Below are 514,078 nucleotides of genomic sequence, written 5' to 3' on the forward strand. Positions count from 1 at the left end.
AGCACACATTTGTCCTTTAATTTTTCCCCATTTTTGCCGGTGATCCCCCACTGGGTGAGCTTTGCTGGGAGACAGAGCCCTCCCCCAGGAAGAAGGGTAGAGGCAAATGACCTCGGCCAGGTCAATCGGATGTTCTTCTGATGACTCTGCCTCTCCAGGGGGGTGACTTGGAGACCCTTCAGCAGAGGGGTGACTGCTGAGAGTCAAGTGGCACTAAATGGACTGACCTTGGCTGGGTTTACTGTTCCTTAGCCCCCTTCCTTCTTGCCAGCTCTTCAACCTAGTTTAATTCCAATGAATCCAGTTTCTGTTATGTTAGCCAAAGTTAGTTTCCAGAGCTTGCGATCCAGATTGACATAAATCTGAATGTACATCTGCAGGGGATGGTTTAAATAAACCAGGGAACGTCTATAAGATGGAATACTACATAGCAGTTCAAAAGATTAATGGCAGGGAATTCCCTGGCAGTCCAGAGGTTAGGACTCCAGGCTTTTACTTTAGAGGGTATGGGTTTGATTCCTGGTCCAGGAACTAGGATCCCACAAGCTTCGAGGCTCAACCATAAGAAAAAGTTGAAAGAGTTATAGCAGATCTAGGTGTTCTGACATGGAAAAATCTCTAAGATGCAAGTCTAAGTACAATATGTACAGCATTATCTAAAACTTAAAATTATGTATTTCTCTGTGTATGTATGTGTTACCAGTAGAATGAGAAATCATGAGTGACGTTCTTTTGTTATGCTGTATTTTCAGGCCTAGAACAGTGACTGGCACGTTGTAGGCACTCAATAAATATTTGTTGAATAAACGTATTGCATAGAAAAAGATCTGAATGAACACACATCAAACAGAAAATAGGGGTTTCTTAAAGGAGGGACAAGAATTATTTGTATTTTTTTAAACAAGGACTGTGTCTTCATGTATTACTTGTATTATTAAACAATATAAAAATAAAAGAACTAAATATAAACAGGTGATTAAAAAGCCATTAAAATGTTGATTTCAAAGACTATCATAACAAATACAAGTTAGTTGGCAAGGAAAGGGGGAGAGAATGGGTATTCCAGATGAGTACATGATATTTTGGTGAAGTTGCTGGTCTGTTTGACAAGAGAACTAATCATTACATTTTTTAAGCCTTTTCCCTTTTTTTTTTTTTTTTCAAATGTTCAATAAGCAGCCTCATCCCATCCCTAACCAGGCTCAATATTGATGCAAGACTCAGAAAAGCTTATCGTACACATGATATTTTTATATTTTGACCTAGGCATCAAAATGTCCCACTTTAAGGAGAATGAACAGTAGGAGCAAAAGTGGAAAACAGAAAGCTGCATCTGGGAATTCCAAGTCACTTGCTTTGCTGGAGGGTGGGAGTGGAGAGGATGATGTTGGAACTGCTGGCACGGGCAGATCCTCCTCTTCTTTCTCTTCCACCTTGTTCCTTCTTTTATTTCTCCCTGTATTTCCTCCCCCTTTTTCTCCCCCTTCCCTTGAGGCAAGGGCCTGGAAACACAAAGATGATTCAAATACCCCCTCTGCCTTCAAACTCCAGATCTGTTGGGATAGGTAGATGGATTTGCAATCACATTTGCCGTGGACTCCAGTCCACGCCTCTGCTCTTCAACCATCTTTTAGATCCCTGGCCTTCTTCCCTTCTCCACATTTCTGAATTCCTGCCAATCTGTTCTCTACTTGGATATTTAGACCTTCATAATTCTAAACTGTGTTCTGTTGTTTGTGACTCATGTGTTCATTTGTCTCCCTGAGTTTACTGTAATCTCCTTGAGGGCTGGGGCCACTTTTCTGTGACCTTTTGTTCAGCCAAGCAGTTGGAAACAAGATGACTTTCTGAACTTTCATGAATGCCTGCTGTACAGCTGTGCTTATCATCACGCTGACAATCAATAACTCAACAGGGTAAGGATGATTTCAGGAGAGCCGTGACATCCTTGCAGAAACAGGGTGTGCAGGCTTGTCAGCTGCGGGCTACTTTTACAGCACTCAGTCAGCAATGATACTTGCTTTTAATCAGAAGTCACAGAATAACAGTTGGTTTTGAGGAGGAACCCTCCCTTTTTCAGGGTAACCGATTAAACTGTAACTACAAGTGCAATGTATGGTCCTTATCACACAGTAATGGAGATAGAAGGGCTATCTGAGAAGGGAGTTCAGCTATTTTTTTTTGGCTGCATGATGCAGCATGCCAGATCTTAGTCCCCTGACCAGGAATTGAACCCATGCCCCCTGAAGTGGAAGCATAGAGACTTAACTACTGGATCACCAGGGAATTCCTGTGGAGTTTAGCATTCTTAATACTTACTGTCTCACCTTGAACATTTATCTAGACCTAGTGTGTGCTAGGCACTCTGCTGTGAAGCAGCTCTTCAGAGGTGATCTCATTTAATCTTCACAATACCCCTCTGAGAATTATTATTGTCCTCACTTTACAGAAAAGGAAACAGAATCAGAAAATCAAGTAACTTGTCTGGGGTCACACAGCTCGAAGTGATGGAGCCAAAAATTGAAAGTCGGCTCACTAACTTTACAGCTTAACTCTTAATTATAGTGCTGTAGTTCCCCAAATATTAATGACATTGCATGAAAAAAATATCATCAAAACAGATGAACCAGAGATACAGTTATATGGTCTTCTTCTAGTTGTAGTGGTAATAGTTTAAAGTTTTGAACATTTCATTTGTGTGAAAGCATCAATTTAATTCAGTCAATTAATTGATGTCTTGGGTGTCATGAGACCAGGAAAAAACCTAAAAAACTTGTTCACACTTCAGGGAAATGGCAGGATTTGAGCCTTGGGTTCCCTTCTTTGTATATGCAGAAATTATACAACCTGGATTTTCCAAGGCTGCCTGGGATTCAGTGAAAAATTTCACTGTTTGTTGAATTTTGCCGTTCTTTTCATGCATTTGCACAATAAGGACAATTTGTTCAACATAAAACTAAATGCAATTTTATTTAGACATTTTACCCAAAATTCATCAATTGAAATAATTAGAACACATGATTCAATTTTTGGTTTGGATAACAGAGTCTGAGTATTTGCTTATGCATTTGTCCAAAAAATATTTATCAAAAGGCCACTATGTGCCAGATGCCACAGGGAGCAAAATAGATGTAGTCTCTACTCATGTGTGGCGGGAAGTCTAGTTGGGAACCCTCACATGAAATGAACGGTGACATCAACTATATAAGTTGTGGTGAGAGCTATGAAGGAAGAGTTCAAGTGCTATGTGAAAGTTTGGTAGGGGAACTGATTTATTCAGAGGGGGCCATGGAAGGCATCTGAATCAGTGACTTTTATTTATTTGTTTATTTTGGCTGCACCACTCAGCTTGTGGGGATCTTAGTTCCCTAACCAGAGATCAAACCAGGCCCCCCACAGTGGATATGCAGAGTCCTAACCACTAGACTGCCAGGGAATTCCCTGAACCAGTGACTTCTAAACTGATATGTGAAAAATAATAAGGCAGGCCACCCAGGAAAAGCAACAGAGCAAAGGCTTCTGAGAAACTGAAATGTATGTGGATAGAACTTAGGGAAAGAAAAGGAGAGTGCTGGGTGATCCTCACGTGAAAGGTTGTCAGAGAGAACAACAGGAAAAATATCCATAGAAAAACCCAGCAGAGGAAACTAACACAGAGAAAGAAATTAATGCTTTAAGTTTACAGTGTTCTAGCATCTATTGCCTCAGTTAATCCTCACCAGAAGCCTGTGAGGTAGGGAGGGAAAGCATAATTATGATTCTTTCTCTCTTTGAGGATTAAAGCTCAGCCAGGGACAAAATTATGCAGGTTTTGGCTCCATGATTGAGATCAGAGAGGTAAACTGTGGCTTCCCTGGGAAGCCAGAAGGGAGCGGGTGGAATGAAGAAGTGACCCACTGGTATGCTGTCTGAAGAAAGCAGGCTGTGAAACAAATTTAGTAAGTACTTCTTGTCTGCTGCTCTGTACCTCTGTATCAGGACAGAAAACTAATCTTGCCATTTTAGAGAGTGACTCTTGAAGTCACTTTCAAGTCCGACAATTCTGTAATTCTGAGACTTACACATCAGGACAGAATTTGAGCGTAAGCTGTATATTTCTGACTTGAAGCTAAAAGTCGGTGGAATCCGGAGAGTTAATCAAAATAAGAAACTACAACTACCCGCAGGCCACGGGGCTGGGTTTCCCACCGCCCCCTGCTTGGCCCCTCACCCCTTTCTTTTCCGCCACGACAGGGGGCCACTAATGACGGTTAGTTATTTGAACAGACCAATAATGTCATGAAGTTATTCGGGTTGAGGAGGGGCGGGCAAGTTAGCCAATCGTATAAAAAAGGAAGGTAAGACTTTAGCCAATCGAAAGGCATGAGGGCGGGGCCAGAGTTGGGGGCGGTGAAAGAAGTTTGCTGACTAAGATGGCGACTGAGGCGCAGAGTGAAGGGGAGGTGCCAGCCCCGGAGCCTGGCCGGAGGTGAGCCCAGTTCTTGGTCCAGCTGCCTAGGAAACGAGGCCGTGGGCTGGTCGTACTGACGCCTTTCTCTTGGGTCACGGTGACCCAGGGGGCCAGGCTTTGTTCCTTTTTTCTGCGGCGTTTCTCATCTTTGCGCCTGCAGGGACTGAGGCTCGGTGGTCTGGCGCCGGCGCTGGGCACAGCCAGGACCCTGGTTGATCCTGCTGATGCTATTGGGAGGTCCACTAGCGGGGTTGGCTGCAAACCGACCTGTTTGTGGTGGCAACGCTGCGTGCCTTTGCGCTGAGACTCATCTCAATGGTGAGGAAACAAGCCCAGAGCTGTTAAGCGAATTCCCCAACGTCGCACAGCGCTGGGAGAGAACGCTGTCAGATTAGATCAGATCAGATCAGTCGCTCAGTCGTCTCCGACTCTTGGCGACCCCTGGTCTCCCGCATTGTAGACAGACGCTTTACCGTCTGAGCCACCAGGGAAGTAGGGGGAGAACGCTGTCAGTACTTTTTAATCTCTTCCGAGGCAGTTTATATGGTTAATTCGGAGCACAGATTTGAATGTCGTTTAGATATGGATTTGAGTCCTTGGATCAGTTAAACATTTGAAAATTTTTAATGTAATGAAAACATTTAGCATGAGATCTACCCTGTTGATAAAATTTTAAGAGCACAGTGAGTGTTGTCGACTGTAGGTAGTGTTGTGCAGTAAATCTCAAAAGCTTATTCATTTTGCTTAACTGAAACTTTAAGTAAATAGTAACTTCCCATTGCTCTTCTCCCAGCTGCTAGCAAGCCCCATTCCATTCTTTAATTCTGTGACTTTGACTATTTTAGACATCTCGTGTAAGCGTATATCTTATATAAGTGGAATCATTTGTCTTTCTGCAACTGGCTTATTTCAGTTAGCATAATGTCCTCAAGTTTCATCCATACTGTCACATACTGCAGAATTCTCTTTTGTAAAGGCGAGTAATATTCCGCTCTATGTATATACCATAGTTCACCTGTATCTATTCATATGTGCATGGACATTTAGGTTGTTGCCACATCTTGGCTATTGTTAATTATGCCTCAGTGAACATGAGACTGCTAATAATTCTTTGAGATCCTAATTTCATACTTTTGGATAAATACAAAGAAGGAGATTGCTGGGTCCTAGGGTAGCTCTATTTAAAATTTTTTTTGTGAACTTCTAGGCTACTTGCTGCTGTTGTTTAGTCTCTAAGTTGTGTCTGACTCTTTTGCAACCCTATGTACTATAGCCTGCCAGGCTCCTCTGTCCATGGGATTTCCCAGGCAGGGATACTGGAGTGGGTTGCCAGGAGATCTAGGGATCAAACTGGTGTCTTCTGCATTGGTAGGTGAGTTCTTTACCACTGAGCTATGCACTGCCCTATTTTGTTTTCCTCCCAGCAGTGTACAAAGGTTCCAGATTCTCCAGGTCCTCACCAACACTTTTTTTTTTTTTAATCATAGCCATCCTGACAGATGTGCGATGATACCGACTGTGGTGAGGAACAAGGCAAGGCTGCCCACTCTTGCCACTTCTGCTCAACATAGTATTGGAAGTCCTAGCCAGAGCAATTAGGCAAGAAAAAGAAACAAGGAGGGATTGAAATAAAAAAAGGAAGAAGTAAAGTTATCCCTCTTTGAAGACATGATTTTGTATGTAGGAAATCCTTAAGATGCTAACAAAAAAAAAACTATTCGAATTTATAAACAGGTTCAAGTTGCAGGATACAAAATTAACATACAGAAATCAGTTATGATTCTATACGCTAAGAATGAACTATCTGAAAAGGAAATTAGGAAAAGAATCATAATTATAGGAGCACTAAAAACAATAAAATACTTGGGCCAATTTTTAAACTTCTCTCAGCTTCAGTTTCTTCATTTGTAAACGGACATAATGATGTCTACTCCAGAGAATGTCAGGATTAAACCAGACAATCCTTTTAAAGCTATCAGTGCTGAACCTAGTAGTTAATAACCACTCCATACTTAATAGTTTTTTGTTCTTCTAGTAGAAGAACTAAAGAACAGATCAGAGGAATCAGTTTAGGAAATCATTGCTTTATTTCTACAGAGTGTTTTCTCCCAAGTTAGCACACTCCCAAGATAGCTTTTCCTAGAAAGAATTTCTAGGTGGTTTTACCCCAGCTTTAAGAACTTAGTTGTCTTAATTGAGAAAATGCATATTGGAATTCAGCGAAAGAAAAAAGAAAGTGAGGTCGTTCAGTCGTGTTCGACTCTGCAACCCCATGGGCTGTAGACTACCACACCCCTCCATCCATGGAATGTTGTGAGTACTGGAGTGGGTTGTCATTTCCTTCTCCAGAGGATCTTCCCAGCCAAGGCATCTAACCTGGGTATCCCACAGTGTAGGCAGACGCTTTACCGTCTGAGCCACCAGGGAAGTATTAATTCAGCCTGGAATTCAGTAGAGTGAGCCTATTTACAGTGTTGTTTGTTGAGTCTCTAAGTCAAGTCTGACTCCTTTTTTTAAAAAAATTATTTTTTTATTGAAGGATAATTGCTTTACAAAATTTTGTTGTTTTCTGTCAAACCTCAACGTGAATCAGCCATCAGTTCAGTTCAGTCGCTCAGTCGTGTCTGACTCTTTGCGACCCCATGAATCCCAGCATGCCAGGCCTCCCTGTCCATCACCAACTCCTGGAGTTCACTCAGACTCACGTCCATCGAGTCAGTGATGCCATCCAGCCATCTCATCCTCTGTTGTCCCCTTTTCCTCCTGCCCCCAATCCCTCCCAGCACTAGAGTTTTTTCCAATGGGTCAACTCTTCAAATGAGGTGGCCAAAGTATTGGAGTTTCAGCTTTAGCATCATTCCTTCCAAAGAAATCCCAGGGCTGATCTCTTTCAGAATGGACTGGTTGGATCTCCTTGCAGTCCAAGGGACTCTCAAGAGTCTTCTCCAACACCACAGTTCAAAAGCATCAATTCTTCGCCGCTCAGCCTTCTTCACAGTCCAACCCTCACATCCATACATGACCACAGGAAAAACCATAGCCTTGACTAGATGGACCTTTGTTGGCAAAGTAATGTCTCTGCTTTTCAATATGCTATCTAGGTTGGTCATAACTTTCCTGCCAAGGAGTAAGTGTCTTTTAATTTCATGCTGCAGTCACCATCTGCAGTGATTTTGGAGCCCCCAAAATAAAGTCTGACACTGTTTCCATTGTTTCCCCATCTATTTCCCATGAAGTGATGAGACCAGATGCCATGATCTTTGTTTTCTGAATGTTGAGCTTTAAGCCAACTTTTTCACTCTCCTCTTTCACCTTCATCAAGAGGCTTTTTAGTTCCTCTTCACTTTCTGCCATAAGGGTGGTGTCATCTGCATATCTGAGGTTATTGATATTTCTCCCGGCAATCTTGATTCCAGCTTGTGTTTCTTCCAGTCCAGCGTTTCTCATGATGTACTCTGCATATAAGTTAAATAAGCAGGGTGACAGTATACAGCCTTGACGTACTCCTTTTCCTATTTGGAACCAGTCTGTTGTTTCATGTCCAATTCTAACTGTTGCTTCCTGACCTGCATACAGATTTCTCAAGAGGCAGGTCAGGTGGTCTGGTATTCCCATCTCTTTCAGAATTTTCCACAGTTTATTGTGATCCACACAGTCAAAGGCTTTGGCATAGTCAATAAAGCAGAAATAGATGTTTTTCTGGAACTCTCTTGCTTTTTCCATGGTCCAGCGGATGTTGGCAATTTGATCTCTGGTTCCTCTGCTTTTTCTGAAACCAGCTTGTACATCTGGAAGTTCATGGTTCATGTATTGCTGAAGCCTGGCTTGGAGAATTTTGAGCATTACTTTACTAGCATGTGAAATAAGTGCAATTGTGCAGTAGTATAGGTATACATATATCCCCTCCCTTCTGAACCTCCTTTCCATCTCCCTCCCCATCCCACCCCTCTAGGTTGATATAGAGCCCTTGTTTGAGTTTCCTGAGCCATACACAGCAAATTCTTGTTGGCTATCTATTTTACATATGGGAGTCTGACCTTTTTGCAACCCTCTGGGCTTTAGCCTGCCAAGCCTGTGTTGTATACATTGCCCCAGTGTAAATGAGTAAAACTTTTGGTTGGTATCTGTTGGTGCTGTTTGTATTGAATAGGAGAATGCACATCTCTGAAAGCTGGGTTTGTGGCTAGGACTTGGACTCCTTACTTAGCAGAGATGGGAGTGGTAGTATGTTATTTCATATTTTATAGGGAAGAATTTTCCCCTCTTGAAGCTGCCTGTAAATGGTTGGATCATTTCCCTCCCCAGAAACCGTAGAGGGAATTGATGAGTTTGATTAGATCATCCTTTAGCCTGCTCTAAAATCTTGAATTGTGATGAAAATCTGAAGAAAATCTGAAGACAAAATACCGTTCGACAGCAGGAATAGTTTGAATTTCTTTAAAGGATATTGCTATTTGAATTTAAATTTGGGGCAATAGTATTAGTTACATAATCAGTTGATATTCACAGACTGTTATCTGAACCTGAAGTAGTTCATAGAGAAGTTGAGTTTTCTAAGGGCTTTTTGAGGGCAGGTCATGTATATTTTTATTATGTATTCCCAACAATTAGGTTTGTGTAGGTGGTCTACAGTTTACTGGCCAATACTTTGGCCACTTGATGCAAACAGCTGACTCACTGGAAAAGACCCTGATGGTTTTGAAAGATTGAGGACAAAAGGAAAGGAGGGGAGCAGAGAATGAGATGGTTGGATAGCATCACCAACTCAGTGGACATGAACTTGAGCAAACTACAGGAGATAGTGAGGGACAGGGAGGCCTGGTGTCCTGCAGTCCATGGGTTCGCAAAGAGTCGGACACGACTTACTGACTGAACAACAATAACAAGGTGGTCAGTAATGAATGAATAATAGTTTTTGGTATTTTTAAGACAAAAATATTACCTTGTGATAAATGCCATGCAAATTACTTTATGCTCTGCAGATATTAACCTTTCTAATCTTCTGTTGGTGATATGGTCGCTTGTAGTCCATAAAGAAGAGGAAAGAATTGTCTATTTGCACAAAGCAATATATATTTGCATGTTGAATGGAGAATATATGATCATCTGTTTAGAACTGTTTTGCTTTCTAGTTCTATTTCTTCATTATTATTTTAAGCCTGCATCTAATAAGGGAAATCCACAAATTGAAGCTATCTACTCTACCAGTAGTAGTATAAAAATAATAGAAAAAAAAGTAGAGACTCTCAAGGGCCAAAGAGAGAAAAAACAAAAGCAGGAAAAGAATTATAGCCACCTACCCACATAATTGGCAGTAGGGAAATATGGCTCAGTATTTTTTGAGTTGAAAAGAGGCATAAAAAGAAAGTCCTAACTATTATTAGATGAAGAGGGGAAATTGATAACAGAGTCACAGGCTTTTTAACCTCAATATTCCCTGAAAAAAAGAAACCCACTGTGAACCAGAAAAGCAAACAAAAACATACAGGAGTGGAGAGAGGCAGAACAAGTCCTGGAAGTGATAGCATTTGTGAAAAGTTGGAGACAGTTAATATACCAGCAGTGTCTAAGTTTTGGAGCCCTGCCCATGGGACTTAGGAATAGCAGGAAGCTTTGGAACAGACTTTGGGATAGTTACATCCCAGTTTGGAAATGTTTTTGGAGGATAAGGAAGGTGTCTGAAGATGGGGAAAGTGCCCTGTATCCTGCTGAATCACTACAGTGTAGACTTAGTAAAGTCCCTTTTTAAAATTACATTGTTCTTTTCTCTTAGAAGACAGCAGTGTGGCCCTTCAAGAAAAGTGATAGACAGAACCTGTTGATCTTAGGAAGAATTTTCTGTTCTCACTTGTAAAAAAAGTAGAAAACATGGTTTAAATGTCTGAATCCAGTTTTTTTGGCTGCTGAGCTGTGAGGCGTTCGAGATCTTAGTTTCCCGAACAGGGATTAATGGGCCCATAGCAGCAAGAGCACCGAGTCCTAACCACTTGACCACCAGAGAACTCCCTGAATCTAATTTTTTATTTGTACTGTCAAATTCTGTGAACTGAAATGAGGAATAGATTCTTTAGGGGTCTTTCTTGAATCAGAATCTTTTTATTTTGCATTTTTATCAGTTTATCTGGCTTAGAGAGTTTATTTACGGGCAAGGGCACTCTTGATGGAAGGAGAGGGGAAAAAGAAAATAGAATTTTAAAGTTAATCTTTATAAACTGGTCAATGGGCTACCTTTCTTTGCCTCTAACCTTTAGCTGTAGAGTTTGTAAGGTTAAACAGTGTTGAAGAAGGAGGTTTCTGGGTGGTTGTGGAGAAGGTCCTCAGAGAGCAGCAGTCTTTTTGTTAATGCAAGTTCAAAAAACTGTTCTATTTGTTAAATGGACTTAAGGACTGATTCCATTCAGGTTCATAAGCCAATTGATAAAGCAATTTAGGTAATTTGCATAAAGTATATAAATGAACTTATTTGCACTCATCTCACACGCTAGTAGGAGAAGGCAATGGCACCCCACTCCAGTGCTCTTGCCTGGAAAATCCCATGGATGGAGGAGCCTGGTAGGCTGCAGTCCATGGGGTCGCTAAGAGTCGGACACGACTGAGCAACTTCACTTTTACTTTTCACTTTCATGCACTGGAGAAGGAAATGGTAACCTACTCCAGTGTTCTTGCCTGGAGAATCCCAGGGACGGAGGAGCCTGGTGGGCTGCCGTCTATGGGGTCGCACGGAGTCGGACACGACTGAAGTGGCTTAGCAGCAGCAGCAGCATACGGTAGTAAAGTAATGCTCAAAATTCTCCAAGCCAGGCTTCAGCAATACATGAACCGTGAACTTCCAGATGTTTAAGCTGATTTTAGAAAAGGCGGAGGAACCAGAGACCAAATTGCCAACATCCGCTGGATCATGGAAAAAGCAAGAGAGTTCCAGAAAAACATCTATTTCTGCTTTATTGACTATGCCAAAGCCTTTGACTGTGTGGATCACAATAAACTGTGGAAAATTCTGAAAGAGATGGGAATACCAGACCACCTGACCTGCCTCTTGAGAAACCTATATGCAGATCAGGAAGCAACAGTTAGAACTGGACATGAAACAACAGACTGGTCCCAAATAGGAAAAGGAGTATGTCAAGGCTGTATATTGTCACCCTGCTTATTTAACTTATATGCAGAGTACATCATGAGAAACGCTGGACTGGAAGAAACACAAGCTAGAATCAAGATTGCCGGGAGAAATATCAATAACCTCAGATATGCAGATGACACCACCCTTATGGCAGAAAGTGAAGAAGAACTAAAAAGCCTCTTGATGAAGGTGAAAAAGGAGAGTGAAAAAGTTGGCTTAAAGCTCAACATTCAGAAAATGAAGATCATGACATCTGGTCCCATCACTTCATGGGAAATAGATGGGGAAACAATGGAAACAGTGTTTATTTTTTTGGGCTCCAGAATCACTGCAGATGGTGACTGCAGCCATGAAATTAAAAGACACTTACTCCTTGGCAGGAAAGTTATGACCAACCTAGATAGCATATTGAAAAGCAGAGACATTACTTTGCCAACAAAGGTCCGTCTAGTCAAGGCTATGGTTTTTCCTGTGGTCATGTATGGATGTGAGGGTTGGACTGTGAAGAAGGCTGAGCGGCGAAGAATTGATGCTTTTGAACTGTGGTGTTGGAGAAGACTCTTGAGAGTCCCTTGGACTGCAAGGAGATCCAACCAGTCCATTCTGAAAGAGATCAGCCCTGGGATTTCTTTGGAAGGAATGATGCTAAAGCTGAAACTCCAGTACTTTGGCCACCTCATGCAAAGAGTTGACTCATTGGAAAAGACTCTGATGCTGGGAAGGATTGGGGGCAGGAGGAGAAGGGGACGACAGAGGATGAGATGGCTGGATGGCATCACTGACTCAATGGACATGAGTCTGAGTGAACTCCAGGAGTTGGTGATGGACAGGGAGGCCTGGCGTGCTGCGATTCATGGGGTCGCAGAGTTGGACACAACTGAGCAACTAAACTGAGCTGAACTGAACAAACCAGAAGTAGATTCATAGACATAGAAAACAAGCTTATGTTTACCAAAGGAGAAAGAACACATACTATATCTAAAATAAACAACAAGGACCTATCTGTCAGTAGCACAGGGAACTATCTTCAATATCTTCTAATAATCTGTAGTGGAAAAGAATCTGAAAAAAGAATATGCATACACACATATATAACTGAATCACTTTGTCTGAAACATTGTAAATCAACTATGCTTCAGTAAAAAATGAAAAAAGAATATACCTGATCTGTTTGTCAGATTGTCCCATTTTATGTTTGAAAGAGACTTACTACAGTTGATTGATTAGATTATTACTTCCTTTTGTTTTTTAATCAGCACTTATCAGTACTTTCTTCCTGAAGATACCTTCTGGCTACCTTGAGTAAACCCTATTGATTACATTTTATTAACCATGTTTCTAGAAATGCCAGAGTCCATCTATTTTGTGCTGATGTTTTGCTAGTTTTACCTGATCAGGGTTCAACTAGGACACAGAAACTATATAGTAATTTGAACAAAGAAAGTTTAGTATAAAGAGTTATTGATTCTAACAGGGAATTGGAGTAACAGGGGATTGGCTAATAAATAAAGAGATCGCTAAAGAATTACAGATAGAAACCAGCATCAACTATGCCCTGCATATGTATATCAAGTCATCATGCTGTACACTTTATAAATACTATATCTTATCATTTTGTCTGCTAATTATACCTTGATAAAGCTGGATAAAAAGAATCCACTATAATTCTTAGGGCTGAGATAGAATGTGCTAAGAAGAGATAGATACCCTAGGGCAGATATCCCACGTTGGAGCCACAGAATGGCAGAGAAATAATGTGGTAGAACTTGTTGGAAATTCACCTTCAGGAACCTTCCTGAAACCCACCCCTTTAGGATACTTGGGAAAGCTGTGCATAGGGAGATGTCTCAGGGATGACGGGGTGTGCGGGTGGAAAGCGGCTGGCTTATGGGTGCTGCTGACTGCTATAACATGAAGCCTATCAATGGAGAAGCTGTGCAACCTGCAGGAGCTTCCCTAGAGGAGCAGCCTGAAAGCCTAAAGGGAAAGGCCCTGCCTCCTCCTCTATCTCTGCAGTGTTCTTTATCAGTAATGCTGAACATTGTACCAGCTAGAAAAGGAAGTATACTTAGAGGCTCTGGCTCCATTTTTGCAGAGTAGGCAGTGATGGATGAGAGGCAATAAGTTGGTGACTTGCACATGGAAAATCATCTTATCTCCAAGTTCCTGGTTTCCCTTGCTGCAACACTGCCTAGGTCTATTCTATAGAGAATTATGAGGTGGAAGCTTCCATAAGCCTCTTATCCTTATCCATCAGAGGGCAGATGGAATGAAAACCACAATCACAGAAAACTAATCAAACTGATCACATGGACCACAACCTTGTCTAACTCAGTGAGACTATGAGCCATGCCATGTAGGGCCATCCAAGATGGATGGGTCATGCTGGAGAGTTCTGATAAAATGTGGTCCACTAGAGAAGGGAATGGCAAACCACTTCAGTATTCTTGCCTTGAGAACCCCATGAACAGTATGAAAAGGCAGAAAGATAGGACACTGAAAGATGAATTCCCCAGGTCAGTAGGTGCCCAATATGCTACTGGAGAACAGTGGAAAAATAACTCCAGAAAGAATGAAGAGACGGAGCCAAAGCAAAAGCAACACCCAGTTGTGGATGTACTGGTGATGAAAGTAAAGTCCTATGCTGTAAAGAGCAATATTGCATAGGAACCTGGAATGTTAGGTCCATGAATCAAAGCAAATTGAAAGTTGTCAAACAGGACATGGCAAGAGTGAACGTCGACATTTTAGGAATCAGTGAACTAAAATGGACAGGAATGGGTGAATTTAACTCAGATGAACATTATATCTACTACTGTGGGCAGGAATCTCTTAGAAGAAATGGAGTAGCTATCATAGTCAACAAAAGAGTCCAAAATGCAGTACTTGGATGCAATCTCAAAAATGACAGAATGATCTCTGTTCGTTTCCAAGGCAAATCATTCAATATCACGGTAATCCAAGTCTATGCCCCAACCAGTAATGCTGAAGAAGCTGAAGTTGAATGGTTCTATGAAGACCTACAAGACCTTCTAGAACTAACAGCCAAAAAAGATGTCCTTTTTATTATAGGGGACTGGAATGCAAAAGGAGGAAGTCAAGAGATACCTGGAATAACAGGCAAATGTGGCCTTGGAGTACAGAATGAAGAAGGGCAAAGGCTAATAGAGTTTTGCCAAGAGAATGCACTGGTCATAGCAAACACCCTCTTCCAACAACACAAGCGAAGACTCTACATATGGACAGTGTTGACCAAGATGGTCAACACCAAAATCAGATTGATTATATTCTTTGCAGCCAAAGATGGAGAAGCCCTATGCAGTCAGCAAAAACAAGACCGGGAGCTGAGTGTGGCTCAGATCATGAACTCCTTATTGCCAAATTTAGACTTAAATGGAAGAAAATATGGAAAATCACTAGACCATTCAGGTATGATCTAAATCAAATCTCTTAGGATTATACAGTGGAAGTGACAAACAGATTCAAGGGATTAGATCTGAGAGACAGAGTGCCTGAAAACTATGAATGGAGGTTCATGACACTGTACAGGAGGCAATGATCAAGACCATCCTCAAGAAAAAGAAAGGCAAAATGGCTGTCTGAGGAGGACTTACAAATAGCTGAGAAAAGAAGAGAAGCGAAAAGCAAAGGAGAAAAGGAAAGATATACCCATTTGAATGCAGAGTTCCAAAGAATAGCAAGGAGAGATAAGAAAGCCTTCCTCAGTGATTAGTGCAAAAAAATAGAGGAAAACAATAGAATGGGAAAGACTAGAGATCTCTTCAAGAAAATTAGAGCTACCAAGGGAACGTTTCATGCAAAGATGGGCACAATAAAGGACAGAAAGGGTATGGACCTAACAAAAGCAGAAGATATTAAAAAGAGGGGGCAAGAATACACAGAAGAACTATACAAAAAAGATCTTCATGACCCAGATAATCATGATGGTGTGATCACTCACCTAGAGCCAGACATCCTGGAATGTGAAGTCAAGTGGGCCTTAGGAAGCATCACTACGAACAGAGCTAGTGGAGGTGATGGAATTCCATTTGAGCTATTTCAAATTCTAAAAGATGATGCTGTGAAAGTGCTGCACTCAGTATGTCAGCAAATTTGGAAAACTCAGCAGTGGCCACAGGACTGGAGAAGGTCGGTTTTCATTCCAATCCGAAAGAAAGGCAATGCCAAAGAATGCTCAAACTACTGCACAGTTGCACTCATCTCACGTGCTAGTAAACTAATGCTCAAAATTCTCTAAGCCAGGCTTCAACAGTACGTGAACCATGAACTGTGAACTTCCAGATACTCAAGCTGGATTTAGAAAAGGCAGAGAAACTAGAGATCAAATTGCCAATATCCGTTGGATCATTGCAAAAGCAAGAGAGTTCCAGAAAAACTTCTGCTTTATTGACTGTGCCAAAGCCTTTGACTATGTGGATCACAACAAACTGTGGAAAACTCTGAAAGAGATGGGAATACCAGACCACCTTACCTGCCTCCTGAGAAATCTTGGCCTACCTATGCAGGCCAAGAAGAAACAGTTGGAACTGGACATGGATCAACAGACTTGTTCCAAATCCGGAAAGGAGTAAGTCAAGGTTGTATATTGTCACCCTGCTTATTTAACTTATATGCAGAGTACATCATGCAAAATGCTGGGCTGGATGAAGCACAGGCTGCAATGAAGATTGCCAGGAGAAATGTCAATAACCTCAGATATGCAGATGACACCACCCTTATGGCAGAAAGTGAAGAAGTACTAAAGAGCTGAAAGTGATAGTGAAATGAAAGTGAAAGCTGCTGCTGCTAAGTCACTTCAGTGGTGTCGGACTCTGTGCGACCCCATAGACGGCAGCCCACCAGGCTCCCCCGTCCCTGGGATTCTCCAGGCAAGAACACTGGAGTGGGTTGCCATTTCCTTCTCCAATGCATGAAAGTGCAAAGTGAAAGTGAAGTTGCTCAGTCGAGACTCTTCGAGACCCCATGGACTGCAGCCCACTAGGCTCCTCTGTCCGTGGGATTTTCCAGGCAAGAGTACTGGAGTGGGGTGCCATTGCCTTCTCCAATAAAATATAATATTATATAATATAATAATATTAATATAAATATATAAAATCTATATAAAAATCTATATAATATATATAACCAATTCCCAGATATATGAGAAAACAATGGAAAAAGTGAGAGACTATTTTTTGGGGCTCCAGAATCACTGTAGATGGTGACTGCAGCCATGAAATTAAAAGACACTCATTGGAAGAAAAGCCATGACCAACCTAGACAGCATATTAAAAAGCAGAGACATTACTTTGCCAACAAAGGTCCATCTAGTCAAAGCTATGGTTTTTCTAGTACTCATGTATGGATGTGAGAGTTCGACTATAAAGAAACTTGAGTGCTGAAGAATTGATGCTTTTGAACTGTGGTGTTGGAGAAGACTCTTGGGAGTCCCTTGGATCGAAAGGAGATCTAACCAGTCAATCCTAAAGGAAAGCGGTCCTGAATATTCATTGGAAGGACTGATGCTGAAGCTCTAATACTTTGGCAACCTGATGTGTAGAGCTGGCTCTCTGGAAAAGGCCCTGGTGCTGGGAAAGAAGGCAGGAGGAGAAGGGTGTGGCAGAGGATGAGATAGATAGCATCAGTGTTCCATGTACATGAGTTTGAGCAAACTCTGGGAGATAGTGAAGAACAGGGAAGCTTGATGTGCTGCAGTCCATGGGGTTGCAAAGAGTCGGACACGATACATTGACAGAACAGCAACAACAGCATGGATCTTTGCAGTTTCAAACTTGGGAAGATCCCAGCAGATATGTTGTTTACTGATAACTTTTCCCTCAGTTAAAACAGTATGTGTCTTTGAGCAAGCTACTTTAACATTTCTTGTCTTTTTGTTTGGGGTTACTGGTATATAGTTATATGAAGTTTTAAAAACTGATGTTTATAATGATCTGAAATATGTGTAATTAAAAGAATAATTTTATTTATTTAAGCCTATGCACAGTGAGCATGCATGCTTGCCAAGTCTCTTCAGTTGTGTCCAACTCTCTACGACCCTGTGGACTGTAGCCTGCTAGGCTTCTCTGTGGGATTCTCCAGACAAGAATACTGGAGTGGGTTGCCATTTCCTCCTACAGGGAATCTTCCCGATTCAGGGATCAAACCCACATCTCCTGCGGCGTCTGCATTGCAGGCAGATTCTTTACTGCTGAGCTTATGGTTGTGCTGAGTCTTTGTTGCTTCGTGGGCTTTCCTTTAGTCGTGGCGAGGGGGGAGTTACTCTCTAGGTGTGGTTCATGGGCATCTCATTGTGGTGGCTTCTCTTTTTGCAGAGCATGGGACTGTAGGGTTCACAGGCTTCAGCAGTTGCTGCACATGGACTCCAGAGAACAGGCTCAATAGTTGTGGCTTGTGAAAATCTAGGAAGCACTGGAAAAATGGTATGGAAGGGAGCAGAGCAAGAGAGTAGATGAAAATGAAAAAACGAAAATATGGGAACAAGAGGGTGACTTACTGTAGAGGCTGCCAGCCACAGCCACAGGGGCAGGCTTTGGAGGCAGCGCTGATGAGCCCTGTAGGACGGGGTCTTGGAGAATGGAAACTGTCTGAAGGAGGAGGATGGGAGTCAGAGTGCTCAAGGTGAGTACTGTCAAACTCTGTCAAACCCTTCTCATCTTTAAGACCTACTGCAAATCTCAACTCTCCTTGTATAAGAGTGAAAGAGTCTCTCCTGCCTCTGAATTCTTAGAGCTTGCATTGTCTGTACCGTGCATCCAGCAGTTAATGATCTTGTTATTGTCTTTTGTGTTGTTACAGTCTTTAGTGCCTACTGTAGGAAAACTGTTGTCCTTTTCTGTAATTTTAAAATATTATGCTCAAAGAATGCTCAGACTTCCGCACAATTGCACTCATCTCACGCGCTGGTAAAGTAATGCTCAAAATTCTCCAAGCCAGGCTTCAGCAATACGTGAACCATGAACTTCCAGATGTTCAAGCTGGTTTTAGAAAAGGCAGAAGAACCAGAGATCAAATTGCCAACATCTGCTGGATCATTGAAAAAGCAAGAGAGTTCCAGAAAAACATCTATTTCTGCTTTATTGACTATGCCAAAGCCTTTGACTATGTGGATCACAATAAACTGTGGAAAATTCTGAAAGAGATGGGAATACCAGACCACCTGATCTGCCTCTTGAGAAATCTGTATGCAAGTCAGGAAGCAACAGTTAGAACTGGACATTAAACAACAGACTGGTCCCAAATAGGAAAAGGAGTATGTCAAGGCTGTATATTGTCACCCTGCTTATTTAACTTATATGCAGAGTACATCATGAGAAACGCTGGGCTGGAAGAAGCACAAGCTGGAGTCAAGATTGCCGGGAGAAATATCAATAACCTCAGATATGCAGATGACACCACCCTTATGGCAGAAAGTGAAGAGGAACTAAAAAGCCTCTTGATGAAAGTGAAAGTGGAGAGTGAAAAAATTGGCTTAAAGCTCAACATTCAGAAGATGAAGATCATGGCATCTGGTCCCATCACTTCATGGGAAATAGATGGGGAAACCGTGGAAACAGTGTCAGACTTTATTTTTTGGGGCTGCAGAATCACTGCAGATGGTGACTGCAGCCATGAAATTAAAAGATGCTTACTCCTTGGAAGGAAAGTTATGACCAACCTAGATAGCGTATTCAAAAGCAGAGACATTACTTTGCCAACAAAGGTCCATCTAGTCAAGGCTATGGTTTTTCCAGTAGTCATGTATGGATGTGAGAGTTGGACTGTGAAGAAAGCTGAGTGCCAAAGAATTGATGCTTTTGAACTGTGGTGCTGGAGGAGACTCTTGAGAGTCCCTTGGACTGCAAGGAGATCCAAGCAGTCCATTCTGAAAGAGATGAGCCCTGGGATTTCTTTGGAAGGAATGATGCTGAAGCTGAAACTCCAGTACTTTGGCCACCTTATGTGAAGAGTTGACTCACTGGAAAAAACTCTGGTGCTGGGAAGGATTGGGGGCAGGAGGAGGAGGGGACGACAGAGGATGAGATAGCTGGATGGCATCACTGACTCGATGGATGTGAGTCTGAGTGAACTCCGGGAGTTGGTGATGGACAGGGAGGCCTGGCGTGCTGTGATTTCATGGGGTCGCAAAGAGTTGGACAAGACTGAGTGACTGAACTGAACTGAACTGTAGGAAAACTGTTGTTCTTTTCTGTAATTTTAAAATATAGTGATAGATAAAAAAGGAACAGTTTTGTCAGAAGTTCACAAGTTTTGTGATCTACTTTATAAATAATTTTAAAAGTATAGAGTTAATGACAGTACATTTTATAATGGGAAATGTGTTAGTATCAAACTATAAAACTGTATAAAGCCATAGCTTCTAAGATAATCAGATGAAAAAATAAATAACAATATCAGTTATGAAATTAAATACAGGTGATTTGTTAAGCTGAACTATGAGATTGAACAATTGCTGTATGTATGTGTCTTAATTATATCAATACATTTGGGAAGTGGCGAACTTCATTAATTTAGGAACTATAAAGAATGACATTGGGATTACATAATGTAGAAGTTCTTCACTTGTTTTATTTTTATGGTGAACACAATTACAAGGATAAAACCAAGAATGTTTTTTGAAAATGAAATTAAAAAATGAAATTAATGAAAATTAATGAAATTAAATGAAGCTGTAATGAAATTAAAAATGAAATTAAAAAAAACTCACCAAATAACTCACCAAATAACAGGAAACTAACAATTAGGAGAAGATGAGAAACCAAGAAAGTGTACAGCAATAGTATTTAGTAACATTCTTGACATTATCTTCAAACACTTCCTGCTCTCTAAGAAAGTCAAACTTTAATCAGAGAAAGCTACATGCACTGTAGTAAGCCCTTTGAAATCTGACTAGGTTTGGTTTTTTTTTTAAATCTGACTAGCTTTTTTATCGGAGAAGGCAATGGCACCCCACTCCAGTACTCTTGCCCATGGGGTCTCGAAGAGTCGGAAACGACTGAGCGACTTCACTTTCACTTTTCACTTTCATGCATTGGAGAAGGAAATGGCAACCCACTCCAGTGTTCTTGCCTGGAGAATCCCAGGGACGGGAGAGCCTGGTGGGCTGCCATCTATGGGGTCGCACAGAGTCGGACACGACTGAAGCAACTTAGCAGCAGCAGCAGCAGCTTTTGTATGGTTAAGTCTATTTATCATTTTAAAGTTTTCTGATTTTTGGAATCCCTACAATCTGTCATTGGTTGCAATAATAGTTTTTTTTTCACTCAGATAACAAGGTCTACTTTATTTTTTTCCTTCTGATCAGGTCATTTTGTAGTAGCTGTCCTTATGACCAAGCTCTCCTTAATTAGATCTGCTATTCAATCTGCTGCTTTTGTTAGGATGACCCTAAGCAAGAGATCAGTCATTTTTCAATCTGGATTTTTCATCAAATATGGCTTTTAAATATTAAAAATAAGTACACCAGTATGAAGCATACACTTACATCATTGTGTTAAATTTTCATTAAAATTTAAATTGAGAGTATGGGTATTAAGGTGTGTACGGAGGATAAAACCTACATTTTTCAAAGCATAACTATTTTAACTGACACAATAGTTTCTTTTTAGGAGTTAAGAAATAAAAAGTGGTCCAGCAGGTAGATCTCTGCTTTCACTGCCAAGGTCCCAGGTTCAATCCCTGGTTGGGGAACTAAGATCTCATAAGCCCCGAGATATGGTCAAAAAAAATAAAATAATTTTTTTAAAGTGTTGAAAAGAAATTGGGATATTTAAATTAAAAAAATTTCATGCACCATAAAATTTCATATATTAGAATCCATCTTTTCAATATCACGTATCTCAACAGTTGGTGTCATTCAGAAAGTGTTGAGTGAGAAAGTGTATGATGTTTCCCCAAAGTGGTGGTTGCTTAAGATTTACCATAGTGGAAAAAGCGTCATAATTACTTCCAATTTCAAAGGAGTTTTGGCAAATACCCAAAGATCTCTTTAAAATAATAACACTTAAAAGATTAGCATGTATGTGCAAATGCAGTAAAAGAAAAATTATTTGCAACCTAATTTTCAAAGACCTTTCACAGGAGCTTCTGGGTGCCTATGTGCTAATTGCACTTATAGCTGAGCATTTGTATTTTTGAAAATAGAGATAGTGGAAAACAAAATAGCATCTTATAGTATTCGGTGAAATTTAAACTTTTGGGCACCACAGACTTAGTTTAGTTTGTTTTAGTTTGTTCCTGTACCTTACAGCTTCTTAAAATTACAAAGTACTAGGTAGATCACAATTAGTTTGAATTTAAATGACATGTGAGTAACTTGATTTCTTGTTTGGCTAATATGTGCCTCAGAAAAGCAACTCACTTTCTTATGCTAGCTGATGAAGAGACTTAACTATTAGGTTCGTTGAGTACTGACTAAGATATTAAAACTCTTAAGAATTTTCAATATGTGAAGCTGTATAGATACGAACAGTCATGTGCCAGAGCAAAAGCATTAGCAGTCTCTTGGATAGTATCATTCCGGACTTTGGAACAAGTGGATTTAGAAGTAGTCTTTTGAAATGTAATCTGATCATAGGTAGAAATCTATTGGTTTTAATTGCCTGAGACTCATGGCATTTAAAGTCTATAGGAAAAGAGTCTCCTGAAGCTTTGACTGTACTTTTTTGAGGGGGTAAACAGCTTTTATGTAATAAGAGAGACAATCTTCTGTCAGTGAAGCATCCTATAGAACTTTCTCCAAATAAATAGGGAATTTTCATGTTACTTTTCCAATACAAGTAAACTTTCTTCCAATTGTTCACCAGCCTTGGTGAGAAAAAGTAAGCGAAGTGGCAGAAACAGAATTAATACCAATTCTTGTGACACCCAAAGGGATAAAAATTGACAAATTAAATATATGTTAATTAACTTGCATTATTGGTACTCAGAGGAAGACAAATTAGTCCTTTAGACTGAGAACTTTCCATTGTCATTTCATAGGGTTAAAATCTTGACCACATTTGCAGAATGCTTAGGTTAAGAGGGTAAACGATGAGGAATTCCTTCATCTGCCACTTTAATTCCGATAAAGTTGCTCTAGTAGTCTGAAATTAGTTCAAGTTGGGATCAAATAAAGGGGCCAAATAAATTTTTGTAGACTGCTGCTGCTAAGTCGCTTCAGTCATGTCCAACTCTGTGCGACCCATAGACGGCAGCCCACCAGGCTCCCCCATCCCTGGGATTCTCCAGGCAAGAACACTGGAGTGGGTTGCCATTTCCTTCTCCAATGCAAGAAAGTGAAAAGTGAAAGTGAAGTCACTCAGTCGTGTCTGACTCTTAGCGACCCCATGGACTGCAGCCTACCAGGCTCCTCCGTCCATGGGATTTTCCAGGCAAGAGTACTGGAGTGGGGTGCCATTGCCTGAAGTCTAAATTAGTGTTAAGAGGTCCATATTACTAAACCTTGGGCAGCTAGGGCAGATCTTGGGATGTAAGTGTTTCAAAATTTTTGTTTAAGGAATTGGATATTATTTCCTGAAAAACTGTGGTACTACTTATCAGCCTTAACCTGTGTTATAAAAAACCTGCCAGCTTGAACACCTGGAGCCCACTTTATCCTTTTTGTTTATGTACAACTTTCATACCAGTTTAACTTTGGCTGGTATAGGTAGAAAAAGGGAGAAATAATAGCCTCTTGTTTAATACTTGTATGTATTCATATCTAACAGCTCTTCAATAAAGTGACACATTTAAAGCCATGTTTCACAGCTAAGGTTGAAAACATAGTAAGAGAGTGCATACTTCTCTCAGGGTGGTAAGTCAGGTTTAGACAACTTTAAATATAGCTCCTATTTTGAAAGATGTTGCCAAGATTGTGGTTCTTGGAGAACAAATCAAGTTAAGCAGTTCACTAGGGAGGAAACATTTAGTTTTGTGGGCATGCATTTTTGGGAGTAGTCAGCCAAAAGATACATCTGTAGGATACAGGGTTGTTGTTTTTTTTTTCCCACTGCCTTGAATTTTACAGATTCATGGGTTCAAAATGCTTTAAAAGCACTTGCATTTCATTTTTATGTAATTGATTTTTCAGCTGTGGATTTTGTTTCCAGTCCTTCACTAAGCATATCACCTTACATGTAGAGTTCCATCTAGTGGTAAAAGTAATCACTGCAGACTATTGGTATTAAAAAATACCCTTTTTAAGGGATAAGTCTTGCCTCTGTTACTCTTTGGGATGGTTGCTTAGTATATGCTTTTTTTTTCTTCTATTCTTATAGTCCTTTATTTTAATTTTTAACAAATTTATTTATTTTAATTGGAGGCTGATTCTTTACAATATTGTGGTGGTTTTTGCCATACATCGACATGGATCAGCCACAGGTGTACATGTGTACCCCCATGCTAAACCCCCCTCCCACCTTCCTCCCCACCCCATCCCTCTGGGTTGTCCCAGAGCACCGGCTTTGAATGCCCTGGTATATGCTCTTAAATACTGAAGTCTTTGCTATCTCTGTTTGCCTTTATACCTAACTACTAATTCTCCTGGTACTAGCCATCTATGCAAAAACTTTTATGATGAGGAAATTAATCTTTAGTATATACTGTATTTTGATTTTCTGTGATATTTACATCAAATTGTACCAAGATTTAGGTCAAATCTATACTTGGTTTTTTAAAAAAAATTGTCATGAAAGATACTGATTATACATACAAGTAATAATCAATACTCTTTCTAATACCCAGCTTCAACAAATCTCAGCATTTTCCATATTTACTTCAAATGAATCACTCCGTTTCCCCACAGCCTAATGCTAATGCTAATGCTAAGTCGCTTCAGTCATGTCGGACTCTGTGCGACCCCATAGACAGCAGCCCACCAGGCTCCGCCATCCCTGGGATTCTCCAGACAAGAATACTGGAGTGGGTTGCCATTTCCTTCTCCAGTGCATGAAAGAGAAAAGTGAAAGTGAAGTCGCTCAGTCTGGTCCGACTCTTAGCGACCCCATGGACTGCAGCCTACCAGGCTCCTCTGTCCATGGATTTTCCAGGCAAGAGTACTGGAGTGGGGTGCCATTACCTTCTCTGCCACAGCCTAATACTTTTTCCCAAAACAGTGCTAGCACCCTAGAAACTCTCCTTATGCCCTCTTGTCTTCTCATAATCACTAACCCCCAAACGTAACCATTATCCTGAATGGTAAATACATCTTTGCTTTTCTCTACAATTTGCTACTTAAGCAAGTACAATTCTTCCTTGCTTTACAATAGAGTTGAAAATTCATTTAATACACCCAACCTATTGAACATGATAGCTTAGCCTAGCCTAACTTAAACATGCTCAGACCACTCACATTAGCCTGTAGTTGGTCAGAATCATTTAAAACAAAGCCTATTTTATAATAAAGTATTGAATATCTCATGTACTATATTGAATACTGTATTAAAAGTCAAAAACCAGAATGGTTGTAAATGTTTTGGTTTACCCTCATGACCTCGTGGCTACCTGGGAGCTGTGGCTCGTTGCTGCTGCCCAGCATCACCAAACAGTATTGTACTACATATTGCTAGCCCAGGAAAAGATCAAAATTCAAAAATTTGAAGTAGAGTTTCTAGTGAATGCATATTGTTTTCACACCATCATAGAGTTGAACAATTGTAAGTTGAACCATTGTAAATTGGAGACTTATCTCTAAACACTATATTTTTTGTCTGTTTTTAAAATTTGATATGAAAATAGCATTATATAGTAAGTAGTTTGTGTGTGTGTATGTGTGTATGAGAGAGAGAGAGAGAGAGAAGGACATCTTTTGCTCAGTTATCGGTGAGATTCATTCATGATTGTGTATGTAACTGGACTTTGTCCTTTTTTATTGCTATAAAATCTCCCATTATTAAAGAATCTGCCTGCCAGCGCAGGAGACACGGGTTTGATCCCTGATCCAGGAGGATTTCACATGCTGCTGAGTAACTAAGCTCATGGGCCCAACTATTGAGCCTGTGCTCTAGAGACCGGGAGCGGCAACTACTCAGCCCTCGCGATGCAACTACTGAAGCCGGTGAGCCTGTGCTCCGGAACAAGAGAGGAAATGGCAGTGAGAAGCCTGTGCACTGCAGTGAAGAGCAGCCCTTGCTCTCGACAACTAGAGAAAAGCCCAGTACACGGAGGACCCACCCAGGACAGCCAAAAATAAATCAATACATAAGTAGCATTAAAGAAAATTGCTATTATATATGCCACATTTTAAAAACCATTCTGCTGGACATTTTGCTTCCAGTTTTGGCTGCTTAGAAATTAATGTATCAGTGAACATTCTTGCTTGGGATTTTTGGTGCCCATGTTGCTGCATGCACATGCTAGACATGTTTTTAGAATTGTTGCTCATAGGGTATACTTGTTCATTCATATTGTAGATAAGATGAAGCAGTTATAGCCCCACTATCTGTATAAAATAGTTACTTTATAAAGTTAGAATTATTTTCTCTAATCCTTGGTATTGTCAATTTTAGCCATTCTGTTGGATGATAGTATGTCATTGATTTTTAATTTACAGTTCTTTGATGTCTAGAGGTATTGAGTAGTTTTTAAAATGAGAGTTTCTTGAAATCTCATGCTTGTTTTTCTGTTGGTTATTTATTTTTTCATATTGATTGTACGACATCTGTATATATTCAGGGTATGAGCCTTTTTTAACCATATATATTGTAGATATATTTCCCCACCATATATATTGTAGATATATTTTTTACTTTCTTAATGGTGTCTTTTGATAACATAGTTCTTATTTTAATGAACTCAAAAGTATTGAGCTTTTTCTTTGTGGTTGCTATTTTTAATGTGTAATTTAAAAATTATTTCCCCACTCTGAGTTCAATAATATATTCTTCTATATTAACCTTCTAGTAGGGTTACTGTTTTGTTTTTCACCGTTAGATCAATAATTCACCCAAAATTGACCTTGTGTATAGTGACATTGGAGAAGGCAATGGCACCCCACTCCAGTACTCTTGCCTGGAAAATCCCATGGATGGAGGAGCCTGGTGGGCTGCAGTCTATGGGGTCGCTAAGAGTCAGACACGACTGAGCGACTTCAGTTTCACTTTTCATTTTCATGCACTGGAGAAGGAAATGGCAACCCACTCCAGTGCTCTTGCCTGGAGAATCCCAGGGACGGGGGAGCCTGGTGGGCTGCCGTCTCTGGGGTCGCACAGAGTCAGACACGACTGAAGCGACTTAGCAGCAGCAGCATAGTGACATAGGTGTCAGTTTTCACTTTTTCCCCCTATAGTTGTCCACATGTCTCAGCACCATTCAGTGAAAAGGTCATTCATTCCCCATTGATTTGTAGCACCTTATCCTGAGTCCAGTAAAGAAGAAAGGAAGTAATAAAGATCAGAACAGATGTTAGTGAAATAAATACCAAACATGTAACAGAGGAATTCAGCAAACCCAAAAACTGGAACCTTGACAATGCTAATAAAAATTGATAAATCTCTAATAAGATTCATAAATTAAAAAAAAAAATTACCAGTATCAGGAACAAGGACGAGCAGATCACTATGGAACCTGGACACGTTAATAAGTTCCTCAGAGGATATTACAAACAAGTTTATGCCAATAAAGAAATATACAACTTATCAAAATTAATACAAGAAGAAATAGAAAATTTGAATAGTTCTGTAACACAAAATAAATTGAATATATATAATTAAAAACCTTACAAAGAAAACTCTAGGTTCAGATGACTTCATCAGCCAATTCCATCACTTAAGGAAGAAATGACAGTAGCACTTAAACTTTTTCAGAAAATAGAAAAATAGGACACACTCCCCAACTCACTTTGACAGGCCAGCACAACCTTGATATAAAACCTAATGAAGAAAAATATAAGAAAGGACAATTCTATGATAATCTCACTTGGGACATATATGGAGAAACCTAAACAAACAGTAAACCAAACTCAGCAGCATATAAAAATGATAAAACATCACTACAATATTTGGTTTATTCTAGAAATACCCAGTTGGTTTAACATTAGTCAGTACCATTCACTACATAAACAAAGGAGAAAAATTACATGATTATCAAAAATTTTTGATAATACTAAGCAGATACTCATGTGAAATGCTGGGCTGGATGAAGCACAAGCTGGAATCAAGATTGTGGGGAGAAATATCAATAACCTCAGATATGCAGATGACACCACCCTCATAGCAGAAAGTGAAGAACTAAAGAGCCTCTTGATGAAAGCGAAAGATGAGAGTGAAAAAGTTGGCTTAAAACTCAACATTGAGAAAACTAAGATCATGGCATCTGGTCCCATCACTTCATGGCAAATAGATGGGGAAACAATGGAAACTGACAAACTTTATTTTTTGCGGCTCCAAAATCACTGCAGATGGTGATTGCAGCCATGAAATTAAAAGACGCTTACTCCCTGGCAGGAAAGCTATGACCAACCTAGACAGCATATTAAAAAGCAGAGATATTACTTAGCCAACAAAGGTCCATCTAGTCAAAGCTATGGTTTTTCCAGTAGTCATGTACGGATGTGAGAGTTGGAGTATAAAGAAAGCTGAGCACTGAAGAATTGATGCTTTTGGATTGTGGAGTTGGAGAAGACCCTTGAGAGTCCCTTGGCCTGCAAGGAGATCCAGCCAGTCAATCCTAAAGGAAATCAGTCCTGAATGTTCATTGGAAGGACCGATGCTGAAGCTACAACTCCAATTCTTTGGCCACCTGATGCAAAGAACAGACTCACTGGAAAAGACTGTGATGCTGGGAAAGATTCAAGGCAGGAGAAGGGGACAACGGGATGAGATGGTTGGGTAGTGTCACTGACTCGATGGACATGAGTTTTGAGTAAACTCCGGGAGTTGGTGATGGACAGGGAAGCCTGATGTGCTGCAGTCCATGGGGTCGCAAAGAGTTGGACATGACGGAGCGACTGAACTGAAGCACAGACTCAGTATGATAAATAAATAACCCTTAGCAAACTAAGAATAAGAAGATATCACCCTAATCTGGTATCACCTGAATCTGATAGGCTTCCCTGGTAACTCAGCTGGTAAAGAATCTGCCTGTAAAGTGGGAGACCTGGGTTCGATCCCTGGGTTGGGAAGATCTCTAGGAGAGGGGAATGGCTACCCAGTCCAGTATTCTGGCCTGGAGAATTCCATGGACTGTTCAGTCCAGGGGGTTGCAAAGAGTCGGACATGAGTGAGCGACTTTCACTAAATCTGATAGTTTATGCCAAAATGATAGATGGTGGAAGATACCATTTTTCAATTTGCTTTACCTTTTTAACTTCTAAAGTTAGGATTATTTTCATATTTATTAGTTATTTAGACCTCTCTTCTATGAATTGGTCATATCTTTTGACTAATTTTCTTTGAGTGTTTTTCTTATAAATTTTAGTCATATTGATAAATTCTGAATACTAATCCTTTTGTATGAATAAAAGTTTTTTTTCAGCTTATAGCTTATTTTTTATTAATACTTAAAAATTTTAAATTTATTTATTTATTATGAATGAGTAGTGTTAATATGTTCACTTGAATTGAAAATCCAGAAAATACAAAACATACAGTGAAAAGTTTCTCTCCCACTCCTGTTCTTTCATCCAGTTCCCCTCTCCAGAGGTACTGTGACTTCATTTTTTAAGAACTTTGTTTATAATGTCATTTGTTGAACAGACATTTAAAATTTTGATGTAGTTAAATGTTTCAGTCTTCTCTTTGTGGATTGTACATTTTATATTGTGTTTAAGAATGCTTTCCTCTGCCCCATTAATTTATTTTTTTTCCAAGTTTGACTTTTTATATTTAGACCTTTATTCTGTCTGGAATTTATTTTTTGTGTAGGGATTGCTCTTGCCTTTATATGCTTGTCCTTATACTCTTATATTGTGTGATTGTTTTGTCTAATGCAGTGTTCAATGTGATGGGAGACTGTTGAGCTTCATCTACGTGTTGGCAAATATAATTAACTGGTCCAGTTTTAAATTTCTGTTTTGTTCCTACTTGCAGATGAATGCTTAAGAGTCCTAATAAGTACTGCCTTTCAGGCCACATAATGTGCCTTGTGTCCTCTAACATATCTGGAATTTGTGTAGGCTGTGATAGGGCAGGGAAAGGAGGGTTTCATTGTTACAACAAACAAGGAGAAAGTTTTTTTCCTGTCTCTTCGATTTACCAATGCCTCATCAGAAGCTTTCAGCACTTATGTAAGAAATTAATTTTTTTTCTTAAACTTGAACAAACTTACAGCTCATTTTAAAATTAGTTACTGTAGAGGGAGAAGGTGGTTTTGCTTAATAATAGTATTTTTTTTCTTTAGCTCTTCTCTTAAGTTCTTCACCATGTTCCTTGATATTCTTAGCTTTACATTGTGGTACTATGTATTCCATGGAAAGAGATTATTGGACTTTGTGATTTGCGGATAATTTAAAAGCATTACCTACTGTATCTGTCTTTTCCTTCTCTTATCTTCCGTTTTACTTCTTTTTAACCATTTCTCTCCATTTTTGTCTTACCACATGCTCCACTCAGAAAAAATAAGGAAGAGGACAAAAAAGAATTAGGTTTAAGAAATTAAAGTGAGACAAAACAAAAGTGAATGATTATGGGAAGGAAAGGGAGAGAAAGTGGAAGGGGAAAAGAAACTGTGTTTGCTTACTGGTTACTTCTGTATTAGGACTCCTTAGGTATCTTTTTCTTGTATTCCTTGTAAATAGGTGGGGGCAGCCTTGAACTTATTCTCCTGCCTGTTCTAACTATGAGGGAACAGAGTCAGAAAGGATCCTGTTGAGAAACAATATAGGTAGGGTTTTGTGCTTCTAGCTCCTTTCTGCATGTGTATTCGATCCAGTTTAGTGCCTGAAGGTCAACTCTTATGTAAGTTTTGGAATCTCAACTGAGTCTTACTCTGGATATTAATAAACTGAAGATCTGGAGGTTATATGTATGTATGTATTTCTACTTTAGGAATATAATGGATGCTGTTCATGTACATTTATATGTTAGAATTAATTTAATCTGAATTGCTTTTCAGAATTAAAAGAGATGTGACAGTCATAAAAGCTTAGATTTGATAAATTATAAGACTCTTTTGGTGCTAATCCATTTCATGATTTTCTGGCTCTCTCAGTACAGTAGTAATTTCTCATTGGCAGTGATTATAAATAATTATCTATTGACTCATATCTTGACTGAAATAAGCCAACATTTAAAATAAAAAGAGGCTTTGTCAATGACTTAGGATGAAGATACTTTTTGATTTTAATTGGCTCATATCATAATCATTGGCATCTTTAAATCATTGGCATCTTTAGCCTTAGTATGTAAAAAGGTTGAGGAAAGAGCATTTTTAGTTCTCTTTCTTAAGACTTTGGCTTGAGAACACATATTTATAATTTTTAAGTTTTATGTGAATTCTTATATTATCATTTTAGAGAAAAGAAAGAAATTTGGTAGTCACCAACTGAACACTTGGGCTGTTGATTAAAATTAGGTAATAACTTTTCAAGGACATAGAGATGAACGCTCAAGTTTACCCACACCTTGTTTTCATTATACCAAATTAAAGATGATCTTTGTAAAACTTCCCCAGCCGTCCCGCGGTTAAGACTGTGCTTCCACTGCAGGGAAACTAGGATCCCACAGGCTGTGGGCAAAAAAAAAAAGAGATCCAGGTAGTATTGGTAAAGTGTGTTAGAGATTAGTTATGTTTAATATGTAGAGGTATCATTTTTCCTGGAACAGAGGTTTGGTAGCTAGGGTGTTGTGGAAACTTGTAAGTTGTGATTGTTTTATTGTGGGACTGTTTGATCGAGTCAGGTAAATTTCAGCTTTGCCTGACAGATGTGAGTCAGTTGTTCTTTCTGGTTTGTGTTACATCTACTCATTGGTTGCATAATAGATGACTGTTTATATAATAAGAATTAGAACAAGCCATTAGAGATAACTGATAATAGATACAAACAGGCGGTGATGTGTCTGCTACAAGAGATGGAATAATACAGTTCTTATATGTACATGTTAAAAGTAAAAAGAATTTAGTAATTACGTATTAGAAAACAATAAGGAAGAAAGTATTTCTGAGAGTCAAAGGAGCTTTTCCAGTGTAGCCCAGATAATGTAGGAGTGGAAAACCAGGTAAGATCAGGGGCCAACAGAACATATCTGCTGAGTATTACTCAGTGATAGAAGAGATAGAAGAAGCAAAATATGAATTTTTTTCCAAGTGCCTTAGAGAGGAAGGACCTTGAGCAAAGTTTGGACTTAGACGATGGGCCAGAGACATCCAGAACAAAGGATTTTAAAATAAAACCTATTTCTGAACCTGGGCAAGGCTGAATTAAAGTCTATTTTGTGTACCTGTAAGTGCCTTCCATTCTAGTTAAGGCTTTTTGGTTATGAGGAACAGAATCCAGGGATACTTGGCTCAACTGAAAGGGACTGATTATAAGGAAACACCTGTCTGTGTAGGGACCTAGGAACCAAAAGACCTTGAGTGTAGAGTAAATGTCTTCGAAATGTCTATTATACTAGATATAGTTTTGTCTCTTCAGTAGCCTCATGCTTACTGTCCCGTGGTTTCTGTGGCATTTGCGAGTAGCCTGACTGTGGTGCTATCAGCAGTTGATCACCAGATGGGAAATACCATATGCTGGCTGTACTCCTGAGAGGGGGCTTCCCTGGTGGCTCAGTGGTAAAGAATCTGCCTGCAATGCAGGAGACGCAGGAGAGGCAATGCTGGAGACCCAGGAGACACAGTTGCAATACCTGGGTTGGGAAGATCTGGAGGAGGGCTTGACAACCCACTCCATTATTCTTGCCTGGAGAATCCCATGGAGAGAGGAGCCTGGCAGGCTACAGTCCCTAGGGTCACACAGAGTCAGACGTGACTGAGGTGACTGAACATGTGCACTCAAGAAGGCCTTAATTTAATGATTGCCCATTGCCATGTTAGGGGGAACAGTTGCAGGTCTAATGTTTTAAAAGTATTTAACAATGATGATGGTTTAGGGTTTAACTTTTAATAAGGAAATGTGGTCTCTGTGGCTGCCAATTCTAAACTACTGTTAGACTCAGGAGGCTGTAAGGGTCTTATCTTCTTGTAGACTGAATGTGTAAAATTAAGAGGCAAATTCAGGTCATACCATAGAGGCTATCTGATGTCTTTTCTTTAAACTAAATTTCTGAGTATCTATGTGGGTATAACCTAAACAGCAGCGAGTCCAGCTTGTCTCCTTTGTGCAGTCAACAGATTAAGTATTAGGTTTTCAAAAGACTGGTATATGTAGATGAGCCCACAGAAAGAATGAATAATTGTGTTGTTGAGAGGGAATGAAAAACGCATACAAAAATGATCCCCTCAAAGATTCTTCTGTTTCATTGTTTTCAGTGAAGCTATCTGCAACTTTGTCATCTGCAATGACTCTTCCCTTCAAAGTCAGCCCATTATCTTCAATCCTGACTTTTTTGTGGAGAAACTCCGACATGAGAAACCTGAGGTGTTCACTGAGTTGGTGGTCAGCAATATTACAAGACTTATTGATCTACCTGGAACTGAGTTGGCTCAGCTAATGGGAGAAGAGGACCTTAAGTTGCCTGGTGGGGCAGGCCCGGCATCAGGATTCTTCCGGTCTCTAATGTCTCTCAAGCGAAAGGGTAGGAATTGTGTCTGTGAAGGGGGCAGTTCTCAGTTGCTTCCTGGGCTCTACTCCAAACATTTGCACATTCGTGGAGGAGTTACTATTATTGTAAAGCATTTTTTTAGTCATTTTTTTCATTACATGAATAGTAAAACTTTAAGTAACATTGATAAAAATTATAAAAATTACCTAGATTAATTAAAGCATATATATCAGTCTCCAGAAAATAGCATGATTCGTTTACATAGTTATCAGGAGCACCTTGATTTTCATGCTCTATTAATACTATACTAAAAATATTAAAAGAACAAAGTTATACAGCTGGTGATTACAGTAAAGAAAGTTTGACCATTTTTTTTATTGCAGTAGTTTTATTGCAGTAGTTCTCTAATGTTTTCATTCCATAGAATGCTTTGATAAGGTAAATATTAATACTTATGAATCAAAAAGCCTTCTCAGAAATAAGTTATTAGTTTTATATACTATAAATTATGATTATTAACACTGTTTTTGATAAGATGTGAAAGAGATTCCATTTTGTTTTATTAAATATAAGGAAATCCCAAGGGCAGCAAAAAAGTTTAAACATAACAGGTTAGACCCTATACCAGCTCTAGTGGATAATCTATCATGTTCTAATAATCATGGGTATAAGTTCTATTTTTTGTTTGTTTTTAAATTAAATATCAATATTCCAAGTATTGTTAATTAAAGAAGAAGATGGTCTTTGCCTTCAGCAGAGTTGATTGAAAGATGTTCTGATTGCATTTTCTTTTTTCTTTTTTTAATTTAATTTTATTTTTAAACTTTACAATATTGTATTGGTTTTGCCAAATATCTAAGTGAATCCACCACAGGTATACACGTGTTGCCCATCCCGAACCCTCCTCCCTCCTCCCTCCCCATACCATCCCTCTGGGTCGTCCCGGTGTACCAGCCCCAAGCATCCAGTATCGTGCATCGAACCTGGACTGGTGACTCGTTTCCTATATGATATTATACGTATTTCAATGCCATTCTCCCAAATCATCCCACCCTCTCCCTCTCCCTGATTACATTTTCTGATGTACTTCCAACTCTAAAGTTTTTTTGTACTGACCATGTGAACATACTTGCTCAACTGTGACACAGGATGCTTGAGGGGTATGCTGATTTTAAATATGCTGATTTTGTACTGTTTGTGGAAAATATAGCCTTGTTCTATTGTATGGCTTTTTTCAGAAAAAGGAGTAGTCTTTGGATCCCCACTGACAGAGGAAGGCATTGCCCAGATATACCAACTGATTGAATATCTACACAAGAGTAAGACTACTTGAAATTTTTTAATTCTTTGTTAATGAACAGTTGTCAGTTTTCTGTTGGGAGCTTAATATCCTTGAGTTAGTAGGTGTCAGTTAACCATTAGCAAAGACGCTAATTAATCAATGATAATTTCAGGTGGCATGTTTCTCAATATATTTCCTTATAAATTTCATCTCATGTATTGATTTGCTTTATACTCTCAAACACACACACACACACTCACACATATACACACACACATTAGATAGTGTCTATGAAATCACATTTTGCCCTGGATTGAGAGAGGCGCATCTTCTGGAAAAAATACATTGCTTCTAAAGAGTCTCAACATTTATTCCAGGGATAATAATTTATCACCAAAGATACCTTTGAACTCTAGAATTCTCTGATTAAAACACACTCAACTTAATTCCCTTTTCACTTTTTTAATAGTCATACTGGATATGTCATTGCTTTAAGTACTTGGCACAGCTGAGTGTATATAAAATGTGTGGCTTTATGTGATGCCATGATGAATTCAACACTAATGGTTATTTTTGGCTTGCTCTACCTGGGACACTGTGCTGGGAGCTAGAGCAGAGGTTACAAACTGACAGCCTAAGGGCTTAAGTTATCTATTTTCATGTTTTGTTTGGCTGATTAAGTTAAAAATAAAACTAGTTTCCAGTCTTTTAAAATGGGAAAAGTCCAGGTTTTCAGCTTTCTTTGGATAACAGGAAGATCTAGCATACTTGAGCCCTGTGGCCTCTTGGGACACAGTCATCTGGAGCACAGGTGGGTGCTTACCAGTTTGTTAGGGTTCCTGTTCATTCATTTACTGTTGCCAGAGTGGCTGGTAGGCATTTCAACTTGGAAACCTGAATTAAGGAGCTATTCAGAGAAATACATACTTAAGCTGAAAACAGGACCTCTCATGCTTCTACCAGATCAAACTGAAACAATGTGTCTCATCTTTTTTAACCCTTAGATTAGTTTAGAATCTAGGTTGAAGGGAAGCATCCTTAAGTTGGAATGACTGAGCTTCTGGCAGTCTGTTAGATGGAAGGGTGATCTGACAGATTAGAGTTCTAATTCCTGGGGTAGTGCAGAGACCCTCGATTCATTTTAGGCTGGGAAACTGTTTATAGGAGCAATGTACCTCCACAGATAAACTCAGCCCCTCCAACAAAGTCTGGGATGGCTCATGGGAAGGGGACTTCAGGAAGACGTGGCTTTCCTTCCAACTTATTTTTCAAGCTCTATTATATATAAAATAGATAACCAACAAGGACCTACTGCATAGCACAGGGAACTATACTTAATATTTTGTAATAACCTATAATGCAAAATAATCTAATACATACATACATATATATATATGTATATATATATGGGTTTCCCTTGTGGTCAGCTGGTAAAGAATCTGCCTGCAATGTGGGAGACCTGGGTTTGATCACTGGGTTGGGAAGATCCCTTGGAGAAGGGAAAGGCTACCCACTCCAGTATCCTGGCCTGGAGAATTCCATGGACTGTGTAGTCCAGGGGGTCGCAAAGAGTCAGACACGACTGAGCAACGTTCACATATATATATATCTCACTTTGCTGTATGCCTGAAGCTAACACAACATTTTAAATCAACTATATTTCAATAGGAGTTAAAAAAAACCGGATAAAATTCAGTCTCCAGATGTGCCTCAGGAGGTTCAGTGACTCCTGGGTGGACCATCTCTCAGCCTGGAAGATCTCTGGGTGCTCAGGGATGTTCAGATAAGTTTCCCCAGGGGTCAGTAGGTCTCAGCTCCTCTGAGAAGAAAGGCAAAACCTCCTTCAGGGTTTTGTAAGGGTCTTTCAAATATAAAGTGGTCTTTTAGATGACTTATTTTAATCATAATTCTCTGTTTCTTTTTTCCTGTCCTCTGTTCTTCTTCCATGCCGAACAGACTTACGAGTAGAGGGTTTGTTTAGAGTACCAGGGAATAGTGTCCGACAGCAGATTTTAAGAGATGCTCTCAATAATGGAACTGATATTGACTTGGAATCAGGGGAGTTTCACTCAAATGATGTTGCTACCTTGCTGAAGATGTTTCTAGGAGAGTTACCTGAGCCCCTGCTGACACATAAACATTTTCACGCACACCTCAAAATTGCTGGTGAGTATTGGAGGTGAGAAGGGGCTGTAGGTACATTTATTTCAATTTAGTAAAGTCATCTGGAATATTTTTGTAACCCACAGAATATTCTGTTGTTTGTAAACAATAATATTGTGTTGTTTGTAACTTCTGCTAATATTGGTTAAGACTTCATGATAGTTCTGGGCTTTCTGAATACTCATAAGCATTGGCTAGTTACGTTTGATTTAGTCAAATTTTTTTGTCAAATAAACTTCTTTGAAGATACAGTCTGGGTTTGGTTTATTTTTGTGTTCCTGATGGATCCTAGCATTGTGCTTTGAACATTTTAGTTGTTTAATTAATGTATGCTTTTCACTGGATTGATTGACACACCCAAGTCAATGGTCACAGTTTTGATGTATTTGCCTTGGTTTGGAACTTTTGCTAAGTATTAATATGCCTCAGTTGAGATCATCTCTACTGTTGAAAATTTGCTCTTTAAAAAATAATTTTGCTTGTTTTCTAAATAGGCAATACATTCTTATGAATTAAAATTCAAAAGGTTCCAAGAGCATCCAGTGAAAAGCCTCTTTTCCATCTCTGTTCCCTGGTACTCAGTTTTTCTTCCAAGAGAGAACCAGTACTATTGATTTCTAATGTATCCTTACAGAGAGATTTTAGACACTTACAAATACCTGCATATATTTCTTTTCTCTCTTTTTATGTAATGGTAGGGTGTTATACACATGGTTCTGTGGTTTGCTTTTTTAATTTACTGTGTCTTGCAGAATGTTCCATTTTCAGCTCATAAACAGTTTCCTCTTTTCCTTTTATGCCTGTGTGGTAAGGAATTCATTCTTAAATTGCACAGCAGTTGTGCTGCTATAGACTCTAAGTGCACACAGCATCAACGTCCATACTGTATTTACCTAGTTTTCTACCCTTGAGCCTTTCTCTCTTGCTTCTAATCTTAAGGAAAAGAAATAGGTTTTTTTCTTTTGAATAATTTTTACCGCTTAGAAAAAAATAGGTTTTGAATTTCTAAAGTAAGATTAGATTTTGTTAGCACTTCCAGGAACAATTTAGATGATACAAATGAGAAAATATTTCTAGAATATTATACAGCTTTATAGTTGTTTTGGCTTCCCTCGTAGCTCAGTCGGTAAAGAATCTGCCTGCAGTGCAGGAGATCCGGATTCCATCCCTGGGTTGGGAAGATCCCCTGGAGAAGGAAATGGCAACCCATTCCAGTAGTCTTGCCTGGAAAATCCCATGGACAGAGGAGCCTGGTGGGCTGTGGTCCATGGGGTTGCAAAGAGTTGGGCACGCCGGAGCAACTAACACTCGATATCATCACAGTTTTTTGGGGGGAGAAATAAAAGTTTTTGGATCTTTGAAAAAGATACAGAAAATATTGATAAGTTCTTTTATAAGGGTTAACATGAATAATGCCTGTTCTGTTTGCTTTCCTGTTGAGTTAATTTAGTACAGTATCTGAAACTTCCCCTCCACCACCCCATGATTCACTGGTCTTTGAGATCACACTAAGGTGTGGCACAGGTGTAGCATTTGACATGCCTTACTGATAACAGGCAGGGATTTTTGTTTTCAATTTCGTATTAACAGGAAACAGTCTAGAGATATTATTTGCCTTTCCTAAACCTGGAATTATAATTGAAGTTAAACAGCTTCAATAACACACTGTAATCATTTTCAGGTCTACATGAATTATACCCAAATGTTTTTCAGTGTCTTTTGAAATTCTGATGATCTAGGGAGAAGGCGATGGCACCCCACTCCAGTACTCTTGCCTGGAAAATCCCATGGATGGAGGAGCCTGGTAGGCTGCAGTCCATGGGGTCGCTAAGAGTCGGACACGACTGAGCGACTTCACTTTCACTTTTCACTTTCATGCATTGGTGAAGGAAATGGCAACCCACTCCAGTGTTCTTGCCTGGAGAATCCCAGGGACGGGGGAGCCTGGCGGGCTGCCATCTATGGAGTCGCACAGAGTCGGACACGACTGAAGCGACTTAGCAGCAGCAGCAACAGGGACAGTTTTTAATTGATAACCTGTATAGCCTGTGAGAGAAGAAGCCATGATTCTGACTCTGTAAGGAGCCATGATTCTGACTCTGATACCTGGATCATCCTGGTATCAGGTCATGATTCACTCTCATAGTTTTTTAGCAGTAAAATATCTTGTTGAGGAAGTGTGAAGGGGGTGGCATTATCAGAGATATGTGTGGACTGTTTTCATTTCTCTTGAGTATATAACTGGGAATGAAATTACTACGTCATGTGATAACTCTATGTTTAACTTTTTGAGGAACTGCCAAGTTGTTTTCCACAGTAACCATACCATTTTTTACATTCCCACCAGCAATGTAGGAGAGTGGTGGGGTTTTTTTTGGCTCCACTGTATGGCATGTGGAATCTTAGTTCCCCAACCAGTGATCAAACCTGCGCCCCCTACAGTGAAAGCGCAGAGGCTTAACCACTGGACTGCCAGGGAAGTCCCTGTAGAAGAGTTTAATTTTCTCAGCATTCTTGCCAGCACTTGTTATTGTCAGTCTTTTTGACTATAGCCACACCAGTGATTGGGGTCTGCCCTGGTGGCTCAGAGGTTAAGGCGTCTGCCTGCAATATGGGAGAACTGGGTTCAATCCCTGGGTCCGGAAGATCCCCTGGAGAAGGAAATGGCAACCCACTCCAGTGTTCTTGCCTGGAGAATCCCATGGACGAAGGAGCCTGGTGGGCTACAGTCCACGGGGTTGCAAAGAGTTGGACACGACTGAGTGACTTCACTCACACCACTGATTATGAAGTAGTATCTCATTGGGGTTTTGATTTACATTTCTCTGATAGCTAATGATACCGAGTATACAAATGCTTATTGGCCGCTTATATATCTTATTTGAAGGAATGTTTAAGTCTTTTGCCTATTTTTAACTGGGTTTTTGTCTTTTTATTATTAAATTATATTGATATGATTTTGTTATTATATTTTGCTATAATCTCTGTTTATACTTGATTCTTTTTTTCCTTTCTCTTATTGGAGGATGATACATAGTAGGAACATTGATTTTTTTTTTTCTTGTATATTTTCCATCCCTTACAATCATCTCTTTTATCCTCAAGATTTGATGCAGTTTGATGATAAAGGAAACAAGACCAGTGTACCAGATAAGGAACGGCAAATCGAGGCTCTTCAGTTGCTCTTCCTCATACTCCCTCCACCCAATCGTAACTTGCTGAAGTTACTGCTTGATCTCCTGTACCAGACAGCAAAGAAACAAGACAAGAATAAGATGTCCGCCTATAACCTTGCCCTTATGTTTGCACCTCATGTCTTATGGCCCAAAAATGTAAGTGTCGGGGGAACAGAAAGACTGCTTGGTTTTCTTGAGCTGGGCCTCATTCTATAGCTGTACTTCGTGTGGTTATCAAGGGTCCAAGTTCTGGTCTTCAGCTTTATTAGGTTAGGAACTTACTTTGTTAGATCATTTAAGAGTTATCAAACCGCCAATTCCTGTTAATCTCGCTTATAAATCAATCTGATAAACCTGAATTACAATTTCAGTGGAAACTCTTAGTGGAAGATTATAGCTACTAAATATACCAGAATACTCATGTTGGGTGGTCAATGTAAACTGCTTCGTAACATGAAAGCCTTCTTGGGAAATCAAATTGACTTCTGAAGATCAAATGGTGTGAATTTAAACCAGAGCTGTATGATCTCACAGGATGGCGTCCCTGAGCTTTTAGATAGAGCGATACTGCCTCGTCCTAACTTTCCTATGTCCTGTAGACGTACTCTCCTTAGAGAAAGCTGAATGTCCTTCTTTTTTTTTTTTCAACTTTCAGCTTTTTATTTTGTATTGAGATATAGCCGATTAACAATGTTCTGGTAGTTTCAGGTGAACAGTGAAGGGACTCAGCCGTAGATATGTATATATCCTGAATGTGCTTCTTTAACTGAGACCACGGCCTTCCTAGTGACTTACATGAGAAGTAAATTGTATAGTCTTTTGAACTAATTTTTTTTTTTTTCCTCTGAGGCATTTTACTTGTATGTACTACATCCCTAGAAAAAGAATCCAAGGATTTTCCCTCCTGTATGTTTTTGTCTTGCTTCTTCATGTTCCATGAGGCCAGCTGAGGTTGTCAGTACAATGAAACCAAACTGACGGGATGGGAGCAGGTTCTTCCACCATTTTTCTAGATCTTTGAGTTGCACATCAAATCTGGGGCTGATCACTCCACACTTATTTAGCCTGCCTGTGAGGTTCACAACAATTTTCCCAGCCCTGTGATCATCAGTGATTTCAAATTCGCCAATGTAACCACGCTTCATCACTGTTAGAAACCTGACGATGACTTTGGAGCACGGCCTAATAAGGACCTGGCGTTTGCCTCTCTTCTCGGCATTGTTGATACTCTTGAGCGTGTCAGCCAGGACATTCATGCGCACCATTCTGGCGGCACGGAAAGATGGTGGAAAGACTGAACTAATTCTTGACCTGGAAGCCGTTAGTTTCATATTCCTGTCCATTCATAAAACAGAGCTTCTGCCCAGAGGAAGGTTGCTGTGGGGAGGGATATGAGAGGAAAAAGACATACCAAGATTTGTCCATGTTAAGGGCATAAAACCTCATACCTAAAAGAGTTTTAGAACCAGCTCAATGAGACTGAAAATAAACAAGTGATATGACTATAAAGTTAAGAGGTCTTAGAACACACAAACATTAAGTAACAAAGATACATGTTGAGAATGCAGGCTTTGGGATAGTAGAGATGCTGAAGTGCTTAAAAAGAGGCAGGGGAAACAAGAGAAGGGACTCAGTGACCATTTGACTATTTTTAAGAAACAGATGTCACCTTTAACATCAATTCATAGTGACAGTTCTCTTTTGTCTTTGGAGAAACTAGTTTCTCTGAAGAGCAATGTTCTCCGTGACTGGTATGGATTCTACTCTTCTTGTCCCTTTTCCCAGGAAAGATGATCTTCAGCATACATGTCTAATTCTCAGGCAGAATTAGAAAAGGAAAATTGGTTCTCTTGGATTTCCTGGTCACTTCAGGGACACATGTTTCTTCCTAGGTTGTATCGTTTCAAGTGGAAACCTGCTGAGCCAAAAAGTCTTTCCAGAATTAAACACTGTAGTAGAGTCGGCTTTCTTGGTGATAGATGCTATCATACATTTGAAAAAATTAGCTTATTAATAAGTAAATGGGAGTATCTGCCTTCCACTTCCCAGTTCTTCATCTCTTTTTTTTGCTTTCTTTTGCTCTAAATAGGCCACTGCAAATGACCTTCAAGAGAATATCACAAAATTAAATGATGGGATGGCTTTTATGATTAAACACTCTCAGAAACTTTTTAAGGTAGGTAATAAATGGGATTTGGATAGTGAGAAGATAAAGAGATGGAGCAAGGTGGGATCCTGAGAGGGCTGTAAAGATGGCTAAATAAGAAAGGCCCTGACTGGAACTGGGAACCAAACAGACAGTGGTAAAACTGAGAGGGAACGACCTGGGTAGGGAAGAATGTGAAGGTGCCTGAGAGCTGAGCCGGGCTCTACCTCCTGGCCTGTGGGCTCTAGCCTTTGAGTCATCCTTCCTTTTTCATGAAAAACAGCAGATGCTGGAAGCAGAGCAGTAGTTTTATCCTGCCTGCTTCCTGCCGGTTGGGATTTGACAGCCTCCTTTCATCTTGTATTCATAGTCGTTTTTAGTGCAAACTAGCAGTGTTTCTGCCAATGTAATTTTCTTAATAGCTTTGTGGGTCTCTGTGGATTTTAGTGAGATTCACGCAGAAGATAAATTTGAAGATAAACCCTTCTCTTCCATGGACTCCTGCTGAGAAGGCTGAGGGACAGTACCTTTCAGCTTCCGGGAGGCCCTCTGGTTGTATTGAGAGGCTCTGGGAGGCACGCCTTTATCCTTTTGAAAGGGCTCTTTGTGTAACTGAATATTTTTGACCTTTTGATGTTTCCAGTGTTTTAGCAAAAGGTTTTACAGTCACATCCTTGGTCTTTTCTTTAGAGTGTACTTTCCTGATGGTGAATTTCTTAATTTTAATGTCTTTTGCCATCTGGAAAAGCTGAGAATTTTTAAGACCACTCTGTTCTGGTTCCTTTTTTTGCCTTTCGTAAAAAAAAAAAAATTGGTAAAATACATATGACAACATTTACTATATGTGTACAGGCCAGTGGTATTAATTACATTCATACTGTTGTGCAAACCATCACCACCATCCATCTCTTGAACTCCTTTCATCTTCCTAAACTAAAATGCCATTAAACAATAAAGTTAGTTTAGTTAAAAGACTAAAACTCATTAAACCATTACTCCCCCATTCACCCCTTCCCCTTGGCCCAGGCCACCACCATTCTGCTTTCTGTCTCTGATTTTGACCACTTTAAGTACGTCATGAAAGTGGAATCAACCATACAATATTTGTCTGTTAGTGACTGGCTTACTTCCTTTGGCGTGTCTTCAAGGTTCACCAGTGTTGTAACATGTGTCAGAATTTCCTTCCTTTTTAAGGCTGACGTTTCATTCATTGCATATACCACATTTTGCTTATCTGTTGAGGGCACTTGGGTTGCCTTCATGTTTAACTCTTGTGAATAATGCTTCTCTGAACCTGGGCATATCATTTACATTGTGTTTACAACTACATAGCATTTATATTGTATTAGGTATTCTGGAATGGGTGAATTTAACTCAGATGACCATTATATCTACTACTGCGGGCAGGAATCCCTCAGAAGAAATGGAGTGGCCATCATGGTCAACAAAAGAATCTGAAATGCTGTACTTGGATGCAATCTCAAAAACGACAGAATGATCTCTGTTCGTTTCCAAGGCAAACCATTCAATATCACAGTAATCCAAGTCTATGCCCCAACCAGTAACGCTGAAGAAGCTGAAGTTGAACGGTTCTGTGAAGACCTACAAGACCTTTTAGAACTAACACCCCAAAAAGATGTCCTTTTTATTATAGGGGACTGGAATGCAAAAGTAGGAAGTTAAGAAACACCTGGGGTAACAGACAAATTTGGCCTTGGAATACGGAATGAAGCAGGGCAAAGACTAATAGAGTTTTGCCAAGAAAATGCACTGGTCATAACAAACACCCTCTTCCAACAACACAAGAGAAGACTCTATACATGGACATCACCAGATGGTCAACACCGAAATCAGATTGATTATAGTCTTTGCAGCCAAAGATGGAGAAGCTCTATACAGTCAGCAAAAATAAGACCAGGAGCTGACTGTGGCTCAGACCATGAACTCCTTATTGCCAAATTCAGACTGAAATTGAAGAAAGTAGGAAAAACCACTAGACCACTCAGGTATGACCTAAATCAAATCCTTTATGATTATACAGTGGAAGTGAGAAATAGATTTAAGGACCTAGATCTGATTGAGTGCCTGATGAACTATGGAATGAGGTTCGTGACATTGTACAGGAGACAGGGATCAAGACCATCCCCATGGAAAAGAAATGCAAAAAAACAAAATGGCTGTCTGGGGAGGCCTTACAAATAGCTGTGAAAAGAAGAGAAGCGAAAAGCAAAGGAGAAAAGTAAAGATATAAACATCTGAATGCAGAGTTCCAAAGAATAGCAAGAAGAGATAAGAAAGCCTTCTTCAGCGATCAATGCAAAGAAATAGAGGAAAACAACAGAATGGGAAAGACTAGGGATCTCTTCAAGAAAATCAGAGATACCAAAGGAACATTTCATGCAAAGATGAGCTCGAAAAGGACAGAAATGGTATGGACCTAACAGAAGCAGAAGATATTAAGAAGAGATGGCAAGAATACACAGAAGAACTGTATAAAAAAGATCTTCATGACCCAGATAATCACGATGGTGTGATCACTGACCTAGAGCCAGACATCCTGGAATGTGAAGTCAAGTGGGCCTTAGAAAGCATCACTACGAACAAAGCTAATGGAGGTGATGGAATTCCAGTTGAACTATTCCAAATCCTGAAAGATGATGCTGTGAAAGTGCTACACTCAATATGCCAGCAAATTTGGGAAACTCAGCAGTGGCCACAGCACTGGAAAAGGTCAGTTTTCATTCCAATCCGAAAGAAAGGCAATGCCAAAGAATGCTCAAACTACTGCACAATTGCACTCATCTGACACGCTAGTAAAGTAATGCTCAAAATTCTCCAAGCCAGGCTTCAGCAATACGTGAACCATGAACTTCCAGATGTTCAAGCTGGTTTTAGAAAAGGCAGAGGAACCAGAGATCAAATTGCCAACATCCGCTGGATCATAGAAAAAGCAAGAGAGTTCCGGAAAAACATCTATTTCTGCTTTATTGACTATGCCAAAGCCTTTGACTGTGTGGATCACAATAAACTGTGGAAAATTCTGAAAGAGAAGGGAATACCAGACCACCTGATCTGCCTCTTGAGAAATCTGTATGCAGGTCAGGAAGCAACAGTTTGAAGTGGACATGGAACAACAGACTGGTTCCAAATAGGAAAAGGAGTTCGTCAAGGCTGTATATTGTTACCCTGTTTATTTAACTTATATGCAGAGTACATCATGACAAACGCTGGACTGGAAGAAACACAAACTGGAATCAAGATTGCTGGGAGAAATATCAATAACCTCAGATATGCAGATGATACCACCCTTATGGCAGAAAGCCTCTTGATGAAAGTAAAAGTGGAGAGTGAAAAAGTTGGCTTAAAACTCAACATTCAGAAAACGAAGATCATGGCATCCAGTCCTACCACTTCATGGGAAATAGATGGGGAAACAGTGGAAACCGTGTCTGATTTTATTTTTTTGGGCTCCAAAATCACTGCAGATGGTGACCGCAGCCATGAAATTAAAAGACGCTTACTCCTTGGAAGGAAAGTTATGACCTAGATAGCATATTCAAAAGCAGAGACGTTACTTTGCCAACAAAGGTTCGTCTAGTCAAGGCTATGGTTTCTCCTGTGGTCATGTATGGATGTGAGGGTTGGACTGTGAAGAAGGCTGAGCGCTGAAGAATTGATGCTTTTGAACTGTGGTGTTGGAGAAGACTCTTGAGAGTCCTTTGGACTGCAAGGAGATCCAACCAGTCCATTCTGAAGGAGCTCAGCCCTGGGATTTCTTTGGAAGGAATGATGCTAAAGCTGAAACTCCAGTACTTTGGCCACCTCATGCGAAGAGTTGACTCATTGGAAAAGACCCTGATGCTGGGAGGGATTGGGGGCAGGAGGAGGAGGGGACGCCAGAGGATGAGATGGCTGGATGGCATCGCTGACTCAACGGACGTGAGTCTGAGTGAACTCCGGGAGTTGGTGATGGACAGGGAGGCCTGGCGTGCTGCGATTCATGGGGTCGCAAAGAGTTGGACAGAACTGAGCGACTGATCTGATCTGATCTGATTATAAGTAATCTACAGATGACTTAAAGTATACAGGAAGATTATTTAGCTTATATGCAAATACTGTTAATACACCATTTTATATAAGGGACTTGAGTATCTATGGATTTTGGTATCTATGGGGAAATCCTAGAACCAATATTCTTTGGATTCTGAGGTACGACTCCGTACCCAGAAATGGAATTGTTGGGTCGTATGCTTTAACAGAACTCCTGTACTGTTTTCCATAGTTGATGCACCATTTTACCTTCTTACCAACAGTACACAAGAATTCCCATTTCTTTGCTTCCTCAGCAACACTTGTTATTTTGTTTGGGGGATTTTTTTGATTGTAACTGTGTTATTGGGTGTGAGATGGCAACTCATTGTAGTTTCGATTTGCATTTCCTAATGATTAGTGATGTTGAACACCTTATCATGTCTTTATTGCTAATTTGCATATCTTCTTTGGGGAAATGTCTATTCAAGTCCTTTGCCCATTTCTTTTTTTCTTTTTTGGCCATGCTGCATGGCTTGTGGGATCTTATTACCCTGACCAGGAATTGAACCCATGCCACAGGAGTGAAAGCATCAGTTCCTAACCATTGGACTACCGGAGAATTCCTGCCCATTTTTGAATTGGTTGTTATTTTTTGTTACTGAGTTGTAGGTATTCTTTATATATTCTAGATGTTAATCACTTATCAGACATATGATGTGAAAATATTTCTTCCCACTGGGTGGATTGCTTTTACTTTGTTAATAGTGTCTTGCTGCACAAAATTAAAAAATTTTTTATGAAGTCCCATTTGTCCATTTTTTCTCTTGTTGCCTATGCCTTTAGTGACATATGCAAGAAATCCTTGCCAGATCCAATGCTCTGAAGCTTTTGCCCTATGCTTTAATAGTTTTATATTTTTATGTCTTGTGTTTATCTATTTTTGGTAATTTTTGTATATGGTATTAGGTAGTGGTCCAGTTTCATCCTTTTGCGTGTGGATATCCAGTTTTCCCAGCATCATTTGTTAAAAAAAAACTGCCTTTCCCCATTGAATAGTATTGTTTGTCACTCTTACTGAAAATCCGTACATCTGAGGGTTTATTTCTGGAGCCTCTTCTGTTCAGTTGGTCTGTATGTTTGTCTTAATGCCAATATCATACTGTTTTGATGACTGTAGCTTTGTAGTAAGTTTTGAAATAAGGAAATGTGAGTCCTCTAGCATTGTTCTTCTTTCTCAATATTGTTTTAGCTATTTGGGGTCCCTTTGACTCCGTATGAATTTTAGGATGGATTTTTCTATTTCTGTAAAAACTATCATTGGAATCTTGATAGGGAGTGCAGTAGATTATTTTGGGTAGTGTTGACATTTTAACAGTAATAAGTCTTCCAATCCATGAATCTGGGATGTCTTTCCATTAGTTATGTTGACTTTAATTTTTTTCAGTGAATTTTTGTAGTTTTTATTGTACCAATACAATTTTACCTCCTTGGTTAATTTCTAAGTACTTTATTCTTTTTGATGCTATATGTAAATGAAGTTGTCTTCTTAATTTCCTTTGTGGATTGTTCATAGTTGGTGTATGGAAGTACAACTCATTTTTGTGTGTTGACTTTGTATCCTGCTACTTTGCTGAATTTATCAATTCTAACAATTTTTCTATGAAATATTTAGGGTTTTCTACATATGAGGTCATATCATCTATGAATAGAGATAATTTTACTCCTTTCAAATTTGGCTGTCTTTGATTTCTTTTTCTTGCCTAGTTGCTCTGGCTAGTTTTAGTTCCTTTTTATTTAACAGTTTTTCCTTCAGTTTGTCTCTCTTCTTACTTTATAGTCTGCAAGGCCAACAGGAGAGTCTCTCTAGAGTGTGCTAACAAGATGGAGATTGAGATGTATTTTATGCATATATATAAAATATATTACATATATCATGTATTATAAATATAATCTCATAATTTTATCACAATTGTTTAGCTATATCATGTAACCCAATCATCACAGGAGTAACACTCAAGTCACCAATATTTTATTGGTTAGCAACAAGTCACAAATCCATTCACACCAGGAAGAGGGAGTTATGCAGAATGTAAACATGGAGGCCACCCTAGAATTTACCCATTCAGGGTGGTGTGATCCAAAGTTCGGAGATTAGGAAACACAGGTCAGAATCTTTGGCTTAGTAGCCTGGAAAACAAAGGGTCAGGGCTGTATTGGAGGCTTAGGTGCCCAAGTCAAAGATTATGATCAATTAGAAGTCAAGATTTAGATAAGTGAATTAGAGCAGTAGTCACAGGACAACTGGAGAAAGAATAGTTTTTAATGGTGAGCAAAGATCTCTCAAATCAGTTCGTATACTCCTCATTTAGAGGAAGAACTAGTTCCAAAGCATGATTTTATGGGAATAAGTTGGGAGGAGTTGTGAATAGGAAGAGTAAGGCAGTAGTTGTGAATCAAAATGGGGAATTTCTAGGTGCACTTCCTAACAGAACTCTTTTCTCTTGCTACCATTGCCATGGGGTTAACTTTTTGTGGCCCACCACTCATAAGTTGCAAGAGAGATGGGATCACAGAGATCTCATTGCATCTCATAGTTTAGCTTTCCCACCTTCTGATCTGTTATCTGTTGGGCCCATTCTCTTGCCCTTGGTCCAGCATACACAATTCAGGTATACGATGAAGTTGCACTTCACTGTGAAGGATTTTTTTAAAGTGACTTAAAACAACACAAATTTGTTATCTTACATTTCTTTTTTTTTTTTTTCTTCTCTTTTTTTTTTTTTTTTATTCAATTTTAATTAAAAAAAATTATCTTACATTTCTATAGGTCAGAAGTCTGGCAGGAATCTCACTGGGCTAAAACTAAGGTGCTGGCAGGGATGCACTCCTTTCTGGATGTTCTAGCAGAGAATCTGTTTACTTGTCTTTTCCAGCTCCTAGAGATTGCCCCTATTCCTTGGCTTGTAGTCCCCTTTCTCCATCTTCAAGGCTAGCAATGTTGTGTCTCTCTGATCCTTCTACTATAGTCATGTTTCCTTCTAACCACAGCTGGGAAAATTTATCTGCTTCTGAGAACCCTTGTGATTATGATTATAAGTGAACCTGCTTAGATAACCTGGGATACTCTCCCATTGCAAGGTCTTTAACTTAATCACACCAGCAAAGTCTCTTTTACTTTACTGTGTCAGGTAACATTTCACTGTGGAGGATCATAAGAATACAGATTATACAAACCTTAGAGATAAAACATGAGTACAGTCTCCTAGATGTATTTGGCTTAGTTCAGTTCAGTTTAGTTCAGTCGCTCAGTCGTGTCCGACTCTTTGCGACCCTATGGACTGCAGCACGCCAGGCCTCCCTGTCCATCACCAGCTCCCAGAGTTTACCCAAACTCATGTCCATTGAGTCGGTGATGCCATCCATCCATCTAATCCTCTGTCGTCCCCTTCTCCTCTCACCTTCAGTCTTTACCAGTATCAGAGACTTTTCAGATGACTCAGTTCTTTGCATCAGGTGGCCAAAGGATTGGAGTTTCAGCTTCAGCATCCGTCCTTCCAGTGAATATTCAGGACTGATTTCCTTTAGGATTGTTCTTGCAGTCCAAGGGACCCTTAAGAGTCTTCTCTAACACTACAGTTCAAAAACATAAATTCTTCGGTGCTTAGCCTTCGTTATAGTCCAACTCTCACATTCATACGTGACTACTGGAAAAACCATAGCTTTGACTAGACAGACCTTTGTTGGCAAAGTAATGTCTCTGCTTTTTAATATGGTATATCGGTCGGTCATAACTGTCCTGCCAAGGAGTAAGCATCTTTTAATTTCATGGCTGCAGTCACCATCTGCAGTGATTTTGGAGCCCCCCAAAATAAAGTCTGTCACTGTTTCCACGGTTTCCCCATCTATTTGCCATGAAGTGATGGGGCCTGATGCCCATGATCTTAGTTTTCTGAATGTTGAGCTTTAAGCCAACTTTTTCACTCTCCTCTTTCACTTTCATCGAGAGGCTCTTTCTGCCATAAGGGTGGTGTTGTCTGCATATCTGAGATTGCTGATATTTCTCCCAGCAATCTTGATTCCAGTTTGTGTTTCTTCCAGCCCAGCATTTCTCATGATGTACTCTGCATATAAGTTAAATAACAGGGTGACAATATACAGCCTTGACGTACTCCTTTTCCGATTTGGAGCCAGTCTGTTGTTCCATATCCAGTTCTAACTGTTGCTTCCTGACCTGCATACAGATTTCTCAAGAGGCAGGTCAGGTGGTCTGGTATTCCCATCTCTTTCAGATTTTTCCAGTTTATTGTGATTCACACAGTCAAAGGCTTTGACATAGTCAATAAAGCAGAAATAGATGTTTTTCTGGAACTCTCTTGCTTTTTCCATGATCTAGCGGATGTTGGCAATTTGATCTCTAGTTCCTTTGCCTTTTCTAAAACCAGCTTGAACATCTGGAAGTTCACAGTTCACATATTGCTGAAGCCTGGCTTGGAGAATTTTGAGCATTACTTTACTAGCGTGTGAGATGAGTGCGATTGGGCGGTAGTTTGAGCATTCTTTGGCATTGCCTTTCTTTCGGATTGGAATGAAAACCGACCTTCTCCAGTCCTGTGGCCACTGCTGAGTTTCCCAAATTTGTTGACATATTGAGTGTAGCACTTTCACAGCATCATCTTTTAGGATTTGAAATAGCTCAACTGGAATTCCATCACTTCCATTAGCTTTTTTCGTAGTGATGCTTCCTAAGGCCCACTTGACTTCACATTCCAGGATGTCTGGCTCTAGGTGAGTGATCACACAATTGTGATTATCTGGGTCATGAAGATCTTTTTTGTATAGTTCTTCTGTGTATCCTTGCCGCCTCTTCTTAATATCTTCTGCTTCTGTTAGGTCCATACCATTTCTGTCCTTTATTGAGCCCATCTTTGCATGACATGTTCCCTTGGTATCTCTAATTTTCTTGAAGAGATCGCTAATCTTTCCCATTCTATTGTTTTCCTCTATTTCTTTGCACTGATCACTGAGAAAGGCTTTCTTATTCTCACCTTGCTATTCTTTGGAACTCTGCATTCAGATGTTTATATCTTTCCCTTTCTCCTTTGCTTTTCTCTTCTCTTCTTTTCACAGCTATTTGTAAGGCCTCCCCAGACAGACATTTTGTGTTTTTGCTTTTCTTTTTCTTGGGGTCGTCTTGATCCCTGTCTCCTGTACAATGTCACGAACCTCTGTCCATAGTTCATCAGGTACTCTGTCTATCAGATCTAGTCCCTTAAATCTATTTCTCACTTCTACTCTATAAGGGATTTGATTAGGTCATACCTGAGTGGTCTAGTAGTTTTTCCTACTTTCTTCAATTTAAGTCTGAATTTGGCAATAAGGAGTTCATGATCTGAGCCACAGTCAGCTCCCGGTCTTGTTTTTGCTAACTCCATAGAGCTTCTCCATCTTTGGCTGCAAAGAATATGATCAGTCTAATTTCAGTGTTGACCATCTGGTGATGTCCATGTGTAGAGTCTTCTCTTGTGTTGTTGGAAGAGGGTGTTTGCTATGACCAGTGCATTCTCTTGGCAAAACTGTTAGTTTTTGCCCCACTTCATTCTGTACTCCAAGGCCAAGTTTGCCTTTTACTCCAGGTGTTTCTTGACTTCCTACTTTTGCATTCCAGTCTCCTATAATGAAAAGGACATGTTTTTTGGGTGTTAGTTCTAAAAGGTCTTGTAGGTCTTCACAGAACCGTTCAACTTCAGCTTCTTCAGCGTTACTGGTTGGTGCATAGACTTGGATTGCCGTGATATTGAATGGTTTGCCTTAGAAATGAACAGAGATCATTCTGTCATTTTTGAGGTTGCATCCAAGTACTGCATTTCGGACTCTTCGGCTTGGTACAAGTTTTAATTATTTCATTCTTTCAAACATTGTCTAGTTTTGCTCTTCCTTTCTGTAGATCTCTCGTTTAGCTCCTCATTCTTGGGATTTTGATTCTTATTTGCTATTTATCTTTGTTTCCAGGCTAGTGTGAGCACTCTTTGAGCTTCTTTTCATCTCTAAAGGAGACAAAGACTGTCTTTTCTTTCTTTCTTTTTTTGGGGGTTTGTTTTGGTCTTAGAACTTTTATCTTTGGATTTGAGTCAGAACTGTTGTCCTTGTGGGCACCTGCTTCACCGCTTTGGCTCAGTAGGTTCTTCCCTAAGCTTCTCCCTGGATGAAAAGTGGTTGATTGTTCTGTGCGCTCTGTATTCTGAGAGGTCCTGCTTTACCCCATTGTTCGTCTTGTGCTTTTCTGTCTTTTTGTTCTCAGGTTCCTTGGGTGGATCGTTTATCTCTTATCCTCAGATTCTATGTTGTTTTTTTCTGTGTACTTTGTATTTTTTCCCCTAAAATTATTCCTAACTACTTGAAGTTCTGTCTTCTACTATTATAAGTCCATCTGACCCAATCTGGTTTTCTCTCTTCTCAGTAGGAGTCACCACATCTTTTCTTGGAAATTATGATACACACACACACACACACACACACACACACACACACATATATAGTTAAGGCCAATCCTCATTTTATGTGAACCGGCCCTTTGTTGTTTTCCTGTGAACTGTAAAATACCTCAGACCCTCAGATTTTCATTTAAACCCATCTACTTTTGATTACTTTTGATTCGCTTTCTGAGTATCCCTTCAGCTCATAGTATCTTTTTGGGGCAATGGTTTTTATGCTTCTTAAAATTTTTAAATTATCTGTTTATTTTTGGCCGTGCTGTATCTTGGTTGCTTTGTGTGGGTTTTTCTCTGGTTGTGGTGATCAGGGATTACTTTTTGTTGAGGTACACAGGCTTCTCATGGTGCTGGCTTCTCTCGTTGCAGAGCACAGGGTCAAGGGCGCTCGGGCTTCAGTAGTGGTGGCACACAGGCTCAGTAGTCGCAGCTGCCAGGCCCTAGAGTTCAGGTTCAATAGCTCTGGCACTCAGGCTTAGGTGTTCCATGGCATGCAGACTCTTCCTGGGGGCAGGGTTCAAACGGCCGTCCCCTGTGTTGGCAGTTGGATTCTTAACCACCAGGCCATCAGGGAAGTCCTGTTTTTTTTTTTTTAATGAAGTTTTAAAATAGATGATGTGGGCTGTCATATTCTTGTTTGGAGGACATTTCCTTTGGCTCTCTTCTGTAGTTTACCAAGGGAAAAATTAAACTTTAGATAACGTAATGTCTTTGTCATGAGACTCATTTTTGGAAAACTTCATTATGAAGTTTTTCAAATATGGAGAAAAGTTGAAAGATTGAAATAAAACTCTCAGATTCAATGAATGTCACCATTTGGCATATTTGCTTTATCTCTCTACGTTCATGCTTTTTATTTACTTTTTTTGGCTGAACCACTGACATGGTATTTTGTCCTTTAAAACTTAAGCATGACTATATCCGTCTACTCTTCTGTCTATTCATTGTATTAATTTTTGAGCGTTTGATATTGAAACTCCAACTGAGACTTATCTTATCTTATCTTATCTTATCTCCAACTTAACTTATCTAACCCCCCCAAATAATTGTAATATATAGTAGAACTATATATAACTTTGCTCTGTTTTCCAGGTATGTAAATGTATTATCATTTTTTCGTAATTCAAAAAATAAAAAAACAAAGAAAAAAGAAGTCAAATAGTAATACAGAAGTACCAATTAAGAAAAGGCATGCATCTCCTAAGAATACGAATATTCTCCTAATATTCACAGTATCATTATCACATCTAAGAGAATTTATAACAATTTCATATCAGCTAATGTTCAATTCATATTCAAATTTCACCAGCTGTCCATTGAATGTATTTCATAGTTTCTTTTTTTAAAAACATAAACTGATCAAGGCTCATGTTTTGCTTTATTATGTCACTTTTAATCTAGAATAATTACTGCCCTTTTTCTTTATGTTATTGATTTGTTAAAGTATTCAGGCCTATTGTGTTCAGAATATTCCATTTTCTGAATTTGTCTTACTGTTTTCTCAGGGTTGTTTAGCTTGTTCCTTTATCCTTTATCCCTTTCTCCGTGGCTCCTATAAACCACAAGTTGGGTCTAGAGGCTTGATTAGATTCAGATTAAGCATTTTGGGCAAAGATTCATAGGTGATATTTGTGTACAACGTATTGCATCATATTGCATCACGTTAGGAGGCACAGAATGTCAGATTGCCATAGTGATGCTGCTTTTGCTAATTTAGCTGCCTCATCTCTCAATTATCAAGGTGCATTTCCCCTTGGCAGTTAGTAGGTCACCTGCAGGGTGATCACTGAGTGTAATGGCTTTAGCATCCACTGATAATCCTGCTGGCATCTGTAACTATATTGGGTATTACAAAATAGTGATTTTCTAATTCTATTATTTAATCTTTATTAGCTGACTTTCGTCCTTGGACAAGAGCTTTTCTTCTTTCTCTCTTATTTAAAAAAAAATTTTTATTTTTTGGCCACAGCATGTGGCATGTGGGGTCTTAGTTCCCCAACTAGGGATTGAACCTGTGTCCCCTGCACTGGAAGCGCAGAGTCTTAACCACTGGACCTCCAGGGAAGTCCCCTCTTACTTTCTTTTTTTATGAGTCTCTGTAGACTCATGGATTTTTAGTTATTCAAAGTGTTAGTCAATTTCTGTTGTTAATTTTGATATTCAAATTGTACTGAATCTGGACCATAATAGCCCTTGCAAGCTGTTTCCTGCTGTGTCTTTTGACAGGACTCCATTAGTCTTTGAGTGTTTCCATTCTGGCATAAATGTCCCCAGCTTACTTTGTACTTGCTCTGCCCTGGGCCTGGAATCAATTATTTTCTTCAGGGAGTCCTAGATTATTCCACTGACACTGGGTGTACCTACTTATTGTTTCTTGAGTGATATTGCTCCTAGGCTCTTTGAAGGCAAGGAAGTAGATAAAAAATTTTTTTAAAAGGAAATCATCATTTCATAGTGAAAGTGAAGAAGCCCAGTTGTGTATGTCTCTTTGAGATCCCGTGGACTGCAGCCCACCAGGCTCCTCTCTCCATGGGATTCTCCGGGCAAGAATACTGGAGTGGGGTGCCATTTCCTTCTCCAGGGAATCTTCCCAACCCAGGGATTGAACTCGGGTCTCTCGCATTGCAGGCAGACGCTTTAACCTCTGACCCACCAGGGAATCCCTAGATCATAGTAGTATTTCCAATTCAGATTTAACACTACAGAGCTTTCTTTTCCTTGACTTCTTTTACTTTATACTTACATAAATTTTTACATTGCAAATTTTAGATTTTAATAGCATTTATATATGTTATTTGTTTTATCCTGCAATATAACAAATTAGTTTCAAAATAATGTAACTATTACTACTAATAGTAAACTTGTGTATATCTGCTGATGGAAGTTTAATATTTCCTTACAGTTCCTTTTCCCTTGAATATATCTCACTAGGCTGTATACTGTATAGTCAGAATACAGTTTTTAAAAGTTGGTGGAATAATTCCTTTCTCTATGCTTACATTGTCAAATTGATATACAGATATGCTTATTTTGTTGTTGTTACTCAGTTTAGGGTTTGCTTTTTTTTCTTTTGGATTTATTTTTTTGAAACTGTGGTATGTTTACATCGTTCAAAAGTCAAAATTTCTTAGAAAAGTATACTTAGAGAAATTTGAGTTCTTTTCCAAACCATTTTCATTATTTTCTTAGTGTTTTGTTTTGTAAAAACATAAGTACTGTATCCGTTCAGTTCAGTCGCTCAGTGGTGTCTGACTCTACTGTATATATGTGTGTATACTCTTTGTTTCCTCTTCTTTCTCACTCAAGTACTTTATACACTGCTGTGTAACTTTTCCACTCAACAGCAGGTCCTGGAAAGACTCATATCAATTCATAAAGTGTTTCCTTCTCTCCTTTTTAACTACTGCATAGCACTTCATTGTATGGATTATATTAATAAAAGCTTATTCAACCAACTTCCTATTAATAGACACCTGCTTGTATCTATTAGTTTTATCCAAGTATGTTTTGTATTTTTGGAGTTATATCTTCAGGATAGGTTTTCAGAAGTGAAATTTCTGGTTTAAAGGATAAATGAAAACGTAATTTTTTAAGATAGTGCCAGATTCTCTTCCATCGTGGTTATATTATTTATTCTTCTACTAGTATTGTTTCAGGGTACTTATCAGAGGATTCTCAGTAGTATATCAGTAAGCTAAATTATTCCTTTTCTGTTGTTACTCCACAGTAATTCAAAATGGTATTTTCTATCCAGTGTTTCTAAAATGTGATTTAGGGACCACTTGAAATTTGTAAGGATTTGGGGGTAGTTTTTGTGAGTATAAACATTACTAGAGATGTCTGTTTTGGTTCATTTGAAAAAAATTATATATACACACACATAGGTGCCATGTGTGATTTTTAAAACTATGGTCGTGTCTTCTCACAATGTTCCTGTTAGATTTCTTGAGCTATCTTTTTGGTGCAAGAGAAGTGACACTGTGAAATAAGGCATTTTGAGGATCTTTGGTTTTTCTAGAATAATCTGCCAGTCAGATCATTTTAAGAACCACTGTCCTCATGATCTGCAAGAATTTTAGATACTGCTAACCGTTTGTTCTTGATTTTCTTTTATGTCTTGCCCAGGCTCCTGCTTATATTCGGGAATGTGCCAGATTGCACTATTTGGGTTCCAGAACTCAAGCATCAAAGGTAAGAATAGAAAATTGCTCTTGGCCCAAACAAGGAGAGAGCTAATTTAGATTAGTGGAGATTTAAAACAAAGCTTGGAATCAAAGTGAGACATAGGAAAATAAAATGTATAAGAAAAGTCTGTAAATAGCAACCTGGAATGTCAGGTCCATGAATCAAGGCAAATTGGAAGTGGTCAAACAAGAAATGGAAAGAGTGAATGTCGACATTCTAGGAATCAGCGAACTGAAATGGACTGGGATGGGTGAATTTTACTCAGATGACCATTATATCTACTATTGCGGGCAGGAATTCCTTAGAAGAAATGGAGTAGCCATCATGGTTAACAAGAGAGTCTGAAATGCAGTACTTGGATGCAATCTCAAAAACAACAGAATGATCTCTGTTCGTTTCCAAGGCAAACCATTCAATATCACAGTAATCCAAGTCTATGCCCCAACCAGTAACGCTGAAGAAGCTGAAGTTGAACGGTTCTGTGAAGACCTACAAGACCTTTTAGAACTAACACCCAAAAAAGATGTCCTTTTTATTATAGGGGACTGGAATGCAAAAGTAGGAAGTCAAGAAACACCTGGAGTAACAGGCAAATTTGGCCTTGGAATATGGAATGAAGCAGGGCAAAGACTAATAGAGTTTTGCCAAGAAAATTGGTCATAGCAAACACCCTCTTCCAACAACATAAAGAGAAGACTCTATACATGGACATCACCAGATGGTCAACACTGAAATCAGATTGATTATATTCTTTGCAGCCAAAGATGGAGAAGCTCTATACAGTCAGCAAAAACAAGACCAGGAGCTGACTGTGGCTCAGACCATGAACTGCTTGTTGCCAAATTCAGACTGAAATTGAAGAAAGTAGGGAAAACCACTAGACCATTCAGGTATGACCTAAATCAAATCCCTTATGATTGTACAGTGGAAGTGAGAAATAGATTTAAGGGCCTAGATCTGATAGATAGAGTGCCTGATGAACTATGGAATGAGGTTCGTGACATTGTACAGGAGACAGGGATCAAGACCATCCCCATGGAAAAGAAATGCAAAAAAGCAAAATGGCTGTCTGGGGAGGCCTTACAAATAGCTGTGAAAAGAAGAGAAGCGAAAAGCAAAGGAGAAAAGGAAAGATATAAGCATCTGAATACAGAGTCCCAAAGAATAGCAAGAAGAGATAAGAAAGCCTTCTTCAGCAATCAATGCAAAGAAATAGAGGAAAACAACAGAATAGGAAAGACTAGAGAGCTCTTCAAGAAAATCAGAGATACCAAAGGAACATTTCATGCAAAGATGGGCTCGATAAAGGACAGAAATGGTATGAACCTAACAGAAGCAGAAGATATTAAGAAGAGGTGGCAAGAATACACAGAAGAACTGTACAAAAAAGATCTTCACGACCAAGATAATCACAATGGTGTGATCACTGACCTAGAGCCAGACATCCTGGAATGTGAAGTCAAGTGGGCCTTAGAAAGCATCACTATGAACAAAGCTAGTGGAGGTGATGGAATTCCAGTTGAGCTATTCTAAATCCTGAAAGATGATGCTGTGAAAGTGCTGCACTCAATATGCCAGCAAATTTGGAAAACTTAGCAGTGGCCACAGCACTGGAAAAGGTCAGTTTTCATTCCAATCCGAAAGAAAGGCAATGCCAAAGAATGCTCAAACTACCGCCCAATTGCACTCATCTCACACGCTAGTAAAGTAATGCTCAAAATTCTCCAAGCCAGGCTTCAGCAATATGTGAACCATGAACTTCCAGATGTTCAAGCTGGTTTTAGAAAAGGCAGAGGAACCAAATTGCCAACATCCGCTGGATCATGGAAAAAGCAAGAGAGTTCCAGAAAAATACCTATTTCTGCTTTATTGACTATGTCAAAGCCTTTGACTGTGTGGATCACAATAAACTGTGGAAAATTCTGAAAGAGATGGGAATACCAGACCACCTGATCTGCCTCTTGAGAAATTTGTATGCAGGTCAGGAAGCAACAGTTAGAACTGGACATGGAACAACAGACTGGTTCCAAATAGGAAAAGGAGTACGTCAAGACTGTATATTGTCACCCTGTTATTTAACTTCTATGCAGAGTACATCATGAGAAACGCTGGACTGGAAGAAACACAAGCTGGAATCAAGATTGCTGGGAGAAATATCAATAACCTCAGATATGCAGATGACACCACCCTTATGGCAGAAAGTGAAGAGGAACTCAAAAGCCTCTTGATGAAAGTGAAAGTGGAGAGTGAAAAAGTTGGCTTAAAGCTCAACATTCAGAAAATGAAGATCATGGCATCTGGTCCCATCACTTCATGGGAAATAGATGGGGAAACAGTGGAAACAGTGTCAGACTTTATTTTTCTGGGCTCCAAAATCACTGCAGATGGTGACTGCAGCCATGAAATTAAAAGGCGCTTACTCCTTGGAAGGAAAGTTATGACCTAGATAGCATATTGAAAAGCAGAGACATTACTTTGCCAACAAAGGTTCATCTAGTCAAGGCTATGGTTTTTCCAGTGGTCATGTATGGATGTGAGAGTTGGACTGTGAAGAAGACTGAGCGGCGAAGAATTGATGCTTTTGAGCTGTGGTGTTGGAGAAGACTCTTGAGAGTCCCTTGGACTGCAAGGAGATCCAACCAGTCCATTCTGAAGGAGCTCAGCCCTGGGATTTCTTTGGAAGGAATGATGCTAAAGCTGAAACTCCAGTACTTTGGCCACCTCATGCGAAGAGTTGACTCATTGTAAAAGACTCTGATGCTGGGAGGGATTGGGGGCAGGAGGAGAAGGGGACGCCAGAGGATGAGATGGCTGGATGGCATCACTGACTCGATGGACGTGAGTCTGAGTGAACTCCGGGAGTTGGTGATGGACAGGGAGGCCTGGCGTGCTGCGATTCATGGGGTCGCAAAGAGTCGGACATGACTGAGCGACTGATCTAAATATTTTTAGCTACGAAAGTACATTTTTATATAAGACATTCTTTGAAGTTCCTTGGTAAGGTAACACTGAAATGTCTAAAAGACCTAAGACTGTATGAGCTTAGAAAGCAATTGCTGCTGCTGCTGCTGCTAAGTCGCTTCGGTCGTGTCCAACTCTGTGTTACCCCATAGACGGCAGCCCACCAGGCTCCGCTGTCCCTGAGATTCTCCGGGCAAGAACACTGGAGTGGGTTGCCATTTCCTTCTCCAATGCATGAAAGTGAAAAGTGAGGTCGCTCAGTCGTTTCCGACTCTTCACGACCCCATGAGCTGCAGCCCACCAGGCTCCTCCATCCATGGGATTTTCCAGGCAATGGGTGCCATTGCCTTCTCCTATTAACAAGATTACATATGGTTATTGAGCTTTAAAAGTGAGAAGTTAAAAAAAAGTCACAAGCACTTTTTGATGATTTCTGTTTAGTCTGTCTTGATTAGAAACTTGAAGCTGTCATCTTATGCTTTTTTTCCTACTCCTGTTGGTTTTTACCTCTCATTCAGCAAATATTTGGTGTGACCAGGAAAACAGTATTTTATTTTAACTAGTTTAACTGGAGTGTGGTTTTTCTTAGAAAGTTGTTTTTATTTCTCTACTACTGCTGTGTAGTTATCACATATTGTCATGTGTGGGGAAGAGCACCAGCCAAGAACCAGTGAATCTGGTCTCCAAGATGGGTCTGTCACTTTAGTATCTAGATACAACTTAACTTCAGTTTTTACTTCAGTGAAATGGTAATAATGATACTTTCCCTGCTTAACCCATAGGATAACAGTGAGAAATATGAGATTAAAAGATGCTCTGAATAGTGGACTATTATATAAATATATTTTTTGATGGCAGTATTCTAAATGAATATAGGTTTTCTGGGCAGGTCATGGGAGTAGGCTATTGATACAGTCTTTAATTGTAGGCTTCTCTTTATCTGATGATAGTTTAGGTTTTACTTGTTCCTACTTCTGAGATGTACCCCACATCTCACCCTCCCTTTTTTTTGTCTTCCAGGGTTGGGGGAATCTGGAAACAAAGCTGGCAAGACATATTAATTCACTTTTCTTTTAAATTTTCCATAGGATGATCTTGATCTGATAGCTTCATGTCAAACCAGGTCCTTCCAACTGGCAAAATCTCAAAAATGGAACCGGGTTGATTCCTGCTCTCATCAGGAGGAGACCCAGCAGCGTACGGAAGAGGCACTAAGAGAATTGTTCCAACACGTTCATAATATGCCAGAGTCGGCGAAGAAGAAACAGCTCATCAGACAGGTGCGGAAGGCAGGGAGGGTGACGGGCGTTAGGGTGTGATTTTTGCCTGTGGAATCACTAGGGAATAGTATGAACAATTTCATTTAGTTTTTGTCTTTTACTGGCCAAGCTTTGGTTTAGTCAAGAAAACAGACTTGTCTATGGACCCTCAGTGGTGATTTCTGTCTGCTGCCCGACTAGGGAAAGAGGTGGAGGCTCTTGGATTTCTTGAGTAAACAGAAGGATCCAGTGTGGTTAGTTTTTCTAAGTTGATCATGTACGACATTTAAGTCTGGCAAATAACCCAGTCTTTCTGAATCTTAGTCTTCTTGTTGGTAATTGTAATGCCCATGTTCCATGGTCGTAAAGATTAGAGAGAATCTATGTAAAGTGGCTGGCATAGCAGGACAGAAGTGGTAGCTCTCACCAGGAAGTTGTTTGCAGTTAGAAAACATGAAATCAAGAGCCTAGTCTGATACTTATTCTAGTGGCTAAGTTTGTTTATTTTGGAGCTGTGGGAGCAAAATTGGGTCTCTTATTTGCCATCTTGAGACTCAGAGTGTAAATACTGATGACATGGTTAGTTTCTTTCTCAGGAAATTTATTTTGTCTCAACCCTTCTTGAATTTTAGCTAAACAGGCAAGGTCAGCCTCTTGACTTCTTATTCAACTGGGACCTTCTTGAGGGATGAGTCTGTGTCTTTATTTTTATTTTTTATAGTTTATCTCAAGCATGGGGCCAGACAAAAACAAGTGCTCCGAAAATGTTGAACTGAACTGTTCTTAACAGTTGACAAAGTCCTTTAAGAGAAATTTTTCTTTCACTCTCTTTGAAGTTACTTTGAGATCTAGCAAATTGTGCTGTGACTGGAATTTTATGGCTGAGTAATACTACAGATTTAAAGCAGTTTTATGGTTTAATTCTTGGTAGAAACTAAGCCAGTAATTCAGGTAGGACAAGTGTAAATGACTTATCTCACCAAGAAGACTGAGGTCAAAGATAATACAAAGGAAAAAACTAGCTTTAGTTTTGCTCTTCTTAGAAAACTGGAAAATTATAGAGAAGGATTAAAAGAAAATAAATCACTCATCCTACCAGGGTTTACATATTGGATATTCTTTCAGTCTGTTTCCTATGGATATATTTTGACATAGTTGTAATCGTATCATATACTTTCATTTCTCCCTTTTTCATTAACCGTTACAGCATAAGTGTTTTCTCATGCATGCTTGTAAACTCCTTGCCTACATTTAAAATGTGGCCATTCATTTTTGAAAAAAAGCTATAACTTTACTATTCTCCATCATTATAAAAATAACGAATACTCACTGCAGAAACATTGGAGTCTCCAGAAGAGTGTCAAGACGAAGTTAAAATCATCTATAATCTACTGGTCACATTTTGAAGTATTTCCTTCTTGTATTTCTTTCCATGAATATATATTTCATATTTTTTTGCTTAATTGAGGTAAAAATATATATTCCATTTTTAAAATACCCTACCCTTTTCATATAACATTATAGCAGAATATTTTCCATGTCATTAAAAGTCTATAAGCATTTTTAATGCTTGTATATTTCATTGTATATAACCTGATATATATAGTTTGTCCTCTGCTGCACATATTGGGGAAATTAGGCATTTTTTTACTTTATACATTTTTGTTCATAAGTATTCTCTTTGCAGATTATTTCCTAGAAGTGGCATGACCAAAGGGTATGCATTCTCTGGGGGAAGCTGGTACAGCTACTAGGTTTCTTTTAATACATAGGTCCCTTCTCTCCCCTTCCTGTTTTTTTCTCCCTAAAAATTGCTGAAGCTTGTTTGTTTGACTAAACTTTTAAATTTGAAATGATTTAGATTTGGAGAAAAATTGCAAAGATAGTACAGAATTCCCACATACCTTTCACCTAGTTCCTTCTAATGTTAACTAGTGTTCCTCCTTAGTTGTCAAAACTAAGAAGTTAACATTAGTAATTACTATTAACATTGCAGACTTTATTTGGATTTTACCAGTTTTAACACTAGTATCCTTTTTCTGTTCTAGGGGCCAGTCCAGATACCACATTGCGTTTAAACACACACATACTCATCCTCCTGCTCTCTTTGCACTTGATTTGTGAAAGCAGGCAGATTGTTTGTCTCCTACAGTCAGGATTTTGCTGATTGCATTCCTGTGGTATTATTTAAGATGTTCCTTAGTCCTCTGTATTTGCTGTAAACTGGTGGTTAGATCTAATTCTAGAAGCTTGATCTGATTCCAATTTTATTGCTTTGGGGTATGTAGTATTTAACTTATCCTCAGGCTAATTTAATAAAATTTGAGTTCTTGGTGGCATAATTTCTGCCTTTGTGATTTGCTTGCCAACCTACTAATCCATGTATGTACACATTGACTTATTCCTGGACGTCTCTGGGTATTTACATTTAGCTATTAATTGTCACAGAATGCTGTCTCTTGATGGGAGACTGTAACAAAATGTTCTGTATGTTTGCTTCTAGTTTAATAAGCATTCTGGGACCCAGACACCGGGACGTGAGCCTTCTACTCCCCCGGTGCGGAAAAGGGCTCGCTCACGGTCCTTCAGTGGCCTCATTAAGGTAGGCGTGCTGTGCTGTCATTTTCAGTGTTGATCGTGAGAAAACTTAACAATCTGGCTCTTCTTAGGCATAAACAGTTTTGTTCCATTCTTTGGGGTTCTATAAAGGGTTCGCTTATAAAGAGAAAAGGATAGAATTTGGAAATGCTTTTAATTTTCAAAGCATTCTGCTGTGTTTCAAATCAGAGAAAGGGACTCTGTGATTGGAAAAGTAAGGGGTAAGAGAAATAAAGGTCCTTTGCTGTCGTCTGGGGCTAAGGACAGAGTCCTCATTCCTGATTTACTGTGCAGGTTGCTGAAGTTACGGAGAAGTGAAAAAGTTGACAGACACTAGAAATAGATTTTCCAATAGCCTAGTGACTCTTAGGTAAACCCCAAATTTTGATCAGTTGTTTTCTTTTCTTCGTCTAAAACTTCATTAAAAATCTTGTTTTTAAAGCAAATTTAGCATATACTTAAAGCAAATGCAGCATATACTTCTGTGCTGTTGCTGCCATCGTTGTTTGTATATTCAGTTTACCCCGGTCTTCTGGAAGATCTGAACTCGTAACTAAGGCATATTGCCAGCAGGTGGCAGTAGACAGCTGATGATGGGGGATCAAATTTCCAGGCATAAAGAAACCAAGGAGAGTCTGTCGCTCTTCTTGGTCATAGAGATGATTGGTAATAAGGAAAGTAATAGTTAAATACATGTTTCTCTGTGTTAGTCAAAGAAATGTTCCTTTAAATGAAGTTAGATGGCTGTAGTTTTTTCTTCATAGTGAGCTCTTCTGCTGTTGGTTCTAGAAGTATTGCTAAACGTTGCTTGAAAGGTAAGAATATAATATTCTCTTGGCATCTGCCCTCTTCTTTACTGAGAGAGAATTTAAAACTTTAGAATTATAAAAGAGCTTATAATTCTATCAGGAGAAAACATTTCAGAACAATAATTTAAACACAGTGTTAGCGAGTTTCGTAGGACAGAAGGATTAAGTGTTTTCGTTGTAAATAAGGAGACTTTCAAGCTAATAATAGATGTAGGTTTCTGCTTGACAGCAAAGGAATCGTGAAAGATCTGTTAAAAAACTCAGTGGAAGCTTTATAGCTAGTCCTATGACTCCTGGCATGCCCTGTTCAGCTTACTATGTGGTGATACCTGACTTCTGAAAGGAAGATGGACTGGCCTTATTTTTCCAGCATTTCTGTGTTTTAGCTGTTTGATTTCTTTCCTGCTTTGATACCTTTTTTTGGTTAGATTTTTTTCCTCCAAAATTCCTCTTATGTAAATGATTTATTGCATCAGAATATTCCTACTGATGTTTATATTGTAAAGTTTAATGTTCTAGTTTTGATATGTTCTTTTTTTGGAATTCAAATTTATTCTCTAAGGAGAAGAAAGAGAGGATTTCTTCAAAGATGGTAGAATTGTCACTGTCAGCTGTTACAGTAGGTTACATCAGCTTCTAAGCTGTTCAGAGATGAAAGGGCTTTTAGTCTTGCAGTGAATGTCAGTATAATCACATGACCTTTTTAAGAAGGCCCGTATCCTCTTGTGGTTATAATAGGAGCTCTTAGAGAATTTTTCCAAATTTTCCAATCCTGTGTGAGGAAGACATGACAGGGAAGCAAAATCTTAGAGTGGACCTTGTGTTAAGTGTCTCTTAGTAGGGAGGGGAGGAGGGACTCTTAAAAGCTGCCAGAGACATGTCTTTAGGGAAAAAATTATACTGGTAGGTAACTGGCATTTCTTTTATGGCCTCAGAAACATTGTAATTGGCCCATATTAGTTGGTTTAAATCAACTATAAAGTTTCTTTTAATGTTTTGGTCCTTAGATAGTTTAAAGAAGAGTAGTGATCATCTTAAGAAAGGCAATGATCTTAGGTTTTTTAATAACGTGCTTTGACCTCTCATGTAAGATGCCTGTGGGACTCTTTATCAGAGAGCTGAGATTTTTTAACTTAAGAAACTGTAGTTTTGAAGGCCAGTATAGATATATATAATACAGATATAGTAGCTGTTTATAAATCACATATTTTCTTTTCCTAAATCAGCGGAAGGTCCTGGGAAATCAGATGATGTCAGAAAAGAAAAACAAGTACCCTACTCCGGATTCGGTAGCCATTGGTGAATTGAAGAGAGCCAGCAAAGAAAATATGAACTTGGTAAGATACTGTTCTTTGTACTTTTTCTTTGTGGGTGTTCATCTGTAGAAAAGAAGAAAATTAACATGCCATCATTTGTTTTACTCTGTTTCTTTGGGCCATTCAGCCTTTTTTCTCTATCTTTTCATTTATGCTGATTGTCTTTTTTCTGTAGGCGTTCACTGATTCATTCAACAAACACATTTCAAGTTCAGGGAGGACATAGCCAGACATAGGCAGAAGTGACAAACGCAGTGAAATACCCACACACAAAGTGCTGGAGGCAGCAGTTCTGACTGGGAGACTCCACAGGCTGGGTAACATTTGAGCCAGGCCTGCCTGACACTGCATTAGCCACGGAATCATCCTTCCAGGAATGGTTACTTCATTAAGCCAGCAATAAAACAGTTAAGATTAGTGAGATATGGATATGTTGTTAAAACTCTCTATATTGAAATTGAACAAGTAAATAATTCCTCTGTTAGCAAAATCTGTTTATACGAATGACATTAGGACATTTAAGCCACTCTAAAATTTTCTTGTTGCAGTTATTTTCTGGCTCTCCAGCTGTCATGATGACACCAACAAGACTGAAATGGCCTGAGGGGAAGAAAGAGGGGAAAAAAGGTACTAATTGCACTTACCCCGTATGTCTTAGTGAATGTCGTTCCTTTCTGCATCTAGTCAGTCAGCAGCAGGTTTTGAATTCCTAGTGCGGTATGGTGGTATTTGGAAGTGATGTAAAAATGACAGGGCTGGGTCCTTACCCTGGAGTTCATGTGGCAGATGGTTACTGAACATCGACTCAGAACTGTCCCAGGTGCTGAGGGCAGAGCTGTGAACACAGACCCACAGGGTCGCTGAATCCTCAGACAGGACACGTGGGAAGGATATTTTAAGAGTACTTGTTAAGCAAATTAAAAGCAAGTGTAAACTAACTTGTGAAACCAAGTACAGGAGTGCTGAGAAGGTGCTCAGCAAACATGGAACAATTGTGTTATTCTTCTGTGTAGACTTTAGCTTTGTTTATTCAATTAGGCTTTCCAAATAAAGAGCTCATGCTAAAGGACTCTGGAAATCAGATCATACAACATGTTTTTAAGGATGTTTAGGGTAAAAAGGATAATTTAGTGCTGAGACTGCTGATTGCCCAAGGCTCAGCCGATGGAGGGCACCATCTGCTGCGCTTTTCTCTGAGGAAGCCCCATGGCTCACTGGAAAGCCCAGGGGGTCTGTGGTTAGGACCAGCCACTCCCTCTCAGCCCACTTTCTCCTCCGAAAATGGAGATAATATTAACAGTTGTATCTACTTCTTAGATTGCTAATGAGTCTCAATTAAAACAATGTTTTGAAAGCACATTGTGATTGTTAAAGCATTAACAGGCAGAAGTAATTGTTACTTGGAGAAGGCAATGGCACCCCACTCCAGTACTCTTGCCTGGAAAATCCCATGGACGGAGGAGCCTGGTAGGCTGCAGTCCATGGGATCGAGAAGAGTCGGACATGACTGAGCGACTTCACTTTCACTTTTCACTTTCATGTACTGGAGAAGGAAATGGCAACCCACTCCAATGTTCTTGCCTGGAGAATCCTAGGACGGGGGAGCCTTGTGGGCTGCTGTCTATGGGGTCGCACAGAGTCGGACACGACTGAAGTGACTTAGCAGCAGCAGCAGCAGCAGTAATTGTTACTAACGAAAACTGGGCAAGACTTGGTCTGGTTCTATAAGGCTTGCATGGCAGATGAAGTAATTTCTGGTTTGATATGCTCATTTTACCATTGAAATACAAGCATACTTACTGTTTGAGACATAAGCAATAGCATAAGAACAAAAGCCCAGTCCTTACAGATGAATCTTTATTCTTTTCTAGGAAATTAGGTTTCAGTGTGGTCTTCTTACTTATCCTTGAATGAACGATGTGAACTCTCTCTTCCTTCCATGCTGCCTCTGACTTGTAGGCTCAGTTGACTGACTGAGGCAAGTTCAGGGTTTGGAGTATGCGTGTCTAAAGATTTCTACTTGTATCATCTAAGTCCAAACCAAGCATAAGTTATTTTTGAAGGATACATTTGTTTGTAGTAGTTACACCTTTTATTGCTTTCATTTTTGAAGATAATCAAGAAATACTGTCTATGTCGACAGCTCTACTTTTAGAAGAAAGAAATGCATTAAAAAAATAAGCTAGTTTAATATTTTACCAAGAAGTTTTAGAGCAGGGATTCTTCCTGTTTACTGTGGACTTTCTAAGGGCTCTGATAAAGTTCCTGGTATTATTGTTGGAGTTTTATGTGTAGGTGCATATGAACATCTTTCTGGAAGAGAGAATATATAGTTTTTATAAGATTCTCAAAAATGTTAATGATTCAGAAAAGTGGAGGCCCACAGATAATGAATGACTTCCCACTGGCTTAGGCAGTGGTATTTTCACTTTACCTTCTCCCTGTTCACTTGCTCTGTCTGGGAACACCTGTGGGTGTCATGACTTCACGCTATTCTCCTTCTCTTCCTTCCTCTAATTTTTTTCCATCTCTGCAGTGCTTTACTGTCGTCTGCTTCCCCTTCCCTCTCTCCATGTTTTTTCAGTGCTCTGTCTTAAGGCCCTGCCTGTCCCTCCCCTCCCCGCCATGCCTGTCCTCTTAGCAGTTTGGTCTACTTCTGCAGCTCAGTTCTGTTCTCTGATACCCTTTCCCCAGCCTGCGGCTCCAGATCTGAACTCTGTCTAGTCTCCAGGTCCACAGATCCAAGTGCCTGCCATCCCTTTCTTTTACACAATGAATACAGTACTAGATTTTTTTTTTTTTTTTGATGTTGATTTTATTAAAGGAACAAATTTTTTTTTGAAGAAGATATTGCAATTTTATTATCATCATCATAGTGTATACCCAAAGACATGCATTTAGCCTGGAGTTTCTCAGGTGGCACTATTGACATTTTAAATCAGATAATTCTTTGCTGTGGGGAGCTGTCCTGTGCATTGCGTGAGAGAGTTCGTAGCATTCCTGGTCTCTACTCGCTGGATGCCAGTACCCTTCTTCCCGTTGTAACCAGTGTCTGCCCCTTGACATTGCCAAATATCCCTTTCAAGGGAGGAGGCAGAATCACTCCTGGGTGAGAACTGCTGGTTTAGCACCTTTGTATTAATGGGTATTATTTTCAGCAGTCAGAATTCTAGCCATTGTTCAAAGCCCAGCCTAAACCCTACCTCCTCTGCGAAATCTTCTTTGGCTAACTCAGACAAATGTACTTTTTCCTTTGAACTCTTATTGACATTGCTAAAATGTTGACATTTAATGTGATTTATCTTAGTTATTTACTTCATATGTTTTGTCTTACTTCTTTAGCTAGTTTCTCTTTTGGAAGACAAAGGCCAAACTTAATGTATTTGTGACCCCCCGCCCTTCTCTTCTGCACAGTAATGACTACCTTGCATCCAGTAGGTATTTAGTAAACATTTGCTGGCGAGAGGTGTAGTGGTGGTAAGAATACGAGCTTTGAGTTCAGTTAAACTAGGTTTTAGTCTGCAGCCTTAATAGCTATATATCTTGGGGCAAGTTCATTTGTATAGGCTTCAGATTCTTTACTTATAATATGGCAAGAACATTACTTCATGCAGTTTTTTGTGAGAGTGAATGAGACAATGTACATAAAGAATTCAGCAACGCCTGGCACAAAATACGCACTCAGTAAAGCGAGTGTTATTGCCATTAAGATGATTTAATAAAGTGAGATTAGGGCAAGAGAACAAAATGATACTTACTTGGTAGAGACTAAACAATTCTCAATTAGACTCTCTAACCCGCAGTTCCGTTCAGTTCAGTCGCTCAGTCGTGTCTGACTCTTTGCGACCCCATGGACTGCAGCACGCCAGGCCTCCCTGTCTATCACCAACTCCCGGAGTTTACTCAGACTCACATCCATTGAGTCAGTGATGCCATCCAACCATCTCATCTTCTGTCATGCCCTTCTCCTCCCACCTTCAATCTTTCCCAGCATCAGGGTCTTTTCAGATGAGTCAGCTCTTCGCATCAGGTGGCCAAAGTACTGGAGTTTCAGCTTCAACATCAGTCCTACCAATGAACATCCAGGACTGATCTCCTTTAGGATGGACTGGTTGGATCTCCTTGCAGTCCAAGGGACTCTCAAGAGTCTTCTCCAACACCACAGTTCAAAAGCATCAATTCTTCGGCATTCAGCTTTCTTATAGTCCAACTTTCACATCCATACATGACCACTGAAAAACCATAGCCTTGACTAGATGGACCTTTGTTGGCAAAGTAATGTCTCTGCTTTTTAATATGCTGTCTAGGTTGGTCATCGGAGAATACGATGGCACCCCACTCCAGTACTCTTGCCTGGAAAATCCCATGGACGGAGGAGCCTGGTAGGCTGTAGTTCATGGGATCGCTAAGAGTCGGACACGACTGAGCGACTTCACTTTCACTTTTCACTTTCTTGCATTGGAGAAGGAAATGGCAACCCACTCCAGTATTCTTGCCTGGAGAATCCCAGGGACGGGGGAGCCTGGTGGGCTGCCGTCTATGGGGTCGCACAGAGTTGGACACGACTGAAGTGACTTAGCAGCAGCAGCAGCAGGTTGGTCATAACTTTTCTTCCGAGGAGTAAGTGTCTTCTAATTTCATGGCTGCAATCATCATTTGCAGTGATTTTGGAGCCCCCCAAAATAAAATCTGTCACTGTTTCCACTGTTTCCCCATCTATTTCCCAAGCATAAGTTATTTTTGAAGGATACATTGGTATCCCATCACATGAAGTGATGGGACCAGATGCCATGATCTTAGTTTTCTGAATGCTGAGTTTTAAGCCAACTTTTTCACTCTCCTCTTTCACTTTCATCAAGAGGCTCTTTAGTTCTTCTTTGCTTTCTGCCATAAGGGTGGTGTCATCTGCATATCTGAGGTTATTGATATATCTCCCAGCAATATTGATTCCAGCTTGTGCTTCATCCAGCTCAGCATTTCTCATGATGTACTCTGCAGGTAAGTTAAATAAGCAGGGTGACAATATACAGCCTTGACATACTCCTTTCCCTATTTGGAACCAGTCTGTTGTTCCACGTCCAGTTGTAACTGTTGCTTCCTGATCTGCATATAGATTTCTCAAGAAGCAGGTTTTCCCATCTCTTTAATTTTCCACAGTTGTGATCCACACAGTCAAAGGCTTTGGCATAGTCAATAAAACAGAAGTAGATGTTTTTCTCTGTTTCTCTTGCTTTTTCGATGATCCAACGGATCTCTAACCCTCAGGTTGTAGAAAATACTAAGTATAGATTTCTCTAGCTTTTAGGTGGGATATTTGCAGAAATAAATACTTACAAATGTGTTTAATGTTCCTTTTTCTGTTTCAGCCTAGGATTCTTCTGAAGGATCCAGAGTTTTCCTGTTGTCCACCCAGAATTCTTCCTTCTGTGGCCCAGTGGCCGTGACCACCCACAGAGAAGCTGGGACTTGCAGCGCGCTTGCTGCGTGTTGAATTGTGAAAGCCAACTAATCCTGTGACTCAACTGATACCTCTAACCTCACTCAGCGGAGATGTCTGCAGATTCTGCCTACTAAACCGGTGCTAGCGAGTCTCTCTTTAAAAAAAATGTTCTGGGGAAACCACTAAACAGCCACACCAGCTTACACACAGCACAGTCAATGAGCAGAACCAGGCAGACTCCTCTGCCTAGTCCATGTGTGTGTTTAGGCAGGTTCTGTTTTTTGAAAATTTGAAGTTTGTGCTCAGCTGCAGTGATTTTTTTAAAAAAGTGCAGACAATCCTAGTGGATCGATGTTATTCTTAACTGATAGTTTGGACTTTTCTCTGTTTTGATAGTATTGGGGATATGTTGGGTATTGTTTTTGTTTATTTGTTTTTTCTTATTTTTTAAAAAGCCATATTTTGGATAGGTAGTTGAAATGGGCTCTAAGCCAGATGTCTTTTCTCTTTTCACCTTAAGCTCTTTGTCTTATGAGGCTGTACTCCTCAGTACCTATTTGTGTCCAAAGAATTTATTGCTTTCCTGAGAATTTTTTTTTTTTATGATTTCTTGGGCCTGAGATTATAGGTGTTTGGCCTGTAGGACTGAATAATTCAGAATGATGCAGTATCTTAACAAATGATGTTAAACTGTGTCCTTTCCTCCCTCCTTCCTTTCTGTCTCCCTCCCTGTCTTCCTCTTTTCCTCAGTGATGTCAGAATAGTCATATGGTTGCTGAACTCCTTCCTCCATTCAGATTCTTCTCACCTAAAACATCTCTGGTGCCAATGTGGTGCCTTCTCTGCCCAGTCACTGTGACTCAAGGCATGTCACCAACAGTTTACTTGAGGTTTGCTGAAATACCTGTATGTAGGGGAAGCTCCGGCGTAGGATTAGGCTGGAGCTGGCTTTATGGCCAGGACGACTCTTATGGATGAGATTATACTGCATCTCTCTAAGGGATCAGGTGTGCAGGCTGGACCGTCTCCTGAGAGCAAGCTGGAGTCGGAGGACGGAAGCGAGCATGTTTCTCTGCAGGACTGAGAGATTTAAAGGGAAGAATGTTCTTGTTTGAAAGCAGTTGTGGTTTATCACCTGTGTTGAAGAGTGGCTGCTGGCCCGCCCCTTTCCTTGTCACAGTGGGCACCGGGGGTAGTTGGGAGATGGGCTGGAGCTTTGACTGGGTTGGGGATGTTCACATGTGTTTGAGAGGAGTGGCAAGGCTCTGATCCAGGTGAGACGTCCCTGTCCAGAGAGAGCAGGGCAGGAGGGAGCTTATGCCTGCTCTGTTAGACGCGTAACCACTCTTACCCCGTGTGCCGGAGCTGAGTCAGGCCTCGGGGGAGAGGCAGTTGCCCAGCAAACTGTGACTTCTGCCCTATTTTTAAACTGTTGAAATGGTGTGTTATTGCTGAAACAAAACATGATTCTGGGGAGCACAGTTTGCTTTTGTATCTGGAAGTCAGTCTTGTCTGCTGTATTTTCTGTTTCTTCTGCCGCTGTAACAACAGTAGTGGAGAAAAATGGGAAATTTGGCCATCCAACTTGATAGATTGTGAATAATAGATGGTTAGGAGTACAAAGCTGCTCAAAAGTCCCTTTCTCTACAGTAGTTTTATGTCATTCTTAAAAAATACTTATTAGCAAGTTCATACATGTAGGGTTCTATTTGACTTTTTTCCTTATAAAATTTCTTGCACCAGCTATCAGTGAGTTCAAACAGACCCCTTCTGGTATGGCCGGGTGAGAGTGGTGTCCTCCCTTAACTCTGTACTTGCTCTCTTAGTTTGTCTAAGCATCTCATTCTGGAGTGGTGCGGTCTGGCACAGGTGGAGGGAGCGGAGCAGTGGCCTCATACCTCCTTGTCATCGAGGTGCTTCTGTGGTTCTGTGTGAGGGAGGCTCTATTTGAGGTTTAGTTGGTTGAGTGCAGTTAGTAATCCAGGCTGGTGCTCTGGGGCTGGGGTGGTGAGAGATCCTGTCACGTGTTTTTATATAGCTTGCCCCTTTGGGCAGTTTATGTGGATATTTGGGTATGTGTGTTCCATTAAAGTATTTATTAAATATGATTTCCCTTGCTGTAAGGGTATGATAGGTCTTTTCTTGTTTGTTTTTTAACAGAAGCTATGATGTAGTTGGAATCCAGATTTGAGAAATAAACAGCATAACCTCTTCTGCCTTATAATATGTAACTGTTCTAATCCTGTGGAATCTTACACAGAATGAAAAAACAAAGACCTTTTAAGCATTTGCTACAGGAGGATACTATTGCCCTTCTGACTTGGTGGGCAGGCATTTTTGAGCCAGTATTCAACAATTTAAAAAATATGTAATATTTAAAAATTCTGTTTTATGTTTGTTTTTCATGTTGAAACAATTTCTTTGGAAATGCCTCTTGTTTTTAAATTTTCCTTTCTTTCTGGGGTCAGTTGCGGTGGATTTTGATGTAATATTAATGGGGGGCAGTATATCTTGTGTGGGCTCAAGCATAAAAAATGCAGACCACTTCCTTAATTCAGATCAGTTGGCACTGGGTGAGCTATCCTGGTTGAATCAGTGAAAACCTTGGGCACTGGACTCCTAACTTTCTAACTTGGTACAGTGGTGCAGTGTTCCTGCTTTGAAAGACTCCACTGCAGCAATGAAAGAGAATTAGATGGTACTGACTGTACCTGAGTGCCAAAACACAGTCAAGGAGGTGGTACCTCATGAATCGAAACTGAAACTCTAGTTGGCCCTCCACCAGCTCATTACCCCGAACGAATCTTCCGTAGTCAGGAATGACAGTGGGCTGCCTTGGGAAACAGAGCAATTTGGGGTTAACTGCGGTGATCACTGGGTGTCCAGCGGTGGCTGTTTTGTTGGCTTGTAAGAAAGCCAGTGGTTCCAGAGTGTCAGAGCAGAGCCATTCTCTCCTCTGGAACAGCAGTGTTTCTGTTCAGCTTTCCTCATAGAAACCTCTGTTAGGATACGGTTTAAAACACCGCCTTCCGGGAGATCCTGTGGTTGCAGAATGGTCTCTCGAGTTTATCTGCTTCCTTACTTCCTGCAGAGCCTCACACAGATGTCTGAAACTGGCTCTCATTCTGAAGTCTTTTCTGAGTAGAATTCCTTTCCCCAGGAGAGAGCTGTATCCATCTGGAAGCCTTGGTACCGAAGACAGGACCTGGATCCAAAGCTAGATACCAGCAGTTGGCAGGACTGCTGTAGAAACTGGGGAAGATTCAGGTTTATAAGATGCACAAGCTTTTCAGACCAGTGGTAATTAATCTGATCTAAAACTCACTGTGGGAAAGCTGGCTTTCCTCCGCAGGTCATGCTGAGCTGTTTCCACAGGTGGAGAGTGGATGGGAGGGCTGACGAGGAGGTGGAGTTAAGACTTACTAGCCTGAGTGCTTGGGTTACCATGGAAACTGGAGTGTGGGAGGCCACAGCAGATGCTAAGGAGCCATTGAGCACTCCCCCAGACATGTCTGGGGACCAGCAGAACTGGTTGGGAAAAGCACCCCTGCCCCAGGGTCCTTTACTACATAGCAAGGCTTGCCTTTTCACTACCCCCAAGCTCGCTCAACAAGAGAAGCAAGGTTTCTTAACTGTCTAACCATTTTTAATTTTTTCATTCTTATTCAACTATATCCTGTATATATATATATGTAACTGTAAAGAAACATGTATTGTTTTTCTTTTATATTCATGTAATATTCTGAAATTAAATTTCTTTTGTTTCATATCTATAGGCTTTGATCAGTCTCTTCATTTACATTTGACTGATGGATTATTTTAAAGAGAGGTTGCCTCTTAAAAACATTGTTTCAAGTTTGACTGAGTTGCTATGACAGAGGTGGCCTCTTGTTCTGAGGACTGTGACACTAAGAACTGGCGTGTCTTTGGCTTGCTCTCCAGCTGGGGGGTGGGTTCAGGGGGAGTAGGGCTTTTTTGGCTGATTGGAAATGGGATTGGAACCTCTGGGAATTTTGAGTTCCCTGATTTCCCTTGGCTGAGTCTAGAATGCTTTGCCCAGATTTCGGTTTCTCACATAATCTTTATTTCCTCATTTAAAATAAGGAGTGATGGTTATAGTAACAGTAAAAACCAAGTGACATTTTCATCTAGGCCAGCAAGCTGCAGTGTTTAGACAACTCTGCTTGAGATGTTGTTTCTGTCACTTACATATGTGGGCTTGGGCATGTTCCCCACTCTGTAAGGGAGTGGGTAACGATACCATCTCAATGATGCCATGCTCAAGAGGCACATGTAGGGGCTTAGCACAAAGGTTTTAATCTGGAGTTTGTGATTTCAGGAATTTTTTGCTCCTGTAATTCTATGTAAAATTTTGTGTATGTTTGAATTTTTCTAAGGCAGGGATTTCAGAGCCTCCATGACTCCCAGAGGAGTCCTTGGCCACCAAATACTGAGCACCACTAGCCTTACATTGTGCCTGGCAGATGGCAGGTATTCATTCAATGTTAACTTTCTCTGTCTCTGCCAAGGACACATTTTATAATCAGCTGCTTACTGATGCTGACATGGTTATTTTTGATAACAAAAGAGTTACATCCAGAATAGAAATAAAAAACTCTTGTTTTTGCTCCATTACCTGCCTGTGTGTTCCTCTTGAGCTGTGTTAGCTCCCTAAGGTGCCACTCAGACCGTCTGTCACTCTCTCCTCATCCCCCAAGGACCAGTTCATATTATTTGCAATAGAAAAAGGAGCTAGTTCTGTTTCTTTAAAGTGTGGAGGGACTCTTAACAGCACATGGGAAACTCAGTAATGCAAAAGGAAAAGGGGTAGAGGGACAGGGAGTTGCTCTGAAAAATAGGAAGAGGCTCAAATGTCTAGTCCAGTGCTGAGCACATGACCATTAATCATTAAGTTACAGAATGGAGTGAAGAAGCAGACATGCATTACACAGCGGGGAGAGGAGGTGGGAAAGAGAGAACTGGGAAGCGTCTTCCGGCTCTCTCCCCCTCCAGGGCCTTTGTGCCCCATGGCAGGTGGCCCATTTTTGCCCCCCCTAGATTCTAAATTAGAAGCACAGAGAGTGGGAATGGTGAGAAGCCTGAGACCTAGGCTACAGGGTTGTGGTGGGACCATCAGGTTTGTTTGGTGCTTCTTTTATGTCCTAGCCTCGTAAATTCCCTATAAAAAGCAAAACCAAAAATCGGGGTTGAGCAGTGGCCGGGTCTTGATCCTAGTTGATCATTAATATCTTACCCTTTTTTGGAAGCACCCAGTGCCCAGATCCCAGTCTTCGGCCTTGGAACCAGTATGCAGATTAGTGGGAGGGCCCTTGGTGTCATTGTTAGCTTTCTCCTTTTATCACTGGAAGTCAGTCTTTTAAAATTTTTGATGCCTTGGCCCCAAGGAATGCTTAATTCAGTAGAGCCATATCCGTGGGCAACAAAGAAGGGAAACAGATTGTCTTAAAATTGTAATTGCGGAAGCCATTCCTTGGCACCAAAGTCGGGGATGCTTTTAAGAGCTTCTCCTGCCCGTGTACTTGCCAGTTTTCCAATATTGGAAGAGGAATATAATAGGGCCTCTAAGGAATTCACGTCTGAATGAAAAATTAATACCACAATTTTTTGAGTGCTTATGTACTAAGCTTTGTGCTGGCCAATTAATTCCTTCTCTCGTTAAAGTCATACATCTCTGTGAAGTATTCTTAACTCCAGTTTTATAGTAAAAGACATATGAAGAGTTTAATGTATCCATTGTCAACTAAAAAGCAGTAGAGTCAAGGTTAACATCCAGGGCTTTAAGAACTGTGGTCTGAAGCAGGGTCACACACCCAATGTCTGTAGGAGCCAGGAAGGAAGTGTAAAGTCATGAAAACAACAACTGCTTTGAGAGATTGAAAAACACCATGGGAGGGACTTCCCTGGTGGTTTAGTGGCAAAAACTCTGAGCTCCTAGTGCAGGGGGCCTGGATTCAATCCCTGGTCAGGAAACTAGATCCGACGTGCTGCAACTAAAGATCCAGCATGTTGCAACGAGAATTGAAGACCCTGTATGCTTCAACTAAGACCTGTAACCAAATACATAAATATTAAAAACAAATTGTAATACAAGTTCCTCCCACTGGCTATCTTCAAATGAACAGCCAAACAGATGAGAATAAAGGGGAGCTATCACATGATGGAAAAACTCCTAATAAGTCCACAAAACTGGGGGAGGGGTGAATTGGGAAGAACAGGGCCAAGTATAAAGGAAAATAAAAATACGATGACACTTAAAAAAAAAACCCAAAAATCATGGGAGCCAAACACAAGCCCTCCACAGTCTGGCTTTGGCCCTCAAGCCCCATGTGGCATCTTCTGCACAGTGCTGCGCTGCTCCTAGCTGGGACCCAGGTCTGCATAGGACTTTCTCCAGCGATGCCCAGTGCTGGCTCTGGGGTGATAGCGTGGTGTGCCCTCCAGGAACGGTGTTCAGACCCAGGAGGGTTGGTGCCCACTGAAACACACCATACCCCCACCGCAAAGTCTATCCTCATTTGTTGCTCTCCCACATGCATTGCCCCAGTATGGTAGCCTCTGGCCACATGTGGGTACTGAGCACTTGAAATGTGGCCAGTCTAAATTAAGATGTTCTGTTAAGTATGAAATACACCCCAGAATTCAAAGAATAAGAAAAAGAATATAAAAATGTCTCTAATTTTATATTGATTCCTTGATGTTTTAGTATATTGTATTAATTATTAAAATTAATCTTACCTGTTTATTTTTATCTTTTTAACGTGATTGCTAGAAAATATTAAATTACATATATGACTTATGTTGCTTTTCCCCCCACAACTCCTGGGGCTCTAATCCGAGGCTATTCTTTCTTCCCCAGAACCTATTCCTCAACTCCATCAGTTCCTGTGGTCACATCACCTCTTTTCTTTTAGTCCTGAGACCACCATGGGGAGTGGAGGGGAGGGCAGAAAAAAGCAGTGACAGGTTTATCCTTTGGCTTCTCTGGGCTTGGCTCCTGCCATTCATGGTGGGCTCTGGGAATCCTCAGCGTGGTCCAGCTCACCAATACCTGTGGGCTGCAGCCCTGGGGCGGTAAGGTTCCTCCAAGAGGACTTTGCTCAGGGTGTGTGTCAAGCGCTGCCTGTCTCTCCCAGAGGGGGCGCTGCCCTTTAGGGTTTTTCCTGTTGTGATCCATCAAGATATTTTTAAGTTAATGAACTCACAGTAGGTGGCGTGTGTCCTGTATTTTCCATGTGGATAAAAATGCTGCTATAAACTGTGGAGACTGAAATGTGTGTGTATTAAGAAGGCTCTTCCTATTCCTAGATGCAGACAACTACTGAAAGCTAGATGGAAGCTGTGCTGATCAGAGGAGAGGAAACATTAAAAATGTAACCTCCCTCCCCCATTCCCCATTGTCCTGGGCATAAGGACCCATTAGGCATACTGTACAGCTTGGCAGTCTAGGGCCAGGGCCTTCTGCCTCTTGCTGGTGAAAAGCCCTTGGGACTTAGTGGAAACCTCATGCCCTAGTAATCCAGCCTTTATTAAGCACTTGAATGTAGCTGAAATTGACCATTGATGAGGGGTCTTGGATGGCAGCCTTGAACACTCGCTGTGTGTGCTGCATTGAATGAACTAGGGCGAAGAGGAGAGACATGGCCCTCCTCCTGGTCTCTGCTTCGCTTTCCCCAGCTTCCTCTTTACAGACGAGTCTAGAAACCATCTGGTTTGGAGGGAAGGGAGGATATATTTAGTCTCAAGTAGAGATAGATGTAGAGTCAGAGCCAGTCGGAGCTGTCTGGGACTCGGCAGGAGTGGTGGCACCTTGGGGTCCTTGTGAACAGGGGAGGGGCTCTCAGGACACCAGCTTTCCCATGCCTGCTTCAGCCAGGGAGCTCCCCTGTCTCTGGCTTAGAGTAAGATTTTTACTTTTACTGGCAGAAACAGAGATTTGGAAAGATGGTGAGTTGGGGCTGAGATGAGCCAGCACGTGAGTGGCAGTGAGAGGCAGTGCGGACACTTGGGTTTGTGTCTCTCTTCAAATCAACTCTACCAAGTGTACCGTTTGATAGGCTTTGACAGATTTCTCCATCCCTGAAGCTCACACCCCAATTAAGATGTATGACATCCCTATCACTCCAGAAAGTTCTCTCCTGCCACTCAAGAGTCAATCCCCCACATGCCTGCCCCAGGCTGCCATCTCATTTCTGTCACTGGAGATTATTTATGTCACGAATCCCATCTCCTAATTTGTAGTGAGTGTGTTGACAGTATCTCCTTTCACTCCCTGGCTGACTGTACCTGTTTCGAGGTGGAGGAGGGAGGACCCTTGTTTCTGTATTTCTGGAACCCATGGCAGGAAAGGAGAGGACTGATTCTGGGCTTTTGGAGACCTGAGTTCCTTGAAGGCAGGAGCTCTTCATGTTCTGTTTCCACGATGCTTCATATAGTGCCTGGCACAGAGAAGGCTCTTAGTAAATGTACTGAACTGGATCAGACCTGTCCAGTAACAGAAGGATCATCTGTCGGGGAAGCTGGTTCCTTCCTGGATGGAAATGTGCCTGTCACTGAGGAACACAGGAGGACTTGGGCTTTCTGGCACTGAGGGATAGATGCCATGGCTGGAGCAATATCCAGTCCTCTGGTTCTGTCCCTGTGATGCAGTGCAGTGGGAGAGACAGTGGATTCTAATGTGACCCAGGAAGTGGCAACGTAGAGCTGAGTGCTGCCGAAGCACAGACAGGGGCACAGAGTCTAACTGAGAGATCTGGGGAAGCTTTTCTGGAGGGCACATGCTAGACCAACTGTGCCTGTGACTTAATGGCTCTGAGTGGGAGGAGGGAGTTCACGTGGCCCCTGAAGTTGCTGTTGTCATAAGATTTTGTAAGTAATAGGTTTGTTGATATGCAGATGACACCACCCTTACGGCAGAAAGCGAAGAACTAAAGAGCCTCTTGATGATAGTGAAAGAGGAGAGTGAAAAAGTTGGCTTAGAGCTCAACATTCAGAAAACTAAGATCATGGCATCTGCTCCCTTCACTTCATGGCAGATAGATGGGGAAACAGTGGAAACAGTGACAGACTTTATCTTTTTGGGCTCCAAAATCACTGCAGATGGTGACTGCAGCCATGAAATTAAAAGACGCTTGCTCCTTGGAAGAAAAGTTATGGTCAACCTAGACAGCATATTAAAAAGCAGAGATGTTACTTTACGAACAAAGGCCCATCTAGTCAAAGCTATGGTTTTTCCAGTAGTCGTGTATGAATGTGAGAGTTGGACTATAAAGAAAGCTGAGCACCGAAGAACTGATGCTTTTGAACTGTGGTGTTGAAGAAGACTCTTGAAAGTCCCTTGGACTGCAAGGGGATCCAACCAGTCCATCCTAAAGGAAATCAGTCCTGAATATTCATTGGAAGGACTGATGCTGAGGCAGAAACTCCAATCCTTTGGCCACTTGATGCGAAGAACTGACTCATTTGAAAAGACTCCGATACTGGTAAAGATTGAAGGCAGGAGGAGAAAGGATCAACAGAGGATGAGATGGTTGGATGGCATCACCGACTCAATGGACATGAGTTTGAGTAAACTCTGGGAGTTGTTGATGGATAGGGAGGCCTGGGGTGCTGCGGTCCATGGGGTTGCAAAGAGTTGGACAGGACTGAGCGAGTGAACTGAACTGAACTGAACTGAAAGTGCCCTCGGATAGCCACACAAATTCGTGATTTGGGTCAGAAAATGGCCTGATTTTGTCCAACTGTGTTTTGCTTTTTGGGAACAGCAGTGGAAATGAGTGGGTGGCTAGGTGAAACATTTTGGGCCCTGCAGACATGAAGAGACGCATAGGGGCAAGGAAGCATCTGGTGTCCGTGAGAGCCACGGAAAATTCCAAGTGTTGCAACACAGAACACAAGGGGAGCGGAGGTGCTGCTGGTGTGCTGGTTTAGCGCTGTCGCTGAACACGGTGTCTGACTCTTGTGACACCATGGGGTGTAGCCCACCAGGCTCCTCTGTCTATGGGATTTCCTAGGCAAGAATACTGGGGTGGGTTGCCATTTCCTTCTCCAGGGCATCTTCCTGACCCAGGGATTGAACCCGGGTCTCTGGCACTGCAGGTCATCTCTTGCATTGCAGGTGGGTTCTTTACCAACTGAGCCATCATGTGGCTGGTGGGAGTGTTATATTTGCTCAGCCGTTTTAGGAAGAATCAGCAGAGTTTGCAGAAGCTGGCCACCTAACCCGTAGGTCGGTTGTTCCTGATTATTGTTGTTTAGTTTGTAGTCTGTCTCCTAGTGGCTCAGTCGTGCTTGACTCTTTGTGACCCTATGGACTGCAGCCCACCAGACTCCTCGGTCCACGGGATTTTCCAGGCAAGGATATTGGAGTGGTTTGCCAAGTTGTGTCTAAATCTTTTGCAACCCCATGGACTGTAGCCTGCCAGCCTCCTTGTCCATGGGACTTCCCAGGCAAGAATAATGGAGTGGGTTGCCATTTCCTTTTCCAGAGGATCTTCCCAACCTAAGGAGTGAACCTACATCTCCTGCATTGGCAGGTGGATTCTTGACCACTGAGCCATGTGAGGAGTCCCCTGATGCGTCTGTACCCAACAGAAATATGCTCACGAGCACTCTTGTCCTGGAACAACCTAAAGGCTCATCAGCAGTACAGTAGACAGGTGTGGTGGGTGTGGTAGGCAGAGTAGGGCAAACACTCAGATGTTCACGTCGTGTGAGTATGTTATCTTCCATAGCAAGGTGGAATAAAGTTGCAGATGGATTAAGAGTTTAATCATCTTAAAGAGATTATATTGGGTTACCAGGGTGTGCAAATGTCATAAGGTTCTGTAAGTGTGGAAGAGGGAGGCAGAAGTGTCAGAGTGGAGTATGTGACATGAATGTCAACCAGCCATTGCTGGCTTTGAGGATGGAGGGGCCAGAAGCCAAGGAGTATGGGGGCCTCTAGAAATGGGAGAAGACAAGGAAGTAGGTTCTTCCCTCGAGCCTTCAGAAAAAAACGTAGCCTTGACAACACCTTGATTTTAGCCCAAGGAGATCTATTTCTGACCTCTGACCACCAGAACCGTAAGATAATAATGCTGTTGTTTTAAGCCACTGAATTTGTGGTAATTTGTCACAGCAGGAATAGGAAAGTAATACAGTGGACTTTTGAATAGTACACAGCCATGAGAACATGTGATCTATATTGCATGTAAGAATATGGCTGAACATCAGACATAAAACTGCATACCGTTTGATCTCATTCAAGTACAAAAATGGGCAAAACGAATCTTTGCTGTTAGAAAAGAGAGTGCTTCCTCTTGGGCAGGGGTGCACAGTGGGCAGTAATTAATGGCGAGTAAGTGAGCAAGAGGAAGCTCTGAGGTGCTGCTTATAGAGGTGTGTTCAGTGTTTGAAAAGTGATTGAACTGAGAACTTATATGTGTACTTTTCTCAATAGATATTATACCCCAACAGAAAGTCTGTGTGTGTATGTGTGTGTCTAGTCTGGATCAGCCTGGACTAGATTTTGAGGGGCATGAAGGAGCTTATTTTTAACTGGGTAATAACGATTTAAGGGTTTAGCTCTTGGAGAGAAAGTGCAAAGATTGGGGTAGGGAGGCCCAGGGACACTTTCTGGAGATACTGCAGAGAGCAGAGGGTGTAAGGAGGGAGTCTGGGGTACTGTGGCCACATCTTGGTGGCCCAGAGTTCAGTCATCCCATATGTACTTACTGGGCTGGTGACATTTCATGGGGAGTCCTCGGGGATATCAGAGTCACGGGCGGGTGAATGAAAGGGTACTTAACTCAGTGGTCCAGGAACGGTGCACTGATAGACGCGTGAAGTGAGATGAGAGACGAAGGAGAAATTGAGGCTTTGGGGGATGGGCAGGGGGTGGAGTGTGCTCTGGGAGAGCCAGGCCACACTTAAGGCTCTGTTTCCCCCAAATGACTTTTAGGTGGTTCTTTGGATGAACTCCACATTTTAATAGGGTTTATTTTAATGTGCAATGGAAATATATAACTTGTATGTTGTCTGAATTTATAGGTTCTTTAGGGCCAGGCTAGCATGCATATTTGAACTAGTGACAGACTTAAAACTGTTGAGTAAGAAATAGAAAAGTGGCTGGCCTGTGTGACAGAAAATGCAGAGGTTTGCTATGACTGAGGTGTGGTCAGCATCACTGTGGGCAGTATGGGCAAGGGGGAGAGAACAGGATGGTGTCAGGTACCGGGGGTCACAGGACAGAGGAGGTGGCGGGGAGAAGGTGAGACCTGGCTATAGGAGCTGAGAAGAACAGGCCTGGTGGCTGAGCGAGGTTTTGCGGAGCTGTGGCTCTGACTTGACCATTAGAATCCCCTGGGGGACATGCTGCAGCCTTGCGGAGCTCTGCCCCCTGCGGTTTCTGATTCCGGTGGTCCGGGGCCCAGGAATCTGCCTTTCTAACAAGTTCCCAGGCGATACTGCTGTTGCTGGACCAGGGGCAACACTGAGAACTGCTGCTGTAGAGGCGGCAGTGGGTGAGCAGTGTGTGCCCAGTCGTGGGTGTGGATGCAGGGGCCGCGGGGGGAGGCGTGGCTCACTGCGGAAGGGGAGGAGCAGGTATGTGGACTGGGAGACGCCCAGGCAGAACGGCAGATTCAGCCTTGCCTGGCAGGGTGCAGAGCGAGCTGGTGCCTGGTGCTGGGTGCACAGTTGGTGCTGATGGTGGTGGGGGACATCCAGGAGGGCCACAGCTGGAGCTGATCCTCCACAATGAGGGAACCCGATGACTCAGCTAAGGCACCTGCAACTTAGCAATAATGTGGGAGAAGAGAAGCTAATCAGGTGCCTCTGACGGTGCCTGGGGGAGGCCACCTCCTCTAGTGTTCCTGGCATTTTTATCAGCTCTGAGAGGAAGGAAACCACATTCCATTGAACACCCACTCTGTCTGAGGAGTTTTTTATATGCCCTATCACATTTAATCATCAAAATCCCATGATAGTGGTATCATTAATCCATTTTAAGAAGGAGGAAACTAAGGCCCTGAGAAGTGCAGGAACATATGTGCACACTGCTGTCTAGACAGACAGCGGAGGCAGTCAGCCCTGGAGCTGGCTTTGTCTAATTAAGCTCCTTTGCTGCTCCCCCTGCTCCAGTACTACCATTTTAACATGCAATAAATATAAAACCAATATTTAATCATTATGCACAATTGTGAAATATTTTACCTTTTTTTTTTTACCTTGCTGCAGGTCATCTGGGATCTTAGTTCCGGGACCAGGGGTAGAACCTATGCCCCCTGCAGTGGAAGTGTAGAGTCTTAACCACTGGACCCCTAGGGAAGTTCTTTTACTTTTTTTTTTTTTTTGCATTAAGTCTTCAAGGTGTAATTTACACCTACTGCTGCTGCTGCCGCCAAGTCGCTTCAGTCGTGTCCGACTCTGTGCGACCCCATAGACGGCAGCCCACCAGACTCCCCCGTCGCTGGGATTCTCCAGGCAAGAACACTACGGCACATCTCAATTCAGATAAACCACATTTCAAGAACTCAATAGCCTCCACATCTCACTACCCTATTCCATTGACGAGAAAGTCCAGGTACAAGTGCTGATAATCACCATCTCGGCCACTAGATGGCGCAGGCGACCTACCCCCACCACCCTACTTAAAGCATTAAGAGTTAGCGATTGGGTGGATGGGGATCTCTCTTCAATCGCTCTTTAAATTTATCTAGAAGTAAGCTCAGAAGATGGAGAAGGAAATGGCAACCCACTCCAGTATTCTTGCCTGGAGAATTCCATGGACAGAGGAGCCTGGTGGGCTCCAGTCCATGGGGTCTCAGAGACAGACACGACTGAGCTGCTATCACTCACTCACTCAAGCTTATAAGAGGGCTTTCCTGGTGGCTCAGCGGTAAGAATCTGCCTGCAATGCAGAAGCTGCAGGAGACGCGGATTCAATCCTTGGGTCCGGAAGGTCCCATGGAGGAGGGCGTGGCAACCCATTCCAGTATCCTTGCCTGGAGAATCCCACGGACAGAGGAGCATGGAAGGCTACAGTTCACGGGGCCACAAAGAGTTGGACATGACTGAAGTGACTTAGCACGCGTGCAAGCTTAAAAGATTCCATGATAAACCTACTCTAGAAGTAAACACTGTAGCTGGGTTCATGTGTGTCTGGGCCAATTGAATAACTGGGAGTTCTTCAAGTTAATATCCATATAAAATTTAATGTTTATTAAAGGATAAGTAGTAAAAGCATGTCAATTTAAAGCTTGCTTATGTTAGTAAAACAATAGTAACAGTAGCAATGGTTTAGAACTTAAAAGACTTTTTTGGTGAGGCATTTTCTCTCATTGACGTTCTTTAGAACTGAAGGTATATGGTGATAATAAAAAGCAGATCAACTATTCGTTGATTATAAAAATCCTCCATGGACAGCTGACTCCCTGTGCATCCACCCTTGCTCCACCAGTTGGTACGTGCTATCCTGGGGCTTCCATTCTGTTTCAAGCATGGGGGCTGGTTAGGCAACTTGCTTCCATTTGCATCCCATGGGTGTTGAGGGCCAACCTAGAGCTAGGAATCAGATGCTCTGGACTCCCAGTTCACTGCTCGTTTCAGCATGCCGCTCTGTTTGAGACACGGTGGCAGCTGCAGCCTTACCGTTTCTCATGTCCCTGTGTATAAAAGCCCTGAGCTAGATACAGTGGCAGAGAGCCCAGCCCCTGCAATGCCACATAAAGGCTGGGCCCAGGGGGCCTCAGAAAATTATTTAGTGAATGAATAACAGAAGAAAATAAGTGCCCTCCAGACAGTTTAGAAGCTTACACTGCTGGAGGTGGGGGGACCAGTCAGTCGGCCGTTGGGGGGCAGATTGATTACACCGGACCTCTTCCATCCAGGCGGGGCATTGATTTGGTCCTCACTGGAATAGATACTTATTCTGGATATGAATTTGCTATCCCTTCCAGAAATTCTTCTGCCAGCCCAACCATCTGTGTGCTCACAGAAAACCTCATTACTGTCCCGGGATTCTTTCTACATAATATTGCTTCTGGCCAGGGAACTCATTTCAGAGCAATGTGAGTACAGCAACAGATTTGTTCTCTTAGGAATTCACTAGTCCCAGCACTTGTCATATAACCTGGAAGCAGTTGGCCTGATAGAACTATGGTCTATTGAAGTTTTGGTTATGTTACCAGTTGGCCTGAAGGTTTCTTTGGGGCTGATGAAAATATTCTAAAATTGACTGTGCTTATGGTTGCACAATTCTGCAAATACGCTAAAAGCCATGGAATTGTACTCTGAATGGGTGTCATGTATGGTATGTAAATTATATCTCAATAAAGCTGCCTCTTGGTCCCCCACTTCCACATTCCCTTCCCCAGCGGTATCCATTATTATCAGTTTATTGTGTGTGCTTCTGGAGATGACACGTAAACACACACACATATATAGTATAGTTTTTACATAGGTTGGTAGCACAGGATACAAACTGTTTCTTTATTTGCTTTTCTTTTCCCCATTCTATGAGCTGCTCACAATCCCTTGAATTCATTGCTTTTCTCACTTAATTTAAAAAATTATTTAAATTTTATATAATTTAAATTATATAAATGTTAAAGCTTTTAATATATCTTGGGGTCCATTTCATATCAGTACAGATACCTCATTCTTTTTAATGTCTGCACAATATTCCCCCGAGTGGATGCATCCTGTGGTTGGCTGAATAATAGCTTCTGAGAAGATAGCCACATCTAACCCCTGGAACCTGTGAATGTTACCTTTATGGAAAAAAAGGGCTTTGCAGATGTGATTAAGTTAAGGCTCTTGAGATGGGGGGATTGTCCTGGATTATCTGCATGGGCCCTAAATACAATCACATGTGTCCTCGTTAATGGAGAGGTTGAAGACTTGACACAGAGAAGAGGAGAAAGCAGTGTGATCACTGAGGCAAAGATCAGAGTGATATGGCCACAAGCCAAGGAATACCAGCAGCCAACCCCACCAAAAACTAGAACAGGAGGAAAGAATTCTTAGAGCCTCTGGAGGGATCGCAACCCTGTCATTATGTTGATCTCAGCCCAGCGATACTAGTTTCAGACCTCTGGCCTCCAGAACTACGGGAGAATCCATTTCTGTTGAGATAAGCCACCAAGTTTGTATTTTTTGTTACAGCAGCTACAGGAAGAAAATCTTCACACAGATGGATATTCAGATTATTTCTAATCTTTTGCTTTGCAAATCCTGCTGTAGTAAGTTTCCTTGAACATATGTCATTTCACATGTGAGTGAGTAAATCTATCAGATAAATTGTAGAGGTGCAATTGCAGGACCAAAGAAACATAATGTTCTTTGTGTAATTCGGTTCTGTTGCTCGTGTCCAAAGAGCATGGATTCACTTTGGATCCATGGGGCAAGTCCCCCTCCCCGACTTTCCCCAGTGTCATTCAAGACCCAGCTCAGGGACTTCCCTGGTGGTCCAGTGGTCAAGACTTCATCTTCCAATGCAGGGGTTATGGGTTCAATCCCTGGTAGGGGAACTAAGGTCCCACATGCTGTGAGGTGTGGATCCCCCCAAAAAAGACCCAGCTTAAAAGATATGTCCCCCAAGACTCCTTGCTTTCACAGGTAGAGCTCCTTGTTCCATGGGCTGAATTCCTGCAGATTCTTGACTACATTCTCTCTCTCTCTCTGGTCCAATTGCCCCGTGTTCATATGCCTGTCTCTCTCGGAGATAGTGAGCTCCTTCTGTGAAGGGCTCGAGTCTAATTCACCTTTGTGTCTCCCAGGCTTGGCGTAACGCACGGAGCACAGTAGGCTCTGCAAATGATGGAGGGCGTGGAAGAAGGGAAGCTGCCTCTTTCGAGGGCTGAGAATAGACGTCTGTATTAGGAGGTCCATCCTAACTGGGTAATGCCAGGGCTCACGCCTGCTCGGGGAACTAGAGGATTCTGGAACTGCAGATGCTGTCCTCTCACTGCAAAAGACAGGAACCGCTCTCTGAACCTGGAAACCTGAGGGTGCAGGTTGTATATTTGTGTGACCTGGAGGCCAGTGATTCCCTGTGAGGCAGGAGAACACACCTGAGGACCGGCAAGACAGGGAGTCCCCAGGTTTTAGCTCAAACAGGAAACACTTACAGGCCTAAGGGGGAAGGTTTTGGCGGGTAGACCTGACCATGGAAGGAAGCACCTGACCATCCTTCCCTCTCAGTTTCCTTTGGGTTGTTTCTGGAGCCTCTCACTTCCATGGAAGCCCTTTCTCCATCTGCCCCATTGACCCAGGGCCTGCCCGGGAAGCCAGCAGGGAGTGTGGGGGCCCACCTCCTCCTGTCCTGAGCACCCTGCTTGCTGGGCACATGGTATCACCTGGGGGTGTCCATTAGATTTCCACAGACTTAGTAATGTAGCTCAGAGAAGGCAATGGCAGCCCACTCCAGTACTCTTGCCTGGAAAATCCCATGGACGGAGGGGCCTGGTGGGCTGCAGTCCATGGGGTTGCTAGGAGTTGGACACTACTGAGCGACTTCATTTTCACTTTTCACTTTCATGCATTGGAGAAGGAAATGGCAACCCACTCCAGCATTCTTGCCTGGAGAATCCCAGGGACGGGGGAGCCTGGTGGGCTGCTGTCTATGGGGTCGCACAGAGTCAGACACAACTGAAGTGACTTAGCAGCAGCAGCAGCAGCAGCATAATGTAGCTGCCTCCTTTCATGAAATGAACCTGCATTTAAGGTTTAGCTCTCTTTAATGTTTTAGGATGAGGCACTTGTAGAAATCTCTTTCTTCTAAGAAAGTGCTGGCATCGGTGCAAGGAAATAGTGAGAGGGATGACTTTTTTTGAGTGGTAGTTTGACTATAAGTAGGGCATCCCTTGCAGTTCAGTTAGTAAAGAATTTGCCTGCACAGCAGAGACCCAAGTTCGATCCCTGGGTTGGGAAGATCCCCTGGAGAAGGAAAGGACAACCCACTCCAGTATTCTTGCCTGGAGAATCCCATGGACAGAGGAGCCTGGCAGGCTACAGGTCGCAAGAGTTGGATACAACTGAGGAACTAAACCCACACCACATCAAGCCTTAAAAATTTCCCTTTGTATTTTCATTAATTGTTTTTAGATGGAACTTCACTAGTGGTCTTGTGGGTAAGACTCTGAGCTCCCAAAGCTGGGAGCCTAGATTTGATCCTAGTCAGGGAACTAGATCCCATAAGCTGAAGCTAAGAGTATACATGCTGCAACTAAAGATCCCTCAGTTCAGTCAGTTCAGTTCAGTTGCTCAGTCGTGTCTGACTCTTTGCAACCCCATGGACAGCAGCATGCCAGGGTTCCCTGTCCATCACCAGCTCCTGGAGCTTGCTCAAACTCATGTCCATCAAGTCGGTGATGCCATCCAACCATCTCTTCCTCTGTCATCCCCCTCTCCCGCCTTCAATCTTTCCCAGCATCACGGTTGTTTCCAGTGACTCAGTTCTTTGCATCAAGTGGCCAAAGGATTGGAGCTTCAGCTTCATCATCAGTCCTTCCAATGAATATTCAGAATTGATTTTCCTTAGGATAGACTGGTTGGATCTCCTTGCTGTCCAAGGAACTCTCAAGAGTCTTCTCCAACACCACAGTTCAAAAGCATCAATTCTTCGGTGCTCAGCTTTCTTTATAGTCCGACTCTCACATCCATACATGACTACTGGAAACACCATAGTTTTGACTAGACGGACCTTTGTTCGCAAAGTAATGTCTCTGCTTTTTAATATGTTGTCTAGGTTGGTCATAGCTTTTCTTCCAAGGAGCAAGTGTCTTTTAATATCATGGCTGCAATCACCATCTGCAGTGATTTTGGAGCCCAAGAAAATAAATTCTCTCACTGTTTCCATTGTTTTCCCATCTATTTGCCATGAAGTGATGGGACTGGATGCCATGATCTTTGTTTTTTTGAATGTTGAGTTTCAAGCCCGCTTTTTCAATCTGCTCTTTCACTTTCATCAAAAGGCTCTTTAGTTCCTCTTTGCTTTCTGCCATAAGGGTGGTGTCATCTCCTATCTGAGGTTACTGATGTTTCTCCCAGCAATCTTGATTCCAGCTTGTGCTTCATCAGCACTTCGCACTATGTACTCAGCATATAAATTAAATAAGCAGGGTGACAATAAAGATTCCTCATGCCTCAACTAAAAAAAAAGATCTCCCCACCAAAAATGTCCTTTTTTTTAGAGGTACATACTGAAATATTTATGGTGAAATATACAGCATCTGGGATTTGCTTCAATACAATCCAGTGGGGATGAGGAATGTGTGTGGGGTGTAGCTGAAGCAAGCTTGGGTTGATTATTGCTGAAGCGGCTGGATGAGGGCTTCAGGGCGGTTCATTATACTGTTATATCTACATTGATATATTTAAATTTTTTCCCATAATACAAAGCTTAAAAAAAAAGTCCTCTTGAACCAGCATTTGTGTTGGGGCAATATCAGTCCAGCCTGTGTCATATCTCACCAGACTTTTCTGTTTTCATTCTTACCCTTCCTGCTCAAGAGGGCTCAAGCCTTGTTTGAGCTCCTCTAAGCTCTCAGGGCTCCCCGGGCTCGCTGGGTCAAGAGCAATCTCCTGCCATACCTATCTGGCTGTAACCACTTCCTTCTCCAGCCTACCACTGCGCTTTCTGCCCACCTGCCACCCAGGTCCTCAGAGCCCAGAGGCTGCAGGTGGCCTCTGGCCTCAGGGCTTTTGTCTGGAAGCTCTCCCCCTCCCTCTGGTCCTCCCCCGCGTGGTGCCTACCCTTTATCCCATGTCAGGGTGAGCTTCATTTCTGACTCCCGACAGAGTCACGCTTTTCTGTTGATCTCTCAGCATCCACACGGTTCCTTCAGCTCTCACTACACTGGGTGATTACTATAAACTGGTGATTCTCGAGTTTTCAGTGATGTCTGCCTCCCTCACTGGATCATGAACTCCTGGGGAGTGGCTGTGTGGCTCACTATCACATCCCTGGGCCCAGCAAAGGAGCCTGCATGTAGAAGGCTTTCATTATTTAATGGATAAATTAATGCATGATGGATAAGTTTATGCACGAGGAGGGCACATTTGGGGAAAATCTTGGATGAAAAGAGTGTATGACATTCTAGGCAAACCCTGCATGATACGCTTGACTTGCTGAGAACTCCCTGCTGGCTCCATCAAGGGGACTGGTTCAGATTATTCGGATCCAGACACCATCAAAGGGTGGCAAATGAAGGAGTGACGTGTGCTCCAGGCAGCCCCTTTGGCCATCTGTGGTGGACAAGGAGAGGAGGCCAGACTGGATGGGCTGCCCCTGGGGTCCTGATTAGGGTCCTGGGGCCTTGAGCCGAGATCAGGGCGGTGGTGACAGTGGTGCAGGAACAGACTCAGAGTCAGAGTCTGAGACAATTAATCCAACCCAGGGAATCTTGGCCCTTCTTCCCTGAAGAAACAGCATGTCTGCACAAGAGGGATGGGAAGACAGCCCCAGAGGAGCCTGGTCGGGGCACAGCATGTCCACAGACACATCTTGGATCATGAAGAGTTTTGCAAATGGTCCCTCCAGAGGCAGTCACCAGGAAACAATGAGACAGCCCCCGGCTTGGGGCCAGGCAGGGCCCTCGTCCCTCTGGCCAGGAGCTGCAATGACAGCAGAGCTTGGCACTGCTGAATGGAAAGTTGGCTTGTTACGCAGAAAATCTCTCTCCAGCACGCCTTCGTTTAGGGCTTGACTCGGGGCCAGGGGAAGGAGCTGGGGAGACCCTGGAGCCTGAGACGCCACTGGGGCCTCTGCAGACCTCCTGGTCGGGGCCTCCACTGGAGCCAGAAGGGGCTGCCGCTGCAGATGAGGTGGGTGAGTGCCACCCACCAGGAACGGCCGCCTGGGACCCGCCGCACTTCTGCTGTCCCAGCACAAGCGTCACGCTTTCTCTCCATTCCCTAGGAGACTCGTAATTGGTCGCAGAGATGGAGAGCAGGGCAGCCAAATCACCAGCTCTTCTCCTTGTGGGACGTCGCTGTGGGGAGGCCAGATGGTTGGGAGGATTCTGAATAAGAACCTGCGTTACCGCTACCAGAGACTGTTTATTCCACACCACGCCCAGCGCCAGGCTTGTTTAATCGGAGCTGGGTCCCCTTGCTTTCTCTCCCACAGAGCGCTGTTCTGGTCCTGTACAAGACTTGTACTAGAGACATTTGTTCATGCATTTGTCTATTTCACGTCTGTCTTTACTGCTAGACTATACACCCCATGAGGGCAGAGAGGGGTCTCTTTCTCCTCTGCAGTGGCTCCAGCACCTAAACATTGCCTAGCATGTAGTTGAAATGTGTTTTTGTTCTTAATGGATGATTCAGTCTCACAGCAGCCCAGTGAAGCAAGTACAATTATTTTCTTCATTTCAGAATGGGCAAACTGAGGCATAGAGCGGTTGGGTTACCCAAGCCACAGAACCAGGATTCAGACTCATACAAGGACCAACCCAAGGGTGAATTGTGGCCCAAGTTTTATTTGGCCAATAAAACTCAGGCTGGGGAAAATGAGACCTTTGTCCTTTTTGGCCTTTGGCTACTGGGATGTGAGACTAAGGCTGCTGGAGAGTCTAGCCCAGAGGGGCAGCTGGTCTGAGGGCAAGATGTCACAAAGAAGCAAAGAAGAGAGAGAGGAGAACCAGTACAGGCCGTCTGAAGTTGAGGCTGGCCCTGTTTACATCTCCTTTTCTTGTGATGGAGAGTTCCCATGAACATGATGGCCAGACTCTTCCACTCTGTAGGTGTAGAAGAAAGAGGGCTAAAGACTTGGGTTTCAGTTCTAAGTCTACCGGGCTCTTAGCGGATGACAAAGCAAGTTCCTTTCCATCTCTGGCTCTCAGCTCCCTCCACTGTAAAATGAGCACAATCATTCCCAAATCTTAGGGTGAAGGTGGTGGTACTGAAAGAGATTTAAGGCTTGGGATTTGGTGCCTGGTATCAGCATTTGCTTGCAAGTGTCAGCTGCTTGTCTAGTCTTTGTAGGTGGCTTTTAATGTAACAGAAGACTCGTCCAGGGTCAGCTTAAGCAGTGTAAAACAGTATGGAGTTTCCTCAAAAAAATTAAAATAGAACTACTGTATGATTCTGAACATTTATCTGGAGGAAATGAAAACACTAACTTAAAAAGATAAATATACCCATGTACCTTTCAGCATTATTATTATTATTAATTTAAAAAAATTTTATTAATGTATAGTTGAACTGTGGTGTTGGAGAAGACTCTTGAGAGTCCCTTGGACTCTAAGGAGATCCAACTAGTCAATCCTAAAGGAAATCAGTCCTGAATATTCATTGGAAGGAAGGAATATTCATGATATTCATTGACTGATGCTGAAGCTGAAACTCCAATACTTTGGCCACCTGACGTGAAGAACTGACTCATTTGACAAGACCCTGATGCTGGGGAAGATTGAAGGCTGCAGCAGAAGGGGACGACAGAGAATGAGATGGTTGGATGGCATCACCGACTTGATGGGCATGAATTTGAGCAAGCTCCGCGAGTTGGTGATGGACAGGGAAGCCTGGAGTGCTGCAGTCCATGGGGTTGCAAAGAGTCAGACATGACTGAGAGACTGAACTGAACTGAAGTTGATTTATAATGTTGTTAATTTCTGCTATTCAGCAAAGTGACTCAGTTATATACATAAACATTCTTTTTCACTTTCTTTTCCATTATAGTTTATCACACAATATTGAATGTAGTTCCTCTCTAGCTGTGGCATGTGGGCTCAGTGGTTGTGGTGTGTGGGCTCAGTTGCCTCGTCGCATATGGGATCTTAGTTCCCCGACCAGGGATTGAACCTGTGTCCCCTGTGTTGCAAGGCAGATTCTTAACTACTGGGCCACCAGGGAAGTCCCTTATTATAGTTTTGATTTGTATTTCTCTAATAATTAACAATGAGGAGATCTTTTCATGTGCCTATTGGCCATTTGTGTCTTCTTTGGAGAAATGTCTATTTAGGTCTTCTGTAGGGTTGCATCCTTTAAATGGAATAATAACTACTACCTCTACTACTAAGTACCAATTCCTTACCCTGAGCTAGGCTCTCTTTTTGAAGACTTGATGTGTTTTAGCTTATTGAGGCCCCATAACAACCTTATGAAATACTTACAAGCCCCACTTAATGTGTGGGGAGACAGAGGCCCTGAGACCATAAGCAGCTGTCACCTAAGCCAGATTTAAAGCTGGGCAGCCTGAGCCAGAGCCGTACTCTCAGCTACAACCCCCCGCAGCCTCCCGTGCACGCTGCAGGCTGTGTAAGCGTCAAGGACTCCGTGCTGGGACACTCATGGTGTAGACTGACAGAAAGCTGGTGCAGCCGTGACCCTGTGACGGCACATTATGGTGGCACAAGGATTTCAGCAGAATTCACATTAGAGAATTCGGGAACCAGAAAATGAAATTTGACAGCTGACAACAAAAGCGTCCGAGTCTTATTTTCTGCATTCATGTGGGTGAGACCCTGGCTTGTCACGCTGCCCAGTCCTGTTTCCCTCTGTGACCCCAGGCAGAGCTCAGCTGTTGTAACTCTGTGAGAATGTCCCTTGTGGGTGGACGGGGGCTGTGTGTGTGCAGGACCTGGGCTTCGAAGGCAGCGGGGAGACACAGGGCTTTGCAAAAGTACTCAGTGATGGGGAGGTGAGGTAGACCCAGTTTCCAGTCACCTCGCTCCCAAACTCTCCTCTTTCAGATGAAAGAGTTATTTGGCCAGAATATGCTGACAGGATGGCAGCAACTTTCTTTCTTTTCTTTTTTTTCTTCAGTATTTTTGTCTTGCTTTTTAATTACATTCAAAACAGATACAGAAAACTGCAGGAAATGCATGTTATACATAACATGATGATGATTATTGGGTGACCATTTTAGTCAGTTAGCACCTAGGTCAGGAGCTCCAGGAGCCTCTTCATGCCCTGTCCCCACATGCCACTCCTTTCCCCTCTCCCAGTGGCTCCATCCCGGCCTTTATGATGATCACCTCCTTCATTCCATCCCAGCCTTTATGATGATCACTTCCCTCCATTTCTACATAATGTGATCAACCGTGGGCACCTTCTTCAATCTGCCATTTAGTCTTACCCACTTTTGAAAGTTAAATTTAAAAATTTAACATTGGTAAAAAGCATAACATAAAATTCACTATCTTAACTGTCTTTAGGTATACAGTTCACTTGTGTTAAGTGTAGTCACATTGTTCAGCAACAAGTCTCTAGAATATTTCATCTTGCAAAACTGAAACTCTGTACCCACTAGACAGTAAGCTCCTATTCCACTTTCCCTTGGTAACCTCCAATTCTCTGAATTCTCTGAATCTGACTATTCTGGACACCTCATATAAGAGGAACCATACTGTGTTTGTCCTTTTGTGACTGTCCTATTTCATGTAGTATAAAGTTGCAACCCCGTGAATCGCAGCATGCCAGGCCTCCCTGTCCATCACCAACTCCCGGAGTTCACTCAAACTCATGTCCATCGAGTCGGTGATGCCATCCAGCCATCTCATCCTCTGTCATTCCCTTCTCCTCCTGCCCCCAATGCCTCCCAGCATCAGTCTTTTCCAATGAGTCAACTCTTCGCATCAGGTGGCCAAAGTACTGGAGTTTCAGCTTTAGCATCATTCCTTCCAGAGAAATCCCAGGGCTGATCTCCTTCACAATGGACTGGTTGGATCTCCTTGCAGTCCAAGGGACTCTCAAGTCTTCTCCAACACCACAGTTCAAAAGCACTGGCTCAGCTTTCTTCACAGTCCAGCTCTCACATTCACACATGACCACTGGAAAAACCATAGCCTTGACTAGACAGACACGACTGAGCAACTGAACTGAATTGAACTGAAAGTCCTCAGGGTTCATCCATGTTGTAGCATGTGTTAGAACTTCCTTCCTTTTTAAGGCTGAATAACATTCTATTGTACTTCTACACCACATTTTATTTATCCATTCATCCCTTAATTGGTGAATACTGCTGCTATGAACATGGGTGTGCATTTACCCTCTTTCTGATTTGGTGTATCTTTTAAATCTCTTTTATTCCAAAGATTCTCCCTCTATCCCTCTTTCCTCCTCTTTTAATTTATATGTGGAGGAACAGTGGAGTTTGCCCAGTCTGGGTTTTGCAGACTGTGCACTGTTGACGCAGTTCAGCATGTCCTTCTGTCCTTCCAGTAAATTGATAGCTGGATCCAGACATTTCAGGTTTTGATTCTTTGGCACCTCCAGGTGGTAGCATGTTGTCTCGTCAAAAAGTACATATAATGTCCCATTCTCATTTTGTGTGTGTGCTGTAGGGGATGTAACAGCAGCGGATACTCAGTGCCTAGATCCATTAATTAATTTATGGGCACAAAATGGTGTTGTTCTAATCTGATCATTCCTTTCCCATTAAATAGCTGCAGCACCTTTCTTAACTGTTAGCCAATGGGGAGAAACTATGCTGCAAGAAGTGCAATATGTATGACCTTCGTGTGTCTTCGGTATTTGTCTTTTGCATAAGATTTTGTTTGAAGACAATGTCCATGGCTTATGAAAATGAATAAAATCAGATAACTTCTGGGTAATGATAACTGATTGAGTTGGTCTGCTTTTTCTCCCTTAGAGTCCTATTAAACTGACAGAAAAAGGATTTTTTTAAGAGGTGTAAGACCTACAAGAATAGGGATAACAGAAAAGGGCTGATGGTAACAAAGTGCTGGGTGAGTTGGGAAGGATTGAGCGTCCTCTATGAACTTCTTGGGAAAAGGGATGGGAGAAGTCATATTTTGAGACCTTGAATATCTGAAAATGTCTTTATTTTACCCTCACAGTTGATTGATATTTTGGCTGTGTATAGAATTCTAAGTTGAGGATCATTTTCATTTAGAATTTTGAAGGTATTATTTCACTGCTTTCTGTGTTCCAGTGTTGCTGTTGATCAAGGCCATTAGAATTTCCAACTCTTTGTAGGTGACATTATTTCTACTCTTTCTGGAAGCTTGTAGCATCTTTTTTTTTTTTTTTTTTACTTATTTATTTATTTTTGGAGTTTCTTTTTTTTAATTAATTTATTATTATTATTATTATTATTTTTTACTTTACAATATTGTATTCGTTTTGCTGTGCATCAACATGCATCTGCCACGGGTGTACACATGTTCCCCATCCTGAACCCCCCTCCTCCCACCTCCCTCCCCATACTATCCCTCTGGGTCATCCCAGTGCACCAGCCCCAAGCTTCCTGTATCCTGCATCGAACCTGGACTGGAGATTCATTTCTTACATGATATTATACATGTTTTAATGCCATTCTCCAAAATTATGCCCCCCCACTTTGTAGCATCTTCTTTGTGCTCTTAGTATGCTGAAACCCCACAGTGATTCAACTTGGTGTGGGTCTATTTTCTATATATGGTGGAGATAAATTATAAATTAATCAGTTTAAAGAGGTCAAAGTTGTTGACTCTGAGGAAAGCAAATGGGCTGGGGGTTGGGGGCCCTGTTATTTTTATAACAAATCTTATAGAACGATTTGGCCATTTTTCTGCATGTATAGCTTTGATGTAAACATAAAAACTCAAACTAAAGGAAAAGACAAAGAAGGAGGCTGTGTTGGGAGTAAAGCAAGTTTGGGCTTGAATCTTGAATTGTTAACTTAGTTAACAAAGTATCCATGAATTACATGATATCTCTAAGTTTCAGGGTTTTTTTTTTTTTTGTCTTTACCATTGTCCTTTTAGTTAATTAATTAATTAAAAAAATTGAAGCATAGTTGATTTACAATGTTGTGTTAGCTTCTGGTGTACAGCAAAGTGATTTGGATACATGTGTGATGAAAGTGAAAGAGGAGAGTGAAGAAGTTGGCTTAGAGCTCAACATTCAGAAAACAAAGATCATGGCATCTGGTCCCATCACTTCATGGGAAATAGATGGGGAAACAGTGGAAACAGTGTCAGACTTTATTTTTTGGGGCTCCAAAATCACTGCAGATGGTGACTGCAGCCATGAAAGTAGAAGACGCTTACTCCTTGGAAGGAAAGTTATGACCAACCTAGATAGCATATTCAAAAGCAGAGACATTACTTTGCCAACAAAGGTCCGTCTAGTCAAGGCTATGGTTTTTCCAGTGGTCATGTACGGATGTGAGAGTTGGACTGTGAAGAAAGCTGAGCGCTGAAGAATTGATGCTTTTGAACTGTGGTGTTGGAGAAGACTCTTGAGAGTTCCTTGGACTGCAAGGAGATCCAACCAGTCCATTCTGAAGGAGATCAGCCCTGGGATTTCTTTGGAAGGAGTGATGCTAAAGCTGAAACTCCAGTACTTTGGCCACCTCATGCAAAGAGTTGACTCATTGGAAAAGACTCTGATGCTGGGAGGGATTGGGGGCAGGAGGAGAAGGGGACAACAGGGGATGAGATAGCTGGATGGCATCACTGACTCGATGGACGTGAGTCTGAGTGAACTCTGAGAGTTGGTGATGGACAGGGAGGCCTGGCATGCTGCGATTCATGGGGTCGCAAAGAGTCGGACACGACTGAGCGACTGAACTGAACTGATATATATATATTTTATATATATATACATATATATAATATTTTCTTTTCTGTTATGATTTATTACAGGATATTGAATATAGTTCCCTGTGCTGTACTGTAGGATTTTGTTGTTTATATATTTTATATATAGCAGTTTGTATCTGCTAATCCCAAACTCCTAATTTATCCCTCCCCTACCCTTCCTTTTTGGTAACTATATGTTTGTTTTCTATGTCTGTGAGTCTGTTTCTGTTACATAAATATTAGAATTTTCATAAATATTTTATTCCACACATGAGGAATATCATTTGATGTTTACCTTTCTCCTTCTGACTTACTTCACTTCATTTGATAATCTCTAGGTATATCCTTATTGCGGCAAATAGCTTTATTTCATTCTTTTTTATGGCTGAGTAATATTCCACTGTACACGTGTACCACATCTTCTTCCTCCATTTATCTGTTGATGGACATTTAAGTTATTTCCATGTCTTGGCTATTGTAAATAGTGCTGCTATGAATATTGGGGTGCCCATGTCTTTTCAAGTTACAGTTTTCCTCTGAATGTATGTACAAAAGTGAGATTGCTGGATCCAAACTCTATTTTTTAATTTAAAAAAATCCCCTCCCCCCTTTTTAAAAATTTTACAAACCCTTGGGTCAAGGGCTGACTTTCAATAGATCACAGTGAGGGAACTGCTCTGCTAGTTATGAAACCTGGACTCAGAAGCAGGTTCGTCTAAGAATCCAGGTGCCCCACACATGTGCTGTGCATGACAGGCATTGTTTAGTTTTTTTTAAGAACTTCCACACTGTTCATCATAGTGGCTAGACCAATTTACATTCCCACCAATAGTGTAAGAGGCTTCCCTTTTCTCCACACCTTTTCCAGCATTTTAAACTTCAGTTTTAAAATTTCAAATGGAGGAAAGGTATTTCCACTTTGTTCAGATCAAGTGGTTGTATGACAGAGAAGGTATTCATTAGAAGGTTTTGTAAGTTGTGAAGAACGAACAGGGAGAGTTAGCACCCCTGATAATACACCAGGAGCTGGGGTGACTGCTCACAGGGTGGCTGTTTCCAGCTGCCAGAGGACCTTGGGCAAATCAAGAGGTGTCATTTCCTGCAGTCCAGCCTTTCCCTCCCTCCTCTTCCTTCCCCATTCTCTGCTAGTAGAGAAAGATCAGTTTGTTTTGCACGGTGCTGTCAAATCTAGCCTATGCTGGGCCTCACTGTTATCTGTGGGGCTTCGTAGGTGGCTCAGTGGTAAAGAATCTGCCTGCCAATGCAGGAGACGCGGGTTCAGTCCTTGGGTGGGGAAGATACTCTGGAGGAGGGAATGGAAACCCACTCCAGTATTCGTACCTGTGAAATCCCATGGATGGAGGAGCCTGGCAGCCTACAGTCCATGGGGCCACAAGAATCAGACACAACTGAACGACTCAGCACACCCTGTTTTCTGTGATATTGAGTTACTTCCCCAGCCCTTGGTCAGGGGGCTCCCTCCCAGTGTGTGCCCCTCATGCCCTCATTCTCCAGCTTCCAAGTACACTCTTCCCAAGCCACTTTCTCCTGGGAAATGAACATACTATTCAGGGAGCCTGCCACCAGGCTTTCCCAAAGCATAGAGAAACAAATTGAAGATGATAGCATCAGAGTTTCTCTCTTAATTAAGATAGTTGTGTATACATGAAGGAACATCAATTGTTTTCTTCTCAAAGCAGACTGGCTGGAGTGCCGAATTGAGAATGCTTCTGATGCTGAACTCAACAAGAAGCAGTGGTGGTTAATTAATATTAATGGGCAATTAATGGGCAAGGGAGGGGGCCTTGGTAGCAAGCCCACCACATACGTGTCATCCCTGATAAAATTATTTTTTTCTTTTTTCATTAGGATATTACCTTCATAAAGAGCACAATTTTAAGTGTACAACTTGGTATATTTTACACACACACACACACGCAACTATAACCTAGATAAAAATACAGAATATTTCTGGAAGCTCAGGGTCTCCATTATGCTCCTTTTCATCACTGTTCTCTCAAATGCAACCATTATTTTGATTTCTATCACCGTAGATTACTTTTGCTTATGTTGTACTTCATATAAGTTGAATTAAATGCTATGTATTTTCATATCTAGCTTCATTCACTCAGCATAATGCCTGTGTGATTCATTCATGTTGCTTGTGGTTTGTTCCTGCTCATTATTCAGTTATAATGATCCACCACAATATATTTATCCATTTCTGTTGCTTGAGTCATTTCCAAACTTGGGCTTTTATGAATGAGGCTGCTATAAATATTCTTGTACATGTTGTTTGGTGGGCTAAACCCCTCAGCTCTGCTAGGTACTGTTATGGACTGAATGTTTGCGTGTGTGCATGCTCAGTCGTGTCTGACTCTTTGCGACCCCATGGACGGTAGCTCTCTAGGCTCCTCAGTCCATGGGATTTTCCAGGCAAGAACACTGGAGTGGGTTGCCAATTCCTTCTCCAGGGGATCAGCAGAACCGACTTTGACTGCAGAAAGGAGTAGAGCTGCCTCGGTGCCCCTCCCCAGATGGCTGGGTTGGCTCTGTTTATCCACACTCTAGCCACTCTGGTGGGGAACAGCTTACTATTCCTGGATTTCTAAATTTTGTCTTTCCTCGAAGATTGAGGACCTGGGCTTCCTATCCCATTTCATCTCTGTTTCACAAACATTCATTGAGTTATTTGCTAAGTTCCAGGTACTGGAGTGAGTGTTAGCCTGTAAACATGAATGGTGTGGAAGCTGATGTGATAGGCAGGCAGGCAGACACATAGTCTCAACATACACATCATGGTGATGAGGTACACAGAGGGCATTCTGCTCTGTCCCCATGAGCTCCTGACCCTGGGTGTCTTACGTCTCCTCTAGGGGCTCTATCTCCTTATCTGTAAAATCTGGGCATTGCAGTACTTGTTTCTGGAGAAGCAAGAGCCTTATACTGTGCTTTGCTGGAGCACTATGTATCTGTCCCCACCGAGGGAAGATCAGGACAGAGTGGCTGGGCTTCTAGACTTATTCACAGAGCTGGACCTGCTCGCCTGGGTGTAAATCTGCCCTCAGCCCCATGCAGATGGTGCCTGAATCCTCCCAGAGGGGCTCTGTCCCGCCGGCCCCCACCCCTAATTGTCCACAGACGTTGTTCTGAGGATCCAACAAAAACTCCAGGCCCCTCTTAGCAGACGCAGACGGCAGGTCCAGATGGCTCCACCCTGCCCTCCGGGCACCCTTGCCCTGCTCTCTCTCCTGGGAACCCCCAGGTGCCCCATCTGCGACCAGCCAAGGGGAAGTCAGAAGGGGGCAAGTGTCTGTGAACAGACACTATCCCAGAACGCTAGGTTCCAGGCTGTTGCCCCAGCTAGCCCAGGCCAGTTGATGAATGTTCACTGAAGATGCTGAGAGACCCTCCAAGGAATCAAACTGGCTTGGCAGAAGCCCAAAGCAGCCTAACAATTGCTTTAAAAAAATTCTTCCTGCCCTCCCTGAAAACTCCTCCCCGGTCCTTCGACTCAATTTCAATACTGTGCAGATTGTTTCCAATCGCTATCGTTGACTGGGCTTTGCAGACACCAGCCCACCTTTCAGCCTGGGTCTGAGAGAATAAAGCTTTCCTGGATTCCCCACCTGGCTGGATGCACCGGCAGCCAGCTCATTCTCAGAGTCTGTCTGTGCCTAGGGATAACAGCACCTCCCTGCAGGTTACCTGCAGATGATTCATGTCTTGTAGAAAATCTATAGCGACAGCGCTGTCACGGTGGCGTGCAGTGAAGTGGTTACAGCTGTGACATCTGGAGTCAGACCGCGTGCATTCCCGTCCAAGTCCCCTGTCCCTGTTGGTGGTCCGTGGTGAGCAAGTCATTCTCCAGGCAGTGGTCCTCGTTTGTGATCACTATCGTTTTCACCACTGATCGAGCCCTTCCTGGGCAGCAGGAGACAAGGACCTGTGGGAGGAGAAGGTTTTTTAAGCCATATCTACTCCCTTAACTGAGCCATCACTTATTTTTTGTCGTGGTAATTATACATATGGGCTTCCCTTGTGGCTCAGCTGGTAAAGAATCTGCCTGCAATGCAGGAGACCTGGGTTCAATCCCTGGGTTGGGAGGATCCCCTGGAGAAGGAAAAGGCTACCCACTCCACTATTTTGGCCTGGAGAATTCCATGGGGTCGCAAAGAGTCAGACACAACTGAGCAAATTTCACTTTCAATTATACATATATTTTAAAATGCCATTCAAATCATTTAAAATTTTATAATTATTTTTTTCTTTTTTTTTTGCCATACCATGTGGGATCTTAGTTCTCTGACCAGGGATCGAGCCTATGCCCCTTGCAGTGGAAGTGTGGTGTCTTAACCACTGGACCACCAGGGAAGTCCCTTAACCATTGTTTAAAACATATGATTCAGTGGCATTAAATACATTTACAGTGTTACACAACTGTCACCACTATTTCCAAAACTCCTATCACTCCAAATGGAAGCTTTGCCCAATAGGTAGTAACTTCCCTTCCCCTCTCCCTCTGGCCCCTGATAACCTCTAGTCTGCTCTCTGTTTCTGTGAATTTGTATGTTCTAGATTTTTCATACAAGTCATCACTTTTTTAAGCCCCCTTTGCAGATCTATAGCAGCCCTGACAGTGCAGGAATGTAAACCGTGTTACTTAGCACATTTATTTGCTCATAAAATCATTAGATTTGGTATATTAAATTTAATGGTAATTGTATTCAGGCAAGAATTACAGATTTAGTAACTACATTTTTATTTCTATAATAATGTTTAAATTTTTGGTTATAGCCTGTTTATTATAGAAAATATGGGAAATAGAGAAGAGTATAAAATAAGAGGCTAAAAATCACCCACAATTTCAATGATGTTATCATTTTGATGCTTTTTAAAAAATAAATTAGATTTACAATGAAATACATTCAATGTTTTTAGGCTATGAGCTGCTGAACTTAGGTTTTTGTTCAGTTTGAGAATGATTTCTACCTTTGAGGTTGGAAGACCCAGTGTATGGTCCATGAAGACAAGGAAAGCTTGAAGAATATCTGGACTCTGTGTCAGTTACACTGCTAGGCAGACACAGAAAGCATCATTTGCAGAAGGAGCTGAAGAAAAAGGACAGAAGAAAGTGCTGCAAAATTAATAATACAGTGTTTGTCAGAAGAATTATCTCTAGACAGACCTTTCCGCTAACCTAAAACTCTTACCAGTTTTGGGTGTTTTTGAAATGAACACATTTTCCACATGCCAGGACAGCATAAGGCACTTTCATATGTACTTTCCATTCAATCTCACACCCTCTTTAGGAGGTCGATCTTATCCCTATTTTACACCACACCTCTGCTACCTTTGTGCTGTGTGACCTTGGGGAAGTTACTGAACCTCTCTGTGCTTTGAACATTCTCGTTTGTAAAAATAACATCCATCTCATAAGCTTATCGGGAGAATTAAGTGATTTGTGCAAAACTCTTGAAATAGTATAAGCCCTTAGAATTTACAGGCACGATGGAAATGTTAGCTGTCAGGATTATTCTTTACAGATGAAAACTTCAAGATACAAGGGAATTAACGAGCTCCCAGATGCCAGTTTTTGTCACTTTCTTGGACTTGGAGGCCTGCAGCCTGGCTCCCATACAGGGTTTCACCCTGCCCGCCAGTCCCTCAGCAGCCTGCTCTCTCTCACCCCGATTCAATCTCATTGTTCCCCAAGGAATTCTCTCTCTAGCCAAATGTGCCTCTTCATTGCTTCCACTCTGACTGGAGGCCTGCCTTTTCGGTGCCATTATTCTCAGGGTCCCTTCTCTCCAGAATGACTTCCCTGCAATTCAGTAAAATATACGTATTCCTCCACATCTCCCAAGTGCTGGGCCCTGAACAGGCAAAAGGGAACAAGAGAGCAGCAAACCTGTCGCTTCAGCTTAGAGGGGAAGAGAGATGGATAAACAAGTAATAACAAATGACAATTTCATGCTCTTGGGGAGGCATGGTGAGCCAGGAGATCACACCACAGGCCAGGAGGCTGACTTAACCCCTAAGCGGGTCAGAGAAGGCTGCCCTGAGAAGATGCTATTTAGGATGAGGATGATGGAAGGGGATCTGGCGTGAGGACTGTCACGAACAGAGAGTGGGAGGAGCTTCTTCGACTGAGAGAAGCGGTAGGGGGGGGGGGGCGGATATCCCCCCCACCCTCCCCTCCGCCCCCAGCAAGGCTGAGGCACTTCCTCTCTGGCAAGTTCAGGATACTTGTCGGAATTATGTAGTTCTGTTTGCTTCTTTCTCCGTAGCACACTGCGAGTATTTTTAGGGTACAGAGGATTGCTAAAAAATCTCTCACAAACTTCTGTTTCTGGCCAGGAGGGAGCAATGGGCCAACTTTACCATCGTGTCTTAAACAACTAAAAAGCCAGAAAAAAAAAAGATATGAAATGATCATTTTTGGACATTGGACAACTGGTCATATGGGATGATGATTCCTTTAAGAGGGAAAACAAAGATGGTGAGAGCTGTAATTGCCTCCAGCTTGTAGCCCTGAGAGAGATCCCAGGCCACAGAGCAAAAGGGGCACCCAGGCAGAATCTGGTGTGAAGCTGAGTTTCAGAGTTAAAGGTGAGAGTTTGGGAGGCTAAGGGGGCTAGTGGTCTCAGGGGAGAGAGGAGAGAAAATTGCTGCACACAGAGAGAGTGGCCAGGGATTTCCAAATAGTTCTTCCCTGTGGTGCCTCATCCCACTGCCAGTGCAGAATCATCACTGAAGCACCCACAGAGTTGGGAATAGTTGGTGTTCACATCAACTTCATCTGCCAGAATTGTTCTGGATGCAATGGTGGCTTCTATAAAGGCTAGTAATCTTAGGAGTGTGTTCCAGGCTTTGTCATTGACAGCCTCAAATGGACCAGCCTCCTTCAAACTTGAGTATACCAACGGGGTTAGAGATTAAAGCTAAAATATCCTGGGTTCTGCCTCCACAACCTTCCAGGGACTCCTGCTTCCTCCGTCCCAGTGAGGGTGACGGGGTCAGGAGGAGAGTCTGGGATGGTGTATTGATGCTGAGTTCTACCCAGGTGTGGAGAGTTCTACCCATCTAGTGCAGCAAGATGCAGCCTCGTTCATGGCTCACCTCTGCAACTCCTTTGTGAGGTTCAGCTACTTCTCTTCTCTGGGCCGCCAACTGGTCAGTGCTGTTTGGATCTGATCACTTATGAATCCCTTTCCAGCTCTGATATCTTATGATCGAGCTACTCTGACCAGTGTCACAAGGCACCTGCCCCTCCCCTCCCCTTCCACTCCCCCGTGACTATCTTTCTCTTTGATGTGTCTCACCCTGGCTAAAAGCGTGTGGAAACTGGAGAGGAGGGAGGCAGGCAGGCCTCAGACCCTTTGTTCCTGCCAGGCCCCCTTCCTTCAATGACTCCCCAGAGTTTTCAGGGCCAAGTTCAAACTCATTAACTCAGCACACTCGGCCTTGATTCTTAGATCACTGTCTCTGGAACCACCTGCGTCAGAATTGCACTTTTTCATGCTCCAGTTTACTAACAGTGAAGGTTCTGATTAAAGTCTTGGGTGGGTCCTAGGGGTAGGCATTTGTGATAAGCATCCCTGGGCCTGGGAATTAAAAAAAAATGTTTAGGTGGTAATAGAGGATGATGTCATACTACACAGGTAAACAAATCCAAACAGTGGAAAACGACAACAACATGTGCTCAAGTTGCCCCTGCCAACACTGAGTCCCCTCCCTGGAGGCCACCGTCACTGGTTCAAGGGACATTCCAAGCATACATTCATATAGGCATGTCTTGGGCACAGGGACAGGCCATGAGATTCTGAAAGCCCAGACCTCTGCCAGTACTCCCCACCTGAACCCCCTGGCAGGTACCAGCCTAATGGAACTTGCCACAGCTCAGCCACTGAGGATGCTGCTGCTCTCTGTGTGCCTTACCTCATGCAGTTCTCTTTGGGCAGAAAGTCTTCCTTCCTCTTCTGCTGTTCACCAATGTAGCTCAGCTCATAAAGAATCTGCCTGCAAGGCAGGAGATCCTTTTTTGATTCCTGGGTCAGGAAGTTCCTCTGCAGAAGGGATAGGCTACCCACTCCAGTATTCTTGGGCTTCCCTGGTAGCTCAGGTGGTAAAGAATCTGCCTGCAATGTGGGAGACCTGGGTTCGATCCCTGGGTTGGGAAGATCCCCTGGAGATGGAAATGACAACCCGCTCCAATATGCTTGCCTAGAGAATCCCGTGGACAGAGGAGCCTGGTGGGCTACAGTCCACGGGGTTGCAAAGAGTTGGACACGACTGAGGGACTAAGCATAGTACAACAATTCTTAAGATCCACATATATATAGTTAATGCCTATTTATCCTTCAAGATTCGGCTCAATTGCCTCCTCTTCGAGGAAGTCTTCCAGCCTTACCCCAGGTCCCACACTCTAGCTTCTCTGCAATTCCACATTCCCTGAGTATGCCACCTATCACGCTGAGTGGGTTTTTCCTTCTATTTTCTTTCTATTCTCCTCCCTGAGGGCCAGGGCTATTCGTATTCCTTGTTGAATTGCTGACTTCCAGTACAATGCATGTAGTACACACGTAGTCAATAAATGGTGTCTAATCAATGCCTAAGTAGCAGGCTTTCCGTCTCATTCTTGCCTTTTGCATTTGGAAATCCAAACCACAGTGAGCCTCCTCCAGGCTCCCCGCCTTCTTGTGCTTCAGAGGGGCTGGTGGTGCAGAAAGCCAGAAGACGGCACTTTCTTCTGGAGTTACAGGCAGGAGGTGGCCCTCAAGTCCAGAGCACGTGAGGCTGAGGGATGCCCAGGAGGCTCACACCGCTGGATTACGAAGACCCAGCCCCAAGCATCCCCTGGGGGCTTGCCCTGCTGGTGGCCAGTGGACAGAGAGGGGCTTGGAGGAGCCTTCCTGGCAGGAGCAATGTGACAGGCCTGCCTCCTCCCCAGCCGTGCAGAGGGAGCAGGTGGCCCGACTGTAGGGAGGGGGTAGGGAGATCCAACAGAGGGAGGAGCTTGGGAGAGGAAGCTGAAAAAGCAAACGGGTGGGGCAGGGGTGTGCGGCTGGCCAGGCGGTTGTTTAACGAGTAAATGTGCTGGGAACATTAATGAGCTGCGTTCATTCATGGTGAGCTGCTTCCAGAATCGGGGAGCCAGCCAGGTTCTGCGGTGGAGGAACTGGGGATGGGAGCCAAGTTGGGGAGCTGCCTTGCCACTGGGGCAGGGCCTCCCATGATGGACTGGCAGGGGGAGTCTTTGTCCTGGGTCTGAGGGGCCCTCTTTCCTTCTCCCCTTTAAAGGAAAGACCAGGCCTTGCCAGGCAGTGACAATTTGGCTTACGGCCTGCTTGGGATTCACTGTCCAGGCTGGTCTGAAAGCTTCTAAGGCTGTGGCTGACTCTCAGGAGCCACTGGCAGGGCTAATGCTGCAGCCTCCTGCCTGCTCCCACCCCTCTGCCTGCTTCTCCCCCCTTGCCACTCTGAAGCCCCCAGGGCATGTTGCCCGTTAATCAACACTCTCATCCTCCCCACATGGGTCCTGGCTTCTGAGGAGCCTTCTGAAGTCAGGGGCCCAGGGAGGCACCGCTGGAGCAGAAGGTTGGAGACTAGACGTCTGTGAAAGGCCTACTAAGTGCCAGGTGCTGGGTTAAGTGCCAAAGCAAGGAAATGAGGAAGCTGCAAGGGGGCAGGGGAAGAGGGAGGGTGCCTCTGTCCCAGGACGGGTGTCAGAGAAGGAGCCACATGTGTAAACAGAGATCCAGCTGAGGGGATAAAACGGAGGAATGAGAATTTCTCTCTGCCTGAGGCAGCGGGAGAGGTCTGAGGAGAGGAAAGGGGCTGAGGGCCTGTGGAGAAGGAGAAGGAATTTGTGAAGGAGAAGGGAGAAAAGGCCCTTGCAGATAGCAAGCTCTGGCCTGACTTGTGGGAAGGTTCTCTAAGATCATACCACACAGGGACCCTCGAGAAAGAAGGCTTTCCTGGTGGCTCAGAAGGTAAAGAATCTACTTGTAATGCAGGAGACCCAGGTTCAATCCCTGGATTGGGACGATCCCCTGGAGAAAGTAATGGCAACCCACTCCAGTATCCTTGCCTGGAGAATTCCATGGACAGAGGAGCCTGGCGGGCTACAGCTCGTGGGGTCACGAAGAGTTGGACACAACTGAGCAACTAACACTTTCACTACTTTCTCTAAGATCACACCACACAGAGACCTGGAGAAAATTCCTTCCCCCTGAACTGTCACAGAATTGGTGCTCCAGGACCCATGGCCCAAGTTAGAGGTCACGGGCAGGACTGTGTGAAAACTCAAAAGAACTGTCAACAGCCCATAAAATCGGTCACAGTAGCTGTGACACACTGGTCCCAGTTCTGTCTATGATAGTAGAGATACTGGACATTTCTCATCAAGATAGAAAAGAAAAAGAAAACCCTTGAGCCTTGGTACACAGTGAGTGATGAGGTTTAATCTTGTGGAGTCTATCAATACACTCTGATAAACTGTATCCTGCTGTACCTACCCCTGGCACCTCTTGGATCAGTCACCTTTTCTTTCTCTCAAGCAGAAACGTGGGTAGCCAACTCCAATGAAGGGAGGTGATTCTTGACCTGCTTCTCAGCTGCTGCTTCTTCTTGGGCTCCAGGCAACCTTGAATCAGGGCCCCCAGCTCACAGACAAACAACTTCTGGGTTTTCTAGGGAGTACCAACAACTCTCCTTGATTTGGGGGAGGTCCTTATCTTTTCTGAGTTGAGGTGAATTCTCTCTCCACTTGGATTTCCTGTTCATCCTGGGTCCACACTGGTCTTAACAGCGATCCTTCTGTGACGGGATCATTTTCATCTGTCTTTACAATGGAGGAACCTGGTGTGAACCCACTATGATATTTGCAGGATTTCCAACCCCTATTGATATTCTGGGAAGCCAGCATTGCCTAGTGGGCAGAAATAACATCTCCCAGTGGCAGTGGCAGTGCCACTGTCCAAATCAGGGTCACTCTCATTCTGGGGGGAGTTAACTTCTGCACTCCCCTTGGAGAAGTGGGGTTGCTGCCATCTTGTCAGAGAATGTGTTGAGGGAGGGGAGGAAACTTGCTTGGCCTTTGGCGTTTGTGCACTGACCGCCCCCATTTCCACCCCCTCCGCCCCCCCCCCCACACACACACAGAGTCTGGTTCTCCTTTTCCACTCTTAAGGTCCCAGGCTAAGTGATGTAGGTGACTCAGAGAGGTCACCGGGGGCTCGGGAGCGTCCTGTCACCAAGAACTGAAAAAGCAAGTCTGGTGGGGCCCTAGAGCCGTTTCTGCCGTCGGGGAAAGCTCGGCTGTCGCCTGGGGAAGGGGGTCCAGGCTGCAAAAGAAGATCCCCTCCCCCCACTCTGGACCAGCAGCTGCGGTTGTTGGTGCCGGGTGCCTGCGCCCAAGTGTGTGCATCCTCGGCGCGTGTGTGTGTATGTGTTTGTGTGTGTCTGTGTGTGTAAAGCTGGCGAAGGTCGGGACGTGACAGGTCGAACTGTGGGCCCCTCACTCCCCCGCAGTCCGTGCCGGCTCTCGGATGTTCCACCTTTGAAACTGTAAGCCCGCTCGCAGCCGCAGCGGCGGGCGAGTGGTCGTCGGGAGGCGGAGGCGGGGGCGGGGAGGGGGCGTGGGGGGAGGGCGGGGAGGAGTCTGGCTCTGGTTATGTGCTTTTCGATTGATGGATGACTGCTGGGTGGGAGCGAGCGTGCGGGTGTGAGTGTGTGTGTGTATGTGTGTGTGCGCGGGGTGCGTGCGCGCGCGGGGCCTGCCCATTTTTCTCCTCGCAGCAGTCAGTTGGGAGCTGGAGGGCGGGAGGGAGACGCAGGCGGCGAGAAACGGAGAGCAGCCGAGCGCCCTCCGCCTAAGGCGCGCTCCCTCTGTCCGCGCACAGGCGCCGGCGCTTGGAGGAGCAAGGTGCCACCCAGCCCGCAAGGGCGCAGCGTACAAGCTCACGGTCTCCTCAGTGGCTCTGCCACGGGACTGCACCTGGAGGCCACCCCGGACGGGGATGGTGAGCGGCTGCCGCCGTCTGGCACGGAAGCGGGACGCGGTGAGGGCACCATGGCGCTGACACCCCCGAGGGGGCCCTCGGCGTTGCTCGTCCGGCCCGCGCTCTGGCTGCTGCTGTGGGCAGCCGCGTGGCGCCTGGGTGCCACCGGGTGCCCCGCCCTCTGCACCTGCGCTGGCACCACGGTGGATTGCCACGGCACCGGGCTGCGGGCCGTTCCCAAGAACATCCCGCGGAACACGGAGCGCCTGTGAGTATGGCCCCCATCCTTAGCCCGCGGGGAGCGCGGAGGTTGCCTTCCCACCTCGACGCAATTCAGGGCCAAAGATGGGGGCAGGACCGTCGGGGCCTGGGCTCTGCAGCGAATAAAGAAGTCAGTGCCTGCCAGGGGCCAGGAGCCAGGAGCGCTGCCGTTTCCCTTTCTTGGGATTCGAAAGGCGCTTGTGGGGCTGTCAGCTCCCATCCTCACACCTGCACCCTGAGCTCAGTATCGCAGGCCTTCCCACTGCGCCAGCACTTGGTTTCTCCAGGGTGCCTGTGAATTGGTGCCAGAAAGCCTCGCTGGCCCCCGGAGGGACGTGCCTCCTGCTCACCATGCACCGTGGCTCCTTCTGGGCACATGGGGCTCGGTCTGCGTTCTGAGTGGAAGGTGTGCCTTTGGGCTCTGAGGGCTTGCAGGTTGCTGATGGGCAGCAGGAGGGGATGGAGTTGAAGTTTCTAGTCCTCCTCCCCCCCACCCCCCGCACCTGCGTTGCTCCCCATTGTTTGCCCCAGAGCCTTTAGAATTTTTCCCTTGCAGATGGGAGGCATGGTCCCCCACCACACATCCAGCCATCCCCAACCCAGACAGACAATGGACTTGAGGAATTGGGGTTTGAGGCTTGGGATATTTATATTCAGCACCCAGAGAGGGGAAGATGTGACCTGGACCAGGAGTCCGTGAATAATGCTGAGAGGTCAGGAACTAGGAGTGGGAGACACGAGGTTAAAGACATTGACCGTGACAAGTCATAAAAGAACATAATTTCTCTTAGCCTGTTGTCTCCCACTTCTAAATTCTTGAGAAAACTCAGCCCGTTCTAGACTGGCTAAGCTTTGTAGTGCGTGAGTGGTTAGCATGTGTGTATGTGGTTAGCTTGCATGTGTGTTTATAGACCTATCTAATTTGTTTTCCCCAGTTATCTTGCAGAATGTGTGTGTGTGAACTCCTGGATCTGTGGGGTCACCCCAGCCATTCGCACGAAGCTGGGAGAATCTCCATGTCCATGGGCAGCGTGTGTAGGTTTTTGGTCTCATGCGGGGCCTTTGTGCTGCTTGTAGAGGTGGCTGCCTTGGGAGATTTTTGAACTGGCCTTGGGAGGAGGCTGCCAGCCCCTTTGAAACCCGCCTTCTTCTCACACTCCTGGGCCCCTGCAGTGGCTCTTGAGAACTTGGAGCGTATTTTCATGACTCTCAGCTGGTCAGAGGCAGAAATCTGACCCTGGGGAGAACAGTCTCCTGGATCAAACCCTGTACCAAGGTTAACAATGAGCACATTGGCTGAGACTGAAAAATTCCCGTGGAGGGTTCAGAGAATTTGCAATCTAGATGCAATCTAGATGGGAATCGATGCAAGAGTGTGTGTGTGTGTGTGTGTGTGTGTGTGTGTGTGTGTGTGTGTGTTGTGATGCTGGGGAAAGATGCTGCATCAGGAGAGGCTAGAACAAACTGACGGATAGTCCTTGGGGATTCTGTGTGGTCCTGGAGAGGAACAGAAGGTCCGAAGTCTGTCTAGAGGATCCCCAAGGCTGCAAGGTCACCTCCACACCCATTCCCTCTGGACCTCCTCTCTGTTCCTTTGCCTTGTCCTTTGGGCATTTCTCTTGTAGCTGTTACCCTGGTAGCAGCCTAGGTCTGAGAATTTTAGCCCCTCTCCTTTGCCTTTGGGTCTGACTCTTGAAGTCGTCTCCTTTCTTGCTCTCTCTCCACCTTTAGTTTTGAGGACAAGGTCTGTTCTAACTTTTATGAACTCTTGAATTCTTGCAAATCAGAATGAGATGTAAGTGAAATTTCCTGGTGTCAAGTCAGTCATTTGCTGTGTGACCTTGGGCAAATTACTTAACTTCTCTGAACCTTTGTTGTTTTCTATCAGGAAAAGGAGGCTGTTGATACATAAGATCTCTGGTTCTTGTGAGGACTGAAGATAATGTGTGGGAAGTGCTTGGTACATTGTGAGGCCTGCTAAATGAGCGGCATCTTCATTATGATAGGATCAGGAGAAGAGTCTTGTTACTAAAGTCAGCAAACATTTAGGGAGCCAGTAGCTGCCCTGGGTGTAGAGGCTCCAGCTGGGAGTGAGCAAGCCCCTGCTCTCAAGGGATGTACCATAGAGAGGATGGGGCAGGGGACACGGAACTGTAAGCTCTGGCAGCAGAGTGGGGTCATGGGGGAGCTTTGGGATTAGAAGGCCTTTTCTCAGGTGAAGGAGGTTCTCAGAGCATAGACTGTTTTATGAGGGTACCTTGGGACCCAACAGTGATTGGGTCAGATTTTGCCAAGGGGAGGGGCAGGTGGCCCAGACAGGGAATGCATGAGCAAAAGGCCTACAAATGTGAGTGTGCCTGGCCTGCTGGGCAAACAGACCAGTTTTGCTCTGGGGCTGAAACATGCCGCGTCCAGGGGGATGTGATGGGACTTGAGGTTGGGAAGGGTCAGGAAGGCCTATCTCTATCTGGATTTTTCCTTTAGAAACTTCAGGGTTGGGACCCAGGAGTGAGTTGTCAGGTCTGAACCTTGCTATGTGCGTGACTTCTCAGAGTGGGAAAGGCTGTGAGAGCTGAGGGAGTCTGTGTTTTCAGCACACAGGCCGCGAGAGAGCCATTTGAAGAGGAAAAGCACGTCCTGAAAAGAGGCCTTGGGCAGACTCAAAATAACTGTGGCAAATGCTCTCTCTAATCAATATGGGTGTCATGCAGTATCAGAGCCCGAAACAGCGGCTTCTTCCGAGGCTGTGAAATTTTTATAGACCGCAGCTGTGCATTCGTTTGTCTTTTGTCCTCCGGGCAGTTTCTCTCGCAGCCTGTGCAGCCCAGCAACTTTATGATCATGTATTCCATACCTCAGGGTCCAGCCTGTCTCCTCACGTGGGAAGAAATTGTCATTGGTTTGCTGCAGGGACTTCTGGGAAGAAGCTGAGCAGGCTCCAGAGCTGTTGAGGAAATGGGTTCAGCCAGAGGGTCTGTGGGCCGGTTGGGCTGGTGGGGAAGGGATGCTGAATAATTTACTGCAGAGGAACCAATTGAAATCCAGGGCAAGGCTGGGGGTGTGGTGGAGGAGGCCTGGGAGCTTGTCTCTTTGTAGGGCCCAGACTCAGAGGGACCCCGTCACGGCCACTATTGTTTTCTCTTCCACTCAAGGACCTTGGCTTTCATTTTTTATTAAAAAAATCTTTTGGACTAGAGTGTTTCAGACAGTGTGCAGTGCGCGTGGACCCCACTTCTCCCCTCGACACTGGACACTCCAGGCTTGCCACTGATGCTCCTTGTGGGTGTAGGAAGCAGAGAGGAGAGACGCTTGAGGATGGAGAGAGGGCCCTGGGAAGGCCTGCCGACTTCCGTTTTCCTCCAGGTCCAGCACTTTGGGCCCTGGGGATCTACGTTCCTGCCTTCCTCGATGAGTTCCCTTGCCTCCTAGCCAGTCCATCCTCTGCCCTAGCTCCCTGCCAATTGCCAAGGCCTGGGAGGCCCTTGCCTTCTCCCAGTTTAGCCGCCTGTGTCTGGAGCCTCCTTCACTGGGGGTGGGTGGTTGTGACCAAGGAAGACTGCCTAGGGCACCCTCAGACTTACTGTCTGGGAGCCTGTTTGGAATTCCAAATAGTGATTGGGTGGTGGCTGCAGTGAGAGGGCTCAGAGGGCCAGGCAGGAGCCATGTCTGCCTCCGGGGCTTGGGCTATCTGGCAGGACTCTGGTCTCCTGCACTGGAGAGCCGCGGTGTGCAGGGGATGTCGGCTCCTGGTGAGGCTCGTGTCTCTAGTAGCAGGCGTGCTGGGCTTATTGCTGGGCTCCGAGGGACTGATGGTGCTGCCCGGTGTTGCCACTCCATCAGACCCGAGACTCAGTTTCCCCATCTGTAGAAGGGGGTGACGGCTGTGGGTTGATGGTGAGGATTAAGTGATAGCATGCGTGTAGAGGACCTGCAGGCTCCCTTGGCACATGTTGGGTGTCTTACGGTCCTTCTGCCTCTGGGGAAAGTGACACCTGCTAGCTCTGGGTTTTTACCAGACTTCGCTTACTCTATGTGTGTGAAAGTGCTCTGTAATTCAAACATTAGGCGAGCTGATTGTTATTACTGGAGAAGCTCAGGCTGAAGGCTTGAGGGTTCAGATGGGGCAGGAGGGAGTGTAGGAGGAGACAAACATTTGAGTGTTGGCCAGGCTGCATGCTGGATTCTGGCTCTGAGTGCTCCTTCTCTGGGCCACCCCACGCCCCTTAGGATTTGGGGTGCAGGTCAGTGTCCGGCAGGGCCTCTCTGCAGGGTGGACAGCTCTGAGGCCAGCTTGCTTAGCTGTTTAGCCCCTCTCTGCCATTCAACAGCTGTGGGGACTGTGGGCAGGTTATGGGGTTTAATTCACTCACTCAACAGATAGCTGTCTCTTGAGTGTCTGCATGGTGCCGAATGAATAGTCCCCGCTGGAAATTGAAACCACCCCTCTCTCTCTGAATTTAGTCCAGCAGGGGAGATGGAGATGAATGACACAATATGAGAAGAATCACGTAATCACAAACTGGGATAAGTGTGACTTCTGAGACTCCCATTTCCTCGCCCATAAGATGAGGGTGATGACAGGACCTGCTTCTGAAGGTGGTCCTGAGGGTTGAATGTGGTGATGCTGGGAGAAGCACTTTGCACTGGGCCTGGCAGATAGCAAGTGCCCAATAAATGGTAGTAGTATTATTGTTATTAGGGTGACAGAGAATTGCAGGGCTGTGAAAGGAACTTGAGCACCACTCGATGCTGGATCCCAGCACAGCCCTACTCTCTCATCAGGCATCCTCCGGGGGCTCTGGATCCCCAGGGAACACTGATGGACATGGAGACGGGGCTGCCCCTTCTGTAGTGTCCCCTCCCTGAGGCAGGAGGCTGGCTGTGGTGCCCCAGGCTGCCCGAGGCTGCCAGCAGGGGTGGCCGTGCTCTTCGGGGGCTGGCTGACGGGCGGCAGGCGGGGACAGGCAGCCCCCACATTATTGGGAGCAGACGGGAGCTTGGCGGAGTTGCCGCCTCCAGTTCTGTGCAGGCATTAGCAGCTCGGCAGGGCTCTTGCTTAATGGGATTTTCTTCCCAAATGCTGTAATTATCGCCATACAAATACTTATTACCCAGAGCAGATGACGGCCGGGCTTTGGGCAGTAGCCAGGAAGCTGGGATGTGCTCGGGGTGGAGAATTGGCTCCTCTTTTTGAGCTCGAGACCCCCCTCCTCTTCTTTCTGGATCCCAGCCTGCGGCGGACAAACAGCTGTTGGGCACCTGCCGTGTGTAGAGTGTCTGGAGAGGTCCAGGGTACAGACTCACTCCTCTGGGAGCTTGCAGCCTGGAGACTGGAGAAAGGTCTGTCTGTGAAAGAACAGATGTGTAAGGATGCTCACAGGGATGCAGAGCACAGCGGGCGACCAGGGCAGCCTTGGGTGTGAGAATGGTCTGGTTTGAATTTTGGCTTCATCAGCTACCACTTGAGAAAATGCAGCCGGTTCACGAGTGACTCAATTTCCTCATCCGTAAAATGGGAGCATTTACCTTGTAGGGCTGTGACTTCAGATGAAATAGTGCAAGTAAGATGGTTAGAATAATGTTGGCATGTGGAAAGTACTCCATGGATGTTAGAGATGAGGGGAGTGAGACATAGAGGAGGAGATGAAGCCCTGCGGGAGGTGGGATTTGAACCGGGCCTTGAAGGTTGGGCAGGAATTAGGTGGGCGAGTGGTGAAGCCAGGGCAAGGGTGTCTGGGGGCATCCAGAGATGAGTGCCGTATGTTTGGGAAGGAGAGTGAGGAGCAGACCCAGCTGATGGGGTGAATGTTTGAGTTGGTGAGTTCTGAGAGGGGAGACTGAAGTAACAGGTGGGCACAGGCTACGGGAATGGGGAGCCATGGGAGGTTGTATGTGTGTAAAATTTTATATTATTATTATTATTTACTATTTAGTGATGTTTAATAAATCTACAGAGGTGTGCAGATATCACCATGGCCCAATTTTAAAATATTTCCATCACCCAAAAAGATTCCTTGGTTCATTGTAATTTTAAATTTTGTTATAATTTCAAACACCAAAGAGTTGCAACAAAAGAATATCCCTTATCCAGACTCAGTTGTTTGTATTATGCCCACTTTGCTTTATCATATGTTACACACACAGACACACACACACACTTTGTTTTCCCTGAACCATTTAAGAGTAGATTGGAGGCATAACTTTTTTCCTCTAAATATTTCAGTGTGTATTTTTCTAAGGACAGTAAGGCTATGGAAATCAGAAAATTTAACATTGGTACAATATTATAATCTACTCCATGGTTCATGTTAGAATTTCATCAATTGTACTAATAATGTCTTTTGTAGCTTTTTTTTTTTTTTCAGTCTAGGTTCAGAATCCTGTCCAGGATCACACAGGGCATCTGCTTGTCATGGTTCTTTAGTCTCTCTTAATTTGGACCAGTTCCTTAGCCTTTCTTTTTTTCGACCTTAACATTTTGGAAGAATACTAGCCAGTTATTTTGTAGAATGCCCCTCAGTTTGGCTTCATCTGCTCTTTTCTCATGATTGCATTCAGGTTACACATTTTTGCCGGAATGCTAAACAAGCAATGTTGTGCCCTTCTCAGTGGGTGATGTCAGAAGATACATGATGTCAATTTGTCCCAATATTGGTGATTTTAGCTTCAGATTACTTGGTAATTTGGTGTCTTCTTGGCTTCTCTGCTCAAAAGTTACTATTTCTCTCTTGTTATTAATAATTAATTTGCCAGCAGATACTTATACATGTAAATTTCCTGCTCATCAAACTTTCATTCACTAGTTTTAGTACCACTGATGAGAAATTTCTGACTCTGTCATTTTTTCTCTATGTATTACCTGGCATTCTACTGTAAGGAGTAACTTCAACTTCTCCATCTGTTTGTTATTTATTTGTAATAGTGTGGACTGCAGATTATTATTTTATTCATTGGGTTATAATTTGTAATAATGTTAGATGTTCAGCTGCTGCTGCTAAGTCACTTCAGTCATGTCTGATTCTGTGCGACTCTGTAGACAGCAGCCCACCAGTTGGTTATGGTGACTGTGATTTCTGACAGTGGATATTCTATCACTGCTGTGTTTTTAATTCTTTTAAAAAACACTTCTATTTTTAAAACAATCTTAGGGACTTTCCTTGTGGTCCAGTGCTTAAGAGTCTGTGCTCTCAATGCAGGGAGCCTGGGTTCGATCCCTGGTCAGGGAACTAGACCTGAGCACTGCAGCTAAAGAGCCTGCCTGCCACAGCTAAGACCTGGCACATCCAAATAATAAAAGAAAACAAAAGAAGAAAACAAAACAATTTTAGACTGTTAGAAAATTTGCAAAAATAGTAGAGAGAATTCCCATACACCCTTTATCCAGCTTCCCGTGTTAACATCTTTCTTAATCATAATTCCCTGATCAAAACCAAGAAATTAACATTGGTACACTACATTAGCTCAGACTTTATTTGCATTCCGTTAGTTTTCCCACCAATGTCTTTTCTATTACAGGATCAATCCAGGATCCCACATTGCATTTAACTGTCGTTTCTCCTTAGTCTCCTTCAATCTGTGATAATTTCTAAGTCTTTCATTGTTCTTTATGATCTTGACATTTATAAAAATAACTAGTTATTTATTTTGTAGACTGCTCTTCAGTTTGTGTTTGGTGTTTTCTGTTTTGTCAAGAATGCTACCAAGGTGATGTATTCTTCCCGGAGCATCCTATCAGAGGTGGGTGACATCGATCTGTGTCATTGCTGGTGATGTTAATCTGGATCTCTTGGTTAAGATGGTGTCTGCTGGGTTTAACCACTATAACATTATTTTTACATTTGCAATTATTAAATACTTGGAAGGAGATACTTTGAGAGTATGAAATACCCTTTTTGTCCTCAAATTCTCACCTACTAATTTTAGCATCCATTAATGGATGTTGCCTGCAACCATTACTATCCAATTTTGCTTTTCTATTTCCCTCATTCCTTCTACGTTTATTAATTGTAATTCTTCTGTAGGGAAGAAAAATCTTATTTCTTTTTAAGAAGGTGGTTTTCTTGATGGGTGCCTTGGGTTTTGAGTTTCCTGAGGGCAGGGACTGTGTCTCGTGTATCTTTGTATTTCCATCTCCTGGTGCATCATAGTTGTTTAAAAAAGATGTGTTTAATTTTTTTAAAACCTGTGGTAGGATATTTCATGATCCTGATCTTTGTTTTAGGAAATATGATCATTGTGGTAGGCTGAATAATGATCCTCTAAGATGTCCACATTCTAATCACTGGAACCTATGAATATGTTACCTTACTGGGCCAAAGGAACTGGGCAGATGTGATTAAGTTGAAGATCTTGAGATAAGAGATGATTTTAGATTATTTGGGAGGGCTCAACAAAATCATGGACTTCCCAGATGGCACAGTGGTTAAGAATCTGCCTGCCCATGCTGGAGACAAAAGAGATGTGCATTTGATTCCTGGGTTGGGAAGATCCCATGGAAGAGGAAATGGCAACCCACCCCAGTATTCTTACCTGGAGAATCCTATGGACAGAGGAGCTTGGAGCGCTACAGTACATAGGGTCACAAAGGGTCAGACATGACTGAGCAACTGAGCATGCATGCAGCAAAATCGTAAGTGTTCCTAAAGAGAGGCAGGAGGGTCAGAGTCAGTAGTGGGAGAAATATAACGATGGAAGCTAGTGATTGGACTGATATGAAGAAGGGGCCGCGAGCCTAAGAATACAGGCGGCTTCTAGATGAAAAAGGAAAGGGGGTAGATTTTCCCCTAAAGCCTCCAGAAAGGATAACAGCCCTGGGAGCATCTTGACTTTAACCCAGCGAGATTGATTTTGGACTTCTAATCCCCAGAACTGTAAGATAATACATTGGTCTTGTGTTTAAGTGGACGTCCCTGGTGGCTCAGACGGTAAAGCGTCTGCCTACAATATGGGAGACCCAGGTTCAATCCCTGGGTTGGGAAGATCCCCTGGAGAAGGAAATGGCAACCCACTCCAGTATTCTTGCCTGGAAAATCCCACAGATGGAGAAGCCTGGTAGGCTACAATCAGTGGGGTCTCAAAGAGTCGGACACGACTGAGCGACCTCACTTCACTTTGTTATAGCAGCAGCAGGCATCTACTGTAGTCCTCAAAGGGTTTGGAGGGTACCGTAGAGGCCAGGGAATGAGAGGAGGCAGACCTGGATTGAGGCTGAGAGTGCAGAAAGAGCAGATGTAACCATCATGAGTGACCCCATGGCCCAAGCCTGGGAGAATGATCTTGCAGAGTACAGTTGGCGAGGGTGACTGATCCTTGAGGAGAAGCAGTGAAATTGGCTTCTCTTCTTTCGTTTGAATTGCCAATAAAACCTACGTGAAAAAAATAACCCTAGAGGTAGGAACAGGGGAAGGTGCCTCTGTTGAGTGTTCAGACTGAAGAGACAGTTGGGAGGGTCTCCTGGGGAAGTGGAGGAATCCATGAGGGCAGTGGGAAAAAAGAATCTCCTGGGAAGCTGGTGTAAATGCAGATTCCCAGGCCTGTCCCAGAGTTGTTGAGTCAGCAGGTCTTAAAGGCAAAGGCCATTTTGGTGATTTGGCTGTGGGAGGAGCTGTGAAACACTAATTGGTGCTGGGGTTTCCTGGTAAAGAAAGTGCATCCGTTGAAGGCAGGAAGACTGCCCAAAGGGCAGCTGGAAGGGAGAGCCACCAGGGAGGAGCTGGGGAGGAGCAAGAAGCGCTTTCATCTGGATTTAATTCAGGGGTCCTGACTCAACGTTTGTGATTCCCACCTGGGCGGCGCAGTTACTGCCAAAGCTGAAGAAGGCGTTTGGAGATGGGGCGGGGGAGAGGGTTAACCGTGTGGAGAGCAGCCAGTCTGTCTGAGGACGAGGGCCAAGGAACGCTCTGGGGCTGTGACTGGGGGTCACTGGCAAAGATGGGCAGAACGGTTTCCCGGGAGAAGTGGAAGGCGGAAGCAGATGGTGGGGAGCGAGTAGGTGGTGAAGCAGGCTGCAGGAGGAGAGAACAAGCGCAGGAGCGCTGCGGGAAGCCGCTCAGAGATGTTTGCAGAGAGGCTGGTGGATGGGAGTCCCGTTGCAGGGAGAGGGAGCAGGAGGCGACTGTGGAAAGGAGGCCGAGCCCTGGGGCGAGGGGGCGGGATGGACCTATGCCAGGTCAAAGAGCAGAGGTGCAGAGCATCAGGGAGGGAGTTGTGGTGGTGTTGGTGGTCACCATCCACAGCCCTTATTTTGTGCGGAGGCTCCGACCCAGATGCTTTACTCAGCGTCCACTTTCACTCCTCATAATCGTCCTGGGAGGAAGGCATTACAATCTTCCCTCAGTATCCCGAGGGACTAGTTCCAGTACATACACCCACGCACCACCACCAAGGTACCAAAATCCCCCACACTCAAGTCCCTTGTGTAAAATGGTATACCATCTGCATATCACCTATTCACATCCTCTCCTGTAGTTTAAATCATCTCTAGATTACTTATCATTCCTAATATGAGATAAATACTATATAGTGAAGTCGCTCAGTCGTGTCCAACTCTTTGCGACCCCATGGACTGTAGCCTATCAGGTTCCTCCGTCCATGGGATTTTCCAGGCAAGAGTGCTGGAGGGGATTGCCATTTCCTTCTCCAGGGGATCTTCCCGACCCAGGAATCGAACCCGGGTCTCCTGCATTGCAGGCAGACGTTTTACCATCTGAGCCACCAGGGAAGCCCCTATTGTAAATACAATGTAAATAACATTGCTTTTTGGAACTTTCTGGAATTTTTTTTTTTAATATTTTTGATCTGTGGTTGGTTGATTTTGTGGAGTTGGAACCCCAAGAAAAGGGGGAGAAAAGCCAGCTGTACTTAACCACAGCTTCGTAGATGTGAAGGTTCAGAGAGGTGGAGCCATCTGTCCTCGGTCAAACAGCCAGCTGATAAGAGGTGCTCTGAGACTCGAGGCTCTGAGATGTGTTCGTTTTTGTTTTGAACTTATTTATTTTTTTGGTTGTGTTGGGTCTTCATTGCTGGGTGCAGGCTTTCTCTAGCTGTGGCGAGTGGGGATCCCTCTTCATTGTGGTGTGTGAGCTTCTCTTGTTGCGGAGCACTGGCTCTAGGCCCACGGGCTTCAGCTGTTGCAGCTCTTGGGCTCAGTGGTTGTGGCACACAGGCTTAGTTATTCCACTGCATGTGGAATCTTTCTGGATCAGACTTTGAACCTGTGTCTCTTGCACTGGCGTCGGATTCTTATCTGTGCCATAAGGGAAATCCTGTATTTAATTTTTAAATTTGACAATCCATCTTGATAAAGCCTGGCTTTATTCATTCATTCATCAGACATTCATTTAGCACCTACAAAACCTCTGTCAGGGCTCAGCCCTAGGGCGTAAAGGGGCCAAGATTGATTTTTGCTTGCATGTGTTTACTGGCTGGAGCCAAGTTGCAAGCTGGCATGGGGAGGGGTGTCCAGCTGAGGGGCTGGGGAATGCCGGCAGTTGGTGTTGCAGGTGAAGGTCAGGGTCAGGGAGTTAGCTGGTGGGTACCCTCTCAGGGGCCTGGGGTGGGCAATGAGTGGAGAGGGGGCTTGCAGGTGCTGGACATGGAGGCTTGGTGGCTGGAAGTGGGGCCTGGCTCTAGGGTTGTGGTTTCGGGGCAGGCCACAGACCTGAGAATGGCATTGGCAAGAAGAAAATTGGACCTCAATAGTGAAGGGACTGGGGTGCACTTTGGGCCTCAGAACAGAATACACCATGGAGTTGGGATTAGTTGCTGAGCCCTGATCACCTCCCACCCATTAGGGCAGCTACTATAAAAAACCAGAAAATGACAAGTGGCAGCGAGGATGTGGAGAAATTGGAGCCCTTTTGAGTTGTTTTTCGGAATGTAAAACAGGGCAATTGCTGTGGATAACAGTATGATGATTCCTAAGAAGTTAAACAAAGAATTACCATACAATCCAGCAAGTTCATGTCTGGGTATATACCCAAAAGAATTGAGAGCAGGATCTCAAAGATATTTGTACACCCTTGTTCATAGCTGGATTATTCACAATAGGGTGGAAGCAACCCAAGTATCCACTGATGGATGAATAGATAAACAAAACATGTAGACATGCAATGGAATATTATTCAGCCTTAAAAAGGAAGGAAATTCTGACATATGCTATGCCATGGATGAACCCTGAGGACATTGTGAAATAAGCCAGGTCTCCTTATCTGAGAGGACCCAGAGTAGTCAAATTCTCAGACAAAAGTGGTTGTCAGGAGCAGGGAGTTCGTGTTTAACAGGTGTACAGTTTCAGTTTCACTGAATGAAAAAGTTCTGGAGGTCTGTCGTACAACAGTGCAAATGTACTTAACATTACTGAACTGTGCACTTAAAAATGGTTAAATGACAAATCTTGGTATATGTATTTTATAGCAATTAAAGTTTAAAAAAAAAACCCCAAAACCCGGACCCTGGAGTCAGACATTCTAGGGTTCAAAGTCTTATGTTCTCAACCTACTTACCAGCTGGCTGATCTTGAGCCGTTACTTAAATGCTTTATGTCACAGCCAGGTGCTATTATGAGGCTTAAATGAGCCCCATGCTTGTGACAGCATAGATATCGCTAGTCCTCAAGCCAAGGAAACAAGATGGGAGTCCAGGAGTCTGGGCAGACCAGGATGTGTAGCAGATCAGCTCCGGTGCAGGGCCCCTGACTTCTCATCTTTGGGGTTTCTTGATTCGTTACATGGTGGAGAGCGGCCTCAGTCCTGGAGTTAGCGCCAGGCCCATGGGCTCCACTGAGGGGGTGGAGGAGCCTCTGGGTCATGATCCACTGAGGCTTGAGGACTATGGGGAAGGCTGGGAGCTGATGGGAGTACATGCCAGGCCTCAGCTGCGATGTGTGGGCAGCAGCCAGGCTCCTTGGGCAGGATTGTTCTTCCGGCTTCTACTTAGTGAACACCTACTGTGTGCCAGGCACCCTCACAGGTGACGGCTTACAGATGTGGCCTCTGCCTCTCATAGCCTGTCAGGGGAGGCTGGCCGTTACCAAAAGACCTCGTATTAAACACACGTCTAGATCTGGAGGAGGAGCTAAGTGAGTGTCTTTGACATTTGAGTTGAGGCCTGTAGGACATGAGGGCTGAGCTAGCTGTGGGTGTTGGTGGGGAGAAGGAGAGCAAAGGCCCTGAGACAGAAGAGCTGGTTGTTGAAAGTGGAGGGGCAGGGCGGCTGAAGCCAGGGGGCTGGTATGTTTCTAACAAGTGGACTGAGGAAAAATCAGCCTTTTAACCTGTGGGCTATGGAACGGTTGTTGGTGAAACAGCAGTGTTCTCTGTGTGTAAAGCTTTCCTTGGTGGATGCCCATTTGGGGACAGTATTTCATAATTAGTGTCAGTTTTCTTTTTCTTTTTTTTTTTTTTTGAGTCAAGGAGTTGAGAAACGTGGAAAACCCACCCAACCCAATGCTATTTGGAATATGTCAGTTTTAATGCAAATTTATTCTTGGATTCAAGAAATACTTACTGAGACATCTCTCAGGTATTGGGTGCATGTACTGTGTTAGGCCCTGGAGATACAATAAGGAGGAAAAACTGACCTCCTGTGTCCTCAGGGAGCTTATACCCTCCTGGCAGGGGGGTAGAGACATCAGTCAAGGAACCCCCCAGATCCATGTAAAATTGCCCCTGATGGGGGCTGCAGAGCAGAGGGAGTGCCCTGTGGGCATGTGTGGAGAGCCTGGACCAATTGGGAGGATTTAGTTAGTCAATGAGGAAGGAGGGAGTGTGTAGGCAGAGGGAATGGCAAATTCAAAGGCCCTGCCATCCAAGGGCACCAATCGGAATACGGAACATGGGGGCAGCCACATGGGAGTTTGAAGTCCATGTTAAGGAGATTTTGTCTTGATTCCAAGAGCAATGGGGGTTCATTGAAGGGCTTAAGTGGGGAGTGACATGATCAGATTTGCATCTTGAAAAGGTCACTCTGGCTGTGGCCTGGAGAACAGATTGGAAGGGAGCCAGAGGGAATGAGGGGAGCCTGCTTGTGTGACCCTGGGCGCTCCTTGCAGCCCATCCACCCGCAGGTGGGGGTGGGGGGCCCCTCCGCTGCTGTGGGGGCAGCAGCTGGGCAGGGAAGTTCTTCCTTCCCTGGGTTCTCCCATTTGACTATACAGACACTCAGGGCTATGGATTTGGCCAGGGTAGGATTTCAAAGGAACTAAGGAATACAGTCCCCCAGCCTCGAGGCTTGTCTCATTCACAGAGTGTGTGTGTTCAGTTTTTGGAGACCTGGCAGGAAGGGAACTTAGAGGGCGCTGAGCCTCCTCATCACCACTGTAGATTTTGGCCCTTGATGGGGTAACCAGCGCCAGGAGTGGCGGTCCTCACCTCCACCCCCCATCCCCGGCGCCGTGAGAAATGCTTGTGAAGTTCGAGGAGCCCCCAGAATACCCCAACAGGGGCCCAGGGTGTTTACTCGTGCAGCTTTAGGAAATCCAAGGGTTTCTTTTGGTTTATCACAAACACCCAGACGCTGGGGATCAGATTCTTGTTTCCTGAGAGGATTCAAGAAATCCTGGTGTATTTTTGTTTTTTCCTTGGTAATTTTGCTTTAGAGGATTTTCTCCAAAATCTTTTACCACCGAGGTTTTCCTTTCAGGTTGAGACCACACAGGAACAGAATCAGGGCCATTTGCCATGGGAATCAGGGCCATTTGCCACTGGAGTGTCTTTCCTCCTGGTGAGAAGGATCGGGGAGGAGGATGGATGCAGACTCAACTTTTGGAAGAGGGAAGACCGTCTCGGCATCTGCAGCATCTGAGGGTCTGCAGGGCAGGAGCAGCTGGCTCTTCCCTGCTCAGCGTGGTCCAGCTAGGCCAGCACCAGCCTTCTAGTGGGGCTATGGTCCTTGTGGGAAACAAAACAGCACCAACAGTAGTAGTAAGAGTAATCACATCAGGCAATATTGATGTAGAGAGCATTTATGTTTGCCAGGCACTGCTCTTGGTGCTTTAGACGTAGTCAAGTCATTCATTTAAACCTCACCACATCTCTAAGAGGTGGGTGTTATCATTGTCTTCATTTTACAAATGGGGAACCTGAGGCACAGAGAAGTTGAACTTTGTGCCCAGGGTCACACAGCTAGAGATGGTAGAGCAGGAATTTGAAGCTGGATAATCTGGCTTTGAAGCCCGAGCTCTTAGCCACCTGACAGTGTGGCTTGGGTAGAGCCCATGGCCTTATCACAGGGCTCCAGGATGTCCTATCTAAGCTGTTCTCAGCTCTGTCCAAGGCACGGTTGCTCAAGGTCAGGGGTGGGATACACAAAATCCAGCAACGCAAGACCTTGTGATAAAGGGGAAAGAGCTGGACGTGCAGTGGCCTGGGTGTGGTTTGGTCCCAACCCCACTGCTTATGAGTTGCGTGGCACGGGGGAAATTTCGTCACCAATTTCTGCCTCAGTTTCCTTATCAACATGATTCATCTCGTAGGCTACTCTGTGTGGTGAGATGAAATGAAGTATGCTTAGAGGTGGCTCAGAGCCTGCACACAGAGGTGCCCAGTAGAGAGAAGTGCTGGATGTGGGCTCTGGTGGCAGGAACCTTGGGGAGCCCAGGGTAGCTCTGCGTCCTAACTTCTTCCTGAGAAGCGAGGCTGGGAATTGCCCTCAGAGAGGGCCCACCCCATTTGGCTACTCTGGATGCAGAGGTCTGAAGGTCACAGTAGTTACTCCGTTTTTTCCCAGGCGGCTTGCCGGGGAGGGGTCTCCATGGCAACAGTCAAGACCACCTGTTATAGGAATCAGGCACTGGCGAAAAATGACCTCCTTGCCTCATTCCAGCAGCCTGTGCGGAGGGTTCCAGGGGAAGTGGCCTTGCCAGGTTGAAAACTCGATCCTGGTGGGCCGCCTGGTTGTGGGGAGAGAATGGGGACAGTGGAGGCCATTCTGTCAGGCTAAGTGGCCGTTATAACTTCTTAAGCTGCAGCCCGGGACCTGGAGCCCAATGAGAGCTGCGCCTGCCTCACAGGCTGTCTTCTTGAGGGCTCTCCCTTGAGAAGAGGCTCTCGGTTTAACTCTGGGTTAGAGAGCAAGGCTGATGGGGGAGGCCAGGAGGGGGTGGGCGGACCTCTGTCGACATTCTTGCCTGGAAGCCGCCAGCAGGGCCTCCAGAGAGAAGGGCTGCGTTTGCTCTGCTGTCTGCACCATTGTCCTCCTCTGTCTGCCTGTCCCAGGTCTTTTCTGGAGTGGAGAAGGGGTGCAGGAAGTGAGGAGGAGAGGTTGGAGTCCATTGATGGCTGAGGAACGCACCCCAGAGTCTGCTCAGTGGAGCCTGGTGGCAAAGGCGAGGAGAGAGGCAGATAAATAAGAGCATCATCACCAGTCCCCTTCGACCCTCCTCCGCAGTCTGCCTGCATATGGGAGTTCCATCCTCAGGGATTCTAAGCTCCATTTGGGTTCTGCCTTGTTCAGACACGTCTTAACATCTGTCTTTGCTTCATTTTGCTGTCTGTGAATTGAATAATTATTGTAGTCAATTGCTTGATGAACCATGGTTGCCATGAGAAGGAATGAGTGAATGACTGTAAAATTCAACAGATTTCTCATGACCTTTGGCTGAGTAATTCCGTTTCCAGGAACATATTCCTCCCAAATGCCCACTGAACTTTATGTGGTATCATTTATTATTGAACAATATCAAAACAGTCCATGTGTTCCAGTAACAAGGAATCAGGGCATGCCCCTTTACTTGATATATCCAATGAAGGGGATCTTTCATTTTGATCAAAATCATAAGTGAAGATTGAGCAGGGGATGACATTGTAGAAGATGTGTATACCATTTACGTCTCACTGTTGTATCTTTAGAACCTTGCAAAATGCTTTGCGAATAGCAAGTCTTCAAAAAATATTTGTCAAATTATCTCCACAATATAAAACTTGTATCCAAAGGCTTGAGAGAAAATATTCCAGAATATTAACAGGGGGTTCTTTCTGGGTGATGAGCTTATGTATGATTTGAATTTTTTCTTTATTCTTCAGGAAATTGAAAAAATTCAATAAAGTACACATATTGCTCTTATTTTTCAGTGCCATAACTTGCCTATTTTGTTGGCTTAAAAAATATAGATCTCTTAAAAATTCAAACAAAATAGAAAAAAGAAATGTGGCAAATCGCCCCCAGCAAACTCATTCTGTGCATCGACCTCTACTTATAGCCTGTGAGTTTTTACATAAGGGGGCTCAGGGCATGCAAGCTGTATTGAAACCCTTTTCCCAAGTGCTGCATCAAGGAGTCTTCCCTGGTCAACACAAAGGAATCTCTACCATTTTCAATGGCTGCATGGCATTCAGTTTCACAGAGGCACTGAAACTTAACGAAGTGCTGCTCTGTCGCCCTCCACTTAAATTTCATATTTTTGTGCTTATAATCAATGCTAACGTAACTTTATAATCAACAACCTTGAGGTTTGGGGTTCAGGGATGAAAGTTTCAACAGGACAGCCCAAAGGAGGGGACCAGGTTTCAGGACTTCAAGAAGACATTCTCATTGTTTGAAGCAGGGTCATGTTACAGAAGGAGCAGCAAAGAGAGGCTCAGAGGTGGCTGTTTCAGGGGAGAGTGTTTAGTTCAACAAAAAGAGTCCTTTACTTTCAAAAGAACCTGTCTTGAGTGGAGAAGGCATCCCTAGCATTTACAGCAGGAAGGGCTCTGTTACCTTGGACAGGCCTCAAGCCCCTTAGAGAGATCCTGTTAGAAAAGAGGTAAGGAGCAGGGAACAAGTTTTTCCAGCTGCTCTGAAGGATCAGGAGCCAGGCTCAGGGGAAGGGCAGAGACAGTGATGGGTTGAATGAATTACCAGCTTGTCAACCTGGGGAGAGACCCTGGCCTGGTGGGAGGAAGAAGGCTGGGCTCCAGGATCCGATGACCACGGGTTGGGATCCCTGCTCTTTCATCACCGGATGTGACCTCGTGAAGGTGCTGCACCTGAGACTCTCTTCTCATCTGTAAGACACAGTAACTGCCTTTCAGCGTCTTGTGAGGGTGCACACAAAGCCCAGCTCCTAGAGTGTGTGGAAACCAATATCACCTTGTTTTTGGTGGAAGCAACTCTAGAACATCACACTTCCAAAACACTTTTAGGAAAGGGAACTTGGTGTTTTTCAAAGTAGCTTGGACTTGGCTTGGGACAGTGGCTACAGCTGGAACCTTTGACCAAAGTTGGTAAATGAGGAGACTGGGCTGCAGGGAACTCTGTGTGTGTGTGTGTGTGTGTGTGTGTGTGTGTGTGTGTGTTTGCCTGTGTTGGGGTGGGTGCTGTTGGGTTGTTGTTAAGTGTGTCGGGGACCATGATGATGGTGAGAAAGAGGAGGAGGCCGTGTGACTGGGAGCACAGGGCTGCACAGGAAGACAGGTCAGGTGTGAAGGTGACAGCTGGGTTTGGAGCTGGGCCTGAGTGAGAGGCCACTGTGTGTGGCTCCATGGACAAACTCTCTTAGGAGTGGAGTGCCTGATCCCTGGAGTGGCCTCCCTTTCCCAGGCTGGACCGGGTTCCCATGAAGAGGAATGGCCTGCAGAGGCTGAGTGAGCTTTCCTGGGAGGCTGGGTGAAAGGGGGAAGGAGGTGAGGCCAGTCGGCCTCTGGGGTGGGGTCCATGTCCAGGGTGCCCAGGGCGTGACTGGGAGGGCCGAGGGAGGAGCATGGCCTTGGGAGGGAGGAAGAGCTGGAGGCCAGGACGGTGTGAGGGGAGGAGCCACTGAAGTCGTGGGATCGGGGCTCCCTGCCTGGGCCTTGTCCTCCTGTCCCCTCTGCAGGACTGGTCTCAAGCAGCTCCTGTCTGGAGCCACGCTGGCTCCCTGTCTGTCCTCTGCTTGCTTTCTTAGGCCCGCTTCAATCAGAATCCACGTTCCCCCAATCCTGCTTCCCATGTCTCCCAACCTTCAGTGTCTCCTCCCCTGATAGCCACACGTTCAGGATTTTCTCCTTCCCTGGAACGTTCGCTCCATCTCTCTTGCAGTGGCTCTGCCTTGTCTTTGGGGCCTCAGCTTGAGTCCCACTTTCTCAGCTCCTTTAGTGTCACGGCCCTCTCTGCTGTCTCCCGCTCTGACTATGGATGACTCGTGGGAGCCATGGCGGCCAGGTGATGGCAGTGGTACCCCCAAAGGGGCGCTTTCCACATGTGGGCCATGCTTTTTACTTGTTTATGCCTTATTTTAATCCTGTGAGATAAACAGTTATTATCCCCAGTTTACAGATGAGGAAACTGAGGCTCAGTGGTGATTCTGCCTGAAGAGCCTCTCTAACTAATTTCCAAGTTCTTTCCTGTGTGAATGTCTTGTCTTTTCAATGAGACTGAGCTATTTCAAGGCAAAAGCCATGATTTGGTGTTCTGGAGCACTCCCAGTAGTGAGCCTGGGCCCTAAGTGTTCCTGTTGGTTGAACATCTGCTGCAAAGAGGTCTTAGTTTATTTTTAAACATTTTTTATTTATTTTTTTTTATTTTTTGGCTGCACTACTCAGCATGAGGGACCTTAGTTCCCTGACCAGGGATTGAACCCATGCCCCCAGCAGTGGAAATGCAGACTCCTAGCCACTAGACCACCAGGGAAGCCCCCCAGCTTGCTAGGACAACATAGACTTGGGGTCCTGGAGCTTGGCTGGAAGCACCCAGTCTCATTGGTGAGATGACTGAGCCACGTGGAGAGGCAGCCTGGAGCTGAGCGCCGGCCTGAGGCCCACCACGGGCAGCTCACCATCTCCCTCTCTCCTCTCCTCCACCAGGGAACTCAATGGCAACAACATCACTCGGATCCACAAGAACGACTTCGCGGGACTCAAGCAGCTGCGGGTGCTGTGAGTATGAGATGCCGCCCCTTGTAACCTTTTTCCTGCCCTCTCCGCTCAGTAGTGGTCTCATGGTAGAGCCCTGACTGTGGATCCTAGGGCTGTAGGCCAGCGGGGCCCCTACCCTGCGTAGTCAGTCTTGGGGTGACGTGAGCAATAGGTCGAGGTGCTGCTAAGTCCTGACCCACAGTGGCCACTGCCTCACAATAACTGAGAAAACTGGGTGTGGAGCGGGTACCAGTGGCCCCTGCCTGGCAGAGCCTGGGCAGATGGATCTGCCTTGTCCATTGGCTGGCTGCTGGGGTGAGGGAAGACCAGGTCTGCTCAAGCTGCCATAGCAAAAGGCCACAGACTGGGTGGTTAAACAACAAAAATTAATTTTCTCACAGTTCTGGGGGCTAGAAGTCTAAGGCCAGGATGCCATCGGGGTTGGTTTGGGGAGGCCTCTGCTCCTGGCCACCTTCTTGCTGTGTCCTCAAGTGGCCTTTCCTATGTGTGTGCACAGGGATATCCCTGTGTCTCTTCTTATGAAGATACCAGTCCTGTCAGACTAGGGCCCCACCCTTAAGACTGCATTTAGCCTTAATTCTGAACCTGAAGGCCTTACCTCTAAACAGAATCCCAAGAACTTTCGTGTATGAATTCTGGGGAGGAGAATGGCCTGATGCAGTCTATAACAGTCTCCACAGCTCTTTTGAACTTGTGCCGCAGAAGGACTTCCCAGCGAGGCCACAGACCCCTTGATTTGAGGAGGAGGTTATGGGGGGCAGTTGAGGACGGAGGTTACCCCTTCAGGTGCCTGGCAGTGGCAGACATTGGAGGTGGCAGGTATGGCTTTGTTGGGCTTGGCCACCAGCCAGCAAAGGAGTTACCCATGGCACCTGCCTTGTCAGGCCGGGCAGGGGTGAGGAGTGAGGGGAAGGGGTGGATCCCCTCACGTCTCCTGCTCTGAATGTCTCAGCCTACAAACTCAGGTGTGCAGGGAAGAACTGCAGTTCTCTATTTTCTCTACTTCAACTCAGTTTCTACTTTGAGCCAGTTTCAACACCCCACCTGGCTGGCAAGGAAATTCATTATGGTCCTAGGGTCCCTCATTCCTTACTCCCTGGGTAATTCAGGGGTCCTGGGCCCTAGCTCTTTCAGAGCGATTGACTTTGTGGCTCGGAAGATCCTTGGAGGAGCTGATGAGCCTGTGGTTGATCCTCTCTGGGATCATAGCTGTCCATCACTGTGGAAGGGGTTTCTGATTCTCCAGAACCCCTGACTCTGACCCCTTCCCAGGTTCCAGGAAACTCCTCTGAGTCTGGGGAAGCCCCCTTTCCATCTTGGTGTTACCCCACCCCACCCCACCCGATCCCCAGACTCCAGCGTAACCTCCTCAACAGCCCAGGTGTTTGGACACAAAGCAGAGGAAGATAAGAGTTCAGTAGCAGTTTCTGCCCCCTGCCCTGCCCCAAACCTCATCTGAGGCCCTTGTGGGACCCCATAAGCCACCTGCTTGAGGGGAAGGAGGGGAAAACATGGGAGAAAGACATACTCAATGAGCTCAGAAATTACTGTGCAGCAAGTGATCTGCTGGTGAAAAATGCTGCCCTGTCAGCCAGATGCTCTGGGTTTCAGGGAGCGTTGGCGGTGAGGAGGGGCAGAGTTCCCCCGAGCCAGGTGGTTCAGTTGGCAGCAGATGTGGCCAGGCAGAGTGGGGGCGCTGGCAGAGGGGGTGTCGTCTGCCAACTGCAGAGTGTGTTTGTTGCATGTGTGGGCTGTGCCCAGTTGGCACAAGCTCCCTTCCCCCCACTACTGGTTGGTTCCCCTGCTCTGCCCCATGGATGTGTGCCCTCTGGGAGAAGGAGAAGGGCGTGTGCACCAGGAGTGCAGAGCTAGCCCCTGCTGTCTGGACGCCGGCTTCCCCGAGCTTGCCTTTGGAGCAATGGCCTAATGCTCTGTTCCCCATGGCCTTCTGCCATGCTAACAGCTTCAGAGGGTCAGTACTGGTCAGGGCTGGAAGCACAAATTGCTGTCGGGGCTGAGTGTGCTGAGGAGCCAGTGTTGGAAATTTGCGAAGCTGGGAAGAAGTGTTAACTCAGGTCAGGGCTCGGGAGTGTGTAGTCTCGGGCACTGCTCCTGTTTCACTCCCTCGTGCCAGCTGTTTCTAGGAGTCCTTGTCCACTATCCTGGAGCTGTCCTTGTCTCTTTGCTTCCCCAGGCAGCTGATGGAGAACCAGATTGGAGTGGTGGAACGGGGGGCTTTTGATGACATGAAGGAGCTGGAGCGGCTGTGAGTATCCATGGGTGCTGGCTCAGGAAGGCGGTGGGGGCTGGCAGAGGGGACTGAAGCAAGTTGAGCCTTCTGGGAGGAGCCACTGCTGCACACCCAGCCTGCTTCCTGCCTGCAGGGGGCTAGGGGCAGCGGCAGCGTGGAAGGGGTTGCAGCGTCATCATGAGATGATGGCAAAGACAAGCTGGAGAGGTCCCCACCCCACATTCTAAGCACAGCAATCTCTGCTGTTTTTCCCTGAAAATACATTATGGCAAAAAATCCACACAGTGCAGAGGAAGCGAAATTCCTTCCTATAATCTTATACCCAAGATGTAACCAGTCATTGATTTGTGTGGCTTTAAAGGAAGGACTGGTGCCCAAGGGACCAACTGCAGGGATGTCCCAGGAGCAGTGTCTGGGGTGCTTGGGGCTACAGCACAGAATTGAAGGTGGTATTCTCTGATTTGCATCCTTTGTTCCTTTGGGGACTTTTGAGTTTGAAAATAGTTCTTGATCAATTTTTGCATTTCAGATTGGCAATAATGAGAAAAAAAAGGAATGTGGTATGGGTGAGGTGGGGTTGGCCACTGGCCTCGTTTTTCTGCTTTGGTTTGGCTGCAGGTGTCAAGAGTTCATGCCTTTTGAATCAGAAAGTCCATTTTATTTTAAGGAAATAATCAGAAACAGAACTGAAAATATGTATATCAGGGTATTCACTGCACATTAGTTAAATATAATAAAAGTTGGAAACAGCCATTCTGGTGGAGATGTAAGGTATAAAACCACATTTTTGAAGAACTGTTAAGGCCATAGGAATGTGTCCACACTTAATATAATGTTAAGTGGGAAAGGGAGGAAGTGACTTTTGTTTAAATGAAATCAACTTGTATGTGTGCAGAATACAAGAGGAAGAAAACAATTGAGATTGTTAGCTCTCATTACTTTGAGTGGTGGAATAACAGCTAACTTTAATTTTATTCTTTGTGCTTTCTTTTTTTGTGGATTTTTTCCCCCCAGTGAGTTTATGATGATAATTATAGCTTTTATCGATTGCCTTACTCTATGCCAGGCACCAAGATAAATACTTTGTCCTCCAATATTTCATTTAATCCTTAAAACAACACTGTGGTCAGCGGTGTCATTCAGATGAGAAGCGGAGGTGCACAAAAGTTAAGGCACTTGCCTTATTAAATGATTATTAAGTGATTAAATGCAGAAGAGGGGATTAGAATCCAGATCATTTTGCTGCCAAAGCCTGAGCGCTTAATGGCTGTAATCTAACACCTCACTTTCCTCTTTTACTTCAAAGAAAATTAGGTATTAAGTAAATGGAAAGAAGATGATTGTCTCATTGCTTTCCTGTAGCCTGGAGAAAAACCAAGCTGAACTTTTTCTTATCCGGGTCTAAAACTGAGCCATAAGGAACCCAGAGCTACAACAGATATTTCGTCCCATGTTTATTTTCTTTCCAAGGCTCAGAGCAAAAGACATGCTCACGACCTCTCTGTGGGGTGATTTGGTCCTTACGCATTTCAGCTCTGGCTCCGGGGCTGCCATGGCCTGCGGGAAGAGAAGAGGTGGGCAGGAATGTAGCCAGGACTGGTGGCCCTCGCCACACCTGCTGCTGACACCCAAGCGTGGGCGGGATCCTCTTTTTTGAGTCATGACATGTAGCTGGAGACTTTTGTCCCTTCTCTCCTTTTCCTATTCTTTTTTCCTGGGTGAGTCACCAGCAGCTGCATGGCAGACTGTTCCTGTGGTATGTGACAGCTCTGTCCCCGGGGAGTCCAGTGCCGGCTGTGGATGGCCCACACCCTCTCCTCTGACTTGTTGGAGACCAGTGGTGGATCAGTTAATCATAAAAGCTGGATAAAGTAGGGAGTCATAGAAACTATCCATTTGATGTGAAAACTTATGTGCATTTGCTGACCTGGCTCCGTGTTTTTTTTCTTTCTTTCAATTTTTGCCAATGTCTTACTTTTTAGGTTCTTTAAGGCAGAGTGAGATTTTTAGAGGGCCCTTGGAAGCAATCTGGCTGGGAAATTGTGCATTTCTTTTATGACCTCCCCCTGCCACCCCCCAGTCTTTTACCCAACAACTCTTTAATTAGCATCTTTCATTATAGTGATTCTTTCCAAGGCAGCCAACCAGCTTTTCTAGAGATGACTCTCTTTTCACACTAGTGTTTCATTCATCAATGTAATCATTATTCATTTATATAATTATAAGTATCTCTGGCATAAGCAGGTTTGGGAACAGACATGATTGGTTCTTTTAAGTAGTTACAGACTTGAGCCCAGAAGCAGACGCAGGTGGTACTGCCGGCCGTGAGGATGGTGGGTCACTGGGCTTGGTTGTTTGATGTTGAAGGGGGCAGAGCACTCAGTCACTCCGAGTGGGCTGAGGGGGAGGAGCACGTGTAATGTGGAGTGGGAGCCACGGAAACTTCTCCCACTCGGTGGTGACTTGGGGGAGTCATTCACATCCCACTCCCCTCAGCTATCAAAGAGACAGCTCAGCCAGGCCTACAAACATATCTTCAGAACCTGAGAGCCCAGCCACGTGGTGAGATGACGATGGTCAAACTTTCTCCGGGGTCATTTCGGGGAGGAGATGGGAGGTTATGTGCATGCTTTGTACTCAAAAGAGAGAAAGTCAGCTTTCCCTTCTGCCTCCCCTCCGATGCTGAGGTACTGCCTACAGTGCATTTATCCCAGTGCCTGGCACGAATGAGGCCAGTCGGGGCCTTACTACCCCTGCCATTTTTCTTAGCTTTCTGCAGGTCACTCCACATGCTGGGTCTCTCCTTTGGTGTCCTTTGATTTTCCACTTTAGCAGTTGAATGTCTTTTCCTTTTAAGTGTTTTTCAGAAACTGAAGCCAGGGAAATGAGAAAGTCTTAGGGGAAAACAAAACAAAACCCAGTGATTACCATGCAGTGTAAATATAGGATTAATTTATTGGATGAGCTTAAGGAAATTGGAGCGATCTGGTATCTACTCCTGTTGCTTTAAGGATTACATTGGTGGTCCTTTATTCCCCCCAAGGCAATGATGTGTTTCCCGAGGAGCCTGACCTTTAAAGTAAACTTCTTCCAGCTGGTCTAAGATTGTAACTCTAACTGTCCTGTGTTGGAAAATGGTACCTTTCTCACATGTCAGATGAAAGGTGACCTCCTAGGAGGTAACCACAGACCAACGAGACTCAGCTCGTCAAATTATATTTCCTCCTCCCTCCCAGCAGAAGAAAGCTTTTGCCCAGTTACTTTATCATCCTCTAGAGCTGTTAAAGGAGATGGTTGTGGGAAATTCAAAATATATGGTAGACTAGGGGCTCCCTGGTGGCTCAGTGCTAAAGAATCCACCTGCCAATGCAGGAGATGCAGGAGACTCTGGTTTGATCCCTGGGTCAGGAAGATCCCCTGGAAGAGGGAATGTCAACCCATTCCAGTATTCTTGCCTGGAAAATCCCATGGACAGAGGACCCTGGTGGGCTACAGTCCGTGGGGTTGAAGAGTCAGACATGACTGAGCACCCACACACAGTAGACTGCAGTGCTTCTCAGCCTTGATGTGCACTCAGAGCCCTTGGGGATCTGGTTGAGATGCAGAGCCCGAATCAACAGGTCTGGGGTAGCCTGGGACACGCCTCTCTCACCAGCTTCCTAGGTGATGCTCCTGCAAGGTGGTCCACAGACATGGTGTGAGTGCCAAGGTTTTGTACTTTGTAAGTGTCATTCCCCCCACCTCCCACAGGCCCTGCTGTTGGGTAGGAATCCTGCACTCCAGTGTCAGAGAATTGGTTACCGAAGGTGTCAAGATGAGTCAGGTTAAACTTCACTGCCTTCCTCAGACAAGTCTGAATTTTTTCTGCATTGTCTGTAAGGCCACATTCCAGAACCAAACTTCTTACTCCTGCCTATGTCTATAGTACTAAATAATCTTCCAGCTATAGAAGAATTAGAAATGATGGACATACTAAAAGTAACATAATTAAAAATAGATTTGTCATTCTCTATTGTCTGGCATGGAAAAGAAAGCGAAAGTGTGAAAGTGTTAGTCACTCAGTTGTGTCTAACTCGTCTCTTTGCGACCCCATGGACTATAGCCAGCCAGGCTCCTCTGTCCATGGAGTTCTCCAGGAATACTTGAGTGGGTAGCTGCTTCATTCTCCAAGGGATCTTCCTGACCAAGGAATCGAACCCGGGTCTCCTGTTTTGCAGGCAGATTCTTTTTTTTTTTTAATTAATTTATTTATTTTAATTGGAGACTAATTACTTTACAATACTGTAGTGGTTTTTGCCATACATTGACATGAATCAGCCATGGGTTTATATGTGTTCCCCATCCTGAACCCCCCCTCCCACCTCCCTCCCTATCCTATCCCTCAGGGTCATCCCAGTGCACCAGCCCTGAGCACCCTGTCTCATGTATTGAACCTGGACTGGTGATCTTTTTCACATGAATCAGCCATGGGTTTATATGTGTTCCCCATCCTGAACCCCCCCTCCCACCTCCTATCCCTCAGGGTCATCCCAGTGCACCAGCCCTGAGCACCCTGTCTCATGTATTGAACCTGGACTGGTGATCTTTTTCACATATGATAATAAACATGTTTCAATCCTATTCTCTCAAATCATCCCACCCTTGCCTTCTCCCACAGAGTCCAAAAGACTGTTCTATACATCTGTGTCTCTTTTGCTGTCTCTCATATAGGGTCATTGTTACCATCTTTCTAAATTCCATATATATGCATTAATATACTGTATTGGTGTTTTTCTTTCTGACTTACTTCACTCTGTATAATAGGCTTCAGTTTCATCCACTTCATTAGAACTGATTCAAATGCATTCTTTTTAATGGCTGAGTAATACTCCATTGTATATATGTACCACAGATTTCTTATCCATTTGTTTGCCGATGGATATCTAGGTTGCTTTCATGTCCTGGATATTATAAACAGTGCTGTGATGAACATTGGGGTACGCGTGTCTCTTTCAATTCTGGTTTCCTCAGTGTGTACGCCCAGGAGTGGGATTGCTGCATCGTATGGCAGTTCTATTTCCAGTTTTTAAAGGAATCTCCACACTGTTCTCCATAGTGGCTGTACTAGTTTGCATTCCCACCAACAGTGTAAGAGGGTTCCCTTTTCTCCACACCCTCTCCAGCATTTATTGCTTGTAGACTTTTGGATACCAGCCATTCTGACTGGCATGAAATGGTACCTCATTGTGGTTTTGATTTGCGTTTTTCTGATAATGAGTGATGTTGAGTATCTTTTCATATGTTTGTTAGCCATCTGTATGTCTTCTTTGGAGAAATGTCTGTTTAGTTCTTTGGACCATTTTTTGATTGGGTCGTTTAGTTTTCTGGAATTGAGCTGCAGGAGTTGCTTGTATATTTTTGAGGTTAATTCTTTGTCAGTTGCTTCATTTGCTATTATTTTCTCCCATTCTGAAGGCTGTCTTTTCACCTTGCTTATAGTTTCCTTCGTTGTGCAAAAGCTTTTAAATTTAATTAGGTCCCATATTTTTTTTTTTTTTCTTATTTCCATTACTCTAGAAGGTGGGTCATAGAGGATCCTGCTGTGATTTATGTCAGAGAGTGTTTTGCCTATGTTTTCCTCTAGGAGTTTTATAGTTTCTGATCTTACGTTTAGATCTTTAATCCATTTTGAGTTTATTTTTGTGTATGGTGTTAGAAAGTGTTCTAGTTTCATTCTTTTACAAGTGGTTGACCAATTTTCCCAGTACCACTTGTTAAAGAGTTGTCTTTTCTCCATTGTATATTCTTGTGCAGGCAGATTCTTTACAGTCTGAGCCACCAGGGAAGCCTGTCTGGCATGGAAAGACATCTGCAAATTGTTGAGTAAGAAAAATTCAGGTGGCTTAATGCTTTCTCTTCTCCTATTTGAGGCTTTACAAAAATATTAAGCATGCATTTTCATAAATAATTTAAAAATCTATAATGATATTTTCAATTTGAAAAAAATACCTAAAGCAATAAAACTGTTGAATCATCCTTGGGCCAAATGTGAATGAAAGCAATAAAGAATCAGAACCCTGTGGTCAGTCCTATCCCATTAGGGTATATCTCACATTTCAAGAGTAGTCAGGTATCCAGTTCACAAACAGATAACATTTGAATCAGTCCCTGATACAGGGACTTAGAAATCTAAAGTGAAGATAATGATGGGCATGGATGGAATAATGGAAGGAAAGATGCTCTTTTTACTGACTGCACAGGACATGTCAGGTCCTCCACTGAGGGGCTTTCAGACGTTCTATTCTTATCCTCCCCAATGTTGGATGGTGAATTTCCCACTTTACAGATGAAGAAACTGAGGCTCAGAGAAGGTGACTCCCTGGGGTTACACAGTGACACATTAGGATTTGAACGCTGGGCCCTCTGACTCTGAATCCTGTGCTTTTTGAAAAGTCGTTTGGGTTTCCTGGACAGCTTGGCCACTTCCAACCTCTCCTCTCTTCTCTTTTTTTAGACGACTCAACCGGAACCTGTTGCACACGTTACCAGAGCTGCTGTTCCAGAATAACCAGGCTCTGTCGAGGCTGTGAGTGACGCTCCATGGATGAAAGCTCTCTCTGTGGTCTTATCCCGTGCCCTGTTGGGGGTGGGGGAGCAGTGTGTGGTCAGTGGAGCCTGGACATTCCCATGACCGTGACCCCCACACTCCTCACCTGGCAGGCATCATCCGGGTGATCTAAGGCAATCTTTCTGCAGTGCTTTTAGGGACATTTCTCTGTGGCAAGCACTAGATAGAATTGGTAGTCTGTCCAGTTCTGTGTGCTGCCCCTGGCAGTGTGGTGTGGTGATGTTCTTGGGGTGGGCATACTTGCCAGTCGTGATGCCAGACTTTATAGAGAGGACAGTTCTCATGCATCTCTTGCTGCCTTTGATAACCTGCCTTGGGTGGAAGGTTTATTCATTCAAATAAGCCCTTCTTGGATCTATTTTCAACTCAGAGTAATGAGGTCTGCCAGCTTGTTAAAAGCATGAAGTCATGCTTTTATTTGTTGTAAATGTGTTTCTTTCAAGTTTAAAATGTAGTGGCCAATTCTGTGGCTCCATGATTTACCAGATATGTCTGTAATTGTTCTCCTGTACAATTGTGGGATCTTGGGTTGGACAGGACCTTAGAGATTACCTAAGGAATCTCTTCTGCAGCCTCTTAGTGTATGTATAGTCTTTTAATCTTTGCTTGGCTACTTCCAGTGGGGAGTTCATCACCTCCTTGGGCAGCCAATTCCATTGTTGGACACATCTGTGTATTAGAAACATTTTCTTAACTTTGAACGCTAAATAGGTTTTTAATAATTTTTGATTTTTCTAGCTTTGCTTTCTGTAAGTACCTAGAACAATCAAGGACAGTACTTTTGTTCAATTTTGAGGAGTTTTCAGGTTTTTTAATTTTGAGTTGGGAGGTTTAGTTATCATTAACAAACCTGAAAAACCATTGGTTTGGACCTTCTGTGTGCCCAGCAGAGCACTGTGTGAGATACTGGGCTGCTGGTTCTTCCCTGAAGAAGCTTATAGGACCCCATGTAGGTGGTGGTGCATGTAAGTCTGGAGATGCAATGGGTAAGACAAGGGGTGGAGGCTGGGTGGGGTCGGCACCATGGGGCTGCAGAGTGCTGAGAGGTGTGCCTGTGGAGCCTGGAGCTTGATCTCTCTTCTCTGATTAAATATGGCTAGTTCTTTCCACCTCTGTCCTGATTGCCGCTCCTTGGTAAGCCCGGTGGTCTGAAGGCAGCCACAGAATTTCTCATGGATCCTGCTTTCGAGGTTTTGTTTTAGGGTGGAGCTCTAACTTTCAGTTCTGTCCCTTTCAGTTCTGTCTCTCTGGTCACTTTCTGTTTCCTTCTTCTGACCTGGAGGTCTCTCCACAGAGGTGGAGACGATCTCTCAGTGAGAATCTCTTCTGCTGGCCTTTGCCACCCTTGGGCTTGAGCTAGGCCTTCTCTGTCAGCCCCCCTATAACTGGTAGGCTGGCCCTTTGGTGCCAGGCACATCCAGGGTGGTTTGACTTTTCTTTCCTTGATGGCTGAAGGCACAAGATCCTTCCCAGCAGCCTAGGCACCCCCTTAGCCTGGGGGCCAGCTCTTGCACACAAGGTCCATGCTGCTACTGGTCCCTGGTGGGCAGCTGGCCTTGTCCTGACTGAGCCCCAGCAGCTCTCGTTTTCTCTTGTTCTGTCCTTTCTCCAAGCTGCCTCTTATGGGAGTTATCACAACTTTCAGTTTAATTCAGTCGCTCAGTCGAGTCCGACTCTTTGCAACCCCATGAATTACAGCACGCTAGACCTCCCTGTCATCACCAAACTCCCGGAGTTTACCCAAACTCATGTCCATCGAGTTGGTGATGCCATCCAGCCATCTCATCTTCTATCGTCCCCTTCTCCTCCTACCCCAATCCCTCCCAGCATCAGAGTCTTTTCCAATGAATCAACTCTTTGCATGAGGTGGCCAAAGTATTGGAGTTTCAGCTTCAACATCAGTTGTTCCAATGAACACCCAGGACTGATCTCCTTTAGGATGGACTGGTTGGACCTCCTTGCAGTCCAAGGGACTCTCAAGAGTCTTCTCCAACACCACAGTTCAAAAGCATCAATTCTTCGGCACTCAGCTTTCTTCACAGTCCAACTCTCACATCCACACATGACCACTGGAAAAACCATAGCCTTGATTAGATGGACCTTTGTTGGCAAAGTAATGTCTCTGCTTTTCAATATGCTATCTAGGTTGCTCATAACTTTCCTTCCAAGGAGTAAGCGTCTTTTAATTTCATGGCTGCAATCACCATCTGCAATGATTTTGGAACCCCAAAAAATAAAGTCTGACACTGTTTCCACTGTTTCCCCATCTATTTCCCATGAAGTGATGGGACCAGATGCCATGATCTTCGTTTTCTGAATGTTGAGCTTTAAGCCAACTTTTTCACTCTCCTCTTTAACTTTCATCAAGAGGATTTTTAGTTCCTCTTAACTTTCTGCCATAAAGGTGATGTCATCTGCATATCTGAGGTTATTGATATTTCTCCTGGCAATCTTGATTCCAGCTTGTGCTTCTTCCAGTCCAGCGTTTCTCATGATGTACTCTGCATATTAAGTTAAATAAGCAGGGTGACAATATACAGCCTTGATGTACTCCTTTTCCTGTTTGGAACCAGTCTGTTGTTCCGTGTCCAGTTCTAACTGTTGCTTCTTGACCTGCATACAGGTTTCTCAAGAGGCAGGTCAGGTAGTCTGGTATTCCCATCTCTTTCAGAATTTTCCAGTTTATTGTGATCCACACAGTCAAAGGCTTTGGCATAGTCAATAAAGCAGAAATAGATGTTTTCCTGGAACTCTCTTGCTTTTTCAATGATCCAGTGGATGTTGGCAATTTGATCTCTGGTTCCTCTGCCTTTTGTAAAACCAGCTTGAACATCTGGAAGTTCATGGTTCACGTATTGCTGAAGCCTGGCTTGGAGAATTTTGAGCATTACTTTACTAGCGTGTGAGATGAGTGCAATTGTGCGATAGTTTGAGCATTCTTTGGCATTGCCTTTCTTTGGGATTGGAATGAAAACTGACCTTTTCCAGTCCTGTGGCCACTGCTGAGTTTTCCAAATTTGCTGGCATATTGAGTGTAGCGCTTTCACAGAATCATCTTTTAGGATTTGAAATAGCTCAACTGGAATTCCATCACCTCCACTAGCTTTGTTCGTAGTGATGCTTCCTAAGGCCCACTTGACTTCATATTCCAAGATGTCTGGCTCTAGGTCAGTGATCACACCATCGTGATTATCTGGGTCATGAAGATCTTTTTTGTACAGTTCTTCTGTGTATTCTTGCCACCTCTTCTTAATATCTTCTGCTTCTGTTAACTCTCTGCAAAAATTCATCCTGAACATCTTTTCTCCTGGTCTCCTTCTGTGCTTTTCTTTTCCCTTCTCTTAAGCCCTCTTAGCCCTTTGCACATTGGCCCCTACTCTCCCAGCATTATTCACCTGCTTTGACTTTCTTCCCTTCGGTCACGTGGATGCCCTTCACCATCTAGGGTTTGGAGCAAGTCCCTTGTTGCTGTTAAGTTCTGGACACTGCTTTGATCCTCCGTCATTTATTTTATTTTTAAAAACTTTTAAATTTATTTTTAAATTTCAGCTTTGCTAAGGTATAATTAACAAAATTGAAATTACTTAAAGTGTGTCCTGTGATAATTTGATATACACATGCATGATGAAAGGGTCCCCTGCTTCCATCTAGTTCTTTAACGTATCCATTATCTCACATATTATTGAAGGGATTCAAGTTTTACTTTTTTGGTAAATTCCAATTATGTTAGGACTGTGTTTCAACAATAGTCATCATGTCATACATTAGATTGTACTCTGTTACCAGCCTCTCTCTATTTGTCCATCCCACAGCCTCTGGCAACCACTTTTCTACTCTGCTTCTATGAATTTGACTTTTTTTTTAGATTCCTCATGTAAGTGATAGCAGGCTTCCCTGGTGGCTCAGATGGCAGAGAATCTGCCTAGGAGACCCAGGTTCAATCCCTAGGTTGGGAAGATCCCCTGGAGAAGGAAATGGCACTCCAGTATTCTTGCCTGGGAAATCCCATGAACATAGAAGCCTGGTGGGCTACAGTCTGTGGGGTCGCAAAGACTCAGACACGACTGAGCAACTTATACACACACACATAAGTGATACCATGCAGTATTTGTCTTCGGCTTATTTCACTTAGCATAATCCCCTGGGGGCCACCCATGCTGTCACAAATGGAAGGGTTTCCTTCTTTCTCATGGCTGAATTATATTCTACTGTATATGTGGTTACTGTATATGTTGATCCATCTATCTATCTAGTCCCTAACTAAGCCAGTCCTTATGCAGAGCACTGTTGGCCTGGATGAAGGGAGACTATTTTCTCTAGCTCTCCTCTTCTTTTTAACCATTGAAAAATTGAAGTATAGTCAATTTACAATGTTACTTTCTACTGTATAGCCAAGTTATACCCATATATATATGTATATATATACATTCTTTTTCATAATGGTTTATCATAGGATGTTTAATATAGAAGGTCCTTGTTGTTTATTTTTATATAGTAGTGTGTATATGTTAATTCCAAACCCCTAATTTATATCTCCTCCTGCCCCCTGCTATCCTTTTTAGTAATTAATCATAAGTTTGTTTTCTATGTCTGTGAGTCTGTTTTGTAAATAAGTTCATTTATATAATTTTCTTTGGATTTCACATATAAATGATATTATAGCATATTTGTCTTTCTCTTTCTGACTTACTTCACCTAATATGATAATCTCTGGGTCCATCCATGTTGCTGCAAAAGGCATTATTTCATTTCTTTTTTTAATAAGTGAGTAGTATTCTGTTGTATATCCTGGTGGCTCAGATGGTAAAGACTCTGCCTGCAATACAGGAGACCTGAGTTCTTCCCGGGTCAGGAAGATTCCCTGGAGAAGGAAATGGCAACCCACTCCAGTGTTCTTGCCTAGAAAATCCCGTGGACAGAGAAGCCTGGCAGGCTACAGTCCATGGGGTCACAAAGAATCAGACTGAGCGACTAACACTAACTAACTATATATACACATCTTTATCCATTCATCTACTCATGGGCATTTTAGGTTGCTTCCATGTCTTGGCTATTGTATATACTGCTGCTATGAACATTGGGGTATATGTATCTTTTTGAATTAGAGTTTGCTCTGGATATATGCCCAGGGATTGCTGGATCATATGGTAACACTATTTTTAGTATGTTTTTTTAAGGAACCTCCATACTCTTCTCCATAGTGACTATACCAATTTACATTCCCACCAACAGGGTAGGAGGAGGGTTCCTTTTTCTCCACGTCCTCTCCAGCATTTATTATTTATAGACTCTTTAATGATGGCCATTCTAACTGTGTGAAGTGATACCGCACTGTAGTTTTGATTTGCATTTCTCTGATAATTAGCAATATTGAACATCTTTTCATGTGCCTGTTGGCCATCTGGATATCTTCTTTGGAAAAAAGTCTATTTAGGGCTTCTGCTCATTTTTTGATTGGACTTTTTTTTTTATATTAAGCTGGATGAACTGTTTGTATACCTTGGAAATTAATCTCTTTCAGTAGCATCATTTGCAAATATTTTCTCCCAGTCTGTAGACTGTCATTTTGTTTCCTCTTGATATTTCTTAAGCCCACCTGTGAGTACAGGTGTTCAGGCTGATGTGACTTTGGGGAGGACTGCTGTGCAGCACTCCCCATGTAGATCAGCCTAGAGCTTAAATTCATGACCAGGGACAGTACTTCCTGATGCCTCTCCAGTTCAGGTCATCTCAAAACGGGTACATGCTGAGAAGAAATGATTAAACAAGACTTTTTATTGATCTGGATGTTTATCCCTGGTGTTAGGACCCTGTATTTTTTCCTCTGGTGATGGTTATAGGGAAGGATGCAGGAGCAAGTGCCTAAAGACTTACTTGCTAATATTCTTTTCTATCCTTCTCATCCCCAATCCACTGACTTGAGCATCTGGCATTCCAAACATCTCTGTTTACTCTCCCAGTGGTCTGGCTGAGGAGCATTTGGGCATTCCTGCTTCCAGAAACAGGACCTGCAGGCTGGTGGGGTGGGCTGGGGTGGGCTGGGGTATGGTAAGGGCATCAGCAGCAGACTCATGGGCTCCTCTTGACAGGAAACAAGGCACAGTGGGGACCAGAGGTGTGAGGGGTATTTCTAGTTCTTTCTGACCATCTACTTTATTGTCCCACTTCTCCCGGCAGACCAGTGTCTTAGGTTTACCAGCAGCATCTCAGTTCCACTGTGACTTTGGTTGACACCATGGTCACTCCTCTCTTACTTCCTGTGACTTTGGAGCTCAGATCCCCTTGTGTCTGTGGTCCCAGCCCAGATTTCTAGGGAAAGAATCCGATTGGCCCATCTTCGGCCAGGCTTCACCCCTGGGCCAAGGGGATGAGTTGTGGGCAGTGGGACTGTCTGGCGCAGTCACACTCTGGACCCCCCCATAGGAGGAGGGTAAGAGGGGAGGCAGGGCTTGGTGTTTCTGGTCTCTCATCTGGTGACGTTTCTTCTCCTTTGAGAGATCCGTTACTAATCCTTTTCAACTGGAACAAGTCACAGATTTTTTCCCCCCACTGGGGTCATTATGCTATATCAGCATGACAATGAGAGACCAGGTGTGCAGGGTAAGGAGCTGACACAAAGCCTGTCAGGTGGAGTGTGGCCCACATGTCAACTGATTTTGTCTGTGAAGCTTCCAGCGGTTAAAATCCTGTGGCTGGTTATTCCTCACTAACGTTTCTCCAGTTGGTGGATTAGTCAGCCCATTTCTTTCCACGTTCAGGATGAGAGAGATGATTGGTTTGGACCAAGAGCAGTTTGGTAATCGGGTTGAAAATAGACACCAGGCCTTGAAGGGACCATGAAAAGTCTGAAAATGGGCTTGATGTAGAACTCTAGCGTTTGGGGATTGACCCTAAGGTCAATAAAATATGATTACAAACGTGTTCACTGCAGCATAATTTAGAATGTTGAAATATAGAATATTGAAAAGAATATAACAACCAAAATGTGCAACCTTGGGGGAACGATTAAGTAAACTTTGGTATATCTACTTGGTGGAATATTTATATCCTTGTCAGAAATGGCCTTTATGAAAGACGTAGAGTGATGCAGATAAATGTTTGTGATACCAAAGCCAGCATGCAAACTTGTTTTGACTAAGATCACTAAACAAATCACTCCAAAGGGTGCACAGGAAAATGACTACAAAATGCCAACAGGCGTTACCTCTGGGTGACTTTCTTCTTTATATTTCCCAGGTGCTCAATAAAAAGAGTATATATTTTTAAAAAATGCTTATTTATTTGGCTGCACTGGGTCCTAGCTGCGGTGTATGGGATCCTTTAGTTGAGGCGGTTTCCCGACCAGGGGTGGAATCTGGCCCCCTGCATCGTGAGCACCAAGTCCTAGCCACTGGATGCCCAGGGAAGTCCCAGAGTACATTATTTTATGACAGGAGATTTTCCCATTTTTGTATGCAGTGGAAAACCTCTTGTCTGAATTAAAGTCAACACTAGATAAATAATGTTGGGGCACTTCCTTGAACCCCGTTGAGCCTGAGGTTCTTCTACCAGATAATGTCTGCCTCACAGGCTGTTGTGGAGATTAAAGAGGGGTGTAACTTCCTCGCATATCAGGTGTAGGCTTGTAGCACATTGTAGGTGCTCAGAAAATCAGTGAATTTCCCTTTTATCGATGAAGCAGTGCAAGCTCAGAGGGTTTATGACTTGTTCAAGGAGTTGAGTCAAATTTGAACCCTGCTGTGTCTGATGTCTAAGCTCATCCTTTCTCATTATCCACCTACACCCTCTCTACCGCCTGCTATACTCACCCACCTGCTCATCCACCCATCCACTTGCTGATACCCCACCCACCTCTCATCTGATCATCTACCACAACCCTTCCAGCCTTCCTCTCTGTGCTCCCATTTACCCATCTACCAACCCATCTTCAATTCGACCATCTCTCCATCCTCTATCTCCTCCCACTGGTCCTCACATCTAACACCCTCCCACTCACCTATCCATCTGCCTGCCCATCCAGTCTTTCACTCATTTACCCACCAAACCCACCCATTCACTCTGCACTTACCCATCTACCAACATAGCCATAAACCTACCACACACCCATCTATTCCCCCCATGCCTCGCCCACCCTCCCTTCTCCTCCCTCACCACATCCACCTTCCCTCTCACCTTCCATCTACTGGCCCATCCACCCCCGACCCACCCACCCAACATTTACAGAGGACCTCTTATGGGCCAGGCACTGTGGTCAGTGCTGAGAACACTTGACAGCTGTGTGAGACAGCTGCGGTGGGGGAGGCGCTGTGCCTCCAGAGGTGAGGATTCCTCACTAGTGCTCTTTGAAAGTGGTCTGCATCCTCTGACCTGACAGCAGTTTGGTGTGTCATTGTGTGGTGGAGGGAGCAGATGCTTAACTGGTTGGACCTGTGTCTCCTGCCAGGAGTGGTTATACCCTGGTGGCAGGTTAACTAGATTTAAGATCAGCTTCCTCACCTGACAGCCACCACGCGAGTATGTGGCGATGTTGTTTCACAGATACACATAGGGGTTAAGGTTAGGGTTAGAGAGAGATTTGAACCTTCCTCCTTCTCTTATGGGGCTTCCCTGGTGTCTCAGTAGTAAAGCCTGCCAATACAGGAGACTCAGGTTCGATCCCTGGGTCAGGAAGATCCCCTGGAGAAGAAGATGGCAATCTCCTCCAGTATTCTTGCCTGGGAAATCTCATAGACAGAGGAGCCCCATGGGCTACAGTCCATGGGGTTGCAAAGAGTTGGACAGGACTTAGCGACTAAACAACAATAACCTCTTAGAGCAGCAAAACTGAGTCTTCACCCACTTTGGATGGGGGAGCACCGTGTGTGTCAACTGCCTGTGAACTCCCAGATTTGGGATTTGGAGAGGAGTTGCTCCCGATGCCTTGCCATCCCTCCTCTTGCCGGTTTCATCCCCATCCTCATTCAGAGGCCGCTCTGGAAACCCAGCTCCTCTGGGCTTCTTTTTAGCCTTGACAAGATTGACCTTTTGTGTCTCTGCTGGGCCCGGAGGGGGTGAGGGTGGGTGATTAAGGGCAGCCTGGGGTATTTATTTCCCCTTATTTATATCCCCGCCGTGAGGGCCAGGATAACTCATTACCAGGGCCGTGGTGGCTGGCGAGGCGCCTCTGTGATGTCCTGCCGGAGCCCTGTTGAAGAATGCCTGACCCCGCTGACCCCGTCTCGAGCTAGGTTTAATTAAACTGTCAGCACTGGTCAGAAGAACAAAGCCTCCCTCCCCGTCCTGGTCGCCAGCCCCCATCAGAGGCAGGGGGCATTCTCTGCTGAAATGAAGAACTGTTAAAAATGGATCTGTCTTGCCTCTGAGGGAAATTACCCGAAGCAGGAAGGTGACCTCGCTTTAGTGACATGCCCACTCCAGGCAGCAGATCTACGGGACTGAACCGGCCTCAGACCCCGAGTTTGAGGAACAGGGCTCCCTCCTGTCAGAGCTGCCTTAACACACCATCCCTCACCCCTAGACTCTCCCTTTCCCAGAAAGGAATTTCGTGAACTTTGTCTGTGAGATGTTAAGTCAGTGAGGTGTTTCTGGCACAGGTAGGAAGGTTTGGGGAAGTTCAGTTCAGTTCAGTTCAGTTCAGTCGCTCAGTCGTGTCCAACTCTTTGTGACCCCACGCCAGGCCTCCCTATCCATCACCAACTCCCAGAGTTGACTCAAACTCATGTCCATTGAGTAGGTGATGCCATCCAACCTTCTCATCCTCTGTTGTCCCCTTCTCCTCCCGCCTTCAATCATTCCTAGCATCAGGGTCTTTTCAAATGAGTCCTTTGCATCAGGTGGCCAAAGTATTGGAGTTTCAGCTTCAGCATCAGTCCTTCCAATAAATATTCAGGACTGATCTCCTTTAGGATGGACTGGTTGGATCTCCTTGCAGTCCAAGGGACTCTCAAGAGTCTTCTCCAACACCACAGTTCAAAAGCATCAATTCTTCGGTGGTCAGCTTTCTTTATAGCCCAACTCTCACATCCATACATGACTACTGGAAAAAACATAGCTTTAACTAGATGGACCTTTGTTGAAAGTGCTGCATTCAATATGCCAGCAACTTTGGAAAACTCAGCAGTGGCCACATGACTGGAAAAGGTCAGTTTTCATTCCAATCCCAATGAAAGACAATGCCAAAGAATGCTCAAACTACCATACAATTGCACTCATCTCACACACTATCAAAGTAATGCTCAAAATTCTCCAAGCCAGGCTTCAACAGTATGTGAACCGTGAACTTCCAGATGTTCAAGCTGGATTTGGAAAAGGCAGAGGAACCAGAGATCAAATTGCCAACATCCGTTGGGTCATCAAAAATGTTTGGGGAAGTTTGAGGTCAAATAAGGTTCTCTGGGAATTGCTTTCAGCCCCTTTAGTCCACTCGTAGGGGACATGTAGGGTGTTGCTGAACTGATCTGATTGCAAAACTCTTCAAAGTTTTATTTTTAGGGAAAACCTAGATCTGTGAGTCTAGTGTCAGATAACTTGCTGAGGTCACAGTCAGTAAGGATCAGAGCTGAGATTTTTTTTAAATTTTTAATTGGAGGATAATTGTTGCACAATATTGTGTCGGCTTCTTCCCTACAACAGTGTGAATCAGCCATAAGTGTACTTATGTCCCCTCCGTCTTGAACCTCCCTTCAACTCCCACCCCTCCCGGCTGTCACAGAGCACCTCAGTTGAACTCCCTGTGTTACACAACAGCTTCCCAAGACCTATCTATTTTACATATGGTAATGTTTATGTTTCAGTGCTACTTTCTCAATTCATCTCCCTCTTCTCCTTTCCCTGCTGTATCCAAAGTTTGTTCTCTAGGTCTGCATCTCCATTCCTGCCGTGCAAATAGGGTCATCAGTACTATTTTTCTAGATTCCATATATATATATATATATATATATGTTAATATATGATTTTTGTTTTCCTCTTTCTGATTTACTTCATTCTGTATAACAGGCTCTAGGTTCATCCACCTCACTAGAACTGACTCAAATGTGTTCCTTTTTATGGCTGAGTAATATTCCATTGTATGTACCACAGCTTTATGCATTCATGTGTGTGTGGACATCTAGGTTGCTTCCATGTCCTAGCTATTGTAAACAGTGTTACAATGAACATTGACGTACAATGAGATATTGCCTCATACCATCATCAAAAAATCTACAAACAATAAATGCTGGAGATGGTGTGGAGAAAATGGAAACCTCTTGCACTGTTGGTGGGAATGTAAATTGATTCAGCCATGATGGAGAACAGTACGGAGATTCCTTTAAAAACTAGGAATAAAACTACCATATGACCCAGCAACCCACCACTGGGCATATATCCTGAGAAAACCATAATTGTAAAAGACAGAGCTGAGGTTTGAAAACAGGTCCCCCTGACCCCAGACCCACATTCTTATCTCTAAAGCATCAGCACTTAAAATAGTGTGGGAATCAGCACTGCCATCAAAGACCCCAAGTTAATGGGTGTGGAAGGGCCCAAGGATCTGCATTATTGGTAAGTCTGGTCTCGTCCACACTTTGAGAAGCCTTGTTCCCCAGCATGCTTGCTGAGTCTTAGGTGGGGACCCCTTTTTGGGCAGAGCCCCTGTCTGCTTCTGCACAGGTTGGTTCTGGAGTGAGAGCCCCATGAACAAAGACCCTCCCAAGGGCAGATGCTTCACCTCTTGCTGCCATGCAGAGAGCGATTTGGGGATTATGAGTTGGCAATTAGGGAGCACTCTGGGCTCTCAAAGTGCTTTCCAATCATTAAATCTCTGCCTGCTGTCAAGGCTCAAGTGAAAATGCACACGTCCCACTGGGCTGGCCCCGGAGCCTCTATCGAAGAGGGCGGCCAGCACAAGATTGGCGACCAGCACACCAGAGTGGCTGACATGGCGCAGCATGGAAGGATGTCCTCAGCACAGCCTCGGCCTTGGCCCCCAGCTCCCCTCACGGCCCCACCCACCCCCTACCCCCAACTGCCTCACAGCCATACTTTTGTGAGCCTTCACAAATAAGGATAGTCAGGGAATGCAGGGCCTGGGGCAGAGCTGGAGGCAAGAGCTGTGGATAGGTCGTCCTTAGGGATTACATCCTGCTGGGGACCTTTTAGAGGGGCTCAAAGGAATAAAAAGCAGCCAGTTCTCTCCTATAGCTTGATAAAATCGGTAAGGAATAAACAATTCATAAGCACTGAGAAGAGGGGAGTGCACACAGGAGGGGGCTCTTATGAATAACTTCTAGGGGTGTGGGGATTTTTAAAAAACCATCTCAAACATTATATAAATAATTCTGCTGTGATATTGATCATTTGGAAAATAGAGAAAAGCAAAGAAAGATAAGAGATAAGAGATTTATTTGTTTTTTCCAGTTAAACAAGGCATTTAAAAATGCTTGAGCCATCATTCCAATATTTTTTTTAAAGAGAGTTGAATACCATTGGTTAAGCACTTATGTGCCAAATAATTTCTGGGCATTTTCTCTTTTTCATTGTTGCAGTCCTAAGCGATGATTATCCCCATTTTACAGTTGAGAATTGAGGCATGGTTGAGTTAAGTAAATCGGTCACATAGCTAGTTGTTACCCACTATGCTGTACTGCCTTTTGTAATAGAAAATTTTAGAAAACAGAGGAACAGAAAGAAAAGAGAGACCACTCAGGAGTCTTTTGGGGAAGTAGGTTTAAAGTCAGGTGTTGAAGGCTGTGGCAGACATAGGTGGGTGGAGGGGGTGCAGTTTCCCCCCAGCAGGGACCCCGCAATTGTAGTGTGTTTTGTGGATGTCGGCCTGGGAGGAGGTTGCAGATGCGCTGTGTCTTTTAGAATGAGGCATCTGGAATGAGTGAGAGCCAGAGGACCACAGAGGCTCTCCTCTCCTCCTCTACTGTCTGCACCGGAGCACGAGGGACAGATGGGCCCACATTGCTCCCTTAGTTTGTCTGAAATGCTACCTCCCTGTCACAGTGCTTCCCTCCCCAGACAAAACTGACTGTTGCCTCTTAATGCCCTCTTTTTCCCCCTTTATAACATTTTTGGTTTTTTGCAGTAAAATATATACAACTTAATACTTACCATTTTGGTACTTCTCAGGTGGTGCCAGTGGTAAAGAATCTGCCTGTCAACACACCAGACGTGAGAGACTCGGGTTCAATCCCTGAGTTGGGAAGATCCCCTGGAGAAGGAAATGGCAATCCACTCCAGTATTCTTGCCTAGGAAATCCCATGGGCAGAGGAACCTGGCAGGCTATGGTCCACAGGGTTGCAGAGAATTGGACAAGACTGAGCACACTCACGCATACATATAGTACCTACAATTTTAACCATTTGCAAGTGTACAGTTTAGTGACACTAACTACATTCACAATGCTGGGTAACTACCACTATCTATACCCAAAGCTTCTCACCATCCCCAATAGAAACTCTGTACCTATTAAATAGTAGCTCCCCTTTTCTCCCTCTCCCCCTAGTCCTGGTAACCTCTAGTCTACCTTCTGTCTCGCTGAATTTGCCTATTCTAATTTGCCTCATGTAAGTGAAGATATTACTTTGCCAACAAAGGTGCATCTAATCAAAGGTTTGGTTTTTCCAGTAGTCATGTATGGATGTGAGAGTTGGACAATAAAGAAAGCTGAGTGCTGAAGAATTGATGTTTTTGAACTGTGGTGTTGGAGAAGACTCCTGAGAGTCACTTGGAGTGCAAGGAGATCCAACCAGTCCATCCTAAAGGAGATCAGTCCTGAATATTCATTGGAAGGACTGATGCTGAAGCAGAAACTCCAATACTTTGGCCACCTGATGCGAAGAACTGACTCATCTGAAAAGACTCTGATGCTGGAAATGATTGAAGGCGGGAGGAGAAGGGGACGACAGAGGATGAGAAGGTTGGATGGCATCACTGACTCAATGGACATGAGTTTGAGTCAACTCTGGGAGTTGATGATGGACAGGGAGGTCTGGCATGCTGCTGTCCATGGGGTCACAAAGAGTCGGACACGACTGAGCGACTGAACTGAACTGAAGTGGAATCATACAGTATTTGCCATTGTGACTGGCTTATTTCACTTCAGTTCAGTTCAGTTCCTCAATCGTGTCCAACTCTTTGCGACCCCATGGACCGCAGCATGCCAGACCTCCCTGTCCGTCACCAACTCCCAGAGTCTACTCAAACTCATGTCCATTGAGTCGGTGATGCCATCCAGCCATCTCATCCTCTGTCGTCCCTTTCTCCTCCTGCCCCCAATCTCTCCCAGCATCAGAGTCTTTTCCAATGAGTCAACTCTTTGCATGAGGTGGCCAAAGTATTGGAGTTTCAGCTTTAGCGTCAGTCCTTCCAATGAACACCTAGGACTGATCTCCTTTAGGATGGACTGGTTGGACCTCCTTGCAGTCCAAGGGACTCTCAAGAGTCTTCTCCAACACCACAGTTCAAAAGCATCAATTCTTCGGCACTCAGCTTTCTTCACAGTCCAACTCTCATATCCATACATGACCACAGGAAAAACCATAGCCTTGACTAGACAGAACTTTGATGGCAAAGTAATGTCTCTGCTTTTGAATATGCTATCTAGGTTGCTCATAACTTAACTTCCAAGGAGTAAGCATCTTTTAATTTCATGGCTTCAGTTACCATCTGCAGTGATTTTGGAGCCCCCCAAAATAAATTCTGACACTGTTTCCATTGTTTCCCCATCTATTTCCCATGAAGTGATGGGACCAGATGCCATGATCTTCGTTTTCTGAATGTTGAGCTTTAAGCCAACTTTTTCACTCTCCACTTTCACTTTCATCAAGAGGCTGTTTAGTTCCTCTTCACTTTCTGCCATAAGGGTGGTGTCATCTGCATATCTGAGGTTATTGATATTTCTCCCAGCAATCTTGATTCCCGCTTGTGTTTCTTCCAGTCCAGCATTTCTCATGATGTACTCTGCATATAAGTTAAATAAGCAGGGTGACAATATACAGCCTTGATGTACTCCTTTTCCTATTTGGAACCAGTCTGTTGTTCCATGTCCAGTTCTAACTGTTGCTTCCTGACCTGCATACAGATTTCTCAAGAGGCAGGTCAGGTGGTCTGGTATTCCCATCTCTTTCAGCCACTGTGAATATGGGTGTGCAAATATCTCCTTAAGAGCCTGCTTTCAATTCTTTAGGCTATATGACCAGAAGTGGGATTGTTGGATCATATAGTAGTTCTAGTTTTAAATTTTTGAGGACTCAGCATACTCTTCCATGGTGGTTGCACCATCTCACCAACTCTTGCTATTTTCTGTTGTTTTTGATGACAGCCATCCTAATGGGTGTGAGGTGACATGGCACTGTGAATTTGATTGCATTTTCTGATGATTAGTGATGTCAGGCGTCTTTTCATATGCTTTTTGGCCATTTATATATCATCTTTGGAAAAATGCCCAAAGCTTTTGGGCAATTTCTTTTGTCCATTTTTAAATTAGGGTTTTTTTGCCTTTTTTTTTTTTTTTGGTTGTTGCTGTTATTGAGTTGTAGGAGTTCTTTAAACATTCTAAGTATTAACTGTTTATCAAATATATTATCTTGAATATTTTCTCCCATTCCACAGTTTGCCTTTTCATTCTATTGACTGTCTTTTTTTTTTTTTTTTGCTGCCTTACTCTGGCATGCAGGATCTTAGTTCCCCAATCAGGGATCAGACCCGTGCCCCCTGCAGTGGAAGTGCAGAGTCTTAACCACTGGACCACCAGGGAAGTCCCTGATGTGTCTTTTGATGCTCAGACGTTTAAAAGTTTGGTATACTCCCATTTGTCTATTTTTGCTTTTCTTGCCTATGTCATACCCAAGAAATCATTGCCAAGCCCAATTTCATGAAGCTTTCTCCGTATGTTTTCTTCCAGGACTTTTATAGTTTTGAGTCTTATGTTAGGTCTTTGATCTATTTTGAGCTAATTTTAAAATATGGTGTGAGATGAGGGTTCAATATCATTCTTTTGCGTGTGGATGTCCCGTGTTCTGGACCTCAGTTGTTGAAGAGACTGTCCTTTTATTAATAACATTAGATGGTCTTGGCACCTTTGTCAAAGATCTTTTGACCACATAAGGGTTTATTCTTGACCTTTCTGTTCTATTCTATTGGTCCTTTTGTCTATCTTTATCTTAGTACCACACTCTTTTGATTACTGTATCTTTTTTTTTTTCTTCTAATTTTTGACTGTGCCTTGTGGCATGTGGGATCCTAGTTCCCCAACTAGGGATTGAACCCACATCCCCTACAGTGAAAGGGTGGTGTCTTGATCAGTGGACTTCAGTGTACTCACTGGACTCTTGATCGCTAGAAGTGGTTACTGTATCTTTTAAATATGTTTTGAAATCAAGGCATGTAAGTCCTCTAACTTTGCTCTTCTTTTTCCAAATTGTTTTGGCTATTTGGGCCCAGTGATGGCTTGCTTGGAATCACAAGGAACTTGTCACAGAGAGGGTATGGGAGCTTCGAGCTTTGGATCCAGGTAGGGAGAAGGCAGTGGCACCCCACTCCAGTACTCTTGCCTGGAAAATCCCATAGACGGAGGAGCCTGGTGGGCTGCAGTCCATGGGGTCACGAAGAGTCAGGCACGACTGAGCGACTTCACTTTCACTTTTCACTTTCATGCATTGGAGAAGGAAATGGCAACCCACTCCAGTGTTCTTGCCTGGAGAATCCCAGGGACGGGGGAGCCTGGTGGGCTGCCGTCTATGTGGTTGCACAGAGCCGGACACGACTGATGCGACTTAGCAGCAGCAGCAGCAGGGTAAAAGTAATCTACTCCAGCCTTTACTTAAACACATTGGTGAAGGGGAGTGCTCTATTTCACAAGACAGCTAGTCTTGGTGAATCATTAGGAATCCTTGTGCTCACCTTGACCTGTTTTCCTGGCACGTTTGCCCAGTGATCTTTCTGTGCTCTCTAGAGTTATACTCAGAGCAAAAATGCGAGCCAAGGGTCAGCTCTTTAATTGGCCATTATCTTTGGCAGATTTTTCAAGGGAACAGTCATGTTTCTAGGACAGATCAATGAGAATTGTTCGTAAGAGGGCTGAAGCTTTCTGTAAGTGACTGTCATTGTACAGATTCTTTCCAAAGTTCGGAACTATCCCCAGAAACTCTGTGGTCTCTCTTGTTCTGTTTCATTTATGGGCATCTTTGTGAAGGAGTTCCCTGAGAGCTCCTTGCCTTTTCAGGTCTGTTGGTGGGGGAGAGGGGAGCCTATTCCTGAGGCTCCCTGGAGGAAGCTGCATGGTTTGACTAAGTAGGATCCTTCAGCCAGGGGACAGTTTTCCATCTTCTTTCTAGGAACCCAGCCTTTACCAGACTTTCCTGTCTATAATCAGGATGGAGCAGTAAGGATGTAGGTATGGTGGATAGCCAGGGTGAGAGCTATCTAAGGGGTCTCAGCTGTGGACTTTTTGGCAGAGTGTGATAGAAATGAGCACTGAACTGGGAGCCAGGAGGCTTGTGTTCTAGATCTGGCTCTGTCCCGTCCTTATCTGGCTCTGACACCTTAGACAAGTCATTAGTATCTCTGGACCCTGCTCTATCATTCTTATTAATGGATTGGGTGAGCATACAAAAAAGATGCTCAATAGATTCACAAGTGGCTCAGAGCTGCAAGGGATGGCCGTTATACCCAAGATGATAGAAGTAAGGCTGAAAAAGAGCTCCATGAACTAGGTGGGAATCAATGAGGTGAAATGAAATGCTGATAAACATGAAGATGACTGTTAAAGCATTGAAGAGGGGTGAGGGGACCTGACTAAGCAGCCCTTGTTATGAAAAGGGGCTGTGATTTCAAGCTGAGCATCAGTCAGGAGTGCGGTAAGGTGGCTAAAAGAGTGAATGCAGTCTTAGGTTGAACTAACAGAGGCAAAACACCCTCTTCAGGGGAGGGGATAGGCCTGTTTTAATCTATTCTGATTTAAGTGCATCCAGAGAACAGCGTTCGTAACTAAGATTTGGATTTTGTGTAAAATTGTGTATTTATTTATTTATTTGTGTTTTATTGTGGGAGGCTGCAGGGAGAACACAAGATATATTCTGGAGGAGGGGGCTGTCATCAAGGGTCATCTGGAAACTGTTACATATGAGATAGAGTCTAGGGACCGGGGCTGTTTGGTGTGATGAAAACAAATATAGATGAATCCTGAGAGTCATTTAAAAATCGACATGACAGACTGTCATGAGGACAAGGGACCGATTTGTTCCAGAAGCACGACTTTCAAAAGTGGTCACCTAGTAGGAAGAAGTGGGTTTTGTTCTGTATCGGGCAGCCTTCCTAAAGAGTGGGCTGCCAGGAGGTGGGCTGCTTGGCCTGTTGCCTCCTTCCCTGAGAGTTCCAGAAGGGGCTGAGTCCACGCCTGCCAGGACAGGACAGCATGCCTGAGACTCTGGGGTGCCCGGCTGTGAAGGCCTTGGGCTGCTTTTAGACGCAGAGCAGTCTAACCAGGGACACCTGAATGACTCGCGAGCAGGAGAGAGGCCTGGTTCTGATGGCGTTTGCTTGCAGACGCATGGAATTGGCAGATGGTGGGAGCCTGAGAGGCCCCTCACCTGAACCTCAGTGTTGGAAGCCATGCGTTATAGCTAAGTGCTTCCAGCGAATTGTGTAACGAAATGTTTACCAGACCCCAGATTCTGGCCCATGTTTTGGAATCAAATTTGGAACAATAAAAATCAATGAGTTAGCTATGGAGATGGTGTTGGGTCTATAAGAAGACACGAAAGGTTTGTCTTCAGGAAGAGTCTGCTTCCGGAGATGCTCAGAGGAACCGCTATCCTGGGTGCCCCCCCGACCCCTCGAGCAACGACTCATTTCCCCTTTGGAGTCCACACGACGTCTCCGGAACCCTGGTGTTTGCACCCCTCTGCTCCTTCAACAAAGGCCCTTCTGTCGGCAGATTTCAGAGGCCAAGCAGGGAAGGGTCAGGAAAGGAAAGTATTGACTGAATACCAATAAGGAGGGGAAGTGTGTTCGTGGAAGATGAGGGGCGCCAGGCAACTCAGGGGCCCACTCGTGCTGTGCAAACAGAGCAGAGAATGCCTTTTGGCGGGTTTGTTTTACTAAAGGCTCTGGGGCCCAGGGGAGGCCAGCGAGGGGGGACAGGAGAGAGGGAGGAACTATTTCACAATGTGGAGTTTAAGCTCAGCCCCTTGCTTGGGAAGGGGCTGCCTCAGCGCTGCGGGGTAACAAAGAGGCAGTGTGGGCTGGTGACAGTTAGGGGAAAGCACATGGCAACCAATGGGATAGTAATGGCTGGGGAGGTAACCTGGGAAAAGCTGGTGCAAGGAAAGCTGGCACATAAATTCCAGTGGCGTGACATCCCCCTTGGCAGGGGGACAGCGGCCACTCCATCACCTCCCCAAAGCCAGCGCCAGAGATGTTCCCACTCTCAAGAAATGAGGCCGGGGTGAGGGATGGCTGGAAGGGTAAAAGCCACGCTGGGGTTCCGTTGCCCTGCAGGGCCCCGGAAAGGGTGGAGAGGAAGAGGAGAGCATTTCTCTGCAGAAGCCAGAGCCTGAGGCTGAGTGCCAGGAACGAGGGTAGAGAAGGTTCCCATCACTGCCACATAGTAGAGGACGCTGAGACCCGGGGTTGGTACCCTGGGGCCCTCACCTCTGAGAGACTTGGCACCCAGGCTGATTCCCGGGAGTCCTCAGCTGACCAGTGGGAGCCAAAGGCCTCATGCCCCATAAGTACACAGATACCGACTCACCATTCCAGTGGGAACTCTGCCCACCTTTTCTCAGAGAATCCTTGAACATGTCAGCTCTCAAAGGAGACAGTGTTTATCACCTGGAGTCTTTTGGAGGAAGCCACTTAGCAGTTGGTATTTGGACTTTCATGACTTCCACAAGGTTCCCCCAAACAACCAGGGGTACCCCGGAGTCCAGAACAGTGGTTTGTGGGTAGAGATTTTAGTTTTCTGTCACAGACCAACTGTTTTTGATCATGTCAGTACTCTTGCCTTAGAAAACAGAACAGCCAAGTGACTTTTTATCTGTGTGTGTGTGGCCAGCTCTCCTCTTCATAATCTTTAGGGACCATTTAGGGAAGAAGAGGAAGGGGGCACATCTGTCCACAGTGGCAGGTCTGAAGCATTACTAAAGAGCGCCTCGTCAGGTGGGGACACAGTGGGAGCATCTCCAGGGTCTGTACTATGGGGCCCTCACCTGTGAGAGGCTCTGCACCCAGGCTATGGGTGAGAATCCTTAGTGTGATTCCTGGTTGATGTTTGGAAAGCAGCAGCTGGTCTCAGGCTCCCAAGGACTTGCAGGACACACAGTTCCGTGGTGAGTGTCCCTCCTGAAGGACATGGTGATTCTGGAGATGGCCCCTCACCTTGCTGCCTTGCTGATAGGCAGCCCCCTTTCCCAGCTTCCCTGATGGCTCAGTTGGTAAAGAATCCACCTGCAATGCAGGAGACCTGGGTTCAATCCCTGGGTTGGGAAGATCCCCTGGAGAAGGGAAAGGCAACCCACCCCAGCATCCTGGCCTGGAGAATTTCATGGACTGTATCGTCCATGGGATCGCAAAGAGTCAGACACGACTGAGCGACTTTCACTTTCCCAGCTTGGGCTTGGCTTCCCCCTCTGGATGAATGGATGGATAGATTCATTCACCTAACCAACTTATTACAAGCCTACCGTGATTTGGGGTGTGGGGAATATCGGATGAATTAGATTATGGTCTCGGGCTTGGCAGGACTGTTGACTGGTGTTCTTGTGGTTGCTGATTTTATAAGTACGTGGCGGGTATAAGCCATAAGAATTTGATGGATGGTGGGTAGCCTGGCTTTTCCCCTCATAGAGCCCCTCACAGTGAAATGAGAAAAAAAAGCTTCACAGGGATAAACACACATGTGTCAATTACAGTGTTCAAACAAGAAACTTCCATGCTTCTGTGTCAGATATATGGAAATGTGGTTGTCACACCTGGGCATCCAAATATCTTATTCTTCTGAGGCAACTGGAAAAAACAAACCCGTTTCCTATAAGTCATCAGCTCCATTGGTAGGAAAGAGAGGACCAAAAATCACTTTTGACAGGTCCTTACAGTAAACTGTGTGAGCAAAGGCTGGAGCACATGATTTTTAATAGCATCTTTCACAGCCAGCTGGAGATGGCATGAGACCTCACTTGTCCCTAAGGGAAAGCTGTGGACAACTGGTCATTTGAACATTGACCACAGACTGCAAATGGCTCTGTTCCCTGGGCTCCCAGCAGGAGTGTGTCGCTTGCTGATAAGCGCCATCTGTTGGTGGTGGAGGTACAAGCAGGTGCGGGAGTCCCAGAGACCGTGACTTGGGGAAGCCATGGGGCACTTTCCGTTTGAACTTTCTACATATAATCTGCTGCTGCCAAAATAACCAGAGTTGAGGATTAGGCATAACATGGAAGTTAAGAGTTTGGACTCAGGAATTCAACAGCTCTGCTGCTTATTACCTGGTTGACCCAGGCAAGTTGCTTCATCTTGCTTAGACTGTTTTCTCATCTGGAAAAAGAACATAATAAAGACCTAGCCAAGACTGTTGAGCAGGGATAAAATAAAGTGATGCCAGTGACAGGGTCTGGGATTCCAGCCCACATTCTGCATGTGGTAAATCAGCAAGGAATGCTAAGCCTGTGTTTTTCTTGATAGGTAAATCCTAGTCTTCCTAACAGTAGGAAATGAAGGACACAAGAAAACGGTTACATTTCCATTGTTATCAACCAGCATCTTATCCTCATTTCTCTGCTTAGAATGTATGAGAGCAAAATTTTCCAAAGGTGTTTTTTGATGATTTCTAGTTTTTTTCATTTGTTTTGAACAAAGATAATTGATTGAGATTCTCAACCAAATGTGGTTGAGATTCTGAAGATTATGTCTAGATTCTGGAAATTCTCTCTTGAGCAAGAAAGAAATGGGTCGTGAAGATGACGCCTCTTTCCAAAGTGCATCCATTAACACCTACTGTTTTCTGATGGACAGGCTCTGTGGAGAATTTCCTCGATTATTCAGGAAGAGAAAAACATTATTTTTCAAGAAATAAAAATGCAGTTTTTTTTTTAAGTGCTGACCAAGGGGCTGGCGCTAAATTGGCAGAAGGATTCCTTTGTCTCTTATTTGACTTTGCTGGGCATCCACTTGGTTCAGGTTAGAAGGATGCTGGCCTTCACAGTTCATTTAACTCCAAGAGCATCCGGCTTTGTTGAAGTGTAGGCATTGATAGTCATCTGTTTTGACTCTAACAGGGAGGACTTGGCCCTGTTCAATCTGTGCCCATTCCCCATTATTAGTATCGGCTCACACTCAGAAAGGAGGGGGATGAGATGCCTCCCTGTGATGTAGCTGCTGCCCCCAGGCGTGTCACACCATGCCCTGAGGAGGTCATGTTGCCTCTTACACACCAAGAATGGGGCCCCTAGATCTTCCAAGCTCTCAGATTAGGGCTTCATTCACATGGGAGCATCACTTCTTTCCTTATGCTCTTTTCGAAGTTTTAGCAGCCCTTCAGGGTAAGCAAATCACGCCCGCCAGCACTCTGTAAAAAGCCTGGCAGAAATGGTTCTCATTTTCATTTAACTAGAAGGGTTGTTTATTCAAAATATGGTTTTATTGGTGTGTCTACATTCTTTACCACCATTGCCAAGTGCAGAAGCTGACACATTAGGATAGCCAGCCCTAGCATTGCAGTCCAATATTAAATTCCGTAGTCACCCAAAGAACCCCAGAAATTCAGGACCTTACTTGGGTCTGGAGGGGCCTCGCCATCCATCATCGCTTCTTGCCTCTTCCAGGGCATGGCATGTCAGCTCATGGTTGTTTTTCTTAAGGGCAGGCAAAATAGGATTCTATCTTATAATGCCCAAGGGAAACATTTTGAGCTGAAAAAATGGTCCCCACACCATTGCTATGTTTGGAAACAGGAGGCAGGGCGCATCAGTGGTGTTTAAACACCTTCTGCAGTCTTCCCTTTGCTTGGACGATCAGCTGCTCTGGGGAGAGAGCCTGTCAATGTGAGACCTGGAGCACAGCATCCAGCGAGAGCTGCCAAGAGGCTGGAGACCCTCCTGAGCTAAGGTACTAATTGCATCCCACCTGGACTGAACTCTTCCTCAGGTTTCAGGTTTGCGGCCTCTGCCTCCCAAGGCCTTACTGCTGCCCAGCAAGAAACCACTGCCACCTGGGCATCCTCACTTGCTCCCGTTCCCGGGGCATAAACCTCACCCCATCCCCTTGCTGATTCCAGGTTGCCATGGGTTCTCAGCTTCTCTGTCTCCACCTCCTAAGGGAAGCCCATGTTTCAGCCTGGGCTTCCCAGGTGGCCCTAGTGGTAAAGAACCTGTCTGCCAGTGCAGAAAACAAAAGAAACCTGAGTTCGATCCCTGGGTCGGGAAGATCCCCTGACATAGGAAATGGCAACCCACTCCAGTATTCTTGCCTGGGAAATCCCATGAACAGAGGAGCCTGGTGGGCTACAATCCATAGGGTCATAAAGAGGCGGACATGACTGAAGGGACTTAACACTAACACCAAATTTCTATGCCTACCTCAGTCCAGTTTGTGGGTGAGAAGAAAACGATGTGGTCTCAACTTCCATTGCTGGTAGGTCATGGTTGAGGGTGGGAGTCACCACGAGTTAGAGTTTTATTCAAAACTTCAGGCACCGACGGTGCATTGCCCTGTGTCATGAAGGGCAGTCAAAGCAGGAAGGGAAGGACGCGGGTCTGGGAGTCCAGCACAGGCCCTGGCGCCCGGTGGGGCAAGGCTGGAGGGAAGGTCAGGAAGCCACCAATGCCGGGATGCTGGAGCCCAGCTCTCTGCCCTCCGGCTTGCCGGAGTGGCTCTGCCTGACTCGGTGCCCGTCCAGGCTCAGAAGGTCACATCTGTGACACCTGAGGTCTTGTCCAACTTCACCAGCACTGCAGGTAGCCCGCAACCCTCCTGCTCCGCGACAGTCTTGGTTGTCGAGGCTTCAGCCCAGAGCATTTCTGTTGCTCCCTTCTGCCTGTGTCCGTTATTTGAGAGGGGCTCGCTTCTCTGCACCAGGCGCCCTCTGTCCCGCTAACCTGTGCTCTGGGCTCCTGCCTCTGCTCCTGGGACATGGTGGGCAACATGATGGTCGAGCTCTGTATTCCTGGCTGCCTCTGGGTTCCAGAGGAGACATTACCCCTTGGTGATGGTGTGACCTTGACTCTCCTGACTCCGGTATCCCATCTTTCAAATCGGAGTCACTCGTTTCCTCCCTTCCTCTCCTCCTGGGGATGGGAGACAACACGGAGTCCCCAGAGCTAAAGCAAAAAGGCTGGAGAAGAAGAGCCATTTCTTCACCTTTCTTCAAAATCCACTTGCTTGATGTTGCGGGAGATGCCTTGTGGTTTTAGCCAGAAGGAATTTTTTAGATGAGCAGGACCTGAGTGAATTATAAAAGAGCCATCCCCTTTCCCTAGCATGTAGACAAGAGTTATCTCAGAGAAGCAACCTTACAACAGGAGAATTCACTGTAGAGTTCCTGGTTTTGAGAGGTTTTTGAGATCCTCCTGGGAGCCTGCTGTGTCTGTGGGGAGCCAGAGGCAGTGATTCTGCACTCAGGAAGTTCAGGCCTCCTGAATGCCTGTGGTTTCAGGGTGTATGATGAAGGGCACAGGTCAGCCCAGGGACCCGCCTAGTCTCTTTCTGGTCCCTGAGCTTCTCTGCTTCCACTGGGAAATAGGTAACACTCTGCACCCCAGAACGTGGCCTTGATAACAGCTGCTGTGTATTGAGCACCTGCTGTGTACATCACATGAGCTCTAGCTAATCCTCCCAGTGTCCTTTGAGGGTGCTCAAAGGGGAAAGTGAATGTCACTTCTTCAGGCAGAAGTGACACTGGGGGCCATCAGAACAGAAGTCTGAACGCTGTAAGTCAGCATAGGGGACATAGAGTGAAGGGCTGCCGAGGGGAAGGAGGGGCAGCGGGTCTGCTTAAAGGGGGTTTTTGTTCTATTAAGAGGCGGCTCATAAAGCCCCAGGTTGGGGAGCTCCAGGCACTGGGAGACTTCCTGCAGCCTAGGGTATCGTGGGGAGCTGGGCACAGTAGGCTCCCGACGCCCTCACGGCTTGAATTTCCCTCCAGACGCTGCCTGTGGTGGAGGAGAGTTCCCCATCACACCCAGGGGCGCAGAGAAGAAAGGCTCCCCTTTCCCAAACTGTGTGTGCTTTTCCCAGGGGCCATTGTTCCTGGTTGCCAGGAAACTGAAGCCTTCAGGTGTCACCCGGGAGACTGGGGCCTGGGTATTCGGGTTTAGGTCAGGCACAATGACGCCTGCAGAATGAAATGGCAGCCCCAGGACCTCCTCAGTCGTTTGTCACGCAACTGTGGCTCCCAATGACAGTGGAGACGCGGGGCCTTGGAGGGAGGAGTTGGGTGGACAGGACAGGGCAAGGGGCATTCGATGGTGCCAGCTAATGGTCGCCCCACCAGAGCAGAGCCAACACACCCCTTTGGGGAGAGGAAGTGAGGCTGCCACAGCCTCTTGGGGATGTCAGAAGGCCTGTGATGGGCCTGACCAAGGTTCAGGGCTGCCTTCTGGGAGCTGGGGGCCTCCCAGGCTTGATGGAGCTATGATGTTCCAGGAAGTACTCAACGAACTTGGAGGGACGTCTGCTTCGCTTCCAGACCAGACAGCCCAAGGGCATGGTCAGAGCAAAGAGACTGTCCATATTGAGCACAGCAAGGACACAAGGCTGTCCAAAGTGATGGCAAGTCAGAGTGACCCAGGGGACCCAGCAGCCAGGAAGCTTGAGGACAGAGTGGGGGTGTCACCGTGAAGCAGCTTTGTGATGTATCCAGATCTTTCCTTCCCCAAACCTTGAAGCACAGCTTCTCATAAACGCAATTTATTGAATAGAGATGAAATAGAGTGTGTGTAATCTACTTCAAAATCATCCTCCCCCACTTTCAGCTTATCATATTTTTTAGATTTTTAATTGTGGTACAATCTATATAAGACGCAACTTACCATCTGAACCATTTTTAAGCGAACAGTTCACTAATATTAAGTATAGTCACGTTATTTTGCAGCGCATCTCCAGAATTTTTTCATTTCACAAGACAGAAACCCTGTACCCCTTAAGCAACTCCCCTTCTGCCCCACTCCCTGGCAACTACCACTCTATTGTCTATCTTTATGAAGTTGACTACCCTGGGTACCTATAAGTGGAATCACGCGGTATTTGTTCTTTTGTGACTGGCTTATTTCACTTAGTAGAATGTCCTCAAGGTTCATCCATGTTGTAGCTTGTGTCAGAATTTCCTTCCTTTTTAAGCAGAATAATACCCTATTGTGTGTCTGTACCACCTTCTGTTTTTCCATTCATCCTTGGATGGGTTGCTTCCACCTTTTGACTATTGTGAGTAATGCTGCTGTGAACATGCCTCTCCCCATTCCAATTTCCTGTGTGACCTGCAGACATCAACTGGGGACTGTTTGTCTTGCTCCTCATCCAAACGCTCAAGGCCTTCCGGAAGTGGGACTGTCAGTGACTTATTTCATGCCCACTGTGGGTGCTCATCTTTCCTGCTGCTTAACAACGTGGCCTTTCTCCTTCATGAGGAAGATCTTAGTTCGGGCAGGGAAGGGGTGGGCTGGGAGCTGGGAGTACTGGCCCGGTCGATGCTGGGGATGTAGTTGGATTGACAAGGTACAGCATCTCAGAGGCATGGGCCTCTCCAGCACATTCTGGTGGGTTCTGGAGAGCCCAGTGGTAGCTGGACTTCCATTAAGTAGGGGAGTGCACAGTAAAAGTTGGGATGTGTGGCCCTTGGAAATACGATGAGTGGGCGTTTGTCATTTTAGGTTCTGTCCAGTTGTAGTTTGGAGTTTAAAGAGAGTACCCGGAACTGGGACAGGGGAGAGGGGTTGTGGCCTGGATTTGTAGCCTGGGGTTTGTAGCCAGGGGTGGGAGCCAAGGTGGAGTGGGTAGCCTTTCCCTTCTCCACGGGATCTTCCCAACCCAGGGATTGAACCCAGGTCTCCCACATTGCAGGGGGATTCTTCACCAGCTGAGCCACAAAGAAGGCCCAAGGTGGAGTTCTGATGGACAGAATTTGGGTCCAAGGTTTTGGCTATGGATCTGTGGCACGGATGCCTATTATATGGCCTGAGGCTCAGGGAATCACGGGGACTCCCAGGGGTCTGGGCTGGGCTGGGAAATGTAGGGGTCGGTTCTGGGACTCCTCAGAGGGCAGCAAACCAAGGCATGCTATCACTGTAAATTCTTTCACCGTGAGGAGGAAGAGGGGGCTGATACTGCTGGGGCGTCTCAGGTCAGCTTAGTCTGGGAACTGGGGTCACCTGAGCCTGCAGAGGGCAGCGTCCGGGGAGCCAGAGGCAGCGGATGTGGTTGGCAGAGGGGTACTTCAGTTTTCAGCACCTGGAACCTGAACTTTGAAGAGTTTGGTTGCCTCAGGGGCCAAGTCAGTGAGCCAGTCTGGGCCTACAGTCACAGGGCTACATGGGGCACTTGTCCTGGAGCTTCAGATTCACTTGAAGTTTGGGGGGAAATGGACAGTTAACTGTTTGAAAACAATTTTGCATGTTGCATTTATATGGTGTTAGTGGAGAGCAGTCGGGATTTCTGATCTCAGTCCTGCATTTATAGGATGTGTAACCTTGGGAACGTTGCTTGACCTCTCCTTGCCCTAGTTTAGGTACTAATCAGACCTATTGATGCCGCAGAGGCCTGTTACAACAAATGAAGCAATGAATATAAAGAGCTCGGAACAGTGCAGTTCTGAACATAGTGGCCGTCATCATGAGTGTTGGTCAAACCAAAACTGGGACGTTAAGGAGAATGCAAAATGTACCAGAATGTGTCAGATAAAACAGGAGACCTCCTAGTTCAGTACATGGCAGCTGCACTCTGCTTTTAGGGCACTTGGGTAGAACCCTTTGGGGCATGGCACAGGCTCCAGAGCACAGGACTAGCCTGTGTTGCTGGCGGGGTTCTGCAGGGCCTGGCACCTCTTGGGGTAGCGAGGAATGTGGTGATGGTATCATTGGCCCATGACCGGCAGGCTGGCCTGGGCCTGTGTGCCCAGAGCCACCACCCACCCCTCCAGCCAGCCTGGGGCTGGTGGGCGCGGCCCGAAAGGGAGGCCTTGCGTGCAGCCAGCGCCCAGACGGAATTTGTTTGAATTAGCTGCTTGAGTGGGTCTGTTTGTGACGAGAGCGTGTGTGGTGAGAGAGGTTGGCAGGATTTGAAAAGGGCATTTGGAGGCTCCTCCCGGGCCCTGGATGGACAGCTTCACAGAGACTGAAAGGCTGTTTCTGGCTGGGTGTCCCTTGGGCAGGAGGGAGTGCCCGGCGCGGGTGCCGACTGCTGGCGAAGGTCACGATTGTCTGCCATGCCTCGCTGAGCCTGCTGCACGCTGCCTCCTCTCTCCTCGGGTCTGCCTGGGCCCCACAGACTCTGCTCAACGTCCCAGCTAATCATGATTTGAGCACAAGGTTTGTTCACATGGCCCAGGTCCCACCCACTCAGGGAACTTGGGCTTCTTGGGGGTCCAGACCATAGGGTGTGTTTCTTGAGCAAATCCGAGTAAGAGGAAAGGAAGGCAGACACCTCAGCTCAGGACAGAATGGCCACCATGGTACCGTCACCCCCAGTCGTAGTAGCAGTGCTGAAGTGCTGTTTCCACGTGCTGCGCGTTGTTCCGAATGCTTGAAAATGAGCCAAAGTGTCAGTTGCTCAGTCGTGTCCAACTCTTTTCAACTCCATGGACTTAGCCCGCCAGGCTCCTCTGTCCATGGGATTCTCCAGGCAAAAACACTGGAGCGGGTTGCTGTTCCCTTCTCCAGGGCATCTTCACGACCCAGGGATCGAACTGGGATCTCCCACACTGCAGGCAAATTCTTTATCGTCTGAGCCGCCTGACTTATATCAACTCATTTAATCCTCCCAAGCACCATCCAAAGTCAGTGCAGTTACACTTATTTCATAAGTGGGGAACCTGTCGCACAGAGACGTTAAGTAACTTGCCCAAGGTCATACAGCTAGAAACTAAAGGAGCCAGGATCTGAACCCAGGCAGTCTGGCTCCAGAGTTCATGCTCTTCTCCATTACATTGTGTGTTTTCTCTCCTTATTTCTTTAATCTTCTTAACACTTCTGTGGAGTTGAGAGCGTTGGCCCAAGTTTTTCTAATGGGAACACTGATCCCACGGGGTAGCTGATGTGTGCGATCATCGACTGGGTGGAAGGTAAACCTCAGCACCAACTCCTTCTACAGGGCACTTGGGGCCCCGTCTGCATTAGACCTGATGGTGCCACCTGTGCCCCGGAGCCCAGTGAGTCTGCTTCCACATCTCACACTCGCCGATAGCCACGGTTGCAGGTTCCCTGGACTCAGCTGCTCTGGGGCATGTGGGTCTTGGGACTGGCGCTCTGTGGGCTTTATTCAAACGCTGTTTTCTGCAAGTTTCCATCTCACAGGTGACAACACACCCTCAGATTTTCTGTGTTGCTCCCAAATGTCCTGTTAGTTCAGTTTTTTTCAAAGAGGGTCTGTGCTAAGTGAGCTTCCTAGATGGTGCTAGTGGCAAAGAACCCGCCTGCCAACGCAGGAAACGCAGGAGACTCGGGTTTGACCCCTGGATCTGGAAGATCCCCTGGAGGAGGAAATGGCAACCCACTCCAGTATTCTTGCCTGGAGAATTCCCTGGACAGAGGAGCCTGGTGGGCCACAGTCAATAGGGTTGCACACAGTTGGACCAGACTGAAGTGACGTAGCACACACGCACGCACTGTGCTAAGTGTGCACCTAAATGTGATTATGTCGGACACCTGTGCGTCTGTTTGTATCAGGTAAATACATATAATATAAAACTTACCATTTTAATCATTTAAGTGTATGGTTTGGTGCATTAAATGCTTTCACATTGTTGTATAACTATCACCACCATCCATCACCAGAGCTTTTTCTTTTTTCCAAATAGAAATTCTGTACCCATTAAAGAACAACTCCCTATTTCCCCCAGACCCCTAGCTTCTGGCAATCATAAGCTGTCTGATTGCCAAGAATTTGTCTCTTGTCTGTCTCCAAGAATTTACCACCTCATATAAAGGGAATGATACAGTATTTATCTTTTTGTATTTGACTTATTTCACTTAGCGTAACATCCTCAAGATTCTGTGTTGTAGTACGCAATAGGATTTCCTTCCTTTTTAAGACTGAATAATATTTCCTTGCATGGATATGGCACATTTTGCTTACCCATTCATCTGTCAATGGACACCTGGGTTGTTTCTGCCTTTCTGCCATTGTGAAGAAAGCTGCTAAGAACATATCCAGACGTGGGGTTGTTGGATCAAATGGTAATTCTGTTTAATTTTTTTTTTTTTCTGAGGAAACATCATATTTTTACACAAATAAATCCATGCATCAGAGCACACACCTGGCTTAGGATTTAGAAACTTTGCTCATCTACCCTCTGAGGATGATTTCCAAAACCTCTGTCTTTTTCCCCAAGTCCCCTTTCCCTGGACCTGCCTCCTGCCCTTCTGGGAGAGTTTGCTTTCCCTCTTCTTGTTGCCCTCACCCTCTTTGGGATCCAGAGGCCATGCCAGGGCCAGGCAAGGCAGGGGGATCGGCCACAGGGTCCTGGTAAGGAGAAGAGGTTCTGGGGTTTTGAGGAGAGAAGGGCCTTAGTCCTAGTCAGGGACTCGGAGGGGTGCCTGGAAGGGGCTGAGTCCGCATCTGTTGGGGAGCAGGGTGTATCATGTTCTTTCAGGCGATGCTCAGGGCCCGACTGGGTTCTGCAGGTGGAGGCACTCAGGACCTGTGTGTTGAATGAAGGAAAGAAGACAGAGGAGTGGGCTGTAGTGACCGGGGCTCAGGGTCACCTTCTTGGGAGACTGGAGGGATGGGCTGCCGCCTCTCCCAGGGGAGGGAAGAGAGGGATGGTGGAGTGGCAGCGAAATGACCCTCTCTTCCCTCACGGATTTGAGGCAGTCACAGGACTCCTGGTTTTACCATTCTGCACCTCAAATTCCTCATCTTGGAATAAGGAGCCATGGATGCTGTTGCTCTGGCAATCCACGTTTAGTAAACTCTGAACATCTTCGGGGCCTGAGAACAGGAACTGTGCCATGGGCTTTACATGGGTTCCTGGAGTTAGTCCTCACAATACATTATGAGGGACTTCTATTAACTCCATTCTATCTTTGTGAAAACTGAGGCACAGATGGGTTAAGCGATTTGTCCAAAGACACACAGCAGGGAAGCCAGGATTGAATGGAGACTGGCTGAGTCTACAGATTGAGGCTGAACTACTCTTTTTCAGCACTGTATCTTACAAAATAGAATGCCTCACTTTTACCCTCTCCTAGGATGTGTGTGTGTGTGTGTGTGTATATATATATATATATAGGCTTAGTTTTTCAGGGCATATATTTAAGGAATGGGGCTTATAGCATTTTCTGCTGCCAGAAGCCTGGAGAGACAGAATGTCATTGGGTATAATCCTAAGTGAGATCTTTTTTTCCGTCTGGCAGGATCTGATAGAGGCTGAAATTCATCACAGCAAACACGTCCTCTCCTTCCCTTTTCATGTTGCTCTCGCATAAACAAGAAACCTCAGTCACGATTCCAGCTGGGCATCCTCTGTCTCTTAGCAACCGCCATCAGCCCCAGGCTCTGGGCTCCTGGCTCCAGGCGTGCCTTTCTTTGCTGCAATACTTTCTGTGGCTCCTACACACACAATGCAGGTTGTGGGCTTTGGGGAGGAGGGGTTGTGTTAACCTCCGGCTCCCCAGCTCCCTGAGTCAGGGGGAGGAGGGAGGGCCAGCTCTGGTGAGTTTGAGGGAAGAGCTTTAGGTGAGGTGAGCTGCTGAAGGGGAGCAGGATTGGGCAGTGTGTGTGTGTGTGTGTGTGTGTGTGTGTGTAGTCACAGTGGGCCCGGGCTGCCTGAGGCAGGCATTGTGCCAGGTGAGAGATGAACACTCTTGCTTATCCTGCTGGGCTCATCTTTGCGGTTACACATGTTTGTTCAAAAGGTTTGCACCTCAAACGCAGTGAAGAGCCCATGGGGACTCTGGCTCAGGCTTTGCGTGGAAGGGAAAGGATGGAGTCCCGAGACTAGAGATCTTCTGAGAGATGGGGAGGATTGAAAGAACGGCGGAATCTGAGGCTGGCTTTTCTTGAGTGAGGTGGTGGAGCGGAGGGGCAGGGGGTCCTGAGCACAGGGCTCTTTCTGACACGGTGTTGTGGCTTCCCAGGGCGTCTTTGTTCAGCTTGTCTAGGAGGTTGGTGTGGGAGCCGGTCAGTCCGGGGCTTTTGCTTGTCAGTTCGTTGAAAACCATTGTCTTTGGGGTCTTTCCACCTCTCATCCTCAAGGAATCATTGCTTTAGCCTCATATGAACTGGAAAGAAGGTGAGAGAGGGGCTAAGGCACTTCCTGACTTAACAGATGAGGAAACTGAGGCCCAGAGAGGTGGCGGGAGTTCACTGCCCAGCCGGGGGCAGGGGGGAGCAGGTCCCCTTTGGTGACAGGCCCCCTTCAGTGCGTGGTTCTTTGTAGAGTGGAGCTTGAATACAGATGAGTGAGCTGGTGGAGCCCATGGAGCTTGTCTTCATACCCAGAGGCCATGGTTGCTGAGGAGGCCCTTGCAGAGTTGCTTCTGTACATCTGGAATGCTCTGACCCCACTGGGGAGAGCCCTTGAGTCCCTCTTCTAAGGGGGCAGTGAGCTGCGCCCTCCTGGCATCTTGTAGGGACAGTATAGACTATGCAGCACGTGGTAGGGACAGGCATTTCCTTTCCTGTTTTGAATTATACGGCTGACTTGATGGCTCTGGTCTGAATACTTTACAAAACTGTCAGGCTGTAGACCAACTTAAAAAACCTTTAAAGCCTGAGCATGGTGCCAGTGGAAGGAGTATGTGGCAGCCTGTTGGGCCCAGAGCAGTGTGGCTTCCACGCACACTCAGGGCAGGGCAGGAAGTGCCAAGTAAGCTCACAGGTGTTGGGTTTGAGTCTACCCCCATCTCTCCTTGCTGTGGGTCTTGGGCAAGCTCCATCTGTGCAGGAGTGGGGCTCGTGGGCTTCCAGAAAGTCCTTCCACCCCCAACAGTGTGTGAGCTCCTGGCAGGTTGCCTATTCATGGATGTGCATTCATCCACCCCACTCCACACATGTTCTCTGAGTGGGTCCTGAGTGCCTGGCACCAAACGAGCTGTTAGGGAGACTGGGTATCAGGCTGGTTCCAGTTGTCAGGTGGCACTCACAGGCAGCCTGGTGTTGGCATTTGTCAAATGGTAAAATGAAGCGCTCATGGGCTTCCCTGGTGGCTGGTTCAGTAGTAAAGAATCTGCCTGCCAACATAGGAGACACGAGTTTGATCCCTGAGTCGGAAAGATCCCCTGAAGAAGGAAATGGCAATCCACTCTAATATTCTGGTCTGGAAAATCCCGTGGACAGAGGAGTCTGGCGAGCTACAGTCCATAGGGTTGCAAAAAGTCAGGTACAACTGAGTGACTATACAAGACGAAGCCCTCAGGCATCCCTTAGCCCTGGTCTTTGAGAGCCAGCCTCTGGCCTTGAAGTGGGTTCATCAGATGAAATAGGCCCACGAAGAGGTATTTGTCCTCACCCTTACCCTACCCTGAACCTGCTAGGTAAAGGCCATTTCAGACCCTGTTAAAACCTGGGGATGAATGTGATGTGACCCCAAGTAAGCAGTGAGCGCTCCATCCCAATTCATTGCTCCCCTAGACCTAAAAGTGATTTACTTTTTAAAGAAATGCTCACGTTGCCTGTGGAAATTTGTACATGTGTGCAAACTATAGCAGTTTGCATGTGTGTGATCTCCTACAGTTTACAAAATGCTGGTGTTCTCCATCTAAGCAAAACAAAACCCTAATGTCTTAAAGTTATTGAAAATTTTAGACCTTATTTGAAAAAATTAGGACAAAAGCATATAAAGTGAAAAGAAATCTATGTCCCATTCCAAGTCTCCTGGCCCCCTTGCCAGATGCAGCTACTGATACAGTTTCGTGTGATCCGAACTTACAGAAATATTTTCTGCACATGAATCACAGGTGTATCTTCTGTTTCAGCCCTTAGGCCTGTAGGAGAAACTTCTAGGACTGGAAATGCTGAGTTGAGATGCTTTTTCTTTTCTGATGGCTTTTGCCAAATTGCTGTTCAAAAAGGTTATACCCGCTTTACAATATATAAAAATCTGTTTTTACACCTTTTTCAGTATTGGGCAATATTAATGTTTTTAATTTTTGCCAATTTAATGGGGTAAAAAAAGCATCTGGTTTTAACTTTTTTTTTGCTTCTTTCAAATTCATTTTTCTTCTTTTTCCATTTTAGTTTTTAAAAATAGTTTTCTTTATTTTTTTTGGCTGTGCTGGGTCTTCGTTGCTGGTTGGGCTTTTCTCTAGTTGTGGAAAGCAGGACAGGGAAGCCTGCCATGCTGCGGTCCATGGGGTCGCAAAGAACTGGACATAACTGAATGACTGAACAACAACAGATGCATTATCATTACGTCCTTAGTATTTACTTAACCGGAAGTTTGTACCTTTTGTTGTTGTTCAGTTGCTAAGTTATGTCCGACTCTTTGCGACCCCGTGAACTGCAGCATGTCAGGCTCACATGTCATTCATCATCTCTCAGAGTTTGCTCAAATTCATGTCCATGGAGTCAGTGATGCTATCTAACCCTCTCATCTTTTGCTGCCCTCTTCTCCTCCTGCCTTCAATCTTTCCCAGCATCGGGGTCTTTTCCTATGAGTTGTCTCTTTGCTTTAGGTGGCTAAAGTATTGGGGCTTCAGCATCAGTCCTTCCAGTGAATATTCAGGGTTGATTTCCTTTAGGATTGGCTGGCTTTATCTCTTTGCAGTCCAAGGGACTCTGAAGAGTCTTCTCCAACACCACACTTCAAAAGCATCAATTCCTCGGTGCTCAGACTTCTTTGTGGTCCAACTCTCATATCCATACATGACTACTGGAAATAGCATAGCTTTGACAATATGAACCTTTGTGGGCAAAGTGATGTCTCTGCTTCTTAATATGCTATCTAGGTTTGTCATAGCTTTCCTTCCAAGGAGCAAGTGTCTTTTAATATCATGGCTGCAGTCACTGTCCACAGTGATTTTTGAAACCCAAGAAAGTAAAATCTGTCACTGTTTCCACTTTTTCCCCTTCTGTCTGCCATGAAGTGATTGTCTACCTTCATCCAGGTCCCGCTCCCACTCCCCTACCACTTGATTCTGGTACACAGATTGACCTCTTTTTCTTTGAGTGTTTTGGCTTTTGAACAAGTATAATGGGTCAGACTTAATATTTCTTTAATTACGAGCGTGCTTGAGCACCCCTTTTTAAAGTTTATAAGGTTGTGTTTGTTTTTTTGTTGTTGTTAAACTACCTGTTAGAGTCCTTTGCCCATTTTTCTATTCCATCTCTGTTTTGTTCAGGAGCATGTTGAAGCTCAGAGAGGTTAAGCCATTTACCTAAGGTCACACAGCAGGCACATAGCAGAGCTAGGACTAGAATCTACCCTTCTGATTCCTGGTGTAATGGTCCTTCTAGTGCCCATGCTGCCTCCCTGCCTGAGGGCTGGACTGGCCATGCCTAGTGTTCCTAGGCGGGGTAAATGGGCATCATGCTGGGTATTCCTGGGAATCCCACTGACTTCGAGAAGAATCTTGGGGTGGGAGGCTTTGAGAGTGTTTCCAAAGCTGTTTGCTTCTAGAGGGTTAGAGCTGTTTCCCACCAGCCTCCTCAGAGGCCCCTCTTCCACCACCAAGGCTACCCAGCTGGCACTATTGTTTGTACGCGTAAATTATTGATAAGGCATGAAATGGCCTCAGCCTTGGAATAGCAGGGCTCGAGGGAGGGCAGCACCATGTGAGGGGAGCTCAGGGCTGAAAGGTCCCCATCCCTGGGGCCTAACCTTCCCAAGGCCAGTGGTCGCTTCTGAATGTCAAAAGACGCCCTAGCCTCCCTCCACTGCCCTGCCGGGTCATTACTGGACTTTGAAACAGTTATCATTTCAGAAAATATACAGGGACATAGCTCTCATGAATACAGTGCTGTTTTTACTTAGATTATTTAAGTTTTATAAAGGTTACGCATATTAGTTATACAGATTCAAATATCCTGGAACCGTATCACATACAAAGTGAAATCACGTGTGGCCTCAGCCCTGAGGCTTCCACTGCAGTCCTGCTTTTAAGAGCATTTGTTTTTCACTCATCCCCCTGAGTCTATAGACATGTGAGAGACATACTGTTTATTCAGGTGACAGTATCTGACGGTGGATTCTCAGGACTCCTTGGAAAAATACACCCTATGCTGCGCAAAGGTAGGTAAGGCTCTGGCTGGGAACCCAGCTTTAGGGCTCTGCTTTGGCACTGAAGTGTGCCTTGCATTTCCAATGCAAGCTCTTCACTCCTCGTGACCTGGTTCACTCCAGGGACCTGCACTGGATTTCTGTTCTGTCTCCACACATGCCTGCCACTGGACCTGGCACATGGTGGGTGCCTTTTCTGGACTATCCGGGCACAGTCCAGATGTTCCTGAGAAATCTAAATGTCCAGCCTCTCCCTGGGTTACATTCTTTGCCAAGTGAAAGGCAGTCATTCCCCTTCCCTTGTGCTGGTGGCTCACTCTGGCTCACTCTCTTATAGTCCATGGAACTTTTGAAGGAATCTATTTGTTTTGCTGAAATGTGGCATGCTGGTAAAAGATGCCAGGATTTTAGGGAGAACCAGCTTGACTTTAGGTAGATTTTCAGGAGAGTTGGTGAAGCACAGGCTAAAAGACTGTTCAAGAAACTGAGAAAACAAGGCAGCTCATTTTAGAAGGGCTGACTTCCAAAGCTGGCCCAAGTTTGCTGGCAAAGCAACTGCCAGACAAGGGAATCCCAGGGAGCGTGGCTGGCGGGCAGTAAATGTCCGTGGAAGGAATGAATCACCTGCTGCTTTCCAGGTGGTACCAGCCTCTGAGCATTCCTCGGACGTGCCATCCTCATGCTTGACTCTGGACTGGCACTTATTCTGTCCTCTTTACCTGGAACACGCCCCTCCCTGGAGAGGTGTGCGAATGTGTATACACAGGTATGCGGGCATACTCACACTCGTGCTCATGTATACATCATTGGGACAATTTCTGCCATCCTCTGGGTCTCAGCTGGGACACTGCTTCCCTGGAAAAGCCTTCCCTCCTCACCTTGTGGACTGGATGGGGTTCCTCTGTCACATGCTCCCTTGATGCCTTTGACTTTACCTCTTTGTAACATGCATCTGGCCCTTGGATGTTGTAATGATCTGTGCAGGATCTTGGGAGGACTGGGTACACATTTATGGTGTTCTCAGCGTCCCCAACACCTGACGTGGCCCTTGCTGTCTAGTGGGTGTTTAGTAAACGTTGAATGAGTGTTCTAAGAATCGTCTTCTCTACTGATTGTTTACATGAAAATGGGCTTTAATTTGCCTAAGATGGAGTTGTGGGAGTCGCCTGCACTCGCCTGTGACACGCTACATCCGTCTTCCCTACGGTCAGCATCCTTCTATGTGTAGCAGCCTCTCAGACATGTAGTTGACTCTTTCCTTGGGAGGGAGATCGGTGTGATAGACTCTGAGGTCGGACTGCCTCGGTTCACATCTTGGTTCTGCAGATTATTAACTGGGCAACCAAGGGCACTGGCTTTATCTCTCTAGATCTAAGTTTATCTTCTGTAAAATGGGTATGATAACTCCTGTAGTTATTTGCCTGTAAGATTCTTGAGTGGGTTAAATGAGATAATCCAGGCATTTAATATTTTCATGTAGTGAGTGCTCAATAAGTAGAATCCGTTCTTCGTGTGGTTTCACATGCGTCCATCCTGTCAAGAATCTGGCATCTATAAAGCAGTGGAACTGAGCTGGGCCATAGCTGATCAGGCAGGAACGGGTGGACGAAATGGAAGTCAGGAAGGGCTGCACATTCTTGCCTGGAGAATCCCAGGGACGGGGGAGCCTGGTGGGCTGCCGTCTATGGGGTCGCACAGAGTCAGATACGACTGAAGTGATTTAGCAGCAGTAGCAGCAGCATAGTGGAAAGCAGGAGGGAAACTGGATTTGGCAAAAGGCAGGGGATGAGCTTGGAGGATCATGCTACAGTCATGGTTTTTCTGGTGTTTATTTAGGACTTGGGTTCAGGTCTTGGCAATGGCACCCCACTCCAGTACTCTTGCCTGGAAAATCCCATGGATGGAGGAGCCTGGAAGGCTGCAGTCCATGGGGTCGCTGAGGGTCGGACATGACTGAGTGACTTCACTTTCACTTTTCACTTTCATGCATTGGAGAAGGAAATGGCAACCCACTCCAGTGTTCTTGCCTGGAGAATCCCAGGGACGGGGAAGCCTGGTGGGCTGCCGTCTATGGGGTCACACAGAGTCGGACACGACTGAAGTGACTTAGCAATAGCAAAAATCAGGTCTTGGCTCAACTACTTGAAAATTATGCTTTACTGTGAGCAAGTTGCTTCATCTGTCTGAGACTCTATTTCCTCGTCTGCTAATGGGTTAATGATGGCAACCTCAAACAGCACCTCCACTAGATCTGGGCCTCACGTAGGCTCAGTAAATGTTTAAGAAGAGGAAGATGGAGGGGGCCCTGCGTTTGAAGGGAGGGTGGCCCCAAGAGCAGGGCGGGCAGATCTGCTTGTCCTGGGGAGAGACTGTGTAAGTCTGGAGAGAGGAGGGGTGAGCTGAGCGTGTTCAGCATGGCTTCGCAGGGTGACACCGCTTATGTGTAATTACGGAACAACGTGCATAAAAAATGAATATGCGGGTCCAGATGGCAGGCCTTCCATGCTGTTGAGAGGCAGAGCTAATGAACTTAACAAATCACTGATAATTAATTTTCAAAAGCCAAAGGAAACAGGGGAGTGATGAAGAGGTCTACAGAAGGAGAGAATGCAGAGTAGTGCCAACTGTCAGCTGGGAGAAAGGTGTGAGATGCTGGCACTTTCAGGGCAGTGAAACGGGTCTTGATGTCTCATAAGTCATGGAGGGAGGGAGGGGAGGGAGAAGACTCATAGGTAATACAATAATGGTCGCCACAATACTAACCAACCTTGATGGAGTTCTTCTACAGGCCAGGGACTGTATGAACGAAGCATTTTGTCTGAATCAGCTCTCCTTTCAGATGGGCAACTGCCCCCACTGGGTGGGGATGGGAGGTGGGGAGGGAGGACCAGCATCCAGTGGCTGATGGGAGCCTTGATCTGAGCATCGTGGAGCAGTGAAGCAAAACGGTGATAATAGTTCACATTGATGGAGCACTTGCTGTGCGCCAAGCACTCTCTAGGTGCTGCTGCTTTCCAGTCGCAAGCACCCAGGCAGGAGGCACTTGCCTGTGCTCTTGGCAGGATGCAGAGCCCGAGAAAGCACAGTGCCAGGGAGGGACTGTACCTCCATTCAGAGCTGCCCGCTGGACAATGTGAAGCAGGAAGTGCTGGGGTCTGGAAACCTGCGTTTTGGCTCCAGTCACAATACCTGCCTGGGTCTTTGTTGCTTTAACTATAGGATGTAGGTGGTGGATTTGAATCAGCAGGCCACAAAATTTACAGGTGACAGATTTTTTTAAAAAATTAAAGCCAAATCTCACAGAGAACTCTGTGATACAGAAAAGATCTTGTGGGGGGGGGGGTCCCATCCACTTGCTCACTGGCCCTTGGGCTCAGGCCTGCCTCCAAAGCCACGTGGATACACATGGACCTCCACCAATGAGCTGGGGGCTTCCTCAGCCTTAATTTTCAGAGATTCTGTGTCTCCAACACTCCCTCCCTGCAAAAAAGTCACATTGACAATTGTAGGGATAGGGAGGGGAAAGAGGAGGGTGTGGAAAGCGATCTGTGCCAACAGGGGGCCTGGCACACGGTCCTCCTCTGCCCAAACCTAGGCTGGAGTCTGGCTTTGTACTTGTTTGCTGTGCAATCCTTGGCAACTAGCTTAACTTCTCTGGGCCTCACTCGGCTCAATTGTAAAGTGGAGATAAAGCTTTACCAGTTTGGTGTAGGGACTACATGTCATAAAGTGTAAAGCTCTTAGCTTCATGCATGGTGCCTAGTGTGTGATCAGTTGATAAATGATTATGTATGTATTTCTATGTGTTCTCTCTCTATATATATACATTTACATATGTATACATATATGTGTGTGTGTGTGTATATATATATATCTTGTTTGTTTTTTTACTCTTAAGACTGTATGGGGAAGGTTTGAAGCTGAGAAGCTGTAACAGTGTGCCAGTTCTGGGCAGGGCCAACGCACGACTGCTCTGGCTGCTGGGGCTGAAATGTTTGGGTCCCTTTGTCTTTCTAGTTGGCTGCCAGCACAGAGACAGCGTCAGCTGTGCCCCTCCCAGCTGCCGCTGGGCCACCTCCTGCCTGTCCTCTGGGGGTCAGATGACAAAGCCGGGAAGGAGGGGTGAACACCAGGCGCCATCTCTGAGTCCTCCTGGACACTCCCGATGACCTCGGTGCCGCCCGCCACGCACCACCTTCTGTTCACGGCCCGTCAGCCAGCTTTCTCCCTGACTGCGCTCGGATCTGAGCCTTTGTCAATTTATGTTTCCACATTAATTAGCGAGGCCCCATGTCAGATGCTAACTGAAACCCAGATGTCGGCTTGGTTCCTCTCATCAAATCATTTTGTACCAGTAATTGAAGAACACAGAAGCAGTGGTTAGGTTGGCCAGGAAGGCTCACTTTCCTTCTCCCTCTTCCATTAAAAGATAAATAGACACCCCCGTCCCCTGCCTTCAAGGATCACGGAAATGGGATTTGCCTGCCGTCTGTGTAGTAATGTGATGAGCTGACACCCTGACCTTCACATTGAAGGTGGGGATCCCCGGAGAAGTTTCCTACAGGCTTACAACAAGGTGGGAGAGGCAGTGAGGAAGGGGAACTCTTCTTAATCTTAACTTAGCCAGAAACACTTTCCCGGTGGAGGAGACTGGCCCTCTAGGACGGCAGATGGGGTCTAGCATCAAGGACCCTAAAGTCCTTGATGAGTGCCACCCCTCCAGCCTCTGGGCAGGCCTGTGTCTGTCAGTGAGAAACAGGCAGGTCAGAGAAGAGAGTTATTTTTCTTTCTAAGTCATATGTTGTCAGTGTATCTAAATACCTTTTTCTAAACTATCATTTATGGAGGACTTACTATATCCCAGTCACCATGGTAACACTTTATATGTATTATTTCATTCGGCCTTCCCAGGTGACTCAGTGGTAAAGAATCCACCTGCCAAGCAGGAGACTCAGGTTCAATCCCTGCGTCGGGAAGATCCCCTGGAGTAGGAAATGGCAACCCACTCCAGTATTCTTGCCTAGAAAATTCCATGGGCAGAGGAGCCTGGGGGGCTACAGTCCATGGGGTCGCAAAGAGTTAGACACGAATGAGCGACCAAACAACGACAGATCCTCACAGCAACCCTATGAGGTAAGAATTTTTTTAATCCCCATTATTCAGATGAGGAAATGGGCTCAGAGAGGATAAGTAGTTTGTCAAGGTTACACAGCAGGTGTGTGACAGAGCTGGGGTTTGAATCATTGCTTCTTGTTTATTAAAGCTGTAGGAAAGACTAGCCAGCTTTTTCTCTTTAAGAAATGCGTGTTCTCCTGGGCAGACAAGATGAGCACGTGTTGTGGCTACACCTTGTTTTTCTTGGTTGACTGTCAGAACCCACATGACCACCTTGGAGTTACAGGAGCACGGTGACGGATGCCACGGACGCTGGTCTTCTGTTAGCTTGAGCTGGAGTTTGAAGTGTATCCCACAAGGCTGAACAAAGCCCTTGAGAGCACCATTGCTAAGAGTTAGGAACGCTCCAGGGTCTTGGAGATGCTGATGGACATTGCAAAACTGAAGGTTCAGACCCATCTCACACATCCTGTGATCGGGGGCTGTTTGTGTCATCTCTTTGAGCCTCCATTTCCCCATCAGCAAAATGGGCCTTAAACCTTCTTGCACCACGAGGACCTTGTGAAGCTGCCTTGGGTATTATGTGATATTCAGGCCTTCAGTTAATGTTAGGGTACCACATGGGCCCAGACACCTCAAAACTTCTAGATGTAATAAAGCAACATCTTAAATATTGCATGCAAGGACTGAGATAGCCATGCTCAAACTAGAGATGGAATTCTGTTTGTTCAAAATGTGGATTTTGAACTTCGCTGGTGATCCACTGGTTAAGGCTCCATGCTTCCACTGCTGGGGGCACAGGTTCCATCCCTAGTTGAGGAACTAAGATCCCACATGCTGCTCAGCCAGGAAATAAATTAATTAATTATTTTAAATGTGGATTTCAGAGCCCTTCCCCAGAACTCTGATTTAGAATCTGAGGCTGGAACCAGAAATCTGCACCTCGACAGACACCCTGGGGTTCTGAAATGTGTTCATAGAGTTCTCAAATGTCAGTGTCAGCGGTGACTTCAGAGCACTTTTAGGCTCCCTACTTTCATTTTAAAGAGAAGGGAAAGGTTAGGTTGCAACTTGGAAATGAACTGCTTTCAAGGAGGGCTGAGAAGGGATCTCTGTTCTCTGAGTTTTAAAAATAGTGGCTGGTGACTGAGGAGTCAACTGCGTGTGGGTGATATGGCCAAAGACACATGGCCCTTTCCAGCAACCAAAGAGATGAATATCCCTCCGATTTAAGTACCCTATAATGAAGTGGCAGGGGGGTGTCAGGGACCCTTAAGGGTTAAGTTACTAGAAATCCACAGCTTCATGGACTTACACCTTGAATAGTCACATCTTTTTTTTTTTTTTTAAAGCACAAAGGTAAATAGCTTTATCAAACTAGCTAAATGCAAGCAAACATCAATCAAAATTGAAGTGAATAATATGTTTGGAGCAAGTTTTATAAGCAAATAAATTATTAGAGGCAAGAAGCTATCTTTCCTTATGATTTTTAAGTAGATACTATCCCTAAGTTCTTTATTCCCAATATTTAGTTCTTTTTTTCTACTTGATTTTTTGTACACATCATTCATGTGTTTTATTCTCAGATCACCAGGGTACAGTTCCTCGATGTCGGAGCCTCTTTTAATTTTTTTTTTTTTTTCCGCTTCAGGCATCTTTCTTCCAAGATTGTCTCTCAGAAGCACGCAAATAAAATTGCTTTTATGTGTGTGTTTCTGATTCCATCTTCTCTGTTTGTAAAGCAAGGTATTGGCATGTTTTTTGCTATCCACTCTAAATAGGAGTACGGAGAAGGCAATGGCACCCCACTCCAGTACTCTTGCCTGGAAAATCCCATGGACGGAGGAGCCTGGTGGGCTGCAGTCCATGCAGTCGCTAAGAGTTGGACATGACTGAGCAACTTCACTTTCACTTTTCACTTTCATGCATTGGAGAAGGAAATGGCAACCCATTCAAGTGTTCTTGCCTGGAGAATCCCAGGGATGGGGGAGCCTGGTGGGCTGCCGTCTATGGGGTCGCACATTGTCGGACACGACTGAAGCGACTTAGCAGCAGCAGCTAAATAGGAGTGGGAGGGCAAGAGAGAAAACCAGCATGTTATTGGGTTCCGACTGTGGACCCAGTTCCAGGCCACATGCTGTCATGCTACCTTGCGACAGTGTGGGGCAGAGCGTGTTGTCATTTTCCAGACAGGTAATAAGCTGGGGTGACCAGTGAGCCCCGGATCTCTGGTTCCAGAGGCCACCCTCCTCTTGGCAGGGGTCACAGAGCGGCCATGGGCTGCCAGCTGCTTCCCCCTACCCCTCTGCTGCAGAGAAAGCCCAGATGCCGTGGGGCGGGGCTTGGGCCTGGTGGCAGGCCCTTGGCAGGCAGGCACCTGCCTCCCTGACTCTTTGCAGCTCCTGGGCCTCCCCCCTCCCCAAGCCTGCACCAAAGAGAAGGCAGGAACACCTGGGCCCCTCTCCCTGGGGAGTCTGGCTGCCACCACAGCTGCTCCACTGGCATTCTTGAGTGTTAATTGAGTAGACACCCACCCCCCAGCTGCACTGTCTCCAGAAACAAGCCAGGACAGCGAGAGAGACTTCACTGCTCCCACTTACATAAGGCAGCAAGGACAGGCTCCTGGTCATCAGCACTGGGGAGGGTGAGGAGCCCAGGCCAGTCCTGTGGACTGGGGGTGCTCCACTGTTGATGGTTTCCACTCTCCCCGGGTCTGTAAAGTGGGACAGGGTTGTTGACCCCAGGCCTCAGGACCCCTCATAGGAAGGAGGAACCAGGAAGCTTGCAGTGGGTTTTCAACAGTTCAGGAAATAGTCACCCTCTCTGGTGGAGGAGGGGAGGAAGAGGTGGGGTGGGGTGGTGATGAATTAGTATTTCTTCTCCTCTCCCAATCCTTTTAGTTCATCATCAGCATCATCACTGAAGACTATTATTCAGTACCTGCCCTGACCCTGGCCAGCCAGTGATTCTCCATACATTATTTCATTGTATTCTTATGACAGTCCTGTGAGATATGTCATATTGATTCTCCTTTCACATTAAAGCTCAGAGAGGTCAGGCAATTTTCCCAAGGTCACACAGCAGGTGAGTTGACACAGCCAATGCCTCCTGTACTCTGCCTGACAAGGACAGAGACCTCTGACCTTGTCGGAAAGCACCCTTTTCCCCAGTCCTTGTAGAAGGAATGTATGTTTTCTTAGTTTTCAGAAGACTTGGAATCCGACACAGGCTACTTTCTGAGCCTTGGTTCCTTAGGAAGGGCACTTGGTTTCCACAGTGCCCTGAGTAATAGGGACTGGATTTCTAGGGGAGAAGCATATCACACCCAGGCTTGTTTCTTGACCCTTGCCTCAGCAATGACCTCCGCATCACAGAAGGATGGGGGAGACTCAGGGGTCAGGATTCCCAGGGTCTTCCCGGCCTGTGACTGGGAGTTCAGGGGGCCAGTAGCAGGGCTGAGGGCTGCTGCGGAAACCTTCCCTGGAATGTGGTGCCAGGTTCCACACTCTTCACCTTGACAGCAAGTTTGCCAAACCCATGAGTACCCAGCATTGACCTGTGAGGGTCAGTGAAGGAACTGGAGAGGCTTCAGTCAGTGAAGAGAAGGCTGAGGCGATGGTGTTGCCAGAGCCCCTGAGAGTGTGTGCAGGAGCGGGTCTCCAGGAGTAGGATCAGTGTGGCCAGGCGGGTTTAGGTCACTTCTGAAGAAGGACTGGGAGCTGATGCTGGCCTCCAGCAATGGTGAGTGCTCTGGCCCTGGGAGTGTTCAAGCAGAGCCTGGGTGGTCAGGGAAGGTGGAAAGGGGCTCCTGAGCTGGGCAGCCCCATACTCTGTCATCCATCTCTTTCTGCCCAGCCAGAATGGCCTCTGATGCCTGGATGGTTCATGGTTCACTCAGTGAGCTGCTGTTGGCTGCGCACTTGCTTTGTGACTAGGCTCTGATGGAGACAAGACAGACACGGTTCCGGCTGCCATGTAACACGAGGCTGAGTATTGCACACCGAGTGGCAAGAGATGTGTATGTCAGGTGCCTCTATGTGCTGAAGCGTTTGTTTAATCCTCTCAGCAGCCTTATGAGGTTGACATTATCAGCATCTTCATTTTACAAAGGAGAAAACTGAGGCTCAGAGTAGCCAGGGTTGATATAAAACCCATAGCTGATGAGAGCTCGGAGGAGGCTGAGGAGACGAGCCTCCTGGCCTCTGTCTGAGCTGCAGCCTGACTCCCGGTGTCCAGGAATAGTACTCTGAGGGCCTTCTACATCCTTATTGCAAAGAATTCAGAGTATACATTGTGACTCTCTTTCTGTTTCTGGGCTCACTTGGGCCCCTCTTTAGACTGGGTGGCCCTCCTTGGGCAGATCCCAGAATACCCCATCACCTCCTTGGCCCTAATGCACTCTGTGCCCAGTCTCATTCATTCTGTGGGGGACTTGAAGCCTCTTGGTTGCCCCCGTGTTAGCCCTGAGGGTTAGAGTAAATTGTTCTTGCCTGTGCCATGGGTCCCCTGGCTTATAATGCTGCTGCCATGTGGAGAAGTGGTCAGAAACCGGGCAGACGGTGCTCCTTTGGGGGTCACTCCTCTTCACCTGGTACCTTGCCAAGAAGGTTCCAGCGAGAGATGGCAGTGCTGAGGGCCTCCCTGCTGGTAGGGTCTTTATATCAGGTCATGATACCCTTGGGACCACCCATTAAACCCACCTTTAAAGTCCTCAAAGGAAATTTTCAGAAAAACTGATTCATGGAAAATCCTCTGACATTACAACGGGCATTACAAAAATCTAAGGCGCTGTCACTAATGCATCTTTGCAGATGATTAAAAATCTCTCAGGGGCAGAGAAATGACCACTAAAAGTTGTTACTGCTTCCCAAGATGCTTTTCAGGCCTACTGTCTTCTGATTTTTAGATTCTGAGGGCATTCAATTGTTTATTCAAAAAATTAAAGATCATGGGCTTTGGGGTCTAATAGGTGCAGGTGACTGGGCTTTTCTAAAGCTCCGTTTCCTCATCTGTGAAATGGGTATAGGAGTGCCTCCTGGTGTGGTTATGAGGATTAAATTGGGTAAGACTCAGCAAAGCTGGCACACACACATCAACATGGACCATCTATCAGTCCCTCGCCACCCACTGTTGTTTTATGTGGGCAGGAAATGCAGGTGACAACATGCATTTACGTAGAGTGAGCTCTGAATTCGTGTCTCCCCAGCCTACAGGTTACAGATGCAGAAAGAGGAACTCAGCGTCCTGGGGAGGACAGACCAGAAAAGTAAACAGAGCGCGTTTGTGTGGGAGTGATGAGAGCTAGCAGGGAGGCTCAGCCCATCTCCCTGGAGGAGGAGGCACCACCGCTGGGCTCTGAGTGGCCAGTGGGCATTAGCCAGGCCAGGAGGGAGGTGAAGAGGCAGAGGGGAGATGGGGAGAGTCTGTGAGCCTGTGCAGGGCAGGCAGCCACGGGAGCACGATGCCTTTGAGAACTGGCCCTGGAGCCCAACCTGCTGATCAGGGTATGGAGGGCAGATGTGAGCTGGGAGGGTTCAGCCAGGACGTGCCATTCTGCCGAGGGGTTTGGATTTCATCCCGAAAGCAGCGGGGAGCCTCTGGCAGATTTTGGGCATCAGAAAGGCATGAATTCCCTCACAAACATAGTACCCTGTGGTCCCTGAGCACCGAGGCTTATTTTCACGGTGTGTTAAATTGATGACAATGAGTAATGGGATGGTGGGCCATCTGGGTGCGGATGTGAGCACAGACGGAAGTGTGTGTTCATGGAAACACGCGAATGTTCCCAGGTGAGCTGCAGACTGCTCCCATGGAAAAAGCCCTGTTTGTCTGACGCCAGGCACTTCAGAGAATAGGCCTTATCAAAGCAAAACATTTGGTTATAAATATTTATAAATATGTGTTGGATTGAATTGCGCTTTGGTTCATTCACCATTTATGTCTATAAATATTTGAGAGGCTGCTTGGCATCGTGGAAAGACGCAGTCTTTGCGAGCGCGGACAGACGGGCTGCGTTTGTTTTTGCACTCGGCTGCAGGACTCGTGAGGAGACCCTGGCCTTGTCCCTTCCCCACTCAGAGCCGCGCTTACTGTGGCCATTGTGACCCCCATCTTGCACAGATGAGATTTAGGATAATCTATGTCTAGAGCATTGCACGTGCCGATGGCACAATGGGCACCCAGTCAAAGCAGCTTTTATTCTTCTTCATTTGTCTCTGTGGTTTTTAATAACCCCAGTTCATAGCAGGCAGTACGTTGGTGGTTGTCTGGTTCACCTTCAGCATTCCTCAGAGTTCCAGCCACTATTTGCCTTCAGATATCCCTACCAATGTTTTTGCCAGCCCTCTTTTCGAAAATATTTTAAAGTGAATTTTTGACAATACAAAAGCATATTTACAATATATTCTGAATAATGTATATGTTAGTGGCAAAGCAAAATAATAAAAGGAGTATCCACAGAGTCACTAGTTTTAATTTAAGCCAAAAGCCTTGCAGTGCTACCGGAAGTGCCCCTGCTTCCACAACCCCAGCCCCCAGCCCCTGAGGGAGCCGCTGTGCTGCTTTTTGTTTTTAATTTCCTTGATTTTCTCATTGTATTGCTACATATGTATGTGTATATAAGCAGTAAAGTTTTGCTTACTCTTTAACTTTTTATAAAAGGAACCAAACTATATATATATCCTTCTGCAAAAAAAATTTTAAATTCAGCGTTGTGTTTCTGAAATTTGCCCATGACGACGTGGGTGGCTGTGGCTCATGCATTTTCACTATTGTGTGGAATTCCCACAATGTCTCCATTTTCTTGTTTTGGATTTTGTTTTTTTAGATGTTTCCGCTGCAGACAGTTCTGCTGAGAACATCCTTATGCAAACTCCACGTTTGGGAGTGTTTTGTAGGTGAATTCTTAGGGGATACGGCGGCTAGGTCATGGATGTTTGTGTTGTCAGCTTTACTGGCTCTTAGCAAATTGCTGTTTGTGTTGGGGTGTAGTTGCTTTACAATGTTAGTTTCTGCTGTACAACAAATTGAATCAGCTGATATGTATACATATATCCGCTCCCTCCCCTATCCCATCCCTCAAGTGGTGGGATGAACTGGGAATTTGGGATTGACATATGTGCACTGCCACGTGTAAAACAGTTAGCAAATTGTTTTACAAAACGGTTGTACCGCTTTCCCGGGTGTCATTCTCGAGGCTCTCTGGATAATCTCTGTCACCGTGGCTGTTTGGACTGAGTGCTGAGCGAGGGGCTGCTGGTACCTTTGTGTGTTTCTGGGCCATGAGGCTGTCTCTGTGTCTACCCCCCTCTCCTACCCCACCCCCAGGCGTGATTCCCTGACAGGCAGAGAAAGAGCCAGAAAACACTTCACAAGTAAAATCTAATTTCAGCAGTGGATCGATGATAAGTGACTGGTGCCTTTCTGTGCTTCGTCTGGGAAGTGAGTAGCTGTCTGGCCTAATCACTGCTTAAATGGGTGTCTGAGTAAACCGGGCTGAATCCAGCATGCCCTTTCTGAATCTCAGATGCCCAGCCTGATGGGTTCTGATGGAGGAGGGGAGGCAAACGGCTTTTTCTGCCAGAGCAGAGAACGCAGGGCTGTGTTTGAACGCGGGCTCAGTATGGCTGGGGCAGGTTGGTTGCTGTTGTTTCTTTCTCCTGTGCCGCAGAAGGAAAATTCAAGATGACTAATCAGGCGGGGATCACAGCACCCGACTGCTGCCCGCCCTCCTCTGTGCAGGGTGGGGCGGGGGCGTCTCCAGCGCGACCACTCAGGGAGCTCAGGGCGGCCCTCGTCCAACACTGACTTTGAAATGTTAATTTGCAGACTCCATCCTTTCATGGTGTCCTCTCTCTGTGTGACTCGGCTGAGTGGAGGGAACCAGCAGAGCTGGAGAGAGGAGAGACGTGGAGAGTAGCAGGGGCATGCAGCTTCTCACTGGGAAGGGTCCCTGCCCGGAGGTTTCCAGAACCTTCTTCTGATCAGACCTATGAGTGGGAAGGCACTTCTCCTCCCCCAGCATCTCAGAAAGAATCCCTCTGTTCTGCTTTCTTCCTTGAAGCATCTCTTGAGAGAGCGGCCGTGGCTGTAAACAGCCTCAGGGTACCCACTGTGCACTGTTGATAGTGAGGCCAGAACTGTTATTATGAAAAACAATAGAACCATTACATTTATTAAGGCTTATCATGGGCCAGGGACTGTGCTAGGCTCCTTAAATATATCTTCTCATTTCCTCTTTATAATAAGGAGTCATTTGTATCTTGGGTTTACAGATGGGGAAACAGAGGCTCAGATAAGTTAAGTGGCCTATCCTTTGACAACGGAGGGTGAGATGGTTGGATGGCATCTCCAGCTCCATGGACATGAGTTTGAGCACGCTCCGGGAGTTGGTGATGGACAGGGAAGCCTGGCCTGCTGCAGTCCATGGGGTTGCAAAGAGTTGGACATGACTGAGCGACTGAACTGAACTAATCTTTGTCACTGCACCCTGACCCTGGCCCCACCCTTGAACCCAGGACTGCTGGCTCCAGAGCACAGCTGCCAGCCTTCACCTGTATCCCTCACTCCATTTCAAACCCTCGGTGATGACCCCGAGGAATGGCTGTTTCTGCTGCCACTGAGGAGATGCTGGGGACACAAACGGGGGTGAACAGAGCCTGGGCCCCTGAGAAGCTTTTGATTCTGTGGACAAAAAGGACAAGTTAGAGATATGAAAATTCATTTTACACGAGTAAGGTGCTGGCCAGGCCAGCTACTTTCCAAGAATTATTTAACCCTCAACAGTAATTTTCTTCCCATTTTACAGATGAGGAAATGGAGGTTAAGTGACTTGCTTAAAGTGACAAAGTGCCAGAGCCAGGATGTAAACCCAGGCAGCTATGGGTTTACATAGGTATGGAGACCCACCCTCTTAACTTCACTTCCTCCACTGGAAGGAAGTAGGTACCTGCTTCACACAGGTACCTAAAGGTGCCGAGTAGTCCCAGGGGAGGGTGTGCCCAGGTTGGTCTGTGAAGGGGCACAGTAGGTGGAGAGAGGAGGAGGGGAGGAGTCACGAGGACTTCCTGAGGAGGAGTCTCCTGGGCAGATGAGGGGATGGCAGTGCCCCAGCCTGGAAAGACCCAGGTACACGTGTATATAGCTCAATAAGGACTTTTGTTTTCACCCAGACCGCAGTCTCACTCTTTGATCTCTCTTCACATCGTGGCCTCTGGCCTTCGCCTCATGCTAGTGACCCTCCTCCTCTGTCCTGGGTGAAAGGGGCCAAGCTGGGGCACAGGCCCCCTCTGCAGTGCCCTGCCACCTCCCTGTCCCCAGGGGGCCCCGTGTCCTCCATCATCTCACCCTGCTCTTGGCTGGGATGTCTGCCCCTGGGGCGGGGCAGGGTCTTCCAGCCTTTGGCAGGGTCTCAGCAGGGTGGGTGGAGAAGGCAGTGGCACCCCACTCCAGTACTCTTGCCTGGAAAATCCCATGGATGGAGGAGCCTGGTAGGCTGAAGTCCATGGGGTCGCTAAGAGTTGGGCACGACTGAGCGACTTCACTTTCACTTTTCACTTTCATGCATTGGAGAAGGAAATGGCAACCCACTCCAGCATTCTTGCCTGGAGAATCCCAGGGATGGGGGAGCCTGGTGGGCTGCCGTCTATGGGGTCGCACAGAGTCGGACATGACTGAAGCGACTTAGCAGCAGCAGCAGTAGCAGCAGCAGCAGGGTGGGGAGGTGGGGGGCACTGAGCTTTTCTAACCAGACCTTGGTGTGTTTCCTGGTTATTTCCAAAGAAGAAAACAAATTTCTTCTTTAGCATTTCCTGCCCTCTTCAGATATTCTTCTTTGGACAGTGAAGAGTGACGCCTTGGAGGACAGGAGCTGGTTTGTGGCCAAACAGTCTGGAGCAATCATCAGACCTTTGAGGGCATGCGTGGTACAGTCAGGATACAGGTGCCCAAAAGAAGAGGGCCAGGGAGTGGAGCTGGCATCCTTGACAAGCTGCCCTGCCCTCTCTGGGGAAAGCCCAGGGCTTCATGTAACAAAGGAGAGCGAGTCTTCACAAAGTAGGCATGGAGCTAACACGCGGTTTTAGGACACCTTGTTCTTGCTGGACCTTGTGCAGCCTCAGAGCTCAGTGCCAGCTGGGGGATGGTACACGTGCCCCTGGAGCAGGGGGATGCTTTCTCCCCTCCGTAACCTGCCGTGCCTTTTGTTTCTGACACCTTCCCGGTGATGTCACTGCATTGAGCCTTTTCTGGCTTTAGACCTGTGTCCTTGGCAGTCACTCTGGAGGACTCTCAGGGCTCCCCCTTGCGTGGTAACTGATGGCTCAGAGTCGCTGCTGCTTGGAAAGTTTAGATTCCTGCCGCTCTGCATGGTTCCCCAGGATGGCTGCGCGCGCTGACATTTATCAGCTGCTCTTCTGCAGGTTTCCACAGCCCCGAGAGATCTTTCTGAGGCATATCCCAGCAAACCTGGCATTTCTCTCCCGGAGCGTTTGTCTGCCTGTTGTTAGCCCCTGGAGCAGACATTTCATTGACAGCCTTATTCTGGCTCCGTTATCAAGATGTGAACTCCTGAGGGACTGTAGCCGCTTCTGAGCTCTGGCCTGTTTGCCCTGAGGCGGAGCCCAAAGCACAAAGCTTGAGGGGGTGCCCTCTGGTTTTGCTTCTTGTGAATTGGCTGACCTTGGCCAGTTTAAAAATCTCTTTACAAGTTTACTTGTTTACAAATAAAGAGGGAAATAAGGCTTACCTCACAGAGTTATTATGGATATTAAATGCAATAAAATTTGCACTGTGCCCAGCAATAAACACTCAATGCCTTTTTTTTTTTAAAGTGGTAAGTTTTCTTTTGAAAAGTTTGTTTATTTACTTGACTGCTGTGGATCTTTGTTGCGTCACGAGGGCTTTCTCTGGTTGTGACGAGTGGGATCTACTCTCTGGTTGCGGTGCATGGGGTTCTCGTTGTCGGGGCTTCTCTTATTGTGGAGCAGTCTCTAGAGCATGCAGGTTTCAGTAGCTGTGGCGCACAGGCTGTGGCGCACAGCCCCTTGGTATGTGGAATCTTCCTGGACTAAGGATCGAACCCTTCATTAGCAGGCAGATTCTTAACAACTGGACCCCCAGGGAAGTCCCACTCAATACCTTTTAACTTCTTTCCCTCCTTTGGAGTCAAAAGACTTAAGTTTGAATCGGGGGCCCAAGTGCATTCTTCCATTCATCCTTTCCTTCACTCTTTGTCTTTCTCCCTCCCTCCCCTAATCTCTTCCACATTAACCCCATTCTCAGCACTTTCTCCATTCATGTTCCGAGATGGCTGCAGAAGCTCCTGCCTTTAGTTCCAGGTCCACCAAGAAAGAATGATAGTCTCTGCCCCAGAAGTTTCATAGAATCTATCATATTGGCTGTGAAGTGTTCTACAGTCATCTCAAACTAGCCACCTTGGACAGAGAAGTAACAGGGAAACCCCGGAGCTGGGAGTGGGTTCATCTCTGGCTGACTGTGAAAGGTGGATCCCCAGGCAAAAGAATTGGGGTTATCACTGGGAAGCAGGGTGAGCTGATGCTGTGGACAAAGCCAGAGCAGAAGAAAACCCATTGGGTGTCATTATAGGTGCCAATTATGGGACCTGGGAGCCATCTGAGTGTGCCCTTGTCTTGGATCAGATTTTGGGTGCTTGTTGCCTCCCTGGCTGGTTGTCTGTTGTGTTCTTGGCCCCCCGCAGGAACTAAGCTGGTGAAATGGCTTGAGAGAGAGGAGTGGGAGCCTCCCAGAGAGGCCTGGGTGACGACACTTCAGCAGTCCTGACCCTGTTCTCACCTTGAGTCCCTTAGTTCAGACCCTCCGGAAGCTGCTGTATGGCCTGTGATTTATATGCCTCTGGGTAAGCAGTTATCTAGAAGACTCTGACCCCTGTTTAATCTGACATCTCTCCTGCCTGCTTCAGCAAACCACGTAGGAGTTCAAGGCTCTTTAGTAAGTCTTTGATAAAGGCGGGGGAGGCAAGCCATGTCCCCCTCCTTCACACCCCTCAGTCGCTGGAGGCCTCTGCTGGTGGCCAAAGGGCTCCCACTGCTGACCTTGCAAGGACAGCAGCGGGTTCTGACCTGCTCCTAGACCCCTGGATGTGAAGGAGGCCCTTTCTCCAGACACAAGAGCTTGAATGTGGCCACGTAGCTATGCTCGACTTCTGTGTGTGCGTGGTGTTGGGCAGGGTGTTTGATCTCCTCCTCTTTACTGTGGGTGTTTTTATCTTGTGACATACCTGCATCTGTGGTCACAGAGGGGCCAAAGCCTTCAGGCTTGACTGGCAAACAGAGCTGAGCAGTTGTTAGATTTGTCTATTGAGCGTTTGCGTGTTAAGAAAGAGGAATGCCCCCACCTGCCCCATTTCCATTTGAAATTACACGAGCCCCTTGGACAGGCCAGGAGAGGCCAACTCTGCTCCCCGCACAGCCTGGCTGAGTTTTGGACATGTCTCTGTCAGGGGGAGGGCAAATAGGGGCTGGGCTTTTGATGTATTACCCACTGACTTCTGTAATGGTATATTCAGGGCCTTGGTTGAACCCTGCAGAGAACTTAGTAGGTAACTTTCTCATGAGTGGTGGCAGGGGCTGGAGGTGGGGTTCAGTGGGAGGATGAGAGCAGAACCAAAGATGAGAAGGTCCATGAGTGGCTTGGTGTGCTTGGCTGATGCTGGGAACATGACATTCGTCTGGGAAGCCTTCATGGAGGAGGTGTCCTTTGAGATGGATGTGACATTGGGGAGGGTGTTAGGAGATGCCGAAAGGAGAGGGCCTCCTGGAGGAAGGAAATGGCATAGAAAGGTGAAAACAAAGACAGAGAAAGGTTTAGGGGGAGTGAGCTTGCAGCTGGGCAGGTGTGTTGGGGTGGTGGGTGGTATGCGCACTGGGCCTTATTGAAGACTGGAGTCCCAGACAGGAGGATCTGGGGCACATCAGTAGCCAGAGGGGTGATGCTGAAGGGCTTTAAGTGGTATATATGTTTGTAGATGTTGGGTGACCAGGTAGAAATTTAGAGGGTGATGCTTACTGAACTCTGTGCAGGGCACTGTTAGTACCTTAAGTGCATCACCTTCTAAATCAAAGTTGCTCTTTGGTCGAGAACCTCCTTAGCCTGATAGCCAAAGTCTTTAGCCTCTGACCACCCTGCCCCTTTCCCACTTCTGCCACCCTCACCTCCTTGCTTTCCCTTGCACAGCAAGGGTGCTGCTGCCTCAGGGCCCTTGCACCAGCTGTTCCCTCTGCCTGGAATACTTACTCTCCCAGATTCACCCACAGCTTGCTCCTTTCCTTCCTTCAGCAGCCAGGAGTGGCTAGAGCCTGCCCCTCTCTGAGATGCCCATGTCACCCTCACTGTGCACACCCCTTAACTGGTTATGAGTGCGTGACAAACTCTTAGGGGCCGTGTGAGATTTTTTTTCAGCTTTGTTTTTAATGGTGTCTTTGTTAGGAGGAACTTCATTCCCAGAGGGTTCATTAACCTAGGGCGTTGGTTGCACTTTGTGAGAAAATTGCTGTCTGACTTGGTTTGGAGATCACACTCTTCTGGTCAGATGCACTAAAATGAAGGTTTAGAGGAGAAAAGAAGAGCATAATTATTGTAAAAATGAAGCAGTTTGCAGGGGAGAGTTGGAAGCTTGTTAGAATGATTAGTGGGGGGCCTTGGAAGTGGTTCCTAAGGACACCCATGGTGTCTTCCTTCTTTGGTTACCTGGTGGGACCTCCTGGGAAGCTGCTGCTGGGGAGAGTTTTGGGGGCTGTCTTTATCATCTGAGCCACCAGGGGAGCCCCGAGGTCACCTCCTTTACAGTCCCCTGCTCCTGCAGGGCGGGCAGAACACACTCACAGGGCCAAGCCCAGCTCATGTCTGTCCATCCTCTAAACACGCAGCAGCACAGTCCTTTCTTCCCTCGAAACCAGTGGTCCCCTCTCCCCTCCCTGAGCAGCCCGGGGGCCCTGTGGCTTCCAGGCCACGTGGGCTCATGGTCCCTAAGGCCAAGTCAGCACGTGCAGAGGGGGTGGCGGCAGGAGCTTCCTTGGTGGGGAGAGGTCTGTTATCACTGACATTCTTTAGAACTGCAATTCTTTAGAATTGCAGAAATGAAAAGCAGACCATCTTTCATTATGATTTCTCTTATTATTGGGCTTCCCTGATAGCTCAGTTGGTAAAGAATCCGCCTGAGACCCCAGGTTGATTTCTGGGTCAGGAAGATCTGCTGGAGAAGGAAGAGGCTACCTACTCCAGTATTCTTGGGCTTCAGCTCAGCTGATAAAGAAATCTGCCTGCCATGCGGGAGACCTGAGTTCGATCCCTGGTTTGGGAAGATCCCCTGGAGAAGGGAAAGGCTACCTACTCCAGTATTCTGGCATGGAGAATTCCATGGACTGTATAGCCCATTGGGTCACAAAGAGTCGGACACGACTGAGCAACATTCACTTCACTTTCACTTTCTCTTATTATTTAAATACATACTTTATTATTTATAGAATTTTATTCTTGCTCTGCAGACCTTGTACACCTTCTGGCTCCATTCAGGGGAGCAGATCCCACTGCCCCTCCCCAGACCACCCCACTAGGCTGAGGGCTTCCTCCCCCAACTCCCTGCCCACCCTGCCCCAGATCAGTGACTTGTGAAGGGCTGTGGTCACATCATCTTATTCTTGAGTCGGGGTCTCTGTGATGCATCCAATCCAAGAACCTGGATGAAGAGTCCCCCTGATGCTGGAACACTCCCAATACAAATCGAGTGACATAATCTCACTTATCGTCAATGGGGGAGATGCCTGGATTCAAATATTGTGTCTTATAGGATGATGGAAGTGAGAAAATTGGTTCTCTGGCCATACTCTAAGTATACATTGTCAGAAGAGTTTAAATACAGATAAGGCATTTAATTATTAAATGGCTTTTCAACGCAAGACTCCAATAGAGCTTTCAAATTAGCTGTCAGTTCTGTCAGGGCCCTGACTGGGGTGCCCGGGGCTGCTCCTCTCCTGATTTTCATGTATAAATTCCATTTCCTGGCAACCAGAGGCTGCAGGGCCACCACCCGAGGTCTTGCTTCCTCCAGGCAAGGGGTTGCCAGAGTTCCCCTTGCCTTCTGAACTTGCCTTCCCCACTCTGGGATCAGGGCAGCAGCCCAAGGACTGTTCAAATTTGCTTGAAAAGGAGACGTTAAAGACGAGGCTGAAGTGCCCACTGCAAATACCTAACTTATGTGGCAATGCCTGCACTCTGCTTCCCTCCATGAGTCCTACTGGGAGATCTCATGGCCTCCCCTGACGTTTGCCTTTCCTTTCCCCCGGTCACCCCCAGATCAAGCCTGCTCACCCAGACTCCTCTCCTTAGCCTCGTTGCATATACCCTGCTGCCTGGTGGAGGGGCAGTCACTGCGCTGCCAGGACCGCCTGCCAGCCTGTTTCTGGTAACGTGCGATGAGCCAGTGGTACTGCGAGCTAGGCGCTGGGTTCCGTGCTGCACACACAGGAGCTTATTCAGTCCCTTGGCAGCCCCTTCATGGGGTTGTAGCATGAGCCCTTGTCTCAGTGCTCAGGAAACCAGGGACGTGAACTGCTTGCCCAGGGCCATTCAGAGAAGCCAGTTCCAGAGCTCATGGCTGTGTTGATCTGCTGCCCAGATAGTTTTCACATCCAGGAGAAATCAGGTCCTCCAAGCTGGGATCCCCATCCTTGTGCTTTAAGGACTACTGTGGCTTCCCAAGTGGTCCCTCCACCTTGGGTCCTCTGCTACCCACAGCCATCCTTTCAAGGCATCACCTTCCAAAGGCATCATTCCCATCCAGTCACTCGTTTTTAGAACTCCCCAGTTTTCCTTGTTGCTGTTGGCTCGAGTCCACCTTCCCCGCACTGGCATTCAAAAGGGCCCCTGGGTACCAGGCTTGCTCCTCATCACACACCAGCTCCGTGGGACAGTCGTGGCATTGAATTGATTGTAGGGCTCTCCTGAGGATGCGACATGGTGATGTACGGCACCCGGGGAGCAATCTGGCATTCCTAGGTATTGGGAACATCACTGTTTTCTTGTGGAAGGCACTCCGGGAATAGTTGTTCTAGCTATGACAGTTCAGGGCTCTTGGCTTTGCCAGAGACTTGATAGCTGGCAGTGTGAACAGAGCTTTGCAAATTGAACTATAAACTGGGCTGCCTGATTCGCTTGAAATGGTAATATTAAAATGACAATTTAACAAAATTGTTAGGCTGGTGATCGCAGCTGTGTCTGGAAGTGGATGGAAGGCAGTGCTCTGAACAAGCCAAGTACAGCCTGCCAGCTCTCTTCAAGGGAATGACAGAGAAGGACAAGGCCAGTGGCTGCCCATGGACGGTGTCTGGCAAAGGCCCTCCTCAAATGCTAGAAACAATGAGAAGTTTAGTGTTTGGCTTGAGAGGCAGTGGATTCCAGGCCAGATCATACATACAGCAAAGTACTTCAAGATTGCAAAGTTATCTTGAATGCTCAGAGTGAGGTAAATCCAGGAAGACTTCCTGGAGGCAGCTCCTTGAGATGGACAGAAATTTTTTTGTATTTTAAGATATCCAGTATCAAAATCTTCCAGGTTTGCTTTTTTATTAGTATCCATAGGGGCAAGACATTATTGACAAAAAAACTAACTGAAAAGAAATCTAAGTGGTTTGTGTCCTTCCAGTGCTTTTAACAGTTAATTTCTCCTCCCAATGAAAGCATCGGCATGATCCTGGTTCTCACCTCCTAACCCCTCCCCACCCCCACCATCTTAATCAACTGGCATTTTAGTGCATTGAGTTGGAAAGGCTTTCTCTGTAAAAATTATTGCCGCTATGACCCAGGAGTAAATTATTTAGTGGTGAGTCAGACACGTTTCCATGAACTCTGACCCTGCTGAGCAGACATAAAACACAACCATGAATTTCTTCAGAGACAAGGGAGAATCAAGGCACTCCACGCTCTCACATCTCTTCTTTCTGAGGCTCAACAGTTCAGTAGCTTGAAGGATAAGTTGTGGTTGTAGTGTTTGATGTCTGATATGTAGGGTGAGGGCGACTCCTCCGGGAGAGGACCGGCTGTGGGAGGTGGGATGCTGGGGTGGAGCCTGGCTGCGGCCACTGCTGCCTGTTCTCATTTAATCCTCCCAGGAACCCTATGAGCGGGAAGGATTATCCCCTTTTGGAGATGAGGAAACAGAGCTCGAGTATTCCAGGACTCAAGAGAGAAGCAGAGAGGCTGTAAGTTCAGCTTTTGTCTGAATGAGGATAAAACCACCCAGCTTGTTGGTGGCTCTCATTAAACACGCAACTAAATGGGATTTAATTTTTCTGCCTCTGTGCATCTTTTCATCTCTGTGCATTTCTAAGTCACACCACGTGGCCTGATTCTTGGAAGAGAAAATGTGGTCACCAGAACAAGAGATCTCTGGTGCCTTGCGCTGGGCTGGTGTGAGGCAGAGGCTCTCCGTCTCTCCCCCACCCCCCCCACCCATCACGGTCAAACTGGGGAGAGTGGGCCGTGCAGTGGGCAGGTGGGGGACAGCTCCCCAAGAGGTTGTGGTGCCAGTGCAGAGCTGCTGACATTTCATTCCCAGCCCCTCCCGCTCCGCGCTCTGCGAAGCCTTTTTAGCTTTGGCTGCTGGAAGCTTGGAGCTGATAATGATGAGGGAGTGTAAATGTCAGCGGGATCCCAGCTTCAATCAGAGCTGTTAAAAATAAGCCTGGCAAGCTGGCTCCGCCAGAGGTGAGCTGGAGAGCAGTGGGGAGGGCAGGGGGAGCTGGAGGGACTCTGTCAGCCTCTCGTGACAGGTGCGGGGGCTGGGGGAAAACGACAGGAAGACTTCAAGGCTAGTTTCTGGCAAGTGGTGAGTGGGAAGCAGAGATGGATATGAAGGAAATACTTCTTTTCTTTCTTTTCTGTTCTGTGACTTTAAAAAATACTGACGGATCAAATTTTGTTTGGAAAAGGAGAAGCAGAAGGCAGCTGGCTGAGTCCCTGGGTTCTGTCCACAGCTGGCTGTTCTGTCTGCTGGCTGAAATCTAATGGGCACCGGGGTAGTGACTGGAGAGGGGTCAGCGGCCAACTTCACTCAGGGTGAGGGCTTCTTTCTGTGCTTGGCCCCCAGGTATGAGGCAGAAGCTCCAGGCCAGGTCCAGGAGAGATGTCTGAGCTTGTCAGCAATGCAGACTCTCATGCCCAGCCCAGACCCACGGGGGCTGCCTGTGAACAAGACCCCAGGGAACTGTGTGTACTCTGCAGCCAGAGAAGCACTACCCACAGATGTCAGTCAGGACCCTCACTTTGCCAGTGGGGACACTGAGACCCAGAACGGCAGAGGGACTCACCCCAGGTCACACAGCTAAAGTGGTCTCTGTAGGAAAAAAGGCCTCTGAATCAGGGTCATTTCAGCTTCACGTCCAATGTTGTGCCTGGAACAAGCGCAAGTTCAACAAGTACCGCTGTGGCTTCTCTTCCTGCCACAGGACGGTGTCTTGCCTCTGTCCTGGGTGCTGCTGTCAGGAGCCACTTAGTACTGTCTGGGGACACCCTGCTGCTTGTTACGAATCTCAGTGGCACTTGATTCGGTCCCGCCTCTCCTCCATCCCGGACATGCTAACCTCTCCTCTCTGGTCCCAGAGTTGGCATCTGAAGGTGAGGGCAACGGGGTATGGAGAGCAAGGGACTTGAGCAGAGGGACCTTCTGTGGGGAACAGTGGTTGGCGTGAGAACAGCGTTCAAGTGTGGTAAGCTGGACCCTGGCTGGAAAGCCCAGTTGCAGTTTAATTTGGAGTTTTATTTTTTGGCAGTTGGGGCAGGGAATTAAGGTTCGAATAATTTATTTATGGAAATATATTTATTTGTTTATTTGTAGTAGTTCTATAAATTGTAAAAGTTCTTCCTTCCTTTCATGGGAAAAAATAAGCCAATAAAATGACACGAAGTAGCTTTAATTAATTATAATACAATTCTGAGGTAGTCACACCCCCATTTATCTTGTTATACATTGACTCAGCCCACAAATTCTTATTAGACTATGATTTCTGCCTAGGGCCTGTGCTTGGTCTTTATCGCAGTCGTGGACAAGAAATATGATGATTTCTGGTTCTTAGTGTAGCTGTTTCCAGCTCCACACAGCTGTGTTTTCCTTATGAATGACATTTAACAAAGGCACCTGAATTTGGCATTATGCCTTTTTTTGGAGTGGGAATCTCTCCTGCTTTCTTAACTGGGGTCCACATGGTCTCATGCAATCATCACTCAATAAGCCTGGGACATCTTTAGGAGCATAACATTCAGCAGGTCGATACAGGTGTAGTGGGACCAGATAGATATGTATGTAAAATCATTGTGTACAGTTATACAGGCTGTACACTGTTCAAGGGTGCCATCTCTAAGGGACACATTCACATCATAGATGTAAATTAGTACATTTATCTTGACAATTTCCAAGTAAATGCAAGTGTCTTGAAGAAGGAGCATCTTTTTCTAATTCTGGCCTGGCTGTAGTCCTGGAGATTCTGACTCCAGCACTAGCCCTAGAACTTTGCTGCTTGGAAATAGTCCCACAGGTCAACGTGCCTCGGGGCCTTGGCCTTTCTTTCAGCTAGGAAGAAGAGGACCCTCTGGGGCATTGCGCCCCACCCAGCTGCCACTTCTGTGGAAGCACAGTGACTGACTGTCTCGGTGCTGGAACAATCTGCCCCGGGTGGTTTTTGTCACCTGAAAATCTTCGTCTCCGAGTCTCTGGCATCACTCTGGTTTCAACATCACTTTTTGTCCGTATGTTCCCACCCTCCCTTGTTCCCCACCCTGAGAGAGTCTGGGGTGGGAAGGAGGCATGTTCCCCTCATCTCAGGACTTGGCTTCTTTGCTGGGGTCAGCTCTGCAGACTCTCCATCTGATGTTTTCTGCAGATGTAATGCCGAGTGCTTCACACCTCTCCTGACCTCCTCAAAGTGGATTTCTGTACCAGTTGGAAGGATTGGGTTTGTCTCATCAGAACAGAAAAATTTTTTTAAAAAAAGAAAGAAAAGGAAAAAATGGATTAAATTAGATATAGGGGTTTCTCACATAAAAGTATGGCGGCACAGAGTCAGCTAGGAGTCAAGGTCCAAGGATCCTTCTATCTTTTGCTCCAACATTCTTGGGCTTCGTCCTCCATCCTTAAGGTCACCTCATTGTTCAGTATGGCTGCTGAAGCTCTATTCGTCTCATATGGGTTCTAGGCAGAGAAAAGGAGAAAAGAGGGGAAGCAAGGATACAAAGGCAACCTTTACCAAATGAGTCAGCCTTCTTTACAGAGATTTTCTGGAAGCTTTTTCATTAAACAACTTCTGCTTACCTCTTTTTGGCCATCCCTGCTTGCAGGGGAAGAAGGAAATGTGTGTTTTTTTCTTGGCACATTGATGCCAAAAAAAATCAGCTTTAACAGAAGGGAAAGGGGGAGAAGGGATTTTGGCTGAGGACCACGGCAGCCTCTGCCACATCTTGCTGCTAGTCCCCCCTTCCCTTTCTACTACTACCCTTCCGGGGTCTTGTAAACTGTGTCCCAGCGGAGCTTTGCAAAACAGATCATGTCTCCTGACCACTGTACCGCCCTCTCCTCACTCCACTTACCAGTTTTCTCTGTTTAATTGGGATCCTATGGTTCATATTGTTCTTCAAAAATATTTATTTTATTTATTTGGCTGCTTTGGGTCTTAGTTGTGGCATGTGGGACCTTTGGTTGCAGCATACAGGGGCCAGTTCCCTGACTAGGGATCGAACCTAGACCCCCTGAATTAGGATCTCAGAGTCTTGGCCACTGGACCACCCCAGGGAAGCTTCCAATTAATGGTTTTCTTTCTCTCTGCTTTGGTTCTTTCCTCCGCCAGTTCTCCCATGAATCCAGGAAGGGCAGTGGTGTTTGTGTGTTGGTTAAGATCTGGATTAAGATACATCTGATCCCGGTTGTGGGTTGGGCTCCCCAACTACGTAACCCTGGGCAAATCACCAAACCTCTTTGAACCTTACTTCCCTCATGTGTGAAATAGAGCTCCCCATAGAACAGCAACCTTGGGGAGTCATTGTGGGAATGAGAGAGGGTAGGTAAAGCCTGAAAGATAGCAGAGGGCTCACTAAGTGTTAGTTGCTCTTAATCTTGCTATTTTGGTGTCTTGCACTTGGCTTGGCTTAATCTCGTAATTTGGGGGCCTTGTGCTAGGCCTGTTCAAATACGTGTTGAACAATACGTATTTGGTGACAATATACCAGGTCTCTTCTAGATGCCAGGGTAACTGATCAACAAACAGACTAGAATCCCCACCTCAGGGAGCTGATGTCCCGTTGTGCTGGGTGAGACCCTCTGGGCCTTGGCTGCTCTTGAGCCACCAGAGTGGCATCCATGTGTCTCTAGGCCTGAGACTCTCACATGCAATTGTAGAGATTCTGAGCCTTTCAGGTGCTTGACCTATGAAATGCCCCAATTCAAAAATAACTTTTGAATTGCATTGTTCTTATGGCCACTAGGTCCATTTCAGCAGGCTAACACATGCATAGATGTTAATGTGTTTTTCTTCGGGTAGCTCTGTTGCTTCTAACAGGGACCTTCTGCTGCTGCTGCTAAGTCACTTCAGTCGTGTCCGACTCTGTGTGACCCCATAGATGGCAGCCCACCAGGCTGCCCCATCCCTGGGATTCTCCAGGCAAGAACACTGGAGTGGGTTGCCATTTCCTTCTCCAATGCATGAAAGTGAAAAGTGAAAGGGAAGCCTCTCAGTCGTGTCTGACTCTTCATGACCCCATGGACTGCAGTCTACCAGGCTCCTCCGTCCTTGGGATTTTCCAGGCAAGAGTACTGGAGTGGGGTGCAATTGCCTTCTCCAACAGGGACCTTCTACAGATAGTCTTAAAGCAGGATTCGTAATCTGTTTGGAGCCCTATCCCTTCAAGAATCTGATGCACTGTGCACATAGGCGAAACTTGCTCTCAATTCCAAGGGTGCACAGACCTTGGCAGCCCCTCTCTGGTCCTCAGGGCCTTTATGGACTCGGGTCAGAGCCCTGCCTGACACTCTGAGGACTGACTCTGTGCTGGAGATGCCTCACTGGTCCTGCAGCCGGGTCCATCGTGGGGCAGGCAGTTTTTCTTGCTCCCTGTGGGTGGCCAGGATGGAGCACACGAAAGAAGACGAGGCAGCAATTAAAGGAGAAACATCTTTTCAGCTGAAGGTGCCCTTTCTCCTTAGCAGTGCCTGATTGTGAGCAAGTCTTCTCTCTCCCCTTGGTTTCAGAGTCTCCTGTAAAATGCAGGGGTTTTATCAGATCATTCTAAGAAGGCACTTGTCAGCTCAGATGCCCTATGAGACCTGCAGGGGCTTTGGCATCAGACGGAGGGGCATCTAAATCCTGCCTCCACACCTGCTGGCTCCGTGCACTGAGCTCGTTCACCGGCTCCTCTCAGCCCCAGGGATCTCATCTGCAAGATGAAGATAAAACTGCTGCCAAAGCATGACTGTAAAAAAGTTAGAAACATGCCTCTCATACAAATAGAAAGTGATTGTGATCATTTAACTCATTAATGAGAAAACCAGCAGGACGGTAAAGTTGCTCCAAAGAACATTTAAGGCGCTGAGAGCTTATAATCAGTGAAAGACAGAGAGCATTGGAATACAATGACAAAGTTAGATAGAAAATTGATTAACATCTCACAGGCAGTAACTAACCCCTGACGTTATCTTTTCTACCAGACAGCAGTAATTTGCTACTCTACCGCACAAAAATCCACAGGTTCCCGAGCTGCTTCACAGCGCATAGGCCCTAATCAGTGGTAACGACACAAACCAAGGTAGTCTCTGGGGGGCCTAGCCAACTTCATGGAGAGACATCAGGAAAGGCTCCCTTCCAGGGAGAAGACGGTGGAAACGATTCAGGGAACATGTCTGAACAGGCCTACAGTGATGGGTTTTCTCACACAGCTGCAAAGTTAATGTTAGGTAGAAAAAAAAACTCAAAGTTGTGCTTTGAATCTATAGTGCTTGCCTTCTGCAAGAGACAGATTCTGAGTTCTGGGGCTACGTGGTAGAATTATATCAAGCCAGAGTGAACTTCTGATAGGAGCACAATTTGGTAGATATCTTCTCGACTTAGGTAAATGATCTAAACACACTATAAAGGTTTGCTGCCTCCAGCCCCACCTCTGACATTGGATGACCCTCCTCTCAACACAGTGGGGAGTTTCCAACTGTGAAGTAGACAGGCATCCTAGGGTTGGAGCAGGACAGAGCCCTGAGGGTATGTTCAGAACCTGAGGCCCCCTCGAGGGTCTTCTCCCAAGCCCCAGCAACAGCAGAGGGCAACTTCAGGGGTCAAGGGCATGGGCTTTGGAGTCAGCCTGATCTGAGGGCCTAACCATGCTCCAATACCATTTGTGTGGTCTCAGACTCCCAATTGAACCTCTTCTGTAAATGGCAACAGGGCAAGCACCTAGGCACAGAGCCTGCCAGATATAAGTACTCAATAAACGGTAGCCGCTCTGGTCCCTCTTTGTACCCCTTTCACCTTGCAGCAGCTGTTTGAGCCTCAGTTTCCTCACCATGAAGAATCTATTTCCCAGTTGTCAAGAGGGCCCAGTGCCTGCTTTCACTGCCTCTACCCAGCTCCTCCATAATTCAGTCACCTGGCAGCTAGCTCTCTTTGAAAAATGCTAATCAGATCTTACCCCTCTCCTGTCTGACCCTCTTACCTCATGCAGAGCCCAGCCCATCCCCCGGCCACGCCCTCAACACCCTCATCGCTGGTCCCTGCCTGCGTTCCCAGCACGTCTCCTTGCTCCTGCTTGGCTTGCCGGCCGCGCTGCCCTTCCTTGTGTTCCTGGACATTTCACACTCCTTCCCACATCACGGTCTTCCCTCTACTGCTTCCTCTGCTTGGAGTGCTCTTCCCCAACACTCTGCCTGGCTCCCTCCTACTCACCATTTGACTTCTCCTTGGACAGACAGAGCAGCCCCCCACCCCGACCTGGACCACCCTGACCACAGACTGCTCCTTCTTTCCCAGTCACTCATCAGTGTGGGACCTTGCTCTGTTCCCTTAAAAACCCTCATCCGACTCTGAAGTCAGCTTGGCGGGTTTGGGGATGTACTACATATTTCCTCTCTCTCCCCCAGCAGAATGGAAACCCACAGAACCATGAACTTCTTTTGTCTCAGTCACTGTGGCCTGAGCCCCCAGCCCAGAGCCCAGCATCCGCAGCAGCTGCCTGAACATCAGTGGCAAGGGTGATGCCAGCTCACATACCCCGCACTTAACCATGTTCCAGAGGGACTGATCAGAACTGTCTACACGTATTTACTCATCGAGCCTTCACGACAGCCTGTGAGCTACATAGAACAGTTATTTATGATTCTCACTCTACAGAAGAAGAAAGCAAGGCATAGAGAGCTTGGGTAGCAAGCTCAGAGTCACCCAGTTGGTAAGAGGCAGAGCCAGGTTTCAAAGCCAAACAGTCTGGCTGCAGAGTTTCTACTCTTAAGTCACATGTGGAGTTTGCTGGGTTTGTGGTGTGTGTGCACACCACAAATGCACTCTCTACACCACCATTTGAACTATGCACCCTGTACACCACCATTCCCTGTGCCCCTGTCCCTCCATGGTGGCAGCCTGTACCTACAAGTGTCTTGTCCCCTAGCCTGCAGCCATCCAAGTTGCAGGTCCGTCTCGCTCCAAAACCCTTCCCTTCCCAGCTATGAGTGAGGACAGCCCTTCCCTTCAGCCCTCCACTCAAGATCTGATTCTGCCAGGAAAGGGCTGCAGTGGCCAGGACTCCATTCCCACCTCTGCCTGGCGATTAGTCACGTGGGATGTGTCCCCATGGGCAGGTCACCTGCAGGCTTCACACTCATCATCCAAGCCTGACACCTCCAGCCATGGGCAAATTATCCCCGGGCTGCAGGTCTGCCTGAGAGAGGCCAGGTGGCAGAGCCCAGCACGCGCAAGGAGCCCCAGCAGGCTCTCATACTGAGCTCTTTTCATTTGCACCTTAGCTGGTTGTCAGGCGCAACGCGGACTCAATGCCACTTCTCGCTGTTCTGCAAAGCCGAGCACTGGCTCCGTCTCCACTTCAGAGCCTCGTCCCCAGCCTGGGGGTCTTGGCCTCTCTCTTTCCTTGTCTTTTTCTCTCATCTAGCTTCTTTCGCTTCTCTCTCTTCTTGCCCATTTTTCTTTATTAAACTCTCGTCTCTTTCTCTCTGTCTCTGGTGCCCTTGCTTTTCCACAGATGGCTTCGCACGGAACCTGAGCCTGGGAGTTGGTCACTGCTCTCCCAGAATTGCTACCCATTGCTTTCCTGCACTTTCTCCCTCCAGGGTACAGCCCAAGGTGCACTGGCAGGCTGGGAGCCTGTGGGATTCCAGCTTCTGGTCTGGCTTCTTCCGCTCATCTGATAAATAAACTTGGTGCAGCCCCTCCCTCCCTGGGTGTCTAAACCCTTCCCGCGGCCTCTCATGAGATGACGGGAGTGTATTTGTGCAGGGACAAATACTAGAGCCACCTTGAAGCGTGAGGTATGGTACTTCTTTCCTCTCGTGGAGGTGCTCACCTTCGGATGCTCACCCCCAGCGTTGCCCCCAGTACCTGCTCCTGGCTTCTGAGATGCCCTCTTCCTCTCTCCCTCAAAAAAAAAAAAAAAAAAGTGTCTATTTTATATCAGAGTACAGTTTATTAACAATGTATAGCTTCAGGTGTAGAGCAAAGCAATTCAGTTTTACATATATCTATTCTTTTTCAGGTTCTTTTCTCATGTAGGTTATTACAGAATATTGAGCAGAGTTCCCTGTGCTATACAGTAGATCCTTGTTGATTATTCGTTTAAAATATAGCAAGGTACATGTCAGTCCCACACTGCTCAACTCTCTTCTCTCCATAACCCTCTTTTTCCCTTTTGTTCTTTCTCCTTCCAACCAAAAATGTCCTGAACAGCCCAGCATCAGAAGGAGATAGAAAATTGGATACATACACACAGATAAATACATACACAGGTAACTTTGCTCAACCAGCTGAATTTAGCAAAAAACTTTCACCCATGCTATAAATAGCTCTTTTCCTGAGTAGTAAGTTTGGCTGACTAGAAAAGGCTAATGATTTTAGGGTGACCAGGAAGGTTGTCTTTGTTCAAAGTGTTTCCTTTATGTTCCTCAAGCACAAAGCGTGCCACCACTGATGAAGGCTGAGTCAGGAACCTTCTGAGTCAGGAACCTTCTTTTCGCTGATGAAGGCTGAGTCAGGAACCTTCTTTTCGCTGATGAAGGCTGAGTCAGGAACCTTCTTAAAATGCGCGCACTTCGGGGATTGAGGCTGTCAGTCATTACCATCCAGTATAAACTGCTCTTTCAGGCTCACTTTCCTCAGTATCGATTAGCACCAGTCATCCAGTGGGACTGGAAATACTGGGGGAGAAAGGATTGGAGAAAGAGGTGGCATTGTAAGGGAGGGGTGTCCTGGGTCGGGGAGGCCAGGTGAGGGGCTTGAGGGGCGGAGATGACAGTGTTGGAGGCCACCTGTGTAGAAAGGATTCTGCAACTGGCTGCATATAAGAATCTCCTGGAGAGCTTTGGAATATTCTAGTGCCCATGCTCCACCCACAACTAATGAAATCAGAATCTCTGAGGGGTGGGGCCCAGGTATTAGGGTTTTTTTAAACCTCCCCAGATGGTTCCAGTAGGCAGCCAAATTTGAGAACCACGGCTCTATCCAGTGCTTTGCAGTTTGAATGTGTGAATAAATCACCTTGTTAAATGTAGGATCTTTTTCTGCAGGTCTGGTGTGGGACCTGAGATTCTGTATTTCTATCAATACCAACCCTACACCTCTCTGATCCCACTTTGAAAAGCAAGGCTCTCATTTCCATTGCTCTTTCTCCAAACTGGCTTTGTTCTCAAACAATAAAAGATGAAAAATGGGAAATATTGGCCAGGTTGACTCCCCACCCCCAGCCCGGTACAGAGCTCTGGTCATCTTGAGTTGCAGTACAGAGATAGACCGGAGGCCTTGGGCTCCCCAAGCTGAAATCAGACCTGGAATGCTTCTGCCGCTGGATGTGCAGGAGGTGAAAGCCATGAAAGGTGAACTCAGGCAGGTGTGTGGGGAGTGAGGAGGGAGTGTCTGTGTACCTGCTCTGTCGTGCTGTGGTTGTGCCCCTTGTTGATGTGGCCCAAGTGATAGCCTGTCTCCTCGCCTTGGCGAGCCTTCCTCCAGGAGGCAGGCAGAGGGCAGATGTATCCTTCTTGACATCTGTGCTGTCATTATTATTATCCGGAGGCGAGAGACTCGCAGACATGCAATGTGACAAGTGCAGTGATGGAAAGAGCAGAGGGTGTTGTGAGAGGTGGAGGAGTGGGTAAGTGGTGGGGGATGACGGAACGGCGAGGTGGACCGAGAGAGTGGACCATGGTCGGAGTCGGGGCTGCAGAGGCTGTTCAGCTGTCCTCCCTAGGGGCTGTGGCCCTTCCCACCTGAAGCTGTCACAAAGGAGGTGTGAATCCACCTCAGAGCCTTTGCCCTTTGCTGGACAACAGGGTCCACAAAGGAACAATAGCCATGTGTGGGATCACAGCGGCGGGCCTCGTACCTCATCCTGGGGGGGACCTGTTTTTAATGTCACAATGTCATGGACCTCTCAAATGCTAGTCTGATCTTTTGAGTAGCCACAATCATCATCAAATATTTATTGAATCCCACCTTTCTGCTAGACAGGCAGTAAACAGACATGGCCCTTGCCTCATGGAATGCATAATTTAATTGAGATAAACATTAAATAATTCTATGAACAATCAATTGATTAAAACTATGCTAAGTGCTAACAAGAAAAACATGGATACAGTTAAGAGGTGACTGAGAAAACACATCGTGTCTTTGAAGAGGATCTTATGAATCCATCAGTTCTTTTAACTGGATATCTATCTTATTTATCACAACCTATGTGAGAGAAATAAGAAGAGCAATAACCATAGCTCCCATTTATTGAGTTTTAAGCTGCAAACTGACCTACCAAATCCTCATGGCACTTCTCTGAGATAAGGACTCTTACTCTCTCCATTTTACAGTTGTGAAAAATAAGGCTCAGAGAGGTGGAACCCAGGGTCCTACGTAACTCTCATTCAGTCTGCAGGTGGTGCTGGGGTAAGTGAGGATGCCCAGATGCTGCAGCAAATGTAGGGCCCTTGAGGCTCTGTAGCCCCACACGTGGGGACTCCTGGTCTGGGGTGTGGAGTGGATGAGGCAGGATAGCAGGGTACCTGGCCACACCAGCCATTCCCTGGGGGAGGGCAGGACTGCAGGAGCCTCCTAAAAGTTGGAGGGTATTTTCATCCCTCCTAGAGAACGGGGAATTGGGTAAACTGGGATGCTGAGATGATAGTTTCTGAGCCTAGATGTCAGTTTCTGGTGTTCATACTAGTGGTCAGAGCCGGCCACCCTCTGTCTGTCTCTCCTGGAAGCCGGCCACCCTCTGTCTGTCTCTCCTGGAAGCCGGCCACAGCCACTGCATCAGAAGGTCTTGATGAACCTCTGAGTTCCAGGTTTTGCAGTTAACCTAATTTCCCACACCTAGGTGAAGATGGGGGCGGGCAGGAGCCCTGGTCATCATTTATTCTGCCAGGGAGTGTGCCAGAGACTCTGTGAGAAGCCAGTGGCTGGTGGCCTTGGATCCTCCCTCCAGGCTTCCCTGCTCCAGATCTCTTTCCTTCTCAGAGGCCCAGAGAATGCTGCCTGTCTGTACTGACTTGTGATTGAAGCCCCTCACCAGAGGATTCCTAAGCTCGCCTCTTTGTCTTTCAAGCCTTCGGGGGTTTGAAAGAAATGATAGATTCTAGGATACTTGTAGGAATCTAGGTACAAAGAGAGGTCCCTGGGCAATGCTCATCCCAGCAGGGGCTGGCATCCTGCTCTCCCCAGGGCCTGGCTTCTCTGGGAAGATATGCTAACCTCACGTCATTTTTGATGACTTGTATCTGAAATTTATTATATGATTATCTAAGTTCTAAAACAGAGGGTCCTGAACATAATTTAACCTTTTCTTGATTGCTCATTGTCAACATTATGAATGTTCATTATCATACTCTGCTTTCTAGGCTTTCACCTCTTCCCGCCAAGTTCATGTATCAAATGTCACTGCTGACATGTGTATGCTCCTAGATACTTTCCCACCCACCTGTCTGTCACTTTGATGATTCTAATGTGCTGAGCCAGTGTAGTATAGTGGGTTAGCTTGTGGGCTCTGCAGTCAGACAGCCTGGGAAAGTTACAACACCTCAATTATGCTACCTGGAAAACAGATATGGTGAGAGGTTTTTTTTTTTTTTATTTTTTAAATAGACTATATTTTAGAGCAATTTTAGGTCCAGATAAAAATTGAGTAGAAAGCATGGAGTGTTCACATATCGTCTCTACCCACACTCCCCTATCCCATGCCCTAACCTCTCCCACCATTAATATCCACACCACAGTGGTGAGAGTATTGATTTCAGAAAGCTGTTTTAAGGACTGAGATAATATATATAAAACATATAAAATACCTAATGCAGTGCCAGGCTTAATGCTTAGTATATGTAGCTATCATCATCAATAATAGTAAATGTGTGTTAACCACAAGAACCAGTGATGATCATTAAGGTTCTAGGGATTAAAACGAGTGGCTTTTGTGAGAGGATCTGGGGGAAGGTATTTGCAGCGTGGCCAGACAATTTCTCAGCCCTTCCCTGTGCTTTGCTGTATGTCCAGGAAGCGAGAGGTCTTACTTCTGGAGAAGAAGTGGGGGTAGAAGCTTTACTTCTATCTAGAAGTTGCTTAGCGATGTGGACTGTGCTCAGCACATGCCTCTCCTGAGTCTAAGAATGGGTCCCTTGATCCTCATAACAGTGCTCTCCCGACCCTCTGTGTATATGCTACGAACCAGACTCTCTGTGGGCTTATGAAAAAAAAACTTTCCTATACAGGGTTTGGTGTGTGGGCTAGGTAGAAGGTGCCTAGAAACCAAGATATGTCTTTAATCTTGATCAAAGGGCGGGCTGCTGAGAGGGTTCAGCACCACGGACAGCTCCCCAATCGGCCGCAGATCCTGGTTTTTCTGAGCTTTCTCCCTCTTGCCACTTGCAGAACACACTCAGCCAATTAGACCTCTTCCTTGCCCAGCAACATGGCAAAGCTCTGTCTTTTTGCCTGTCTTGGAGGTAGTTAAGGGTCTCCTGCCCTTGGGGCATGTGGAGGGGAGTGTATGTGGAGTATATATGTGGAGAGGAAGTGAGGGGCTGCAAATATTCTGGGGAGGCTGACCTTGTGCCATTTCAGTCCCCCAAGCTCCCCTTTTCTTCTGAGAAACTCCTAAGGCCAAGACTCAGACAGAGCCTGGGCTTCTGTGAAGGGGATAGAGAGATAGTGGGTGAGGTCTTGGGTAAAAGAAATGGGCCCCGTTTTCTCCTTATGGACCAGGGGAGAGAAGACTGGAAATGTCCCAGGGCCTCGGTGATACCCTGTTGGCCTCCTTGGTGGGCCACTGCTGCCATGGGCTTCAATCAAACATCTGTTCTGGCATTAGCTACCCTGCCGCATTGGCTGGGCCCCCAAGTTCTCCCTGGGGAAGCTCAGACTAGCAACTTGATCACTTGTCCTGAGTGGAGGCCCCTCCTTGAGCACAGGTTAGATTCTGCTTGCCCAGTTCTGTGGTCCCTGTGCTTGGTTCTCTTTCCCCAGACCGCATTGAGTCCTGCCTATACCTATCCCAGGTCCTTATGAGGGAACAACCCAAAGAATATGCTGTCAGAGTCTAGATAAACTTAACTGAGAAAAATGATATGAATGAAGGATGGCCTACACGCATGCATCCCTCAAAATATTCTAAAACACACCCTGGCTCAAGGCAGGCCAGTGGAGGGCAGTGCATGCCATGGGGCTGACCTGTCTGCAGAATGACTTCTCCTGAGGTCTGGTTTCAGGCTGTGAGCCTGGACTGGCAGTCCATAACTAATTGCCCTGTGAAACACATTGCTGTGTCAGAAGCAGACCAATTTACCAAATGTCATTTTGCTAAAAGCCAATTTGCCCAAAGCCAATTCACTGAATGGCCAATTTGTCAAATGACCAATTCATCAAAATGACTTACTTTCTTTAACTACTTGGTGTGAGTTGACTGGCTTGCGTTTTGCATTTATGATGGTACTTTAAGGACTGATCCATTTGTCCCTAGCCACACTCCAGGTGTTTGAACTATGGTGAACGCCTCCTGAGTCTCTTCCTTTGACTACAGGGAGCTGGGGCAGGGAAAACCCAATAGCCCCTGAAAGGCCTTTGTGAAGACAAATGGGAAACAACCCAACTAAAATGAAATTGGTAAAGGAAACAAAGAAATTTAGCAAACTGCCTTTCGGAGAACTGGCTGATCTGTGACTTGGCTTCTAGGCAAGTGACTCAGAAGGGAGCAACTTAATGTCCTCGAGCCTCTTTTGGGGATGTTGTAAGTGTCCCAATTTTTTTTTTAATATTCGGCTGCTTCTTTAGGGGACCCGTACGAGGCCTTTATGCTTGGTTTTAGAACCAGGAAAGGCCACACCTCTCCCAAGCTCGCTTTCATCTCTGGACTTGGCAAACTGTATGCATAGCAATCTCTGTGTCCTCAGAGTCTGGAGAAAGTCCAGGCCCATGTATAACACATGCAAAGGCTTTTATAGGATGTGCTTCTCCCTCTCATTTGACATGTTTACTCATTTTTTAAAATAACTTTATTTATCTTTTTGGCTGTGCTGGGTCTTCGTTGCTGCACAGGTGTCTCTTTAGTTGCGAGAGCGGGGGTCACTCTTCAGTTGTGCATGGGCATCTCATTGCGTGGCTTCTCTTGCTGTGGGGCACAGGCTCTCGGGCACACGGGTTTCAGTAGTTGCGGCTCCTGGGCTCTAGAGGGCAGGCTCAATAATTGTGGCGCATGAGCTGATTTGCTCCTGAGTTTCCACAAATTGATGGAGAAGGAAATGGCAACCCACTCCAGTACCCTTGCCTGGAAAATCCCACGGATGGAGGAGTGTGGTAGACTACAGTCCATGGGGTCGCAAAGAGTCGGACACAACTGAGCAACTTCACTTTCACATTCCACAAATTGAACACACTCACATAACCAACAGCACACAGATCAAGAAGGAAAATATCACGAGCACCCAGAAGCCTCTTGTACCTCCTTCCAGTCATTAATCCCCCCGCATGGGGTAACCATGATCCTGCTCCCACAGCATAGACTCATTTTGCCTATTTTTGTGCTTTATATGAAAGGCACATGTGGTATCTAATCCTCGCTATAACCCGGCAAGAGGGAGCTGTGATGAACTCTCCTTTACACATGAACAACCAGATTCAGAGAGGTTGAGTAACTTCCCAAAGGTCCCACAGATAGTAAATTGTGAAACTTGGAATCAAACCCAGTTTTGGAATCTGGCTCCAAAGTCTGTATTCTTTCCCCTAAGTCTTAAATCTTTCTCCTGTTGAAGCCCCACCCTGTCTCTTTCCTCCTTCCGCCTCACTGTCCCCTGTGCCCGGACTGGGAATCTGTGAAGTCATTGGTCCTAACTACTCAAAGATGTCTGGAACGGGAGCCTTATCTTCCCCAGTGCATCCCTACTTAGGACTCAGCAGCATGCCTGGGGCTTCCTGGGGGCTTGGTGCGTAATGGTTGAGTACGGGGAAGAATTAATGCGGGCTTACATTATGCCGGCCGTCTTCATTTGCCTGATTGCCATTACTGTGTCCTTGCCATGGTGGCTGGGACCTATGCCCACTGGTCTGTTTCCTACTTGTCCTGGAGCTGCTCACTCCTGAATGGGACTCTAGCTTCTGAGCAGTTTTCCTTGGCAGGGCTCTGTGGTTGCTTTGTGGGGGTGTGTGCCTCTCCTCTGATATCTCTGTTGTGGGAATTGATTGCAATGATGCTTGGTAGCTGCATAACAAACAGCCCAGTTCACAGAAATGTTACCCAGGCTGGTTTTACAGCGCCATGATCCAGGGCTGTTTAATGTCTCTTCTTAATGAGTTTTCTGCAACATTAACTCAGCGGGGCTGGAGGGAGGGGGCAGCTGGCCACAGGAGGATGTGTGACTTCGGGGTGGTGTTGTGGGCATGAGAGGGAAAGTCTCTCTCCTGCCAACAGTGCCTGGCACGCACTGGTCACTCAGAGCTGCCCATTTCTTCTGCAAAGGTCCAGCCCCACAATCCATGGTGTCAGCCTCCAAATCCACCTACAGGAGTTTGGACATCAGGAGTTCCCTGGGAAAATATTGGGTGCTCGATGCTTTAACATATCTTAAGGCTTCACAGAACATGTGTGAGCTTTAATTCCAGGTATGTTATCAGCATCTGAGGAGGAGGAGGGGTGGAGAATGAGAGGGGGTCAGAGCTGGACCACCCAGCAAGTAGTAGGGGTCATTTTGAAGCCTTATTGGCAACATGATTGTCTCTTACTGTGTGCCAGATAGTCTTCAGGATATGCTCATATGCCTTTGACTATTTATCTTATAAGCTTAGTTACAGATGAGGAAACAGGTGCAAAGGGGCAGTCAATTGATTCTGAGCTTGCTTTTGAATCCAGTTCGCCTGACTCTCCTCCCAGACCAGCTACTGCCTGGCCAGCACTTCATCCTCCTCCCAGTGAGGCTTTTTGGGGGGATATGAGTTCAGCTAATGGCCCAGCCATTTATTCCAGCTGGCCTGACTCAGGCCCTCAGGGGAGCAGAGGAGAGGGGATCTGGGGAGCACAGGGATTAGCTAGAGGAACTGGCCACTTAGTGCAGCCGGGACCCTTAGGAGGAGGCCCAGGTAGCTCCCAGGTGGGGTGGGGTGTCTTCCTTTGTTTTGACAACAGCAGAGAGGGTGGGGCCCAAGATCAAAGGAAACTAGAAGTGGATGGCAGGCCGGTTCCACCTTCCGGCTACCAGCAGCAGCAGTGTGCCCTTTGATCCTACTCCCTGTCTCTTCTGCATTCTCCCCCCTCCCTCAATCCAAACTTGACTTCTGGAGACAAAACAAATTCATCCATGTTGAGAATCAGGCCCTGATAAGCTTGCAGTTTGCTTTTCTAGGAGCACCTGAGATTTATGAATGATAAAGCTCCAGTCCCTGCCTTGAGGCTGGAGTCAGGCAAATGTCTCTCTACCTGTCTGTATCAGCAAATGTCTCTCAAGAACCTGCTTTGAATGTCACCTGGAGACAGGTGTGCACACATACCACATACCCACCAGGGGTAACTCTGGGGCACCTGAATGTTGTCCCTAGGCTGGGGAGACTGGGTAGGGAGGGATAATTGCAGAATTAATTTCCCTTCTGGGTAAGAAGGGCAGGATTTGAGGGGAGACTTGAAGGACAGGCAGAGACAAAGGAGGGATGGTCCTGCCAGGTCCCAGGCATGCCTTAGATGTGGTTGTGTACCTGCATCCCACAGGGGCACCATGAACCTTTCCCCTGGGGTCCTCCTGCAGCAGGGACCTGGGGTGCTGAGCAGACCCCTGGGACTCTGTCTCCAGCCCCTTGCCTGAGCCCTGACCTGGAGCAGTGGCTCTTGACCTTCTCAAAGGAGCGGATTACTTCCTCCATGCCCACGCCCTCTTAGCAAGTGTTGCCCTGTCCCGACTTCAGCAGGAATTCAGGGAGGACAGTGGTACTAATGTCGTGGCTGTCACTACCTTACCTCTGGTGAGCGTCTCCTCTGTTCCCTGTGAAGGTGGGCAGTGGCATGCCACAGGTGACAGGCCAGAGGCTGCTCTTCCCTCTTTCTACCCAGTGGAGGTGTTTGTGTCCAAGCCTCTCCCAACCCGGCACCCCCCAAAATAGGAGTTGTCACCTCTGTTCCTGGCTATGAAATGCTGGCAGGCACAGGGGCTATGATCCCTAGCCTTTAGCCTCAGCTGGGATAGGAACCTCTGGTGGCTCAGACAGTAAAGAATCTGCCTGCAATGCAGGAGACCTGGGTTCAGTCCCTGGGTTGGGAAGATCTCCTGGAGAAGGGCACGGCTACCCACTCCAGTATTCTCGCCTGGAAAATTCCATGGACAGAGGAGCCTGGCAGGTTCTGGGGTCGCACAGAGTTGGACACAATTGAGCATGCACGCACAGTACAGGAACAGCTTTAAACTTTTCCCTCATCAGAGGCAGCACGTTTCAAACTTTCATATTCATGTGAATCACTGGGGGTCTGGCTAACATGCAGATTCAGATTCAGTAGGTGGGGCCAGAAGGTCCATCTTTCTGAATCTCCCAGGTGGCTCAGCTGCTGCTGGTCCAGGTGCCAGAGACGTGGGTGCTGTCACCCGCCAAGGGGTCTTGGGTGGCACTTACAGCAGCAGCAGCGTGAGGGAAGCTGCTCTGAGCTGGGCCCACCCATGTGTCATTCCGCCCTCCTGACCTCTCGGGGAGGCTGGTACTTTTGGAAGTGGAGACCAAGGTGCTGGGAACTAACTGCAGGTCGTGCCCGAGGTCACGCGGCAGGCTGGTGGCAGAGCGAGCCTCCAGCCTCACTCCCGTCCCCGATTCCAAGTCCTAGAATTTTCAACCCTGACTCTCCCCACACCCCCAGCCCCAAGGCTCGTAAAGACAATTCGCAGTGGCAATCGACTGCCCACCCCAGTCAAAAGTACCATACACACAGAGCCTCAGTTAAGCTCCATGGCCCCATGATTATTCCCACTTTATAGAGGAGGAGACAGAGGCTCTAGGGGTTTGGAAACTGGCATGAGGTCCCTCAGTGGGTAGGTGCTCAGCTGCCTTTGTCTGCTCCAAGGCTTAGATCCTTAATCTGATAAAAGAGCCCTGTGCTAGGTGGCTTGGAGTAGTCAGGCTGCCCTGGTTTCCTCCAGGCTCCATATTGGGTGAGCTCATGGTAACCAGTCAGACGAGAGGACAGGACAGTTTGCCCAGAGACTCCACATGTCTTGAGAGGCAGACTGAGCAGGCCCCGAGCTCTGCAATGGGGCTGTCGGGTGGGGGCAGGAACCCAGGCCAAGTCTGGCTTTGTCTGGGCCCCCCACTGATTCTCTCAGAGGCCAGGCTGCCGGCAGGACCCAATCTACTTAGAGCGTGAAGGGGGATTAGCAGTGAGAACATGGGGTCTCAACCTCGGCTTCCCAGCCCCCACCTCCCCAGCCCTGGCGGAGGCTGAAGGGATTGGCGGGAGGAGGGCAGCAGGAGCGAGGGCTTCTGGGAGGGTGTCTGAGCCAGGGTGTGGGCCTCCCTGAAGAGAAGGGACCCAGCTGGGTCTCTGGGCTCACTGGGGTGTACCAGACTCCAGGAGGGTGCTATTAGCCGCAGCCTGCCTCTCAGCACCCCTCATCTTTGGGGGTGGGGTTCAGGCAGGGGATTATTTGCACCCTGAGTTCGAGACCCCCTCCATGGACTCCAGGGGTCCAGTTCCCTCTCTTCTTCTGGGTCCCACGAGAGTCACTCAGTCATCTTTGTCAGAGGCTCCTCATCCCCTTTGCTCATGCAGCTGGGACCACCTCAGAGCCATGGAGGGTGGTGACCGGAGTTATGTCAGGATGTGGGAAGGGCAAGTTGATTCTAACCCCAGTGGCCACAAATGCTTCTCTAGCGCAATGCCCCCCACCCACTCTTCAGACCTCTCTGTAGCTGGATGTCAGGCAGAGAAGGAACAACCGTACCCTGTGTCCGGGAAGAGGTTTGTTCCACAAAGTTGACACAGAACCAGCCATCCTGCCCCAGGTCCCTGCTTTCCCCTCTCAACCCCAAGGCCTGTCCTAACTCCTTGTTTAGTCAGGAAAATGCAGAGGGATTGCTGCAAGAGACTCATGGAGGGAACCACTTTATTCAGCTAAATGTTACTGAGCCCCTGCAGTGCACTCCATCTAGGGAGGGATACAACGGTCTGGAGCCATAGATTGGAGGCTAAATCAAAAAAACCAAAAATCAATATTTTATTACATTCATTACACAAATATTTCATTATAAGCCTGGATTTGTGCTGAGAAGGAAAATCACAGGGGCCTTGGGAACCTGTAGCAGAGGGAGCTGTGAAGGGAGATGTCTGTAGACTGAGATATGAAGGATGAGTAGGAGTTACCAGGGGAAGAGTGGAGGGAGAATAGTTTTGGCAGAGGAAACGGAAGGGCAAAGGTCCTGTGGCAGAAGGGATTTGAGGGGACGGCAGCCTATGTGGCGAGCACCCAGTGCCTGTCATATCAGATCCTACAAGGTAGGTGCCGCTTCTTACCCCCATTTTGCAGATGAGAAAACCGAGGCCAGAGAGGTTAGGTGACTCACCCAAGACAACATGATTTAAGTGAGTGAGACAGGGCTCCTTGACCCCAAGTCGCCATGGTGACACTCGGTTGTGGCTCTCAGCCAGCAGCCTCTACTCCTTGGCCTCTCAGTGTGTGCTTCCTGGACCAGCAGCATCTGTATCTCTGGGAGCCTGTCAGAAATCTAGGACCTCATTCTTACCTGTAGGCCAGTCCCTGGTCTGGCTGCTGCATCCTTGCTCTGGTAACCTGATTCTTGCTGTCCGGCCTGAAGCTGCCTCTGAGCTGCTGTCTGCCCTGTGGCTGTGTGCCCTGGGCCTCCTTTGGCCAGGATCAGGTCACCAGCTGCTCCGGGTTTTGGTTTGTCCTTCCAGCTCCAGAGCACCCCTCTTCCAGGATGGCCCCTCTCAGTATATCGCATCCTGCTCTGACACGCCCGGGGCCACGCATGCACCTCACTTCACTTCACCTCACTTCAGGGTCTCTGATAAGGTCACCGAGAGAGGAGCATGGGAGCAACAACGACCAAGTTTAGGGGAGACCTAGGAGGCTCTGGAGAAGGCAATGGCACCCCACTCCAGTACTCTTGAGTCAGACTTAAGAGTCAGACTGAGCGACTTCGCTTTCACTTTTCACTTTCATGCATTGGATAAGGAAATGGCAACCCACTCCAATGTTCTTGCCTGGAGAATCCCAGGGACAGGGGAGCCTGGTGGGCTGCCATCCATGGGGTCATACAGAGTCGGACACGACTAAAGCGACTTAGCAGGAGGCTCTGGACCTGGGGAAATATGATAAGGAAAGTCGTAGGTGGGACCTTTGGAGGTTGCGTGCCAACGTGGTGAAAATGGAGATGAGGAACTTTATTTCACAGAGGCTTGGAAAAGACAAGATAGTTGTTGACCAGGTAGGAGATCAGCTGGGGCAAAAAAGTAAAGAATAGTTTTGGGTTTGCCAAATGGCTGAGCAGGCATCCAGGTCCAGGGACGGCTTCTGGCGCCCCCTAGTGACTAGTGAGAAAATTGGAAACACCAGAACCTTAGCAAAGGGATCGGGGGACCTTGCTTCAGTTGGGACAAAGCCAGCGTTTCTTAAAAACTGCCAAATGGAGGGACTCGAACAGAACCGTAAATACATGAACTCTCTTAATCTTCTTCAAAGCCCTGTAGACTAGATAGTTTAACTCTCATACTACAAATAGGGAAACTGAAGTTCTCAACTGCGTAGCTTCCGGGGCCCACGGCTGTAAACGGCAGAAGCAGGAGCTGCGTTTAGATCCTTCCATTGCAGAGTCTGGGGTCTCTGCACCGCCCTTTCTGCTAGCACTCTGCATGTCCTGGACTTTCCAAAGCTCAGCTGTTTCCCTGTGGTCTAGACGTTGGCCTCTTCCAGGGTCTCAAATTCAGTTTCCTTTACTCTTTTTAACAGCAAGGGCACCATACCTATACCCAGCCTTGGACTCTCACCTCATTAAGTGGCACTTGGTTTCCATTGGGGGCAGAATCTTTTCTCTATAAGCTTTGGTGCCCCAGAGCCATGTCTAAAAGGCCATCAGATCACACCCCTCTCTGGTGTAACTGTCACCTCCTCTGCTTGGCAAGGCTTTTTCCTTTCAACACCCTCCACCCACCCCCCTCCTGCTCCCAGCTGTTCCTGGATCAAGCCAGGCTCATGCCTCCTGCCTCTGACAGACCATTCTTGCCCCTCCTCTCCCCACTTAGTTCCTGGTGTGCATCCTTACAGAATTGCTCTGCCCGAATCATACTTTGATGCGATGCTACTCTAAGAAACAGACACATGAAACCCATTTATTATATGGATCTAATGTTATTGATTAGGACACTCAGTCATTTTTTACAAAGACCCCTGGAGAAATTCTTGTCGCATCTTAGTGCCCAAAACAGCTATACTCCTGAGAAATAGGTTCTTTTGAGTTTATACATGTATCGAGGATGCAATTAACTGACCAGTTTTCCCTTTACGCATGGGCTCTCAGAAAGCTTGACACCCACCCTCAATCCTGGACCCGGCAGCTATATGGGTCATGTGATATTGCATGCTCGGTGTCCACTATTGATTTGTCTTCTCTTTGCCCTACTTTTTACTTCTGCACTCTTGCTGTTTTATAAATCCCTATAAGCCACCTGCAAGCCTTTCTGGAACAAGGTTGGCCTAAATCAATACACTGATCAATACAAATAAAAAACCTTCCTTGCAGGGCTGTAGTGAGGATTAAATGGAATAACGGTGGGGAGTTCAGCCCAGAGTTCCCTGCCAGGCTTGGCTGAAGGGCGAACTGCTTAGCTGGGACAGAGACAGGCTGGTTAGATGAAGCCAGACACAGCTGAAATGTAGTTATGGAGGAGAGAGAGGAGAGTCTATGTCGCAGGCTTGAGATGCCTTCTTTCAAGGAGAGAGCGAGCAGGGAACATGGAGTGTGATGGTGACAAAGCCCCTTGAGACCACAGGTGCTTGGGGCGGGTTAGGTGGCTGGGGGACAGGAGGGGCTGGGGTTTGGAGAGAAGGGAGCTCGGAGATGTCGGCTCACACTCTGTTTGAGGGGCAGGGTTTTAGGCGCAGCTGTTCCCCCACTTTGCACACAAGGAAACTAGGGCTCAGGAGGAAAAAGGGTAAACCCACAAATGCAAAGCCAGGAAGTGGGGAGAGGGGATTCGAACCAGCCTTTCTGAGGTCAGGGCCCCGTGCACTCTGCTTCGGCACTTCTGTTTCATTGTCTCAACCAGAAAAACTCAGGCCATGGGGGGTAGTTCCCACAGCTTAGGGAATTCCCAGTGGGGAGCCCCGTGGGCTGTGTTCTTGGGGCTCAAAGTAAACCCTGAGGCTCATGGGGTGAATGGCTGAGAGGAAGGAAATGGTGAAAGCCCCAAGGATCTAGCCCAGGAGGAGGGTCCGAGGTCTGCCGAACTGTCCGACATAGGTTCCTGAGTCGGGACCAGCAGCCCAGGCCATCAGAGATTGTCGGAGATCCGCTGCCAGATCCGCTGCCGTGTATGGGGAGGCTCTGGGACCTGACTGCTAGGCTCAGCCTCTGGAGCACTCCCCCTACCCCCACCCCCACCTCCAGCAGCTTTTTTCCCTTAAAGAAGCCGCCTCACTTCTCTGAGCCTCCCTTTCCCACTTCCTGCAGTGGGGATGGTGATAGTATTTGCCCCACACTGTGACGTGCTGGGCGGGGCAGGGGTTGGGGAGGTTGCTATCCCCACTGTGGGAAGCAAAGGGGCATTTATGAAGTCTGCAATGAGGATTGAGAGAGGGAGGAGAGGCAAGTGGACAGGAGCCCGAGGCCCAGTCCTGCCAGGGAGGGGAGGCTGGTTTGCTAAGGCCGTGCAGTGCCTTCTCCCTCACTTCAGGATGTTAATAAGGGGGAGGTGACGAAGTCCCGGGTGGTCCCTGCCTTCCACGCCTCAGGGCTAGGATGCAGTCCTGTGTTCCTAGGTGGGCATGCTTAGTCCCCAGGCTTCGTAGCAGCCCTGGTCCCCGCAGACCCCAAGACCACAGCACCTGGAGTCAGCTCCAGCCTGGAGTTCCTGACCTAGGTGGGCTCCCTACTGCTGGGTTACCTGGGATCCAGCTGTGCCTTCTTCTGGCGCTTCTGTTCCTGCTCAGTAGAACACAGAGTGAGCTATCAGAAGACTCTCTACAGGTGTGGGGCAGCTGGGGGCTCTGTCGAGAAGCCCCTCCTCTTTCCTTTGCAGCCCTGGAGGATGCCTTGGGGCCGAGCTGACCCCCACGGATCTGGCGTAAAGGGTTGGGGGCTGGCAGAGCCGATTATCTGACCACTGCCTCAGGCTGCACCCTCTAGCTGCAAACCCTCTGCCCAGAGAAGGGGCAGTGGTGGGGGCCTGAGCTCTGACTCGTTCACTCATTCATTCGATAAATGTTTGCCAGTGATCTTTGTGTGCTGAGCACTGTCCCAGGTGCCAGGACACAGCTCTGTCTGGTCAGGGTACTGTCTGGCTCGCTTGACCTCCCTGGCTCTTCAGGGTGCTCTGGAGAAATGTTTCTGATTATTTTTTTCTCCCTCTGGCTTTGTCTTCACAGGGACCTAAGTGAGAACACCATCCAGGCCATCCCCAGAAAGGCTTTCCGTGGCGCTACAGATCTCAAAAATTTGTGAGTATAAGCCTGAGAAGGAAGGGGGCTTCGGGCTGCAGGGCACCCCTGGCAGCATCCTGATGGGTCTTCCTGAGCCCTGTGGTCCAGGCAGCCAGGGAGCAGGTCTGGGCTGTGAGACGGCTCATGCCAGCATGGTCTTCTGGAACAATCTGGGGTGGGAGAAAGCACTTCATCAGCCTTGTGGGACTGGGTTGAAAGGAGTGTCATCAACAGTGGGATTCTTGTTCCATTGAAATGAACACTCTCTGTACCCTTGCCCTTCAGTGGGTGGGGAGAGTTGGGTTTGACTGTTCCCCCCTTTTTTTTTGGCAGGTCCAAATTGTATAAGCTGTTGCAAGTCAGTTAATTTCAATGAGCCTCTATATATTGCTCTGCAAAACGGGGGCATCATATTTATGTCACAAGCTTGCTCTGAGTTTGAAATGAGACCTGGAAATGAATACACTCTGTTGAAAGCTGTGTAAATGTAATGGTTTATTTCTATTATTCATATTTATTCTAGTCCAAGCTTATAACTCCAACCCACCCCAGGTCTGACTGCTGTAGTGATGGCAAATGCCTGGCATGCTTGTCACCCTCCTCCTATTCCTGGTGCCTGTAGTAGACATTGGTAATCGATCATTGCATTCTTCCCCAAGGAGCCCAATCACAGCTTCAGTTTATTCTGGAAGCAGCAGTCCAGGTAGCTGCCTTGAGTCGGTCTCTCTTAGCCCTCAGGCTGAAATCTGTTTGCCAGCTCTGGCTGCCACGGCTCCTATGATAGACTCTCATTTTACAGCTGCCAGCACCCTCTAGGTGGTCTCTAAAGTGGAGGTGGTACCTGCTAATATAACTCTTGCTTATACTTACTGTTTTAAAAATAAGACAGACTTTAAGCTTTTGTTAACGATTACCGGTTGGATCGCTGTGTGTATACTGGGCAAATGATTGGGGTCAGGCTTCTGTGTTTGGAAGTAGTGGAGCGCTGGGTGGAATGCTGGGTCATCCCTGCCATAGGTAACGTGCTGTCCTCTCTACCACGTTCCTTTGCTTCACAGACAGCTAGACAAGAACCAGATTGGCTGCATTGAGGAAGGAGCTTTCCGGGCTCTGCGGGGGTTAGAGGTGCTGTAAGTAAAGCCTAGGAAGGGTGGCAAAGGCAGGAGAGCCAAGCTGATACAGGCATCAGGGACCCAGCAGCCGCGCGAAAGGCGGGCGTACCTGGGAGGTGGGCTCTAGGCCAGGACTTGCTGCCCGAGGATAGAAGGGCTCGTGCTCGTGGGATCCTGCCTGTGGCAGCATGACCCAGGCTTAAACTGCTTGTGATGAAGCCCCAGCGTGAGTGGCTGTGTCTCTCCAGAGTTTCTAACACACGAGGCCTGAATGCCTCCTCTTCCTCCCTCTGTCTGTGTGAGCCCCATGCTTTCTTCCAAGCCAGCCAGAGTCTGCACCCATCCTCCCCTCCTGGCTCCCCGTCCCCTGTCCTACCAGCCTCAGAGTTTATGGCACAGCTGGCTCTTCGTCACTGTCCCAGCTCAGGGTTTTCCTCTGGGAAAACCTCAGGTGGCTCTCTGGCATAACCCCCGGGGTCCAGCCCAGCGCTGGTCCCTTGAGGGTGAACCGTGAGCGCAATGTGAGAGGGAAGCCAGGTCCCCCCCTTCCCGCGCAGCTTCCTGCTGGGCCGATGCTAAGTGACCTTGGTTCCCCCCCACCCCACTTAGGACCCTGAACAACAACAACATCACCACGATCCCCGTGTCCAGCTTCAACCACATGCCCAAGCTGCGGACCTTGTGAGTCAGCCCGGGGTGCCTGAGAGCACAGCGCCCAGCTGGGAGGGTACTGGGGCTCGGAGTGGGGGTGGGGAGAGCTCGGCCTCCTCTGAGACCCCAGAGGTCACCCCAGGGAGGGGGCTGAGTCGAGCTGGGGGAGGGGGAGTGATCTAAAAGGGAAGGACGTTGAATGTCTTTTATGTTGGATGTTTCCCTTGGACAGCAGATAATTTGTTTTTGGGTTGGAAGGTGAGTTAAGTGATTTGAGGGGAGGGTGTCTGTGGGCTCAGTGAGTGTGTCTTCACGGGGCACACTCCAGCCAAAGGGCTGCCCCCAGTGCTGGGAGAGGAGGGAGGCTTCCCCCTGCTCAAATAATCTCCAGCTCTTGGGGCCTGAGCTGCGAAGCTGACTGGGTGTAGGCTGTGCCCCGACCGACCGAGTGGAGTGCCAGGGGCTCGACCCCCTACCCCTGCTGAGCGGAGGGGCTCTGCCCCAGTATTTCCAGGGGCTGGGGACCCAGGTTGGTTGTGAGCCTCCCTGTCCTCGCCCATCCCCTGCAGCCGCCTGCACTCCAACCACCTGTTCTGTGACTGCCACCTGGCCTGGCTCTCCCAGTGGCTGAGGCAACGGCCAACCATCGGGCTCTTCACCCAGTGCTCCGGCCCCGCTGGCCTGCGCGGCCTCAATGTGGCTGAGGTCCAGAAGAGTGAGTTCAGCTGCTCAGGTGGGTGCCAGCCCTGCTTGGGCTCTCAGATCCCCATCGCCTGCCTCCTGCCCGCCTCCTGTTCCCACCCAGGGCCTCCTGTCACCACGCATTCACATCTGGGTCACCCAAGACCCCCTGTCCTCATCCGTGGACGCCTCTTGGACCACATGCCATCTGCTACGCTCACTCACTCTCTCCTGTCCAGACTCACTGCCTCCTGTCCTCAGTCACCTCCTTCTCCTGCTTCAGCCACTACCTCCTGCTCTCAGGCATTGCCTTTGTCTACGCATCGCCTCCTGCCTCCACTGCATTTCCCCTCCGGTCCCCACCATCAGTCCTTTCCTGCTGCCTGCCCCTTGTCCCTCTGCCCCATCCCTTCTACTCAATGCCTCGCTTTTGCTTCTACCCAATGCGGCCAGCCCTTTCCTCCCTCCCCTCCCCTCCAGCCCGTCAACTCCCACCCCTCACTTCCTCCATTCCTTGCCCCCTCCTATTCCCGCCTCTCCCTTCCCTCATTGTGCTACTTTGAAAAGCCATTGAATTGGGCCTAAAGCCTTGGTTTGAGGCGAGACAGACTCCAGAGCCTGTACCTCCATCTTCCACCGGGGGTCCTGCAAGGGCCTCCTCTCCGGCCACCCCACCTCCTGTCTGGTCCTTCCAGTCTCCACTCTGCAGCCAGAAAAACGTAAAGGGACGGACAAATTTGGACTGGTTACTGTTGCTTCATCCTCACCAGGCCTCCCGGTGCTCCTGGTAGAGTCCAAGCTGGCCTTGGGCTCCTCGAGGCTGGGCCAGGTCATCTCTGCCTCCTCCACCTAGTGGCCCCCTCAGTCTTCCGTCCCAGTGGGCTCTTCTCTGCCCTTCCCAGGAGCAGGTGCCTCCCACCTTGGCCTCCTGGCAGGCTGCTCCCCTGCTGGGTACACCCTCCCCGCCTTGCTGCCCCGCCTGGTCCTCACCCTGCAGAGACCCAGATGGGACTTCCCAGGGACTGGTTGCAAGGTCCATGAGCACATGGGCACATGTGACATATTCTCTGGTCATTTCTTAGCACTTTGCTCACACTCGACACAGAGATAGATGCTCAGGGAATGTTTGCTGAGTAAGTGACCAGCTCACAGATTCATGAAAGAGGATCAGATGCTGCCCATTTCTCCCAAGCCTGTGGACCCGAGCCCACCAGTCACACAGAGGTCGGCGTCCTCTCCTCAGCATGAAGCTGGGGATGGGGTGGGGTGGCTGTCTCCTCCTCCTCAGCGCCGGTGCCCCTGTGCTCAGGGCTGCTGTGTGTGTGAGACACGACCCTGCAGCTCCGGGCTGGGGGTGTGCGTGTGTTATGCAAAACACAGGGCTGAGAATAGCCAAGCAGTTTCTTTCATGATATCCCAAAGTTGGAGATCACCCGCATGTCTACCAGCAAGAGATTGGATTAGCCAGTGATGACAGAGCCGTACAATAGACTATAACTCGGCAATGAAAAAGAAAAAACTGTGTACTCATACAGTACAATGGGCGAATCTCAAAAATTTTACCTTGAGTGAAAAGAAACCAGATGTAAGAGAGCCTGCGGTCTGGTTTTGCTCAGGTCCACAGACAAGCAGAACAAATCTTTGGTGAGAGATCTCAGAACACCGGCTACTTCAGGGAAGGAGCATGAGGGAAACTTCTTGAGTGATAGAAATATTCCCTGTTGAGGGGGTGGTTCTGTGACTGTATCCATATGTGGGAATTGGATCAGCTCTACACCTAAGACGGTACACTCGGTATAAGTGATACATCAGTATTAAAAGACATGGGCCCTTACATCAGACACTGGGCTTCACCCTGAATGCACCGCTCATTAGCGGTGTCACTTCCACAGATTAATATCGAGGACTCCATTTTCTCACCTGGAAAGTGGCCACGATGATATCACGCTCTTTGCAGGGTTGTGCAGTAGGAGTCACTGAGATGTTACACACACAACCCTTACCACAACATGTGGCGCAGTGTGCACTGGTAAATACGGTCCTTGTATTCAAGCCAGAAGTGTCCAGTGACTTGGACTAGAACCCAGAGCTTCAGAACTGAGGCTAGGATTTCTTAGTGTGCAATTCACACTCTCATGCAGCAGAGTTAGGTTCAGATTCAAGTTTAGCAAACATCGGGCTCTGTTTCCGCAGGCCAGGGGGAGGCGGGGCGCACGCCCTCCTGCACCCTCTCCTCCGGCTCCTGTCCGGCCATGTGCGCCTGCAGCAACGGCATCGTGGATTGTCGTGGCAAAGGCCTGACCGCCATCCCTGCCAACCTGCCCGAGGCCATGACAGAGATGTGAGTACAGGCAGGGCCGGCCAGGCTCTGGTGGTCCAGGGAGGAGCCAGAGCGGGCACTACCCCGAGGCCCCTCTACACTTTGCCTCAGTTGGGCTGAGCTCTCTGCCCAAGGCTGGCACTCTGGAAGGTTGGGGCAGGGTGTCCCTCTGTGGTTCATCTGTCCAGCCCAGCTGGGCCAGTCTGCTAGAATTGGTTTCTTAGTATTAACATTGTACATGAGCCCCTTTCAGCCACACCAGCTTGGGATAATGGCACTCAAAACCAGCTCCTTTTCTCTGCTGCAGCCCCCTTACTCCAGACGAGGATGGGAGCAGGGACTGATGGGTAAAGGGCCTGGTTTCAACAACAACTTGGGTGGGGCCACCTGCCCTTGTCCTTCTGTTTTCTCTCTGCAGCCGGCTGGAGCTCAATGGGATCAAGTCCATCCCCCCGGGGGCCTTCTCTCCCTACAGAAAGCTGCGGAGGATGTGAGTGTCTTCTGCTGTTTCCTGGGGGTCAGCATAGGGCAAAGCCCAGCCCAAGCATGCCACTGCCCTGGGGCAGGTGCTGACTCTGGGTCCCATGGCTGTGCCTAGGGCCAAGTCATCACCGGCCTTCCTCCCAGGCTCATCTGTGATGTAGGGATGGTGGTGGTGCCACCTGCTTGAAGGGTAGTCATGAGGCCCAAAGGGGATGCTGAGTCTGAGTCTGGCACGTGACCAGAACTGACTGTCATCCTCCCATTTCAGCTTGGGCACCAATAGGAGCAGTTGAGGCTGTGAGGGGTGTGTGTAGGGGATAGCTGGGTTGCCCCCTGTGCATGGTCCTTGGATAGATAGGAGAACTGGCCCTTCTCTTTCCTAATTTCAAAGAAATATCTGCCCTCCCATAGTATCTGGGAGGCAGGGGGCAGGCAGGGCTTGGTGGCCGTTGAGGAATTCAGCCACCTTCTCTCCTCTGCTCACCTTGCAGAGACTTGAGCAACAACCAGATCTCGGAGATCGCGCCTGATGCCTTCCAGGGCCTCCGGTCCCTGAACTCACTGTGAGTAGCAGTGCCAAGGCTCTGCAGTGGTCCAGGGCATCGCCCCAGGGCACCTCTGGTGGGTGTGAGAGAAGGAACATGTCGCCACCCACCCAGCCTCAGTGGGTCTCTCTCTGGATGCAGTGCCCAGGGTTCTTGTGCTCAGGTTTCCCTTCCTCTTGGTGGACCCTCTGCAGCTGGGAGGGGGAGGAGGGAATCAAGGGCTGAGTGCATGGAAAAGCTAGGCAGAGCTGTTGCCCCTGGCAACAGTGACGCTCTTCCTTTTGCAGTGGGGATTTTCCCAGCATTCCTTGTGGCAGTCATCTGGCTTAGTCCAGCCTTCATGTTGACCCTGCCTCCACACAGAGGCCCAGTACTCTGTTCTCCTAAGCATTCCCTGGGTTAGGGAATGGCAGCAACCACCAGCTCTAGTTGTGAAATCTGCTACAGCTTATAACTTTTGTCCCAGACGTGCTCTGATCTCAGGCTGTGGTGGGTGATGGTGAAGACCGTGTTTCCTGCCTACCTGCTCCCTAACCCTGTCCAGTATTTCCCTTCCCTCAACAGTTTATTGGGGACCCATCAATCTACAAAGCACTGTGTGGCATCGAAAATTAGGAGATGTTGCCATGTCTCTTTTTCCAAGAACCCTTGCTTGCACTCCCCCGTTCACTGAGCCTCTCACTCCCTGAGGTCCCATGGTGCATTGTCTCCAGAGTGAACTCAGGGTGCTTTCCAAATCAGATCATGTCGCAGAGGCCTCCTGGTGCTGGCTGGCTGAGATTCAAGCTACTGTCCACTTTGTTTCCTCTACCCAAAACATACTGAAGCTGTCCACTCGGGCCAGCCTGGAACCTACTTAGCTCCCGCTGTGCCCTCCTCCAAGAGAGATCTCAAAGAGATAGCACGCTGTTTTTACTCAGATGGAGTGTTTCCAGGAGTGGCTGGAGGGGTGGGAGGGTGCAGCTTGTGAAACTGGAGTGGAATACACCCCCCCACTCCAGGTTTCCATGACACTTCCACCCTCTGTCTGACCCCATTCCTGCCTGCATGTCTTTTTTGAACATTTGCATTTTTTTCTGATTATGTGTGTAATTCATGTTCCATGAAGGAAACTGTAAATTCTAAAGCATAAAACAACCCACTTGCAATCCTGCCACCAGATCAAAGCCCAGCTAACACTTTGGTCTGTTTCCTTCTTGTGATAATATTTTATCAGTGCTGGAAAGTGTCACTTGACATGCTGGAGCTCATACCATATGTGCTGTATCGATCCCATTTTTGCCTGTAATTCTCTGAAAAGATGATTTTTCCTGCCCTTGGGATTTTCTTCTCTCTGAAAAATCTCCTTTCGGATCCCTAACCAGGTTAATTTCCCATGAGCTTCCCTGGAAGGGCCCTTTTGCAGGCTTCCATGGGATCTGTGCTTGAGGGCAGAGAGTGAGTGAGGGGGTGCTCTCAAAACAGTGGGGGTCACGGCTGCCTCTAGCCTATAGGTCACCTTTGTGCTGATTAGGGACCATGACCCCTTCCCAGTGCACTTTACTGCCATCTACTGGCCGCTCTTAGAACAAGCCTACACCCGTGGGACCAGTAGTGTGAAAGGCTTAGGGATGGTACCGTCGTGTGGGCAGGGCTTGGAGAGCTGTGTGGGGCAGTCCTCTAACTCTCCCTTTCCACTGCCTTCTTTCCAGGGTCCTCTATGGGAACAAGATCACAGACCTCCCCCAGGGCGTGTTTGGAGGCCTGTTCACCCTACAGCTCCTGTAAGGACCTAAACGCGAGTGACCTTGGGTGGGGCCTACAGAGGGGGGCAGTGTTCCTCCGGCCTCTCAGCCTGGCCCTTTCGGCCTCTTTGGGATGTGGGACTCACTGGAGGCAAGGAGCTTGGGGGATGGCAGACCTGGCAGGGCTGTGAGGGGCCAGAGAAGTGGATTCAGAGCTGATCGCAGGATGCCTCAGTGGAGAGGTCCCTGAGATGCAGCCTGCGTTCCTGAATGCTCACTGTTGCTAGGGATGGAGTTGTCTCCTGTGAGGGACACCCAGGCCCAGGCCAGGCTCTTTGAGCCATGAGCGTTCAGCCAAGGTTCTCTCCCAGGGCCCGAGACGCACAGAAGCCAGACACTCCCTCTCAGCTGCTTGGGAAACCCAGCAGAAGGGGAAGCGGAGGATCCCCCAAATGCCTTTGGGAGGTGGCCTGGCCACTATGCTCGCGGGTGTCCCAGAATCCCATGGGGCAGGCACCCCTTTCAGTTCCTTGAAAGAGAGACACGTGGGACTAAATGGTCCCTGTGCATAGAGAAGGCGGCCGGAGTTCTCAGCTCCTCTGGTTCTCAGCTCCTCTGCATGGAGTGCACATCCAGAGGGCCAGATCCCCTGCTCCTGCTCCCGTGGACTCCTTCCTGACATAACGCATGGTCGTTGCCTAGGAAGAAGCCCAAGAAATGATGTGTCCACTTCTGTGGCTCTCCCCTCACCACCTGCCTGGCTCTGCCCACAGGCTCCTGAATGCCAACAAGATCAACTGCATCCGGCTCGACGCCTTCCAGGATCTGCAGAACCTCTCACTGCTCTCCCTGTATGACAACAAGATCCAGAGTCTTGCTAAGGGCACCTTCACCTCCCTGCGGGCCATCCAGACCCTGTGAGTGCCCTCTTGCCCCTCCTGCACCCCAGCAGGTGGACCTCAGGGAGATAACAGCCTCTAGGTACAGGCAGGTGTTCAAATTCCAGCTATGCCTCTTAGGAGAAGGCAATGGCACCCCACTCCAGTACTCTTGCCTGGAAAATCCCATGGGCGGAGGAGCCTGGTAGGCCGCAGTTCTTATTGCCTGTGTGGCCCTAAGCAAGTTAGTTAGCTTCTCTGGGGCTCAGTTTACTCATTCATAAAATGCTAGCATCAACTTCACAGGGTTGTTATGAGATTAAAAGGGATGTTTGTACAGAGCTTGGCTCATTGCAAATGCTTCTTAAATGTTGGCTACAGTTTTTATTATTATTACTACCCATTGATTTTAAGACATGCGTTGTCTCCACAGTAACAGCTATGGAATTGGATTGCATATTATATTTGATGGCTTATTTAATTGGCAGCATTTTGTTCTTTCTTGATGATACGTAAAATATTAATATTAGTGCATCTTGCAATTGATAATGTCTTAAGTGAAAGACAGTGGCAGCAGTGATAATTATAAATTAAAATTAGAGAGCAGTAATTCTAGGAGTTTGCTTTAATCTTTTATTATACAAAATTATAAGCATTTAAAAGTAGCACAGCAGACCTCCCAGTGCTTGTCTCCCAGCTTCAACTCACAGCCAGTCAGCCTTGCTTCATCTCTATGTCCCTCCTTTCATGCCTCCCAGACATCATTTATCATCAACACAGAATTCATACATATTTATAAAAGGCAAGAACTCTGAAAACACACAACACTCTTGTTATATCTGAAAATACAACAATTCTTTAAAATCATCAACGATCTAATTAATGTTCAAATTTCCAAATGTCTCCTACATATGATACAATTTTAAAAATAATTTGAGTCAGGATGTAAATAAGGCCTATGCATGCCCTGTTGGTGGAAAGGTAAACTGGTATGTCCATGGTGGAGAAGAGTATGGAGGTTTCTCAAAAAGCTAAAAATAGAACTACCATATCACTCAGCAGTTCGACTCTGGATATATATCCGAAAGAACCCAAAACACTAATGCAATACGTTACACCCCGATGTTCATAGCAGCACTATTTATAATACCCAAGATATGGAAGCAACCTAAGTGTCCAAGAGGACATGAATGGCTAAAGAAGATATGCTGTAAACATACCATGGAATACTCAGCCACAAAAAGGAATGAAAATTTACCCTTTGCAGCAACACAGGTAGATTTAAAGAGCATTACGCTAAGTGAAATAAGTCAGATAGAGAAAGACAAATATTCTATTTATCACTTACATGTGGAAACTAAAGAATACAACCAATTAGTGGTTATAATGAACAAGAAGCAGGCTCATAGATACAGAGAGCAAACTAACGGTTACCACTGCGGGAAGAGGGGAGGGGAAGCGCAGGGCAGGGGGAGAGGGCGGTACAGACTAAGGATGCTGACACGGGGAAGATAGCCAATATTTTGTAGTCACTATGGAAAGTAACATTTAAGAACTGTACAAAAATAAAATTTAAAATAAAGAGCATTTCAAAATCCCCTCCCTCATAAATAAATAAATGAGGTCTATGCGATATAACTGACTGATATTTGTTGGTGTGTCACTTAAATTGTTTTTAACCTATAGGTATCCTCTCCATCTCCTTTTCCCTTGCACTTGGTTTTTTGAAGACACTGCTTTTCTGGATTTGTGGAGTTCCCCACAGTCTGACTTCATCCCCTATGGTATAGTTTCACATGTTCCTCTGTTCTATGTCCTGCAAATAGAAATTTTCATCTAGGAGCTTGCATCAGGCTCAGGTATTTTTTCTTTTTCTGGCAAGATGACCTCACAGTATTGTGTACTTTCATCAGGAGGCTCACGATATCTGATTTTCTTTCTTTTTTAATAAACACCGTCACGGATTTCAGTGCCTAGACCCACTCCTTCATTAGGGGTCCTGAATGGTGATATGATAATTTTAACATTGCTTCTCCAGTTGATAATGCTGGTGCAGTTATACCTTTACAAAAAGTCCTTATCTTTTAGGTGGAATGGTTCTGTACAGGGAAACTTCTACTATTTGGTTAGATTCAGGCACTACATTCCGCATCTTTAGCTGTGAGCCTGCAGCTTGACTTGACGTGCTGACCCATGGGTGCTTGATGTGTGCCCGATGGGCATTTATTAATATTACCATGGCCATTGTTGTCTTTCTCACCCCCACCACTGTTTACCCACTGGGCAATGCTCTCCATCAGCTAAGATCTGCATGGAGGCTGGGAAATAGATCAAGTAGAAGACACAGCTCCTGCTCCCTGGGAACCCTGCCTGTCAGCAGGGATGTCGGCCACAAAGACAAACTCATTAGAGCCAGGCACCCGCCTGTAGCCCACTCCTGCTAATTAACTTATGTATAGCCAGGGAGAGAGGGAAGGAACACCATGAGGAAATCTTGCCAAGCATGTGAAATTAGAGGTCATGGAGAGACACGGGCAAGGTGGGTTATTTTACAAAGCTGGCAGAACATCCGAGAGCAGTGCAGTAAGGAGATTTCAGGGCTAGGGACACACACAGGAAAGGCTTGCAGATAGGGAACAGGGCTGAGGATCTCCTGGGAAGTGCTGCCTCGCTTTCAAGGTGGAAGGGTTTCATCAAATAGATTGTGCTCACGGGGAATGGATTCTGTCTGTGTCCATTTACCTGGCTGGATTTCAAGAGTGCCTCTGCCCTCCTGGACGCCGTACCTTCTGAGATCTTGGCCACTGCCACGAAGGCACAGAGCTGGAGCAGGGTGTTAGAAGAGGAAGGTTTCCCATAGGTAGAGGTGATAGTAGTATTAATATTCATCGCATGACTGATAATTAATCACCCCTGGCCACCCCAGGCCACTCTTCTTTGTGTGTATTATCTTAACACAATAACCTGTGGAGTAGGTGCTGTCATCCCTGCCTTACTTCTAAGAAACTGAGGCAGAGATAGACCGACCCAAGGTCACCTAACATCTAGTAGAGCAGGCATTTGTCTTGGGGTATCTCTTCACCAGCACTGAGAAATTAGGTAGCTTGCCCCCAAATTGTGCTTTTTCCCTAAGAATGTGTGTGTTAGTCGCTCCATCATGTCTGACTCTTTGTGACCCCATGGACTGTAGCCCCCCAGGCTCCTCTGAGAACCATGGAGTTCTCTAGGCAAGAATACTGGAGTGGGTAGCCATTCTCTTCTCCAGAGGATCTTCCCAACCCAGAGATCCAACCCGCATCTCCTGCATTGTAGGCAGATTCTTTACTGTCTCATTATTAAAGGCTGTAAAACAAAACTGAACTTCCATGAACAACTAATACATAACCCAAGTACAGTTCAGAACAAGAGTAAAAGAAATGCAAACCCAAGGTACAATCAGATAGTCTTATTATAGCCTTGGGTAGTTAAACCCTTGGCAGAGTCTTATGTCAGAACCAAGCAGATTTAAACTCACCAAATCTTGCTTGATTTGTCCATAGCTTTGATATCTGTGGCTGAGGGCCCTGTGTCACAGTATTGATTTTGTAATTTTACTTGCCCCAAGAGATTAAAAAAAATTTTTTTTAAAGCTTGAATGAGGTATAACTTACATACCATATAATTGACCTGTTCTGGGTGTACAGTCCAATGATTTTTTAGTAAATTTACAGTTGTTCAACTATCACTACAATTCAATTTTAGAACATTTCCATTACCCTCCCAAAATCCCTTGTGCCCATTTGCAATCAATTCCTATTTCCAGCCCATCCACTAACCCAATCACTAATCTAATTTCTGTCTCGTAGATTTGCCTTTTCTGGATAGTTCACAAAAATGGACTCATATGATATACCATTTTTTGTGATTGAATTCTTTTGCTTAGCATAATGCTTTTGAGGTTCCTTCATATTCTAAGCATGTATGAGTATTTGTTCCTTTTTATTGACAAATAATTTTCCATTTATGCACATTCTGTTTTTCCTTCCCAGTTGATGGACATCTGGGTCATTTCCACTTTGGGGCCATTATGAATAATGCTGCTGTGAATATTTGCTCACACATCTTTGTGAGGACAGAGGGTTTCATTTCCCTTGGAATTTCTGGATGACATGGGAAATTTGTGTTTAACTTTTGAAGAAACTGCCACTGTTTTCCAAAGTGGCTATACATATTTTACATTTCCACCAGCAACGTTATGAAGGTTCCCATTTCTCTACCTCCTTGCCCACACTTGGTATTGCTTTTCTTTATGATTATAGCCATCCTAGTAGGTGTGAAATGGTAGTTCATTGTGGGTTTAATTTGACTAATGATATTGAGTGTCTGCCCCAAAGATTTTTAGTTGCGACATCTTAATGCATAATCCAAGAAAGAGACTGGGAATCAGTTTTCCCCTCTATCTTCTACTTTCAGAAATGTCCATGAAAAGAACGGTTGGGCAGCTTGTGCAACCTATTTCTGGGTGTGCCTTTAACAAGATGATTGTTTTTTCCCAAACGTGCTTTTATCCTCTTGAGCATTTTCTTTCCCCAGTTGCCCTCTCTTTACACCTGCTAAAAATTTGACTTTATGTCAGATACTTAGCTTTATACAGAAGTCACTTGCCTTGGTGGGTGGTTGCATTTTTATAGGCTGCCTTTGACACAAATAGCCTGTCTTTAAAAAACTCTGTATTCTACTCTGCACCCCTTGGACATTTTTAATACATGCCTGAATAACATAATTGAGTTGATTTTAAACAGAGTTTTCTGCCAAGATTGTGATAGAGGCAAGCAATTCTTTCAGGCAGAGGCTGGGTACTAAGGCACAGACAGATGTGACGGGCAGCAGGAGCAATCCCAGAGTAACCCCGGAATCCTAGTGTATTTCAGATTAACTACAAATTCTGCCCCGGGGAGGCAGCAAGCACATCTTCTCTGCATAAACTGGCAGTTCAAATCGGGAAACAAACTATCCAGCAGAAGGCAGAAGGCGTGGGAGGGGTCTGGCGCACCTGGTGGAGCTGACAGGAGCCAAGACTCAGGCAGGAAAGGGCAGCGGGCACTGCAAAGAGGAGTGGAGGGACAACCTGGCAGGGAAGGCTGTCACCAGGCATCCTGACCAGTGACCAGAGGGTAGAGTCTGGGAAGGGATGGATGGAGACAGAGTCGCCAAGGTCTGAGCTGAGCTGGGTGCAGACTCTAGGCAAGGGCTCGTCTCTCTGCTTGGAAAGCTCTGCACCCCAGCAGGGACCAATACATAGACGACTGGAACTGATAGCAATACCTGGAGGGAGAGTGGCCGCAGCATGGCGCGTCCTCTGAGCTGGTCACTGCAGAGGCATTGGCTCTTGGGTACAGGAGCCAGGACAAGTGCTGGGTTCTTTCCCCCTGGCTGTCTTGGTGTAGATAGGAGGGCATGCACCTCTGCACTGGCCCCGACACAGGTGGGCAAGGGGGCTGCTGGGAGGTTCAGAAGTGGCTGATCTGAGCCTACAGGATGCGTGCTTAGTAGCTCAGTCATGTCCGATTCTTTGTAACACCATGGGCTGTCACCAACCAGGCTCCTCTGTCCATGGTGATTCTCCAAGCAAAAATACTGGAGAGAATTGCCGTGTCCTCCTCCAGGGGATCTTCCCACACAGGGATTGAACCCAGGTCTCCTGCATTGCAGGTGGGTTCTTTACCCTCTGAGCCACCAGAGTGGCTTCCCTTCTCTGCAGGGAAGCCCTGCAGAGTGGTTAGGGCCAAAGGGAAAGGCTCCCCTGTGGTCACTTACAGTGATCTGTGTGCCCTTAGCTGGTGTCACCTGTCAGCTGCCCCCTCCCCACATGTAGCCTGCTGGTAAAGCAGGGAGCTGGTGAGAAGATGTGAGTGGCTCCCCAGTAAGTAGCTACTCGACAATGCTTTCTGAGGTTCCTATGTCAAGAGACGTCCTGTAAAACAGTGAAGGGGAGGCAGCCCCATGGCCTGGGGTGGGAATGGAGATTCCACTGAAAGCTGAGGGACCTGCAGCAGGTACTTGGAGACCTTCCAACCCAGCTGCGGGCGCAGCCTTGCCACCCCAGCCACCACCCCCTCCTGACCGAGGCTGTGGGGCAGACGCTGCTGCTGCCTGGGGCCACAGGGAGGGGACAGTCCAGGACTTATAGCGCCGGGGGCCCAAAGGCCCCTGGATGCTGACCGTCTTGGGTTCTAATGCCCATTCCATCATCTCGTTCTTGGAAGGACAGGGGTACCCTGGCTGGTCTCTAGGTTACTCCTGCCTCCACTCCTGTCTGTCACAGGACAGAGGGAGAGACACGTGAGTAGAAGGAGAAGGGACAGAGTGAGGCTTGAAGGGACAGCTGGAAGGTCCGGGGGGATGGAGGTCTGGCCCCACTGTGAGGCTGTGGTAGAGGGTGGGCGCCCCCAGGTGGTGTCCTCAGGAGGTGCACTTCTCCGTCGGGGCCAGCAAGGCCCCATTCAGGTGGCCACCAACACAAGTGAGCAGCTTTGTCTTTCATCCCCAATCTGCCCCCTCTGGACAGGCATCTGGCCCAGAACCCCTTCATCTGTGACTGTAACCTCAAGTGGCTGGCAGACTTCCTGCGCTCCAACCCCATCGAGACCAGTGGGGCCCGCTGTGCCAGCCCCCGACGCCTTGCCAACAAGCGCATCGGCCAGATCAAAAGCAAGAAGTTCCGGTGCTCAGGTAGCCGCCCACCCGCCTTCAGTCTGCTCAGGGACCCTGAGGTGTTTCCTGGGTGGTTCCAACAAGGGTGGCTGGACCTCTCTGGACCCGTGCTGGAGGGTGTAGGACCCACACTGTAGACTTGGGTCTTACTGAGGCCGCGGGAGGACTGGCTGCAGATCCCCCAGGGAGGACTGCCAAGAACCTAGGTTGCTCTACTCCCAGGACGGTGCTCTTTCAAGACTTAGGAGACACCCAGGAGGCCTGGGAACTCTCCTCAGAGAGATGGTTGCCTCCTCTAGGCTCTGGGGTGGCAGGGGGTCAGCCTCGAAGCCCAAATATTATCCATTTACACCTGTGAACACTGCTGTGGTTTTGGTGCTCCCTGGGGGCGGTTTACTTGGGGCGGTACCATCCCCACTCCCATCAGTCTGGGCAAGGAACATCTGTGCTCAGCAGCAAGACCTGCACTCAGGAGCTGGGTGGGTGGGCTCCAGGGCTTTGACTCGCGACCCTAGCCTGGTTCCTGGGCTGGCTTCTGCTGGGCAGCAGGGTGGGGGCCTGGGCTGTTCCTGCATGTCCTGGACAATCCCAACATGGTAGTGTTTCTCCTTCTCTCCTCAGCCAAAGAGCAGTACTTCATTCCAGGTAGGAGGGGGCACCAAGGCCAGCCTGGCTGGGATGGTGCCAGTGGGTGGGCAGGGGGCTGGGGCGGGCAGGCCAGGGGCGCAGGGCAGGGCTGCTGGCAGCCCCTCTGCCCCCGGCCTCTGCCCTCTCACCACAGGCGCTGAGGACTACCAGCTGAACAGCGAGTGCAACAGCGACGTGGTCTGTCCTCACAAGTGCCGCTGTGAGGCCAGCATGGTGGAATGCTCCAGCCTGAAGCTCACCAAGATCCCTGAGCGCGTACCCCAGGCCACAGCCGAGCTGTGAGGGTCTTCAGCTGCCCCACACCCTCACCTGCCCCCCAGCTCCCACTGACCCTCCTGGGCCTTCTTTGGGTTTTCCTCTGCTGCAGCTTTCTTTGGGGACCACTGGAGACCCCACCCCAGAAGCATGCCAGCTGCTGGCTCCAGCAGGGAGTGGCCCCTGTGCCCTGACTCCCAGTCCTACACACTCCCCACCCCGCCCCAGGGCAGTCTCTGGGCCCCAGAGCAGGTCACCAGCCTGAACCAGGGCAGTTTCTCTCAATCACGCTTTTGCTTTCTTTGTGGGGACCTGGTTCCATTAGCTCAAGTTGTAGCCTAAGCCATTCTTTTATTGTTATTTCTCTAAAAATATAAATCTGTGCACATGTATGTGCATGTGTGTGGATACCTATACACACCTGTTATTTACATAGGTACATTTCATGGCATTTTTCATGTTAAAATTATCCCCCTTTTACCCCCCTAGCACTTGGCCCAACCTTCCTTTGAAATAGGATCAATTCGCTCGGCCAGAGAAATTCTTCCAGGAGTCCCCTTTGTTTGAGTCCCAAATAATCTCAGTTTGGAAGATACTTTAATGTCTGTCCTTTATGGATGTATAAGTTCCCTTCGTTGCCTCTTACAGACGATTAAACAACAATGAGATTTCCATCCTGGAGGCCACCGGGATGTTTAAAAAACTCACCCATCTGAAGAAAATGTGAGTTACTCATTGGCGGGAAGGTGCAGTCAGGAGGCTGGGCAGGATGGGGAAGGGAAATCCTTAGACCTCGTGGGGGTCAGGGCTCTGTGCGTGGGGCTGGGTGCAGGGAGGGCGTCCTGAACTCCACAGTCCTCCCCCAGAAACCTGAGCAACAACAAGGTGTCGGAGATTGAAGACGGGGCCTTCGAGGGCGCAGCCTCAGTGAGCGAGCTGCACCTGACCGCCAACCAACTGGAGTCCATCCGGAGCGGCATGTTCCGGGGCCTGGAAGGCCTGAGGACGCTGTGAGTGTGCAGCCAGGGGGCAGGGGGGCAGGGGCAGAGGCCAAGTCACAGCGTGGGCACCTGCGTTAAAGGGCAGGAGAGCGAGGGGCTGTCTCTACCCTAGCCCCAGCTTGCAGCAGTTGAGGGGCTGTGGCCGAGGACCCTGGCTGAAGCGTACCGAGTCATCAGATGCTGGTCACTGTGGCACGAGACCTGTCTTCTTGTTCCCTGGGGTGTGGGGTTCATGGCAGGTGAGGGAATGGGGACATGGGCCCTTCTTGAGGTCTCCTGTCATTGCCCTGCGGTCAGGCTGCGACATCACAGCACATGGGTTTAGTTCAGGAGTGGCCGGTGCGACAGTGGCAGGGACGTGGCACAGGGGTGACTCAAGTGGGTGTAGGTGGGAGTCCGGGACCCCACGACTCAGAGCCCAGGCAGAGCTCTCCAGACGTCGGGAACCAGCCACTCCTCCGTGAATCTGCAGGGAGCTCCTCTCTCGGTCCAGGCAGCACCAGCTCTGCAGGTGACCGTGTAGACCTTTAGAGCGTCCAAGAGGCAGTGCTGTCTTGTCAGACTTGCCACAGGGCCAGACATGTGCTATATCTGCGCTGTCCAGCCTGGTAGCCACGTGTGTAGGGGAGCACTTGACATGTGGACACGGCTATGGAGGCACTGACTTTTGAATTTCATTTCATTTTAATTAATTTAAATCTAAATGGCCGCACGTGGGTAGTGTCTACCATGTGGACAACACCTCTAGAAGCCACCTGCCTGGATTTAAATCTCAGACGGCAGTAAGGCTATAGATTTGTTTTCTGAGCACGTGTCATGGAATTTAGGTAAGGTAAACATATACACGAGAGGATTCCCTGTGGACTTTTGTCTGTTTTACAAAAGGTTTTATTCTGCACTGTTTTGCAGCTTTTTTTTTTCCACTGGTGTGGCAGGTTCTTCATAGAGGGCTGCCTCGTTCTTTTTTATATGTGCCTACAAATTCTTGAAGGGCCCACATGGCTCAGTGGTAAAGAATCTGCCTGCTAATGCAGGAGATGCAGGAGACACAGGTTCAATACATGGGTCAGGAATATCCCCTGGAGTAGGAAATGGCAACCACTCCAGTACTCTTGCCTGGGAAATCCTGTGGACAGAGGAGCCTGATGGGCTACAGTCCATGGGGTCGCAAAGAGTTGGACACGACTGAACAACTGAACACGCATGCAGTATTCCTTGAGAGAGGGTGCCGTGGGCATTCAACCACTCACTTGAGTTCTTTCCAAGGAAGACTTGGAGTAGACAGGAAAGAGGAGGGGCTGGTGCTGGGACAGAGCCTGCAGGAGTGGTGCAGGCACAGGAAAAGGAGTGCCCATAACCCCTCCACTGGTCATGGTTAATTATTGACACACACACACACGTGTGTACCTACATGCTTACACACATACACCCACATACATGCATGCAAACATACAGACATATCTTAATGAAATCCTTGAATACATTTTATTTAGTAATCTTTTTTCCTTAAACATAACGTGAGCATCTTTATGATTTCTTTTGAATGATTATATATATTACATAGGGCTTCCCTGGTGGCTCAGATGGTAAAGACTCTGCCTGTAATGCGGGAGACCTGGGTTCAGTCCCTGGGTCTGGAAGATCCTCTGGAGAAAGGCATGGCAACCCACTCCAGTATTCTTTCCTAGAGAATCCCCATGGACAAAGGAGCTACATAATTATTAGAGATTAAGGCTAATTCTAATTTTATTACAAGCAATGCTGTGATTAATGTCTTCATCATGAAATTCTATGCCCATTAGGAATTATTACCTTAAAGATAAATCCCTAAAGGTAGACCTGCTGGGTGAAAGCACAGAGGGCCGGGTTAGGGTTCCTGGTACCTCTCACCAGGCACACTTCCAGGAGGTCCCCAGTAGTTCTCCTGCCAGCTGTCATGAAGGTGCCCATCCTTTTACCCTCTTGCCAACCCTGAGCCTTATTGTTATTATGTTTTTAATGATTTTGTAATTTGGCAGGCAAAGATGCAATATCAGTTAAATGTCCTTGATTACTAGTAAGTTTGAACATTTTTCAATGGATGTTCATAAACTTTATTTCTGTCCATTCATGCTCATGACTCATTTATTTTATAGCAGAAGTTTGTGCCTTTTAATCTCCCTCACCTAGTACATCCATTTTAATTTAAACCATTCAACTCCTTTTGTGAATTGCCTATTTTATGTCAGGCTTGATTTTAGTTTTTGTGTGGGAAAGAGAATAGAGTCAGATGTTCAAGGACAAACAGAGACTTTTGCAGCTATAAGTGAGGAAGAAGGTCGTTCTGGAAGGAGATCATAGCTGGGGAAAGGTGTGGGGATGCCGGCCTGGGCAGCAAGCCTGAAGGACAGAGAGGTGGAGAGTGTGACCATCCCTGGGAAGGTGGGTAGGTGCTGGTCTGGGGCTGGGTAGTAAAGAGTTTAAACAGGATTCTGTGCACAGTTTAGAGGCTGCTGTGGGCTTTAGGCTGGAGAGTGACGTGGCCAGGTTTAAGTTTTAGGCAAGTCTCAGGTGCTGACCGTGGTGCGTGGCCTGGAGGTTGGGGAGGCTGTGGGCACCCGGGGATGAAGGTGATGGTTGTCAGCATGGGCGGCCTGTGTGGGCAGGGTGGAGAGGCAGGCATCTCAGAGGCAGGCAGGGCAGGAGAGGAGCGCTGGTGGGCGCCGGGCTCCCCTCTCTGTGGCTCAGCGTCCCCGGAGGAGAACCTGTGAACTGGCCGCTGGTGGCCAAAGCACAGGGCAGGCGGATGGCCGTGCGGCACAGCCCCGGCTCCCCCTCCTCTCCCGGCCCCAGGATGCTGAGGAACAACCGTATCAGCTGCATCCACAACGACAGCTTCACGGGCCTGCGCAACGTGCGCCTCCTCTCGCTCTACGACAACCAGATCGCCACCATCTCCCCGGGAGCCTTCGACACGCTGCAGGCCCTCTCCACGCTGTAAGTGCGGCTCCGAGGGCGCAGGGCCGGCGCGGGCGGGGCTGAACCCCCGGAGCCCCGCCCGCTCGTCGCCCTGCAGGACGCGGCCGGTCTTCTGCGGTTACTGTGAAGGACTCCGGCGTTTGGGTCCTTGCGCGTTAACATGCCACCTCCTAGAAGCTGCTGGCGGTCCGGGAGTGGTGGGCGACCGTGTGGCCAGCAAGTGGCGGGCGGGAGCTGGCTTTGCGGGGACAACTGCGTCTGGCTGGGGGCGGTTTTCCTGGTCACACCACCCGCCTTTTCCAGAAATCTTCTGGCCAACCCTTTCAACTGCAACTGCCAGCTGGCGTGGCTGGGCGACTGGCTGCGCAAGAGGAAGATCGTGACGGGGAACCCGCGGTGCCAGAACCCAGACTTCTTGCGGCAGATTCCCCTGCAGGACGTGGCCTCCCCCGACTTCAGGTGTGAAGAAGGTAATACGTGGGCACCCCCCGGGGGGTGGGGGGATAGGGCGTGGTCGCGCCCCAGAGAGGAGGGGTCCCCTGGGGAGGGGAGAAGTGAGGAGCATGGACACTCAGGCAGTCCTGCCCCTGCCTCAGCCTGGTGGGGTCTCCGGTGGGCTTGCTGTTTTAAAAAATGGGGAAATACAGACAAAGGAAGGGCATAAATGTTACCTATTAGCTCATCACTCAGAGAAAACCATAGTTAACATCTTAGTGTGATTTCTTTAAGTATGTTTAACCCAGAGACCTACCTCCTAGCTGTTCCTAAGGGCTCCAGGCCATGGATTCAGCTTGTCTGCAACACCCACTGGACTCTATTAGGGGGCCCCATCCTCCATACTTGGGTCACTTCTTGGGTCAATGTTCTCTTTTCCCTGAATCCTCGATCTCTCTCCTGGGGTCATGTCCTTCTTTCCCTGCACTCACAGAATCTAGCCTATCCCTCCATCCCCCGCCTCCCCCTCCAGAGCATCACACACACAGGCAACTGTAGGAAGCAGATTTTTACCAAAAGTGACAGAGTCTTGTCTTGGCCCAGCTGTCTGTGTTCAGGAGCCCCGGCACTGGGGATTTCTCCGCCTGCCTTCAGCTTCAGCCTCCTGGCTTCTCCCCACCTTCCTCAGCACCTCCTATCCTCTTTCCAGTCTACTTCCTGGGACCCTGGTGTCCTTACCGTCCCTCTTACACTCAAGCAGGAGGAAGGAAGGAACACAGAGGGTGCTCAGTACTATTTATTGAATACATGAATGAATCTGTGAAGGATGTTGGGATAGAAGGCGCTCAGATTCTGGGCCAGCCAGACCTGGGTACAGACTCCATGTTGCCTCTGATCAACCTCCGGACCTGAGCAAGCTATTTAACCTCTCCCAATCTCAGTAAGATAGAAAGTCCTTCATTCCTTCACTCAGCTGACCTGTTTGGAGGCTGGTATGGGCCGGGCCCTGCTGTCAGTGCTAGGCCGCTTCAGTGAACAGAAAAGAAGAAAGGAACACAGGTCTCCGTCCCCGTGATGCTCACATTCTAGGAGCAATGGTGGTCCCCGTTTACCGCATCATTAAAGAAATTACATTTGGTACAGTGTCTGGCACACAGTAGGCGCTCAAGAAATGATGTGGCCACCATCCTCCTTCGCTGCTGTACCCGGGTCCATCTCAGGTCTGAGGTGGAAGAGGTGAACCCAAGACTGATTCTAACCTCAAAACAGATCCAAGGGGCTTTGGCCATGGTGGAGGAGGGCTGCAGCCAAGAGAGGACTGACTGGTATACAACGTAGCATCAGCAAGAGGCCTCTGTTCCGAGGCGCCCTGAAGCGGGGCGCTGGCTGCATGAGGCCCTGAGGAGGCCTGTCCCCTCACTGACGTGGCTTCTCACCTTCCTCCCCAGGCCAGGAGGAGGGGGGCTGCCTGCCCCGCCCGCAGTGCCCCCAGGAGTGCGCCTGCCTGGACACCGTGGTTCGATGCAGCAACAAGCACCTCCAGACCCTGCCCAAGGGCATCCCCAAGAATGTCACAGAGCTGTGAGTAGCCCCCGCCTGCTGGCAGGAGGAGAGGGTGACCAGGACCTCTGCAGGGTAGACAAGGCATCCTAAGGGCTGCTCTCGGTGGGGCTGCAGCTCCAGGAGCTCAGGTCAGCTTTTTGATGGCTGGTGGTCGTGGGGGTGGGAGGGCAGGTCACAGCATCTTGAATCCCAAGCTCTGCCCTGTAGACAAGGGGAGCCCTGGGAAACTTGACAAGGAGTTTAGCCGCGGGCTTTAAGGACAGTGATTGGGTGGTGGTGTATGTAGTAAGAAGCAGAATGGAGGCCCAGGTGCAGAGAACAGAACAAAGCTGCTGCAGGAGCCCAGGCCTGGGGGCTGGTGCAGTCAGGGAGGGGGATACGAAAATGGAACAAAAGGGAATGATGAGAGACCATGGGGTGGGAGAAGCTCGGTCAGTCACAGAACCGGCTGCAGAGGGAGGTGGAGATTCCTGTCAGCGTCCTGCGCCTGGATGGTTTAGGAACATGCAGTGTGGGCTGATGGAGTCAGGGGAAGCCCATGTGGTTGTGAAAACACAGAACTCAGGTCTGGGAGTGTTGGGATCTGGGACCAGCCTCAGGCACCTCACCAGCAGACAGAGGGAGGGACCTGCGTGCTGCTGAGGACTGGCAGGTGGGTATTAACATGCCAATCAGACCTATTTGGCCGGAAAGAAGGGCAGAGGGTCCTGGATTGAGCCTGTGGTGCCCACTGACAGGGAGGATGCTGAGGGGCCAGGCAGGGGCTCAGGAAGGAAGCCATAGGAGGCTTCACGTGTCTGTGGCTTTTACCAGGTTTTTTGGTGGCACCTTCCCAAATGGCCTAATGTCTGTATTTTCTCCTCCAGTTAATGATTCAGGGCCAATCGTGTAGTCCATAGGTAGGAAAGGACATGGGTAAGAAGGCTCTGGCTTCAGCGGAAGGTTCTTGCAGTGCTGGACTCTGCTTGAGGCTGAGGTGGCTGCACTAACTGCGGTCTTCTCTCCTGTAGCTACCTGGATGGGAACCAGTTCACGCTGGTTCCAGCACAGCTGTCCACCTTCAAGTACCTGCAGCTTGTGTGAGTATCCTGGCCCATCTCAGAGGACAGGAGGGCCGTTGCAATCTAGCTATCATTGCTCCATCTTTCCTGGAATTCCCTACAGACCCCACTCTGGTTCACCCATTTTTTCTTTTTCTTTTTTTTTTAGTTGAAGTATAGTTTATGTATTCTTGACTTTCCTTGTGGCTCAGCTGGTAAAGAACCCACCTGCAATGTGGGAGACCTGGGTTTGATCTCCCAAACCTGGGTTGGGAAGATCCCCTGGAGAAGGGAAAGCCTACCCACTCCAGTATTCTGGCCTGGAGAATTCCAGGGACTCTATAGGCCGTGGGGTCGCAAAGAGTCGAACACCACTGAGTGACTTTCACTTCACTTCACATAGTTTATGTACAATAGTAAATGTTACCGGAGAAGGCAATGGCACCCCACTCCAGTACTCTTGCCTGGAAAATCCCATGGATGGAAGAGCCTGGAAGGCTGCAGTCCATGGGGTCGCGAAGAGTCGGACACGACTGAGAGACTTCCCTTTCACTTTTCACTTTCTTGCATTGGAGAAGGAAATGGCAACCCACTCCAGTGTTCTTGCCTGGAGAATCCCAGGGATGGGGGAGCCTGGTGGGCTGCCGCCTATGGGGTCACACAGAGTCAGACACGACTGAAGTGACTTAGTAGTAGTAGTAGTATATGTTACAGGTGTACAATATAGTGATTCACAATTTTTAAAGGATATACTCTATTTATAGTTATTATAAATATTGGCTATGTTCCCTGTCTGGTACTGATCCGTTTTTTAATTTCACTGCATCCTGTTGGGAACATCTGTGCATAGAACTGTTTTGCCACCTAGTGGCCATTCTTGGGAATTGCATTGTTCCTGGCTGGGGTTGGACTGGGTCTGCTTCTGCCCACACCATCCCCGAAGTGCCCCTGGAGGCTGATAATTACTATTAATGAGGGTTATCCTTGCAAAGGTAGGAGCCAGAGCAGAAGTAGAGAGTTATGGAAAACTTCTTGATCCAACCTTGGCTTCCAAACCAAATATGAGATACGGCAGCCTCAAATACGCATCTGTAACTTTTTCTTTAGGCTAACATCTACTATTCTGTTATTTCCACCTTTGACCTTTCTACTTCATGAAAATGTACAAAGTAAGCCTCAGAATAAGGTTAGCTCCTCTTAGCCTTCCAGCTTAATTAACAGCTCACTTCAATTGTCTTTGTCTGCCCATTGGCCAGATTCTGTCAAAAAGGAGCCCAGAGACTGTTTCATCTTAAGTGCCTTGGAGCACTGCTACTCTAAGTGTGGTCTGTGGGTCAATGGCAGCTTGAGAACTATTTGTAATGTGCTGCAACTAGATAAAGGACTTGCATCGGAATTTTTATCAACACAGTTCCTTCCTTCATTGGGGAAGTATTGCTGTGGAAAAAATGTTAGCTAATCTAAGTTGCGTGTTTAACATCATGTTGTTCTTAGTCGCGTCCAACTCTTTATGACCCCATGAACTGTGGCCCACCAGGCTTCTCTGTCCTTGGGGATTCTCCAGGCAAGAATACTGGAGTGGATTGCCATGCCCTCCTCCAGGGAATCTTCCCAACCCAGAGGTCGAACCCAGGTCTCCCACATCGCAAGTCAATTCTTTACCATGTGAGCCACCAGGGAAGCCCATAGGTGATTGCATTTTGGCACAGGTCCCTTGTTTGGGGACATTCAGTTCAAGTTCACATTGAGTAGCACTGGCTTAACAGAATTTTGACACTCCCGTTTTTCTGTCTTTGCTAATGACCTAGCCATTGTGTTTTGAGTGATTGTTCCATTGGCCAGGTGAAGATGGTAGGTAGAGTGCTTTGTGGCTGACAACGGAGAAGGCAGTGGCACCCCACTCCAGTGCTCTTGCCTGGAAAATCCCATGGACGGAGGATCCTGGTGGGCTGCAGTCCATGGGGTCGCTAAGAGTCGGACACAACTAAGCAACTTCACTTTCACTTTTCACTTTCATGTATTGGAGAAGGAAATGGCAACCCACTCCAGTGTTCTTGCCTGGAGAATCCCAGGGATGGGGGAGCCTGGTGGGCTGCCGTCTATGGGGTCGCACAGAGTCGGACACGACTGAAGTGACTTAGCAGCACAGCAGCAGCAGTGGCTGACAAAGAGAGAGAGAGCACTTTTTGGTCTAATTTGAGGCAGCTTCACTAGTGATGTGGATATGCTTGAAGAGGAAGGGAGTGAGAGGGGACTGATGTCAAGGCAGTTAGTACTATGAAACTGCCTGTCAGGTCTGAAATACCAGCCCCTCCTTATCACGGGGAAAGAGAGGTCTGGCTGGGACCACAGAGGAGGACACCGTCTGCGCCGGATGCGGGGCGGGTGGGAATCCAGGAGCATCCGGGAGGGCTGAAGGACTAAAGGAAGAGGAAGAGCAAGAACAGGGCTTAGTGATGACCATCCCTTAGGGGTGGGTGAGAAAGAAGTGCAGCTGAGTGGTAAGGGGGAGTGTGTGAAGACTGGAGTCGGAGGAGAGATTTGAGAAGAGGGTCAGCACTGCAGGGTCACTCTGAGAGTACATTTAGTGACCAGGGCCTTAGGGGCCAATGGACGAGGGTCTGACTCTGGCTGAACCTCCTCCCAGCTGTGTGACCCTGGGTGGGTCACCTCATCACCCCGAGACCCTGCCCCTTCTTTTGTAGAATGGGTTCACTACCTCTCCCACAGGATTATAGGGAAGGGGAGTGAATGAACCCACGTAAGATGCCAGTGAGAGAGAAAGGAAGAGAGCCCCTCACACCTGGCAGTTGAGAGACCCGGATGCCCTTGGTGGGAGTATTTCCATGGTGGGCAGGGGCGATGCCAGGGTGCAGGATGAGGAAATAGAAACCTGGAACCCTGGGGACAGAGAGGGAGTTCAGGGATCAGAGCTGGGGAGCTGTAACTGGTTGTGAACCAAATGCCTCTTCCATCAGCTCCCACCTGCCAGTGGTCAGAGCCACTTGCCCACCTGGCTGGGGGATGGCTGTGGCCAGAGTGGGGAAGGGGAGGAATCCTTTCTTTCTAAATGATGATACTTTTTTTTTTTCTTCTGTCTTTTCCAGGGACCTGAGTAACAACAAGATCAGTTCCTTAAGCAATTCGTCCTTTACCAACATGAGCCAGCTGACCACTCTGTGAGTCCCGCCGGGAGGAGGGAGGGCTCATGGTTACTGGGACTCTCCCCAAGCCTCGGTCATGAGCAGGTGTCCCCACATAGCCTCCTCAGCCTCCAGGGAGGGTGCCAGGGCCTGCCAGCCAAAAAGACTTTTCAGAAACATTCTTTTTATTGTGAAATGCAGCATATATATGGAAAACTGCGAAAAACATAAACATATAGTTTAACAAACAGTCATAAAACTAGCACATGTATAAATACCTAAGGCAAAAACTAGAACACAGCTAGCACCCCAAGAATTCCCCTGTGCCTTCCTGAGGCAGTCCCTACTCAGACTTGTACAATGATCTCTTCCTTGGTCTTTATATTGCCATCTACATATGTATTTCTACACAGTGAAGTTTAATTTTGCCCATTTTTGAGCCTTATATAAATTGAATCATATAGGATATATAGTCTTTTATGTCTGTCTTCTTTTATTTTCCATTGTGTCTGTGTGAAGCTGTGGTCTCTTCATTTTCATTGCTATACAGTATTCCTTTGTAGGAATATGCCACATTTTGCTCATCCATTCTACTATTGATGGATATTTGGGTTGTTTCCAGTTTGGACTGTTGTGAATGGTGACTCTGAACATTTTGGTGCCTATGTTCTAAGATATTTTAATGATTGCTTTACTTATATTCCAAGCAATTGGTTGGAAAGTAGTAATAAGCATCGCTTATATTTGCCTGCTTAAGAATTGTATTTTGTTCACCTTCCCAACACCTCATTTTACAGATGATGTGCCAAGAACTTAAGAACTTTCCCTTAGGTCCTACTGTGGTCAAATAGCAGAGCCAGTATCCCAAAAGACAGGTTCCTGACCCAGGCAGGCCCCCAGGAACAAAATGTGGGCCTGAGGCCATGGAACACTGCACTTTCCTGCCCTGGGTTCCCACTTCAAAGTCTTCATGAGCCTATTGACTGAAAGAAAAATACATAACATAAAAGTTGAGTTAAGCCTGGAGACAGCCTCTCAGATAGGTCTGAGGAACTGCTCTGAAGAGGTAAGGGAGGAGCCAGGATACAGAGGAACATTTTTATGAGAAAAACATGTAGTCACACATCAAAAGGTTACTGCTAATCACAAAGAACATATCTCAGGTGAATGACTTTAGTGCTCTTCTGCCTATGCGAGGATGCAAGAGTCTGGGGTCATTTGAATTTTTTTCCTTAGATTTGCATGTTAACTCTCTAAAGGCCAGTATATTCAATGCACAGAATATTTTCTTTCTCCTTTCTGAATTCCCCGCAGGGTGCACCGTCAGTAATGGCTTGATCCTTGTGGAACTGGATTAGCAGGCAATTTTTTTTCTTTATGAGCCTGTGTGTGAAGCTGCCATGGCCTGTGGCAGTGACTCTCAACCAGGGGCAGCTCTGCCCACCAGGGAGCACTTGGGAATAGTTGAGAACTTCTGGCTGTCACAGCTGGCGGAGGGCAGGGGGAACCCCTGGCATTTCATCGTCAGAGGCCAGAGATGCTGCTCAGCACCCCTACAGCACACACAGGGCAGCCCCCCTCCCACCCAACAAGGAATGGTCAACAGTGCTGAGGCTGAGAAATCCTGGGCTAGGCGATCCTGGCAGCTGTAAGGAGGAATAACCCTTTCCTGTGATAAAAATGTCTCATTTCTCTTGTTATTATTTTAAAAATAGCTCTAGTGAAGTATTATTAATATCTAATAGTGTATCCTTAAAGTGTAAAAGTTGACACATTTTGATTTATGTTCATGCCCATGGAATCATCACCACAGTCAAGATGGTGGCCATCTGCGTCAGCACCAGAAGTGCACCCCTTAATAACTCTTCCCCCTTCCTCCCTCCCTTTCCCCCACCCTCCTCTCTCTTCCTTCCCCCAGGATCCTCAGCTACAACTCCCTGCAGTGTATCCCTCCTCTGGCCTTCCAGGGGCTTCGCTCCCTGCGCCTGCTGTGAGTCTTCCCGTTCTCCATTCCTCCGGGGAACTCTGCCCCACGAGGGGCCTCCTCATCCCCTGGTGGACAGGAATGTCCCCACGTCCCTCTTCACCCCGCTGCTGGGCAGGAAGGTCCCCGTGTCCAGGGCCCCAGCAGGGCCAACTGTGCCCAAAGTGGAAGGCCAGTCCTCTCTCATTTGGGTCCCTAACGGAGGCCCAGGAATACATGGGAAACTTTGGGGAATGCTCATCCAAAGTTGCAGAGACAGTAGGGGCTTAGTCTTCTGTCTCAGAGAATCCAGCAACCAGGGGCTACTGCCGGCCCTAAGTTGTGTTTGGCATATACGTGTAGGGGCAAGTTCCTAGGCATTCAAGATAAGGTAGCCCCTCGCTGGCATGTGAGTCTCCTGTCAAACGGTGAATGTTGAACCTGCTCTAAAGAGTTCCCACTGCGAGGTGTGGCCTGTGCTCACAGCACGCCTCTGGAGTATCCTTGCCCCAAGTCCTCTGGCAGCCACCTGGGGCAGGGGGGCATTCTATACCCTCAACTAGGGTCTCACTAGTAGCTTCCCTACCGGGAAGAAGGCTCCCTGGCTGAGTTAGGGAGGGTGCGTGTCCATTTGTCCTGTGAACAGGCATGGTGCGTGGGTTAGTTGTGATAGCACAAGCGGGGTCTGTGATAGTCACAGAGTCTGTGCTAGCCTCTCCTTGCCTGTGGCCATCCTAGCAGGATCTCTCACTCAGGGACCCTCTCCCTCAAACACGCCCCTCTCAGCAGAGAGCGTATCTCCATCAGTTCCTGAGTCTGCCTCAGTCTGAGTCCTGACGGCCTCTTCTCTCTTCAGGTCCCTGCATGGCAATGACATCTCCACCCTCCAAGAGGGCATCTTTGCAGACGTGACTTCCCTGTCTCACCTGTAAGTAACTCTGACCCAGTCTCCTCAGCACCTCTTTGTATTTAAATGGAACTTGGATTCCAAGAAAGATGTCGCCTCTTGAGATTATTACTTTTAATTTAGCTCGTGAGCTTCAAATGCTTCCTGTTTCAGACTCTTACACATTCAGATGGGATTGAGAACAGTTCCTCACGAGCAATAATAAAAGCAGTCATGACCTTGTGTTGACTGCTGAACACGGCACCTCCATCAGCTAATGCAACCCCCCAGCACTCCTACAACACAGCTACCATTATTCCCATCTTCCACATGAGGAGGCAGGTCCAGAAATTTGACACGCTCACCCAGCGTTGCGTAGGGCAACAGTAGGGGCTGAGTCTTCAGTCTCAAAGCCTGTTCTCTGAAGCACAATGCCAGTATTGTGCCTCTGACTTCACATGGTAGGTGAGAAGCTCTGGAAATTTAGTACCCCCAAGGAGTGTAATTGGTATAACTGGATGAAATGAAATGTAATGTAAATGAAATGTAAATGAAAGTGAAAGTTGCTCAGTCGTGTCCGACTCTTTGTGACCCCATGGACTATACAGTCCACGGAATTCTCCAGCCCAGAATACTGGAGTGGGTAGCTGTTCTCTACTCCAGGGATCTTCCCAACTGAGGGATCGAACCCAGGTCTCCCGCATTGCAGGTGGATCCAACTGAGCAACTTTCACTTTCATTGGATGCAGAAGGGCTTCTAAAACCATTTAGCTGGCAACACCAAGAGCATTCTTAAAAAGCAGTATGCTCAGTTCCTCAGAAGGCTGAATGTAGGACCATATAACCCAGCAATTCTACTCCTAAGTATGAATCCCAAAGAACTGAAAGCAAAGACTCAAACAGATACCTGTACACCCTGTTTAGCATTATTCACACAATAACTATACAGCAGAAACAACCCAAGTATCCACAGATGGATGAATGGATAAAAAAATATGGTACAGTGGGATATTATTCAGCCATAAAAAGGAATGAAGTTCTGACACGTGAGCAGACCTTTAAAATATGTGAAATAGCTAAGACATAAAAGGACAAATATTGTGTGATTCCACTGAAATGAGGGACCCAGACTAGTTAAATTTGTAGCTACAGAATGAAGAATGGCGGTTGCCAGGAGCTAGGAGGAAGAGGAAAAGGCAATTTGTGTTTAATGGGTAAAGAGTTTCTGTTCAAGGTGATAAAAAGGTTTTGGAACCAGATAGTGGTGCTGTGTACTCAGTCGTGTCCGACTCTTTGCGATCCCACGGACCGTAGCCCACCGGGCTCCCCTGTCCATGAATTCCTCCCTGTCCATGAAATCCCCCTGTCCATGAAATCCCCCTGTCCATGAAATCCCCCCTGTCCATGAAATCCCCCCTGTCCATGAAATCTTCCCTGTCCATGAAATCCCCCCTGTCCATGAAATCCCCCTGTCCATGAAATCCCCCCTGTCCATGAAATCCCCCCTGTCCATGAAATCCCCCCTGTCCATGAAATCTTCCCTGTCCATGAAATCCCCCTGTCCATGAAATCCCCCCTGTCCATGAAATCCCCCCTGTCCATGAAATCCCCCCTGTCCATGAAATCTTCCCTGTCCATGAAATCCCCCCTGTCCATGAAATCCCCCCTGTCCATGAAATCGTCCCTGTTTATGAAATCCCCCTGTCCATGAAATCTTCCCTGTCCATGAAATCCCCCCTGTCCATGAAATTCCCCCTGTCCATGAAATCGTCCCTGTTCATGAAATCCCCCTGTCCATGAATTACTGAAGTGGGTTGCCATTTCCTTCTCCAGATAGTGGTGATGGTTACACAATATTGTGAGTGTAATTGACGCCACTGAGATGTACACTTAAAATGGTCAAAATGGCAAATTTTATGTGATAGGTATTTTACTGTAATTTAAAAATGAGGGCGTATAAAAGCAGTGGGCCATGAATTACGATTAATTAGGGTCATCCTAATTCTGAAGGTGGGGCCAGGCACAGAGCAAATGCGTCCTTTCCTATCCTCTCATCTATAGGTCGAGATCATGTTCAGCCAGACGGATGCAGCTGGGACCCTGGGCATCACCACATGCTCATGCTCTCTGCCTCACAGCCACGCAGCCAGGGCCCAAGTAGGCAGGCAAATCCAGATCAGAGAGCTTTTTGGGGTCCCCAGCATCTCTGCTTAAAGTTCATTCACTCAACAACCTCCCTGGATTTTCTCAGCTCTAAGACTCATCATTTCCACATTTCAGTCTCTGAGATCAGAGTGTATCTTACAGATGATCTGTGGGTACTTAGTGAACACCCAGGACTGATCTCCTTTAGGATGGACTGGTTGGATCTCCTTGCAGTCCAGGGGACTCTCAAGAGTCTTCTCCAACACCACAGTTCAAAAGCATCAATTCTTCGGCACTCAGCTTTCTTCACAGTCCAACTCTCACATCCATACATGACCACTGGAAAAACCATAGCCTTGACTAGACAGACCTTTGTTGGGAAAGTAATATCTCTGCTTTTGAATATACTGTCTAGGTTGGTCATAACTTTCCTGCCAAGGAGTAAGCGTCTTTTAATTTCATGGCTGCAATCACCATCTGCGGTGATTTTGGAGCCCCCAGAAATAAAGTCTGACACTGTTTCCACTGTTTCCACTGTTTCCCCATCTATTTCCCATGAAGTGATGGCACCAGATGCCATGATCTTAGTTTTCTGAATGTCGAGCTTTAAGCCAACTTTTTCACTCTCCTCTTTCACTTTCATCAAGAGGCTGTTTAGTTCCTCTTCACTTTCTGCCGTAAGGGTGGTGTCATCTGCATATCTGAGGTTATTGATTTTTCTGCCGGCAATCTTGATTCCAGCTTGTGCTTCTTCCAGCCCAGTGTTTCTCATGATGCATATAAGTCAAATAAGCAGGGTGACAATATACAGCCTTGACGTACTCCTTTTCCTATTTGGAACCAGTCTGTTGTTCCATGTCCAGTTCTAACTGTTGCTTCCTGACCTGCATATAGGTTTCTCAAGAGGCAGGTCAGGTGGTCTGGTACTCCCAGCTCTTTCAGAATTTTCCACAATTTATTGGGATCCATACAGTCAAAGGCTTTGGCATAGTCAATAAAGCAGAAATAGATGTTTTTCTGGAACTCTCTTGCTTTTTGCATGATCCAGCGGATGTTGGCAATTTGATCTCTGGTTCCTCTGCCTTTTCTAAAACCAGCTTGAACATCTGGAAGTTCACGGTTCACGTACTGCTGAAGCCTGGCTGGGAGAATTTGGGGCATTACTTTACTAGCGTGTGAGATGAGTGCAATTGTGCAGTAGTTTGAGCATTCTTTGAGACTGCCTTTCTTTGGGACCGGAATGAAAACTGACCTTTTCCAGTCCTGTGGCCACTGCTGAGTTTTCCAAATTTGCTGGCATATTGAGTGCAGCACTTTCACAGCATCATCTTTTAGGATTTGAAATAGCTCAACTGGAATTCCATCACCTCCACTAGCTTTGTTTGTAGTGATGCTTTCTAAGGCCCACTTGACTTCACATTCCAGGATGTCTGGCTCTAGGTGAGTGATCACACCATCGTGATTATCTGGGTCATGAAGATCTTTTTTGTACAGTTCTGTGTATTCTTGCCACTTCTTCTTAATATCTTCTGCTTCTGTTAGGTCCATACCATTTCTGTCCTTTATCGAGCCCATCTTTGCATGAAATGTTCCCGTGGTATCTCTACTTTTCTTGAAGAGATCTCTGGTCTTTCCCATTCTGTTGTTTTCCTCTATTTCTTTGCATTGATTGCTGAGGAAGGCTTTCTTATCTCTCCTTGCTATTCTTTGGAACTCTGCATTCAGATGCTTATATCCTTCCTTTTCTCCTTTGCTTTTCTTCTTTTCACAGCTATTTGTAAGCCCTCCCCAGACAGCCATTTTGCTTTTTTGCATTTCTTTTTCCATGGGGATGGTCTTGATCCCTGTCTGCTGTACAATGTCATGAACCTCCGCCCATAGTTCATCAGGCACTCTGTCTATCAGATCTAGTCCCTTGAATCTATTTCTCACTTCCACTGTATAATCATAAGGGATTGATTTAGGTCATACCTGAATGGTCTAGTGGTTTTCCCTACTTTCTTCAATTTAAGTCTGAATTTGGCAATAAGAAGTTCATGATCTGAGCCACAGTCAGCTCCCGGTCTTGTTTTTGCTGACTGTGTAGAGCTTCTCCATCTTTGGCTGCAAAGAATATAATCAATCTGATTTCGGTGTTGACCATCTGGTGATGTCCATGTGTAGAGTCTTCTCTTGTGTTGTTGGAAGAGGGTGTTTGCTATGACCAGTGTGTTCTCTTGGAAAAACTCTATTAGTCTTTGCCCTGCTTCATTCTGTCCTCCAAAGCCAAATTTGCCTGTTACTCCTGGGTGTTCATTGGAAGGACTGATGCTGAAGCTGAAACTCCAATACTTTGGCCACCTCATGTGAAGAGTTGACTCACTGGAAAAGACCCTGATGCTGGGAGGGATTGGGGGCAGGAGGAGAAGAGGACGACAGAGGATGAGATAGCTGGATGGCATCACCGACTTGATGGACATGAGTTTGAGTGAACTCCGGGAGTTGGTGATGGACAGGGAGGCCTGGCGTGCTGTGATTCATGGGGTCTCAAAGAGTCGGACACGACTGAGTGACCAAACTGAACTGAACTGAATATGGTAACATTTCTCTACTTTTCCCATAGCAGGCATCTAACAATCTTAGACTTGAGGAAATAAAATAGTAATAAGTGCCACTCATTGTTAGTTTGGTTGGGACAAGGACTTTACTTCCACATGGGAAGTAGCTCTTGTGCCATGAGCCAGCTTCATAAATAAGACAGGGGCTGCCTTGAATCCACACTGAAGATTCTAGGACTTGGTGGGCAGAGTGCAGTGATTAATTAGTGATGTCTGCCATGGGAGTGGAATGGGTAAGAGGTTCTGTCCTCTGTGGCAGGGTTTATTATATCCATTTTATAGTCCCAGGTTCAGTCAAACAGATTCCCTAGGTCATAAAGCTAGGGAATGACAGAGACAGGATTTGAACGTAGGTGTGTCTGATTCCAAAGCTCTTTATTTATTCTTTATTGCCTCAATAAATATGTCCCGAGGAACCACAGTGAGTCAAATGCTGAAGAATTTACTAACAAAGGTTGCTGCCTTCTGTGACCATCTGGGATATTACAAAACAAATTCAAAGAAAGCAGTGACTAACTCTGGGCAAGTCAGATGACCTTCAGAGAGGAGGTGCTACCTTTACTGCCTTTGAAAAGACACTAGGAATTTGCCTTTTGGAGGCAAATTTGGAGAAGATAGGGAAGGACATTCTAGGAAGAGGGAATAGCTTGTGCAAAGGCATGGAGGCAAGAAAGTGAATGAAATATTCAGGGAGGCTATACTGTCCAGTGTGCTTCCCAGGTGGCTCAGTGGGGGTGAAGAATCCACCTGCAGTGTAGGAGATGCAGGTTCAGTTATTGGGTTGGGAAGATCCCCTGGAGGAGGGCATGGCAACCCACTCCAGTATTGTTGCCTGGAGAATCCCATGGACAGAGGAGCCTGGTGAGCTACAGTCCATAGAATCACCAAGAATCAGACATGACTGAATGAACACACACACACACGCTTACTGTGTGTGTAATATGTGGATATAGGGAGTTGTGTTAGGTAAGAAATTTGGGGTAGGAAGACAGGAGTGTAGAAACGGACACTGCCATTCTGTTGTAAAAGGTCTCTATGCTGAGGAGTTTGAGTTTTGTTCTGTAGATAGAAGCGAATCAAGGAAGAATTAAGTTGTGAAAACTCCTGGAAAGCCATGGTGACATATGGAAGCTGGATGGGATGGGAAGAATCAGGAGGGAGCCTGGCTGGAGACAGTGGCTCTGGACGAAGACCAGGCAGGGGTCGTGTTGTTCATTGTTCTTGATGACTGCCACTCACAGGGCCTTGATTGTATCTAAGTTTAGCAATTTTTGGTTGTGAGCTCATTGTTTGCTGATGTTAGGAATTCTGAGGGCCTACATAGGTAATGCTTCTCTCTAGAGAGTTCACGTGTGTGTCTTTGATGGGCCAGGCCTGCTGCTGCTCTGGGCCCCTGCTGCTGTCCTCTCCCTTGCTTACCCCTGGGCTGTGCTGACCGTCTGCTCCAGCTCTCCCCCTGGCCAGGAAAGGCCTTTTCAAGCATCTGGCCCACCTCTTCCGCCTTCGTGTGTGTTGTCTGCTTGCGTGTGTGCGTCCTAAGTCACTTCAATCAAGTCCGACTCTGTGTGACTCTATGGACTGTAACCTGCCGAGCTCCTCTGTCCATGGGATTTTCCAGGCAAGAATAGTGGAGCGGGTTGCCATGCTGTCCTCCAAGGGATCTTCCGACCCAGGGATCAAACTGTATCTCTTGTCTCCTGCTTTGGCAGGCTGGTTCTTTACTGCTAGCATCACCTGGGAAGCCCATCTCTTTTGCTTGGGCTTTACCTCTCCTCCTTCACTGTGAAAACTGAATCATGCCCAAGGATGTTCTGATCTTGCCCTCAGCTCAAAATCTAGAGGCTTTGCTTTTCCAAAGGGAAATAAACAACATTTTTTTCCCTCTTTAAAGGTTATTTATTTTAATTGGAGGGTAATTACTTTACAATACTGTGATGGGTTTTGCATTCATCAATATGAATCGGCTGTAGGTGTACATACGTCCCCTCTCTCCTGTTGAAAAAGAACATTCAGACATTGTAACATATTTGTGGGTAGAGAAAGAACAAAATGTGTATTTTGCAATGATATATCAAATTCTCAATTCCATTTTCAACTGAAATTTACTGATTCAAACAATCTTTGAGAGAATAGCATTGAAACATCAGTTCAGTTCAGTTCATTCGCTCAGTCGTGTCCGATTCTTTGCAACCCCATGGATTGTAGCACACCAGGCCTCCCTATCCATCATTGACTCCAGGAGTTTACCCAAACTCCTGTCCATTGAATCGGTGATGCCATCCAACCATCTCATCCTTTGTCATCCCCTCCTCCTCCCACCTTCAATCTTTCCCAGCATCAGGGTCTTTTCAGATGAGTCAGCTCTTCGCATGAGGTGGCCAAAGTATTGGAGTTTCAGCTTCAGCATCAGTCCTTCCAATGAACACCTGGGACTGATTTCCTTTAGGATGGACTGGTTGGATCTCCTTGCAGTCCAAGGGACTCTCAAAACTCTTCTCCAACACCACAGTTCAAAAGCATCAATTCTTCAGTGCTCGGCTTTCTTTAGAGTTCAACTCTCACATCCATACATGACCTCTGGAAAAACCATAGCCTTGACTAGATGGACCTTTCTTTATTGGCAAAGTAATGTCTCTGCTTTGTAATACATACACATGACCATATGTAAAATAGATAGCCAGTGGGAGTTTGATATATGATGCAAGACACCCAATGCCAGTGCTTTGTGACAACTGGAGGGATGGGGTGAGGAGGGAGGTGGAAGGGGGATTCAAGAGGAAGACAACATATGTTTTGTGTGAACAAAGACCTGAAGCTGCAAAGCCAGATTTTGAGCCCATGCCTATCTATAAATTCAGACGTTGAGAAAACAGTGATATCAGGCTAGAAGCCAGATCCAGATCTAACTTGTTAGAAAAAAAACACAAAACAGTAAGTAGAGCTCAGTGGAATTGGTAGAGCTCAGTGGAAGTGGTAATTGCAGAACAGGGTGTTAGCACTACCAATTAGATATGTTTGTTGGTTGCCCTATTTCTCCCTAAAATAGCATCTATGTGGAAGAAATTTTCCATTATTATGAAGCAACCTTGTCAGTACATTCTTCCCTCTATACCCAGGGTTTCAAATGGGACTCGGCAGCAGCCTGAGAAGTGTACGTATGTTTGTGTTCAGGTGTGTGCCCATCTAATGCTAGTGGAATATGTGTGCATGTGCACACATGTAGCTGTTATTTCTTCTGCATGAGAAGCTGCAAGTGAGCAAGTACAAGGGGTCAAGGAATGGGAAACAGATAGCACAGACTCACTGCATTCTTTCTGGGCTTCACAAAGACCACAGGCCGTGTGAAGGGAAGGAGGTGCCCATGGGTCTGTCCCAAGTCAGGGTTTGCCCAAGAGTTAGCATCCAGTGTTCCTGGCTCCCAGAGGTGCCCTCTGTTCTTAGTGTGACTCTGACCTGGGCCTCTCCTCTTCACTGGCAACACACAAGGCGGGTGGGTGGGCTGAGGGTGTGTGGGGGTGAGGTCCACCTAGTTAACCCCCTTGAACTTAGAGTAGGAACCAGGATGTGGTGTTAGGTGTTTGTCTTGCCATCAGCTTGCAGCAGGACCTCAGACAGTTCATTCAGCTCTTCGGGTTCTTTCCTTGCCTGTACACAGGTTATTTCTCATGTCCACGAGCGTTCTAACTACATACCATAATCAGGCTGTCATGGTTACGAGCGCTCGTCACTGCCCGCACATCTCTGCTGCTGTCCACTTGGATATTTACAGTTAACTCGTCTTTCCTCCATTTGTCTATCCATCCATCCGTCCATCAGCCAATATTCGCTATGTGCCAAATCCTGTGGCAAGGCTCCCCAATGTCATCCTTCATGTCTATAATCTGGCATTTTGTTGCCCCTAATCTGATACTTGCGGGAACACTAGACTTCTGAGTTCATTAAAAATTCATTGTGGAAAGTGAATATGAAATGATTAGGTAAATCATGGGATGCCCATATGACAAAATAACAAGTAGTTAGTTATAGTATTTATGACACTGTACTTTATTATTTAATGAAAACACAGAATAAAGAAGATGGTATACTCTGATTTCAGTGATGTGTGTGTGTGTGTGTGTGTGTATATATATATATATACACAAGAGCTAGAAAGGAATAGATGAAAATTAAATTAGTTACATTTATGGAGTGGTAGATGATTCCTTTATTTTTTAGTTTCTTTTGCTTTCATACTGAGGTTTGTGCTTTTCTCCCGCTTATAGGCAGGGGTTCATCCGGCAAACGGGGGGGGGGGGTTCTGCTGGTTCAGGTGCCATGTGGGGTTGGTGACACCTGCTCTCATGGAGCTTCATCCCAGTAGAAGGAGGCAGGGATGCACATGAAGAAATTTCCTGGGAGGAGGACTAGCTCAGGTGAAGAGATTTTGAAGGTTTAGTCTATGCTAAACTCTATGGTTGGCACCTCTGTCATAGGAGGCCTATTTCTGTCTTGGTTATGTTAATAGAAGAAGCCCAGCGGGCCTTGGCACAAACAGATGAAATAGCTACTATTTCAACTATTTCCAAGTTAAACCAAAGATCAACAGCACAGGGTTGTTCATGCTTTTGTCGGGGGATGGACTTGACTCCACAGTCCTTTTGGGTTGATGAGTGGCCTGGCTGTTCCCCCCACTGGTCTCAGCAGGGCCTGTGGCTGTCCACGCCCTGGGAGTTCACAGTCATTTTATTGGGAAAAATGGACTCCAGGTGAAAGTGAACTACTCGAACTAATAAAGTAGTCAGAAAAAAAAAATAGTGTTTGGAGAAATAAAAGCTTGAAATGTTGAAATCAGGAGTCGCTCACCATCTGCTCTGTATAGCAACAAGTAAAACGTGTTGGTCAAGCCAGAATGCCTAATTTTCAATAGCTTTGTATGTGACTTTGGTAGCTTTTATTATCTCTATATTGTGTATATATATATAAAATAGAGAATAATATATATAAATATAGAGAATAATATATATAAAAATAGAGAATAATATACATATATATTATATAATATATATGAAGAATTGAAAAGGGCATGACTTTGTTGCCATTTATGGGGAGGATTTATGCAGGAATTGGGAATTGTGACATCCTAAGATGTGTCAACGGCCTCCACATTCACAACAGCTTTAGATTTAGTCTTTTGGACTTTTTCTCTAAATGAGTTACAAGACTGAGAGAAGAAGCCCTTCAGAATAAACTCTCTACTTCCTCATGGCTCATTAGCAGAACACACTCCTGCTGTGTGGTACAAAAATACTTTCAATAAATTCTATATTTATCTTTTGAATAGCATAATTACATTACCTCATACTATATTAAAAATATCAGTCTGGTGAATATAGATGTTTTAAATATACCACTGTTTTGTAGTCCTGTTATTTTTCTAAGTCTTTATTATTATTTTCTTAACCCAATGGAGCTTCAGAAAATCGAAGTGTCTGAACTTCCTCTACCTCTGAGAAGCCCTGGCAGTGTTCAGGGAAAAGAGGAAGGTGTTGCCTTGTCCTATTAGCCAGGATGGATGCTGTCAGCAAATCAGAACAGAAAAAGTGAAATACACGTCAAAGCTGAACTGGCTTTCTTTTTCCAAGCTGTATTATTCCCTCGGCACCCATTTCAGGCTTGATGTGCTTGTCTTTCTCCCCCTTCCAGATTGCAGGCTCTTTATCGAATCATAAAGTGAGCCCCAGAGATGTTAAGTGAGCTGCTCAAGGTCACCCGGGCAGTGAGCAGCTGCGCCAGGGGCCAGAGTCCAAGACTGTTGAGCCTGCTTTATAGGAAGGGCCGTCATCAGCTGTGCTATTTGGGGGAATTCCTGCTCAGAGTCACTGCTGCTTTTATCAGACCCCACGCATTGCCAGGGGAGCCGCTTCCTCTGTGTTGCCCAGACACGGGTGGAAAACGACAATGCATCCATTTGGTGCTTAATAGATGTGCTCATTCTCCTGAACAATATATAGCCTTATGTTTTCACAATAATGTCGATATAAATGAGCTTCAGATACGAGGCTCTGGTTTTTCTGTTTGCTGGCTCAAAGACCACTGGCAACCTTTGTTCCCCCAAATCCATGTCTTGTTCATCTCTGAATCTCTCACTGTGGTTTAGTCAGAGGGTTATGAGCTTGCCCACCAGCCTGGCCAAAGCCTAAGAAGTTGGCAGTGCCCCGTGTCAGTGTCAGTGTGGGGATGCGAGGGAGTGGGCACACCCCTCACCCTGCTGGCAAGTGTAAGTCGTTACAACCTTTTTTGGAGGCTGGCTGTGAACATTTTGGGCTTCCCTGTTAGCTCAGTTGGTAAAGAATCTGCCTGCAATGCAGGAGACCCTGGTTCAATTCCTGGGGTGGGAGGATCCCCTGGAGAAGGGATAAGCTACCCACTCCAGTATTCTTGGGCTTCCCTTATGGCTCAGCTGGTAAAAAATCTGCCTGCAATGCAGGAGACCTGGATTTGATTCCTGGGTTGGGAAGATGCCCTGGAGAAGGGAAAGGCCACCCACTCCAGTATTCTGGCCTGGAGAATTCCATGGACTGTGTAGTCCATGGGGTCCCGAGGAGTGGGACACGACTGAGCGACTTTCACTTTCACTTCACTGTGACCATTTTACGTGCCCTTCCTCTGCGACATGAACCCCCTTCTAGGCATCTGTTCTAGAGAAACGGCCTCTCCTTGCAGAGAGGCATGGACAAAGTGTTCACTGCTGCTGGAAACAACTGGAGTGTCTGGCAGTGAAAGCTATGAAGTGTCCGTTCTTTGGGATGCTCTGAAGCAGTTTGATAAAATGAGGTGGATCCATATAGCTGACCTGAAGAGGTCTCCAAGGCATGCTGTTTAGTGACAAGAAGCAGGCTGCTCAGTGACTGTGTGTGCTGGATGGATATAATCTCTCTCTCATGAAGAACCGACCGTATGTGTAAATATGGGAAAGGATTGGAAGGCTACCCATGGAGTATGATGACTTTGTGACCATGGGTCCTGTGGTTGGCAGGGACAGTGGACTTTTTTGTAATGAGGATGTATTGTAGTTTATGTAACCACTCCCCCACTGATGAACACGGGAGGCTTCCCGTCTTTCTATTACAAACAATGCTGAGATCAATACTGTTGCACAGATGCCTTTACACACTTATGCAGGCACAGATCTGTGAGATGTGCCAGAAACAGTTACTGGGTCAAAAGGCAACTGTATTGCTAGCTAGCTAGGTATCAGGCAATACCCCTCTGTTGGAATTCTACCATCTTGCATTCCCATCAGTCACACAGGAATGTGCCTTTTAAAAAAATCAAGGTGAAATTCAAGGAATATAAAATTAACCATTTTAATGAATACAATTTAGTGGTATTGAGGACATTCACAATGCCGTTTAAAGTGAGACTGTTGTGCGCCATGTCTGAAAATGATTTACAATGAGAATATGCTTATGCACTTCTTGTTTAATTGAAAATGAAGAGAAAAATTAAAGAGGATAGGCTTATAAAAAAAGAGGGGGCTTCCCTGGTGGTCCAGTGACTAACACTCTGCTCCCCATGCCGGGGGCCGGGGTTCCATCCCTTGTCAGGGATCTAGATTCCAAGTGCTGCAACTAAGACCTCACGCAGTCAAATAATTATTTAATTAATATTTTTAAAAATAACATAGGCTCTCAAGTCAGACAGCTCTAGGTCTGGATCAGGGGGCTGTGCTTCACTGATGTGTGACTGCAGGAAAATGACTTATTCCACGTGAGGCTCAGTTCCCACATCTTTGAGATGGAGAAGAGAAAGCTTATACTGTGGGGCTGATGAGAGGACTAGATGCGCTAATGTGGGAGAAGCTGGTTCATCACAGCAGCAAATGCTGGTTCCTCTCTCCCTGGTACACCCTGGAGGCGGTGCTGACAGAGGCTCTGGCCTCAACAGCCTGAGTTCAGATCCTACCTCCCCCCTTTCTCTGTGCATCTTGGGCAAGTGTCTTCACCTTCTGAGTTTCAGTTTCAACATGTAAAACGGGGTTAGTAAGGTGTGATGAGGACTAAGCGAGATAACAGGTGCAAAGTACTTAAATCTGTCCTGGCTACATGGTTAGTGCTCACTGAATGGGGATTTTTAGGGTTTTGCCAGCTCCGGGCATAATGTCTGATATCTGGTACCCAATGGGTGAAGGACTCCATGAAGCTGTAATGTCTGCTCCTCTCTCCTCTCTAACCCAGGGCCATCGGTGCCAACCCCCTGTACTGTGACTGCCACCTGCGCTGGTTGTCCAGCTGGGTGAAGACAGGCTACAAGGAACCGGGCATTGCCCGCTGTGCCGGGCCCCTGGACATGGAAGGCAAACTGCTCCTCACCACGCCTGCCAAGAAGTTTGAATGCCAAGGTGAGCCCAGGAGTGCAAGAAGGGATGGCGGGTACGGGGTTGCATCCCCCCACTTCCTGCTTCCCCATCAACCTGGCAGGACCTTCCCGTCACTTCTGTGTCCCTGTGGTGACTGGCTGGGTGGGGGACAGATGGCAGGAATGTGGCCCCTGCTGCTTATTAGCATGACTGCCCTCTTGTCCTGACATACAACAAGCAAAAAAATAAAAAAAGCCAGGCGGAAAATCTCAGGCCGTAAGGGCTCTAATCCCTCCCTTGGGTTATGTAAGGAAAATAAAAATAGCAGCAGTGTTTCTGGAAGCTCCAAGCCTCCCAGCAGTACAGGCACTCAGGCCTCCCTTTGGTAGGAATTGTGCTCAGCAATTAGCTTAAACCCCTGGGCACTGAACCCAGCTGCTACCCTCCTGACATCTCTAGAAATCCAGGGCCTGGTGTGATTGGAGGCACCTCACCCTGGGCATTTGTAAACACGGGCTCGGGGATTGATTGACTGATTGACTGAAGGCCAAGGGAACCCTGCCGAGCAGAAGGCAGTGGCTGAGTGGCTGCCCCAGGCTTGGCTTGTATGCAGGGGTACAACTGCAGAAGGGCACTGGAGGCCGTGGGGCACGGCCCCTGCCCTCCACAAGCTCACAGACCACCAGTAGAAATGAAACTGACAGCCAGAGGTTAATGAGGAAGCCCCAGGCCACCCTGCATGCAGGATGCTATCACAGCAGCAACACTTCAGAAGGGTCCGGTCTGCGGCTTGGCTGGCAGCTGTGGGGAGCAGGCCAATTTATGTTGAAATATTTGCTCAGTATTTATTTAATGGTCTGGGACTGGTACTGATGAGAGGTTTGTGTGTGTGTGTGTGTTTAAATTTAACTGGGGGCTTCCCTGGTGGCTCAGCAGTAAACAATCCAGCTGCGAATGTAGGAGACACAGGTTTGATCCTTGATCTGGGAAGATCCCACGTGCCACGAAGCAACTAAGCCCGTGCACCACAACTACTGAGCCTGTGCTCTAGAGCCACAAGTACGGAGCCCACGTGCCGCAACTCCTGAAGCCTGCATGCCCGAGAGCCCTGCGCCACAGCAAGAGAAGCCACTGCAGCGAGAAGCCTGAACACAGCAAGGAAGAGTAGCCCTCACTTGCCGCAATAAGAGAAAAACCCGTGTAGCAATGAAGACAAAACAGAGCCAAAAGTAAATAAATAATATATAAAAAGAAATCTCCTTTAAAAATTTTTTTATTGGAATACAACATGCATAACAGAAAATTACACAGATAGTTAATGAAAGGCTCAGTGAATTTTCACAAATTGAACCCATCCAGGTCAAGAAGTAAGAGTTAGAACTGGACATGGAACAACAGACTGGTTCCAAATCGGAAAAGGAGTATGTCAAGGCTGTATATTGTCACCCTGCTTATTTAACTTATATGCAGAGTACATCATGAGAAATGCTGGGCTGGATGAAGCACAGGCTGGAATCAAGATTGCTGAGAGAAATACCAACAACCTCAGATACACAGATGATACCACCCTTATGGCAGAAAGCAAAGAAGAACTAAAGAGCCTCTTGATGAAAGTGAAAGAGGAGAGTGAAAAAGTTGGCTTAAAACTCAACATTCAGAAAACTAAGATCATGGCATCCAGTCCCATCACTTCATGGCAAATAGATGGGGAAACAATGGAAACAGTGACAGACTTTATTTTTTGGGCTCCAGAACCGCTGCAGATGGTGACTGCTGCCATGAAATTAAAAGATGCTTGCTCCTTGGAAGAAAAGCTATGACCAATCTAGACGGTATATTAAAAAGCAGAGACATTACTTTACCAACAAAGATCCGTATAGTCAAAGCTATGGTTTTTCCAGTAGTCACATATGGATGTGAGAGTTGGACTATAAAGAAAGCTGAGCGCCAAAGAATTGATGCTTTTGAACTGTGGTGTTGGAGAAGACTCTTCAGAGTCCCTTGGACTGCAAGGAGATCCAACCAGTCCATCCTAAAGGAGATCAGTCCTGGGTGTTCTTTGGAAGGACTGATGCCAAAGCTGAAACTCCAATACTTTGGCCACCTGATGCAAAGAACCAACTCATTGGAAAAGACCCTGATTCTGGGAAAGATTGAAGGCAGGAGGAGAAGGGGACGACAGAGGATAAGATGGTTGGATGGCATCACCGACATGATGGACGTGAGTTTGAGTAGGCTCTGGGAATTGGTGATTGACAAGGAAGCCTGGTGTGCTGCAGTCCATGGGGTCACAAAGAGTCAGACACGATTGAGCGACTAAACTGACTGTCTGAGGTATCTAGCACCTGGATCAAGAAACAGAGCCCCAGCTGTAACCCATGAGGATTCCCCTGCAGTTGTTACCAGAAAGTGTTTCTCCTTCTAGTCAAACTCATGCATGTTCAGTGGAACTAATGTTTCTCTACTTCTAGAAAGAGTCTGAAATAGAGTGAGTGAGCGAATGAAAGTTGCTCAGTCGTGTCCAACTCTTTGCGACCCCTTTGAGTATACAGTCCATGGAATTCTCCAGGCCAGGATACTGGAGTGGGTAGCTTTTCCCTTCTCCAGGGGATCTTCCCAACCCAGGGATCGAACCCAGGTCTCCTGCATTGCAGGTGGATTCTTTACCAGCTGAGCCACAAGGGAAGCCCAACAGTACTGGTGTAGGTAGCCTATCCCTTCTCCAGGGGATCTTCCCGACCCAGGGATCAAACCAGGGTCTCCTGCACTGCAGGCAGATTCTTTACCAATGGAGCTATGAGGGAAGCCCCTCTGAAGTGGAAACCTAACTTAACTGGCTGGTCTTACTATTTATTCTTGTGAGGTCCTCATGCTCTTCATAGGGGCCCAGCTCTGGCTGCTGGCTCCTCACCCACCTTCAAGCCCTTCACCACCAGTGAGTCCTGAAGGGGCTGGAGAAGGTCATGCCTGCAGCCAGAGAGGAGACAGGAAAGGGTCTTTCCCTGTTCAGCCTTGGAGAGAAACAAGTTCTAGGCGATGGACATTTTTCCTCCTAAGCGTGGCCTCCTCTCAGAGCCAGATCTCTTCTCTGCTGGAGTGGCCACCTTTGCTGTCCAGGCCAGCAAGTGACTGGGCTGAGGTGGTTGCTGTGGAAGGGTATGAGGGGATGGAGAAAACCTCAGCTGATTTCTATGATCGTGACCATGACATTCTCACACCGATGCCCCTGCTCTGCCCGCCACGTGGGAGCTCCTTACTATCCAACACCCGCCTGCGAAACACTTTTTTGGGATTATCTCATTTAGTCCTTCCAGCCCCATGAGGGGGGTTTTAAACTCTGTTTTTACAGAGGAGGGTCCGGAGTCTGGAGAGGTGGATGTGAGGGAGGGTGAGCGTGATCCAGAGGAAATACAGGGAGGGGCAAGAACCTTGGGGAGAGGGCTTCCACCATGCGTCCCTGCATGCCAGGATGCCGGGGTCGGGGCGGGGGGTTCTGCCCAGCCCTGTTCCCCTGCCTCCCCACTGCACTAACGCTCCCCTTTGCCTTAGGTCCCCCCACCCTGACTGTCCAGGCCAAGTGTGACCCCTGCTTGTCCAGCCCATGCCAGAACCAGGGTACCTGCCGCAATGACCCCCTTGTGGGGTACAGGTGTGCCTGCCCCAGCGGCTACAAGGTGCGTGCGGGCTGAAGTCGGAGGCTGGGGGTCTGCTCGAGGGCGCGGTATGGCAGGCTTGGGGCTGTCCTGTTGGTCAGCCCACGGGGGCCAGGGCGGCTCCTGGCTCAGAGCAGGAGCCCAAGTGAGTGTGTCATCATGACCTGACACGTGCATGAGTACACAAGTAACTCCCGGGACAGGAAGGCTGAGTTGCTGAGGGGGCTGGCTGACTCTGCTGACTCATTGGCCCCTGGGTCTCCCTGGGGTGCCCCGCCTCAATCACTGTCTTCCTCCCCAGGGCCGAGACTGTGAGGTGTCCCTGGACAGCTGTTCTAGCAGCCCCTGTGGAAATGGTGGGACCTGCCGCTCACAGGAGGGCGAGGATGCTGGCTTCACGTGAGTTACTTGTCCGGGGCTAGACCCTGGTGGGCAGGGTGTTGATGGGTCCGACCTCGGAGCCTTCTTCCTCTGAATGGGATGGCCCAGGGCCCTTGCAGTCTGGGAGATGGGGGGACAGGCTCAGGGGGAGCAGTCATTCACTCCAGATCACAGCCAGAGGCCTCTCCACACACCATCCCCTCGCCCCCACAGGCCAAGCCCCCGACGCTCACAGACAGTGGAAGCACAGAGACTCTGGGGGATGACCAGGTCACCCAGCAGGCTGGGTCGGGGTTGGGCTTAGAGCTCCTGCTCCAGGCTTCTCCCTGCTCTTGCCAGGTGCCAGGCAAGTCCTCCAATGGCACTGGGAACTGTTGCCTAGGGCATATGCACTGGCAGTGCCAAGAGGCAGTTGGGGACGTTTTAAACTCCTATCGTTTCTATTAACCTCCAGCTGAAGCCAAACACCTGCTTGTTGGGCCAACGGTGTCTGAAGGGAGGGCCCTGAGCCAGCTCCTCAGGACCATACCTCCACCTGAGCCCCCCGGAAGGGCTGGGGAAGCCTGCCCACAGGTGGGAGCAAGTCCTGGTCCCGCCCTCCGGGGTCTCCCCCACCAGCTCGTGGGTCACTCTGCGCGCACCATGGGCACAGGTTCCCCACTGCTCAGTGAAGGGCTGGACCTCACCCAGATCCTCCACAGCTCATCCTGCAAGTCCTCCCAGTGCTGACATCGCCACGCGAGCCCCCCACTCACCCTGCTCCTCCAGAGTCTCTCGAGCCCCCCATCTTCCCAGAGTTCTCCTGTACCCAGAGTTTTTCTAAGAAGCACACAGAATTTAGTTGCTGAAAGTAATTTGCCAGCTGAGCAAACTGACTCTTCAGAAAATGATGTCAAGTCCACTGGCAGGAATGGTCAGCCTGTCTCTGCAAACCCAAATTACCAGATGTAAAAAAGAAAACGCTAAATGGCCTCGTGGCAGGTGTCGCCTTGGAAACAGCATCCTTACAATAGGCTCTGACCTCCTCTGGGCTTGGCAGAAGCTCCATCAAAGCCCCCACCTCATTGGCTAGGCTACTGGGGGCATGTCTATGGAGGAGGGGTGCAGCTGTGAGGGTAGCCCCTCACACTTGGCATTCCTACAGACAGTGGGGAGCTGTGGGAAGGGTTCTTTTGGTAGAAAGGGGGTGCCTCCCTGAGTTACCTCCCAACCCTGAGACTTACAAGGGTCTCCTCTGTTATCCATCCCCAGCCCTACTGGAGGGGACTTAGCTGAGATCCCCTTAACCCGCTTCAGACCTCTCTGGTGTCCCGTGCAATCTTGCAGGGGGAATGAAATTCCAGGACACACCCTGAAACAGGCTTCACACCTTTTTGTTCACATACCTGCTCCCCCAAACAGATTTTTTTTAAATTACAAACTGCTTCACGCATTCTTAAGTGACAGCTAAAATTTTTCATGGTAAATTTAATTTTTCATTGCAAAGAAGGTCATTTCCAGGATACTGCACATATTATTAACACTTAAAAATAAAGCTATCATCCTTTAAATCACTCTTTTCTCATTCTTCAGTGAAAAATCACTTTATTTTTTTTTCTTTTGTATTCTGTGACTGCCTATCTCTTTTCTTTTTTTTTTCTTTTAAATTTTATTTTATTTTTAAACTTTACATAATTGTATTAGTTTTGCCAAATATCAAAATGTATCTGCCACAGGCATACATGTGACTTTAAAATCACATGAAGGAGCTCCTCTTGAGCAAGCTGCAACGTCTCATGTCATTTGTGTTTCTTCTCAAACTAGTATTTCCATTTTATTCCCCTCACCGCCACCCTCCCTGACTTTTTCTTCTACTGTAATATGTTTTCATGTTAGAGAGGCTTTTCTTCAGCACCCTGTCATACCTTCCTGCCCCAACATGGGTATATAAGTTTAAATGGAAAATTTTTTCACTTCTTTCTTGTCCCCATAAACCTCTGATGAAAGTTTCTTTTGCATTATCATTACAATGACCAATAATATACAGTTGATTAGAACAACATAACTGTTTTCCAAAATTTGACTGATAATTATTACACATAAAAGTAACATTTTATTAGACTATATCTCTTAATGAGATAGATGGAGCTTTGTGTATGGATGGGCTTCCTTTTCTCCTCCTAATTGGTTCCTATGTCCAGACATGAATATTATGGAATATCAGAGGGCTTAGCAGCCAATCTACTCCTTTTTAAAATACATATATAGCACCCCCCGCTCCCTCTCTCTCTATATATATATATGGCTATAAATGCTGAGAATGTTCGTTCACATAAATAAACCAGTGGGATTAGGAGTTTTATTATAGCCATGTCTCTCAGTTACTTGAAACCCTTCCAAGTTAATACATCAAAAACCCAGAGTGATCGGTCATCAAAAATTATTTTTAATGCTCTATCTGCTGATAGTTCCACGAGGTCTTCCTTCAATTACTTTTTAATGCACAGAACTGGAAACCTCTTGACTTGCAAAAGCGTTTGTTCCTTCACTTTGGAAACATCAGTATCCCTAACTGTCCCTTTATTTGGCACCAGAGGATCTTAGGCCCCAGGCATGGCCCACCTTGACTCAGGCCGGGATAGGTACCTGTGCACCTTTCAGGAGCTCTGGGGCAGGTCAGTTAAGGGAGGAGTTCATGCAGAACTTGAAGCTGTGGAAATTAATTGCTCAGCCCTCTGTGACCCGCAAATCCTTTGGAATATCACAGTTGCCCCAGGGGGGGAGTGTACCCCAGTTTGAAGATGACTGATATCCAGGACTCCTGCTTACCCCCCAGCCCTCTTCTTACCCCATCCCTGAAATATGTGCTCCTCAAGTCCTGAACTATATAGAGGAAACTGGGGGTGGACTGTAAGGCTCTCTCTCCCCAAGGCTTTTACCCCCACTGCCTTCCCTCTCCTTCCTGTTCTCCCCTGTCAGAGTCCTTAGCTAACTCACCACCTCCTCCAGGAAGCCTGCCCTGACCACTCCCCCCAGGGAGGAGCTAGGTGACCTCTGCCCCTTTGTCCACCTTCTCCAGCATCAGTTTTGCACCATCCTGGTCCTCAGTCTCTCCTTTGGTCGCCAGTCTCCCTGTCATCACCCCCACTAGACTGAGTGATCTCATGAGCACAGGGCTGGTCTTGGTCACCGCTGACCCTCAGCACCTAACAAGGGCCTGATCCAGAGTAGGGACCGAAACTCTGGGTTGATACTCTTGACTACTGGCCACAGGCTTACACCAGTGCCTCAGGAAGGCTGTCACCCTGGCTGTGGGCCCACCCACCTCTCCCTGCTCCCCACAGGTGCTCCTGCCCCACCGGCTTTGAAGGGCCGACCTGCGGGGTAGACACGGACGACTGTGTGGAGCACTCCTGTGCCAATGGGGGCACCTGTGTGGACGGCGTGGGCAGCTACACCTGCCAGTGCCCGCTGCAGTACTCGGGTAAGCGTGGCAGGGCTCAGGGGTCAAGGGGAGCGGAGGCCCAGTGCCCTGAGGCCTGGTCCTATGGGCAGAAGGCTGGGGCCCTGGCTCAGTGCCTGCAGGAGCTTTCTTCTGGGCTGGCCGCCTGGTGGAACTCGGGGGGCAGCTTCTCTCCTGCTCCCCCCATCTTTTCCCCAGGAAGGGCCTGTGAGCTGCTGGTGGACTTCTGCGCTCCAGATTTGAACCCGTGTCAGCATGAGGCCCAGTGTGTGGGCACCCCCGATGGGCCCAGGTCAGTGTTGCCCATTTCTGGGGCCAGGGAAGGGCATGGGCCACCACGTCACCTCCCCTCTGCCCTCCCCAGCCTGTTTCCTTACCTGTCAGGTGGGTTGGTTTCGGCTGTACAGTCAGAGCCAGGGGCAGGGTGCTGGTATTTATGATCCGACAGACCTGAGTTTACATCACGGCCTGGAATGGGTGGCTTGACCACTCGGAGTCTCAGTTTTCTCATCTGCAAACTGGGTGCACCAGAAGCTTCCTCCTGGGGTGGTTGGAAGGGTTACATAAGCAAGTGCATGGAAAGCACTTACCTCCATGTCTGACATTTGAAAAGTACTCAATAAAGAACTAGACAAGGTCCACAATTTCTCATTGCCAATTGCAAAATGCACAAAACTCTGAAAACCAAATGCCCGTTTGATAGCAAAATTTGATCCAATCAATGTATTTGCTTTAAAACCTGCACTGATAGGAGGCTGCTTACAGTCACCATTCATCCCATGTAGAGGGAATATGTGTAGCATTTGCAGTAGAATGTGAGCATGTTTAATTAAGGGGCCACCCCAGATTCAACTGGCATGTTTCATAATACACAGTTATAGACACTGTACTGGGGCTTCCCTGGTGGCTCAGATGGTAAAAAGAAAAAAAAACCCGTCTGCAATGCAGGAGACCGGAGTTCAATTCCTGGGTCAGGAAGATCCCCTGGAGAAGGGAATGGCAACCCACTCTAGTGTTCTTGCCTGGAGAATTCCACGGACAGAGGAGCCTGGTGGGCTACATAGTCCATGGGGTCGCAAAGAGTCAGACACGACTGAGCGACTGACACTAATGAAACATTGTATTACCATTCCCAAATCCAAAAAGTCCCAAATTTCAAAACCTGTCTGGCCTCAGGAGGGTTGGATAGGGGTCCTTGCCTGTTGTCACCATCATCGTTACTGGCCTATGTAGAAGTACTTGTCACCGGCAGACTGCAATGTGAAGATCATGGGTTTTTCAGATGTTGCTCCCATCTGCAGTTTTGCAACAGGTCTCAATTCTGGGACCCTGTTCCACCTGTCAGGGCAGCATGGTGGTAGGGCTTCTTCAGGTCTGTGGCTGAGGGACCAAACCCCAGCCACTCGGGCCAGGGCAGGGGGTGGAGTCCCCCAGGGACTTAGCCAAGTAGGAGCTGCCAGAGCCTCATGGGCAGGAAGTGAGAGCTGGGGGACACTGAGGCCCAGATATTAGGTCAAGGGGCTGCACAGGAGCCTCTATCCAGATAGTGGACAGATGCTGCACTCCTGGTGGAGCCAGCAGGTGGGCTTGGCAGAGCAGACCAAGAAGCAATGGCAGAGCAAGTGGCATGCCTGCTCCTCAGAGAGACTGGACCTCAGAGGGTGGACTGAAGCAGGACTGCACACTGTCAGTCAGATACTGCTGAGACAGTCCTTCACAACACAGAGACGGAGCACTCAGTGGGTATACAGTGCATATTTACTCAACCTCCTGTCTTGGAGGAAGGTGGGAACTGCCAGGCACTCAGCTATGCCTGGCATTGTACCTGGAACCTACCAAGTATTCAGTATGCATTCATTCATTGAATTCGTTGTGTACATAGCTACCGTCACACTTTTCAGACTGCGGCTCAAGACCCACTCAGTAATAGACTATAATCAGTTGGGTGGACCAAGATTAACCTAAAAAAAAATAGAAAATATCAGACATCATACCCTTTTATATAGTAAGGAGTGTATTGTGGCATAAAACTGGTTTCAGAGGAGTGTGTGTGTGTTTACTGGGTAAAAGGTATTTCTTACTGCTTGAAAAACACTGGAAATGAGATTTTTAAAAATCACACAGGCGCACTTACTTGCCAGGTTGTGCAGTTGAGCTGTGGAGTCTGTAGTTTGGAAGGGTTTCTGGCAAGGGTTGCTTACTGGTGGTTCCTGGAGGAGATGAGCTATTGGCCTGGCTGGATCGAGGCAGGGAGAGAGGGGAGGGTATTCCAGAGTCAACAGGCGTGAAGGCAGAGAAGTGTAGCAGGGTGCAGATTGCTGCCCGTGGAGACAGGTATGACCACGGAGCGACTTGTTATGGGGGAAGCAGGATGGGGAGCATCAGGCAAGGTCGTGTTTGAAGAGGGTGGAGGGCACACTCTCTATTTGATAGGCAAATAGTTGGCACATGTGAACTGACTCAGGAGAGGAGTGAGCCACAGTGTGAGCTGGGAAGCTGGGAACTGGCCTGGAGCCAGAAGGTCACGGGGAGGAGAGCACTAGCCCGACTGAGGCTCAGGAGGCTGGGCCTGTGCAGCTGGGAGGCTGGGGGAGGGGGATGGATGAGCCGTATGTGACTCAGAGCCGTGCACTGGGGGGCAGGAGACAGGCTGCTGGGCAGGTTGAGGAGGGGCTGAAGGTTGACCTTGGATGTGCTGTTGGTGCTGAGGGTGGGTGCTCCACACGTGTCTATCTCCTCCAGCCATGGGGTGTCCACTCTCCCAGCCCAGAGCACCCCCATCCTGCCTGCAGCCCCCTCAGGCTCTTATCCTGTACTAGTAAAGGGTCCCGTGATGGATGGTGGCATCTTGACATCTAGGGCTCTGTGTGGCCTGCTGGGGGACTCCACAGGCCCCCAGGACCGTGAGGCTCTCTGTCATGTGTACAGCCCCGGGGCCCCAGACTCCCGGCTGAGGTCCGGGCTGCGTGTGGGCTGATGCCCGTCACCTGTGCCCACCCAGGTGCGAGTGTGCGCCAGGCTACGCAGGTGGCAACTGCACCGAGAAGCAGGATGACTGCAGGGACCACCGCTGCCAGAACGGGGCCCAGTGCGTGGACGAAGCCAACGGCTACTCCTGCCTCTGTACTCAGGGCTACAGGTGAGCGGCCTCTGGAGGCGCCAAGAGTGACTGACGTCTCCTAGCCGTCAGCTCGGGCGCTGGCAGGAGCCCCCAGGCAAGAGTAACGGCAGAGCCTGGGAGAGTTAACTGTCACTGTGCCAGTCACCATCTGTGTGGCCTAGGGAGAGTTACTGAGTGGCTCAGAGCACAGGCAGAGGGTGCCTGCCCTGACTGACAGAGGGAGCAGGAGGTGGGCACAGATGACTGGGCAGCGCTCCATCACTTACCTGCCCAGTGAATCCCTGAAGACATTAAAGGCCATTAAAGGCCATTAAAGGTCACTTACTTTTGCATCTTGGCCTCTCTGAGAGGTTGGGAGGGAAGGGCACCTGCCTTTCTTCTGGTCACCCACCTCCCATGTTCTGCTTATATCTTCTTTTAAAAAACAGTTTTATTGAGATATAACTTATATACCATATAATTCACCCAGTTAAAGTGTAGAATTCAGTGGCTTTTTTGTGTAATCTCCGAGTTAGGCATCCATTGCCACAATCAATTTTAGGAGATTTTCATTACCCCAAAGAAACTCCACACTTATCTGTTACCACAACCCTCTTCCATCTCACCTTTAGGCAACCACCAACCTACTAATGTCTGTGTGCATAGATTTGTTTATTCCGAATATTTCATATAAATGGAATCAACAATCTGTGGTCCTTTGTGATTGACTTTCACTTAGCATCATGTTTTCGAGGTTCTCCATATGGAATCATGTATCAGAATGTCATTCCTTTTAATGGCTGAATACTATTCCACTGTATGGATATACCACATTTGTTTATCCATTCATTGTTGATAGACATTTGAGTTGTTTCTACTTTTATTTTTTTGCTGTTGTGCATATTTGATGCTACAGAGTCTTCTCTCTTTTGTTTGTGTCTTAAGTCTCAGTTTTCTTTTCTGCAAAGTGGGTATAGTAAAACCTGCTACCAGAGTTTGCTAATGTGAGCACGGAGTGCTTCTTAAAGCCAATATGCACACAAGTCACCTGGGATCTTGTTGAAAACCAGATGCAATAGGCTTTCCATCCCTGACAAGTGCTCAGGTGATGTTGATGCTGCTGGTCCAGGGGCCACACTTGTTTCTCACCTCATTTCTCAGCATCCTTTTGGCTCTTAGTTCTCACAGGGAATGTTCAATTAGGAGCATCTTCCATTGCTTTAAAGCAAGTGTCCCAAGATGTTTAGTGAGTTTCTCTCCAGCACTGTGGGAAAGGAAGATGCCTCCTTGCTCCTGCCCTCTCTGACCTGAGTCCTTTCCCTCTCAGTGGTCAGCTCTGTGAGACCCCTCCCAGACCACCTGGCCCCAGGAGCCCCTGTGAAGGGACTGAGTGCCAGAATGGGGCCAACTGTGTGGACCAGGGCAACGGGCCCGTGTGCCAGTGCCTCCCAGGCTTTGGCGGCCCTGAATGTGAGAAGCTGCTCAGTGTTAACTTCGTGGATCGGGACACCTACCTGCAGTTCACAGACCTGCAGAACTGGCCACGGGCCAACATCACGCTGCAGGTGCGTTCCCAGGGCACCCGGTCATAGAGGGTGGTCAGAGAACAACAGGGGACCCTGGTCTCAGGTCAGAGCATCATCAAGACAGTGGGGAGGACTCTGTTAGCCAAAATTCTATGGATGTGGGTACCAAGATCTCAGCTTGAACTAGTTTAAGCACAGTTGGAAAGGTTATTGGGTCACAAAACCAGTCTTAGAGAAGGGCAGGGGTGGAGGTAGTCTCATGGGTGACTGGATCCAGAAAATCAAACTTAGGCGGATCCCCTCCCACCATCTCTTGTTTCAATGACTCCTCAGCTTCAGCCTCCAAGGCTGCAGACAGGCTTTCTCCATGTGGCTGGAATCTGGCCACAGCTAGCCCTGTGTTCCCTTATTTTGCCATTCCATGTCTTAAATTCCACTCAGAACATCATTATGTTGAGGGAAAGAAAAGCAAGTCCCACTTCCACAGCGTTGTTTGCTAAACATTTCTTGGGGCAGGGAGAGTATTGCATATCACATGATAAAAAAATTAAAGCCCTCTTTAGTCATCTCTTTCCCCCAGATTCCATTCCCTGTCCCTACTGCCATGCTACAGTCCATGGTGTCGCAGAGTTGGACACGACTGAGCGACTAAACATACACACACATCCCAACCTCCATGTCTTTCTTCTCTCTTTCATTTGTCCTCTTCGCTTTCCTTTTTCTCATAACCTTTTAGCCTCTCAAACATGCTCACTCTGCTCTCCATCCCATGATCTCCTCTGCAAAATCCTGTCCACTCACATCGTCCACTAGCAAGACCACAGCTAACTTAACTGCTCAACAAAATAAAGCTCATGGAAACCCGGCCCAGCCATTGCCTCGGGCACATCCTTGGAGAGGCTTGGTTTAGCCTGCTGTCCCGCTGCTGGCTCTCCTCTGCCAACTCGAGTTGGACCACAGTCAGCAACCTCAGGGAAGATTGCTGATTGGCCTGTCTCAGGCTACTTGCCCATCCCTGGACCAATCACTGAGTCCAGCGGGGACAGGGTACTATGATTGGACCAGACTGGCCCATGTGTCAGCTCTACAAACCAGGGGGACAGCATCTTTCCAAGAAGAGGGACAGAGCAGGAAAAAACCATCGTGGCTCCTACAGCATCATCACAGCAGAATCTCTCTCCCAAGGCACAACTCCAGCTTTTGCTTGCATGGCTCCAGTGATGAGTGCTTGCTTCCACGGTTGTCCTAGCTATTTGAGAGTCTTTCTGAATTTGTCCTTTCTATAGGTTCCATCCGGGTCCCAAGGCAGCTTCCTGAGGCACACAGAACAGGATACCCTAACTGTTCTCTCTGGGCAGGTGGTCCCAAGCTCTTATATACCCCCAGCGCAGAGTTTCCAGGCCTCAGCTGGCCCATCTGTCCTCCCCTGCCTGGCCATGGCCGATTGGCAGTGGATGGGGTTCTAGTGGGGTTGGGGGAACGGGGAGTGGGAGAGAGGACCCCAGCCTGGGTCAGCACCCGCTGAAGGCTATGTCACTCAGGCAGGGGAGGACAGTTGCGCCCGCATTTCTCTTTTAATGGTGGGTCCTCCTTCTGCCCCACCCGCCAGCCTGTGCTGCTGCTGTGTGGGGTGGGGTGGGAGAGAAAGTGCCATTGCCATAGGTCTCCACGGCAGAAGACAATGGAATCCTGCTGTACAATGGGGACAACGACCACATTGCGGTGGAGCTCTACCAGGGCCACGTGCGTGTCAGTTATGACCCGGGCAGCTACCCCAGCTCCGCCATCTACAGGTAGTGCTTCCTCCTGCCCACCAGCTGCCCTCAAGGGCTGGGGAGGCGGGGGTGTTGCTGCCACAGAGAGGTCTTCTGGGCCAAGAGCAGGTGCTTATCAGGATCCCCAGAGATCTGGGCTGCTCAAGTGGAAATGGCATTCAAACCACTGGGTCCAGTCCCACACTGGGTCTGAGGATCTGGGGCCTGAGCTGTGGTCCCAAGCTTCCCCATCTCACCACCACCTCACCGGGGGCTCCATAGTGGGGAGGGAAGGCTGATTAATTGGAAACCCCTGCCCCAAACTCCTCAGCTTTCCCAAGAGAGTCCCCCGAAGGGGAACATGAGGGACCAGGTCAGAGGCCACTGAGTTTCCACAGTCCTTTCTCTCAGAGATTTGGTTTCTTGGGAAGCAGGTGCTGGACCAGTGGCCTTTCTAGGGAAGTGACTGGGGAGGGACGGGTCAAACTGAAGGCCATTCCGTTGGGTGGGGACACCTCGTCTTCTTCCAGCACTGAGACGATCAACGATGGGCAGTTCCACACAGTTGAGCTGGTCACCTTTGACCAGATGGTTAATCTCTCCATCGATGGCGGCAGCCCCATGACCATGGACAACTTCGGCAAACACTACACCCTGAACAGCGACGCCCCCCTCTATGTGGGAGGTGAGGACCTGCAGGCCTGGCTGGAGCTGCAGCCGGCCTTCCCTGGGCCTCCCCATTGTGTGGTGGTTATTCCAGGTGGGGCCTCTCTTGCCCTCTGGCCTGAGGCTTGCCAGGATCAGGACTGTCCTGTGGAGGACATTCCAAGGTGGCAGTGGGGGTGGGGAGATCCTAGTGAATGGCCAAGCTGCAGGTGGATTGTCCTCCTTGCCTGGAGCCCACTCTGCTCGCTGCCCACCCAGACTGACCAAGAAGGATGGAAGTGTGGGTTGGACCTGAAGCCTGGCCTGGGAGGGGGCTTGGCCTTTCCCAGCCACCTTTTGCATGGCAGCCACCTTTCCTCTTGCTTTTAGGCCAGAAGGGGGCTTGTTGGTCATTCAGGGTCCATTCTCAGGGCCCTTGGGAGTTCCACACGTAGACTCCTTGCATCAGCTGGGGACCTCCCAAAGGGGCTTACAGGCTTCGCGGGTAGATGACCCCACCCAGCACCTGAGAACGTTTCTAGGTCTAGACGAGACAGGTTTCTAGCTGCAGCGGGGCCATCTCAGTGCTGTGCAGGGCCTTGCTGAGACTCTGGACAGGTATGAGGGATGGGGTCTTGGATGCTAATCCCAGCTCTGCTGTTTACTAGTGGTGCAATTTCACTGAGCATGGAAATCAAAGGGGTTTCAGCAGCTCTGAAGTCAGAGGGTTGCTGTGCAGTGATGACCACGAAAGTGGGTGACAAAGTGCTGTACACATGAGTTCGAGGCCCAAGTCCTTCGCTGCTGGGAGGTAAACGCTGAGCTTCTGGGCAGGAGCCTTGGATGAGGGTGGCCAGGCTCAGGCACCCAGAGCATCTCTTGTCAGCTGATCATAAGGAAAAGAGCTTTTCCATTTCTCCTGGGAAGGGAGTCTGGCCCCTCTAAGGTGGCAAAAGAAACATTGGCTCTGGGTTGCAGAGACTGGGGGACAGATGCTGAGGGCACTAGGGAACACTGTAGAGATGCCTAGCAGACCTCAGGGTGGGGTGCTGGGCATGGTCTGAGCCCAGCGCGGCCCAGCTCTGACCCCTCCCCTCCATCCCAGGGATGCCGGTGGATGTGAATTCGGCTGCCTTCCGCCTGTGGCAGATCCTGAATGGCACCAGCTTCCATGGCTGCATCCGAAACCTGTACATCAACAACGAGTTGCAGGACTTCACCAAGACACGGATGAAGCCAGGCGTGGTGCCAGGCTGCGAGCCCTGCCGGAAACTTTACTGCCTGCACGGCATCTGTCAGCCCAATGCCACCCCGGGGCCCGTGTGCCACTGCGAGGCCGGCTGGGGGGGCCTGCACTGTGACCAGCCAGCCGACGGCCCCTGCCATGGCCACAAGTGAGCCCTACCCACCTGTGGGTTCCCTTCCCTCCCCCAAAAGTTCCACTTCCCCATGGTGAGGAAGTGTTAGTTACTCACTTGTGTCCGACTCTTTGCGACCCCATGGACTGGGGCCCACCAGGCTCCTCTGTCCATGGAATTCTCCAGGCAAGAACACTGGAGTGGGTTGCCATTCCCTTCTCCAGGGGATCTTCCTGACCCCAGGGATCGAACCCAGGTCTCCTGCATTGCAGGCAGATTCTTTACTGTCTGAGCCACCAGGGAAGCCCCCATGGTAAGGAAGGACTATACATTTAAACCCCCAGATTGGAACATGTAGCCCAACACAGGGTTTTATTAATTTTTCTTGGTTTTCAGTTTTTATTAACAGGCAAAGGACCCTAGGGACAAACACAGAAGGATATTTTGCTCCCTTTGTTTCAGTTTTGGGAACAGAATAACATCCCATGAAGCCCAGGGCTGCAGGGCTGGTGGGGCGTGGGGAGGGCTCCCCTGGGGCGGGCTTGGACTGGCTGCGGCCTATCCTCACAGCGCCTCTTCTCTGTCCCCCTAGGTGTGTCCACGGGAAGTGCGTGCCTCTGGATGCTCTTTCCTACAGCTGCCAGTGCCAGGATGGGTACTCGGGGGCCCTGTGCAACCAGGCCGGGGCACCTGCAGACCCCTGTGAGGGCCTGCGGTGCCTGCATGGCCACTGCCAGGCCTCAGCCACCAAGGGGACATACTGTGTGTGTGACCCCGGCTTTTCGGGCGAGCTGTGTGAGCAAGGTCAGGGGCCCCCCTCCTGACATGCCCTCTCCAGGGTCCCTCCCCACAGCTGGCTTTAGCGACTTGACTTTTCTTTTTCCCAACCTCAGTGGCCCCTCTGTGCCCCTCTCCCCTCCTTGTGGGCAGTAGTGCCCCCAACCTTCTGGGCTCTGAGCCCCACTCCCAGACCAGTGCTCTATCTCTCCCTGGCCCAACTTGCGTTGCAGCCCCTTTATCTGGGCTCAGTGCCCCTTCTGGCTGGGGTCTCTCCTTACCGAAGAGACCACCAGGGTAATAGCATCTTAGCCCATCACCTTGGGACCTAGAGAGCAGCAGGAGGTCTGAGAGTTGGGGACTCCTTCCCAGGCCTTTCTGGCCCACATGACCAAGATGGTCAAGGGGCTTCCACTGAAGTGGGTAGGGAGGAGCCTGAGAAATCCAGAACTCAGGCACGTTTAGGTCCCCTATGCCAGACCCTCTGGCTCCAATTCCGTCTCTGACATCATTGCCTCCCAGGCTTCTAGCCCCTTCTTGAGCCCACCTTACTGGCGCAGCCCAATCTGTCCTGGAGGCTCTTGGCAGCTGGAATAGTCTTCCTTTCCGCTGACCTCACTGTGGGCCCAGGAGGAGGCATGTGCATGTGCATGCCGGGCAGGGAGGATGTGGGGATGGAGGTGGGGTCTGAGAGCTGGAGGGCTGTGTCCAAGGATGCTGTCCCCAACTCCTGCTCGTTTTTCCTCCTCATCTTCCTTCTGCCTCCCCAGGGCAGAGCCGGCCCTCGGGTGTGCCCTGAGGCTTTCTCTTGGTGTCTGTCCCATCCAGAGTCCGAATGCCGGGGGGACCCTGTCCGGGACTTTCACCAGGTCCAGAGGGGCTATGCCATCTGCCGGACCACGCGCCCGCTGTCGTGGGTAGAGTGCCGGGGCTCATGTCCGGGCCAGGGCTGCTGCCAGGGCCTGCGGCTGAAGCGGAGGAAGTTCACCTTTGAGTGCAGCGACGGGACCTCTTTTGCCGAGGAGGTGGAGAAGCCCACCAAGTGTGGCTGTGCCCTCTGCGCGTAGCGCCTGGAGTGCACGGGGAGGGGAGAGGGCGGGAGAGGGGGCGCGGCCGCAGCAGAGACTGAGTGGCCTGTATCTGGGCCGGGGTGCTGGCCATCACCACGGAGACGCCTAGGCACCCTGCCTTCTGGTGGCGGGTCGGGCCAGAACCACCTTTCTAAAGCAGAGGGCGCCGCAACTGGCAGGGCAGGGCGGGGCGGGGCGGGGCGGGTGGGCGTGGCCGGGGCTGCAGTCCGCCCTCTCCCGAAGTGCCTTGCACAAATAGGCGCTTAATAAATATTTGTTGAATGAATGTGTGCGTGAGGTCAGGCCAAGAAGTGCAGAATGGTGACACCTCCTCTTTGCCTGCTTCCTGGGTCTCAGGAAGGGACTGCCCCTTCCCAAACCAGACGTCCCCTCTCGCCTGTGGCCCGGGCAGGCCCCAGAAGCCCTCTTGCCCACTGCAGATAACCCTGAAGTACTCCCAACCTCCCCAGGGGCAGCCGGCCTAGCTCTTAGCTTTTGCTGCGCGTCTGCCGGTGGTAGGCCGGGCTGCGGAGGGGAAGAGCGCCCTCCTGCTGGCCAGGATGGGACCAACCCCTGCCCCCCGGGGCTGAATGGAAGCCACAGCTTGCTTGGGAACGGGCCTGGGGGTGGCGGTAGATCTTAGGACCAGACCTCTGAATCCTAAAGTTATGGAATGACTTTACAATTTCAAGGAGGGTGCTCGTGTGGAGGAAAATGACCGCTGGGATTGCTTAGGGTGGGGACCCCACCAAAGAGGACAGAGGGGTTCTTGGTTCCAGCTGAATAAACATCACCACCTCCAGACATTAGCCACCAAGGAGGCATTGGTCCTGGGCTTCCCCAGCCACCAGCTGCTGGCTAGCCTTTGGCAGGGGTCCCTGGGGGCGTAGGGGTATTGGGCCAGGCTGCAGGTCCAGGGAGAGGTCTCCTTCCGTGTAAACTGGGCTCAGAGCTCCTTGTGCTGCCGACCTGCTGGGAGCAGTGGCTCAGACATCAGGAAACCTCTGCGGGCTCTGTCACTCCAGGCAAACTTCTTCCCCATGGGCCTCAGTCTGCTCAGCTGATGGGGAGGTGGGATGACTGAGCAACAAGGTAGACCCTTCCACTGTGGCTCCAGGGGAGAAACTGGAGGAGTTGGAAGATCTATTTTCATTAATCACATCAGCCAAGTATTTATGTGCCTACCCGGGGCTGGGGACCGTGGGTGTTCTGCCCTCACAGACGGACGTGAACTGAGCCTCATAGGGGTGACCAGGATGCCTGGGAAGACAGCTGAGCAGAGTGAGGGCTCCAACCCACAGACCCCGGCCCCGGCCAGAGCTGCTCACTCTAGGTGTTTGCACGGAAGGACTCAGTATCTGAAGAGCCATCGAATAAATGGCCGTGTGACTACAAATGTTTCTCTTCTGTGCATAATGAAGATGTGGAAAGATGGTCTTTTCACCTCAACAGCAAGCTGGCTGGAAGGAGGATAGGTCATGCTCTCCCATCCCAGTGTCTCCCCAAGAGCGTGTGCCCCTGGGGGCCCCTGATGGGCAAGGAGGGGGAGCATGTCCCTTTCCTGGCTCCTTCTATCTGCAAACAGAATGCAGGATTAGGGGGTTGTGTTGAGGTGGACCTTGTGCCCATGGGCAGTGGGCAAAGTCCTTGATATTCGGTATTCCAGGGCCTCCTACAACTGACTGAACTTGGCACATTCCACTCCCCTGGGACTCAGGCCAGTGAGTTTGTGTCCTGGGAGCCCTGCAATGGGAAAAGAACCCTGCCCACACTGCCTACCTGGGGAGGTGTCCTCATGGCTGGATCGGCCCCTCAAAAGGGGCCAGGCTCTATTTTCTCGAAATGCTGAACAAGGCCACAGTGCCCTTCACACCCATAGGCAGCAGCCTGGGCCTCTGCTAAGATTGCATAGTATCCCTGTCTTACCTAGACTTTCTGCGCCACTGTGGGACCCTGGACAGCAGCCAGCACCAGGCTGGGTCAGCATGAAAGCTCAAGAGTAGCTAACTTGCCCCTTTCCTTGGAACCCACCAACCCTGAGACACATACCTTCCCCTAGCCACCACCATTGCCTGCTGACTTGCAGAAGCCACTCCCTGGGCTTGAGGGGCACTGACAGGCAGGACCTCTTCACTCTGCAGAAGGTAGAAAGGACATCTGCAGATAGGTGCTGGCTGCCAGGAGTCCTGCAGTCCTGGGGTTGGGAGGGCAGAGGATGGAGTGTTAGGGAGCACTCTGTGAGCTGGCCACTGTCCCCATCCAACCCTCCACCACACCTCACACCCCAGCCCAGCTCCACTCTCACCCTCTGTTGAGCTGGAAGATTGGGATCCATCACAGAGTGAGTACAGCAAGGGGGCCCAAGAGACCTGTGTGCCCCAGGATCAACTTTTCATCAACTGAACCGCCAACTCAAAAGTTGCTAAGAAGCTGGACCACCATGCATCTTGCCTATTTGCATTTGGGCCCACTGAGTCCTGGGAGAAAGCTCCTGCGAAATCACCTGAGAAATTGTTTCCAAGCCTTGTCACCCTTTTGGTAAAGATCTCCAATTCACTCTGATGTTGCCATCGGCTGATTCCATTGAAGAGACACAAGCAGGGCCAGTCCCATGGGTGTTGCTGCTTTTGGTCAGTGATATAGGCGGCAGTGGCCTGGGCTCCCCCTGCAGGTGTCGGAAACGGAAAAGGCTGGACTTTATCTCCTCTTTGCCTGCTGTTAGCCTAACCATGAAAGTATCTCTTTATACAGAATACTTAACAGATTCTAATATATATTTGTATTTCATTTTGTTATAGTATTTTTATATGTTAAAGTCAACATCCAGTGTCTTGTTTTGATTCTCAGATGCTATGTAGTTGTGATGTTCTGTTTTGGGGTGGGGGGGTGTTTCTGTAGTCTTGTTTTGATCACTCTTTTAAGGAGACTGGTTTAGAACAAGCCCATGGGGAGCCACCTGCCCTTTCCTGAGAAGCTGTTTTAGAACATGTTGGATATTGTCTGTTGTCTTCATGTGAACATGACATGGATTCACACGGGTTCTGCCTTGTTGATGTCTTTTTCTGCATCACGGGTGAGGCCGGGGCTGCTGACACACACTCTCACACAGGCAAGAGTTTCTGGGCTGCCCACCCACCAGCCACAATGGAGGGATGGAGCCCAGAGGCAGCACACGTGGGGCATCTGCCCTTGTAACTCTGGTCTGCCTGAAGTGGCAGAGAAGGTCTGTCATGAAGAAGGAAGGGGAGGTCTGGGGGGTGGCTTGGTCACAGCTCCCTGGAGAACAGGGCCCAACACGACACAGCACGCATGAATCTGGGGACACTATCCATCCTATCTTCTCTTCAAGTGTCACACCCACATTCTGTTAAGATTGTGTACTGAGTCACACCCATATTTAACCTGGCTCTGAAGGTTTCAGAGCATCAGGGCAACAGATTCGAGCAGTGTGACCTCTCAAACTGTCCCATAAGGCTGACCTGCCAGGCGCCAGAACAGTGGTTCTTAGGCATCGGTGGATAAAGGAGGCAAATGTTCTTCTACAGTGGTTCTACTATGATTTCAGACCACAGAATTGCACTATGTAGGATGTGTGACCTGCGTGTCTAGGGGAAGATAGGCCGTGCCAACTGGGCCTGCAGAGTCAGGCAGTCAGGCTGGACAAGGCCCCTCCCTTGTCCAGGGCCCCTCCCTCCCTCCGGCTGGCCCTCCCCTGATGCATAAACCAATCTCCTATTCATGGTGATGTTCATATAAGGGACACGGAAACAGCACACTGTCACCCTGGAAGTGGGTGGTGATGGTAGCTGCAGTACCTTCAAAGTAATCAAGGATTTCGAAGGAAATGAACCAGGTTCAGGGGATAAAGTGTGTTCAAATAGCATTGCCAGCTCCAGAGTTTGGAGAGGCCGGCAGGTTACCTGAGCCCCCGGCCCATCAACTGTACTGCCACTTCTGCTACAGCAGCAGGACAGGGACCTGGTTCCCTCCTATAAAGAGCAAGGGGCAAACGGTAACTGACGGAGATTGTAATGACCTGAAAGGCACGCTTTCCAAGCTACCCAGCTTTAGCGGATCCTACCATGCGCTCATTGTCATGTCTTCATGATCTTTTTTTTTAAAAAGAGAAGCCAGGAATCAACTTTTATGTAAACACTAAGTTTTTAGATGTTGTTTTTTAAACACTGGGCTAAGTAAAACACAACTGTCAGTCACCAGTCCACAACCTCTGAGTTCCAGTGGCAGATTTCACAGCCCAGCTAGAGGAAGGGGCACAATAGTGCTTGGTTGGAGCGTGGAGGCAGTCAAAGGAATGCCCAGGCTTTCAAGTCTGACTCTTTGCAACCCCATGGACAGTAGCCCACCAGGCTCCTCTGTCCATGGAATTCACCGGGCAAGAATACTGGAGTGGGTTGCCATTCCCTTCTCCAGGGGATCTTCCCAACCCAGGGACTGAACCTGGGTCTCCTGCATTGCAGGCAGATTCTTTACCAACTGAGCCACTAGGGAAGCCCCAGAGTTGCTGAGTTTCCCTGCTGTTGGTGATAATGAATCTCCCTATGTCCTGAGCCCTCAGAGTTCGAGATGACCCCTTATCCCAAGCCAGTCTGCACCTCTCAGGTCAGACTTCAGTTCTTCTACCACAGGATGAATACTGGAGGAAAAGAGAACTATTTTAACAACAGAAAGTTCTAATCTTGAACAAGGTAAGTCTCCAGGCTGACTGCCAGCTGCTGGATTATTTCTGCTGGGTTCTGCATGTCAATGGCCACTGTCAGATGAACCTGTTAATAAAATCATGGTTGATTCCATGAATCACTGGCCTACTGGATCCATCAATATGCCCATCTCCAGGAGAGTTGAAGGACTTCCCAGGTGGCCCTAGTGGTAAATAACCCACCTACCAATGCAGGAGATGGTAAGAGATGTGGGTTCAATCTCTGGGTTGGGAAGATCCCCTGGAGGATGGCATCACAACCCACTCGTGTTCTTGCCTGGAGAATCCCATGGACAGAGGAACCTGGCAGGCCATGGTTCATAGGGTCGCACAGGGATGGACACGACTGAAGCAACTTAGCACGCACGCAGGAGAGCTGAAAGAACATAATGGAACAGGTCATGAGGCGAGTAGATGGAAGGATTTCCTGCCACCTTTCTGCCACAACCCAGCATGGGCTAGGGAGCTGGGATGCTGTGTACTTCACCCCTTAGATTCAGCAACGAGGTCAGGTGCTCCCTGGACCTCAAGATGAACCACTAGTGCCTTCCCAGTTCTGCCGTGGGAATTCCCAAGGGCCCTTCATTGGGTTTCCTATTCCTTGAAGTTGGGCAAAACTCACAAAATGGCCACAGATCTAGCAAACAGATTTAAGTCCCAATATCGGTGGCCCAGGCCAAAGTCATATTAAGTATTCTGGAGTTGTTTGTTTAAAGATTTTTTTAATGTGGATCATTTTTATAGTCTTTATTGAATTTGTTACAATATTGTTTCTACTCTATGTTTTGGTTTCTTGCTTGTGAGGCATGTGGGATCTCAGCTTCCCGACCAGGGATCAAATCTGCACTCCCTGCATTGGAAAGCAGAAGTCTTAACCACTGGACCATGAAAGATGTCCCAGGAAGTATTGCTTTTCAGTTCCCTCTGGCAACTTAACAAATTTGCCACAGACTACGAGTTGAACACTGGGTTTCCGTGTGTTCTGCACCCTCTCCAGGAACTACACAAACACATTTTAATATCAAAGAAGTTTAATACACTGCAATAAAATAAGCGCCTAGGAAAAGCTCATGGAATAGATGTCAATGTTAGAGAAATCCCTCCCACACAGCCTCCAGCTCCATACCCCATCCCTCAAAATCAAACAAGAAAATCTGAAACAACCTAGGAAATTCTTCCAAGCTTGGATTTCACTGAGGGCCCCTTTACCAGTAACAAGAACACAGTTTCCTACACAGTCTAAAAGGAAAGCAGAACACAGAAGCACAGAGTCCACAAGATTTCAATATTTGAGACTTGGTACATATTCAAAGTTAAAATAACTCCAACTTTTATAGCTATACATATTGTTTTTAAAGCAACTTAATATATTTTAAATTTCATATATACACTCTCAAAGGTTCTTCAGGTGAGGTATGTAAACATTGTCTAATGAAAAATTTTCAATGTTTCAAACCAACAAATTCACAGCATACATTGAATTTTCATCCATAACAGACACAGTATTTTCCTACACTCACTAACATAGTGGAAATCCAGGCCCAAGGGAAACATGCTGATCACCGGGTTACCATTTGCAGGATTTCTCATGTCACTACTTTTGACAAGACCATCTTCACACAGGTCAGGAGCACACACATGGTACCGGGAAGGAGCGAGGCCCTCTGGAGACTGTCCTTGGGCATCTGGATCGCTGGCTACAACTCACGAGACAGCACACCTGGACAGCTACGAGACTGACCTCGGCAAGGACAACACTGGGAAGAACCAGAAAGACCTTTACAGGAACGGCAGAGATTCATCTGAGAGCTCCCTGGATCCACAGCAGGATCAGCAGCCCTGCCCTAAACTCATTCTGAAGGTTGTGGCCTAAAAAGAAAAAAAACCCAACACGGCACCTGAGCTTCAGTTAAATTGCATGGGCCTCCTAGGACGCTCTGGCCTCGCAAAGGCATTAACTCTAGCCTGAAAGGAGGACCCTGGGCTGTGCTTTTCATACAGGTTGGGGTTGAATTTCATACTATCGTAATGCATATGGGAAAATAATGCCATGAGTTCACAAAGACGACCCGTGCCTGCACGCAGGCATTGGCCAATGACCTTGGAGGAGCTCAATTTTGAAAACTACTTGTTCCCTGAGGGTAAACAGCAGGCTTCTATTGAGATTAAGTGAGGCTAATAAAGGGATTATTTATTACAAGGTAATAAGACTCGGGGAGCCTCAGGCCGGAATTCTATTTTACCCCCACATAATCTACCATGCTCCCTCCCCCCTCCCCCCACCACAAGAAGTAGTCACCTTCCCAATGACACACATAGGTCCATTTCTTTCCTCTTGCTTGCTTTCAGGCGCAGCAATGGAAAATTTTATCCTAATGCACCCACTTTGATCTAAAAAAACACTAGTGAAAAATTCCAAACACCATCATAAATACAAAAGAGAAGACATATTCCAAAAAGCCTAAAAAACTACATTATTCTATTCATGGTTATCTGGGTGTGGGGTATTTTTCATAAAGTTCAGGACGGTCACAAGGAGAGGTTGCTAAACAGCTTAGAAACCTGTTGGACTGGACACGCTGGGATACTTGGAGGAGCAACTGCCCTCTTTGCACGAACCTAAATGGGTTTAACCCCAGACATGCACTGGGGCTTTGGACATCTCAAACCCAGGCACAGAGGAATATAGGAAATGGGCTAGCTCTTAAAGGTAGGTCAGATATATAGTCAAGGGACTTTGTATTGACCATTTACATTTTTAATGCAAAAAGTTCTTACATTTATGCTATAACCAAACGAGCTTTGCCTCAACTAGATTCTGTAAACCCTAAAAATTCATGGAAAATTGGTAATTTTTCAGTCTCTACGTCCAATTTTTGAGGTGTCTGGTCCTGGCAGATTTCTCATCCATTGCTAGCAGTGTATAATGTGAAGGAGCGTGCAGACAAACAGAAGCAAAAATTCAAGTACAGCAACCTCTCCAGCAAAGGCAAGAGGTCTTAGCAAGAGCTGTTCTACCCCCCACCCTATCCTCTGAGACAAGGGCTAACGCAGAGCCCGGAATAAATGTTATTACCTAGAGTCTTATTGCTTACGGGCAACACATCAGAAAGAACACCTGGAAATCTGCTCTGGGGACTGACCACTGACCAGTTTATCGTACATACATGTGTGTATATATATATATAATATATACCATAACCAGATGAGAAGAGGGGGCAATTAAAGCTTGGATTTGATGTCACATTACAGATCAAACGCCCCAAACAGCTCTCAACCTGCTCATTTTCGTTCTTTCTCCACGTGTGTACTGTGTTATGAAAGGAAGTCCACTGCTCAAAATATATTCTTCTACAATACTACAATGCAAACCAACATCACTCAGAACATGAATCTGTATACAGCACATGTAATAAATATCTTTTAAAAAACTATTTACAACATTATTTCTTGTGAACATTTAGATGAGAGCAAAGTTTACTTTTTCCTGCAAAGGTTAAAAAAGATTCAACTGTCTAGTTCAGTGCTAAATTCCCTGGCACCTAGTTACCCATTCACATTTCATCTTAAAATCAGATTTGCTTACAAACAGTATCTTAGAAAAAACATTCTCCAGCATTACTGTTCAAGTGTCTTCCTCATTTGTTTAGAAAAGACAAAGGGAGGCCATAAGGAAATAGGCAAATTATGGTTCAAATGGATGACACGAATCCCTGTGTGTCCAGTCCCAAGCTCTCTGCAGGCATGGAGCTACAGTTCTCAGGCCAGCCAGCCAGCTGGACAGAAAGAGAATTGTGGCTCAGACAGGGGTGCCCAGGAATGGGGCACAGGGAAGAGGAACACGATGGGAAAGCATCGGTTCTGTTACATCTACGGGGACTGAATTGCAGATCAGGACTCCTGAGAAGTAACGCTGCATACATCTTAGAGCAGACGGCCTCCTCCTGTACCATCGGTTATAGGTGGGGCTGACCCACATCTGTGCGGAGGCTTGTGAGACAGATAGGGGGTGGGGGAGGAGGCGGCGACGGCTGTGAGCTAAGGTGCTCAGCACTGTCAAGGTGCGGGAGGAAACAAGCTTAGCTCCCCTGGTTTAAGAGAGTGGGAACAGGTGTCTTTCCTGAAGGTGAGAAAGACTAAAATACATCTTAATGCTTTCTTTAGGCAACCAGTGGTCTCTCCATATCCCACAGGCATAGGTTTGGATTTCCTTGGGGTTACAACGAAGGTTCGTCTCCCTGCACAGGCTGTTGAAATGTACAGTAGAATGGGCCAACTCTGTATATGAGTGGGTGGCTTGAGACAAGTCCCGATGCCACGGCTGGCACAGCTGACCCCATCGTGGGAGACCCACTATGTTCTGGGATGGGGTGACAGTGGGGAATGTGCTCAGGTTCCCGATGCAGTTGTGTCTGCCCCAATACAGTGAGGGCTTCAAGGTTTCACCCTTTTGCCTTCATGATGTAGTTTGGGGGTTCACTGGCTGAGCAAGGGAGCTGGGGAGGATGGGTTTTCTAGAAAGAACACTTTTTTGGAAAGCCCTTTTGACAGTTTTTGTTTGTTAAAATAAATACTTTCTATAGAAGCATTTGAACAGGAAAATACCACTATTTACACAGTGAAATAAATTTCACAGTGGTGTGTATAAATATGTATTATATATATGTATTTGAAATCAGTCACACACTCTCCTAGAGCTAAGAATGAAGAAATCACTGGTGAAACTAACAACCTTAAGCTATAGGGCTCTAACTCATCCCTACCTGTAGTATAAATATACAAAATTATGCAAATCTTGTTTGTACAGCATCTCTTCCACAAACTAGCTCCCAGATTCTACAGCGTTTGCTATAAGATGACATGAAGTGTAGATTACAGAAAACAACTTGAGTGAGAAAGTTGATAAGCTGAATAGCATTTGGACCCAATGGCTAAACATGAGAAGAAAAATAGTCATGAAATGCTTCTAATATGACATACACATGTTCAGCGAAGCACTCGAAAGGTAGGTGGCTTCCTAGAGAAGGTGCCTCCTGGAAGGGGGCTGGGGGCAGAAGGAGAGGGAAGAGGCAAGATGCCAAAGGTGGGGCCTTAAAATGAGGTGAGCTAGGCCTGACCAGGCAGGAGTGGGTTTCGCTGGCCGGGCTGGAGAGCCCTGAACTTCGGTCTAAAGCTGCTGGTGTGCTGACAAGGTGCCATTGACATGCTGGTATTTTTAAGATAGTTGAGAATGGGGGATCTGGAATGAGGTTCAAACAGGCAAAGACCAGCCATGTATGTCCACAAGTGACGACCGAAGCTTGGGAAGTGATGAACTCGCCAACATACTGTACACAAATGCACTGTATGGTTTCTGGGGTGAAACCAGCACGCCCCGTACCTGCGGGGAGGGGTGTGTTCTAGGCTCTGGAGTTCATGAGTAAATCCGTGTGTGCTGAGCACTGCTGTCGAGGAATGTCGTTCCATGAGAGTCAAGTTCACCTTAACTCATAAACATGAGGACAATCGTAGTACTTTTAGTTTAAGACTTTGTACTTTTCACTTTAAACTTGGTATTCTGGTAGATCAGATTGAATGTCCACAATTCAACAAATATTCAATGCACAAAGGAAGATGTGTTCTTTAATACACGAACATTATTTAGGAATAATGTGGGATAGCAGCTGCGTGCTAAGATCAACGGGCCAGGAACGGTAAAATCTAAAAGGAAAGGAATGCTGCAGTGCTGGACGCCATGAAAAACATGTATTTGTGCCTAACTGACCACACAATTTGATCCTGAATGACGCACTGCAAAGGTTGGGCCCTTAAGGATCCGTAAACCTTTTCTGCAAAGGGTCAGGTATTAAGTAGTTTATATTTTAGGCTATGTGGACCACTTGTAGTGGGTCTAAAAATGGGTCTCTTTTTCTTTAAAACATAACCCATTACAACCCACACAAAAAAATGGGTCTCTTTTTCTTTAAAACATAACCCATTATACCTTGTTTAATGCATTCCTCCAATCTCTGGCGGATTATACAACCATGGGCAAGTTGGATCTTTTTTAATGAGCCAAAAATGAGTAGCTTTTTAATGAGAAAAAAGCTACTTCCATGTGGCTTGCCTACAGAGCACTTCGTGTTAAATGGAATGGTCCCACGCAGGTGAAAGAGCCTCTGTCACCGAGCTCGCCGGCCCCTCTGAGCACTGACGTAAACCACTGGGGCTCTGGGAAAAGGATCAAAGGGAAGGCATTGCAAGGAAGAGCCAGCTTTAGCTCAAACCAGAGGCAAAAAAGCATGAGCAAGGATGCCTGCAAAGTGCCCCAGGTGATTCCCTGGGTCCTCAGTATAGCATGGCGAGGCCTGAGCTGGGAGCAGCATCGGAGGGCTCTGGGGTTTTGCCTCCGCATGACTTAACATCTTTAAGGGAAGGAGGTCAGACCTTTGTCTTCCAGACCATGCACTGTACATGACAGCAGTTGGCTCTCACGTTTCAAGGGATGAGCTATATCAAAGGCTGTCTCAACAGGCTTCCCAAAATCCTGCTAGTTTTAACTACAGTAATCTTTTTGTTCTTTTTTCCCTGAAAAGGACTTGGGAGCAAGCCTGGGGCAAAGTACACAATGCTGGGATGTGAGGACTGCCTTGTGGATGCCTGACACAGACATGACTTCATACTTGGAAAAATTTCAGTATTTCAGTGGATATCAAGCCATAAGAAGATAAAAACTCATAGTAAACAATTCAAATGATAATTATCTGTTTCAAAACATACGAAACAGTCATTGTTTCAGAGCCACTGACAAAATTTTATCAATCCTTCATTTTGATAAAAAGCATAGAAACGGATCCTTGAGTTTTGGGGAGGGAGAAGACAACACCTTGGAAGTTAACTGGATTTAACCTAAAGATATCATCCATAACTTCTCAGTCACATTCAGGTTATAATATGCTCCAATTTTCTACTATTCTTTCTAAAGCACTTCAAGCTTCTGTTTTTCAGTTGTTGGCTTGCTTTTAATATAGTTATTTTGAAAGAAGAGTGTGTGACTGAAAAAAATATCAACGTCAATACATTTTCCTAGAAGCTGGCCAGAACTATAATAAACAACAATTTGGGTTTGTGATTGGACTTTTTTTTTTCCCTTTGTGAAAAGGCTTTTCATACCTAAACGTAAGGTTCAGAAAACTGAACATCCACCTAACGAAGTCTGAACTAACTTTGAAAGAAAGAAAATCTTGGCTTACTTGATTAGTAATAAACAAGAAGTGAAGCCAGAGTCAAGTCTATGATAAAAGCGGAATGAAAGGAGAGGCCCAGGCCACATGCTTTTACAACTCCAATTCCTATTTGCTCACGGATTCTGACTCTAGAGGCTAAAGGTGATGGGAGATTCTAACAGGATGTGAGGCTAAGGCAGTTCAGGTTTCAGGAGATGGTACTTGATGTGCAGTGGCAACATGTCTCTTTCGTAGCAAGAAAAAATAAAGATATAAAAGGAACAAAATTGAGGTAAGATGAGGAGGAAGGAGAAGAGGACAGAAAGAAGAGGCAGGAGAAAGGAGAAGATAAACCAGCTAAGTTCCCCTCCCCTCCAGCCCCCTGAAAAAAGATTCTTCTCTCAAGCATGGGTCAACAAACTTTTTCTCAAAGATCCAAGGAGTAAATATTTTAGGCTTTGTGGTCCATGTGGTCTCTGCTACAGACACTCAACTCTGCTGTAAATACATACAGCCATTGATAATACCTAAATGAGTGGGTAGGGCTGTGTTCCAATACACTTTTATTTACAAAAGCATGACCAGCCCACAGTTTGCAGAGCAGTGAAGGATCATCTATAGGCCAAATGAGAGCCTGCATGGGCTGACCTGAAACCATAAGGAGCAGGCGGCTGGGGTACCCTTTGCCAGCACCTGGGGAAATTCCAGTTCTGTCCCAGGGAAAGTGACCAGATACCAGACTCACCGATGGTGACACTACAGCATCTCCAGCTTGCCTCACGTGGCACGTTGGCCTGTCCTTCTTGGCGCTTAGGCCCACTGCTCAATAGGCACGCTGCCCACAAATGACAGTGACAGCTTCAGTCTTCACTACAGAATTCATCCCAAGGGAGAAGAGTCCAAACTTCAAAATGACTGTCATGAAGTGATGTGTTTACTGATGACCTATCTGAACTGTGAGGAATTTACCTGCCCAGTCTCATGACGCACAGAGGACCCCATTAGAAGAACCACGTTTATGAAGTGATGACTAACTACACCTCTTCCATCTATACTACACAGGAACAAGGAGGCATGAAACCCATGGCCCAAGATTATTTTTAAAATAAGGCTTGTGTAGAAGTCTTTAATGAAATGCAGATACAACAGAACTGGCCTACCAAAGGGAGCCAAGGGACTAGCAACTTCAGGTTAATAGACGTGACTAACGTTTGTCTATACGTAGCCTCACAAGCAGAACAAAGGTCCATGGCCTTCCTGCTGTGCTGCAAGACCGTTAACATGTCTGCGCCAGTGCCAGGGGTGAGGTTCTGGACCCTGACCAAGGGCACAGATTCCAGGTGGTTCCTCCAAACTCGGGGAGCCTCAGAGGGTAGAAATGGGAGATGGAAAAGGGCCTCCTAAAGAGGGCCAGCTCTGGGGAGCTATGGTGGAGCTTTAGTGACTGCTTTCCAGGCGTCTTCCAGCTCCCCCAGAAGCTCACAGCGAATACTGATGTTCTCTGATCATCAACGTCAGCTCCAAAAGTCACTTCTCTGAGTACAGGCCCAGGAGCTGAATTCCTTTTAAATTTGGAATCCAGAAGGTGGGACAGACTGCCTTTGCATCCGGTGCAAGCCACACTGGGACGATGGCTACAGAAAGGAGGTCTGGCAAGGAGGGGAGATCAAGGGGAGTCTTGAGTCAGAACCAAGTCTAGGCTTGGAAATGTCTGAGAGACAGGCTTGCCAGCATCTGCTGCAAGTGTAAATGGGCCTTCCAGAGTTGGACCTCAAGTCTACTTTTTTCCTTTCTTCTATTAGTAAAGTTAACTGAATCAGCAAAAGTGAGATTCAACAAATATAATTCTAAACTTTTAAGTGTCTTACTTATGTAGAATCCCAATCTATTTAAATGTAGTCTGTTATAAAGTGTAAGTTGATTTTAAAGATGAGCCATTGCATTGGTAGGTATATAAAATAAATAGATGCACATTGATATCTTTTCTCCAATGCTGTCTAGAATGGGAGAGAAGGCTATGATCTTGAAGTGATAAGCTTTTAAAAATGAAAAAGAAATGAGAAAAGGAATGGAATGGATTATAACCTGCAACTAGAAAAGTGCCACCTACCTCCAGCCTGGCATCTCTCCCTAACCTAACCCACGCACCCTTACAAGGTAGTCTGTATGCAGCTACGGGGCACCCTGAACGTACGTACAGGGGTCAGCACACCTGATGTGGGCAAACCTCCACTGTTAAAGTCACCACAAAAACAATATCCAGTGACGGCTCTATGAAAAGATTTTCTAAAAAACTTTAAAACCACTTACATAGATTAAATGAACCTACTTAAAACACGTTAATGCTTCTGTGCAACTTAATGCTGAGGAAGGTTGCCAACACACACACACTCAGCAGTTTCATTAATATAGGTAGCTCTGGAATGGCCAAGGTCAAAGATACAAAAAAGAAAAAAAGACTCATGGGATAGAGGAGATACTGGTAGGGGGGGGGTGGAGCGGGGAAGGCTTCTTTGAAGATAGTAAGCTTCACTATCTGCAAAAATCAACACCATGCTCAGTTTCCCATGAATCAAACACTGCTTCCTAATCCTATCCCAGAAGTTTTCATTATATACAGCAAAACTTTAACAGAATGGGTAGAAAACTTGTTTTATCATGATCTGAATGAACTAATGCATGAAAACAGGTACATCTGGGTTTATCCAAACAGATTTCAAGCAATAGGGATGGAAAATCTTTTAATAAAAAGGACGGAATAGCAGCTGTCCATACGAGCCTATTTTGGGGACAGAGCATGTCAGAGAAGCTGGCTGAAGCTTTAGCGACCAAGACTTATTGGCAGAGCGGCCCAAATGGAGCGATGCTATAGGCACCAAGGTAAAGCCAGTACACTCATTTCAGGTCTCAAACAACATTAGTCACAAATATTGCAGCTCTCGCTTCTGAGCCATGGAACAGAGCCCGACGTGATAGAGGCCATTGTGATTCTATAAGCATTAACTACTAGTATGATGTTAATCCATCAGAAAGGGCATCTACTCTAAACATGTACATTTCACACTGGAATACCAGCTGAGCATCAGCTCCTGGTACTGGGGTGTGTGTGGGCACACAATGAGATGTTGGTGCTACTTTCTCCAACTGAAAGGCTGCTCTGACCTTTTTATAATTCTGAGTCTGGTGCCATAGTGATTTGGGAGATGCTCATAGAGACCCTAGGCTACATTTAAGCCATCTGGCCTATGCTAATTACTCAGCTCATGAACAGCCTATCACACTGCATGGAGAAGAATTTAACTGGGGGAATGGGAGACATTTGTGGCTTTACAACCACATGCAAATACCCCCAAACACACACACACTCTTTTAAACTTTCCTATTACTGAAAACAACATTTTGGCTTTCTTTGAATACAGAAGTACTCAAGACAAGAAAAATACTTAGAACGGTCACTCTTATCCCAATCGTCAAATTACAGCAAAAAGACATTAGCTTTTTTTTTTTTTTCTCCCAAAGTAGGATGAAAACCTCATTAGTGTGCTAGCAAGCGTGCAAGATCAAAAATGAAAAGGATGGGAAGAATCAGTAATGCAAACAGTTTGGGGGATGTGAGTAATTTTCAGACCTCATATATCAATATTAACACCTTGTGACAACCTTTTGTCCCACGGGCACAGAATTTAGAATATATTCCCTCAAATGACAAAACATCAGAGATGAGTGACCAACAACGAATACGAATTTTTAAAAAGGGGTAACAGAAGTGTTAATCTTTTATAATAATTATAAATTCCCTCTGCATTCTCCACATACTGTAAAAGTGATTTGGTTCAGCTTTCAAATATCGTTTAGACAAACAAGACAGAGGGAAGCTCACTGCGGGGGTTTGCAAAGAGGAGCATCTGTTCGTGTACTGACACTGCAGGGTGGCTGCTGAAAAGCTACGTTTATGTGCGTGATGGTGGTCTTCTTGGCTACAGTACAAGTGCTTGTGCGTCAAGTATAAAATACAAGCCTTTAATCACATAGATCAGCTTTTTAGCTTTTGTAAATTTAAAAACAAAAAGGATAAATAAGGCACTGTACTTTTAAAAACTAAAACTGCTTGGTTCCAAGTTTAAAACCCAAGGAACAACCAGAATATAATATATAACTTCCCTTACTCAGCCTCAGAGAAAGACTCTGCAAGTTCCCTTCTCCATCTGAGACGCACTTTCTGACATCTTAAATTGTGGTGTTTTCCATTAACTGCAGATTTGAAAGGCTTGATAAGCTTATAAAAGCAGATTTAGTTAATGCAAAATAAAGGTTGCTTCTAATAGAACAGTTTTAGCTCTGGCTCCTGCCCTGCAAATCACTTTGCATCCAACCGCCTTCGTTTGCTGTGCGAAGAGTCCAGCTTTGCCTTCCGCTTTCGCTTTCTCTGGGCCGCACTGTTCTCTGGGGTTTTTGTTGAGGGTCTGGCCCGAGTCTTTCCACTGCTCTGCTTTCTATTTGTGGCTTTCTGTGGCCTGGAAGAGGACTCACCTGCCCCTTTTTGCTTTGCAGATTTTGTCACCGGATCCGAGGCAGAGGGCTGGGTAGGTCTTTTGTTTGCATTCTCTTTTTCTTTCCTGGAGGGCGGGCAGCTCTTCCCAGGTGATTTTTTAGGGATCTTCACTTTATTCTCTTTTGAAGATGTCTTTTTGGGCAGCTGGCTGTTTCTGTCCCTTGCGGCTGGCTTCTTGGCAGCGGAGATTCTGGTGGACCCATCAACATGCCTTTCTCTGCTGGCCCTCACCGCAGGCCCTTTGTCCTTCCTGTCCTGAGTGCTGCCGCCTTCTGTCCTCCTGCGTTTATTCTGAACCTCGGCTTTTGGCAAGACCTCAGGCACCTGCTTCCCTTTCCTTGCCTTCGTTGCATCGGGGCTCTTGGGTTTAATGGGAAACCCATCTGCACCGACTTGCAGGGCGAGCTTGGGGGACATCAGAGGGTTGATGCACACACTCTTGCAACTCTGTTTGCTTTCCACAGCCGGACCAACTGGGCTTTCGAGTTTCTCGTTCCTGATCAAACGCTGCTGGGCTCTGAGCTTTCCTCGAATGTTGGAGTACTTCCTAAGGATGCGGGTACTGGCTGGGGTCGGTGAGCTGGTGGGAGGATGGCTGCTTCTACCTTCCTTGGCCTCCTCTACACTCTCTTCAGGACTGGAGCTGAGGCTCACGTCACTGCCATCCTCTGGCTCCACCTGGTCGGGATTCTCTCGAAATTTAGCCCAGAGCTTCTGTGTTTTCCAATTGTTCTTGGCAGGAGTAGCTCCAGGAAATTTCTTCAAGTGTTTTTTCAAGCGTTCGGCCTGTAGTGAACTGGGGTACAGGCTGGAAGGAGGGTACTTCTGAAGAGGGTGCTTGACGGGTGGGATGTCACCTGGAAGACGAGTATTGACCTTCTTCACAATGACGAGAGACCGGGTTTCAGTTGTCTCTAAGAACCACTTACAAACATTAGACAATTTAAAGTTTGTCATAAACAGCATCTGAACAGGAGAAAACTTCTGAACCTCCAGTGAACCCCGACATTTCCGTGACCTTTTCTTGCTTTTCCAAATCTCCTTCAGCTTATCAGACTTGTTCCTTGCCCTTGGCGTTGGCTGGGCTTCTTTCTCCAGCTGGATCCAGCCCTTCTGAACTTTCATGTACTGGGCGTTGAAGTTGGCAATGAGCTCTTGGTTCTCCTCCTCAGCACACCATTCCACAAACTTGGGCTGCTCGTCCATCACGGTGTCCACATCACCCTCATCTATGGGATCTCCACTCTCGGAAGCTGCATTTTCCTTTGGGATTGGGCTTCCTTGTGCTGCTTCCTTTTCGGAAGTCACTTTTATAGTATCCAAAGAGTCCAAAGAATGAGTGTGTCTTAGGTTGTAGGTGGAGGAGGTCAGTCTTGTAAGCCGTGGGGCCCATTTTGGGGGCACTGCAGTATCGTCATTTCCACTACTTGATGATCCCAGCGTGCTAGACGGCACGTCATCACTATCGCCATCTTTATGCTGGCTGTCGGCACTGTCTGTTTCATTCACAGCCTCCTCCGTCTCCTTTGCAGGAACAGGTCCTGGCTTCCCCTGTGATTGTTCTGGGAAAGTACAAGGAATGCTTTCAGAGGGCTCTTGAGTACTGTTCTCACCTAATTTAGACTGAACATAGATTTCCAGTTTCTCTCCAGGCAGGGTCTGGCCAACTGTGGCTAAGGGATCACTGCTGGGGAAAATACTTCCTTCTTCCCCCTTGACTTCTTTCACCAGCATGTTTTTCAAAGTCTGCCTGGTGATCACCCCACCCACTTCAACCTCCTGCTCAGCGTCTTTCTCAGGGGTCTTTTCGTTGACAACTGGGTTTTCAGTGTCTTCTAGAGCTTTTGTATGGCAGCCTTCAGTAGGGAAGCTCTCGGGTATTGTCCCAACAGGGTACCCTTCTTTTTTAGAGCGTTTTGCACCAGAACTTTTAGAAACCTTGACATCAGCACTAGGAGAGGAAGAATCTGAACTTTGATTTTTTAGGCACCTCTCGGCAGAGGAAGAATCTGCAAGTTGACTTCGCAGACACCTATCAGAGGCCTCCGGGAATTTTCTACCTTTTTTCTTCTTGTCCAGATTTTCTTCAGGTGACTCGGTGTTTTGATCGCATGCATCTTTCTCTGAACGATGTTTTACATCACCGTCCTCTCCCTCTAGTTTTTCTGTACCACCTGCTGCCTCACTTTCCTCAATCTCACTGGGGTTTTCATTTGTCAAAGTGCTGCTTTCCTTCGAGAGTGGGTCGGTATCTAGCTCTTGAGCGTCTTCGGTCTCAGCCTCAGTAGCGACACTTGGCTCTTCCTCGGCCTTTCCTGGGCTCATGGGAGGATCCAAGCCCGCGGAGGCACTTTGACTTTCTGAACACAGAGGGCTTTCCTCTCTCTCTGCTGTTTCAGGAGGGGAAACAGGTCTGGGGGCAACATCGTCACTGCCTCCCTCAGAAATGCTGTCTGCGGAGGGAAGTAGGGGACAGTCTCGGGGTACACTCATCTCCTCTGTACTCAGCACTTCAGCTGGCTGCTGGTCTCGTTCAGGGGAAGACATCTCACTTCCTGTGGGAGCTGAGACCATGGAGCTGCCTTCTGGTGGGTCCTCTTCAGGAAGATGAGCAGGGAGGGGCCACACTGGGCTGGAGGCTGCTGTTTCTTTTGATGTGGGGGAGCCACTTGGGTTTGCGTTATTCGTCACGAGGCAAACCTCTGGCTCTTGAGATTCCTTTTCAGGTGATGCATCTCTGTCTCCTTCCGTGAGAGGGGTTGTTTCTTTACTAGGTTCTTCAGGCTTGTCTTCTCTGGGATGCTCTACTTCTACTGTAGGTTGAGGTGCTGACGTGACAAGGGTCTGCTTGGGAGTGACCACTGCCTCTGATGCCACAGTTGAGCAGCTTGCTTTTTCTTGGGAGTGTAAATTCTTGGCCAGCGTGCGAACGGTTGGCAGCTCACAACAATCGCCATTGAAAAAGTATCCTCGAGTACTCTTCCTGGCTGTTTTCCGAGAAGATAATATCGATCTTTGATTCTCAAAGTGGCATTCTGTTATTGGCTGGCTGATATAAACGACATCACACTGGTTATCATAATCATTTATCCTCAACCCTGATGCTCTTTTACTTTTCCGAGCTGTCTTAATGGAGGTGGGTATCATCTTGGTTCGTGAGTGTCCATTCGATGCTTTGTGTACAGGTGGCATGGGGCTGGGGGCTAACCAACCATCTTTGGAATGATCAAACTGGCTCTTATCACTGGGCTGTAAATGGTAACCCATTTTATTTCTTCCTAGGGAGTGAAGATGGTTCTCTTGCTTTGGCCTTGAATCTTGTTCACATGCCTCTAAGTCCTGGCGTAAAGGTGTTTTTGAGCTACACTGTAAAGCATTCTCTTTGTCAGCAGTTCTAGGTGAATTCCCCATAAACCCTGAGTCCCAAGCCTCTTCTGATAAAGCTTTGAATGAATTTCTTTGAGAAACAATACAGCTGTTGCTCTCCTCATTATTTTCAGCTGCCGCTTTTACTGCAATTAGATTTTCTACTAAAGCTGCGCTCTGCACATGGTCTTTACCATCTTCACATATTTTCACATCTGTGTCTTGCTCCTGTTCAGTGGTCTGCCCCTCCAGGTTCTTAGAGATGCGGTGGAAGTTTAATGAGGAAGAATTCGGTGCAGTGAGGTATCCCAGAGTGGAATTATCCATTGAATTAGGTTTAGTGGTTGGAAGTTCAGAGGAATCTTTTTGGACAATAGTCAGAGTCTTCTCTCGTCCATCTACAGAATTTGTCTCAGGCAGAGGCTCCTTTAGGGCCTGCTCTGTCAAATGTGGAGGGCTATGAGAGCCTCCAGAGTCTATGGACAAGTCTACAGAAGTAGAAGACTTCATGTTGAGACACAGAGCATCCTTTTCTGCATGTCTGGTGCCTAGCTGGGCACAGCCAGCATCGCAGGTGGAGGCGTCCATGGCTCCAGAATCAGAAGACTGCAGGTCCTCAGAGCTGGGCTGAGACTCAGTGTACAGATCGTTCAGAACACGAATGAACTGCTTCTGATGATGTGTGCACAGTTTGACCATAAACTTCTCCAGTGGGGACTTCGACTGATGATTAGAATGTACTGCTATTGCCTCTGCTGAGTTCTCACTAGACAGACAAAGAGAAAGAAGAAATCAGTATGATCATTCTCCAAAGAGCCATTTTTACATTATGAAATTCATCAATGTTACTTATGTTTTATTCTCTGTTCAAAACTGCTTCTCAGGGCCCATATGCTTTTTATTCAATAGTGTAGAAGCATCTACTCAATGAAAACATAAGCTCCTCTCTTCCTTTAGAGCAGGGGAGACACCTGTGACACCCTTGGGTAAGTGACTGCAAAATCATTTTCAACTCTCGGACTCAATGAGATATACACGAGGACTTAACAAACTCCTCCTGCAAGCTGCAGACTTTGCAGCTCAAGGGGAAGTCAGGAGGTCCCTGCTGAAGGACTCCCCAGGAGGTACCTGGTGTCCAGGTCCACCTAGTGCTACTAACTGCTGTTACTACGTGTTATAGGACACAGTCTGGGAGACACTGGACAGCAGTCTACCCGTTACCAGTTGTGTGACTTTGGCCAAAACGCTGAACCATTTTAGATCTTAGTAGAGCACCTGCCCCATCGACCACTTAAGACAGTTGCAAAAGAAAACCTACAAAGTTTATACAAATACCAGTTACCATTATTGTTAGCCAATCACATTAAACATGCTTCAGTGAAAATAACTCAGAGACCAGAAATGTACATTAATACTTGCTTACAACCCCACAAAGTGGATTTTCTAGACAATCAAAGTTTATCCTTCAAGCAAAAAACATTAAAAATTTTAAGTATTTTTGGTGGAAGTCTTTAAAAAATGGTCTCTTCCTCTGAACATAATTTATTCTTTCTTAATGACTCAAGGGTCATTACCATGTACACTAATATTGAAGCTTGGCTATTATTTTTATTATGCTGAACTGAAATATATTGATAGCTTTGGGAGCCACTCAAGTAGGTAAATCTACTGCTTAAATACAAAAAAAGTCAGGTGGCAGTCTGTATTTTATTAAAAATCTTTCTTCTGCCTGGCTTCCAAAGATCAGCTATGTTTAGCGTCTCGTTTTTACCTTTAGTTGAATACTTCTGCTCACTAGCTGAGAATCCAAATCTCAAGTGCTAGACTGGTACCTTACGTGAAAACAAACAAGCTCTGAATGAAGGCTAGAGGAAGAGTTTTGTAAGTAAACCACATAGATTTCTCGACAACTTCAACTGCTCAGAATCCTTTATTTCTGTTTTTGGCTCTTGGATGTGTTCCTGATATTTCTGAGACAGGTGGCTACAAATAAGTGGGATAGTAACAGCCTTTTCAATGTATCAAAGAATATATCCTAAGTACATTTTAGCAATACAAGAAAGGGGGGGAAAAGTTGACAAAGATCTATGAGAAGGATTAAGAAATATCTTGGCATCTTATTGTAGAAAAGAATGAGGAGATAAATGGTAAAGTCTGTGAAAATCTTCTGGAACTGTTTCAAGCCTGTGGCAGTGCTCTGGAAGCAGGATTTGTGTTCGGAGTTAACAACATGCCTTGAGATTCTTGAAATCAAGGAGTGTGTGCCCAATAAAAGAACAGAGTGCTCTCAAGAAAAACTGAGGAGGCACTTTCTTCTAAAGCGATGCTCAGAGAGAATAAAAAACTGAATAACGATTAATCTACAGATGATACTTAACTTCCTTTATGGTTGTGAAACTTGGATCTCCTGCTATCCCACATGTCTCAATAGTTTAATAGTGATTTAATATTTTATTTACCCCTGACTGATGTAAGATCTTCCAAATCAGCTCTGAAGCACTGACCATGGCAATGTGGCTAGTCCTCAGGGACAAATTAGACAACCAGCCACCTGGTGGTGTTAGCTATGTCTCAGCACTATGGCAGGTGGAAGTGGTGTCTTCACAACGAAGGCATACTGGAGACACATGGTTAGTACCCACTTAACTCTAACCTGGAACAATGCAGTACAGCATGTGGAGGCTGAAAAACAGCATCAGTGAGGTGGACACAGACCATCCCAACCCTAAAAGGCATTTACAACAGTGGTTTGGGATGCTCAGGAGATGAGCAAACATTAAAACTGTAAATGGCAACCTTGCTTGTGAGGAAGAGACATCAACAAAGGGTCATTTTGTGTGTGCCTTCCTGGTAAAAAGGATCAGGGACAATGTACTGGTAAACCACAGGTCACCAGAGGAAGCAGGAGGGATCCTTGGCCACCTCAAAACTATCATCCTAGAGTGACTGTATCCTTTCCTGAAATTTGAAGCTACAGTGGTTTGTAAAATTCTTTGGCAATGATAGGGGTCTTGTGCATTTACCCCACAATTTGTATCTGTTACTGACTTAGTCTTGTCTTTGTCTTAGCTTTCCACGAAGATATAAAGTACTTGCGTGTAGGTAGGGGTAACATTTCATGTTTTTCTGTTTTCTCTTAGCAAAAAAAGAAGGGGAGGGAAAGGGAGCATCAAGGATGCTTCCTGGGTTTTCATTGTGAGCAGCACCGTTTAGTGAGATAGGAACACAGAAAACAAAGCTGGCAACTGCTGACTGTAAGGCTTTATGTGTCTGAAGAGTTCTGTTCTGTACGCACTGAGCTGAAATGTTTGTATGTAAGATTCTGAATCTGTCTGGTAGGCAACCAGGGACACAGAGGTATGTGCCCACCACGAGCTTCACCTGAATCTGAGAACCTTCACATTAATACCAACCTTTGTCCAAGTGTCATTGAATGGGCCCTGTTATAATACCTAACTTTACAACTATAGTAATAAAATTACTTTTGACTGTGCTGCTAAATTACCCAGCTTCCTACCTTATTTGACTTTCTCTGGAAACTTCTTCAATAAAATCTATGTTTAGTTTTCTTTTCATATCTCTCAACTATTTTGTTTTAAAAACTAACATCAACTTTCTGAAGTTTAATTCTATTATTCTTTTGGAATATTCTGGATGCTGGCCAGCTTTGCCTGAATTTTAAATAGCTGGTCTCTACCTTTGCTTCTATTCAATTCTTCCCATAGTCTCAGGCCTTCAATAGAGCCTAAATACAGCATCTGCCCTGATTACTTTTTAAAGAGTAAATAAGGAAATCAGAGAGGGCTGAGTTTCTGTCCTACAGACTACTCATGCAAACCCGACCTAAGCAGAAGCACTATGTTTTATTATTAGTTCAGTGATTATAGCTGACATCATAGTATGCCCATCACATCTGACTATATTATATTAGAGTTTTAAAATAACAGTAAGTCATCACAGATTTTGAAATCACTTGCTTGACTTCACATTTCTTCTGTTCAACAACAGGACACTAAGAGTTAAATCAATTTTTCATCAGTCAGAAACACTTCACCACTACCGCGAAAGAGCAGTGAGATCCTAGGGCCTGGTAAATGGAAAGGAGGGCTATAGAAGAGGACAACTACCGGGATTAGCGCTGAGTTCCTCTACTTACTGAGAAATGGCCTGTGTGACCTTGAACACTGTCTTTTTACGCCCAATTCAATGCCTAATTCTTAAGGGCGTGGCAGAAGGATAAGATAATATTCATAAAAACTTTGAAACGCACAGTTTAAGAATGATGTGTTGTTTCACAATCTTATCTTTAATGATTTACTCAATGGTATTTTTCTAGATCAGAGATTAGACAGAGCTGAATTTGCCTACTTTGTCAATACCACCACACTTAAATTTACAAAGGATAACATTCCAGTGGTTAATATAAATGGTGGATGGTCCAGGCCTAGGTTCTTTTAGGGTAAAAGGTCAAATAAACAAGAGATGTGGCAGAGAGCTGAAATGACAATTTTAAGAGTCTAGAATGTGGAACTGAGGGATTCAGGTAGTCTCTCAGTATCTGCTCTAGAACTACCAATGGCAAAGGCAACATCATTGATGACCAAAATATGTTCTTTTTGACTGAAAAAAAGACCAAAAGGGAGAATGAATGATGTCTGGATGAGAACTAATCTTAAAAGGAGAAAAAGATAATCCCAGGAAACCAGAAGGGGAGAGAAAGCTTGAGACAACAGTTTAGACTGAGTGACCAAACAGTCAAGAGCTGTAAATAAAGTTGGCTCGATTTTTCTTTAAATACAAGAGAACACCAAAATGCACTGCTAGCCCTGCTTAAAGAGTTGTAATTTTTGCCAGACCATAGTCTGAAATTATGTTTCCTAATTCTTTACTTCTAGTTCTTTAAGCACTGAAAATATAAGGATGTTCAAGGGCCTGGATAAGTCTGCTTACAAGTATTCATCCTTTACTGGGAAGTGCATCTACCTCTGGCTATTTCACACTGTGTACCTTCCATACCTGGATACGGGGATACACTAAGGTTTATGACAAAATTGTGTGTGCTTCTGTGTGTAGTGAAAATAAGCATGGAGTATGGAGGTCTTTTTCACTATTCAAAAGGCCATGTACAGTTGTATGTGTAAACTACTGAACAATCAAATTTTCTTTCCCAGAACTGAACCAGGAGAAAAAGTAAAAGGGTAATTAATAAGCCTGGTGTGCTGCAGTCCTTGGGGTTGCAAAGAGTCAGACATGACTAAGCGACTGAACTGAAGCAAGAAACAGTAAAAGTGGTAAGTGAGAAATAAAGTTCTTAAGGTCACAGAAAGTGGCCTCTTAAAATGAGGCAGCTTAATACCTGATTTCTAGGTGGGTGAAATCCTATGAAAGTAAAAGACATTTACTCCTTGGAAGGAAAGTTATGACCAGCCTAGACAGCATATTAAAAAGCAGAGACATTACTTAGCCAACGAAGGTCCGTCTAGTCAAGGTTATGGTTTTTCCAGTAATCACGTATGGATGTGAGAGTTGGACTATGAAGAAAGCTGAGCACCGAAGAATTGATGCTTTTGAACTGTGGTGTTGGAGAAGACTCTTGAGAGTCCCTTGGACTGCAAGGAGATCCAACCAGTCCATCCTAAAGGAGATCAGTCCTGAACATTCATTAGAAGGACTGATGTTGACGCTGAAACTCCAATACTTTAGCCACCTGATGAGAAGAGCTGACTCACTTGAAAAGACCCTGATGCTGGCAAAGATTGAAGGCGGGAGGAGACAGGGACGACAGAGGATGAGATGGTTGGATGGCATCACTGACTCAATGGACATGAGTTTGAGTGGACTCTGGGAGTTGGTGATGGACAGGGAGGCCTGGCGCCCTGCAGAGTCGGACACAACTGAGCGACTGAACTGAAATCCTAATTATCTAAATTTGGACTTAGAATTTAGATGGATTTAGACAGAAAATGATTTCAAAATTGGCGTTAAAGAGAGATCAGAATGGTGGGGGATGGTGTGTGTGTTGGGTGAGGGGTCAAATCCAAGATGTATCTGTGTCTCTTCACCCTGTAGGAGTACTCAGAGAGTCACTCTTGCTGATGCCAACACAGCATCTTGCTCAGGTGTGGAGTGGACGAATAGTTGAGAACTACTGATTTAAAACAAGACATGCAATCCCGTTCTGACAGCTAAGTTTACTGTGTTCTTAACCAAGTTTACTAAAAACAGGGCAGAACAGAGGCTCAAAACATTATGAATACTGTAAACTAGGGAAAAGAAGTGATTCAAAGAGTGGTTACTGGATAGTTTTCTAGTTTTTCTGTATCTCAGGGTTTAATAAAAGGCTATTATTTGGGGGTACATATATGATATTAATAGGAGCAGTTTAAGGCTTATATATCTTTTATGTCCTGTAAATTCAGCCAGATTGTCAACTTTATTACAATAAAAAATATAATTATCAAGGAGATCCTCACGTTCACTCTTTAACATATTTCACCCTAGAGGCAAATGTACATGGGAAGCCAAAATATGATCAGAAAGTTACACTGGTGAGTCAGAAGCCAGAACAAGGTGTCATTAGCCGCAACAGTCCAATACCTCCGTCTCCTCTCTAGAAATGTAACAGGCTCACACAATAAACAGTTCTACCAAATTACTTACTTCTGAAAAATTTTTATCCGCCATCCCCCTCCACCATATTGATTTTTGTTTCTATAGTCCTAGTTAAGGCTCTGCATGCAAGACTAAATATATTACTAAATACATTACTTTTGTTAGTGAGTGAAGTGAAGTTGCTCAGTTGTGTCCGACTCTTTGCGACCCCGTGGACTGTAGCCCACCAGGCTCCTCCATCCATGGGATCCTCCAGGCAAGAATACTGGAGTGGGGTGCCATTTCCTTCTCCAACTTTTGTTAATTAATATAAACAAAAGAAGGGAGGGGTTCAGTGGCAGTGAAAGGGGACTTTGGACTAGATGGCATTTTAGAAATGATAGTTTCTGGACATAGGGGAAGAAATATCCCTAAATGATATATCTAAATACTCATTTGATGAGAACACAAATCTAAATTATTAATGAGTATTTTAACTACAAATTCTTAGAAGACACTTCAAAATAGACTTCAGAAAATAATACAGTAATTACAGACAAAGAAGACAGATCTCTGCTCAGGGCTGATTTGAACTGAAAGTGTCTGTCCCTAGACTCACGGGGTTACTGAAACCAGATTAAAGAGAGATCTGATCTGAACGGCATACTTGACATTTTAGGTCAGGATACATGAGAGCTTATGACAAGTCAGCAAGTCTGGCCTATTTCTCTCTTTTTTTTTGTCTTTGTATCTGTCAGGTAGGGGATTACAATCTATGTTGTTCTGTGGGGGACATTGCTCTTCAACTCCCTTAAAATGACTAGGACGATGACAGACTAAAAAAATACCATTGTTTAGGCAGAATAGAGAGATGCTCACTCCCCGAGTGAGAGAAAAGGCACTGTGTCACGACGCTCTGTTCAAGGCGGGTGAGGGGAAAGAAACATCTGTCAAGACTCAACAGTGACCGAGAACCCTGTACGGTTTCCCTGGAGTGGAACTGAGAGAAGTCAGTCTAGACAAGATTTCCAGTACTGTTGGAATGTATTTCTTTTTAACACCAATAACCTCTAACAAATCCCAAAACGATCACCTCGCAGGGCAGTGTGTATGCAGAGGGAAGACTAGAGGAGGCATGGGGAGCTGACACATACAGAAAGCAAAAGGACACGACAGAGTCCTGCCGCACAAATGCTTTTCCCTCTGAAGAAATAAAGTGCTAAGTTTTCAACATATATTCCCAGTTTCTTTTTGAGTGAAAGGAAGAGAGGAAGTAGCAGATTACATAAATATCCAAATAAGCAGGTATCTAGTATTTTTGTGATTTTTATGGGATCGTCTGTATCTTAACTTTTCTCATGTTCTCTTGCAGTTCTTTTGTCTCCGTGCCTGAAACCATATAAACCTGTGGTATAATCCTTACAAGTGGCAAGTTCTACTTTTGGTGTCATACAATAAACCACTTAAAATTGACACAATGATGGCACTCCTAAGTATTAACCAATTATGTAAAGGATGTAGACAACTTTGCAAAATGTAAAAGGATTTAAGATTTAAAATGATTCCTAAGGTATCTTATACAAACTTTAGTGTTATTTCTTATTTGTTCACTTCATGACTGCTAGAGGAGGTATATACATTTTAGAATTTAAAGTATAATAAGAAAACTATTCTCAGCTACCATTCTCTGGAGTGTGCTCTTGGAATAAATAGTGCTTTATAAACATCCCTTACCCCATGTTTCTCCAGAAACACTCAAGGCTACTGTCGGAGCTACACTGGAGTGAGGGGAACTATGCAGAATCATCTGTGTATTCAAGGTTTTGTTTAGGAAGGCTGGGAGACAAAATATAAGCAAACATATATGCACATGCACACACGTGTACTCAACTTAGGTACTTAACACTATCCCAATGTTTATTCCTAGTTTTGTTACTTCTCTTGCTTCCAATATACAATCCACTTCATCTATACTGATTCGACCTCCTTTGGCAAACTACACTGTAAGCTCCCTGCAACTAAATCTCCTCATTTTAGAGTTTGCTGTACATCACCAGAACTGCTGTCTTCTTAAAGCCCAAATCTGATCCTGTCACCTTTTCTGCATAAAATTTCAGTCAACTTCCCACTGCTCACAGTCCATTCTCCTTTAGCACCTTCTCCCCGTGCTGTGCTCTACTCTCACAGTTTGTCTCTCTTTCATAAACAGCATTCATGTGGCACGGCAGCTGACATGGCCACATCTTCCAGCAGACTGTGGATCTGTCTACAGGTCCAGGACTTTGGCCTTTTTAACATGGTGGTTTCACTGCCTACAAACTGGGGCTTAGCTCATCTCAGGCATAAGTGATGAATAAACTAACTGAATAAATTACTATGTAGTGAAAATAGTTTTCCTAAGACCTTTTTCAAAGGCCTTTTTCCTTCCTTCCTTTTTCAAAGGAACTAAAAAGGGAAGAGGAAACATTTTGACAATCAGAAAGGAAAAGAAAAAGTTTTCAAAGAAAATGAGTTCAAATCTAATTGACAAGGCAGGGAATGGAAGGGAATTTTGAATGCCAGACAGCAAGAGGATAGGCTCCTACCTGGAGCCACAGAGATTGCTAGTACCAAAAGGAGAAAAAAAAAAGGATGGAAAGGTACGGTTTACATAATGGCTTTAAGAAGAATTAGACTTTCTGATGGAGAAGGAAATGGCAACCCACTCCAGTGTTCTTGCCTGGAGAATCCCAGGGATGGTGGAGCCTGTGGGCTGACATCTATGGGGTCGCACAGAGTCAGACACGACTGAAGCGACTTAGCAGCAGACTTTCTGACTGAAGCCAAGAACAAGAAATAAATGACTCAATACATACGTTCTAGTTTGGATGTGTATGGTAACATATAAGATTCAACAAAACAGTATTTATGTGTATTATGCTATGTTCTCTGATTGGCTTTTCTTCTTTTTAATGTATTTTTAAAATGTTTAGAACTCCCTGATCTTATAATTTACTAGTAAGCTATAACCAGTTGATTAAAGTTTGAAAAGCTGGTTTACACAGACTCACCAATTCCTAGCACCTCACAAGAATCTGCTATCCTGATTATTTTCTTCTTAGTCCATTTCTATCTAGCTAAAATTACACTACTAGGTTTCTCCTGGGGAAAACGTCTCAAGTCATTTTAACAGACACTGAAATGAACGCCTCTAAACTGTGCTAGCTAGGATATGTTTGAAATGCACAGAACTCCCATTCAGCAAGAGTGTAATTAGAATCTCATTAAAAAGGCAGTATACTCCCCAAATTCTTTTATAGGAAAACTAAAGGTCTGATGATTAAACACACAAGCACACACACATCTTCACCATCCCACCTAGCTCTTACACTGTGTTTTTCAAACTACCACCACAAAAAAAGAAAAATCTGCAAATTCAAAGCATGTCAAATTTCAACCTTGAAAATAAAAAAAACTACATATAATGGAAAGGAAGATAAATTCTATGTAACTTTATACTTTTTAAACATCTACTTTCCAAACAACTTTTATTCTATTTAATCTTTGAAAACAAACAAAAAATCATTGGTAGTTTGATAACATTTCTCTGAAATAGGACAAAGCAATCAGAAAAGCAGCATTTCATGTTTCAACCATTTCTATGTCTCTGATTAAAGTTAAAACAAGTTAAGAGTTAAAACAAGATTGGCTGGACAACGTCCTGGTCTAATACAAACTCACCTGCCTCACATTCAAAGTTTTAATTAATGTAAACAACTTCCTCCACAATGTTCAAACTGATTTTCTCACTCTTTTTACCCCTCACACTAAATTAACTACCAGGTGATTTCTCTAACTCTCATTTTTTGAGCACTTGCAAAAAGCCTGGCATAGTGCTAAGTATTGTACATACAGAATTTTATTTAAGCCTCAAAGCAGATCTCTGAGGTGGGTGGTATAAACCCCTATTACTCAAATGAAAACGGAGGTTCAGAAAGGCTCAGTAACTGTTCAAGACCATGTTCTAAGAAAGTACAAAGGCTAGGATTTTAAGCCAGGCTCATCAAATTCTCTCTCTTAAACTTGAAGTATTCTCCACTCTTCTATGCTCTACCTACTCTTCAAGATTCACCTCTTCCATCACAGAGTCAACAATGCTAATTTCTATTTAACAAAGAAGTTTTAAATACCTCACATTTCTTTACTGGCAATTTCATAATACAGATTAAATTCTCCTCATAAAAAGCAATGTAATTTATTTATTCAACAATGAAACTAAATTAATAGCTGATTTAATTAGTTAAAAGTGAATCTAAAAGGAAATTATAAAATCCTTCACTTTAATTCTAGGTTAAGGGTGCCAAAGTGGTATAAAGATAAGTATAATGGTTTGCAATCATGTTAAGGGCAACTCATTATATGTTAGGAGAGTGGACAAGTCCCCAAAAGACCCCAAGTTCCATGTTTTTCATTTTAAAAATAAAAGATTAGGGTGGAACCAACAGTGTTTAATCAGTGGGTTAATAAAATACCTCCTGTGGTCACAGCAATGTGAATATACACAACACTACTAAATTATACACTTAAAAATGGTTAAAACTAATTTTATGTCTTTTGACAGAATTAGGAAAAAAAAGATTTGCTGAATAAATGAACTTAAAAAATGCAACACCTCCCAAAAAAAACCTCCTGTGTTACAATTTGAAAATATATAACATGTTTGTCTCACTCTTATAAACGGATTCAGGCATCTGTACTGTTAAAAGACTGATTTTGATTGAAACAAATTGCATCCAATGAGCCAAAGAGCTCTTTGCGCTCTAACATTCAAAGCAGAACTAGCCTGCACGCAATAGAAACAAAAATTATGAACATATCAATACTTTAAAATTAATCAGAATAAAAAGTAACTGCTTAAGTTAATTTTTGCAAAAAGATCATCACATTCATAGTTTATAACAAAAATGTAACAAAATGGACTTATTTTAAATAAAAGCCATCTAAAATGATATTCAGACCTATTCTTTTTTCCTTTTTGAAAATGCTGCAATTGCAAAGATAAGACCTAAGGTTTATAAGACCCTAGTATTCAATAAAGGGTTGCTACTGTATTACTCAATATTTGAACAGATACAATTGGTGTATCTGCCTCACATTCAACAGAAAATTGCAGTTTTAATGGGCACAGAGTTTTAAATAGGGCCTAAAAGGCATTCAGGACAGCATTCTCACTTTGCAGATGAAAAAGCAAGTGATCTTTCTAGTATACCAAATTGCAAGAATTTATATTACCAAATAATTCCATATCACTCCATACTGCTGATCAAATAAACTGGCACGAACAGTGCAATTAATATTTTAAAACTACCAGTCAACAACATGCCTATAAAGATTTCATACCTATAGATTTTAATACACTTTCGCTTACTTTCCAAGCTGAACTCTAACCAAATTATGACTTAAAGCACTCATTACATATTCATGTATCTTTTAAAATGTTTCCAGGGGACTTCCCTGGTGGTCCAGTGGTTAAGACTCAGCTCCCACTGCAGGGGGGCAAGGGTTTGATCCCTGGTTGTGGAACTAAGATTCCACGTGCCATGTGCCCAATAAATAAGTAAACAAAGTATTTTTTGAGAAAAAAAAATAAACAAAATAAAAAATGTTTTGAGAACACTTCTTTTCCACTAACCTCTGAAAACAAGCCTGTCTACTCTAGTTACAAACACAGTTTGATACCAACACTACCATTTCTCCCTAAACAGCAAAACATCCAACTTAAAAGGTGAATATGATGAATAAAATTCTCTATTAAATGCTTACCACTTAGAAGCAAATAATGACAAAGTGATAATCGAGTATAAGAACAGCTATCTCTTATGTGACTTTATACATTGCTAAGAAAAGGATTTTCACTCATTTCAGATACAAAATCTAACATCTTATGACTTGGGTTATGTTTTTACATTTGAATACAAGTGTCTGGGGAGAGAAATTCACAGTCCTTGAGGAAAAAATAACTCCACAACTCAGAGAGCAGAGACCATTTTGCACATCATTTCCCTCATGTGATTTCTGATTCCTAAGAGTTCTTGAATTAATTCCAAAGTATCAGCAAAATCAGAGGAGAAAATTTTGGGTTAGAAGAAATAAGTCCTTTTTAAAAATCAGGTCATAATTGAAGAGCTATCAACACGAAGATAGGATCACTAGGATAAGTTCACTGATGAGATGCCAGATTAAAATCCTACCACAACTGACCTGGTCATCAGTTAAAAATGGATAATGACAAGAAACATGTAGCCACAGTTTTGTACAAAGAAATAATACTTAGGTTTTCAGAAAACCATTCTACAGACACATGACATAACTGAGTAAGGGGGCCACGTGAAGCCAACGAACAAGCCTGTAGTGCCAGCAAAGTTTCCAGTTTTATAAACATCAAGCCAGAAGGCAGAAAAGTGCTAGCGAGGCAGCCAAAGAAATGAGACAAATCTTAACTAAAAGATAACCTAGACCAACAGTAACATTAAAAAATATAAAATGCCATTAGAAGTGACTGAAAATCACTTCAACCAGCTTATACTACATGAGTATCACAAGCTTGAAAAAGCAGCTTTCTAAAACACTTGGTGTATCATTTCTATCTTTATCACTGTAATTCAGCTGTTCTTTAACCATCTGACAATGGAAATCATTCTGTAATAAAAAACTTTTTTATATCCCTAGTTTCTAAAACCACAAAGTTAATGCTGAACAACATACATGCTGATAAAAGGAAATACCAGCATTCTCCCAAGAATCAGAACTGCTAAAATAACCTTAATTGACTGACAGTGCTTTCAGAGCAAACAAAAATGCGTCAATCATTATTCTTGGCAAGTAATCCCAGATTAGAGTTTTACTATAATAAAATTATGAAAAATTAAGTTCAGCAAGCAGGTATTATGAAAATTATCAATATACTTTGTTGAGCTGAAAACAGTGAATAATCCAATTCAGAGAACTGAGGTAGGGGAGTATCAAATCAGTAAAGACAGTTCCAAGGCAGTACCAAATCCAAATACTGAAGCAGCAATTTCTGGTTATCTAAGAGATTTCATGGAAATAAATTATCACCAAGAAAAAAAAAAAATACAAACTTTGATTACCACGTGCATTTATAGTGCACCTCGAAATCTTACCCCCTTTGTGGATTTAAGAGCATTATACCCTTAAGAAGTAGAAACCAAGCTTTTAAAACAGTTTTCACAACAAAATTTATTAGAAGAATAGTGGTTTTGAAAAGTCTAGCATCCAGTGAGAACTACCATACACAACATTACAGCTGGGAATGTTTCTCCAAAATGTCATGGTCAAATAATACAATGGAACCATTAACTCTTACACATGCACGGAAGAACTAGCGCGTCTGACATACAATGCAAAAAAAAAGGGGGGGACCACATGGATTAAAATTTTAAGTACTCATCACATACATTAAGACACAGCTTATTTTAGTCCAGTCAAAAATCAGAACTGCATTAAAAAATTTTAATGTAGTGCAATCAAACCAAAGAACTTAATTTGTGATCGTAAGTGCTCTACTACATAAACATTGATCATAGCAAGGAACAAAAAGTTCAAATCACACCGTACAAAAAAATCTGTAAATAAATATAAACTACAGTACAAGAGAAATATTAAATTATACAATTCCGTCAAACTGTAAACAGTATATTGAAATGAGGTCCATAAGAGTAAAGGGGGTTCCTGTTTTGTTGCATGACACTCAAACTTCTAGAAATCTGAAAGATGCCGTTTTCTGTATCTTCAAAGGTTTTAGGTTTTATATATGGAGAATGCCTTTTAGATGTAAGATATCAAATATTAAAGCAGAGGAATAATCTGTTTTGTTAACCACAGATAGTACTGCAGAAAACAAAAGTAGTTTTAAAGAATAAAGATCTCTAGCAGACAAGTCTTAACATTAAAAGATGCAAAGGCTAAAGCTGAAATTAGAACTTCACATCAGAAACTTGTCATTGAGGGCTTCTAGGCTACAAAATATACTGACAAAATTGTCTGCTGATATATAGGCCTAGACCTCTGCTAATTTTTTGACATTTACATACTCATGTTACAACACCAACTTTGGCAGAATCACTACTAATAAACTCAGAGCACTCCTGGCCCAATGGTTCCATCACAGTGGCCAGTGCACAGAATTCTCTAAAGACATTGCATAAACTAGAATGTAGAGGTCAGACACCCAAGGACCAGTGCTTGAATTTAGTAGTAGTATGGTGAAGAAGCAGGAGCCACATTGAGGAAGAACTGCATCTGTCGTATTTTACAGAGGCAGCAAGGAATGTCCTTTAATTGTGCTGGCTATTAGTGGCATTTAAAAATATATAGTTGAACTGTGTATATGTGTGTTGCATGTGCTGGCTATACATTTATGCACGTTTTGTTTTTTTAAATACACTGTTAACAGGAACCCCCATATTATCTGCTCAGTAGTAATAACTGAATATATAGAATGCCACTATAAGAGTGTGAGGCACCGTGTGCTGGAGAGTTATATGCAGCTTTAAAATCTGTTTGGCTGAGTTATACCTGGATACCTGAACTGAGTTTTTTAAGTTGACATTCATCAAGGATGTGCTACCAGCACGTCAAAATAAAAGCAAAACAGAAAAATACAAGTCACTGTTAGGTTTAAGAATAGCATCAAAGTACCTGAATTGAGTGAGAATAGTGTGTAAACTGTCCCTGAGGGTTTTTAAACAGTGTGTACAAGTTGGATTCCTAAGAACATTAGCTTTATTTAACAGTGTGGACTGATAAAATACCAATGTCTGACAGTTTAAAGTGGAGGTTATAAAGAATTATATGCAAACACTCCAAATGTATAGTTTATACATTTCTTCTCAAAGCAGCAATAAGCTGCTGTAAAGTATACATCCCATCAGAACAAGCAACATGTGGGAGTCAGATAAAGGTTTCTATCTTAGTCTGGTTTTCTGACAGCACAGCATATCAATATCCAATGACTATATCTTTCCTAGATCAGAATGTAACTAATTTCGACTAGCAATATAGGATTAGACTTTTAATCAAACACTTTGCTATTACATACTAAAATTCCTTAAACTTACTAATGCTGGTATACTAACCTAGTTAATTATCCCCCCCTCATTTTAGAAATATACCCTTCCACAACTTAAAAACATTAAGATCCATTTTCAGTCCTCTGATGTAAAAAGCATGTCAGTGAATTAATATTAAAAATTTACACAGTAAAAAGGCTTGAATTTCAGCCAAAGATTCTAAATACTGCTCATTCCCTGAAGACTTAAAGGGAGAGAGAATCCCTACCCATTTTCCTAGTGATTTATTTTTCTAAAACTGTCTGACACAATTTTTCATTTTGGGGAATTTCCCCCTCACCTCCTCTCAAATTCCAAATTCTCAGCCTGAAATGCTTAATGAAATGGGGAAAATGAGGCAGTCACTTGGAATTGCTTGAAAGGTACAAAATGTTATTGTCTTTTTAAAAATTAAGACAAGAATTATTTGTGTAAATGTGATCTGATCCCATAGTATGTAATATGCTTTATATTTTTAAATAATCACCCTAAAACTTACAGTACCTAAGACTCTGAAGATAAATTAAGACTTTAGTGTTGTAACAGAAAAAGTGCTGAATTATCCCTTTTCTAGTACTTTAAACATTTCAGACAAGTGCTTTCCTAAGTGACAGTAAAGTTAACTATATACCCTTCCACCAAGCAGGGAAAAGTTACCTGGATTGAAAGAAAAGACTTTTAGGAGTGTAGCACCGAGTAGTCACCAAATAACAGATGTTATTCAACTCCTTCTGAGGGGGTAAAATATTCCGGATTGAAATTCTATTTGGCGATTGTATGTTAAAAATCCCTGCTCTACTGTGTCAGTGTCCTGTGTCCAACCCTCCCGCCGCCCCCCCACCCCAGTCCCCTTACACACTATCCACTGAGAATCTAATCTCTAAAGAGATTATTTTAAAATTTATGTTTTCAGGACATACCTGAGAAAGGGTGCAATTATGCAGAACAAGGAACCCAAGACTGCACTAATACTGGTTACAGGTTCATAAATTCTTTCCCAAGACAAATCTAAAAAGTCTAAGAGGTATGGATCTTAAAATATGTCTTAACTGCTTTAGATTTTTTTGGTATGTGTGTAGGGTCATTTCCAGTGTTGAAAACACCATCTTGAACCTGCTCAGTGACAGTTCAAGATGGGGTAAAGAGTTTATTTTCATATTCAAACAGTAAAGATTAAATATTATGATTATAATATTTGCTACATCCGATAAATCTACGATTAACTAAAAGTGCTTGCTTTTCGGCTTTTGATATAGCTCTACGTGAACTGGAAACCTTAAAATTACCCCCCCAATAGTTGCAGAATTAACTCAAATTTTGTTATCTGTCAAGCCAACATTTATTTGTCTTGATTCTCACTTTTCAAATAATCTAGAAGATTTTTCTGACTATCAAATGAAGGCGGCCCAACTGTCCCATGTGCCCTGTCCTGCGACTCAGTTTTAGTTAGTTATTTAGTTATAGGGCGGAATCCTTCCTTCAGCTTTACTTACTTCCCCCCACCCTACTTCCCAACTCCCTCTTCCAATCTCCTTCATAACACTTAGGGCACACAGCTACAGGGCCAATGTCTGCTTCTTTAAAAAGCAACTGCGAGTTTATTTGGGAATGAGAGACAGAGAATATGAAAAGAATTTCCTCTATTTTCCCTTCAGTCACCATGTTCACAAATCCTACTCAAGTCTCAAGGACAGAATGTATCCAGAAAAAAACTAAGACGACTTTGGAGGTCTGCATTCCTTGTACCACGATTATACTTTTTTCCTTTTCAGTAGTGCTTGAAAGCAATTAGATTAAAAAAAATCCTTATATAGCTTAATCAAGTTTCCAAATGGGCTGTTTGGTTAAAGCCATTAAGTTTGATAACACTGGCCTGACCATAGTATTAATGAAGACCTAATTATAATGGAAAGTAACAAGGAAAACAATCTTTGCTATCTTCATGAAGGTCAAAATTTAACCTATAACTTTTAATGTCTCCTATAAAAGACTAAGTAGAGCAATTCAGTCTATTGCCATATTCCATCACCAACGACAGCAACCTGAATACATAGAAAAGGGTGGGTCACATAAAAACAAACTCTGGCATTTAAACAAAGAATAATTACAAAAGAAAGATGTGTCGTTTCAAAACTAAACCTACAGAGATAACAGCTCTTAGAAAATGACACTGAGCTGTCATATCAGCTGTAACTACTCAAAATAATTTCAGGTTCTGACACTGGGCTGACTCAATAATTTGTTTTATAAAAATAACTGACTGAATCCAAGCGTCACTATTATGGGTCAATGAAATAATAAAGAGTCACAAAGGCTTAGCCAAGCCTCGCACCATGTGCTTACCTGGGGCAGGGGGAGAACACGCAGCTCAGTAGCAGCTCCAAGGCTGCTACGTACTGCCTAACGATAAAAGGTAGTTACGGTATGAGCCTTTGCAGGTAGTCATTTTTAGTCTAATTTAGAGTTCTCTCCAGAAAATTCGGAACTAAACTTCTCATTGTGCCTTACTATTTTACTATCTGATCCCATATAGCTCATCTTATAAATAGCTCAGGTAAAATGCTGGGGAATGGAAATGCCAATTGATTGAGGTAATGGTTTATATAAGATAACCAGAGTTCTAAAAGCACTTCAATATTGTAAAGTAAAAGTGTACCAAATAAAGCTAATATACACTTTACACTTGTTGAGCTTGCTCACCAGAACTGAACAGTAATTAACTTCACATAAGGACCCCTATTATCACACAAAGCCTTACTCATATCCATGATCTGCTGCAGCAAAGGTTTGTCAAGCAACATCTAAACTTCAGAATAACAACAAACTTAACATTAAAAAGTATTATACACAAATATAAATTATTTTTCCTGAAAGAGAGACCTTGTCCTTCATGGTATTTGGGGAACAGAAAAAAAGTGTATAGCTCATCACAAACATAGTTCAGTCACTTGTAAGCCTTCTGAACAAGTGATAAACACATTACTGTCAAGCTTGATGACTCTGTTTCAGAAGTGAGAATGCTAATGATAAAAATACCACCTAGAAATCCTTCCACAGAATTAGTGTTTTTTGACTTTATAGTGCCATAGCTTATCTACTCTATATCTATGTTTTCTCATAAAAAATGTAGGAATTGATTTTAAATACACTCTCTCTTTCTAACATTAGTCTGAATAATATACAGTTGAAGTAATGCCATCATCTGCCTACTGGAAAATGAAAGGAGAAAAGGCTTTTGTGACAAAGATAGTTGTGAACTATACCTTCCCATACCATAAAAATGGTCAACTGTTGTTTGGGCCATGCAAAACTCTGATTAGCAGAAATTAAGCATGCGAATGGACCAATCGCTATTACACATTTATGAGGATGTCCCCAAACTAGAATATCTACACTGAAAGTGCCAATACAGAATAGTGGCAAATCAAGAGGGAAATCAAATATTACGGGATCACTGCGGCACCAAGACTGAGAGCCAGCCATGTGACGAGCCACATCCAAGGAACACGTGGTATAATGGAACTCTGAACACAAAATTTAACATTAAAAGTGCACCTGAATATTACAAACTAACTTTACAAAACCTACAATAAGGTAAAATATATATCTTTTGAAATATTCAGCAGCTTTCTGTATTTTTTTTAAAGTTTTTTTTTTTGAGAGGCTCATGAAATTTAAAAGGGACCACTATCTAATTTCAACCATGCTTCACAAAACAATAATGGCTATTTTATATTGCAGTTACCAATGTAATGCAATTAGTGCTTTAAAATAATCTACACTCAAAAGGAAAAAGAGAGAGAGACCAACCAACCTTTGGAGGAAATATGCTTATTCAAAAGCTTCTTGGAAAAGAAAATTTACCTGAATATCAAGTCATGACTGATCTCAAGTGTAATGTTTAAAAGCTTCACAGACATGAATATTACAATCTTCAGGTCTCAGGACTTTTAATCTGAGAAAGTTTAGAGTTTGGTTTGTTTTTTAAATTCACTTTCTAACCAAAACAAATAATAGAAGTACTCAAATTTTCACTATTTACAACTCTCAGCCTACAATCTGAAATGACACAATACAAGTTCTCTTATTTAAACTGCAGCATTAAAGGGTAGGCACACCATTCTTCTGCTGCTCGATTGTCATCCACTGAAACACACATAGAAAATATTTATGTTAGTAAAATGATCACTCCATTACACTACAATGACAAAATTTACATAACTCAACTCATACGTCACTTTAGAGACTACCACATGGGATTAAAACCTCTCTGAACAGTAAAACTCTACAAAAGTTGAACTTTTAGGGCCAGATTTTTTAATGGGCCTTATTGATGCCTTTCTGAGGGGATTAAAAAGAAGCACAAATTAATTGCTCAAAGGACCTTTCTGCAGCAATGCTGGGCTATAGAATGCCCCTAAACATCATGCAAAAAGGCACCATGGTTACAATTAATTGTGTGTGACAAATCGAGTGTGGAACAAAGGAGGCGTTCCTTCATAAGCTTAGTCCTTTGCTTTTAGCAAAACTTCTACTACTTCCTTCAACTGCAGATGAAAACCATATATTTCATTAAGTATTTTTATTGCAACTTCCAGCTAGGCTAGAAAATACTGCAGAGTCATACACTGCTCTGAACCCAAACTGCTTTTTCTGCTGAGAAGACTAGCAAACTAAGAGGAAACAGGCTCAGTCATCCACCGATCAAACTGCTACACATAATAACCAAACCAAAAGAGGAACCCAAGCCCAGGCTATGCCAAGAATGTGTGTATTTTAGTAACAGCAATGGTGTGCCTAACCTTTGAACACAAAGGGTGCCAAGGAAAAACTATCGTTAACCTAATTAACTGCTCCAAAGTTTCCAGGCAAGAATTTACGCCTTGGGAATGTCTGGACCTACTCCTCAAACTGTTAGTATCCATCAGAAATCATTAACCTCAACTTAACGCTCCCAGTTTGATTTTATTTCACCAAAAAAAATCCAATGACTTTTTGGGGTTTGTTTTTGGTTAAGCATTTAGAAGGGCCTGATCACCTTTTTCAGTAGGTAAGAATATAGGGTCATGTATGGTAGATTTTGTTTTGAAGAAAGAGTAATTTCAATTTGGTCATGATGCAAAATTAAATTTCATGGGCTTTATTTACCTGTTATTCTTGCAGAAGAAATTGTAGAAAATAAATGTCACAAGCCTTATCAGTGTGACTTTAAAAGCCCATCTCAAAAAAAAAAGCTTAGATGTTCTTTAAGGAGTGCTTATACAGAACATAATCTGAAAGGTCCTGTGCTAACGGTGTGCTAAACAACCATAAAAATTGGCTAAATAGCAGAAAAGTTGAGAAAGGGATAGTATGTAGGATGCCAAAAAAAGTTCAAAACAACAAATTAAATTAAAAACTAAAAATCCCTGCCCACCTTGTACTAGTATTTGAATTAGTTAAAAAAGAATTGCTAAGGAGCTTGATTTCTGATTGAATTATTGTTAGAAGTGAAAGCAACCTAGATCACATTAGGTTACCTTGGGTTTGTGTTTTTTTTCTCTCACCACAAACACAGATTCTTCACTTGTGTGGATATTTGAGCAGATTACTGAGGCTGTAAAATCTAGATACCACTTTTGCATTATTATAATTACTCACACACGTTTCCCCCCTATTTCTCCCATCCCCCCAACAAACAGATCTTAAAAATTTTAAAATAGTTGCTGCAACTGACATTCAGTCGTTAGTTAGCACATGATCAAATCTGTAAAAAGATTTAAGAATACAAAGAAACTTAGTTTGCTAAAATGAGGCATCCTCTATTGTTTTATGTACTGTACCCTGACTGCTCCTGAGTAAGAAGGGAGCTCGTCCTCCATGAGATAAGGCTATATCCTCACTTGCTGGGTGAGACCAAATTCTACCCTTAGAAAATCCCAAATGAAACTACAGCAAAGGTAGTGTTACACCGTAATTAACCGAAGCGTTTCTGAAGGTAGTGTGTGCACACTTTCCACCTCCTTCCCCTCTGGGTGAGCACTAAACAGATTGCTAATTTGTTAAGTAAACTTAACAGTGAGAAGGGAAACCATAAAAATGTTAATTGATCCAAAGAATTATTTGTCATTGAACAGTCAAATTTCTTAAATTCAAAGGTTCATTGTCCTTAGTTTCTTTAGTTTAACCCTTACATTAGTTGAATCTCTGAAGAAAAAAATGTGAATAATTTTATAAGATGGCTTTCCAATTTGCAGTGATAAAGCTCCCAAAACGACAGGTGGTTTCTAAAAGGGGGCTTTTTTCTTTTCTTTTTAAATAAAGGCAAATATAACTTAAGGAAAAAAAAGAAAGAAAAGCATGCAGGCTCTATAGGCAAGGAGTCCACTTCCATGTATCTGTTCTCTGTGAGGTAACTCAATTCTCTTTTGTAGAGAAACATGCAAAAAGGCCAAACAATATCTCGAGCCATACTGCACATGAAAAATTTAAAATATGCAACATTCAGAATGCACCCTTCATCTCTGTACACACAGGTCAATGCAAAGTCTGCAAAGAAACGAGTGTCACAGAAATGAAGTTAGGCGCAGCCATGACAGCTGAACCACGCAGCAGTGCTCACCCAGTGTGTACAGTAATTGGCACTCTACAGTATTCCTACTCATTTTTTGATTCATTTGCACTTTGTGCTGCCTCTCCCTGGGGATCTAATTCAATCTTTACAGAAACATCTGGCCCCTCCGACCTCATTAACTTCATCTTTTTCTTTGGAGGGTTTTTCAAAGTGCCCAGCCTCTCCTTTACTTTGTACTCCAGTGTACTGTGGGGAATCCCATAAATACTCTGAGCTTTGGAAACACTCATTTTTCCACTCATAACCACTGAGATCGCTTCCTCCAGTATCTCACTGTTGTACTGTCTGTAACGCCCTCTTTTCTTCCGAGGCTGCTTGGAGCCAGGATCTCCTTCTTGATCCGATGTGGGATATGGCTGTCCAGAGGTAGACTGCTCAGCATCTGAGCCCCAAGAATCGGGTCCAGCATCTAACATGCTTTTTCTATTTTGTTTTGGAAGAATAGCCCTTAATTTTTTACTAAGCGCGCTCTCCGTTTGTGAACCCATTACCAAAGAGCTATAGCTGTACTGATCACCAGTGCGAGATTCCCAAGAAAGATCCATTCCTCGAACTTGTGGTATCTTTAAATCTACAGGAGATGAATGGCTCACATCCTTTTTCCCATCTTGTTTTGCTTGAAGTGCCATTTTTGGAAAGGCAGAGTTTTCTGCAAGAAAAGGAAGGTCACTGATGTTGTTGAGTGCACCATTTCCCCTGAACTTCATACGGCTGAGGTTGAACTCATAATGTGGTTTTGCCCAAGAGGCTTCCCTGGATAATATTAAGTGCTGTCCATGATTCTGTAATCCAGACGGCCCAAGGCTGGCAGCTGTGGACAATTGGTTTCTGCTCAGTAGTTCTTCACTAATCTGCAGGGATCGAGCCAGTGGAACTTTGAGTGATGTGGAGTGTCCAAAACCTTCCCTGGTTCCATCCTGTAAGCTTCTTGGAGGTACCCCATCACCACTCCGAAGTCCGTCTGGGCGGTACTGGCTGGGTCTCCCAGGTCGCCTAATTGGATGGAAGGAAACTGATGTGAGCAGGACTTGCACAGGTAGGGAGGGATGGGTGAGGGGACCACTCCTTTATTAGAACGCCTTGCTTGGGTAACATCACTTTGTGTTATTTATTTATTTTCTCTAAAATTAAAAAAAAAATGGTCTCAGCAGTTAGTTTTAAACTTGTTCACAAAAAACAAAAACAAAAGCAAAAAACAAAAAAAGAAAAAGAAAAAAAACCAGGAGCTTTTGGGCAAAGAAAAATTAAACCTGTCAGCTAGTCTCTGGTTGGGTTCACAAATATTCGGAGAAAAAGTTTCGCGCAACTGTCTGAAAATAGCACCTTAATTACTAATTACAAAGTAATCATCAAGTCTTCATACTACAAAGAATTGTGTTACCAACGTGACGTTACCACTAAACAAGTACAGTAATAAAAGAGTAAGCCATATTATTTATTTTAATGCAACATATTCAACATTCATGACAATCAGCTATAAAACGAACAATTTACATTGGTGGAACCCACAGATAACTGCTCATTTATTCCCACAAACAAGTTGATGTTCTTATCAAAAATCAGGCAACTCCAAATGACATTTCTTATTTTGCTTGGGAAAAAAAAATGGCTACCAGCCCCACGGTAGGGGGGGAACCCCAAACCAAGGCAATGAAATTTTTACCCATCAAATTATAACTTACCACATTTCTTCATTTAAAACACTATTTGTTGCAGATACACAAATACCACTCAGTTTTCCATTTGAAATAATCCAAGCTTTAAAGAAATTGCCCTTTATTTTCCCAAAAACTTTGTTCCTTAAGTTCTATTCAAAGTAATTATTGTCAGAGTTATAGAAACAATTTTTTAGCATTTTCTTTAGTTGAAGGAAACCTTCTTCTTAAAATACCAAGCATTGATCTTGAAATTTTAAGTGGGATACTTTCAAATAATGCTTTAAAAAAATCAACAACTGACATAAAGTTAATTCATAAGGTTTTCATTTTTACAGTAGAGAAGGATTTATCAGTGATAAAACTGGTAACTGCTAAAGCATGCCCAAGGGGAATAATTACATTAACTAGGCACAAAAGCAGAACTTTGCAGAAATAATGGTAAATCAGCTATGTTTTCCGAAAGTCTACAGGGACTCTGCTGTCACCAGTAAATAATATAATATGGATGACAATTCAACTAAAAGGTGGGTAGTACTGTTTGGTGCTTTCGTCTTCCAGAAAACTCTACCACAATGAGTGCATTTGCTTTCCATTCAGAGGGACAAACACAGCAATTTCAACCATACAGTACACAGATCTGGTGGCCAAGTTTAAAGAAAATCTTATACAAGGGATGTATTTATGCAAACAGCACTTAGGCTTCTACACGTGTCCTTGTTTACACAACTCAAGCTTTTTGATACATAAATGGAACCAAATGATTTGGGACCATGATGACTTATATATATAGTATGAACTATAGTGAAAAAAGGGCTTAAGAAAAAAAATGATTAGTAAACTATGCAAAATGAATTAAATTACTGTTACTTTTAGACTGAATAAAGGAGGAGAGAAAAAGGAAGATGATGGAATTTTAGAGAAAATAAAGGGAGCATTTTAGAAGTCAGTAAAGGAATCCTTCGATTTGAAGGTAATTAAGAGTAAGCTGGAGAAGGTTAGTCCATTTAGTGCCTACTTACTCCTTTGATATCTAAGTATCTTCCCCATGTTGACATTCTAAGAGTTAAATAAACCTAAATAATTAACTATGTTTCATATCTAGATGAAGCTCATTTTTGGTCACAACACAGTTTTATGAAATGCCGTCCCAATATGGCATCTAAGCATCTTAATATATGACACTTAAAAATGGCTACTATGTACACATACAGAGAGAATTAGATAATTCTTACACTATAAAATTGGGTGGTTAGAAAATCCTCTTTAGTCTGGTAATAGTTCTCAAAACTGATCATGTAATAATGTCTTGGAAGCTTAAGATGGTTATCTATCAACACCGACAACCAGTCTTATCTAATCAAAAACAAAAAATACACACAATTATTTTCTGAACTGCCACACAAGAGTTAAAATTGCAGTTCAAATCAATAAACCAAACCAAACCAAACCAAGCAAGGAAAAAACGAATAGCCCCTATACTCCGTTAGCAACACCAAGTTAAAGACTGGAACCCAACTTTCATTCAACAACTTCAGCATACAAAACACTGCCTTTACATGTGAACTCTGGAATTATTTAGGTTGGGTTCATATTCCTCAACACTCAACAACAAAAAACCCAAAGACATTCTTGCCATATTCCTAATTATTTATTATTTGTACTAAACGGGCAAAATTGACTATACTTGCCAATTCTAGATTTCATAGATTGTGCCTTTACTTGATTGACAGACTAAAAGTAATTTTACTAACGGTCCACCTATAAGTGTTAGTTGCTTAGTTGTGTCCGACTCTTTGTGACCCCATGGACTGTAACCCACCATAGGAGTGTTACTCTAATGGACTGTTTTAAAACATACAAGGGAGACTGGCATCAATCTTTGATAAACTGTCCCCTGTAAAACTGTGGAAGGCCACAAATATTTTCCCTTACCCGTTCCCTTGAGTACTGGAGCAGCCTGGAGAATGGCTCAGGGAAGTGCTGCCAGCACACGGACTTTTCTTAGTGGACAGATCAAGTACACCGTCTGCAGAGACACAAAGAAACACCTGAGAATATTAAAAACTGGGAGCAAGGTGAACTGAATAGGCTAAAAGTGTCAAAGCAGTAGGCTTACTCAACTAAACAGATAAAACTAGCCGTACGTTTTCAGTTACAAAACCAATTCATTAATAGAATCAGGATATTTTTTCTTCCAAAGAGACATAAGTTTATCAAAGTCTGTTGTGTCTACCATCTCCAAGAGTTAAACATTTTATTAATAGGACAAAAGAAAAGTTAAAGCATAACACTAAAGATGTTAAGATACAGTGAGATATTAGAAACAGCAGTTTACATCATATGAGGCTCTGTGATGGAACTATGAGATGTCATTTTTTTTAATTACCTTGATCTAAGTATATAAGATTAATGAGATAATGTCATACAAATTATAAAACCAAATTTCTCAAGAGCTAAGGCTACCTGAAGTATCAGGGGTACATAAAAGTTAGATTTAGAAAAAATTTAAATGCAAAACTCATTTTAAAAACAAATTTATATGGTTATAGTAAACATATATACTGTATAAGATAATATGCAAGATGAATCAGTTGTTAACTGTTTATAATTTGCATATATCCAAATTACTATTTGGACATATCTGCAGAAGTCTGTATATTTGGATTCAAACTTTCAGGGAAAATCAGCAGAGATTCAAAATTTACTTGCTCATATTTACAAAGGCAAGGTTTTTCAATTAATAAGCTACTATAAATTGATGGCGAAGTTTAAGGAAAGAAAGAAGAATGACACGGCCTTGATACTGATGGGAGCCTTGGGGGAATAATCATTTCTTTCTTTTACTATAAAAATCACAAATTCATGTTATTAGAACATAAAATAGAAGACTTTAACTCTATCCAAAAGCCATTTTTCCCCCTGTAGACATGTCTAGAAAAGAAAACTCATAGTCTGAATAACTTTTAAAGCTGCTGTTCTGTTCGAAATTGGAACACTCAATGCCTCTGATTTTCAGTTGGTAGGCAGAGAGGCCTGCTATCTGGTTATATTAAAGACCACGCCAATACAGAACCCTCTTTGGACTTCTGTCCGAGGACACTGTAACTCCCTATTTCAGGTAGTTAGAAATAAATATGCAACTCAGTTTATAAACTAAAAAAGCCCTCAACTCATACAAAGTAAGGACACTGTGTTGTCTCTTAGAGCCACTAATATTTCTAAAAACATAATTGAAATCTTGTAGAACCAAGTATTCCATTAGAGATCTAATCCAATTAGATTCCTAACAAGAAAATGCACTGCTTCAAAGACAGTACTATTTTCACAGTCTAATCATATTATAGGTAACCTACTTCAAATCTATCACTGAAAAATTGTGATTTAAGTTGAAAATACATTAAAATTTGTTAGGAAAAATAATTTTAGAAATGTTTCATTTGAAGTTGATATACTATAATCCTATCATCTAGCTCGAATTTCTCTTGCTGTCAACACAACATACCTTTCAAGTATAACACTTGCCATAAGAAGTTAAATTAGATTAATGTGTATCTTTGCATGTTAATCTCCATTATTAATATTTTAGACACAACCTCTATGCCATCATTCTCCTATTATAAACCCGAAGTTTGAAATGCAACCTTTAGAGCAAATAGACTGTTAATGAAAACTACCAATCTGTGGTAAAGAAAACAATTCTCTATAAAACGGAAAAGAATAACTTTATAAACAACATGGTAACCAAAGGAGGTCTAGAAGGTCTCCTGCTGGGAAATCTTAAGAGATTTTGACTGCTGTTCACTCACAGAAAGAGAAAGAAGGCAAAGGAAAGCTATTCAAAAAAATATTCTTTAAGAAGCAACTAAAGCCAGCCCATTAAATGTCATTACTTCATAAATTACTTAAAATGAGCAAAATAAAGTTCTTTCAAAGAGATTCCTACATGAATTAAACTTACTTTTCAAAATAAATCTATTTCTCACCAATAAATTCACACTTTTATGAGACTTCTATGGCAATAAAATCTCAGTAATACAGATATCACTAATCTATAACTTGTAGCGGTTCAAATAGTGGCCAAATTGAAATGATTACTTCATCTTTGTGAAATTAAAGGTAAAATGAGATCACAAAGCAACAAAGATATAATATACTTAAGAGAGTACCTTTTCAAAGACTCAAGAAATAGCTGCTCTGCAAAACTGATACCCTCTCAATCTCTTAACTTAATTAGCACCCTCAACAATAGACACCTTTTGAAAATATTCTAACTAGTTCATAATACAGTGTATGTATGTGTATTTATAAAATGCTGAATATATTTTAACAACCCAAGTGTTTCCACTATCTTCTCAATATTTCTAATCCCCTGAGTTTTTTAAAAATGCAAGTAATATATATTTTTGCCTCATGATCTCACATGCAGAATGTAACTCCTACCTAACAAGATGTATTTATTTCTCAGGTAGGTGCTAATCCTAAACATTGATGGGAAGGGGGGGGAAGTTAATTTTTCAAAAGGATTTTAAAAACAATGGATATGACAATGCTTTGGAAAGTATGCAATACTCATATAAATATCAAGTAACAATATAAGCACTTAACTTTCCCAGGTGGTACATCAATCATGACTATGAACTACTGATGGGTAAGGTAGCCAATTTATACTTCTTCTCTATCACTGCAGAGTCCAGAATAATTTAAAAATCACATTAGTGATGCCCTACATGCCAATACCATTTTTTCTCCCCAAACTAAAAGTATTCTATTGGACAGAGGAGATCTTGACATCAAACCATACCTTGTTCGCTAGGTTCTGACTGAGACTTTCTGACAGTAAGGTCCAGAGGTGAGTCTTGGTCAGCCATGAGAAGTTTGCTGAGCACAGGGTTCTGAGCAGTTGCAGCCGTGGGAGAGGTGGTGACTGGAGATGCTTTCGGCAGGCTTTGGTTCTTTGTGCTATTGGGCTGGCTGGGGTCCTGAGTAGAGCTATTTTTTGAGGTATATTCAGCAGCAAATTGTTGGATCATTCGCTGCATGATCTCACGGGCCACTAGGGGAATATTGGGGTCGGAGACCCAGGGACTGTCTGTAAACAAAGATTTATTTACTTTTAAAGTGGGACAATGTACTAAAAAGAGACAGCTTTCAAGCAAACAAAATTTCATTTTATTTTTCTTTCTTAAAATGCAATATCCTAAAAATAGTATTCCCTCTTAGAGCTATATTTTTAATCTGCAGGCTTATAAAAGTTGATTTTTAAAAATAAAATTTTAATAAAATTATTTCTACATACCACCCCCACCCCCGAATATGAAGTCAAATAAAGGGATAACAAATAGTATATCATATGGGTAAGAATCACTTACCTGATACAGAAATCCCCAAACCCCTTTTCAATGAAATTACTCCCTTCTTTACCACCTATGGATCACATCTGGTTTCCCCTAGATCCTTCAACCATTATCTTCCTATATTACTGAAGAATGAACACTTTCTGCTTAAAGACTGCAGGCATATCAACATTATAAAAGGAGGTACTTAAGATTCATGATAGGCCAGGGCAACAGATGTCACATTTTAATACTCATCACAACCACTTTGAGGGTTTGTAAAAAGAGATTGCTGGGTCATTTCTCCAGAGTTACTGATTTAGCAGTTCTAGAGTAAGCTCAGGAATTGGTGTTTCTAACAAGTTTCTAGATGCTGCTGGCCTGGGGACTACACTTCTAGAATCTCTAGGCTAGGAGTTTAAATGCCAAACCTCAAAACTTTAAGACCAACTTACTTTCGATAAGTTCTTTATGCTCTACCAACCACTGAACACAGTAGAAGAGGAAGTAATAAACATCTAAGTTATCAATTTCTAATCAATGTTAATTTTAAAATAAAGACCATATGAATTCACCAACTTATAAAACCCTCAGGACTGGAAGGGACCCTGAAAGTAAAATAAAAGGGAAAACATTTTGCATAAATATATTATCATCACGTCTCTGTCATTAACACACTATCAGGGAGATTAAACGTTGTTTGAGAAAAGCAGAGATAATGTTTGTTTACTCCTGTACTCTCAGCACCTGATCTTGGTATAAAGTATGCATTTGTATTTAGTTGACTAATAAATGGATCACTATCAAATCAGTCAACAAACAGTTCTTAAAAAAAAAAGCAACAAATGAGATAAATGTGATCTAAAGAGTAAATGGCATGTTCAATTTTGTACAGATGGCTACTGATAGACCCTTGATTAAAACATTCCACCCATATTTTATACTTCCTTCCTACACTTCCTAGGCTTTAGAAGATGGGTCTCAGAAAACCTGAGTTTCCTTACTCTTTTAAAGATTAACCACAGAAGGTCAGTTACTTTACCCATAGTATTTTGGAGCTATAAGAAACCTTGATTAGTCAGAAAAACTGACTAATTGCTATTAATTTATCACTAAAATCTAAAAACCAAACACATCATTCAAATCAAACAGGACTCCCAAGAACAAATTTTTTTCCTGAAGGAGGACAATATTCAATATCAGAAGATAGTCATATCCTAAAGTCAGAATATTTAATTCTCTGGAGTTTAATAAGGTTTGTTCTATCAATAATAACATTTCTGTTCTACTATAAAGTATTTTCAATCTTAAGTTTCCTCTCTATAAAAGAGACTATGGGTATGCTAGATGGTTAAAGAATAAACCTATTCAACTAGGTAATTAAGTTCAGAAGTTATTACAATCACTGACAGGGGTTCCTTAAATGGTTTAATGACATTTTAGCCATGTATTGCTTTGTTCAACCTCTCTTCTCTGGGTTTTCTTATTAGGATTTCTTATTAAGTAGAGAGTCATTTAACTTTTTTTCTTTCCATATCATAAAATCCTCTGAATGTATATAATTTTAAGTTTTAAGATGTTACTGTATCTTTTTATCATCTGAAAAGCTGGAAAATAAAAGAAAGCTTCCAAACAGGAAGCAAAATGAATTTATGAGATATTTCTGTGTTTAACTAGATTAATAAATATTAAAGAGACTTGCAAAGAGTCAAAGATTTTAGGATAAAAACCATAAATAGCTACTTTTGATCTTTAAATGTCTGCAGCATATTTTGCCCCTCTGTTGAAGAACTACTATATTCATGAAACAGTTCGTGTTTATGATCAAAGATCATTTCCTGCTATGTCTCTTGAAAATTTCTTGAAGCATTTCATTCTTTAATTTACTTAAAACACAACATCTATAAACCTAGCCATCCTCGGGGAAACATGCACAACTGAGTCAAATAAAAACAACGTATCAGGTCAAAGTTAAAACTACAGAAAACACGTGAATGCTACATCATAGCCACCTGTTATGTTTTTAAAATGCAAACCTAACTTTTAGGAAAGTGTCAAATTTTGAGAGACAAGTGACAAAGCCAGATGAAAAGAAATGATTATGACAGCTGTACCGTCCTTAAATTGGAATTTATTACATAGAGTCCATACCACAAAAACCTACTTTTATTTGCAACTAATGTTCCTACCTAGCTACAGATAACCTGTTCATACTCAAGTATTCAAACAATATGTAATACTCTGCAAACAAATGACTAAATCCAAATATCTTATTTATTAAAAACAAAATATTCTCAGATTAAATTGCCTGTTACATCTCTGGAACATTTTTTGATATCAATTTGAAGCCTACTAATGCCCATCTTTAGCCACACCCAAGAGGATTAATAAAAAATCTAAAAGTAACAATATTAGCACATAAAGGGGAAACTTCCAACTGCAAAGCAGTATTTCTTTTTCTAAGCATCATATGCCAGTATACAGACAAATATACAAACAATTCTACAATTTCAGAGGATTCTCATCTCTTAAGACCTATTCCAAGGTAACAATTTCTCCTCTAAAGGGTATGTACCCCTAAATTTAATTTTTGGATAAAAACACTTACAAGAACTTTAACCTACATTATTCCTATACAACAAAGAGATGGGACTAGTAGAGAAGCAGGCTAGAAATCTCTTCAAGAATCTGCTTGTGATTAACCTCACTAACTCCCCCTAAGCAGAGTGGATTAAAAGTGGTTGGTTCCTCCATGTAAATTAGGAAGAGGAGTTCCTCTTTTCAGTTAATGACATTTCCTACAAGCATTAGACCCATGACCCAGTGCACTTCCTAAAGGAGAGGAACAGCAGAGAAGCTGGAAAGATATTTTATTTAGTTAAATAAACTCACAACTGATCTATCAGTCATTTATACTTTAAATGTGAGTTACTTTAATAAAACACTCAAATGTTCATAAAACTAACGTTTTGAACACAACTTTGGAATCAGGGTATTTTATGGAAATGAAATGGTGAGCACGGAGGCCTTTGGTTGGGAGCTTGAGGTCAGAGGGTACTAGAGGATATTAAAGGAAGTGAGGATGTAGTAAAAGATTTAATTTTATCTGGAGATCTGATGGAAAAAGAAGGGAAAAAAGTGCCTCTGAAAAACAAAACCCTTCTGTACTCCTTAATTTCGTATGTTGCTTTACTTCATACTCCCTTTTGAAAATATCAATCACATTAAACAGAAGCTCAGCTAGTCTCCAAGTGTATGTAACCAACCCGTTGGAATCTGCACTTATCAGACTTATAACCAGTGTATAGACAAACATTACTCCTCAAATTCTGGAAGAGAGAAGGCCACTTTTAAAGGAATGAGAGGTGTAAACCAGAGCACATGGAGAAATATTAAAGAAAATGGAATAATTGAGTCTGCTGAAGATTAAATAAAAAAAACTTTCTAGCCTATCATAGTAATCACCATTGTGGAACTACAGAGATGGCATAAATAAGGAAAACAAATTCATCTAGAAAGAATTTCTTTCTTTAATTTTAGTACTTAAAATTTTTAGTAAAACAAGGCTGTATCAAGGAGAAAAAAAAGTTTGCAGATCTAATTTTAAGATAAAACTTTTTCCTCCAAATGAAATTTCAATGAGGAATTATTAAAATTCTATACAGTTTTATGGTTATCAGTGACTAAAATAGTGACTTCATTTTTTTTTTTTTTTGGCCATATTGTGAGCTTGTGGGATTCTTAGTTCTCTGACTAGGGAATGAACCTGGGCCATGGCAATGGAAGCCTGGAATCCTAACCACTAGACTATCAAGGAACTCCCAACAGTGACTGCTTAGGTAAGAAAATTTGTCTAACAAAATACAGAACTACTAAGACCTTACAATTTTCACACATTCATAATAATTTTAAGAATTATTTAACTACTAAATCTTACACGGTACCATCACTGCATAGCAAAAAGGAGGGAGAGGGCTGCATCACCCATTCCAATTTACCCTTGACCAAAGGAATATAGAAAATTATAAAGTATACTATCAATAAAGAAAAATGTGTTTAAATTAAACTCTTTTAAAAACTGACATTGAAATTAAGGAGATTAAAATAAGACAAGCAGATACTAAATGTCATTCTTCACTGGAACCAACCTTTTCTACAAAAGACTGCATTGAGGAACTCTTCTGCTTGTCTCTCGAATCGAATGATTTTTGCTTGCTCTTGTTTAAGCAGAGCTTCTTGCCCAGCTCCCGAAGCTGGCTCATCCAGACCGACTAAGTGTCCCTGCAAAAATATTTGATGAAATGTTTGCACAAAAATCCTTCCCCATTCAATATCAAAAGCAGAGATCCAAAATCAAACACAAATGTTAATAACAGATAAATCAGTTTAATACAATTAAAATATTTTAGAACTTCAAGTCAGGATAGTATTTATCGCCACAAAAGTATAAAAGCAAAATGAATATAAAAGATTATTTGGGGTGTTTTTTGAGTATGAATTTTGCTTAAATTTATAGGTTAACTCCAATTAAACTATAATTAAAAACGGGAAAATTTCTTTGAGCATTCACATACATCGGTTCTTGTTATATTTTAGCAACAGTTTACAGACAACCCAACTCACACGAAAAGGTATCTTAAACACAAAATCTCATTTGAGAATCATGTTCGCCCTACCAGCATAACGTGTTTTCTCCAGACACAAAACATTTTTTTAAGGGCCATTAGGACAGAAACTCAAAAATAAAGTACTTGACTTAATAATTCTGTCCCTAGAGTACGATTTTACAAATGGTAGCTTTCAAATCGTTAGTGGGTCAAAACTAGCACTAGGAAAAAAAATTGAATGCATTGTATTATAAGAGTTAAATACTTCGCTATCTTAAGGGTAAACATGTCAACATTATATATATGTATATATATGCTTGAATATGTTTGTAATATAAACATGTGGGTCCTGATCAAAGTTTCAAAATGCCATTCTAGATGACTCTCAGAATATGCTCTCAGATGGCAGAACTGGTCTAGGCTGACAGTGCTTTGCACTTACTTCCACCTTTGCAGTTAATAAATAAATAGTAAATTATGATGACAGAAAACAGTATAAAGAAAAACAAAGTACATATTTTGAGTTCAAGTGCCTATAATTTACTTCACTGCAATGCATCAACACATGCACTTAGTTGTATCATGAAAAACTTTAAAGTGCTCTAAATACTAAAAGAAAATGTGACATACCTTGGCACAATGAAAAGGAAGTAAACGTTCAAGGCACACTATAATTCACAAGTGATTTCCTCAAAAATTTTAAACACACCCAATGATATATGCCATCTACTTTCCATGATTTCCCCATGACTCAACTGTGTCAACAGTCCAATTCAAAATATGTTTTTTGGAAGGACATTATACATCGTAAGCAAATAGTTCACTATGAAGAACTCTCCTGCACACTCAAACTAAAACAATGATTCCTTAACATTTTCCGTAAGACACTGTATGTTTGCCATATTAGTTTAAAATTTCTTAAAATATTTTAAGTGTTACAAAGCATTATAAAAACCTTTATTACAGTTCTCTTTGCCAACATTCTCTTCTATGGATGAAGGAAATTATTAAGAAAGTAACTTTTAGAAATGAATCACAATCTAATTTTGATACAAATTTAACATTTAAAATGTATCAAGAACAGGTATTAGAGAGTTTGATAAAATCCTTATTTGCATTATTACACTTCAATGCCATTCACTGTTTATTGATTTTTAAAAATCAGACATTACATGGCGTAACTATTTAAGTGTCCTTAGCCCTATATTTAGTCAGTAAAGTTGACTTTGAACAGAATTATCTACACTTTATGTTTAACGTAGCATTCAGGCTACTTTCTACCTAAATCAACACAGAGCAACTAATCTAGCATTCAGTAAGGCAACAGCTACATGTCCTTTCTTGAATCAAACATTTACAAATTTTATCAATTTGTACTCTGAAATATACTTTTTAGTTGGTTCATAATAATTGCAGTCATGTCTATTCATTTTGTTTTGTAAATAGTTTCATGGTTTGTAATTCACACACCATACAATTCACTCATTTAAAGTAAAATCCAATGTTTTAGTATATCCATAGAAATGCAGAACCATCACCATAATCTAACTTTAGAACATTTTTATACCCCCAAAGGAATCCCTATATCCAGTAAGAGTCACTCCCCATTTTCCCAACCTTAGTCAACCACTATATTATTTTCTATAAGACTTATCTGTTCTGGAAATTTCACACAATTAGACAATATTTGGGTTTTGGTGACTGACTTCTTTTTCCTAGAATAATGTTTTCAAGGTTCATTCAAGTTGTAGCAGGTATCAATATCTACTTCCTTTTACTGCCAAATAACATTCCACTGTAAGGCTAAACATTTTAACCATTCATCAGCTGATGAACTTTTATGTTGTTTCTACTTTTTACCTACTGTGATATGAATAATGCTGCTTTTAATATCTGTGTACAAATTTTGTGTGGATATATATTTTAATTTCTCTTGGTAGGAGTGGAATTTCTGGATCACATGGTAACTATCAGGAAGTGTCAAACCATGTTCTGAAGTTGTGCACCACTTGACATTTCTAACAGTAATGAGGGTTTCCACTCCACATACTCATGGATATTTGTAATTTTTTGATTACACACATCCTAATACGTAACAAGTGATATATCATGATTTAGACTTGCATTTATTTTCCTAATGACTATTGGTGTTAAACATCTTTTTGTTTGCTTGAATATGAAAGTGATAGTCACTTACTCGTCTCCGACTCTATGTGACTCCCAGAAGCCTCCCACCAGGCTTCAGTCTATGGAATTCTCCAGGCAAGAATACTGGAGTGCATTGCCACACCCTCTCCGAGAGACGTTCCCCATCCGGGGATTGAACCTGGGTCTCCGGCACTGCAGGTGGACTCTTTACTATCTGATGCACCAGGGAAGCCCACTGGCCATTCAAGAATCTCCTTCAGAGAAATATATACTCATACAGTTTGCTTGGTTTTCAATTGGGCTGTTTATCTTTTGGGGTTTCTCTGGTGGCTCAGGGGTAAAGAATCTGCCTGCAATGTAAAAGACACAGGTCTGTGGGTTTGATCCTTGGATCAGGAAGATCCCCTGGAGAAGGAAATGGCAACCCACTCCAGTATTCTTGCCTGGGAAATGCCATGGACAGAGGAGCCTGGAGGGTTACAGTCCACGGGATTGCAAAGAGTTGGACGTGACTTAGCAACTAAACCACCACCACATTTATCTTTTTATTGCTGAGCTGTAAGAATTCTTGATATTCTGGATACAAGTTCATTATCAGATACGTAATTTGCAAATATTTTCTCCCATCCGTGCACTTTCCTGACACTTCACTGATACTATTTTAGCAGTACAAAACTTTTTTAATTTTAATGAATCCCAACTTGTCTTCTTTCTTTTTGGCTATTTGTGCTTTTGCTATTGTATCTAAAAAAAACTAGTGATTAACCCAAGGCTGTGAAGATTTACTCCTATGTTTTCTTCTAAAAGGGCTTCCCTGGTGGCTCAGACAGTAAATAATCTGCCTGCAACGCAGGAGACACGGGTTCATTCCCTGGGTTGGGAAGATCCCTTGGAGAAGGGAATGGCTACCCACTCTAGTACTCTTGCCTGGAGAATTCCGTGGACGTTCTCCATAGAATGGAGGGGCCTGGCGGGCTACTCCATGGGGTCGCTTTACCATTTTAGGACTTACTTTTGGGTCTAAAATCCATTTCGACTAAATTTTTCTGTATGGTGTAAGGAAGGGGTCCAACTTCCTTTGTGAAAAACCACCAGCAATAAAGTTTACTTCTGCATCTCAATTCTGTACCATCAATCTCTATATATCTGTCCTTATGCCAGTACACACTATGTTTATCATTACAGTTTTGTAGTAAGCTTTCAAACTGGGAAGTGCAAGACCTGTCAATTGGTTCTAAGATCGTTTTGGCTATTCAGAGTGCCTTGGATCTTCATATGAATTTATCATTAACTTGGCAATTCCTGCAAAGAAACCAGCTAGGGTCTTGACAGGGAACATGCAGATCATTTGGGGTGAAATGCCATCTTCACAATATTGAGACTTCCTATCCATGAACATCATCTTCTTTAATTTCTTTCAACAATATTTTATCATTTAGAGTGTATGAGTCTTACACTTTTTGTTAAAATTTATTTCTAATATTTTATTTTTAATGCTATTGTAAATGGAATTTTCTTAATTTCATGTTTAGATTGTTCACTGATAATATATAGAAATTCAGCTATTAAAAAAAAAATGCTGTATTCTGCAACTCTGCTGATTCTGATTAAGTCTAATAGTGTTTTATAGATTCCTTAGGATTTTCTACATATAATATCATGTCATTTGCAAACACACTTTTACTTCCTCTTTAATAATCGGGATAATTTTCGTTTCTTTTTATCACTTAACTTCCAAAGCTAGAACCTGTTGTAAAACACCAAACAGAGAAGCGGTTACCTGATTTTAGGGGGAAACTGTTCAGTCTTTTACTATTAGGTATCATGTGAGCTGTGCTTCCCTGGTGGCTCGGTTGTAAAGAATTTGTCTGCCAATGAAAGAGATGTGGGTTCAATCCCTAGATCAGGAAGATCCTCTTGGAAAGGAAATGGCAACAACCCACTCCAGTATTCTTGCCTGGGAAATCATGGATAGAGGAGCCTGGCAGGCTACAGTCCATAGGGTTGCAAAAGCGTCAGATATGACCTAGTGACTAACCAACAACACAGATATATTAGCTGTACATTTCTGTAGGTCAGGCTGATGAAGTGCCCTGCTATTTCAGTTTGCAGGGCATTTTTATGATGAATAGGTATTGGATTTGGGAGGCATCTACTGAGATGACCATGTGATTCCTGTCACTTATTTTATTAACACACTGTATTACAAATTAATTGATTTCGTGGTGTTACACCAACCTTGCATTCCTAAGACAAATCTCACTTAATGGTGGTGTATAACAGTTTTTATACATTGTTAGGTTTGGTTTGCTAATATTTGGTTAAAGATTTTTTGTGATTATACTAGTGTGTAGTTTTACACACTAGTGATACTGGTCTGCAGTTTTCTTTTTGTGTGATGTCTTTGCCTGGTTTTGGTTTTCAAATAATACTGGCCTCACAGAATAAAGAAATGTTCCTTCTTTATATCTTAGACAAGTTTGCAAGAATTGGTATTCTTTAAAAAAACTATCTGGTAGAAATTATCAGTGAACTAACCATATGCTTTTTTTTCCTGAATATTTTAAAATCACTATTTCAATCTCTACTTGTTCTGGGTCATACTAATTTTCTAGGGCTACTATTAATATGGGCTTCCCTGGTAGCTCAGATGGTAAAGAATCTGCCTGCAATGCGGGAATCAATCCTTGGGTTGGGAAGATCCCCTGGAGAAGGGAATGGCAACCCACTCCAGTATTCTTACCTGAAGAATCCCACGGACAAAGGAGCCTAGAGGGCTAGGGGTTGCCAAGATTCAAACACGACCGAGCGACTAACACACATATTATTAATTATACACATTATTAATGTAACTACTATCACAAACTGGGTGGCCTAAAAACAGTAGAAAAGTACTTGTCTCAGAGTTCTGGAGTCTAGAAGTCTAAAATCAAGGTGTCTCCAGGGCCTGCTCCTTCTGAAGGCTCAAGAAGAGAGTCCTTTCTTGCCTCTTTCTAGCTTCTGTTAGTTTCTAGCAATCCTTGGTGTTTCCTGGCTTGTGACAGCATAACTCCAATTTCTTCCTCCATCTTTACATTGCCTTCTTCCCTATGTTATGTGCATCTGTCTTTCCAACTCTCTTTATAAGGATATCAGTCATTGGATTTATGGCCCAACTGAATCCACTAAAACTTCATCTTGACTTCATTACATCTGCAAAGACCTCATTTCCAAATGTCTTAAGGCTTCCCTGGTTGCTCAGATGGTAAAGGATCCACCTGCAATACAGGAAACCCAGGTTCACTCCATGGGTCAGGAAGATGCCTTGGAGAAGGGAATAGCTTCCCACTCCAGTATTTCTGCCTGGAGAATTTCATGGATAGAGGAGCCTGGTGGGCTATATACTCCATGGAGTCACAAAGAGTTGGACACGACTGAGCAACTAACACTCACAGGTACCAGGGATTAGAACTTCAACATTATCTTTTTTGGAGGAAGGCGGACACAATTCAATCTGCAACATATATCTGATCAGATTTTCTATTTCTTCTCGTGCCAGTTTTAGTAGTCTGTGTCTCTCTAAGCATGTACCTATTTTATATAATTATCTAATCTTTTGGCATACATATTATCAATTGTACTCCTCTTATAATCCTTTTTATTGCTCTAAGGTCAGTGGCGATTTCCCCTGTATCACTTGTGATTTAGTAATTTGAATCTTCTTTTTACTCTGATTGGCATTAAATAAGGGTTTTCTCAACTATTGACATTTTCATAGAACCAACTTTTAGTTATGACAATATTCTCTATTTTACTATTTATTTCTGCTCTACTCATGCCCTTATTTCTGCTTACTTACGGTTTAATTTGCTCTTCTTTTTCTAGTCCCAAAGTGGACAGTTAGAATAATGATTTGAAAGCTTTTTCATTTAACGTAGGCATTCATAGCTATAAATTACCTTCTAAGTACTGACAGCTATATCTCATAAGTTTTGGTATGTTTTGGTTTTGCTTTTATTTATCTCAAACTATTCTCTACTCCTTTGTGATTTCTTCTGTGATCCACTGGTTACTTAGAAGTGCTTTAATTTCCACAGATTTGTGAATTCCTTACATTACTCTGTAACTGATTTCCAATTTCATTCCACTGTGACTGGAAAACATACTTTGTATAATTGCAATTCTTTAAAAAAAAATTTTTTTTATGGCCCAGCATATAGTCTCTCCTAGAGAATGTTTTGTGTGCACTTGAGAAAAATGAGTATTTTGCTCTTGTTTGGTGGAGTGTTCTATAGATATCTACTAAATTTAGTTGATTCATAGTGTTGTTCAAGTCCTCCATGTTTGTTGATCTTCTGCCTACTCTATCCATTATTGAAAGTGGACTACTAATGTGTCCATCTATTACTGTTGAATTGTCTATTTCTCCCTTCAATTCCATAGCATTTTGCTTCATGCATTCTGGGGGTCTACTGTTAGGAGAGAATATAGTTATAGATTGACCCTTTTCTTGTTTTCTCAAAATGTCCATCTTTATCTTTAATTCCCCAGCAGTGTGTAGCCTCTGATACCACTTCTCAGAGGATGCTGTCTTGAGCGTGCAGTCTCTGTCCACCAGGAATAACTATGGGTTTAGATTGGCTCCCTTTGGCAGTTTTTTTCTTGAATCTCTCCTTTGTAAGCTTCTGGTTGGTCTGCCTATAGTGGTTTCCCAACCCAGATAACAGTCTCTACTAACTGTCCTACTATTTTTGCCACACCCTGCAGAATAACTGCACCTCAGTCTGATCCAAGAAAAGTGAAGCCTTGTTGCAGGGGCAGGGTGTTGCCAGTCTTTGAGGCCTGTTCCAATCCCAGGAGGGCACTTTCTTGCTGTTTTTCTGGTTCTCTCTTTAAACTTCTAACTTGTTTGCCATTTCACTTGTTGCTATTAGCACAAGGAATTACCAGCCTCCTTTTAACTGTTCGCCACAAAGATCATAATTTTCAACATCTTGTTGCAAGCTCTGTTTCAAATAAAGTTAGTCTTCTTAGGAGAGCTACAGAGGTCTCTATTCTTAAGGCCCCCCTCTCCCTTAGGAATAACCTTTCTGACACTCTGCACAGGAACTGGGGGCTGGGAGAGTGACTCACTTCTCTCAGAGTGACATCTGTGCTCTGTGAGTGGGGGTGCCAGATAACTTGCCCTTCTTGGATGAGGCCTGGCCCAGCAACTGAGGCCTAGTATTCTTAGCCTGCTATGTTTACAGTAGACTTCCACTCACAATAAAGGCTGAGTGAGGAAAGGGGGCCCTGGGCCCTTTTACTTGATCTGTCTGGATGAAAGTTTCTGCAATAAGAATCCCGAATGAATAAAAAATGCCCACAGTTTTTCTCTCCTGTTCAGAGTACAGCTTCTCTCAAACTGAGGTCAGGGAAGTAAGTAGGAGTGGGTCATAGCTCAAATGTCTTAGACTCTTGTTCTTACAAAGATTAAATAGATTTTTTTTTGGAACAAATGATTCTCCATTTGCTTTATGCCCTTAAGATAACTATTTTCCAAGTTTATATGTCCTTTTAAAATAATTTTCACAAAATAGTTGTTTTAATTAAAACAATCTTAACCATATTACAACCAAAGATGAAAAATACAGCACAATATCATGTATTTTTTCAAGTGCATCTGGCCATGAAGTTAAAAATTTACAGCAACGACGTATAAACAAAATGTAGTTCATCCTCCCTCATTGTAGCTAAGCATACCAAAATTAAATGAACCAATGAGAACAAAAATGTTTCTATGACACAGAGCTGAAAAAGCTAATACAATAGTCAGGAGATAGGAAGTTAATTCATGTGATGTCTCCTCCCTCATACATGAATTCTAAAAGGAAACATTATGTATTGTGTGGCAAAAACAATAAAATGATATGACATACTATAAACAAAAAAACCAGTGTTCTTTGCATTTATTATCATTCCTTACCAAACAAATTCTTGGCCCAGAACTAAATAGGAATAAAACGACATCAGAACTGGAATTTATATCACCTATGAGTTGCTTCCTTCAGAATTCAAGAATTAGTCTACGCAGACTGGTTGGTTCACAGTCAGAGGTAATTCTGTCCTACCAGAATCTACTACGAGCTTCTTGAAAGCATACATGCCTAGAACATACTCCCAGAGCTTTCGATTCTGTAACTCTGGGGTAGGGAGTAGTCACGTTTTTTAAAAGCTCTCTCCTTAATAAGGACCTGTAAAAAGGCATCATTAGTTCACACTTTAAAAACTATTACATATTTATAGTAAGTCTTTGTATTTGGGAAGGCAAATTCCATTTGTCACTTATATTTTCCGAAATGTCCTGGCTATTCAACCTTTATTCCATCAGACTGCATTTAAAATTACTCAGTCAATTCTGTTCCCACTACCACTAGTTCTCCAAAGAAGACGTTTTGATCTGATTAGCACTATATTTAGAAGGTAATTCAGGAAAAAGCAACATCCTTAAAGATATCCAGTCGTCTTTCTCAGGAACTGCTTTACATTTATTTTAAAATTTAATGGATCTCAAAATTCTACTGGACTACAGGAGATCAAACCAGTCAATCCTAAAGGAAATCAGTCCTGAATATTCACTGGAAGGACTGATGCTGAAACTGAAGCTCCAATCCTTTGGTCACCTGATGCAAAGAACTGACTCCTTGGAAAAGACCCTGATGCTGGGAAGATTGAAAGCAGGAAAAGAAGGGGACGACAGAGGATGAGATGGTTGGATGGCATCACCAACTTGATGGACATGAATTTGAGCAAGCTCTGGGAGATGGTGAAGGAAAGGGAGGCCTGGTATGCTGCAGTCCATGGGGTCGCAAAGAGCAGACACGACTGAGCAACTGAACTGAACTGAAAATTCTGTTGTTAACTCATGTAGTTCCCACATATTTATTATTTTACATTTTAGTATTATGAAATGTTTATTTTCTAAGTGCTAGTGTTGGGAAAATGAACAACGTGTGTGTATGTGCATGTAAAACTTAATTTTGTATACAGCTTTCAGGGAAAACTATGTCATCAATTTCAGTTGCTATGTTCTCTGGTAGCCTCACCAGTTTATGTCACTTTTCCAGCATCCTTTTAAGGAAACTCCTTTTAAGGGAGCTGTGGCGAGCTGTCAGCACGTTGTGGTCTTATGACTCATCACCAAAAGCAGGAAAAAGATACACTGAATGGGCTGGGATCTTCTTCAACAGAAAAGCCCTCAAATTCTGTATTAAGCTTCTGGTTATCTAAAAATATGTAATCCATATAATTTATTTTTATCTTTATTACATTTGGGGGAATAACAAAGAAATAAACATCTAAAAGATGTTTCCAAATAGGTTTACTCTATAACATTTCTCTACAACTAAAAAGTACTATCTTTCTGTACTACTAGAAACGCTAAATAAATTTCTTCATGCTAAACTGACACTACAAAACACTGCTAAGGGAAATAACACATGATGTGCATAAAAATGAGATAAACCATAATCATAAATTGAAAGGTTTAATACTGCTAATTCTCTCCACACTGATCCACAGATTCGGCACAACCCTAATAAAATCTTAATAGGTCTTTTTTAAGAATTGATAAGTTAAAAACATATAGGATCTAGAGCAAGTTTGAAAAAGAAAATAAATGGGATTCGTACTACTTGATTTCAAGATATAAAGATAGAGCAGTAACGATACTGTAGTATTGGTGTAAGGACACACACATACAGTTCAATGGCACAGGACAGAGTTCAAAACACGCCTACATGGTGCATTATCAACTGACCTAAAGACGCCAAAATAATTCCGTCTGGAGCGGGGGAGGAAGTCTTTTCAACAAATGATGCTGGAACTGGATTACCTTACAGAATACAATAAACCTCAATACTTACCTCATACAACATATACAAAAATTAACCAGAAATGAATAATAAATCAAAATATAAGAGTTAACATCACTAAACTTTCAGAAGAAAATATGAAATTTCCTTGTGCTTGACAATGGATTAGGCAAACATTTCTTGAAAAGGACATAAAATCCTGAGTTTTAAGAGAAAAAACTGATGAGAGGTTTTACACAGGATATATAAAGAACTTTTACAGCTTAGCAAGTATTTTTAAAAAGCAAGAAATTTATACTGTGTTTCACAGAGATATGTACAAAGAAAGACGCTCAACACACTAGTCACCAGGGAAATGAAAATGAAAATCACAATGAGGTACCACTACAGACCTACCAGAATAGGTAAAGTTTAAAAGACCAATTATATAAAAATGTTGGCAAAATGTGCAACAGTGGAATTCCCATACACTGCTGATAGAAACACAGTCACTTTGGTGAAATACATGACAGTATAAGGTTAAATGTGCAATTACAATATTACCCAGCAATTCCAATTCTAGGTATTGAATCCCTGAGAAATGAAAATATATGCCCAAAGACTTACATGTGAATAAGCCTAATAGCCAACATCTGAAAACAATTCAAATTCTACTTAAAAAGAAAAAATGGATAAATAGTAGCATATTCACACCCACAGAGACTTACTTAGCAATAAAAAGAAACAAAACGTCATATACAAAATCAGGAATAAATATTTAAAAGTTATGCTAAGTGAAAGAAGTAAAAAATAAAAGACTATATACCTATAATTCCTAAAACATAAAATTCTAGAAAAGATAAAATTATAAAAATTGCTGGGGTCTGTGGGTCCAATAAAGTGATTGATTACAAAAGGGCAGGAGGAAACATTTTAAGGTGAAGAAACTGTCCTTGTACCTTGACTGTGATGGCAGTTATCAATTGTATACACATATTGAAATGCATTATCTGTACTCTAAAATGAATTTTTATTTCATTATGTATAAATATTACCTCAATAAAAATCATTCCAAATAGATTCAGGGTATTAAAAATGCTAGATACTGAATGTATCACTGAATTGTGACTCCTGAACTACCACATGAAATCAAAGAAATGACCTTTACTTACATTTTCAGAGTCATAAAGAAATGTGACACATTTCCAAAAACTCACGCACGTATCTTTCTCTTCAAGCAAGCATATTTGGAGGTTAAAAAAAAACAGTATCTTTTACTTGCCATCCACTTCTTTGCATAGTATTCTGACTGGGTATGTCAACGGCCACGAAATGGTGGCATTTTGATACTTTTTTCTATATCCTTAGATATAAATGAAGATAAGGCTGATTATTGCACAACATTTGGTCTTTGCCAATAAAGCTATATTATTTGGACTAAAAAGTAGGTATATGCATTAACAATTCCTCACCAAAGAAACCAGATTTCCCCTACAAAAACAGAAACCAGTTTTGGAACACAGAAAAGACCAAATATCCTGTACTAGACAGTAAATAAAAAAGATCAAAAAATGACGGGGACATGTCAAAAAGACATGGGAGGTTAGCTTGAAGAGGCCCTGACTAACCAGATTTAGGACACTACATGATAACCTACTGAATAGAGAGAGAATCTTGACTCCACACTGGCAGAGGGAAGAGAAAACTCTTCCTCAGTGCTGTCGTTCAGTCGCCAAGCAGTGTCCAACTCTTTGCAACCCTTGAACTGCAGCACACCAGGCTTCCCTGTCCAGCACTCTCTCCTGGAGTTTACTCAAATTCGTCCATTAACTTGGTGATGCCATCCAACCATTTTATCCTCTGTTGCCATCTTTTCCTTCTGTCCTCAATCTTTCCCAGCGTCAGTGTTTTTACCAATGAGTTAGCTCTTTGCATCAAGTGGTCAAAGTATTGGAGCTTCTGCTTCAGCATCAATCCTTCCAATGAATATTCAAGGTTGATTTCCTTTAGGATTGACTGGTTTGATCTTGCAGTCCAAGGGACTCTCAAGAGTCTTCTCCAGCACCACAGTTTGAAAGCATCAATTTTTTGGCGCTCACATTGGTACTAGAAAAACCATAGCTTTGACTATAGAGACTTTTGTTGGCAAAGTGACATTTCTGCTTTTTTAATATGCTGTCTAGGTTTGTCATAGCTTCTCTTCTAAAGAGTAAGCATCTTAATTTCGTGGCTGCAGTCACCGTCTGTAGTGATTTTGGAGCCCAAGAAAATAAAATTTGTTACTGTTTCCACTTTTTCCATCTATGTGCCATGAGGTGACAGGACTGGATGCCATGATCTTAGTTTTTTGAATGCTGAGTTTTAAGCCAGCTTTTAAAGCCAATTAAACAATTTATTAATAGAAGAAATAATGGAGTCAGAAAGATCACTATTTTCAAATCACTGGAAAAATAACTTAATCCAGCAAAAAACTACCATCAATACTAAAACTGAAATGATGAAAGTTTGGTGAGGAAAAACTATTACAGTCACTCAAAGTATCTATGTACAAATTACTTATTAATTATAAGGGGGAAAACAGTTAACATTTCAGTGGAGAAACCCAATGGGCATAAACTTTGTCAAAGTTAAAATCACTTACTAAACTGACACTGTGTGTATTTCATGATGTGATGGACTCATAAGGATATCACTGGATATTCCTGATAAAAGATCATGACCTGAATTTAATAATGAAGGAACTATCGAAAAGCTAAATTAAGAGACATTCTACAAAATGAATGACCTACACTCTTCAAAAACATAAATGTCATTAAAAATACAGAAATAAAAGGCTGAGGAACCATTCTAGATCAAAAGAGACTAAAGAGTAATGAATCTCAAATTCAATGAATAATCTTAAATTGGATTTTGGGTTAAAGGAGTAGGTAAAAAACTATTAAGTCACTGGGACAACTGGGAAAAATTAAATGAGATTCATAGATTAGACAATATATCTAAGCTAACTTTCCTGACTTTTGGTAACTGTACTGTGTAGTTAAGTAAGTGGATATCCTTAGTCTTAGGAAATAGAAAAATAAACATGAAAATACTTAGGAGGAAAGGGATATGAGGGATATGATGTCTACAACTTACTTTCATATGGTTCAGGAAGATGCGGGTGTGTGTGATATGCAATATTTGTGAAAGAGAAAGATGAACAATGAATTAACAAGGCAAATATGGCAAAGTAAGTGGCAATCTAGGTAAAGGGCACACGAAAATTTTCGTGCCATTCTTTTACCTTTTTTATAAATGTGCAATTATTGAAAGTTAAAAGTTTAAAAAAGTCAGGTGGACAAATGTTGAACTCTACTTTCCTTCCACAAGCCAAGTCTTCCTTGTTTCTCTCCTACTCTCTTCTCTATAATCCTAGCTCTCTTGCCATTAAATTATATTTGCTTGTGTTGTTGCTCTGATACACAGAGGAAGAAAAACAGAGAGAGCAGTAAATAGGATACGGAAATTAATAAATTTCAGCATTCTCTTAATTCCAACAACCTGATGGAAGATACTCAAAATGGAATAAAATGTTTTGTCAAGGGCCAGAGAGTAAATACTTGAGGCTTTGCAAGTCACATACAGTCTCTGTAACACCTCATTCTTCCCCCTTCAAAACTACTTCTTTAAGCTTGTAGGCATTACAAAAACAGACTGTGGGCTGGATTTTCTGATCCCTGACAGAATATTAAAGTTCTCTAAGAACTATATAAAAGTAGCTCTACTGATCCCTGAAACAGCAAGGACATTACTGAATAAATGAAGCAACAAAATTGTATGAGCATGGTAGTTAGTTGTCAGGGCAATAAATAGTTAATAAAGTTAAACTTTAAACAAAAAATAAAGATTTAACATTTCTTAAAGTTTCTTTTCTAACTCTAAAGTTTGTCACCTTTGAGTTTGCCTGGGGGGAGTAAGAATGGGGGAGATCACTTACATAGCTGCTTATTTTCAAGACACAACATCTTAGGAAAAGTAATGAAAGAAAAAATAACAAGTTTCACTTGGGAAAGGTTAAGAAGGCCTAGACTTAAGAAGTGTGATACAAAACTGATGGGGTAACATTTTAGAGCTGTTCCTGTCAAAATTCAAGACCATTCCCACGCTGTAATGGGGTTCATTACAGCGTGGGAATTTCAGTTCAGTTCAGTCGCTCAGTCGTGTCCGACTCTTTGCGACCCCATGAATCGCAGCACGCCAGGCCTCCCTGTATATCACCAACTCCGGAGTTCACTCAAACTCACATCCATCGAGTTGGTGACGCCATCCAGCCATCTCATCCTCTGTTGTCCCCTTTTCCTCCTGCCCCCAATCCCCCTAGGATCAGAGTCTTTTCTAATGAGTCAACTTTTCGCATGAGGTGGCCAAAGTATTGGAGTTTCAGCTTTAGCATCAGTCCTTCCAAAGAACACCCAGGACTGATCTTCAGAATGGACTGGTTAGATCTCCTTGCAGTCCAAGGGACTCTCAAGAGTCTTCTCCAACACCACAGCTCAAAGGCATCTATACTTCGGCGCTCAGCTTTCTTCACAGTCCAACTTTCACATCCATACATGACCACAGGAAAAACCATAGCCTTGACTAGACGGACCTTTGTTGGCAAAGTAATGTCTCTGCTTTTGAATATGCTATCTATGTTGGTCATAACTTTTCTTCCAAGGAGTAAGCATCTTTTAATTTCATGGCTGCAGTCACCATCTGCAGTGATTCTGGAGCCCCAAAAAATAAAAGTCTGAGACTATTTCCACTGCTTCCCCATCTATTTGCCATGAAGTGATGGGGCCAGATGCCATGATCTTCGTTTACTGAATGTTGAGCTTTAAGCCAACTTTTTCAGTCTCCTCTTTCACTTTCATCAAGAGGCTTTTTAGTTCCTCTTCACTTTCTCCAAATTTAAATAGTGTTAAAAAAAAAAATCCATACCACATAGTAAATCTATGAATTAAAAGCATATGTATGCATGCAGGTTTTGTAATAATTATTTTTAAAAGACCTATGCAAGTAGAACATGGAGCTACAGCTACAGCCATGTCTGCTACCAATGGCTTACTGACATTTCAAGCAATAAGCTAGTAAGAGCTGACAAGATGCAACTCATTGATTCAAATGCCACTCTCCTATGCTTATTATTTTAAATGCCATCAAGTCTTAGGGAAAAGGACTCCACCATTTTACATGCCTGTATTTTTTAAGGTCAGTTATCTAAAAAGAAAGCTTCTTATTTTGTGTAAATTACTGCTTTTTACATTAACTAAATATGAATTGTTGGGCTTAATACAATGTTTACTGTATGTCAATGTTATCTTCGGGCTTCTCTGGTGGCTCAGCTGCTTAAGAATCCACCGACAATGTGGGAGACCTGAGTTGGGAAGATCCCCTGGAGAAGGGAATGGCTACCCACTTCAGTATTCTGGCCAGGAGAATTTCATGGACTGTATAGAGCATGGAGCCACAAAGAGTTGGACACAACTGAGTGACTTTCACTTTCAACATTATTTTCAATTTTGTTAAGCAGACCAATAGGTTAAAGAATAGGAAAATGACGAAGTTTGAAGCCTGCCTACATATCAAGAGTTAAATACAGTATTAAAAATGTCCAATAAATGTACCACAAATGATTCTTATCAGTATATCTAATTGTTATTATTGTACATGGAAATTAAGCCTAAAGTGCAAGTAGTAGCAAATGACTATTCAGTTCAGTTCAGTCGCTCAGTCATGTCCGACTCTCTGCGACCCCATAAATCAAAGCACTCCAGGCCTCCCTGTCCATCACCAACTCCCGGAGTTCACTCAAACTCACGTCCATAGAGTCAGTGATGCCATCCAGCCATCTCATCCTCTGTCGTCCCCTTCTCCTCCTGCCCCCAATCCCTCCCAGCATCAGAGTCTTTTCCAATGAGTCAACTCTTCACATAAGGTGGCCAAAGTACTGGAGTTTCAGCTTTAGCATCATTCCTTCCAAAGAACACCCAGGACTGATCTCCTTTAGAATGGACTGGTTGGATCTCCTTGCAATCCAAGGGACTCTCAAGAGTCTTCTCTGACACCACAGTTCAAAAGCATCAATTCTTCGGCGCTCAGCTTTCTTCACAGTCCAACTCTCACATCCATACATGACCACTGGAAAAACCATAGCCTTGACTAGACGGACCTTTGTTGGCAAAGTAATGTCTCCGCTTTTGAATATGCCATCTAGGTTGGTCATAACTTTCCTTCCAAGGAGTAAGCATCTTTTATTACTATTTTATTTAATTCACCAGGATCTATAATCAGAACCTGCTGTTAGTTTTTCTTCCGTTAGACATGTATAGTTTTTAAAACTATTTTCTTTTGCTAACTACTACCTTTTAAACATTACATGAGAATGAAGCAGGGAACTTTACTCTCAATGACAGAGCTCTGGTTCTGGGCAAGCAGGTTGTCAGTATTCCCTGGTGTCTCAGTGGTAAAGAATCTGCCTGCAATGCAGGAGACCAGGGTTTGATCCCTGGGTTGGGAAGATCCCCTGGAGGAGGAAATGGCAACCCACTCCAGTATTCTTGCCTGGAAAATCCCATGGACAGAGAAGCCTGGCCGGGTACAATCCACAGGGTCACACAGAGTCGGACATGACTGAAGCGACTAAGCAACAGCAACAAAGCAGGTTGGAGGATTTAAATCTCCTTTAATTTCATTAGCCACCAATATTCCATATGCAAGGAGGGATCCATTTTTTACTTCTCTGGTATACTCTGGTTTACCAAGAATCAGACTTTTATCAAATTTGCCAAATAACTAGTGTATCTGCTTAATTCTAACCACATAATATTGGATAGAACTGATCTCCAATTAATGATTTCTCTGAATCTCTATGTTTGTCTTAGGGGAAAAAAGTCCACAGACTGGGAGTATATATTAAAAAAACACAACACACACACACACACATGCATACACACAAATCACCCGCCTGCCCGCCAGAAAAAACTCTTTGATACTGAATCTTGGATGAGCACTGATTCACCGTGTCAAGTGGTTTTCCTTAATCTTTTAAAATAATATATATAAAAGCCTCTGGAAATACAACAAGGTTAGGTCTTGCAATTTAGATTTGTACACTTAACTTCATAAGTAATTAATCATGTACTAATGTCTGGTATTCATTCAACTTATCCTGTATTTATTTAAGTCTCCTACGTAAATAACTCTTAAACTTCTCAGATTTGCTTCTTCTTTCTCAGTCCTAACAGACAAGCACTATATTCATACATTTTTCTTCCACAGTTCCATTTACATAATAGGTACTGTGAATACTTATTGAGTTGTGGTTCTCTAGGACAAGATGACAGACAAGTCTTTATCAGCAGTGTTGAATATGCCCAAACTGATACATTCAGCATAAATACATGCTGTAGAATACAATCAGAAAATAATAACTTAGATTTAGCATCTGCTCTTACTATAAATTTCAATGTGCTAAAATTGAAATAAAAATTAAAATGTAAGAAGGATATCTCTAAAACTTCTAATTAGTGCATACTCACAAAAGAGGAAATGACGAAATGTTCAAAGTAAACACAACATGACAGGCTAATAATAGGCATGAAAAGTATCTAGTTACATGATTCCTGAGAATAGATGGGCACCGAAAGAGAGAGAATCTTGAAAGTGAAAAGTGAAAGTGAAGTCGCTCAGTCTAGTCCGCCTCTTTGTGACCCCATGGACTGTAGCCCGCCAGCTTCCTCCATCCATAGGATTTTCCAGGCAAGAATACTGGAGTGGGTGCCATTTCCTTCTCCAGGGGATCTTCTTGACTTACTCCAATCTTATTGCTGGTTACTTACAAAAATAAATTCTATGCCTCTCCTGTGTCTGTCTATCCAGACCTATATATTCTTCAAAAATGTACCACAAGTCCTAACTTCTTAGAACATTCTCCTAACATGATTGTCAAATACTGAACTTACTAATAATAGCCTTATAATAAACTTAAAGAGCATAAACAATTCATATTTGTATACAAAATCCCATCTCGCATTATCCTTAGTTATTAAAACATCCATAACTCTTTACAACAGCTATCTCCATCTCAGCCAAGTACAAGAATATCCATTATCATACACTGACTCATCGCTTAAAATTAGTCCATGTTTAAGGATATGAAACACTGAAAGTAATTTTTAATTCTTTCTCTCTCTCCAGTACTCCTTCACTACTATTGGATCAGCTCTTCATGCTATCAACACAACCCTACAATTAATAACAGCATCACAAGATAGCTTCTGACATAGAAATACAGGTGTATGTGTACATATATTTAAGTATTAACACACATATTTTGTAGCTCAGACAACTAAGGAGGTCTAGAAGCAATGATGTTCTAGTACAATGAGTATACCTAGTGTTTTGCTATCTTACACAATTTTCCAAATTAAAAAAACAAGGAAGAATGGATCAGTTCAGTTGCTCAGTCGTGTCCGACTCTTTGCGACCCCATGGACCGCATCACGCCAGGCCTCCCTGTCCATTACCAACTCCTGAAGTCTACCCAAACTCATGTCCATCAAGTCGGTGATGCCATCCAACCATCTCATTCTCTGTTGTCCCCTTCTCCTCCCGCCCCTAATCTTTCCCAGCATCAGGATACATGTATATTTATGGCTGAGTCTCTTCACTGGTCACCTGAAACTGTCAAAACACTGTTAATTGGCTATACCCCAAAGCAAAATGTTTTTGGTGTTTAAGAGAAAAAAAAAAGAAATGAGGATTCCTTGGCAAAATCCAAGGTTCTGATAGAGAAAGCAAAGGTAAGTGTGGAACAGTTTTCGGGGCAAAAAGGTAAAGACTGATAGAAACGTGATAAACAAAAAAAAAAGATGAAAAGCCAACCAGAATGGGCTTTCAATGGACAAATGTAAAACAACTCAAACTACAAAATAAATAATGATTGCAATAAATTATAATCCAAAGAACAAAATAAGAATTCATGAGTCAATACTGACAGGTAAACAACAAAAACATAAATAGGGAAGGGAAACATCTTCCTTACAGTAAGATTTCAACAAATAGAGTTTGAAGAAATAATAGAACTAGGGAAGCATCATTTGGTAAACACCATGCTAGTATTTTTTTTCAGACAAGATTAATCAATTGATGCTAAAATTATGATGAGAAAAAAATACTTACAAAATCTCAAAGTATGTCTCCACAAGATACCTATCAAGCACAAAAGGGAAAAAAGCAGAAACCCTACAGTATAGGAAACTTGGCAGACACAGTCTTAACCAAGTGATCAAATTAAACATCACCAAGTGTTTCCTGATATGGTGCACTAAGGATGACACCCCGTCAATTCTGTGCAATTCTTGCATAACCTGAATTCAATTATAAGGACTATCAGACAAACTGAGGAACCATGAGACAAATCAATTTGCTAGCATTCTTCAAAAGTGTCAACATCATGAAAGGCAAAGAAAAACAGAACTATTAGACTAAAGGAGACAAAGCAGACATGACAGCCATATAACAAAGTGTGGTCCTAGATTGACTCCCGGACCAGAAACATGACTCTATTGGGGTAACTGGTGAATTCTGAAAGATATGCAGATTACAGTACTTTATCAGTGTTTATCTCCTGATTTTTATCATTGTATTGTGGTTACATAAGACATTATCATTTGGGAAACCTAGGTATAGAGGAATTTATTATTTTTGCAAGTGTTTTATATATCTAAAATTATTTCAAAAAGAAGCTAAGAAAAAGTATAAAAGCCTCATAAGTGTATAGTACACAGAAAGCTTTTCGTGTATATACTTGGTGTATGTAAGCAGTCAAAACAGTTAGCTATAATATTATAATTCTCCAACCTCATTATGTACACTGACTTCTTATTCATTTAGTACACATTTTAGAGTATATACTACATGCCCAACAAACAGGAAAGGAAGGAAAGGGAGAAGCCAAGTAAGGCAGGCAGGTAGACACTCACTCGTTAATGGACTCCTAGCACAACTGAGACTGGCTATTTCAAATATACTCATGCCCCTTTACACTCTTATTCTCTTCCTCTTCCAAACTGAGTAATTTCAAATACCACTTAATTCTTACTCTACCATTTTCCATATTCATGTTTCTAGCTTTGTAATCAAAATCCACGTACTCTAAAAACTTGGATCCAATCCCAGCTATGCGACTTTGCCCTAACTCAGACTGATCCTTGCCATTTCTTTATCTGTAAAACTGGGATGGCTTTAACCAGCTTTATAACTAACTTTATAGGGATGTTGCTGTGAGAATTAAATGGGAGCAAATCAAAGTAACTGGCACATAGTAGGTGCTCAAAAATAGTTACTTGTCTTTCCCATACAAAATATATTTTCTAACTACTGAAGTGTAGATGAACAATCATTTTACTAATTTCTAGGTAAGTTCCTGTTATATTTTCCAAAAAGGCAACTTCATATTTTTCACTAGATATTTTTAAAGTGTTAGTTGCTCAGTCGTGTCCGACTCTTTGCAACCTCATGGTCAGTACCCCACCATGCTCCTCTGTCCATGGAATTCTCCAGGCAAGAACACTACAGTGGGTTGCCTTTCCCTTCTCCAGGGGATTTCCCTGACAGACCCAGGGATCAAACCCAGATCTCCTGCACTGCAGGCAGATAGATTCTTTGACCAACTGAGTCACCAAGAAAGGGCAGGTATTTTTGAAAGTAAATGTAAATAACGTATTTATTTTATCCATTCTAATAGTATCCAATGAAAATCAAATTAACTAAAAACAATTAGGAATAACCTGCATCTCATTCTTAAATATCAGACTAGTATTTCTAACAGCTTTTTCAAATATTACCTGGTATCTCACCATGCCAACCTCAAATCAAAATTCCAATATTGTGCTCTATGCTGCCACCTCTTGGCTGTTAACCACTCTCTCCCGTACTTCTTTCATTTTTGGAATCTTTCGGGCTTCCCTCAAAGCTCAGTCGGTAAAGAATCTGCCTTCAGTGCAGGAGACCTGGGTTCGATTCCTGAGTAGGGAAGATACTCCTGGAGAAGGAAATGGCAATCCATTCCAGTATTCTTGCATGGAAAATTCCATGGACAGAGGAGCCTGGCAGGCTACAGCCCATGGGGTTACAAGAGTCGGACACGACTTAGCGACTAAACCACCACCACCAAAGTCAGCCAAGTCTCAACCCAACGTAGGTATAATTAACTTTCAGATCTACTCCTTCTCAGATAAGATGCACAAATGTCTGGAAGAGTTTCAACACAATCACTTTCAATCTAACACAACTAAAGCTATGTATCTGACAAGTTATGTTTTCTAGGCTCTCTCTATGTTCAAAGACACAGACACTATGGCTGTCTCTGATAAAAACAAATGCCAAAGACAGGTAGTGAAAAGTCTAATGGAGAAGACTACCTTTTCCAGATCTAGCTGGCCTTTCAAACAAATATTCTTTCTAACTAGAATACTAACTAAAAATTACAGAACTACAAACAGTAAGAATAGCTGCTACATGGTTAAATGCCACATGGTTCCATGCCTTGCTATTTCTGTATTTTCTTCTAAAAATATTCATGAAGTATTTTATCCTCATATAGCAATGGGAAACTCAATCATATTACAAGAATATACTGTACTCTATTATTGACCACAGAAGAGCTTTCCTCCCAATCCTCTTCTGAAAAAAAAGGTAATCAATCATTGGCTCCTTCTGTACTGCCAAAATGCCTATTAAATAACTTGCTCAATAATTGGTCACAATATATATGAATGTACACACAAAGACACACAGTTTAAAATGATGAACTTAAACTTCATTGGTAGCTGCTTAATTTTCTGGTCTTTTCCAAACTGCAATAAATTTCAAAACACTTTACTCATTAATTCAATAAAAACAGACCATCCTGGATAGTCACAGCAATAATTTTTTCATGTACTTAAGCAAGAAAAAGATGCCATAAAAGAAGAACATTAAAATGCTCTTAAATTAGCTTTGATTTAAAGCAACCTGCCAACAACAGTAAATAATGGTAGAATGGCTATATGCAAGGGTACAAAATAGCATAAGTCATGGTCCGTGGTCTTCACAAGTTGACAATGTAGTCAGGAACACAAGACTCAAACACAGAAGAGGATTAATAACAGAAAGCAGAATATTAATTGACAAATAATTGGTGTAATATTTACCACAACAGTGTGAAGTGTTGAAACAGCAGTAAGAGCAGAGGTATACCATTTATAAGAAAGGAGAATTAAGGTAAGACTAAGAGCAAGCAGAATTTCAAGCTTTAAAGAACAAGTGCAATGGCCTAGTCCAAATGGTAAAAGTACGTCGTTTACTATAAATGATCAGACCAATTTTGCGTAGAAGACTAGTAGTATTGGTAAGAGAAGTGGACCAAACTGGGAGGGTACTGAGACTCTGAGCATTAGGCTAATGAATCCCAAAGACAACTGTAAAGTCACCAGAGACTGAGTGTGGGTTAACATTTCCATACTACTCAAAGAGTGAGGGTTACAGGAAGGCAGGGAGGAGAAGGGTTTAACCACGTACCAGTGTTTAACACACTGACAAAAACTGAGAGAGAGGAATCATTATTTCAGTAGCCCAGAAAAATGCTAATGGTCTGAACTACGGTGATGACTGTGAAAAGAGAAAAAGAATGATATTCAATACAAAGAAGAACTGATACAACTTCGTCAATGATTTGAAGTCAGAAGTGTACAAGGAAAAGGAAGGAATTAAAAATGTTTTAAACATTTCCATGGAACAGAAATACCATGAAAAGAAACATAAGACTGTAAAATTATAAATAATTTCCAACAACTTTAATGTCTAAACCAAAATTCTTTTTATGTTTAACACAAAGCAATAAAACAAGAGAAACCCTAAGGTACAGCCAGTTTCTACACCTGAATATAAACAGCATCCATGCTCAAGTATTATGAAGAAACATAAGACGGCATAAACCACAGTCCATCGTAAGTCTACATGAATTAATAACTACTTGATCTAGGTGCTTGTTACTGTATAAATGACTCCCACTACATGAATTACATTTCATATTTAAAATAACACAACAGTTTGAGACCTAGTTAATTATTCTGTCTAGTGAACTACATAAATAGGGCATTGCATGTTGGGATATAGATTTCTCAACAGACTAAACAGAATAGAAACCGTCTAAATCGCTAAACCGAGTTATTATCAAATCCTTTATAAATGAACATGGAACCTGTACTCCTACAAATTCTCCAACAAAGTAACCAAGTTTTGGGAAAATAAAATCTACAAAATACCACTCTAGACAAGTTTCACAAGTTTCTTGGTTACCTTTACTTTATCTCTTCTCAAGCAACAGAATAGACAATTTTCATCAAAAGTCCAATCAGAAATGCTTTCAGGTTCACAGTCTGCAAAAACAGTAGGAATAACAAATTAATAGTCACAAAAGAGGATTTTTCAGGAAACAAATGAGAACTAATTTCAAAAATATTATCTGGTTTAACTACACCAAAAATACAGGCTCCTTATCTGCAATAATTGTTCACTAGTTAATATACTTTATTCATAAGTATATTTGCATTATCACAGATAACTACATACAAAAAGATGCTTACATGGGTATAGCGTCATCCCACATAAAACTGTGAATAAAAAGGAGAAGGAGACTGGGGCTTAAGTCACCAAGATATCATTTATGTCACCAGGAAGAATTTGAAATACCAAAGAAAGATTTTGAATACCTTTAAATAAACTGAGATCTTTTAATAATGCAGGTCCAAACAGCCCTTCAAGAATACTTTCAAACCCTGAAAGGATGAAAAAAATTCATTATTACAATAATATTCCCTACAGTAATTTTAACCTAGTTGCATGAAAAAATGATGGTGCTTTCCTTCCATTCTCAGGACCTCCAGATTATTATTGAAAGGATGCTGAGGAGAGTGTCAATGACGAATCTAAAAGGAGTATTTGCATTTTCGTCAGTGATTAACACTCAATACAAATTCACAACCCATTCAAGGACAATACAAAACAACAGTAGAAATAACCAATGAAGGAATGTAAATTCATGAGGTCTCTTACCATCTTACAAAATTCCAAATACCTCTTTACATAAACTTTCAAACTTCATTTTAAGAGGCACCTTTCCAAATGAGTCAAACTGCTTCAAAATTTTCAGTGTTCTGGGTTAATCTAAACAGCGTATTTCTGAATCTGAACTGAGTTAATAGATTCTTCAATCTAACAGTTTTTTAAGAAGGAAAAGCCTCACTGAAAACAACATTTGTATCACAAAAAGAAAAAGACTTTTGTCATTAGTTCACACTGCCACAGTAACTACTGGGTCTATTTATGAACCACTGATTACACACAAAAAGAGAGACAAAGAGAATTCAAAGATACCTATACACAGATGTTTAGAAAATGAAAACAAAATTAAACTTTTCTAATATATTACCTCAAATACCACTGATTAACTCAATGAAAAACAAGTTAAAAAATATCTTTGTCACCTTGCTGTCTTCTATATTAAGAGTAAGGAGGAAAATGCAAAAGAGAAGCCAACTGTACCTTCATACAACACAACAAATAATGGGTTAGTAAAGCAGTTTCCAAACTCTATGTATCATGACCTCATTTGGAGCTCAAGTAAGTAAAACAAGAGGCCTATAAATAAATGTCCTTTAAACATGACCTTAAGAAAGAAAGAAATGGTCTTGTGCATTCAATGTCCACATTTCAAATGTACAGAAATATTACTGTAATTAAGAAAATATGTAAGTTTGACTGAATTCCTCGTAGTTTGGGCCACTATGCATTTTGTCATATAATCTGATTATCACCTAAGGGTTTACAATTTTTTTTAATTGTTAAAAAGTACCCCCATGTTCAAAAGTGAGGGAACCACTAATTTAAAATCCTATAGCCTGGTGGGCACATGAGGCCCACAAACAGGGACGTTTCCTAACCACAAATACAATCACCAGAAAGAGTGTGGGAAGTAAGCGGGTAAGAAAGATGGTCCCAAGAAACAGTATCTTATCTCCTTATAAGAGTAACACTGTACTGTAAAGGATTCCTCTGTCCTTAATATTAAGTCATCATATTCAATAGGGTAAACCCTAGAGTTTGTACCATCTACACTGTAGTTACTTGACTTTCCTATACTATTTTCATGATTTCTAGATTCTAGGTTTTTCATTTATTATTAACAATCAATTGTTTTTCAACTCTCTTTTGTTCTTCCCATCAAAATTATTCCAAGGACATTAACAAAACCAAACTACCCATTCAAACAAATGGAAAATATCTACCCTGTTTATTATTTGCCTACTATAATTAAAACTCTGTTCACTAAATTACTATGTCCTCTTTTCTCTACACTAGGGAGGATAAAGTGTTGGGCTAAGGTTTTTGAGGGTGGGAAGGTGGTGGTGAGGGAGTGAGAAGGAAATGCTAAGTACTGCCTATCCTGGGTCTGCAAACTAGATACTTTCAACACTAGCTTACAAAGAAAAAAAAAAAAATCCTGTAGCCTGCCTCTAGAGCCCTCTTACTCCCAAAATGGATTTCTAACTTCACAAATATTAATGAAAGTGTTTCAATATCTGGCAAGTACCAAGTACACACTGCAAATAACTAAAGGGGATTATGGGTGGCTCTTATTCTGAAGAGCAAATCTAATATGCTTTCACCTGGATTTATATGAAATAATAACAAATTCCAAATGTGTATGCTCAGCATAAATTCTTCAAAGGGAAAATGTAAATATAGCAAAAAATGATACTAAGAAAGAAAAAAATCAAATAAAAGCCTTGGTAGGTAAAATTTTAAAAATTACAAAAGATAAAAGAATTAGAAAGAATAGTAATAACATCAATAACACAAAAACACTAACAAAAATTGAATCACATTATCAAAGAACAGGAAAAGGGAAAGACCAAAAATAAACAAGAAAAAAAATCTGGTCATAAAAGCAAAGATTTAACCACAATTAATTTTGATCAAAACAGCAACTGTAAACAAGTCTTGCTCTTGTCTGCAACAATACATTAAACCACACAGATACTGATCAGATACCGTTAAGTCATATTTTGCCTACTCTGCTTAACTGAATTTAATGCCACTCAGTTTTATTAATATTAAATATTGAATTTAGCAGTTGCATAGCAACAAGGAATGTCTCATGTGCTATGCTTGACATTAACAAAAGGCAAATAAGAAAAGAATAAATGTATTCAAAATTTATACCATGATCTCATAGAAAAGCCATGAAGATCAACAACAAAATGCCAAGGAAAATTAAATACATAATGAAAAAGACAGCTATGTCATTATGTTCAATCACCAGGGCTTAAAACTCACCTGTATGTAACATATTACATGTAAAGAAATATTAATAATTTTATTGAGCATGACTACTGGCCAAAGAATCCCCATCCAACATTGCAACTGGAATGAAAGCTGGTCTCCAATCTCTTCTCACTGCAACCTCAAGACAATCACTGTGTCTTCAGATCGTCTTCCTAAAACACTACTCTAACAATGTGACCAACTGTTCAGCAAAATCATCCTTTGTTTTTAAAAACAAATCCCAAATTCCTAAGTCTAGCAATCAAAACCATTTATAATTAATAATTTGACCCTAACCTACCACTGACAGCCTTATTTCTCAAAACTTCCCTGCTCACTATCCCAGCTCCAACCAGGCTGGTATTCTAACGTGTTCAATCATCTACCATTTCTATGTCCTCATATTTTCTGAAGCCTTTTCATTTCACTTCTGCCCAAATATATTATCTCTGTCAAGGCATTCTTCAGTTTATTCAACAAATAGATATTTGCTTATCTAACATACATTAACCAAAAGCCTACCACCTATCAGGGACAGTGACAGGCACTGAATAGGTAGGCAATGATGAACAGACATGGTACCCGCCCTCAAGGAGACTGGGTTTCCAGTTTTCTCATCCTCAGAATTCACATTATCACTCCCTGTCTTTTAAATAAATGTTAATTGCCCTATGTTTTCTCTCTTCTATTAATATTACATGCAAAGCACTGTCTATGAAAGTATTCTGTAACATAAGAGTTGTCATAGGCTATCTAAACCCAGCTTCTGTTTTTCTTTCCATATGTTTAGGTCCTCAAGGAGATTTAATATGCCAAGAAGGCTAGGAAGGAAGGCCTTCCTGTTTCCCAGAATGTTCCTCTTATACTAGGGCTCTCTGGTTTTCAGTTTGATTTTAATAACCTACCTCTCAAAAACAAAAGACAGAAGATTAAAATTTCTCACATATTACCCTCTTCAATCTAAATCATATCTCTACTCTATTTCTAACCAAAATGGGAAAAGCAGATTATGAAAAGTAATGAGAGGAATGTATCAAATACACAGACAACTGAAGTAAGCAACAGCCTGTAGTTCTGAAATAAGAAAAATATCATAGATGGAATGAAAAAGTGGTTCACGTGTCTTGGGAACCTTTCCTGAGAGAACAGTACAATGATTATCAGTCTGAGAGACAATTTTCACATCAAGGTCTCCAAGCTCTTACAAAGCTTGGTGCCTGGTATTTAAAAAAAAAAGAGCTCAATCTTCAATATGGTATCATTATTTTATAAAATATCAGTTCAAAGGTGCTTGTTGGTAACAATCATCAGCGAGTATCTTAAAACACACAAAAAAAGAGACTGATAGTATCTGGAGTTTTTTGCTTAAAACTCAGGGTTTTAACTTGGGAATACCACACTTACCTTCTTTAAAAGTAAGCACCAAAATGAATAATCAAGAAGCACCAGATTACACAATCTTTTATACTCAATCCAAAGGAACAGAGGTAATTAAACCCTTTTTAATCAATGTTTCAGCTACTTTAAGGTATCTATCATACAACCAAAGCAGTCTGGATGAACTTCTACAGGTAAAGAGCCAAAACAAGGCTGTCTTCTCATTACTCTAGGCAATCCGCCCCTGCTGGACAATTACACGCATTAAGACTTCTTCCTCTTTCCCTGAGCACCTGCTCCCAGCCCACATCTGTGAGGAGCACATCTGCTGGCTCACTCACCATCCTGAGAATCACCCAGCACAAAAACTGATGAAAGAACCTGATAAGACACACACTAAAGACAAACAATAACCTAGTCAAGACTAACAGCCCAAACTGAAACAGAATTAATGAAGAAAAATACTAGAGGTTGAAAAAAATTAACAAATAGTGTTTCTATTGAAGCCAGGGAAAAATGGCATTTAAAACAAAAAGCAAGCTGCTCTAGAAAAGGAGTGCAGAATATGTATTTGGGGAAGAGAAAAAAAGAAAACCCAAACTGCCAAAATAACCAAATAAAGTATTAAACAGAAAAATATACAACCAATTAGCGATTTTAAAAAATTCAAGAAATGTCCTCATGCTGCTGCTGCTGCTGCTAAGTCACTTCAGTCGTGTCCGACTCTGTGCGACCCCATAGACAGAAGCCCACCAGGCTCCCCATAATGCATAGTAAATCTGAAGTCAAAGAAATCATGTGAAAAAGATTAGAGATGAGGAGGAGGCCAGGACATTCAGGATCTGTGAAAGAGGATTTCCAGAACAAGAAAGAGCAAATACTAAAAATTTTCAAAAATTAAATTTAAGAAATGGGGTGGGATGAAGGGGGAAGACGAGAACAAAAAGAAAACTTCCTGATGTTGAATACTGTTATGCATCTTCATAGTTAATGTGTTTTGAGAAGTCCTGGGCAGAATACTCAGGGGGAAAAAAGCATATTGATACATGTAACTCTCCCAGCAGAATATCTGAATTTCAAAAATAAAAGTAAAGCTCCAAAATTAGGGGAAATTTTTACTTAATTTACACAAAATAAGAGGAAAGAGATTCAGAATGACAGTCATTTCATCAGTAAAAGTAAATGCTAAAAGCCAATGGAGCTATGTTTACAAAATTCTGAAGGTTAAAAAAAAAATGTTTAAAGCCAATCTATTATTCACAGATATGGATAAAATAAAAATACTAGATATGCTCTGATTTAAAAAGTAAGACATCCATTTACTTGGGTACTAGTAACAGTTAAAGTAGTCGAGCTAAAATAAAAAATTCAGAACAAAGACCTCCTAAAAACGACAAACACTTTATATAAAAAATAACAGTGTATGGCTGAGTTCCTTTGCTGTTCACCTGAAACTCGCAACATTGTTTGTTAATCGGCTATATCCCAATACAAAATAAAAAGTTAAAAACAAATAATGGCAAGCAATGTACCAGCAAAACTAACAGTTAAGTATAAACACTTGTTACTAATATGAGGCGATTCAGTTTAATACAAGAGATAAAGAATTCTTTAAACACAATATAATTTTTAAAATTAATGATTTAGGAATAACATCCCAAACTATTTCAAAAAATCTTAGGTGAAGAAGAGTAAATAAAGTATGCTTAGATGAAGTGTGCATGCAGGATGAGGGAATAATTTATAATAGTCATTACTCTTTGATGTTAATAAGAAAATGTAGGTTTAACATAAATTTGCTTTAGAATGTATGGATAAGGCTGAAGAATTTCCAATCACCGGAGGAAATAAACAACAACAAAGAACAACTACAAAAGGAAGTAAAATTTAAAACTAAACAAAAAGTAAGCATGCTAAACAAGAAACAAAAAAAAAACAATTTCAGGAAAAATATCAAACGTGTAAATATTACAATAAATATTAATCAATTAAATTAACTAAGCAAAAGAGAAAAAAGTGACAAGGCATAGCATGAGCTTCCCTGTCTCTGGTAAAGAATCTGCCTTCCAATGCAGCAGACACAAGTTCGATCCCTGGGTTGGGAAGATATAGAGAAGCGAATGGCAAGCCCCTCCAGTATTCTTGCCTGGGAAATCCCATAGACAGAGGAGCCTGGTGAACCATGGGGCTGCTGAAGAGTGGGACATGACTGAGTGACTGAACAACAGGGCCTGGTAGCATGCAGTTCATAACAGACTCAGAGTGACACAGGTATGTTACCCCAAAGAGGGAGGCTCAGCTGTGAGAAAAGTGTAAGAAGATAAGAAGAAAGCAATAGAGATGGCAGTAACAATCAGGAAAAGAATTATTCAAGGATAAAAGAATAAAACATAGATAACTAATAAGAACCTACTGTACAACAGGGAACTCTACTCAATACTCGGTAATGGCCTACATGGAAAAATAATTTTTAAAAAAGAGTGGATATATGGATATGTATAACTGATCCACTTTGCTGTACACGTGAAACTAACACAACAGTCCAGTAAGAATTTAAAAAAGAAAAAAAAGCATATAACAAAAAAGTGAAGAATTTTTCTATTACTAAAGGGCTAATCTATTTCATGAGTGAAACTGACCTATGATTTTCTTTCTTACATGCCTGGTTTGACAAATATCCTTCTAGAAAGAACTGAGATATATTTCCTTTTTTCCTACTTTCTGGAGGAGGTGACAGAAAAGTTGGAAGCTTTCTTCCTTAAAAAAAGTAGGGAGGAACTCACATGTAAAGCATTCTGGGGTTATTCTCTTTGTTTTAACTATTAAGTTTATTTAATAGTTATAGAACTATTCAAGCTTTTTATTTCTTGAGTCAGTTTTTGGGAAGTTATATTTTTCTTTAATTTAAAAATTACTGGCATATGATTGATAGTATTTCCCCTTATCATTTTGAAAGCAGTGGCAAAATATACATAATATAAAATTTATAATTTTAATCATTTTTACATTTACTATTGCATAAAATTTTACACTGTTGGCACCATCATCCATCTCCAGTACTTCTTTCATTTTGCTGAAGAAGAAAACTGGAGCTATGTACTACATAGTGGAAGAGTAACTGTTTGCTTCTACTCCCAGTCTTGCCAGCCACCATTCTACTTTGTCTGTACAAGCTCAATATATATGATATTTTAAAATGATAATATCATCAGGGGAACACTGTAAAACAGGTATTATTGCTATTACCTAATATATGTAAGAAAATAGAAAATCAAAGCAGCTATTTTTTTTTTTTTCATTTAACTACAAAGACACGGACCCTCGGTTTAAAACCAAGCCAGTGACTCTATGAAGTCCAGGCTTTTCACTTCTTCACCCAACATACTAATGACATCTCTTAATTTTTAGTTCATCTGACTACTTAAAACATTCCCTACATCACCAAATCTACCAAAAACCATCCTTCACACTGCCATCAAACCTCTCCCATCTTTTCTCAGTTTTAAAAATCTCTGATAGCTTTCCACTGACAATACTGAAGACTTCAAATTCCTGGCTGGCATGCAAGATCACTGAGGGTCTGTCTAGTTCCAAACCACTTTTCTGTCTGCCCTGCCATTTTCTTTCTACATATTCTATGCTCTGGCCAGACTGATTTATCAGTCATTACACACATGTCAGTGCTTCCATGCCTTTAAAGCACAGCAAGCCTTCTGCCCAGAATGTTCCCCTGCAACCCGTAATCTAGTTAATTTTAAGGCATCCTTTATCTCAGTCCAAAATCTCAGGCAAAGTTAGGAACATCTCCATCAGTGCTGAAGTCGCACTGCTAGAAAACTATACTTCAGTTAAAAAAAAAATAAAAATTGGGGGGCAGGGTGGATTTTACCTACTAGATTTTTGAGCAAAGATCAGGAACCTATTCTTCTTTTTCTTAACATCAGCCTGCCTGTTCCCAAACTGCAGTCAGTAAGTGTTAGTTGGATAAATACAAATATACCCTTCTATTTACCTCATGGGTTTAATATTTTAAAATGACTCATTTTGTGAGTCTAGCATGTTGAAGACCTAAAGAAACAGATATAAATGAAACAGAAGAGCAACCGATATCAAATGGAAAAAGGTTCCTATACCTATGAACTAAAACCAGACATTAATTAAGGCTTGCTTTGCCAGCCCATGAACAGAGATGACAGGCACACTTTTGTGTGCAAAGCTGTAATCACAGCAAAGACAGAAATAAATCGAGAGAGATGAAGTCCTGAAAAACAGTGGTATTAGTACATTAAGGAGGGAAAATACAACTCGAGTAAGCTGGAACATTACCCAAATAATTCCATATAATTATATTTACATATATTATGCCATAAATGAGACTCCATGATGTTAAGTAGCCAAAATTGCAAAGGTAGAAAGTAACTAGGTCAGTTGGATTTAGTTCTTTGGAAATTCAAGGGCAGTTTTGGTTCATTTTTTCTGTTATATCAAACTGTCTTGGGTACAGTAATTATGCTAAAAAGAAGCCATTTAAATGCAAATCTGAAGTTGATTAGGAATGAGTCAATTAACATCAGGAGTTCACAATCTGTGGGCCACAATTCCTTAGAGGAACTCAGTCATTAGAAGGTCAGTACATCCACATGAGCACTGTTTGCAAATTAAATAAAAATGTGCTTGCACATACAGCCGCTACTTTTCTAAATGCATTTTTTGCTGTGAACAAAATGCATTATTTCTTTAAAAAGCATTACTGAATTCATAATAGCCCTGGCATTACATATTTTCTCAAAGATACTAAAACTATTGTTCGAGAGTTCAGTAATTTTTTTTTTAAAGTTCTGTTGTTTCTGAGGCTCTTGTCCTTGTTGGACTATAGATATTTATTTACTTATATTTATTGAGCACATACTATGAGTCAGTCACTACTGATGCAGCTGTGAACACCACAGACAAAAGTTCCTATCTGGAACTCTAATTCTGGCAGAGGAGATAAAAATATATAAATAATGATGACAATGACAATGAATAATAATGAGGTAAAGATAAGTAAGAGAAGAACTGGTCGAAGGATATAGCAGACTGGTGGTGGGGGTGGGGGTGGGCAATAACTAAACTCTGAAAAACCATTACTGGTAACACTGAGAAATGCGGAGGAAAAACTGAGTAGGGTGGAGAATTCTTAGGTCCGGAAAAGACTCTTAAGAGGCTGAATTTTTGAGCACTGAATGAACTGAGTGAGCAAGTCATCTAGATATTCAAGACAAAGGAACGTTCTAGACAAGGGGAACAGCACTGAAGCAGTGAAGGGTACGAAGTATGGTATATCTGAGAAACAGCAAGAAAATTGGTGTGGTCTGAGCAAAGTAAGAAAGCAGGAGACAAGACAGATATCTAGAGGCAGGATCACAGAGGCTACGTGAGAGGATTGGGATCTGAATTTAACAGAAATTCACTAATTTTATATCTGGTAGTGACAGAAGTAATATGACCAGATTTATATTGTTTAAGTTCACCAGGTGGCTGCACAGATAACTGATAATGAGTAAAGTATTATAATGAGACTATTACAACAGCCTTCGCAAGAAATAATGGTGACAACCAGAGTGGCAGTGGTGGAGGCAGAAATGAGTGAAAGGATACAGAGTATAACCTGAGGATTAAACCAACTTGCTTTGATGATGCACTAGCAGAATGAGGGAGAGGACACTTAGGCTTTATTTGGTCTGAGAACTGGGTAAATGGTAATGTAACTTTCTAAGAGAAGACTGGAGGAGAAACAAGTGGAATAGAGAAATTTAGTTCAGTTTTGGACACGTTAAATCTAACTTGTCTCTTGGAAATCAAAGTGGGTCTGTGCAGGAAACAACTGGATGAGTGAGTTTGAAATAGGAGACAATGGGATCAGGATATAAAACTGGAAATCATCTAAGTACAGACAGAACTTAAAGCTTTAGAAATACATGAGATCATATCTGGGCTTCCCAGGTGGTGTAAGTGCTAAAGAACCCACCTGCCAATTAAGGAGACGTAAGAGATATAGGTTTGATCCCTGGGTTGGAATGATCTGGAGAAGGGCATGGCAACCCACTCCAGTATTCTTGCCTGGAGAATCCCATGGACAGAGCCTGGTGGGCTACAGTCCATAGGGCTGAAGAGTCAGACATGAGCGAAGTGACTTGGCATGCACGAACAAGATCTTATCCACTCAATGAGGGTATTTAAAAAGGAAAAGAAACCCAATCAAAAAATGGGCAGAAGACATAAACAGACATTTCTCCAGAAAAGACATACAGATGGCCAATAAGCACATGAAATGATGCTTACCATCACTATTTATTAGAGAAATGTAAATAAAACCTATAACGAAGCATCACCTCACCCTGATCAGAATGGCCATCATCAGAAAGTTCACAAGTAATAAATGCTGATGAGGTTGTGGAGAAAAGAGTATCCTCCTACAGTAGTTGATGGGAGTGTAAATTGATGCAGCCACTATGATAGGAAAACAGTATGGAGATTCCTGTAAAAACTCTAGTTGCCATATGATCAAGCAATCGGACTCCTAACATCCATCTGGATAAAACGCTAATTCAAGATGATACATGCACTCCCCAATGTTCACAGCAGCACTATTTACAACAGCCAAGACATGGGAGCAACCTAAATGTTCATTAAAAGATGAATGGACAAAGAAGATATACGTATCAGATATATCTATCAGTTCAGTTCAGTTGCTCAGTCGTGCCTGCCCTTTGCAACCCCATGGACTGCAGCACGCCAGGCCTCCCTGTCCATCATCAACTCCCGGAGTTTTCTCAAACTCATATCCACTGGGTCGGTGATGCCATCCAACCATCTCATCCTCTGTCGTCCTTTTCTCCTCCCACCTTCAATCTTTCCCAGCATCAGGGTCTTTTCCAATGAGTCAGCTCTTCACATCAGGTGGCTGAAGTACTGGAGTTTCAGCTTCAGCATCAGTCCTTCCAATGAATATTCAGGACTGATTTCCCTTGGGATGGACTGGTTGGATCTCCTTGCAGTCCAAGGGACTTTCAAGAGTCTTCTCCAACACCACAGTTCAAAAGCATCAATTCTTCATTGGTTTGCTTTCTTTAAAGTCCAACTCTCACATCCGTACGTGACTACTGGGGAACCATAGCTCTGACTAGATGGATCTACTCAGTCACAAAAAAGAATGAAATTTGGGGAATTCCCTTGTGGTCCAGTGGTTAGGACTTCGCACTTCCACTTCAGAGGGCACAGGTTTAATCCCTGGTCAGGGAACTAAAATCCCATACGCTGCAAACAATAAATAATACCGAGTTCTATTTGCTTTAGAAAAAAAAAAACAACAATGAAACTTGCAGCAACATGGTTGGACCTAGAGATCATATTAAGCAAGACAAAGACAAGTACATGACATTGCTTATATGTGAAATCTAAAAGAAGAAAAACAAATGAACTTATTTACAGAACAGAAATAGGCTCACAGACACTGAAAACAAACTCATGATTACCAAAGTGGAAAGGGGGTGAGGGAGAGATAACTTAGGAGTTTGGGATTAGCAGATACATACTAATATATATAAAATAAACAAGGTCTTACTGTACAGCACAGGGAACTATATTCAATATCTTGTAATAAACTATAATGGTAAAGAATATAAACAAAAGAAAAAGGAAAGGAAGGAAGAAGAATGAGTACTAGAGCATTCCAATGTTCACCAGTTAGGAAGAAAAAGAGACTGAAAAATTATGATTAAGTCTTATTTATGGTTATACTTTCAGTACTTGGCAAACACACTGGTTTCAGAAGGACTCAAAAAACAGTGCTGACCTGAACGACTGTACATGGCATGTAATTAAATGCACATTACACCACCCCACCTCTCAAACAAGAGATGATTCTGAAAGGAAGCATCTCCCTTTTGATATAATCAAACACATTTACTTAAACATATCTAATTTGCAAATTTAAAAAATCATCACTTTATAACACATCTCCAACACACTTTAATGTACAGCAGTACAAAAGATCAAACTTTAATCTGGACCCCACTGAAATAAGCTTCACCATATTTTAGAAATTTTAAAATGACCCTAAATTTTGAGCTAGCCTTCAGATTCACATATATACGTACATGTAAAGTAAATTCTTAATAGTTTCTCTCTGCTCAAAAGTGTTCAGTGATTATCTAATGCATGTAGAGTAAATTTCAAACTCTGAAGTCTAGCTTTTAAATTCTTCCCAAAGTGGACCTTTTCAATATACTTTCCCAATGTTCTTCAAGCACACTCAACCCAAAAGTATTCTGTTTCTCAAATTCACCTTGCTTTTGCTTGTCTGATCCCTTGCCTCATCCTGCTCCTTTGCCTAAAGTGTCCTTCTCTCAAATTTCAAGTCGTGATCCTGCTTGGTTTTCAACGACATAGGTCTTCCTCCCAACTGACTCCCAGTACTCTTTGCTTTATCTATCCTGAATTTTCAACATGAGTGCATCTGTTTTATGTACCCAGTTGAATTTTACACTCCATGCTGTAATGTAATAGAAGGAATACTAGTACTCTAGGAAGTGAGAGACTGGTAGTTAAGAACATGGATTCTGGAGTCAGATTACCTGGGTTTAGATTTCTGTCTATGTATTATAACGCTTCTATGGCCTTGGGAAATTTGTCTTCTTTATGCCTCATCTTCCTGGGCTATAAAATTGTTTTTACCTCAAAAAATTAAGATAATATCTGCAAACTATTTAGAATAGTATCTGAAAGCATAAACAAAGCACTTTATCATAAAATGAACTTCTCAGGTGGCACCAGTGGCAAAGAAACTGCCTGCCAATGCAGCAGACCTAAGAGATATGTGTTCGATCTCTGGGTCGGGATGATCCCCTGGCGAAGGACACGGCAACCCACTCCAGTGGGCTGGAGAATCCCATGGACAGAGGAGCCTGGTGGGCTACAGTCCACAGGGTCACAAAGAGTCGGACATGATGGAAGCAACTTAGCACATATAAAATGTTTGATAAAGGAAGGAAGGAAGAAGGTTGCGTTTTGGTTTGTAATTTCTTTTTAACCTTATGTGATTAAAAGATAGCTACATACAAAAATAAGTTTATGTTGATGAGCATACAATGTATAAAGATGAAATTTTTGACAGTACAATAACAATCTAAAGTTGAGGGACACAGCTACATATGAGCCAAGTATTTTGTAATACTATTGAAACTAAGTCATTATTAAGATGTTAACTATATATCCCCAAGACAGACACTAAGAAAATAACTAAAAATTGCATAGTAAAAGTGGAAAAGGAATCAAAATAGTACACCAGAAAATAGTTATACGATATAAAAAGGCAGTAAGGAAGACCTAACAGTTTCGTAACATGGGATATGTGAGAAAACAAATAGCAAAATGGCAAAGATCCTTACTTATCAGTCATTACATCATATGTAAATGGATTATACTCTCCAATAAAAGGCAGAATGGATTAAAAAAAAAACCCATGATCCAACTATATGCTATGTATAAGAAACTCAACATTAGAGTCAAAGACATGAAGAAGTTAACAATGAAAGAAAAAGCCCATGAGAACAGCAAATGAAAGAAAAATGGGGTGAATGTACTAACATCAGACAAAATAGATGTTAAGATAAAACTTGTTACAGTAGACAAAGGACACTGTAAGTCAATCTACCAAGAAGATTTAACAGTAACTATAAATGAAATGTAACTTTTAAAAACTATGAATTACTATGTTGTACACCTTAACCTCTATTATATAATAAAGTGTATCGACTGTGTGGGTGCTTAGCCACTCAGCTGTCCAACTCTTTGTGATGCTATGGACTACAGTGCACCAGGCTCCTGTCTGTGGAATTTTCCAGGTAAGAATACTGTTCAAAATTCCAATACTCTGGCCACCAGGTGCAAAGAGCTGACTCACTGGAAAAGACCCTGATGCTGGGAAAGACTGAGGACAGGAAGAGAAGAGGGTGATAATGATATGGTTGGATGGCATCATCAACACAATGGACGTGAGTCCGAGCCAACTCCGGGAGATAGTGAAGGACAGGCAAGCCTGGCATGCTGCAGTCCATGGGGTTGCAAAGAGTCAGACACATCTTAGCCACTCCACAACAACAAGAATACTGGAGTGGGCTGCCGTTTCCTCCTCCCAAGGATCTTCCTGACTCAGGGATCGAACCTGCATTTCCCACTCAGGGATGGTCTCCTACATTGGGAGGGTGGTTCTTTACCACTGGATCACCTAGGAAGTCCCTACATCAACTATACCACTATTTAAAAAAAAAAAAAAAAAGACTCAATGATTAAAAATTTGTAAGCACCTAACAACAGAGTCCCCCAAAATATGAAGTAAAACTGACAGAGTGGAAGGGAAGAAAAGTAATAGCTGTAGACTTCAACACTACTTTCAGTAATAGATGAAACAACTAAGAGAGGTAAGTTAGACATCCGTAAGGAATTCCCTGGTGGTCCAGTGGTTAGGACCCCACACTTTCCTTGCAGGGGGCATAGGTTTGATCCCTGGTCAAGGAACCAAGATCCTGCAACTCACACAGTGTGGCCAAAATAAAAAGAAAGAAAGAAAATTAGAAAATACTTTGAGAATAATAATAAGAAAATAAACCCAACATACGAAAATATATAAGATGCAGCAAAAGCAGTGTTCAGAGGAAATTTCATAGCTTACATTAAAAAAAGAATTATCACTAATCAATAACCTAACCTACTACCCTTAAGGAACTAGAAAAAGAAGAACCAAAATGATAATGAAGCAGAAGAAAGGAAAAAATAAAGATGTAGGTAAAGAGTTTTTGAAGCAAGAGAACAGAAAAATAGAGGAAAAAATCAGAGAAACTAAAACCTCTTTGAAAAGATTAACGATAATGACAAACATTTAGACAGACTGACCAAGAAGTCAAAGAAGACTCAATTTACCAAAACCAGAAATGAAAGCATCACTACTGACTTTACAGAAATAGAAAGTAGTACAAAAAAATAAAATGAACAAGAGTATGCCAGTAAGTAGATAACACAGATGAAATGGACAAATTCTTAGAAATAAACTACTCAAAAAAAAAAAAAAAGACTTAATAAAAGGATATAAAAAGTGATTTTTAATGATTTTTAAAACTTCTGACAAAGAAAAGTCAAGGGTCACATGGTTCCACTGATGAATTCTGCCAGACATTTAAAGAAAAAATAAAAATACCGTCAGTTCTTCTCGAACTCTTCTAAAAAATAAAGGAATGAGTACTTCCCTGACTCATTACATGAGGCTGGTTTTACCCTGCCAAAGACAAAAACATCAAGACAACTACAGATCAATCTCCTTATGAATATAGATGCAAGAATCCTCAAAAAAAATTAGCAAACCAAATTCAGGAGTGTATTAAGAGGACTATGCACCATGGATTTACCCCAGAAATGCAAGGGTGGTTCAACATAAAAAATCAAATCAACTGAAAAAAATCAAACACATATTAATAGAGTGAAATGGGAAAAAATAATACAATCATCTCAACTGACACAAAAAAGGCATTTGACCCCTTCCAACACCCTTTCATGATAAAAACACTCAAGAATCTAGGAACAGAAAGAAGCCTCTACAACCTGACTGTGAGCATCTATGAAAAATTCAGGACTAACATACTCAGTGGTGAAAGATTTAAAGCTTCCCACTAAGAAGAGGAACAAGATAAGGATATTCACTCTGTTGGACACTGGAAGTTCTAGCCAGGGCAACTGGTAAGAGAAAAAGAAATAAAAGGCATCCAGATTGAAAAGGAAGAACTACCTCTCCTCAGAGATATCATGATCTTATACATAGGAAATCCTAAAGAAAAACTATTAGACCTAATAAACAAATTCATCAAGGTTGCCAGATATAAGAACCATGCAAAATTTGTTTCTATTTCTATACTTTTGCAATGCACATCTATACACTGCTGCTGCTGCGTCTCTTCAGTTGTGTCCGACTCTGTGCAACCTCATAGATAGCAGCCAACCAGGCTTCCTGTCCCTGGGGTTCTCCTGGCAAGAACACTGGAGTGGGTTGCCATTTCCTTCTCCAATGCATGAAAGTGAAAAGTGAAAGTGAAGTCGCTCAGTCGTGTCCGACTCTAGCGACCCCATGGACTGCAGCCTACCAGGCTCCTCCATCCATGGGATTTTCTAGGCAAAGGTACTGGAGTGGGGTGCCATTGCCTTCTCCACATCTATACACTAGCAATGGATAATCTGAAGTGAAGGAAACAATTCCATTTACAATAGTAACAAAGTGAGTAAAATACTTAGGAATAAATTTAACTGAGGTGGCAGACCTGCATAGTAAAAAGTGCAAAACAATGCTGAAAGAAATTAAAGACCTAAATAAATGGGAAAACATCTTATGTTCCTAGATCAGAATACTTAATATTGTTAAGATGTCAATACTCCCCCAATTGAAGTACATGTTCAATGCAATCCCTAGCAAAATTTCTTTTTGGCAGAAATGAAAAGACTAACCCTAAAATTCATATGGAATTGCAAGGGAGCCCAAACAGCCAGAACAATCATGTTTTGAAGACAGCTGAACAAAGCTGAAGGAGTTCCATACCCTGATTTCAAAAATTATTACAAGCCACAATAATCAGAGGGCAGTACTAGACTTCCCTGGTGATGCAGTGGCTAAGACTCTGCCTGCTCATGCAGAGGACATGGGTACAGTCCCTGTCTGGGAAAATTTCATACGGTCAGAACGATTACGAAGCTTGTGTGCTGCGACTACTGAGGCCTGCACACCCTAGAAGTCTGTGCTCCACAACAGGAGAAGCCGCCACAATGAGAAGCCCATGCACCGCAACAAAGAGTGGCCTTCACTTGCCGCAACTAGGGGAAGCCTGCGCAACGAAGACCCAGCGCAGGTAAAAATAAATGAATATATAAATGAATTTCTAAAAAGAGTGTGGCACTGACACAAGGATAGGCATACAGGCCAACAGAACTGAGAATCCAGAAGTAAACCCATACATCAGTGGTCAACTGATTTTTATCAAGACTGTCAACACTATTCAGTGGGGAAAGAACTGCCTTTTCAACAAATGATACTGTTTGACAGAAAGCAACAAAACTCTGCAAAGCAATTATCCTTCAATTAAAAAATAAATAAATAAAAAATGATGCTGGGACAACTGAATAGCCACACGCAAAAGGTTAAGTTGGATTTCTGACCTCACGCCATATAAAAAAATTAACCCAAAATGTATCAAAGATCTAAACATAAGGGAAAAACAAACTCTTAAAAAAAAACAGGGGTAAAATGTTGTGACTTTAGATGTAGCAACGGATTCTTACACACCAACAGCACAAGCAACAAAACTTGCAAATACTAAACTTCATCAAAGGTAAAAGGTTTCTATGAATCAAATAAAACAGATACACACTACGATACAGGGAGCTCAATCTAGTGTTCTGTGACAACCTAGAAGGGTGGGATGGGGTGGGAGATGGGAGCGGGGTTCAGGAGGGAGGGGACCTATGTATACCTGTGGCTGATTTGTGCTGATGTGTGGCAGAGGCCAACACAATACTGTAGAGCAATTATCTTCCAATAATTGTATTTTGTTCTATATTTCTCAATATTATACAATTATAATATTTAATAACTAAAAACATAAACCAAAGAAATAAACAAACCAGGATCTATTATGTAACACAGGGTATTACATATCTTGTAATAACCCAAATGGAAAAAGATCTGAAAAAAAATACATATACACACACACATAATGAATCACTTTGCTGTATACCTGAAACACTGTTAAGTCAACTATACTTCAATCAAAAGAAAATAAAAATAAAAAAGAACAGATACCAGAGAGCGCTCCCCACTTTCATTTGAATAGAGAAAGGGCCATAGAAGACCACAGTGAGAAGCCAGGCCACGACAAGCCAGGAAGAGAGTACTCAGGGGCTGCAAAGACTGGGATGAAATGGGGGCAGGGGAGGATTAACATGCAGAACACAACAGATTTTTAGGGCAGTGAAACTATTCTGCATGATACTGCAATGGTGGATACACGTGTCAAAACCCACAGAATGTACACCACCAAGAGTGGACACTAATGTAAACTATGGACTTTGGGCGGTAGTGATGGGTCAATGTAGGCTCATCAATTGTGATAAATGTACCACTGGGATTCCATATGTTGACAGTGGGGAGTTTATGCATACATGAGAACACAATACTTTTCACAGTTTGCTGTGAACCTAAAACTGCTCTAAAAAATAGTTTATTAATTAAAAGAAAAAAAGAAACATTACTCATGAAGTTTTGGTGCTGTATCCAAGAAAAATATCCAGTTATCTGAAAGACTATTAACATATTTCTCCCTTTTCTGATAATATTCCTGTGTGAGGCTAGACTTTCTTCAAAAACTTCAACCAAAATAACAAACACAGTAACTGAATGAAAAAGTAGATAAGGATCCAGTTATCTTCTATTAGCATAGACTTCAAAGAATTTTGCAATATGTAAAAACAATGCCCCTCTTCCCACTTAACTATTTTGTTTTGGAAAACTACAATTTTCACTAAAGTGTTAACATATAATAGGTTGATGATTGTTATTTTCAAACAAATTATTAACAGAATAGCTCTTCAAATAGCTCAATAATTTTTAAGGGGTCTCAAGACCAAAAAGGTTTGAGAACAGTTTCTAGGGTATTAAAACTCCCTTAAAAGGAAGCTATTATCAAATAAAAAATAACTAAATTAGTGCTCTCCAAAGAAGAAAGAAATATCTTGAGAAATACTGAATTACAAACACCAAAATGTGGTTAAGTTTAGCAGGCAACAGACTTAATCGTTTTTAAGAGGATAGTCCCACTATAAAAATCTATAAAATATCACAATACCAAAAATACTGGCTAATATTCTTAAATTACTATTGCTTCACATCCCAAAAGAGGAGCAGGCTTGATATTTGCTATATACCATGTTCATAAATGCAATATATAAACATCTTTATCATTTTATATCACATATTACAAAATTATAATGCCAGCTAACAGTAAGGCTGTATTCTAAAACTTGACACTCATTATTTTATGTAATCTTCCCAACAATTCTGAAACAGGTATTATTACTATTTTATACTTATCATGTGGTCCTTAGAGGAGCATTAACCTAAAAGGGCCAGTACCATCATCATCCCCTTGTAGAAACGGATGAACCCTCAAGGAAAAACAAATAATATAAACCACTTTGCAAAATTATATCATTTCAAACTGACAGCTGTAAAGGTCACTGTGACTATTAAAAAGAAATCTGAACTAAAAAGCTACACTGCCTTTTGGGGCAATGGAGGTCTGAGCCAAAAGGAGTAAACAAAGGAACTCCATGGTGGTCCAGTGGTTAGGACTCGGAGCTTTCACTTCAGGGGCCCAGGCTCAACCCCTGGTCAGGGAACTTAGATCCTGCAAGCCTCATGATGCAGCCAAAAAAGAAAAAAGGGGTAAAACCAATAACAATGCAAATAGGCCAGCCAACTCCTTAAGGATTTTCACCATTAATCAGTCAAGCAACTGACGCAATATTAAATAGGAGAATATATGGAGCATACGGAATAACATCAGTTCACAAATCCCGAAACAAACTTGCAACATGCCAGAGGTGTCACGTAAACAAACCACAAAGATGCAGTACATTTTTCTTTTTTAAAAACTGAGGTGTAGCTGCTGCTGCTGCTAAGTCGCTTCAGTCGTGTCCGACTCTGTGCGACCCCAAAGACGGCAGCCCACCAGGCTCTACCGTCCCTGGGATTCTCCAGGCAAGAACACTGGAGTGGGTTGCCATTTCCTTCTCCAATGCATGAAAGTGAAAAGTGAAAGGGAAGTTGCTCAGTCGTGTCTGACCCTCAGCAACCCCATGGACTGCAGCCTTCCAGGCTCCTCCGTCCATGGGATTTTCCAGGCAAGAGTACTGGAGCACGGTGCCATTGCCTTCTCCGAGGTGTAGTTAGTTGATGTATAATACTATATGTTTCAGGTGTATAAAATAGTGATTCATAATTTTTAAAGGTTACATTCTATTTGTATTTATTATAAAATTCTGACTATATTCCTTGCGCCATACTATACCTCCTTGTAGCTTTACTTTTATACATACTAGTTTGTTCTTAATTCCCTACCCCTATCTTGCCCCTGCCCCCTTCTCTCTTCCCACTTGTAACTACCAATTAGTTATTTTTATCTTTGAGTGTTTCTTTTCTGTTAAATACATTAACAGATATAAGTGACATCATATGGTATTTGTATTTCTCTTACTTCACTTAGCATAACCTTCTGAGTCCATCCATATTGTTGCAAATAGCAAAACTTGTTTTTTAATGGCTGATTAGTATTCCATTGTGTGTACACACGCACACACATATTTTCTATTCATTCATTTGTTGATGAACACAACTTAGGTTGCTTCCATATCTTGGCAACTGTAAGTAATGCTACTATGAACATCAGAGTGAGTGTGTCTTTTTGAATTAGCATTTTCTTTTTTTCCAGATTAATACACCCAGGAGTGGAACTGCTTGGTCACATAGTAATTCCAGTCTTAGTTTTTTGAGAAACCTCCATATTGTTTTCCATAGTGGCTACACCAATTTATCTTCCCACCAATAGTGTATAAGGGTTCCCTTTTTTCAAATCTTTAGCAACATTTTTTATTTGTGGTCTTTTTGATGACAGCCATTCTGACAGTTGTGAGGTAATATTTCACTATGGCTTTGATTTACATTTCTCTAATGATTAACTGCATAATTGCACTCATCTCACATGCTAGTAAAGTGATGCTCAAAATTCTCCAAGCCAGGCTTCAGCAATACGTGAACTGTGAACTTCCTGATATTCAAGCTGGTTTTAGAAAAGGCAGAGGAACCAGAGATCAAATCGCCAACATCCGCTGGATCATGGAAAAAGCAAGAGAGTTCCAGAAAAACATCTATTTCTGCGTTATTGACTATGCCAAAGCCTTTGACTGTGTGGATCACAATAAACTGTGGAAAATTCTTCAAGAGATGGGAATACCAGACCACCTGACCTGCCTCTTGAGAAATCTGTGTATAGGTCAGGAAGCAACAGTTAAAACTGGACATGGAACAACAGACTGGTTCCAAATAGGAAAAGGAGTACGTCAAGGCTGTATATTGTCACCCTGCTTACTTAACTTATATGCAGAGAACATCATGAGAAACGCTGGACTGGAAGAAGCACAAGCTGGAATCAAGACTGCCGGGAGAAGTATCAATAATCTCAGATATGCAGATGACACCACCCTTATGGCAGAAAGTGAAGAGGAACTAAAACGCCTCTTGATGACAGTGAAAGTGGAGAGTGAAAAAGTTGGCTTAAAGCTCAACATTCAGAAAACGAAGATCATGGCATTCAGTCCCATCACTTCATGGCAAATAGATGGGGGAACAGTGGAAACAGTGTCAGACTTTATTTTTGGGTGCTCCAAAATCAGTGCAGATGGTGACTGCAGCCATGAAATTAAAAGACGCTTACTCCTTGGAAGGAAAGTTATGACCAACCTAGATAGCATATTCAAAAGCAGAGACATTACTTTGCCAACAAAGGTCCGTCTAGTCAAGGCTATGGTTTTTCTTGTGGTCATGTATGGATGTGAGAGTTGGACTGTGAAGAAGGCTGAGCACCGAAGAATTGATGCTTTTGAACTGCGGTGTTGGAGAAGACTCTTGAGAGTCCCTTGGACTGCAAGGAGATCCAACCAGTCCATTCTGAAGGAGATCAGCCCTGGGCTTTCTTTGGGAGGAATGATGCTAAAGCTGAAACTCCAGTACTTTGGCCACCTCATGAGAAGAGTGGACTCATTGGAAAAGACTCTGATGCTGGGAGGGATTGGGGGCAGGAGGAGAAGGGGACAAGAGGATGAGATGGCTGGATGGTATCACTGACTCAATGGACATGATTCTGAGTGAACTCCGGGAGATGGTGATGGACAGGGAGGCCTGGCATGCTGTGATTCATGGGGTCGCAGAGAGTCGGACATGACTGAGTGACTGAACTGAACTGAACTGAATGATTAACAATGTTGAACATCTTTTCATTGTCTTTTGGAAATAATCTGTATGTTTTCTTTGGAAAAATGTCTATTCTGGTCTTCTGCCCATTTTTAAATCACAATTTTTTTGATGTTGAGTTGTATGAGCTGTTTATATATTTTGGATATAAACCTTATTGGTTCATCATCTGCAAATATTTTCTCCCATTCAATAGGCTGTCTTTTTGTTTTGTCAATGGTCTTTTTGCCGTGGAAAAGAGCTTTCAAGTTTAATTAAGTCTCATTTGAAAGTGTTAGTTGTGTCCAACTTTGTGACCCCATAGGCTGTATAGCCTGCCAGGCTTCTCTGCCCACGGAATTCTCCAGGCAAGAATACTGGTGTGGGTAACCAAGCCCTTCTGCGTGGGATCTTCTCAACCCAGGAATCAAAACTGGGTCTCCAAGAGTGCAGGCAGATTCTTTACCACCTGAGCCACCAGGGAAATTTTTTATTTTTGCTTTTGTTTCCTTGACTTAGGAGACAAATCAGAATTATACACATACACACACATACTGCTATGAATTATGTCAAAGAAAGTTCTGCCTGTGTTTTCTTCTAGGAATGCTATGGTTTCCAGCCTTACATTTAGGTCTTTAATCCATTTGGGGTCTATGTATGGTTTAGAGACTATTCTAATTTCATTCTTTTTACATTGGAGCTGTCCAGCTTTCCCAGCACCACTTACTGAAGAGACTTTTTACACTGCATATTCTTGCTTCCATTGCCAATAGATAAATCCACGCACCTTTAGTCAGTTAATTTCTGGGCTCTCCATTTTGTTCCATAGGTCTACGTGTCCGTTTTTGTGTCAGGATCATACTGTTTGATTACTGCAGCTTTGTAATACAGTCTGAAGTCAGGGAGCATGATTCCTTCGGTGTTGCTCTTCTTTCTCAAGATTGTTATATTTGCAATCTTTTCTATTTCCATACAAAATTTTAAATTATTTTGTTTCATTTCTGTGAAAAATATCTTTGGTATTTTGATGGAGATTGCACTGAAACTGTAGACTGCCTTGGGTAGTACAGCCATTTTAACAACTCTAATTCTTCCAACCCATTAATATGGTGTATCCTTCCATCTGTCTCATCTTCAATTTCTTTCAACAGTGTCACTGTTTTTCAAGCACCTGTCTTTCACCTCTTTAGGGAGAGGTTTATTTTATTCTTTTTGATGTGACTGGTTAATAGGATTGTTTCAATAATTTCTCTTTCTGACATTTCATTGTTATTGTATAGGAATGCAACAGATTTCTGTATGTTAATTTTGTATCTTGCAACTTTCCAAATTCATAGATGAGCTCTAGTGCCTTTTTGGTGGCATCTTTAGGATTTTCTATGTATAGTACCATACCATCTGCAAACAGTGACAGTTTTACTTCTTTCCAACTTGAAGTTCTTTTCCTTTTCTCGTCTAACTGCTGTGGCAACAACTTCCAATACATACGGAATAAAAGTGGTGAGAATGCGCATCCCTGTCTTGTTTCTGATCTTAAAAGAAATGCTTCCAGCTTTTCCTTCGTGAGTATGATGTTAGCTGTGAGACTGTCATATTCGGCCTTTATTATGTTAAGGAATGGATAAGAATGCAGTATTGATACTTTCCTACTTAGATAACCATTACATTCGAGAAGGTCTCACATAGGAATTTCCCTGGTGGTCCCGTGGTAAACAATCCACCTTGCAATGCAGGTGACACAGGTTTGATCCCTGGTTGAGGAACTAAGATCCCATATATCATGGAGCAACTAAGCCCTCATGCTACAACCACTGAGCCTGCAAGCCGCAACTAGAGTCCACATGCCCCAACGAAAGACCCTGAATAATACAACAAAAGGCCTTAGGGCCACAACTAAGACCTGATGCAGCCAAATAAATAAATTTTTTTGATGTTAAAAGGATTCACGTAAAAGCCTGCCTCGGTTAAAAGCACCTTGAGACGTAATTTCTAGGGCTTTTTGTACCAGCATTTGCAGCCTCAAGTCGCTTCCCAGGTGGCACTGTGGTAAAGAATCTGCCTGCCAATGCAGGAAATGCAGGTTTGATCCCTGGGTCTGGATGATCCCTGGAGAAGGAAATGGCAAGACGCTGCAGTATTCTTGCCTGGAAAAACTCCATGGACAGAGGACCCTGGCAGGCTGCGTCCACGGGGTCACGAAGAGTCAGACACAACTGAGCACGCATGCTTGTTTTGCAGCCTCACAGGCTCACTTTATTTGACTCACATTTACTCTGGAACCAAACCTAGGACTTAAGAGTATGAGATGTAACTCTACCTTTTCTAGTTGTGTGACCTCTGGCAAGTTCCTTAATTTTTCAGTGCCTCATCTGTAAAACAAGCAATACAGTTACCTCACAAGGTTTTTATGAGAATTAAAAAAAAAAAATTAGTACTTGAGGAATTTGAGAGAATAGTACCTGGCACAAAGTAGGTTTTATATGCATAAATTTTAAATGGAAAAACAAAACAAACAAAAAAGTACAGAAACAATATCAAGCTTATGAGTGAGAACTCACAGTTAAGGAGTAATGTGAAACTGACAATGAAAGGCCTTCTCACAGCAACTGTCTCACATTCTTGGTTCTTAATATTCGGCAGTACTATATTCACAATGAATAGTTATTAAGAGGAAGATACTCAAAACTGAATTCTTTATCTTCTCTTCCAAATCTGCTCTCACAGTCTTTCCCACCCTGGTTAAATGTCCAGTTCAGTTCAGTCACTCAGTCATGTCTGACTCTCTGCGACCCCATGGGCTGCAGCACACCAGGTTTCCCTGTCTATCACGAACTCCCAGAGCTTGCTCAAACTCATGTCCATTGAGTCAGTGATGCCATCCAACCATCTCATCCTCTGTCATCCCCTTCTAAAGGTAATAATGCACTTTGAATTGCTTGAACCAAAACCTCTATGGTCCTCCTTATCTTTCTCTCATGCCCCTCATTAAATCAGAAATCATGCCGCCTCTACTAATCCTAACCAATCTTCTGCCAACTTAATATATTTACAGTTATAAGCACTTCTCCCTTCCTCTACTAGTATGCAGTACAGGCAACCTTCACATCTCACCTGGACTAACACAAAATCTCGCAACTTGGCATCTGTGCTAATACTCCTGCTCCCCCTTCTCCCAGCCTACTTTCAACATAGCAGTCAGGTAGTTTGTTAAGACTAAGCCAGATCATTCTGCTCAAAAGCCTGGAATGCACCTGACTTTACTATTAATAGTAAAAGCCAAAGTTCTATCTTCCCCTCTATTTCACTGTGAACCTTAAACTGCTGTAAAAAATAAAGAAAATAAAATCAGGTTTGACTGTATAAAATGCAGCCAAACTTTACTCGAAGTACTAAGTGAGCTATGGGGGAAACTGGCTATTCGCACCATATCTCACCCCACGTGAGAAAGCCAAAGTCCTCACAACAACCTAATAAACCTTAGATGATCTGTTCTCTGTTACTTTGTATGATTAGATTCAGGTTAATTTTTTTAGGGTAGAATACTTCACAAGAAGTCCTGTGCCTTTCCAATATTATCCAATCAAGAGACATATAACGTCTTTCCTACTTTTAGTCATGCTAAGATTGATCAGTGACTTTAGAATATTACCTTGCACCCACCATTAGTTACCTAACACCTTTACCTATACTTTTAGCATCCACCAATAATCTGTCCAGACCTATTATCGTATTATGGGCACAAAATGGTGACTTTTCTAACACTTTCATACCATCCTCATTTATTAACTGAACTTATAAACAGCTTTTCGCTATTGACTCTTTGGTTACTCTGAAATACACTTTGCAACAAAATACATGCTTCTTTCTATGTATAAATTTTCATAATAATGAGTTGACACCTTTGAAATATCCAAACGTGATCAATAGTTATTTTTGCTTTTTTATTTTAAAAATATCATTATGAACTCCTGCAATTTTACTTATTTAATACGCTTCAATCTATTGCAGTCCTTACTTTTTCCTTATATTCAAGTTTTTCATCTTAGGCCAGTATGAGCTTTAAGATGGCTTTGTGAACTTTTGACACAACTTACCTCAACAAGATAGTCAAAAGATTTTAATTTGCAATTCCTGGGCTTCCCTGGTGGCTCAGTTGTAAAGAATCCACCTGCCAATGCAGGAGACGTGTTCCAGAAAGATTCTATATGTCACGGAGGAATTGTTTATGCGCCACAAACTATAGAGCTTGTGCTCAAGAGCCCCAGAGCCACAACTACTGAAGCCCATGCATCCTAGAGCCCGCGTGCCACAAGGGAAGCTACAGCAACGAGAAGCCCCCAACCAGAGAGGAGCGCCCGCGTGCCACAACCGGAGAGAAGCCTGTGCAGCAACAAAGACCCAGCACAGCCAAAAATAAATAAATAAATAAAATTATTTTTTAAATAAATTAATTTGCAATTCCACAATTAGAATTAATCTTGAACAATTTTCATGTTTACTGATGTCTCTGACTTCTCTGTGATATCATTTTCATTTTCTTCTCTATTCATTTTCTCATCCATTTTTCTAGTGGGTTGTTAATCCTTTTTGCTTTCTGAATGCTACAAGTTCATTTTAATATACGGCAGAGGTTAGAGGTTATGTATTAACAAAAGCTACAATCTTACTCTTCTATTTGCTTTATTTTATGGAATTTTTTTATCATGTAAAATACTTCATTTTTAAATAAAGCAATCATTTCCTTTATAGTTCACAGCTTAGATCCTTCAGCCTTTCCAAATTCAATGACAGAAAAAAGTTGCCTAGGCTTCTTCTACTTCTTTTATGGCTTTTTTTCTTTTAATGTTTAAATCTCTGATCTAGCTACATATAATTAGCCATTTGTAAGTCTGTCTATTCCCACTAGAATCTGGGATCTTCAAAGGCAAGGACTATCTTACTATATTATCAGACTAAGAATTTTGCCTCTGGACCCAGGTGTTTTCAAACACAGATTTTGAGAAGGTGATGTTGATTATGAATAGTCATAAATCTTGTTCTCTCTGACCTTAAACTAGGGCAAGTCACTCTTACCGAACCATACTCACTAAAAAGAAGATGTAGCACAGGGAGGAAAAACTGTGTTCTGCTCAATTCTAGATACTATACATGCATTGCCCAGGCATCTCAGAACAATTTTAAGAGGTGAGGAGTGGAGGTGGGATGAAGAAAATGAATTTTGGAATTGAGCTTCTAAGAAGTGATGTCTGAATGGAATGTGAAAGAACAAGTAGGCATTATTATACAGATGAAGACTGGAAAATAGTACTCCAGGGTACAGAGTGAGCAAAAGGTATGAAATGGGAGTATGTGATCTATTTGCAGAATTACAGATAGTTTATTATGATGGCCTAGGCCAGAGCTTGGCATATAAGTAAGTACTATATAAATGTTAGCTATTACCATGTTGATTATTGGGATATGGAGATAAATCAGGTAAAATTGTAAGCAGTAGGTTAAAATGCTCCTGGAAAGCCACGTTATAAAAGTCTGGATTTTATCCTGAAGAAGATGGGGACCCACTGAAGGATTTCTGACAGGATAATGGCATGTTTCAGAAAAATTACATTGGCAGTGTGAGTCAAAGATTGGATGCAATACAGACAGGCAAGAATCAAAAAGATTCTTCAATGATGGAGTATATAGAAGTGATAAAAACTTTTATAAAGTGAGGAAAATTGGCAAGCCTCTTGCAAGATTTGAGATGTCAGCATACTCATCGCTACTAAAAGGGACCAACTGCCTAACAGTTTTATCACATGGGAAATACAGATATGCTTAGCAACAAATATTCTATCTGGAAAGTTTTCCGTTTTAGTAAAGACTCACAACTCAGTAAATTTCCAACAAAACTCCTTCAGGGTCATGAAATGCCCCATGCTGTCTTTTCCACAAGCAGGAGAGGTTCACGAAAGCTCATGAACGTCTCCCAGTCAACCAAAAGGCTGGTTTTCTAAAGACTCCATGATGTAACAGTACCTAAATTATGGCTGCTGATGCTGATGGTACACCGTCCCACTGTTTTTTAAATTTCTGCAGGTTTAACAAAACTTGTTCAGACAAGTTCAGTGTACTGACACTGAAGTTACGATGTAAGCCACATGTGTCTGAACAACAGCGTTCACACTGAATTCCAGCTATCTGGACTTTCAGACGCAGAATGTGAGTTAGCTATAGACTCTGAGACCACTTTTGCAGGGCAAATGACAGGACAAGTTTAGGGGAAGTTCTTATTTCACATGTGCCAACATCTGCTGGATCATAGAAAAAGCAAAAGAGTTCCAAAAAAAACATCTATTTCTGCTTTACTGACTATGCCTAAGCCTTTGACTGTGTGGATCATAATAAACTGTGGAAAATTCTGAGAGAGATGGGAATACCAGACCACCTGACCTGCCTCTTGAGAAATCTATATATGCAGGTCAGGAAGCAACAGTTAGAACTGGACAAGGAATAACAGACTGGTTCCAAATAGGAAAAGGAGTATGTCAAGGCTGTATATTGTCACCCTGCTTATTTAACTTATATGCAGAGTACATCATGAGAAACGCTGGGCTGGAAGAAGCACAAGCTGGAATCAAGATTGCCAGGAGAAATATCAATAACCTCAGATATGCAGATGACACCACCCTTATGGCAGAAAGTGAAGAGGAACTAAAAAGCCTCTTGATGAAAGTGAAAGACGAGAGTGAAAAAGTTGGCTTAAAACTAAACATTCAGAAAACTAAGATTATGGCATCTGGTCCCATCACTTCATGGGGAAACAGTGAAAACAGTGACTGACTTTACTTTTTTGGAGGCTCCAAAATCACTGCAGATGGTGATTGCTGCCATGAAATTAAAAGATGCTTGCTCTTTGGAAGGAAAGTTATAACCAACCTAGATAGCATATTAAAAAGCAGAGACAGTACTTTGCCAACAAAGGTCCGTCTAGTCAAGGCTATGGTTTTTCCAGTAGTCATGTATGGATGTGAGAGTTGAACTGTGAAGAAAGCTGAGCGCCAAAGAATCGATGCTTTTGAATTGTGGTGTTGGAGAAGACTTGAGAGTCCCCTGGACTGCAAGGAGATCCAACCGGTCCATCCTAAAGGAGATCAGTCCTGGGTATTCATTGGAAGGACTGATGCTGAAGCTGAAACTCCAACACTTTGGCCACCTCATGTGAAGAGTTCATTGGAAAAGACCCTGATGCTGGGAGGGATTGGGGGCAGGAGGAGAAGGGGATGACAGAGGATGAGATGGCTGGATGGTATTATCGACTCGATGAATGTAAGTTTGGGTGAACTCCGAAAGTTGGTGATGGACAGGGAGGCCTGGCATGCTGTGATTCATGGGGTTGCAAAGAGTTGGACACGACTGAGCGACTGAACTGAACTGGTGAGAAGGTCGGATTCTATGTGGCATAGACTACTTGGGTCCATTCAGTTCAGTTCAGTCGCTCAGTCATGTCTGACTCTTTGCGACCCCATGAATCACAGCATGCCAGGCCTCCCTGTCCATCACCAACTCCCAGAGTTTACTCAAACTCATGTCCATCGAGTCAGTGATGCCATCCAGCCATCTCATCCTCTGTCATCCCCTTCTCCTCCTGCCCCCAATCCCTCCCAGCATCAGGGTCTTTTCCAATGAGTCAACTCTTCGCATGAGGTGACCAAAGTACTGGAGTTTCAGCTTTAGCATCAGTTCTTCCAATGAACACCCAGGACTGGTCTCCTTTAGGATTGACTGGTTGGATCTCCTTGCAGTCCAAGGGACTCTCAAGTGTCTTCTCCAGCACCACAGTTCAAAAGCATCGATTCTTCGGCGCTCAGCTTTCTTGGGTCCATTAAAGACTATCAAAAGCGACAATAAAACCCCCTTCTTGGGGGAGGAAGTGACTTGAGAGAACCATGATTCTATCTTGAACTCTATGAAATGGCAGGTATTGTGACTTTTGAAAGTTATTGAATTTGGTTGCTGCTACTGTTGTTTTTTTAAGTTATATATCCTAAAAGCAGTTATTCTTCCCTGCCTATGCCTGCAGGGAGTCATTTCATAGTCCAGCAATGAACCAACTATCATGGCAATCCCCTTAGAGATTCACTCAACAGAAACAAAAACACTTAAACAAAAGTGCTTATGGAGTAGCTTTATTTATAGTAACCCCAAACTGGAAATAAAACCCAAATGTCCATCAGCAATGAAACAGATAAATTTGGTAAGTCTATACAATGGAATACCACTTAGCAATAAAAAATGAACTAATAATGTCTGGAATACGCAAATCTACAGAGACACAGTAAATAAGTAACAGTCTATGGCTGCAGGATTAAAAAGATAGGGGACAAGACAAGGAATGACTGCTAAATGCGTATGGGTTCTATTCTGTAAACTGAATATAATGATACCCCTTGCAGCGACAAAAATGCTCTAAAATCTGAATGTGATAATCGTTACACAACTCTATTAATATACTAAAAATCATTGACTTGTACACAGTAAACAGGTGAATTATTTGCTACATGAGTTATATCTCAATAAATTCACTTTAAAAAGGAATGACTATAACACACACAAATATCTGCTTAAGCAAAAGAAGCCAGACACAAAAGAATACATACTATATGATTCTTTTATATGAAATCTAGGATGTAGGCAAACTAATTAATGTGATAGGAATCAGTTATTATGGTGGTGAACAACTGGCCAGAAAAGGACAGAAGTAATCTTCTCAGGAAGTTCTTGGTCTTGTTTTGGAGGAGGTCACAGTGGGTATACACAACTGTCAAAACTTAGAACTGTGCATTTTAATTATCTCTCAATAAAAACGGTGGTTTAAAAAAAAATCACTCCTATTTGAACTTGGAAAGAGAAAACGGTAAGACAAGAATACGTGCCAAGTCAGTAATGCCTTCAAGCTTCTCTAAGGGAAGTGACTGTACAACTGTCCATTTACAGAAATATTCAGTGCCTGAGTACACAACGTATTTTCCTCCTCACATCCAGTGCCCACCCCCCTTTCCAGTTTCTCTAAAATTATTTATTATTTATTTGGTGGGGGTGGGTCTCAGTTGCAGCACACAGGATCTTCCTGCGTCCAATGGGATCTCATCATTGCAGCACACACGCTCTCGGGCTGTGGCACACGGATTCAGTAGTAGTGGCGTGCAGGCTTAGTTACCCCTCAGCATGTGGAATCTTAGTTCCCCAAAAGGCACGGAACCTGTGTCCCCTGCACTGCAAGTGGATTCTTAACCACTGCACCACCAAGGAAGGCCCCAGTTTCTCTAATTAAAAAAAAAAAAAGTCAAAGAATACTCCACAACCAAAATTGAGCCTAGTTAATGCATGGGGTTGGGGTTCAATTCCTGAGTCAGGAAGATCTCCTGGAGAAGGGAATGGCTACCCAACTCCAGTATTCTTGCCTAGAGAATCCCATGAACAAAGCAGTCTGGTGGACTATAGTCCATGGGGTTGCAAAGAGTTAGACATCACTGAGCCATTAAGCCCACATACACACAAAGCACGTTTAAGTGTCACCAAGTGGTGAAAAGGAAATATGTTTATATAAATCAGAATCCTAACATGGAAACCATGGTCTATTTTCTTTTTGTCTTCTGAAAACATCCTCTGATACCCTGTCTGAAAGAATTCTCTCAACCTGCTACTCTTCTCCTCTTCCTTCCCCCAATTAGTTAACTCATTCATTTTTCACTTCTTAAATAAAAGTTTCTTGGAAATTCTTCTGAATTTCTATTTCTTCAATCTGTCCCCCTCCACGAACACAATTACACATACAGTGAGAACAGTGTCTCCTTGCAGAGCTCTTTTCTCACTGGGCAGTTAGTTACAGGTTTCTTATTGATTAACAGCTCTATTTCTGCCAACAGACTCTAAGTTACATGTGAACAAGAACAGTCTCCTATGTACACCACTGTATCCCTCCATCTAGCATTGTGCTTAGTAGTTAGCATAAATGTTCACAGAACATTTAACTCAATGAATAAATTAAAAATGCAATTCAACCATCTAAACAAAGACTGCTCCCAAAGCAAAGAGGTTGTCCTTACTTGAGAGGTCCATTGTAAGTCAATATACCTTTATTTGACAGACGACATTTTGAATCAGTATCTATGAGTCACTGAGTATCTACTTTCTTATCAACTTGGTTCTTAGAATACAGGATTGTTTTGTGAGTCATCAGTTTCTACCCTTATTCTGCCTGTTGTTCCCTTCATAACTGAGCACATTTATTCATATTACCCTTAATCTGTTGTATGCTCTATTATATACTTCTCCTATAATTTGTTAGATACCAGATTTTAAGAAATTAAATAATAATATTCATAAACGAATGCCAAGACAGTATTTATTAGCTACAGAAACATAACTGCTTAGGGAAATGGGTTTCAGTTCAGAATTCACCAGTGACATGATTACCAAAAAGCTCAAAACTGTTCTCCCGACATTCAGTAAACAGAATGCTGACTCTGAAAGAATGAAAGTGCCAAAAACAACAGATAAAATAGGCAAGCTGGAGACAAACACCACCATAAAAGAAGGCATCTAGCATTCTGTAGAACTCACTAAATGAAAGCAAAAACATTTAGAGAAAGCAACTTACACCAACTAGATAAGAGTCTGCTTTGCAAACACCCAGAGTGAATACAAGTCCAGACCTCCGGCAAGATTTGAACAATTTTCTACAATCCTGTGAAGTAGGTTAAAGAGACTGCATGACAACAATCTATGTTTTCTTGAAAGCATACAAAAGGAATGCTCAGAAAAACCTGAATGGCTCTGATGTGCCAATCACACACTGTAGGCTTCCTAAAGCGGGAAGAGCAAAGCATTTGAACTTTCAGAACCAATCTTCAATTATATAAAAATTCATGAGTTCAAGGGAGAGGATCCAGAAGTCTTTTTTCTAATAACAATCATCACCTCCTTTTCCTCTCCTGTTAAAATATTATTACTACTTTCACCATGGCAATGTATCACAACCATCACTGCAAGAGGTGATTCAAGATCAAATATAAATGCAAATGCCTTAAAAATAAGAGGATCAGACAAGGCTAATGAAAACTACACTGAGAATATTTCTTAGCTATCAGATTTGCAAAAATCCACAAGTCAAATACAATACTATATTGGTACAGTTGTGGGGATACAGACATTCTCCTAACAGCACTCTCCTACAATGATGGATAGAATACAAAATTATATTACCTGTGTAGAGGGCAAGTTGGCAATATCTAGCAAAATTACAAATACATTTTACCTTTAACTCAGTAATACCATATCTGGGAGTGTATCCTACACAGTTCTTCTGTGTATTCTTGCCATCTCGTCTTAATATCTTCTGCTTCTGTTAGGTACATGCCAGTTTTTTAAATGGCTGAGTAATATTCCACTGTATGTATGTACCGCATATTCTTTATCCATTCACCCAGCCATGTCTTGGCCATTGTGAAGAGTTCCGCAGTGACAGTACACATTCAACATTCTTCACTGCAGCATAGTTAGTGAAAAGTGAAAATTCAAATGCTTAACCACCACCTAGTTTACTACATTATAGTACACATCCACACAATGGAATACAATGAAGCTGCGAAGAAGAATGAGAGTGCTCTTTAAATACTGATATGGAAAGACAGCCGGGACACATTACGTGAAAAAAGCAAGGTATCAAAGAAGGTATTCTGTATGTATCATTACAGCTAAGACAAGGGGAAAAAAGAAAAATACTAACATCTGTTTTCATTTTTACACAAAAACACTAAAAGAACACACCATAAAAATGGTTACAGAAAAAAGTAAAACTAGAAAACACGGGAAATGAGTGGAGGCAAAACTTCTCATTGTTACACTCTATTTGAGAAATTATTAACCTTAAAAATTTACACAACACTTCAAAAATATTCATAATGAAAACTGTACTGTGCTTATATATAATGTAAAATAGTACAATTTATTTATTACTTCTATTTTATTTTAGTGAATATAGGGAGGAATATACATTTAGAAGTGTTTAACCAGGTTCCTCCAACTATTTTTCCAATCAATTCCTTTATGTTCCTTAAAAATGAATTTTCATACCACAAAGGTTTCGAGTAAGAACTACAGTACCCAAAGAGAATATCCAACTTCCTTATATTAGAAGATAGGAGGATATTCATAAGGCCGTATTTTTTTCAAAGTTTAACCAAACCCTGAAGGTACTGTCTCCGCAAAAACTGAATAAGAGCCCAGAAATACTGCAAAAGATACTCTTAAAGTTTGCTTAAGGTTACCACTTCAATAGGCAGTTGCCCTAGACATATTCTATCTTATTTAGGCTACTGGAACATATGGACACAGGAACATGGTTTTTCACTTTAATTATTTCTGCTACTGGTTGTCACATGGCATTGGGCTATTTGGGAGTCAAAAAGCACCAAAATAACCATTTAGTTATTCATCAACAAGGATCATGGCTTAAACCATATTATAACTAGACTCTGAAAAATGCAGAGTTCAATAAATACAATCAATCACAAAGTATCATGTCACAATAAAATTATTAATACATACTTTAAAATGCCAATCCCATAAATTCCAGGGATATCCCAAATCACCATAAAGTCCATTTTAATGTAAAAGACATTTACTGGGAAAACTATGATCAGCATTTTAAGAGGATGAGCTAAATAAAAAATTTTATATGTAGCAAATACAGTCTGTATTAGTTTTCCTAGAGTTGCTATAACATTACCACAAACTAGGTAGCTTAAACCAAGCCACTTGAAAGTGGCTTTAAAGTGAGGCTTTAAACCATTGGCTTAAACCAATGACCACAAAACAAGGAGCCGTGGCTGCCCGGGCACAGGAGGGCCTAGAGGAGCTATCCCACGTTGAAGGTCAGGAAGGGTGGCGGTGAGGAGATACCCCTCGTCCAAGGTAAGGAGCAATGGCTGCGCTTTGCTGGAGCAGCCGTGAAGAGATACCCCACGCCCAAGGTAAGAGAAACCCGAGTAAGATGGTAGGTGTTGCAAGAGGGCATCAGAGGGCAAACACACTGAAACCACACTCACAGAAAACTAGTCAATCTAATCACACTAGGACCACAGCCTTGTCTAACTCAATGAAACTAAGCCATGCCTGTGGGGCAAACCAAGATGGCAGGTCATGGTGGAGAGATTTGACAGAATGTGGTCCACTGGAGAAGGGAATGGCAAACCACTTCAGTATTCTTGCCTTGAGAACCCCATGAACAGTATGAAAAGGCAAAATGATAGGATACTGAAAGAGGAACTCCCCAGGTCAGTAGGTGCCCAATATGCTACTGAGATCAGTGGAGAAATAACTCCAGAAAGAATGAAGGGATGGAGCCAAAGCAAAAACAATACCCAGCTGTGGATGTGACTGGTGATAGAAGTAAGGTCTGATGCTGTAAAGAGCAATTTTGCATAGGAACCTGGAATGTCAGGTCCATGAATCAAGGCAAATTGGAAGTGGTCAAACAAGAGAGGGCGCGAGTGAATGTTGACATTCTAGGAATCAGCGAACTGAAATGGACTGGAATGGGTGAATTTAACTCAGATGACCATTATATCTACTACTGTGGGCAGGAATCCCTCAGAAGAAATGGAGTGGCCATCATGGTCAACAAAAGAGTCCGAAATGCAGTACTTGGATGCAATCTCCAAAACGACAGAATGATCTCTGTTCGTTTTCAAGGCAAACCATTCAATATCACAGTAATCCAAGTCTATGCCCCAACCAGTAACGCTGAAGAAGCTGAAGTTGAATGGTTCTATGAAGACCTACAAGACCTTTTAGAACTAACACCCAAAACAGATGTCCTTTTCATTATAGGGGACTGGAATGCAAAAGCAGAAGTCAAGAAACACCTGGAGTAACAGGCAAATTTGGCCTTGGAATACGGAATGAAGCAGGGCAAAGACTAATAGAGTTTTGCCAAGAAAATGCACTGGTCATAACAAACACCCTCTTCCAACAACACAAGAGAAGACTTTACACATGGACATCACCAGATGGTCAACACCGAAATCAGATTGATTATATTCTTTGCAGCCAAAGATGGAGAAGCTCTATACAGTCAGCAAAAACAAGACCAGGAGCTGACTGTGGCTCAGACCATGAACTCCTTATTGCCAAATTCAGACTTAAATTGAAGAAAGCAGGGAAAACCACTAGACCATTCAGGTATGACCTAAATCAAATCCCTTATGATTATACAGTGGAAGTGAGAAATAGATTTAAGGGCCTAGATCTGATAGATAGAGTGCCTGATGAACTATGGAATGAGGTTCGTGACACTGTACAGGAGACAGGGATCAAGACCATCCCCATGGAAAAGAAATGCAAAAAAGCAACATGGCTGTCTGGGGAGGCCTTACAAATAGCTGTGAAAAGAAGAGAAGCGAAAAGCAAAAGAGGAAAGGAAAGATATAAACATCTGAATGCAGAGTTCCAAAGAATAGCAAGAAGAGATAAGAAAGCCTTCTTCAGCGATCAGTGCAAAGAAATAGAGGAAAACAACAGAATGAGAAAGACTAGGGATCTCTTCAAGAAAATCAGAGATACGAAAGGAACATTTCATGCAAAGATGGGCTCAGTAAAGGACAGAAATGGTATGGACCTAACAGAAGCAGAAGATATTAAGAAGAGAGGGCAAGAATACACAGAAGAACTGTACAAAAAAGATCTTCACGACCCAGATAATCACGATGGTGTGATCACTGACCTAGAGCCAGACATCCTGGAATGTGAAGTCAAGTGGGCCTTAGAAAGCATCACTACGAACAAAGCTAGTGGAAGTGATGGAATTCCAGTAGAGCTATTCCAATCCTGAAAGATGATGCTGTCAAAGTGCTGCACTCAATATGCCAGCAAATTTGGAAAACTCAGCAGTGGCCACAGGACTGGAAAAGGTCAGTTTTCATTCCAATCCCAAAGAAAGGCAATGCCAAAGCATGCTCAAACTACCGCACAATTGCACTCATCTCACACGCTAGTAAAGTAATGCTCAAAATTCTCCAAGCCAGGCTTCAGCAATACGTGAACCGTGAACTTCCTGATGTTCAAGCTGGTTTTAGAAAAGGCAGAGGAACCAGAGATCAAATTGCCAACACCCGCTGGATCATGGAAAAAGCAAGAGAGTTCCAGAAAAACATCTATTTCTGCTTTACTGACTATGCCAAAGCTTTTGACTGTGTGGCTCACAATAAACTGTGGAAAATTCTGAAAGAGATAGGAATACCAGACCACCTGACCTGCCTCTTGAGAAATCTATATGCAGGTCAGGAAGCAACAGTTAGAATTGGACATGGAACAACAGACTGGTTCCAAATAGGAAAAGGAGTTTGTCAAGGCTGTATATTGTCACCCTGCTTATTTAACTTATATGCAGAGTACATCATGAGAAACGCTGGACTGGAAGAAACACAAGCTGGAATCAAGACTGCCGGGAGAAATATCAATAACCTCAGATATGCAGATGACACCACCCTTATGGCAGAAAGTGAAGAGGAACTAAACAGCCTCTTGATGAAAGTGAAAGTGGAGAGTGAAAAAGTTGGCTTAAAGCTCAACATTCAGAAAATGAAGATCATGGCGTCCAGTCCTATCACTTCATGGGAAATAGATGGGGAAACAGTGGAAACAGTGTCAGACCTTATTTTTCTGGGCTCCAAAATCACTGCAGATGGTGACTGCAGCCATGAAATTAAAAGATGCTTACTCCTCGGAAGGAAAGTTATGACCAACCTAGACAGCATATTCAAAAGCAGAGACATTATTTTGCCCACAAAGGTTCGTCTAGTCAAGGCTATGGTTTTTCCAGTGGTCATGTATGGATGTGAGAGTTGGACTGTGAAGAAGACTGAGCGGCGAAGAATTGATGCTTTTGAGCTGTGGTGTTGGAGAAGACTCTTGAGAGTCCCTTGGACTGCAAGGAGATCCAACCAGTCCATTCTGAAGGAGCTCAGCCCTGGGATTTCTTTGGAAGGAATGATGCTAAAGCTGAAACTCCAGTACTTTGGCCACCTCATGAGAAGAGTTGACTCATTGGAAAAGACTCTGATGCTGGGAGGGATTGGGGGCAGGAGGAGAAGGGGACGACAGAGGATGAGATGGCTGGATGGCATCACTGACTCGATGGACGTGAGTCTGAGTGAACTCCGGGAGTTGGTGATGGACAGGGAGGCCTGGCGTGCTGCGATTCATGGGGTCGCAAAGAGTCCGACACGACTGAGCGACTGATCTGATCTGAGGTGGCTTAAAATAGTTGAAATGTACTCCCTCATAGTTCTGGAGACTAGAAGGTGTTGGCAGGTCTGAGTTCCCTCCAAAAGCTCTAAGGATGAATTCTTCCTTGCCTCTGCAGAGTCCGGTGGTTGCCAGAAATCCCATGGTGTTCCTTGGCTTGTAACTCCAACCTGTGCCTCTGTCTTCACGTGGTCAACTTCCCTGTCTGTATCCAAATTTCCCTCTTCCTACTAGAATACCAGTTACTGGATTAGGGCTCACCCTAATCTAGAATGAGCTCTTCTTAACTTGATTACGACTGCAAACACTGTTATTTCCAAATAAAGGCACATTCACAGATACTAGGAGTTAGGACTTATATCTTTCTGGGAGATACAATTCAACTCATAACATGGTCCAAATAAGTCAATTTCTTCAAAAGTAGACCACCTAGAATTATGTGTGGAATATTTACAGATTTTGCTTAATAACCAGTATCCATTTCCCTTTCTTAGATAATAGCATCCAAGTTTCTTTTAAGAGTCAATCTGCTCCTTCTTCAAGCCATGCTGCTGCTGCTGCTAAGTCACTTCCATAGTGTCTGACTCTGTGCGACCCCATAGACGGCAGCCCACCAGGCTCCGCAATCCCTGGGATTCTCCTTCAAGCCGTAAGGCAGGGCTAAATTAAAGCCTCTTTCCAAAGTCAGGGATCTGTCACTGGTTGGGTCAGAGAATCACACTCCACGGCACGGGCCTCAGTGACTGGTTCAGGGATAGGCCACATAACCCAAGCCAGGCCATAAATCCTTCCATCCTCCCAATTTGGCTAGTGCTATACAGAAAGAGTGGAGAAGCCAATGGCACCCCACTCCAGTACTCTTGCCTGGAAACTCCCATGGACGGAGAAGCCTGGTGGGCTGCAGTCCATGGGGTCGCAAAGAGTCACACAGGACTCAGTAACTTCCCTTTCACTTTTCCCTTTCATGCATTGGAGAAGGAAATGGCAACCCACTCCAGTGTTCTTGCCTGGAAAATCCCAAGGACGGTGGAGCCTGGTGGGCTGCAGTCAATGGGGTCACACAGAGTCAGACACAACTGAAGCGACTTAGCAGCAGCAGCATACAGAAAGAGACGATGCGGATTTTTGTAACTATTTAACTCTAAACTTGCCATTGATTATCTTTACCATACCTGCCCAAAAAGGAAGCCAAAGAAGAAAGAAATGCTTAGAGATGGAGACAAGGAGATATTTCTGATGATTTAAGACTTCTGGATCCAGTCATATCAGAACCTAGCTTTAGCTTTGCTCTGTTAATGTCCTGTTTATAATCCTAAAAAAATGACTTTTTTTTTTTTAATGACCTTTTTGACTTTGATTAATTTGAACTGGGTTTCTGAACTTGCAACAGAAACGAGCTCTGATAGTTACTGGCAAAATACTGCCATACAATTGAAAACAAGGCCTCACTTTTTTCAGTCATTTTCTCAAACTTGTTAAACAGACTGGAAGAGCCAGTAGACAAAGAATAGCTTATATTCATGTCCATTCTCTGTCCATCATACCATCTGCCATGAGGGTTTTTAAATCTAAATGTTATAAACAAATTCATTCATGCTTGTTAAAGTATGACTCTGTGAACTCCTCACAGCAAAATATAAACAATATTAAGGAACTCTCAAGTTATAAAAACCTAAGTATCAATATTTAAAAATAAAGCATTCACAAAATCTTTTCCTATCCAAAGACACTCCCCATGTCCACCATCACTATATGCTGGCCAGAGTGGAACAAAGTCATACTGAAATATCTCTTTCTTGCCATATCACCACTTCGAGAACATTCATGATAGTCCTGCCTTTTAATATGGCTATCATTGTTCATGATTCATTTGTTTCTATCTCAAGCAAACTGTGTCAAACACACACATTATTAAAAAAAAAAAAATGTTTCTGGACTTTTTAAAAAAAAAAAAGAAAGAAAAAGAAAACAAGTATTTTTTACTCTAAATACTCTTCTAGTCTACCTGTTTGACACCTCCAACTTTTACCCATTTGTCTCTGGAAAATGCCCAGCCCTTTCCTATTACTTTTGCTGATACTTCAGAAAATTCAAATACATACATACATTCTGAATACAAAGGAAAAGATTACATTTTGAAGTGAAACAAGACAAAATACAGAAATAATGTTTCACCTGCTGGGTCGTACTTGTGTTGCCACAAAATTCACATGCACAGAAAATTAGTCTCTAGTAGGAGAAGGCAATGGCACCCCACTCCAGTACTCTTGCCTGGAAAATCCCATGGACGGAGGGCCTGGTGGGCTGTAGTCCATGGGGTCGCTGAGGGTCGGACACGACTGAGCGACTTCACTTTCACTTTTCACTTTCATGCATTGGAGAAGGAAATGCAACCCACTCCAGTGTTCTTGCCTGGAGAATCCCAGGGACGGGGGAGCCTCGTGGGCTGCCGTCTGTGGGGTTGCACAGAGTCAGACATGACTGAAGTGACTTAGCAGCAGCAGCAGCAGCAGCTAGTAATAAAGTGGTTCTTGACCCATCCAACTACCCTTAGAAATCACTGTGTTAAAGCTATTGAAGGTACCATTAATTGTGTTCAAAATGTCTGCACTCCTTCTTTCTGAAACTAATTTTGTTTTTCCTTAAATAATTCGAGTCACTTCAAAAGAACACTATCTCCTCCTCAATTTCATTGTATTAATTCAAAGTAGTTTTCTACCTTTCCACAAATATTTACTGGGCATCCACTATGTGCCAGTCACTTGCCAAGTACTTAAAATACAAAGAGAAATGTGACATGGTTGCTCACGTCAAGAGTTTTGCAAGCCAGAAGAAGCAGAATTAGAGACAGAAAGATAAGAAGGTAAATAAAGTAGTACAGTGTTTGCACACTAGAAAAACAGTGGCCTGTATTTTATGGTCAGAGGACTTGAGAAATCAGAGAGCAAGGACTGGGCAGCATATACACAGAAAGGTTAAGCAGACTGGGATAATTAATAAGGATCTTACATGCTCCTTATAGTAACTTTATTCTAAATGCCCGTGGTTTTTCAACTCCAGTGAGTACAAGAAGACTCACTTGAGATACCTGTTAAAAATAGATTCCTATGCCCCATCTAAGAAGACTATGATTCAGCAAATCTGAGGCAGGACTCCACATTTTCAAATGCTATAGTTATCTCATTGAAAGTCAATATTTTGAAACAAAGCTTTAGATAGGTATTTTTCTCGAGTTTCCCAAGTAGTTCTAGGAGTGAGGAGAATGTTGGGGAAACATTCACATTCACAGCCTCAAACTTCATTGCTCTGTAGGTCACACTATCATTAGCTGAGTGAGAAACCAGAGTGCACAGGGGCTAAAAGAGAACCATGGTGATTCAACTACAGAAACTGACCAAGAACACACAAAACAATTCCCAGTGCTGAGTCCAGCTAAGGCTGGGCAGCGTAAATCTGTTGTAGCATCAACCTGCACAGTTGTTTTTCCACTTGTAAAATTAAAATAATACCCACCTATTGAAGTTATTATGAAGATTAAATTACATGTGATAACATGTAAAAACACGCAGGGATTATGGTATATTGGAATTTAAGATCTCAAAATTTTCAAATAAGGTACAGGAGATGGTGTTGGAAACAGATGTCTGTTCTTTTTATTTCAAGATTACTTAAGTCCTTCAGTCTACTTCAATCATGTTTGCGGGCTGACCTGGTATCATGAACCAATAATTATAATGCTGTTTCTTAGTGAAAAATATAAAATAGAAAAAGCCAAAAATGCCAAATAAAAGGAACTTTTTAACACCCAGATGGGCACTCTATATTAATACTGTACTTGGTACTCAAGAAGGTTACTAAAAGATTCACTAAGAAAGAATGAAAGGAGTGAACGCCTTATAGTAGTGAGTCTATTTTCTCAACTCACTAAATCCTCCCCATGCTAGATTTTGTTATGTTTCTTTCTGTACCGTATCTTCCCAGTCAAGTCATCCCTCCCCATTTCCATAGGGCCAGAGAATCTAGCTTTTAATTTGCTTACCCATAGCAAGCTACTAATATCTGTTCCCCTTAGAAAAATATAGTGTTTCTAGAACTTAAAAAAAAAAAAAAGTGTTACTTTAGTAAGGACTTTTTTGGATAAAAACCCAAACTAAATAGCTCTGAGCAAAAAAAGATAGTTATTAACTCTCAAGTAAGGTTTTTAGAACTCCCTTCATGAACAGTTGGATCCAAATGCAAATATGTATTTCTCTCCCCATCCATCGCTGTGTCTGTCTTGCACAGAAGCACACCACTTCACTTGCAGGCAGGATATCCCCTCATGGTAGCTGCTTCCTGCTCATAAGCTAGTAGCTTAGCTGCCCCAGAGAAAAAGAGATCTTTCCCAAGAATGCCACCAGCCAGTCTCAAGGCTGATCCCCCACTCACTGTGACCAACAGCCAGGCATACGTCACAGAAGTGAGTGAATCAGATTCATCCAAACCTCACTGAACTCAAAAATATTTATTAGAAGTGGCTCCCTAAAGGTAAGCCAAGGTACTGCTGCCAAAAGAGAAAGGAAAAGATTCTGAGAGGACAAAAACAAGATATGCAATATAAAATACTTGATAAAACAAATACATCCTTATTCACCAAAATAAGGGAGAAAAAACTGAGGGGAAAAACTAAAAATCTAATTTACATGATTCAGTTCAGTTCAATTCAGTTCAGTCACTCAGTCGTGTCTGACTCTTTGTGACCCCGTGAATTGCAGCACGCCAGGCCTCCCTGTCCATCACCAACTCCCGGAGTTCACTCAGACTCACGTCCATCGAGTCAGTGATGCCATCCAGCCATCTCATCCTCTGTCGTCCCCTTCTCCTCCTGCCCCCAATCCCTCCCAGCATCAGAGTCTTTTCCGGTGAGTCAACTCTTCGCGTGAGGTGGTGGCCAAAGTACTGGAGTTTCAGCTTTAGCATCATTCTTTCCAAAGAAATCCCAGGGCTGATCTCCTTCAGAATGGACTGGTTGGACCTCCTTGCAGTCCAAGGGACTCTCAAGAGTCTTCTCCAACACCACAGTTCAAAAGCATCAATTCTTCGGCACTCAGCCTTCTTCACAGTCCAACTCTCACATCCATACATGACCACTCGAAAAACCACAGCCTCGACTAGACAGACCTTTGTTGGCAAAGTAATGTCTCTGCTTTTCAATATATATCTAGGTTGGTCATAACTTTCCTTCCGAGGAGTAAGCGTCTTTTAATTTCATGGCTGCAATCACCATCTGCAGTGATTTTCAAGCCCCCAAAAATAAGGTCTGACACTGTTTCCACTGTTTCCCCATCTATTTCCCATGAAGTGATGGGACCAGATGCCATGATCTTCATTTTCTGAATGTTGAGCTTTAAGCCAACTTTTTCACTCTCCACTTTCACTTTCATCAAGAGGCTTTTCATGATTACAATTATCTAAAAGCCTACAGGCTCTGAAGTCAGATACTCCCAGATTCAAATTACCAGTTTCATCACATTTATTATTTAACCATTCTAATTCTCTGTTCTTCAAGGTTAAAAAAAAAAAAAAAGCTATCACACTATTTGCAGGTTGACTATACAGATTAAATGAAACATGTTAACTATATACTGTGTGCTTGATGAATATCTACCGTCATGAACACTTACATGAAGAAGTCAAACTGATGTTTCCTAAGGTAGATTGCCAATGGACCCAATTATTCACCCCTTCATGTATCTAGGCCCTATGCTATGTACATTTATAATTCTCTTCTCCTATCTCCCTAGGCTCAATCACGTGATCTGTCTTAGCCCATGAATATACTAGCAGAAAGTACATCACCAGGGGCTTTTAAAATTGCTTCATTATTTCTGCCTGCTTTGTGTACTTCTGCCATGCCACAACAGATCCAAAGTGGCCTGCTAAAGACTAATAAGAAAGGTGAACAGTCTAGTTACTGTTGTCATCCTAACTTATGTCAACCTACATCGGTCAACTCATCCCCAGACATGAAGCAAATTCAGTCAAGCTACCTAGACAATCCAGAGTTGATTATATGAAAAAAGAAGCTAAAACATGTATTAAAAAAAAAACTTTAATGAATCAGAGATAAGTAATTTACCTGGTAAAAAATTAAATTAATGGTCATAAAGATGTTCACTGAACTGGGAAGAATATATGAACACAGGGAGAACTTCAACAGAGATGAAAAATATAAGCATAACAAATAGAAGTCATGGAGCAGAAAAGCATAACGGAAGTGAAAAATATACTAGAAGAGTTCAAAAGCACATTAAATGAAGCAGAATAAAAGATCAGTTAAGTCAAAGACAAGATAGTGGAATTCACCCAATCAGAGCAACAAAAAGAGAAAAGAATGAAAAAAAGTGAAAGTAGCTTAAAGAATTTATGGGATAGCATTAAATGGACTAATATTCACGTCATACAGACCCCAGAAAAAGAACAGAGATGGGTAAAAGCCTTATTTGAAAAAAATAAAGGCCGAAAACTTCCTTAACAGGGAAGGAAACAAACATCCAGATCTAGAAAGGCCAGAGACTTCCAAGCAAGGAGTCCAAAAAGACCCACACCAAGACACATTATAACTAAAATGCCAAGAGAGAGACTATTAAAAGCAGCAAGACAAAAACAACTTGTTACATAAAAGGAAACCTCGATAAGCCTATCAGCAGATGTTTCAGCAAAAACTTTACATGCCAGAAGGGAGTGGAACAATATATTCGAAGTGCTAAAAGAAGAAAACCTCCAATTAATAATACTCTACCCAGAAAAGTTATTATTCAGACTGAAGGAGAGAGAAAGAATTTTCCAGACAAGTAAAAGTTAAATTCTTCATCACCACTAAACTGGCTCTAGAAGAAACGTTAAAGGGACTTTTTTAAGCTGAAAAGAAAGGCTGCTAATTAGTAACAAGAACACACATGAAAGAATAAACCTCACTGAAAAGGTAAATATACATTAGAAAATAGCAGTGGATTAATTACTTACAAAGTTATCAAGAAGGCTGAAAAACAAACAAAAAAATAAACACTAAGATTACAATGACTGGCTATAAAAGCAGTTTCAAGAGGGAAGTTCATAGCAATAAACGACAATGTCAAAAAACAAAACTCTCACGACATTCAACTTGACATGCAAGGAACTAGAAAAAGAACAAAGCTCAAAACAAGCAGAAGAAAGGAAATAAGAAAGATGACAGGAGAAGTAAGTTAAATACAGACTAAAAAGACAACAAAAAAGATCAACAAAACCAACAGGTGGATCAAAAGGTAATCTTTCAAAATTGACAAACCTCTAGCTAGACACACCAAAAGAAAGAGAGGACTCAAATAAATAAAATTAGAAATCAAAGCGGAGATATTACAACCAATACTACAGAAATACAAAGGATTCTAAGAGACTACTATGAACTACTATATACCAACAAACTGGACAACCTATAAAAGACAGATAAATCCCAAGAAAAGTGTAACCTACCAACAATGAAACCGCAATGAAAAGTAAAATCTGCACAGTCTGGATACTACAAGGTAACTGAATCAGTAATTAAAAAAAAAAAAAACTTTCAACAACAAAAGTTTAGGACCAGATACCTTCACAAGTGAATTCTACCAAACATTCAAATAAGTAACAGTCCTTCTGAAATGTCAAAAACAGAAGAGGAGGGAACTCTGCCAAACTCATCTTGTAAAACTAGTATTCTGATATGAAAAGCAAACAAGAACTCCACAAGGAAAGAAATTACAGGCCAATATTTCTGATGAACAAGATGCAAAAATCCTCAATGAAATGTCAGAATGAATTCAACAATACATTAAAATACAACAATATATAAAAATACACACCATGATCAAGTGGGATTTATTCCAGGGATACAAAGATGGTTCATCATCTACCAATCAGTTAATGTGATACACCAGTATTAGCAAAATGAAGGATAAAAATCATATGATCATTTCAACTGTCCAACACCAGCTCTGGGAGTTGGTGTTGGACAGGGAAGCCCAGCGTGCATGGGGTCGCAAAGAGTTGGACACGTCTGAGCAACTGAACTGACTGAACTGATTGTCTCAACAAATGCAGAAAATATCATCTGACAAAATCTAACACCCATTTATAATAAAAAAACAAACAAACAAACAAAAACAACAAGTATAGTTGAAATGTACTTCAACATAAAAGAGACCATATACGACAAGCCCAAAGGTAATACCATACTCAACAAGGGAAAGGTGAAAGCTTCTAAGACCAGAAACAAGACAAGGATGCCCACTCTCATCACTTTTATTCAACACAGAAGTTCTAGAGAAATTAGGCAAGAAAAAGCAATAAAAGGCATCCAAATAGCAAAGGAGGAAGTAAAACTGTCACCATTTGCAGATGACATGATACTGAAAACCCTAAAGACTCCTATCAAAAGACTGTTAGAATAAACAAATTCAGTAAAGTTGCAGGATACAAAATCAATACACAAAAATCTGCTGTTTATATATACTAATGATAAACTCTATGGAAGAGAAATCAGCAATATACAGATTCAATGCAATCCCAATAGTATTTTTCACAGGCATAAAACAAACAATCCCAAATTTGAATCAAAAAAGACCCCGAAGAGCCATAGCAATCTTGAGGAAGAACAAAGCTGGAGGCATCACATTTCCTGATTTCTAGTTATAGTACAAAGCTAGAGCAATTAAAACAGTACGGTACTGGTATAAGAGTAGAAACATAGATCAACAGATGGGAGAAAATATTTTCAAATAATATATCTGATAAGAGCTAACAAGCAAAATTTATAAGGAACGCATACAACTCAAAAGCAAAAAAACCCAATAACAAATCCCCACAATTTGATTAAAAAATGGGCAGAAGATATGAATAGACATCTTTCCCAACGAGACATTACAGATGGCCAGCTGGACATCAAAAGATGTTCTATACCATTAAGCACCAGGGAAAGGCAAATCAAAATCACAATAAGATAGCACCCCCACATCTGTCAGAAGGGCTATTAGCAAAAAGACAAGAAAAAACAGACGTCAGTAAGGATGCTAAAAAAAAAAAAAAAAAAAAGGAGCCCTTCTGTACCACTGCTAAGAAAGTAAACTGGTGCAGCCACTGTGGAAAACAGTATGAAGGTTCCTCAAAAAATTTAAAAAGAGAATTACCATATGATCCAGCAATTCCACTTCTGGGTATTTTTCAAAGAAAATAAAAATGCTAATTCAAAAAGATGTATGTCAGAAATTCCCTGGTAGTCCAATGAGTAGGACTCTGTGCTTTCACAGCTGAGGACCCAGGTTCGATCCCTGGTCAGGGAACTAAGATCCCACAGCCACACAAAAAGGCAAAAAAATTATGCCCATGAGCTGCAACCATTGAACCCTCAAGCCGCAACTACTGAAGCCTGCATGCCCTAGAGCCTGTGCTCCACAGTAAGGGAAGCCTCTGCAAGAAGAGGCCCATGGCCCTCAACTAGAGAGCAGACCCTGCGCTCCACAGCTAGAGAAAGCCATGTGCAACCAAGACTTGGTGCAGCCAAAAATCAATTATAATAATAAAAAAAAGAATGAAATCTTGCCATTTGTGAAAACATGGATGGACTCATGGCATCATGCTACATGAAATAAGTCAGAGAAAGAAAAATACCCTATAAGCTCTGTTAGATTTGAAATAATTGAACAAACAAGCAAACAGACAACTAACCAAGCTCGCAGAGAGAAAAGACTGGAGATTGTGAAGAGTGGAGGTGGAGTAGAGGGTAGGGTGGTGGGTGGGAGAAACGGGCAAAGTCTTAAAAAAAAAAACAATAAACAAAAGAAAATTCATTTACATTATTTTATATGAAATGCAGATTATAGCTATTATTAGCTAAATGAAGCCAAGTTTCTCTCACCTTGTGTTTAGCTAATATTCTTAGTACGAAAAGTTACCAATATTATTTTGCATGAGTTTTAGGAGCTATTGCCCATTCCTTACACATCTTGCTTTGTCCTTAAACAGTACAAAGACAAACATCTTTGAGTACATTATTTACCATTTTATAAGACAAACAGGTTTGAGTACATAATTTAGCTTAGCTCTCTTACCCTGCTATACACAATGTGAATATTCTATTTCCTAATGGATTTCATGTCAACTGTCTCCACACTATTCAACAGTAAAAATCAACACAGTAATTTTTCTTAAAATACTATAATTAGGTTCTCCAAGACCTTCTCATTTTACAAATAAGGAAACCAAGATACAGAGAGATTAAGTGATGCATTTGCTTAAAAATCATACAGTCGTAGTCATACTTATGCCAGAATCCAGTGCTCTTGACATGAGGTTTTACCCACTCCATTCCACTGACCAAGATGCAACTACTGTTTAACCTAATACAATATTTTGTGTTTTTTTAACTTAGGAAGAAAACATGTAGAGGCTCTCTTAGTTGGCAAAAACCAAAAACTGAAAATGTTTTTGCTATTCTATCCTGTAGGATATACCAATAGATGTAATGTTAATAACACACGTTACTACCATTACAGAGAAATTGTAAATATGCAAACGTTTTGGAGAGACCAAACACAGTGCAACTTAAAATCCAGAGAGATCACTGCTCTCTATTGCAAAAAATATTTAAAAGAAATTAAACTGTATTATTTTCAGAATATATCCAAAGCACAAATCTTATGGATCAGAAAGTTTATTTTAAGGCCATCTATTATTTATTAAGCAAAGACAAAGCTCTTTGCCTCCTTCTCAATCGTCGCAACCTTCCTACACAGTATTTACTACAGAAATAAACTGAAATTTCTCTCATCTCGTGGCTGGTAAAGTGTGAAGATAAATTTGTACCCAAGTCTGCCTGACTCTGACTCAAAGCCATGTTTTAGTATTGCTTTAATATATGTTTCCAAAATGGGCCTGTTATTCTTATTATATCCAAGTATTTTCAAAATGGGCCTGTGAATGTGGTTAACAGTTGGAGAACTGAGAGGAATTAAACTTCTGAATGAAGAGCACATTTAATTATCTCTTCTATTTATCAAGATACAATCTTTAAAGGGTTAACTAGATATGGATAATATTTGAAATGCATTTAAATTTATCCCCAAAGTTATTTTTTTAACATTATGTGTCTTATCTATTAAAAGTTCAAATAGTCTTCATATGCTGCTAAGTCGCTTCAGTCGTGTCCGACTCTGTGCGACCCCATAGACGGCAGCCCACCAGGCTCCCCCGTCCCTGGGATTCTCCAGGCAAGAACACTGGAGTGGGTTGCCATTTCCTTCTCCAAGTAACCTGGTGTAAAAAAATAGTCCATCACCAAATAAATGGATAAAGAAGATGCAGTATACATCTACAAAAGAATATTACTCAGCCATAAAAAAGAATGATATGTCGTCATTTGCAGTAACACGGATGGACTTGGAGAGCATTATGCTAAGTGAAATAAGTCAGACAGAGAAATACAAATATCGTATGATACCACACTTATATGCGGAATCTAAAAATACAGCAAACTAAGAAATACAACAAGGTAGAAGCAGATTCACAGATAAAGAGAACAAACTAGCAGTTTTCAGTGGAGAGAGCAGAGAGATAATATAGGACTAGGGGAATTTTAAAAAGCTACTATGGGATTATATGAAATTATGTACGTGAAACTTTTGAAAATTGTAAAGCACTAAAGAATTTAAAGAATCATTCGACTTTTAAAATTCATAAATAGATAAAAGCCAGAGAAGACACAAAACTATTTCCTTGCAGTACCTCTAAATAAAATTGTTTTATGAACTTAATTAACAATGATGCAAATAGAAAATAGTCACTGAAAAAATAAAGCTCAATGAATATATTTATCACTAATCTCTGTCTAGTTAATTTCATTCCCTTAACTATGACCAACATTTTTCTACTTCTAAAGTCATTCTTATCTCCATGGGCTTCTGAAGATGTCTGTTTCCTGAGACTAAAATACACACACATATTTTTTTTTAATTAGTTCAGTTTACTTCTCATTTGATGTATTCCAAACATAAATAGATTTATGTTATGTGCACAAAAAGAAAGGAAAAAAATGTGTGTAAGAAAATGAAGATATATAGAGTAGGGAAGAAAACTGAATGAAAAGCTACATCATGCAAAAGCAAGTTACTCACTTCTAAAAGAACGTTCTTGGCAGAATCCTAGGCTACATTATTGTATCAAACACTTGAAATTCCTATTCTGTCATCTGAGAGCAACTATCCTTTTAACATTAAGTTTTATAGAATGCAGCTTATTTCATAATCCAATTATATATAACAGCAACAATATCATTACTATCACTGCTTATACTTCTCAAGTCACAGAAACTAGACATCAGTGGCAGCATGATTTAACAACAGATCCTTCTGTTTCTTCATATAGCCTTTACTTTTTATCTTTTCTGCTTCTAACTGGATACATACTCATATTCTTCAAATCAGCTGATTTTCTCTCGATAAAAAATATCTCAGTTCATTTCATTCCCTCAGTTGTGTCCGATTCTTTGTGACCCCATGGACTGCAGCATGCCAGGCTTCCCTGTCCATCACCAACTCCCAAAGCCTACTCAAACTCATGTCCATCAAGTCAGTGATGCCATCCAACCATCTAATCTGTTGTCCCCTTCTCCTCCCACCTTCAACCTTTCCCACCATCAGGGTCTTTTCCAATCAATATTGGAAGAGTCAGTTCTTTGCATCAGGTGGCCAAAGTATTGGAATTTCAGCCTCAGCATCAGTCCTTCCAATGAATATTCAGGACTGATTTCCTCTAGGATGGACTGGATGGAACTCCACGCAGTCCAAGGGACTCTCAAGAGTCTTCCCAACACCACAGTTCAAAAGCATCAATTCTTTGGCGCTCAGCTTTCTTTAGAGTCCAACTCTCACATCCATACATAACTACTGGAAAAACCATAGCCTTGACTAGATGGACCTTTGTTGGCAAAGTAATGTCTCTGCTTTTTAATCAGCTGTCTTGGTTGGTCATAACTTTCCTGCCAAGGAGTAAGTGTCTTTTAATTTCATGGCTGCAGTCACCATCTGTGGTGATTTTGGAGCCCAGAAAAATAAAGTCTGACACTGTTTCCACTGTTTCCCCCTCTATTTCCCATGAAGTGATGGGACCAGATGCCATGATCTTTGTTTTCTGAATGTTGAGCTTTAAGCCAACTTTTTCACTCTCCTCTTTCACTTTCATTGAGAGGCTCTTTAGTTCTTCATTTTCTGCCATACGGGTGGTGTCATCTGCATATCTGAGGTTATTGATATTTCTCCTGGCAATCTTGATTCCAGCTTATGCTTCATCCAGCCTAGCATTTTGCATGATGTACTCTGCATACAAGTTAAATAAGCAGGGTGACGATATACAGCCTTGACATACTCCTTTCCAGATTTGGAACCAGTCTGCTGTTCCATGTCCAGTTCTAACTGTTGCTTCTTGACCTGTATACAGATTTCTCATATCTAAAGAATATCTAACAAAATGTTAGATATTACTTGCATGCATGCATGCTCGGTCACTACAGTCGTGTTCAACTGTTTGCAATGCTATGAACTATAGCCCACCAGGACCCTCTGTCCATGGGATTCTCCAGGCAAGAATACTGGAGTGGGTTGCCATGCCCTCCTCCAGGGGATCTTCCTGATCCAGGGATCGAACCCACATCTCCTGCCTCTCCTACATTGCAGGCCGATTCTTTACTCACTGAGTTATCTGGGAAGCCCCAGACATTTCCATATAGTTTTAAGAAATAAGTCCTATCGAGTAGTTTCATAAATACATAAATATTTACTAATCAATTAACAAAAATGAACCTCTCACTTTTTCCTAAATAAAGTTTAAGTCCTCAGGAAAAGGAAAAAAAAATAGCAAAAATTGTCTGGGTCATGAACATCTCTGGTTCCTTGTCTTTGCCACAATATCAGCTTACTTTTTATCAGTGTTATTATATCAGAATTCTCCATTAATTTACATTCTCTTGCTTTTAAAAAAAAAATCAAAAGCTATGGATAATTCAATCTTCTTAATAGTTTAACAATCTTGTTCAAGTTGGACTGTCATTTATGTGGGCTAAGTATTTTTAGAAAAATGAAATCCCACACAGGTTTACAGCTACTGATAATTCCTACTTATTCTCACTTAATGTGGAAAATTCTAGTTGCTCTTATCTTTATTTATGAATTCACCCTTGTCTATCACCAATAAAATATAACAGTCTTTGATTTGTATATGTTATATAAAAATTAAACGGAAGTTCTTTGTCTAAGGAGAAGGGGTCAAAGGGAACTGTTATCTTTTAGATAAAAATGTATGTACACTGGTAACCATAAGCCATGGGTCTTAAAACGGCTATCAAGAGGCTATATGGATCTGACTCTCTATATATCTCTATTTTAACATGCCAAAATCTATTTCAGTAAATACTGCACAGTAAAAAGCTATCCATAAAAAATATACGTATGTATACATAAACATTGATTGTACAAGTCTGACACGGAACACAGCCCTACCCACTTTAATCATACCTGCTTTTCTTTTGAAAAAGGTATACAGCAAAATTTCAGTACCTCTAAAAAAATTGTTAGAAAACTAATCCATATTATCTCATTGTTTTCACCCTGATGTATTCTCTTTCCAGAATAAAAACACGATCTAGATAGGGTATCTAACATATTCAGTATTATAAAAATATCACTGAAGATAAATGTAAGGTTTCCAATAGGTAAACGATAAGGAAAATTTTAACACACTGGTCACTGAACACAGGGCATGTATTAACTAAACCATTTTAAAAGATATGTTAATTACATTAAACACTCATGGAAAAATCACCAGCTTAAAGGTTTTTTTCAATAACTACTCCCAAAGATTTATGGACTTCTTAGCCCACCCTAATCAGTTATTTTATTGGATCAAATAAGTTAAATCAATGCCCATTTATACAAGATAAACTTTGTCGTCTTCCTTACTAGCTGAATGAAAATTCACTTAACACATATGACGAGATTAGTAAGTATTTGTATCATTAATCATGCAATTAAAAAGCCACATTTCAACATGGGCACATATTCACAAACATTTAAGTTCCTCTTGCTTTTTATTCTTAGTGAAGGCAAGGAGCTTTCCATTTTATTTTGATGGGAATTTCTCTCATTTACCTTAAAGACAGGTGATGCTTGAATTACCAAAATAGTGTACATTTAATAACCTGTCAAATTGCTCCTTCCTCGTCTCAGCAATTATCTACTACTCAGGAACTTCCCCTTCCATCACACATTCTGAAACACTTACTGACAAGTACCAAGTCTAAGCCACAGTCAAAAAGTTAGAACTGAAGAAGCACTTGACTAAAATCTAAGAATCCTGAATCTTGACCTCAATCGTCTTTACCCTGTTCACCACTCTGTCCCCATCTGAGGTCTGTGGGAAAGATATCAACAGAAGAAAAGGCCAGGTACCCACACCCTGTTAACATAAGGGTTTTGTTACAAACTTCAAATTGCCCTGTGAACTAAGCTGGTCCATGTGAAAGGCTCACCTGGCTATCCTCTGTTGTCTTTCCTCTTCTGAGCCTACATGAATTACGCTGTAACACGAAATAACATTTTTTACAGTAAATTCACATTTTCAGATGTGGGGTTTTCTTTTACCAAGCAAGACACAACCTGTGGACCCTTTTAAAATTAGTTGTTCTTCCCCTTTACATGGGGAGTTTAGGAGAGGAAAAACATGACTGTACCCTCTGGAAATCTCTAAAAAGTCAACTAATAAAAAGTATATAATAATCATTTATTAATAATGATAAAATAAACTAATCATAAAACCAAACAATAGTCAACAGACTATCTTAATATTGAGACTGAAAATGCTCATCATACAGCAGTCTTTCCAATAATAATTCTCATGGGAAATAATATTGGTGTTCACATCTTCTAACCCAAAAAGTCAGTCATGATGTGTATTACCATTCACAGAGGTAGAAAACTACTATATAATTTCATACAGCAATTGAAGCAAATTAAGTTAAAAATTTTGCCTATGAAAAAGTTCAGTTCTGTTTTACTTTTACCTGGGAAGTTAGGTTAACTATTTCAAAAATTAAAATATCATAAAATTATTTCTGTGGATAAGAGGGAAGCATTTACGTTAAGGGAAATCCCCCTTATTACTCGAAAGTTATCACTCAGTTTCCCAACTGACCAAGTTTTTTAATGCCCATCTTTAGCACTTTAAGTTTCTAAATTAAGATAATAATATAAAGTAGAAGTTTTCTAAAAAAAAGTATATAAAATGTGCGAGGCAGATATAAGACAGTAACACTATGAACACTAGACATAGAACAGAGTCAGACAAGATGTCTATACAGAGAAAAGATAGCCTTCTCCACCCAAAGCTTGGTTATGTACTATCCAAAACTCAGGCACGCAACAGATTCAAATAACATGGTTTACCACATTATCTGAACTTGAAATATGAACCCTCACTAAAAAAGGCAAAAACATAGATGATCTGGATAGCAAAGTATATCTGCATTATACAAAACATCAAAGAACAACTTTAATAGTTCCTAGAAGAGGATGTTTAAGGAAGATTTTCCTGAGAAACTCTGGTTCATTCTGATCATTGCTACCATATTCATTATTTGCCTCATAAGGTATGCTGCAGATTATCTTCTAATTATCAAATTGAGGGTCCGATGAGAAAAAAAAGTTTGCAAACCATATACTGATATGGGTCTCGTATCCAGAATATACCCTTACAACTCAACAATATAAAGACAAATAACTCAACTTGGTGGCTCAGTGGTAAAAAGAATCTGCCTGCCAATGCAGGAGACTCATGTTTGATCCCTGGGCCGGGAAGATCCCCTGAAGCAGAAATTGGCAACCCACTCCAGTGTTCTTGCCTGGAGAGTAGCATGGCACGGCATGGACATTCAGGTTATTTCCAATTTGGGGCTTGTTATTAGTTTACTAGGTTTGCCATAACAAAATACCACAAGACTAGGTGGCTTAAACGACAGAAACTTATTATCTTATAGTTGTGGAGGTTTGCCCACAAAGATTATTATGTTATATTTTCATTTTGATTAAGTTCAAAGTGTTTTCTAAATTCCCTTTCAATTTCTTTGACCATGGGTTATTTAGAAGCACGTTATTTCGTTTTCAAAAATTAGCTTTTCTATAGACCTTTCTGTTGTTGATTTCCAACTTAATTCTATAGTAGCCCAAGAACATGTTGTATGATTTCAGCCCTTTAAATTTATTGAGACATGTTTTATGGCCCAGAATATGATTAGTCTCAGTAAATGTTCAGTGTGCTCCTGAGAAGAATGTATATTCTGAAGTTGGGATGGATGGAGTCAAACAGATTGATAGTGTTGCTGAAGTCTGCTAAATTTTTGCTTATTTTCTGTTTACTTAATTATATGAAATTAGACATTAGCAAGCTTCCCTGGTGGGTAAGATGGTAAAGAATCTGCCTGCAATGCAAGAGACATGGGTTTGATCCCTGAGCTGGGAAGATCCGGAAGAGAGGGGAATGGCAAGCCATTTCAGTATTCTTGCCTGGAAAACTCCACAGACCGAGGAGCCTGGCAGGCTACAGTCCATGTGATAGCAAAGAGCCAGACACAACTGAGCAACTGAACAAGGATCTGAACAGACATTTCTCCAAAGAAAATATACAAATGGCCAACAAGCACATGAAAAGACATTCAACATCAACTGTCATTAGGGAAACACAAATCAAAACCACAAAGAGATACCACTGAATACCCACCCACTAGGATGACTGTAACCAAAAAGACAGTAACAAATGTTGGCAAGATTATGGAGAAACTGAAATCATCCTCCATTACTGATGGGAATGTAAAATACTTCAATTGCTTAAGAAAACAGTTTGGCACTTCCTCAAAGTTACAACAGTTACGTATATGACCCAGCAAGTTCACTCTGAAGTACATACGGAAAAGAAGTGAAAACAAATGTCCACACAAATAATGTTGCTAACGTTCACAGCAGCTTATTCATAAGAGGCAAAAAGTAGAAACAACTGTCTCACAACTGATGGATATACAAAATATAGTATGTTCGTACAATGCAATAATATTTAACTGTAAAAAGCGATGAAGTGCTGATGGATGCTACTACACGGATGCATTCTGAAAACAAGAAGCCAGACACAAAAAGGTCATGTTATAATACTACATTTATATGAATTGTCTAGAACAGGCAAATAGATTGCCAAGGACTGGATCATAGTAGAAATGCGAAATGACTTGTAACCAGTATAGAGTTTCAGTTTCTTTTTTTGGATATGAAAGTATTAAGACAATTAGATAGTGATATGTGCACAACCTTCTCAAAAAACTAGAAACTACTGATCTGTATACATTAAGAGTGAGTTTTTACAGTACATAAGTACATATCTCAATTTTAAAAACAAAAAAATTAAACTCAGGGTATGGACCACTGGACTTGGGATACTTCCTGCGAACAAGAGTCAATAAAGTTAACAAACGGTTCACACTGGGATTATTCCAAAAACAATATGCAAGTGTAAGAAACATGAACAAGATTTTTTAAAGTATTTGGAAATGAAGTAAAGATAATTTGGAGGGTAGTGACTAACAAGTCTTTAACTTGAAACTACAAAAAGTAACAGCTATGTTTATTCACATCTACCCAATACCCAGATTCCATTCAGCAGAAGGGTGGACACAAAGGAAATAAGAATCAAAAGAGAAGTTCAGAAGCACACCAAAGCCTCTCTGCTGAGCGTTCTGAGCCAGTCTGCAAAGCAGAGGAAAAAAAAAATCTCATTATTTTATATATACCTTTATTTGCTACAGAAAATATTCTTTTATTGTTTCCAAATACCAAATACAACCTCTAAAAGATGAAAATTTGCCAATACTAAGTGTACTTTAAGAATGAATATGCCACTGATTTTAGGGAAAGCCAAAAATGAGTTTTGTGCAAAGTACAGCTTCCAAATGAGTGAGCTTACTTAGAATGACTGTGAATGACAATATTGTCTCTGCCAAGCTGAGTTAAAAAACAACTAATATTATTGTAGAGTTTTACAATGGAATCCTTAAAGGAAACAATCCTCCCCTGAGCTAAGCAGAGAGGTGTGTTGCACACCCCAACTAGCCTAACAATGAGACCACTTTTTAACCTGTACTAGAAAATTCAACAATTTATCTCTGCAAACCTATAACCTATACACCCCCTACATGAAACATGGACTGAAGTTTAAACAGGTAACTCATTCTTGTCCTTTTATATTTCTGCTTGTTTCACATGACAGGAACGCCTTTTCCATTTTCATCAAAATGAAGCAAAAATCCACCACCTTCTTCATGAAGCCTTCCTTCATCATCTCAGGCCATTTTTTTTCACTTCTAAATGCCCCCAGAACTTGCTTGCATCTATCCTACGGCACATTTTGCCTTGCACTGTATACACTATATTTTAAATAGTTGTTCAAGGTTAAGGCAACTTCCCCAATATCTCTGTTTCCTCACAGTGCCTGATATACAAGACATATGCTTAATAAATATTTAAATAAAGTTTGTACTCAACTAACTGCCTTCTGCTCCTAAAAACAGCACTAGTACAAGCAGCTAAGCAATTAGGCAAGTACTCAGAAGTGGCAAGTCCCCACAGACATTAAATACCTAATTTTCACTCTAGAAGAGATTCCATGCCATTCTGTGTAACTCCATGAGGCTAAAAAAATGGCATTATTCAGATGCTTCCTATAACTGCTCCAGCTATAAGCACATTTGAGGCAATCGGAGCAATTTAAAATAACTCTGTTAGTCAGAGACTCATCCAGCTATCCTTTTTCCAGCAAGCTAGAACTCAGCTGAAATCATCACAACTTTCCCTACATTGGGAAGAGTTTTTTGAGAAAATATCAAGGATGAGGAACAGCCAAGCAATGAGTTACATCATATCACGCAGCACAGAGAACCTTGATCTTCCCAGAATGGAAGCTCTTTCTAGTCCCTGAGGACTCAATAATCAACTGGCTACCAAATATCCATCTTGATCATCATCACTGTCTGAACCGGCTAACTCCAATTCAACTAAAACTTATAACGGAAACACCAACACCTCCACTTCCACCTCCACAGTCATGACCCTCACCTCTTTCCCAAAAAAAAGGTGGGGGGGAGTATTAAATTTTGGAAATGAGTGAGAATTCACTTGTAATCCAAAGACTGCTATAAATTAAATACCATTTAGAAAGCAATGACCCTAAAGTATTAAGATAACCAGTCAAGAGAATCAAATAGAGGATTAACTGTTCAGAACCAATCCCATTAAAATAAAAGAGGAATTACTACATTTGCTAGTGACAGAGTTGCCTTTGGGACTGTATATAAATAAAGATCACTGCCACCTCTCTTGCATGTAGAAAGTTAACGCTACAATTTACATAGAACTGTCTTCTTAAAGAACAAAATTACATACAATAAAAGAGAAAATATGAGACCCAACTGATTTTAATTGGGATACTATCAACTATGTATTACTCCTCAGATTAAAATACTGATCTGCACTCTGGACTCTATAATCTCCTGAACTTTACTACCTTGAAAGTGGAGATTTAGAGTTAAAAAAATGCTTTTAAGGAAACTGATAACCAGATTAAAATCCTCCCTCAAAAAATGAATCTAAAATTTGATATTCAACTCAGGTATTTACACAAGGATTTTATTAGGGAGAAAAATAAAAACACTTTGTCAAGCAGCAGTAACTCACCACTAAGACTAAGCAATGACTGATAAAAAAAAGTGGGGGGGGGGGGCCCTGAAACAAGAGGGAAGAACTCTAAGCAAACAATAAGATAAACAACCATCTAAACCAAAGCAACAGTAATTTAAGAAATCTATACGGTTATAATTATCAATTTCATTATCTTTTAAAAACTAAAAAGTCCCTCTGAAAAAAAGTCATTAAAAAAGTGAAAGAAATAAAAGGACTAAAAATTCTTCAAAATAATATAAGGATTCTGTATTAACTCACAATTCTGAAAACTCATTAATTTCATGTTTCTCAAAACCTCTACATGCCTTATAAGGTCTCTCATATGACAGTTACAAATAATACATTATTTTAAAAGTGCTAAAGCTGATGTTACATTTTAGGAAATGTAAGACAGACTTCAAAGAATAAAACCAGCAGAGACAGAGCAGAGTAAATGATAACTGATAACCAAAAGGCTGATTCCTGAAGGACAGAGCTTGGATTAGTAGGAAGGAAATTTTAAAATATAGCCACAACACAAATTACGCCAAAAAATGGATTTATACCGTTACTACTCACAAAAGTATGTTTTAAAATGTCACTTTTAACCTGTGGACAACCAAAGTGATACCAGATACCTTAGAGCATTGTTGCCTATATTAATTTTGATTACAGTCTAAATCCTAAACAAAATTCACATACATTTTCATAATGAAACGCCGTAAATATGGAAAGGTTTATGTTCTCTAACTAAAAGTTACCTTATTTTTCACTTGTTTAAAGTTTCAGTTTTGTTTTTCAATCTATTACAGAAAATATCCCTTGCGGGACGTTGTAAAGGGCATACCCTCCTGTCAAGCCAGAAAGCTCAAACACAAAGACACTGAGCTAACCAAGTGCTGTAATTCTTCCAAACTGAGCTTCTCCACACCCCCCTCTACCCTTCCCCCCAACAGATATGTCTATTAAATCAGTGTCTGTTCTCCCCCTCGCACAACAAAGAGAACTTCTCACCGCATGAAATTGCCGCTGAATGGACACCAGAAAGCAGGATTTGCATAATTCCTTCCAACGAAACCCTGTCGGGAAGGAGGGGATGAGGGGCCCAAGCGAACGGACAGAATCTCCTAGATTCTGTTGGGAAGACCAAGATTATTCCCCACGGTGGGGTGGGGAGGGGTGGGGGGTTCGAATTCTGGGTCTCCCCGAGGACTGGGCGTGGGGGACGGAGAACGACGAGACAGCATTTCCCCACACATCAGCAGCACCGAAGCAAAGATGGGGAAATAACAATGCTGGGGGACAGGAGAGTCAGACACTGGACGCACTGGGGCTAGGGGGCGGCGGGCGGAGCGGAGACACCACACGGGCCACTTACTTTTTGGAGGGGGGTTAAATATATGAGTTAAGCCCTTATGGTCCCGCCGGCCGCCGCACAGAGGGAAACGGGACCTTGGGAGAGAAAAACAGACAAAACACACAGTGTGAGAGGCGCTGCTCCGCCGCCCGGCCCCTCCCGGGGCGACCCCGTCCACGTTCCCTCTGCCCGCGGGGAAAAAGCCACCCGAGGCGGCCCAAGGTCCGGGAGGCGGGCGGCGGACAAGGCGCTCGGCCAAGCGGCGGCTGCGGAAAATCTCCCAGGAGCGGACAAGACCACTGCTCGGGTTTCCCGGTCGCACCCGGTTCCATCCCCCTTCCACCCGCTGCGCACACACCAAACAGAAATACACACACACACCGACCCGAGCGTCGAGGATTAACTCCCCGGCCGCTGCCGCCGCCGCCCGCAGAGGAAGTGCAGCCGCTGCCCCCCGCGGCCATGACACCCCACTTGGCTCGGTCAGGCGGACCCGGGGCCTGTGACAGCTCCGGTTCCCTCCGCCCCCATCTCCACCTCACGCTTCGCACACGCCCGAGCGCCGGGCGCCCGCCCGCCCGCCGCCCGTGCACGCGGGGACAGGGGCGCGCGCCGCTGCCGCGCGTGGGGGAGGGGCTGCGTGGGACGCCGAAGGCGCCGGCCAGAGCGGAGCAGGAGGCCGAGCCGCGGCCCAGCACGCCCCCGGCTCCAGCGGTCGGCTTTGCGGAACCAGCGGCTGCGCCGCTCCCGCTCCAGTGGCAGCGGCGCGGGGCGAGTCTCCACAATAAGCCGGCGGCGGCGCCGGGCCGCCGGGCAGGGATGGAGGGAGGGAGGGAGGGAGAGGATAGGAGGGGCACGCGCTCCCGCCCGAGAGCCCGCCCCGGGAAGGGCGCGCGAAGGGGAGGGGCCGGAGCGCGCGCTCGGGCCCGAGCCGGGAGAGCCCGCCCGGAGGTCGCGCGCGCCCGCACTCCGGGGGGTGGGGGAGGGGGACGCCCAAGCCGAAGAGGGCGGGCGGGCCGGAGCAGCAATTGCTCTGTCCCGGCTCCCTCCCTCCTTCCCTCCTCCGGGGCGGCCGGCAGCGGGGCGGCCCAAGGGCCGAAGGCTGCCGGGAGAGGGTCTCACCTACACAGTGAATGAGCTTGTGGCGCCACGAGTCCAGTTCTTGCCGAAAGCCGCGTCTCTCAACGGAGCATTGCTGCCGCCTACACACCCTCGCCATCTTCTGCCGCCCGCCCGGCCCTGCCTCCGCCGCGGCCCCGCGCACGCCCAGCCGCGTCGCCCGGGGCCGCGCACGCACCCGCGGCCCGGGCGTCGCGCCTCCCGCCGGGGGCGGCGCGGGGGCAGGGCCGGCCTCACCTCGCGGTGGCCCCGACGTGGACCCGGGGGCGGCTTGGGCGCGCGCCCTTCCCGCACACAGCGCCGCGCGGCAGTTTCTGCGGTGCTTGCTTCTCGGCCGTCTCCGGCTTCCCACGTCCGGAGCTCGGCCCCACGGGCCTCGCGCCGCAGCCGCGCTGTCCCCCAAGGCCACGGCTGTCCCTGCTTTTCCCTTCCCGGTGCTTTTTGTTTCTTAAATCATCCCTGTTTATCATTTTCAACCTGCCTGTGGCCCGACACCAACTGTTGCAAGTTCTGTGTAACTGCTTCTCTGAACTTCTAGGTCGAAACTGTTCCTCCGAGGAGCCTAAGAAGCTGAGTTAAGAATAAATGCCCGGATGCCCGTGGAGGCACTGAGCCCAAAAGTTTCCAAAGGTGAGAAGCATGCATTTTATTAGGTTATTGAAAAGCAGACGGCATTCGTAAACCCAGTAAAAAAATTGAAATCGACCGTCCTAAATTTTGAAAACTATCAGCAAGGCAGATCACGGGCAAAATTCTAAAGTTGGCGTATTCAGAATCTCTCCTGTGTTGTATGGAAGGGATTTTTAAAAATTGTGCTAAAGTGAGACTATTTCGAAAGAAGACAACGATAATTAAAGCAGAGTGTTGGGAAATGGCTTAATATTTAAGGAAAGGACTCGAAGAGAAATATTTTCGATGGCAAAGGGGATTTTCAGGTGAAAACCTGGAATAATTAAAGCACCCTGTTGAGCGCACAACCTATGCCACTTAAACGCAGTGCTGATCTTAATTGCTGAACTGTTAATTAGGGAGAAAGAGAAAAAAGATGAAAAGGGAAGGAAAAGTGCAGGGGCAGGAGGAGGGGGAGCAGAATGCAAAACCAAAAGGAAAAACAGTAAAGATCCCCTTTACCAATAGGCCCAGTACCCTAGGATTCGGGCCTCTTCCCTACTTTTGCAGTTTAAGATTAAGGATGGTGCATTCCTACTTTTAGATATTTAAATTTAAGTTTGAAGACTTGATTTTAATTACTGTAGAAGGTAACACAAAGTCGTTAAATACTTGACTTCAAGGATCCCATTGGTGTATTGATTTTTACCTTTTCAAAGGCTTTGGTCCTGATTCTCTGAACCAGGCACTTGTGGAGTGGTGTGTCCAAAGAGCTGGACTGGGCGGGCCTCTTGAGGAGGAGGGGTTTGAAATGTATGAGTAGAAAGGTACTTTCAGCACCCCCAAGTTTAAAACCATTGATTTTCCCACAATTCTCGAAAGTCCAGAATACTTCATTGACTTCAAAGTACGTCAACAGAACATGAACAAACTATTACCTCAGGACGTATTCTGTGTACATGAAACTATTCTGAGTCATGAGGGAACAAGACAAATGCAAGATAAAAGAGCTGTGGACAGCCGTCTTGAACGTGTGATGGCAAGACACCTTGTATCGCCCACCTGAAACTTCCTGTCTTCACCGCTAGGTGGTGGATTTGTCTTCTGTAGCTTTTAACCAAGTTTCTATGGTTTCTGGAAGTATGTTTCAAAGTTTCAAATAAATGAACAACATGCAACTCTAAAATGAGTTAATAATTAATATATTTTCCAATTACCCCATATAAGTTGTTTAAAAATCATCAAGTCAAGGCTATTACTTTCGCAACACAATCTCTTTAAGAGCCTGACGTACAAATTTAAGAGAATCCTAGCGACTTCAGAGATCAACTCAAATATGAGATACAGATTCTGTAATTTGAGGTATGAAGTTGGAAGCACAAATGAGTAACAGTTACTCCTCAGTCCCCCCCAACCCTTGGCAACAACTAATTTACTTTCTGTCTCTATGGATTTTCTTACTGTAGATATTTCACATAAATGGACTCATACAAATTGTGGTATTCTGTGACTGGTTGCTTTGACTGAACATAGTATTTTCAAGGTTCATTCATGATGGAACAGTTATCAGTATCTATTTCCTTTTTATTGCCAAATAATATTTCATCCTATGGCTATACTATTTTTTTCTATCCATTCCAGTTGATGGATATTTTTATTGTTTTCACTTTGGAGGTATTATAGATAATGCTCCTATGAATATTTGTGCACAAACTTTCGTACAGACTTATGTTTTTATGTTTATTTTATATATGAATATGTATGGGAATTCCCTGGTGGTCCAGCTGTTAGAGCTTGGTGCTTTCACTGCTTGAATCTGGGTTCGATCCCTGGTCAGGGAACTAGGATCCCACAAGTTGTACAGCATGACCATAAATAAATAAAAATATGTATTTTGCTTGGAGAAATATCAATTACCTCAGATATGCAGATGACACACCGTTATGTCAGAAAGTGGAGAACTAAAGAGCCTCTTGATGAAAGCAAAAGAGGAGAGTGAAAAAGTTGGCTTAAAGCTCAGCATTCAGAAAACGAAGATCATGGCATCTGGTCCCATCACTTTATGGCAAATAGATGGAGAAACAGTGTCAGACTTTATTTTCTTGGGCTCCAAAATCACTGCAGATGGTGACTGCATCCATGAAATAAAAAGATGCTTACTCCTTGGAAGAAAAGTTATGACCAGCCTTCAGTTCAGTTCAGTTGCTCAGTTGTGTCCGACTCTTTGCAACCCCATAAATCACAGCACGCCAGGCCTCCCTGTCCATCACCAACTCCCAGAATTTACCTAAACTCATGTCCATTGAGTCGGTGATGCCATCCAGCCATCTCATCTCTGTCGTCCCCTTTTCCTCCTGCCCCCAATCCCTCCCAGCATCAGGGTCTTTTCCAATGAACTCTTTACATGAGGTGGCCAAAGTATTGGAGTTTCAGCTTCAGCATCAGTCCTTCCAATGAACATTGAGGACTAATTTCCTTTAGGATGGACTGGTTGGATCTCCTTGCAGTCCAAGAGACTCTCAAGAGTCTTCTCCAACACCACAGTTCAAAAGCATCAATTCTTTGGTGCTCAGCTTTCTTCACAGTCCAGCTCTCACATCCATACATGACTACTGGAAAAACCACAGCCTTGACTAGACAGACCTTTGTTGGCAAAGTACTGTCTCTGCTTTTTAATATGCTATCTAGGTTGGTCATAACTTTCCTTCTAAGGAGTAAGCGTCTTTTAATTTCATGGCTGTAATCACCATCTGCAGTGATTTTGGAGCCCCCCAAAAAGTAAAGTCAGTCACTGTTTCCACTGTTTCCCCATATATTCCCCATGAAGTAATGGGACCAGATGCCATAATCTTAGTTTTCTGAATGTTGAGTTTTAAGCCAACTTTTTCCCTCTCCTCTTTCACTTTCATCAACAGGCTTTTTAGTTCCTCTTCATTTTGTGCCATAAGGGTGGTGTCATCAGCATATCTGAGGCTATTGATATTTCTCCTGGCAATCTTGATTCCAGCTTGTGCTTCTTCCAGCCCAGCGTTTCTCATGATGTACTCCGCATATAAGTTAAATAAGCAGGGTGACAATATACAGCCTTGATGTACTCCTTTTCCTATTTGGAACCAGTCTGTTGTTCCATGTCCAGTTCTAACTGTTGCTTCCTGACCTGCATATAGATTTCTCAAGAGGCAGATCAGGTGGTCTGGTATTCCCATCTCTTTCAGAATTTTCCACAGTTTATTGTGATCCACACAGCGATCAATGCAAAGAAATAGAGGAAAACAACAGAATGGGAAAGACTAGAGATCTCTTCAAGAAAATTAGAGATACCAAGGGAACATTTCATGCAAAGATGGGCTCGACAAAGGACAGAAATGGTATGGACCTAAAAGAAGCAGAAGATATTAAGAAGAGGTGATAAGAATACACAGAAGAACTGTACAAAAAAGATCTTCACGACCAAGATAATCACGATGGTGTGATCACTGACCTAGAGCCAGACATCCTGGAATGTGAAGTCAAGTGGACCTTAGAAAGCATCACTATGAACGAAGCTAGTGGAGGTGATGGAATTCCAGTTGAGCTATTTCAAATCCTGGAAGATGATGCCGTCAAAGTGCTGCAGTCCATATGCCAGCAAATTTGGAAAACTCAACAGTGGCCACAGGACTGGAAAAGGTCAGTTTTCATTCCAATCCCAAAGAAAGGCAATGCCAATGAATGCTCAAACTACCGCACAATTGCACTCATCTCACACGCTAGTAAAGTAATGCTCAAAATTCTCCAAGCCAGGCTTCAGCAATATGTGAACCATGAATCTCCAGATGTTCAAGCTGGTTTTAGAAAAGGCAGAGGAACCAGAGATCAAATTGCCAACATCTGCTGGATCATGGAAAAAGCAAGAGAGTTCCAGAAAAACACGTATTTCTGCTTTATTGACTATGACCAACCTAGACAGCATATTAAAAAGCAGAGACATTACTTTGTCAACAAAGGTCCATCTAGTCAAGGCTGTGGTTTTTCCAGTAGTCATGTATGGATGTAAGAGTTGGACTATAAAGAAAGCTGAGGGCTGAAGAATTGATGCTTTTGAACTGTGGTGTTGAAGAAGACTCTTGAGAGTCTCTTGGACTGCAAGGAGATCCAACCAGTCCATCCTAAAGGAAATTAGTCCTCAATGTTCATTGGAAGGACTGATGTTGAAATTCCAATACTTTGGCCACCTGATGCAAAGACCTGACTCATTGGAAAAGACCCTGATGCTGGGAAAGACTGAAGGCAGGAGGAGAAGGGGACAATAGAGGATGAGATGGTTAGATGGCATCACCGACTCAATGACATGAGTTTGAGTAAACTCCAAGAATTGGTGATGGACAGGGAGGCCTGGTGTGCTGCAGTCCATGGGGTTGCAAAGAGTCGGACATGACTGAGCGACTGAACTGAACTGATTTTGAAATAATCTGAAGTTAAATAGAAGTTGTAAGAACTCCCATATCCTTTTTATTTAGATTCCTTAATTGTTGATATCTTGCCATATCTGCTTTCTCTCTCTTACTCTCTGTATCTTTATATATGGTCTTGTTTTGGTTGAGTCTTTTTCGGAACAATCTTAGAAATCTATAGGCTTGATACCCTATCAGCCCTAAACATCCAGTGTGTATATCCACAAAGCAAAGGTGCTGTCCTTCATAACCATTGCATAACCTTCCAAGTCAGGAAAGCAACATTGATACAACCCAAACTCCATTAAAATGTCACTCTCTGTGCCAACAATATGTTTTTTCCTTTTCTGATCCAAAATACCATGCAGGAAATTATGTTGAATTTAATTGTCATGTATTTTAGTCTCCTTGAATCTGGAACAATTTCTCAGTCTTGCCTTATTTTTCATGACCTTGACAGTTTTAAAAAGAACAGGCTTTTCATTCCATAGGATGACCCTCAACTAGATCCCTTGTGGTTTCTCATGACTAGACTCAGGCCATACATTTGACAAGAGAACCACAGAAATGAGGCAGCACTTTTCTTTACACCTTTCTGGGGACTCATGATGTCATGATATCAACTGTGATAAGAGCTTTACTCATCTGGTCAAGTGATCTTCTCTACCATAAAAATCACATTATTCCCTTTATACATGGTAAATGTTTTGCAAAGAGATATTCTGAGATTATGCTAATATTCTGTTCCTCACTTCACCTACCAGTCTTAACATCCATTAATTCCTGCCTGAATCACTTATCACAATGATGATCAAATGGTGATTTTCTTACTCCACCATTTCTTCTGTATTTGCTAGCTAACATTCTAATGTAAAGAAGAGTTTTCCTTTCTATTTATTCATTCATTCATTTACTTATTTATTTCCAAATGGATTCATAGATTCCTGTCTCATTCAGTGGGTTGTAACGTTTTGCTCTAGTTATTTGTTTTCTTGCTCAAAGGCCCCATATTTGGCCAGTGGGAGTCCCCTTAGGCTGACGTTTTGTCCTGATGGCATATCCCCATCATTCTATAAAAACTTCCTTACTTTCTGATTCAACTCAGCTGTTATAGGTTCATTTTGTATTTTCCCTGCCTCCACTCTGGAATCAGAAATCAAGATCTGGGTTCTCAGTGTGTTTCCTGCTATGGAGGTATCCTGGCATCTAGGTTCTTTCAAGCTGTAAGAGCTAAGAAATATCTATTTCTACATCTATCACTAAATATATTTTAAAATTGTGAGTTTGTACTGATGCAGTAGATTCCAGTCCAGCATCTCTGAGTACTTGTAAGCGTTTTCCTGCTCTAGATTTGTAAATCCCCCCTTTGACAGTGAAACTAGGTTCCCATTTTTTTAATATATATGTCAACTTCAATATATGTATAATTATTTGCTTGATCCCCTCTGTATTTAACAATCCCCTGACTATACTGGCTGCCTTTCTGGCCTGCTGCCTCTGCCACTCCTTATCCAGAGCTTCATCTATCTGGCTACCAACCAAATGTCATGTCCTTGGTACACTACTCTCCCCACATTGAATGGCATACATTCTTTACCATTCCAACCAAAATTCCAGAAGGAGCACAAAGAAATCTTCCCAAATTTATAAAGAAGAATAAAGAAGATCTATGTATAATTATGATGTCGATTTTTTTAAAAGTCTGTTAGATGTGGAGATGTGGAGCATAGATCCTCCTTTGAAGAAGAACTCACTGCCCAGCTGCTGGGAGGGCAGCCACTATACAGCCTCCAGCTCTCAGCTGCTTCAGGGTCAGCCTCACCTGCTGGGAACTGTCTTGCCCAAGGTCACATCCTTCCAGGGCTGCAAGGATGGTGACTGAGGGCAAGTGGACTCTAAAAGACTGGCCATTTCAGCCTGATGCAGGACACTCTGTCGATTCATAGTGTTTGTTCCAGAGTGCTTCACTGGATTGCCTGTGGCATTATAAACCTGTATCAGCCTGTGATTATCAACTTGCTTTATCAACCTGCAATTACTTTCTCTGGCCAGTTCTGTTTCCTTCCCTTTCACAGATGCTAATCTTTAATAAAACTTTTGCGTCCCAAGGTCCACCTTACCTTCTGCTTCCAGACTATCTGAGGTGTGACAAGGAGAGATTCACTCTGCTAGGGTGGTGCTAGCACTACTGTGGTACCCCACTCCAGTACTCCTGCCTGGAAAATCCCATGAACAGAGGAGCCTGGAAGGCTGCAGTCCATGGGTTCACTGAGGGTCAGACAGGACTGAGCAACTTCACTTTCACTTTTCACTTTCATGCATTGGAGAAGGAAATGGCAACCCACTCCAGTGTTCTTGCCTGGAGAATCCCAGGGACGGGGGAGCCTGGTGGGCTGCCATCTATGGGGTCACATAGAGTCGGACACAACTGAAGTGACTTAGCAGTAGCAGCATAGGAAGAGGGAGATCTTGGAGAATAACGTCTGTGTGGCTTTGGTGTGGGATAACTTTGTAAATCAGACCTGCCAAAGACATTATATATCTATAATACATCAGAATTAACAGTCTACAAAGGACATCATATATACAGGCTTATTCCACGAATTTAACAGATACTTGACAGACTGGGAGAAGATGTTTGCAACATCTAAAGGATTGATGTCTAAAATATACAGGGAAATATTTCTATTCAAATATAGGTAACCTGATGGGAAATGGAAAAGAGCTTAAATGGGAAATCCAAAGGTATGAACACCATATGGCCCACAGGTGTATGAAGAAATACCAGGTTTCCCTAGTAATCACAGAAACACAAAATAAAACTATGAAACTATGGGATGAATCTAAAAGTTGTCAGTGTTGTTGAGAAATAGGAGCCCTTAGGTGAGAGTGTGAATGGGTGCAGCTACCCTGAGTAAACTGGCCATACCGGTAGATCTGTGTAGATCCCATGAGCCAGGGTCTTAAAGCCTGGGACAAGAATTTAAATTCAAGTAGTCTATTTCAGGGGGCTTCCCAGATGGTGCTAGTAGTAAACAACCTGGCTGCCAACACAAAAGACGAGATGCAGATTCGATCCCTGGGTCGGGGAAGATCCCCTGGAGGAGGACATGGCAACCCACTCCAGTGTTCTTGCCTGAAGAATCCCATGGACAGAGGAGCCTGGTGAACTACATTCCATTGGGTTGCAAAGAGACACGACCGAAGCAACTAATCACGCACACAGTCTATTTCAGAGATGATTCCAAGAAACATCAATATGGAGTGGGGAAGTGAAACAAGAATAAGGAACCAATTAAGGATACATTCTTAAATTCCTACTGTGGGTAACTGAAATAAATCTCTCTGGGGAAGTCTAAGACAGTGCCTCAGATGAACCACCTGAAAGATGAGATAGGGAGCTGGAGTACTTACACATAAGCCCTTTAATCATTGGTTGAGAGCTGTTCAGAGTTCAGGGGAAGGATTAATTTCCCGGACTTCTGCTTGCACTGTCCATCGGCAGAGCAGGCTCCAGGAGCCAGAGAACGCCCTCAGATACAGAAATGCAGGTGCTGGTAAATGGAAGTCTTGAGCAGCTATATACCAAAATGATAAGGTTCAAGGGCATAGGAGTGGGGCATTAAAGGACTACCTGCTACACCGGGTAATGCTGCTCCATTCTGGCTCTCAGAATGTGGGCATGTGTGGTGAAGCCACTAATGTTAAGTGGGAATTTAAGTTTCTGAAGTATTTTCCCAAATGACAATAGAATTGACTAAGATATAAGCAGTTTCAAGAGGATGTAGGGATAAACCTTAAATATCTTCAGCATTGTTTTTTACTTATTTTAAGGAGTGAATGAACCCTTTTTCCCCCTTAAGCCCTTGGGATCACATCTTATGCTGAATTACAGTTACCTGCTGCTAAGTCGCTTCAGTCGTGTCCAACTCTGTGCAACCGCAGAGACGGCAGCCCACCAGGCTTCCCCGTCCCTGGGATTCTCCAGGCAAGAACACTGGAGTGGGTTGCCATTTCCTTCTCCAAAGCATGAAAGTAAAAAGTATAGTATTATGTTCATCTGCTCTTCAAAAAAAAAAAAAAAAAGAAACAAGAAACAGTTCACTATTGTCTTTGTTAGGTAGTTGTAAGAAAAAAGAATCACCAGAAAGAAGTTATTTATAAGTAAATAGCACAAGAAGGTTGTTTCCATGGAAAATTTGTTACAATTTTTAAAGCCTAGAAAGGTATAAAATACAACTGAATTAGGCTAAATGACAGAGAAGGCAATGGCACCCCACTCCAGGACGGAGGAGCCTGGTGGGCTGCAGTCCATGGGGTCGCTAAGAGTCGGACACGACTGAGCAACTTCACTTTCACTTTTCACTTAACCATTCTAGTTTGTTTTCATTTAATTTTTTGAAAGATTGGTTATTCAGAGCCTGCTATATACCAGCTACCCAAGCAATTGGATGACTTGTTTTGGTCAATGAACTGTGAATAGAGGTGATGCGAATAACTCCCAGACCAGGTCATTTTCATGGGTCTGAAGATGCAGATGCCAGAGTCATTAGAGGTTTATTTAAATCAACTTCAAGGATGGAAGGCAGAACAGATAGATAGAGCTGAGCATAGAATTTATATCTGCTCACTCCTTAAACAATGGTCTTTCAATGCTGGCCTGTAGGAGTGTGATATGATATGATATTTGATATAATATGATTGATGCATGTACACATGTCAGTCATGTCCCACTCTTTGCAACCCCACGGACTGTAATCCACCAGGCTCCTCTATCCATGGGATTTTCCAGGCAAGAACTGGCGTGGATTGATGTTTCCTTCTCCAGGGATCTTCCCAACCCAGGGACCAAACCCACACCTCTTGTGTCTCCTGCATTGCAGGTGGATTCTTTGCTACTGAGCCACCAGGGAAGCCTCATAATGTGATTGATATATATGATATAAAACTAGATTATCAAAAAGAGTAGTTTCAAGATTTCCCTGGCAGTCTAGTGGTTAAGACTCTGCTTCCACTGCAGAGGACTTCCCTGGCAGTCCAATGGTTAAGACTCTATGCTTCCACTGCAGGGAACACGGGTTCTGTCCCTGGTCAGGAAACTAAGATCCCAAATGCTGTACGGTGGGGCCAAAAAAAGAGTACTTCATTGTGGATGACTCTTACTCATGTTCCTTGTAGGAATACAGTAATTATTACTGCAAAAAGACAATTCAGAGATCTTAAGTACCTATCAACAAGATAAAAAAAATCAGAGTAACTTACATGAATTTGTGGAATAATGAAGGGAGCTACGTTATTATAATGATAGAAGACTAATAGTCCTCAAAATTTATTGAGTGAGGACTCTAAGCTAAGTCCTGAGCTAAGCACTTTACCTGCCTTGTTTCATTTAATACTTAAAATAATTCTACAAGTTAAGTATTTTTTAAATATATATATTTTATTGAAGTATAGTTGACTTGCAATGATTCAGGTGTACAGCAAGGTGATTCAGTTATACATACACACTTGTATTATTTTTAAAATTATTTTCCATTACAGGTTTTTACAAGATACTGACTATATTTCCCTGTATTTTTTTCTTTTTATCTTATTTAGAAACAGGGGAAACAAAACACTGATGTGAGAGCTGAGCCATAAAGAAAGCTAAACACCAAAGAACTGATGCTTTCAAAATGTGGTGCTGGAGAAGACTCTGCAGCGTCCTTGGACAGCAAGATCAAACCAGTCAATCCTAAAGGAAATCAACCCTGAATATTCATTGGAAGGACCGATACTAAGCTGAAACTCCAATACTTTGGCCGCTGAACTCATTGGAAAAGATTCTGATGCTGGGAAAGATTAAGGGCAAGAGGAGAAGGGGGTGACAGGAGGAGATGGTTGGATGGCATCACAAACTCAACGGACATGAGTTTGAGCAAACTCCGGGAGATGGCGAAGGACAGGGAAGCCTGGCATTCGTGGGTCACAAAGAGTTGGACGCGACTTAGTGACTGAACAATAACAACCTTACTCAAAATTCACACAAAACAGATAGATGAAGCAACTTAAACTTGAGATTCAATAATTTCATCCTTATTTTTTCCACTGTGGTACATCACAGATCAAGGTAAATGCTAGCCTGGTTTTTGTATGTATTAAAAGAGAGTGGTCAAACTTCCCTTTTACCTAGTTGCTATAAATTAAACATTGTGCTATTGACATTTAACAAATACTTATCCACTAACTCTTTGAAGTTTTTACATCATTTTATGGAATTTCTGTGTCATCAGAGCGTTGAAGTTCTTGGGCTGACTAATAGCAGTTATTTTTGAAAAATGACAAAAGCATTAGAATATATCTAATAATTCTACTAACCAATTTCCACTCTTTTTCAAAAATAAATTTCTATCACTATTCTTTTATTTAGGATTCCTCCCTGAAATGCCTTTTCAAAAGTTTGAGCACTTACGTTTATCACTAAAACCTGTGTTATGCTGAATGACTTCTATGATTACATATGCTATGACTCTTATTATTTTGCCTGAAACACAGATCTATGATTTCTTCTCAAGCATTGTCTTATTGATCCAATAACAGTTCTCCCCATATCAACTGAAAGAAGTAACAAATTCCCAGGCACACCGTATGGAAGACTTGAAGTAGGGTAGGTGCAGTGAAACATAAAACAAAGAACAGTTCATCTATTCATGGGACGGATGACATTTCATATTCAGAAGAAAGAGAATAAGTACACTAAATTGATGAATGACATCTCAATCTTTTTCTCACATTTATTCTTTAAAAAAGAAAACTATTTCCACAAGTTGCTTGCAGTTGATGTCACCTTAGCACAAAAAATTTCCCCCTTACAGCTCTTCTCAGAAATTACTCTGTACATCTCTCTGAAGCTTTTATTCTCTCAGTCAGATTCTTCTTGACAGATACTCTCCTAGAAGCAGCATTAACGATGCCAATACACTCTAGGTCTTCTAAACAGAAAAAGATGTTGCTGCACGAATGCTCTTTCATATTGTCTGACACTATTAATTCTGGAAAACTCTACTGGTCAGTTCTTTGATCTATAATCCTTTCAGAAATTTGAGGATCAAAGACGTGATTATATCTTTGAAATTTGTTGAATATCTCTTTCGGCAATTGATTTGCTTTATGACCTTCAACAGTCACTGAATTCTCTGGCCCTTGTTTTCTGCATTGATAAAAGAAAGTTGGATTAGGTATTCCAAAGTTTTCTTTAGAGTTTAAGTTGTCTAACTTATTAGGATTACATCACTGTCAAATACCTGAAAGTTTCAAACAAATAATTTTGTATTTGTTGATTTTAACAAAACAGCAAGGCATATAAAATAGAATTGCAAAATTGCAGTAATATGGACTATGGTATATTAAGAAGAGATGGCAAGAATACACAGAAGAACTGTACAAAAAAGATCTTCACGACCCAGATAATCACGATGGTGTGATCACTGACCTAGAGCCAGACATCCTGGAATGTGAAGTCAAGTGGGCCTTAGAAAGCATCACTACAAACAAAGCTAGTGGAGGTGATGGAATTCCAGTGGAGCTATTCCAAATCCTGAAAGATGATGCTGTGAAAGTGCTGCACTCAATATGCCAGCAAATTTGGAAAACTCATCAGTGGCCACAGGACTGGAAAAGGTCAGTTTTCATTCCAATCCCAAAGAAAGGCAATGCCAAAGCATGCTCAAACTACCGCACAATTGCACTCATCTCACACGCTAGTAAAGTAATGCTCAAAATTCTCCAAGCCAGGCTTCAGCAATACGTGAACCGTGAACTTCCTGATGTTCAAGCTGGTTTTAGAAAAGGCAGAGGAACCAGAGATCAAATTGCCAACATCCGCTGGATCATAGAAAAAGCAAGAGAGTTCCAGGAAAGCATCTATTTCTGCTTTATTGACTATGCCAAAGCCTTTGACTGTGTGGGTCACAATAAACTGTGGAAAATTCTGAAAGAGATGGGAATACGAGACCACCTGATCTGCCTCTTGAGAAACCTGTATGCACATCAGGAAGCAACAGTTAGAACTGGACATGGAACAACAGACTGGTTCCAAATAGGAAAAGGAGTACGTCAAGGCTGTATATTGTCACCCTGTTTATTTAACTTATATGCAGAGTACATCATGAGAAACGCTGGACTGGAAGAAACACAAGCTGGAATCAAGATTGCCAGGAGAAATATCAATAACCTCAGATATGCAGATGACACCACCCTTATGGCAGAAAGTGAAGAGGAACTCAAAAGCCTCTTGATGAAAGTGAAAGTGGAGCGTGAAAAAGTTGGCTTAAAGCTCAACATTCAGAAAACGAAGATCATGGCATCTGGCCCACCACTTCATGGGAAATAGATGGGGAAACAGTGGAAACAGTGTCAGACTTTATTTTTCTGGGCTCCAAAATCACTGCAGATGGTGACTGCAGCCATGAAATTAAAAGACGCTTACTCCTTGGAAGGAAAGTTATGACCAACCTAGATATATATTGAAAAGCAGAGACATTACTTTGCCCACAAAGGTTCGTCTATTCAAGGCTATGGTTTTTCCAGTGGTCATGTATGGATGTGAGAGTTGGACTGTGAAGAAGGCTGAGCGCTGAAAAATTGATGCTTTTGAACTGTGGTGTTGGAGAAGACTCTTGAGAGTCCCTTGGACTGCAAGGAGATCCAACCAGTCCATTCTGAAGGAGATCAATCAGCCCTGGGATTTCTTTGGAAGGAATGATGCTAAAGCTGAAACTCCAGTACTTTGGCCACCTCATGTGAAGAGTGGACTCATTGGAAAAGACTCTGATGCTGGGAGGGATTGGGGGCAGGAGGAGAAGGGGACGACAGAGGATGAGATGGCTGGATGGCATCACTGACTCGATGGACGTGAGTCTCAGTGAACTCTGGGAGTTGGTGGACAGGGAGGCCTGGTGTGCTGCGATTCATGGGGTTGCAAAGAGTCGGACACAACTGAGCAACTCATCTGATCTGATCTGATATCAAGTAAGATAAACTCAGTTTTGTTTGAACCTATTCATTTCAATATGATGTAATATTATAGTAATTAATATTTGGTTTTCATTTGACAGTGTAACATATTCAAAGTTTAAGGCACTAGAAGTGTTCTAGGAGGTATATATGAGAAATGTATGGCTACCTCTTGGCTAAAAACCATCTAAATCAGTAACACCAATAGGGAAACCCAAAATAATTAACAATAATAAAACTTAACAAAATACATTTCAAAACAAAGGAATTGTGAAACAAACCTTCTATATCCAGTTAGCAGGTGTTGCACCACCAAATCCATGGGTCGCAAAGAGTCAGACACAACTGAGCGACTGAACTGAACTGTACCACCAAAACACTGTATCCTCACAAGGTGCTCAAAAGGGCAGAAATTTGAGCGCATCTGAAGACTCTTAAGCAAGACAGTGGACAAAAGAGCAAAATTGATGTATTCAATATTAGCGGAAACAAATAGAACCAAATTAATATTCAACAAAAGGAATTGGTTGTGTATGTAATGAGATTCCCTGTAGCTAATACCATGTAGCTACCAGAAATTGTGTTCCAGAAGAATATTGGCTGACAACATGGCACAGTATGTTTACGTTTTTCAGGTTCTCTCCTCTTCTGGACACGGTAGCACTGCATGTCCTGTCCCCTTGTGGTTGAGTGGGACCGTGTGGCTCCTTTTAGTTAATGAGCTAATTGTGAGCAGAAGTGTTACATTTGATTGTAGGCTGGGTCATTTGAATGTTGATGCAACACCCTCCCGGCACTTTTTTTCTTTGTGGAATGACAACCAGCAACATTCTAAGTAGCAGCTCTCTGTCAGCTCGGGTCCCTGAGTAATTCTAATGAGCTGAACCACTCTCCTAACTTTCAATGAATACATACTGTGAACAAATGTTGTTCTCAAAATATTGAAATTCTGGGATTGTTTCTTCCATCAGTAGAAGTCCATGGTGTGTTGATTTCACAAACTGAACACTAGCTTGGGCCCAGTCCCTACATATCCTTTCTTACAAAGAAAATGATTATCCCAACTTCTAGCACCAAGACTAGTTTTACTTGTTCTTAAATTTAAAAAGTTGTAAGTATACAGTATGTATTTTGGGATGAAGGGTCTTTTGCTGAATATTGTGAGCTTTATCTATATTTCTACATGGATTTGTGGTCCATTCATTCTCATTGGTAAGTACTGTTCATTGTGTGAATGTATTAAATTTTATGTGTTTACCGTTTGGGGCCTTTGGATAGTTTCCAGTATTTTACTATTACAAATCACATTCCAGTGAATATTCTGGTACATATCTTTTGGTGTACATCTGTCTCCAATTCTATTGGGTATATACCTATATGAGTGGAATTGCTGGTTTATAGAGTATGTTTAGTTTTAGTAGGTATTGCCAAATAGTTTCCCCAAAATAATTGCATTAATTCACATTCTCACCATTAGTATAGAAGTGTTTTGGATGCTCCAACATCTGGAGCATTTTTCACTTTTTCACTGTAGCCATTCTGGAGATAACAACATTGAGCACTTTTTCACATAGTATTTAGTGGCCATTTCTGCCCATTTTGGGGTAATATACCTATTCATCTTTTGCTGTTTTTCTGTTAGGTTGTCTTTGTATTTCTTTATGTATCTTTTACTTATAAAGTTGTTCTTTACATATAGTTCTTTATATATTCTGAATATGAGTCTTTTGTAGAATATATGTATTTTGAATATTTTACCCCATTCTGTGCATTGTTTTTTCATTTTCATAATGGTATTTTATTTTGAGCTGTTAATTTTCATATAGTCCAATATATCAATTTTTAAATTTTTGGTTAGTGCTTTCGTGTAGTGTTTTTAAAAGTTTTGCCTACTTCAAGGAGAAGAAGATGTCCTCTTCTAAGAATTTTGTTTCATCTTTCACAAGTAGATCTGAAATCTGGTTGGAATTGATTTTTGTGTGTAGAATGAAGTAGTGATCAAGATATGTTTTTTTCTGTGTTGTTACCCAATTGCCTAAACACTATTTACTGAAATATTATCTTTTCCTCACTGTAGTGTTATCTTTGTCGTAAATCAGGTGACCATACATGTATGGATTGGTTTCTGGTCTTTCAGTTACATTCCACTGATCAATTTGTCTTTCTTTGTAGTGTGTTAGTTGCTGTACCTTTGTAATAGTCTTGATGTCAGATAGTATAAGTTGCCTGGTACCATTTTTTGTTCTTCAGGATCACCTTGGGTATTCTTAGCCCTTTTGTGGTCTATCTGAATTTTAGGATCTGTTGGTGATTTGCACACACACACACACACACACACACAAGCTCTGCTGGGGTTCTGATTAGGATTGCATTGAATCAGCAGATCAATTTGAGGACATTAATATTTTAACAATATTGAATCTTCCAATCCATGAACATGATATATCCTATTTGTCTGAGTCTTTAAAAATTGCTATCTATAATATTGTGTAGTTTTCAGTGAAAGTTTCACATATCTTCCATTAGATTTACTCCAAAGTATTTGATTTTCAGTTAAAATAAACAATGAAATGTGTTAAATGTAGTTACATACATCTAAACTTTTTGTTTTGAAATAATTTTAGATTTACATAAAAGTTGCAAAGAAAATACCCTTCACCCAGTTTACAAAGTTTAACATTAGCATGACCATGGTACATTTGTCAAAGCTAAGAAATGAACATTAAAGTAATAGTATTAACTAAACTACAGACTGTTTTTCCACTAATGTCCTTTTTCTGTTCAGGGTCCAGTCAAAGATGTCACAGTGCAATTAATCATTATGTTTCTAGTTTGTGACAGTTACTGAGTCTTTACTTGCTCTTCATGACCTTGAAATTGAAGAGTTCTGGTCAGGTATTTTGTAGAATATCCTTTGGTTTGGGTTCACCTGATGTGTTCTCATGAGGGACTATGGGACTGGGGACTCTGGGACTTAGAGAGGCCGTCCAAAGAGATGGGGTGTTCTTCTCAAGGCATCATGTCAGGCGCAAATGAGACTGGCGTGACTTATCATGGGGTGATGCTAACCCTAATCACTTTATTAAGACGAAATTTGCCAAATTTGTTTAGTCATTTATCTGTTGATGAACATTCGGGTTGGGGCTTCCCAAGTGGTGCAGTGGTAAAGAATCTACCTGCCAGTGCAGAAAATGCAAGACATATGGGTTTGATCCCTGGGTCAAGAAGATCCCCTGGAGCAGGAATTGGCAACCCACTCCACTATTCTTGCCTGGAAAATTCTGTGGACAGAGGAGCCTGGCAGGCTACAGTCCATAGGGTCATAAGGAGTCAGAAATGACTGAGCAGCATGGCATGGCATGGACATTTGGGTTATTTCCAGTTTAGGGCTTGTTATTAATTTGCTAGGTTTGCCATAACAAAATACCACAAGACTAGGTAGCTTACGGAGAAGGCAATGGCACCCCACTCCAGTACTCTTGCCTGGAAAATCCCATGGATGGAGAAGTCTGGTGGGGTCGCTAAGAGTCGGACACGACTGAGCAACTTCCCTTTCACTTTTCACTTTCATGCATTGGAGAAGGAAATAGCAACCCACTCCAGTGTTCTTGCCTGGAGAATCCCAGGGATGGCGGAGCCTGGTGTGCTGCCGTCTGTGGGGTCGCACAGAGTCGGACACGACTGAGCGACTTAGCAGCAGCAGCAGGTATCTTAAACCACAGAAATTTATTATCTTATAGTTGTGGAGGTTTTCCCACAAAGATTATTATGTTGTATTTTCATTTTGATTAAGTTCAAAGTGTTTTCTAAATTCTCTTTTGATTTCTTTGACCATGGGTTATTTAGAAGCATGTTATTTGGTTTCCAAAAATTAGTTTTTCTGTAGACCTTTCTGTTGATTTCCAACTTAATTCTATAGTAGCCCAAGAACATGTTGTATGATTTCAGCCCTTTAAATTTATTGAGACATGTTTTATGGCCCAGAATATGATTAGTCTCAGTAAATGTTCAGTGTGCTCCTGAGAAGAATGTATATTCTGAAGCTGGGATGGATGGAGTCAAATAGTTTCATAGTGTTGCTGAAGTCTGCTCTATTTTTGCTTATTTTCTGTTTACTTAATTATTGAGTCTGCTTGATGAAATTAGATAGTAGCAAGCTTCCCTGGTGGCTAAGATGGTAAAGAATCTGCCTGCAGTGCAAGAGACCTGGGTTTGATCCCTGGGCTGGGAAGATCCCAAGAGGGGGATGGCAAGCCACTTCAGTATTCTTGCCTGCAAAACTCCACGGACAGAGGAGCCTGGCGGGCTACAGTGCATGGGGTCACAAAGAGTCAGACACGACTGAGTGACTTTCACTTTCCTTTCATGTAGTAGCAAAGTGACACCATGGGGTCTCAAAGAGTTGAACAAGACAGCCACTGAACAACAACAAGTTATTGAATTAAGGAGATACCTTGAAAAAGCATCGAAGTCGTTAATCATAAATATGATTTGTCCACTTATCTTATGGTTTTGGTTTCACCTGACCAGAAATTGTTGCTAGATATTGTGTATAAAGGACCATGACCATATTGTGCTCTTGCATTATCTTGCATCATAGAGGATTCATCCTTTCATTTGTTGGTCTGATAGAGGTGGCTGATCATCTCATTTCAGTCTGGGACTGAGTGTTGACACTAGGGAGGGTACAGTGAAAATAGATTACAGTTTTACTTAGACTCAGCCTATCTCTGATTTATTCTTTCCTAGGGAAGACCTTCCAGAGCTTTAATGAGAAACAAGAGTTTGTTTTCTCTGAGGTTTTCTACAGATTAAGTTCTGACTTAAAAGGTTTTGAGGAGGGCATGGCAACCCACTCCAGTATTCTTGCCTGGAGAATCCCCATGGACAGAGGAGCCTGGCAGACTACAGTTCATGGAGTCACAAAGAGTCAGATATGACTGAGCGACTAAGCACTAAAAGGTTTTCAGCTTCTGGTATTCAGTCTCCTACACCAAGCAACTTTAAAATTTGGCACATATCTTAAGGGGATGTGGAGACTAGATATCTCCATTTGACTCCTGAAATGTTCTTGTTCAGTCGCCCAGTCGTGTCCGACTCTTTATGATCCTATGAACTCCAGCACACCAGTCCTCCCTGTCCCTCACCATCTCCTGGAGTTTGCCCAATTTCATGTTCATTGCATCAGTAATGCCATCCAGCCATCTCATCCTCTGATGCCCTCGTCTCCTTCTGCCCTCAATCTTTCTCAGCATCGGGGACTTTCCCAGTGAGTTGTCTGTTGGCATCAAATGACCAAAAGAGTGGAGTTTCAGCTTTAGCATTAGTCCTTCCAGCGAATATTCAGGGTTGATATCCCTTAAGATTGACTGGTTTGATCTCTTTGCTGTCCAAGGGATTTTCAGGAGTCTTTTCCAGCACCACAGTTCGAGGGCATCAGTTCTTTGGTGTTCTGCCTTTACCATCCAACTCTCACAACCATGTGTGACCACTGCAAAGATCTTCAGACCTGGGGGACTCATCTTTTGGTGTCATATCTTTTTGGCCTTTTATATAGTTCATGAGATTCTCACAGCAAGTATACTGGGGTGGTTTGCCATTCCTTCCTCCAGCACTCTCTGCTATGACCCATCTGTCTTGAGTGGCCCTGCACGGCATGGCTCATAGCTTCATTGACTTATGCAGGCCCCTTTGCCATGAGAAGGCAGTGACCTGTGAAGTGTTGTCTCCTTTGGCCCTACATATATACCAACATCTCTGCTGATTTACTTGTTCCCTGCCCTAAGACCCCTGTCCCAGGGCCAACCCTAGATGCTTCAGTTCAGTTCAGTCACTCAGTCCTGTCTGACTCTTTACAACCCCATGAACTGCAGCACACCAGGTTTTCCCGTCCATCACCAACTCCCAGAGCTTGCTCAAACTCATGTCCATTGAGTCGGTGATGCCATCCAATTATCTCATCTGTCATCCCCTTCTCCTCCTGCCTTCAGTCTTTCCCAGAATCAGGGTCTTTTCCAATGAGTCAGGTCTTTGCATCAGGTGGCCAAAGTATTTATTGGAGCTTCAGCTTCAAAATCAGTCCTTCCAATGAATATTCAGGACTGATTTTCTTTAGATCTTTACGATTTTCTTGTTTGATCTCCTTGAAGTCCAGGGGATTCTCAAGAGTCTTCTCCAACACCACAGTTCAAAAGCATCAATTCCTGGATGCTTAGCCTACAGCTATAATCAGTAAATATCTCCAGGGTAAATATATCTACAGATCCTCAGTGTCATTCCTCCCTCCCTCCAAGGCCCTCAACTCCTACACATTGTAGTTTCACTCCCCTGTTACTGGTGGATACCGTGCTGTGCTTTCTTTTCAAATTTATATCTAGAAAAACTACTCAGATGCATACTTTACCTTGTTTATTGTGATTTTACTGTTGATTATATATCATCAATGTTCAGATGCATATTTTACATTATTTACTGTTGTCACACGAGTGTATGTTCCTTGGTTCTTTGTCTCGTCACAACAAAGATTTGGAGCAACGGACATTAAAGCCCTCGGCGCAGTGTTACAGCTCCATTTTATTTAGAAGATAGCAGGAGAATCCAAGAGAAGAGAGTGGAGTGCGTGGGGAGGGAGGGAGGGAGAGAGAGAGCACGCGCACGCACGCATGCGGGAGAGAGTCTCCTGAGAAAGCGCTTTGGCTCCTCCTTTTATGTTTTTTCCTCCACCTGGGCCTGCCCTATGTAAATTGGGCTTAGCCAGTAGTGCTGTTTGTTTTGCCTGAAGTCTTCACTCTGGTCCTCAGACCTTCCTTTGCCCTTCCTTGTCTTTTAGCCACCGCCATTTTGAACTCCTTTTCCCTATTCTACCTACCTAACATTTGGTAGTCCTGAATAGGTATCTGAGATCTCCCAGGGGCTCACAGGTGTATCGAGTGTCCTCTATTTTCTTCCATGGCTTGACTCATGAGTAGTGAATCCAGGAGTCATGTCCTGGTACCTTGACTGCTGTGGGGGTAGAAAGTATTACAGGGTAGGGGCCCTTCCATGTGGGCTGGAGTTGAGCCTTTGGGGACCCATCTTTCCAGACTTTAATTAGGACTTGAGTCCCTGGAGCATATAGTGGTGACTCTTTAGAATCTTTTGGGTCCTGGTTCATACCCCACAAGCATATATCCTGTTGGAATTGCCCAGTGGCCATGGTATAAGACTGGAGGGTCTGAACCTCTGGATCTAGGAAGAGGGCATTGACATAAACAAAAGGTCTCCCATATAGCATCTCATAAGGACTAAGACCAACCTGTTCCTTAGGGGCAGTGGGGGTGCAGAGGAGAGCTATTGGTAAAGCCTCCTTCCATCCCAGGGCGGTCTCCTGGATTATCTTTTTTATCGCTGATTTTAAGAATTGATTGGCTCTTTCTACTTTTTGAGAAAGTAGAATTGATTGAGGCCTCCAGGCACAATGGAGATAATAAGTAATGCCCAATGCTTTTGAGACTCCTTGGGTGACCTTAGAAGTAAATGATGTCCCACTGTCACTTTGTAATGACCTGGGCAGACCAAATCTTGAAATGATTTCATGGAGCAGTTTTTTTACACCTCACAACCTTTTGAAGACCGATCCCTAGGCAGGTCAAGGCGTGATGATCTCCTGGGACCCCCTGGACTGGAGTTTGGGCATCCCCAAGATCTCCAGTGTGACCAATGCTGGGTAGAATTAAGAGGTTTGTAACTCATTGCTAGTTTGCTCACCGTGGGCGGGAATAGATATGATGTAAGTTCATCCTACCCAGAACTGTTGCAACCTGAGAGCCAGGCATCCCTGGGTCAGGATGCACATCCCCAGGCAGGCTGAGGCGTGACAGCCTCCTAGAGATCGAATCCCCGGGCAGCTCGAGGCATGACTGCCTCACAAGAATTGGGTCCCTGGGCAGGTCGAGGCGTGACAACCTCCTGGGACCCCTGGGACTAGAGGGTCCCCGAACAGGTTGAGGTGTGACAACCTTTCTAAGACTGATCCCTAGGCAGGTCAAGGCGTGATGACCTCCTGGGATCCCCTGGACTGGAGTTTGGGCGTCCCCAAGATCTCCAGTGTGACCAGTATTGGGTAGGATTAGGGGTTGGATATTATAGAGTATTTCCCTCCCAAGGCCAGCTGTTTTCTGGTTGTCTCTCCAGAAGATTGTAGAGGCAGCCTTGTGGGTCTGGATGGGGCTCAGGAAAAGAGCATGAAACAGGAGGGAAGGGGGCAGAGCACAACCTTTGAAAGAATGACATAGCATAAGGGTATAATGTAAACCAATTAAAGTCAGTTGGGTCCAAGATGACAAGTCAAATTCAAGTAAACCTTAATCCCCAATCTATAAGCCAACAGACACACCCAGAGGTGGCAGGACAGCTCCAAGGCACAAGGTCAAAAGAGGGAGGAGTGGGTGGTTCCCCAATGGCTGGAATGATCCTCTCACTCATTAGCATATGAATTCTATCCCCTCACAAAACCTAGCCCGGCCTAATACCATGGCCCCAGCCCTTGCCCTTGGCAATGGTTCACACCCTGAAGGGTGGCTTCTCTCTGGATCCTAACAAATCTGCACCTCTTAACGCTTTGTCTCTCAATGAATTTTTGCATCAGAGCCTGAGTTTCATTAGTTTTGGCCGGGCTTGAGTCCCGGGAGAGAGCTGAAGGACAGGAGGAAAAAGCAGTGGGAAAAACATGCCAAGGAATCCCCTTCAAAGCCCGCGGGAAAATTTGCTAAATATCTGACCGGTGCTCACGGTTTCATTGGTCTGATCTTTGGCACAGAGAAGAGAAAGGACAGAAGAACCCCCACCAGCTTGGGTAACAGCTACTGGGGCTCAGCAGATAGCGCCTTTGGGACATGCTGAGGAGTAGCCTCTCCAGAGTCCCTCAGTTGTGCCCCTGCTGCCCGCCTGTTTGCGGGAGGTTCGAGGAAACAAGAAATGAGCGATTGTAAAGGTCTCTCCAGCCATAGGAGCGAGGACCTCTTACCTTAACCGGAGGTCTTCTGGAATCTGAGACTGGGCCACATGAGCTTTCTGCTGAGTTTGTTTTTCGCTGTCCCGGTTTCCAGCACAATGGGCCTTCCCCTCTGCTGGATTTCTTCGCCTTCCACTTAGCGCGGGAGCTTCGCTGAGTTGGTCTCCCACTATGCTTGGCCTCTTCCACGCAGAGGTTGTTTCAGCCAGGTTAAATCTGAGTCACGGCACCATAGATGTCACGCGAGTGTATGTTCCTCGGTTCTTTTTCTCATCACAACAAAGATTTGGAGCAACGGACATTAAAACCCTCGGCACATCACAGCTCTCGGGTCTTGGACAAACCGTGCTACAGCTCTTAGGAAAATCAGTGTTACAGCTCCATTTTATTTAGAAGATAGCAGGAGAATCCAAGACTTGAAGAGAAGAGAGTGGAGGAGTGTGTGGGGAGGGGGGAGAGGGAGAGAGAGAGAGAAAGAGCACAGACACGCGGGAGAGAGAGTCTGTGAGAAGGTGCTTTGGCTCCTCCTTTTATATGTTTTTTCCTCCACCTGGGCCTGCCCTGTGCAAATTGGGCTTAGCCAGGAGTGCTGTTTGTTCTGCCTGACGTCTTCACTCTGGTCCTCGGACCTTCTTTTGCCCTTCCTTGTCTTTTAGCCACTGCCATTTTGGACTCCTTTTCCCTATTCTACCTACCTAACACTGTTACTATCCCCAAAGGCACATAATTAAAACAAAAAACAAAAACATGCAGCCATTTTCAGGACTTTGACTTCTGTCAATATGGAAAAGTGTTTGTCACTCAGTTGTATCCGACTCTTTGCAACCTCACGAACTGTAGCCCACCAGGCTCCTCTGTCCATAGAGTTTTCCAGGCAAGAATACTGGAGTGGGCTGCCAATTCCATCTCCAGGGTATCTTCCCAATCCAGGGATCAAACCCAGGTCTCCTGCATTGCAGGCGGATTCTTTACCCACCAAGCTACCAGGGAAGCCCTGTGAATATGGGAAGGTAGATACTATAAAAAACCTGTTACTCCAAAGCAAGGAGATTCTGGAAGAGGTTAATTTTTTTTTAAGGTATTACAGGACTTTCAATAAATAAAGAAATTCTTCAAGTAACCCCTAGTAAAATGTATCCTGAAACTGTAACAGGAGGGAAGGGGGCAGGGCACAACCTTCAAAAGAATGATAAACCCTGAGGACATGACATAAATTGATTAGAACCAAATAGGTCTAAAATGGCAGACTAGTTGACTTCCAGTAGACTTTTTAATTTTTTTTTTAATCACTTGATTTTTTTTTTTCATCAAAAGTCTTTCCCAACCTCATAACTTTATCTGGAAAATAAATCAAGCAATTGTCAATGTAGCTATAAACACTTAACTTCAAAATTTCTATCACAAAGTTCCAGTGGATATAAACGTTAGAATAAAACATTTTTTAAATAATGTGCTTCTAAAAACTAAGCTTTTCATGGACTTCCTCTAGACCTTGAGTCTCAGTATATGCTCATGGTAACACATCAGCAAGCTTCATGGCACACCCACTGCACCATGACAGTTTCAAGGCTGATAATAAAGGTGATTATCACTTTGTCTCTCACTAAATTCTTCTGCAATGAGACATCAAGAACCTGAACTTCATTAAGTCCTGAGACCAGGTGTGTGATCTCAGTTAAAAGACCACGGGTTCAAGTCCCAGTCTGTTACAGGGTTTCAAAACCAGAACGGGAATGTGAGTAGCAAGGTGCCAGGAGGTTGGTGTTGATATATATCTACATTTATCCTTGGTAAAGTGTATATATATGTGTGTGTGTGTGTGTGTGTGTGTGTGTGTGTGTGTTCTGTTCTGTGCTAAGTCGCTTCAGTCATGTCCAACTTTTTGCAACCGTATGGACTGTAGCCTGTCAGGCTCCTCTGTTCATGGGATTCCCCAGGCAAGAATACTGGAGTGGGTTGTCATAAATATAAGCCATACACACATATATGGCTTCCCTGGAGCCTCAGATGATAAAGAATCTGCCTGTAATGCAGGAGACCCGGGTTTGATCCCTGAGTCTGGAAGATCCCCTGGAGAAGGGAATGGCAACCCAATCCAGTATTCTTGCCTGGAGAATTCCATGGACATAGGAGCCTAACAGGCTATACTCTATGGGGTTGCAAAGAGTCATACACGACTGAACGAACAACACTTTCACACTTTCACACACACATATATATGGTGTATCAGTATGTCAACTGATCAGAGACCAAACCTGGACTAGTTCCAAATACACTTCTTGAAACTGAGATTCTTAAATAAGAAAAAAAAAAAAAAAAAGCCTAAGTACTATCCCAAGATGGTAGTGTAACAGGAGGGAAGGGGGAAGGGCACGACTTTTGAAAGAATGACAGCCCAAGGACACAGCATAAGCCAGTTAGAATCAACTGGGTCCAAGATGGCAGACAAGTCAGCTTCAACTAGACCTTGATCCTCAATCAGCAAGCTAAATGACACACCAGAGGCACCATGACAATTCCAAGGCACTGTCAAAAGACCAAGGGGTGGGTGGTGGCCCAATTCCTGGAAATCTCCATCCCTTCCTCAAAATAGTTGAAATAATCCTCCCACTCATTAGTTTATAACCATGCCACATTTCAGGGTCACCAGATTCACCCTCTGCAATGGCTCACACTCTGAATTTGAATAAACCCATTTCTTACCTATCACTTTGTCTCTCACTGAATTCTTTATGCGATGAGACATTAAGAACCTGAACTCCATTAGGTCCTGAAGCCAGGTAGCAAGGGTTTTGCTGCTGCTGCTGCTGCTGCTAAGTCACTTCAGTCGTGTCCGACTCTGTGTGACCCCATAGACAGCAGCCCACCAGGCTCCCCCGTCCCTGGGATTCTCCAGGCAAGAACACTGAAGTGGGTTCCCTTTCCTTTTCCAATGCATGAAAGTGAAAAGTGAAAGTGAAGTCGCTCAGTCATGTCCGACTCTTAGTGACCCCATGGACTGTAGCCTACCAGACTCCTCCGTCCATGGGATTTTCCAGGCAAGAGTACTGGCTGGGTTCAATTCACAGTGTATGGGTTCAAGTCTCAATCTGAGGTAAATGGTTTCAGTAGTCCTGTTTGCTTGTAGTAGAAGCATCAAAAAAACCCCAGTTTAGGCCTGTAGGATCCCCAAAGATAAATACATATGATTGGACAATCAGAGATTAATAAACATGAGAAAAAAAGCTACTATGATCATGACCCAGAAAAAAAACAAAACAGATTTGGACCTCTGTGGTCTTCAAATATTGGAATTACAAAATCAAAATATAAAATAACTGTATAAAATACTGGAAGAAAGTTTAAAATGAAATTACAAAACTGATCAAGAAACAAGAGAATGGGAATTTATGAAATAAAAATAAATAATATATTTGAAAATAAAAAATATAATTGTTGACATTTTAAAACTTCAGAAAGCCATGGATTAAATAGCAGCTTAGACATGAATGAAAAAAATACAGTGAAGGTTGGAGCTAAATAAATTACCCAGAGGTAATACAGGAAAACAAGGAGATGGATTATTAAAGTGTGATTGGGAGACAAAGAAAATAAAATAATAAACTTAGTTTATGGAGTTCTAGGAGATAAATTGATGAGAATGAAATAAATATTTGATGAGTTAATGGATAATAATTTTTCAATTCTGATGAAGGCTGTAAATCCATAAATATCCAAAACATGATTTATAGCAAGCTTGATATAAAGAAATCTGGACCTAGACACTTTATTTAAAACTCTAGAACACAAAGGTTAAAATATTTTAAAACAGCTTAAGAGAAAAAAAATTATCTATAAATGATAATTTGACTGACTGCAGATTTCACAACTCCGGTTAGAAAACATTTTTTGATAATATCTTCAGTGTGCCAAAAGAACATAATTGTCAACCTAGAATTAACTGTTCATTCCAAATTATGTTCAACAAAAGAAACTACAAGCCCAAAATGGAGTCACCTGTGCTAAACCTCAAGACTTAATGCTGCTCAGTTTCCCAGTCATATCTGACTCTCTGTGACCCTGTGAACTGCAGTATGCCAGGCCTCTCTGTCCCTCACCATCTCTTGAAGTTTGCCCAAGGTCATATCCATTGCCTCAATGGTGCCATCCAGCCATCTCATCCTCTGACACCCTCTTCTCCTTCTGCCCTCAATCTTTCCCAGCATCAGGGGCTTTTCCAACAGGTCCGCTGTTCACATCAGATAATCAAAATACTGGAGTTTCAACTTCAGTATCAGTCCTTCTAATGAGTGTTCAGGGTTGATTTGATTGACTGGTTTGATCTCCTTGCTGTCCAAGGGACTCTCAGGAGTCTTATCCAGCACCACAGTTCAAAGGCATCAATTCTTCTGCACTCCACCTTCTTTATAGTCCAGCTCTCACAACCCTATGTGACCACTAGGAAGATCATTGCCTTGACTTACAGACCTTTGTTGGCAGAGTAATGTCTCCACTTTTAAACACACTGTCTAGGTTTGTCATAGCTTTCCTGCCAAGAAGCAAACATCTGATTTCATGGCTGCAGTCACCATCTGCAGTGATTTTAGAGCCCCAAAAGAGGAAACCTATCACTACTTCCACCTTTTCCCCTCTATTTGCCATGGAGCTGGATGCCATGGTCTTAGTTTATGGTTTTTTGGTTTTTTAATTTTATTTTATTTTTAAACTTTACATAATTGTATTAGTTTTGCCAAATATCGAAATGAATCCACCACAGGTATACATGTGTTCCCCATCCTGAACCCTCCTCCCTCCTCCCTCCCCATACCATCCCTCTGGGTTGTTCCAATGCACTAGCCCCAAGCATCCAGCATCGTGCATCGAACCTGGACTGGCAACTCGTTTCTTACATGATATTTTACATGTTTCAATGTCATTCTCCCAAATCTTCCCACCCTCTCCCTCTCCCACAGAGTCCATAAGACTGTTCTATACATCAGTGTCTCTTTTGCTGTCTCGTACAAAGGGTTATTGTTACCATCTTTCTAAATTCCATATATATGCGTTAGTATACTGTATTTATGTTTTTCCTTCTGGCTTACTTCACTCTGTATAATAGGCTCCAGTTTCATCCACCTCATTAGAACTGATTCAAATGTATTCTTTTTAATGGCTGAGTAATACTCCATTGTGTATATGTACCACAGCTTTCTTATCCATTCATCTGCTGATGGACATCTAGGTTGCTTCCATATCCTGGATATTATAAACAGTGCTGCGATGAACATTGGGGTACACGTGTCTCTTTCCCTTCTGGTTTCCTCAGTGTGTATGCCCAGCAGTGGGATTGCTGGATCCTAAGGCAGTTCTATTTCCAGTTTTTTAAGGAATCTCCACACTGTTCTCCATAGTGGCTGTACTAGTTTGCATTCCCACCAACAGTGTAAGAGGGTTCCCTTTTCTCCACACCCTCTCCAGCATTTATTATTTGTAGACTTTTGGATGGCAGCCATTCTGAGGTTTTTTAAAATATTTAGTTTTAAGCTGGCTTTTTTCACTCTCCTTCACCCTCATCAAGAGGCTCTTTAGTTCCTCTTTGCTTCCTGCCATTGTGGTGGTATCATCCGAATATCTAAGTTTGTTGATGTTTCTCCTGCCTATCTTGATCCCAGCTTGTAACTCAATTCAGCCTCGAATTTCTCATATGTGCTCAGCGTATAGATTAAGACTTATAACCTATTCTAATTGTAGTTTCACCCTCTCCCAGGAGCAGCCTTTTAAACCAAGCAGTATGGAATTTCCTGGTCAGCACTAGGCAGGTAATCTGCCTAAGATTTCCTGCCTCCCCCTAACCTTGTCTGAAGTAATCCACTCTTTTAAATCCTTGTCCCACCTCTTGCTGTCTCTGAAAACCTTCCATTTTGTACATCTCCTAACAATGCTTTTCTACATGCTGAATGGGATGCTGCTTAATTCATGAATCATCTAATGAAACCAATTATGCCTTCAAACTGAGTCAAATTTCTGTTCTTTAACAGTATGAGGGCAGAGTACACTATGTTGAGATTGTTATCTGAGGGAATCTGCCCCAGTGGACCTTCACCAAAAGAGCTTCTAAAAAATGACTTCAGGAAGAAAAAAGATTGTCTCAGTACAAAGACCTGAGATCCAAAGGGTAACAGTGAGCAAGTGAAAAGTGAAAGTGTTAGTTGCTCAGTCGTGTCCGACTCCTTGCGACCCCATGGAGCCCACCAGGCTCCTCTGTCTATGGGATTTCCCAGGCAAGAATAACTGAGTGGGTTGCCATTCCCTTTTCCAGGGGATCTTCCCGACTCAATGATCAAACCCATGTCTCCCGCATTGCAGGCAGATTCTTTACTGTCTGAGCCACCAGGGAAGCCCAGGTAAACCTAAATAAACATTATTTATATGAAGTTAAGCTGTTATACAATTTGTGTGTTTTTTAAAGGACTCAGTGAAAATAGTGGAAAACAATTATGAATTAAGAGTGGAGCATTTAGAGGTCTTCTAAAGACTTTGTACTGTTCAGCAGAGGAGCAGATATGAACTATAAGTAAGTAAGTGAAGTCGCTCAGTCGTGTCCGACTCTTTGCGACCCCATGGACTGCAGCCTACCAGGCTCCTCTGTCCATGGGATTTTCCAGGCAATAGTACTGGAGTGGATTGCCATTTCCTTCTCCAGCGGATCTTCCTGACCCAGGGATTGAACCTGGGTCTACTTTTCGAGAATAACTAGTAAAAGAATGGAAATAAAATATAGACCTTAAAAACTTGTAGAGAAGTGAACTGAAATTAAAAAAATACAAACAAAACTACTTTCATGATTTTTAAAGGAAAAAACTGAGGAAAGAAAATAATTGAAAAAATAAAACATATTCAACCAAAAGGTAGACAACAGAAAAAAAATAGATGGATCAATAAGCGCAATAAATGTAATCAGACTAAAATTCCAGTTAAAATTCAGAGATAGTCAGATTGAACAAAAAAAAGAAATGTCCAAGTTTTCCAGGTCGGACTATAATGGAGCAACAGATATTAGACTTACTCTCCCATCATATACAACTATAAAATTGGCAAAATGCCTGAAACAACTGTTTTTAGATACTGACCAACAAGCAGTGCTTATGTGTGACTTTCAAGGAAATAGAAATATATGAGGTGAGAGCCATATTCAACCCAACTGTCTGGGCACACTTTCCAAATTGTGGTGCAGGGAAGTAGAGCCAAAACGGACCACAGAGATCTTGCAGAGCTGAGGAGGCAGGAATCAGAATTCCAGACCATTGTGGAGGCTATAATTTGTGAGGCAAGTGGAAGACAGGAGAGATCTGCATTTAAAAGGTAGTTCAAAAATATGCAAAAGGATTCCCTTATTGGAAATCAAGTCTTCGTTTGAATGCCAAACTGCGTGTACACAGGAAAGCATCCAGAAGGCCTGCAAGAAAGCAGCTACCAGTGGGTTGTGAGAACAGAGACCCTTGGGTCGCAGCATGCTGGCAGAGTAGTTAGAGTTCTGATCAGAGAACCTTACCTTAATGTAAACTCAGGCCTTAAGATTGGATTTCTTAAACACATGCCTTAGGCACAGGGCTTTTTCACCTGTAGGATAAAGGGTCTCTAAAAGGGTTAAAAAAAAAAGTTGTGATCAAATCAAACTAATCCCAAGTAAATTAACTTATTTTCAGGAAAAAAAATAGTGTACATTTTTTAAAGGGAGACAACAATATTCAGCTGCTCTACAACGTAACATCTGTAATGTACAACATTCAATAAACTCTGCATGTTATGAGAAAGAGGAGAATATGATAAACCCCTAAGAGAGACAGACAAAAAATAGAAACATATCCAGAGATGGCAGAGATTTTTAAAAGACTTCAAAATAGCTATCATAAATATGTGAACTCCTTGAGGGTAAAAACCATCCCTTCTCCCAAGGCAAGGGAGGGTAGGGGCTAAGAGTATACGCTTTGCTGTTAAGTATATGCCTGGGTTCAAATCTCATATCTGACATGTGTTAATTACAGAAAATTTGGAAAGGTATTTAAGTTGTCTAAGCCCTAGTTTACTTAATCTTAAAATGGGAAAAAGAATATCTTCCTTACAGAATTATCCTAGGATTAAGTGGAATAATGTACAGGCATGCTAAGTTGCTTCAGTCATGTCTTACTCTTTGCAATCCTTTGGACTGTAGCCCACCAGCCTCCTCTGACCATGGGATTCTCCAGTCCAGAATATTGGAATGGGTTGCCATATCCTTTTCCAGGGAATCTTCCCAACCCAGGGATTAAACCCAAGTCGCTTATGTTTCCTGCATTGGCAAGGGTTCTGTACCACTAGCACCAGCTGGGAAAGTGGGATAATGTACCAGGAGTAACTTAAACAGAAACAAGAGCTCTGTAAGGGTAAGGGCTAAGAGCAATACTTACCTATTATTACTCATTACACAGCACAAACTGGATTATTTTAGGTGTCTAATATTATGAATGAGAAAAGGCTATCAAGTCCAATGGCACTCATGTCTGGTCTGAATGTTGGAAACCAGCTGGGGTAGGATTAGTGAGCATTAGTTGTCAAATCCACTCATAGCATTGAGCAACTGGCCAAGTGGAGAAGGAGAGAGGAGCACCTGTGGTCTAGCCCCTTGGGATGAGAAGACAGCCGAGAACACTCTGAGTTGAATCGAGTACTCACATTTCAGGGGCCACTTTAGGGAGAACTGAGGACCAAACAGTGCCTGGCCCAGCCGAAAGCACCTTGTTTATCTGCCACTCTCTGTTACTGATTAACAGTAGCTTCCCCTCTTGCCACACCCTTTTGCTCAAACACAATTAAATTTTAAAATAACATGACTTTGGGAAGAACTGTTCAAAGTGCAGGTACCTGGTCTATGAATGAGAGTTGGTTGGGCGTAGCTGGGAATCAGAAAACACTTTGTACCTGTTTACTTTGACAAAGAATCAGATCCAAGTTCTCTCCCTGTAGGAAACGTGGAGTAAAACAGGGAGCTTTTAGACCTGGGTTTGGAAATCTGTTTAAAACCCCAAATGTGTGATCACAACCTGATCACGTAGAATCAGGATTTCTTGTGTTACAAACATTGACCCCCCAAGGAACCTCTTTTGGCCATGCCCAGGAAACATCTGAAACTCAGAGCTTGAGAAGGGTTGTGAGGGGACCACTCGAGTTTTAATCTGGGCTTTACCACTAGCTTCCTGTGCATGTTTTCTGATCTTCTGGGTCTTGGAGATAGAACAACTAGATCATAATTTCCCAAAGTATCTCCCTAGGATGTTAACAGGGGATAGAGAAAAAGCAGTTCTGTTAACCAGTATTTCCCAAACTGTCATGTGAACCACTGGAGTTAGATGAGTTGACTTCAGGAGGCTTCCCTGGTGGCTCAGATGGTAAAGAACCTGCCTGCAATGCAATAGACCCGGGTTCCATCCCTGGGTCAGGAAGATTCCCTGGAGGAGGGAATGGCAACCCACTCCAGTATTCTTGGACAGAATATCCGTGGACAGGAGGGCTCCTCTGGAACTCCATGAGGTCACAAAGAGTTGGACGCAACCGAGCTACTTTCACTTTCACTTGGTTGAAATTAACATTTTTTTTTCTAATTAATTTTGGCAAATGATCCTAATTTTCCATTTGTAATAATGATATAGAAGTGCTTTAGAATGTTCCTTTTAAAATGTGAGTGGATTTAAAGGAAAAGATTAAATCAATAACAGTATAAATTGTAGGTATGGCAAAGACTGTGAAGGTGGTACACAAATGACTGAAATTTGAGGAAAGTTCTGTCAAATCAGATAAAATTGGTTTATTTGCTGCGGGACTTTGCAGAGATTTTATCATGTTGATAGAAATTTTGCCTCTTCAAGAAGGGAATTGGCATTTAGCACTTCTTTAACTCATTTGACTGTAGAAACCTTCTTTTCTTTAAAATAACAACCGCTTGTTACACTTATGTTCTGGAAATTTCACTTCAACAAATGTTTATGAGAAATTCTGAGACAGTTTTATTAAACTTGACCATTTTAGAATTTTGGGTCCTCTACATTTGATAGAAAGTCTTAGAAGAAAGTACAGGAATAGAGCTAGAAATGGTCATTTAAGAAGGTTTATACAGTAGTCAAAAGCACGTTAGCCCCAAGTGCAATGTGCTATCCTGGATTGGATGCTGAAGCAGAAAAAGGACATTAGTTGGAAAAGACTAGTGAAGTCTAACTGGGATTTTAGTTAATACTAGTGACATAGTTTTACCACGAAGTCTAGTAACATTCCCTACTCACTCCATTGCCTGGTCTCACAGTGCTCAGCATCAAAGTACAAAGTCTAAGCTAAGAAAGAGGAATCACGTTCCTCACTAACCCTCAGTGAGATCCATGTACCTTTCCTGGTACCAAATTTAGCCCAGGAAGAAGACCCAGGTAGCAGTGAAGAAATGGGCATTTTTCACACTCTTCTACATTCTGATCTCGGAGAAGGCAATGGCAACTCACTCCAGTGTTCTTGCCTGGAGAATCCCAGGGACAGGGGAGCCTGGTGGGCTGCCGTCTGTGGGGTCGCACAGAGTCAGACACGACTGAAGTGACTTAGCAGCTACATTCTGATCTAGCTACTCAGCCCTCCCAGTCACAGCCTAGCCCCTTCAACATTCTTCAACTTCGAACTAAAATCAGGGCCAAAGTCCCCTTGGGGCCATAGAGGGTAAATTTCTTCAGACCAAGGACTTGAGTGTGCTTACCCATCTAACTGCAGAGTGCTGCAGGCAGTCAGACTGTGGCCATAAAATCCTCAGCAGGTGTTGGTGGACAAGGCAGATAGATTGGGAGAGGAATGTTCTGGCTGAGGGAGGCTGTGAGTATATAATTCTGCTAACCCTCCCCACAGCCTTTGTCTAGATGATAAATGGGTGGAGACAAGAAAGGAGTAACCATTTCTTCCATGTACAGACAGACACTGGCATTTATTGCCAGCTTATCACAAAAGTCTACAAGTTATTATATTTCACAGCAAACAGTTATTGGAGGGACGAAAGGAAAGCAAGACCCAAGAGAAACTGAAAGGGAGATAAGCCTTAATAAAAACAACAAAAGCATTACATGAAGGGCCTCTCATAAACACTTGTCTTATTAGAGAATCCTGATCCACCCACATCGTTAACACAGAATCTTTAGGATAAATTTTTAATTTCATTGATCCTAATTAACATGAATATATGTAATGCATGAGACTGTCCTCAGGGAAGTGGCAATGGGGTGGGAAGGAAGGACAGGACAGTGAAAAGACCTGGCTTGGAAAATAATTTCACGAATCTTTTCCAGCTGGTTAGAGAAATGCTAAAAAAATTTATTTTTATTTTTTGGCCGCAGGATACAGGATCTTTGTTCCTGGATTAGGGGCTGAAACTGTGCCCTACCCACACCCTTGGAAGTGAAAGTGCAGAGTAGACTGCACTGCCAGGGGATTCCCTATTGCTTCTTTACATATTAATTTCTTTCTAGTTATTTTAGCTAACATATTTATTAATTTCAAAACTCTTGATCAATTCTTTTTGGTTTTCTAGCACTGAAACTGCATCATTTACAAATAATGATTTAAAAAAAATACATTTTTTTCTAATACATATTTATTTTTACTTACTTATTTGGCTGCACCAGTTCTTTGTTTTGGCATGAGAACTCTTAGCTGTGGCTCATGGGATCTAGTTCCCTGACCAGGGATTGAACCTGGGCCCCCCTTGCATTGGGAGCATGGAGTCTTAGCCACTGGACAACTAGGGAAGTTCCTACAAATAATTTTTGTTTCCTCCTTTTGTTGTTCATTTCTCTCATTTCTATTTCATATCTTACTGCATTAGGAAGGATTTTTGAAGCAGTAGGTAATGATAATATTAATACTCAGTTCAGTTCAGTTCAGTTGCTCAGTCATGTCCGACTCTTTGCAACCCCATGAATCGCAGCACGCCAGGCCTCCCTGTCCATCACCAACTCCTGGAATTCACTCAGACTCACGTCCATTGAGTCAGTGATGCCATCTAGCCATCTCATCCTCTGTCGTCCCCTTCTCCTCCTTCCCCCAATCCCTCCCAGCATCAGAGTCTTTTCCAATGAGTCAACTCTTCGCATGAGGTGGCCAAAGTACTGGAGCTTAGTTTAGCATCCAGTACTAAGCTTTAGCATCATTCCTTCCAAAGAAATCCCAGGGCTGATCTCCTTTAGAATGGACTGGTTGGACCTCCTTGCAGTCCAAGGGACTCTCAAGAGTCTTCTCCAACACCACAGTTCAAAAGCATCAATTCTTCGGCACTCAGCCTTCTTCACAGTCCAACTCTCACATCCATACATGACCACAGGAAAAACCATAGCCTTGACTAGACGGACCTTTGTTGGCAAAGTAATGTCTCTGCTTTTCAATATGCTATCTAGGTTGGACATAACTTTCTTTCCAAGGAGTAAGCGTCTTTTAATTTCATGGCTGCAGTCACCATCTGCAGTGATTTTGGAGCCCCCAAAAATAAAGTCTGCCACTGTTTCCACTGTTTCCCCATCTATTTCCCATGAATTGATGGGACCGGATGCCATGATCTTTGTTTTCTGAATGTTGAGCTTTAAGCCAACTGTTTCACTCTCCACTTTCATCAAGAGGCTTTTTAGTTCCTCTTCACTTTCTAGGTATCATTATTTTAGAAAGAGTGCCTCTCATATTACTCTTTTAATTGTGTTTCGTTTGGGTTAATTGCTCTTTATCATAGCATTACCATTTCCCCCCACAAACTAATTCATCTCTTCTCTGGCAATTTAACTCCTACCCATTCTACAAAGATCATCTGAAATCCCATTACTCTCATGAAATATGTACATACAAAAGCACATATAAATGAACACCAAACTAATCTTAAAGTAGTTTTTTGGACTTTAAAAAGAACTTTCATATACAGATTCTTATTTGATGCTCTTGACAGATCATTGAGTAGGTATTGTTAAGACTTTCATTTTAGATATAAAACAGTTCACTCTGTGAGTGGCTGAGCAACTGGCTCTAGGACATTAGCTGACTACAATTTTGTGTTTTCTCTCTTCAGTACCACCTTGCCCTGTTGCTGAAGAACTTTCTCCAACATCCTCCTCAGTCTCTGTACTTACTGTGCTCCTTTTCCACCCCTCCCAACTGCCATATAGGTTCTGTAACTGGATTTATCCTCTCTCTGAGAAGGGTGCTCTAGGGTTCATGACATGCATAAGGTACACTTCCCTTCCACCTGAGGCACTGGTGATACCAAGGTGAAAGAGTCAATAAAGACTGAGTTAGAAAAGATATATATTTATATATTTTACATCCCAAGGAATTGCAAGAGCTGATGCAGTCCAAACAATCACAAACAACTTGTTAAAGAAGTTATTGAAAAGCATCTTTCAGACTCAGTAAAAGCCAACAGGCTTGGCTCGAAGTTCACTCACTCAGTCATGTCCCACTCTTTGCAACCACACGGACTTCCAGGAAGCATGCCAGGCTTCCTTGTCCTTCAGCATCTCCCAGACCGTGCTCAATTGAGTCAGTGATGCCATCCAACCGTCTCATCCTCTGTTGTCCCCTTCTCCTCCTACCTTCAATCTTTCCCAGCATCAGGGTCTTTTCAATAAGGAACTGGGGTAGCAGTGGGAAATCTCAGGTTATCGTTGCTCATCCATTCACTTTTGCTCAGAAATGTAAATATCTGAAAAAAAATTTTCAGCAGTCGTTTATAAAGTTGAACTTAGTTGGCCATCCTATCAATGATTGATCTTGGACTAGAAGAAGGGTAAAGATGTGGTGTGGGAGGGATGGTGATAGTCCTGCCCTTGCCAATCTCACAGACCTGAAATAAGAAAGTGTCAGGGACAGTTCTTCCAATCTGTAGTGAGCAGCAAAGTATTATTTCAATCTTCTGATATATGGATTATCTTCCAGTTAGACTATGAGCTCTTTGAGCTTGCGTGTCTTATCTTGTTCCCCTATTTACCTCTTTAATCAAACACCTATCACACTAAAGAAGACTGTTTTAGTAAATGTGCACTGTTTTTATTTATTATGGTAAAATATACATAACATAAAATTTACCATTTGAACCACTTTTAAGTATACTGTTTAATGGCATTAAGTACATTCACATTATTGAGTACTCATCACCCCTATTCATCTCCACAAATTTCACATCATCCCAAAATGAAACTCTAAACACGTTAAAATATAACTTCCTATTCTCCCCTTCCCCAGTCCCAAATAACTACCATTCTATTTTCTGCCTCTATGAATTTGACTGTTCTAAGTACCCCATACAAGTGAAACCATACAACATTTGTCATTTTGTGTCTGGCTTATTTCACTTGATGTCTTCAAGGTTCATCCATGTTGTATATTTTTAAAATAAATAAACTCATTTTATTCCATACCTCCCAATCTTGGCCATAAGTGCAGACTAGAATGGAATTCCGAAGGAGGAAGGCAGAAAGCCTTAGAGGTTTTAGGGGAGGGGAATAGAAAGGTAAATAAGGCCCGGTGCTCTCTAGACCAGGAAACAGTGGACCAAGGGTGAGGAGAGGGTATGTAGCGGGACCGGGTAATGGGAAGGAAGGGAATAATCCAGAGGAAGTTGGGTCACTCCTGCTTCTCACCAGGAAATCCCCCTGGATCAACTTCCAAAGCTGTCATTAGATCAGGAGTTCTTAACCCTGGGATCTATGAACCCCTAGGAGATTCATGAATGGACTTTAGGGGTATGCTTGCCAAGAGTATATGTAATTATTCTGAGCATATATATATTTGGGGGGACAAGGTTTATAAATACAGTAGATCCTTAAAGTCATAGAAGCTGAGAACTATTGTGCCAGAGGAACACATTGTCCTTCTTTACATTCAAAATTGTTGAAGGGTGGGCCAGTCAGAGAAACTCGTTTCCTTTGGTTGTCCCTGAGACAAACTGAGAGTGTTTTGAAGAAGAATCTTTACTATGTAAATAATGCAAACAACAGCAGAATCTCATAAATCCAAGAAAAGAAACTATTTTACAGTGCTATTTGTCTGATGGTAGGTCAATTAAAGTCCAGTCATAGATGAAAATGATCACCAAGACTTAAGAACTTTATGTCTGCCTGTGATTCTCTAATTCTCATCTTTTATCGCTACTTTGTTTTTCTTTCCTGATAAGAATTGCTGTCTCTTGAGGGCGGCTTGGCTACCTGATAGGAACCCTGAGGCCAATAAATGAGAAAGCGGTTCTCCCATACGGGACCACCTATATCTCCAGGTGTTTTCTGAACACTGTTTTTGTTCAGTTGCTAAGTTGTGTCCAACTCTTTGCAACTTCCATGGAATGCAGCACGCCAGGCTTCCCTGTCCATCACTGACTTCTAGAGCTTTTCTCAAACTCATGTTCATTGAGTCGATGATGCCATCCAACCATCTCATCCTCTGTTGTCCCCCTTCTCCTCCTGCCCTCAACCTTTCCCAGCATCAAGGTCTTTTCCAGTGAGTCGGCTCTTCGCATCAGGTGGCCAAAGTATTGAAGCTTCTGCTTCAGCATCAATCCTTCCAGTGAATATTCAGGGTTGATTTCCTCCAGGATTTACTAGTGTGATCTCCTTGCTGTCCAAGGGACTCCCAAGAGTCTTCTTCAGCACCACAGTTCAAAAACATCAGTTCTTCAGTGCTCAGCCTTCCTTATAGTCCAACTCTCACATCCACACATGACTGCTGGAAAAAACCACAGCTTTGACTATTCAGACCTTTGTCAGCAAAGTGATGTCTCTGTTTTTTAACACACTGTCTAGGTTGGTCATATCTTTTCTTCCAAAGAGCAAGCATCTTTTAATTTCATGGCTGCAGTCACCATCTGCAGGGGTTTTGGAGCCAAGAAAATAAAATCTTCCACTGTTTCCATTTTCCCCCATCTATTTACTATTAAGTCATGGGACCAGATGCCATGATCTTAGTTTTTTAAATGTAGAGTTTGAAGCCAGCTTTTTCACTCTCCTCTTTCACTTTAATCAAGAGGCTCTTTAGTTCCTCTTCCTTTTCTGCCATTAAGGTAGTATCATCTGCATATCTGAGGTTGTTGATATTTTTCCCGGCAATCTTGATTCCAGCTTGTGATTCCTTCAGCCTGGCATTTCACATGATGTATTCTGCATATAAGTTAAATAAGCAGGGTGACAATACACAGCCTTGACATACTCCTTTCCCAATTTTGAACCACTCCATTGTTCCATGCCCAGTTCTAACTATTGTTTTCTTGACTTTCGTACAGGTTTCTCAGGAGGCAGGTAAGGTGGTCTGGTATTCCAGTCTCTTTAAGAATTTTCCACAGTTTGTTGTGATCCACACAGTCAAAGGCTTTAGTGTAGTCAATGAAACAAAAGTAGATGTTTTTCTAGAACTCTCTTGCTTTTTCTATGATCCAACGGATGTTGGCAATTTGATCTCTGATTCCTCTGCCTTTTCTAAATCCAGCTTGTACATCTAGAAGTTCTCAGTTCATGTACTGTTGAAGCCTAGCCTGAAGGATTTTGAGCATTACCTTGCTAACATGTGAAATTAGCACAATTGAGCATTGACTTTTCAGAATCTCACTGTTGTAGGTGCTGCCAAGGATACTGAACTTCTTTGTAAAGACACTGCAAATTCAGGATGAATTTCTAAGGTGGACTCTACCAACCAACATACCTGGGGTCCATCATTGGTATTTATAATAGGAGATTACAAGTGTATAAGTCTTATCATTCTAGTGGATATGATTACATGAGATCAAATCATAGAGGTAAAGATAAATTACGCTACGCTACGCTAAGTCACTTCAGTCGTGTCCGACCCTATGCGACCCCACAGACGGCAGCCCACCAGGCTCCTCCGTCCCTGGGATTCTCCAGGCAAGAACACTGGAGTGGGTTGCCATCTCTTTCTCCAATGCATGAAAGTGAAAAGTGAAAGTGAAGTCGCTTAGTCGTGTCTGACTCTTAGCGACCCCATGGACTGTAGCCTACCAGGCTCCTCCATCCATGGGATTTTCCAGGCAAGAGTACTGGAGTGGGGTGCCATTGCCTTTTCCAAAAGATAGATTAAGAACTGTCAAAAATCCAGAAATAGTAAAATTAAAACCACCAGATCAATAAGATAGTATTTGATAAGTTTATTGTGCGTATAACAACAGTTTGCAAACCAGGAGCTTTCAAATACAAAACTGATATGAAGCTCAGAAGTTGTAAAATGATTAGCCTCCAATTAAAATAAAAAAATAAAATAAATGAAAGCTGACACACACAAAAAAGCTCAGAAGCATGACCTTACAGGATGCTTTATAAAGTGAAAATGAGGAAGTACCTTAAGCTTTGCCTTGATTGGTTACTGCAATCAGGGAGTTTCCAGATGGTAGGGGATTGGTTAAAAGTAATTATTTTATACCACTTTGAGGAAGATGACTTAAGTTTCTATTATGATTATCCAAGACATTTACAAGAAATAACCTACATTTCACTTATGTTCATGATTTAGTTTTTCTTACATGGCTCAGGAAATTTTCAAGTTTGGCTTCCATGTTTTATACTTTAACAGAAGAAAAGGAATGTTCTTTTGTAAGTATTTCTAGTACTTAGAAGTATTTCTAGTATGTTCTTTTAGAAGTATTTCTCTTAAACTTAACAATAAATTGTCCTTCTTGACTAAAAAAATTTTTTTAATTGAAGTATTTAGGACCAGCCATTTCAGGTCAGTATATTCTTTCCTCTGAGGACTACTGACGAAACAATGGCAAGTCATTTGTGTCTAGATCTTTTCTTCATTATTTGTGCAGACCAAAATCTAACTTTACTAAATCTCATCCTTAGTATTAATTCATGTTACAATTAATAAAAGATACTCACCTTATTTTAATTTTAGATCTAGACTGTGATTTCCCTAGGGAATTTGAAAACATTTTGATTCCTCAAAAGCATTCACAAGAAGAGGATCGCTTCATTTCGATGTTGGGTAAAACTAATACAATATTGTAAAGTTTAAAAATAAAATAAAATTTAAAAAAATTAAAAAAAAAGAAAAAAAGAAGAGGATCGCTTTTGGGACTATTTCCATAGGTAGCTAATCCCAGACGTTTTATATTGGTTCTCTTAACTTTAGATTTCTAGATATACATTTTCCTGCTTATAATTAAATTTTAGGGGTACATTTATTTGTTTTTTTGCCTCCTGTAAACTGTCTTTACCTAAAATTACAGTTTTAAAATATTATTAATTTTAATTATATTGAAATTACTAAATGAATTATAATAAAATTATTATTTAAAATGCTAATTAATAATTAAAATATTGTGTTTTTTTTAATTTAGTTTTTATTCTAAAGGTCTATGTTCTCATTGTAGACAGTTTAGAAAAAGATAGAAAAGTTGAAGAAAGAAAAGTGGAAAAAAGTGAAAGTTGCTCAGTTTTGTCCGACTTTTTGAGACCCAATGGACTATACAGTCCATGGAATTCTCCAGGCCAGAATACTGGAGTGGGTAGCTGTCCCCTTCTCCTGGGGATCTTCCCAACCCAGGGACTGAACCCAGGTCTCCCGCATTACAGGTGGATTCTTTACCTGCTGAGCCAGCAGGGGAGCCAAGTAAACCACTAAATCTACCATTAAGAACAAAGGCACACTTAATATATATTTGGGGGTGTATTTTGTCTCTTTTTTTTTCTCCTTGAGACAATGCTAAATATTTAATTTTATATTCTGATTGGTTCAACTGTCAGGAAAAGTCATAAGACTTTGACATGGGGGGAGAAAGGGAAAAGAAAAAATGATGACTTAATGTCCTGTTTGTCCCAAGTCTCTGCTAACCAGTAACAAGACAAAGGACTCTGGTCCATAGATACGCAAATGATTTCTGTTGGGTGGAGGGACAAAGGACTCCAAAATTCCCAAGTAGCTTTGTTATCTATTTGTAAATTCTTTAAAGTATTCCTGATTGACCTATTCCTGCGGGATTCTTTGAATTCTCTTTGGAACTGATTATAACTTACTGTTTTCTCATTAATTAATAAGTTGAGTTAAACTCTTGATGGGTGTTAAAGTCTCTTGAAAGATGCTGCCAAGCTGCATTCCGGTAAGAGATGCTTCTATCAGCAATGGTGGTGAGATTACTCTTCATTAAACTCTCACCAACATTTAACATTAGTGAAACTGTGTAACTCAGATTGGGATTTAAACTCATGTGCCATGACTCGAACCCAGCCAAAACCCAGACTGAGACTTGAATACCTGGTCTTTTAACTGAGAAGGACACACTTGGCTTCAGGACTTAATGAAGCTCAGGTTCTTAATATCTCATCACAGAAAAAAATTCACTGAGAGGCAAAGAGATAGGTAAGGAGTGGATTTATTTAGAGAGAAACACACTCCACAGATAAGGACTGTGGGCCATCTCAAAAAGTGAGAGTGGCCCAGGACAGGGATTGTCAGGTTTTGGGGTGTGGGAGGAGACTCTTGAGAGTCCCCTGGACAGCAAAGAGATCAAATCAGTGAATCCTAAAGGAAATCAACCCTGAATATTCATTGGAAAGATTGATGCTAAAGCTGAAACTCCACTATTTTGGCCACCTGATGTGAAGAGCCTATTCATTGGAAAAGACCCTGAGAGATAGTGAAGACCAGGGAAGCCTGGCCTTCTGCAGTCCTTGGGGTCGCAAAGAGTTGGACTTGACAGTGACTGAACAACAAAAAATCTCATAGGCTAATGAGTGGGCTTGAACCAGATGTTTCAGCTGGTTTTAGAAAAGGCAGAGAAACCAGAGATCAAATTGCCAACATCCACTGGATCATGGGAAAAGCAAGAGAGTTCCAGAAAAACATCTATTTCTGCTTTATTGACTGTGCCAAAGCCTTTGACTGTGTGGATCACAACTGTGGAAAATTCTGAAAGAGATGGGAATACCAGACCACCTGACCTGCCTCTTGAGAAACCTCTATGCAGCTCAGGAAGCAACAGTTAGAACTGGACATGGAACAGACTGGTTCCAAATAGGAAGAGGAATACATCAAGGTGACATATTGTCACCCTGCTTATTTAACTTCTATGCAGAGTACATCATGAGAAACGCTGGGCTGGAAGAAACACAAGCTGGAATCAAGATTGCCAGGAAAAATATCAATAACCTCAGATATACAGATGACACCACCCTTATGGCAGAAAGTGAAGACCTAAAAAGCCTCTTGATAAAGGTGAAAGAGGAGAGTGAAAAAGTTGGCTTAAAGCTCAACATTCAGAAAACTAAGATCATGGCATTCAGTCCCATCACTTCATGGCAAATAGATGGGGAAACAGTGGAAACAGTGTCAGACTTTATTTTTTTGGGCTCCACAATCACTGCAGATGGTGATTGTAGCCATGAAATTAAAAGATGCTTACTCCTTGGCAGGAAAGTTATGACCAACCTAGATAGCATATTGAAAAGCAGAGACAATACTTTGCCAACAAAGGTCCGTCTAGTCAAGGCTATGGTTTTTCCAGTAGTCATGTATGGATGTGAGAGTCAGACTGTGAAGAAAGCTGAGCGCCGAAGAATTGATGCTTTTGAGCTGTGGTGTTGGAGAAGACTCTTGAGAGTCCCTTGGACTGCAAGGAGATCCAGCCAGTCCATCCTAAAGGAGATCAGTCCTGGGTGTTCACTGGAGGGACTGATGCTAAAGCTGAAACTCCAGTACTTTGGCCACCTCATGTGAAGAGTTCATTCATTGGAAAAGAGTCTGATTCTGGTATATATGGAATTTAGAAAGATGGCAACAATAACCCTTTGTATATGAGACAGCAAAAGAGACACTGATGTGTAGAACAGTCTTTTGGACTCTGTGGGTGGGATGATTTGGGAGAATGGCATTGAAACATGTATAATATCATACATAAAGTGAGTTGCCACTCCAGGTTCGATGAACGATACTGGATACTTGGGGCTGGTGCACTGGGACGACCCAGAGGGATGGTGCGGGGAGGGAGGAGGGTTCAGGATGGGGAGCATGTGTATACCTGTGGCGGATTCATGTTGATATGTGGCAAAACCAATACAATATTGTAAAGTTAAAAAATAAAATAAAAGAAAGAAATTAAAAAAAAAAAGAGTCTGATGCTGGGAGGGATTGGGGGCAGGAGGAGGGGAGGAGAAGGGGACGACAGAGGATGAGATGGCTGGATGGCATCACCAACTCAATGGACATGAGTTTCAGTGAACTCCGGGAGATGGTGATGGACAGGGAGGCCTGGCATGCTGTGATTCATGGGGTCGCAAAGAGTAGGACACGACTGAGCGACTGAACTGAACTAAACTGAATGAGTGGGAAGCGTTTTCCAGCTATTTCAGGGAAGGGGTGGGGATTTCTAGGAATTGTGGTACTGCCCACTTTTTGAATGTTATGGTCAGCCTTGAAACTGCCATGGTGCCTGTGGGTATGTCATTTAGCTTGCTGATGTGTTACAATGAGCAGTTTACTAAGGCTCAAGGTCTAGTGGAAGTTGATTTGTCTGCCATCTTGGACCTACTCTGTTCTAATCAGTTTATATCATGTCCTTGGGCTATGTCATTCTTTTAAAGATTGTGCCTTGCCCAGTTTCCTCTTGTTGCATTAGCATTTAAAAGTTTTGAGAGGTTAATAACAAGGTACACAAAGTACAACAGTTTCTTCACATTCCTGCCAATGCTTGTTAATTTCGGGGTCTTTTTTTTTTTTTTGGTGGGGGGAGTGATTTTGAGTTGCATTTCTCTAATGATTAGTGATGTTGAGTGTTTTTTATATGCTTGTTGACAATTTGTATATCATCTTTGGAGAAATGTCTGTTCAAGTCCTTTTCCCATTTTTAATATTGGATTTTCTGTTTTGGTGTTGCTGATGTCGAGTTATAGGAGTTCTGTTTATATTCTGGATACTAAGAGCTTATCAGCAGTATGATTTACAAATATTTTCTCCCCATCTGTAGGTAACTCTGTTGAATGTATCCTTTGATGCACAGAAGTTTTCAATTTGATATAGTAGCATTTAGACAAACAGTATCTTGAATTATCTCTATTTACTTCTACTGTGAGGTTGAATTATTTTAATGTTTACACTGAAGTCACATTTTACCCAAAATTTGGGTTCTAAAAGTTAACTGCTAATGCAAAAAAAAAACCAATATTTCTTTCTCTACCATTAATTTTTAAAAAAATGCTGATACCCTGTAAAGTGATCTTAAAACCCACTAATGGATCATAACCCATAGTTTGAAAACACCATCTTAACTCATCCATAAAATATTAATAGTATCTTCTGTAGCTGATACTATCAGTTTCTCTGACTCTTTATCAGTGTTTCTCTGTGGGTCATAATTTATTCCGCCATTTGTTTCTTGAAGACAAAGTCATCCTAACCCACTTTATAAGACCATCTGAACAAGGGTCTGCATTGCCCATGACATACACTCATAACAGGGAATAATAGAATTGAATCATCTGCCTCTCTTTTATCTTGAGCATTGACAATCAATCAGATTTCAAACTTAACTATGATTTGAACCTACTGAATTTGTTAATTCTAATTCCAAATTTAGATTAAATTGTATTTTTGTGTATTTTGACCATTTAATCTTTGAGGACTTCTAAATTTTTCTTATTCCTATTTTATAAGCTTCTCCTATTATACACCATAACTACTGAGAGACTGAGTATACAAATAGACAATAAAACAAACAAACAAAAAATAGACAATAGCCAGGCCAGGTATGACAATAGAATTCTGTTTTACATCCTCTGTAGTGGCCAGTCCAGGCCACCAAACCAGAACTTCTGTAGAAAGTGACCCAGGGCCATCAAGAGTTGAACAAGGACTATTAGTTTTCCTTTTTCCTGTTTGTTTCTTCTCCCCAATTTCCAACTCAGGACCAACCAGAGAAAGCCAAATATACTCCCCAAACGAATCTCGTAAGATACCCTGCTTCTAGTTAGTCTGCCTCCAGCTTCTCTGTGACGAAAGTCTCATCAAAGCACACCTTAAGCTTTTTATTTTTTCACCATAAGGCTTTCCCCACTCCCGAGACACTTTGAATCTCTGCCAAAAACATGTGGTGGTGATGACTTCTTTGCTCAGTAAAGCTCTGAGTCCTCATTTGAATAGGTTTTTATTTCCACATTGCATTTATTTCTACACAGCAAATTGTTTTCACATTTGGTTGTTTATCTTTATTTTTAAAATAATGTTATGGTTTTAATATCCTTTTGACATATATGATTTAAATTTTTTATGTAATCAGATCTATTCAGTGTCTCAGTGGTGAGCCTTTTCATTGCGCTTTTGCTTGGCAAATCCTTCCCAAGGAATGTAGAATATATAAAGGTGACCTTAGGGTGATTTTCAGAGGGTTTAAATGCGTTTGTATGTTTTGGCTAATTTTTACAAGTTATGATTGTTTTATAGGAAGTTCCTCAGAGATCTTCATGTCACCATGATAAAAATGTTTCTCAGGAAATGCTCCTTTGCATTTTGCTTATTTCATTTAGTGAAATATCCTGGAAATCACTTTATATCAGTTCTTCCTCATTCTTTTTACAGTAGCAAAGTACTTCACTGTGTGAATATGCCATAATTTATTCAAACACTCGCTTATGTAGGGGAATTTAGGTTGTTTCCAATCTCTTGCAATTGCAAACAATACTGCAGTGAACAACCTTTTCATATTGATGGAGGTGTAAATTCAGGGTAGATTCCTAGAGTGGCATTGCTAGGACAAAAGGTAAGTACATATGTATTTTGTCAGATATTGGCAAGTTCCCCTGTAAAAGGATTGCACCAATTTTGATTTCTATCCGTGATGTGTGAGAGTACCAGTTTCCCCACAGCCTTATCAACAGAATGTGCTGTCATTTCACATTTCCCCCCACATTTTCCCAATCTAATAGGTGACAAATGATATATCATTGTAGCTTCAATTTGCACTTCCCTAATTATAAGTGAGCCTGAACATCTTTACATACTTTAAAGACCATTTGTAGATCTTTTTGTGAAGTATCAGTTCATATCTTTCTCCCTCTGGTTTTTGTTTTTAATCAAGTTTTTGGTCCTTTATTCCTCAATTTAAGAGTTGAGTCCTTTATCTGTAATGCATGTTGCAAATATTTTCTCCCAGTTGATCAATTATCCTCTTACTTTGTTTATGGTGTTCTTTGTTTTTTTCCATTCAAAAGTTTATTTTATGTAGTTGAATTTATCAATCTTTTCTTTTATTATTCTTGGATCTTAAATCAGTTTGATAGCTTTCTCCCATACTTAGGTTAAAAAGAAATATAACCATATTTTTTTTCTAGTAGGTAAAGTGTTTCTTTTTCTCATTTAGATATTTGATTGGGTTGAAGTTTTTTCTCATCCATCAATGAGGTATGGAATTCTATTTTTCCAAAAGGTTCCTGGATTTCCTCATATCATTTATTTATCCCAGTGATTTCAGATGCCACTTTTGTTGTATACAAAAAAGTTTTCATATCTACTAGAATTTCTTTCTGGAATTTCTGTTCAACTCTGCTGTCAAGCTATTTGTACCAATTGCTTTAATTATAGTGGCTTTATTGCATGCTTTAAGGTCTGGTAGGTTTAGGTCCCCCTTTTATTTCTTTTTCAGTTTTTTTTTTTTTAATGTTTATTTATTTTTGTCTGTGCTGGGTGTTCATTGCTGTACTTGGACTTTCTCTAGTTGCAAAGATGGGGGCTACTCGCGGCAGTGCGTGGGCTTTTCCGTTGCAGTGGCTTCTCCTGTTGCAGAGTACAGGCTCCAGGGTGCACAGGCTTCAGTAGTCATGGCACGTGGGCTCAGTAGTTGAGGCTCTTGGGATCCAGAGCGCAGGCTCATTAGTTACATTCACTAACTAGGGAAGATCAGATCAGATCAGTCACTCAGTCGTGTCCGACTCTTTGCTACTCCATGAATCGCAGCACGCCAGGCCTCCCTGTCCATCACCAACTCCCGGAGTTCACTCAGACTCACGTCCATCGAGTCAGTGATGCCATCCAGCCATCTCATCCTCTGTCGTCCCCTTCTCCTCTTGCCCCCAATCCCTCCCAGCATCAGAGTCTTTTCCAATGAGTCAGCTCTTCACATGAGGTGGCCAAAGTACTGGAGTTTCAGCTTTAGCATCATTCTTTCCAAAGAAATCCCAGGGCTAATCTCCTTCAGAATGGACTGGTTGGATCTCCTTGCAGTCCAAGGGACTCTCAAGAGTCTTCTCCAACACCACAGTTCAAAAGCATCAGTTCTTCGGCGCTCAGCCTTCTTCACAGTCCAACTCTCACATCCATACATGACCACAGGAAAAACCATAGCCTTGACTAGACGAACCTTTGTTGGCAAAGTAATGTCTCTGCTTTTGAATATGCTATCTAGGTTGGACATAACTTTCCTTCCAAGGAGTAAGTGTCTTTTAATTTCATGGCTGCAAAACTTACTCCAAAAAGTATTTAGAGTGGAAGTCCCTTCCATGCCACAAACCAAAATTCTTTCTTTTCTGATAAAAATGATATGGTTCTTAAAGTTAACTGAGTTTATGGATTTTGAAGGAGAGTTGTGATTTGGTAGGCCTGAGAAGGAAATGGCAACACACTCCAGTGTTCCTGCCTGGAGAATCCCAGGGATGAGGGAGCCTGGTGGGTGCCGTCTATGGGGTCGCACAAAGTCGGACACGACTGAAGCGACTTAGCAGCAGTACCAGCAGGCCTGAGATCTTATCTGTAGAAATGGGAGCCCTGTCTCAGCTGGGAAGGGGATGGTTCACCCAACAGTGCACAGTGCCACCTAGTGGTCAGCCTCCACCAGACCGCTCTTTCTTCTGCGAGATCTGTGACCTCGGAGAAGTAGCTGGACAAAAGGGCAAAACCTCTTAGGAATGATCTGTAACAAAGTCCAGTGGCGACTGACACACATGGACATCCTTTCTGGTTTTTGAGGTCTTGCCTCCCTTAGCTGACACTGTTCTGGTCTGCACTGTAGGACAACCTGGTGGATCTGTGTTTCCTTTCTGGACTGTGTTGCCTTCTTTCTTTATGTGAATCAAAATCTCCTCCTAAAGTTTCCTGTGATACTTCCTCTTTTCTTACTTGCAAATAAAGAAGGAAATAAAATGAAAGGCTTTATTTTGAAATGAGAGTTCATGTTATTAGAGAGTGCTTAGTTATAAGATTCATTTGGCAGAAGTGAAATGCAATATAGACTGCATAATTAGGTTCCAAAACAAGCAGCAGAATCAGCAAAGAATATGAGAACATTAATTTTTTTCTTGCTATTTTTTTTTCTTGAATTGTGAAAACTGCATTAAAATTTTGCAAAGTGGAAGAAGGAGCTTCACTTCTGTCACTTATTACTATGAGCAGGCTTCTAGTGCTACTGCTTCTGATTCGTGTGGTTTCACGCCTTCATTCAGCAGCTGGTGATATAATTAATACCATTTGCTTGGAAATACAGTCAATGAACCAAAAAAAAAAAAGTAAGGTGTGAAAGTACAATTGCCTAATTGATTACTTAAAATGATTTCTTTGTCAGAGTGACCAAGAGCGTCTATTACTCAACAGCATTAGACATTAGCAATATTTTCCATTTTCCCCATCTTACAGGCTATAGTGATGACTAGGTATATGAGTGTGTCTTGCTTTTTTGGGGGGTAAGAAGTGCATTTATTCAGAGAGAAGCACACTCCACAAACAGTGTGGGCCATCTCAGACGGCAAGTGCGGTGGCTGAGTGTGTCTTTCTTGTATTACCTCTGAGGATGAACATTTCATAAATTGACTATTTATAGTCCTCTTTTTTAAAATTTTTGTTCCTAGTCTTTGTCCATTTTTCAGTTTGCTTATTTACATATTTTGTTCTTACTAATTGGAAAGAATTATTCATAGTAATGTTTACACTTTTTTGTATCTTACCAGTTTCTTTCCCAGTCTCTTCATTTATCTTTGGGCTTTGTTTATGGTCTTTTAAATGTTAATGTGGTTGAATCCATAAATTTTCTTTTTATGATGTCTAAGTTTTCAGTCTTTCTTAAAAGGACCAACTCCATTGTAAGGTTAAACGAATGTTATCTTTTATTTTCTCCTATTTTAATTGTTCTTTTTTAATTTGCATCTTTAATTTCTATGGAATTTATTGTTATAGTGCAAAGCAAGGTTCCAACTTAAAGTTCTTCCAGATAGAGAACCATATCACCCCCTGCTTTTTCCAGACAGAGTAGAAATTGCCCTAATCCTCTTGGAAAACAAGCTCACCCAAACTCCTTAAGTTTAAAATGCACATACCATTTTAGACAAAAAATCAGTGAAACCAAGAGTTGGTTTTTTAAAAAAGGAAGTAAAAATTGTCAAACCCTTAGCTAGGCCAATAAGGAGAGACGGAAGATTCAAATAAATAAAATAAGAAATGAAAGGGGAGAAGTTACAACTGATGCCACAGAAATGAAAAGATCATAAGAGACTACTACGAACAATTGTAACAAAGTGGATAACCTAGAAGCAATGGATGCATTCCTAGAAACATACAAAACTGAATCATGAAGAAATAGGAAATCTGAATAGGTCTATAAGAAGCATAGAGATTGCATTAGTAGCTAAAATCCTCCCAACAGAGAAAAGTGCAATATCAGATGATTTCACTGATGAATCCTGCTGCTGCTGCTAAGTCGCTTCAGTCGTATCCGACTCTGTGCGACCCTAGAGACCGCAGCCCGCCAGGTTCCGCCATCCCTGGGATTCTCCAGGCAAGAACACTGGAGTGGGTTGCCATTTCCTTCTCTAATGCATGAAAGTAAAAAGTGAAAGTGAAGTCGCTCAGTTGCGTCCGACTCCCAGCGACCCCACGGACCGCAGCCCACCAGGCTCCTCCATCCGTGGGATTTTCTAGGCAATAGTACTGGAGTGGGTTGCTATTGCCTTCTCCGATGAATCCTACCAAGTGCTTAAAGAAGAATTAACACCAGTTGTTCTCAATCCCTTCCACAGACTAGAAGAGGGAACACTTCTTTTTTTTTTTTTTTTTAATCACCCCATTATATATTCTTTTTTTTTCCTTTTTTTTTAAAATTTTATTTTATTTTTAAACTTTACAATATTGTACTGGTTTTGCCAAATATCGAAATGAATCCTCCACAGGTATACATGCGTTCCCCATCCTGAACCCTCCTCCCTCCTCCCTCCCCTCCCTCGCCAGTCCAGGTTCGATGCATAAGGGATGCTTGGGGCTGGTGCACTGGGACGACCCAGAGGGATGGTATGGAGAGGGAACACTTCTAAACTCATTTTACAAGGTCAGTTTTACTTTGATACCAAAGCCACACGAAGATACCACTAGAAAACTATAGGCCAATAGCTCTGATAACTATAGATGTAAAAATCCTCAACAAAATATTAGCACACTGAATCTAACAGCTCATACACCATGACCAAGTGGGAAGCAAGGATGAGATGCAAGAATGGTTCAACATATGAAAATAAATTAATATATGATACACCACATTAAATATAATAAAGGATAAAAATCACATGGTCATCTCAATAGATACAGAAAAAGCATTTGATAAAATTCAATACCGTTTCATGGTTAAAAAAAAAAAAAAAAACTTTCAACAAACTAGGAGTTTGGGAATGGAAGGAAAGTACTTTGACATAATAAAGTCAAAATATGGAAAATTCACAGCTAACATCATACTCAGCTGTGAAAGGATAGGAAACATGAACAATACAATGGTTGTTCTAAGCCATTACTTTTGGGGATGTTCTGTGATAGGTACAGCAATAGATAAATGACACAGATAAATAGATAAATGTAGCTACTTGGGCAACTTTTGGGACTACAGTTAAGTTTATTTGGGAGATAATGGATATTACCTGTGGAAGTGGGTCATTCTTGATTAGACCACAGTTGTCTGGGCTGTGATCTGTGATACAGACAGGGAAAAGTCTTTGGTAGTACTGATAAGCCCACTGGGGGAGGTCTTCCAAATTGGGAAGGGTGAATTTCGACCAATCATGAGAGGGTTTGAGGGATTAAGTTAGTTTTAATATGATTGTAAAAAATAAAAAAATGTGATGTTTCTTGCACTCAAGTGTTACAGAGAAAATGCAAATAGGATTACATAAACCTGTTTATATATGCAATATTTATTATATTAGATGGTCTCTTTAATTTCTTCTTTTTGCTTCAAAACTTCGTATAGAGTATAATTTTAAGCAGCACTAGCTCACAAGGCAAAGAAGCCTATTCAGTCTTCACTTTTGTGGCAGAAATGTCACTGTTTCTTCATCTCTTTCTTTTCTAAATAAAAGGGTGTCTATTTATTTATTTTACATCCAGTGAGATTATATTGAATTTTAAACTTGTTAACAACAAAACAAGTCAGGGAAGAAGAAGAGGCATGGAAGGGAATTGTGTTGTTTTCCTTTTTCTGCCCCTATTCATTGAGCTTCTGAACTCTGAACACAGAGGCATAGAGAGTGAGCTAGTTCCAGTTCCAGTTCAGTCGCTCAGTCTTGTCCGACTCTTTGCGACCCCATGAACCACAGCACTCCAGGCCTCCCTGTCCATCATCAACTCCCGGGGTCCACCCAAACCCATGCCCATTGAGTCAGTGATGCCATTCAGCCATCTCATCCTCTATTGTCCCCTTCTCCTCCTGCCCTCAATCTTTCCCAGCATCAGGGTCTTTTCAAATGAGTCAGCTCTTCCCATCAGGTGGCCAAAGTATTGGAGTTTCAGCTTCAACATCAGTCCTTCCAATGAACACCCAGGACTGATCTCCTTTAGGATGGACTGGTTGGACCTCCTTGCAGTCCAAGGGACTCTCAAGAGTCTTCTCCAACACCACAGTTCAAAAGCATCAATTCTTTGGCACTCAGCTTTCTTTATAGTCCAACTCTCACATCCATACATGACCACTGGAAAAACCATAGCCTTGATTAGACGGACCTTTGTTGGCAATGTCTCTGCTTTTCAATATATATCTAGGTTGGTCATAACTTTCCTTCCAAGGAGTAAGCGTCTTTTAATTTCATGGCTGCAATCACCATCTGCAGTGATTTTGGAGCCCAAAAAATAAAGTCAGCCACTGTTCCCACTGTTTCCCCATCTATTTGCCATGAAGTGATAGGACCAGATGCCATGATCTTCGTTTTCTGAATGTTGAGCTTTAAGCCAACTTTTTCGCTCTCCACTTTCACTTTCATCAAGAGGCTTTTTAGTTCCTCTTCACTTTCTGCCATAATGGTGGTGTCACCTGCATATCTGAGGTTATTGATATTTCTCCCAGCAATCTTGATTCCAGCTTGTGCTTCTTCCAGCCCAGCGTTTCTCATGATGTACTCTGCATAGAAGTTAAATAAGCAGGGTGACAATATACACCCTTGACGTACTCCTTTTCCTATTTGGAACCAGTCTGTTGTTCCATGTCCAGTTCTGACTGTTGCTTCCTGACCTGCATACAGGTTTCTCAAGAGGCAGGTCAGGTGGTCTGGTATTCCCATCTCTTTCAGAATTTTCCACAATTTATTATGATCCACACAGTCAAAGGCTTTGGCATAGTCAATAAAGCAGAAATAGATGTTTTCCCGGAACTCTTTTGCTTTTTGCATGATCCAGCGGATGTTGGCAATTTGATCTCTGGTTCCTCTGCCTTTTCTAAAACCAGCTTGAACATCTGAAAGTTCACAGTTCACGTATTGCTGAAGCCTGGCTTGGAGAATTTTGAGCATCACTTTTCTAGCGTGTGAGATGAGTGCAATTATGCGGTAGTTTGAGCATTCTTTGAGATTGCCTTTCTTTGGGATTGGAATGAAAACTGACCTTTTCCAGTCCAGTGGCCACTGCTGAGTTTTCCAAATTTGCTGGCATATTGAGTGCAGCACTTTCACAGCATCATCTTTTAGGATTTGAAATAGCTCAACTGGAATTCCATCACCTCCACCAGCTTTGTTCGTAGTGATGCTTTCTAAGGCCCACTTGATTTCACATTCCAAGATGTCTGGCTCTTGGTGAGTGTGAGTGATCGCATCCTTGTGATTATCTGGTTTGTGAAGATCTTTTTTTGTGAGCCAATTCAGTGGCTTCATAATTTTTTACTTTCTTACTAAGCTGTTTGTTACTTTTAACATTGTACCCAGGTTTTTCTGTTCATCCTTAGTGGACATGTAGTCTAAATTACCTAGTGTTCTAACCTTGCTTTTATGAACAGTCCCCACTTCGTTGAACATAGGGACTTGTTTGCCATTCATCTATACCCATATCTCACTGGCAGGGTGATTCTAAAATACTTAACACTGATTTGATAGATGTACAACCATCAGAATAGATGCTGTTTCAGTGTTGGAGTGGGATGCTGGCAGCCCCTGGCTCTGCCAGACATCACTCCTGTAGGTGGACCATCACGGAAAGATCCAGGGGTTCCTGAGGAAGGGATGGCAAAGGCCCTTGGAAGGACTGGGCAGTGATTATTGATGAACTGTTGAGTAAAGCTGTTTTCACTTTCATGTACTGCCTTAGTTTCCCTAGAAAGAAAATTCTGAGACTAAGGACATGTATGCAGGTGGTTACTCTGAAAGGTGATTCCAGAGAGCAGGAGTGAGGGACTAGGGAGACTGGCTGGGCAAGGAGGGAAAGTCAAGCCAGTTGCATTGGTCACTGCTGTGGGCAACTGTGTCCTGATTTCAACAGGAACTTCTGAATGTGCCTGCAACTGACCAGCCAACGGAGAAGTGTTTTTAAATCTTCATCCATCGACTCCCATTAAGCATTGGCAGAGGGTTGGTTGCCCCAATGGGTCATAATGCGCTTTGCACCTCTGGGTTGTACACAAGCAAGTATCAAGTATGCTCATGTAGGCATCCCATACCAGCACATTGGAGAAGCACTTCGGGAGTCAGGGGAGATGGGCAGTGCATACTTGGGCCGAGGCATGGCCAAGGAGGCAGGCTGAAGCCAACGTGGAATCGTGTCCCTGAACAATAGCTGGGGTTGAAGGCAAGACCAAGAGAATACGAGGACATTCATGTACACAGGGGCCCAACACTTTTGCATTCCTCTGAAAAATCTTGTTTTCTGCAAAACTGAACTGTACGAATAATAGGGCTTATGGGCAAAATGAGGTTAGAGGCAGATCACTTCAAATGTTTAAATGGAATGGTAATAAAAATAGTAGTTTGCATATAAGGAGATAACCTGGATGCCCGGACATGCATCTTGGTGTGGCTGGAGGCTGTCACAATGGATAATTTCTAATGCACAATATGTTAGAGTGGGAAAATGCTGGCAATACTGTACTTAGAGCTGGCCCAGCAGCTGCTGAAACAGTGCAGATGGCAGTGGGCTCTGAGTGCTGCTCACCTGGATCCAGGAGGCAGCACAACCTGGCCTGGAGCTGGGGAAAGGGGCTCAGTTTTAATTTTCCTAAAGAACAGCTGAGAGGCTCATGGAGTTCATTGTAGCGATGGAGCCGGGGGCTTCCTGCTTTCCTGATGGTCGTAATTTTCCTCCGTTAGTGAGCTGGCACCCTTCCAGAAGTATGCATTCTAGCAGAACGAATGTATACCAGTGTGTCACTGAACACCACTGTGATGCATACTGGCTAAATATTGGCCAACTTCACTGTGCCTGTGGGCATCAGCTCACACCGTGTTGGTGCTACACTTCGTCATTTGTCAGATGCTGAGCCGTTATCCATTTGGGTTTATAAGTACATTACCATCTGTGGCTCCTTGCATGCCATTCTGGCTCCTGTTCACTGGCAGGTGTTACTCTGGACAACCTATTTACTAACTAACCTCTTTGACTTTATGTGTAAGCCCCACGTTCCCATGGGAATGCCCCCATTACCCTCGTGACTGCCCCGTTAGAATCCCTGATGGATGTGGCCAAGTGCTTAGATTACACTTCCTTCTCCTGGTTCTTATTCACCCATCATATACACATGAACACAGGCTATGTATAAACTGTTGAGATTAAAAAGAAAACTAATAAAAAAGAGTTGGTCATTTATCACAACTAGGGGAAAACAACCAGTTTTTGAGCTATTGAAGGAATAAAAAGATTATGATAGTAAAAGTGATGAACTACTTTAATTAATTGCTATGCAGTAAACATTTTTTTTTTTTTTTGCATTATCTCCTCTAAGGCTCATAAGACTCTATGAGCTCAGTGCCATTGCAAGTGGTATCTGGTCCTTGTAGATGGGAAGAGGTATTTGAGAGACTAAGTAATCTGTCCAGTCACTCACAGTGGCAGAGCAAGAACAGGAATGGTAGAATTTAAATTTATACACTTTTAACTATCCTTTTCTACCTTCTTACATAGATAAATGAATAAATAATGCGGAAAAAGTTGAATGATTAGGACATAGTAAAAGTGAAGAAGATCTAAGTACAAAATAGAAAAGATCGGAGGAAACAGTTCCAGCAGATATGAAGTATTAACAACTGTGTGTGAATGAGAGTATCAGGAAGTCAGTTACAACTGGACAAGGACATAGGCAACATACAGAAGAGAGAGCAAAAGTTTTAAATAAGTGGCACACTTTTCAACAGTGCTGGAAATCATGAACATGAAAATGGAAATTATCACTATGTGTAACTTGCATCAAGAAACTTGACTTTTTTGAAAACAAAATCTGACATAAATGAGGCTATGGAGAAATTTTCATAACTCATGGCATTGTAAATTGGTAGGCTTGTATGGTGTAAAAATTTAACAGTATACACTGAGGGTAATAAACATGTAAACTTCCCATTCCACATTTCACATATTCCCAGGGGTTTGCTTTGAGAAAATAATTTGATAGGAAGAGGAGTTCAATTGTTTAAAAATGTTTTATTACAAATTTTACCAAGCAAAAAAGAGGAAATATCTTCGATGTCAACACTAGAGAAATGGGTGTCGATTATGTCATTTCTACATGATGGAACAATACAGATTTTAAAGATAAGACTCATGATGAGAAGACTACTTTTGAAAAATCAAATTAAAAAGTAGAACACAAATTTGTATGCATATACAAATGATGTTACTTCATCAAATGAAAGTAGAACACAAATTTCTTACGCAAAAAAATTGTGATTACAGCTCTGTGAGAACCATGCATATGGAGCAGGAAAAAAAGTTGTCCGTCTAAAGAGCTGGAGACTGACACTTCCTTGACGGTCCAGTGGTTAAGAATCTAGGGGACATGGGTTCCATGCCTAGTCGGGGAACTAGGATCCCAGGTGATGAAGGGCAAGTAAGCCAGAGTGCCACAACTAGAGAAAGCCTGAGCACTGAAATGAAGAACCTGCTTGCTACAATGAAGACCCAGCACAACCAAAAATTAAGAAAAATAAATTAGAATAACAACATTTTTTAAGCTGGAGACAGAAATCTTCAGAATGTGAGATATCTTGCTTTGCCAAATACTTTGGTAGACCCTCATGGTTGTAGTCATCTAGAACTTCATGGTGGCCTGGATTAGAGTGAGATAAGTAATATAGTGTTGTGCTTTACAATAAATAAATATGAATTTTTAATTTCCTGGGACAAGGGAAGGGGGAAGGGGAGGAGTGGGTAGAGGCTGGTGGAGATGAAGACTAAGATCAGAGAAAGAAAAACAGACAAAAGGATGAGAAAAAGTGGCCCATTAAATTGTTCTAGGAACAACCATGAAACAGGAGTGCAAGAGGCAGCTAGGGAGAGGCAAAAAACAAGAAAAGTATCTGCAGAAAGCAGGCAAATTTGAGATAATCAAGAGGTGGACCTTTGGGTTACACAGATGAAATGTGGAAGATAAGATAAAGTACTAGAATACAACTACACTTTTAACTGTTTTTATGTACTCATTTGGGAATACACCATACTCTGATGAAAAGAACAGCATTATAGAAAATTTTAGCTTTTAGTATGTCAAGTCTACTCAAAAGATTTTTTCATGAATTTCTTGGCTGTTCTCTCACTTTGCAGACCTTGGTTCTTTCTTACATGTTCTTATTTGCTTTCATTCCTTACTACCCCAGCACAGCACTGACTCAAACCAGTAATGGAATCGTACAGGAAGCTCAGAAACGAATTTAAAGTGTATATTCCAAGCTAATATAGCAAAGTTGTTATTTTATATCAGTGGAGAAAGTATGATTATGGCTAGCATAATTGACCCTTCATCTGGAGAAAACAAAGAGACTCTCTACTTCATGCTCTATACTAAAGTAAATTCAAAGCAAGTAAAGATGCAAGAGTCAGAAAAAGAAAACTTTTGAAAATAGCGTAGAAGACAATTTATCAAACCTTGTGGATGATGGTAGAGACTGTGTTAAGCAAAATAGAATCCAAGCCTATAAAAATGGTTTCTATGAAAAAATAAACTATAGACAAGAGTCAATAGATGGTGATGGATGGGGGAAATCATTTGCACACATATTATAGACAAAGGATTAATATCCCTAGTGTTTGACAAGTTCCTGGGTGGCTCAGTGGTAAAGAATCTGCCTGCCACTTTACCATTCTTGGTAAAGAATTGAGATGTGAGTTCGATCCCTGGGTTGGGAAGATCTCCTGAAAAAGGAAATGGCAACCCCCTCCAGTATTCTTGCCTGGGAAATCCCGTGGACAGAGGAGCCTGGCAGGCTACGGTCCCTGGGGTCGCAAAGAGTCAGACACTTAGCGACTAAGCAACAACAACATCAGTTGATAGGGAGTGAACACACGCCCAGTAGAAAAAGGATGCTGTGCTGGCCTTGCTGTCTGGTCCTCAGATCTGTTCTCCGCCCTGAGAGGATGCTCTGTGGATCTGCATCACTGGGGATCCTTGCTGGCTGTCTAGTTCATTAGGTTTGACCAATGGGCAAAACCAGTAAAAGATTTAAGGGCTGAAAGAGAAAAAAAGTCAGGATGTTTCTCCTTTCTGGTGATATGTTTCTGGCATGAGTGAAATGCTTCCACCCCAGGAGCTCCTACAGGACATCTTTTCCTTCATGGTAAGTACTCACTGGGTTTAGTGGGTAACACTAGTTCCTTGTCTTGTCCTTATGGCTTTGGGAGGAAGCAACAGATCCCCTCCACTTCATTTCTGGGTGTCTCACCAGCTCTTCATCTTTTATTTACCCTCTTAGTTCTGCCCTCAGCTCTGTTAGTAAGGCCTTCATTACAACTCCTTCATTTGAACCATCCCAGATGAATTCGGTTTCCTGCTGGGATCCTAACAGATACATAGGTAAATCAGGAATACACAGAAGAGGAAATTAAAATCATCAATAAAGAGGATGATTTAAATAGCCTCAACCTCACTTATACTCAGAGAAATTCAAATTTAAGTGACATGGGCAAAAAATAAGATCATTAATGATAACATGACGGAATGAGGACTCTCATTTATTGCTGATGAATGTACAACTTAGCATTACATCATTTGGGGGGAGTAATTTGTCAATATACATTAAGATTAAAGGGCTTCCCTAGTGGCTCAAGACAGTAAAGAATCTACCTGCAATGCAAGAGACCTGGGTTTGATCCCTGGATCAGAATGATCCCTGGAGAAGGGAATGGCTACCCATAAAATTTCACACATCCTTTGACTCATTTTGGGCAATTCATCCTCAGAAACAAAAGTTGTAGGAAGCCAGGAATCTATCAACAAGCATGTTCACTAAAGAAACTTTTTGGGTATAGAAAGGTGAACTTGACTCACCAATACAGGAGTATTGAAGATAGTACATTATAACTGTACAATGAGATATTAGGTTGGCTGCTATTAAAGCAAATTGGATATAAATTTATTGACTTGAAAGTTCATCATGAAATAAACATGTTGCAGTGCATGCATGCTAAGTCGCTTCAGTTGAGCACTGTCTATAGTCTGCATGGGGAAAGTGAAAGTGCTATTCTGTCAGTGATGTCTGACTCTTTGTTACCCCATGGACTATAGCCCGCCAGGCTCCTCTGTCCACAGATTTCTCCAGGAAAGAATATCGAGTGGATAGCCATTCCCTTCTCCAGGGGAATCTTCCTGACCCAGGGATAGAACTTGGGTCTCCTGCATTGCAGGTGGATTCTTTACCATCTGAGCCACCAGTCTGTGTGGTAGAGATGATTAAATGTCCCCCCCAACGCCCAAGATCCCTTCTTCCCCCTTCTTTTCCTTTGGTAACAGAATCTCTAAATTTTAACCAGGCATGCTTGATCAGCTAAATACTGTCTTTCTAAGCCTCCTTTGCAGTTAGTTGGTTTTAAATTATGGCCAAAGGAGAATGATTAGAAGTGATCTTTCCTTCTTTGAGAATCTGTTCTTAAAAGGAAAGGACCACCACCCTTTCCCCTTCCTGTTGCCTGGAATACAGACATGGTGTGAACCACCTTGGATAATATGGTTGAAACAACCCCCAAGGACGGTGGAGTTGAAAGATGTAAGAAGCTTGGATTCCAAGTTGACTTCCCAGAACAGAGCCACCTCACCAGTTTTGGACTACCCACCTTGGGCCTGATACTCAAAAGAGAAGCAAATTCCCATCTTGTTTAAGCCACAGATATGTTGATCTATATTATAGGAGCAGAATCAGAATCCTAGCTCAAAATAATTTAATTTCTGTAAAAAAAAATAGTAAAGCCCTTGCATATATGTAAATATGGAGCTTAGAGAAAGATATGAAAAGATGCATACCAACCTTTTACCTTGGTAACATAGAAAGTGGTTTGGAATAGAGTTAGGGATAATGCACTTTGTCTCTATGGAAGGACACAAAATTCTTTCAACTGTGTTCTAGAGAAGCTTTCAGGTTGCAAGGAGACTCCAGTGAAATGAAAGGAACTTTAATATAAGGATTACAGAAAGGTCCAATAGAATCTAAAATCAGGAACTCAAGTACAGCTGCGCTCATGGGAATTGGAAAGTAGTCAGGAACCACGTCTGGTCTCCGCTTCTCTCTGTGGTCTTCTCCATCCTCCTCCCTTCTGCACACATGCTTGTCCATTGTCCAAAAATAGTTCCACTTTGGCAATGTCTTCATCAGTGGTCCTTGGTCCACCAGCATCAGAATTTCTTGAAGCTTGTTAGAAATACCAATCCTTGTGCCCCAATCCAGACCTAGCCAATTGCAAGCTCTGCAGTCTGTATTTTAACAAGCTCTTTGGGTGATTGTCAGGCACATTAAAATTAGAGAACCACTGGTCTAGATAACGTTTCACCTCTAAGCCCTAAACTCAGTGGGCAATAGATGTTGCTTAATGTAAAAAGGAGAGACTCTTAATAGGCTCAGTTTATCTTTTTTTTTTTTTAAACCATGTCACACAAATGATAGGTCACTGGCTGGTTGATGGATTGTGTCAGGCATCTGTCCTTACTCCAATCAGTCTTTGAGAGGGGTCAGGCTTACAATGTAATGCTTATTGTGTTACTGTACATTTGAAAAGTACAATTTTTTTTGCCATTATAGATATTACTAATAATGAATATCTTCAGACATACACACATGTGTATCTTCACACAGACATGCACGTTCACAGGATAAAAAATAATGCATAATTTTATGGCTGTGTATTATTTTCTACCCCCATTAGAAATATGACATTATACCAGAGAGCTAGCATCAAATATTATAATTAACTTATTTTTGCTTCTTAGTTAACTGTGTCATTTAAAAAATAAAACAAGAATATGTTGTTTTATTAATAAAAGGGAGGGGGGATTCACAGTGAGTCAGAGGAGAGGTTCATTTCAGAGAGGCACTGCCTGTGTTGTGAGAAGCAAATCTGTGAAAAGCACATAGCTGAAGGAAGGAGAAAGGGTTCATGGAGTGATGTTGAGCAGGGGTCTTGGAAAGAATGCAAGACAGGAGATAAGATGGTTGGATGGCATTACCGACTCAATGGACATAAATCTGAGCAATCTCTGGGAGATGGTGAAGGACAGGGAAGCCTGGCGTGCTACAGTACATGGGTCACAAACAGTCCAACACTGAGCAACTGAACAACTGAAGACTGAGCAAGACTGAGCAACTGAACAACAAAAAGACTGAGCAAGACTGAGCAACTGAACAACAAAAAAGCATATAAATAAATGTAATGGCTTTTTAATCTTAATTTTGTTTACTTGTCAAGACTTAAAAATGAAAAAAATTATGCATTTGAATATCTGGGTTTAGTGATACTTTTTTTCTAATTGCATTTTGAGTTGAGAAAGTTACCAGTCCTTCAAAGAGCTAATGAATACTCCATTCTCATTTCTCTTTTGGTTTGTTTAATATGATTATTAAATTTAACACTTCAATTGATCTGGAGTATCTTTTTGCAGTGTGTTGTAAGATATGGGTCTGACTTAATTTCATCCCTCAATTACTGATTATTCTAGCACTATTCATTAAAGAATAGGCCAAAGCCTTTGACTGTGTGGATCACAAGAAATTGTGGAAAATTCTGAAAGAGATGGGAATACCAGACCACCTGACCTGCCTCTTGAGAAATCTGTATGCAGGTCAGGAAGCAACAGTTAGAACTGGACATGGAACAACAGACTGGTTCCAAATAGGAAAAGGAGTACGTCAAGGGTGTATATTGTCACCCTGCTGATTTAACTTATATTCAGAGTATATCATGAGAAACCCTGGGCTGGGGGAAGCACAAGCTGGAATCAAGATTGCCAGGAGAACTATCAATAACCCCAGACATGCAGATGACACCACCCTTATGGCAGAAAGTGAAGAAGAACTAAAGAGCCTCTAGATGAAAGTGAAAGAAGAGAGTGAAAACATTGGCTTAAAGCTCAACATTCATAAAACTAAGATCATGGCATTCAGTCCCATCACTTCATGGCAAATAGATGGAGAAACAGTGGAAACAGTGTCACACTTTATTTTGGGGGGCTCCAAAATGACTGCAGATGGTGACTGCAGCCATGAAATTAAAAGACTCTTACTCCTTGGGAGAAAAGATATGACCAACCTTGAAAGCGTATTAAAATGCAGAGACATTATTTTGCCAACAAAGGTCTGTCTAATCAAGGCTATGGTTTTTCCAGTAGTCATGTATGGATGTGAGAGTTGGACTAGAAAGAAAGCTGAACACCAAAGAATTGACGCTTTTGAACTATGGTGTTGGAGAAGACTCTTGAGAGTCCCTGGACTGCAAGGAGATCCAACCAGTCAGTCCTAAAGGAAATCAGTCCTGAATATTCACTGGAAGGACTGATGTTGAAGCTGAAACTCCAATACTTTGGCCACCTGATGTGAAGAGCTGACTCATTTGAAAAAACCTGGATGCTGGGAAAGATTGAAGATGGGAGGAGAAGGGGACGACAGAAGATGAGGTGGTTGGATGGCATCACTGAGTCAATGGATATGAATTTGAGTAAACTCTGGGAGCTGGTGATCGACAGGGAGGCCTGGTGTGCTGCAGTCCATGGGGTCGAAAAGAGTCGGACATGACTGAGTGACTGAACTGAACTGAATTAATTCATTAAAGAAAGAGTCCTCACCCAGGAATTTTAAAAAGCTTACAGTATCATATAATGTCTTTATGTTTAGCTGAGTCTATTTCCAGACTCTCATCTTTGTTCACTGCTGTATGTTAATTTTCTTTTTCTTTTCTTTTTGCCAGTAATGTATTATATTCCTTCTTGCTTTTGTTAGATAATCTTCCTACTTATAAAAGTAATTATCCAAGGGACTCAAGACAGAATCCTATTATAAAATTTTGGATATTTGGGGGGTGAATATTTAATATATAACAAATCTATATAATATTAATAATATGTACATTTAGCAGATAAAATCACTAATTTTTATTAGTATAAAATAGTACATATCCTTTGTAAAGTTTTTATTAAAATTTTATTGAGATATAATTTGGATGTAATACAGTTGACCTGTTTAATGGCTTTTAGCTCCACAGTCAGTTTTAGAACATTTTTATTATCCCCCAAAGAAACCTCATATCCCTTAGCTGTCGCTTCCCACCCTGCCCTCCATTTCCCCCAACCTGGGCAAGACCAATCTACTTTCTGTCATATTCTGAACTTTCCATATAAATGGAATCATATAATATGTGACTGGCTTTCAGAGATCATTTGTATTGCAACACATGTCAATATTTCATTTATTTTTATTGACTAACAGTAATCTACTATAAAGGATATAATACATTTTATTTATTTACTCATCAGTTGATGGACATTTGGTTTATTTCTACTTTTTGGCTATTATATTTTTAAAAATTAATTATTATTGAAGTCCTGTTGATTTTTAAGCTTGTGCTAAATTCTGCTGTGCAGCAAAGTGAATCAGTTGTATGTATACATATGTGTGTGCTGTGTTAAGTTGCTTCAGTTGTGTCTGACTCTGTGTGACGCTATGGATTATAGCCCACCACGCTTCTCTATCCATGGGATTCTCCAGGCAAGAATACTGGAGTGGTGTGGCATGGGCTTCTCCAGGGGATCTTCCCCACCCAGGGATCGAAGTTGAATCTCTTACATCCTTACATCTCGTGCAATGACAGGTGGGTTTTTTACCACTATGCCATCTGGGAAGCCCTATATATATCCACTCTTGTTTAGATTCTATTCCATATAGGTCATCATGGAGTATTGAGTAGCACAGTTCCCTGTGCTATACAGTAGGTTCTTATTAGTTATTTATTTTATATTAGGAATATGTATATGTCAATCCCAGTCTCCCAATTTATCCCTTTCCTACTTCCCTCCTTGGTAACTATAAGCTTGTTTTCTATATCCATGACAATTGTTTTCATTGTCATTGAAATGAAATAAGATTCATTGTTTCATAAATAGGTTCATTGCAATTCGTTTTGTAAATAAGTCCATTTGCACCATTTTTTTTTTTTAGTTTCCACATATTAGCAGTATCACATGATATTTGTGTTTCTCCGTGTGACTTCCTTCTGGGGAATTATAAACAATGCTGCCTGAACATGTGTGGATTTTTTTTGTGCGGACATTCGCCTTCATTTGTCTTGAGAAGACACCCAAGAGTAGAGTTGCTTGTTCATATTGTAAAGTTTTTATAATATAGAATTATATGAAGTGAAAGTCATCTGATACCCTTCCAACCTCCTCCACCCTCCAAATGAACCAAGTACTTTAACATTTGGTATCATATCTTTTTTTTCTAAGTGTATGTACCCCCTTTTCTTCCTTGTTTTAATATTCTTCTTATACTTTCTTTTTAAAATTTTACTTTATCCTTTCCTTTTCCTCCCTGCTCCCTCTCTTTAACAAGAATGGGAAAGGACTCAATAGAGGAATAACCAGGGGCAAAGCCCTCCATGCAGGCTGTCCATTATTGAGAATGTGAGCCTCACTCTCCCACTACTCAACAGTTCCTCTCTGTACCTCCATAGGAAATAACCGTTGCTCAGAGTGAAATCATTGCATGTAGCAGAAGAGACACTCATGGACAACTCTTAATCTTCATCACCACCCTCTGTCCTGTCCCTGCTAGTGTCAGGTTAAGGTGGGGAGTGGGGCTTGCAAAGCACAGTTGATATTTATCAAGAAAAACAAAACCATTGCATATTCATTATATTGCAGTAATAAGACCCTTTACAGTTATCTGTAATCTCTCACCAATCCTAATAGATTTTAGTTGACTCTTGGGTTTTCTAAGAATACAATTATATCTCTGACAAACAGCTTCCATTTTTCTTTTCCTATATTTTCCCTCACTCTGCTTGTTACACCAGAACGATGGTTCTCTATTCCATCATACTTGTAACAAAAATTATGCAACAACATCTTTACTAATCTGAAATTAGTAAACATCTGAATTCATGGGTACTAATCTCATGATTTCTAAACATCAATATATGTCATAATGTAAAGGAGAAAGAAAGGATAATTAGTTTATAATAAGATAGTAGTATTTCAATATGTAAAAGTTTGGCACACAAATACACCAACAGTCATAACAAAGTTGCAGATGCCTCTATCTATGAACATTATTACTGGGAATGTGACAATTACACATTTGTATAAACACAGACATGGCATATTCAGATACCTATAGTGGTGACAGGAAACAGCAACCCACTCCAGTATTCATGCCTGGAAAATCCCATGGACCAAGGAGCCTGGTGGGCTACAATCCATGGGGTCGCAAAGAGTTGGACACTACTGAGCGACTTCTGTGTGTGTTCTGTATAGTGGTGACAAGGTTTTTCTAAATAGTCAACAACTCAGAAAAACTTGAAAAAAAAAACGAAAGTATAATACTCCATCAAATTATGTTGTAGTTTTATTCCTGGAAAATTTTCATTACATGTTGTTGTTGTTTAGGCACTAAGTCGTGTCCAACTCTTTGCAACCCCATGGACTGTAGCCCACCAGACTTCTCTGTCTGTGGGATTTCCCAGGCAAGAATACTGCAGTAGGTTGCCATTTCCTTCTCCAAGGGATCTTCCCAACTCAAGGATCGAACCTGCATCTCCTGCATTGGCAGGCGGATTCTTTACCATTGAGCCACCAGAGAAGCTCCTCATTATATGTTAAGTCCTTGAAAAAAATGCCTTGTGTTTATATATACAGATGTATGAAACAAAGTAGCAGGACATGAGAAAGTTGTGTGGAATGTGGGGCAGTTTTTTGGTCTGTAGAACTGTTCTTGTATTGCAAATATCTAGTATCTGGGGTTCCTACCCAATGTTTACATTATCATACCCCCCCCCACCCCGATCATTATGTTAACCAAATATGCTACCTCATTCTTCCCTCACATTTCCTAGGATGTATATGTATATGGCTCTCCTAGGATGAGTCCCAGTGATGCCTTTAGAAAGATCCTCCAATGCAATGGCACTTGTAATTGAAATATTTTCTTCGTCAGATGAATAATCTTTATCCGGTCAAGGAAGTTTGCTATTACTAGTTTCTACTTGTGTTTTTGTATCTGGAATGTGAGTTTTAACTCGTATTAAATATTTATTTAGTGCTTATTGAGGTGGTCTTGGAGTTATATTCCCTTATGAATAGAATGATTTATATTAACAACTTTTCTATTATCCGTCTCACAGTTTTAATATAAATTACAATATGTTAAAATAGCTGGAAAGTTAAAACTTCTGGGTTTCATTTGCTTTTATATTTTTCTTTAAAATATTTGCCTACATACTTTGTTTATCAATCAACTTTTGGAGGAATAATTTGCATACAATGAAATCCATTTATTTAAAGTACACAGTTTAATGGATTTTGACAAATGTATATACCCATGAAATCACCACCATAGTTGAGATTAAAATATTTCCATCATTTTTCTTATGTCCTCCTATCATCAGTTTCCTTCTACCTTTAACCCCAGGCATCTACGGATTGCTTTCTGTCGATATAGATTAAATTGATTTCTTAGAGTTTCACATAAATGGAATCATACAGTATGTACCCCTATGTCTGACCTCTTTCATTCAGCATGTTTCTGAGGTTCATTCATGCTTTGTGTATATCCTTTTATAGTTTTGTGTATCTCCTTTTAAAAAGGAATAGTTTATTCCTTCTTACTGATGATTAATATTCTATAATTTTATCTGATTAACATTTGGATTGTCTCCAGCTTGAGCTATTATAAATAAAGCTGCTATAAACATTCATGTGAAGGTTTCCCCGGCGGCTCAGCAGTAAAAATCTGCCTGCAATGCAGGAGACTTAGGTTTGATCCCTGGGTCAGGAAGAACCCCTGGACTAGGAAGGGCAATCCACTCTAGTATTCTTGTCTGGGAAATCCCATGGACAGAGGAGCCTGGAGGGCTACAGTCCGTGAGGTCACAAAGAGGCAGACACAACTGAGCACACACGCACGCATTCGTGTACAAATCTGCATGTGAACGTGGGTTTTCCTTTATCTGTGGCTGGAATGACTGGCTCCTGTGGTGTTTAACTTTATAAGAAGCTGCCAAACTGCTTTTCAAAATGGTTTGAAATGCTATATTCCCATCAGTAATATTGATTAATGGAGAAAGAAATGGAAATCCACTCCAGTATTCTTGCCTGAAAATTTTCATGGACAGAGGAGCCTGGTGGGTTATAGTCCACGGAGTAGCAAAGAGTCGGCCGCTACTAAGCACACAGCACACACACGCACAATATTGATTAGAGCCTAATTCTTGCTTTCAAGCAGGTCTCCATGCCCAGGATGGAGTCTAGTCTACCCTTTCTCAATCCTTGTCATTCTGTGGATAAGCGGATGCCTAAATTTGAGGGAGGAAAGAAGAGGGAAGGGCGGGGAAGGTGTGGGGTCACAGTGTGGGTGTGCTGAGTTGCACAGTAGCCCCCTTGGTGGGCACTGCCTGGGCATCTATCTTCTCAGACAATGTGGCAGTGACTCCAGATTCTCACCTTGGGACTTGATTCAGCAAGTGCTGGACAAAGATAAATACTACAGGGGAAGAGGAAGTCAATAGAAAGGGCCCACTGTCATGTACGTGAATGACCCTTTGTGCTTGTTTTTTATAGAATGGGAATCCTCAGCCTCTTTCTTTTTTTCGCTGTCAGAGAAATGTGCTTGCTTAATTGCATCCCCTCCCCCAGCCCTTCACCATATTCCCAGCCAAAGAGGAACCAAAAGTTCTGCTGTCGAAAGGGGAAGACAAGGTAAAGTGACTGTCCCCAGACAGTAAAAACTCACATAAAGCTAATTCTCAGTTTACACAGCCCCAAGCAGCTTCAGTCACTAGGTCTGCAGGACATAGGTCTTCCAGTCGTTAGACAAATCGGCCGTGGTGGTTGTGTACCATTATTTCATCCGAGTTTTTCTGGCATTTTGGGCAGCTGCAGGCTGTGTCTTGCTAAGTCATCTCAGTGTTACTGAGATGTTAAGTGGGCACGGAATGCACTGATGGATACCCAATCAGAAGGACTTGTCCAACTGCAGCAGCAGCTTAGCTGTCACTCCGGCACAGATGGCCTCAGCTGCAGAGAGTTGCCTTGTCCCAGGGCGTGCCTTCCCAGGCTGGCCCGCTGATAGTGGGGGTGCAGAGGTTGCTGAAGCCCAGGTCTTTGGGACCAGCAAGGCATGGGGCAATTCTGATGGTCTGGTTAACTCTGGAGCTCCAGTTAACTGAGTTAACTGGTTGGCTGAGGCTATCCAAAATCTTTTTTTTTTTTTCTTTAATACTTTATTTATTGACTGGCCTGGGTCTTTGTTGCTACATGTGGGCTTTCTCTAGTTGTGGTGCGTGGGCTTCTTATTGTGATGGCTTCTCTTGTTGCAGAGCAGGGGCTTCAAGATGCTTGGGCTTCCGTAGTTGCAGCATGCGGGCTCAGTATCTGCAGCTCTGGGGCTCAGTAGTTGTGGGACATTGGCTTAGTTACCCTGCGGCAGGTGGAATCTTCCCAGAGAAGGGATCAAATCTCTGTCCCCTGCACTGGGAGGTGGATTCTTAACCACTGGACCATGAGGGAAGTCCAAGGCTGTCCAACATCTTGACTTCTTCTGTCCACTCTTGCTCCTGCCTTCCTTCCTTTCCACAGATGTTACTTCCAAGAGCACTTCCTAGTAAGCATTTGGCACCCTAAAGTCTGTCTCAGAGTCTGCTTCCTGAGAACACACCTGGAGCAATGATTTAGTAAAAAGTACAATGGCAACCCACTCCAGTACTCTTGCTTAGAGAATCCAACGGATGGAGGAGCCTGGTAGGCTGCAGTCCATGGGGTCGCTGAGAGTTGGACACGACTGAGCGACTTCACTTTCAGGCATTGGAGAAGGCAATGGCAACCCACTCCAGTGTTCTTGCCTGGAGAGTCCCAGGGACGGGGGAGCCTGTTGGGCTGCCATCTATGGGGTCGCACAGAGTTGGACATGACTGAAGCGACTTAGCAGCAGCAGTAGCAGCAAGCTGTGAATTTGTATGAACCTATTTGTGCAATGAATGAATATATACTTCAGTTCAGTTCAGTTCAGTCGCTCAGTTGTGTCTGACTCTTTGTGACCCCATGCACCACAGCACACCTGGCCTCCCTGTTCATCACCAACTGCTGGAGTCTACCCAAACCCATGTCCATTGAGTCGGTGAATATATACTTACAAATGCACAAAAAATTTGTGGAATCATACTGAAAATACTGTTAACAATACCTACCTCCACAGACAAGTGCTAGGATCTTTGGGGAGTGGAGAGGTTTTACTTTATACTCTTTACTATAAGCATGAATTTCTTTTTCTTATATAATTAAAAAAAATCTTTAATTTTAAAGAGACATTGGATTGCAATATTCAGAGTTGTCACAGCTACCATTTGGGGAACACCTTCACTCCCTATACATTAGGATGCATTCTCTAATCCTCTCAGCAATGTGGGGAGGTGAGTTTCATTATCATGCCATTTTACAGAGGAGGAAGCTGAACTTCAAAGGTGCCAAATGACTGGTCCAGGAGCATCTGTCACCCAGCAGTGGAGACAGAATAGAATCAGGCTCACCTATCAAAGTTCAGGCACTTTCTGAGCTCAATCAGGGTGCGTGTCCTTCTGCCAGTTCAAATGGTAACCTCTCTTCTACGGGGACAGTGTGGTGTGATGGAAAGAACAACGAACTGGCAGTTGAGTCGAGCTTCTGGTCCTGTCACTATCATTAGTGACCTCTGAGGCATTTACTGTCTCGGTGCTGCACTTATCTATAAAAACTCAAAAGGCAGTTTGGTGTAGAGAAGAGATCTAAGGGCCACTGGGTTTGACAGAGCTGAGTCCTGCTAGTTACTGTGTGATTTTTAACAAGTTATTTAACCTTTCTGAGCCTCAGTTTTCGATTCTCTAAAGCAGAGAAAATGGTCTGCAAGTCTCAGGGTTGTTATGAGAGTTAAACAAGGTAATGTAACAGCACTTAATATATTGCAGACACTCAAGAAAAAATTTTCTCCTCCTTGGAATGTAACCTTTGGTCCTTACAGTAAAGAAAAAAAATTGTCCATAGATTTAGCATAAGCAGCAACACTTAGTTTGGCAAAGAAAATATATTTAATGTATGTGAGAGAACTGGTTTGGGATTCTTTTGTAGATTAGCCGAACAAAGGAACCATTTTTCTCCTGACCATTGTTTAACCTCATAAGCTCCAGGAGTGAAACATCTCTGAGGGGGATGGGCTACCTTGGATGGGAACAAGAAGGGCAAGAGATTCCACTCAGAAAGTGTGAAGGGAGAAAAATCATTCCCTAGATTTGGGGAGAGTGGTGCTGTCATGGATTCAATGGTGCCCCTGAAAGGTATGCCCACGTCATGGCCCCTGAAACCTGTGAGTGTGACCTACTTGGGCAAAAAGGTGTATGCAGATGTGATGTCAAGGTGACATCATCCTGAATTACCCAGTGGACCCTAAATCCAATCTCAAGTGTCCTCAAGAGAGATGTGGAAGAGAGACAAAGGGACAAAAAGTCCATGTGAAGATGGAGATGGAGATCTGGGTTACGCAGCCTACATGCAACTCCTGGAACCACCGGGAGACGGAAGAGGCAGGATTGTCCTCCAGCCCTTCAAGGGGTCTTGACTCTGAGAACACCTAGACTTCAGACCCTGCTCAAACCTTGATTTTGGACTTTTGATCTCCTGAACTGTAAGGATGAATTTCTGTTGTTTTAAGCTCCTCAGATTGGGGTAATTTATCACAGCAGCCACAGGAAACAAATCCAAATGCAAAATAAGCTTTTAGTGCCAAATCTGGGAAAAGAATCAAGGTTAAAAGACATCCCCAAAAGGACCTATTTGACTAAATATTTAGGGTTAAGGAGTAAGAATCAGATGTCATCTAGATGACATGTTGACCCTCTGAAACTAAGTCAGATGAAGAAGGAAGTAGACTGGTGGAACCGCAAGGAGTTAAGGGCAGAAAACAGAAGAGGCCGTGTTTCATGAAGTGAGAGTCACATCATTTCAGATCCTGACCCAATAATGGCAGAATGGATTCTCCAAACACTGGGAAATCCGATAAGGGCATATAGAGATGTGACCATGTTCCTGCTAGGATAAAAAATATATATGTATCATAGGAGATGTTCAAGAAGCACGAAGGGTTTCCTTTCAAGGAGCCAATGAGTAGTGTCACGTGCTTTCCTCAAAGTCAAAGGTGTGAGAGGAGCAACCGACTGATCTCTAGAGAAAGATCTCATGGAGAAATGCATCAAAGAGAAAGGGTGTGAAAACAACCTAAATGTCCAACGCCAGAGGGCTAGCTAAGGGACGGCATGGCCACACAATGGGACACAATGCAGTCACTAAAGACAAGGCTTCTGATCAATAGTCACTCAAATGAAAGATGTTCAAGGCATATTAAGTGCAGAGAGCAAGCGATAAAACAGTAGGTACAATATATCCTCTTCTCATGTGAAGATAACAGTACCTGCCTTGTGGGGGTGCTATAAGAATTTAATTAATATATGTAATGGGCTGAGGAGTACCTGGAACTTTGTAGACGCCATACATCATGACAATTATTATACTAGCATCATTTCTTTCTAGTATTCAGGTCCATAATTCTGACCTCTGGGGGTGTTTTGGAATTTAGAGTTTTTCAGATTTTACAAAGGTGCTCAATTATAGAACACATTCAGTCTGTTTGAGGCAGCAACCAGACCTGTTAATCTTTCTGCAGTGAAGCATAACTCTTCATACTAATTGGGATAAGTAAAGACTGTAAACAGCACTACTTCCATTTGGATTAGGCTGCATAGCCAGATTTGCCGCAAACATAAAGAACAAAAGCAAAAAGGTTTTACCTTCTGAATCATAGATGAGGGGTTGTAAGCCTGTGTTTCACATGGGCATCAGGAAAACAAATGCTGTTGCTGGTTGATGGCATTACAGACCGTTTTTATTTTCACTTTTGACTTAGTCATGTTTTAAATTTTTCTGAAATTAAAATTTATTATGTTGCTATAGTTTCCTAAATTTTAATCTATTTTGATAAACATAACACAGGAGGAATAATGCATGGACCTCAAAAGGATCTTAGTCAATACCAGGCTCACAATTCTCATTTTTGCCCTTAAGAAAATATTTTTCTGGTGAAAGTGGAACACTTAAGTAGATGGAATGGAGTTTTCAAATCCTTTTCTTGGGCCTTTAAGCCAATCCCAGCCAACAGTCAATATCCTGGAAGATCAAGCCCCCAGGAATCTTAATTTAACCAGGGCTTACCAAATGTCTGCTGCTAAGTATGTACTTGTTTTATATTAAAAGGTAAAACAACAACAGCAACAGACTGGAAGAGAATCGTGAGAATGTGGGAGGGAAGAGGGAAGTCTGTGTGGACAGTGTCAAAGGAATAAAGGAAAAAGGAGCTGGTGAGGCAGAGTTCTCTTCCCTGCCTTCTGAGGAAGGGATAGGAGGGGTTTCAGTGGAGCAAGGAAGCAGGCAGAGGGACAGTGAGTGAGAAGCAGAGAAGAGTGAACTGTGTCAAGAGCCAGGAAGGAGGTGTAGGTAGTTGAGCAAAGCTGTGGTCCAGCGAAGCGGGGTGAGGTTGCTGCTGGAGGCTGACTTTGCAGCTGAGGAGACGACAGGGCCCCAAGGGGAAGTGTCCATGTTAGAAGGTCTGCAGAGGCCCTGCTGGGTCCTACAGACAGTAGAACTGGGGCCCTTTCCTGCCCAGCTACTTGGGCGCTTGAACAATTTGAGGACGGAAATTACAAAATCAGGAGGAAATTTCAATGAGTGTATGTAGAATTTTCTAGTGGCTGAGAATTTCTTAGAGTGAAAAACTAGGAATGTGAAAAATATATGTATAAGATTTTAAATAATATGCTGTATTTCTATATAATATATAAGATTGGATTGCTGATTGTAGAGGGACTTTTGCCAGAAGGATGGGCAGCCTTGAAAAATGAAGTGACCCTAAGCCAATGGAAATCCCAGAAGGAGAGGGATGCAAAGCACCTGCAGAAAATCTAAACAGAAATGGAGCTTTTGATTAGGCAAGTCATGGCACAAACGTCAAAGACACTGAAAGTTATCAATCAAGAAAGTCAAATATGACTAAACTGTGAAGGGGAAGAGAGAGGGAGACAGACATGTTTAAATAATAATGGGAAAGAACCGAAATTCCCTGGCAATTCAGTACACTTTCACTACCAAGGGTTAGGGTTCAATCCCTGGTCAGGGAACTAAGATCCTGAAAGTCATGCAGCATGGTCAAAAGAAAAAAGGACAGCCTGTCTGAGAGGAAGAATCTGAAGATGGAGGAGACACAAAGACCCACAATCATCTTGTTTGATGATGATGATGATGATGATGGCTTATCCCAATGTTTTATCCCTGACTATGTATCAGAAAATTTGTTATGTTTTTAAAGTAATTTTAGAAATCTTTCCATGATGGAGATTTTCACAATCACAGACCTAACAAATGTTAACATTTTGCCAATCTTGTTTCCTCTAATAAATAAATAAACAGGACCAAGGGATTGGAAAGTTCATATAAAACTATATTTCTGGGACATAAAATACATTTTAACAAATTTTAAAAAATAGAAATCATATAGAAGTATGCCCTCAGTCCACAGTGGATTTAAGCTAGAAATCAGTACAGAGAGACAGGAAAATTTGGATTGGAAAAAATTGGATTGGAAAAAATTGGATTGGAAAATTCCAATATATTTGGAGATTAAATAATGTACTTCTAAGTAATGCCTGGGTTAAAAAAGAAATGTCAAGAGAAATTTAAAAAACATGCTGAACTAAATGAAAACAAAAATACATCTTACCAAAATTTGTGAGTTGTAGCAAAAAGAGGGCTTAAAGGCAAATTATAGCATTATATGTATATATTAGAAAAGAAGCAAGATATTCCACCTTATAAAATTAGAGGAAGTAAAGAAATGTTAGCCTAAAGCAACCAGAAAGAAAGAAAAAATGTAAAAGCAAACATTAATGCCCTTGAAGACAGAAAAGCAATAGAGAAAAATTAATGGAAAAAAAAAATCCTGTCTTTTGAAAAAAATCAATAAAAATGATAAACCTCTTGCCAGGTCAAGTTTTAAAAAAAAAGCTAGAGAAGACACAAAAAATGAATATCAGAAATGGAAAAGGAGTCATCTCTACTAGACATTGAAAGAATAAAAGGATATTATTAAAAAAGAACAAACTCGGTACCCACAAATTTGCTACCTTAGATGAAATAGACAAATGCATTGAAAGACAGAAACTACAAAAATTCATACAAGGAGAAGTAGCTAATATAAACAGACCTATAGCTATTAAAGAAATTGGATCGATAACTAGTAACCTTCCAAAACAGAAAACACCAGACCCATGTGGGTTCTCTGGCGAACTCTGCCAAACATTTAAAAAATAAATGATACCCATTCTATATAATCTCCTCCAGAAAATAGAAGTAGAGGGGACACATCTTAACTCATTGTAAGATTCCAGCATAACCCTAATGCCAAAGCCAGATAAATATAAGAAAACTATGAACCAATATCTCTTATTAATGTAGATGTAAAAGTCCTCAACAAGATATTAGCAAATCAAACTCAACAATGTATACAAAATTATACATCACAACACAGTGGGATTTATTCCAAGCATACCAGCCTGGCTCAACATTAAAAAAATCAATTAATGTAACACATCACATCAACAGGCTAAAAAGAAAAAAACGTATGACTATGTCAGTAGGTGAAGGAACAGCATTTGACAAAATCTAATTCTCATTCATTATAAAAACCCTCAGAAAACTAAGACCAGAAGAGAACTTTCTCAAGTTAATAAAGAACATCTACAAAAATTTACAGCATTTTCTCTTTTTTTGGCCCTGCTATGTGGCTTGCAGGATCTCAGTATCCAGACCAGGGATTGAATCTGGGACCACAGAAGTTAGAGTGCAGAGTTCTAACCACTGAATTGCCAGGGAATTCTCAAGCTAGCATCACTCTAATGATGAGAAAATAGATGTTTTTCCCCTATGACTAGGAACAAAGCAAAGATGTTCCCTCTTACCACTCTTATTAAATATTTTACTGAAACTCCTAGATAACACAAAAAGATAATAAAAGGAAGTAAAAGGTATACAGATTGGTAAGGAAGAAATAAAACTGTTTTTGCTCACAGATGACATGCTTGTCTATGTAGAAAGTCCCAAAGAATTGACACAAAAACTCCTAGAACTAATAAGCTATAATAATAGCAAGATTCCAAGATAAAAGGTCCATTGCTTTCCTATATATAGCAATGAACAATTGGAATTTGAAATGAAAAACACAGTATCATTTACCTTAGCACTGAAAGAAAGAGAAATTCTTAGATGTAAACCTAACAAAAATATACATAATCTACATGAGGAAAACTACAAAACTTGATGAAAGAAATCAAGTGAAAGTGAGTCTCTCAGTCGTGTCCAACTCTTTGTGACTCCATGGACTGTAGCCCACCAGACTCCTCTGTCCATAGAATTCTTCAGGCAAGAATACTGGAATGGGTTGCCATGCCCTCCTCCAGGAGATCTTCCCAACCCAGGGATTGAACACAGGCCTCCCACATTGCAGGTGGATTCTTTACTGTCTGAGCCACCTGGGAAGCCCAAGAATATCTGGAATGGGTAGCCTGTCCCTTCTCCAGGGGATTTTCCTGATCCAGGGATAGAACTGGGGTATCCTGCATTGCAGGCAGATTCTTTACCAGTTGAGCTACCAGGAAAGAAATCAAAGAAGAGCTTAAAAAATGGAGAAATGTTTCATGTTCATGAATAGGAAGACTCAATACTGTTAAGATATCAATTCTTCCTAAACTGATTTATAGATTCAATTTAATCCCAGTCAAAATTCCAGCAAGTTTGTGTGTGTGTGTGTGTGTGTGTGTGGATAGCAACAGATTTATTTTAAAGTTTATGTAGAAAAGCACAAGACTGAGAATAGGCAGTTCAGTGCTGAAAAAAGACCAAAGTTGGAGAACTGACAAGACTTACTTTAATGTTACAAGAATCAAGATGAGGTGGTATTGACAAAAGAATAGACAAATAGATCAATAGAACAGAGTAGATAGTCCAAACATAGACTGACACAAATATAGTCAATTGATCTTTGACAAAGGGGAACAGGTAATTCAACGGAGAAAGGACAGTCTTTTCAACAAATTGTGATGGAAAATTGGAACTTCATACGCAAGAAAATGAATTTAGACACAGATCTAACACATTTCACAGAAATTAACTCAAAATGAATCACAGACATAGCTGTAAACCAAAAAAACTAAAATTTCTAGGCAATAATATAGGGGAGAATCTAGGTCCCCACAGGATTAGCTATTACTTTTTCAATACAACACTAAAAGCATAAAACACAAAAGAAAAAATTGATTAAACAGTCTTTATTAAAATAAAAAAAATTTACAAAAGACATTTCAGAGAATAGAAAGACAAGGTACAGGTTGAGAGGAAATGTTTTCAAACACCTATCTGATAAAAGACTTGTATACAAAATATAAAATACAAAAACAACTCTTAAAACTCAACAATAAGAAAACAACCTGATTGAAAAAATGGGCAAAAGATCTGAACAGACACTCCACACAGATGACAAACATATGAAGTGATACTGAACATCATACCTATATCATTCAGTTCAGTTCAGTCACTTAGTCGTGTCCGACTGTCTGCGACCCCATGAATCGCAGCACGCCAGGCCTCCCTGTCCATCACCATCTCTCGGAGTTCACTCAAACTCACGTCCACTGAGTCGGTGATGCCATCCAGCCATCTCGTCCTCTGTTGTTCCCTTCTCCTCCTGCCCCCAATCCCTCCCAGCATCAGAGTCTTTTCCAATGAGTCAACTCTTCACATGAGGTGGCCAAAGTACTGGAGTTTCAGCTTTAGCATCATTCCTTCCAAAGAAATCCCAGGGCTGATCTCCTTCAGAATGGACTGGTCGGATCTCCTTGCAGTCCAAGGGACTCTCAAGAGTCTTCTCCAACACCACAGTTCAAAAGCATCAATTCTTCGGCGCTCAGCTTTCTTCACAGTCCGACTTTCACATCCATACATGACCACTGGAAAAACCATAGCCTTGACTAGATGGACCTTTGTTGGCAAAGTAGTGTCTCTGCTTTTCAATATGCTATCTAGGTTGGTCATAACTTTCCTTCCAAGGAGTAAGCGTCTTTTAGTTTCATGGCTGCAGTCACCATCTGCAGTGATTTTGGAGCGCTCCGCCCGCAAAAAAAAAAGAGTCTGATACTGTTTCCCCATCTATTTCCCATGAAGTGATAGGACCGGATGCCATGATCTTCAACCTATATCATTAGAGAGCTGTAAATTAAAACAACAATGAAATTACAAAACTGTGAGAATAGCTAGAATTCAAAGCACTGACAATACTAAATATCAGAGAGGATGCAGGGCAACAGGAACTCTCATTCACTGCTGATACGAATGCAAACTGGTACGTAGGAGACAGTTGGGCAGTTTCTCACAAAGCCGAATATAATCTTGCCATACAGTTGTGCTCTTAGGTATTAATATTTCCCCAAATGAATTGAGCTTATGTCCAGATAAAAACCTACACACAAACATTTATAGTAGTTTAAATCATAATTGCTAAAGACTGGAAGCAACCAAGACGTCCTTTAATATGTGAATGGATTAACTGTGGTATATCCGTATAATACAATATAATATTACTTAGTGATAAAAAGAAATAGTTCTCAACCACAAAGAGACGTGATGGAAAGTTAAATGTGTATTTTTGTTAAAGAAGCTGAAAGGGCTATGTACTGCATGACATTTGGAAAAAGGCAACTATAGAGACTGTAAAAAGGCAAGTGATTAGCATGAGTTCAGAGGCATTGGGAGTGGGATGAATAAATGGAGCACAGTAAATTTCTAGTATGGTAACTATGTGATATTGTAATGGTGGACACATGGCCCTATGCATTTACCAAAACTCACAGATGTGCAACACAGAGAACCTTAATGCAAGCTCTGTACTTCAGTTAATAGTAGCACTATCAATACTGGTTCGTCAGTTGTTAACAAATGTACCATATTAATGCATGATGTTAATAACAGATTCTGTGTGTGTGTGTGTGAGTGTGTGTGGTGGGAGGGTGAGAGAGTATATGGGAAGAGGGTAGATGCAAAGTCTCTGCACCATATCCCTAATTTTTCTGTAAATCTAAAACTGTTCTAAAAAATAAAGTATTAACTAAGAAACATAAATGTCTGAGATCAATTTTTAAAAAATTGAAAAGGATATGGGAGGGGAGAGGGCTGAGACTAGCTAGAATTAATATCCAGCTACTAAAAGACTAAAATGCTTCACTTTCAGATACGGATATAAATAAACTTGTTAGATGGGACTTCCAGAAACTTCCTAAAAGGGATGTTGGACAGCTGCATGTACTTTTTTGCCCTTCCCTGCTCTGCTTGCTTCATAACTGGGATAAGGGATATATAGATGGAGTTTCTGGAGAAGGAAATGGCAACCCACTCGAGTGTTCTTGCCTGGAGAATCCCAGGGACGGGGGAGCCTGGTGGGCTGCCGTCTATGGGGTCGCACAGAGTCGGACACGACTGAAGTGACTTAGCAGCAGCAGCAGCTGGAGTTTCAGTAGCCATCTTGGAACATGAGGCAATCCTCAGCGTGAAAGTCGATGCTAAAGGATGGCTGAGCAGAGCAATAGAAGGAGATTGGATTCTTAATGAACATGGTGCTACCATGCCAACCCTAGCCTAGGGTACCAGACTTCTTCTACATGAAAGAAATAAACTTATTTCTTGGTTAAGCTTCTGTTATTTGTATCTATGCTACTAACTAAACACAATTCCTACGTTACATACAAGATAATAAAATTTATTGTAATACTATTATAATAAAACCATACATAGCATAAGAATGAATAAGACAAGTGGAACATAATAAAGAGTCCAGAAACAAATTCAAGTGGGGACTCAATATAAATAAAGATGACATTTTGTTTAGAGGGGAAAGATGGTTTACTTAATATATGGTGCTGGCAGAACTGACGATCCATCTGGAAGAAAACATGGTTACACTTCTACCCCACATCACATGCAAAAATAAACTCCAGATGGATTAAAAATCTAAATGTGAAATATAAAAATATTAGATACAAATGTGAGGAATTATTTATAAGATCATAAAGAAGAGCTTCTGAAGGAAAAGATAAAATGCTGAAACTAAGAGTCGCCACCTGAAAATAATGGGCTTCCCAGATGGCTCTGTGGTAAAGAATCTGCCTGCCAATGCAGGAGATGTGGGTTCAATCTCTGCATCCAAAAGATCCCCTGGAGGAGGAAATGGCAACTCACTCCAGTATTCTTGCCTGGGAAATCCCGTGGACAAAGGAGCCTGGAGGACTTCAGTCCATGTGGTCACAGAGTCAGACACGACTGAGTGATTGAATACCTGAAAATAACAGTCATACATTACCTCTTAAAAGTAAACGCATTTTTATATATCAAAAGAAACTATAAACAAAATCAACAGACAAAAGATGAAGAAAAATAACTTACTTTGAATTTCATCAGTAGAAAAGAATTGATATATTATGGTGACCACAGAGTATTATACAACTTTTAAAAGAATGACTTAGAGATGTATTGACCTAGAGTCATGTCTGAATCAATGAACTTTTTAAGTTCTCCAGTGTCTATTTGAGAACTGTGTTTACTTAAGCAACAGAAGAAACAATTTGTATTTCATCTATTATGGAAGGAGTAACCTGAGGAAACTTGAGCAAATTGTCACCATATTTCTTTTTTTTCAGTTTTTTTAAAAAAATTGAAGTATAGTTAATTTATAACATTGTGCTAATTTCTACAGAAAAATGATTTAGTTACACACATATATATATATATATTTTAGATTCTTTTCCATTATTGGTTATTACAAAATATTAAGTATAGCTCCCTGGGCTATACTGTAGGTCCATGATTACCTATTTTATATATTGTTGTTTAGTTGCTAAGTCGTATCCAACTCTTTCACGACCCCACGGACTACAGCCCAGTAGGCTCCTCTGTCCATGGGATTTCCCAGGCTAGAATTACTGGAGTGGGTTGCCAGTTCTTTCTCTAGGGGATCTTCCTGACTCAAGGATCAAATCACGTCTCCTGTATTGGCAGGCAGATTCTTTACCACTGAACCACCTGGGAAGCCCTATTTTATACATAGTTGTATATGTATGTTAATCCTAAACTCCTAATTTATCTCTCCCCCTCCAACCCCCACTGTTCTCTTTGGTAACCGTAGTTGGTTTTCTATGTCTGTGAGCCTATTTCTGTTTTGTGAATAAGTTCACCTGTATCAGTTTTTAAGATTCCACGCATAAGTGATATGTGATATTGGTCTTTCTCTGCCTGGCTTATTTCACTTAATATGATAATCTCCAGGTGCATTCATATGGCTGCACATGGCATTATTTCATTCTTCTACCATATTTCTGATTTATTCCTGTGATGCTTCAACATTCCTTAGAGAGCAGCACCTCAGGAGACTGTCCAGCTGATCTGTCTCTTTAATGGGCCCAAAATGCTAGTGATTTTAGATCTGACAATAGGGGGATAACTCGATTGGATCAATTTTTCCATGATAAACTCTGGACAAAAAAACAGAAACAACCAGTACCTAAGTGCTGTAGAGAGTAATAAGAAGAAGGCAGACGTTGAGTTGAGTCAATATTTAGAAGGGAATAGCACTGGGTTTCTCAGTTTTATGGCTCTTTGCCCCAGGTCTGGCTCCAGTCTGCATCCTGTGAGGCAGTTAAAATTCAGGTGGATCATACACCGTCACAAACAACCAACTGCTGCCTGACAGTTTCCCTGAAGTGCTTCCCTGACAGGGAAGTTTCCCTGAAGTGCTTCCCTGATAGTTCAGTTGGTTAAGAATCCGTCTGCAAGGCAGGATCCGCCTTCAATGCAGGAGATCCTGGTTCAATTCCTGGGTCAGGAAGATCCCCTGGAGAAGGGACAGGCTGCCCACTCCAGTGTTCTTGGGCTTCCCTTGTGGCTCAGCTGGTAAAGAATCCGCCTGCAATGTGGGAGACCTGGGTTTGATCCCTGGGTTGGGAAGATCCCCTGGAGAGGGAAAAGTTACCCACTCCAGTATTCTGGCCTGGAGAATTCCATGGACTATAGTCCATGGGGTCCCAAAGAGTTGGACACAACTGAGCGACTTTCACTTCTTTTTTCTTTCTATACAGCGTCAAGCTGGTTTTCTTAAAAAGTGAAATAAAGTTGAAACAATTATAATAGATAAAATTACAAGGAAGCGTAATTTAATAGGCATAAATGACTTTAATTTTCTCCTAAATCAACAAGCTCAGCTACCATATTTGCAGCTTTTCACTCTTGCTCTGTACCCACAGTTTTATTTCATCTATCAGCTTCTTTCTGGTGGATGCAAGCATACATTGATTTACCTGTTATGCAGCAGTTGTTTGTCTATGAGAAGCAACTGTTTATAAAGGAGTCATGAATAGTTATGGACTTTGTTATTAGAAGAATCAAAGAGATGGCAAATATTTTGCTATCTGCCACTGATCAAGAATAAAAATATCAGGAAACAGAAATGTCATGATATAATTTTATATAGAATATTAAATTTTTAAAAAGGTGTATTAAAATAGAGCTTTCATATTTAAGGATAGAGTCACAAATTATGCATGTATGTGAAATGGATTAAACTACAGGCAGATTGCTGTTAAATAAAAGCTCAAATTTTTCTATAAGTAACTACAATATATACCAACAGTTTCAATTGCTTATTAATAAATAACATCCATGTAATAGGGCTCATTGATATTTGGTAGTAGAAGTATAATTGAACTGTTTTGAAGACTCAGAGGATACAGCAGCTGTAAAGGAGAGAAAACAAAGTGAAAGTGAAGTCGCTCAGTCGTGTCCGACTCTTTGCGACCTGGTGGAAAGGGACAGCAAAGGGACTTAACCATATCAGGCTCCTCCGTCCATGGGACTCTCCAGGCAAGAATACTGGAGTGGGTTGTCAGTTCCTTCTCCAGGGGATCTTCCTGACCCAGGGGTCAAACCCAGGTCTCCTGCATTGCAGGCAGATGCTTTATCCTCTGAGCCACCAGGAAAGCCAATGAGAGGGGTTATCTCAAAAGGAGAGAGCAGGAGAAGGGAGCTCCAAACTGCCCAAACCTCTGCTGAATTTTCTTTTTTTAATTTAGCCAATGCTCTTAATTACAGTGTGATAATGCCTCCAATTCAATAGACTATCTACCAAGATATTATTATTTGGCATAAGAGATGATTTTATTTTATTTTTCAATACTGGGGGAAGGAGTTTCTTGTACTATTGCAACTTTTCTATATGTATTTTAAATTTTTTATGAAATAACTCTCATCTCATTATAATATCTCTTTCAAAGAAGGCTTTGATATGGTATATAACATTTTTATATATAATATATAATTATAATATATATAATGTGAAAAGTGAAAGTTGCTCAGTCGTGTCCAACTCTTTGCGACCCTATGGACTCTAGTCCATGGAATTCTCCAGGCCAGAATACTGGAATGGGTAGCCTTTCCCTTCTCCAGGGAATCTCCCCAACCAAGAGATTGAACCCAGGTCTCCAGCATTGCAGGCAGATTCTTTACCAACTGAGCCACAAGGAAAAGGCAAGAATACTAGAGTGGGTAGCCTATCCCTTCGCCAGCAGATCTTCCCGACCCAGGAATCGAACCAGGGTCTCTGGGCATTGCAGGTGGATTCTTTACCAACTGAGCTATGAGGGAAGTCCAATATATGTAACATAATTATATAATATAATAAATAATTGAAGTTCCATTCCCCTTTATACACTTCCTTGTTTTTTAGCTTTTTATTTTATATTGGAATATAGCCAATTAACAATGCTGTGATAGTTTCAGGTGGAACTAAGCAAAGGGACTTAACCATACATATACATGTACCCATTCTCTGGCAAACCCCACCCAGGCTGCCATATAACATTGAACAGGGTTCTCTGTGCTATATAGAAGAATCTTGTTGGTTATCCATTTTAAATATAGCAGTGTGTACATACTGATCCCAAACTCCCTAACTATCCCTTCCCCCATCCATAAGTTCACCAGGAGGTGATTTTAGACGGTACGTGAACATGGCATTGAACGACATTTAATTACACAAAGAGAAAATTTTTCTTTTCAATTCTTTTGTCCTTAAATTTAAATCAAACAGAAAGTTTCATTCTGGTGCAGGTATGACTTGAACCCCTAATCTCTGCTAATCTCCCCTTTCAACAGAGGGGTGGCAGACTGAGGGCCTTCCAGCATTTTGTGTTTTCTTGATTTTATGGCAAGGGATATGGCTTTCCATTTATGGTGTTCATGTAAGACTTTCATTTTAAAATAAACTTAAGTAAACAAATGACACATTGAAAGTAAATAAAGCAGGTGAATGCAGCCATGGCAATATTTGTGATGGTATTTTCACATGATTGAAGTTTGGGAAACACTGTCCTGATTTTTCTGTTTTAAAACTTCCTTTAAAGCAAAGGTTTTGGCAAACATTGAGATCCTTAGTACTTTCATCACAAAAATTCTCAGCTTCCCTTCCTAGGTTGGGAACCCAGCTGGGATGGAATTTTCATCAAGTCATCAAGGGAGAAAAGTAATGCAATGTGGTGAATTTTTACTAACACAGAATACATTCAGTTTAAAATATATTTCTTTTTTTAAAATATTTCTTTTTCTACTTTTTTTGGTGTTAAAAATCCCTTTCCTTTCTTGTGAAATGATAGTGATAATATGGATAGATTTTGTTTTGTTTTTTAATGTCCTTGCTTAGCAAAATTAAAAAGTTGGAAATTAAGAAATTGTACTTATCCAGAAAACACAAAATTTGGGTGCATTGCTCAGTCACTTTCTATTCATGGTATGAGTCTTCTCGGTCACCTAGCAGCCTTGAGTATTTCAGGAAGGATGATATGGTCTGCTAACCCTTGAACTATACTATACTATATATGGCAGACTCTGTGCACCCCAGTTAAGGCTGAAAGAACTGGACAGAGATCTGCTGTTGCTCACCACAGTGGAGAAGACAGAGTTGGAGCCAGAATCACTACCTTCTCTAGAAGAATACTTTTCAAAGCCAAAGTAGAAATCAGTCTCACCAAATATCACTTACAATATCTACGCCACCATCCAGTGTTACTAGGTACATGAAGAAATAGGAAAATGGGATTCACCTCAAGAAAAAAGGCAATCAGTGAAGACTGACCCCAAGATGTACTACATCTTACAATGAGCAGATAAGAGTTTTCAAAGAACTATTATAACTATATTCAAGGATGTAAAGAAAGATGTATTCAGAGTGATTGAACAAAGAGAAACTATCAGCAGAGAAATGGAAATTTTAATAAAGAACCAAATGGAAATTCTAAAACTGAAAAATCCATTGGTCGGGCTTAAAAGCATTTTAGAGACAACAGCAGAAAGAATCAGTGAACTGACTACAGATTAATAGGAATTGTTCAATATGAAGAACACAGAGGCAAAAAAGACTAGAAAAAAATGAACAGAGACATAAGTGTCTGTCAGATCAGATCAGATCAGATCAGTCGTGTCCGACTCTTTGTGAGCCCATGAAAAGCAGCACGCCAGGCCTCCCTGTCCATCACCAACTCCCGGAGTTCACTGAGACTCACATCCATTGAGTCAGTGATGCCATCCAGCCATCTCATCCTCTGTCATCCCCTTCTCCTCCTGCCCCTAATCCCTCCCAGCATAAGTGTCTATAGGATAATATTAACAGGTCTAACACATGTGTTAATGAAAGCTGAGAAGAGATGAATAAAAAAAAAACGATGCAGAAAAAATGTCTGAAGCTTCCCCATATTTGGTAAGACACATAAAATTACAGACTCAGTGAGCAGCCCAGACTGGTCATGAGATCTGACAAAACACACCTAGTTCTTCCTGGTCACATCAGGGAAGGGACTTCCCAGCCAACTGAAATTCATAATTTCAGTTAAAATTGATCATTATCTGGGTCTTTGGAGACATTTCAAAATAGGGTGTCATTGTCTATTAAGCTGGCAAAATTGAGCGTACTTATAAACCTCTCAGTTTGAGTTTCTCCATCAAGTGTCCAAGAGAGATGAACACTGAAAAATAATCATAAGCATGTCTTAAACTTTGCAAATTGGGTGATGTTGAAACTGGCCAGTGATGGCCAGTGACAGAGCAGCTCCATTAGCAATTTAATTAGAGTGCTTTTGAAGCCTCCTGTGGCAGTGAGGGTAGAACTGTGGTCATTTGGTCATGTGGTCATGTGGTCATTTGGTTGAACGCATCTCAGTTTTGGATTTGTGATAGAGAAGGACATTGACAGGTGGTTAGCACTGTGTATCGCACAAACTGATGATGTCAGCCTCGCCCTCTGGATTTACCTCTCCAACCTTCCCTGACACACCACTGAACATCTGGCAGGGGTGACGGAGCTCTACAGGGTTAACAAAAAATCAGAAGGAAGTTTTCATGTCCCCCAGCTGCCCTACAAGAGGTTTGCTGTTACAAATGTCACAAAACTTGGATTATGTAGCCTGGAAGTGAATTGTACCTATATATATTAAAGAAAACTGGGGTTGAGGGGGCTTCTCTGGTGGTCCATTGGCTAAAACTTCACACTCCCAATGCAGGGGGCCTGGGTTCAATCACTGGTGAGGGAACTAGATCCCGCATTCCACATCTAAAACTCAGTGCAGCCAAATAAACATTAAAAAAAAAAAAATTACAGACTCAGGAAGCTTAGTTGACCTTATACAGAATAATACAGAGAAAAATCACATCTGAGCTTATTATACTCAAACTGCTGAAAATCAAAGATGAAAAAAAAATATCAGATTGGCCAAAAAGTTCATTCCAGATTTTTCCATACCATCTTATGGAAGAAATTGAACAAACTTTTTGGCCAACCCAATATATTATTTAATGTAATTATTATACATAATATTAATATACATTTAATGTCATTAATATTAAGATAGTGATTAATATGTAGTTCCACCATTTTACTATTTATTTATTATTGGTCCCTTCTGTATTTTGCTCTTCTGATCCTCTCTTCCTGACTACTCACATTTATTAGCTATACGTAAGAATTCCATTTTAATTTATTTATTGACTATTTAGCCATACTTTTTAAAATGAACTTTTAGTGGCTGTTCTTGGGATGAAAATGTACTGTGCATTCTTAATTTTTTACAGTCCACTTAGAATTAATGTTTTAATGCTTCTCATAAAATGTAAGAAATTAGACACTCTAGTCAAGGCTATGGTTTTTCCAGTGGTCATGTATAGATGTGAGAGTTGGACTATAAAGAAAGCTGAGAGCAGAAGAATTGATGCTTTTGAACTGTGATGTTGGAGAAGACTCTTGAGAGTCCCTTGGACTGCAAGGAGATCCAACCAGTCCATCCTAAAGGAGATCAGTCCTGGGTGTTCACTGGTAGGACTGATGTTGAAGCTGAAACTCCAATACTTTGGCTACCTGATGTGAAGAGCTAACTCATTTGAAAAGACCCTGGGAAAGATTGAGGGCAGGAGGAAAAGGGGATGACAGAGGATGAGATGGTTGGATGGCGTCACCGACTCAATGGACATGGCTTTGTGTGGACTCCAGGAGTTGGTGATGGACAGGGAGGCCTGGCAAGCTGCGGTTCATGGGGTCACAAAGAGTCAGACATGACTGAGCAACTGAACTGAACTGAGAACAATTTACTCTCTCCTGAGCCCCTTACTTTATGCTGGTGTTGTTCAGTCACTAAGTCATGTCTGACTCTTCTGCAACCCCATGGACTGTAGCCTGCCAAGCTCCTTTGTCCATGGGATTTTCCAGGCAAGAATACTGGAGTGGGTTCCCATTTCCTTCTCCAGGGGGGTCTCTCAGACCCAGGGATCAAACCCATGTCTCCTGCATTGGCAGGTAGATTCTTTACCACAGAGCCACCAGGGAAGCCCTACTTTATGCTACAGTTGTCATATAGATAACATCTACATGTTTATAATATGTGTATCTGCAAGCAGAATCTGCTTTCTGACCATAATGGATCTAAACTGGAAATCAGCAACATCAAGCTATCTTAAAAAATAGCCAAATATCTGGAAATCTCACTTGTAAATTACCCATAACTTGAAGAAATTACAGGGGACATTAGAAAACATTTTTTTACCAAATCATAACAAAAATAGAACATATAAAATCTGGGGGATGCAGCCAAAGCATTGAATGGGGTAAACTTATAGCTTTAAATGTTTATATCATAAAAGACGAATGGAATAAAAACAGTGGCCACATGTTCAACCTTAGGAAGCTAGATAAGTGCAAAGTGAACTCAAAGTAAATAGGCAGAAGGAAATAATAAAGACCTCAAATCAATGAAGTAGGAAACAAAAAATAGAAAAATTATCGAACCCAAAAGTTGATTCTTTGGAAAGATTAATAAAATTGATAAACAGCTATTTAGAATGATAGAGATTGAGAGGATAAGATTGAGAGAGAAAGACAGAAGACATAAATGACCAATATCAGAAATAAAACAGGGGCTATCATTATGAATCCTACAGACATTCAAAGGATAATAAGAAAATATTAAGACTGATTTCATATCAATAAATTTTTGAAACTGATGAAATGGACAAATTCCTTGAAAAATACAACATATCAATACTGGCACACCTCAAGAACCCTGTCTTTTGAGGGGGCTATAGAACTGGCTAGCAAAACCTCACAAAAGAAATTTTAGACATGGCTAGTTTTAGCGGTTAAGTCTATTAAACATTTATGTCAAGTGTTCTCTGTTAGAAAATAGAGGAGAAAAGAATACTTTCAAACTTGTTTTATGAGGCCAGATTAACCTGGATACAAAAACTAACAAAAGATGTTACCAAAAAGAAAATTATAGACCAACTTCCCCCATGAACACAGATAGAAAAATCCTTAACAAAATATTAGCAAGTTGCTGCTGCTGCTGCTGCTAAGTCGCATCAGTCATGTCCGACTCTGTGTGACCCCATAGACGGCAGTCCACCAGGCTCCCCGATCCCTGGGATTCTCCAGGCAAGAAGCCTGGAGTGAGTTGCCATTTCCTTCTCCAATGCATGAAAGTGAAAAGTGAAAGTGAAGTCGCTCAGTCTTGTCGGACTCTTAACAACCCCATGGACTGCAGCCCATCAGGCTCCTCTCTCCATGGGATTTTCCAGGCAAGAGTACTGGAGTGGGGTGCCATTGCCTTCTCCAATTAGCAAGTTAACAACATGTAAAAAGGATGGTAATCATGACCAAATGGGGTTTATTCCAAACATTCAAGATTGATTTAACCCTCTAGGAACTTGTGGCAGACAAAGATGAAACATCAGATTAAGGAAAACATTTTTCTACAATTGCTTTCTTTTACTAATAGGGAGGAAAAGTGGTCAGATATAGCTAAAAACACCAGACTAAGAATCAAGACCAGGATTCTAATCCTGGTTGTGCTTCCAACTCAGAGTATGTTAGAAAGGTCACTTTGCCTCTCTTGGTCTTAGTTTTCACACGTGTCCAATAATGACCTCTTAGGGCCTTTCCCGTTTTAATATTCTAAGAGCATATGAGGCCAAGTCCTAAACTTTTTCTCACAGCTGCTTAAACTTTCTGCTTCAACACCTCAGAAGGAAGAAGTAGAAAACGTGCAAGACTTGCTTTCATGCACAAATGAAGACACCATCTGTGTGAGACTTGAAGTGCTGAGGACTCAAGGGAGACCCCTCACTTGAGAGCACCTGTGTGTCCTCAGGAAGTAGTTTTAATTTACTCTCTGAAGTCATCCAGTATGTCCTTATGCCATGGAAAAGACCATGGACTTAGGGTTTAGAATCAGTTGGATTTGAATCACAGTTATGCTAACTACTGAATGACCCTGGAAAAACTAACATCTCTGAATCTTAGTTTCTTTATCTCTGAAGTGGAGATAATACTTGTGATTCAGAATTATTTTGAGGGATGATTATAAGATAGTATAAGAAAATTCATGAATTATAGTTGGTGCTCAATAAATGTTAGCTTCCATTCCCATTTCAATAAAGAATTAAGTTTGGTTACGTATAGCAGAATACACAAATAATCATGGCTCTAGCAAGACAGAGATGTGTTTATTTCTCTTTCATGTAAAAGAATTCGAAGGTGGGAAGGCTGGAGTTTGTATGAGAGCGCCATGATCAGTAAGGAACCAGATTCTGTCCACCTTTGTTCTCTGCTCTCTTTAGTGTGTGACTTCCATTCACGTGGTCATCTTGAAATCTAACAGGGCTGTCAGCTCTCCAGCCATCCATTCACATTCCAAGTAGGCGCTAAAGAGAGAAAAAGGCAAAAGGAGTATCTGGCAGCAGAGTTAAGCACACAATAGAGAACTTTGTGGATCCTGCAGCTAATGACTTCCACTTACTCCTTAGCCTCCTCTAAGTTGGGGAATGAAGTCTTTTAGTGGGGCATATTACTGTCTCCAAATAAAGGGGTGATTGTGTTACTAAGGACAATAGATATTGGGTATGCAGTCAGCGATCTCCACAGAACTCCTTTTTCCTGTTATTACAGTCACTTTGGTTTGGAGATTGTGGAACTGGCATGGAATAGGTGGTGTGGCTTCTGAGTCACAATTCATGACAAGAGAGTCAGCTCCTGCGTAGCACATGGATTTGAATTCAAAATCTAGTTTTGATCCTTCTAAATACGTAACCATGGATCAGGCAGATTACCTTTTTGGAGCCTAGTTTCTTCCCCTGTGAAATAGGATGATAATAACATGCCTACCTCACGGGTTTCAGGTAAAGATTCATGCAAGCTGAATAAGTGATCACACTCTGTGCAGAGCTGGCCACAGAGCAGATGCCCAATAATTTGTTTCCCTGAACTGGAGGTCCAGCCTGGAAATGGCCTCTGCCATTGCTCAAAATGCCCCAAGGAGACAAGTGGCAGAAACTTCATGGGGAGTGGCCATTTTGGTAGGTAAGGAAGGAACTCAAAAGAGGGCTAGGTTCTTAGGCTTTGTCTAAAAAGCTGCTTGTAATTGCAGAAAACGATCTATGTAAGTTCTACGAAAGAACTTCACAGAGTTGTGACAGTGCATTGATAGGGGGCTGGGGGTGGGTAGGAGGTGTGGCTGACAGGGTCTGGAGGCCAGAGAAATCCTGAACGTGAGGAATAGCTATCACGTATAGCAGATAGTAAGCTTACCTTCTCTTTCAGAATTCCAGGTCTGTGGTAGGCAGAATAATGCCCCTGTCCCCCAAAGATGTCCACACCCTAACCCCTAGAACCTGGGAATATACTGTTACACGGCAAAAGAGAATTAAGGCTGTAGACGATAATACGGTTGCTAGTCTGCTGACCTTAAAAGAGGGAGATTTTCCTGGATTATCTGTGTGGGACCAATGTAACTGCTAGGCCCTTAAAAGCGAAAGGCAAAGGAAACACAAAAATATGTGATGAGGGAAGAAGGGTCAGAAAGATGTTATGTTACTGGATTTGAAGATTGAGGGGGGCATGAATCAAGAAATGTGTGTAATTTCCTCTAGAAGCTGAAAAAGGCAAGGAAATGCATTCTCTTCTAGAGACTCCAGAAAGGAACCAAAACCTGCCAACACCTTGATTTTAGCCTGGTGTGGCTCATGTTGGACTTCTGAAATATAGAAGAGTAAGATAGTCAGTCAGTTCAGTCACTCAGTCATGTCTAACTCTTTGCAATCCCATGGACGGCAGCATGTCAGGCTTCCCTGTCCATCACCAACTCCTGAAGCTTGCTCAAACTCATGTCCATGAGTTGGATGGCATGAGTTGGTCATGCCATCCAACCATCTCATCCTCTGTCGTTCCCTTCTCCTCCTTCAATCTTTCCCAGCATCAGGGTCTTTTCCAATGACTCAGTTCTTCAAATCATGTGGCCAAAGTATTGGCGCTTCAGCTTCAGCATCAGTCCTTCCAGTGAATATTCAGGATTGATTTCCTTTAGGATTGACTAGTTGGATCTCCTAGCAATCCAAGGGACTCTCAAGAATCTTCTCCAACACCACAGTTCAAAAGCATCAATTCTTCAACGCTCAGCTTTCCTTATAGCCCAACTCTCACATCCATACATGGCTACTGGAAAAACCAAAGCTTTGACTAGACCGACCTTTGTTGGCAAAGTAATGTCTCTGCTTTTTAATATGCTGTCTAGGTTTGTAATAGCTTTTCTTCCAAGGAGCAAGCATCTTCTGATTTTATGACTGCATCTTTTAATTTCATATCTTACTCATGTAAGATAATAAATTTGTTTTATTTTAGGCCATTGAATTTGTAGTAATCTGTTATGGCAACAGTAGAAAACTAGTTCTTGGACTGAACCCTGATACTTCCATTATTAAATGTCTTTCATTTCTTTCCACTTGCACAGAAAACCTATCTCTCTGTCATCTCTGCTCTCTGGACATCGCTGAGGGCTGCAAGGGCACAGCTCCCTTCAGATCCACTACAGAGCGGCAAAGGGAGGAGGGTAAGACGTGGCAGGCGAGTGCGAGGGTTAAGGGAGAGCTCTAGCTCTGGTCTCAAACAGGCGTGGTATAGAACCTCGGGGAGCATCTGCTCTCTGTGGGAGTCTGAGTAAGAGATTTGGCTTCTTTCTTCAGCGCTAACCTGAAGGCCATGATAGGTGCTACCTCAAAGGCACAAAAGGCAATGACGACGATACCTTCCGTTTGACATATGAGATTATCATTAACGCTCTTGTGCCGTCTGGAGATCAGGAATTACAGGAAGGTCACTGGAGGGTAATCAAGGGCAACATCAAGCACCA

General features: G+C 43.4%; 3 protein-coding genes, 1 long non-coding RNA gene and 1 pseudogene across 19 annotated transcripts; 3 read left to right on the forward strand and 2 right to left on the reverse strand.

Annotated features, from left to right (window-relative positions):
- The first annotated feature begins 4,379 nt into the window (after nucleotides 1–4,379).
- Nucleotides 4,380–74,829, forward strand: ARHGAP19 (Rho GTPase activating protein 19). 4 transcript variants are annotated; one of them, XM_027528561.1, is made up of 12 exons: nucleotides 4,387–4,468; nucleotides 32,973–33,238; nucleotides 34,444–34,524; nucleotides 36,444–36,653; nucleotides 39,756–39,982; nucleotides 41,916–42,002; nucleotides 56,618–56,683; nucleotides 60,727–60,918; nucleotides 63,401–63,499; nucleotides 65,531–65,641; nucleotides 66,169–66,247; nucleotides 70,987–74,829. In XM_027528561.1, the coding sequence occupies exons 1-12, from the start codon at nucleotides 4,413–4,415 to the stop codon at nucleotides 70,989–70,991; spliced, it is 1,479 nt and encodes a 492-aa protein (XP_027384362.1). In that variant the 5' UTR covers nucleotides 4,387–4,412; the 3' UTR covers nucleotides 70,992–74,829. The 4 variants fall into 4 exon arrangements, with proteins under 4 accessions (XP_027384364.1, XP_027384362.1, XP_027384365.1 ...); XM_027528564.1 differs by lacking the exon at nucleotides 4,387–4,468 and adding an exon at nucleotides 4,506–4,768 and having other exon boundaries at nucleotides 70,987–73,281; XM_027528562.1 differs by lacking the exon at nucleotides 4,387–4,468 and adding an exon at nucleotides 29,747–29,790 and having other exon boundaries at nucleotides 70,987–73,281.
- Nucleotides 40,532–41,807, reverse strand: LOC113884232 (annotated as a pseudogene).
- Nucleotides 74,830–110,394: 35,565 nt separating the features above from the next.
- SLIT1 (slit guidance ligand 1) lies at nucleotides 110,395–285,182 on the forward strand. The gene is made up of 37 exons (XM_027528881.1): nucleotides 110,395–110,866; nucleotides 130,620–130,691; nucleotides 132,886–132,957; nucleotides 139,436–139,507; nucleotides 222,326–222,397; nucleotides 223,438–223,509; nucleotides 224,101–224,172; nucleotides 224,712–224,875; nucleotides 227,017–227,164; nucleotides 227,562–227,633; nucleotides 228,118–228,189; nucleotides 229,863–229,934; nucleotides 230,669–230,812; nucleotides 237,321–237,484; nucleotides 238,088–238,111; nucleotides 238,248–238,392; nucleotides 239,018–239,092; nucleotides 239,236–239,379; nucleotides 242,203–242,346; nucleotides 242,632–242,798; nucleotides 244,212–244,344; nucleotides 245,337–245,405; nucleotides 248,474–248,545; nucleotides 250,428–250,499; nucleotides 251,329–251,400; nucleotides 264,317–264,480; nucleotides 267,988–268,112; nucleotides 268,393–268,490; nucleotides 271,796–271,935; nucleotides 272,113–272,206; nucleotides 274,916–275,053; nucleotides 276,342–276,579; nucleotides 278,203–278,333; nucleotides 278,825–278,979; nucleotides 280,045–280,333; nucleotides 280,890–281,101; nucleotides 281,903–285,182. Exons 1-37 carry the CDS (start codon nucleotides 110,670–110,672, stop codon nucleotides 282,139–282,141), a joined length of 4,605 nt encoding a protein of 1,534 aa, XP_027384682.1. The 5' UTR covers nucleotides 110,395–110,669; the 3' UTR covers nucleotides 282,142–285,182.
- A 2,692-nt stretch (nucleotides 285,183–287,874) lies between these two features.
- Nucleotides 287,875–421,416, reverse strand: LCOR (ligand dependent nuclear receptor corepressor). Of its 13 annotated transcripts, none has more exons than XM_027528608.1 (9): nucleotides 421,278–421,365; nucleotides 420,173–420,246; nucleotides 419,809–419,873; nucleotides 359,634–359,699; nucleotides 359,221–359,300; nucleotides 335,438–335,570; nucleotides 330,758–331,045; nucleotides 327,889–327,982; nucleotides 287,875–302,750 (listed from the first exon to the last, which is right to left on the reverse strand). In XM_027528608.1, the coding sequence occupies exons 3-9, from the start codon at nucleotides 419,852–419,854 to the stop codon at nucleotides 298,424–298,426; spliced, it is 5,034 nt and encodes a 1,677-aa protein (XP_027384409.1). In that variant the 5' UTR covers nucleotides 419,855–419,873; nucleotides 420,173–420,246; nucleotides 421,278–421,365; the 3' UTR covers nucleotides 287,875–298,423. The 13 variants fall into 13 exon arrangements, with proteins under 13 accessions (XP_027384409.1, XP_027384408.1, XP_027384410.1 ...); XM_027528607.1 differs by having other exon boundaries at nucleotides 421,274–421,361; XM_027528609.1 differs by lacking the exon at nucleotides 421,278–421,365 and adding an exon at nucleotides 420,537–420,622.
- Nucleotides 421,417–421,462: 46 nt separating this feature from the next.
- LOC113884485 lies at nucleotides 421,463–432,865 on the forward strand. Its single transcript, XR_003508884.1, has 2 exons — nucleotides 421,463–421,900; nucleotides 431,911–432,865. It is a non-coding gene; the product is annotated as an uncharacterized LOC113884485 (long non-coding RNA).
- Nucleotides 432,866–514,078: the final 81,213 nt, after the last annotated feature.

The sequence above is a fragment of the Bos indicus x Bos taurus genome, chromosome 26 (assembly GCF_003369695.1).
Source record: "Bos indicus x Bos taurus breed Angus x Brahman F1 hybrid chromosome 26, Bos_hybrid_MaternalHap_v2.0, whole genome shotgun sequence".
NCBI lineage: Eukaryota > Metazoa > Chordata > Mammalia > Artiodactyla > Bovidae > Bos > Bos indicus x Bos taurus.

Coding starts and splice junctions, on each gene's coding strand:
- ARHGAP19 (XM_027528561.1), top strand. CDS start 4,413: ATGGCGACTGAGGCGCAGAGTGAAGGGGAGGTGCCAGCCCCGGAGCCT. Junction 34,525..36,443: donor GATTGAATATCTACACAAGA/GTAAGACTACTT, acceptor CATGCCGAACAG/ACTTACGAGTAGAGGGTTTG. Junction 42,003..56,617: donor ACTCTCAGAAACTTTTTAAG/GTAGGTAATAAA, acceptor TGTCTTGCCCAG/GCTCCTGCTTATATTCGGGA.
- LCOR (XM_027528604.1), bottom strand. CDS start 420,615: ATGGCCGCGGGGGGCAGCGGCTGCACTTCCTCTGCGGGCGGCGGCGGC. Junction 359,700..420,172: donor ATTTAACCCCCCTCCAAAAA/GTAAGTGGCCCG, acceptor TCATCCTTTCAG/GGTTTGAAAGTATTCTTGAA. Junction 335,571..359,220: donor TGAGAAGAGATAAAGTAAAG/GTAACCAAGAAA, acceptor ATATTTTTGCAG/GGACACTTAGTCGGTCTGGA.
- SLIT1 (XM_027528881.1), top strand. CDS start 110,670: ATGGCGCTGACACCCCCGAGGGGGCCCTCGGCGTTGCTCGTCCGGCCC. Junction 268,491..271,795: donor GGCGAGGATGCTGGCTTCAC/GTGAGTTACTTG, acceptor TGCTCCCCACAG/GTGCTCCTGCCCCACCGGCT. Junction 280,334..280,889: donor GGCCCCTGCCATGGCCACAA/GTGAGCCCTACC, acceptor CTGTCCCCCTAG/GTGTGTCCACGGGAAGTGCG.